The sequence below is a fragment of the Cladosporium halotolerans genome, assembly GCF_011745625.1.
Source record: "Cladosporium halotolerans strain TM138-S3 chromosome Unknown Sca12, whole genome shotgun sequence".
Lineage (NCBI taxonomy): Eukaryota > Fungi > Ascomycota > Dothideomycetes > Cladosporiales > Cladosporiaceae > Cladosporium > Cladosporium halotolerans.
The window spans coordinates 1,533-502,714 of NW_027191463.1; the positions used below are offsets into that span (position 1 = coordinate 1,533).

General features: G+C 56.4%; 193 protein-coding genes across 193 annotated transcripts; 102 read left to right on the forward strand and 91 right to left on the reverse strand.

The window, feature by feature from the left end:
- Window positions 1-2,507: 2,507 nt before the first annotated feature.
- WHR41_03979 (uncharacterized protein) lies at window positions 2,508-3,698 on the forward strand (the record flags this gene model as incomplete). The annotated part of the gene is made up of 1 exon (XM_069372585.1): window positions 2,508-3,698. The coding sequence occupies one exon, from the start codon at window positions 2,508-2,510 to the stop codon at window positions 3,696-3,698; it is 1,191 nt and encodes a 396-aa protein (XP_069229983.1).
- Window positions 3,699-4,929: 1,231 nt separating this feature from the next.
- On the forward strand, window positions 4,930-6,573 carry WHR41_03980 (uncharacterized protein; the record flags this gene model as incomplete). The annotated part of the gene is made up of 3 exons (XM_069372586.1): window positions 4,930-5,517; window positions 5,573-6,354; window positions 6,415-6,573. The coding sequence occupies exons 1-3, from the start codon at window positions 4,941-4,943 to the stop codon at window positions 6,571-6,573; spliced, it is 1,518 nt and encodes a 505-aa protein (XP_069230098.1). The 5' UTR covers window positions 4,930-4,940.
- A 1,100-nt stretch (window positions 6,574-7,673) lies between these two features.
- On the forward strand, window positions 7,674-9,569 carry WHR41_03981 (uncharacterized protein). The gene is made up of 2 exons (XM_069372587.1): window positions 7,674-8,036; window positions 8,084-9,569. Exons 1-2 carry the CDS (start codon window positions 7,793-7,795, stop codon window positions 9,472-9,474), a joined length of 1,635 nt encoding a protein of 544 aa, XP_069230099.1. The 5' UTR covers window positions 7,674-7,792; the 3' UTR covers window positions 9,475-9,569.
- On the reverse strand, window positions 8,913-11,064 carry WHR41_03982 (uncharacterized protein; the record flags this gene model as incomplete). The annotated part of the gene is made up of 2 exons (XM_069372588.1): window positions 8,913-9,649; window positions 9,702-11,064. 2 exons carry the CDS (start codon window positions 11,062-11,064, stop codon window positions 9,636-9,638), a joined length of 1,377 nt encoding a protein of 458 aa, XP_069230096.1. The 3' UTR covers window positions 8,913-9,635.
- A 1,268-nt stretch (window positions 11,065-12,332) lies between these two features.
- WHR41_03983 (uncharacterized protein) lies at window positions 12,333-12,866 on the reverse strand (the record flags this gene model as incomplete). Its single annotated transcript, XM_069372589.1, has 1 exon — window positions 12,333-12,866. The coding sequence occupies one exon, from the start codon at window positions 12,864-12,866 to the stop codon at window positions 12,333-12,335; it is 534 nt and encodes a 177-aa protein (XP_069230097.1).
- A 357-nt stretch (window positions 12,867-13,223) lies between these two features.
- Window positions 13,224-14,648, reverse strand: hmgA (Homogentisate 1,2-dioxygenase hmgA; the record flags this gene model as incomplete). Its single annotated transcript, XM_069372590.1, has 1 exon — window positions 13,224-14,648. One exon carries the CDS (start codon window positions 14,646-14,648, stop codon window positions 13,224-13,226), a length of 1,425 nt encoding a protein of 474 aa, XP_069230094.1.
- A 625-nt stretch (window positions 14,649-15,273) lies between these two features.
- WHR41_03985 (uncharacterized protein) lies at window positions 15,274-16,581 on the forward strand (the record flags this gene model as incomplete). The annotated part of the gene is made up of 1 exon (XM_069372591.1): window positions 15,274-16,581. One exon carries the CDS (start codon window positions 15,274-15,276, stop codon window positions 16,579-16,581), a length of 1,308 nt encoding a protein of 435 aa, XP_069230095.1.
- Window positions 16,582-16,999: 418 nt separating this feature from the next.
- WHR41_03986 (uncharacterized protein) lies at window positions 17,000-17,989 on the forward strand (the record flags this gene model as incomplete). The annotated part of the gene is made up of 2 exons (XM_069372592.1): window positions 17,000-17,475; window positions 17,533-17,989. 2 exons carry the CDS (start codon window positions 17,000-17,002, stop codon window positions 17,939-17,941), a joined length of 885 nt encoding a protein of 294 aa, XP_069230092.1. The 3' UTR covers window positions 17,942-17,989.
- A 305-nt stretch (window positions 17,990-18,294) lies between these two features.
- WHR41_03987 (uncharacterized protein) lies at window positions 18,295-20,318 on the forward strand. Its single transcript, XM_069372593.1, has 3 exons — window positions 18,295-19,453; window positions 19,510-19,978; window positions 20,032-20,318. Exons 1-3 carry the CDS (start codon window positions 18,556-18,558, stop codon window positions 20,276-20,278), a joined length of 1,614 nt encoding a protein of 537 aa, XP_069230093.1. The 5' UTR covers window positions 18,295-18,555; the 3' UTR covers window positions 20,279-20,318.
- A 167-nt stretch (window positions 20,319-20,485) lies between these two features.
- WHR41_03988 (uncharacterized protein) lies at window positions 20,486-20,869 on the reverse strand (the record flags this gene model as incomplete). The annotated part of the gene is made up of 1 exon (XM_069372594.1): window positions 20,486-20,869. The coding sequence occupies one exon, from the start codon at window positions 20,867-20,869 to the stop codon at window positions 20,486-20,488; it is 384 nt and encodes a 127-aa protein (XP_069230090.1).
- Window positions 20,870-21,622: 753 nt separating this feature from the next.
- On the reverse strand, window positions 21,623-22,246 carry WHR41_03989 (uncharacterized protein; the record flags this gene model as incomplete). Its single annotated transcript, XM_069372595.1, has 1 exon — window positions 21,623-22,246. The coding sequence occupies one exon, from the start codon at window positions 22,244-22,246 to the stop codon at window positions 21,623-21,625; it is 624 nt and encodes a 207-aa protein (XP_069230091.1).
- A 384-nt stretch (window positions 22,247-22,630) lies between these two features.
- On the reverse strand, window positions 22,631-22,918 carry WHR41_03990 (uncharacterized protein; the record flags this gene model as incomplete). Its single annotated transcript, XM_069372596.1, has 1 exon — window positions 22,631-22,918. One exon carries the CDS (start codon window positions 22,916-22,918, stop codon window positions 22,631-22,633), a length of 288 nt encoding a protein of 95 aa, XP_069229966.1.
- Window positions 22,919-22,987: 69 nt separating this feature from the next.
- Window positions 22,988-23,926, reverse strand: WHR41_03991 (uncharacterized protein; the record flags this gene model as incomplete). Its single annotated transcript, XM_069372597.1, has 1 exon — window positions 22,988-23,926. One exon carries the CDS (start codon window positions 23,924-23,926, stop codon window positions 22,988-22,990), a length of 939 nt encoding a protein of 312 aa, XP_069229965.1.
- A 680-nt stretch (window positions 23,927-24,606) lies between these two features.
- On the forward strand, window positions 24,607-25,566 carry WHR41_03992 (uncharacterized protein; the record flags this gene model as incomplete). The annotated part of the gene is made up of 1 exon (XM_069372598.1): window positions 24,607-25,566. One exon carries the CDS (start codon window positions 24,607-24,609, stop codon window positions 25,564-25,566), a length of 960 nt encoding a protein of 319 aa, XP_069229968.1.
- Window positions 25,567-26,725: 1,159 nt separating this feature from the next.
- On the reverse strand, window positions 26,726-28,971 carry WHR41_03993 (uncharacterized protein; the record flags this gene model as incomplete). The annotated part of the gene is made up of 3 exons (XM_069372599.1): window positions 28,702-28,971; window positions 28,490-28,597; window positions 26,726-28,404 (listed from the first exon to the last, which is right to left on the reverse strand). The coding sequence occupies exons 1-3, from the start codon at window positions 28,742-28,744 to the stop codon at window positions 26,726-26,728; spliced, it is 1,830 nt and encodes a 609-aa protein (XP_069229967.1). The 5' UTR covers window positions 28,745-28,971.
- Window positions 28,972-32,189: 3,218 nt separating this feature from the next.
- WHR41_03994 (uncharacterized protein) lies at window positions 32,190-33,281 on the reverse strand (the record flags this gene model as incomplete). Its single annotated transcript, XM_069372600.1, has 1 exon — window positions 32,190-33,281. One exon carries the CDS (start codon window positions 33,279-33,281, stop codon window positions 32,190-32,192), a length of 1,092 nt encoding a protein of 363 aa, XP_069229969.1.
- Window positions 33,282-34,971: 1,690 nt separating this feature from the next.
- On the forward strand, window positions 34,972-35,745 carry WHR41_03995 (uncharacterized protein; the record flags this gene model as incomplete). The annotated part of the gene is made up of 1 exon (XM_069372601.1): window positions 34,972-35,745. The coding sequence occupies one exon, from the start codon at window positions 34,972-34,974 to the stop codon at window positions 35,743-35,745; it is 774 nt and encodes a 257-aa protein (XP_069230107.1).
- Window positions 35,746-36,606: 861 nt separating this feature from the next.
- WHR41_03996 (uncharacterized protein) lies at window positions 36,607-37,826 on the forward strand (the record flags this gene model as incomplete). The annotated part of the gene is made up of 4 exons (XM_069372602.1): window positions 36,607-36,914; window positions 36,971-37,104; window positions 37,192-37,310; window positions 37,375-37,826. The coding sequence occupies exons 1-4, from the start codon at window positions 36,810-36,812 to the stop codon at window positions 37,824-37,826; spliced, it is 810 nt and encodes a 269-aa protein (XP_069229971.1). The 5' UTR covers window positions 36,607-36,809.
- Window positions 37,827-41,361, reverse strand: WHR41_03997 (uncharacterized protein). Its single transcript, XM_069372603.1, has 6 exons — window positions 40,895-41,361; window positions 40,641-40,805; window positions 39,252-40,576; window positions 38,714-39,190; window positions 38,331-38,639; window positions 37,827-38,258 (listed from the first exon to the last, which is right to left on the reverse strand). The coding sequence occupies exons 1-3, from the start codon at window positions 40,920-40,922 to the stop codon at window positions 40,278-40,280; spliced, it is 492 nt and encodes a 163-aa protein (XP_069229970.1). The 5' UTR covers window positions 40,923-41,361; the 3' UTR covers window positions 37,827-38,258; window positions 38,331-38,639; window positions 38,714-39,190; window positions 39,252-40,277.
- Window positions 41,362-42,093: 732 nt separating this feature from the next.
- Window positions 42,094-43,868, forward strand: WHR41_03998 (uncharacterized protein). The gene is made up of 2 exons (XM_069372604.1): window positions 42,094-42,685; window positions 42,743-43,868. Exons 1-2 carry the CDS (start codon window positions 42,673-42,675, stop codon window positions 43,459-43,461), a joined length of 732 nt encoding a protein of 243 aa, XP_069230079.1. The 5' UTR covers window positions 42,094-42,672; the 3' UTR covers window positions 43,462-43,868.
- A 334-nt stretch (window positions 43,869-44,202) lies between these two features.
- WHR41_03999 (uncharacterized protein) lies at window positions 44,203-44,960 on the forward strand (the record flags this gene model as incomplete). Its single annotated transcript, XM_069372605.1, has 2 exons — window positions 44,203-44,260; window positions 44,401-44,960. The coding sequence occupies 2 exons, from the start codon at window positions 44,203-44,205 to the stop codon at window positions 44,958-44,960; spliced, it is 618 nt and encodes a 205-aa protein (XP_069229964.1).
- A 705-nt stretch (window positions 44,961-45,665) lies between these two features.
- WHR41_04000 (uncharacterized protein) lies at window positions 45,666-46,070 on the reverse strand (the record flags this gene model as incomplete). Its single annotated transcript, XM_069372606.1, has 1 exon — window positions 45,666-46,070. One exon carries the CDS (start codon window positions 46,068-46,070, stop codon window positions 45,666-45,668), a length of 405 nt encoding a protein of 134 aa, XP_069230184.1.
- A 958-nt stretch (window positions 46,071-47,028) lies between these two features.
- On the reverse strand, window positions 47,029-49,783 carry WHR41_04001 (uncharacterized protein; the record flags this gene model as incomplete). Its single annotated transcript, XM_069372607.1, has 4 exons — window positions 49,160-49,783; window positions 48,980-49,099; window positions 47,971-48,927; window positions 47,029-47,910 (listed from the first exon to the last, which is right to left on the reverse strand). Exons 1-4 carry the CDS (start codon window positions 49,292-49,294, stop codon window positions 47,029-47,031), a joined length of 2,094 nt encoding a protein of 697 aa, XP_069230185.1. The 5' UTR covers window positions 49,295-49,783.
- A 178-nt stretch (window positions 49,784-49,961) lies between these two features.
- On the forward strand, window positions 49,962-51,848 carry WHR41_04002 (uncharacterized protein; the record flags this gene model as incomplete). The annotated part of the gene is made up of 1 exon (XM_069372608.1): window positions 49,962-51,848. One exon carries the CDS (start codon window positions 49,962-49,964, stop codon window positions 51,846-51,848), a length of 1,887 nt encoding a protein of 628 aa, XP_069230182.1.
- Window positions 51,849-52,958: 1,110 nt separating this feature from the next.
- On the forward strand, window positions 52,959-55,199 carry WHR41_04003 (uncharacterized protein). The gene is made up of 3 exons (XM_069372609.1): window positions 52,959-53,506; window positions 53,671-53,813; window positions 53,865-55,199. Exons 1-3 carry the CDS (start codon window positions 53,201-53,203, stop codon window positions 54,994-54,996), a joined length of 1,581 nt encoding a protein of 526 aa, XP_069230183.1. The 5' UTR covers window positions 52,959-53,200; the 3' UTR covers window positions 54,997-55,199.
- A 945-nt stretch (window positions 55,200-56,144) lies between these two features.
- Window positions 56,145-57,997, reverse strand: WHR41_04004 (uncharacterized protein; the record flags this gene model as incomplete). Its single annotated transcript, XM_069372610.1, has 2 exons — window positions 56,145-56,936; window positions 56,996-57,997. The coding sequence occupies 2 exons, from the start codon at window positions 57,995-57,997 to the stop codon at window positions 56,145-56,147; spliced, it is 1,794 nt and encodes a 597-aa protein (XP_069230188.1).
- Window positions 57,998-59,594: 1,597 nt separating this feature from the next.
- Window positions 59,595-64,873, forward strand: WHR41_04005 (uncharacterized protein). Its single transcript, XM_069372611.1, has 3 exons — window positions 59,595-60,058; window positions 60,153-64,125; window positions 64,179-64,873. The coding sequence occupies exons 1-3, from the start codon at window positions 59,962-59,964 to the stop codon at window positions 64,216-64,218; spliced, it is 4,110 nt and encodes a 1,369-aa protein (XP_069230189.1). The 5' UTR covers window positions 59,595-59,961; the 3' UTR covers window positions 64,219-64,873.
- An 863-nt stretch (window positions 64,874-65,736) lies between these two features.
- WHR41_04006 (uncharacterized protein) lies at window positions 65,737-66,759 on the reverse strand. Its single transcript, XM_069372612.1, has 2 exons — window positions 66,517-66,759; window positions 65,737-66,460 (listed from the first exon to the last, which is right to left on the reverse strand). Exons 1-2 carry the CDS (start codon window positions 66,619-66,621, stop codon window positions 65,813-65,815), a joined length of 753 nt encoding a protein of 250 aa, XP_069230186.1. The 5' UTR covers window positions 66,622-66,759; the 3' UTR covers window positions 65,737-65,812.
- Window positions 66,760-67,238: 479 nt separating this feature from the next.
- On the forward strand, window positions 67,239-74,099 carry WHR41_04007 (uncharacterized protein; the record flags this gene model as incomplete). Its single annotated transcript, XM_069372613.1, has 1 exon — window positions 67,239-74,099. One exon carries the CDS (start codon window positions 67,239-67,241, stop codon window positions 74,097-74,099), a length of 6,861 nt encoding a protein of 2,286 aa, XP_069230187.1.
- Window positions 74,100-75,712: 1,613 nt separating this feature from the next.
- Window positions 75,713-76,120, forward strand: WHR41_04008 (uncharacterized protein; the record flags this gene model as incomplete). Its single annotated transcript, XM_069372614.1, has 1 exon — window positions 75,713-76,120. The coding sequence occupies one exon, from the start codon at window positions 75,713-75,715 to the stop codon at window positions 76,118-76,120; it is 408 nt and encodes a 135-aa protein (XP_069230180.1).
- Window positions 76,121-76,343: 223 nt separating this feature from the next.
- Window positions 76,344-77,988, reverse strand: WHR41_04009 (uncharacterized protein; the record flags this gene model as incomplete). Its single annotated transcript, XM_069372615.1, has 2 exons — window positions 77,593-77,988; window positions 76,344-77,542 (listed from the first exon to the last, which is right to left on the reverse strand). Exons 1-2 carry the CDS (start codon window positions 77,936-77,938, stop codon window positions 76,344-76,346), a joined length of 1,545 nt encoding a protein of 514 aa, XP_069230181.1. The 5' UTR covers window positions 77,939-77,988.
- A 205-nt stretch (window positions 77,989-78,193) lies between these two features.
- On the forward strand, window positions 78,194-81,466 carry WHR41_04010 (uncharacterized protein). The gene is made up of 4 exons (XM_069372616.1): window positions 78,194-78,510; window positions 78,602-78,699; window positions 78,747-79,617; window positions 79,668-81,466. The coding sequence occupies exons 1-4, from the start codon at window positions 78,328-78,330 to the stop codon at window positions 81,297-81,299; spliced, it is 2,784 nt and encodes a 927-aa protein (XP_069230045.1). The 5' UTR covers window positions 78,194-78,327; the 3' UTR covers window positions 81,300-81,466.
- Window positions 81,467-81,804: 338 nt separating this feature from the next.
- On the forward strand, window positions 81,805-84,120 carry WHR41_04011 (uncharacterized protein; the record flags this gene model as incomplete). Its single annotated transcript, XM_069372617.1, has 1 exon — window positions 81,805-84,120. One exon carries the CDS (start codon window positions 81,805-81,807, stop codon window positions 84,118-84,120), a length of 2,316 nt encoding a protein of 771 aa, XP_069230044.1.
- Window positions 84,121-84,141: 21 nt separating this feature from the next.
- WHR41_04012 (uncharacterized protein) lies at window positions 84,142-85,466 on the reverse strand. Its single transcript, XM_069372618.1, has 2 exons — window positions 84,924-85,466; window positions 84,142-84,863 (listed from the first exon to the last, which is right to left on the reverse strand). The coding sequence occupies exons 1-2, from the start codon at window positions 85,336-85,338 to the stop codon at window positions 84,193-84,195; spliced, it is 1,086 nt and encodes a 361-aa protein (XP_069230047.1). The 5' UTR covers window positions 85,339-85,466; the 3' UTR covers window positions 84,142-84,192.
- Window positions 85,467-85,785: 319 nt separating this feature from the next.
- On the reverse strand, window positions 85,786-87,313 carry WHR41_04013 (uncharacterized protein). Its single transcript, XM_069372619.1, has 3 exons — window positions 86,663-87,313; window positions 86,512-86,608; window positions 85,786-86,454 (listed from the first exon to the last, which is right to left on the reverse strand). Exons 1-3 carry the CDS (start codon window positions 86,805-86,807, stop codon window positions 85,881-85,883), a joined length of 816 nt encoding a protein of 271 aa, XP_069230046.1. The 5' UTR covers window positions 86,808-87,313; the 3' UTR covers window positions 85,786-85,880.
- A 760-nt stretch (window positions 87,314-88,073) lies between these two features.
- On the reverse strand, window positions 88,074-89,689 carry WHR41_04014 (uncharacterized protein). The gene is made up of 5 exons (XM_069372620.1): window positions 89,312-89,689; window positions 88,994-89,254; window positions 88,680-88,942; window positions 88,437-88,622; window positions 88,074-88,383 (listed from the first exon to the last, which is right to left on the reverse strand). The coding sequence occupies exons 1-5, from the start codon at window positions 89,506-89,508 to the stop codon at window positions 88,151-88,153; spliced, it is 1,140 nt and encodes a 379-aa protein (XP_069230041.1). The 5' UTR covers window positions 89,509-89,689; the 3' UTR covers window positions 88,074-88,150.
- Window positions 89,690-90,998: 1,309 nt separating this feature from the next.
- On the forward strand, window positions 90,999-92,542 carry WHR41_04015 (uncharacterized protein; the record flags this gene model as incomplete). Its single annotated transcript, XM_069372621.1, has 8 exons — window positions 90,999-91,021; window positions 91,083-91,166; window positions 91,223-91,345; window positions 91,400-91,553; window positions 91,613-91,681; window positions 91,732-91,909; window positions 91,972-92,087; window positions 92,139-92,542. The coding sequence occupies 8 exons, from the start codon at window positions 90,999-91,001 to the stop codon at window positions 92,487-92,489; spliced, it is 1,098 nt and encodes a 365-aa protein (XP_069230040.1). The 3' UTR covers window positions 92,490-92,542.
- A 3,211-nt stretch (window positions 92,543-95,753) lies between these two features.
- On the forward strand, window positions 95,754-97,385 carry WHR41_04016 (uncharacterized protein; the record flags this gene model as incomplete). Its single annotated transcript, XM_069372622.1, has 1 exon — window positions 95,754-97,385. One exon carries the CDS (start codon window positions 95,754-95,756, stop codon window positions 97,383-97,385), a length of 1,632 nt encoding a protein of 543 aa, XP_069230043.1.
- A 194-nt stretch (window positions 97,386-97,579) lies between these two features.
- Window positions 97,580-99,336, reverse strand: WHR41_04017 (uncharacterized protein). Its single transcript, XM_069372623.1, has 2 exons — window positions 98,719-99,336; window positions 97,580-98,668 (listed from the first exon to the last, which is right to left on the reverse strand). The coding sequence occupies exons 1-2, from the start codon at window positions 99,322-99,324 to the stop codon at window positions 97,646-97,648; spliced, it is 1,629 nt and encodes a 542-aa protein (XP_069230042.1). The 5' UTR covers window positions 99,325-99,336; the 3' UTR covers window positions 97,580-97,645.
- Window positions 99,337-100,169: 833 nt separating this feature from the next.
- Window positions 100,170-102,512, forward strand: WHR41_04018 (uncharacterized protein). Its single transcript, XM_069372624.1, has 3 exons — window positions 100,170-100,360; window positions 100,419-101,885; window positions 101,948-102,512. Exons 1-3 carry the CDS (start codon window positions 100,293-100,295, stop codon window positions 102,072-102,074), a joined length of 1,662 nt encoding a protein of 553 aa, XP_069230049.1. The 5' UTR covers window positions 100,170-100,292; the 3' UTR covers window positions 102,075-102,512.
- A 360-nt stretch (window positions 102,513-102,872) lies between these two features.
- WHR41_04019 (uncharacterized protein) lies at window positions 102,873-103,634 on the forward strand (the record flags this gene model as incomplete). Its single annotated transcript, XM_069372625.1, has 1 exon — window positions 102,873-103,634. The coding sequence occupies one exon, from the start codon at window positions 102,873-102,875 to the stop codon at window positions 103,632-103,634; it is 762 nt and encodes a 253-aa protein (XP_069230048.1).
- A 279-nt stretch (window positions 103,635-103,913) lies between these two features.
- lsm8 (U6 snRNA-associated Sm-like protein LSm8) lies at window positions 103,914-105,243 on the forward strand. The gene is made up of 3 exons (XM_069372626.1): window positions 103,914-104,121; window positions 104,186-104,768; window positions 104,831-105,243. The coding sequence occupies exons 1-2, from the start codon at window positions 104,097-104,099 to the stop codon at window positions 104,455-104,457; spliced, it is 297 nt and encodes a 98-aa protein (XP_069230164.1). The 5' UTR covers window positions 103,914-104,096; the 3' UTR covers window positions 104,458-104,768; window positions 104,831-105,243.
- Window positions 104,845-107,200, reverse strand: WHR41_04021 (uncharacterized protein). The gene is made up of 5 exons (XM_069372627.1): window positions 106,650-107,200; window positions 106,531-106,594; window positions 105,698-106,468; window positions 105,387-105,642; window positions 104,845-105,319 (listed from the first exon to the last, which is right to left on the reverse strand). The coding sequence occupies exons 1-5, from the start codon at window positions 106,977-106,979 to the stop codon at window positions 105,040-105,042; spliced, it is 1,701 nt and encodes a 566-aa protein (XP_069230165.1). The 5' UTR covers window positions 106,980-107,200; the 3' UTR covers window positions 104,845-105,039.
- Window positions 107,201-108,829: 1,629 nt separating this feature from the next.
- Window positions 108,830-110,361, reverse strand: WHR41_04022 (uncharacterized protein; the record flags this gene model as incomplete). The annotated part of the gene is made up of 2 exons (XM_069372628.1): window positions 108,830-109,038; window positions 109,098-110,361. The coding sequence occupies 2 exons, from the start codon at window positions 110,359-110,361 to the stop codon at window positions 108,830-108,832; spliced, it is 1,473 nt and encodes a 490-aa protein (XP_069230166.1).
- A 574-nt stretch (window positions 110,362-110,935) lies between these two features.
- Window positions 110,936-112,732, reverse strand: WHR41_04023 (uncharacterized protein; the record flags this gene model as incomplete). The annotated part of the gene is made up of 5 exons (XM_069372629.1): window positions 112,664-112,732; window positions 112,462-112,612; window positions 111,931-112,400; window positions 111,639-111,882; window positions 110,936-111,558 (listed from the first exon to the last, which is right to left on the reverse strand). Exons 1-5 carry the CDS (start codon window positions 112,712-112,714, stop codon window positions 110,936-110,938), a joined length of 1,539 nt encoding a protein of 512 aa, XP_069230167.1. The 5' UTR covers window positions 112,715-112,732.
- Window positions 112,733-113,515: 783 nt separating this feature from the next.
- Window positions 113,516-114,424, forward strand: WHR41_04024 (uncharacterized protein; the record flags this gene model as incomplete). The annotated part of the gene is made up of 3 exons (XM_069372630.1): window positions 113,516-113,861; window positions 113,930-114,229; window positions 114,299-114,424. Exons 1-3 carry the CDS (start codon window positions 113,769-113,771, stop codon window positions 114,422-114,424), a joined length of 519 nt encoding a protein of 172 aa, XP_069229986.1. The 5' UTR covers window positions 113,516-113,768.
- A 600-nt stretch (window positions 114,425-115,024) lies between these two features.
- On the reverse strand, window positions 115,025-117,456 carry WHR41_04025 (uncharacterized protein). The gene is made up of 3 exons (XM_069372631.1): window positions 115,509-117,456; window positions 115,336-115,448; window positions 115,025-115,275 (listed from the first exon to the last, which is right to left on the reverse strand). Exons 1-3 carry the CDS (start codon window positions 117,100-117,102, stop codon window positions 115,222-115,224), a joined length of 1,761 nt encoding a protein of 586 aa, XP_069230012.1. The 5' UTR covers window positions 117,103-117,456; the 3' UTR covers window positions 115,025-115,221.
- A 544-nt stretch (window positions 117,457-118,000) lies between these two features.
- WHR41_04026 (uncharacterized protein) lies at window positions 118,001-120,613 on the reverse strand (the record flags this gene model as incomplete). Its single annotated transcript, XM_069372632.1, has 1 exon — window positions 118,001-120,613. One exon carries the CDS (start codon window positions 120,611-120,613, stop codon window positions 118,001-118,003), a length of 2,613 nt encoding a protein of 870 aa, XP_069230168.1.
- Window positions 120,614-121,007: 394 nt separating this feature from the next.
- Window positions 121,008-121,763, forward strand: WHR41_04027 (uncharacterized protein; the record flags this gene model as incomplete). The annotated part of the gene is made up of 1 exon (XM_069372633.1): window positions 121,008-121,763. One exon carries the CDS (start codon window positions 121,008-121,010, stop codon window positions 121,761-121,763), a length of 756 nt encoding a protein of 251 aa, XP_069230169.1.
- Window positions 121,764-122,276: 513 nt separating this feature from the next.
- On the reverse strand, window positions 122,277-124,556 carry WHR41_04028 (uncharacterized protein; the record flags this gene model as incomplete). Its single annotated transcript, XM_069372634.1, has 2 exons — window positions 122,277-124,321; window positions 124,382-124,556. 2 exons carry the CDS (start codon window positions 124,554-124,556, stop codon window positions 122,277-122,279), a joined length of 2,220 nt encoding a protein of 739 aa, XP_069230170.1.
- An 867-nt stretch (window positions 124,557-125,423) lies between these two features.
- WHR41_04029 (uncharacterized protein) lies at window positions 125,424-125,906 on the reverse strand (the record flags this gene model as incomplete). Its single annotated transcript, XM_069372635.1, has 1 exon — window positions 125,424-125,906. One exon carries the CDS (start codon window positions 125,904-125,906, stop codon window positions 125,424-125,426), a length of 483 nt encoding a protein of 160 aa, XP_069230171.1.
- WHR41_04030 (uncharacterized protein) lies at window positions 125,543-128,711 on the forward strand. The gene is made up of 5 exons (XM_069372636.1): window positions 125,543-125,948; window positions 126,159-126,936; window positions 126,991-127,252; window positions 127,305-127,888; window positions 127,945-128,711. The coding sequence occupies exons 2-5, from the start codon at window positions 126,781-126,783 to the stop codon at window positions 128,362-128,364; spliced, it is 1,422 nt and encodes a 473-aa protein (XP_069230036.1). The 5' UTR covers window positions 125,543-125,948; window positions 126,159-126,780; the 3' UTR covers window positions 128,365-128,711.
- A 608-nt stretch (window positions 128,712-129,319) lies between these two features.
- Window positions 129,320-131,176, forward strand: WHR41_04031 (uncharacterized protein; the record flags this gene model as incomplete). The annotated part of the gene is made up of 1 exon (XM_069372637.1): window positions 129,320-131,176. The coding sequence occupies one exon, from the start codon at window positions 129,320-129,322 to the stop codon at window positions 131,174-131,176; it is 1,857 nt and encodes a 618-aa protein (XP_069230035.1).
- A 2,440-nt stretch (window positions 131,177-133,616) lies between these two features.
- Window positions 133,617-136,379, forward strand: WHR41_04032 (uncharacterized protein; the record flags this gene model as incomplete). The annotated part of the gene is made up of 1 exon (XM_069372638.1): window positions 133,617-136,379. One exon carries the CDS (start codon window positions 133,617-133,619, stop codon window positions 136,377-136,379), a length of 2,763 nt encoding a protein of 920 aa, XP_069230034.1.
- Window positions 136,380-137,408: 1,029 nt separating this feature from the next.
- On the reverse strand, window positions 137,409-139,663 carry WHR41_04033 (uncharacterized protein; the record flags this gene model as incomplete). The annotated part of the gene is made up of 3 exons (XM_069372639.1): window positions 139,251-139,663; window positions 137,856-139,197; window positions 137,409-137,782 (listed from the first exon to the last, which is right to left on the reverse strand). The coding sequence occupies exons 1-3, from the start codon at window positions 139,428-139,430 to the stop codon at window positions 137,409-137,411; spliced, it is 1,896 nt and encodes a 631-aa protein (XP_069230033.1). The 5' UTR covers window positions 139,431-139,663.
- A 365-nt stretch (window positions 139,664-140,028) lies between these two features.
- On the forward strand, window positions 140,029-141,702 carry WHR41_04034 (uncharacterized protein; the record flags this gene model as incomplete). Its single annotated transcript, XM_069372640.1, has 1 exon — window positions 140,029-141,702. The coding sequence occupies one exon, from the start codon at window positions 140,029-140,031 to the stop codon at window positions 141,700-141,702; it is 1,674 nt and encodes a 557-aa protein (XP_069230038.1).
- A 1,016-nt stretch (window positions 141,703-142,718) lies between these two features.
- WHR41_04035 (uncharacterized protein) lies at window positions 142,719-144,458 on the forward strand (the record flags this gene model as incomplete). Its single annotated transcript, XM_069372641.1, has 1 exon — window positions 142,719-144,458. The coding sequence occupies one exon, from the start codon at window positions 142,719-142,721 to the stop codon at window positions 144,456-144,458; it is 1,740 nt and encodes a 579-aa protein (XP_069230037.1).
- On the reverse strand, window positions 144,445-147,456 carry WHR41_04036 (uncharacterized protein; the record flags this gene model as incomplete). Its single annotated transcript, XM_069372642.1, has 3 exons — window positions 144,445-146,194; window positions 146,251-147,338; window positions 147,391-147,456. The coding sequence occupies 3 exons, from the start codon at window positions 147,454-147,456 to the stop codon at window positions 145,378-145,380; spliced, it is 1,971 nt and encodes a 656-aa protein (XP_069230061.1). The 3' UTR covers window positions 144,445-145,377.
- A 520-nt stretch (window positions 147,457-147,976) lies between these two features.
- On the reverse strand, window positions 147,977-150,326 carry WHR41_04037 (uncharacterized protein; the record flags this gene model as incomplete). Its single annotated transcript, XM_069372643.1, has 4 exons — window positions 149,882-150,326; window positions 149,201-149,824; window positions 149,049-149,147; window positions 147,977-148,997 (listed from the first exon to the last, which is right to left on the reverse strand). Exons 1-4 carry the CDS (start codon window positions 150,013-150,015, stop codon window positions 147,977-147,979), a joined length of 1,878 nt encoding a protein of 625 aa, XP_069230060.1. The 5' UTR covers window positions 150,016-150,326.
- An 80-nt stretch (window positions 150,327-150,406) lies between these two features.
- On the forward strand, window positions 150,407-151,222 carry WHR41_04038 (uncharacterized protein; the record flags this gene model as incomplete). The annotated part of the gene is made up of 2 exons (XM_069372644.1): window positions 150,407-151,053; window positions 151,114-151,222. Exons 1-2 carry the CDS (start codon window positions 150,572-150,574, stop codon window positions 151,220-151,222), a joined length of 591 nt encoding a protein of 196 aa, XP_069230039.1. The 5' UTR covers window positions 150,407-150,571.
- A 654-nt stretch (window positions 151,223-151,876) lies between these two features.
- ctpD (Mitochondrial citrate transporter D) lies at window positions 151,877-152,954 on the forward strand (the record flags this gene model as incomplete). The annotated part of the gene is made up of 4 exons (XM_069372645.1): window positions 151,877-151,986; window positions 152,043-152,129; window positions 152,184-152,404; window positions 152,461-152,954. 4 exons carry the CDS (start codon window positions 151,877-151,879, stop codon window positions 152,952-152,954), a joined length of 912 nt encoding a protein of 303 aa, XP_069230062.1.
- A 370-nt stretch (window positions 152,955-153,324) lies between these two features.
- WHR41_04040 (uncharacterized protein) lies at window positions 153,325-155,361 on the forward strand (the record flags this gene model as incomplete). The annotated part of the gene is made up of 1 exon (XM_069372646.1): window positions 153,325-155,361. One exon carries the CDS (start codon window positions 153,325-153,327, stop codon window positions 155,359-155,361), a length of 2,037 nt encoding a protein of 678 aa, XP_069229958.1.
- A 760-nt stretch (window positions 155,362-156,121) lies between these two features.
- WHR41_04041 (uncharacterized protein) lies at window positions 156,122-156,463 on the forward strand (the record flags this gene model as incomplete). Its single annotated transcript, XM_069372647.1, has 2 exons — window positions 156,122-156,131; window positions 156,198-156,463. 2 exons carry the CDS (start codon window positions 156,122-156,124, stop codon window positions 156,461-156,463), a joined length of 276 nt encoding a protein of 91 aa, XP_069229959.1.
- Window positions 156,464-156,879: 416 nt separating this feature from the next.
- Window positions 156,880-158,397, reverse strand: WHR41_04042 (uncharacterized protein; the record flags this gene model as incomplete). The annotated part of the gene is made up of 1 exon (XM_069372648.1): window positions 156,880-158,397. One exon carries the CDS (start codon window positions 158,395-158,397, stop codon window positions 156,880-156,882), a length of 1,518 nt encoding a protein of 505 aa, XP_069229956.1.
- Window positions 158,398-158,747: 350 nt separating this feature from the next.
- WHR41_04043 (uncharacterized protein) lies at window positions 158,748-159,167 on the forward strand (the record flags this gene model as incomplete). Its single annotated transcript, XM_069372649.1, has 1 exon — window positions 158,748-159,167. The coding sequence occupies one exon, from the start codon at window positions 158,748-158,750 to the stop codon at window positions 159,165-159,167; it is 420 nt and encodes a 139-aa protein (XP_069229957.1).
- Window positions 159,168-160,094: 927 nt separating this feature from the next.
- WHR41_04044 (uncharacterized protein) lies at window positions 160,095-161,036 on the forward strand (the record flags this gene model as incomplete). Its single annotated transcript, XM_069372650.1, has 1 exon — window positions 160,095-161,036. One exon carries the CDS (start codon window positions 160,095-160,097, stop codon window positions 161,034-161,036), a length of 942 nt encoding a protein of 313 aa, XP_069229954.1.
- On the reverse strand, window positions 161,021-163,464 carry WHR41_04045 (uncharacterized protein). The gene is made up of 4 exons (XM_069372651.1): window positions 162,411-163,464; window positions 162,339-162,356; window positions 162,080-162,283; window positions 161,021-162,026 (listed from the first exon to the last, which is right to left on the reverse strand). Exons 1-4 carry the CDS (start codon window positions 163,267-163,269, stop codon window positions 161,170-161,172), a joined length of 1,938 nt encoding a protein of 645 aa, XP_069229955.1. The 5' UTR covers window positions 163,270-163,464; the 3' UTR covers window positions 161,021-161,169.
- Window positions 163,465-163,903: 439 nt separating this feature from the next.
- On the reverse strand, window positions 163,904-164,404 carry WHR41_04046 (uncharacterized protein; the record flags this gene model as incomplete). Its single annotated transcript, XM_069372652.1, has 1 exon — window positions 163,904-164,404. The coding sequence occupies one exon, from the start codon at window positions 164,402-164,404 to the stop codon at window positions 163,904-163,906; it is 501 nt and encodes a 166-aa protein (XP_069229984.1).
- A 56-nt stretch (window positions 164,405-164,460) lies between these two features.
- WHR41_04047 (uncharacterized protein) lies at window positions 164,461-165,211 on the reverse strand (the record flags this gene model as incomplete). The annotated part of the gene is made up of 2 exons (XM_069372653.1): window positions 164,461-164,650; window positions 164,709-165,211. 2 exons carry the CDS (start codon window positions 165,209-165,211, stop codon window positions 164,461-164,463), a joined length of 693 nt encoding a protein of 230 aa, XP_069229985.1.
- Window positions 165,212-166,239: 1,028 nt separating this feature from the next.
- WHR41_04048 (uncharacterized protein) lies at window positions 166,240-168,343 on the reverse strand (the record flags this gene model as incomplete). The annotated part of the gene is made up of 4 exons (XM_069372654.1): window positions 166,240-166,416; window positions 166,468-167,862; window positions 167,916-168,181; window positions 168,241-168,343. 4 exons carry the CDS (start codon window positions 168,341-168,343, stop codon window positions 166,240-166,242), a joined length of 1,941 nt encoding a protein of 646 aa, XP_069229960.1.
- A 1,779-nt stretch (window positions 168,344-170,122) lies between these two features.
- On the reverse strand, window positions 170,123-171,973 carry WHR41_04049 (uncharacterized protein; the record flags this gene model as incomplete). The annotated part of the gene is made up of 3 exons (XM_069372655.1): window positions 171,419-171,973; window positions 171,045-171,363; window positions 170,123-170,974 (listed from the first exon to the last, which is right to left on the reverse strand). The coding sequence occupies exons 1-3, from the start codon at window positions 171,796-171,798 to the stop codon at window positions 170,123-170,125; spliced, it is 1,551 nt and encodes a 516-aa protein (XP_069229961.1). The 5' UTR covers window positions 171,799-171,973.
- Window positions 171,974-173,898: 1,925 nt separating this feature from the next.
- On the reverse strand, window positions 173,899-176,820 carry WHR41_04050 (uncharacterized protein; the record flags this gene model as incomplete). The annotated part of the gene is made up of 3 exons (XM_069372656.1): window positions 173,899-174,891; window positions 174,943-176,624; window positions 176,689-176,820. 3 exons carry the CDS (start codon window positions 176,818-176,820, stop codon window positions 174,357-174,359), a joined length of 2,349 nt encoding a protein of 782 aa, XP_069230064.1. The 3' UTR covers window positions 173,899-174,356.
- Window positions 176,821-178,375: 1,555 nt separating this feature from the next.
- On the forward strand, window positions 178,376-181,291 carry WHR41_04051 (uncharacterized protein; the record flags this gene model as incomplete). The annotated part of the gene is made up of 2 exons (XM_069372657.1): window positions 178,376-178,852; window positions 178,907-181,291. The coding sequence occupies exons 1-2, from the start codon at window positions 178,709-178,711 to the stop codon at window positions 181,289-181,291; spliced, it is 2,529 nt and encodes an 842-aa protein (XP_069230063.1). The 5' UTR covers window positions 178,376-178,708.
- A 321-nt stretch (window positions 181,292-181,612) lies between these two features.
- Window positions 181,613-184,486, reverse strand: WHR41_04052 (uncharacterized protein). The gene is made up of 2 exons (XM_069372658.1): window positions 183,771-184,486; window positions 181,613-183,712 (listed from the first exon to the last, which is right to left on the reverse strand). The coding sequence occupies exons 1-2, from the start codon at window positions 184,203-184,205 to the stop codon at window positions 182,045-182,047; spliced, it is 2,103 nt and encodes a 700-aa protein (XP_069229982.1). The 5' UTR covers window positions 184,206-184,486; the 3' UTR covers window positions 181,613-182,044.
- Window positions 184,487-184,773: 287 nt separating this feature from the next.
- WHR41_04053 (uncharacterized protein) lies at window positions 184,774-187,357 on the forward strand (the record flags this gene model as incomplete). Its single annotated transcript, XM_069372659.1, has 2 exons — window positions 184,774-185,955; window positions 186,008-187,357. 2 exons carry the CDS (start codon window positions 184,774-184,776, stop codon window positions 187,355-187,357), a joined length of 2,532 nt encoding a protein of 843 aa, XP_069230065.1.
- A 943-nt stretch (window positions 187,358-188,300) lies between these two features.
- Window positions 188,301-189,551, forward strand: WHR41_04054 (uncharacterized protein; the record flags this gene model as incomplete). Its single annotated transcript, XM_069372660.1, has 1 exon — window positions 188,301-189,551. The coding sequence occupies one exon, from the start codon at window positions 188,301-188,303 to the stop codon at window positions 189,549-189,551; it is 1,251 nt and encodes a 416-aa protein (XP_069230067.1).
- Window positions 189,552-190,842: 1,291 nt separating this feature from the next.
- On the forward strand, window positions 190,843-193,515 carry WHR41_04055 (uncharacterized protein; the record flags this gene model as incomplete). The annotated part of the gene is made up of 1 exon (XM_069372661.1): window positions 190,843-193,515. The coding sequence occupies one exon, from the start codon at window positions 190,843-190,845 to the stop codon at window positions 193,513-193,515; it is 2,673 nt and encodes an 890-aa protein (XP_069230066.1).
- Window positions 193,516-193,939: 424 nt separating this feature from the next.
- Window positions 193,940-195,223, reverse strand: WHR41_04056 (uncharacterized protein; the record flags this gene model as incomplete). The annotated part of the gene is made up of 2 exons (XM_069372662.1): window positions 195,111-195,223; window positions 193,940-195,049 (listed from the first exon to the last, which is right to left on the reverse strand). Exons 1-2 carry the CDS (start codon window positions 195,111-195,113, stop codon window positions 193,940-193,942), a joined length of 1,113 nt encoding a protein of 370 aa, XP_069230069.1. The 5' UTR covers window positions 195,114-195,223.
- Window positions 195,224-195,417: 194 nt separating this feature from the next.
- Window positions 195,418-196,505, forward strand: WHR41_04057 (uncharacterized protein). The gene is made up of 3 exons (XM_069372663.1): window positions 195,418-195,484; window positions 195,540-195,563; window positions 195,631-196,505. The coding sequence occupies exons 1-3, from the start codon at window positions 195,470-195,472 to the stop codon at window positions 196,162-196,164; spliced, it is 573 nt and encodes a 190-aa protein (XP_069230068.1). The 5' UTR covers window positions 195,418-195,469; the 3' UTR covers window positions 196,165-196,505.
- A 155-nt stretch (window positions 196,506-196,660) lies between these two features.
- Window positions 196,661-197,386, forward strand: WHR41_04058 (uncharacterized protein; the record flags this gene model as incomplete). Its single annotated transcript, XM_069372664.1, has 1 exon — window positions 196,661-197,386. The coding sequence occupies one exon, from the start codon at window positions 196,661-196,663 to the stop codon at window positions 197,384-197,386; it is 726 nt and encodes a 241-aa protein (XP_069230071.1).
- A 944-nt stretch (window positions 197,387-198,330) lies between these two features.
- WHR41_04059 (uncharacterized protein) lies at window positions 198,331-200,021 on the forward strand (the record flags this gene model as incomplete). Its single annotated transcript, XM_069372665.1, has 4 exons — window positions 198,331-198,459; window positions 198,511-199,031; window positions 199,084-199,243; window positions 199,297-200,021. 4 exons carry the CDS (start codon window positions 198,331-198,333, stop codon window positions 199,930-199,932), a joined length of 1,446 nt encoding a protein of 481 aa, XP_069230070.1. The 3' UTR covers window positions 199,933-200,021.
- WHR41_04060 (uncharacterized protein) lies at window positions 199,909-201,166 on the reverse strand. Its single transcript, XM_069372666.1, has 3 exons — window positions 200,363-201,166; window positions 200,221-200,309; window positions 199,909-200,166 (listed from the first exon to the last, which is right to left on the reverse strand). The coding sequence occupies exons 1-3, from the start codon at window positions 200,991-200,993 to the stop codon at window positions 200,083-200,085; spliced, it is 804 nt and encodes a 267-aa protein (XP_069229950.1). The 5' UTR covers window positions 200,994-201,166; the 3' UTR covers window positions 199,909-200,082.
- A 116-nt stretch (window positions 201,167-201,282) lies between these two features.
- Window positions 201,283-202,801, forward strand: WHR41_04061 (uncharacterized protein). Its single transcript, XM_069372667.1, has 4 exons — window positions 201,283-201,464; window positions 201,529-201,651; window positions 201,704-201,779; window positions 201,828-202,801. The coding sequence occupies exons 1-4, from the start codon at window positions 201,435-201,437 to the stop codon at window positions 202,712-202,714; spliced, it is 1,116 nt and encodes a 371-aa protein (XP_069229951.1). The 5' UTR covers window positions 201,283-201,434; the 3' UTR covers window positions 202,715-202,801.
- A 735-nt stretch (window positions 202,802-203,536) lies between these two features.
- WHR41_04062 (uncharacterized protein) lies at window positions 203,537-205,295 on the forward strand (the record flags this gene model as incomplete). Its single annotated transcript, XM_069372668.1, has 5 exons — window positions 203,537-203,716; window positions 203,772-204,105; window positions 204,157-204,831; window positions 204,885-204,939; window positions 204,995-205,295. 5 exons carry the CDS (start codon window positions 203,537-203,539, stop codon window positions 205,293-205,295), a joined length of 1,545 nt encoding a protein of 514 aa, XP_069229952.1.
- A 235-nt stretch (window positions 205,296-205,530) lies between these two features.
- On the reverse strand, window positions 205,531-207,864 carry WHR41_04063 (uncharacterized protein; the record flags this gene model as incomplete). Its single annotated transcript, XM_069372669.1, has 1 exon — window positions 205,531-207,864. One exon carries the CDS (start codon window positions 207,862-207,864, stop codon window positions 205,531-205,533), a length of 2,334 nt encoding a protein of 777 aa, XP_069229953.1.
- A 1,954-nt stretch (window positions 207,865-209,818) lies between these two features.
- Window positions 209,819-210,250, forward strand: WHR41_04064 (uncharacterized protein; the record flags this gene model as incomplete). The annotated part of the gene is made up of 1 exon (XM_069372670.1): window positions 209,819-210,250. One exon carries the CDS (start codon window positions 209,819-209,821, stop codon window positions 210,248-210,250), a length of 432 nt encoding a protein of 143 aa, XP_069229946.1.
- Window positions 210,251-212,607: 2,357 nt separating this feature from the next.
- On the forward strand, window positions 212,608-214,389 carry WHR41_04065 (uncharacterized protein). The gene is made up of 2 exons (XM_069372671.1): window positions 212,608-213,304; window positions 213,366-214,389. Exons 1-2 carry the CDS (start codon window positions 212,924-212,926, stop codon window positions 214,119-214,121), a joined length of 1,137 nt encoding a protein of 378 aa, XP_069229947.1. The 5' UTR covers window positions 212,608-212,923; the 3' UTR covers window positions 214,122-214,389.
- A 4,938-nt stretch (window positions 214,390-219,327) lies between these two features.
- Window positions 219,328-221,061, forward strand: WHR41_04066 (uncharacterized protein). The gene is made up of 3 exons (XM_069372672.1): window positions 219,328-219,829; window positions 219,884-220,452; window positions 220,601-221,061. The coding sequence occupies exons 1-3, from the start codon at window positions 219,619-219,621 to the stop codon at window positions 220,715-220,717; spliced, it is 897 nt and encodes a 298-aa protein (XP_069229948.1). The 5' UTR covers window positions 219,328-219,618; the 3' UTR covers window positions 220,718-221,061.
- Window positions 221,062-223,028: 1,967 nt separating this feature from the next.
- WHR41_04067 (uncharacterized protein) lies at window positions 223,029-224,938 on the forward strand. The gene is made up of 6 exons (XM_069372673.1): window positions 223,029-223,332; window positions 223,572-223,632; window positions 223,765-223,927; window positions 224,012-224,261; window positions 224,325-224,499; window positions 224,596-224,938. The coding sequence occupies exons 1-6, from the start codon at window positions 223,250-223,252 to the stop codon at window positions 224,698-224,700; spliced, it is 837 nt and encodes a 278-aa protein (XP_069229949.1). The 5' UTR covers window positions 223,029-223,249; the 3' UTR covers window positions 224,701-224,938.
- A 48-nt stretch (window positions 224,939-224,986) lies between these two features.
- On the forward strand, window positions 224,987-226,381 carry WHR41_04068 (uncharacterized protein; the record flags this gene model as incomplete). The annotated part of the gene is made up of 2 exons (XM_069372674.1): window positions 224,987-225,762; window positions 225,827-226,381. The coding sequence occupies exons 1-2, from the start codon at window positions 225,331-225,333 to the stop codon at window positions 226,379-226,381; spliced, it is 987 nt and encodes a 328-aa protein (XP_069229944.1). The 5' UTR covers window positions 224,987-225,330.
- On the reverse strand, window positions 226,358-227,310 carry WHR41_04069 (uncharacterized protein). Its single transcript, XM_069372675.1, has 3 exons — window positions 227,159-227,310; window positions 226,676-227,097; window positions 226,358-226,611 (listed from the first exon to the last, which is right to left on the reverse strand). Exons 1-3 carry the CDS (start codon window positions 227,229-227,231, stop codon window positions 226,465-226,467), a joined length of 642 nt encoding a protein of 213 aa, XP_069229945.1. The 5' UTR covers window positions 227,232-227,310; the 3' UTR covers window positions 226,358-226,464.
- An 80-nt stretch (window positions 227,311-227,390) lies between these two features.
- Window positions 227,391-228,207, forward strand: WHR41_04070 (uncharacterized protein). Its single transcript, XM_069372676.1, has 2 exons — window positions 227,391-227,506; window positions 227,565-228,207. The coding sequence occupies exons 1-2, from the start codon at window positions 227,451-227,453 to the stop codon at window positions 227,929-227,931; spliced, it is 423 nt and encodes a 140-aa protein (XP_069230059.1). The 5' UTR covers window positions 227,391-227,450; the 3' UTR covers window positions 227,932-228,207.
- WHR41_04071 (uncharacterized protein) lies at window positions 227,957-229,898 on the reverse strand. Its single transcript, XM_069372677.1, has 2 exons — window positions 229,710-229,898; window positions 227,957-229,656 (listed from the first exon to the last, which is right to left on the reverse strand). Exons 1-2 carry the CDS (start codon window positions 229,764-229,766, stop codon window positions 228,979-228,981), a joined length of 735 nt encoding a protein of 244 aa, XP_069230058.1. The 5' UTR covers window positions 229,767-229,898; the 3' UTR covers window positions 227,957-228,978.
- A 133-nt stretch (window positions 229,899-230,031) lies between these two features.
- Window positions 230,032-230,896, forward strand: WHR41_04072 (uncharacterized protein). Its single transcript, XM_069372678.1, has 3 exons — window positions 230,032-230,115; window positions 230,178-230,516; window positions 230,585-230,896. The coding sequence occupies exons 1-3, from the start codon at window positions 230,109-230,111 to the stop codon at window positions 230,653-230,655; spliced, it is 417 nt and encodes a 138-aa protein (XP_069230057.1). The 5' UTR covers window positions 230,032-230,108; the 3' UTR covers window positions 230,656-230,896.
- A 113-nt stretch (window positions 230,897-231,009) lies between these two features.
- Window positions 231,010-233,312, reverse strand: WHR41_04073 (uncharacterized protein). The gene is made up of 2 exons (XM_069372679.1): window positions 232,560-233,312; window positions 231,010-232,506 (listed from the first exon to the last, which is right to left on the reverse strand). The coding sequence occupies exons 1-2, from the start codon at window positions 233,107-233,109 to the stop codon at window positions 231,188-231,190; spliced, it is 1,869 nt and encodes a 622-aa protein (XP_069230056.1). The 5' UTR covers window positions 233,110-233,312; the 3' UTR covers window positions 231,010-231,187.
- A 1,168-nt stretch (window positions 233,313-234,480) lies between these two features.
- WHR41_04074 (uncharacterized protein) lies at window positions 234,481-236,286 on the reverse strand (the record flags this gene model as incomplete). The annotated part of the gene is made up of 1 exon (XM_069372680.1): window positions 234,481-236,286. The coding sequence occupies one exon, from the start codon at window positions 236,284-236,286 to the stop codon at window positions 234,481-234,483; it is 1,806 nt and encodes a 601-aa protein (XP_069230055.1).
- A 391-nt stretch (window positions 236,287-236,677) lies between these two features.
- Window positions 236,678-239,029, reverse strand: WHR41_04075 (uncharacterized protein; the record flags this gene model as incomplete). The annotated part of the gene is made up of 1 exon (XM_069372681.1): window positions 236,678-239,029. The coding sequence occupies one exon, from the start codon at window positions 239,027-239,029 to the stop codon at window positions 236,678-236,680; it is 2,352 nt and encodes a 783-aa protein (XP_069230054.1).
- Window positions 239,030-239,306: 277 nt separating this feature from the next.
- WHR41_04076 (uncharacterized protein) lies at window positions 239,307-240,611 on the forward strand. The gene is made up of 4 exons (XM_069372682.1): window positions 239,307-239,438; window positions 239,520-239,559; window positions 239,790-240,169; window positions 240,225-240,611. Exons 1-4 carry the CDS (start codon window positions 239,399-239,401, stop codon window positions 240,452-240,454), a joined length of 690 nt encoding a protein of 229 aa, XP_069230053.1. The 5' UTR covers window positions 239,307-239,398; the 3' UTR covers window positions 240,455-240,611.
- A 325-nt stretch (window positions 240,612-240,936) lies between these two features.
- WHR41_04077 (uncharacterized protein) lies at window positions 240,937-243,201 on the forward strand (the record flags this gene model as incomplete). Its single annotated transcript, XM_069372683.1, has 1 exon — window positions 240,937-243,201. The coding sequence occupies one exon, from the start codon at window positions 240,937-240,939 to the stop codon at window positions 243,199-243,201; it is 2,265 nt and encodes a 754-aa protein (XP_069230052.1).
- Window positions 243,202-245,301: 2,100 nt separating this feature from the next.
- On the reverse strand, window positions 245,302-246,173 carry WHR41_04078 (uncharacterized protein). Its single transcript, XM_069372684.1, has 3 exons — window positions 246,027-246,173; window positions 245,874-245,969; window positions 245,302-245,818 (listed from the first exon to the last, which is right to left on the reverse strand). The coding sequence occupies exons 1-3, from the start codon at window positions 246,109-246,111 to the stop codon at window positions 245,640-245,642; spliced, it is 360 nt and encodes a 119-aa protein (XP_069230051.1). The 5' UTR covers window positions 246,112-246,173; the 3' UTR covers window positions 245,302-245,639.
- A 213-nt stretch (window positions 246,174-246,386) lies between these two features.
- WHR41_04079 (uncharacterized protein) lies at window positions 246,387-247,903 on the reverse strand. The gene is made up of 2 exons (XM_069372685.1): window positions 246,782-247,903; window positions 246,387-246,711 (listed from the first exon to the last, which is right to left on the reverse strand). The coding sequence occupies exons 1-2, from the start codon at window positions 247,815-247,817 to the stop codon at window positions 246,593-246,595; spliced, it is 1,155 nt and encodes a 384-aa protein (XP_069230050.1). The 5' UTR covers window positions 247,818-247,903; the 3' UTR covers window positions 246,387-246,592.
- Window positions 247,904-248,126: 223 nt separating this feature from the next.
- WHR41_04080 (uncharacterized protein) lies at window positions 248,127-249,725 on the reverse strand. Its single transcript, XM_069372686.1, has 2 exons — window positions 249,034-249,725; window positions 248,127-248,810 (listed from the first exon to the last, which is right to left on the reverse strand). The coding sequence occupies exons 1-2, from the start codon at window positions 249,645-249,647 to the stop codon at window positions 248,237-248,239; spliced, it is 1,188 nt and encodes a 395-aa protein (XP_069230130.1). The 5' UTR covers window positions 249,648-249,725; the 3' UTR covers window positions 248,127-248,236.
- A 545-nt stretch (window positions 249,726-250,270) lies between these two features.
- Window positions 250,271-250,979, forward strand: WHR41_04081 (60S ribosomal protein eL6; the record flags this gene model as incomplete). The annotated part of the gene is made up of 2 exons (XM_069372687.1): window positions 250,271-250,384; window positions 250,488-250,979. 2 exons carry the CDS (start codon window positions 250,271-250,273, stop codon window positions 250,977-250,979), a joined length of 606 nt encoding a protein of 201 aa, XP_069230131.1.
- A 1,562-nt stretch (window positions 250,980-252,541) lies between these two features.
- On the forward strand, window positions 252,542-254,704 carry WHR41_04082 (uncharacterized protein). The gene is made up of 2 exons (XM_069372688.1): window positions 252,542-253,213; window positions 253,266-254,704. The coding sequence occupies exons 1-2, from the start codon at window positions 252,703-252,705 to the stop codon at window positions 254,465-254,467; spliced, it is 1,713 nt and encodes a 570-aa protein (XP_069230128.1). The 5' UTR covers window positions 252,542-252,702; the 3' UTR covers window positions 254,468-254,704.
- Window positions 254,705-255,038: 334 nt separating this feature from the next.
- Window positions 255,039-258,061, forward strand: WHR41_04083 (uncharacterized protein; the record flags this gene model as incomplete). Its single annotated transcript, XM_069372689.1, has 3 exons — window positions 255,039-255,423; window positions 255,476-257,883; window positions 257,933-258,061. 3 exons carry the CDS (start codon window positions 255,039-255,041, stop codon window positions 258,059-258,061), a joined length of 2,922 nt encoding a protein of 973 aa, XP_069230129.1.
- Window positions 258,062-258,882: 821 nt separating this feature from the next.
- WHR41_04084 (uncharacterized protein) lies at window positions 258,883-260,899 on the forward strand (the record flags this gene model as incomplete). Its single annotated transcript, XM_069372690.1, has 7 exons — window positions 258,883-259,506; window positions 259,558-259,614; window positions 259,666-259,762; window positions 259,927-260,121; window positions 260,179-260,203; window positions 260,251-260,599; window positions 260,653-260,899. Exons 1-7 carry the CDS (start codon window positions 258,887-258,889, stop codon window positions 260,897-260,899), a joined length of 1,590 nt encoding a protein of 529 aa, XP_069230134.1. The 5' UTR covers window positions 258,883-258,886.
- Window positions 260,900-261,066: 167 nt separating this feature from the next.
- Window positions 261,067-261,792, reverse strand: WHR41_04085 (uncharacterized protein; the record flags this gene model as incomplete). The annotated part of the gene is made up of 1 exon (XM_069372691.1): window positions 261,067-261,792. The coding sequence occupies one exon, from the start codon at window positions 261,790-261,792 to the stop codon at window positions 261,067-261,069; it is 726 nt and encodes a 241-aa protein (XP_069230135.1).
- Window positions 261,793-262,786: 994 nt separating this feature from the next.
- Window positions 262,787-264,671, reverse strand: WHR41_04086 (uncharacterized protein; the record flags this gene model as incomplete). Its single annotated transcript, XM_069372692.1, has 4 exons — window positions 264,274-264,671; window positions 263,913-264,212; window positions 263,179-263,851; window positions 262,787-263,126 (listed from the first exon to the last, which is right to left on the reverse strand). The coding sequence occupies exons 2-4, from the start codon at window positions 264,028-264,030 to the stop codon at window positions 262,787-262,789; spliced, it is 1,131 nt and encodes a 376-aa protein (XP_069230132.1). The 5' UTR covers window positions 264,031-264,212; window positions 264,274-264,671.
- Window positions 264,672-265,063: 392 nt separating this feature from the next.
- Window positions 265,064-267,380, forward strand: WHR41_04087 (uncharacterized protein; the record flags this gene model as incomplete). The annotated part of the gene is made up of 1 exon (XM_069372693.1): window positions 265,064-267,380. The coding sequence occupies one exon, from the start codon at window positions 265,064-265,066 to the stop codon at window positions 267,197-267,199; it is 2,136 nt and encodes a 711-aa protein (XP_069230133.1). The 3' UTR covers window positions 267,200-267,380.
- A 471-nt stretch (window positions 267,381-267,851) lies between these two features.
- On the reverse strand, window positions 267,852-268,530 carry WHR41_04088 (uncharacterized protein). Its single transcript, XM_069372694.1, has 2 exons — window positions 268,341-268,530; window positions 267,852-268,284 (listed from the first exon to the last, which is right to left on the reverse strand). Exons 1-2 carry the CDS (start codon window positions 268,510-268,512, stop codon window positions 267,965-267,967), a joined length of 492 nt encoding a protein of 163 aa, XP_069230136.1. The 5' UTR covers window positions 268,513-268,530; the 3' UTR covers window positions 267,852-267,964.
- A 105-nt stretch (window positions 268,531-268,635) lies between these two features.
- On the reverse strand, window positions 268,636-272,054 carry WHR41_04089 (uncharacterized protein). The gene is made up of 2 exons (XM_069372695.1): window positions 270,488-272,054; window positions 268,636-270,436 (listed from the first exon to the last, which is right to left on the reverse strand). Exons 1-2 carry the CDS (start codon window positions 271,695-271,697, stop codon window positions 268,749-268,751), a joined length of 2,898 nt encoding a protein of 965 aa, XP_069230137.1. The 5' UTR covers window positions 271,698-272,054; the 3' UTR covers window positions 268,636-268,748.
- Window positions 272,055-272,228: 174 nt separating this feature from the next.
- On the forward strand, window positions 272,229-273,236 carry WHR41_04090 (uncharacterized protein). Its single transcript, XM_069372696.1, has 2 exons — window positions 272,229-272,540; window positions 272,609-273,236. Exons 1-2 carry the CDS (start codon window positions 272,300-272,302, stop codon window positions 273,157-273,159), a joined length of 792 nt encoding a protein of 263 aa, XP_069230007.1. The 5' UTR covers window positions 272,229-272,299; the 3' UTR covers window positions 273,160-273,236.
- Window positions 273,237-273,270: 34 nt separating this feature from the next.
- Window positions 273,271-275,433, reverse strand: WHR41_04091 (uncharacterized protein; the record flags this gene model as incomplete). The annotated part of the gene is made up of 1 exon (XM_069372697.1): window positions 273,271-275,433. The coding sequence occupies one exon, from the start codon at window positions 275,431-275,433 to the stop codon at window positions 273,271-273,273; it is 2,163 nt and encodes a 720-aa protein (XP_069230006.1).
- Window positions 275,434-275,739: 306 nt separating this feature from the next.
- WHR41_04092 (uncharacterized protein) lies at window positions 275,740-276,984 on the forward strand (the record flags this gene model as incomplete). The annotated part of the gene is made up of 1 exon (XM_069372698.1): window positions 275,740-276,984. One exon carries the CDS (start codon window positions 275,740-275,742, stop codon window positions 276,982-276,984), a length of 1,245 nt encoding a protein of 414 aa, XP_069230009.1.
- Window positions 276,985-279,216: 2,232 nt separating this feature from the next.
- On the reverse strand, window positions 279,217-280,590 carry WHR41_04093 (uncharacterized protein; the record flags this gene model as incomplete). Its single annotated transcript, XM_069372699.1, has 1 exon — window positions 279,217-280,590. The coding sequence occupies one exon, from the start codon at window positions 280,588-280,590 to the stop codon at window positions 279,217-279,219; it is 1,374 nt and encodes a 457-aa protein (XP_069230008.1).
- A 7,188-nt stretch (window positions 280,591-287,778) lies between these two features.
- WHR41_04094 (uncharacterized protein) lies at window positions 287,779-292,133 on the reverse strand (the record flags this gene model as incomplete). Its single annotated transcript, XM_069372700.1, has 8 exons — window positions 291,856-292,133; window positions 289,607-291,778; window positions 289,387-289,557; window positions 289,057-289,325; window positions 288,585-288,999; window positions 288,477-288,531; window positions 288,078-288,427; window positions 287,779-288,021 (listed from the first exon to the last, which is right to left on the reverse strand). Exons 2-8 carry the CDS (start codon window positions 289,751-289,753, stop codon window positions 287,779-287,781), a joined length of 1,650 nt encoding a protein of 549 aa, XP_069230003.1. The 5' UTR covers window positions 289,754-291,778; window positions 291,856-292,133.
- Window positions 292,134-292,289: 156 nt separating this feature from the next.
- WHR41_04095 (uncharacterized protein) lies at window positions 292,290-293,971 on the forward strand (the record flags this gene model as incomplete). The annotated part of the gene is made up of 3 exons (XM_069372701.1): window positions 292,290-292,703; window positions 292,761-292,771; window positions 292,824-293,971. Exons 1-3 carry the CDS (start codon window positions 292,540-292,542, stop codon window positions 293,969-293,971), a joined length of 1,323 nt encoding a protein of 440 aa, XP_069230002.1. The 5' UTR covers window positions 292,290-292,539.
- A 533-nt stretch (window positions 293,972-294,504) lies between these two features.
- Window positions 294,505-295,557, reverse strand: WHR41_04096 (uncharacterized protein; the record flags this gene model as incomplete). Its single annotated transcript, XM_069372702.1, has 1 exon — window positions 294,505-295,557. One exon carries the CDS (start codon window positions 295,555-295,557, stop codon window positions 294,505-294,507), a length of 1,053 nt encoding a protein of 350 aa, XP_069230005.1.
- Window positions 295,558-295,733: 176 nt separating this feature from the next.
- Window positions 295,734-299,294, reverse strand: WHR41_04097 (uncharacterized protein). Its single transcript, XM_069372703.1, has 3 exons — window positions 298,693-299,294; window positions 296,211-298,642; window positions 295,734-296,148 (listed from the first exon to the last, which is right to left on the reverse strand). Exons 1-3 carry the CDS (start codon window positions 298,995-298,997, stop codon window positions 296,000-296,002), a joined length of 2,886 nt encoding a protein of 961 aa, XP_069230004.1. The 5' UTR covers window positions 298,998-299,294; the 3' UTR covers window positions 295,734-295,999.
- Window positions 299,295-299,413: 119 nt separating this feature from the next.
- WHR41_04098 (uncharacterized protein) lies at window positions 299,414-300,427 on the forward strand. Its single transcript, XM_069372704.1, has 7 exons — window positions 299,414-299,482; window positions 299,587-299,624; window positions 299,675-299,770; window positions 299,827-299,890; window positions 299,950-300,037; window positions 300,094-300,219; window positions 300,272-300,427. The coding sequence occupies exons 1-7, from the start codon at window positions 299,445-299,447 to the stop codon at window positions 300,284-300,286; spliced, it is 465 nt and encodes a 154-aa protein (XP_069230001.1). The 5' UTR covers window positions 299,414-299,444; the 3' UTR covers window positions 300,287-300,427.
- Window positions 300,428-300,635: 208 nt separating this feature from the next.
- Window positions 300,636-302,142, forward strand: WHR41_04099 (uncharacterized protein). Its single transcript, XM_069372705.1, has 3 exons — window positions 300,636-301,248; window positions 301,300-301,450; window positions 301,509-302,142. Exons 1-3 carry the CDS (start codon window positions 300,820-300,822, stop codon window positions 301,931-301,933), a joined length of 1,005 nt encoding a protein of 334 aa, XP_069230000.1. The 5' UTR covers window positions 300,636-300,819; the 3' UTR covers window positions 301,934-302,142.
- A 994-nt stretch (window positions 302,143-303,136) lies between these two features.
- Window positions 303,137-305,443, forward strand: WHR41_04100 (uncharacterized protein; the record flags this gene model as incomplete). Its single annotated transcript, XM_069372706.1, has 3 exons — window positions 303,137-303,815; window positions 303,870-304,462; window positions 304,524-305,443. The coding sequence occupies 3 exons, from the start codon at window positions 303,137-303,139 to the stop codon at window positions 305,013-305,015; spliced, it is 1,764 nt and encodes a 587-aa protein (XP_069230111.1). The 3' UTR covers window positions 305,016-305,443.
- A 226-nt stretch (window positions 305,444-305,669) lies between these two features.
- WHR41_04101 (uncharacterized protein) lies at window positions 305,670-306,683 on the forward strand (the record flags this gene model as incomplete). The annotated part of the gene is made up of 2 exons (XM_069372707.1): window positions 305,670-305,766; window positions 305,821-306,683. The coding sequence occupies 2 exons, from the start codon at window positions 305,670-305,672 to the stop codon at window positions 306,681-306,683; spliced, it is 960 nt and encodes a 319-aa protein (XP_069230110.1).
- Window positions 306,684-311,878: 5,195 nt separating this feature from the next.
- Window positions 311,879-314,490, forward strand: WHR41_04102 (uncharacterized protein; the record flags this gene model as incomplete). The annotated part of the gene is made up of 2 exons (XM_069372708.1): window positions 311,879-312,190; window positions 312,247-314,490. The coding sequence occupies 2 exons, from the start codon at window positions 311,879-311,881 to the stop codon at window positions 314,488-314,490; spliced, it is 2,556 nt and encodes an 851-aa protein (XP_069230109.1).
- Window positions 314,491-315,405: 915 nt separating this feature from the next.
- Window positions 315,406-316,343, reverse strand: trm8 (tRNA (guanine-N(7)-)-methyltransferase; the record flags this gene model as incomplete). Its single annotated transcript, XM_069372709.1, has 2 exons — window positions 315,406-316,147; window positions 316,222-316,343. 2 exons carry the CDS (start codon window positions 316,341-316,343, stop codon window positions 315,406-315,408), a joined length of 864 nt encoding a protein of 287 aa, XP_069230108.1.
- Window positions 316,344-317,068: 725 nt separating this feature from the next.
- On the forward strand, window positions 317,069-321,274 carry WHR41_04104 (uncharacterized protein; the record flags this gene model as incomplete). Its single annotated transcript, XM_069372710.1, has 1 exon — window positions 317,069-321,274. The coding sequence occupies one exon, from the start codon at window positions 317,069-317,071 to the stop codon at window positions 321,272-321,274; it is 4,206 nt and encodes a 1,401-aa protein (XP_069230115.1).
- A 1,245-nt stretch (window positions 321,275-322,519) lies between these two features.
- Window positions 322,520-324,130, forward strand: WHR41_04105 (uncharacterized protein; the record flags this gene model as incomplete). Its single annotated transcript, XM_069372711.1, has 1 exon — window positions 322,520-324,130. One exon carries the CDS (start codon window positions 322,520-322,522, stop codon window positions 324,128-324,130), a length of 1,611 nt encoding a protein of 536 aa, XP_069230114.1.
- Window positions 324,131-326,611: 2,481 nt separating this feature from the next.
- Window positions 326,612-328,512, reverse strand: WHR41_04106 (uncharacterized protein). The gene is made up of 2 exons (XM_069372712.1): window positions 327,861-328,512; window positions 326,612-327,810 (listed from the first exon to the last, which is right to left on the reverse strand). Exons 1-2 carry the CDS (start codon window positions 328,174-328,176, stop codon window positions 326,843-326,845), a joined length of 1,284 nt encoding a protein of 427 aa, XP_069230113.1. The 5' UTR covers window positions 328,177-328,512; the 3' UTR covers window positions 326,612-326,842.
- A 175-nt stretch (window positions 328,513-328,687) lies between these two features.
- Window positions 328,688-332,717, reverse strand: WHR41_04107 (uncharacterized protein). Its single transcript, XM_069372713.1, has 4 exons — window positions 332,352-332,717; window positions 331,983-332,279; window positions 329,279-331,931; window positions 328,688-329,224 (listed from the first exon to the last, which is right to left on the reverse strand). The coding sequence occupies exons 1-4, from the start codon at window positions 332,442-332,444 to the stop codon at window positions 328,860-328,862; spliced, it is 3,408 nt and encodes a 1,135-aa protein (XP_069230112.1). The 5' UTR covers window positions 332,445-332,717; the 3' UTR covers window positions 328,688-328,859.
- Window positions 332,718-333,014: 297 nt separating this feature from the next.
- WHR41_04108 (uncharacterized protein) lies at window positions 333,015-334,842 on the forward strand. The gene is made up of 3 exons (XM_069372714.1): window positions 333,015-333,816; window positions 333,894-334,211; window positions 334,275-334,842. The coding sequence occupies exons 1-3, from the start codon at window positions 333,259-333,261 to the stop codon at window positions 334,377-334,379; spliced, it is 981 nt and encodes a 326-aa protein (XP_069230117.1). The 5' UTR covers window positions 333,015-333,258; the 3' UTR covers window positions 334,380-334,842.
- On the reverse strand, window positions 334,769-337,130 carry WHR41_04109 (uncharacterized protein). The gene is made up of 3 exons (XM_069372715.1): window positions 336,471-337,130; window positions 335,206-336,216; window positions 334,769-335,139 (listed from the first exon to the last, which is right to left on the reverse strand). Exons 1-3 carry the CDS (start codon window positions 336,681-336,683, stop codon window positions 335,062-335,064), a joined length of 1,302 nt encoding a protein of 433 aa, XP_069230116.1. The 5' UTR covers window positions 336,684-337,130; the 3' UTR covers window positions 334,769-335,061.
- Window positions 337,131-337,232: 102 nt separating this feature from the next.
- On the forward strand, window positions 337,233-338,974 carry WHR41_04110 (uncharacterized protein). Its single transcript, XM_069372716.1, has 5 exons — window positions 337,233-337,603; window positions 337,797-337,913; window positions 337,975-338,350; window positions 338,407-338,573; window positions 338,633-338,974. Exons 1-5 carry the CDS (start codon window positions 337,535-337,537, stop codon window positions 338,711-338,713), a joined length of 810 nt encoding a protein of 269 aa, XP_069230072.1. The 5' UTR covers window positions 337,233-337,534; the 3' UTR covers window positions 338,714-338,974.
- A 171-nt stretch (window positions 338,975-339,145) lies between these two features.
- Window positions 339,146-340,930, forward strand: pgkA (Phosphoglycerate kinase). Its single transcript, XM_069372717.1, has 3 exons — window positions 339,146-339,177; window positions 339,232-339,307; window positions 339,373-340,930. The coding sequence occupies exons 2-3, from the start codon at window positions 339,242-339,244 to the stop codon at window positions 340,567-340,569; spliced, it is 1,263 nt and encodes a 420-aa protein (XP_069230073.1). The 5' UTR covers window positions 339,146-339,177; window positions 339,232-339,241; the 3' UTR covers window positions 340,570-340,930.
- Window positions 340,681-343,375, reverse strand: WHR41_04112 (uncharacterized protein; the record flags this gene model as incomplete). The annotated part of the gene is made up of 2 exons (XM_069372718.1): window positions 340,681-341,062; window positions 341,130-343,375. The coding sequence occupies 2 exons, from the start codon at window positions 343,373-343,375 to the stop codon at window positions 340,945-340,947; spliced, it is 2,364 nt and encodes a 787-aa protein (XP_069229987.1). The 3' UTR covers window positions 340,681-340,944.
- Window positions 343,376-343,709: 334 nt separating this feature from the next.
- On the forward strand, window positions 343,710-346,346 carry WHR41_04113 (uncharacterized protein; the record flags this gene model as incomplete). Its single annotated transcript, XM_069372719.1, has 4 exons — window positions 343,710-344,426; window positions 344,477-345,481; window positions 345,537-345,627; window positions 345,990-346,346. The coding sequence occupies 3 exons, from the start codon at window positions 343,710-343,712 to the stop codon at window positions 345,603-345,605; spliced, it is 1,791 nt and encodes a 596-aa protein (XP_069230074.1). The 3' UTR covers window positions 345,606-345,627; window positions 345,990-346,346.
- Window positions 346,347-346,419: 73 nt separating this feature from the next.
- Window positions 346,420-349,780, forward strand: WHR41_04114 (uncharacterized protein; the record flags this gene model as incomplete). The annotated part of the gene is made up of 2 exons (XM_069372720.1): window positions 346,420-349,656; window positions 349,709-349,780. The coding sequence occupies 2 exons, from the start codon at window positions 346,420-346,422 to the stop codon at window positions 349,778-349,780; spliced, it is 3,309 nt and encodes a 1,102-aa protein (XP_069230075.1).
- A 158-nt stretch (window positions 349,781-349,938) lies between these two features.
- Window positions 349,939-350,172, reverse strand: WHR41_04115 (uncharacterized protein; the record flags this gene model as incomplete). Its single annotated transcript, XM_069372721.1, has 1 exon — window positions 349,939-350,172. One exon carries the CDS (start codon window positions 350,170-350,172, stop codon window positions 349,939-349,941), a length of 234 nt encoding a protein of 77 aa, XP_069230076.1.
- A 2,751-nt stretch (window positions 350,173-352,923) lies between these two features.
- Window positions 352,924-355,230, forward strand: WHR41_04116 (uncharacterized protein; the record flags this gene model as incomplete). The annotated part of the gene is made up of 2 exons (XM_069372722.1): window positions 352,924-353,633; window positions 353,689-355,230. Exons 1-2 carry the CDS (start codon window positions 353,181-353,183, stop codon window positions 355,228-355,230), a joined length of 1,995 nt encoding a protein of 664 aa, XP_069230077.1. The 5' UTR covers window positions 352,924-353,180.
- A 938-nt stretch (window positions 355,231-356,168) lies between these two features.
- Window positions 356,169-357,946, reverse strand: WHR41_04117 (uncharacterized protein; the record flags this gene model as incomplete). The annotated part of the gene is made up of 2 exons (XM_069372723.1): window positions 357,754-357,946; window positions 356,169-357,701 (listed from the first exon to the last, which is right to left on the reverse strand). Exons 1-2 carry the CDS (start codon window positions 357,754-357,756, stop codon window positions 356,169-356,171), a joined length of 1,536 nt encoding a protein of 511 aa, XP_069230078.1. The 5' UTR covers window positions 357,757-357,946.
- Window positions 357,947-358,102: 156 nt separating this feature from the next.
- Window positions 358,103-360,823, reverse strand: WHR41_04118 (uncharacterized protein). The gene is made up of 2 exons (XM_069372724.1): window positions 358,465-360,823; window positions 358,103-358,398 (listed from the first exon to the last, which is right to left on the reverse strand). The coding sequence occupies exons 1-2, from the start codon at window positions 360,554-360,556 to the stop codon at window positions 358,226-358,228; spliced, it is 2,265 nt and encodes a 754-aa protein (XP_069229988.1). The 5' UTR covers window positions 360,557-360,823; the 3' UTR covers window positions 358,103-358,225.
- A 171-nt stretch (window positions 360,824-360,994) lies between these two features.
- On the forward strand, window positions 360,995-362,591 carry WHR41_04119 (uncharacterized protein; the record flags this gene model as incomplete). The annotated part of the gene is made up of 1 exon (XM_069372725.1): window positions 360,995-362,591. The coding sequence occupies exon 1, from the start codon at window positions 361,002-361,004 to the stop codon at window positions 362,589-362,591; it is 1,590 nt and encodes a 529-aa protein (XP_069229989.1). The 5' UTR covers window positions 360,995-361,001.
- A 307-nt stretch (window positions 362,592-362,898) lies between these two features.
- WHR41_04120 (uncharacterized protein) lies at window positions 362,899-363,783 on the forward strand (the record flags this gene model as incomplete). Its single annotated transcript, XM_069372726.1, has 1 exon — window positions 362,899-363,783. One exon carries the CDS (start codon window positions 362,899-362,901, stop codon window positions 363,781-363,783), a length of 885 nt encoding a protein of 294 aa, XP_069230104.1.
- Window positions 363,784-364,286: 503 nt separating this feature from the next.
- On the reverse strand, window positions 364,287-366,851 carry WHR41_04121 (uncharacterized protein; the record flags this gene model as incomplete). Its single annotated transcript, XM_069372727.1, has 3 exons — window positions 365,584-366,851; window positions 365,023-365,530; window positions 364,287-364,965 (listed from the first exon to the last, which is right to left on the reverse strand). Exons 1-3 carry the CDS (start codon window positions 366,578-366,580, stop codon window positions 364,287-364,289), a joined length of 2,184 nt encoding a protein of 727 aa, XP_069230103.1. The 5' UTR covers window positions 366,581-366,851.
- Window positions 366,852-367,140: 289 nt separating this feature from the next.
- WHR41_04122 (uncharacterized protein) lies at window positions 367,141-368,244 on the forward strand (the record flags this gene model as incomplete). Its single annotated transcript, XM_069372728.1, has 1 exon — window positions 367,141-368,244. The coding sequence occupies one exon, from the start codon at window positions 367,141-367,143 to the stop codon at window positions 368,242-368,244; it is 1,104 nt and encodes a 367-aa protein (XP_069230106.1).
- Window positions 368,245-369,296: 1,052 nt separating this feature from the next.
- Window positions 369,297-370,440, forward strand: WHR41_04123 (uncharacterized protein). Its single transcript, XM_069372729.1, has 2 exons — window positions 369,297-369,572; window positions 369,630-370,440. The coding sequence occupies exons 1-2, from the start codon at window positions 369,514-369,516 to the stop codon at window positions 370,192-370,194; spliced, it is 624 nt and encodes a 207-aa protein (XP_069230105.1). The 5' UTR covers window positions 369,297-369,513; the 3' UTR covers window positions 370,195-370,440.
- Window positions 370,441-372,850: 2,410 nt separating this feature from the next.
- Window positions 372,851-376,090, forward strand: WHR41_04124 (uncharacterized protein; the record flags this gene model as incomplete). The annotated part of the gene is made up of 2 exons (XM_069372730.1): window positions 372,851-373,344; window positions 373,405-376,090. The coding sequence occupies exons 1-2, from the start codon at window positions 372,905-372,907 to the stop codon at window positions 376,088-376,090; spliced, it is 3,126 nt and encodes a 1,041-aa protein (XP_069230118.1). The 5' UTR covers window positions 372,851-372,904.
- Window positions 376,091-377,118: 1,028 nt separating this feature from the next.
- WHR41_04125 (uncharacterized protein) lies at window positions 377,119-380,826 on the reverse strand (the record flags this gene model as incomplete). Its single annotated transcript, XM_069372731.1, has 3 exons — window positions 380,136-380,826; window positions 379,522-380,080; window positions 377,119-379,453 (listed from the first exon to the last, which is right to left on the reverse strand). The coding sequence occupies exons 1-3, from the start codon at window positions 380,596-380,598 to the stop codon at window positions 377,119-377,121; spliced, it is 3,357 nt and encodes a 1,118-aa protein (XP_069230100.1). The 5' UTR covers window positions 380,599-380,826.
- Window positions 380,827-381,096: 270 nt separating this feature from the next.
- WHR41_04126 (uncharacterized protein) lies at window positions 381,097-382,428 on the forward strand (the record flags this gene model as incomplete). Its single annotated transcript, XM_069372732.1, has 1 exon — window positions 381,097-382,428. One exon carries the CDS (start codon window positions 381,097-381,099, stop codon window positions 382,426-382,428), a length of 1,332 nt encoding a protein of 443 aa, XP_069230102.1.
- Window positions 382,429-382,956: 528 nt separating this feature from the next.
- WHR41_04127 (uncharacterized protein) lies at window positions 382,957-384,353 on the forward strand (the record flags this gene model as incomplete). The annotated part of the gene is made up of 2 exons (XM_069372733.1): window positions 382,957-383,065; window positions 383,123-384,353. The coding sequence occupies exons 1-2, from the start codon at window positions 383,007-383,009 to the stop codon at window positions 384,351-384,353; spliced, it is 1,290 nt and encodes a 429-aa protein (XP_069230101.1). The 5' UTR covers window positions 382,957-383,006.
- Window positions 384,354-385,078: 725 nt separating this feature from the next.
- Window positions 385,079-386,321, reverse strand: WHR41_04128 (uncharacterized protein; the record flags this gene model as incomplete). The annotated part of the gene is made up of 2 exons (XM_069372734.1): window positions 385,079-385,524; window positions 385,578-386,321. 2 exons carry the CDS (start codon window positions 386,319-386,321, stop codon window positions 385,156-385,158), a joined length of 1,113 nt encoding a protein of 370 aa, XP_069230120.1. The 3' UTR covers window positions 385,079-385,155.
- A 1,234-nt stretch (window positions 386,322-387,555) lies between these two features.
- WHR41_04129 (uncharacterized protein) lies at window positions 387,556-388,911 on the forward strand (the record flags this gene model as incomplete). The annotated part of the gene is made up of 1 exon (XM_069372735.1): window positions 387,556-388,911. The coding sequence occupies one exon, from the start codon at window positions 387,556-387,558 to the stop codon at window positions 388,909-388,911; it is 1,356 nt and encodes a 451-aa protein (XP_069230119.1).
- A 149-nt stretch (window positions 388,912-389,060) lies between these two features.
- Window positions 389,061-390,934, reverse strand: WHR41_04130 (uncharacterized protein). The gene is made up of 3 exons (XM_069372736.1): window positions 390,576-390,934; window positions 389,951-390,508; window positions 389,061-389,740 (listed from the first exon to the last, which is right to left on the reverse strand). The coding sequence occupies exons 1-3, from the start codon at window positions 390,648-390,650 to the stop codon at window positions 389,189-389,191; spliced, it is 1,185 nt and encodes a 394-aa protein (XP_069229994.1). The 5' UTR covers window positions 390,651-390,934; the 3' UTR covers window positions 389,061-389,188.
- Window positions 390,935-391,249: 315 nt separating this feature from the next.
- WHR41_04131 (uncharacterized protein) lies at window positions 391,250-394,393 on the reverse strand (the record flags this gene model as incomplete). The annotated part of the gene is made up of 1 exon (XM_069372737.1): window positions 391,250-394,393. One exon carries the CDS (start codon window positions 394,391-394,393, stop codon window positions 391,250-391,252), a length of 3,144 nt encoding a protein of 1,047 aa, XP_069229995.1.
- A 316-nt stretch (window positions 394,394-394,709) lies between these two features.
- WHR41_04132 (uncharacterized protein) lies at window positions 394,710-395,594 on the forward strand (the record flags this gene model as incomplete). Its single annotated transcript, XM_069372738.1, has 1 exon — window positions 394,710-395,594. The coding sequence occupies one exon, from the start codon at window positions 394,710-394,712 to the stop codon at window positions 395,592-395,594; it is 885 nt and encodes a 294-aa protein (XP_069229992.1).
- A 135-nt stretch (window positions 395,595-395,729) lies between these two features.
- Window positions 395,730-397,856, reverse strand: WHR41_04133 (uncharacterized protein; the record flags this gene model as incomplete). The annotated part of the gene is made up of 1 exon (XM_069372739.1): window positions 395,730-397,856. The coding sequence occupies one exon, from the start codon at window positions 397,854-397,856 to the stop codon at window positions 395,730-395,732; it is 2,127 nt and encodes a 708-aa protein (XP_069229993.1).
- A 1,323-nt stretch (window positions 397,857-399,179) lies between these two features.
- On the reverse strand, window positions 399,180-402,380 carry WHR41_04134 (uncharacterized protein; the record flags this gene model as incomplete). The annotated part of the gene is made up of 1 exon (XM_069372740.1): window positions 399,180-402,380. The coding sequence occupies one exon, from the start codon at window positions 402,378-402,380 to the stop codon at window positions 399,180-399,182; it is 3,201 nt and encodes a 1,066-aa protein (XP_069229998.1).
- Window positions 402,381-402,853: 473 nt separating this feature from the next.
- On the reverse strand, window positions 402,854-405,100 carry WHR41_04135 (uncharacterized protein; the record flags this gene model as incomplete). The annotated part of the gene is made up of 1 exon (XM_069372741.1): window positions 402,854-405,100. The coding sequence occupies one exon, from the start codon at window positions 405,098-405,100 to the stop codon at window positions 402,854-402,856; it is 2,247 nt and encodes a 748-aa protein (XP_069229999.1).
- A 2,612-nt stretch (window positions 405,101-407,712) lies between these two features.
- On the forward strand, window positions 407,713-412,613 carry WHR41_04136 (uncharacterized protein). The gene is made up of 2 exons (XM_069372742.1): window positions 407,713-408,131; window positions 408,230-412,613. Exons 1-2 carry the CDS (start codon window positions 408,114-408,116, stop codon window positions 411,491-411,493), a joined length of 3,282 nt encoding a protein of 1,093 aa, XP_069229996.1. The 5' UTR covers window positions 407,713-408,113; the 3' UTR covers window positions 411,494-412,613.
- Window positions 412,614-412,772: 159 nt separating this feature from the next.
- ckb-2 (Casein kinase II subunit beta-2) lies at window positions 412,773-414,261 on the forward strand. The gene is made up of 3 exons (XM_069372743.1): window positions 412,773-413,027; window positions 413,386-413,631; window positions 413,685-414,261. The coding sequence occupies exons 1-3, from the start codon at window positions 412,902-412,904 to the stop codon at window positions 414,168-414,170; spliced, it is 858 nt and encodes a 285-aa protein (XP_069229997.1). The 5' UTR covers window positions 412,773-412,901; the 3' UTR covers window positions 414,171-414,261.
- A 657-nt stretch (window positions 414,262-414,918) lies between these two features.
- WHR41_04138 (uncharacterized protein) lies at window positions 414,919-417,539 on the reverse strand. Its single transcript, XM_069372744.1, has 4 exons — window positions 417,236-417,539; window positions 417,095-417,164; window positions 415,606-417,007; window positions 414,919-415,551 (listed from the first exon to the last, which is right to left on the reverse strand). Exons 2-4 carry the CDS (start codon window positions 417,101-417,103, stop codon window positions 415,457-415,459), a joined length of 1,506 nt encoding a protein of 501 aa, XP_069229990.1. The 5' UTR covers window positions 417,104-417,164; window positions 417,236-417,539; the 3' UTR covers window positions 414,919-415,456.
- Window positions 417,540-417,860: 321 nt separating this feature from the next.
- On the forward strand, window positions 417,861-419,570 carry WHR41_04139 (mitochondrial 54S ribosomal protein uL2m). The gene is made up of 2 exons (XM_069372745.1): window positions 417,861-419,142; window positions 419,204-419,570. Exons 1-2 carry the CDS (start codon window positions 418,132-418,134, stop codon window positions 419,300-419,302), a joined length of 1,110 nt encoding a protein of 369 aa, XP_069229991.1. The 5' UTR covers window positions 417,861-418,131; the 3' UTR covers window positions 419,303-419,570.
- A 438-nt stretch (window positions 419,571-420,008) lies between these two features.
- WHR41_04140 (uncharacterized protein) lies at window positions 420,009-422,708 on the forward strand (the record flags this gene model as incomplete). Its single annotated transcript, XM_069372746.1, has 1 exon — window positions 420,009-422,708. One exon carries the CDS (start codon window positions 420,009-420,011, stop codon window positions 422,706-422,708), a length of 2,700 nt encoding a protein of 899 aa, XP_069230148.1.
- A 7-nt stretch (window positions 422,709-422,715) lies between these two features.
- WHR41_04141 (uncharacterized protein) lies at window positions 422,716-424,884 on the reverse strand. The gene is made up of 4 exons (XM_069372747.1): window positions 424,673-424,884; window positions 423,408-424,512; window positions 423,202-423,356; window positions 422,716-423,140 (listed from the first exon to the last, which is right to left on the reverse strand). Exons 1-4 carry the CDS (start codon window positions 424,784-424,786, stop codon window positions 423,114-423,116), a joined length of 1,401 nt encoding a protein of 466 aa, XP_069230127.1. The 5' UTR covers window positions 424,787-424,884; the 3' UTR covers window positions 422,716-423,113.
- Window positions 424,885-425,163: 279 nt separating this feature from the next.
- Window positions 425,164-430,728, reverse strand: WHR41_04142 (uncharacterized protein; the record flags this gene model as incomplete). The annotated part of the gene is made up of 4 exons (XM_069372748.1): window positions 425,164-428,697; window positions 428,750-428,935; window positions 428,987-430,561; window positions 430,684-430,728. The coding sequence occupies 4 exons, from the start codon at window positions 430,726-430,728 to the stop codon at window positions 425,164-425,166; spliced, it is 5,340 nt and encodes a 1,779-aa protein (XP_069230147.1).
- A 631-nt stretch (window positions 430,729-431,359) lies between these two features.
- On the forward strand, window positions 431,360-433,728 carry WHR41_04143 (uncharacterized protein). Its single transcript, XM_069372749.1, has 2 exons — window positions 431,360-431,829; window positions 431,883-433,728. The coding sequence occupies exons 1-2, from the start codon at window positions 431,577-431,579 to the stop codon at window positions 433,643-433,645; spliced, it is 2,016 nt and encodes a 671-aa protein (XP_069230126.1). The 5' UTR covers window positions 431,360-431,576; the 3' UTR covers window positions 433,646-433,728.
- A 398-nt stretch (window positions 433,729-434,126) lies between these two features.
- On the forward strand, window positions 434,127-435,587 carry WHR41_04144 (uncharacterized protein; the record flags this gene model as incomplete). Its single annotated transcript, XM_069372750.1, has 2 exons — window positions 434,127-434,350; window positions 434,411-435,587. The coding sequence occupies 2 exons, from the start codon at window positions 434,127-434,129 to the stop codon at window positions 435,585-435,587; spliced, it is 1,401 nt and encodes a 466-aa protein (XP_069230125.1).
- Window positions 435,588-436,159: 572 nt separating this feature from the next.
- WHR41_04145 (uncharacterized protein) lies at window positions 436,160-437,086 on the forward strand (the record flags this gene model as incomplete). The annotated part of the gene is made up of 1 exon (XM_069372751.1): window positions 436,160-437,086. The coding sequence occupies one exon, from the start codon at window positions 436,160-436,162 to the stop codon at window positions 437,084-437,086; it is 927 nt and encodes a 308-aa protein (XP_069230124.1).
- Window positions 437,087-437,196: 110 nt separating this feature from the next.
- On the reverse strand, window positions 437,197-439,209 carry WHR41_04146 (uncharacterized protein; the record flags this gene model as incomplete). The annotated part of the gene is made up of 1 exon (XM_069372752.1): window positions 437,197-439,209. The coding sequence occupies one exon, from the start codon at window positions 439,207-439,209 to the stop codon at window positions 437,197-437,199; it is 2,013 nt and encodes a 670-aa protein (XP_069230138.1).
- A 188-nt stretch (window positions 439,210-439,397) lies between these two features.
- Window positions 439,398-440,391, reverse strand: WHR41_04147 (uncharacterized protein). Its single transcript, XM_069372753.1, has 3 exons — window positions 440,149-440,391; window positions 439,967-440,098; window positions 439,398-439,902 (listed from the first exon to the last, which is right to left on the reverse strand). Exons 1-3 carry the CDS (start codon window positions 440,170-440,172, stop codon window positions 439,711-439,713), a joined length of 348 nt encoding a protein of 115 aa, XP_069230123.1. The 5' UTR covers window positions 440,173-440,391; the 3' UTR covers window positions 439,398-439,710.
- Window positions 440,392-440,418: 27 nt separating this feature from the next.
- On the reverse strand, window positions 440,419-442,187 carry WHR41_04148 (uncharacterized protein). The gene is made up of 2 exons (XM_069372754.1): window positions 441,552-442,187; window positions 440,419-441,494 (listed from the first exon to the last, which is right to left on the reverse strand). Exons 1-2 carry the CDS (start codon window positions 442,088-442,090, stop codon window positions 440,762-440,764), a joined length of 1,272 nt encoding a protein of 423 aa, XP_069230122.1. The 5' UTR covers window positions 442,091-442,187; the 3' UTR covers window positions 440,419-440,761.
- Window positions 442,188-442,679: 492 nt separating this feature from the next.
- On the forward strand, window positions 442,680-445,367 carry WHR41_04149 (uncharacterized protein; the record flags this gene model as incomplete). The annotated part of the gene is made up of 1 exon (XM_069372755.1): window positions 442,680-445,367. One exon carries the CDS (start codon window positions 442,680-442,682, stop codon window positions 445,365-445,367), a length of 2,688 nt encoding a protein of 895 aa, XP_069230121.1.
- A 981-nt stretch (window positions 445,368-446,348) lies between these two features.
- On the forward strand, window positions 446,349-447,704 carry WHR41_04150 (uncharacterized protein). Its single transcript, XM_069372756.1, has 4 exons — window positions 446,349-446,758; window positions 446,841-446,892; window positions 447,019-447,202; window positions 447,276-447,704. Exons 1-4 carry the CDS (start codon window positions 446,617-446,619, stop codon window positions 447,432-447,434), a joined length of 537 nt encoding a protein of 178 aa, XP_069230176.1. The 5' UTR covers window positions 446,349-446,616; the 3' UTR covers window positions 447,435-447,704.
- A 316-nt stretch (window positions 447,705-448,020) lies between these two features.
- On the forward strand, window positions 448,021-451,711 carry WHR41_04151 (uncharacterized protein). The gene is made up of 11 exons (XM_069372757.1): window positions 448,021-448,316; window positions 448,373-448,459; window positions 448,519-448,545; window positions 448,603-448,980; window positions 449,075-449,862; window positions 449,917-450,132; window positions 450,190-450,865; window positions 450,930-450,946; window positions 451,025-451,067; window positions 451,127-451,306; window positions 451,429-451,711. Exons 1-11 carry the CDS (start codon window positions 448,296-448,298, stop codon window positions 451,507-451,509), a joined length of 2,514 nt encoding a protein of 837 aa, XP_069230177.1. The 5' UTR covers window positions 448,021-448,295; the 3' UTR covers window positions 451,510-451,711.
- On the reverse strand, window positions 451,605-453,983 carry WHR41_04152 (uncharacterized protein). Its single transcript, XM_069372758.1, has 3 exons — window positions 453,267-453,983; window positions 452,285-453,210; window positions 451,605-452,220 (listed from the first exon to the last, which is right to left on the reverse strand). Exons 1-3 carry the CDS (start codon window positions 453,715-453,717, stop codon window positions 451,735-451,737), a joined length of 1,863 nt encoding a protein of 620 aa, XP_069230178.1. The 5' UTR covers window positions 453,718-453,983; the 3' UTR covers window positions 451,605-451,734.
- Window positions 453,984-454,758: 775 nt separating this feature from the next.
- On the reverse strand, window positions 454,759-455,247 carry WHR41_04153 (uncharacterized protein; the record flags this gene model as incomplete). Its single annotated transcript, XM_069372759.1, has 1 exon — window positions 454,759-455,247. One exon carries the CDS (start codon window positions 455,245-455,247, stop codon window positions 454,759-454,761), a length of 489 nt encoding a protein of 162 aa, XP_069230179.1.
- Window positions 455,248-457,071: 1,824 nt separating this feature from the next.
- On the forward strand, window positions 457,072-458,210 carry WHR41_04154 (uncharacterized protein; the record flags this gene model as incomplete). The annotated part of the gene is made up of 2 exons (XM_069372760.1): window positions 457,072-458,128; window positions 458,191-458,210. 2 exons carry the CDS (start codon window positions 457,072-457,074, stop codon window positions 458,208-458,210), a joined length of 1,077 nt encoding a protein of 358 aa, XP_069230172.1.
- A 1,881-nt stretch (window positions 458,211-460,091) lies between these two features.
- Window positions 460,092-462,917, forward strand: WHR41_04155 (uncharacterized protein; the record flags this gene model as incomplete). Its single annotated transcript, XM_069372761.1, has 2 exons — window positions 460,092-460,357; window positions 460,416-462,917. Exons 1-2 carry the CDS (start codon window positions 460,232-460,234, stop codon window positions 462,915-462,917), a joined length of 2,628 nt encoding a protein of 875 aa, XP_069230173.1. The 5' UTR covers window positions 460,092-460,231.
- Window positions 462,918-463,310: 393 nt separating this feature from the next.
- WHR41_04156 (uncharacterized protein) lies at window positions 463,311-466,140 on the reverse strand. Its single transcript, XM_069372762.1, has 2 exons — window positions 465,439-466,140; window positions 463,311-465,385 (listed from the first exon to the last, which is right to left on the reverse strand). The coding sequence occupies exons 1-2, from the start codon at window positions 465,896-465,898 to the stop codon at window positions 463,752-463,754; spliced, it is 2,094 nt and encodes a 697-aa protein (XP_069230174.1). The 5' UTR covers window positions 465,899-466,140; the 3' UTR covers window positions 463,311-463,751.
- A 247-nt stretch (window positions 466,141-466,387) lies between these two features.
- On the forward strand, window positions 466,388-469,747 carry med16 (Mediator of RNA polymerase II transcription subunit 16). The gene is made up of 3 exons (XM_069372763.1): window positions 466,388-466,935; window positions 466,989-467,346; window positions 467,401-469,747. Exons 1-3 carry the CDS (start codon window positions 466,724-466,726, stop codon window positions 469,585-469,587), a joined length of 2,757 nt encoding a protein of 918 aa, XP_069230175.1. The 5' UTR covers window positions 466,388-466,723; the 3' UTR covers window positions 469,588-469,747.
- Window positions 469,639-470,442, reverse strand: WHR41_04158 (uncharacterized protein). The gene is made up of 2 exons (XM_069372764.1): window positions 470,001-470,442; window positions 469,639-469,944 (listed from the first exon to the last, which is right to left on the reverse strand). Exons 1-2 carry the CDS (start codon window positions 470,073-470,075, stop codon window positions 469,741-469,743), a joined length of 279 nt encoding a protein of 92 aa, XP_069230010.1. The 5' UTR covers window positions 470,076-470,442; the 3' UTR covers window positions 469,639-469,740.
- A 194-nt stretch (window positions 470,443-470,636) lies between these two features.
- On the reverse strand, window positions 470,637-472,095 carry WHR41_04159 (uncharacterized protein; the record flags this gene model as incomplete). The annotated part of the gene is made up of 2 exons (XM_069372765.1): window positions 470,637-471,712; window positions 471,804-472,095. 2 exons carry the CDS (start codon window positions 472,093-472,095, stop codon window positions 470,637-470,639), a joined length of 1,368 nt encoding a protein of 455 aa, XP_069230011.1.
- Window positions 472,096-473,256: 1,161 nt separating this feature from the next.
- On the forward strand, window positions 473,257-474,130 carry WHR41_04160 (uncharacterized protein). The gene is made up of 2 exons (XM_069372766.1): window positions 473,257-473,526; window positions 473,583-474,130. The coding sequence occupies exons 1-2, from the start codon at window positions 473,460-473,462 to the stop codon at window positions 473,951-473,953; spliced, it is 438 nt and encodes a 145-aa protein (XP_069230140.1). The 5' UTR covers window positions 473,257-473,459; the 3' UTR covers window positions 473,954-474,130.
- A 1,235-nt stretch (window positions 474,131-475,365) lies between these two features.
- WHR41_04161 (uncharacterized protein) lies at window positions 475,366-476,098 on the reverse strand. Its single transcript, XM_069372767.1, has 3 exons — window positions 476,081-476,098; window positions 475,899-476,029; window positions 475,366-475,845 (listed from the first exon to the last, which is right to left on the reverse strand). Exons 2-3 carry the CDS (start codon window positions 476,001-476,003, stop codon window positions 475,429-475,431), a joined length of 522 nt encoding a protein of 173 aa, XP_069230139.1. The 5' UTR covers window positions 476,004-476,029; window positions 476,081-476,098; the 3' UTR covers window positions 475,366-475,428.
- An 809-nt stretch (window positions 476,099-476,907) lies between these two features.
- Window positions 476,908-478,348, forward strand: WHR41_04162 (uncharacterized protein; the record flags this gene model as incomplete). Its single annotated transcript, XM_069372768.1, has 3 exons — window positions 476,908-477,779; window positions 477,838-477,885; window positions 477,943-478,348. The coding sequence occupies 3 exons, from the start codon at window positions 476,908-476,910 to the stop codon at window positions 478,271-478,273; spliced, it is 1,251 nt and encodes a 416-aa protein (XP_069229962.1). The 3' UTR covers window positions 478,274-478,348.
- A 702-nt stretch (window positions 478,349-479,050) lies between these two features.
- On the forward strand, window positions 479,051-480,031 carry WHR41_04163 (uncharacterized protein; the record flags this gene model as incomplete). The annotated part of the gene is made up of 4 exons (XM_069372769.1): window positions 479,051-479,159; window positions 479,212-479,404; window positions 479,468-479,787; window positions 479,847-480,031. 4 exons carry the CDS (start codon window positions 479,051-479,053, stop codon window positions 480,029-480,031), a joined length of 807 nt encoding a protein of 268 aa, XP_069230141.1.
- A 319-nt stretch (window positions 480,032-480,350) lies between these two features.
- Window positions 480,351-483,023, forward strand: WHR41_04164 (uncharacterized protein). Its single transcript, XM_069372770.1, has 6 exons — window positions 480,351-481,138; window positions 481,195-481,225; window positions 481,276-481,411; window positions 481,526-481,899; window positions 481,954-482,221; window positions 482,280-483,023. The coding sequence occupies exons 1-6, from the start codon at window positions 481,066-481,068 to the stop codon at window positions 482,298-482,300; spliced, it is 903 nt and encodes a 300-aa protein (XP_069230143.1). The 5' UTR covers window positions 480,351-481,065; the 3' UTR covers window positions 482,301-483,023.
- Window positions 483,024-483,302: 279 nt separating this feature from the next.
- On the reverse strand, window positions 483,303-484,431 carry WHR41_04165 (uncharacterized protein; the record flags this gene model as incomplete). The annotated part of the gene is made up of 2 exons (XM_069372771.1): window positions 483,880-484,431; window positions 483,303-483,817 (listed from the first exon to the last, which is right to left on the reverse strand). Exons 1-2 carry the CDS (start codon window positions 483,944-483,946, stop codon window positions 483,303-483,305), a joined length of 582 nt encoding a protein of 193 aa, XP_069230142.1. The 5' UTR covers window positions 483,947-484,431.
- Window positions 484,294-487,498, forward strand: WHR41_04166 (uncharacterized protein). Its single transcript, XM_069372772.1, has 2 exons — window positions 484,294-484,535; window positions 484,628-487,498. The coding sequence occupies exons 1-2, from the start codon at window positions 484,339-484,341 to the stop codon at window positions 487,410-487,412; spliced, it is 2,982 nt and encodes a 993-aa protein (XP_069230145.1). The 5' UTR covers window positions 484,294-484,338; the 3' UTR covers window positions 487,413-487,498.
- WHR41_04167 (uncharacterized protein) lies at window positions 487,499-489,220 on the reverse strand (the record flags this gene model as incomplete). Its single annotated transcript, XM_069372773.1, has 3 exons — window positions 487,499-487,731; window positions 487,795-488,543; window positions 488,802-489,220. The coding sequence occupies 3 exons, from the start codon at window positions 489,218-489,220 to the stop codon at window positions 487,499-487,501; spliced, it is 1,401 nt and encodes a 466-aa protein (XP_069230144.1).
- A 511-nt stretch (window positions 489,221-489,731) lies between these two features.
- On the reverse strand, window positions 489,732-490,393 carry WHR41_04168 (uncharacterized protein; the record flags this gene model as incomplete). The annotated part of the gene is made up of 2 exons (XM_069372774.1): window positions 489,732-489,970; window positions 490,024-490,393. 2 exons carry the CDS (start codon window positions 490,391-490,393, stop codon window positions 489,732-489,734), a joined length of 609 nt encoding a protein of 202 aa, XP_069229963.1.
- Window positions 490,394-494,402: 4,009 nt separating this feature from the next.
- SAH1 (Adenosylhomocysteinase) lies at window positions 494,403-496,600 on the reverse strand. The gene is made up of 2 exons (XM_069372775.1): window positions 496,340-496,600; window positions 494,403-496,269 (listed from the first exon to the last, which is right to left on the reverse strand). The coding sequence occupies exons 1-2, from the start codon at window positions 496,512-496,514 to the stop codon at window positions 495,008-495,010; spliced, it is 1,437 nt and encodes a 478-aa protein (XP_069230146.1). The 5' UTR covers window positions 496,515-496,600; the 3' UTR covers window positions 494,403-495,007.
- A 277-nt stretch (window positions 496,601-496,877) lies between these two features.
- WHR41_04170 (uncharacterized protein) lies at window positions 496,878-498,248 on the reverse strand. Its single transcript, XM_069372776.1, has 3 exons — window positions 497,843-498,248; window positions 497,666-497,748; window positions 496,878-497,586 (listed from the first exon to the last, which is right to left on the reverse strand). Exons 1-3 carry the CDS (start codon window positions 497,948-497,950, stop codon window positions 497,532-497,534), a joined length of 246 nt encoding a protein of 81 aa, XP_069230029.1. The 5' UTR covers window positions 497,951-498,248; the 3' UTR covers window positions 496,878-497,531.
- A 121-nt stretch (window positions 498,249-498,369) lies between these two features.
- WHR41_04171 (uncharacterized protein) lies at window positions 498,370-500,031 on the reverse strand (the record flags this gene model as incomplete). Its single annotated transcript, XM_069372777.1, has 3 exons — window positions 499,874-500,031; window positions 499,719-499,817; window positions 498,370-499,660 (listed from the first exon to the last, which is right to left on the reverse strand). Exons 1-3 carry the CDS (start codon window positions 500,014-500,016, stop codon window positions 498,370-498,372), a joined length of 1,533 nt encoding a protein of 510 aa, XP_069230030.1. The 5' UTR covers window positions 500,017-500,031.
- Window positions 500,032-501,182: the final 1,151 nt, after the last annotated feature.

Below are 501,182 nucleotides of genomic sequence, written 5' to 3' on the forward strand. Positions count from 1 at the left end.
AAACTCCTCCTATCTCTCACTTTATCCTCTACCCTCCATTAATCTTTCTTTTATCCTACCCTTTGTTTCTTACTCTGTCCCCTGAATTGACCATTTCATTTCCCATTTCATCTTCCATTTCACTTTCCATTCTACTTTCTATTTCACTTTCCCACTTTCTATTTCATTCAACATTTCACTCTCCACTCTCTATCTCTCTTTCTTTTTCTATACTTCACTCACAAGAGGTTAGGTTTTCTTAACATTCCATTCTCTTTTTTTTTTTTTTTTTTTTTTTTTTTTTTCAACCTTGTTGAGACGGCATGGTGACGGTTTTCCCTTTCATGTTCCTGTTCCTGTTCCTGCGTTTGCAGACGTGTTGGAGAAAATTGGCATGGAACGGCATTATCTCTCTCATCGCAGCAAAGTTTGCGCGCCTATTTCGACGGATCCATTGTGCCTCGCCATTATTCAGTCTCTGCTGAGTTATCTTTTGCGGTTTGATTTGAGAAAAATTGGAGCGTTCGAGGCGAGATGCTTTTCTTGTTGTTTAGCAGTAGGCTCTTCTTGGGGATCATCATGGCAAATGCAGACACTTTTGACAGCTATTCAGTTTCTATTGTGCTCGACAATCAATGATGTTCCCTCAAATGGAGGTGAGTTGTAGAGGTGCTTTTTGTGTGCGTGTCAGTGGGACAGTAGATGAGTCCAGGACGTCTAATAATTTGCTCGCTGCGATGTGGACTCCATCCCTTGGGCGGCACTCTTATCGTACAGAACCGAAGCCCAGGCCCTGAGCCCATCTTGAATTTAATGACATACGCCAGAATAACGGCATTGTCATGTATGTGCTTGAATATTCATATTGTTGCGATCTATCTTCAAGTATTGTCAGGTCGTGATGTTGGTAGGGTTAGGGTTAGGGTAAGAGATATGCCTGGAGGAATCCCACGATCTAACGGTCCACTGCGATGCTCCCAACCTCATGAACCTGCTGTCTACAGCACTTTTCAGACCCTCACCTATCAGGTATGTAATAGCACCGAACCACGGGCAAAAGCCCAAGCCATCCTCGAGCGCAAGCGCCCATGTTCCAGGCCGCCAGGCTCGCCAGGCACACAACTTCACCGCAGGCACTCCCGCACGCTAGCAGGCTTGGCGGCGAAAAGCAAGCATAAAAGTCTCCTCTCCCTCGCCCTCCTCTTCTCAAAGCTATCAGTAGGTGACTAATAGTCATTTAGTCAAGGCTTCGCTACGGCGACTTGCTGAGGGTTATGAGCGCGGTCACGGCCGTCACTGAATTCCCCTCCGTTCCCGGCCTTGTAGAAGGAGGAAATCACTGCGTCCGTCTTTCCTACCAATTGCGTTCTTGCGTCTTGTACTGTGGAACGGGGTTGTGGGATGGCCGCTACATACCTTCTTCGAATTTGAGGAGGATTAATGAGCCTTGAGGCTTTCGTCTCGAGTGCTGTCGTTTTCAAACTCGCATCCTTCCCTGGTTTCGTGAGCCAAATGCGCGGCAGCTCGTGAGAGCGCCTTGGTCGTGTCATGCGACATTTCCAAGGGAAGCCTCACAGGTAGGGGTGGTCCATCAAGTGCGATCACCGGGCTGTCACTTTCTCTGGATGCTTCTTTCTCGATTCCATGCATCCCGAAGGAATGCCGGAACGCACAGCTACCGAAGCCGCTGTCACAGAATTTTGTAGTCGCGTCTGGTGGCTGAGCCTGAGCCTGTGCTTGCCTGTCGTCGGAGACGACAACCTTGACACATGCTAGATTTTAATTCTCCGTGACACTCCTGCTTCGTCATGACTCGCATTCGCGCTGGTGGTCGACAGCCTTGACGGACGTGTATCCATCCGCGAGCACAAAACAACGCTGGCTGAATCGGTGGGCGCTCAGTGTCATCAGACGCCAAATTATGGTGAATTTTCAATCACGGCTCAGCGTTGGCCCGACGAGCGCGAACTGCAGTGTGACTTGTCGCGGCAGCTTACCAAAGCTCGCGGTAAGGCTGGGGGTTAATTTCCTTCAGAATCCGGAAGGGGACGAGCACAGACGAAATCCCACCTTCAACCCCTGTCGCGCATCATCTGGAGCCCTCATCGATGTGGTAACGTCCGCATTGCGATTTATCTCCTGCATACCATTACTGTTGTATGCATGCATCATGTATCACTCTATATAAACTCATGCCTGCTCGCAATTCCCAACCAAACGTGTCCTCACATCCCGCCAGTACATGACCGCTTCCATCTCCCACCTCATCACGTCCAACATCTCTGCCCTGTCGCAACGCTCTCGGCTCCCCAACGCATCCAACGTCTCATCGTTCTAGCGCTTTGTGCCACTCAGCGACGCTATAGGCATTAGCTCTATCACTGTCTCCTGACCCAGTCTCAGTCGTAGTAAAAGGCATACCGCTGCTCCAGAAGTTCGCCTCACGCAGAGTGTTGGCAAGTCTACACCCAAACAGGCTCGCTTCCTTGCCCAGATCTACTCCCCTGGCCTGCTTGCCACCTGCCAACATGTCCGAGACTCGCAACATTGTCATTGTTGGAGCGAACTTCGCAGGTCTGAGTGCTGCACACTACATCGCCAAGCACACTCTGCCAAAGCTTGCTGGCTCCAAGGACGCCAAATATGTCTTGCACATCGTCAGCGAGTCGACACACTTCTGGTGGCACATTGGCGCCCCTAGGGCCATCGTGTCCGTGAAGGAGGCGCCTCACGAGAAGTACTTCCTGCCGGTCATGGATGGCTTCAAGCAATACCCGCAACTCAAGGACTCGATTACCTTCCATCACGGTTCTGCCACTGGCATTGATACGGAATCTCGCACCATCACATACAAGCCTTCTGGTAGCGAGGCTTCCGAATCTCTGCCTTACTATGCCCTCGTCATCGCCACCGGCATCCGATCCCCCACGGCTGCCACCACCCTCCACGGCGACCACACCATCTCCATGAAGGCCCTTGAGGAGATGAACTCGCGCCTCGCCTCCGCGACTGAGATTGTCGTCGGCGGCGGTGGCCCCATCGCCGTCGAAACCGCCGGCGAAATCGGCTCGCACCTCAAAGGCAAAGCCCGTATCACCCTCGTCGCTGGCGGCGACAAGCTCCTCCCCGTCCTCCGACCCGCCCTCGCCCAAAAAGCCCAAAGCCAGCTTGAGAAGCTCGGCGTCACCGTCCTCTACAAGACCAAAGTGACCGGCACGACCGAGACCGCCGACGGCAAAACCGAAGTCCACCTCAGCAACGGCAAGTCCATGACCGCGGACGCCTACGTGCCCGCCGTCGGCGTCACGCCCAACACCTCCTTCGTCCCGGACGCGCTCAAGAAGGCCTCCGGCCACGTCGACGCCAACCCGCTGACGCTGCGCGTCGACGCCGCGGGCCCCCGCGTCTACGCGCTCGGCGACGTCGCCGGCGCCGACAAGGGCGGCGTGCTGAACCTCTACAACGCCGTGCCGGTCTTCGGCGCAAACTTCTCCCACGACGTGCTGAAGGATGCGGGCGTGACTTCTGTGCCGGCCGAGAGGCAGTACAAGCGCAACGACGCGGAGACGCAGGTGGTTCCTGTTGGTCCGAAGGGAGGTGTGGGCGCTTTCAATGGCTGGAAGACGCCTGGATTCATGGTCAGCATGATCAAGGGCAAGGACTACATGGCGGGGCAGATCCCGACTATTTACGAGGGGAAGAAGTTTGCGAAGGCTTGAGGTGGTGCTGCATTGGGGGAGTATGTAGGATGGGGAAGGTGTGAGTGGTAATTTTGACTTCGGCCGAGAGAGAGACAGGGGAGGGTTGGATGTAATTGGCGGTGGCTTCTTCGATACCCATAGGTCTTAGCTTGATTTTTTGTCGGGTGCGCGGCATGCTACACTAGATAATGTAACGTTGGTCAAAGGCAATTGATGACTGGCACTTGTTAGTCCCGCAGTACGAGACTTTGGCCAGTAACCTTGATCTAGGGGTTGGGCACCCCTACTCCTACCGATACATGCTAGGTTGGATGATCGAGCTCGTGAAAGGTACCTTAGCAGACTCCGGAGGTTGTACTAGCAAAGTGCGGATCGCGAGCACCTCGCAGAGCGGGGAGCGAAAACTACCTCGTGATCAGGCAACCATTGCAACTTGCTACTGTAAGAGCATCTTCCTGGTTCCCAACCAAATGCAGCAGCAGCTTCTTCCTCTGCAGCACCGCGTACTTCACGGCGTTTGTCGGTCCCGACCGCTGTTAAACACTGACCGGACATGTCTTATTCACAGTTGGCAGTGAGCCGCGGATGACAGGACTGCCGGCGTAGTCTGCATGTATATAGTTCGCAGCACATGAAACACCACTAGTTTACGAGATGTACGACGCGCGAGTGTGCGTGGCGCCCACATGCGTCCACAACGTTCGATGCTCGCTCCACAATTCGGACACCCTTGATCCGGATATGGATGCACAAAATAATGTGGCGGCCGGCTCTTGTGCGAGGGATTACATCGCCGCTGACTGGGCACTTGGACGTCATCTTACTACCGTCTTTGCATGCTTTATCATTTTCTACCCACGGTCTGCGACTCATACTGCATTACAGCATGTCCGTGGCTCTAGCAGGAACGTCTGCCTTGGAACACCCGACACTTTCATGCCACTAGTGCTTGTCATACCCCGGATATGAAGCGACCGAACAAAAAGTTATGAACACAGCGTGCTAACCGTCATCGACGTAACGGTCCCTTTGTGTCTGCAGGGTGTCTGCCGTCTCCCCAATCGTCTGCCACTCGAGCTAGGGAATTCTCGCAAGCTTTCGCGGTGCTCCATGCGGTGCCACCTAATGACCTGACGAACCCGTTTTTGCCGGTGTGGAGATGGTACGGTGTCAGTTTGATGTGTATATATACTAAATACCCTTCCATATCTCTCAGATCGATTCTCACATTTCATCTGGCTTCATTGCCACCGGACCATCATGACTACAATGACCGACTCGGCGGCCAGTACTTGGCCGCCCAAAGACACATTTTCCATCATCGTTCTCTTTGCTGCTCTCTCTGTCGTCTACTACGTTGGATCGAAGATTTACGATGTATACTTTGGTCCCCTATCGGAGTTCCCAGGCCCGAAGTTGAGCGCCTTCTCGGTTCTGCCCTCACTCAGCTCCTTGTTCACCGGCGACGATGCGGTCTACGTCCCAGAGCTTCACGCCAAATATGGCCCTGTTGTACGCACCAGCCCGGATCATCTCTCCTTCGCCAACGGCGCAGCTGGCTTCAAAGAGATCTATGGATTCGGAAAGAAGGGCCTGTACAAGGACCCGCAATTCTACGGTGTCCCGCTCAACAAGGTCCATAGCATCATCACCGCGGACGATGCCAACCACAGCCGCCAGAGGAAGATCCTCTCCCACGCGTTCTCCGACCGTGCTCTGAAGGACCAGGAGCCTTTGCTTAAGCGATGGGTCGAGCTGATGAGAGACAAGCTGCTTGAGTCTGCTGAAGCTGGAAAGCCGGCTGACATGCTTAAGTTCTACAACTGCACGACTTTTGGTATGCTTGAGTTTGAAATCCAATCGAGTCCTCGAGCTTTCGCTGACATCTGCAGATATCATGGGCGATCTAACTTTCGCGGAATCACTACAAATGCTCGAAGGCTCTGACTACTCGCCCTGGGTCAAGGTCATTTTCGCTGGGGTCAAGACCGGCACCCGCCTTCGCGCCTTCAAGATCTATAGCAAGATCACCAACTACCTCGTCGAAAATCTCCTCTTCAAGAGCGAGGTTGTCCGCAAAAAGCAATGGGAGCACTGGAACTACTCCAAGGAGCGCGTCGACCGCCGTCTTGCCCGCACCCCCGACCGTCCCGATCTCTGGACCAAGATTCTGGAGCGCGGCTCCGGCCCTGACGGCCTCTCAGTCCCTGAGCACCACTCAATCGCCTCCCTGTTCATGATCGCCGGCACCGAAACCACCGCCACAGCCCTCAGCGGCACCACCTACCAGCTCCTCACAAATCCGGACACGCTCGCGCTCCTGCAGAAGGAAATCCGCACCGCCTTCTCCTCCTTCGACGACATGGGCCTGGAATCCCTCGCCAAGCAGAAGTACCTCATGGCCGTCCTGCAGGAGGGTCTGCGCATGTACCCGCCCGTGCCCTCTGAGCTCCCCCGTGTCGTGCCCGCCGGCGGCGCCGTCATCTGCGGCCAGTGGGTCCCCGGCGGCACCAAGGTTGGCGTGCACCACCTCGCGACGTACCGCAACGAGGAGCTCTTCCGCAAACCCTACGAGTTCCACCCTGAGCGCTGGCTCGGCGACCCGGAGTTCAAGGACGACAAGCTCGACGCGATGGAGGCGTTTAGCGTTGGGCCGAGGAATTGTCTTGGAAAGGTACGTTATGAGATCTAGACGTCAATCATGTGTACTGGAGCTGACTTTGTTTTCGCGTAGAACCTTGCATGGCATGAGATGCGCCTTTTAATGGCGACTGTCGTGCTGCACTTCGACATGAAGCTCTGCGAGGAGAGCAAGGGCTGGAACGACCAGAAGGTCTTTACGCTTTGGGAGAAGAAGCCGCTGATGGCTACCTTGACGCCGGCCAAGGCATAAGGGCCAATCTCGAGAGCTTTAGGCAGCTTCAACGAAGGCTACCATGGCATGCAGAATGATTCTATCGTCTAAAAAGCGCAACGATAGCCTCTTTACTCAATGATACAACGTTTACTTAGCGATGCTTCATCTTTTCGCGCTCAAGAATTCTGCTAAGAGCAGGTCTGCTGACAGTCTTCAAACCCGCGTGAGAGGCATGTTTGCCAAAGAATTGCGGGTCAACATGATTGTTAACCTCGGGGCAACTGATTGTCCGACACTGCTGATCTGCATGCACGAGGCTACTGCGTCCTGCCTCGGACTGGAGTCGAACGCGAAGTCACGGCACAACTAGAACCACGCACGGCGTGTTTTTAAGGAATGGTAATTTGGGAGGAAGACACGAATGGTGATGGGCCAACATATGTTGGATTGTTCCTGGCGGGGAATAATAACGATATTACTGTATCTTGAGCGACGAGGACATGACGTTGATCGGCCATGCCAAGGAGAGAACACCGATCTCCGCCGATGGGCCATCTCACGTGCCTCCGAACCTCCAGGCTCGCGTGGTCCGCCGTGATCTTCGTCTTCACCCCGCGATCGCTGCCACTATCGCGGAGCATTGCGACATCAGGTTTGGTTGCTCAAAAGGCGTTGAACCACCTCCGAGTCTGGCGCGGTCGCTCCTCCGATAGATCCCACGACTGCACGCCCGCCCTGACGCAAAGGCCGGTGCCGGAAGTGCCTACAGGAACGCCGGCGCATTGCCACAGCATACCAAGACATATCCAAGCTCTGAATCAAGGTATGCCGAAGACGGGCGGGGTTCGGATCCGCGCGCATGCCTTACCACCTCCCTAAGAAAGGCTGGTGGAGAAGGACTGCGAACGCATGCTGTTCCTGCTTATATGTTCCCCTCTTATCGTGGTGCAGCCAAGGCCACGGTGCCGGTGCGCTCGACAGATCATTTTCCAGGACTGGTAGACTTGGTCGGAGAGCCGCATGGTAGGTCGGTGGGTTCCGGATAACTCTCTCTTGGCTTTGGACTTGGTGCATTGCACGCATTAGCCGTAGGCCACAGTAGGTTGACGTGAAGAATACTTAATTACCGTCGCCTCGCTGGTGGTTCCTCGAAGATAGAACTCGACTTTTGACCTTTTTTCACGGAAGAGCTTTGTGCTTGGTCATCAGGAACGTGACCTTGCCATTCACTTGAGGCACTTGCGAGATCACGAACATGGCGTCGTCAATCAACAAGATGAAAGCAGCACTGCTGTGCATAGGAAGCAGCGTGCTAGCTCAGTCACCTGGTGCAACATATGGCGACAATTACACACCCGTCAACAAGGACAGTGAAGCTATTTCACGCAATTATCCCGACATTGATATCGATCTTCTATCGCCGTTCTTTCTGAGCCCAGATACTGTACCTCCTGGCTTCGCCAATGGCACTGCGCCTCCAACACCAGACTATGTCATGGGTCAGTGTCTCCTGGCATCTATATCGAGTTACACTAACAGAGTATAGACAACTTCCTCCAGTCTCTCGCGCCTCGTAACGACTGGTATAATTACTACGTGGCGGATTTTCAAACTGAACAGGGTCGACCGATACCTTACGTCTTCCTGACTAAGCCTTCAGAGGGTATCTCTGGAAACGCCACTCAGCCAGCTAAGCTCCGCGTGTACATTCAGGGCGAGATTCATGGAAACGAGCCTGCAGCTGACCAGGGAGTCATGGCCCTGCTCGGTAAGATGGATGCCAACAGCACGTGGACTGCCAACCTTCTCGAAAGAATGGATATTCTCATCTTGCCGCAATACAACCGCGACGGCGCTAGTTATTTCCAGCGCGAACTCGTCAGCAACATTGATCCGAACCGCGACCACCCAAAGCTACTCAAGCAACAAACCAGCGACATCAAGCAAGCCTTCAACGAATGGGATCCGCACGTGGTGATCGATATGCACGAGTTCACAGCACCTACCATCTACGGTGGAAGGTATCGTCATGGCGCAGATGCAATGATCGCAGGCACCAAGAACCTTAATACGCGCCAGGAGATTCGGAACTTGACTGATGGCAAGTTCAGGCTGGGGATTGGCGCTGCGCTTGAAGAGCGCGGCATGAACTGGGAGCCCTATGTGACCGGCGAATCAAGCGACGTGGAAGCTCCCATCGTGATGGAGGAAGCGATCACAAGCCCTACCAGCGGTCGCAACGCCATGGGTCTAAACCAGGCTGTGGTCATCCTTGCAGAACTGCGTGGTATCCGACTCGCTGACCAGCACTTTCAACGTCGTACCGCTGCCGCTCTTACTATGCTGGAATCCTTCTTGAACATTGCAAGGCAAGACGTCGATGAGGTTCTCGAGACCATCGAGACAGCTATTGAGAGTTTCATTACCAGCGACGACGACATCGTCCTCTCCGACTACCAGCCGAGCGAGAACAGGACCTTCACCTTCGTCGACATCCGTAATGGCAGCCTAGTGCAGGTTCCCATTGAGTTTCAAAGCTCCACGCCAGCTCTCGCCAACCAAACTAGAGCTCGACCCGAAGCCTACCTCATCCCCCGCAACTGGATCGATGTCGCTGAGAAACTCAAGATCATGGGCGTCGAATTGGAAGAGCTCAAATACCAACACCGCGCTCCCGTCCAAGCCTACAACATCACCTCTTCGCAGCTGGAGACTGAGTTCTACGAAGGAGTCGTCCGGAACCATGTCACAACCGAGCCGTTCGTCAAAGAGGATTTGGTTTTGCCTGCCGGTAGCTGGAGGGTCAGTACGCGCCAGAAGAAAGCAGCGCAGGCTTTCATTGCGCTGGAGCCGGAGATTGCGGAGTCTTTCGTGTCTTTCAGCATCATTCCGGTCAGCGCTGGGGACGAATACCCCATTTTCAGAGAGTTGGCCTAAGTGAAACGAGGCTCCACTGGCCGTATGAATGACGGACGCTGAAGTATTCAGATAGATACATTACGTGAAACATGTACACGAAACTTCCACATTAATGTAACCTTGGTGATACGACGATGTATTCACGGAATTAGATCGCGGCTCGTAATCATCCAAAAGCCTTAGGTCGCATAAGCTGGTAGCAATGGTCAGTCGTGAGCTCTAAAGAATTGTCAGATGCAGCTCACCTCGAATAGCGGGCTCCGTGAACACTTTGTCCGGATCCGCCAGAATCGCCAGCGCCGCAACAAGGATCGCATTCTCCGTCAGCAGAAAATCGCTCAGCGCAAGGTCTGGCGTGAGGTAGTCGTTGCAGACCGAGGTCAAGTTCAATCTGCTCGACTGCCCTGCGCCCTCGTTCGCCAGAGCATCCTTGAGCAAAGCGAAGCCGAGCGGGTTGTACAGCGTGCCTTCGTGCGTGTAGAACGTGCCCGCCGGCCTGCCTGCGCAAACGACTTGGACCTCGTTGTTCGACGCTCCGACGCTACGGGCGTCAAGCAGTCTGCCGGAGGCGATATCGCCGGACTGTGGTTGGACAATCTCGTCGAAGAAGCCGGAGTAGATGAGCGTGCTGGGCACGTAGGCGGAGTCTCCGCCGTTGTTGCGCAGGGTTTTGATGAAGTTTGAGTTGTACTCCTGCTGCAGGACGGAGGGAGAGAGGGGCTCGCCTGGTGCGGTGATCAAGTTGGCAAGAACTGTGCCGTGGTAGTCAGGAGAGAAACCAATGTGGTCAGTGACGCGGTCCCTGGTGGAAGGCCAGTACTTGTAGGCCCATTGCGCATTGATGTTCCCCTGTGACCAGGCGGCGACAGCAATCTCGCGTTGATTGCTGATGCCGTAGATATAGTTAATGGCGTAGGCGACGTACTCAGCATTCAGCTGAGCATCGTCAAGGAGGTATCCAGGAATGTTAAGCCAAACTGGGTCGGCGATGTCAGAGCCTTGCAGGAGTGGGATGTAATTACCAGAGAAAGTGATGAAGCCAGTATTGCCGGTACCGGGAACCAAGATGATCGGTTGTGGAGCGCCCTCACGGCCGTATTGGAAGGTGTCCGGAATGTAGATTGCAGCCCTGAGTGCGTCCTCGCTGAGGGAGTAGGGTGCGTCATCAGGCCCAGCGGATGGGTACGCAGCTGGGCTTGGATCGATAGGGTTGTTGTTGTTCTCACTGTTCTGTCCGTCAAGAAGTCCGTCGACGAATGCGAGTGCATCCTGCACATTCTCGGTAGTAAGTCCCTGCTCTACCAGCTGGGCAACTGCCGCAAAAAGATTGACCGGAGTAGGCGAAGCTTGGAAGACATTCGAGATGGCTGCACTAGCTTCTTCAACACTCGATGGTTTGGTATTAGAGGTGACCGGCTTCAGAACGTCAAGCAGTGACTTTGAAGGATTGTCGGTGTCAGCATTGCCATTTGATATGTCGTCAATCGAGCCCAGGACGTCCCCAAGTAGCTGTCGGCGCTCGATCAATGCTTCGTCCCGAGTGGGAGTGGGCGTAGCAATGCTTGTGGAAACTAGTAAGCCAGCTATAGTATAAAGGAGAAGCTGCATGTTGGTCATACACTTAGGACTGGACCAAAGAAGACAACTAGCGAATGATTAAAATTGGCTGAGTTGCTGAGCATATCATACACAACACAAGGAGTGACGAGGAGTTATACGTGGACCTTCTTGCGGATCACCTAGTGTCCCTTCGGTCAAAGCAACTGGTCATGACATTCACCTGCAGACCGGACCTCGGTGTCACAGTCCGTGACGACGCGTGGGATTCCAGGTATTTGGCAACATTCCAGTATGAAGCTTTATTACTCTATGGTCTTCGAGCCAATCACGGCAAGATCTATCGTTGGGATGATCCCCGCTTGGGATTACGGAACGGAGTATTTGAGATTTAGGTTGGGCGATCTGCAATCTCCAGAACGAATTCTGCCTGATCAGGCAATTCGGAGACGGGTTGTCGGGCTTCGGAGTGCAGTCCACGCTGTTAGGTTGTGGACAGATTCTTTGTGAAGCTTGGATTCCATTGCGATGGAGCTAAAACCGTGGAGGGTGAGACTATGAACAGGGTCAATCACGAAATTTTCAAGCATGCTCTGTGAAGATGTGATATCCTTGCTTTGGTGATGTGCTCTGAAGCAACGCCCCCCACTACAGTCTATAGTACAAACCTTGTTAGGCCGAGGCAGCATCTTCCTGATGACGAATAGTAGACGAGCGTGCTAAAAAAGCGAAATCCCCAGATTTGGGCGCTCCCGAGGAGACAAAACAGCCAAAAAGATGCTCCCACCGCCAAAAACCAAAAAGAAATGCTGATTCCCTGATCAGAGATTCAGCTCCACGCGGGACTCGAACCCGCAGCCTCGAGATTAGAAGTCTCGCGCGCTACCATTGCGCTAGCAGAGCAATGGACGAATTATCGTCTATTTGAATATATACTCTGCCAGTTTTGGAAGACTCGGGGCCGTTCCTGCCATGTTGTGGGACGCCATCCAATGCCCTTTCCCACCTAAGGAGTCTGCCCTGCGTTCTCCACTGCTCCCAAGAAGGCTTGACGGACGCCTGCAAGTCGTGGGCTTGGTCTATCGCTTCATCGACCATGATGCGTGTCTTCAATCGTGATCCCTTTTCAGTGAAGGGCTTCCCGTGGCCTTTCGTTCCTACCATATTCACTGCGCGGCGGCCGGAACGCTTCCGTCTCAATGTGCTTCTCCTGATTCATTTCAGGCGCATCCTCCCTAGTGTGCCTCACAAATGCACGCCGCTTCCGTCTCCATGCAGTTCTCATGATTCATTCCAGGCAGCATCCTCCGTAAACCGCCTCACAAATGCACACCTTCCTCTCCATCGTCTAGCTCCATCTGCGCCTCCACTTGCCTCCTCAGCTCCTCATCTGTCAACCGCCCGCTCTGCCTTGCCCTTCCATCATTGCTTGTAGCCCCAGCATCAGTCTCGTCGGCAACACCGTTCACCCGTGCCGTATCTGCAGCACCTGCCTCCGTCCTCCCAACAACAATCTGCTCGCCCGCCTCGCCCTCAAGACCAAACTCCCTCAACCTCCTCACATCTTGCGGTCCACCATCTGCCGGCCAAACCAGGCCCCTCTTCTCGACCTCTGTGCGGATCAGCCCCACGCGCTCGTGCATGCGAGTGATCACACCTAGGTTCTCGAACATCGCATCTTTGCAGTCTTGGTCGCCGTCGTCGGCGAACGGTACCATCTGCTCGTTGGACGACCGCAGCTGCTCGATGCTGTTGGTCAGCTCAGCGGCTTTGGCGAAGAGCGCATCGAGCGGCAGCGTTTCGAGTGCTTCGGCGAAGCGGAGGGGATCGATGGGGCGAGATTCGGAAGACATTCTTGTGGTGAGAGGGGGGTGAGCTTCTGAGCAGTATTCTCTTGGGGATCCTGTTGTTTTGAATATGTAGTTTGGACAAGTAGCTGTTCACTTGCTGCGGGGTGCTTTTTGGTCGCGGAGGGAAGCTTGTGACGAAATGTTAGACACGTCGGAGGATCAAACGCCGACGTTGCACAAAGCCTCGCTCGACTCAACAGACTCTTTGCTCTGAGCATCATTTTTGGACGCTGCAACATATCTGAAGTGTCATGGAGATGTGCACTTGATCTTACAGGCTTTCAGTATATCCGAACTCGAGGACAATGCTTCAAACTACGTGGAATTATTCCGTAATCCCAGCTTCTCCCGCTGACTGGCCTAGGTCCAGTGCGGTACCTGGCCCTTGTCTCCAATCTTCCCTTCAATACCTTGAGAAACATCGTTCGAGCTCTTCTCTGGCCTCTTGAACCGCGGCTTCAAAGGCTCCCAGCTCTCGGCATTGTAATCCGACTGCACCTTGGCACACTTCTTCAGACCCCACTCCGTCACACCGACCATCAGACACGACTCAAACATGAACGCCATGCTTCCCTCGCCGACCTTCATTGGCTTTAAGTCCGCCGTCGACGCCTTCTCATGTGTCGCCGCGTCTGGACCATGCGCGGACATGACATTGTGAAGCGAGGCGCCGGCAGGCTGGAAGCCACCCCCGGTCTTCGCATCGTACTGCCCGCCGATCAAGCCCATGAACTCGCTCATGGTGTTGCGATGATACCATGGCGGGCGGAATGTGTCTTCTTGCACCAACCAGCGAGGCGGGAAGATGACAAAGTCCGCGATTGCAGTGCCCGGGTGGTCCGACTGCGCTGTCAGCACGGTGAAGATGCTGGGGTCTGGATGATCGTAGCTGATGCTACCCATTGTGTTGAAACGGCCAAGGTCGTACTTGTATGGGTAGTAGTTGCCGTGCCAGGCGACAACGTCGAAAGGGGTGTGGTTCTGTTTGGCCGCAAACAGGTGGCCGGCGAATTTGGAGAGAATCGTGTAGGTGGTTTTGCCATCGTTGTCCTCATCGAAAGACGCAACGGGCGCCTGGAAGTCTCTCTCGTTCGCCAACGCGTTGCTACCCATCGGGCCGAGGTCTGGCAGTGTGAAATGATTTTGGTACAGCTCGCAGATGTACCCGCGGACAGGGCCTTCTGGAAGTGTCACTCGGTATCGAACACCACGAGGGATCACGCAGACCTCATTGGGCCGTACCAACAGTTTCCCAAGTTCAGTCTGAATGTCGAGCACGCCGTGTTGTGGCACAATCAGGAAATCGCCATCCGCGCTGTAGAACGCATCTTGGGCGTCCATATCTTTGCCAGCTGCATAGATGAAAATGCCCAGACCGGATTTCATCGTTGGGTCTCCCGCACCAGCGACGAGATGCAGCGAATGCACCCAATCTACTGACTTGTCGAGGTCGAAAGGATCCCATCTGAGCTGATTTGGTATCTGATGGATTTTCTCATGAGGCTTGTTCTCAGGATTTGTATTGTAAGTGGAGCTCTCTCGCGGCTCGAATGGCGAATGTGCACTTGCTGGCAGGATGCGGTAGAGCCAGGTCTGCTGATTCTCGTGCCTGGGTGCTGTAAAAGCAGTGCCCGAAAGCTTCTCGTTGTAGAGCCCCAAAGGTGCTTTCTGGGGATTATTAGCACCAATTGGCAGTGCGCCATCTACAGCTTCTGTCTCATGATAACTGTTGAAACCGTTCTGGTAATTGTATTTCTCAGGAACCTTGAAGTCCGTGACAGGCATCTTTGTAGTCGCCTTGGCTAGAAGATTACAAATTGGAGCAGAAGAGGAGCTTGCTGTGAGTATCGATCATCCACTGAAGTTGGAAGAGTGCTGAATTTATCTATCTCGTAGCTACTCTCTTCGTGCTACCGGCGGACGATCAGCTCACCTCCACACTCGTTCCAGCAATAGCCCTCGGCCAGAGGCACCTCGTGTGCCGAAGGTTGCGCAGATCTTCCGCATGGAAAGCCTTCCGCGGATGATGTAACGGCACAGGCACCTCAAGTGAAGGATAAACTGGTCTGGTCACGATGGTTGCCCCACCGCGGGGGAGGACCGCGACTAGGAGACATCAATGCGAGTGTCGCGTGCTGACCCCGCATTCAGCTCCAGCTCCATCAATGTTGTGAGCTCCATTCTCGCGCAACGCCCACTCTCTCACTTATTAATTGAGATACGCATGTAGTGACAACACAAGTGTAAGCTGACAGCCTGGTCTCGGAAGATCACCAGTGCTGTCTGATCGCCAAACATCACCCTCTAAGCTCCACCAGGATCACCTTACCTAAAGCCTTCTCCTTCCACGAAGCTGCCACAGCAGCACCAGCTCACCACCAAGGTATCATCCCAGTGAGAACTCGTTACAATGGCACCTCTCCAGTCCTGGGTCGATGTTGATCCGAAATCCCACTTCTCCATCTACAACATCCCCTTCGGCATCATCTCCACCGCCGAGGACAAGAAGCCACGCCCAGCGATTGCCATTGGCGACTATGCCATTGACTTGAAGGCCTTCACCGCCGGCAATGGCTTCTCAGCTTTGTCAACCATCCAGCCGTATCAGAGCGTTTTCTCCGAGCCGACTCTGAACGCGTTTGCGGCTCTAACGCGTGAATACCACACCATTGTGAGGGAGTACTTGCAGAGCGTCTTGCTCAATGGCGGTCCGTTCCCCGAGGTCCTCCAGCGAAACTTCGACCTGCGCAAGAAGGCTATCATTCCGTTGGAGAAATGTGAGAACCACATGCCCATGAAGATTGGGGATTACACCGACTTCTATGCTGGCTTGAACCACGCTCACAACGTGGGCACTCTGTTCCGTGGAGAAGAGAATGCCCTGCAGCCGAACTATACGCACATGCCGGTTGGCTACCATGGGAGAGCTTCCAGTGTCGTTGTGAGTGGTACGCCTATTCAACGCCCAAATGGCCAGATCCTGGAGAACCATAATGCGGAGGTCAAGCAACCGATCCTCTCACCCAGCCGCAAGCTTGACTTTGAGCTCGAGCTTGGGTGTTTCGTCTGCGCCAACTCTGACATGGGAGATGTCATCAGGATCGAGGATGCCCCGGACTACCTCTTTGGTGTGGTCCTCATGAACGACTGGTCCGCTCGTGACATCCAGGCGTGGGAGTATCAACCTCTTGGTCCCGTCCATAGCAAGAACTTTGGTACATCGATCAGTCCGTGGGTGGTCTTGATGGACGCACTCGAGCCGTTTGCTGCCAATGGTATTCCGACCGACACGAAGCCTCTCCCTTATCTCGACGAGAAGAAGAGACAGAGCCACTTCGATATCGATCTGTCGGTGTCCATCACTACCCATGACGGGAAGACCACGACCGTTTCTCAGACCACGGCCAAGAACCTCCTGTTCTCGTTCCCGCAGATGCTCGCGCATCATACTATCGGCGGATGCCCGTTCAATGTCGGAGACCTATTGGGCAGCGGCACCATCTCGGGAAGAGCTGACAACGAGAAGGGATGTCTGCTTGAGATGAATGGCAACGGTCAAAAGGAGGTCCAACTTGCGGGCGGCGAGAAACGGATCTATCTCGAGGACTACGATGAGGTCGCAATATCGGGCGTCTGTGGCAGTGAGCCTGGTGCGCTGGTGGGGTTTGGAGAGTGTTCTGGCACTCTTGAGCCTGCCGCTGAGCTCAAGTTCTCTTGAAGAAAGGACAAAGGTCTTGATGAGGTGTGATGGTATGCGGCAATGTTCTCGTAGGTTTGTGTTTGCATCAGTATTGACTTTCCGTTCTCGAAAATTTCCTCATCGTGTCACATGTTTTGCTCGAAGAGTCGGGAGTGTTGACGCCGCGCACTCCAATGTCGCGCCGCGCTTGCTTATTTTGCAGCTTCACTTCGCCAGCTTACACATACAAGCACAACGAAGTTGTGACCACTGACCACTGCCCTGACCACACAACAATTACCACTTGCTCATGATTATTGGCCATTCCATTTGATCAATGATCGTTGAAAAATTGATCAATAACAACAAATTAAAGGACTTGAAGCTGAAACGAACAGGCACCCCATAGGCGCCGCTACCCATACCGGCGAAACCACCAACCACCTTTCGCCAGAGAATGCAGCGCTTCAGTAGCTTCATCGCCAGGCGTCGCGAGCCCGTCTCGCTCCACCCTCTCAGCACCGAGTTCTACTACCACGAAGAGAGCTCTTCCGGCGACAGCATCAGCCTCCCGGACATATCGGCGGACAATGCCTTCGTGACGGAGTCCGTCACGACCTTCGCCAGCGCCAGGCCACGCAAAGTCAAGCCGCCGCGCAGGCCCTTGCCAACAGTCCCCGAGGCTGTTCCCGAATCTGTCCCAGACTGCGCTGTAGACCCGCAGCTCGTCTTCGAAAAATCCAAGGACGGATCCCTGGCTGGCCTTTCCTTGAACGGGATACCAACCGAGCGTATCGACATCCGCCTCAGCAACGGCGAGCGCGTCTCCTGGCGCAACCGCAACAATCTGCGTGACTTGCCCGCCGACGTGCGCAAGGAGATCTGGCGCGAAGCCTTCATCAGCGATAAGAAGCTCTTCATCTGCGCCTGCACGTACGTTTCAACCTTTCCTCACTTCGATATTGCAGGGACTGCTGACACAACCAATAGCTGGTGCCGCAATCAAGGTGCCAACGCCTGCCAACCGCCACTCACGCGAACGTGCAGAGCCTTCCGCGCCGAGGCGCTTCCTATTTTCTACGGAGAGACCAAGTTCAAGTTTCCGGTTGGGCATACGCCAAAGATCAGCGTGCCTGGATGGCTGAAGGCGATCAGGATGCACAATAGTGCGCTGATCCGCCACCTGGAGCTGGCGTTCTTCAATGCCGAGCACGTGATAAAGATTTTGAAAGCCGGGGACAAGTTTAAGGTTGTTAGTGAAGTCAGTAGAGAGGTCAACTTGGATGATGACGGGGTCGAGCGTCTTGTTTTCACAGCGACGCGCGACGAGAGTGAGGATGAATCGGATGCCAGCACAGTTGGCACGTCGATCTTGTCCTTCGCGTCAGTTTTTAGGTGATTCAATAGGCTCTCTGGGTGAAAATGCAGTCTCATTGTCTACAGAGAATGGTACTAGCACATGATATACTTTACTGTCGGAGAGTAGCCCGCAAGGAATATATTTCACCAATACCTCATGGACCAAATTTTTCGGACGACGATGGTAGCTCCCTAGGCGGAAGCGGTTCAATGGCCGCACAGGACGCTCTTGTTCCGTTGCAGCTGCAAGCGAGAGCACAAGGCACCAAAGCGCGGAATTCGATGGACCAGCTGCAGTCAATCAAATTGCCAAAGGGCAGATGAAGCTGGAAATGCCGTCCCCAGTGCGCATTCCTTCCCGCTTCCGCACTCCAAACGGTTTCCCCGCACCTCCACCACCCTCCACTTCTCCTCTTCCAACCTTCCACCGCGGATGACCCGCCGCTACATTGACTCGCGGCTCATTGGGCCCCGCGGCAACTTACCGCGCGGGCAGTGAGGCACAACACACCCATGCCAGCTCCTCGGCTAGCAGAGGTCCTACGCATAGCTCCCGTGAGCCTCTCATCGTCAAGGTATATGTAGGTATCTCACTTCCTATTTCGAGCTGCCTGACCTGCCATCATCTGGCGAGGGAGGGTCTTCAGCACAGCCATGGCCCAATCAACAAATGAGCCGCAAGGCCTCGTCCAACTCCTGCTGCAACCTCATATCCTCCCTTTCTTCCTTGTCGCTCTCATCTACGCTGCCGTCAAGATCCTTGACCGAACGGACGTGCCCAAGATCAAAGGCCTGCCCGAGATTCCTGCCCCACCCATCATTGGAAGCCTGTACGAACTTGGTGACAATCATGCGAAGAAGGCCGCAGAATGGAGCAAGAAGTACGGACCTGTCTTCCAAGCTCGCCTGGGAAACCGTCGGATCATCTTTGCGAATACATTCGACAGCGTGAAGAGCCTGTGGATCACAAATCAATCTGCTCTCATCAGCCGGCCAACATTGCACACCTTCCACACAGTCGTAAGCTCCAGCGAGGGATTCACCATTGGAACATCGCCCTGGGATGAGAGCTGTAAGGCCAGACGCAAAGCCGCGGCTACCGCTCTAAACCGCCCAGCAGTGCAGAGCTATATGCCCATCATCGACTATGAATGCACGAAGAGTATCAAAGAGATGCTCGTCAACAGCGAATTCGGAAAGAAGGACATTGACCCCAACGCGTACTTCCAGCGCTTCGCCCTTTCAACCTCGTTGACCTTGAACTACGGTGAACGCATTGATGGAAACATCAACGACGCAATGCTTCAGGAAATCACGCATGTCGAACGCGAAATCAGCAACTTCCGATCTACCGCTAACAACTGGGCCGACTATATTCCCTTGCTTCGACTGAAGCCAGGTGGCAACACGAAGGCGCTGGAATACAAGAAGCGAAGAGCGACCTATATGTACAAGCTCATCGACATGCTTAAGCAGAGGATTGCGGACGGGACCGATACGCCCTGCATTACTGGACATGTGCTCAAGGATCCCGAGGTGAAGCTCAATGATGGTGAGTTGATGGTAGTCGTTCCTGCTCATCAATCCACACAGCTAATTCCTTGACAGCCGAGGTCATGTCCATTGGTCTCAGCATGGTCTCCGCAGGCCTCGACACCGTCCCAGGCAACCTGATCATGTGCATTGCCTACCTTGCGTCACCACGGGGTCAGGACATTCAAGAACAAGCACTAGCCGAAATCAATAAGGTCTACCCCAACAATGACGCCTGGGAACGCTGCCTGTCAGAAGAGAAAGTGCCCTACATCACCGCCCTGGTCAAGGAGACTCTCCGCTTCTGGTCCGTCATCCCCATTTGCCTGCCACGCGAGAACATCCGCGACATCAAGTGGGGTGACGCCGTAATTCCCAAGGGAACTAGCTTCTACATGAACGCGTACGGCGCGCACTACGATGACACCCACTTCAAAGCGCCCTGGGAGTTCAACCCGGACAGGTACATGGCCGACACCAGCGTTGACGACGCTTCTGCTACACGAGGGACGCCGCACTACGCATACGGTGCGGGCAGCCGGATGTGAGTCCCTCTCCCTGACGCTATTTACGAACCCATAGTTGACCATGAAACAGGTGCATCGGCGCCCACCTCGCCAACCGCGAGCTGTACACCGCGTTCCTGCGCTTGATCGTCTCCTTCGAGATCTTGCCGCCCAAGGAGGCGAAGGACCGGCCGATCCTGAATTGCTTTGGCTGCAACCAGTTGCCGAATGGCTTGACCATGGATCCCAAGCCTTTCAAGGTCGGGTTGAAGGTGAGAGACCGGGCGATGGTCGACAAGTGGATTTTTGAGAGCGAGGAGCGGACGAAAGATAACTGATCATGTTTCCATTTCTCAAATTGTTACGAAATGGATCATCATATGCATGGAGGCGAGAAGTCAATTTGCAGGGAGCATTCCAGACGAGTTAAATAACGGCAGGACCGTGGAGACTGTTTTTCAGACAGCTGTACTCTCGAGCCATCCATTTCCAGTCTCAATTTCGCCTCAACGCGGTGAATGATTAAACGTTATCATTGCTATCCTTCAAGGAACCCTCCGAACCCTCCCGGTCACCACATCATATAACCACCCACTAGTGCTCACGCCCTCCAGCAAGCTGTCATTGCCCCCCAGAAAACAGACATCATCCCTAATAGCACTCTCCAGCTCCGGAAACGGCTGGAAATCAAACCCTTCTCTCAGCTTCCCACCGTTCGCCGTGATCGCCGCTCTCGCGTCCTCATTCGAGAACGTCAGCATCCTGCACCCAGTGTGCTTGACCAGCACGATCTCACGCCTGCCCATCAGGTACTGCGAGATGATTATCGAGCGCAGGGCGTCGCGAGCGTTGCCTCCGGCGTTGCGGATCACGTGCGCGTCGCCGAGAGCGATTCCGAAGGCGGCGGCGGGGTCGATGCGTGCGTCCATGCAGGTTATTGTTTGGCGTGAGAGTCAGGTGAGATGACTGAGGATCACTGTAGGTTGGAAGGCTGCCCACCAACGAGATATTTCTTTGCGGGTGGTAAGGCGAGATGGCCGGAAGTGAAGGTCAGGCGTATTGGTCGTTGCTTTTGGCGAAGGTTTCTTGAATTTGGGTTGACATTGTGGCGAGTCTAAGATTCGAGTACCTGGGCAGTCCTTGGTCGACTGCAATACCAGAGCTGTGCAGCAGGATTGCCAGCGGTTATTTGTAGGTAGCTCTCTGCAAATACGCTCTGGTATGCGCAGCTTGCAACACGCGGGGTGGAGCACGCCATGGATGCTACTTGAGAATCGACCACTCCAATACTGTGGCGCGACTGTCTGGCTTGCATCTTGTGCTTATCGCAGTCAGACCACAAGTATCACCAAGTGATCATGTGCTTGGTGATTACCCCTAGTCTGGCCCCGGTGCACTCCACACCTTTCGAAGATGTCCGTGTCGCAGCAGCTACGAGAACGCATCTATAGACTCATCGGCAGTGAAGCTTGCCACGGTCCCTTTTGATGGTCCAGAGTGGTCTTCCAGTAGAACAGCGCAGGTGAGACCCATATTCCGCAAGCTCATGTTCGCCCGCATACACGGGGCTCGAACCGTCTGGCAGAGCAGGAGCACCAATTCCTCACAAACTCGTATAGAAGTCCAGCGAGGAGCCGCTATCTTCAACAATATCGTCAAACCATCTTTTCCCTTGCACTCCCTCAAAAGAACTTAACACCAGCCCCCTCCTCCTGTCCGAAAATCTGCGCCCTCCCCTTCTTAACCAGAACCCCCAAAACCCTCCTAAGCATCTCCTCCTCCATCCCCACCCACTCCTTCCCCCCGACCGCCTCGCCCTCCCGCAGCTCATAAACCGTCAGCACCGAGCCCTTCTGCCCCGTCTCGTCGACCCAGCCGTAAATCAAATCCGCCCACTCCGCCAAGCTGCGCCAGTAAATCCACACGGCCGCGGGGCGCTCCGCGCGCGAGGCGGCGGGGATCCATTCCGCGCGGCCTTGCTGGACCATGTGGTCGAGGACGGCGCGGGTGTCGGGTTCGGAGAGGGCGCGGTGCAGAGTGGGGTTGGAGAGGAGGTTTGCGGGTGGGGCGGAGAGGGAGAGGCGGAAGAGGCGAGCGTGCGCGGCGTAGGAGAGGATGAGGTTTGTCCAGAGGGCGAGTTGGCGGGCGCGGGTCGTGAGGTTTGGTTGCAGGGTGTAGAAGGGTGGAAAGCTGGTATAGGAGGGGAGGGTGAAGGTGGCGGAGGAGAGGTTGGTGGTTGTAGGAGGAGGTGCGTAGGGTGTGGTTGTGAGGCCCGGCGTGGCGGGTGAAGATGTGGCGGTTGCCATGGTGGTGTGGTGTGTCGTGGTCAGGTTGTGGTTGTGGAGAGTACCGCGATGGCGCGTTTTGGTGGGATGGCGATGATCGCATTGATTGAGGCTCAATCAAAGTTGCGGAGACGTGGGGTTGGCGGGTCAGGCATTCAGGTTCAGAGAAACAACTTCGCTAGCCCACCTGTAGCATTGCAGGCTGCGACCTACAGATCTGGCAGGCATTCTGAAAAGGCAAAATCCTAACAAGATGTATAAACTAGCCTCGGTGGGCGATATCAAGAGTACGACGAGCACATGGGAGACATGAGACCATAGACGGAAAATAAAACAAAATACATTAAAAGCAAAACCCCTAGAGAAAACATCACATCAGAACCAAACAAATGCACCCAAAAGCAATCAAAGCGTCACATTGCTCCCAGTACGCCTGCGGCCTGCGGCTTGCTCGTCGCCTTGGCCTTTTGCTTGCTGCCGCTCGAGATCCTTGCTCTTGCAGCCCGCTAAAAGTTCGTCCCAGTCGCCCTTGGGCTTCGGCGGGGCGGATGCCACGGACATGGAGCTGTCGCAGGCAGCGCCAAGGCGCATGAGCGGGTTGCCACGGTTGCGCTGGAGCTGTGGTGTTCCTGCACGGGTGCCTCCCTGCGAGAGCAGGTCATTGCTGCTGTTGTTGCGGGAGAGGCCGTTCATGGGGGTGGCAGTTCTGTCCTCTGTGTGTTCCTCAAACTCCGTGCGCCCTCGTGTCTCATTAGCGTCTTCCTAGCTGGCTTGGACTTCTTTTGCCTGTCGCTGCGCGAGCTCGGAATTCTCGGGTGCCTGTCGGTAGAGGACGATCTCGCTCTGCTTGAAGTAGCGGCGGGCGTCTTCGTCGATCAGAACCAGAGAGAGGTAGTAGCGTGTGCTATACTTCTTGTTCACGTCGCGGAAGGTAGGCGTCAGGTCAAAGCCACCGAGGAAGAGACGGATGGGTATCGTTTCGCCGCGCGAGGGCGAGCCGTCCATGATCTCGAAGCGGACAAGCGTCTCTGATTCGTTATACTGATTGGGAGGGACTCCAGTAGTTTCGCGGCGAATGATTGAAAGCTCCATGTGCTTGATCTTTAACCGCACCAGAAGGAAGTAAATGCGGCCAACAATGACATCCTTGAGATGGTACTTGCTCTTGGAGTATTCGAACTCGATGTGCAAGCAGTCCTCGATACCGACGTCCATCTTGATCACACTGTTGCTCTCGGGCGGTTGTCGGTAACTGTATACCCAGAGGTCCTTTTCCCGCACCACGTCTGCCATGCGCCGGCTGACCGTCACTCGCAGGAAGTAGCGCAGTTTTACGTTAATGCCATTGTAGCTCTCGTACATCTTCTCGACATTCTTGAAGGCGAACGGCAGGGTGACTGGGTGTTGCAGCTCACCCGGCGCAGCCAGTTCGGTCTGAAGGCCCATGAACTCATGATGTGTGTTGCGGTCGAAGAACATCTCAATCGTGCCGATGAATTGGATCTTGATACCGGTGTGCTCCAACCGCTTTCCATCCTTGGGCCGAATGGTGACGGCACCCTTGACCGTCTCTCCATCGAGGTACAGCGGCGCCTTCTCGCGTCTGTTCTTGTCGAGCTTGACGTCTACGGACGGTCGGTCATCGGTGTCGGCGAGGACGATGTCGATGTCCAGCGGGGTTGAGAAAGAAAACAGCGACATGTTGGCATTCGGGCGCGTCGCCTGCCCGCTCTTGAGTGTGTCGTAGCAGCTAAAGGGTCGGCGGGTGTTGTAGAGGCAGGCTGATGGTGTTTCCAATGCGATTGTATGCCGCCTGAACGGCTGGCTGGCTGGCTGCCAGCTTGCACGCGGAAGCTGGGACCAACCCCCCTCCTCGGCCCGTGAAGACCGCCCTCCGCCTTCGCAAGCTGGACGTCGCCCGGCAGTCTTCGCCGATGGAGGCCGACAAATGATTGCAACAGTGCTGGCCGCGATTGTCGTTGCACACGATCTTGTCTGCGAGTATTCAGACTACGACGATGGGCTCAATGCCCGTCAGAACTCTCATCGATATTGCCACCTGCCACGGCTGACTGCACCATAAATGCATGCCGGGGTTGCCCTAGTTGCCCTCATGCGCCAGGTCAAATAAAAGCTAAGCTCAGACGTTTCTCAATGGTGTGATAATTTGGGCTCGACGAAATATGACTGTGTCGCGTGCACACCTAGGAATAAAATCACTCGTTGAATATACGATCAATATCCTGTGGTAAATATTGCTTGGAAAATCACTGTATCTTCGAATCAAGGGCAATTGGCCAGAATAGAAAAAACTTGAAAATCATTCGGAGACGGACAAAATCAATATATCAACGACGATCACCTCACACCAAAACGCCACCATGCTCTCCCCCACCGACCTCACCGCCCTCCTAGCAAACAACAGAAGCCTCATCATCGACGGCGCCCTCGCAACCGAGCTCGAAACCCGCGGCCACGACCTCTCGCACGTCCTCTGGTCCGGCAAGACCCTCCTCGAAGACCCCGACAGCATCCGCCAAGTGCACCTGGACTACTTCCTCGCCGGCGCCGACGTCGCCATCACCGCCTCCTACCAAGCCAGCATCCGCGGCCTCTCCGAGCACCTCTCGCTCTCCGAAGCCCAGGGCCGCGACCTCGTCGCCCGCTCCGCCACCCTCGCGCAAGAAGCCCGCGACCAAGCCTACGCCGCCGGCGTGCCGGCCTCCCGCAGCCTCCTCGTCGCCGGCAGCGTAGGGCCGTACGGCGCCTACCTCGCCGACGGCTCCGAGTACCGCGGCGACTACGTCTGCACGGCGCAGGAATTCCAGGCCTTCCACCGCCCGCGCATCGCGGCCCTGCTGGCCGCGGGCGTCGACCTGCTCGCGCTCGAGACGATCCCCAGCTTCCCCGAGCTCAAAGCCCTCCTCACTCTGCTCCAGACCGAGTTCCCGAGCGCAACCGCCTGGCTGGGAATCACGCTCGCGACGCCCACGACGCTCAGCGACGGGACGGCGCTGTCCGAAGTTCTCGGTTTCGTCTCGCAGTATCCTCAGCAGATCCTGTCGTTCGGCCTGAACTGCGTGCCGCCGCAGAAGGCTCTGGAGTCGCTGCAGCACCTGCGGACGCTCACTGAGCTGCCGCTGCTCTGCTACCCGAACAGCGGCGAGACATACGTGGCGGGCGAGCACGCGTGGACCGGCGAACGGTCGACGGGGCAGGCGATGCGGGAATCGGCGGGGAGGTTCCGGGAGGCGGGCGCGAAGTTGATCGGTGGGTGCTGCAGGACGACGCCGGAGGATATTGGGAATATGGCTGTGGCGTTGAATGGGGAGCTGAAGTGAAATGGGGTACAGTGGCATGCGAGAGATTGCGAGGGTGAGGATGGAGGAGTTGAAGCGTATAGGACGAGGGTTGGGGAGTGGGCGTTGTGTGCTGGAGGGTTGTGAATTTGCATTATGCGTTGGATGAGTCAATGACAGAACAGAGAACGAGGAATGTACTAGTGCATGCCCCTAAGAAATCATAAGAACCAAGATATCGATTTTTCATTATAAGATCTGCTCGTTGATGACTAAGAGTATTGACGAACCAGATGGCGCTATAGGAGAGAAGAGATGTTTCCGAGCGAAAAATCCCAAACGCACAGAGTACCGGGCAAATGATAAGAGGGTGAAGCTGCCGCCGACTTCTCCTCGCAAGAATGCCAAACTAGCAATCACCCTTTGGCACCGACATGGAACCAGGTTTGATGAAGAATTCAAGGTGCAATAGAGCTCAGAGCCGGTCATTGTGTCGGGTGTGATTCGATCGTATGCTTGGTGACGAGACGCGCAAAGGGGACAAGGGGGAATCAAGCACAAATGAGCATCGCAATCTGGAAACTCCAAGCAGGACATCAGAAGAAATGAAAGAAGAAGGAAAAGAAGCAAGAACGCAACAATCTGGGGGTATATCCGACTCTGAGTAAAGACAACAAAGTCACAAAAGAGATGGTCGCAACGCGAGCACAGACAAAAGAATCCAGAAAGGTATCCGCCGCCATTTCCGCCCTCAATCCGAAAACAAATCCATCCTTTCCCATCGCTCACGCTAGATCGCTCTAGCTCTGCTGTTTCCCTCTCTCGATGTCTGCGCTCGGATGAAGGTCTTGTGGAAAGCTAGAATGGTGATTCGGGTGCGGAACATGCGACATAGCCATCCAGCCAGGAGAATGAGAAGGGGAACCTGTGCTTGGTGATATAAAGTTTTGTTTTTTTCGGATTTTCTGCTCTTGAGATGATGTTGCCGGAATGCTTGATGTCAAAGGTGAGGCGAGAGTGCCTCGGTCGAATATGGGCAAGAGAAGTGTAATCCATGCCGGTGTATGGTGGCGAATTAAAGACGAGCGCCGACGCGGAATCAAGGGTATCATCAGAGTCCGAACATGTTGCAAGGGGTATAGAACGTGGAGCTTCGCGTCTTTCTTCGTGCATAGTAATGAGCTCATGATGCGAGGTCGGCTTACTGGAAGCCCTGGCCGTATTGTGGCATCGTGCCTGGAGCTTGCGACCAACTCTGCATACCGGATTGCGGAGCCGTGGTTGCTTGCATACCATACTGCTGAGGTGACGGGCTAGGCTGATACATGCTGCGGTTCATTTGGCCATAAGAAGGATTTGCCATAGCGTTCATCTGACCATAGCCCATGTTGCCTTGACCGGGCATCTGAGGCGGTAGCATTTGATTTGCCTGCTGCTGCTGTTGTCCGTACTGCGACATGGGATGCGATTGCGACAACGGTGAAGGCTGAGGCAAGGATGGCTGCCACATCTGGTTTGAAGGGTAACCGCCACCATATGAGGGGGTCTGGCGATGCTGTTGACCAGGACCCATGTTCATCGACGGCGAGCCTTGGTGCATCGGTCCTGACGGCATGGAACGCTGCATGGCCGAGACCGGCGAAGGCATCGGGTTCTGCGGGTTGGGAAAGCCAGAATAAGACTGAGGCATCATTTGAGAGCCAGGCTGCGACATGGCGTCATGCTGTGGCAGACGGGGCTGTCCACTACCTGCGGCCGCCTGAGGCGACTGCAAGTGCTGCGGCGCGACAGTGTTGATGTCGGCCTCAGCTTGAGTCGCTTGAGGCGACGGCTGTTCATGTGGACGCTTCCAGTAGTTATCCAAGTACTGCGAACGGTGCTGGCGCTGAGCACCTAGCTGCTTGTTGTACTCAGCTGCATGAGAGGCTTGAGTCAAAATCTCGTTCGCACTGCTGGATTGAGTGCGGTCTTGGTAGGGCGGACCTGCAATTTCCTGTCTCGGTCGGATGACGTTTCCGTAACTGCCCGGGCGCAAATCTTCGCTGGGCAAGTGAATCATTGGTAAGGGCGCAAGAGTTGCAGGGTGCAAGCCTGGTGGGTGCCCGTCAAGACCGTTCGTGTTGTAAATGATCTCGCCCTGAGGCAAAGACGTCAAGGTGTTGCTGCTCGCTTCTGCAGCTGCAGCCTCCCTGGCTTTCGCTGCGCCGGGCCGCTTCTCTCCAGCGGCGTCCTCTTCGGTGAAACCCTGCTTACGAGCTTTCGCCTCCCAGTAATCGTCCCTTACGCGTCGCCCGTTTTCGATCAGCCTTGCACCAAATTGGCGGAACATAGACCGGGCGGTGACAATAGCAATTTGTCGCGACCTGTAGGAATAGGGAAGAATTTCCTGCGCGATGAGATTGTCCTTCTCAGTTTGGTTGGCGATGATCTTGAAGAGCGATCTGTTCTTGTTGAAGAGCAGGTAAGAATCCCTGTAGCCAAGAACGCGGGCGCATTCGGTAGCTAGCATGAAAAGTTTCTCGCCCCTGTTAGGAACTTGAAATGTTCGACATCTGTACTTTCGGCCGTCCAGAGGGTAGCCATCCTTGGAAACTTTGGTTTCGCCATCTGGATCGGTTTCTCTTGGGATATACTCGTCGCCTTCGGAATTGAGTTGATCCGTCGTGTGGTCGCGTACAGTCGGCAACGCCTTGACAACGGGAGCTTTCGAAGCAGAGCCAGGAGTCGACCTGTGCGGCGACGTCTGGCTGGGTGATGATTTTGGCAGAGATTCAGGTTTGATCTGCGGCGTTTGCATCGGTTGCGCAAGTGAGAGCGACATGGTTCGTGACGGGGTGGCGTCGGCCGTAGCTCTTGTTCTTTTGTTGGATTTGTTGTCGTCTGAACGTGATGTTAGTACGTGTAGGTGTGTTATGTCGCGATGCGACTGCGCTTTGTCGCTGTATGACCGCGCGATAAGACGTACCGCCTTGTCCTTCGATACCGACAGCACCGGCGTACTCGTCTGGCGATCTGGTTCGTTTCGTGCCGCGCGGGCTAGGTTGCGATAGCAGGTTGGGAGCGATCGTGGAGGCTAAACAGAAGAGCGGGTCAGCGAGAGAAGCAGTCGACGGCGACGCGACCGCAGGACAGCACGGCGGGCAGCGTCGCATTGCGCGGGCGGGCAGCAGGACGTACCGGAAGCGTTCAGTGCTGCTGGATTGATTGTACCAGACTCCATTGCACGTGTAGATGGTTGCAGGCAAGGCTACCAGCATCCCATCCCGTCGCGCCTTTACCGGGTTGCTCGACGTCGCACAGTCGACTTCGGTATCCGTCCTTGTGCGCTGAATCACGCGCCAGTGGCGCTGGACTCGACCCGCCGCCGTGGCCGCGAGGGCGAGAGGCGCTGGCGGTGCGCGCGCAGACGGGCGCAGGACGAGGCCTGGGAGCGTGGGCGGGCGTGCGAGCTGGGCAGCCGGCGGGCAGGCAAGGCGGCACGCGCGCGGCGGTGTCGGGACGTGAGCACGGCGTGGGCCAGGCGAGGCGGCGGTCGCGGGCGCGGTGGGCGCTGTCGCAGTCGCTGCTGTCGCGGGCGCTGCGATCGTGCGTGGTGCAGGGAGCGGGCGCGGAAGAGGCCGGGATGGGTCGCGATGCGCAAGCAAGGTGGTGTGCGGTCGGCGAAGTCGAGGTGATGGACTGGAAAGCGCGCGCGGGCGGGAGCTCCCACAATGACGAAGGCTGTTGCGCCGCGGTGCTTTGCTCAAGGCTCAGGCGCTCCGGCGGCCTGCCCCCGCTGCCTGCGAGCGATCGCCGTCTGACCCTGCGCGCCACCAGCAGACGCAGCCTTGCAGCCTCGGAGCCCCGTCCTCACACGCTGCGCGAGCGCTGCGTGCAGTGCGTGCGCGTCGGCTCTGGACGCGGCCGTGCGTGCGTGCCTGAGGGCCTGGCGACGGCGACGGCGCCGGTGCGAGCGGTGAAAAGGGCTGCGCGACGCTTGGCCACCACGAGTTACACACGCTGGTCTGGCGGACGTAAGGGAGCCCGCGGCCTGCTGTCTCGCCCGGCGCGCTGCAAGGAGGCCGTCTCAGGGCGTGCGTAGATGCGGAGCAGTCGTCCTCTGATCCTCGAGCCCGTCCTCCAGGGCGCAGGTGTGCGCGGTGCCGGCGAGACGGGTATCTGGGTTGGCGCTTCCCTGGCCTCGCGCGTGCGCAGCCAGGATCAGGATGGGTATAAGCTCTCGGCCGACTGCGGTCTGCCTGTCGCGGGAGGCAGAAAATGGGCTCACTCCGTTGCGGCGCGCCCTTCCCGTCTGGAGTCGACCACTGTTTGCAAAAGGCTTGCTGGGTAGATCCGGGTGTGGGCACTAGACGGCAGCGAATGGGCGGGGTGCACGTACGCAGCGATGAGGGTGCAGGATCGGAGGGTGCTGGTCCCTCTCTCCAAACGCCTCTCGCCGTCCTATATACGCGCGCGCGAGAGGCAAGGCTATCTGGCATTATCCGACGCGACTGACCCTGCCCGTCCTGGCACCGAAGGACCACTCACAGTTCGAAGGTCGAGCTCACAGGCGTCTTAAGCATGTCTCACATATGCATGACTCCCCATAAAGCTTGCTATATTACTGTAAGACGTGACGACGATCCAGCGCGTAGACATGTAGACGTCCGCGCGCGCGCCTTCTTCCCAGTCGCAGATCCGCCGGCTTGACGTCTTGCCATCGACGTAGGGTCATCTGGCCGCGAAACCCTCTCTGCGCCTAAGACGCCATCGCCGTCGACGCTATCTTCCACGCCCTCCCGAAAAGCCCTCTCAATCTCCCCATCCTCTCGCTGCTAGGCTCGGAAGAATTCTAGTGGCGCAGTTATCGAAAGACTCTGCATGCGCCCGCCGGGCTGTCATTGGCCTCGACTCCATCGCCTTTATCCCTCGCTTGGAAAACGCATCACCGCGACGCAAACATTCCGCAAACAGCGGGCAGTCCAGCGCGAGCTGCGATCGGTAAAGTACCTCACTACCTTGACCTACGCCTCGCAATCGCAAAAACCCTGCTTCCAAGGTTCCTAATCGCCGGGGCGCGCGGCAGGCCGTCGTCGCGGTGGCCTCTGTCGGCTACGGAGCAGCCACGCCCACGCCCGCCGCGGCCTCATGCAGGCAGCCGCGCGCGCAAAAGCTCACAAGCTCAGCGCAGAGGCGACCGGGGCTCCACGCGGTCGCGAAAGGTCATACGGCCTGCCTGCCATCGCCCAGGCAGTCACAGTAACGTCGCCGCCCGCGCCGCGAGTCAGTCGCGCTGCTACCTTCGTGTCCGCTCGTCATCGACTCTTGCGACTGCGCGCCGTCTGGTTGGTCGTGGGCGCGCTGCAGGGCCAAATATAATATCGTCCCCTCACGCCTGCTACTCAAGCTTGTCTCGCAGCCTACGCCCGAACTAGCGATTCCGCTAGCGATCCTCGCCCGGCCGCGACCAACTCGCGACCGATGATGCGCGCTGCGTCGCTCCGCCTCGTCTCGTCTCGTCTCGCCTCAGCTCGTCCTTCGTTCGGTCGGCTTGCCGGCCGCCGCCTGCTTCTGCTGCGCATCCGAGAGCCCAGCCAAGCCTCTTCCGCTCCGTCGCAGCGACCCAAGATGTCCACCTACCGTTTTAGCAGCTGCCTCTCGCCCCGGCACCTGCCTTATCGCCCGCCCGCCCGCCCGCCGATCAGCGATCGCAGCCGACACTACGACTCCAGCCGGGCGATGACTCCGGGCCTGTCCAGGGCCCAGTCTCAAATAGCACGTAACCTACTTCCAAAAGTACGAAGCCCGCGTCTCCATCAACGCCCGACCCGGACACGCGCGCGCGCGAACCCAGCCCGCCAAGCGCTCGCCGCCTCAGCACGCGATCACACGACGTCTCGCGCCCTTGCCCTGCTCCCCGAACCTCAGTCGCGAGAGCCGCGTGCAGCGCGCGGCGCGGGCGAATCAGGGCACCGGCAAGCGCTCGATCTCGTCCCCGAGTGGGCGACGGCGAGGCGGGCGCGCGCTGCAAAGCGTAATCGTGGCGTTCTTGCGGTCTGCGATGCGGATTTGTGGGCGGCGGGGCAAGCGAGGTTTGTTTTTCCTGCGTTGCCGGCTGGATGCGCTGATGACTGAGCTGTGGGCGCCGGTAGTTATTGCTCGTGCCGTGCTGGAGATGTGAGGTAAGTTAGGTGGGCAGGTAGCGTTCTGTCCATCTCTGAGAGCACCTTGTGGGCAGTAGTGCGTGGCTTCGAGGTTTCTGTCTGCCCGTGGCTGGTGCTCTGGATCTGATACGCTCAGTTCCGTCGCGCTCGCCTCGTGATAGGGCATGTCTGGTACTCTTATGCAGATTAGAGTTCTGCTGAACCAGAAAGTAGGTGAAGTCACTAGACTTCTTCTTCAGCAGGGACTGGGATTGTAGATGTGACAGTGGCTGCTTAGGCGCATGGTGCTGACGGTGATTCTCGGTTCAATGGGGGCTGTGAGGCGAGGCGAGGTAAACAGAGCACGATCATGCAAATCTCATTCGCTGCAATTTTCCGTCAGGTTATCATTATGTACATGTGGGACGTGATGCGAAAGACATCAAAGCATGCGAAAGACGAACCCGAACTCCGAAGGACGCGATATCCCAGCGCCACATCAGCGGACTTGCCGGTTGCCGTCGCGAGCCTGCATGGGGGAACTCACGCTACCATGTTTTCACCCAAGAGCACCTCACTAACAAACCTCATCTCCCAGCCACGCCCCGCCGCATCGCCGTCCCTCTGGGCGCGAAGTTCGTCAACGTCCAAAGCTAAAGTGGTAAGCCATTTTGCCGCCTTAGCCGTGTTCTCATCTTGCTGGTCGCGTACTGCTACGCCGTTGAGACGCACCGGCAGACTTGGCTCATGCAGCAGAGCGAGTTTGCCATCAGCGGTACGCGTGGTTTTGGGCGGAAGCGCGCGCATGCGAAGCAGTGTCGTGAGCAAGCGAGCGAAATGTGGACCTTGTGGCCATAACGTCGAAGGAGCAGGCGCCGATGAAGGGTATCCAGGCGGCCGTGACTGGGGATGTATGTTTGGGTCGGCCGCTGCAGCGCCTTCGGGGAACGAAGGATCCAGCGCCTGGTAGAATGCTGTTATGCGCTCGACACAGTTCAACAGAATTATGGCGGAGATAAACGTGGCGAATGCTGAGACCTGCTGCCGTTGGAGAAGGCGGCGCTCCAGCTCGTTCATCACCGCCTTGCTCAGGCGGTGACAAGTTGTTTCCGTGGCCGCCAGCAGCTGGGCGCGGATAGTCCTGTAGCCCGACGACCCTTGGCCCAGAGAGAACGACGACTGCTGAGCGTCATCTAACCAAGTAACGACTTGTGAATCTTGACTTGCCAAAGTTTGAGCGTTATATCGTAGCTCCAAGGTTTCAGGCTGCGTCGATACAAGGAAGCTTGTCTCAACCCAAAGCTCAATCACGTTCTTGAGAAGCACACTTGGCGAGATGTGATTCGTGCGCGTCTCTGTCTTGTGGCTCGAAGAATTTTCTTGCAGTTTCTCATCCTCCAATAACGAAATTGCCTCGCGTAGTGTTGCTTGTACGAACGCGCTGCCTTCGGTTTTGATGCACTCGTCGATGATTTCAGGATTTGCACAGTAGTTCGAGATCTTTTGTGATACCATTCCATCGTCCAGCGTAATTGCTTGAGTTTCATCGCTCGTTTGAGGCGCCGTAGTCGGGTGAACTGCTTGTTCAAATCCTTGTCCATTTGACCCAAAGGGCCTCTTGGTGCTTAGCGTCATGGCAATCGCGGAATCTGGAACTAACTTGACTTCCAACCTGCCAGGCAAAGCTGCATATCCCATGGGGTGTACGACATCAGACACTTCCGCCACCGCCTGCGATTGGAAGTATGACGTTGCATACAACGTAAATTCTTCGGCGAGCTTAGTTCTGAAGCATGTGCCTTTCCAAAGCCGCGCAGAGTCAACTTTCTTGCAGCTATCACATGGTGTGCCCTCAGAGCAAGGTTTCTTTAGCATGCGACATCGCATGCAAGCGCCACGTTTCCGGATACTCTGAACTTCCTTCCGCCTAATGTCTGTGAAGCGGGCTCGGGCATTGGTCTTGTCGGTCCGCTGAAGAAGACCGAAGCCTGGATTTGGTTCATTCGACGGTGGGTCTTGTTGAGTGACAAATTCCTGCGGCGCTTCTGCCCAACTCGAAAGATCTGCGTGAGATTGCGTCGTTGATTCTTCGTGGGATGGCGGCCCTTGATTTCCCGCAGCGATAACAGGTTGGCCAGCCAGTTGCGGATCGATCGATGGGTCATTTTCATGATACGGTGCTTGCTCCAATTGTTGGCTAGCAGCCGTCGCCGTCTGCACAAGCGGCATAGGGATAGCAGCAGTAGTGAAGGCTGCATTTTCAGCACCGACCTGCGCTTGCGCATGAGGCTCATAGGTCGAGTACATGGGCATGTTATTCGATTCATTCATTCCTGGAGTATTAGCAACACCTGGATTTTGGCGTTGCAAAGCCGCCAATAGCGCCTGCTCAACAAGGGATCTGTCAGACTGCCCAAACGCGGCAGCATCTTGATGTTCCCCTACGTAGTCATCTCTCCGCACGGAATAATCCAAGTGCCGGCGAGAGACCTCAGCAAGTGTATCAAGTGCTGATTGTTGCCGTTGCATCAGCGTATGAGGTGGCAAGTTCGCCGGTGGTGCGGGTTGCATGCTTCCTTGCATGTGATGCGGTATTGGCTGTCTTCGGTCGATGGGATCATCCGAGAACGTCTGTTGCGCCAATCCAGGATGAACATTCGATGTCATCTGCGGTTGTGAATATGCCGAAGCCCGCGCGCTGGTCTGATTTCCTATTGCCTGCTTCTTCGCTTTCGCTGGTGCACTAGAGGTATTTTGCATCTGCATGAAAGCATGATTGCGATCTTGTTGGGTCATGCCTGGGCAGCGCTTCCAAAGATGACCCAACATACCATCGATGCGGCCTTTGGCAAACTTGTTACTCTCTAGATCAGCATATACCTACCTGTTTCAAATAGATTTGGTATGGCCTACATGTTCGCCGCATTTCTTACAGGTGTGCTGGTAGCGGTTGCTTGAATCTTCCAGCTTCTGCCCGCGGTGGAAGAACTCTCCCACCACAACGTTCGGGCGACGGCCCATGATGGCGCCGCCTCCCTCCGTCGACGGGTGCTCCTGTCGTCGTAGGTGAGAATGTCTTAATGCGCTTCGCGCAATGTGATAGGTGCGCGTCCGTTCTGCCGGCAGTAAGTGAAAAGCGGTGTCGTTGGAATCAGCCTGAGCGGGCGCCCTGGGCCAAAAGCCGAGCTACGGAGGACGGAACGTTTCAACTTCTCAGAACGTCATGCTGTAGCCGATGGCACTTAAGGCATCAGCAACGCGTATCTCCCAATTGTCGCAAGATAACTTGGTTAACTAGGGTGCCAGACTCCGACTCCTCACCAAAATGTCTTTCTCCTCCACGCCCGTATACATAAACTCCCCAGCAACACAACCAACCTCAGCATTCTACACATCAACACCCCCTCCGCCCCCACCCAAACCCTCAGGCTCATCAACACCCACACGTGGGCCTCCCTTGCCTCCACCGCCGCCCGGACAACAACAATACGAAGTCTCCGAGCTCGACGGCAACTCGAGCTACGCAGCCCAAACCCGAGGCCCACCACAACCCTCAATCCCACCCATCGACCCCAACTGGCTCCCCCAAAGCCTGAAAGAGAAGAACACCGCAGACCTGCACGACCTGCTCCAGAACCCCGACCTCCAAGCCGCCCTCCTCAACGACCCGAGCACCACCCACCCCGCCGTCCCCGCCTCCCAACAGCCCCTCCAGCCCCTCATCGAAACCAACATCGCCCTCGCCGACTCCCTCCTCCAGCTCGAAGCGCGCCTGTCCCGCCAGCGCGAGCAGACGCAATCCCGGCTATTGGCGCTGCGCGCGCTGGAGCAGCAACATCGGTCAAAGCTCGCGGAGACGGAGGACGCGCTGCAGTCGTTCAGCCCCATGGCGCTGTACCAGCGGCTGAGCGCGAGCGTGCAGGAGCAGGAGCAATTGGTGCGTGGGCTGGAGGAGAGTTGGCTTGACGAGGGCGGGGTGGCGTCGGATCGGGAGATTGGGGAGTTTGTGAGGAGGGTTAAGGAGGATAGGAAGACGGGGTTCTTGAGGGCGGAGAGGAAGAGGAGGTGGGATGAGGGGAGGGTGGGAGGTTGGAGGTGAGCAGAGGGGTTCAGTTGAGATGATGGTTTGAGGGAGCCATGTGGACTTGCCATTGTTGGCCAGATGGGAATCTGCGTCGAAAGAAAAACTACTATCTGCAAAATGCCTAATTTGCCAATGAATCGCAATGCTGGCACTATACGAAGAGCGAGCAAACACTCGACGCGAGCTCCAACGGTACCGGGATGGATTGAAGACATTTCCGGACTCTGATCCAGTCAAAGGCATAGGCCTTGGGAGCGTTGGAGCGGGTGCAAGTTGCGGCTCCCTTCAAGCGACCTAGGGTCTAGGAAGCCCAGCACTGTACATCCGCATCTTGAAAGATGGTAGTCACAGGAATAAGTGGTGGGTAGGACTGTTGCGGGCCGAGCAGTCGGCTGGTGTGAATGGGTTCTCTAGGTCAAGTCGGAGGTATCTCCAACGGACGCTTGTTGAGGTCAAACGGATCAATGCGTCTGGTCCATTGAGAGCTCAAGGGCCATAGGCGGAAGTTGTGACAACAGTTGAAGCTTTTCAGCCTCAAGGTAGAAACTATTGAAGCTGTCTAATCTCATGCAGGCGTGCTCTCGTAAAAGTGTGTCTCATATTGACGATCTAGTGGCAGTGACGTTCCGAGGATAGAGGGAATGAGAAGGTACTAGCATGTACAATAGACGCTGGAAGACTATGGTCCCGAATCGTTTGGTTGCAATACTGATTTCACGACATGTTCGTAGTTCTGTAAAAACTCGGATCACAGTGGTCCGCTCGTCCGAACATAGGTAGCATGAGAAACAGTGAATGATAGAGCGAAAGATGTAGAAGGTCGGGGTTGCAAGAGCAAGGGTTCAGCGCCAGCGCGGGAAATCTGCAACCACTCTCTCCCCAAAGCCCACTCTCCAACGTCGGGCGACGCGCGCAGCGCGCTGCTCCCCATTTTGTCGCGTTAAATCCAGCATCACGTGTTCGCCGCCCTCTCTGCCCATTGAATCCGTTTGCCACGCCATCTTTGCCGTCGCTTGTGAGGACGCCTGCGACGACAAAAGCACACTTGCTCTGAGAGAAAGCTCACATCATACGCCACCATGCCGCCCCGGAAGAGCACCGCCTCCAACCCTCCGGACGACGGCGCCGAGCCCACGCCCGCGCCTGCGAAAGCGCACAAGGAGAAAGATGGTCTTGGGGTTGAGGTGTGTTTGCGGTCCTTTGTGATTTGCGATGATTCTAAGACTGACCGCCGCGACAGGACCTCACGCTGCCGAAATCGATGATCGCCCGCCTGGCGAAAGGCGTCTTGCCGGCCAACACGCAGATCCAGAAGGATGCGCTGCTGGCGATGCACAAGAGCGCCACGGTGTTCGTGAGCTATATTGCTTCGAAGTACGTTTGATTCTAGCATCCTTGCGGACTAAGGTTGAGATGTCCCGCCGCTCTCGATCTCGAGACTAACTTCTTCTTCGCCGACAGCTCAAATGACCTCGCCCGCATGGGAGGCAAGAAAACCATCTCCCCCCAGGACGTCATGTCCGCGCTCAAAGACGCCGAGCTCGAGGGCTTCCTCCCCCGGCTCGAGGCGGAACTGAAGAGTAAAACGCCTCCCTGACCCTTCCCCCCTACAAAAGGGACCGAGCTAACAAATGCTTCTAACAGAATACAACGACACACAATGCGACAAGCGCAACAGCTACCGCCACCGCGTGAAGGCGGAGAAAGCGGCCGCTGCTGGCGGCGCGGCGGGCGAGGCGCTCGATGCGACTGATGCCTCGCTGCTCGCAGCACAGCTGAATGGTGTTGCGGACGGGCAGGAGGGCGCTGAGGGCGAGGGTGGTGAGCGGCCGGCGAAGAAGTTCAAGGGCGAGGGTGGGACGGTTGTCATTACGCCGGGCGAGCCGGTGGATGATGCTGATGTTGAGGAGATGGAGGAGGAGGATGGGGATGAGGGTGAGGATGGCGAAGACGAGGAGGAGGGCGATGATGATGAAGGGGAGGAGGACGACGAGGATGGTGCTGATGAGGCGATGGAAGGTGTGGAGGGTGGCGAGATGGATGGGCGAGGGGGAATGAGGGATGAGGCGCTAGATGATGGGAATGAGAGTGACTAGTTGAGAGGGACTTCTTGGGCGTTTATTCTTACTTGTTTTCTGCATAGCGATGGTATTTATGGGCCTTGGCATGGTCCCGCAACTCGTTCGTCTCGATTTCCAACGGATTCAGTACCTCCGTGAAGGCCAGCTCTCTCCGGCCCACAAGCATCATTATCCCTGAGAGTGTCGGGAGAGGGAGACCACGAAGCAAACAAAGCGATTCGGCAAGTCTGTAACGATTGTACTTGCCATCTGGATTTATCTAACGCGCTCGATTTCCGTCCCGACTGTCTCGGAACAGGCTCATCATTGCAGCGACCCGACTCACCGACATATTTCCCTTGAGGGGATCTTGAGCGTAGTGCGAAGAAATGCGATTGCCAAGTCACACACCGCGCAGTAGGTGAAAGGCGACCTGAGGAGGGCCTCACCACAATCGTACATTCGCGTCTAATGTGTCTTGTTAGCATAGCCCTGCAGACAATCTGTGTGCGACTGTACTCATTGGATCGAAGTACTTACATAACACCAGCCCGTGATGTCTGTCCCCGTGCGTGACCTCTTCTAGTCAGGCGATTGATCTTACCTCGTCCGCCAGTATACACGGGACGCAGCGCCATAGCTTTATCATTTCCCGTAGACCGCTACTCATCCAAGCTGGCTCAGAATCGGGTCGTCGCCGCGGCCGTCAGGGGAGTTCCCGAGCTGTTCAAGGATCCGCTTAAGCATGCGATCTTCTTGAGCTGTATTCAAGTACCTGACTTTGTTGCAGAGCTTGCACCAGCGGGAAGCTTCCTCCGATATCACCTTTCCACAACCGCAAAGCATCCTCTAGTATCATTAGTGGGTCTTGTGTGCTCGATTGGAGAAGTTAAGAGTGCATTGCTATCAATGGCGAGACTCACCTTCTCAAACCCGGCCTTTCGTGACAAAGTGACCCTGTATTGATGCCGCGAGGCTTTAAGGTCTGCCTTCTTCGCCAGTACGCAGGGGATGCAGCGCCAGACCTCGACAAGGCAAGTATAGATGCTGCATTGACACTGAAGTTTTAAGGGTACCCTCTCCCTATTATAATGATTCTCCAAGTACTGCCTGCGACGTCGTGAGGTTCCCGCCTTCCATGGGCGCCGCCGCGTGATGTGAAGCGGATGGCAGTCGTCGCAAAGATAGAGGCGACTGTAGGTGTGAGCCACCTTAAGTGCTGTCTTAAGCTCCAGCGACCTGCTACTGTGGTATTCCTCTGTCTTCATGCCCTCAAGCCAGTATGGTTCCTCGGAATTTCGTTGCTCAATGTCATCCCAATCGTCGTCCTGGGAGTAGCTCGCGCCAGGTCGCCACTCTAAACAGTTCCAGTAACCATAATGAGTGTGGAATCGGCATTGCTGCGAAGGTCAGTCAGTCAGACCGCATTCCATCCATAGCAGCGCGGAAAACTAAACGCACGTCGCAAACCATAGCTCCACAATCCGCGCAAGGCTTCGCATCCTTGCCATGGCACGCTACATCAGCTTTCGCAGGATCACCTCGCCAATGCTCGAACAGGCCCGCACGCATAGCGATGCCGATGCCGTCGCACGACGTTTGCGCCATGAGCGTCTTCAGGGTAGCGCGATCAGCACCGATGTACAGCCAATGCTCCTTCGAGACCTCGGCGAGATGCACGAGGTCGGCGCTGTCGAGGTACCCGCAGAGTGAGAAGAGGAGGTCATAATTGGAGAGGAATTTAGTGAGAGGCGACACGACGGCAGAATCCGTAGCGGTCTCAGCCTGGTGCTGAGCTTGGCTTCGGGTCTGCGGCATGTTGGATTGTGCAGTGGTTCCAGGATGGGCTGAAGACTGCTGGTCGGCTTGCTGAGGCGTCTCGGCGGAGAGGGGTTGAAGTTTCTCGATGTGCGCGATGGTTGTTGCGTGGCGCGTGGTGGTTCGCTTGGAGAACAAAAAAGCGGTGGTTGTGAGGAGCAGTCAGTGACGCGAGGAAGGCGCGACGGTGCCTGGAAGTCACCGGAGCGCTGTGGCACGTCGTGAGCCCGCGCTCTGCAGCGAATGAATGTGTGATTGAAGAGGGAAATCTCTGAGGGGATGCGGGTGAGACGATGCAGATTTAGGTCGCGATTGAATGCAATATTCACTCTTGCATTCTAGCCCATTGTACGGCTTTGGTGAGCTGAGTTTACCTACGTGGGCGTGTCGAGGAGGGGAGCGAGGCCGCTCGCTATTGCTGATCCTGTAATGCGCGCTGAGCTGCGATGCAGCCACCCCTCCTTTCCCGGGCTGCCTCTGATTGTGTGCGCCCTGGCCGCAGGCTGAAGAGCCGCGAGGCAGATGGCATGAAGCACCGTCACTCCATCATTTCCGGGCGCAATTTCTCCTCCGTAAGCAACATTAAGAGCAGTTAATCTCCTTCGTGTCAGGAGGAAGATCGCCAATGTTCGCCTACAGAGTTGCCATTTTTCCAACGCCATCATCCCTTCAAGCTGCCGCAGCAGTAGCGCCCTGCTGCGCCTGACCCTGCTGCTGCTGCACGAGCATCTTCTGCCTGAGCACCTCCTCGATCATCCTTAGGTTGTTCGCCTTGCCATTGACCACATTCTCCAGGTCCTTGATGTTCTTGCCCAGCTCCTCAATCTTCGCCGCGTAGAAAGTCAACGCATCGTCCGTCGTCTTCTCCACGTAGAAGCCCGTGCCGATGTCAACGAGCACGTGGCTTGTGCTGGCGAGCTTGCCGGGCACGTAGAGGGAGGAGGTCAGAGGGACGAGGAGGGTTTTGTCTGGTGGTGGAGGGTTAGTGAGGTTCTCGTGCCAAGAGGTGACCTTGGGCCGGGCGGTGCGTACCCTGCACGCTGGAAGCGACGCCCTCTTTAACACTTGTGACACAGTCCTTGAACTTCTGCTGCGCAACGCGCAGGTTTTGGTAGGAGTTGGTCAAGTGCTGGACTTCTTCGTCGAATTGCTTCTTGACCTGCGAGAGCTGCTGGACGCTGAGCGCGTCCAGGTTGACTGGGAAGGAAAACAGGTATCAGCACGTGACGTGGGACATTATACTACTGCTAGATGCTACAGGAAGCAGCGACGTGTGCTGGGCTTACTCTGGTTCCCCTTGCCGGCCTCAGCCATGGTTTGCGAATTGTCGATTGTCCGATGTCACAAACGTGTGAAGTCGGCCGATCGGCCGCTTCGTTCGCTGGGCTTGGAGGGGCAGCTCGGTGCGAGAGGCTACAGCGCACATCACCGCTGCGCACGGACGGGCGAGCAATAATTTTTTGTGCGATCAGCGTGCCTACACTCGTCGCCGTACAGGGCGATGGAAGTCGGGTTTGCAGGCCCTGATTCTGCACATGACCGTCTAGGTTCCGACCGCTCGAGAGTTCGTCCTCGTGTGGGAGCAGATCAGCATCGTGCCCAGAGGGCAGGCTCCTGACTGTCAGGTATTATTCAGCCGCGCCTGCTATCGCCGGCATCGCAGGCGGTGCCAGCCATGCGCCAGACGAGCGCCAGACGAGCCCCTCCAAGGCACCGAAGTCGACAGCGAAAGTAGCCTGATCGAGGACGCCGCGGGCAGCCGGCGGCCAATGAGCGGGCGCAGCGGAGGCAGCAGGTGATTGAGTTCGTGCCGATGCGGGCGGCGGGCTTCCTTGGTGTCAAGCGCAGGGCGCAGGGCGAAGGCGTGACACGGCCGAGCGAGGTGGGCGCAGGCCTCAACCTTGCATGCGGTGTCCCACTGGGGAGCGCGCGGCGGGGCTGAGGACGAACGCCGTGTTGAGCCGCGCAGGTTGAGGGCCACCTGTGGGAGCGACGCCGGCCGTTTTCCGCGGCAGGCAGATAAGGCAACCTGAGGCAAGGCGCCGAGTGAGGTGAGACCAGACGGCGCGGTGAGGCCGATGCGGGCGTTGCGTGAGGCGGGCAGGCGCGGTTGCAGCGCGGTGCTTACACATCCATAGAGCAGGGCAAATGGGAGGAATCCCGGCAGCCTCACAGCAGCCAGCACAGCACACCCAGCACAGCACACCCAGCACAGCACAGCGCTGCGCCGGCTTCACGTTTCACGTCGCGCAGGCGATCGATGCGCGCATCCAATAAATCACAATGCACCCCACCGCCGCGCGCGCCCTTCTCCGCCCTCACCGGTAGCCAACGGCGATTACCTGCGATTACCTGCGCAAAGCCCTGCCGCTAGCCCGCCTGAGGCCTTAGCGCGCTGCTGCCTGTGACTCACACGCGCACACGCCCAAAATCCGCCCGCCGCCTGCCCGTCCACCCGCCCTACAAAGCCGCCCAGGCCCGCACCTCAGGCTACCGCTCTTACTCCCCCTCATACCCCAAACGCACTCACAAACCACACCCATACGAAGCAGACACCATGGCTGCTTCCATCTAGACTCCGTCGCCCACCATACCCGGCTTACCCAACAACCGTACCAACTCCACTCTTCAAGAGATCCCTCGGGACCTCTCACACAACGCTTCCTGTCGTAACGACTTCCAAGCCTTCGTGATCTCCAACCCGCCGTCCACCACGGCTTTCTACGAGCAATCATGGCTTCCACCACCATCGGTTCCATCCGGCCTCACGCCCAAACCAGTGTTCAATCAAGACTTCGAACTGCTGCCGCCCCCTCCGGCCCAGCCAGCTCCCGCCCAAGCGCCCTCGCACGCTTCAACGCTGCATCTTTCGTCTAAACCAGCCAATAGACCCGCCCTTGCCTACGCGCACTCGGCTCCCAACTCTACTCAGGCCTTTAGCGACCAGCGATCCCTTTCCCAGCGGAACTCCTCTCGACCACCAGTGCCTCTATTCCACTCCAACTCGACCGGAAACATCCCGGCTTCCAAGCACCAGCATACCATAAACCACAGTGATAACACCATGGTTGGCTCAGGTACTTCAGCTCTTGCGTCTGCCAACGTGTCTAGTCCGGCACTAACCTCGCGTCCAGCGAACGTCGCCTACCACGACACCATGGCCGACCTCGGCGCGTTCGAGAACGGCGCAAGCTTCGGTGACTTCAACATGTTCACCGACTTCGCCGCTCTCAGCGGTAGCAACAACGCTGCTACCGTTTCGCCGAAGGATCTCTTCAACGGGGCCGACTCGGTGCCGCCGTCTACTTCGTTCACGAACCTGACGACCCCCGGGTCGACTTACCTTGAGACCCCGGAGAGCTACAATGCATCTCCGCTTTTCAACGACACGCTTGACAACACGTTTGGCTTCAGCAATGACAACAGCACTGCGAACTTCTTCCCGGAGCTCGACTCTCTTGTCCCTGCCCCGACCATGGAGCGTACCACCTCCAACTCCAGCAACAACCCCATCATTGTTCACCCTGGCGGACCGGCTCACAACCGCAAGCGCAGCTCGACTGCCGCTTCCACTGCCACCTTCGCCCGCCCGTCCTCTGTTGCTGGTGTCAACGCGAAGAAGCGCGACAAGCCTCTTCCGCCCATCATGGTCGATGAGCACGACACCGTTGCTCTCAAGCGTGCACGCAACACTGCTGCTGCACGTAAGTCGCGAGCTAAGAAGGTTGAGGAGCGCGATCAGCTTGAGTCTCGCATCGCCGAGCTCGAGAACGCCCTCGCCGCCTCTCAGCGCGACGTCGAGTACTGGAAGGCCCAGGCTCAGGGCTCAGCTATCGATGACCAGAGCATCTAGAGGATGTTCCAGTTCTCGCAGCTGCCTTGACCCGGCCGACAAGGTCTATCATTCCTCTTGACAACACACTTTTGCGACGATGGTGGTGGAGATGAAATCTCTCCATCCGCTTTTCCACTCATGCTTATTGATGATGGCAGTGTGTGAGCTTTTGCTCCCGTCTCCTATTGCGAGTGTCTGCTCGACTTTGAGCTCTTTCTATTTGCTTTCTCACTGTTTGTTCGCGCGGCCGTTTCTGACGTCTCCCGCGTAATGCGCGGTGATTGACTCGTGGCCTGCACTTCATGTTTGTAATGGGTTTCATGGTTTCTGTTCGGTATTGGTTCGATCCTAGCTCAAATAGCTGCAAAAGTCACTGTCTCTATCTTGCAATGTTGCAATCAACCAAACAATATTCGTCTATCGCATCCCATTTTCATGTCACCACTGCCTACTACCCTCTACTCCTGCTGCCTCAGCCTAGGCATCTCCGTCACCAGCCAGTCACCTTCACTCCGCTGCCCCGCTGGCAGCCCCACTGGCTCTGTTGGAGTGACGTTCGCCCCACACCAGCAGTTCGCCAACTTTACTCTTCACTTTACTTCCATTCCGGCCTGCATATCCTCTGTCCAACCGCCTCAAACCTCCGCTGTGTAGTCCAGTGCATTCCTCGCTTTGCTCAGTTGACCGTGTGTGTATCATTTGCACCGCCCACAAGCGACAAACTCGCCGATCCCAACGCGAAACCACCCACAAGCGCCAATGGCTCCGTTCGACATGGCATCGCAGCTGGTGGATTTCAGCCAACCCAGCTTTTGGGGTACGTAGCAGCACATATTCCCATGCCTTTAACTTGCCCAGACCCACCCCTCCTCCTCCCAGCAGAAAGAAGGCCCTTCGCAAAACCAAACCAAACCAAGAAACCCATCTCTAACACCACCCCTCTTCCCACCCCAACAGGCGCCGCAGCCTTCATAATCTTCAACCCGACCTTCTGGAACACCGCCGCGCGCACCGAGTACTCGTCCAAAACCCTCACGCGCCTCGCCGGCTCCCCGCGCCGCGGCTGCTACGCGCTGGCCATCACCATCTTCACGCTCGGCCTCGCGCGCGACTTCGTCTACGAGCGCGCGCTGCGCGCCCAGCCCTCGCACCCGCTGCTCCTGAGCCCGCTGTCGCAGGGCCTCGCCGTCGGCCTGCTGCTCAGCGGCAACGTGCTCGTCCTCAGCAGCATGTGGGCGCTGGGCGTCACGGGCACGTACCTGGGCGACTACTTTGGCATCCTGATGGACGAGATGGTCACGGGGTTTCCGTTCAATGTCTCCGGCAGCCCGATGTACCACGGGAGCACGCTGAGCTTCTTGGGCACCGCGCTGTGGTTCGGCAAGCCGGCGGGCGTGCTGCTGACGGCGCTGGTGTTCGCGGTGTATAGTGTTGCGTTGAGGTTTGAGGATCCGTTTACGGCGGAGATTTATGCGAAGAGGGAGAGGGAGCAGAAGGCGGGGAAGAAGGGGTTATAGGTGTTGGTTTTGGGGTGGGAGGGAGGTCATTCAACATGAGAGAGTGCCGGTCTCTGGTTTGGAGACTGTGAGGGCGACGTGGGGGATATTGGGAGGAGGGAGGACGTTGATGGTGGTGAGGTCGTTGGGGGCAAGGCCGTGAACTTGGAGGGCTGTCAAGACCGAATAGAGAAAAGATAGCTTAGAGGGAGGGCTCGTATGCCACGAAAAGTATAAGTGCATTATTTCCTGTCATATCAGACAAATTCTTCGAGATAGTCTCGGCGCTCTCAGCGGGTTGATATCCGTCTGATGTGTTCCTCGGAAGAGTTTTAACTGCTTCCCAGACACAGGTCAGGCCGTAAAGCCTGCGCCTGAAAGATCTGAGAACCTCACCCGGCCTCATTCGACGAAGTCCCTTTTCCCAATTGATTTAAGTACCGTGGGAACTTCCGGCGAGGCATGTCCCACCTCGGCTCTCGTGGCTACGGTCCGTAACCTCCAGCCGGCGCTTCCAATCACGTGGCCCTTCGCCGGTGCGGCACTTCTGTCATCGCTCATCGCGGCAACATTTCGTCCAGCACAGGATACCAAAGAGCCTCTCAGCCACTCTCTCAGCGCCGGGAATCCCACCGCATCGCCCGATGGCCTCCCGCATCCTCCCCACCGCGGCAGCTCATCCCACAGAGCGCAAGAACCTCCCCTTAATCCAAACAACCACTCCTCTCAAACCTCCAACCTCCCCCTCCCAAACTCCACCCCCAACCCCCTCTTCGCCCTCTCAAACCCCTCCCACATCCTCTCCGACCCCACCGCCCTCGGCCCGGGCTTCAGATACCTCATCTGCCTGATCGCCCACTCGCGCTCGCCCCACGTCCGCACCAGGTTCTTCAGCACGCGCCGCTCGAGGCCGTCGCGCGCCGCGGCGCTCTGCAGGAAGAGGAGCGCGCGGGTCGCTTGCGCGGCGTCGTAGGGTGAGGCTGAGGGATTGGGAGGGCGGAAGGCGGCGCGCAGGCGGGCGCGGAGGACGAGGTGTGCGTGCGGGGCGGATTTGGTCGCGGGGCGGAGGGCGCGGTGCAGGTGGCGGTAGGCGTGGAGGAGGGGGAGGGGTGGGGTGCTGGTGGGTGGCATTGTTGTGCGGGTGGGTTTGTTTGGCTGGTTCGAATGGGACGGAACTAGGCTGTGCGCGATGCGCGCTTTGCGCGCCGGGGGGTCGACGGGAGATTTGGAGGAGCGAGAGGTTAGGTTGGTCGCACGGGGGCTGTGAGAAGCCTCTGTTGAGATTTGGTCAAGAAGAAGAAGGTGGCGCTGTTCGCTGATTCTGGGACTGCCTTGAGGGTGTGTCTGGAGGCTCTAATCTGCGAGCGACTCCGAAGTGTGACGTCTGTCGCGTGGATTTCTCCCCAACTTTGGAGCTTCACAGCGGCAGACAGGCTGAAAACAAAAAAGGAATTGCTTACGCGGCCAACAATGACCGAGGCCCATAGTTGACGGCGTTCTAGAATGAGAGAGAACGACAAATTGAACGACTTCATGTGATTGCCTCGGAATACCGTTTGTGATGCTACAGAAGTATTCCCAACTGACTATCCTTGGATTCCAGACCTTTGCCGGACAGGATCGCCTGATGCCTACCACTAATCCTCAATCGTGACTTCCCCCATCGGTTACCATTTCATTCGCCCTTGCAAGTTCCTCCCCGCTGCCATAACAGTACTCCACGTCCTTCTTCCTTCAAAGCAAAATAGCAGACCATTGGGTATCTTCCTTGGATTGCTCTCCTGTGAGAACATTCATGCACGAGCAAATCACCTCCTGGGACCGATGCATCCAGAAGGTACAAGCTCAGACTGACTGCCTTTCAGTCTCCATAATTTCGTTCATCGTTCATCGGGGCCTCCGCGCGCTCGTTGCCGTTCAATGAGCCAGCGCGGAAGTGTGCCATGCGACGCCATGCCATGTAATGCCATGCAATCCGCTCAGACATGCAAAAGAAGAAAATGCAAATGCAACCAAAAGCCGCTCGAATCCTGCGTCACTACAAGCAAAATGCAAGTTGTTCGTCGTATCAAAAATCGTGCTGTCCGTTTCATCTTTGGGGGTACTGCTCGCCCGGCGGGACGGCGTAGCGCGGATAGGCTGGCGCGCCGTTCACAGGGATGTACTCGACACTCCGAGCCGGGTACGCCAGCTCGCGCGGCATCTGCTGCACAGGCGCGGGGGCGCCGTGGACTGGAAGCGGCGGAGCTGGACGGAACTGCGCAGCTGGCGCTGAAAGGGGAGGGGCGTAGTAGTCTTGTTCAGCGACGCGGCGCACATACCTGACTTCGGGTTGTTGCTGTTGGTCTGGATAGTAGGCGGGGTAGTGCACCGGCTGACAACGGCCAGGCTGGGCGGGTGAAGCGGCTTGAGGGCGGTGGGATCTGGCTTCGTCAAGGAGAGGTTGCCTTGGGTCGTATTCGGGAGCTTCTGTCTGGCGGTACCTGGGACTGTGATCCTCTCCATGCCAGGACTGACGGAATCTCTCGACCGGGATGGGATAGGCATGCGGGTCTGCGGGCTGTACTTCACGATATGCAACGTCTCCGCTGGAGACGACGCGAATCGCCTGAGGTTGGGCCATAGGCTGACCAGTGTGAGCCCTGCGGGGCGAGGTAAGGTCGATCATATCGGCGTCCTTGTATTCCCGTGGCACTACTCCCGTCCCCTGATCTCTAAAGCGCCTCCCACCATTAAAGGCCGGTGGTTCTTGCGGAGAGTCTTGCGTGAGATCAACGAAATGTTGGGGTTGCACGCCCAAACGTGCCCTCTCTGGAGTAGCCGGACGAGAGTGATACTCCGTCGGCGCTCTAGAACGATGTGCGGGCGGTAGTTGCACGGTGTCATCGCGCTCGATGGACTGAATTGGGCGATCCTGGGCGACGTATGAGCCTGTCGAATAAGTATAGTGCTGAGGCGGCCTGGCTGGTACCTGTGATTTACGCATGTGGTCAGCATTTCGAATAGATTGTCGAGAACGGTCACATCTTACTCTTTGCAGAGCCCGCCCATCGGTCCATTCTTGGTACGGAGGTCGCCCACGGTACAGTGGCTGCAAGTTAGGAGCGGGTAAACGACGGTCGTGCGTGGCAACCGCAGCTGGAATATGCATCAGACTTCTTGCATCACTGATTTTCTGCCTCGCAATATCACCTCGCTCGGCTAAAGTAAGCCTGTGCGGTCTGTGATAGCGTTGGAAGTAACGGTGATCACGCTCAGCGCCTTCTTCGGCTCTGAGGTCATCTCCTGCCGCTGGGCGGTGACTGATCTCGATACTGGTGTCGCTAACATCGTCGGAATCGCTCGGGTCACCGCCCCTGCGTGCAGTTGGTGCCACGGCCTCGTCGTCGTCATCATCATCATCGTCGTCGTCGATGACGATGGTCTCGCGAACGATTTCTTCCAGGCCTTCGTCATCAACGCTATTCTCTCCACGCCACTCCATCAGCTTCTTAAGACAGATTGGCTCAACCTCTTTTCGAGTGTTCTTCCAATCGCCGAAGGCGTTGAGCAGAGAGTCATAGTCGGTGTAGACGTGCCTGATTCGCGCTATCGTGGCAAGCTGCACACGTCTAGCGAGAGGAACACCTTGAGCACTGCCGATTCGATCGGTACCCTTCTCCCAGGCACGGGTTACGATCTCGTCAAGATCCTTCTCGGGAATTTTCGGGAACAGCTCTTTGATCGCTCCACGGACTTGCTCAGGGGTTTCCTTGTTATCTTCGGCCAGATTATACTTCACGCCGTGTTTGGCAAGGATCTGAGCAGTTTTGCTATTCTGCTCCTCCTTCTCAAAGTCGGCAGCTTTAATGAACCCACGATGGAAAGGGACATACTGCAGTGCGGCGCAGGCTTCACGCATGACTTCAGAGCGGAAGTGATATCCAATGCGGTGGATGTGATGCGATATTTTTGCCGGGTTCAAAGCGTTGTGATTCACTGGCTGGGCCTGTGATCTGTGGTCAGTAGCATCGGGATGTACTATAAAGGAGGCAACAAACATGAACAATGTGCACGGGCAGACTACGCTTCCGTGATACTTCTTTGCACAGCTCGGCGAGATCAGGCGTGCCGACTTCCAAAAAGATGAAGCCCTTGGGTGCTTGCGTGCTGTAGGTCGTCTAGGGGAGCTGTTAGTGATGCGAACCATTTGAGACGACGACGGAGTCAAATATACTGACATTAACGTCGAGCTTTCTCTTTTTCCCGATCATCTTTTGTTGTTCAGTCTTGTAGGGTTTTTCACGCCGCTTGAGCGTAGTACGAGCGTTGGACAACACGCTTGATGCGCGCGAGGCGCCTGTTGAGGTCACCATGGCGGCTGATATCACTTGTGTGGGTTAGCAGAGAAGAAAAGGAGATTTGAACACGATCTGGATTGTCGTGCTCCCCTATATGCCTAACAGGCTGGCACTAAGAAGGCCTTTGGTGGTGGGACACGGACAACCTTGGAAGTCCTAGCCACAACAAGAAGCGTCGCGGTTGTAGTCCACGCAACAGGCGTGCGTATGCGTGCTAGTTGTTTCTCCTTAAGTACGTGAAGGCGCGTTAGAATAAGGCAACGCAGTGCGATGCAATATCAAAGCGTGTTTGTTTGTGTTGACGACAAAACGGAGGCGGCTGCCTCGAGTCCTTCCACTTTGCAGGTGCGGTGAATGGTTACCTCGATCCCAGAGTCCAGCGGGACATGCACAGTGTGACAGTATCCTACGCCCAAGTCACGACGGAGTACCTGATGAGCAAATCATGTTCGCTCGTGGGTACCTGGTGTTGACTGTGGGTTATGTGTGAGATGGTAAGAATCTCGAGGTGTTGCGAGGAAGGACGCGGGATTATATGCGTGACGCTTCCCGAAGTGGCGGTCGCGGCCTAAGCCGAGATTATTCCGGGCAGGCCGCGGCTTTGGAAAAAGTCGAGGCAAAGTCCAGGTGCTTGAAGCGTGAGCAGCAGTGACCATTTAGTCTACGCGCACCGCTCAGCACTATGGCGAAAAAGAGAAAGGCCTCCAGCCGCGGCAATGAGGAGCCCAAGGGCCCGAATATGGATGTTGGCGACTCGCGAAAGCGCATCCGGACGTACGAAGATGTCGCGGACTCCGACGATGAATTCCATCTGAACAAGGACAAAGTTCTCCTGGACGAGCAGCCCGATATCAAGCGAAGACGAAAACAGCAGGAGGATGAAGATTTTCTCAACCAGTCTGACGAGGAGGTGCTTGGGCAGTCCGATTCAGAGGATGAGGACGACTATGAAAGCGCGGAAGAGCATCAAGATGCTGGCTCCCAGTCTGGCGGCGAAGGAGAAGAGGACGAGGACGAGGAGGGCTGGGGGACTACAAAAGACGCTCTTTATGGTGCCGACGCTATCGAGACTGAGGAGCAAGCTCTGGAAGAGGAGGCTGAGGCGTTGCGCTTGCAAAAGAAGCAGCTACAGGCTATGTCTGCCGCCGACTACGGCTTTGATGAATCCGAGTGGCAAGACGACACCGAGGCAGATAAGGCTAAAGATGCGGCAACGGTGACTGAGGTATTGCCTCAGCTTGAAATCGCAAAGGACATGCCGCCGGCCGAGCGCCTCAAGCTGCTCAAGACGAGATACCCGGAATTCGAACCTCTCAGCAAAGAACTTCTAGAACTGAGAGAGGTGCACAACCAATTACTGGACGCCGCCAAGGAGGCCACAGCGACAGCATTGCCTTACGTGCCGAATGCAGTTACCAAACTGAGAGCAGCGTCCGCTTACATCGGCACTCTCACGATGTACTTTGCACTCCTCACCTCGACCGCTTCCAAGGATCAAGATAATGCGACCGCCCTCGCGCCCAGCCAGCTGCGCGACCATCCTGTCATGGAAAGCCTCATGCAGTGCAGAGACCTCTGGCAACGTGCAAGCGTCCTCCCCGAGGATCCCACAGCCGCCGAGATCGAAGAAGCTCTTGCGAGCGGAGAAGACGACATCGACGAGTCAGCCGACGAGGAAGCCGAAGCCGCCCCTCGACTCAACCGAAAGCAGCGCAAAGCCCTCAGCCGCGCACAGAAGAACGGCAGCGCAACCAGCGCAGCAGCCGAGAAGCGCAAGGCCGAGCGTCTCCAGCGTGCAGAGGCTGGCTTCGCAGACCTCGATGCCCTCGTCGGCGCTGCCGGCTCCAAGCGCTCCAAGCCCAAGACCCTGCCGCGCGCACAGGATGACGACTCCGACCTGGGCGAGGAGGCGCCGCTCACGGCACAGGAGGCCGCGGAGAAGGCCAAGAAGAAGAAGAGCTTGCGTTTCTACACCAGCCAAATCGCACAGAAGGCCAACAAGCGCGGCGCCGCGGGCCGCGACGCTGGCGGCGATGAAGACGTCCCTCACCGCGAGCGACTGCGCGACCGACAGGCTCGCCTCAACGCCGAAGCGGAGAAGCGCGGACGCAGGCCCGGCGGCGACGGCGAAGGCGCGGATCTGGGCGGCAACAGCGACGACGAGGACGCGGCGCAGGCGCGGCAGATCCGCGATGCGGCGGACGAGGACGCCGACGGCTACTACGACATGGTGGCGTCGAAGACGGCGCGCAAGAAGAGCGACAAGGCGGCGTTCGCAGAGGCGCAGAAGCAGGCTGCGCTGCAGGGCGGCGAAGTGGTGCAGCAGGAGACGGTGGGCGAGGATGGCAAGCGCAAGATCAGCTATGCGATCGAGAAGAACAAGGGCCTGACGCCGTTCCGCAAGAAGGACGCGCGCAACCCGCGTGTCAAGAAGCGCAAGAAGTACGACGAGAAGAAGAAGAAGCTGGCGTCGATCAAGCCGGTGTACAAGGGCGGCGAGGGCAGAGGTGGATACGGTGGCGAGTTGACCGGTATCAAGAAGGGCTTGGTCAAGAGCACGAAGTTGTGAGCCAGGTTTCGTTTAGCTGCACATCACTTGCGAGCCAGCCACGTGGTTTCCACGCAGATGTATCTTTAGATCTACTAGGCGAGAGATCAGCGGACTTGAGGGTCTGCTCCATCACGTATCCACACCTATTCCTTGCGTGCATCAAATTCGGGCGAGAGGTGTCACTTTTGCGTTGAGTGGATTGTAGCAAAGATTGGTTTATTATTGTGTTGTCCGCACTCCTTGCCTGCAGCCAGAGCAGACGGATGGCACTCCGGCGATGTCATTTCCCTCCTCAGGAGTTGGCTGAAGAAAGCATAAAAAGAAGCATATCTTGATCACCTGACGCAACGCAATTATCCACGACGATCTTCGCTGCAAGAGATGCCGCAAAAGAGACAAAAAACTTGCGGCCGGGCGTCCTGCAGACAGTCGATCACGACATCAGTGGCTTCGGTGTCGTCAACCCAACCCTGGCTCCCACACCCGCTCCCCACCCAAGCGTGCGGGACAGGCGCATGCGGATGCTTAGCGGGACGGTGGATTGGCAGAGGCTGCGCCGCCAAGTCGCCACCCACTTGGCCCACGAAATGGCAGCGGTCAGCGAAGGCTTGACTGCGAGTCTTGGTCGCCGCAAGCTCACGCCCAGCCTCGCCTTGGGACGGAGAGCACTTGCACCTCTCTGCAGAGTATACCTAAGCCCTATGCATACCTACGACGGGCGATGCGGCGCCACGGAGCCTCCGCAAGCTGTCAACGCACGACTCCACCGGCGCTCCACGTGAAATAGAATGCGCTTTAGTCAGGCCTGCGAGCCAGACTGCGAGCCAGACACGCCAGACTGTTCGCGCAGGCCTCGCGGAGACGATCACCTGCCGCGTAGGCTCCGGCTATAAGTGCTAGCACCGAAGGCTCGCGCCTCAACGGGCAAGCCAGCCAGAGATGCGAGATGCGCCTCCGCCAATCGCGCCCGCGCTGCGCTCGCCCACCACCGCAGCCCATTGGCCTCTCGCGTGCCGTGCGGTCTTCAGTACGTCAGTTGCACGCAGCTTCGGTGTCGCCTCCCGCTGTCCACTTATCACCTACGCCGGGGTAATAGCAGCGTTAGCCTCGAGGTAAGCCCTTCGGCCACGCCTAGCTCCATCCTCAGCCAGTCTGCCGATCCGCTTTATATTATCATCCTCTCGTCGCATTTGCCCCCCGCCCGCTCTTCTCTGCCACCCACTCCTGTCCGTTTTTGTTGGACGCTTCACCCCTCGACCCAGACACGGGACACCTGCACTCCATCTGCAGTCAATGCTACCTGGGATCACCGGCGACCAGTTCGACCTTTACTTCACCGGAGTCCTCATCCGCTCCATCCGTTCGATAAAATGGCGTTAGGCTTCTTGAGCAAGAAGGCGAGCGACAGCTCGAGCCCTGCACCTTCTACAGAGAAAGCCAACCCCGAGTTCGGCAAGGGTTATTACGGAGACTATGCCGCCAACCAGTCTACTGCCGAGAATGGCGGCAAGAAACCGCGCAGAAAGATGAATCGAATCGACAAGCCGGTCACCAAGTCGATCTCTGGCGACCTGGCTACTGCGGACGACTCGACCGATGCCAGTGATGCCATTGGGAAGCAGATGGAAATGGAGGCCGGCAATGCTATCAAGTACAGGACTTGTTCATGGCAAAAGGTATGATATCCCAGCCCGTCCTTAATTCTGCGCCATTCGGCGAGGACGATCTTGCTAGACCTTGCGGTGTTGCATTCTGCGAGCCTACTGCTCTCGTTGCAACCGAATAGACGCATCCGGGACGATTTCTGAACTCATTTTGATCAAATCTAACATTTCGCCAGACTGCGGCCCTCTTGTTCTCCGAGTACATTTGCTTGGCCATCATGTCGTTCCCGTACTCGTACTCTGTCCTCGGCTTAGTACCAGGCATCATCCTCACGATCGTTGTCGCTTCCCTGGTCTATTACACTTCTATGACAACTTGGTGAGTTTGCATCTAAATTGAGTGTTGATTCATCTATTGACTCCATCGCAGGGAGTTCTGCATGAGACATCCCGAAGTCAAGGACGTCTGTGACATCGGTCAAATGCTTTTCTGGGGCCAAAGATGGGCGTGGTATTTCACCGCGGTTATGTTCCTGTTGAACAACACCTTTATCATGGGCTTCCACTGCCTGACAGGTGCCAAATACCTGAACACCATGTCAAGCCACGGCCTTTGCACCATTGGATTCAGCGCTATCGTCGGCGTCGTGTCCTGGTTCTGCTCGCTTCCGCGTACCTTCAGCGCGCTTGCACACATCGCAACCTTCTCGGCCCTCTTCACCTTCGTCTCCGTCATGCTGGCCACCATCTTCGCTGGCATCGAAGACCACCCCGGTGCCGGCTACCCTTCCATGGGTGAGCCGACCTGGCTCGTTGTCGCGACCGAAGGCACCACCTTCGTGGCCGGCATGAACGCTTTCATGAACATCAGCTACACCTTCATTGGCCAAATCACCCTCCCCTCCTTCATCGCTGAGATGAAAGAGCCCAACGACTTCCCCAAGGCCCTGCGCGTCGTCACCATTGCCGAAGTTATCGTCTTCACCCTCGTCGGCTCCATCATCTACGTCTACACCGGCACCCAGTACAACACCGCCCCCGCCTTCGGCTCCCTCGGCAACGAGACCTACCTCAAGGTCAGCTTCAGCTTCATGATCCCGACCATCATCTTCCTCGGCGTGCTCTACGCCTCCGTCTCCGCCCGCTTCCTCTTCTTCCGCTTCTTCTCTGGCACCCACCACCTGAGCAACCACACCCTCGTCGGCTGGATCAGCTGGGCCGCCATCCTCGCCGTCCTCTGGACCTTCGCTTTCATCATCGCCGAGGTCATCCCCTTCTTCTCCGACCTCCTGTCTCTCATGAGCTCGCTCTTCGACTCCTTCTTCGGCTTCATCTTCTGGGGCCTCGCGTACCTGCGCATGCGCCGCGCGGACTACGGCGCGAAGTTCTGGCAGGCCAGAGGGTTCAGGAGCTGGTTCGGCGCGATCTTCAATGTCTTTCTGATGGTGGTGGGGCTTTTGTTCCTGGGACCTGGAACTTATGCTTCCGTCGCGAGTATCATTATGGGCTACCAGAGCGATACTTTCGGAGGCGCGTTCTCGTGTGCCGATAACGGCTTGTGAAAGACTTGAGTAATTCCTGAGAATCTGGCGGATGATGTAGAAAAGCTGGATTAAGACTTGTTTTGGATATGCATGGCGTGGCTTTTCTGATTAGATGCTTGTCGGTCGACAGGAGCGATACGTTTCGTGGAATAGCCGGGCGTCTTTATTTGGAACATCTATAGGCTTGTCATGAATACGAAGAGACGACCTCAATCAAGAAATCTCAAAATTCACACGTTCGTGCCTATCATCTCCTTAGAATAACCGTTTCTGCTTGCGTTCGTTGGTGTGTAAGCACACTGCAGCCTGTCAAATCATCCAAGCCTCCTCAAGTTGAAAGATGAAGCGCAACGATCCGGCGAACACCGGGACAACTGCACATTTTGTCAGGCACTTCTCGCCATAATCCTCTCTCATTCGCACAATGTATTTGCTTTTACACACAATGCACACAACTGCAGGCCCCAAAACGCAAAAACCAGAGCGTGCAGACCGACCACTGCGAGGAGCACTTCTGAAGCACCGTACCCCAACCCTAACCCTTCAATCAACCGTCCCCGACTTTCCCAACCCTCCGTCCTCGTCGTCAATGCATTCTTGCAGATCAGAGCGTTCCCGCAAGTTGGGTTTAAAACCCCCACGACACGTCTCGACTTCGAGCTGAGGTTCTCTTCTCACGAACCCCCCCGCTCGTGGCGCGGAAAAAACGTGAACGGATTCAAGGGATGCCATGTGATGAATTCAGATCATGGCGATTGATGTTTCGTAACTTGATATTGTTGACAGCGCTACAGCTACACTGGGCTCTGCGGCCCGACCTCTCTAGCTAAACCCACGCACCGGCTCTCTCACCTCCGCCCTCCCGCCGCAGCAGCAAAAGCGCCCGGCCCATCGTGCACGCCAGGAAAGGTCGGCACGCCTTGCGGGCTGTCGTGGCCGAAACCCGAGAAGATTCTAGGGCCTGAGGCGAAGCGCGACTGGCTCAGCGTCGAGAGTGGAAAGCTGGGACTAAGCGGCGCGCCGGCGTCGGCGTCATTGGAGAACACGGAACTGGTCGGCGCGGAGACGACGTGTGGACTATTGTTCGCGTCCGCGGCCGGAAACCTGAGAGGCTCCCCCGCTAGCATCTCATCCTCCTCGCCGAGTTCCCCCTCCTCCAAGCCATTCTAGAGCGTGAGGTTGAGGTCTTTCTGCCAAGTCAGCGGCAGCGACTGCACGGCGAGGACGGTGGAGTCCGGGCCGGAACCGGAGGGGCCCACGGGGCCGCCGGCGGAGGGGAAGGAGACGCAGGCGGCGCGCAGGGCGGCGAGCGCCGCGGCGCCGTAGAAGGCGATGAAGCGGGGCACGGAGTGCTTGAGCATGTTGCTGAGCACAATGTAGTGCGTGGGGGATTGCTCCGCGTTGGGCGTGCTGACGATGCGCGCCAGAGAGGTCCAGAAGAGGTGGATGGGGGCCGGGGAGGAGTTCTTGGACTTGGTGAAGTCGCGGAGCGTGAGAGCTGCGAAGCCGGCTGCGAAGCCTGTCATACGGTCGTAGTGCTCTTGCGGGGACACTTCGGCGCCGTCGTCGACGTGCCATCCCAGGCGCGCGCGGCCGGCGGGGCTTTTGGGCGAGCCGTAGATGCCGAAAAGGACGGGGCAGACTTTGTGGTATTTGGCCCAGAGGACGTCGATCAGCGAGTGGCCGTTGAAGAGGAATTCGGGGGCGGCGAAAATGGTGACGGCGAGGATGCCGAGAGGGTCGGCGGCGAGGGTGTCGCGGGCGACTTCTTGTGCGAGCTGGGACACGAGGGCCTTTGCGAAGTGGTTCAGAAGGAAGAGAAGTGCTGCAGGGTACTGGGTGTTGGCGGAGCCTTGCTGAAGCTTGTCGGAGGGTACGCTGACGATGTAGGGCGTTACGTCTACCATGACCTGCTGCATTTGTGCTGCCTGGGTCAGGATCTGTTTGATTTTCATGGTCTAGGAAGATAGTGGTCAGTGGATTTGCATTTTTATCAATATTGTGGGGGGAAACTCACGCTTTGGCGATTGGCGGCTTTGTCGACCTTGTTCATCTGACCCATGACCTTCTTGAGCTCTCGTCTCATATCGCCTAGCTGATTCTTCAGGCCCAACTGCTTCGCTTGCTCAAGAGTATCATTCCGCATAACCTTGAGTTGCTTGTGCATGTCCAGATACCGCTTGTGCTCGGCTTCACGCTCTTGCATCGGGGTCAGGACGCCTTTTGGCACCAACACGCCATTACTTGTTGTAGCGGACACGGTCACAGTCGAGGCCTTAGCGGCTGCTTGAGCTTGGGAGGCCTGTATGCCATTCGTCTGAGGTTGAGGCGCTGATTGTTGTGGTTGCGCTGCTTGTGCAGCAGGTGGTGCAGCTCGTTTTGCAGCTTCGGCTGCTCGTTCCTTTGCATCTGCCTCTTCCTTAGCTTTCTTTTCCCTTTGCTCCCTCGCCTGCTTTTCAGCATCTTCCCTGGCCCTGTCCGCTTCCCTCTTTGCTTTGTCCTCCGCCTCCTGCTTCTTCTGAGCTTCGATCCTCCGCTCTGCCTCCTCCAGTTCTCTCGCCTTCGCCGCTGCTTGCTGCAATGCCTCCTCCCTCTGCCTCACAGCCTCAATCTCCCGTTGCCTCGCCGCAGCCTCAGCCTCTGCAACCTCGCGCCTGCTACTTTCCAATGCGCGCTGCTCCTTCTCCACTTGTATCTGCTTCAGCCGCTGCATCTGGAGCTCGAGCTGCTCTCGCGCGCGCTCCGCGCTGCGACGAATCTCCTCATGCTCCTGCTTCGACTTTTCTATAGCCTGCCGGTGCAGTCGCTCTTGCTCGTCGCTCTGCTCGTCGAGCCTCTTCCGGAACGCTTTGTCCTCGTCGATGTACACTTTGCTAAAGTCCTCGATCAGGCGGGTCGGGCTGTCGGAGCTGTTGCGGAAGGGCGAGTGGAAGCCGTTCGCGTGCGCGCGGCGGAAGCCATTTGGTGTATGTCGCGAAGGACTCGAGCGGGAGTTTGTTCGTCGGAGTGGTGAGCTCATTGTTGTGGTTGAATAGCTGATGCCAATAGCGAGGGTTGGCGTGCAAGCAATAACACAGGAGTGAGCGCAGCGGTTTTATTGGTTTGGTGGAGCAAGCGTAGAAGCTGAGATCATTGAGGGAGCGAAAGTGCCGCGACAGTGCAGCTCATGCTGAAGCGTGGATTTTCAAGTGAAGAGCTCACCAAAAGTCCTGCGTCCTCTCGAAGCGCTGCGGTAACAAGCGCGGCGTGTCGTGAAAGGCGCGTTTGCGGTTGCGGGAAGACCCCGGCGGCGGCTGCGGCCCGCTCGGATCGTAAGCCCTCAGGCCGCCACGCCCGTCGGGGGAGCTGAAGGCAGCCCTAAGCAAGAAGAGCCGAAGAGACGAAATCTTGGAAGACGTCGACAAGGCTGGCGTTTCGATTGCCGTGCTTTGGTATTTCATGCGATCATATGGCTTGAGCGACACGGTAGAATTTCATGCGTAAATGTCTGTCAAAAGCGCATCTTCCATTTCGCTTACTCTCCCCCTCAGCAATACATCCTGTCTGGTGAATGCATGCAACCCCGTGGTTGTTTCTCCACATTTTCGAGAGTCAAACCATAGCATACAGGACAGCAGCCAAAGAACCGCTGGCCTGTTCGCACCTCGCTTCAGGGGATCGGCTGAAGCAAATGAGCGCATCATTTTGAGTGCGGCTATGGATAGCTCTCAGCTTGGGGCATGCAACGCTCACGGCGCAACGACTATGCTGTCATGGCACCAGCGGTGTTCGGCAAGCGTGGCCTGTTTCAAGATGAACCAGCGGCTGCGGCAGATAAAGGAGGCGACGGCAGGACAAGGCGCGACGTTGCAGCTGAAGAATGCGGCGGACCGGGCTAATAAGCTGACGACGTGCTTGCAAGCCATGCAGATGCAGCCATCCGAGCAGTGCCCGTGGGGGTACGTACGGTACAATAATGATTTACCTAGCCGTGGACTGCAGCGCGCCGTGCAGGGAGCGCGCGGGCACATGCTGGGAGCTGGCCTCGGCCGGCGTGACCATGCAGTGTATCGCCGTGGCCTCCGGCGGCCAGGCTGGACCGGAAGCATGTGTGCAGACTGCCAGCTGTCACATCCATATACAGGCCGTCCTCGCTCAGACGGTCGTGAGTCGCATACATAGGGCAGCTGGCGATCGGCCTGCCGTCCCCGACTCGACGCGTACCCAGCTCTTGTCTCGCTGCTGGCGGGCGGCATCGGGCGACGTCATGGCCATCGCGATCCGGCGCGCGCACGAGCTTTGGCTGTCTGACCTCCCACGCAGCCTGAAGCGAGCGCCTATAGCGTGCGGCTCCTACCGCGCTCTCTCCACACACTCGCATCACCGTCGTGACCATCGCTCGGCCGTCCACCGCAGCCCGCTGCTGCTCCCTTCCTGCACCTCGCAAACCCATCCCCCATCCCCCCATCCCTCCTTCTCCGCTCCCACGCCCTTCACTTCCTCCGCCGCGCCTGCCGCCGTCGCCTCCGTCCCCGCCCGCGTCCGTTCGCACCGCTCTCTCCGTCGCTCTTGCTTGTTGGCGTCGCTGTTGAGGCCCCGCCTCGTCCAGGGAGCTCCCTTCCACCCCCAGCGTCGCCCCGACTGCCTTGGCCAGCTCGCCGGCCAGCAACACTCCCTCCGCCTCACGCACCACAACCAACCGCAGACTCCTCGCACGCTCACGCCCACTCACCAAGCATACTTGGATCGCACCCTCACGCTCGCACTCTTGTTCCAGCAGCCTCAGGCCAAGTTCCCGTCGGTTCCCGCAGTCAGGCCAGAAAAGCAATTCCCACGCCGCTCCATACCGCACACGTCACCCCACTCTCACGAGCCCGGCCTTGACGCCCCTTGTGCTCGACGTCGGATCCACAGACTTCAAGTCTCCACAAAAGCACTCTACATACTACGTCCGCGCAAATCGCTTGACAGCCCCGCGGCGTAACATCTTCGCAGATATATACAATGGACCAGCCCAACCAGACCGGTCCCCAGGGCCCAGCTGGGCGTCGGCTGCACATTGCCCACCGTCGCAGCCCGTCTGAGATGACACCCCTGATGAGTACGTTGTCCTGTATCAGCTTCGCTCGAGGTCGCACCCGTCGATCGTCCACATGAGATATCACAAGGCACTTGAATGCTGACTTCCCTCCTAGTGGAGCAACTTGCTCTCGCCCAGCAGATTGAAATGCTGCAGCAGCAACAGCAGCAGATCGCCGCTACCCACCAGCAGTATGTCAACATGGGCATGATCCCGCAGCAGCAACAGCTCCCTACTCAGTACGAGCAGCTGCAAGGCCAGATGCAGAACCTCCAGGTCAACTCAAATCCCAATGCCTTCCAGTTTCAGCAGGGCCAAATGGGTCAAATGGGCCAGCAGCAGCTCGGTGTCCCAATGGCTGGTGGCATGGGCGCTCCTGGCGGTCACCGCCGCAACCAATCGGCCATGCCCAACATGGGTATGGGCCCTCCTCCAGCACCTTCCAGCGGAGCGTCTGGATTCGGTGGAGCGACAGACTTCAGCTTCCCCGCCGGCCAGAACCGAGGCGAGAACACCGCCCCTCGTGGCGGCAGAGGAGGTGGATCTGCAGGCAGCGGACACGCTCGGAGACACTCACTTGCGCTTCCCGAAGCGAAGAAGGCTGCCGAGGCGGCTGAGGCGAAGAGGAAGACTAGTGGTTTCCAATTCCCTATCCCGAACGCCAGCGGCGCTTCTCCCAACCGCTCCGAGAGCCCTGCCAACCCGGCCGATGCGCAGCAGACGCCCCCAAGCGCCTCTAGAGGCGGCATGGGCGGCCGTGGCCATGGCCGCAGCCAGAGCATGGCTGTCGGTGGCAGAGGTATGGGCAGCATGTCCAACACCGGCCGCGGTGGCCCCTCCGGCTTTCAGTTCCCTCCTCCGCAGGCTACCAACGACGCTGGGGCCAACTCCCAGAACGACATCCTGCGTCGTGGAAGTGGCCACGGCAGGCAAAGCTCTCGCAATTTCGACTCCAACTGGCGCCAGCCTCAGCCTCAGGCCCCTACCAACGAGCAGCAGGGTCAAAACATGGGCAACTTCAACATGAACCAGCACACGACCGCCCAGCCGTTCCAGCCCGGCCATCGCCAGCGTGGCTCCATGCAGGCGCAGTCCGTCAGCTCTCTGGGCAACTTCCAGTACCAGCCGCAGCCTCCGCTCATGCAGTTACCTCAGGGCCAGGTCCTCCTTCAGCAGCCTAATGTGTTTGCCGGTCAGCAGCTCAACGCTCTTCAGATGGCTCAGATCCAGGCCTACCAGCAGGCCGGCATCCAGCCGAACTTGGCTACGATCACTGGCAGCCAGCACAACGCCCCGCAGATGGGCCCTGGCATGGGCCAGCAGCAACAGCAGCGCAAGACACTCTTCACTCCTTACCTGCCGCAGGCAACGCTGCCCGCGCTCCTCGCCAACGGTCAGCTCGTCGCGGGTACTCTCCGTGTCAACAAGAAGAACCGCAGCGACGCCTACGTCACGACGGCTGACCTCGATGCGGACATCTTCATTTGCGGTAGCAAGGACCGCAACCGTGCTCTTGAGGGCGATCTCGTTGCTATTGAGCTTCTTGATGTCGATGAGGTCTGGGGCCAGAAGCGCGAGAAGGAAGAGAAGAAAAAGCGCAAGGATGTCTCTGATAGGAGCGGAAGCATCCACGCTGTCAACGACGCTACCACCCAGCCCGAAAGCTCTTCCGCCGCTCAGGAGGGCGGCATTCGCCGCCGCGGCAGTCTGAAGCAGCGCCCGACCCAGAAGAAGAACGACGACGTCGAGGTCGAGGGTCAGAGCCTGCTCCTCATGGAGGAGGATGAGATCAACGATGATCAGAAGCCGCTCTACGCTGGTCATGTCGTTGCTGTCATCGAGCGTGTAGCTGGCCAGATGTTCTCCGGCTCACTCGGTCTGCTTCGCCCCAGCAGCCAGGCCACCAAGGAGAAGCAAGAGGCCGAGCGCCAGGCTCGCGAAGGTGGCAACGCCCGTCAGCAGGAGCGTCAGCAAGAGAGGCCCAAGATTGTCTGGTTCAAGCCAACCGACAAGCGTGTGCCTTTGATCGCCATTCCGACCGAGCAGGCCCCCAAGGACTTCGTGGAGAAGCACCAGGAATACAGCAACAAGATCTTCGTCGCTTGCATCAAGCGCTGGCCCATCACTTCCCTCCATCCTTTCGGTACCTTGGTTGAGCAGCTTGGCGAGGCCGGTGAACTTAAGGTGGAGACCGATGCCTTGCTTCGCGACAACAACTTCGGCCCCGACGAGTTCTCCGATGCCGTCGTCAAGAACGTTGGCCACGATGAGTGGTCCGTTGCCAATGACGGTGAGGAGGCTCTTGCCAACCGTCGCGACTTCCGCGATGAGAACACCTTCACCATTGACCCCAACGGCAGCAAGGAGCTTGACGACGCTCTCCACCTGAAGGATCTTGGTGATGGCATCTACGAAATTGGTGTCCACGTTGCAGACGTGGCTCATTTCGTCAAGGCCAACTCTCTTGTCGACCGTGAGGCCAAGAAGCGTGGCACCGGAGTCTACTTGATGAATAGAACCGTCAACATGCTTCCGGCCAAGCTTTCTGCCGAGATTTGCTGCCTCCAGCCCGGCGAAGAGCGCTACACCGTCTCCGTCGTGTTCAAGGTCAATGCTTCTACTGGCCAAGTTTTCGAGGATGACACTTGGGTCGGCAAGAGTGTGATCAAGAGCACTGGCAAGCTTTCGTACGATGAGGTCGACGCCGTTATCGGCGGCAACGGCACCCACTCCCTTGACCAGAGCCGTGTGCAGGATATCAAGATTCTTAACGATGTCACTCAGCGCTTCCGTCAGGCTCGCTTTGGAGGCGAGGAGTCTTCGATCCCGCCGCTCCGCCTGCTGTACCAGCTTGACGACGAGAACGTTCCTGTAGAGCAGAACATCTTCGACTCCAGCCCATCCCACGAGATGATCGAGGAGCTCAGCCACAAGACCAATGCCTTTGTCGCGGAGAAGATCCATGCTGCCATGCCTGAAAAGGCCCTCCTGCGCCGCCAGGCAGCTCCCAACCAGCGTCGTCTGAACCTGTTTGCAGAGCGCATGAACAACATCGGCTACGAAGTCGACATCTCCAGCAGCGCTGCTTTGCAGAACAGCCTCTTCCGCATTGAGGATGCCGATGTCAGAAAGGGCATGGAAACGCTCGTCGTCAAGGCCATGTCCCGTGCGAAGTACTTCATCCCGAGCAAGATCCCTGACAACACTCTTTCGCACTACGCCTTCAACGTGCCTCTGTACACGCACTTCACCAACCCCTCTCGTCGCTATGCAGACATTGTCGTCCACCGCCAGCTTGAGGCTGCCCTCTCTGACGGCGCCATTGAGTTTGCTGAGGACGCGGAGAACCTTTCGAAGACCGCCGAAAGCTGCAACACCAAGAAGGACTCGGCCTTTGCTGCTCAGGAGCAGAGTGTCCACATCGAATCTTGCCGCATGATGAACCGTACGATCCAGGAGTCCAACACTGACCTCATCAGCGTTGGCATTGTCGTTTGCGTGTACGAAAGCGCCTTCGATGTCCTCATCCCAGAATACGGCTTCGAGAAGCGCGTGCACTGCGATCAGCTGCCGCTCAAGAAGGCGGAATTCAACAAGGATACTCGTCTCCTAGAGCTCTACTGGGAGAAGGGTGTTCCTTCCGGCGCCTTCGTGCCGGAGGATGAACGTCCCAAGGCTGGTTCTGGTCGCGGCATGGGATCTGCCACTGCTGCGAAGTCGGCCGCCTCTGCCAAGGAAAGCCAGGAGGCTGAGCGCCGTGCTATGAACGCCGGCACCATCGATACCAACGACGTTGACGCCCTGTTCGACGATGACGATGACAACGCGTCCGATGCTACCGCTGAGCACTCCGGCGTCGCTCTGAATGGCGACCGTGCAACCCAGTCCGGCCCACCGAGCCCGACTCGCAACGGCCTTGTGCCGCAGCGTAGCCAGAGCGACAGCCGCATCAAGAACGCGTCCTCCAACAAGGACAAGTACCTTGACCTGTTCACCCTGCGCCAAGAGGGCAACAACTACATCCAGGATGTCCGTGAGATGACCCGTGTGCCGGTGCTGCTGAAGACCGACCTCACCAAGAGCCCACCGTAAGTTTCACGCTTTCCACTCTCCAAAATCTATCTGCTGACCTGCCTGACAGTTGCCTGACTATCCGCTCGCTCAACCCGTACGCGCTTTGAGTGAAGCAACCGGCTTCCCTGATTCGTTCGACCGTGGAGCACATCCCTCCTGACTACCTTTGCCATACCACATCTGCACATGTGCCGAAATACTCAGCACAAAGTTCTAGGATACCGCTACAAACCACAGCAGGGCTCCGGCGCAGCGTAAAACCACGCCACCCCTCGACTATACCGCGCTCACCGCGCCACTGACCGAATACATTCATTAATACTGGGCATCTGGCTACGGACTTTGCTCTCGTGGAAACGAGAACAACATCAACGCTTCTGAGCCATGATAAAGCGACACCCCTGGCGGCTTCTCGAGGCATGGCCAGTGTACGTTTTAGAGATTGAAGGGGCAGATCTTCCGAGACGATGGGGACTTGAAGACAGGATGAGGTAGGCTAGCGAGGAGATTTTAGAGAGATCAGGAGGTAGGATGAGATCGATTTCGCAGAATTGTTATCCGGGGTCTGTCTATTTAGTAATGCTGTGTTATTGAAATGGTTTTTCTTCTTCATTTCGTGCTTGTTCTTGCTACCCAAATTGATGCTCTGGTTCTTTGAAGCGAGTTGCAAAAGCGTTTTTGAGTGCGTTGCTCGATATCTTCGCTAGATTACGATTACGATATGTATCTTATGATCGGAATAAACGCTACCGTGGTGATGAATCGACAGGTCAATGCAATACATACTTCCATCGATAGCCCTAAGCGCCTGCTGTTTCTGTTCCCCGCCTGACTTTCGGCTCCTTCGTTCATCGATCCGCCCTCCTGCGTTCGTAGAACGACGACGCAAGCTCGTTGCTGCTTGCCGGCCTTGGAGAACCGAACAAGAAAGTATAAGAACACGGCAGACCACACGGCCCAGGGCAACGCTCCTGCATCGGCAACAGCTCAACGCAATCCCATCCCTCAAACCACCGAACCTCCGCCCACCATTCACACCTAGCAACAAAACCCTCCCCAACACCATGACCGACCACCATGCCCACCCCCGCCCTCCTGCACTTCACCTCCCGCCTCCTCAACCGCATGGCACCTGCCCGACGGCCTCAACTGCTCCTCGCACGTCCCGGACCTCGCGCCGCGGTACCAGCACGCCAGCGACGGCCGCTTCCTCGCTTTGTACACGCTCAACGACGTTGGCTTCTGCGAGGGCGAAGCTTTGGGGAAGCTGACGAGGTATTCGAGGTTTAGTGATGTGCTGGGCGAGGATGTTGTGGGGGTTGGGGTGGGTGGGGAGTTGGGAGGCTGCTGGTGGGGAGGGGCTTGCGGGGGCGGTGGTTTGTGTTTGGGTTGATCGGGATTGGGAGTGGTGTGCGAAGAGGCATAAGGCGCTGGTTGGGGAGGGGAAGGGGTTTTGTTAGAGGATGACGGCGTGGAGGAGGGTTGGTGGTGAGCAGCCGGAGCTGCTGGTTGTTGAGGAGTGGGACTGTGGCCAGGGGAGATTGACGGGGAGGGGTTGGGGGAGGGGGTGCTTTAAAAGCGATATTTGGGGGTTGATTCAGGCGCAGGGGACTTAGGAGAGCAAGTTGTAGTGTTCAGGGGAGGGAGGGACGGCTTGTGCGGACAGAAGAGATGCCGTTGCGCATGATTTTGCTTAGCTTGCTAGTTGCTGGCACGCAGGGCGCCTTGTAGATGCAGAATGCCACTGATGACGCCGTCGACGATCTTGATTCTGTTTCCTTCTTCCTCTCCCAAGTGCTCGATGCAGGCTTCACGGACCGTCTTGTCCATGCCAGCCATACCGGCGCAGCCTAGGCAGATGGCTCGAGCTTTCTTGTCGAGGAGACGCTTGGTTGCGTTTTTCATGCGCTTGTCGACCTCTTCCTTTGGTGTGGTGTGCAGCTCGACGGCGTTCAAGCCTGTGGTTTCGGTGCCAGCGTACCTCGACGATGAGGCAGAGCCGAGGAGGTTAGTGACAGCATCCCCTAGAATCTCCTCCCACTGCTTGCCAGTGCTGACAATACCGAACTTGTCATGCACATTCAGAGATTGCAGACAACTGGCGACTGACGCCTCGAAGATGCCCGTGACGGCTTTGCCGTGCATATTGCGTTCTGCGATCAAGCTTCGGAGTGCCGGCACGAGAGGGTGCTGTGAGTAGCAGCAGACCAGAAAACCTTGGCAATCGTTCAGATACGATGACGTTGAAAGTTCGGTCAAGCATTCGCGAGCGGATATTGCGGCGTCGTCTTCGTTGTTGATGGAGGGCACCCCTGCGGGTGCGGTGTAGTAAATGACTTCCAGCTCATCCTATGCGTTCCTCGTCAGGGCGAATGATATGTATACCAGATCGGGCACAACGTTACGTCTGTGTAGCCGAGTGAGTCAATGAGCGGCTTCAGGCCATTCGTCATGGCTCGAGTTGTGTTTGGGTTGATCACGAGGATCGAGCGTTTTGCGGGAGATGCCATGACTCCTAGAGATGGTATAGCTGTCACGTTCTTCACTGAACGGACGATTGGTACAATCGCTCTGGATTTCGTGCTTTGCTGCCTTTATTATTGGTATTTGGCGGGGCTTGGTTGGCACGTGGACTCCGGTGATGCGGGAGAAGATGCAAGCAGACGCGCAACGCTCCGTGCGGCAGACAGCTCATACGAACTGGCAGGTCCCTTGACGAATCAGCCCTACAAGGCTGGCGTTCAGCCCCCACTTTCTCAGGGATTACCGTTGCTTCCGGCCCGAGCGACGATCCTAAACGTCGCGACTGAGCCGCAGCAAGCGTCCACCTTACGCGTTGCCTGCGCCTCCTTCGCAGCCCATTGGAAAGGCAGCTCAATCCTTCAGACACCTCTGGCCGGCCTTGTTATCTCTATCGCCAGGGAAGTGCGGTACAACCATCTCCCGCCACTCCATTAACCCGTCCGCCTACCTTCTACTTTCACCGACCGCGCCCAGATAAGCTCCACAGCAGTCTGGGGCGATACAGCAGACACCCCAGCCAGCACCACCGCGCATCCTCATGCCGTCTTCCGACCCTTGAGCGACGGCGACCAGGAGTTCAACCACTCCTCGGAGCGCTGACTCCATGGCCAACGGAGCCGAGGACTCACCGTCGCATCGTCGCAACCGGACCGCCCAAGGAATCCCCCTCCAAACACTGAACGCGGATGGCTTCCAGGATGCGAGCGATGCGGCGGACCATGGCCGACACCGGCGCACACTCAGCGATAGAGGAAGAGCATTGTTCAGAAGCAGTAGGCAGACATCGCCGGAACAACAGAGACGCTATGCGCCGATAGGGGAGGATTCTCCTAGCCCACCACAACAATCGGAGCGCATGCCGCTCTCGCCGCACTTATACGTATCTTCACCGTCGGGGGAGCAGTCAAGGATACCAGACGAGGACGACGAGGCGCCAATGTCTCCGGTGGCTGATAGAGGAGCCTTCCAATCCGCCATAGGCTTCGCAGGCCTGAGTTTCGCCGATACATCCCAATCACAGAACGATGCGGGAGACTATATGGAGCATGCGCCTCCGAGAGCAGTAGGGCCACCTCGTGCTACACGTGACAGCCTCCCTCGACTGAGCACGTCCAGAAGTAGTACTGACGACATGGTCTCTGTCACGCTGGACGATGGCCCTGCATTCTTCTCCCCCGGCGCAGCAGATGAAGATGATACACAACCTTTGACTGATACCGTACGGCTTCGGCCATCAACGTTAGCGGCTCCGGTAACACCTCAGGGTTCTGCTCAAGGACGAAACCGGAGTCAGAGTACCACTCTCAGCGTACGATTTCCTTCTGGACAACGGAGTCGACGCAGTACCAGCGGCCCTCGGCTAGGGGATGATTTGCATAATTTGGAAGCGGGCGACGGATCTCCAAACTCCAGGCTTGGGACATCACCTTCCAGCCGGAAGCGATCTTTGTCGCCCGCGTCGTTGGAGTCCCCGTTTACACGTACTGGAAACATGCTACGGAATATGTCGCAGCGAGTCGTCAACTTGAGTCACGAACCGGAACTCGTGGAACAAGCGATTAGACGGAAATCATCAGTCAAGGCCATTGACAAAGACCGCGATCTCCCACCTATCCCGGTGATACATCCTGACGGAGACATGGCGAACGATGCGGACGGCCCGAGTAAATCGCCTGCGAGTGAAAAGGCGCCATCTCCGGTTATGTCAGAAGCCGCTCCAATGGAAAGTCACATGCACCACCATACTCCCGAACTCCCGCGAAGAGCAGATCCGAATCCTCTGAGAGGTAAATCGCTTTCCGTCTTCAGCAAGCACAGCAAGGTTCGACGAGCCCTACTCAGTGCGCTTGTGCACCCTTTCGTGGAGCCCTTCATTCTACTGCTGATTGTTGTCCAAACAATCGTTCTGGCAATCGATTCGGCGGGCAGCATCAGAGATCCAGACATTGACCAATCGCCAGGATGGGGACACAAGTGGAGCGACTACACCTTGTTTGCCATTTTCCTTGTGTACACCATCGAGACGATCGCGAAGATCATCGTGTCTGGTTTCATATTCAACCCGAGCGAGTACAGTACTATTGACCGCAGCATCGGCTTGGGAAAAGCCCTCAACAAAAAAGCCAATGAGCTCTTGACACCACACGCACGGCCTTCAATCCGTCACTCGAAGAGGCCTGTCGCGCCTCACGACATAGAACCGCCGTCCCTCCTGCGTGCCATGACAATGCATACGTTTGACGAAGTACCGGGTGGCTCCCGGCAAGCGCAGAAGAAGCGATTAGCTCACAGAGCATATCTGCGCCACTCCTTCAACCGCCTCGACTTCGTCGCTGTTGTTTCCTTCTGGATATCATTCTTGCTCAACGCTCTGGATGTTGAATGGGGCCATCGACTATACGTCTTCAAGATGATGGCGTGCCTCCGAATCTTACGACTCTTGAACATTACGAGCGGAACGTCTGTCATCTTGCGAAGTTTGAAGCGTGCTGCACCCTCACTGCTCAATATCGGCATTTTAATAGGATTCTTTTGGCTGCTTTTTGGCATCATTGGCGTGCAGAGCTTCAAATCCAGTCTAAGACGAACATGCGTGTGGGACGGCAACAATGCAGATCCACCTCAGGCGAACTACACACTGGATGAGCAATATTGTGGTGGATGGTGGGCCCAAGATGGCACGAAGATGCCTTGGGTCTATGCAGATGGACAGCCAGGCGCAACCAAGCACAAGGGCTATCTGTGCCCCGTCGGATCATATTGTGTTGAGGGCGAGAATCCTTACAACAACACAGTCAGCTTCGACAACGTTGGCAACTCTTTGGAAGAAGTATTTGTCATAATGACTTCCAACACTTTCACCGACATAATGTATTACCTGGCCGATACGGACTATCTGATAGCAGCGCTTTATTATGCTTTCGGCATCGTGATTCTGTATCTCTGGCTTTTGAACCTGCTTGTTGCTGTCATATCGTCAGCTTTCCAGGTGATCAGAGAAGAGAGCAGGAGCAGTGCTTTCGGAGCTAGAGAAGAAGATCTTGCCGACGAAGGAACTAAGAGTGAATCGAAACAACAACGTCGTACCAGTGGGCTGAAGCGAGCTTACGAGAAGTCCAAATGGTTCTGGATTGCCATTATTGTCTACGGCTTGGTTGCACAAAGCATGCGGCACGACACAATGGGCGAATACACATCAGACTTCATCAATGTCTCTGAGCTCATCGTGACATTGATACTTGTGGGCGAAATCGCGTTCCGCCTAGCCAGCGATTGGCGAGACTTTCCTTTCCATCGACGGAATTGGGTCGATCTTGGGCTCGCAATCATCACCTTGGTCATCCAAATACCACCCATTCACAACTCTGGCACGCCATACGCTTGGCTCACGTTCTTCCAGATCGTCAGAATCTATCGAGTCGTGCTGGCGGTACCAATTACGCGCGATTTGATCATGTTGGTCCTGCGACACGTGTCTGGTGTGCTCAACCTCATCTTGTTCGTGTTCCTCCTTACTTTCCTTGCGGCAATCTTCGCCACTCAGCTGTTCCGCGGTATAATCACCGACGACGAGGCGAGAGTCACATTTGGCACGGTCTTCAACTCATTCCTTGGGATGTACCAGATTCTGTCAACAGAGGACTGGACCAGCATCTTGTATGCAGTTACAGAATCCAGTAGCCATTGGGGTACTGCATGGATCGGAGCCTTGTTCTTCATTTTGTGGTTCATCCTGGCCAACTTCATCACGCTGAACATGTTCATTGCTGTCATCCAGGAGAACTTCGACGTCAGCGAAGACCAGAAACGTCTACAGCAAGTCAGGATGTTCTTGCAACAGAAGGAGCAAGGTAGCTCTGCTAGCAGCACAATGAGCTTGTTCAGCATCTTCAAGTTTGGACAAGCACGACGTCAGGATCCCCTCGATTTTGGCAGTGCGGCCACGGAAATGCTGATGAAAGACGCTGTTGTACGCGATTTCCTTGACGAGGTTGAGCCAGATGAGAACGATCCACAACCCGCGCCGATGAAACGGTTCTCCACGATGAATATTGGCACGACTAAGCCGGGCTTCTGGACGGCCATCTGGGACAAGACCGGAGGCCGCCTTTCCCGCGGCCCGCCAAATCCTTTTTATGCGAGGCTGCATCTCTCTAAGCCTTATGAAGAATTGGATCCCCGAAGTCTCGCCAAAGAAGTCGTTGCTGCTACTGAGGTGCGGAAGCAGACCCAGAGAGATTACCTCAAGCTGCATCCAAACTACAACAAGTCGCTCTTCATCTTCAAGCCGTACAACCCAATTCGCAAGCTCTGCCAGCGAATGGTCGGACCTGGACGTGGTCACGAGCGTATCGAGGGTGTTGCCCCAAATCCGACGGTGTGGTACGTGTTCTCGGCGTTTGTCTACTGTGCTATCGTCGGCATGGTATTGCTCGCCTGTGTCACAACGCCACTGTACCAGAAAGAATACTTTGAGCAGCCTGGGCGCGAGTTCAGTGTCAAGAACTGGTTCGTGTTCACCGATATCGGCTTTGCTGCGCTTTTCACTGTCGAGGCCATCATCAAGGTCATTGCGGATGGCGCTTTCTTCACGCCTAATGCCTACTTCCGCAGCTCATGGGGTTTCATTGACGGCATTGTGCTCTGCACTTTGTGGGCAAGTGTCATCACCTATCTCTCCGATCCCGGCAATGGATCGCGTGCTGTGGGTGCTTTCAAAGCTCTGAGAGCCTTGCGGCTCCTCAACGTCAGTGATAGTGCTAGGAACACCTTTCACTCTCTCATTGTCCTTGGAATCTGGAAGCTCACGTCTGCAGCGCTTGTTTCGTTGAGCTTGCTGATTCCGTTCGCCATCTATGGCTTGAATCTATTTGCCGGGCAAATGCAAAGCTGCAACGATGGTGGTGCAGGCATCACCAATCTGACTGATTGCGTCGGAGAATACACTAGCCAGCCTTACAACTGGGACGTACTTGTACCGCGAGCGGTCGGCAACGACTTCTACGACTTCGATAGCTTTGGCGGAGCGCTCTTCATTCTCTTCCAGATCGTGTCTCAAGAGGGCTGGGTGGATGTCATGTGGAGCGGCCAATCTGCCACGGGCGTTTTCACGCAACCGCAAGATTTCTCGACGCAAGGAAATGCGGTCTACTTCGTGATCTTCAACTTGCTTGGAGCGGTGTTCATTCTGACACTGTTTGTGTCCGTCTTCATGCGCAACTTCTCGGAACAGACGGGTGTTGCTTTCCTGACTGCAGAGCAGAGGTCATGGTTGGAGTTGCGGAAATTGCTGCGCCAGGTCTCGCCGTCCAAGCGGCCATCGGCGAAGGAGAAACGCGACACCTGGCAAGAATGGTGCTATCGTCGTGCTGTTACCAAGAACGGTCGGTGGCAGAAAGGCATTACTGCTTTGCTCGTGGTGCATTTGATCCTCCTGATGCTCGAATTCTACCCGGAGCCACAGGGCTGGAGTATGGCGAGAGACTACCTCTTTCTCCTCTTCACGCTGCTCTATATCGCCAACATCGTCATCCGAATCATCGGCTTGTCTTGGCTGCGCTTCAGAAGAAGCGCGTGGGATGTTTACTCTCTCTTTGCGGTGTCAGGCACCTTCATCACGACACTTATGCTTCTTTCCGACTTCAAAGATCGAACATTCATCCAGTTTCAGAAGCTGTTCTTGGTCTCGGTGGCGCTAATGATCATCCCGAGAAACAATCAACTCGACCAGCTCTTCAAGACCGGTGCTGCCAGTCTTGGATCAATCGTCAATCTGCTGGCGACTTGGTTCGTTTTCTTTCTCGTGTTTGCCATCGCGCTCACACAGACGTTCGGTCTCACGCGACTCGGAGACGAGACAAGCGCGAACGCCAATTTTCGCACGGTGCCAAAAGCCCTCATCCTGCTCTTTAGGACAAGTGTTGGAGAAGGCTGGAACGCCCTGATGGAAGACTTCGCCGCGATCGAGGCGCCCTTCTGCACCGTCGGCACCCGCTACTACGACGGAGACTGCGGCAGCGAAAAGTGGGCTCGCGCTCTGTTCATCTCCTGGAACATTCTGAGCATGTACATTTTCGTCAACTTGTTCATCTCGCTGATCTACGAGAACTTCTCGTACGTGTACCAGAGGAGTAGCGGGCTATCCATCATCAGCAGAGAGGAAATTCGTCGCTTCAAGCAAGCTTGGGCAGAGTTTGACCCTGTTGGCACCGGCTACATTTCCAAGGAAGCGTTCCCTCGTTTCCTTGGTGAACTTTCTGGCGTTTTCGAGATGAGGGTATACGATGGCGATTTCACGGTCGGCGCGTTCCTGGAAGAATGCCAAGTTGACAGTCCACTCCGTCGGACGAACTCCCTGCCGCTGGATGGTGCTATGAGTTACGAGCCCAGACAACTCGATCTCGCAAAACTGAACGCGAAGCTCAATGAGATACCTGTGGATGAGATCCAGAGGCGGCGAGTTAGGATGAACACCTTTTATGAGGAGGTGCTTGTCTCTGCGGATCCGGATCGTGGAATCGCCTTTGGTACGCTGCTAATGATTTTGGCCCATTACAAGGTGATCAACGACAACAGAAGCTTGAAGCTCGAGGAGTTCTTGCGCCGGCGTGTTCGTCTCCAGCGTGTGGAGGAGGCTGTCAATCGAAACATCGTCGTCGGTTTCTTTGACACCCTTTACTGGTCCCGTCGCTTCCGTCGCGCGGTGGAGCGCAAGAAGTCAGCGCGCATGAACACCGTGCCATCGTTTGGTGTCCCGGAGATCTTTGTTCAAGACGAAGCGGGCGACGATGTCACGCAGGCGAAGAAGTTCCACGTGCCTTCTGTCAGCATCACACAGGTCGACCCCAGCAACGACAACGAAGAAGGCCTCGGCGTGGGCCGCGCCCCGAGCGTTTCTGCATCGGACAATACCGGCAGGCCCTCGTCGTCGTGGTCTCGCGGCGACGCACGCACTCATCGTAGTAACTCCATCCAGACTACTCCCACGGGCTCGCCCACTCGCGGATCTCTCCAGAGCTCTCCGCAATTGTCACCAGCGCACCCTGCCCCGTCTCCTTCGCAGGCTAGCATCCAACCCGACTGGCACTTCGCCGCTGCTCTCGAAAACGCCAACACGCCTCCGGCTAGCCCGTCCTTGACTGGCGACACCGGCATCGGCGGCAGAAGTAGAGCAAACAGTTCAATTAGCCAATCTGGCATGATGATGGATACCTTCGGCACAAGCGCGTGGGGCGAGAGTATGCGGCGCAGCGTCACGACGCGCAGGCAAACCATCGACAACAACAACCGGCGCCGCTCGTCTGCTAGGCAGCAGAGCTCGAGTCGCGCTTCGAGCGCACATCGCCGGCCGAGCGCTGGTCCGAGGCAGTATAGCTCTAGCAGCAGGCCGCCGAGCCCACAGAACCGACCAAGCATGCCCAGGCAATACAGCTCGAATAGCAGGCCGCCGAGTCCGCAGCAATGATCGAGCTTCTCAGGTGGCCAGTGGAGGTCTAGGAACGCAGTGTTGAGGTGGCGTTTGGCAGATGCGCGTCTGGATTGGGTGATTTCTGTTCTTGCATGTTGAGCGTGAGCGTTGAGACACATGGCGTTTTGAATCATGGACGTTTTGAATGCTGGACGAAACATGGCGGCCTTTGACATGCGGCGAACGACGTACATGGCCTTTTCATTTGTTCTTCTCTTTTCTCGTTCTGCATAGCGCTGGCGTTTCGGTGTATATACGAAAGTACCCAACCTAATACACCTCATGGAGCACGATAATTCCCTGCAGCTTACTCCGCGCCACCTGTGAGACGGCCACGACTATGAGTATATGCACCTCTTGTGCTTGTGCTCCAGTGGTCGTGTGAGATTACCGATAAAGCTGTACTCATGTACAGTGCACGCATTTGGCTCATAATCAAACACAAATGATTGAAGAAGCACGTGTTTTTGGGCCTTATAGCAGGGTTGTTCAACAATCCATTTCCACGCAACTACCGCCGACGCTATTCATTTCCACCCATCTACCGCCAGCAAATCAATGCCAGGCTATAACCCGCGGGCATTATCGTCACAATCTGAGGCAAAGAGCAGGAGCCGGAATTCAAATGGGAAGATCGTCGCCGGCTCGCTTGCAGCAAGACGGACGAAGTCAACAATCAACTCGAGACCGCTCCCAGCACCTCTCCCGTCACCTGACGCAATTCCTCCGTCGCAGAGAGCTGGCATGTAAATTCAACGCCGCCACCCTGCCACGTACCATGGAGTCAATCGTCATGAATGCAAGACCCCTTTCCCCGTGATCTCCTTCGCTAGCGGCGTGGGTCGAGACCTAGCGCCAGCGCGCTGAAACATGGCGTTGGACTGCACGACCGAACCGCCAGCCGAAACGGGAAAGGAGCTGTTTGGAGGCATTTGTAGCAGGCCGTTTCGCGACTCCACCGCCTGCGTTTGCAGGATTGCCGGCAATCTTAGATGTACGCATCCCTGCTCAGGGTCTGATAGGGCACGGTGGAGGTGAGTGTACTGGGCTGATGGTAGATAATACCGGCGGTCCTTGTGGGATGTGAGCAATGTCGCGGCTGTATTCATCTCACTGTCTGCTCCTTGGCCAACGCGCACTCCACGGCGTTAACTCCGCCCATTGATCTTGTCTCGGTTCAGCTCTGTCCTGGAGAACACAAGTGACACCTTTGTCTCGGTCTGCTCTACTGCTCTCACCGCTTCTGTCCAATTTCTGCGTCAAGACCGGCGGGGGAGCAACGCTGCTGCTCGGCGACGGCTGGTATCGCCTTCGCGTGGGATCGACATCTGCCTGTATTGGGAGGCTGGACCTTGACGACATTTCTTGAAGAAGAGTGGCTGTTGCTCTACCATTGCCCTGGGATTGCGTTGCTGCTCCAACAACTACTTTAGCGGAGAACGTGGCACCGAGCCTACTTCATATCAAGTACTGCATTACTGCCGAACAATTCACTGGCTTTCTCACACAAAATCACTACCTTATACAGCAGTGGGGCAGCAATACCTATACACTGCTATCAAGCTACCGCGGCTCACATCGCCCACACAACACACGACACGTCCGCCACCATGCCCACCACCACCACCCGCCGTCTCTCGCCATCCAGATCCCTCCAAAAGCTCCGCACAGCTTTCTCACACTCGCCAACCCGCAGGACAGAGGATTCGCGCTCCCACTCGCCTCTCAGTCCGACCACCTCCGCCTCATCGTCATCACCATCCACATCGCCCGCGCCCACCCAGCAAGGCGCTTTCCCGGGCTTCGCGGGCTTCACATTCGGGAACAGCTCGCCGGTGCTTTCGCCCTCGGACTTCGATTCGAGGCGTGTTATCAGGAGGAAGAAGTCGTGCGTTGAGATTGAGCAAGAAATGGAGAGGACGCTATTTGACGATGCGCTTGTAGGGCTCGTGGAGCCTAGGCCGAGTGTTGGGCCGGCGCTGGGTGGGATTGAGGAGGTTCTTTGTGGGGAGGTTTAGGCGTTCGATGAGATTCGCTAGGGTTGGACATTCATTCGGTTTGATGTTTCTTTTTGCGATGGCAGTTCCGGGGGGAAGGATTGAGCTTACGATACACAAGGGCCCCCGGTTTTGGGAAGGGTTGGGAAATGATATCCGCCGTCTGCACTGTTCAGCGGCTTTCTTTTTAGTTCGGCATGTAGATATCTTTGAAAAATGTACAGGGCAGGCGTGCGAGCTTGCTTCATCTCACTTCATCTTCCACGCTGGTTTCATGGGGCTCTTCCAATGGTATGCTCTCCCAGCCTTGAGAGTGCGGCCTTGTGCGGTCCTTTCTGTCAAGACAGCGAGACATGTGTAGCAGGTGCCCTCTGCGAGCGCGCACAAAGTATGCGTACAGTAGTGCTGACAAGGCCACCGCCGCGGCAGACATGGCGGCAGGGTACTTGAATTGTTCGGGGCGGGGAAACATGACCGTCGACAAGAAGGCGAGCATCTCGAACGTGTTTTGGAAGGAGGCTTCGAGGCTTGAGAAGGATCCGCGTACCTCAGGTTCGACTTCGTCTTGAATGATGAGCTGAGCGCTGAGGTCGAATCCCCACAGACCCGTCCGACTGAGGATTACCGCCAGTACGAGAGCCAACGTCATACCGTCGGCCTGAGAGTCAGACGCAGGAAGCCACAGAAGGGCACAAGAAAGCACGATGAAGACGAGCTCCGCGTTTAGGAACCAGATCCCGGAGCGGACTGCGCCAATGCGATTGTTCAGCCAGGGGCCCAGCCATGTGGCAGACATTTCGAAGATGGCGGCCACGCCACGGAACAGAGCGATGGTGGCACTGCTCAACCCTTGAGCGAGGAGGTAAGTTATGAATTGCCCAGAAAACGACAGCGCTGTCAGATAGAGCAGCGCAAGCGCGAAAGACGGAAGGAACGATGGATGGCGAAAATACGACAGCAGGATGGTGGCTGTATCCAGGAAGCGCTCGCTCAAGTTTTTAGGAGAAGGGCTAGGTGCTTCATCGGATGTGACTTTTGCTACCCGCAGTGCCGGGATTGATCGGTAAACACGGGCGATAGCAAGATACTCAACCATCACGGAGACACTGCTCATAGTCCCCGTTACCAGTATAGCCAACTGCGTGGAGTTCGAGTCCACGAATGATATCGCCAAGGGACCAACCAGCTTGCAGAATAGATCAATGCGGCGCATCTGCGCGTTCATGGTGGCGAGCCCTGATTCATCTGAGCCAGCAACTACGACAACCCAGTCTCGTTCCACTGAGATGGTGTTGAGCACTGCGCTCAGCTTCTCGATACATGCCAAACTCGAAAGGATCAAAAGAGTAATCGTCTTCCCGGATGTTGACTGAATCAAATGCGTGTAGATCGACATGAGTAAGAAGCCAACACAGGATACGACAACTGGCAGTCGTTGACCAACTGCAGGGTGTTAGTGAGGACCGGTAGACTTTGTTGGTTGCGGAGCATACGAATGGATTGCCGAACAACTCTAAGCCGATCTGCTCGATCTATGTAAGAGCCCAGCCATGGTGAGAAGAGTGCCGCCGAAGCTGCCCGTGCCAACGCGTAGACAGACGCTGGTAGAAGTGTTTGTGGGAATATGTGGGCGAGGAAGAGGAATGCGCCGAATTCAAACACGCGAGAGTTCCACGTTGAAAGTGCGTGCGAAACGTACAATCGCCTGGAAAGCCGTCGGATTTCGACATCTGTTTGCTGCGGTGAGGCAGTGGCGTCGGCATGTTGCAGCTGTTGACTTCGCATGCTGTTTGTTTCAGCAATCAGATATTCTTCGTCATGTTTGAGTGATTCTGGCATGATAAAAGAGACGAAACCACATCTGAAGTGACGGCTTACAGCCCCCGAGAGACTCTGGTTGATCAAAGCAAAAGCGGATAAAAGGTGGTCTGAGGATCTCATCAAGGTACATGTCTCCAGCGGCTTGGGGCGCTAAGGTTAAGGTAAGCATCCGTCGGCACGGCCCGCCGACTCGCGCGGGAGGGCCAGGCGCGTCGACCTTGGGACTTTCATCAGAGCGTCGCGAACGTCTCTCACGCAAGCAACTTGCAAACGCACCATTTCACTTTCTTTTCTTTGGCTCCTCCACGCCTACTCCTTGCATTCGACACTTGATACCCGATCGCGCGTCTCTGAATTGCGCCGCGCTCCGTTACACTTCACCTCCACGAACAAGTCACCTCGTCACCATGCCGCGCTACAAGCGCTCGGCAGAGGTGGCCCAGCTTGATGCGCCGGATGAGCCACAGATGGCACCTGAGGCCGCCGAAACACTGAAAGAGCTGCGGAATATGTGGGAGTTCGCGAGTCTGATGCAGTACATTTTCCTCTTCGGCAATGCCGTCAAGATCGACGAGGACTTCGACATTGAAGTATGCCCCTCCGCCCTGACTCTCGCTACCCCGCCGGCCTTGCGATCGGAATATGAATTCAAGAGATCCCTTGCTAATCTTGCAACAACAGGACCTCGAACATGAGTGCCTGCTCCCCCATCCGTCAGAAAAGCTCGCGCAAATTGGGCTTTCCATGCTTAAGACAGTCTCATCTCATAGAGGCCTCACGTGAGTGCACCGCTGACATATGCGTGAATCTCTCTGACATCTTGAAGTCCCGAAATCTTCGCCGAGTATACACGCCGACAGTATCTGGCAAAAGCTCCCTCGCGTAATCCTTTCGGTGAGGACGAGGAACCGACCAAATTCGACGACCTTGATGTCTTCACCAGAATACGTGTTTTGCAGCAATTGAGTACATGGACATTCTTCAATGAAGCGCGGATACGCGATCGCATGCCAGAAGACGAAGACCATCTGAGCTGGCGCATCGATCCAATCGGGTGGGATAAGGACGATCGATCATACTATGTTCTCGACGACAATCGATTATACCGTCGCTCAGACGCAGCACCGCCTCCGCCGCTACCGGCACCAAAGCCTAAACCGAAGCCAAAGGCGAAGAAGCCTCCTAAGCCGAAGAGCAGAGGCACGAGGTCCTCGAAGCGTTTCAAGGCAGAGTCTGAGCCGGAAGATGAAGACGAGGAAATGGCCGACGCCGAAGCAGGCGCACAAGACGACGTGGTTGTTGCACATGCCGGAGACGCGACCAACGCAGAAGGGGACTTCGGCTTCACGAATAATACTTGGGAGTGCATTGCCATCACTCTGGCGGACTATCAGGAGTTCTTGTCAACCATCTTCCGCTCACGCGATCCGAACGAGAAGCAACTGCGACAGAGTATCGAGAGCGACGTGCTTCCGATTCTGGAGAAACGCGCTGAAGCGGTACGCCAAAAGCAGCTGAAGAAGCAGCGAGAGCTAGAGAACCTCCAGAAGATGTCAGGCGCAAAGCGATCGAGCCGTCTCGCCGTCAAAGCCGATAAAGAGCGTGAAGAGCGCGAGGCTCGCGAAGCGGAAGAGAAGAAACAACGCGAACTTCGCATGGCGCATGAAGAACAAGATAGGCAGCGCAGGATCGAAGAGGTGAGACACTCCATGTTCCATGACAAGCAGCAAATCTAACATGAATCCAGGGCCACGAATCCCGCAGAATGACCCGCGAACAGCGCCTGAAAGAGCGTGAGACCAAGCGTATTCTCCAAGAGGAAGAGCTTGCCAGGCTCGAGCGGGAAGGCGAGCGGGAGGCTTCACAGGACATGAACGATGCCGACAACATCAAACGCCAGTCTGGGCGCCAACTGAAGTCGCAGAAGGAACAACTACAGAAAGATCTCCAAGAGCTACAAGATGAGGAAGGTGATTGGTACTTCGACTGCGCCGTATGCGGGCTGCATGGCGAGAACTTTGACGACGGCACCCATTCCATGGCCTGCGATCGTTGCAATGTATGGCAGCACAGCAAGTGTCACGGCGTTACGCCTGCACAAGCGGGCAGCGACGATTTCGCTTTCGTGTGCCATGCCTGCAAGAAGAAGGAAGAAGATGCTAAGAAACCTAAGATTCCATCACTGAAGCTGGGCAAGAGGTCAAGTGGCAGCCCTGAGGCTCAAAGAGGCGATGACAGGCCGCCATCCTCGAGTGCACCCCGAGACAGCGGCCTGCCACCTCATGTTCAGCGCCAGCTTGACGGCGATCAAGCTCCTTCGCGATACCCTCCGCCCCAGCAAGCATATTACCCCAACTTGTCTCATGGTGCAACAATGCCGCCGGGAATGCCGCAGCCCCCACATCAGGCGTACTATCCCGTACCTACACACTCGGCACAGCCTAGACCACCGCAGCAACAGTGGCAAGGCAGCCCTCTACCTCCACCTCGAAGGCCATCCCAATCTGGTCATGGCGGCTCGCCGTCGCCTGTTCCTGAAGGCGGTGCACCAGCTCATCATCCTCATCAATATCAGCATCAGTACGCCCATCAAAATGCCGTCCAGGCAAGTGGTGGACATCCTGGTTATCACCCACCTGCAACTGAGTACGGCCGTAGCCCGCAGTCCAGCAGACAGGCATATCCGATGAGCTCTCCACCGCCGCAACAATATCCCAACCTGTACACCCAACAACCCAGCTTGCAAAGATATTCACCTCCACAACCAGCGCGCCAGCCCGAACAACCTCCTCACAGGCCCAGCTCCGCACACTTAATGAACGGCTTTCAGTCACCAGCGAAGCGCGCTCCACCCTCCTCTCCTGGCCCGCTTCCCACACAGCCAACACCTCAGCCGCGCCAATCACCTCTCTTGCACAGCCCATTGACGTCCTTCCCGCCTCCTTCGAATGGATACGCCTACAATGCTGGACACTCACCCACCAAATCCTCACCTCCCGCTCAGCCTCGGCCCCTCCCACGACCCTCGTCACAGTCAATGGCGCAATCTCCCTTACAAGCTACTCCATCGAACGGACACGGCTACCCTTCACCATTGCACCATTTCCAAACACCCACCAATAACGGTACCGCTCAGCCTGCTCCTGCTTCCGCGACAGCGAACGGGGTTGCTGCGGATGGCATGTCCGGGCCCTGGCCCGAAAGTACTAAAGCCATCCCGCAAAAGCATGACCAGAACCCAACCCAGCAGCCGTTGCCTCCTTCCATGGTTTCAAGCACGCCAGGTAACGGGGCCAGTATACTTCCTCCGAACCTTGCCCCTAGCCCTGTTCAAGTTGCGCAGGGAGAGAAGGGTAGTGTGCCGGTCAAGAAGGAATGATGGCTATTCGACTTCGGACATATCAAGCAATGGATTGAACGTTGTAGTACGCTCGGCAATTTTGGTTAGATACCCTTGTAGCAACAGACAGCACAGACTATTGGAGACAGCATTGAACCTCCTGAAAGTGCCTGTACGAATTGACATCCAACACTTGAAATGTCAAATCTCGCCTCGACCGAGCAAATGAGTGAGATAGCATAGCCCTGTGTCTGTTTTGCGAGGCCAGTATCCAGACATTTGTTTCTTGATTTGGACAACCGATCAAATGCTTACTGATGTTTCTCGTGACGTAATTCGTAATGAGACACATTCTTGTTATTACATTAGGCAGTACCTAGATAGAAAACCAATCACAGTGCATGCGTCCATTCCCCAAAGTCACGTGATTGCGCGTGCAACAAGCGCGTCGTCTCGCGCGCTTCGAGATCTCGAAGTCCGACGATCGCAACTCTCGCAAGATCGTTCCCAGAAAGCCACAAACTCGTACCTCACACCGTGCAAGATGCCACCCAAGCGGAAACGTACCAACATCGAGAAAGCACGTCACTACCTGTCCGGAGGTAGCGTGCTTAGAGAAGACTCAGACGATGAGCTCGGCCTTGAGGATCACCCCTGGGACTTTATTTACTCCAGCGACGACAAAGCTCTCGCCGGCACCCCAGCAGTAGAAAATGGCTCGAAGAACATCATCGGCGCCCGAATGGGTGACTTTGAATGCTACATTGGCGACACAGTCCTGCTGAAGGCCCCGGCGGGAAATGAGGCTTGGGTCGCAATTATCTATGATCTTTCTGAAGGCGAGCTCGAGGATGACGACGGAGAGATGGTCTTGCAAAAGAAGGCGACCATGATGTGGTTTTCCTCGGAGAAAGAAATTAGAGGCAAGAGCAAGCGTACGGATTATCTGCCCAATGAGCTGTACATCACCGCGAATTTTGACGAGAATCCTTTGACAACAATCAATGGAAAAGCGAAGGTGATGTCCGAAAAGGAATTCGTGGCTCAATATCCAAGCGGAAAGGTTTCGAAGAATTCCAAGGACTATGGCAAGGTCTTCGTCTGTCGGAGGGGCGCGAACATCAAGACAGCGACGTACACCGAGGAGTTCATATGGGAAGACGTGTTCAAGAGCAGAAAGGAGGATTTGGATACTATCAGCGACCTGGTGGAGAGACAGACTGTCAAGACTCGTCGGCGCAAGCCTACAAAGAAGAGAGAGGAGAACGAGTATGGGTTGGAGGACATTGACGAAGAAGGTGGGGATGATCCTGCGACACCTCGAAAGCGTCGGAAGGTGACCTCTGCCACACCCACTCCATCTAAGGCGAAGCAAAGAACACCCAGGAAGTTCACGACTCCAACACACAAACGAATTGTCACCAAGAAGCCTCTAGAATTCACGCCGCTCGGTACGAGAATGCTCTCACCCTCACAGCTGAATGCATCGCCGTATCAGCTTGCCCGCTCCACGCTTCATGTCTCGGCTGTGCCCCATGCACTACCTTGTCGCGAGGAGGAATTTGATACAGTGCAATCACACTTGGAGGTTGCTATTACAGCCGGCACTGGTGCGTGTATTTACATCTCAGGCACGCCTGGTACCGGAAAGACAGCAACAGTCAGAGAAGTGGTGGCATCCCTGCAAACAGCCGTAGCGGATGAGCAGTTGGATGACTTCTATTTCGTGGAAATCAATGGCATGAAAGTCACAGACCCCCATCAGTCATACAGCTTACTATGGGAGGCGCTGAAAGGTGATCGTGTCAGTTCAGCACACGCTTTGGAGCTTCTGGAACGAGAGTTCACGACGCCATCACCGCGCCGTGTGCCTTGCGTGGTACTGATGGACGAGCTTGATCAGCTTGTGACTCGCAATCAGGGCGTCATGTACAATTTCTTCAATTGGCCACAGCTTCGGCATAGTCGACTAATCGTACTAGCCGTCGCAAACACTATGGACTTGCCAGAGCGAACACTCAGCAACAAGATCAGCTCTCGATTGGGTCTTACTCGTATCACCTTCCCGGGCTATACCCACACTCAACTCATGGCCATCATCCAATCGCGACTTGAAGGTGTCGGTCAGGTCATTGTCGAGCCCGACGCGGTGCAATTTGCAAGTCGAAAAGTCGCAGCAGTCTCTGGTGACGCGCGACGTGCCCTCGACATATGTCGACGCGCAGTGGAAATCGCAGAGCAGGAGAGCGTGGAGGCCGAGAAGGAAAAGGAAAATGCGGCACCTGATACTCCAAGTAAGACGCCAGCGAGACAGAAGCCTCTGCCTCTTGGTCCGGCGCAGAAGAAAGGCATTGTCAACATCGCAACTATCAGACGTGCCATCACCGAAGCAACTTCAACTCCGATGGCTGCATACCTCCGCTCGTTGCCTCTAGCGAGCAAACTTTTCCTGGGTGCCTTGCTCGCCCGCTTGAGGCGGACAGGTATCACAGAATCTACTCTTGCCGACATCTCCAACGAAGCACGACGAATGGGCGCAATGTCTCAGTCGAAGCCTCTCGAGCAATACCTCCTGACCCCAGACGCCACGCCTCCACAGCGAGCAGAAGAGGATGCACCAGGAGCCGTACAAACACCGTCCAAGCGTGGACGCCCGGCTCTCAAGAAGGAAATTGAGAAGGCGGCAAGGGTAATGGGTCTTGGTGGTGCTGCAGTCGAGCTGGCCGAAGCCGGCATAATAGGCGTCGAAAGCAGGCATGGAGATCGTGTTGGCAGAGTCAGGCTCGGAGTTGGTGAAGAAGAGGTCAGGAACGCTCTTAGAGAGGATGAAGAGAGCAGGGGACTGGGCTTCAACGCGTGACCGATAAAAGCGAACAATGAGTGCAATGATACCCTGGCAAAAGGCCGAATGACATTTCATCTACGCTAATGCTTACGAATGGCCAATGATCGCCTTCGGAGCGTACGGTTCTTCGAGATATTTCTCTTCTTCCTCGGTCAATGTCTTCCCACGAGCCTCCAGCGCCTCGTCCATCCGCTCGACGCTCGAAAATCCAATAATCGGCGAGCTGGTTCTCTTGTTGATCCATGCCAGTGCCACATGGCTCATCTTCCACCCCTTCTTATCCGCTAGCTCCTGCACCCTCTTCACAATCTCCTGGTCAGCCTGGCTCAACTCTCCGCTATTCTTCTTCTCTCCCTCGCTCCTCAGCGTGCTGCCAAACACCTCCAGCGGTCTCGCCAAATGTCCTCGACTCAGTGGCGCCCAAGGAATCAGTCCCACGCCCGTCGCGACGCAGAAGGCGTTCATCTCCCGCTCCTCCTCGCGATACAGCAAGTTGTAGTGGTTCTGCATGCTGACGAACTTGGTCCATCCATTCTTCTCAGCGCAGTGCTGCATCAGCGAGAATTGCCACGCCCACATGCTGCTCGCGCCGATGTAGTGCACTTTGCCTGCGCGAACGAGGTCGTGCAGAGCCTGCATCGTCTCTTCGATCGGCGTGTGCGGGTCAAAGCGGTGGATCTGTAGCAAGTCGAGGTACTCGAGCTGCAGGCGGGCGAGGGAGGCATTGACGGCTTCGAAGATGGCGGTGCGGGAGAGGCCTGGGAGTCATTTGGGTCAACAGGGACTTCTTCATGCGTGATATATGGTCTGTGACTTACCACCGCGGTTCACGTAGTCTTTCGACTCGGCAATTTTCTGCCCGTACATGATGCCACGGACGCTGGGATCCTCGCCAACATAGCCGTAGCACTTGCTCAAGATGACAATCTTATTGCGCGGGATCTGGTACTTCTTGATCGCCTTGCCGATGATCTCCTCGCTCACGCCGTTGCTGTACACGTTCGCTGTGTCCCATGTGTTCAGGCCGCGATCGTAGGCTGCCTTCAGAAGAGGCAGTGCTTTATCCTCTTCGATTACCCATGGTTGCCACGACGCGTCGCCGAAGGACATGGCGCCGAAGATGGGCACCGAGACCCGTAGGCCGCTCTTGCCTAGGCGTTTGTAGCTCGCTTTCGTCTCTGCGATAGAGCGAAGGACGGGGTCTTGCGCCGTGGAGCCATTAGGGGCAGACATCTTGATCGGCTACTTTGGGCTAATATTTGTGGAGAGAAACGCAGATAGTGATACCGATTTAGAGGAGGTCACACCTACGCCTGTCTGTGGGGATCAAATGGCCTTTTATATTACGAGGACTACACATTACGGCGGCACGGCATGCCGTGATGTTGTTTTGCTTGACGATCCGATTGCGTATGAGGGGCCATGATGAGGGGTTAAGCCCTTTAACGCCGGGGAATGGCTTGCCTATTCGGATTTTAGGCTATAGCCATGTTTCCACCACTTGCACGCAAGCCAGTCTATCAGTATCTTGCTTTCAAATCTTTCAAATCTTTCGTGATAGCCGTTTCAGGACACTGCTCGTCGAGTGGTTGCCATCACCGAGCTGGACGATAAGCACCACCACTCGCAAACAGGGGTAAGAAATTCCCATTTGGTGGGAAAGAAAAAGCTTTCATGTCGTTTGTAGAACAGCAAATGATTTTCGTGAGATTCTTAATCTAGCATAATAGAGATTACAGCGTCTTGAGGGCGTGAACTGATGACATGACCAGCCATCACTCCTCGCTCTTGACCCAAGCATCAAGCCACCTTACCGCCTGGAAGTAGGCGCCCTCCTGCGCAAAGGCCTTCTGCTTGACAGTGAGGTTGGTCCGGACGGCAAAGCCATGCTCAGCGTTGGAGTAGAGAGTCGTCTGGTAAGTCTTGTTGCCCTCGAAGAAGATTTCTTCGATGTTCGTGCGGTTCTCAGGCGTGCTGCTCTCGTCGAGATCGCCGAAGGCAATGCTAATGGGCGCTGCGATGGCCTCCCACTCCGCTGCTTGGGTGTTGGAAGGATGGGCGGCGAACCCGGCTTTGATGGCCTTTCCCGCTGCAAGGTACCTCGCGACGTAGCGTCCGCCGAAGCAGTAGCCGACCGAGCCGATCCTTGAGGTGTTGTACGTGGTCTGGATGGCGTTGATCGTCGTGTCCAGAATGGACTCAATCTCGGCCATGGGGTGGCGCTTTTGCCAGTCTGGAAGGCTGTAGTTCGAGGCAGGGTCTGAGAGGGCGTCTGCTGGAACAGGGTCGCCGCGAAAGAGGTCAGGCATCACGACCAAATAGCCGGCTTTGGCGATGCTATCTGCCAGACTGAAACGTATGGTATGAGTGTGAGTCTGTACGAGCGTGGGATTGTAAGTTACTAACAGCTTGTTGTTGATCAATGCATTGCCAAAGATGTCTGTCATGTACAGTACGGCTGCCTTTGCGTGGTGACCTGGTGGGTATGAAACGTAGCCAGTCTCTGAAAGGCAGTGTTAATAACAGCACCATTGTCTGCACAATCCAGAGAGCGTACCATTGCCAAGGGAAACATCCTGTCCGGCCGCAGTGCCGTTGTTGAAGACAGCACCAGCGTGCTCAGCCTTCAGGCTGAGTCCATTGACAGCCCTGCAGCTGCTTGCAAGAAGCGTCACTGCCGTCCACGTGAATTGAAGTCTCATGTCGCGATAGATTGACTTGTGTATAGGGAGAAATCGTCAATGGAATGAATAGAGGTGTCGCTGGGATCCAAGAAGTCTGGAGGTAGCGGCGATCTCTGGGTATACATGCTCGTCCGGACTTTATCTCTGGGCACCTCCGGGATCTGCAGTCGATGTTTCATGCCAAGTAGACAGATGCAGGACTAGACTGTGCGGAACCGTAGGTGGCGCCCATCCTTGCACGTGGGTTGCGGTTCTTCCTGCTTCACCTTTACTTCCTCACCATCCAGGTCTGCAGTCAGACACTTTAGACCTGGCCCGACACCGCCGCCCTTCGTCTTGGCTGCATGTCGATCGGGAAGAGTTCAGCCATGTGGCGCGCGGCAGAGGAAGAGAACTTCTAGAATCGATAAGGCACAGATGCCGCATTGCGATGGAGGTGCTTCCCAGACCAGTCGCATATACGAAGGCAGGCAGTGGCGTGTCAGCACAAGGCGCCAGACCTCGGAGCATTGCTGCTGTTGATTTGGGACGTTGATCGCCCTAATCAAGCTGATACAATACCTCAAGATTTCGTGACGTACAAGACGACGGCATCGGCAGATGGTGCCTTGCTCCATTCCGTGCCCTGATCAGCAGAGATCGGCGCGGAGAAAAGTACCGCGCCTCTCGCGATTTTACAAATGATGGAAGTGCCACTTGAGATCGACTTGATTTGGTCAAGGTCGGGTGCAGCACCAATTTATCTTTTGTTATAATATTACCTAGCTGTCTTTTTTCGCTTCATGGGTTGAGAGCAAATAGGGTGGTGGTGGAAGGGCGTGATATAACATGATTGTGAATTTAATTGCAGCGATTGACATCATCGAACGTCCAGTTCAACCCACGAGCTGAGTGGCGCAGCGGAAGCGTAAGTTATTACTCCCGCAGTATAGTGTCATCTCTACACATTCTAACATCTCTCAGGCGCCGGGCTCATAACCCGGAGGGCAATGGATCGAAACCATTCTCAGCTACTTTTTTTTTTTCTTTTGCCCTTCCAGTCTTAACCAGGAAAGGGCAGGACGTCTTGAAATTGTTCCCCATTTTTGCCTGCAAATTCGACAGAAAGGAACCATCCCGATTCAACCGTGACTGTCGAATGCACCTTACAACCGTGCCAGGCTCTGCACACGTTTGTTCCACTAACTCGACTATCTCCTGAGGCTTGACCAAGCTCCTCTGCACGTACACATGGACGACACGGAAACATGATTTTGAGAATCCCAACATCAAGTTTCCAATCCGACGTTGGCTACAGTATTTCTCGAGGGACTAACGGTTAAAATGAGAGTGAGAGTAGAAAGTGCAATTGAACTCGCATTCTACTCATACGTGTAGCAGAACAGCTCGCCCTCAGTGTTCAAAGCCTCGCGCAAGGTTATCGGCGGCGCGATGGCTCCGAGATCGATCTGGAAGTCGAGAGTCACATTCTCGCCGCCAAAGTCGAGGTAGTGCACTGGACCGCCAATGTCGGTAAGCCTATTTTCGAGATCCTTTTGCTGCCACTTCCAGAAAACGTAATCAATCATTGTGTGGTGCATGTAGAAGAGAGGTTCTGGGAGAAGTTAGCAAGCTTTCTACAACAACTGGACCAATCGATATACTCACCACCGGGGCTGTTGGCAGCGTCTCCAGCCTGGCCGAGCATGCCGCCGACGCCAAAGTGGCCACCTGCGTGGATCGCCGGGATAGCGAAAGATGGTCCACCCTCAAGCTGGCGAGCGAACTTGGTGTAGTTAGGCTGGTCGAGGACCAATTGCACCTGCTTGGGATCCGCATCCTCGTGCAGGACAGCTTGATCTTTAGTCAGCACAATCCTCTTGGAATCACGCATTGTTGCGAGACACGTACCTGGAAGGAAGTCACGGCGAAGGCAGGATGAGCCATTCTTCTCACCAATGTTCACATGGAAGTTGGGCACCGTAAACGGACCATCTTGGACGCATCCACCTCCCGAGCGGCCCCAAGCCCTGAACGGACCCTCCACCTCTTCTGGCAGCTCGACGTACTTGCCATTGCCACCGAAACCCACAGTCGGAGAGAAGACATCAGTGTCATAGATGGCAACGGACAGGTTGTTGTTGGGCTGTGCATCGAGAGACCAGTTCCAGTATCTATGAGCTGTCAGCATCTGTATCAACAGAACCAGACCGGAGCTGACTTACGGCTGGCTGCCCTTGTATCCACAAACGTCCCGGAGAGTCCTCTCGTACTCGTGCATCATGTAACGATGCCATGACGCAAAGTGGCCAACGAAATGAATGTTTGGAGTTTGAAGGTTGTGCACCGCGTGGAAGTCATCGTAACGATTGATCGGGTTAAGATCACTGTTGTTGGCAAACTGCTCTTTCGTGATGGCCGGTTGGTGTTGGAGACAGAGAACTGCGTCGATGTAGTCCTTCTTCTCAACATCGGTCAAGGCTCGCCTGGGTGTCAAGTGTCAGTGTTTCTCCTCGCCTGACAATACCTTGGATGCTACGCACCATTCCTTCCTGACGCGAGGGTTCTCGCAGGCTCCAGTACCTTTTGGGGGAGGGTACGGAGTTGGTGCCTCGGACTCACAAGGCTCGCTTTCTTCCTGCGGAGACCTAGACAGCAGCGAGTTGGACGCTCCAGCAGGAGCCGCAATGATGTTGCAGGCCGAAGTCAGGACGACCGCTGCAGTAACGAATGAGTGCATAGCGAATGTTGTGGCTTGCCAGATTGCTGTTGGTGGAGATGGACTTCTCTGATCGTCGAAGGGACTTCGAACGATATTTATAAAAACAATGCTATGGCATCTCTAAAGTGGCCCATGGACGGGGCAATTGCCACGGACATTCTACATCGGCAGTGCTCCGACGGCAGAAGGACTACTCTAGAGGACATGGGTGTATGCCGCCTGCTACTCTACCAGGATTTTCAAATAGCATCGCAATAGATTGGCTCTAGCAAGGAAGAGGCCGGATCTTGGACAAGGGAGGATGAAGCGAAGGATGATTTAAAGTAGGTTTGTTTATTTTGTGCCGTCCTTCAGGCCTCGGCCGATTGGCCGAGCGGGCTGCGCCCCCGCCTCGCAACGCTTCCGAGCTGCAGGTCAGCGGCGTTCAGGGACCGTCTCTTCAACCTCGACGTGACCAGGGATCTATACCCACTTAGATGGAAGAATTGCATCCGTTGACAAGCACGCAGGCCATCTGGCCCAGTATTTGCGGCGTAGACGAACTCTTGCCAAGCATTAGGATCGTTGTTTCGGCGCGAGTCGAGGGGGTCACAGAAACTTGCCATTCTTGTGTTGGTTCCTACTCGGAGCGAAACCACCGCTTGTCCATGAATTTGTAGGGCAGAGGCTCTCAGGGCAGAAAGCCAGGCTTGAGAGTCAAACGTCGAAGGTAGCAGTCTGCTGTGCTTTCTATGACCGGAGAATAAATCGGCTCTCTGAACGGGTGGAAGATCACTTTCTGAGACTCTTCCTGAGTCGGGCCTCGTGGATCGCTTCGGCCTCTTCCGATCATGCTTCCCATGGATTCGAGAATAATACATCCACAAGAAGATGCCTGAACCGAATTATTACTTTCGGCAACGCTAGCTTTGGACAGGGACAATTCAGCCGGATCAGGCTTGCCTCTCTGCCATTGGGGAAAGCACGGCATCGACATGGATCTGTTACCAATGAGATCCTTCATTACTCTGCCTGGTTTGCCACAAGTTGACCTTGATACCCAAGTGCAAGGATGAGAGCGTCTAGGTCTCCGGTACACTAGACCCTTGTTGCTTACTTGCTGTGGTTACATTCACTACAGTATATGCAAGTACAAGTTGCGAAGCTTTGAAATCTGGGTAGGTGGGATTTATGGCACTTCAAAATTGTTTGCCATCCGAAATCCTTTCCTACCCGTAGTGCCTGATGATGCTGGATGAATTGTGTATATCTCTCACTTACTAGGCCGATTCCTGCGATCAAGCATGCTGCATATTGCGGCGTTGAGACACGGGGCACTTCCCTGTTAGACCCTCAGTCGCTGATTACAGAAAGACTTGGCTGCTGTCTTCGGGATCCTCAGTCGCGCAGGTTCGGCATCGACCAATGTCCAGCGTTACCACGATGATTCGTATGCTCCAGGTGGCTCCTGACTACCTCCAATATCTTTGTGCATCTCTTTCTGACCGCTTCATCGCGCAACTTTCTACATGGAGACCTATCCAAATATCTCGTACGCTACGATACCAGGTCCGCCATTCGTCAACAGGGTGCTGACAACAAGCCAATAATAGAACAGGCAATGGATCCAAACAGCCTATATTTCTTGCGGTCACTGGCGCTTTGCTCCTTACTTCATCGTGTATAGTGTCTGCGAGGTTCGGAGCCCCATTCACTTGGTGTTCCCACCCAGAGCGATTAACCATTGTCGCAGATACTACTGTCGGACAGTCTATGCGAAACAGCTCGGACTCGATGACTACTTCATCGCCATCGCGCTGATTGTGGTCATTGCTCTTGGAATATTTAATGGATTTCAGATCAGTTGGGGAGCAGGGTTTGCACGCCTTCAGATGTACAAAGGAACGCTGACTTTCTGACTTGATGGCAGGAGAAGACGAGACCCAGGGGATTACCCGATGACTGCGTATATTCACACCCTGATTTATTGGTATGCTTATCAGATCTTCTACCCTTTGTCTCTGGCGATCACGAAATGCTCGTTCCTGGCGCTCTACCGGCGGGTATTTCCTCCTCCTAACATGGTATGCAGTTGCAAGCTTTTACGTGCATGTCTCCTTGGTCTAGCTGAATTCGCTGCCAGAATCGGGTGTTCTTTTGGGCTACAGCCGCACTCATCGTGGTCTACACTATGATTATCATGTTCGTGAATGTATACGAAATCCATCCCCGACAATGCAAGGCTGCTGCTGACGTGGCCAGGCTTTTGAGTGCGCCAATCCTTCAGATGCATGGGCTCCCACGTTCCCTTCGCCCAACTGTAATGATCTGAAAGGGTCGTATTACTCCATGGCGGGCATCAACATCTTCACAGACTTGCTGGTGTTGATCTTACCAATAAAGCCAGCAATGCAACTAAACGCCAGCCGTCGGAAGAGATGTCAGGCTACCTCACTCTGTCGTAAGATACCAAGTATACTGAATAATACTGACAGCTATCAGATGCTGTCATTGGTATTTTCATGATCGGAGGCTTCGCTGTGATAGCCTCTGTGATCCGAATCCATGCTCTCTGGGCGTACTTCAATTCCGAGAATCCGGGTTATGATGCCATTGGCGTAAGTCTGACCGCTCAGTCTTGTGGACCAATACATACTGACCGTGATCAGGTACTGCTTTGGGGCCAAATCGAGATCAACGTGGGAATCATCTGCGCCTCGATCGCGTCTTTGCGCCCACTCTTCAAATCCGCATTCTCCGGCTCGCAGTCCCGTTCCAAGTCCAGCGGTCTTCAATACCATGCCGGTCAGCATTATGCTCTGGGCTCTCGGCAATACGGCGAGGGGATTGATCTGGCGACGGGAGATTCCAAGACGCGTGTGAACACGAAGATCGAGGCGGAGCTGCGGGACATGGATAACGATAGCCAGGAGCTGATATTGGACAAAGAAGAAGGGATAATGCGGACAATTGAAACGCAGATCACATCGGAGCAAGTACAAGCGAGGGGCTCTCACTGAAGAATGTCGAGGCGGTAGGTGTTCAGGCTGTTCGATACTCTCAGCGCTTCCCCAGAGGTTCATTGGGTTGAGGCTCTTCGGGGAAAAAAGGCTCTACAGGTCTGTCGCGGAGGATAGTACGCCAAGACAATTCAAAAGAACAGAGAATATAAGGATCGATATTGGGTTGTCTGAAGCCCATCATAGAGGTTGCCGGCTTGGATGCAGGTAAATTGTACCATCGGTCTCATCCACACGGTAACAAGCATGCACAAGCTCGCTACGGTCGACGCAAGGCGCTTTTCAGCAGTCCGTTAGGGTGATATGCGCCACCCACTCAACTTCTATTTTGAACGGCTGCACAAAATACCATCGTTTGGAAAGCCACGTCTGCATCACGGAAGCCTCACCCGATATTGTCTGACTAGCGCAGAAATACAGTATAGATGCATAGTGCTCCTGTAGATCGAACTCTGTCAAACTCTCTATTGATTAAAAATGGAGACAAACCTGGTTGTCCGATCGTTGTCCCGGTGTACTTGGGCGCTTCCTGTGCAACATAGCCCCCTGCATGTAAGACAAGAGAGGCGCTTCCGGCACCATGGCTTTGTCGCACCAAGAGTAAGAATTGCCATGTACGATCGCCGTCTCTTCCACTCTGCCGGGAGAATGCACGCGGTCTTCGTGCGAAGATCATGACGATCCCGCGGTTCTCATCAAGCTTCCAAGACATATACAGATTGCGAACTTCCCGATTCCATGACCCGTCATACGATCTTACACGAGTATGCAGGTGCTGTTCACTATTGAGATCTTCTTCCACCCGTTCGTCATCTCCCTTCACCGCTCTTACATCTGGGAATGGCTTGGGTAGTACACCTTCGCTTAACGACGTTTCGACGTTTCAATGGTCAACGCGAGTCCTTGCATCGCCATGCACTGAACGCTCACTTCCATGCACCTTCTGTTTACCGCCTCCAGTACTGACGCGGTATAGTCGCCAACTTCTTGCGCTTAAGCCCGATAGAACACGCCATAGGTGCATGCATTTCTCGCTTCGCGCGTTGCGCATCCTATGTCGGCAATCTTCAGGCGATACCCATATGCAGGGCGCGTTCGGGTGCCCGCACGTTCTCTGCGCGTGTTATCGCATTGCGGTCATTGTTAAGCGACCCATGATGCGACACCGGCGAAGGAACCCTCGCTGTCGAATCTTCGAGCTCATTCGCACCTTCCTCAAGCGGGCTTTGAACATGCACCAGATGTGACGAGATCACGCAAAGAGTTGATTGATGACCATGGGAAAAACATTCTTTACCCAGTGGGAGCTATGGCAGAAGCTTGTGTTCGTGAGTACTCGCCCGCTCCAATTCCAAAACAGGTGTGCTAACGCGAGTAGATACTCGGTTGCGGCATCGCTCTCACAATATGCCTAGGCGGCACAAAGCTAGCATACACCCATTGGCAGCTGCGAAGATTCTCGGTCGTCGCTGAGAAGGAGAGGAAAGAGCAAGCTCTACACCGAGAAATGAGCCAGAGACGACGTGGACCCGGGGTGCCCCGCGCAGACGAGGTACCTTTCGGCATCCGGGCACTCGAGCGAGGCGTCGAGGTCGAAGGTGTCTGGGTGTCTCGAGGGAACACCCCGGAGCCTTCGATCCGCCATGAAAGCTCGGCTTCGTCTATTTGGGACTTCATACGGAAAAAGGCATCGCAGCAAGATGTTGAAAGGCAAGACCCAGAGGTGACCCCTGAGCGAGGTCGCTCGAACCCGAATCTTGCAGTCAGCATGCCGAGGCCCATAAGCCTTGTGTCTCAAAGAGCGTCACGCACAGAGGATCCCGAAAACCAACTAACTCGAGACTCGTCGCCAAGAGTTCGCTTGGACAAACCCTCGAGAAGCCAACACCCTCCACCTTCTTTCGCTAAATACAGCGGCAATCCATCTCTGCATCGATTCTCGCCGAGTGTGCAGACTTTCGAAGGCATCGAAGCTGTGTACCGGGCGTCCACCTACCTCAACTCGGAGTCTCGACGTGGAGGAAGTAGTAGCAGCGAGTCATACACCCAATCCAGCAATGGTAGTAGCAGTAACGACTCGAACCCAATATCTTCTGCTGCACCAAAACTGCTTACCCACAAATCGAAAGCTCGACCACGCCACCATTCCGCAGATTTCGAGCTGCTCAACAGTCATCGCAGATGTCAGGCTGCCGAGATTGGCCAGTTCACCCCTCGCAAAAGGAAGCCAACATGGAGCGCAGAAGTAGTGGGCTACATGAGTGACGGTGTCCCGTCTTCGGGATCCGAAGATGCCGGATACTCTGAGCCTCGGCCGGCGCAGGCGGCAGCGGTGTCAGCGCCATCATCCCTCAAAAACGACCCTTCGCCACCAAGGATTGCGGCACTCCCTGCAGCAGTACGGCGCTCAAGCTTACCGAATGTGACATCCTTTGCGCAGTTCTTGCAGACTGCTCCGGCACTGCCACAGTCTGCTAGCCCACAGTCGCTGGAAGAAGAGTTGCAGAGGCATCGAAAAAGAGACGTCAAGGCCCCTATAACAATGACGGCAACACCCCCCATACAAGAAACCGCATCAAGTGTGAAGCCAGAAGACGTAGTAGCTGGAGCAGTCCAACCTTCTTTCGAAAAGACACGGCGTCCCTCGCAAGTGATCCGAGGTCACGGAACGGGGTTCGAGATCTTGAAGCCAGGCTCTTTAGATCCGTTGCTGCCTGAACCGTCACCCTCGCCGTCTCCTGAGCGGAAGCACCGAGTTCCTCCAGTCAGTCTGCATAACTATGCTCGGTCGAGGTCGAGATCCAGCAGCTTGGGAAGCACGGGCAGGAAGTTGCAAAAGAAGCGTCGGCTAAGCATTGCTTCTGAGACTAGCCTTGAAGGCAACCGGGAAAGGCGGCGTAGTGCAATAGAATGATAGAATGCTAAATTGGCCTTTGACGATACATTCCCAACGATCCGATGTCACACGGATACGTACCACAAATGTACGAGACTCGCATATTTGCCCTTCTAAATTAGGCAATCGTATCATGCCGCGGCTTCCCACGCGCAGATCGATGCCGAACCATCCACCTCAGCCGCGGCAAGACCCGTGCGCTGCGGACGACCGCCGCAAGGGAGGGCTAGACTCGTTTGGAGAGAGGTACGCAAGTGACCTGCAGGGCCTGTCGGGCGCCCTCCGAACACCTCGAGCCCTCCCCTCTTCTTCCCCAGAGTACATCACCCCATCACTAAAACTTCATTGCGCTTCATTCGCTCAGCGCAATGTCGTTCTCCATCCCCGCGGAGCCGAATCCCTTCGACGACCCTGCCGGCGCCGAACAAGCCGCGAACCTCCAGGCCGTCCTCACCGTCGACCGGAATGCCACTCTCACGCTAGGAACTGACGCCCTGATCGTGCTGGACGAGGGCCTCGTGCACCGCCGGGAGCCACGGAATTGCTGCGGCCTTCTCCCCCAACTCAGCAAGACCACGCGGGCAATCCCTTTCTACAATGTTCTCTGGGCGACGCTGGAGGATTTCGAAGTCACGGTGCAGTTTGCGCAGCCGACGGGGAAGAAGGGGTGCACGGTCGGACATGTACACTATACATTGACGGACAAGAGCATGTACGCGCACGCGAAGTCGTGGGTGGAGGCGCTGCTGGATCGCGCGTACCCGTCGGGCGTGAAGCGGCGTAAGAAGATGAAGGTGCTGGTCAATCCGTTCGGAGGGCAGGGGTACGCGCAGAAGATGTGGTCGCGGGAGGTTGAGCCTATTTTCGCGGCGGCAAAATGTGACATTGATGTGGAAAAGACGGCGTACCGGGGCCATGCGGTTGAGATTGCTGAGAAGATTGATGTGGACGCTTACGACGCAATTGCGTGCGCGAGTGGAGATGGACTGCCGCATGAGGTTTTCAACGGGCTGGCAAAGCAGAAAGATGCTAAGAGGGCTTTGAAGAAGGTGGCTGTCGTGCAAATCCCGTGCGGGTCGGGCAATGCGATGAGTTTGAACTTGAACGGAACGGATTCGCCTTCGCTGGCCGCGGTGGCAATCGTAAAGGGCATCCGATCTTCTCTGGATCTGGTCGCCATCACTCAGGGAAGCCAGAGATATTACAGCTTCCTGTCCCAGGCTGTCGGCATCATTGCCGAATGCGATCTGGGCACCGATAGTCTACGATGGATGGGACCTCTGCGATTCACTTGGGGCTTCCTTGTCCGCCTAATGGGTCAGACGGTATACCCTGCCGAACTGAGTTTCGCCCTGGAGACAGACGACAAGCATGCAATCCAGGAAAACCATCGCCGCTTCCTGAGCGAACATACGGCCTCGACAGCCAAGAAGCTCTCCCAAGGCTCATTGTCTGCCTCGGAGGTGTCCGTAGCGGCCGGCACTTCGAACGATGGCGAAGGCCTCCCTGCGCTTCGCTACGGCAGTGTCAAGGACGCTCTTCCCTCCAACTTCCAGACACACGACATGCCGACCCTAGGAAACTTTTACACGGGAAACATGGCTTACATGTCTCCCGACACGCCTTTCTTCCCGGTCGCCCTTCCTGCTGATGGAAAGATGGATCTGATCACGATCGACGGCCTCGTCCCACGACTCACAGCTTTACGGATGCTTACGAACGTCGAACATGGCACTCTGATGAACTTCCCTGAAGTGAACTACCGCAAGGTCAGCGGCTACCGCATCACACCTCGTCTGACAGAGAAGCCAAGCAAAGGCTTGAAGTCGAAGATAGGACGCTGGTTGGGTGGTGCGGGCAAAGAGAAGGAGGGCTACATCGCCATTGATGGCGAGCGAGTGCCGTATGAGCCCTTCCAGGCGGAGGTTATGGAAGGTTTGGGAACTGTGCTGAGCAAGAGAGGGGGCGTGTATGAGTTCGACGGACCACCTGCGGCTTGATCTAGTATGCAGTCAAAGCCAAGGAGTGAGATGGGTGGACGGTCTCTTGCTTGCTTTTGCGGCGTTCTTGGAAAACTTTTCGCGGAATGATACCCCCAAAATTATCTTACCTAACTACATGTGCCGGCCTAGAGGAGAGAATGGCGGACATTGCATTTGCGTTATTAGGCATGTATGCTGGGATAATTTAAGACTTTGCTTTGATGTGCAAGTTGTTGTGATCGATTTGTTCAGAGCGAACTCCATGACATCTTACTAGCCTACAGCATCAACACGTCAACATTCTTCGCCACCGCCTCCAGCTTCGGCCACGTCTCGGCAACAGCTTCTCTGATCTTCTCGACCGGCATCGGCACGCTCGCCATGACCTGCTGATAAGCCTCCGCGACGACTTTGCCAAAAGGCGACTCCCACCCATAGCTCTTGTCAATATTGTCGTGAAGCTCCAGCATAAAGCCCAGGAACACAATCTGCAGATCGAGGCCTCCCTTCCTTGTTTCCTCATAGATCTCCCGCGTGGACGGGTTCCCGCACAAAGCCTTCGTGACATTCGCCATCATCCAGCAATCAATGACCCGGTCCGAGTAGAACGGCTGCGGGAACAGCGCCGGCGAGCACTCGAAGTGCTTCTTCGCGCCGATGCGCCACGCGCGGTACACCTCGCCTGCCGAGAGGTAGCGCACGAGTAGCTGGCGGAGCAAGTGCGGCACCGGCTGGCGCGTGTACGACCACATGCCGGAGTTGAGGCAGAGCTTGAGCGCGTCCTTGATCTCGTCCTCGCTCGCGGCGTCGTTGCCCTTCTGATAGTCGAAAGTCGTGCCGGAGACGGCGAAAGCTTCGGCTTGGATGGCGGAGACACGGCGTTGGGCTTCAGCGGGGGTCGCGGGGACGAAGAACTTGTGCAGCTGCTTTTCGTGCCGTTTGACGAGGTTGTCGGCCAACGTAATGAACTCGGGTTTGAGTTGATCGGCGGGCTTGAGGAGTTTGTCTTCCGCGTGCGTGGCGCCTTTGCGGCATTTGGGGCAGCGGCAGCTGAAGAGGTATTGGTCGTTGAGCTCAGCTTGGCGGACGCTGAAGGGGTTGCTGGTGTCGACGTATTTGATGAAGAGCTCGTCGCCTTTCTTGATCGGTTTGAGGGCGCGGAGCAGGAGCTGAGGTTGATTGAAGAAGACAATGAGGTTGGGATCGCAGCTGTGGTTTGCACTACAGACGATGTTGTCAAAGCCTATGCCAAGAGAGATATCGTCTAATGCACTTGTGAGAGCAATAGTGTTGCAGATAATCTGTAGTAGTTAGAGCGAGAATGCAAGTCTGTTGCATGAATCCAACTTACGTTGAAGAAAAAGGCCTTGGTCACTGACTGGGAATCAATCTTTCCAAGATCAGGCTCACCGCAGTATTTCCATGCGCCAAATGCAAGCATGTTGAAGTCCTCCCATTTCTTTTCCTGATGCAGCTGGATCCATTCCAGCGCTTTGCTATCTACGGCAGGCTTGAATTGCAATATATCAAGCAGTGCCTCATCCTTGCCCTCAGGGTCTGCCTTCAGCCTTCCGAGCAGCTTGATAGCAGCGCGTACGCCATGGGGGAGATCAGGTCGACCTGGAACGGAGATGATTTTGCATTCATGCTTGTGTTCCCGCTTCCAAGCTTTGCTCTGGCAGGTTTTAGAGCAGTACCTCACTTTTCGGCAGCCGGTGCAGGCTTTTGTGTCGACGTGAACTTCCGGAAGACCGAGTCTAGCTGCCTGCTCGCGTTCAAATTCAGACGATCCCTTGTGGAAGCACCAAGCACAGGAATCTTGCAATCTTGCTTCGTCTAATTCTGCAACCGCGGGTCGTGCGATGGTGTGAACAACATCGCCCGGCTTGAAGTTTTTGACTGAAAACAGTCCTCGACCTGCCTCTTCAATGTCCGATTTCCGAATTTCGACGTTCATTTCCTTTGTATTCAAATTAGTCCTGGCGTTGTCAATTTAGGTGAAGTTGAAGGAGATGAATTGCTTGGCGCGGCAGGGTCTGAAGACTGCGCATCTCTCCGAGCTGCTGTGCACTCGAGCCAACGAACGAAGATTACCTACTTGTTCTGCACTCCAAGCAGAAATGGAACATCACATTGATCGATATTTCCGCGGTGCTTTAGACTACTCAGTTTCTGGCTTTTATATGCGACAGATTTGTACAATGCTGTGGCACCCCGACTCAAACGCGTCTGCCACACCTGCGCTTTCTCCAGGGCTGAAGGGCCGACTGTCAGTCTAGCAGCTGATAGGATTCCTTCAGTACTCAAGGAAGATCTGTGCACGCAGTTTGAAACATCAACAGCGCGATATGACTCGTGGCAAGGGGAGAGCCATGAGCAGCCCGCTCGACCACACAAAGTACATATCTAAATACCGCAATGCCCGTCAGCCTAATCATACGATTAATAGACGAACGCTATTGCTTTTGTCCCTTTTCGCTTCTCCATAGAAAGTATGAAATACTACCTTACTAGAGGGAGCACTTGTGTGAGTCGGGTCACATCTTCAAGAATGCAGGATTGAAAGTCTCGATACGTTTTGCCTTTGTGATCGCGTTTCGACTGTGCGAACTCTCTGAGATGAAGTCGTCGCCGTGGTCGACCAACAAAGCATATACAAACCGTGACGGCTCGCGAAGTGCACGGACCTCTTTTGGGTTGAAGCTCGTGTACGAGCGAGCGAACCAGATTTCGGATCCTTCCCGGAACCCTCGGTTCGCTGGGTTTCTTCAGCAGGCACCCATTTGGTCTAATGATCGAAAGCACCATGTCCGGCGTACATCTTTCATCTACACCTCGGACCTCTTACACTGTCATGCGCGAGGCTCGCTTACAACGACTGGATGTAGCCTCGGCCTATGGTTAGTCACCAGCTCCTCAGCGGTCATGGGTGACCGACGAGTGGTCCAGCGCAGGTATGCGCCGAAAGTCAGGAGCGGATGCGTTACTTGCAAGTCAGTATCAATTGTCTTTGAAGTGAGGGGCTGGTTGCCCTAGCTAACGGCTATACAGGATACGCCGCGTTAAATGCGACGAAGCGAAGCCTTTCTGTGGACGATGCACTAGCACTGGTCGCAAGTGCGATGGATATGTACCCAACCCAGATCCGCACGGGAAGCTTCTTGTACGACTACAGGAAGCTCCGTCTAAATCACTGGCTTATGGACCCTCATACGACGCTCTAGAGAAAAGGACCTTCGAGTTCTTCCGCATCAGAACTGCACCATGCCTGTCGGGGCGTTTCCACGATCCGGTGTGGCAACGGCTTGTGTTGCAAGCATCTCACACCGAGCCTGTAGTCCGACATGCAGTCAACGCCCTCGGGGCATTACACGAAGAACGCTGCTTACGAGCAGAGGCTTCTGTCACTGGCGTTGAAGTCGGCCTCGTGCAAACATTCTTCCCCAATCGCCAGTACGCCAGAGCATTGAGCGGGCTTCAACAGCTTCTTGGCTCCAAATCAGCATCGACCAACACCATTCTTCTTTGTGCACTCCTTTGTGTTCATTTTGAGGCTATGCAAGAAAGATTTCTACCTGCCTTGACGCACGCAGAGAATGCGATGCGATTGCTGGACCCAGCCCAAGCTCCAACCACGGAAATAGTCGATCCCGCCTTGGTCCGCGCATTCATCCGCATCGACCTACAAGGCTCGTTTTACATCGGTGTACGAATGCCGAGCTTAGCATTCATAACTTCGACCTCCGACAATGAGCTCCCTGAATCTTTCACGGATCTCTACCAAGCGCGGGATTTCGTCACAACCTGGGCGTGCCGACTGTTCAGCTTTTTGCGCATGACGGCAGACAAGCATAAATTCGTCACGCCAGGCTTCTTGCCACTGGAGGCCATCGCTGAGGCGCAAAAGCTGGAACAGACCTTCATCGACCTCGACCGTCTCCTCTGGTCTTTCATGCAGAAGTCGAATCTCAAACTCAACTTCCGCGAACACCACGTCCTCGCCATGCTTCGTGCTCTTACTATCGAAAATCGCATCGTCACGGCCGGCTGCCTCTACACCGAAGCCTCCATTTACGACCGCTTCTTGCCGGAGTTCGAGCAGTTGCTTTCCATCTGTCGATTCGTGCTCGAAGCTGAAGACCCGGCCGACCGCTTACTCTCAGTCAGCCTGGACGAAGGCCTGTTGCGTGCGTTGTTTTTCATCGTCACGCACTGTCGCGACTCGCGGACCCGGCACAGTGCCCTGGCGCTCTTAAAGCAGTTGCCGGCCAGACAGGGTGCCTGGCACGTCGATGCGATGACGAAGTCTGCAGACTGTGCTGTCAGGATGGAAGAGGCCGGATGTGGGAAGGAGAGCCCTCGGTGCGAGGACATCCCCGAGTGGCGGCGGGTCCACAGTGAGGGGTTTGACGCGTGGGTGCTGGCGGCGCCGAGGCGGAACAAGGTCGTTGCGAAATTCAGGCTTAGGCCGAATGGCATGGATGGAGAATGGGCTGACGTCGAGGAGGAAATCGAATGGTGAGTATCCCCTTCGAATTTTCTTATTTCAACGGTCTACTGACACTGACTCCCTTAACCAGTCGAGAGAGCACTGCAGTGCCACTCACCTCGGACGACCGAAGACGGTATCTACAACTCTCTTCTGATATTACAACCATTCCGTACCGCATGGTGCCAGAGTCGGAGCGGGTGAACAAGTGGCCATGAAAGCTGACTTGGTTTCCCGCACAGCGTCCAGATGGCGAAGTCGAAACACTCCATGTGTCGCCATGAAGAAAAATTGCTGCCTTATGGCCTGGCTTGTCGCGATTGCACTGAGCTCTTGGGCTTGAAACCTCGACGGCCTGTAGAGTCCGGATGAATGACCACTGGGTGAATGAGCGGAGCCGCTGATAGCATCACCTTGCGGAGACAGGGACTGTGAGAACATGAACACGATGACTAGCTGACTACATCGACTTTTGCGATGGGTTGAGCTTGGGTCGAGCAATGAGGCACGCCTGTGGAGTCTGGCGTACAGATGGAGACAACAGCAACATCTTTCAATGCTTTATCGAGTTTTGGGGAACGAATTTAGAAGATACCAATCGCGCATATACCTTTTCAGAATCGATCAAGTCAATGGCAATCGTTACTGGTACACAAGCTATAGATACTTGAACTGTGGCTGGCCAGCGTGGCGCATGCATGGTGGATGTCGTGCAGCCTTGGCGGTGCATCGCCGCGCCCTGCCTTCTCCAGTTTGGGTCCACTCTTCGACATCCAGCGAAACCCACTCCCCGTGTTCTGGTGCTTTCCAATGCCAAGGGCACTCCCAGATAACGTGCATCGATGGTCATCCCTGTAGAAGGGCGCGAACACTCATACGCGCTCAGCACACCTCGACATGGTATAAGTTAAAGCTTGAGATCTCCTCTAGTCTTCACCAAATTCACCAAACACATACCCATCAATTCAAACCATCGAAAACTCAAGCCTTCATCTATCAAACATTGAAAAAACAAAATGACTTCCCAAATCAACTGGCCCTCCATCAAAGCCCTCAGCTTCGACATCTACGGCACGCTCACCGACTGGGAATCCGGCATCTACAACGCCGCGCGCGCCTCCGCCCTCGGCCCCCACCTGCCCGACCGCGCCGCCACGCTCTCCGGCATCGACGCCCACGACGTCGCCGTCCAGGCCGAAAACCCAACCATGCTGCAATCCGACGTGATCGCCGAAGGCTTCCGGCGCTTCGCGCGCGACCTCGGCGTCGTGGACGCCGGCAAGCTGAGCCAGGAGGACGTCGACGCGGCGGCGAGGGAGTACGGCGCGAAGATCGGCGAGTATCCTGCTTTTGAGGATACGGTCGAGGCGATCCGGGGTCTGGGGAAGAGGTTCAAGCTCGTGCCGCTGTCGAATGTGGACCGGGCGTCGTTTGGGCGGACTCTGCAGGGGCCGCTGGAGGGGTGTCGGTTTGATGCCGTTTATACGGCGCAGGATGTTGGGAGCTATAAGCCTGATTTGAGGAATTTCCGGTACCTGCTTGAGCATGTTAAGGGTGATTTTGGGGTGGAGAAGGGCGAGTTGGTGCATGTGGCGCAGAGTCTGTTTCACGATCATAGGCCTGCGAAGCAGATGGAGATTCAGAGTGTTTGGGTTGATAGGAAGGGGTTGATTGGGGAGAAGAAGCACGGGAGGTCGGAGGAGGAAGGCTATGAGTTGAGGGTCGAGACGCTGGGCGAGTTGGCTGCTATTGTTGAAGAGGCGTTTGCGAAGGCGTAAATGGTCTCATTCGGCGATCAGATGCTCCGTTCTTAGCGAGAAGATTTTCAGATCGATTGACGAAGGAATTGAACGATGAATATGTGGTTTCCATGCACCCTTACTGAGATTTCTACTATCGAATGGATTCACGAGAAACATTTGGGGGTCAATTGAAAGTGAATATCGTACAGAGAGGAGCCACAGCGAATGCTCGCCCGCAGCACGGACGCCAGCCAGCTTGACGTCGCTCCAAGCGCGCAACCGCAATTCTCAAGCTGTAGCAGCAGCTCGAGCACCACAGCACGATACCCCACCATAGAAACAAACCTCACCAAACACCCACGCGCCGTCTTCCACACCAGACCCGTCAACTTCCAAACTCGACCCTCGCTACCGCCCCCAAACTCCCGCCCAAAAACCCAGCCAGGCGCATCCGCGCCGCGGCTCCCAAACCCACCACCAAACGCGCAACCAGCAACAATGTCCCTCAACGCCTACGTAAACAGTACACCTCCCCTCCATCCCTTCCCCTTCCGAAAGCCCAAACCCCCAACTAACCCCCGTCCCAGAAAAAGTCCTCATCCTCACCGTCGACGGCCGCACGCTGACCGGCACGCTCGTCTCCTGCGACCAAGTGACGAACCTCGTGCTCTCGGACACGATCGAGCGCATCATCCGCGAGCCCGGCGACGACGAGCCGAGCGCCGAGCAGCCGCACGGGCTCTACTTGGTGCGAGGCGACAATGTCGTCGTCTGCGGGCTGGTGGACGAGGAGCTGGACAAGAGCATCGACTGGGCGAAGGTGCGGGGGGAGGTGATTGGGAGCACGAAGCATGTTTGAGAGAGATGTGCAATGGGGTTTGGTATTGTGGTTTGCTGGCTGGATGTATGCGTGGGCTAGGGACGGCGATGGAGGGACAGGCTCAATACTGTGATGCTGCTGGGCGAGAGGGCAGGGGAAAGAGAGAAGAAAAGGCGAGACGCCCGGACAGGTGCCGGTGCGCCAGGCCCGCCAGCATCAATGAGAAGAGCACTGCGGATATGACCGCGAACGCAAGGACACATGTGCGAGAGCATGGAAGAGCCGCCGATCCTCAAGCACATCTGGCCGAACGAAAGACACGACGCAACTGGAGCAGGCAAGAGACACGCGTATGTCAAATATGCTCGCAAAAAAACATCACCAGGGCTAACCGGGGACCGTCCACGCGTAGCTAGCTTAGAGAAATGTATACCCAGCAAAAGAAGATCGTACGGCCGCGACACTGCGGGCTGTACTCGTTCAATCGTTCATTTCTAGCAAAGAAAAAAAGTGGCCTTCAGCACGATGACAAGCAAGTTGCTTTCTGTCGCGTAAAGCGGCTTTCGCAAACCACCACCACGCCATGCTTTCCGAGCCATTACGAAGCCCCATTTCTGGCGATCAAAAACTCTGCCTTCCCACCATCCTCCTCGGCAACAGCGCAATGCCCAGCACAGCGCCCAACGTAACACCCCCAGCCAAATACAGCACCCTCTGCGCACCCCTCGGATCCGAAGCAATGCCTCCCGCCGGCAAGAGCGTCTGCGCCGTGAGCGGCGCGATGATGCCGAACAAGCGGCCCCAGAAAGACGCGAGACCCGAGCCCGTGCCGCGGACGGGCGCGGGGAAGACCTCGGGCGTCCAGCCGTAAAGGACGGCGTTGAACATGGATTGGAAGAAACTGTTGGAGAAGGGGCGGTTAGGGATGGGTGGGGTTGGTTTGGGGGGAGGGGCAGGGGGACGCTTACTATTCCATCATGTTGAGGCCGATGTTGGCGGGTTGGGTGTTGACGGCGGAGAAGACGAAGATGGAGACGGCCATGAGGGCGGCGGAGATGAGCATGGTCATTTGCCGGCCGAGGACGGGGACCCTGTACATCATTGACCCGAGGACGACGGCGACGATGCCGGGGGTGTAGATTGAGAGGTAGTTTTTGTACGTCGATTCGATTGAGAGGCCGAGGGCGCCGTTTTTGGCGGCGAAGATTGCTGGGAGGTATGTGCCTGTAGTGGCTGTTAGCGCATGAATGGTATGTGCGGAAACAATGCAAACACTCACCAGCCAGAGTGAAGCCCCAGAAATCACAGATGTAGATCAACCAGACGAGCAACGTCAGGCGAGTAATCTGCCAACCCTTGAAAAGCATTCCGTAGCGCACGAACTCAATCTTGACTTTGGCCATGAACGGAAGGTCGCGCTGCTTATTGCCAGAGCCGATCAGATGAGTAGCGCTCTTAGTCGAATCATCCTCGGCGGTCAAAGCCTCGAAGTCTTGCAGCGTGATGCCACACTCGCGCTTGTTGACTTTGGCAACGTGCTGGAGGACTTCAATCGCTTTCTGGTCCTGGCCGCGGTATACAAGGAATTTGGGGGACTCCTTGAAGTTGAATATAACGAAACGCAGGAAGAAGATAAAGAGGGTGATCGCGCCAAGAGTAAACATCAGGTAGCGCCAGCCCATGTTGTCCGATCTGCTGCAGCATGGCTCGCCTGGCGGGGTGATATTGCAGGATTGGAGTGCAAAGCTTCCGTCGGGATTGGTGACAGTGAAGTCCGGGTCGCACGAGTATCTCGGAATGAAGCCATAGGCGATGGCACAGCAGATGGTGACACCGATCGGTTGGAAGATGGAGAGAAGCGCGAGCATAAATCGCTTGTTCTGTGGGATGAACTCCAGGCAGATCGTCGTGTCAATTGGGATGTTTCCGCCGATACCGAACCCATTGAAGGCAGTCACAACCAGGAACGCGGTATACGTGCTACAGCCGCCTAGTCCGAGGCCAAAGGCTGCGCTGATGAAGCACGTGAGATTGAACGCCCACTGACGACCTGTTGACTGTCAGTTCACATATTGCGAAATGCGCGCCTGGGCATGACTTCAGAGTACCGACCGATGATATCGACCAGAAATCCCCACACGAATGCGCCTGCGGTGAGACCGGAGGAAAAGGCGACCTTTGAAACTCGTTAGATGTTTGGTTTCCAAGTGTGAGAGGGATCGGTGACTAACCGAGATGTTGCCACTTTGATCGCCAGGGAAGCCAAGCTCCTGTTGCAGCGGGCTCAAGATGAGGCCAAACGCCTGGGCCCAGATCAAGTCGATGAAATACCCGAGACCACAAAGGCCCCAGATGTACCACTGGTATCTGCCGAAGCCATTGCGGTCGATCTCATTGTTGATCAAGACGCACTTTTTTTCGAAGAGCGACAAGCCTTCTAGCTCTTCGGGCGCAGCGCCACCGGTGCTGCCACTGGCGGCGGCGTGTTCGTAGTCCGGCGGAATCGGCGAGTGCTCGTCGCGAGCCTCATCAGCCTCTTTTCTGAAGGGTGAAAAGCCCATTGTGGTCGCACGGCGTGTCGGGTTGTCAGACGGGTGGGTGCAGGTGTCACGCGGGGCTCGTGTAGGAAGGAACTCCGGGCGAGGTCCTGCGCGGCGACGCGCGAGGCAAAAAGGAAAGAAGTCTTGTGCGAAGGAGAGGTTAAGGATGACCTAGCGCATAGTGCGTGTGAGTAGTGGCATGGCTCGGCTGGCCACGTGCCGCAGGGTCTTGACGATTGCCCATCTTCACCAGCTATTTCGCCCTGCCCGCCGCCGCGATAATGCAGGCCTGCCATAATCAAGACGTCAACGTCCATCCACCGGGATGATAGCGCCAGATAGGCTCGCCGCTAGCCGCTTTCGGCCTGGCAGCTCAAACATCCTGGCCAAGTCGCGGGAGGAGTTGAAGAAATGTTTTCACCTTCTCCACGAAGGGCCCTACTTCTGATCAACACAGCGATTCACTTGCAAGGATCAAACATTATTCCGTAAACAAATCAATGCCGTATCTTTGGCTGACATGTGCTTCATTCGGATCTCAGCTCCGCTTATAGTAACGAAGTCTATCTCTCCGCTCGGCGCACGGTCACAAGATGGCGTGGAGCCAATCGCTCGCCCCGATGCAGATCTTGGACATCGACCCCACTCTCGCGCGCTCAAACTATCCATCACTTTGCCACCATCATCCGCCATGATTGTTTTACCGCACGAGTCATGCATCAATGATACTGATGGCTGGGCAACTGGGTGTCGACTCTGACTTCTCACACTAATCATTTGCCGCACCCAATGCCTTGTACGCCAAGGTATGTGATGGCGCGTAGACAGATGGCAAAGCATCGCGCAGGGCTGAGGCTCCTCAAGCTCATAGGCAAGAGGCGCGAAAGCCTCAGGCGAATTGACTTTTCTAGGATTTTTAGATGAACATGGGCGAGAGCAGGGAAGCAGGCGAAGACACCAAGGCGCAAGGATGTCGGCCTCTCTTGGCTGTCCTTGGATGCGGAGATGCCTGCAATAGACGCCATCTCTGGAAATACTCATAATAACGACAACGTCCTTTATTCCTAAATTCCGCCACCTATCAGAACCAATACAAAACCGTCCAGCATGCTTCTCTCCTCATCCCGCCCAAAAACCACATCCCACACCAACAATCCCCCCTCCACCTTACCCGGCCCCTCCCAAACCGACAACATCCTCCTCATCTGGTCCAACCTCCAGACCCCCCTCGCCCGCTTCCTCCTCTGGTTCAATCTGCCTCTCTTCTGGACAACAGTCGTCCTCCTCGTCTCCGAAGTCCCCTTCCCCTGGCTTTTCGACGTCCTTCCGTGGTCAGAGTTCACTGACCTCATCGTCATAATCGTTTTCCTCGACGTCTGGATGCTGTTGACCCTCACGGTGGGGCTCACGGGCGCGTTAGGGTACGAAGCGTATTGGAATCCGTACCTTCGTGCGCCGTCACTTAAGGGACTAGTGGGTTGGGAGGAGGAGGCGGAGATGGCGAGGGTGGGGAGGGTGGGTGGGAGGAAGTTGTTTGGCGCGGTGTGGTTGATTGATGGAGGGTTTCGGATCTGAGGGACGCGGGTGTTGGGCGCTTTCATGGCACATCCTAAGAGCGATGGCTTTGGGTCGTAGGCAGGGGACGCTCGGGAGGTTTGGGCGGCTCGTGGGGCTCGATTCCGTGGGTTGGTGGGTGGGTGGGTGGGTTTCCTCGCGCGATCGGATTCGTCTAGGATCGGAAGGATGACTTTCGTTGACGAGCTCCTTCGATCAGCTGGTCTTCTGATGTTGAGCGGACACCCCGGCGTGTGTGTTGTGTCTTAGGGCTATGGCTGAAATGAAGGCATAGGTGGTGCGAACGTGCCTTTCGCTCAGCTGCTGAACACCTCACTTGCTCCTCCGTTTGACGAGTTCGCTCTACGTAACCGGCACTTCAATTCGTATGGCTTCTGCAATGGCCCTGCCGACTTGGGAATGCGTTCGTGTCTGGCGGCGGCTGACTCCGGCGCCAGCTCGATCTTGTCGTATCGCTGGACGAAGCGGGCTAGGATATAGCCCAGCTCCGTCATGGCGTAGGACTCTGTGAGAACAAGTCAGCGACTGCAGCGCAAGGCAGAAGGTGAGGTCTCGTGAACTCACGTCCGATGCAGTTGCGGCGCCCGGCGGAGAAGGGCGAATACATAACGCCTTCCTTCGGAAATCTCGACTGGTCTTCCCATCGCTCGGGCTTGAATTCCAAGGCGTCGTCTCCCCAGAGACCTTTGCGCTGATGCATCGCGTGGACGTGAATCAGGACAATCTGGCCTTTGCGGAGAGCGACGGGTTGGGATCCATCCGGACCGCCGCCGACAGGCAATACCGTATCTCTCGTGGCCTGCCTTGAATTGATCGGCACTGGCGAGTAGAGCCGCAGAGCCTCTTGCGAGACGTAGTTCAAGTAGTGACAACTTTTCAGACGGGCTGGGTCTCTGACCGACGGGTCGCCAGGAGGGAACGCTCCGAGAACAATGGACCGGAGCTTGTCGAAGACATGCGGGTGCTGGCCTAGCAGCAAGAGAGTCCAGTGGAGCGTTGTGCCCTGCGCATCTCTGCCGGCGTTAAACACAGAAAGCGCCTGGTCCTTGAGCTCCGTGGGATCGCGCGTTTGCTCGACAAGCGCGGACAGGAGATCGTATTTCGCGCCTTCTCTCGCATGATCACCGCCGAGCGCCTTCTGAATGTACTTATCCGGCATGCTTCGGAAGATGTCGCGGCTCGCCCTGAACGCCTTGGTGTCCAGGATCCACCCGGGCACCTGGAAGCGCAGGCGGAGATTGATGTATTCCGAGACGCGGTCATACGCGTCGGCGAACTCTGCGCCTCCGATGCGCTCCGCGTGGCTCGGCTGCTGAGGCCCGCGCTCCGAGATGTTCTTCTCGAGGAAGGCCTTTTGCGAGCCAATGCTCTCGCCGAACAGGAAGTCGGAAGCGATGTCTGTGACAAGGCGGTAGATGAAAGGCGAGATCTCGCCGCTGGTCGTCCATCCATCGGCCTCGACGCCTTTCTGCTCAATGGCTGTCCAGAAGTTCTCAAGCTCGAGCTCGACCGAATCGAGATTGTTGAGCAACGTCTTGGTGAACTGTGGCCTGAGCATGGATCGAGAGTGTTCCCATTCTGCTCCGTTGGTCGTGAAAATGCTCACTCCGGTGACTGGCCTGAATGCTTTCCTCCTGGTCTCTGACACTTGGTAGTCTCGGAAATTGGTGATATATATGGCCTTGCAATTCTGCGGGTCCGCTGTCTCGATGAGTTTACTGCCGCCGGGCAAAGTACGTTCGAGGGTCGGATGATCCTGGACGGGTGGGAGGATGAGGTCTTCTAATATGTCCTCGTTCCGCTTTCGAGCAATGAGAATTCTGTACATTCGGTGCAGGCCCCAGGGAACAGGCCCATCATCATTGTAGGCTGGTGAACAGCCGTGAGATTTCTCGAACAGGCGGAAACGACGCTCTCGCTCTGCAGACGCACATACGCGGTAAAGGAGGTAGCAAAAGAGCGTAGGGAATAAGGCGTTCAAAAACAAGGACATTGGGGAATCTCACCTCATGCGAAGGTGTTGCACGTCTGGGAAAGGTACGGTAACTGAACTTTTTTATATTTGTACCCTTATCCTTGCGATGACGTGGATGGAAACTGTAGCTCTATTCGCTGATCAAAAAGTAGATCGCGCACAAAGAAAAGCAGTCGATGGGCCCTCCGCCTGACTAGGGCTGGTGGGTCCCGATGGTGGAGTGGTTCAACGCGTCGATCATTTCAATACTGTAGAATGAGCTCGGACCGAGTGCCCATCATTAGGAAGTTCACTGACATCATGCGTTGCTTCAGTCTTTACGGTCCTCGCGGATGCACGTATCTGTGTTTGGCCATATTTATTCCAGACTGGTAATCTCCTGCAAGTGGACGACGATGCAGTATCTGTGTCTATTCGATACATGTTGCTACACTACTTTCCTGACCTGTACCGATGGGCCAGACACGCTGGCGCCAGCGTAGGATACATAGGTACGATCTGCGCATCGGCCACTCTTCGCGGAAGCGCAGCAACCTTCTGGACCCGGTGCCAAACGCATGTCGTATGTGTATAGTGTCCTTGCAACCGTAAGGTTGAGTTCCATCTCTGCCAGGCCCCTTCCCACACAGATTCGAGGACCTTCACTGAATGGCTTGAAGGCCTCCTTGGCTTTCTTGTAGCTCTCCGTCTCAGTGTCGAGCCATCGCTCCGGCTTAAAGGTGTTAGGCTCGGGGAAGCATTCCCCGTTGCGGTGCAATGCGTACAATGTACTTGCAACGTCGATGCCGCCGGGCATGAACGTGCCGCCAATGAACGCGCCTTCAGCAGGTATCCTGCGCGGAAGCGGCAAAGCTACAGGCGGGACCATACGCAAAGTTTCATCGATGCAAGCTCTCAGATAAGAACATCCCTTCAAGGTGTCGCCCATGCGGATGTCGTCGAGTGAGCTGAAAGTCGAGCGGATTTCTGCAGTTGCTTTTTCCAACACTTGGGGATTGTGCAGCATGTAAAAGAAGATTGAGCTCATCGTTGGTCCGGTTGTTGTAGTACCTGGCAATCACTTGTAAGCTTCCTGTGTTGGAAATTGTGTCTGAGTCGGGATCAAACGAGCAGCCCTGCATGCAACTTACCAACTCCAAGCATAACAAAAGCTTCCAACCACATGTCCTTACCCCTGAACTCGCGATCTTTCTTCCCACGATGAGATGTCATCATAGAGTCGAACAAGTCTCGAGAAACTTCATTGATACCTTGCCTCCTGCGCTCAAACGTTCTATCGGTTGCCCACTTCCCAAGGGTCAGGATGCCCTTACGTGCCACGGCAAGCATGATTCGATCGAGCTTCAATTTATAGATCCAAGGTTGCATTGCGCACTGCTATCGTCAGCATTCATTTCGCGCTCAGAAGCTGGGCATACTTACAGCTACAGCGCGCTGTCCGGCGAAGTCCATCACAGAAGGTATCCAATGGTGAGTCTCCGATTTGAGCAGAGCAGGGTCATCGCCGAAAGTGAGGCCCATCGCGATATCGGTTGCAAGGTGAGTGCATTTCTCACCTAGGTCATGACTGGCGGACCACAATGCATCCGGCCTCTCGCCTGCATCCGGGTTCGCGAGCGGCTGCACCAGATTTGAAAGGAAAGTTGAGATGACGCCAACCACCCGCTCCTCAGACCGCTGCATCATCGAGCCATTCCAGGTCGCAAGATGAGGTTGTCTTTTGGTATTGACAGTCTCTTTCTCAATTGCCGATATGGTGTTGGGGTCATGGCTGGCACTAACGGCGGCGTATCGTTCGCTTTTGAGCAGCTTGCTAGGGCCTGCGTACAGGTCATGATAACTCGAAGGTTGGTTGAAGACGACAAATTCCGGACCAATCCTCACGACGGGACCTGCGTTTCGGTGTTAACTTCAGGTTGCTATGCAGAAGGTGCTCGTGGCGATGGTACGGACCATATGCATTGTGCCACTTATTGATTTGATAATGCAAATTGCCCTTGAGCGCAAAGTAGGAAATGTACCAGTCGGTTATGGCGGCTAGCGGAGGTCCAGGAATTGCAGACAATGGATGGAGGCGTCGTGATGCGTAAGTCTTCCAAAATGCCTATAGGTGGTAAGTGAACCGCATCGTCAACGAGACCTAGACTACACATACGTAAGCGACGGTAACGACAGTGGTTGCCAAAATAAGCGTAAGCCACTGCATACCGTTGGAATCGAAGGAGATGTGGGAACAACGACTCTGTGGGGTACGAATGCGGCGCAGACGGCAATTTGGAAACGATCCTCCGTTCAAGACCAGCCCAATACCATGAATGTGCGGATGGATCTCGATCTTATGTAGCGAGCGAAATCACTGGGACGAAAATCGCAGGTATGGTGATGTCGGCAAACGCCGTGCGAGGGCTCAACGGGTCTAGTGCTAATGTCGGCAGATCGAGATAAGCAGATTCAGTATATATCACAGAGCTAGAGGTCCGATGATACCGCCACGGACACGCCAGTCTAACGCTATCCTGGTAATCGCATACTTGATAGACTTTGGAAAGCCGGCATCATGTTACAAAGACCGTATCATCTGTCTCATCTCACTCAACAACACTGTTTGGACGTGCACTCTGTACTGCGTTGATACTGAAAGCATGGGACCGACCACTACGTCTTCGCCGATCCGGAGGTCAACGGCGGGGCCATGCTCGTGCTGGGAGGTGCAGCGAACGAATGATGTGGTGAAGGGAAGTCCAATTCTTACGAATGACTTATGGACCTACTGCTCTTAGCCGATGCGCCGGGCCGTCTTTTAGCGGCAATTACGACATCTATATCTCACCCAAGTCTCCAAGGTAGACATTTCGATTGGACAATCAACAAGAACTGCCAGGATTGTGCTTAACGTCTGCCCTTAGAAGCTGAGTCGCGGTCAGCGTCACGGGAGACAAAGCGATCAGTGGCCCGCCGACGTGGGTCCCTATCGGAGCTCCATCGCTGATCAACGGCACATGTCAGCGGGCGGCAGAGACTAAGTGTGCGGCAACCCTATTCGTACAAGAGTGTTTCGACTGGGAATCACGGCTTGCATCATGTCGATTCAATTCGTAAAAGTGCCGCAATGCTTCTACGATCGCCTTTGCCCCTTTCTTACTTGGCAAGGCTCAGCCACGTTCACTGCGCCCTCCATGACCCGAGCCAAATGTGATCAATTCGTTCAGCGGTCAAAGGTGTTTGAAGCGGTGTCCATTTCATGATACTTCGTTCAAGAGATGTCTGACCTCGAAACGAAGCAGGCTAAGCGCGATGCTGCGTTGCTCAAGAGGATGCGGAGTCATCTCCAATCAAAAGACCTGATAAGTCGTGTGGGTTCATCTGGTTTTCCGTGTCAATACACAATGAGAAAATACTGACTTAGAACGCGGCCGCACAGCACGATCCCAACCAATATCTGCAACGATGGTTTGCAGAAACCACGCTCGTGTCCGCCTCCAGCGGGCAGAACAGCGACGGCAGCCTCGACTGGCGATTTCCGGTGCAAAAAGAGTATCTGAACTTTGTTCATCAACTCGCGGGAGGTGCACAGGCTGCACTGCATGATGTCTGTACCGGATGGACTCTGTTCACCGTCGCGAAGCCTGGCTACTGGGAATCCTTTGGCTCTTCAAGGACGCTGAACATGTCATATTTGAAGATAGCAAAAGAAGGCGAAATCCTTCGTCTGAGAACAAAGGTCACACTCCCCGGGACTGAGCCGACATTACGTCGGTAGTCGTTTGCTCCCGCTGACAGAATATTATAGATCGTTAGCATTGGCTCACGTGTGGCTATGATCAGAGGCGAGCTCTCTCGGGAGAGCGATGGCCAACTAATCAGTACAAGTGAGCATCACATGCATAACAATGATGTGTCCAGGCCGAAGTTGTAAACCTCCGAATGGGGTTGCCTTTCGATGAACAAGGTGAAGGTCAGATGGGAGGCGGCCGAGGCCAAAAGTCTGCGAAATCGCCAGCAGGATCGTGCCGGGAGATGGGAGAGATCGATCAGTTGGAAATTAGTTTGTCCCAACAATTTGGGACACCGCATAGCCGTGTAAACGAACCGCATCAACCGCCCGCGTGGAGAAGTCAATCGTCCAGATGATGCATCTGTTAACAAGGAAGCAAAAGCTGGGATGTTTTGGGGTTCTGTTGCGCATGTGTACTGTAGTGCATCGATCTGGGCATATGAAGTTGGTCTAATCATGTCCGTCTTGCCAGGGAGTGACTAGATCCCGCGATTCGGAGTAGCGGTTCGCAAACGTAAAGCTTGCTGTGACTGCTTTTCGCCTCAGCAGTGATCGCCAATACACCTGCCAGCGAGTAGTGTCATATCTTACGTAGGCGCCGCGCAGCTACAATCACTGGGTCGCAAAGTGTCGTTCGTATTCTTGCTTGGCTTTCATGACATTTCAGCTGGGATAAAACGTTCAATGGTGAGTGGATACATCACACCGATAACCAGGAAACCTGAGGTTAGCGTTCAGGACTTATGGAAGAGGAATACCGCTTCTCATTAAACTCTACATTACACGAGTAAATACAATATCTTGGAAATCTAGTGGCCACCTAAGGTGCCCCAACACCATGCGGAGTCTAGGCCCGATTCAGAACTTCGTCAAATCATTACCAGAACGCCGAATACTCGCCTACGAAGAGGGATATGGAAACAGGTCCTCCATCGCCCCTAGAGATCTTTCCGTGCATGCTTGGAGTAGTTGCGACGGAGCATTGGGCCATACTGTAGAAGCAGAAGGGTCAGCACTCGGCACACAACAGAAGGCAGGAAACAAAAGCGTACCTTGATAAGCACGAAAGGAATAGGGATGAAAGCAATGCTGATGAACGCGAGCGTGCTGCTGGCCCAGCCGACGCCGAGGTCATTGTACATAGCTGTCGCGAAGAGGGGGAAGCCTAGGAAGGTAACCGTCAGCGATGTCTTCCAAAGTCAAGCCAATCGAACAAGTAACTCACCAGCGCCAAACGCGGACCTCATGAAATCGTTACCCGCAAGCACAGACGCCGCGTACTCCGGGTACGCATCGGGAAGGTAGTTGAGGATGCTGTTGAACAGCAAGAACGTGCCGATCGCGAACCACGAGCTGCCGATGATCGGCATGATCCAGTGGACCGACGCGCGCGAGCTCCAGCCGAACCAGAAGAGGCAGATGGGGATGCAGAAGGCGCCGAACATGCAGGGGTAGAGGCGCTTTTCCGGCTGCAGCTCGCCATTCTCGTCGAACTGGGGCTCTAGGAATTTGTGCAGGTAGATGAAGTAGGGCGGGATAATGATGAGGGCGCCGACGAGGATGCCGAGGTAGGCAGTGCCTTCGAGGCCGAGGCTGAACCCGTAGATCTGGATGAAGACGATGACGAAGGACTCGAACCAGATATACAGCAGGCCGTAGATGAGGGCGATATAGAGGTTGAGGAAGAATACCATCGGCTCCGTGAAGTTGAGCGTGAAGGGGCGCACGAGCGACATCATGACGACGTCTTTACCGGTCATGTTCTGCGCCATCAACTCGGGTTCGCAGATGAGCTTGTTGTTCCCAGTGAGTTCGCGCAGACGCATGGTGCGGCGGAGGAGAATGTTGTTGGCAGATGTCTCGGGGAAAAAGAAGAAGAGCAGGACCAGGCAGAAGGCGCTGAGCCACATCAACTCCCAGATGGGCCAAGTCCATGGCGCTGTGAACCCGCCTCCCAGAGGAGCGGCCTCCACGGCGAATCCACCAATCAGGGGACCAAGAGTCGGACCGCAAATCGCAGAGATGCCCCAGATTGACATAGCATACGCGCGTTTGGCTGGGCGGTAAATGTCCGCGAGAGATGCACCGCCGGTAGCCAGGACAGGCGAGCCAAAGAAGCCTGTGAGGAAGCGGAACGCGAGGAGCATGCCAAAGTTGCTCGCCAGTGCTGTAGGCGCCTGGAGCGCAACAAAGATGGCCAGAGTGACCAGATACACCGGGTTACGCCCGATGTGCGGGATCTCACTCATTGGCGAAAAGATCATGGGTCCGATACCGTAGCCTGCAACGAAAAGGCAGAGGCCGAGAGTCGCCGCGACACGACCAACACCAAAGATGCTCATGACACTCTCTGTTCCGGCGGAGTAGATAGATGAACCGATGTACACGGACGTGGTCAAAAGGCAGATTTCGAACGTGACGAAGACCTTCTTGCCCGTTGTCCAGTTCTGCGGGTTTTCCGGGTCGTTAGGACCATACCATGTCACAAGGTTGATGTCTCTGCCCTTCTCAGAGTCGACCTTCACGCCACTGGCCTCGTTATATCCGTCGCCGACCTGCGTCCTGGAAGACGCCTCTGAGTCTTCTCTGCCGGTCTTTGCCTGCTCGTCTCTCGTCCGCATGCCGCCCAAGCCCTGGACTTCCTCGCCATCCTCGGGCGGTTGAGTGGTACCGTGGTGGGCGAGATTGGCTGATTTCTTCTCGTCGATAAACTGTTTCCAGAGTTCCGGGTCCTCCTCTTCCGCATATTTGAAGTATCGCTTGCCGGACACGAGGCGCACAATCTGCCCGAAGGCAGTGTCGCGCATGAGTCCCTTCATGCTGAATGCGACAGGCTGTGTAGTATGGGCAATGAACAAGCACGTGTGAGGTAGTCGCAAGCAGTCAAAGAACCGCGACCGAACAAGGAGACGGGGGGTACTTATTACAGAAAGGATATGAAATGATGCACCGAACGCGACGCGAAAGGACTCCCAAAGCGACTACATTCGGTCCATCAGACGGCCCTCCGCGGCGTCTCGCGAAGTATTCGTTCAGACAGCGTCATGGATTCAGTGGCCAATGCGGCCATGTGTGGGAGCAGAAGGTCAGGGCGGAAGCCCGAACGCCCGAAGCATCCGGGCGATCAGTGAAGGGCACGGTGGTCGTCGCAGAGATGGGCGGGATGCGATTTGCTGATGGCCGATTTACGAAGGAGCCCAGATCTGAGATCGTCATCGACGTGCCAACGTTTGCTTGTCGGTGCTTCGCGGGTGGGGCCTGTGACGCGCTTCTTTCGACGTCCAAGTAGATCGTAAGGCTGGGCTCGGATGGGGTAGCATCCACTTCCGATGTTTACAGAGTGTGGTGGACAGCGGATTTGACAGTATATTGTCCGTTTTAATAAGCCATCTCCATAGTGTTTGGCGCAACTCGATTAACTCAAATGGTGTTCATCGAACAGCTTCTGGTCAAAGTTCATGAACAATCTGGACGTTGTAGACACTGGAATCAGGAAAACCATTAATCGGCTACAACGACGACAAGCAGCAGTATCAATATCCCAATATACTGGACGAAAGATGACAGAGTTCGGTCACATGAATTTATGGCTTTCCAAGTCGATTGATGATTCACTATCATGGCAAGGGGGACAGAGCACTTTGAAGGATGACCCGCGTAGGGTTAGGGTTGGGGTTAGATTATCATTCCATACAAGAGTACATAGCGATCACCTTTTCATGCGAGTTCTTCGTAATCGTCATCATTCCAAGCGTCGTAAATGGACTTCTCTTCAGCGCTGGCTTCCTGTCCAGAGAAGAGACCTTGTCTCTCAGACAATCCTTTCACAGGCGTCCCTTCAACCAGCGCCTTCATCGGCGCCTTGTCCTTCAGGTTCCCCATCACGGGCGTCTCCCCCACTCCAAAGCTGACCTTTCGCACCTTCAGTGGCGTCGAAGCTACCGGCGCTTTCGACTTACGTCGTGCCGAAGGCGATTCGCACAGGCTGACTGGCGCTGCGCGGAAAGCCGTTGGGCTGACATCAGCGAACCTGCTGCCACGAGAGGGAGTCTCCGCGATGCCAGCGGCACGTTGTTCTATGCCTGTCATCTGATGCGAGGTCTGAGGTATTGCCGGCGTGCCGTCTATGCGCGCCAGAGGGGGAGCAACGCCGTAGCGACTAGACGATGAAGGGACCATTGACGGCTGAGCGCTATGGGTGCTTGCTGGGACGAACTGAGCTGTCGGGCCTGATTTGACACGTTTCGGGGTAGCCGCTACATGCACGCCCTGCGTTCTGGAGGAGCGAGAGGACTTCGCCAGCGTTTGTGCGAATCGCTCATCGGCCCTCGCAGCAACTTCCTTGGTCGCCATCGGGCGGTTGGGTTTCCGGGCGTTGTTAATGGCCTCCCGGACCTGTGCTTCCGTCTCCCTCTTCTTTCGAAGCTTCTCCGCTGCCGCAGCAGAATTGGCGTTCAGATCTACCTGTCGATGTGTGGATGAGAGTGACTTTAGAAGGTCTTCGCGAGGCCTGCGAGCTGCTTGTGGCGGTGCTGCAGGTATAGCGGAGAGAAGAGGCTGTGAGTCCTCGCGCTTGATAAGCGCAGAGTCCGTGGCTGAGCGATGCAGGCCGGGCATTTGTTTCGTAGTGTGATTCAGAGTCTCCGTAGTGACTCGAGAAAGCGGCTTTCGGGGCTGCTTCTCTGGCCGCGAGCGTAAGGCTGGCTCGCCGGGTTTGCTTCGTGAAGAAGTTGATTTGCGCTTCTCCGGCGACGGTGGACTTGGCCCTCCCAGTTTCTTGTTCACAAGCGCCGCTTCTTTTGGCAAGCGTGACATGAAGAAAGGTACGATGATCTCGACACAGAAGTCCCGCAGATCGTTGCTCTGTCCTTTGCCTTCTGCTGTATTGCCGTCGTTGACGCGACTGCTGGCAGGCGTGTGTGCTTCCAAAGATTGCCAGATGCACAATCGGTCGAGCAGAGTTTCCAGAAGCGAGTGCAAGTCTTGAGGTTTCTTGCTCTTACGCTTTGGCATCTCGGTCGCTGTCTGTGTCTCCGTCTCCTGGGTCTCGATGTTTTGAGACTCTATAGCAAGATCAGAAACCTTATTAGGTTGCTGATCTGTATTGGTGAGAGTTGTCTCTAGAAATATCGTCTCAAGGATCATGATAACCTGCAGATAAGTTTCCCGCGCCCTCAAGCCGGGAATACGTCGACGCAGAGCAGTATCGATGTTTTCGGGAGACGTCGTGCTGCCAGAGGGTTCTTCTCCGCGCCACCACTTTTCGAGGTATTCCGGTTCATTCGTGAACAGACCAGCCTTGTCACGCTTGGGCTTGAACTTCCTCTTTCGACGACTCTTGCTTCCCTTGTCATCCTGAATAGGCGCGATCACGGGTAGGTCTTTGACGACGGCTGGAACCTGATCGCGATACTTCTTGTCCATCACAGTGGCCGTAAGAATAGAATTCCGCAGGAACTCAACCAGCTGCGAAGCCTGCGGAGAGTCTTCGGTCCCACTGGTAAACGCAGATCTGGCGCGTGAAAGTGGTCCTTTCGCGAAGTATGCGAGAGAGGTCCTGGAGAGGTACAAAGCGTCGAGATACTGTTTCGCAAGTTCTTCCAAAGGATCCAGGACAGTATTCTCTCCGGATTTGGCATCCGCGTTCGAATTATGAGGCAAAGGTTCCGCATTGCCCTCTGCCGAGTCACCGATCTCTTGCAAGTCATCCTTGACAGGCCTTGTGCCAGGGACAGGCGGAGGGGCTTGGGACTGCACCGACAATCGCAGAATCCCAGATACCCGCGATGGGCTTTGCGAATCCGCTGACGGAAGCGATACTGCAGCACGCGACCACCACGGTGACGTACCGGTTTGCTCGTCCAGCTTTCGCTTCACAAACCGCTCAGGCTTTGCACTGTTGACCTTGGACAGCCGAAACATTGTATCCTTCGTAACCCATTTCCCTAGGCGACAAAGTGCATACACGCGCTTTGCCGCACGCTCGACCGCATACAGGCGACCCTCCTCCCTCTGCTCAGCCACAAGAACGTGTCCATCATCTCCATCTTCATGACTCGACTCGAGTATCGGAATCCGCGCGGTGAAGAGTCGGCTACCCGAGCCCTCTGAGTCCAGGAAAGCTAGCGGCAATTGCTGACGCCGCAGCAAACATAGTGGTGTGAAAGAGGCTGTCTTCGCAAAAGGATCATCTCCGGTAGGTCGTACGGCGAAAGGTCTTGCGTCGATCTCGCTAGGCAACCCGGTCTCCGCTTCTTCGTCTCGTTTCCGCTTCTTTGCGCTCAGTCGATTTGCGGATTCAAGGATAGGCGAGGCACTAAGTAATGACATGCTCGCACTATAATAGTCGCCGCAGTCGTAGCAATAGCATGGCTAAATATGCATTGGAAGCGGTGTGGTATGAGAGGAGTGATATGAGGCCGAGTTGGGCGCGTGGACGTGTTTGAGGTGCATCGACGATGTACGCGCTTTGGCTTCAGCTTCACGCGTTCGTGAGCTGCGAGCAAGCGCCCCCGCCTGCGGGAGGAGGCGATGAATGACCTCACCTTGACCAACAACACCCTCATACGTACAGAAACCCTCTCATGAAGATGCAAGCACCGAAACCTCACCGGGATTGGCGGTTGGCAGGCTAATGTCTATCCACCTCCACACAGTAAGCCATTGTCTTCCACTTAGCGCCTCTTTAGCCATTTCATGACATCTCATACGTCCCCGATCTGCCATGCCACCTCAAACATCACCCGTGCCGGCGTTCTTCCGTCTACCAATTGAACTACGCCAGCATATATACGATTACCTACTCCAACTCGATACTCCCGGGCAGGGCAGCCATCCACTTCCCGGCGTCGGCATCACTTCCGTCACCCACGCACCTCCATGTCTGAGCCTCCTGCTTCTACATCCGACAGTGACCGCAGAACTGCTCGACCGATTCTACTCACAAGCTACTCTGAAGACCGTTATCAGCCATGCCTTCAACTTCTTTCGAACCGATCCGGAGCTTCGCCAGCTGGAAGCCTCGTATGCCCTCAGAAGAATGCAGAATATTGAAGTGGTGTTCTTCCAGGACATCCTCCTTCTCAAGGATTACCCTAGTTTCGGCCTAGAGGCTTTCTGCTCCGAGATCCAGAGACGAGCCGATCGAGCCTGTGATGTGCTACTGAAAGCTTCCGAGCTGAGACATGTCACAATCTCGTGGATTGACACCACTCGAATCCCCGGCTGGGCTGAGAAGGCACGCATACTCGAGCCGCTGCGCAAGCTACACGGCAAGGTCGACATTACACTTGGCGAAGTCAAGGTCAGTGGCGATCAAGACATGGAAACCAAGGACCTGCACGCATTCAAGACGGCCATTGAATCAGCGCTCGGATTTCCAATCGCAATGTCTCAGGGCTACGAAACAGAACCAAATGCTCAACCAAGCGACTTACGAATGCTCGCTTTCGACGCCAGGCAACAGCGATTGACGAACTAGACAGCCATAGCCTAACATCTAGAGAGCGACAAAAGCGATCGATTCCATCTCCACAAAAGCACACCAACAGAACCCCACCCTCAATCTCAACTCCCCGCCGAACCCCTCCTCAAACCCTCCCACCCCTCCCTTTCCCTCCACGCCTCCCTCGCAACCTCCATCCTCCTCTCATCCACAATCCTCAAACACCACCCACAGACCGGCTGAAACCCCTCCCACCCAACCTCCCTCACCACAACCCCACAGTCAACAGCCATCGCTGTTAGGGAAGAATCACTCCTGCCGTCGTTGGACGAAGCAAAGTACAACGCACTGTCCGAGGAGACGAGAACCTCACTCACAAAAGACACAGCAAGCTACGTAACGCAGTCAAGCTGAAATGATGAGATGACATGCAATTCGTATCCCCTCCCCCTCCAACTCTAGGTATCTATCCTAGCCATGCATAGGGTATATTCATATATCGCTCTTTCCTTCCAGGCCTTCTTTTCTTTTCCCTTTCCACGATCTACCTTAATTCCCAAACTGCTCCCCGATCTCCTCCGGCGCCAGCGTCTCGACGAAAGCCCTGCGGATGAAAGTCCGCCACGTCTCGTTCTCCTTGCACTTCTTGTGCTTCTTGCCGCCGCGGTGCTTCTTCTTCTTCTTGTGCTTTTTCTTGTTGTTGCCCTTCTTTTTCTGCGCGGCGAGCTCGTCGTCGTCGTCATCCTCATCCTCAGCATCGACATCAGACTCCCCGAACACCTCGTTCTTCGCCTTCGGCTCGCAAGCCGCAATCTCCCTCGCCAACCCCACCATGCTCGGGATCGTCAGGTCCGGCAGGTCGTAGACCCCGTCGCCCCTCGTGTCGTAGTGCAGCTCGAACTTGAATTTCTTCGGGTCCGGCGTGTGCTCCCTGTCGTGCGGCTTCTTGCCCTTGTGCTTGCCTTCGTTCCACTTGGAATCGTCGACGCTGTCGTCCTCGCCGCTCGCCGCGCTCGACGAGGGGCCGAAGTCGTTGTTGATGTGCGTCAGGTTGGCGAGGTACTGCCTGTAGCCGAGGAGGGTGAGGGTCTGCGGGGAGTAGGCGGGGCCGGGGGGAGAGGATTTGGAGGGCGGGGAGGGGACGGTGAATTTTTGCCCTTTGCGCTTTTTGCGGAGGAGGGTGGGCGAGGAGGAGTCGTCGTCGGACTGATCGTCGAGCTCGAATGACGGGCCGTCAACAGCGGCGTCCAATTCGGAGTCCAGCTCTTTGTAGCGCTGCGCGATCGCCAGGGCGTCGAAGGGCTTGTGGGTGCTCAGGCCGGAGACGTTGTACTCGTAGACTCTGACGACGGGCAGGAGGTTGGGCACGACGCTGGCGCTGGCGAAGGAGACGGAGTAGCGCTCTGCGAACTCGCCGCCGATTTCCTTGAGGTATTTCTTTTCTTTCTCTTTGCGCTTCTGCTTTTTGCTCTTGCCGCCTTTCTTGTCTTTGCCGCCCTTTTTGAAGGTCTGCTCGAGCAGGTCGTCGACTTCCCACTCGGGCCTTTGGTCGTCGCTGCTCGACATCAGCTGCTCGAAAGCAGCCTTCCGCTTGAGCGACTTGGGAGGCTTAGGGATCTCCGAGAACTGCCTCCTTAGATCCGTAAAGTAACTCGGCGAAACCTCCACGTGCATCTCGTCGTCCGGAATCTCCCTGAACGTACCCTCCTCCAGCTCAGCGATCTTCATGCGTCCATTCTGCGTGTCGTCCTCGATCGCGTGGAAATCCTGCAACATAAAGTGATCGTAGTTCATGTGCCCCCACATGCTGGAGATGACGACGTCGCGGTACTGCTGCATCCACAGCGTGTACTTCTGCCAGCAGGTCTCGTCCCACTGCGTCTTCGCATCCGTGCGCGCGGGCGGCACGTGTCCGATCATGATGGCCTTCATGCCGCGGTCGCGCAGGAACTGCAATTGGATGCGCAGCCACTCCATATGGCGGTAGCCGGGCTCTGACTTCGCAGCGCAGCCGTCGACGGCAGCGTTCGACTGGAAGAAGTACATGGTGTTGAGGCTGAAGACGGCGAGGTGGTTCGGAATGACTTCGACCGAGAACCAGCCGCCTTGCTCGAAGGAGTGCTTTTGTACTTCCGGGATGAACTGCCGCCAGACATCGAGGAAGGCGCGCGTCCAGCGGTTCGGGCCCTTGGTCATGATGTTGTGCGGCAGGATGTCGTTGTTGCCGATGTTCGGGACGATGGGCACGATGTAGTCGTTGTACGGGTCCGGGTCCTCCTCGTCGCCGTTGTGCTTGCCGAACACCTCTGCCAGCTTGCTCACCATGAACTCGTTCAGACCGACCACTTGCTCCGCCGTGCGGGGCAGCTTCTCGTCGTTGTCGTGTCGCGCCGAGTCGCCCGTCCATATCACGAAGTCCACCTCGTCCTTCAGCTCTTGCCCGATCCATTCCATTGTCTTATTGATCAGCGCGATCGGGCTGTCGCAATCGCTGACCTCGGCGCCGTAGACGCCGGCGGGGCCTTGTCCATGATGGCAGGCATTGTCTTCACTCGTCGATGAATATACTTTGTAGAACCGATCGGGGTGAAAATCTGCTTCGGATCAGAGACTGCGCTTGGAAAGGCATTTCTTGTCCGCGCGAGGGAATGTACCTGTGATGTGCAGAAAACGGCCGTGGAGCGGGCGCTGCTTCGACGACTGCCCCGCACCGCGACCCAATGGAATGATATTTACGTCCTCCTCGCGCAGAGGCGCTTGCTCCGTCGGGCGGGCGTATGACCATTGCGCCAGGCCACAGGCACCCAGCAGGCCGGTCAGCAGACGCATTTTGCTCGCGACCATCAGGGTGTTTTTCTCTGCGACAGGCGCTCAGGCGGCGGGCATGCCGTGGGCGGTCCTAGGGAGGGAAATGCAAGCAAGGAAGAGATGAATAACCGAACGCTGGAAATGACGCTGGAAGCGAAAATGCGGCGTGAGCTGTGTGGTTTGTACTGCGGTGCCTGCAGCGTTCCTGAGATCGGCGGGCGTGGGAAATGTGCCGTGCCTGGCGTCTGAGGCGCAAACACACGTCACCGCGCCGCACTGCGCTCCGGCCGGCTGGGAATTGCGAGAACCCCGGGGCTGATCGTACAGTAGAGCGGCGAAAAGGGCGTGGGCGTGGGCGTGGTGGGAATTCGGGAGTGGGCGATGTGAGCGTTCACCAGAGGGTCCGCACACGGCGTATATATTGTTCGCAGGCTACACACAAGGCGAGGGCACGCGACATTCTCCTCTTTGTCCATGGCCCGATCGACCGACCGACCCCATGGCATTTGTGCATTTGTGAGGCTTTAGCAGACGCCGCGGCCGGGCCAATCAAGCCTGCAGCACGCGCACGTTGCTCGTTGCACAGCAGACGCGCGCAGTGCGAGCGACGCCTCCCCCTCGCCTGACCCGCTCAGCTGCTCATCACTGCTCACCTTGATGGCTTCACCTGCCTGACCGCCCACTACCGCACGCCTACCCAACATTCGCAGCGTTGAGGGCGTGTGTTGGCGAAAGCACGGGAGGCCGTGTCGGCTCGACGGGGAGATCTTGGCCCTTTGCCGAGGGCGTCGATTGGCGGCTGTAGCCGTGGTGTATAGGATATGTACTTCTGCATCGCTACTGTATACCTAGCATACAGACTACCCGCCCGGCTCGCGCACTCCAAGCTCAGTCGACCTTGACGCGTCCCCAGATCCCGCAGACCACGGCCAGCCGCGCGACCACGAACGGCCATGTGGTGAGCGTCACCACCCACTCCTCCGAGCTCCAGCCGCCCACCTGCGCCCACACGCTCCAGCCGCCGATCGCCTGCGCGCACGAGTGGCAGTACGCCGCGTCCGACAGCAGCATGCCCGCGCACAGGAGCCTCCACACGCGCGCGTCGTCCACCAGCCGGAGCACGACGGCCTCCGTGAAGGCGAAGTGCAGCCAGCCGCCCAGCAGTTCCGTGTAGATGAAGTCCGAGCCGGTTTGGATCGAGGTCACGGCCTGTCTGGTCATGTTGGATGTGTAGTGTCCTGGGTTCAGGAGCAGCAGGGCTGCGCCGCCGAGCGCGAAGAGCGGTTCGACATTGAGGAGGAGGAATCGCCAGATGAAGGGGATCGTCGCGGAAGCCGTTTGGCTGCCTCGCGTGGGGGCCACGTTGGGCATGATGGACGAAACAGTAGTAGGTGAATAATGTCTCTTCGGCAGGTATGCGCTCCGTCCTTGGTGTTGATTTCACGCCGTACTCGGTGCGCTCGATGATAACGATCACTCCGATGCTGTAATGGCACGGAAGCCGGAACAAGAACAGCTAAGAGTCCGCAAGACACCTCCGCAACGCGTGAAGCTTGACTCGCGTCCGCCGTTCAAAGTTCTACTGATCAGCCACCGCCGCTAACCGCTCCCCACTTACATCAGGCACGTCAAAGAAATTTGTCGCGACGGAAACCAGATGGAAGCACCTTATCTGAGCAGCCAGCGTGGCCGAAGCGTGCTAATTACGCGGCGGGCAAGTTCGCAGTCCTCATGACAACATCGCCGCCGACTAGCACGCCCAAACCCCGTGGGCACGCTGGCGAACACCGTGGACACCCGACGGGAGGAATGGCCATACCGCAGAAGGGCCTATCGCTCGATTGGCTCGCGCAGGGCAACGTTATGTAAAAAGTGTGGGCGGCCCCGAAGTCCTCACGACACCGACGTTCCACCATGCCCATTCCGCGCGGGCGCGGACGCAAAGAATTTCGCAACCGCTCTGGCGCTGCCATGTCATGCCCGTCAAAGCCGCCCTCAACCGAGCGAAGCAGGGCCCTCCTTAAGGTAGGTACCGCACGCCTTCACCTCGCCGTGAGCATCATCGCCCCCAGACCGGTTCGCCAAAGCAAACCCCAACCCCATATCTGCGCGATCCGTGACCTGGAGACAGTTCTCTGCTGGCTTCGGGGCGACCGCGGCGGCTTTCCTTTTTCTCTTTCTCCAACTGTGTGGGAGTTGACCTTCCAACTACTGTCTTTACTGCCTTCCTGTTCAACGAGAAATCATGGAGATGAACCCGAAGGTCAACGATGCCGCGGAGCATGGCGACTTGGAGCAGACCATGACGGGCGCTCCGTCGCAGCCGGGGGATGTGCAGAATGTTCAGATGAGCGATGATGTGTTCGGAGAAGTTGGCGAGGACGGGCCCAACTATCGAAATGTTCGTATTCTTGCAGGCATCGAAGGAATGCGTTGTTGCTAACGTTCGCGACAGGTCGGTTGGATCGCAGCAGCTGTGCTCATGCTGAAGTCGCAAATCGGCATTGGCGTTCTATCGATCCCGACTGCTTTCGACGTGCTGGGCATGATCCCGGGTATCATCTGCCTGCTGTTCATCGCCAGTGTTGCGACTTGGTCTGGATTCATCGTTGGTCCATTTAAGCTTCGACACCCTTCGGTGTACGGACTTGACGATGCCGGCATGATGATTGCCGGTCCGATCGCTCGTGAGATGATGGCTGGAGGATTCACTCTGTGTAAGTGCTTCGATCGATGCAGCTCGTTCAACGAACGCTGACAATATCCCAGACTGGATCTTCCTCTCCGGCTCTGGCATGCTCGGCGTTTCGATCGGTCTCAACGCCCTCTCTACCCACGGAGCATGCACTGCGATCTTCGTCGCCGTGGCCGCGGCCATCGGATTCATCTTCGCCAGTGTCCGGACGCTGGGCCGCCTTAGCTGGCTTGCCTGGGTCGGAACTGCCTGCGTTCTGGTGTCAGTGTTCGTTCTGACCGTTGCCGCTGGAGTTCAGGAGCGCCCTGCAGCGGCGCCACAGACTGGTCCTTGGGAGTCCAACTGGAAGATTGCTGCCAACCCTACATTCGAGGAGGCGATGGCGGCGGTCTCGTCTCTTGTCCTTGCGTACGCCGGCGTGCCGGCTTTCTTTGCGGTCGCCTCTGAGATGGCTGACCCGAAGCTGTACACGCGCTCTGTCCTGTCGTGTCAGCTGGTAGCGACTGTGACCTACTCGATTATTGGCATTGTGGTTTATTATTACTGCGGCTCCTTCGTCGCTTCGCCTGCGCTTGGGTCTGCGGGTGTGCTTATGAAGAAGGTGTGCTACGGCTTGGTGCTGCCGGGTCTGATCGTTTCGACCCTTCTGTACATCCACGTAAGTTGAGAGACAACCAGAAAACTCGTCGAACAGCCCCGCTGACATGGACACAGTTGACCGCCAAGTACTTCATGGTCCGCATCCTGCGCGGCTCAAAGCACCTCGCCGCCAACACCTGGCAGCACTGGACGACCTGGCTCTGCTGCACGGGCGGCATCACGATCATCGCCTACTGCATCGCGAGCGGCATCCCCGTCTTCGAGAGCCTCGTCTCGCTCGTCGGCGCCCTCTTCGGCACCTTCATGACCTTCCAGCCAATGGGCGCCATGTGGTTCTACGACAACTGGAACAAGGTCGAGCGCGACTGGAAGTGGAAGTTGCGCGTCTGCTGGGCGGCGTTCGTCATCGTCATCGGCACCTTCCTCATGATCGGAGGCACGTACGGCTCCGTCGTGGGCATTATCGACTCGTACAGCGCGGAGGGCGGGGGTTCGGGAGCCTGGTCTTGCGCGGACAACTCGAACTCCGTGTGAGGAGCTGAGATTGAGAACATGTGAAGCAGCGCTTTTATTTTATGGCCTTGACGATACCCTTACTGTATGTAGTGTTCTGCGGGACAGAATCGAACGAAAGCGAATGGAGTGAGCTCAGCTTTTGCAGAGCCGCATCGCTTGGCGTGCTCGCCAGCTACACATGTATATATGCGACTTCCGAACGAACGAACGATTAAAACACACTCCCATCAGTCTCGGCACGCTTCATCCATTGGCCGCCCACACCTGACTTGTGCACGCGGCTGCAGACAGCCGAGGGCGCCGTGCCCCAGAGGCGCAGCAGCGCGAATGCTTCTCTGGTCGCTTCCAGCACTCCAAACACATGATCGGCCGTAATTTAAACACCAGGGGCACGTCGTGCGAGGCTAACCTTCTGCACGCCAGCCGCAGCGCCGCATGGCCAGACGGGCCACTAACACGCTGCCCTGGCGAGCCTCTCCCGTGTCTGGGCGGATATGCCGGCACCTTTCGCACTTTGACTCGGCCAGGCGCTCCGCGGCAGCGCCTAGTGGCCAGGGCTCGCCCGCTTTATACGAGTCGAATCTGCTGCCCGCCACGGCCTCTTTGCGCCTAGCGACACCGTAAACCCAATGCAATAGTGCGACCCTCGCGCGGCCGCCCGCGCATTGGCCGCCGCCGACGACAGACTGGCCCTCTCGGATCTGAAGAGCACCCACGCCATGTCGTAGGGCCACGCTTGCAGCGCCGGCCAGGGCCCGCCCGGGTCGTCGCCCAAAATACAACTCGCCGCCGTCCTGGTGCTGGCCCTTGGGGGATCTGCCTCGCTGCCGTCGTCTCCGTCTGCCTCGAATCGACGGTGCAACATAAGTCGCTTTTCTCCCACCCACGTCGCTCTCTCGAGTCCCGCACCTGCTTTCGTTGTTCACCACATTCATTGTCCTTATTTCTATTTTCTTAATACAAATCAGGCATCATGCGTGCCCAAGAGTCTCTCGTTCTTTCCCTTCTCTCCACCGCCGCCGTCGCCGCCCCGTCCTGCAAGGCCAAGCACAGCGGCGCCGCTCGCGACACCTCCGACAAGCACGTCGCCGAGCTGCGCGACCAGGTCTCCTCGCTCCGCGAGCAGCTTCAGAGCGTCTACCAGCAGCCCAGCCAGGCCTGCCAGGCTCACTCCAAGGCCACCAACTATGGCAGCGTTCCCACCGCCGGCTTCACGGCCGCTTTCACCGCCGCGATGAGCACCGGCGCCGCCAGTGCCACCATGCCCGCCGCCTACGAGTCCTACTTCTCCTCCGTGGGCCCCGTCTCTCGCCTGAAGCCCACTTCCGTTCGCTCTTACGGCTCATCCACCGGTGCCCCGGCCCCGACTGGTGTTGGCAAGGACGATGGTAGCGACAGCGGCAGCGAGGCTGGCAAGCCCCCCGGCTACGCCTCATCTGGTGCCTCCATGGGTGCCTCTGCTGGCGCGTCTGGTGCTGCCTCTGATGCTGCTACCTCTGGAGCATCTGGCGCCGCCTCTTCTGAGGCTCCTTTCCCCACCTTCTCCACCTACTCCAACGGCACCTCTGTCAACCACCAGGCCACTGGCACTGGCGCCGTCGGCAGCTCCTCCTCCGTGGTTCTTTCCACCGGCGCGAGCAGCTCTGTCGCCACCACCTCTTCCTCTGCCGCCTCCAGCTCCAGCACTGGCGTCTCTCCCACTTACGTTCCCAAGCTCTCGGACTACACCGACGCCGAGATCGCCAACGGTGACGCCTGGAAGGAGGTTGCCAAGATCGCCGACGACCGCATGAAGGCTCGCGACGACCTCACCGGCAGCTGCACCTACGAGACCGCCGAGGTTCGCACTGAGTTCAGGGCCATGTCCAACGACCAGCGCAAGGCCTTCACCGACGCCGTCTCTTGCCTCCAGAACATGCCTCCCCAGGTCATGACTGCCGACCAGAGCTCCAAGTACGCCGGTGTGAAGAGCAGGTACGACGAGTACGTCGCCACTCACATCGAGAACACGCTCAACATCCACGCCACCGCCGACTTCCTCGCCTGGCACAGGCACTTCATCTTCGAGTTCGAGCAGGACCTGAAGAACAGCTGCGGCTACACCGGCACCCTCCCCTACTGGGACTGGGCCGCCGACGCCCAGGCCGTCGACCAGAGCGAGCTCTTCAACGGTGACGAGTACTCCATGGGCTCCAACGGCGAGTACATCGCCGGCCGCGAGGACACCTACCTCGGCCTCCAGGACATCAACTTCCCGCCCGGCACCGGCGGCGGCTGCGTGTACAGCGGCCCCTTCAGCAACACGAGCTACACCACCAACCTCGGCCCCATCGACTCGCCCTACAACAACAACGTCGAGGGCCACTTCGACTTCAACCCGCGCTGCCTCGTCCGCGACCTGAACTCCTGGTTCTCGCAGCGCTACAACACCTACACGAACGTCGCCGACCTCGTCCTCGGCGAGGACAGCGTGCAGTACTTCCAGGCGCTGATGCAGGGCTACCTCGGCGACAACAAGCTCGGCGTGCACGGCGGCGGCCACTGGCTCGGCGGCGGCCCCTCGCAGCTCGAGGACTTCCACTCCTCCCCCAACGACCCCGTCTTCTACATCCACCACGCCATGATCGACCGCATCTGGACCGCCTGGCAGTACATGGACCGCGAGGCCCGCCAGGACGCCATCTACGGCACTTCCACCCTCAACAACTCCCCGCCCTCCGCCGACATGACTCTCCAGGACTCCCTGCCTTTCGGCCTCGTCACGGAGAGCCCCGTGCTCGGCGACCTCATGGACACCCTCAAGGGCCCGTACTGCTACCGCTACGAGTAAGCGTGCGGCGCGCACAAGGGGAAGGGGGCTAGCGGGGCGTGTCTTCAGAGAGCTCTGAGAGAGAGACACGTGGGCCTGACACAACGGCTTTACCGGGCCGGAAATTCTTTCCTATAACGCTTCTTCTTGCCATGCATGTCTCATTTTCGTCATCATGTCTCTAGCCGTTTTTGTGTGTTTCCTTGATTTCCCTTGACTCTTTCTATTCTTACCTCGTAACTTCCATGAACCGAAGTCGAGCACATGTCTTATCTATCTATCCACCGGTAGACTAGCATTGTCCAAACGAAAAAATTGTCTCAGACACCAATCTTCGAATTTCTCTCGCTTTCGTAGTATTCAGGAACTCACCCGAAACGTCTCTATCATCTCGCATACGGCCCGCTTCGAGCACAACAACTGACTAATGCCGCCACCTGCCCTACGCACCGGCGCGGATGCCACGCCCTCTCCAAGACCTCGCCACGCGACTGAGACTTCACTAAGGTACTGACTGACTGACATCGTCACGCCGTGCACCGCAATGCCGGCACTGCCACGCCGCGCACAGACTCCGTCACCCGCGATGCAGAACAGAAGTAGCATCCCAGTCTTACAGCACAGTACCTCAATAACCGTAGGGCGGGAGCGGAAGGCCATGGAACCCGACTTGGAAGGCTGTGGGAGGAGTGGAGCAGGCGGGCATCATGGCGGGGAGTTTAATTTCTCGCGGCGGGCTATTCTCGTCTTGTCGACTCGTATACGTAGCTGGGGGCAGTAGACAGACGGGTCGCTGACAGAACTCTGTGTGTGTGTGCTGCTTCTGGCTTAGGTACAGTACTTGGCTACCTAGCCAGTTCCTTCGGCTGCCGCTGTGGAGAGGAGCTCGGAGGACTACTGACCGGTTGGGCGGAAACGCTATTGGGAACACGACGCGACGCGTGCGGTGCGGTGCGGTGCCGGGTTAGCCAAGCAAGCGAGGCAGGGCAGGGCAAGCGGGTTTCGTCGACTCGTGTTCGCTTTGCGCTGCAGGCGAGGGCTGCGTGGGAATTATTGGATGGCGCGGTGCGTTAGGAAAGGTGTCATGACACGCTATCGTTATTACTGAGAGAGGGCTTAAGTCGCTGCTCGCCTCGTCTCAGAACACGAACGTGGACGGGACGTGTCAGGCGTGCGTGCATGCATATGTGCCCTTCAGGTAAGGCAATTTCCCACCGTCAGGCCAGCCAGCCAGACAGACAGAATGAGGTCACGACAAGGTTGGCGCCAGCCCACGACGACCAAGACTTCTGACCGCGTGCGCCGCCGCGGCTATGCAGGTACGAAGCCAAAGCAAATTGTTGGCCGCCCTTCCCGCCTTTTGCCCCTGAGCAGAAGTGACATTTGTGGCGTTGGCTTGCTGTTTTGGGCGTGATGGATGTGGGACGGCGACGAATCAGGGCTGCGCGCGGCTCAACCGAAGTCTGTTCCTGCGTGCGCGTGTGCGCCACGTATATTATTATGTTTTTTGTTGGCTGAGGCGAGTGAAGGGGATGGATGCATTCTACCTGCTGTGTGCGTGCATGGACTGCCACGGCCGCGGACGAGTGACTAGAACACTACCGCCATGCCATGCCATGCCATGACCAGCTCGCCTTCAGGCCAGAAGGCCGTTTCCCATCTGGTCGGAACGCAGAAACGGGCGCCGTCTCGCGCGCTGCACGGCGATCCCCGTTCGGTCTGCGGCCGTTCTGCTACTGCACTGCTACTGGCCAGTTCTTCAATTCAACGGCCAGTCTCGGCCGCGGGCTGCTGCGATCGATGCGCCGGGCCAGAAAGTCTGCCGGCCGGGGCGTGGAGCGGATGGGTGCGCTGGCGGCTCGTTCATGGCGGCCTCAAGCAATCATAGCGCTGCTCGCCTCGGACTGCGCACCGCTAGACGGCGCCGGCGCGCGTATCCTGCGATCCGCGGACGGCGGCTGTCTTTGTCCTAGCGTTGCTCTCTGTCACGCTCTGCAGGCACACCCGCTCCCGCAGCAGCATCCTGGACAGCCTTCCGCCGCCGCTCAACGCCATGCCCCTTCTGCGCGCACCGGCGCCACCAAATTTAGCCGCATGGCGTGCGAAGGCCCGCAATCATCGCGGCCGCCGCCTGCTAGACCGTCTTAGCACCGCCCGGCGCTGGTGATACGAGGCGATCAGACGCCAGATGCCGCCCACGCGGAGCCTGCGGCAGGCCTCGCGCCCCATGTCCACGCCCAGCCCAAGCACTCGTCCATCCCGCCGCCCGCCAGGCCACACATCTATTACCCAGCGCTCGCCTCTGCCTTTCCACCCTCTCTCTCCTCCTCACGTCTTTCGTTCAGCACCGCCAGCTCTTTCTTGTCAATCCGGGAGAGAAAGCCGCGTGCTCGTTCGCACACCTTTCCACCCTTTTTCCTCTCTTATTTATTAATTTATTTGTCGGGAGAAAGACGCAACCATGCGCGCCGACGTGCCACTCTTTGCTTCCCTTCTGGCGGCCTCGGCCGCCGCCCAGAACGTCACGGGCTCTTACAACTCCTCCTCTTCCGTCGACAACTCCTACTCCAAGAACAACAACGCCAAGATCGTCGCTGAGCTCGAGGCCGAGGTCGCCGCTCTCCACAAGCAGATCGACTCCGCCAAGCAGCAGACCTGCGACGCTCCCGCCAGCCCCGTCGCTGGTGGCTCTGGCTCCGGCTCTGGCTCTGGCAACGGCGCTTCTTCGCCCGCTGGATACTCTGCCCCCGTCAACCCGGCTGGCTCCCAGGCCACTGCCGCGTCTGGCGAGGACAACACCCACAGCGGTGCTGACTCCAAGGCGCCCGCTGCTGGCTCCCCGGCTGGCTACACTGGCTCCAACCAGGGCTCTTCCAACAACGGTGGCTCGCCTGCCGCTCCCGCCTCGGGCTCTGACAAGCCTGCCGGCTACTCCAGCGACGACTCCTCTGCTCCCTCTTCTGGCTCTGACAAGCCCGCTGAGTACTCCGGCGAGGGCTCCAACTCCGGCTCCAGCTCCGGCTCTTCCGACTCCGGCGACGTCAAGAACTACGGCGAGTACTACGCTCCCAACGCGCCCACCTCTGGTGCCAAGTCCACCTCCACTGTCACTGTTATTGTGACTGCTGGCCAGACTGAGACTGCCCACCTGACCAAGACTGCCACCGTCACTGACGCTGCGGAGTCCGCGTCTGAGACTGGCGACGTTGAGATCGTCACCGCAACTGAAACATACTGCGGCAAGGGCCCGATCCCCTCGGCCCCTGTCTCTAGCGCCGGCTCGGGTAGCAACGGCAACGTTGGCAAGGCTTCTTCTGCTCTTTCCAGCGTTCTCTCTTCTGCCATCCCCAGCTACGGTTCTTCTGAGGGTGTCATCAGCTCCACCCGCGGTTACTTCACCAACGGCACCCACGTTCCTTACCCTACCGGCGCCTCTTCTGGCCTGCAGACCACCACCCGTGGTGCCTCCGACACTCTTTTCACCTCCAGCAGCGTCGCTGTCAACCCCGCCGGCAACTCTACCACTTCCGCTTTCCAGACCGGCGTCGTCCCGACTGGCACTGGCGTCTCTTCTTCTGCGTCTGCTACTGCCACCGCTGCCGTCGAGATGTCTGACTGCGCTACCTTCTGCGAGTCCCTCGACTCCTTCAACGGCTGGGATGTTACCCCTCTCACCTGCACCCAGCACACCGCTGGCACCCAGGTCAGCTCTCCGTCCGGCCAGTCTAGCGTCGGCTGCGCTGCTTCCTTCACTCCTCAGGTCGACCTTTGCCAGGTCACCATGAACATCAAGACCAGCGGCACTGCCGAGACCTACGTCGAGGTCTGGCTCCCCAACGCCAACGAGACTTCCTGGAACGGTCGCTCGATGAACACGGACAACGGTGGCCTCAACGGCTGCATCCACTACGTCGACATGCAGTACGTCACCGGTATGGGCTTCGCCGCCATTGGTGACAACGCTGGCCACAACGGCAGCTCTTTCGACGGCACCTGGACCCTGAACAACAACGAGGCCATCATCGACTGGTCTTACCGCTCCCGTCACGCCGCCGTCGAGGTCGGCAAGGAGACCATCGACCAGTTCTACAACAAGGCTGCGGACTACTCTTACTACGTCGGCTGCTCTGCCGGTGGCGCCCAGGGTATCCAGTCCGCCGAGAAGTTCCCCAACGACTTTGACGGTATCATCTCCGGTGCTGCTGCCAACGACTTCAACCACCTCCAGGGCTGGTCTGCCACTTTCCGCAAGATCACTGGCTCCACTTCCAACGACACCTTCCTCACCTCCGATGATTGGGTCTTCGTCCAGAGCTACATCCTCGACCAGTGCGACGAGGCTCTTGACGGCGTTGCTGACGGTATCATTGAGGACCCCACCCGCTGCGAGTTCGACGCCTCTGTGATCCCCGTCTGCTCTGGTGATGCCACCGACAACTGCCTTACTGCCACTCAGATCCAGACTGTCGAGGACGTTTTCAAGCCCCTCTACGACACCGAGGGCAACCTGATCTACCCCGCTCTCCTTTACGGTGCCCAGGTCGACGCTTTCAAGCTTGGTCTGCTCAACGGTGGCATCCAGGGTATTGCCCAGGACTGGTTCCGCGGTGCCGTCTTCAACGACTCCAGCTTCGACATCACCACCATCACTGATGAGGATATCGCCCTCGGTGTCTCCCAGGACGACCTCCACGGCAACCCCTCCGCCTTCTCCGCCGAGCTCGGTGAGTTCAACGCCGCCGGAAAGAAGCTCATGGTCTACCACGGTATGGCCGACCCCATGACCTCCGGCGGCAACTCCCAGCGCTACTACCTCAAGGTCGCCCAGAAGCTCGGCCTCTCCAACACCGAGATCGACGAGTTCATGCGCTTCTTCCGTATCTCCGGTATGGCCCACTGCGGTGTCGGCGGTATCTCCGGCGCCGGTGCCTGGATGTTCGGCCAGAACGGCGCCGCCTCCGCCGCCTCTAACAACATCGTCTCCAACCTCGTCGACTGGGTCGAGAACGGCAACGCCCCGGACACCCTCCGCGGCACCAAGTTCTGGTACGACACCCCCTCCATGGGCGTCATGTTCGAGCGCGACCACTGCCGCTTCCCCTACCGCACCACCTACAAGAGCGGTGACTCCACCCTCCCGGAGTCCTGGGGCTGCGAGATGATCGAGAACTGGCAGGACTGCGCCGACAAGTACTGCAACGCCGACGGCCAGACTTTCACTTAAGCGTATGTGCTTGAGTTGAGAGCGCTTGTCACGAAATGATACGCACACTGTCTGTTTCGCGTTTTGCACGACAAAAGGAAAAGAAAATCCACAGCGGCAGTTCCAGCACTGCTTCGCGGGGGGAGGAAGAGAACGAAAACCCCAACCACGACCACAGTCGGTCAGGACTATTTTCCTTTTCTTTTTGGCCTCTCTCTCGTAGCACTGCTTTGCCTGCTACTCTTTTTTTCCTTTTGGACAACTTGTCGACAACATTTTCTTTTCTCTGATCTAAACTTTCCTTTTTTTCCTTGTCTCTCTTTCTCTTCTTCTCTAGTGTACAATTTACTATAGATCGCCCTAGAATCTTTAGCAAGATACGCTACATACTTTGAACTACACAGATGCTGTATACGATATGGTGGAACGAATCTACTTTCATGACCTCTGTATGCAGTGAATCAATCGTGCAACTTCGGCGTTGTCTCTCCGCTGACATCCAGTGGGTGAGGTAGGCTTGCTTGCTGCTGACCGCGCGAAACCCTCGGACATGAGGTCGCGACTTTGGCTTCTTTCCAATACATACCCACGGACTCTACTTGTGTCGCTGGACTTGGACGCACTCGACTCCGCTACTCGACGTCCCGATTTGACCGCTCCGGAGGCTCGGTCAGGGACGTTCCACGGCTCTGCCTGCTGCCAGCGACACAGACTTGGACGTTTTCTCTCTGGCCTTGGGAGAGAGGGTCAGGAATCCGTCGACTTCCGCGCGTTGGATCCGATACACGATTGACACGATCGACGGCTGTCGAGGCGGGTTCTGTTCTGGCCTCTCCGTCGCAGGCGTCGGCTTGCTGAAGGAGAGTCCGGTAGCCCGCGCGCACGCTTGCCTTTCTGACTACATTACTGTACTGTAAACTGACCGGCACGGATTCAAGCATTGTGCTGTGCTGCGCTCAGACGATTCGCATCCAAACGTCTCCCATGCAGTTCGTTCTACCCACGCATCTATCTACCCACCAGCAAACGCGACCCTCAATTCATCACCCTTCAACCCCCAATCCCATCCCAAACCCTCCCCCACGCGACCTCCGTCCCCCCCTCCCCCTCCTCCCCCTCGCTGTCCTCAGCGTAAAACCGCACCCCCACATTCCCCTCGCAGCCCTCGTACAACCGCGCGCTCAGCGCCGTCCGCCCGTTGACGAACACTTCTAGCACCGAGTTGTCGCGCCACGCGCGGATGTGCAGGGGCTCGGTGGAGAGGGCGCCGGTGCGCGGGTGGCGGGTTGTGAAGAGGGTGTGCGGGGCGAGGGTCGGGGCGGTGTTGATTTGTGATGGGGTGGAGATGGAGGATGGAGGGGTGAGGGTTAGGAGTTCGGAGGCGGGCGCGAAGGAGAGGGTTGTTGTTTTGGGGTGTGTGGGGTCTGCTGCGTGTGTCAGTCAGTCTTTGCTCGGAATGGATGGATGGATGGATGTTGGGAATGGGGACAAACGTACCGCTCGAAGAATGCACGATCTGCACCCCGACCTCCCTGCACGTCTTCGCGAGCTGGAACCCGACGTCGAGCTCCCACGCCGTAGTCCGCACGTCGAACGCCAGCCCGCCTCCGTCTCGCCCCGGCAGCGCAGTGCCCGACGTTTTCGCGCTGGTCGCCGCCCTCGCGCTCCGCCGCAGCTTCTCGACGGCTTCGCGTACGGGCTCGCTCGCGAGCGTCCGCACCGTGTGCGCTCCTTGCCCGTCAGGCTGCGCTTCGACCGAAGTGATGCCCTTCAGATCCGAGCTCCAAGCGCCCACCACGTTCCTTATCGTCTGAAGGTGGATTTCTCGCGGCAGCGACAACATCCCGCTCCACCCCTGCTCGCGCCGCAGCTCGTCGCAAAGGTCCTCCTCCGTGATCCAGCCCCAGACGACGTGCTTGCGCAGCCTGGGGCAGAAGAAGGAGTTGGCGGCGTAGAAGGCGCCGTGGTCGAGGTGGGAGCCGAAGGCGAAGGGCATTGTTACTGGACTTGAGGAATTGGAAGGGGAGGAAGGGGTCAGGGGGCCGGACATCCAGAGTTGGTTGCGGGCGGGGCGGGTTGGGGTCGTGGAGGTGGAGGAGGGGGAGAGGGCGGAGGGCAGGCAGCCTTCGGTGCCCATTATGAGGAACTCGCGGGAGAAGGAGGGGTCAGAGGGGTCGGAGAGGGTCGCGAAGTTGGTTACTTCCCAGTTGACGCCTAGGTCGCCGGACCACTTTGAGGGGCGGAAGTTGAGGCCGAAGTTCACGAGGGGCCCGACGTAGGTCCATTTGGTGGGGTCAGCGGCTTCGATGCTGTACAGGAAGGTGGTGGGCGTGACGTCGCGGATACCGCCGGAGATGATGCCGAAGAGGGTTGTTTCGGCGTCGAGGTTCAGGGCGGCGGCCATCGAGGGCCAGGCACTGACGAAGGGGTCGCGGAAGCCGGTGACTTCGAGGTTGGGGGGTTCGCTGGGCAGGATGGGGTTGGACGCGTACTTTTGCCAGGTGAGGCCGTTGTCGTGGGATTTGGCCATGCTGAGGGATTCGCTGCCTTTGACGTGCGGCAGGGTGTGGTGGATGGGGAGGGCGCCGATGGAGGTGTAGACGTAGGTCAGGGAGCCGTCGCGGGTGGGCACGTTGCAGCCGGTGAAGACGCCTTTGCCGTCGTAGGGTGTGTCTGGCACCAGGGTGGGTTTGTGCTTGATGTCCCATGAGACGAGGTCGGGTGAAGTTGCGGTTCGCCACGAGATCTCGCCCCAGTCTGCGTTGGTGAGGTCGAGGCTTGATTGGTATGAGACGTGATAGAGGCCTGTCGCTGGGTTGTAGTGGGGAGCACATGGATCCTGGAAAGGGTGAGTCTGTGTCTTTGGGAGGTAACTGTGATGTGAATACTAACGTTCATCCATCCTGAAGGAGCTTGGAGGTGGTATGATGGTCTCCATCGTTGGAAGGCTGACTTTGATGCTCCTGATGGTTTTGTCTCGAATTCTTGAGAAGACGAGAGGCTTGTGATGTTGGTGGACCCTGATGAGTTGCTCGGACTGCGAGACATCTCTCTCGAGCTTGTGTCGCTCATTGTGCCGGGTGTTTGAAGGTAGAATCAACCAATTTGTGCTGTACCGTCAAGACTTGCAAGCTGAAATGGAAGCAGATGAGAGAACAAGAGAATCGACGGGATGTTTTCGATAACTGACCGAAGGAAAGGTGCAGATAGCGTTTCATATTCTTCAAGCTGCCACGACATGCCGCGATCTGACCGAGCCTAGTCTTGACCAACATTTTCCACGCGTCCCCGCGTCCGGAGTAACACCTTCGGCGCTATTATTCTCTTGGTACGAGATAGCAGTTGGAATCCGGGGATACGATCTAGCCTCCGGTAATAGAGTTCATCCGGACATTCAGTCCGGCGAAACCTGCCGTTTTCGCAACATCCTCTCCGTTCCCCAGCACGCCTCCGCACAATCCCCATGCATCTGCTCCGGTCCCCAGACACTCTCTCCAGGTTATCCCGCAAAGACTATCTGGGAGACAATGCGGTATATCTTCAGCGATCTGCCGCCATGTGGTCTGAACTCCACAGCAGCATCAAGTCGATCAATCTCCACTCATCACTCATTCACTTCCAACCCTCACCTCAGAACGGCCTTTGCCCTTGAGGCTTCGCGCTCACCACAATGACTTCCAACAACACCAAGCAGTCTGTCGACGCTGAAATGTCTTCAGTCGACAAGAAAGACATCGTTCACCTTGAGACCACTTCAATGGACTCCCAAACGAAGGAGGAAGTCCGTCAGGTCACCAACTTGACCGCGAAGGAACAGTATGCCAAACTTGGCGCAGCAATCAAGGCCGACAAGCGCTTCGTCTGGTGGACCTTCTATGTCATGCTCCTTGTCTTCAGCTGGGGCTACGATGCTGGTCTATCAGGTGTTGCCATCGCCTTCCCTGAATTCAGAGAATACTACGGCAACTACTATGCCGACGGCAGCCAATGGGTCATTCCAGCTCTTTGGCAGTCTCTCTGGAACGCAGCTTCGACCATTGGCCAAGTCTTCGGTGGCTACGCCGCTGGCCAGTTCGCCGATGTTACTGGCCGCAAGCCCCTGCTTTACCATGCTGTCGTCCTGTCCTTGGCTTCATCTTTCGCCCTGGTCTTCGCCCCCAACCTTCCAGTCCTCTTCGTCTCTAAGCTCTTGCTCGGATTGTCTGTCGGCCTTTCCACTGCCACGCCTCCTCTCTACGTCACCGAGAATGCCCCCGCAAACCTCCGCAGCACCGCATCGTCGTTGACCAACATCATCATCGTCTTCGGCTTCTTTGCCTCGTCCATGACTGGCTTCGGTGCTTCCAAGATCGCCGGCGAATGGTCCTTCCGACTTGCTTTCTGCATGACCTTCGCTATGCCAACCATCTTCCTCGTCGGCCTGCCGTTCTTTCCGGAAAGCCCCGTCTGGTACATGAAAAAAGGTCGCGAAGCCGATGCACGCAAGGCTATTATTAAGCTCTTCGGTGTCGATACTGATGTTGATGAGCGCATTGACATTATTAAGACCGAGCTCAAGCAGGCTGAGGCTGAGGAGAACGGCAAGAGCCAAACCAGCTGGAGCGCCATTTTCTCGAAAGAAAACCGCACCCGCACCTTCGTCTCCGTCCTTGGCCTCCAATCTCAGAACTTCTCTGGCGGTTACTTTGCTAACACGTATCAAACTTATTACTTTGAGCTTATTGGGCAAAAGGATCCTTTTGCGTTGACCGCGGTATCGTCGACATTGCAGTTGTTGGCCAACTTCGTCGCGGTATTGCTTGCCGACGTTGTGCCGAGACGCAAGGGAGTCATCGGAGGCGGCACGATCCTCATGTTCTGGTCCGTCATCATTGCCGGAACCTCAATGGCTGGTACGGATAACATCGCCGCCAACACCGCCCTGCTGGCCTTCATGATCACCTGGTCCATGCTCTACACCGGAACCGTCGGCTGCTACGGCTGGGCCGTGGCCCAGGAGACCGCCTCGCAGGCCACCAGGCCCAAGACGATCTCCTTCACGCTCATCTGCCAGCAGCTCACCGCGCTGATGCTGTCCTCCGTCTTCCCCTACTTCATCAACCCCGATCAGCTCAACTGGGGCGGAAAGATCATGTTCCTGTTCGTCGGCGCGGAGCTTTTCATCATGACCGCTCTGTGGTTCTTCCAGCCCGAGACCAAGAACAGGAGCTATGCGGACATTGAGATCTTGTACGCTGCTGGCATTCCCCCTCGCCAGTTCAAGAACTTTGCCGTTGTTGATGGCCAGGTGATTGAGAGGGAGCAGAAGGACGGTTTCCTTAGCCGCTTCTCTAGGAAGGCGTAGGGGATTGAAGGGAACGATCGAACTCCCGGAACACGTGCGATTCTACTTTTACTCGTTCCAGCATAGCGATGGTTATTGAGATTTGGTCTTTGATGTGTACATATCGAATGCTAAAATACTTCATTCACACTTCACTTCGCATCTCACTTCCCTTCATCTATGTTCACTTTACGCATCTCGTTTCGACGACATGGTCCGTCTCATGGTCTGATGACAACTTTCACAGAAACAATGGCGAATCTTGGTACTTGACTGCGCTTACATACATTTGTGTTCCAAATACGTATATGTTCCTCTTCTTTGCACTCCTCTGATGGATGGCCACTTTGCTAAAATAGATTGCATTACAATTAATCAGAGACGATACTCAGTTTGATCGTTGACTGGGATCCTTCTCACAATAAACATTGGACGACGTGAGAACATGTAGTTCATTGCCGTATCTGTTCTCTTCTTATCTCTGAAGATACATCTTGTCAACACTATGTTGCAAAGGGAAGACTACTCCGTTCACAATGTGCTTTTGCCCAAAGCGTTTCTTCGCAAGACGTCTCGTCAAGATTGACAAGAAGCATCCTCAAACATTTCCGAAGAGACCATCGACCGCACGTGACGCTCTTGATCATCAACGACGAGATCGCCATCGATGATCCACGCTACCGGCTTGGCCTCGTGGTCAGCGGTGGCGGTTGGGGTCCGGGGAGATGTGTGTGGGGCTGTTGCGGGGCTCCGGGCATGTGCTCTGGAGAAACTGACCATATTGGGAATACTCCGTCCGGGCTAGTCAAATGGGGAAATACCTTTTGGCAACCATTGATCGAGAGCAACACCGAGAGAAACACCGTTTGCGACAGTTGTGGGCACATGCAAGTGTGTATGAGCTGAGGTGGGGATTCGAAGCACCATAAGTCGCTCGCAAAGCCGTGAGGAACCACTTTGCACCCCTCATCTCTCTCGTTCTTACTCGTCCAACCTTTCCTACTCACCACCCGCATTCCATGTCTCCACACGCAATCATGACAAACGTACCAGAGAAAGCATGGTGGAAGGAGGCGGTAGTCTATCAGATCTACCCAGCCAGCTTCAAAGACAGCAACGGCGATGGTCTGGGAGACGTTCCTGGGATCATCAGCAAAATTCCCTACATCAAATCACTCGGCGTCAACACGATCTGGCTTTCGCCGATCTTTGCGTCTCCCCAAAATGACATGGGCTACGACATCTCAGATTACCGCTCAATACACGCTCCGTACGGCACCGTCGAAGACGTCCAAGTCCTCATTGACCAGCTGCACAGCAACGACATGCGGCTGCTTATGGACTTGGTCGTCAATCACACGAGCGACGAGCACGACTGGTTCAAGGAGTCGCGAAGCTCAAAAGACAACCCCAAGCGAGACTGGTATTTCTGGCGGGATCCGAAGTATGACTCTGAAGGCAACAGGAAGGAGCCGAACAACTGGAGATCCATCTTCGGCGGCAGCGCGTGGCACTTCGACGAGCAGACTGGCCAGTACTACCTCGCCTTGTTCCTTCCGTCCCAGCCCGACCTGAATTGGTCGAACGAAGACATGCGCAAGGCTTCTTACGACGACATCCGATTCTGGCTCGACCGCGGCGTCGACGGGTTCCGTATCGACAGCATGAACCTCATGAGCAAGCACCCGGATCTACCCGACGGCAAGGTCGTCGACGACGAGCCATATCAGTCCGGCGCTGAGTTCTTCGCTTCCGGCCCGAAGATGCACGACTACATCCGCGAGATGCGCGCTATCTTCGACGAGTACGACGCCATGACCGTCGGCGAGCTCGGGTTCACGAAAGACGAGCAGTCCGTCAGCGAGTACGTCGCGAACGACCGACACGAGCTGAACATGGTATTTACCGGCGACATCGTCGATATGGACTTCGACCCTGATTCGAAGTACGGGCGCGACGACTTCCACCCGCGCAAGATCAGGCATATCACGAACATGTGGCAGAGAGTCATGCCGAAGGTGAATGGCTGGAACAGCGTCTATCTCGACAACCACGACAGTGGTCGCTCGCTTAGCCGTTACGGCTCCGATGCGCCTGAGCACCGCTCCACAGCGGCCAAGATGCTTGCCACATACCTTCTTACGCTGAGCGGAACGCCGTTCATGCTCGCTGGCCAGGAGATCGGCATGGCCAACCTGGGCAAAGACTACGGAACTGAAGCGTACATCGACGTCGAGGGAAGGAACCACTACGACGCCGTCCTGAAGACCAGAGGCGGCGACCACTTCAAGATGGGCGACGTGATGCGCGAGATCCAGCTGAAGTCGCGCGACCACGGCAGACTCCCCATGCAGTGGGACGACTCCGCCAACGCAGGCTTCTCGCCCGAGGGCACAACGCCCTGGATGACCGTCAACAAGGACTACATCGACTGGAACGTCGCGAGCCAAGTTGATGATCCCGACAGCGTGCTGGGGTACTGGCGGAAGATGCTGGCGTTGCGCAAGGAGTACACCGACTTGTTCACGTACGGCTCGTACAAGCCGCTGAGCGAGCTGGACACGGGTGAGATGGTGCTTGGGTATGAGAGGGAGAGCTTCGAGACTGGAAAGAGGGCGGTCGTGCTGCTGAACTTCTCGGACAAGGAGCAGAAGGTGCATGTCGAGTCGCCTTCGCGGGAAGAATACGAGGTGCTGGTGTCGAACCAGGAGAATGGCATCAAAGCTGGATATGTGACGTTGGAGCCGTATGGGGCTGTGACGCTTGTGAGCAAGTGACTGTGAGGTGACTTATAAACATATAACGAATCTTCTTATCTGTGCAAAATGCTTTTTGAAACGAGTGAGTTGCGCCAATAAGTGTGTTCATCTCCTACAAAATCTGTACTGAGATGTTTGAAGCGTTCCCCAAGCTCGTACCACTTCTCCGAGTCGTCCAGGCGCCTAGTCCGGAACTCAGTCGTTGTTCTAGAATCCCTGCGACAATCTCGTCCTCGCGGGGCTCTTTCAATGATCTCGACTAAGGCGCTTTCTCATCAACACCACCAACGTTCACGGCCGCCTCGCCGACCTTCACTTCCTTGTTAGCGCTCATCTTCTCTGTTTCTCGCCATTGCGCGACGTTACATATGGAACACTCAGGTATCAGAGCGGATGTTCCGGTCCCTGTACGCAATCGCCTTTACGACAATCCGCTCAAGGAAATCCCAGGGAACGATGAGTTCGACGACCACAACATGGGGCTCGTGCAGACCTGACTCATGCCTTCTTCCGTGCCGCTCGCATCGACCTCCACATCCACCGTACCCTCCGTTGCCGGTGAGAATGCTTTCCTGCGGTGCTTTGCGCAGGTGTTCGAGGTAATGCCATCAGATATAGAGGTTTGAACCGAACGCGTTCAATGGCGATGGCTGGACTTCTCGGCCTCGGTCCAGGCCGTTCGTCGCGGTGGCTCGCCGCTGCTGCGTGGGTTGTGTGTAGTTTTTAGTACTGAAGGGTCTCTCGGATGCGGAAGTCTTCCAGTGATCCCTTGAAAGCATCAAAATCGCAAATCCCCGCAAGTGACCTTCGGGAACTCCCATCATACATAGGCGTTGCAAGAAGTGTCGTACCAGGAAGAGAGGTTCTCCAGATTCACTAAGCCCCGCGGAACCCGCTCATCTCCAGAGCTGAAAATACGTTGAACAGACCCAGAAGATCAGACAGCGGCTGCCCCAACGAGAGAAGCATATTTCGCCCCCAGAGCAATCGCAAACTTAGCCACATACTCGTGGTCTCCACCTCGAAAGCTCCGTATCATCTGATCAAACCGCTGCAAAAGCGCCCTTACGGTAAGACCAGCGCGCGCAGCTTCCGGCTTATCAGAAAACGGATCGCTGTTCAGGCTCGTATCCATATCCAGCTGCGCGGACGAGTTCATAGCCGTGACGAGGCCGCTGGCGATATCGTAGACCTTCTCGATCAGGCCGACGCCGTGCACTTCCATAGATGGCAGGCTCAAGCCATTGCAAACGGCCAACAGCGCGTGCGCGATATGATACGCGAAGTCGAAGCGCAGCTCGGCGTGGTCGGACGAGTCGCGCAGCAAGCCGTGCGACATGCACAGGCTCCACAGGCGGTTGAGCAGCCAGAACTGCGTGACGGAGATGTCCGCCTGCTGGCTTTCGAGCAGCTGATCCAGGGGCAGGAGGGAAGCGGAGGGCTCGAAGGAAATGCCGCCGATGAGGCAGCCTTCGCGGGCGCGGCGCTGCGCGCGGAACATCTGGAGGGCTCGCCGCCGGTCGAAGGTCTCGCAGCAGCCGTCGCTGTATTTGCAGTAGCCCGTCCAGCATTCGACGACGCTTTCGTCGATGGCGTCGAAGGTTTCCATGAGGTAGAGGAGGCCTGTCATGCCGATGGTGTCGGTCTGGTCTTGGCTCATTGTGCTGGACGACCCGAAGGCACGCATGAAACAGGCGTTCACAGCTGGGCTGCCGCGGAAGCCGATCGAGTGGTGCTTCTGGAGCGCGTAAGCTCTGCGGATGGTGTCAGTTCAAAAGCCCAAGGGCACATGGATATGCTCTTTAATTACCTCTCAGTCACTGACAGCACCAGGTAAGTTCTCAGCCATTGCTCCCTTGTCTCTGAGTCCAGGCTGTCATAAGCCTGCGGCAGATGCATAGACAGAGAGTTGGCAAGGTCAACAGCCTCTCTCAAACGGTGATGTGCCGCTTTATGCAAGCCGTTGCCGAAGAGGCAGGCGAAGATGAAGAAGCTCGATAATATCATATGAACAGATGGATTCTCGCCGAAATCGATGGTCATCCTCATCTTGATTGACTCCTCAAGAAGCATCCGAGCCTGAACAGACCGCGATGGCGTGGAGGCCACCTCGTGGATCTGCACGGGCTGAGTCATGGCGAAAGCACACATTGCTAGCAACATCGCACCGAACTGAGGATCCTGTTGATGCTTCCGCAAGAGCATTTCCTGGTAGATCATCGTGCGGCTCAGGACCGGCACGGTGGGATGCAGGCGCTTGAAGTAGACGTCGATCCAAGGCAGGAGTGCCTCCTGACTGATGCTGTTCGGCCAAAACTCCACCGACTCCAGCATTGCTTGCTCGGGCATGGCAGCGAACAAGTTCATGGAGTCGTCTGGCGGCGAATCGATCGGTAGACTAGGTAATAGGAAATCAGGCGCATCCAGATCGTAGGAGGCAGAAGTACCGGGCTGCGTAGGGCCATTTTGCGTATTCGCAAACCCAAGGTCTTCACGGACCTGATTTGGCGCATTAGAGGCTTGTGTTGCATCTCCGGTGGCAGAAGGCCAATATGTCAAAGTAGGAGAAGACTGCGCATCAGCCATAGCGAAGCCGTCAGAAGAGACCGTGCTAATACGGTGCAGCGCTGCTCCGTCCTGAGTGCTGGTCGGACTGATCTCGGCGGTCGCACCGTTCGTGCGCGGTGAAACCATCGACTCCCGAACATCCAGCACATGCATGCTCCCTTGAGAGCCCAAGTTCGACTGCTGCCGCAGGATCTTGGCGATGCGGCCGGGGGCGGGACCACGCTTCTTGCGGGCATCGTTGTATGTGCATTTCAGACCTCGGCCGGTGCACGTCTTGCACGGATTGGCCATGTCACAGCGGACCTTCTTTTGTTTGCAGAGGTCACATGCCTACAAGAGAATCAGTAAGTGCACGCGATGACTGGCACGATCGCAGACTTGCCCTGTCTGCCGCCGTCTTCTGTCGGCCTTGCGGCACGCCCGCGGCAGCATCGAGTGTCATGAACATTTTGCCGCGAAAGACTCAGGTGTAGAGTCCGCAGAAGATGTCGCCCGCGCGCACGCAGGTATTGCGCATATGCGGCTACCGAGGTTCGAATTCTCTCAGTCTATGCATAGCCCGTCGCTGACAATGAATTACCGAAGCATTAGACACGTAGCTGTAAGCAAAGAATACCGACGCGAACTTCTCAGAGAGTGAGGCAATACTACACTTGCATCAAGAACAGCAAGCACCGCCAAGGTTGATGTCCGCACGCCGGATGTGGCGTATCCGCATGCACGAGGTGGTTGACTTTGGGGCCGCACGCGGCACAAGCGTGTGGAGATTCTCCACAGACAGCCTCCACCCCTGCACGGAGGCCGCCGAGAGTCTCGCCGCAGCTGGCATAATCGTCAATGATTCAATTCACACATGTACTGTGCACTGTGCATATCTACAATCGACTTTGACGTTGTTGAGTGACCGTCACACGGGGAACATGCTTGAAACTCAGCCATGGAGCTACCAAAGGACGAGGAAACTTCACCTAAGCCCAGGAGAAATGCTCCATGTGAAGGTACATGTCCTTCGAGCCGTCTTTCATAATACTGAGCTGTTGCTTCGCGACCGCATTGGACAGGTCGCTCTGCATGCTCAGCGGACCGCAAGCAAATACTCCAATCGAGCGACCACCCGCTTGCGCTTCTGTCTCGATGATCGCAGGCACGTTGGGGCGGCCGGCCGACTTGTGTATTCTGACATGGTGGCTTGTTGAAGTTTCGGGTTTCTGTGCGTCCGAGTCATCCGAGTCGGACTCTGGGTGTCTGGAGATGGTATCTTTCATGGAATTTTTGGGCTCGGCTGAAGGCCTGTCCGGGTCTGAAACGAATCTGTCGGTGCCGGTAAAATAGACCTCCAAGTCCAGAAGTGCCGATGACTGCACGGTAGGATACCTCGCGAGCAGCTCGCCCACCGCTTGCATGAACCAGTGCTGGGTTGCTGTATCACGGGTAGCCAGGATCACTCTGGCAGTTGGGCGACTTGACTTCTCAATCTCGCTCTGAGCTGAAGGACTGCCGAGCCGGCGCAAAAAGCTCTCGATCATTGGGAGAAGCCATCCCGCTCCTGAGCCACCAGCAATGAACAGGAGACGCTCCGCTCTCGCGAGTTTCGCCATGTCTACTCCGCCGTATGGACCGTCAAGGACCACCCTCGTCGGTAGACCGCAACCTGCGCCCGCGGATTTCGCAAGTTTGGAGGTAAATCCACCTTGAGGCCGGATGTAGAAGACGAGTTCCGAGGTTCTCACGTCACACAGGTGGGCTCTTTCGGGCAACGAGCATGCAGTGAATGGATGAGCTGTCCACGAATGCACACCGACACCGAGCAGGCGGATGAAGTAGTGCTGTCCGGCTTTCCACGTTGTCTTTGTGGGCATCGCGATCCGGATGAAGCCATTCGATGTGAGCGTGACATCGGCTCTTGGGATTCCGTTGCTGAAGTACGTGCGAAGCTGACTGTGGAGCCAGGATAGGGAGTATAGAATCGCTGTAGCGATGAAGTAGTCCCTATTGTACCTGCGTCAGAGGTTGGCCGGGACTGAGCGCAAAAGTACTTACCACGATGAGAGCCGAAAGTCGCAGTGGAAGAAGAAGAACAGGATAAACACAAGGGCGGCCAGGAAGTGCGAAAACTTGAACCACTCATAGCACATGTTCCTTGGAACAGGTCAGTACACTTTACCAGATCGTTGTGGAGAGCGAGCGCTTACCTAAGGGGGCTCATTGACGCGAAGGTCAGGTATGTCTGAGCAAGTAGTGTGACGACACCGGTCCAATACACTACCGAAGTGTTCCAGGATTTTACCATGTCACCCTTCCAGACGTGGAAGACAATGAACGGAAACGTGTGCACCAGCGCGAGAGCGTACATGGCGTACGAGATCCACCGATGGAAAACCTGCAATTTCTCATGCGGAACTCCAGTCAAGGCAGTGATGAAGTTGCTTTTCGGCGAAGTCGCAAACACGAAAGGCATACAAGCAAGCGACATCCAGCCGGTCCTTGTCGCAATCGGAGGCGAGTTGCCGTACGAGAGCTCGCGTGTGTTGGGCCAGTAGTACGGACGGGGGCCTAGGGTCATGGCGAAGAAGAACACGGCCCCGATGGCGCCGAGAATGAGAACTCCCAGCGATGCGGAATTCCAGTTCAGAGCATGTATGCGGAAGGATCGATTGCCAAGGTACCGGTTCAAAGCAACAACGCGGGCTGATTTGGCGGACCAGACAGACTTTCTCGAGTAGATCATGGACAGCACATAGATGATGGAGAACAAGATGATGCCGACGAGGAAGAAAGCGATCGTCGGGAGGGCGAATCTGTGATCTGCTTCGTACCTGACAATCTGTCAGTGGGAGGGGGAATCGGAAGAATTGATTGAGGGGTTTCATTACCAGAAACGCCAGTAGCCTTGCTGCCAGAGACATTGCTCGTCAGTGTCCAGGGAACACTTGTATTTGCGAGATGAGTGAAGCATGACCGGTTGGGCGAGCCACGGCGTACCGCCGCCCATGTGCATGTCCTTCATGCTGATCGATGCCTACACTGCGGAGTGTGGTCGCTTGGTGGAAAGGGACAAGAAACGGTCAGCAGCTTTGCTCACAGATGTCTGAACACAAGACAGTCAACAAGTGGGTCAAGATCGTAACGGCCGTGGAGACATCGCATCCGGGATGTTATATTGTAGCGGTCAATAAGAGCAAGTAAAGTACTAATCACAGTGTAAGCAAGGAGTCGCTACCAAGCAGTCGGTGCTAGCTGGTCCAGCGAGGCCGCACCTCCGGCAAGGATGTGCCGTAGGCCGTCATGACTGCGATGCGTGAGCAGGATTCTGCGTGCGCAGCTTCCATCGCGCGTCGACCGTGCGAAACAATTGAGCAAGTCTGAGCAAGTTTAGGTAGGTCCGGTGGGTCCTCTCGGACGTCACGTGCCAACGCTTTCTGGACACAGACCTTGATGGGCCTGTACAAACATGCGTGTGCTGCTTCGGCCGATTTGACCAGTAAGGTATATCTCGAAACTCACATCCTGTCCGGCAACCAATTTGGAGTCCATCCCCTTGAACAGTCGAGAACTTCGCAACTATGGATATGTCTGGAATGTCAATGAGCTCAAGCACCATGAACATGGGCGCGACGGCGACCTCTTCTGGAACGTCAATGGCAACCTCTTCGGGCATGAGTTCTCACATGGACATGGGTGGTTCCATGGGCGGTGGTATGACCATGTCGATGGCGGATATGGCCATGGTCTTTTTCACCTCGACCGTGACGCCCTTATATTCCAACGCCTGGACTCCCAACAACGCTGGCCAGTATGCGGGCACTTGCATATTCTTGATCATCCTGCCAGTTATATTCCGCGCTATACTTGCAGTGAGATTCAACCTGCCTGCTATCTTGGCGCGAACTACCGCCTGGCACGAAACGGACATTCTTCGACACTCATCCGACGAGAGCGGCGACTGGAAAGAAGCCAGTCAGCAGGTGCATAGACCGTGGAGCATCAACGAGGCTCTTTTACGCGCCACTCTGGACACGCTTCTTGCCGGTGTCAGTTATCTCATGTAAGTTCCGAATCATCTCTGCCGTCACGCGTCAATGTCAGCTTACTTACCACTTTCCAGGATGCTTGCCGTTATGACCATGAACGTAGGATACTTCATGTCGGTACTTGGCGGGACCTTCCTGGGAAGTTTCATACTCAGCGGATGGACTCCTGCGGCAACACACTGACGAGAAGTGCCTCTAATATTCGTGGGAAGCCCGCGAGATGGACAGGAAATTGGAACAACGATAATGCAATTCGTAATTCATGACCTTTCAGCGAACAATGTGTTTCTTCTTGCTGTTTGGAAATATCCTCCAGACAAATAACACGCACTTGAGTCGCCGGCGTTGGTGCTGGATCTCCGAGGCTGGAGGCGGTGCTACCTTATCATGCATAGATAGTGGGATAGGCAGCGGCGGTGAGAGAGTTGCATGATCTCAGTTTCCCACGGGGAAGTATGTCCGTCACACAATAATGATATTCAATAACCGTGCATGCCATTGAGGAAGACACATTGCGAGAGGCGCTGGCGAATCATCACGCTCGCGATTCTGGCGCGTTGCTTTTGCTTTCCCCAGAAAAACACGCGGTGGCCGGCGCCGATAGCGGGCCAGCATGAAGCTCGAACTTAGCCGACAAGCCACTGACCCATCCGCGCTGCGACCACCTGTGTGCCACAGTTGCATTGTTGAGTGACTCGAGACCCATTGCGACACGAACATTCGTTACCAGCACCCCTCTCCACTCCTCCCGACCGCGCCATTGCTTGCGCGCCTTTTCCATACCGCGACAGCGACCAAGGCCGAACACCTCAACCACACTTCGCTCACGTTCGCACAATGGCCGACCCTAAGCCTCTTCCCTTCGTCTACCAGTTCGCGGCTGGCGCCGTGGCCGGTGTGTCTGAGATTCTGGTCATGTACCCTCTGGACGTGGTCAAGACTAGAGTGTAAGAATCGCTTCACGCGCGCGACACCAGATCCGCAACATTGACACCGCGTACAGCCAGATTCAGGGCAAAGTGCCCATTCCGGGCCAGGATCACTACACCGGCATGCTGGACTGCATTAAGAAGATCGTGAAGAACGAGGGGTAAGGATACATGAGCTTGGGTAGACACTGGGCATCTGGTTGACCTGGACGTAGTGCTTCCCGTCTTTACCGTGGTATCTCGGCCCCGATCATGATGGAGGCTCCCAAGCGTGCGACCAAGTTCGCTGCGAACGACGAGTGGGGCAAGGTCTACAGAAACCTGTTCGGTGTCGCCAAGATGAACCAGTCGCTTTCGATCCTTACCGGTGCGAGTGCTGGTGCGACTGAGGCTATCGTCGTCGTTCCGTTCGAGCTGGTCAAGATTAGGCTGCAGGGTAAGCATTTTGGGACACATCGAAGCATTGCAATCGCATGCTGACGCTCGCCGCAGACAAGGCTCAGGCCGCGCAGTACTCCGGTCCTCTGGATGTCGTCCGTAAGATCGTCCGTGCCGAGGGTCCTCTCGCCCTCTACCAGGGTCTCGAGTCCACCATGTGGCGCCACATCTTCTGGAACTCCGGCTACTTCGGCTGCATCTTCCAGATCCGCGCCATGCTGCCTGCGAACCCTACCGGCGACAAGTCTGTCCAGATCCGCAACGATCTCATCTCCGGCGCCGTCGGCGGCACTGTCGGCACCATCCTCAACACCCCCATGGACGTCGTCAAGAGCAGGATCCAGAACACCGCCCGCGTCCCGGGCCAGGTCCCCAAGTACAACTGGGCGTTCCCCGCGCTGGGCACCGTCCTGAAGGAGGAGGGTTTCGGCGCGCTCTACAAGGGTTTCATCCCCAAGGTGCTCAGGCTGGGTCCCGGCGGTGGTATCCTGCTCGTCGTCTTCACCGGCGTGATGGACTTCTTCCGCAACATGAGGGGAGACTTGTAAGCGTCTTGGTGGATATCTGTTTGGTTTTTAATACGATATGCGGTCTTGTGCATTGTGGCATGGAAAAGCATGGAGTTTATAGACGATCGGACGTTTACGCGACGGACTTCAACATGTATGAAACGAGCACAGAACGCATGCGGTTCTTTCAGCAGCTATTTCTTGTGATCTCCTTATCTTCTAAACCATCAACCAATTTCACGGGTGTACATTGTTCTATCGTAGAAAGAACGACATGGCTCACTTCCGCCTGGGTCTTGGCGAAACGCGACCTCAGAATTCGGAGCTCGCGTTGCTGATAGATGGTCGTCCACGTGCGTTGGACGCGCACACTTGGTCAATGGCAACGAACATATAGCAAGGATGATAAATGGATGCCCAAGCCAGCTCAAAAGGAGCCAGCGGCCTAATTGCTGTGCTTCTCATCACTCGCTCTCGCCCCGGCCCTAAATTGGTCTTTCACTACCCGCCCATACCTCAAATCTTCGACCGTCAGGCGACTCGCGATCAGGGCAACTCACCTAAGGACGACTCGTCTGATTCGGATACTGATGACGATGACTCTGATCACGATGGAACGGCTCGCGATCGTGGCGCGAGCGATACTACCGTCCGCCACCTGGGGGCGACCTCCGTAGACCCCGCCAATCCATTGGAGAAGGTGCTGGGCTACAATGTTGAAAGCTTGGAGCGGCTACTATCACCTGGTCGCTGGTGCGAGAAGAAGAAGTTTGAAATATGTCTCGACGGAGTGACATTTGTTGGGCTACCAACCTACGCGAAAGAGGACGGCACATGGGCGACTCGGGACGAACCTGAGTCGCGACGAACAGGGCCGTTAGGAGATCCTGCGTCGCATCCAACTCTCCGGAAAGATGACAGCTTGGAAGATCTCGAGCCTGAAAGTCAGCAGCACAGCCCGGTCAAGGATCTCTCGTCAGGCGTCGCTGGCATCACGATAACAGCTCCCCAGCCGGCGACGGCAAACCTGACCGCAGATTACACCCATATGCCTGATAGTTTCGACTCACATGGGATAGCAAGTCTGGGCACCTCTATGAACAGCGCCTCAACCGCTTCCGGAGCCGTGGCGGAGCAAATGACTATGTTCCACGTCGTCTTCGCCCTCGCCGGCAACGCCAGCGAGGGCGTCCTTCAGACAGCAGACGTGTACGAGCACATCGCAAAAAAGCTGAGCAAGGCACTCAGATACTGCCAGAAACGAGGCAATTACGTCTCCATCGAGAGCAGGAAGCTGCTCGCTATGAAACAAAGGGCTCGTGCAGAGAAGCCCAGCACCGCATCTCTATGGACGCAGCTCACCTCCCACAGCGAGCTCGCGTGGGCTTTGCAAGAACTCTATACCAAGATTGCCGCGAATGCCATCGCCGGCGTTCGCTTGGATGGCATGGAGATAGCGCTCCAGATCCCTCCGAAGGAGACCCGTCTGGACCACCACGTCTCTCCCCTGTCAGCAATCCTGCTTCTAGACGACCGCGAAACTCTCATCCGCGCCCTCGACGACCACCGCGATGCGTCCCTACTCTCGTACTTCATCCGCGAAAACACCCCAACGAAGTCTCTAGGCAAACAAGCCAACAAGCTCGGCGTACCCGAGAAAACCCTCCTCTTCCTCGCCCAGCACCTGGTCAAATGGCGCAAAGCGCGCCCCATAGCACCTCTGCATCCGCGCAACGTCTACATCGTCCACCCACGCGCACCGCTAGGCAGCTTGCGCAAACTGAGCGTGGAATACGCAAGACGCTTCCCGTCCCTCCCGACTATGGAGACCATGCTCGCCATGCTCGGCGGGCGCCCGATTCGCTACGGAGCTCTGATTCAGAGCAAAGACCACCGCGTGCCGTACATGGAGATCCTGGCGTGGATGGTCAGCCATGAGCTGGTGGTGCATTTGAGGACGGTGGGGTGGCTGAGGATGGTTGATGGAGCTGAGGAAGACGATGCGAACGGCGCGGAGCACTCGGATCTGAAACCCATGGCTGTCACGCGGCTATTGGGTGTCCGCACGAGTAGTGCTTCGGACGATGGGAGCAGTGTGGCGTCGGATCAGACGGCTTTCGCGACGGGGGCGCCTCAAACTGCGGCAACGAGCGCTACGAACGGCAACGAGAAGGCTGTTCACGAGGCTGACGAGGAAGACCAGGATGGTCTGGGTATCATCGTCGACCCGTTGAACCCGTCACCGTCGGAGAGGGCGGCAATCAGGCGCGTGGAAGCCTCGTTGGAGGACCCCGAGCTGCGCGAGCGTTTCCAATTGCTGCTGAAATACTTCGACGGCGAGCATGCTTTCGAAGAGATCGCGGGTAGAGAAGGTTTGAAGCGGGCTAAGGTGGAAGATTGGATTGCTGAGCTTGAGAGAGGAGGTTGGTTGCTGAGCGTGCGGTAACGGCTTCCTCGAGCAACGCCTCACGGAATGTCATTCACCCTACGAGTCTGTCTACTTATGGCGCTCTCCCCTCGGGTTTCTATTCGCTGGCTTGCCCCAGATCTTGGTTGCATTGATCTTGAGACTTTGAGGTCGCAGGAGATTGATAATCCTCTCCCCAAAACCCTCTCCATCCGCACCTCCCCATGACAAACACCACCATCAGCTTATCAACCACACCACAATCACACCTCACGCGCGCGTGCGGCAAACGCCGAAATCGCAACCCGCCCCCATGATCTCCAACTCTGTCACCCCAGAATCGCCGGACCCTGCGACTCCAAGAAACTCAAACCGCCCCGGATTCCCCGCTTTGGCATAGCGACACCTCTGCGACGAAGACGACTCGCCGACCCGTACGTCACGCGTGAGTGAGGCCGGCGAATTTTTCGCCTTGCCAACGCTGCGTGGTGGATCAGTGATCGTTCAACGCCGATGATAAAGCGAGACCCCTGGGGCGGCTTGGGTTGCGCGTGCGCCTGCCCGGGTGGTGGTGGTGGTGGAGGTGGAGGGTTTATAGGAACGTGACGGTCACCCTACGGTGGGGTGAGCGGCTGTATTATCTTGATCGATAGATAGGTTGACGGCTCGGCGCTCTCTTCACTCTTATACACTCCTCTCGCTCTCTCCCTGACTCTTGCGACGACGATACTCTGATCGCAATCAACACCAACCAGTCACTACCCGCCTCTCAAACCAAACTCCACCCCCAAAAACAAAAATGTCCAAATGTACGGCCCCCCTTCTCCCATGCCCCAAACCTCCCCCCCCCCCCACCCACTAACCCTACCCTCCAGCCCTCTCCCTCTCCGCCCTCCTGTCCTCGCGCCCCAAACCCAGCGGCCCGCCCCCGCCCTACGAAACGCACTCGCACCCGCCCATGAGCTCGACGCGCGAGCCCAAACCCGTCGGCGGCCAGATGACGGAGGGCGTGGGAGTCTCGAGGAAGAAGCCTAAAGAGAGCAAGATGGAGAAGTTCAGGCGGTATGTGAGGGAGGACGCGGCGAAGCAGGCGCAGGGGGATATTTGGGGCGGGACGAGGGGGATGGGGGGTCATGGGTAAGTGGGGAGACGGGGGTAGGAGAAGTGAGCGGGGTTTACTGCTGGTTTGCAGATAGATAGGTGGCGTTTTGTACTTGAGATATCCATGGGCTGATAGACGGTACCTACTTTTTATTTTTTTTGGATTGGAGAAAGAACGTTACGTGTATTGCGGATTGTCTTTCGGGACGATGTTTCGTCAGGCGTGAGATATCGTGAAGATCGATGTTTTTACCGGAGACCGAAGGCGCTCATTGTGCAACTTGCCTGTGGTTTGTCCTGTGAAGTAGTGATCAAAAGATGAACTACCAGTCCGGAATCGCACAGGAATATTGGTGAAGAAAGGCAACGCCTTGAAATGCGTGATCCTTACTACATTACAGAAGACCTTGGGTATCATTATTGGTTTTACAGATCCGCCACTCACTACGCGACACCTCAAAACTTCCGCCTTCCCAGCGTCGGCCTCCAGTCAAGCGGGTGTCTCTCTTCCGTTGCGTTCTCATCCTGCTTCCAGACCTTGATCGTCTTGTCTGCCTCGCCAGTGATCAATCTCATGCCCGTCAGATCGAACGTCGAAGTCATGATACCCGCCTCGGCGTCCAGTGAGCCAGGCTGAGCGATCGAGTCCTCGTACTGGAATCTGTGACCGGTCTTCCAGTCCCAGAAAGCTACGCTGCCGTTGTCGCCACCAGAGAAGAGCACGTTGTCTTCGTTGACGGAGAGCGAGTTGATGACGCTGTTGTGGCCTTCGAAATTTTGCATGAAATCACCGCGGGGGCAGAGCCATTGCTTGATTTGGCCTGGAGAGGCGGATGCGAATGTATACTCTGTGGGGTGGATTGTGAGGTCGCGCACGCCTTTTTTGTGGTGCGTTAAAACGCCCATTGTCTTCCCGGCTGCAAGGTCGTACATCCTGATCGTGCTGTCGAGAGAGCTGGAAATGATTTGCGGGTCCGTGGACTGAGTTTGGATGTTCGACACTGTGCCTTTGTGACCGCTCAGAACGTGGATGTTGCTGCGAGTGCGCATGTCCCAGACACGAACAACACCATCGCGACCGCCGGTGCACAGAACGTCTAGAGTCGGGTGCATGGCCAGTGTGTAGACACCGCTCAGGTGACCGTGATAGTGTCTGATGACCTTGTTTGTCTCGAGATCCCAGCATTTCACCATCTTATCTTCACCGCACGAGAATAAGTATGGATGGCGAGGTGAGACTGCCAGTCCACGTACAGTGCTGATATGGCCGGTAAGAGTGACCTTCAGTGTTCCTGATGCCATATCCCAGATCTTGATCGTCCGGTCTCCCGCACCCGAGGCGAACCACTGATTACCTGGCTCCATAGCAAGCGCACGCACCCATCCCAAATGTCCAGAAATCACACGGAAGAGCTTCCAAGGCGCGTGCCATTGAGGTTTCTGAGGTCGAACTGTATCTCTCCGGACGAGACTAGTAGCCGGTGTGTCGCGCTGAGGCGTCGGTCCGTTCGCGTTCGGCGGCGCCTTTGCGCCCGCGGTACCGTTGATACGTGTGAGAGCTGTGGAAGGAGCGCCGTTCGCTTGAGGTTGATTTGCATTCACACCTTCAATCATCTTCACCATCTTCGGGTCAGACGCCTGCTCCTCCGTCTTGGGCTTCTTCCTCCGCGCAGCAAGGCCAGCTTGTGCATTTGCCTGCTTCTGCGCCAGCGCAGCAGGCAGCTCCTTCACATCCGCATACTCGTTCCGTATCCGCGCCGCGACGCTCGCTTGCTGTGCTCTGTCCGCAGGTGATGGCTCGACCGGGGCTACCGAGGGTTGGGGTGGTTTATCAAGTGCTGAGGGCTGGCCGAAATCTGCTGCGAAGACCTCGCGCGTGCGCTTTGCAGAGCGCTGGACTGCGAGTCTCGCATTCTGTACAATGTCCTGTGGGATGTCCTGCTCGACCGCTGCGCCGTTTGCAACGTCGGCCATACTTGCGTGTTCGCTCGATCTGTGGTCGTGAGATCGGTCGAGTGAGTGTGAGATACAGCGAGAGGAAACCAGTATTTGCGCAATTTGTCGCGCGCGAGTGGGTGAATGATGGACAGTTCGAAAGATGTGTCGCAGCCGCGACTCGTGCCTGAGCCTGCGCAGCTTTGTGCAGCAGCCAGTGCAAGGTCATCAAGCTCGCATAAGCTCGGACCTTGACGTCGATCTTCCCGCTTTGGGAGAGTCGCCGGGGGTTCGCCGCAAATATGCACGTCGACGAGTGCTGGACGGGATACTTCGCGTTCTCTGCTCTCGTCGTCTTGCACCCGCAGTCCCTAACCCCTCGACCGAAGATGCCGCCCGCCCTCCACCCTCGTTCTCGCCAGACGGGCGTCCTCTTCACTTCGACCCTCGCAATCTGCTTCCTTGTCGTGGGCGCTCCGCACATCCTCCCATGCCCCGTCAACCCGAAGCAATTCGCCGACACCATTGAGGGGCCAGATGGGCAGCCTATGAGGAGGCGCAGGAGGAGACGGCAGGCTACTGAAGACTCCGACTCTGAGGGTGGTATCACAGAGGAATTGCTGGACCAAGCATATGTGTCCGAGCACAAGAAGAGGCGGGAATGCCCGGTCCCTAAGCCTGGTGGCATTGTTGGCCAGGTCATGGGTTTTACGGAGCATGAGCGCGAAGTGCCTCATCAGGTCATTGTGAAGGAGCTCCAAAGCAGGAGGGCCGGATCCAAACAGTCGGAGGGCAATGACACTCCTTGATCTTTCCAAGCTACCGACATGAAGCAACTACACCAATGGGCTCAAAACACCAGAAGCCAGAATTGCATCGAAGCACAAACTTTCTGGATTGCTGGAGCTCCAAGCTCCCAACGTCCACGAGGAGCTCATATTACGCCAAGGGCGAGTCCCAGTCAAGCTTTGCACCAATCTTGGACGAAGCCGCGGCGGGTATACACACCTTACCACGCGCAGCACGATGGGATTGATGAGTTTTGCTCTCAATATTTGCAACACATAGCATCGATGCTGAGCGATTGAGTCTATACCAAGACAAAGCCAGTGAGAACAAGGGCACAGCGTCGCGCATTGAAGGCTCGCGCCAGGCCCTGATTCGGTCAGGTTGAACGTTGAAAGGAGGACTACGGAGAGATTCACTATGTTCAGGACGAGAAGATAACTCGTTCGATGGTACAGTGCCCACGCATGCTACCATCACAAATAGAAAGATAAACCAGACAATCGCAGCATTATCAGACTTCACTCCTTTCACATGTCAAACCATGCGGGAGCTCCCGTGCTCCTTCCCATGCTGTTGCATAGCAACACCTGCGAGATCACTAATGGCAAACATCCTCCAGCACTCAAGGACAACATAGTATACACAACCCAACCATGGGCCGACTCACCACATCAATCGCCGCCGCTGGCGTGGACGCCGGCAACCTCCCCGAGAAGCTCCCCAACATCTCCTTCTTCGACGCCCTCCTTCCAGCATCTCTCTCCAGATCAAAGAAGAGCCAGGTAAGTCCAGCCATATCCCCTCACAGCACACAGCGCACATGCTCCGTCCGCTCCTGCCTCATCCGCCAAACCCTCCTTCCACGCGCACCTGCTCGCTTTGTCTCTTCCCTCCACTCCCCACCACCAAACCTCACACCCAAACCTCACATCCACCAACCGCCCACCATGCCTTTCTTCATCCAGCCATTCTTCCGCAAACCCTTCAAGCTCATCGCCCTCGACGCTGACACCAACCAGCCGCTCGACCCCCACGTCCGCCGCCGCACTCGCGTGACTTACTACGAGCTGCAAAACGGCAGCAACGGGAGCAAGAAACTGGTCGCGCACAAAGGCAGCTCGGAGGCCGGCGCTGCGAAGCAGGAGGCTGAGGTCAAGCCCGAGGAGGGCAAGCCTGGCGAAAACAAGACGGGTGGCGACAATGCTGAGGAGAAGAAGGCCGATGCACCGGCGGCGGAGAAGAAACCCGTCGCCGATGCCAATGCGGCTTGGACGCCGGAGGAGGATGCGAAGCTGAAGGCTTTGAAGGGGGAGGGGAAGACTTGGAGGCAGATTGGGGAGGAGATGGGGAGGGGGAAGGCGGCGTTGCAGGCGAGGTGGAAGGAGATTGGAGGCGCGGGTGGAAATGCTGGCGGGAATGATCAGGGGAAGAAGAACGACGGTGGCGCGAAGGGTGGGAGTGAGCAGGGGAAGAAAGACGAGGGTGGGATGGATGGAGAGGGGAAGAAGCCGGAGGGCAAGCAGGAGGGTCAGGGAAAGCAGGGGAAGAAGGGAAAGGGTGGCAAGGGTGAGGGCGGCAAGGGTGAGGGCGGCAATCAGGGAGTCGAGGCGAAGAAAGAGCAAAGTGTGGCGAAGGATGAGTCGCTCAAAGCTGCGGATGCGAACCAGGAGACTCGCTTTACGATGGGCGACTGGCTGGTTCTGCAGGAAGATGATCTGTTCTCTTTCGGCGAGTTGCAGTGTCTCAGCGAGCTGATCGCGAAAGACTGCGATCAGAGCTGGCAGCGCATCTCGGCCAACTTCTTCAACCTTACCGGGAGGAGAATCCACCCTAACGATGTGAGGGAGAAGTTTGAAAGCATGGCTCTGATGGCTGAGGGAAGAAAGTGAGAGTACCGTGGTTTGTAATCAGACAGCCGTTTGAATTCGACTGTATCGGCTAAAGCTATATGATCACTTCCTGGGCAGCGATGCCTGTCGCCTTGAACTTCGTATCCATGAACGTCATAAAACTGAGACCTCCTTACAAGATCGCGTACAAGCAAATGAGGAATCCCACAGCCACGGCGTTCGCGATCATAGGGGTCTGCGACGCCTCACCTTCGTAGATGGGAGGAGTGCAAGCGGTGTTGGGCGGGCAATCCTCAGGCTCAGGTACCTGAGGGCCGATGACGGTGCCATTTCCTCCGGTGGTGCTGTTACCTCCAGTCGTACCGTTGCCATTGGTCGTGCCATTGCCGCCGTAGATTGGGGGAGTGCAAGCAGTGTCAGGTGGGCAGTCCTCGGGTTCAGGAGTTTGAGGACCGCTGGCTGTACCGTTGCCAGGAGAGCCCGCGGAGCCGTCGACGATGGCGATACGTCCGTCGAGCTCGATGTTGATGGGCGTCTGGGACTGGATGTACTGCGTGAGGATCTCGTCCTGGGTGTCCAGCGTGATCACATTGTCGAAGGTCTCGGCGAAGAAGTTGTCGCCACCACCGGCGATGAAATCGAGGGTAACGACGTTGTACTCTGTCTCAAGATCGAGAGGTGAATCTCCGATGGTGACGCTAACGAGCTTGCTGCCGTTGTTGTTCTCAGGATTGTACTCGACCTTGATACCACGGCTGACCTGGAAGAAGCTGGTGACTTCTTCGCCGTTGAACTCATTGACGCCTGTCAGGATGCCCTCGAGCACACTCCACAGGTCCTCACCAGAGATCTGGATCTCGACCAAGGAGTTACCGAACGGGAAGGAGTTCAAGACATCACCGCGGGTGATATCGCCCTCCTCAATGGTCGCACGAATGCCTCCTGCGTTGATGAGCGCGAAATCTGCACTGTCGCTGTTGTTGAGGCGGTACTCAAGCATGGCGTCGGCCATGAAATCGCCGAGGGTGCCTATTTAGATCAGCATCCACGTCCATAGACCATCGGCAGCACTATAAACTTACATTCTTGCTCCTGGCAGGTTTCCTGGTCGAGAACGACCTCAGTAGAGCCAATAACCTCTGCTGCGTACTCTTCGAAGGGAATGCGCCACTCGTCAATCTGAGCTTGCAGGGTGGCGTTCTGCTCGGTCTCGTTGGTGAGATGGATGGGGCCACCGTGGTACTCCAAGATCTTGCCCTCAGCATCGTAGGTTACGTCAATGTATCCTAGAATTGAATGGTCAGTGCCTGAATCAGTTACTGCGTCGAGGTCTCGACCAACCTAGGTACTCTCCCCACCCTAAAACATGAGTTAGCAATTTTCTTTAGATATTTCAGCAAGACGGTAACCCACGGTATGCAGTGACAACGAAGACTTCCTCGTCGTCCATGTTCCTGACGATAGTCGGGTAAGGACCCTCTTCATCCTCACCAGTACCAAGAGGCGTGTGAGAATGGCCACCCATGATCAAGTACAAGCCCGTGGTGCTCTGAGCCAGCTCCTGGTCCTCTTCGTACCCAATGTGAGTGAGAGCAGCAATGCGAGTGATGTTTGTCGTCTCTCTGATCTCATCAATGGCATTCTGGACGGCCTCGACGACATCAGAGAAGGTGGTTCCCTCCCCAGGGCTGGAGATGCCGGGTGTCGTCGGGGTCGTGACGCCGATGACAGCCAGCTCGAATTCTTCGTAGATGTGGTATGGCTGGATCGTGCGGTTGAGAGCCGGGTTGTCGGACTTGACGTTGGCGGAGATGATGGGGAAGGTGAGGTTCTCGAGGAACTCGCCGAGCATGTCGTCGCCGCCGTCGAATTCGTGGTTGCCGAGTGTCATGCCGTCGAAGCCCAGCTGGTTGAGGGTCTCTGCGATCTTCTCGCCGCCATAGTAGGAGTAGAAGAGAGTTCCTTGAAACTCGTCGCCGGCGTTAAGGAAGAGCGAGGAGTTGAGGGTGGGCCTGATCTCGTTGATCACGGTCGAAACTCGCGCGTAGCCGCCATAACAGCCACGCGACGGATCCTCGCAGTCGGTACCGGAGCTCCGGAATTCGTCCAAATGGGCGTGGACATCGTTGATGTGGAAAAAGCTCTGGTTCCAGTTGCCGTCCGCGTCGATGTAACGCTTGTTCAATTGCCGCTCGCTGTACAGAACGTCTTCAGCAAGCGCAGCGGATGCGATTGCTGACACTGCTAGGAAATTCTTCCAGCTGGCACCCATCTTGACAATTGATACACCTGAGACCCTTGCTTGAGTAGCGAAGTCGCACAACGCTCTTGCAGGGCGGTCTTTCTATTTCACATCACGGCCAGCCTTCTGATCGCCCAGAGGGCTTGATACCAGAACCGGGCACGACGCCCTCGGCAGCAGCGGTACCTTCCTTTCGCAGCAGCATCTCCCGGGCTAAGCAAATCCGCGTGTTCTTGGCCTGAGGCCAGCAGCGAGTCCTGGATCGGCGACGTGCTGCATGGAGGCGGCTGGAGGTCTGGGCATCAATGAAGCGGCTTGGCGCATGTGCCGCTAGTCTTCACGCCTCTTCCTCCACGATAAGCACGTGTCTGCTCGTTTGGACCGTTGATCATCCGGAGTGCTGGGCGGCTCTTGGTTGAAGAAGGCTGCGTTTCTGATCTTTGCTAACCCAAGGGACTTTGAGAGCCTAGAGGAATCCATCATGGTTTTCCAAGACTGTGGCTTCACGATCTCTATGGACAACGGTGGCTGCGTGCTGCTACTTTGTGAGCCAGCGTTGATTCACGGCTTAATGCCACTGAAGAGTACTAGTTGAGATACTGTAAAGTATGCCCTAAGAACGACCGGTAGCAATATCACTTATCAATCCTGCATCACTCTGGGCTCATCGGCGACGTCCATATTCCGTACCATTCCCCCCTCCACCAGCACTACACTGCCCCAGCGTCGGCATCTTCGGCTCGATATCAACAGTCGTGACCTGCACACTATTATCCGCGCCGCCCAACCGGCCACCTCCGATGATCATGATAGTCGCCGGGTCGTCCGGCATAACCATCAACGCCCGCGTATAGCTCGCGCCCGCCGGCGTCTCCAGCACCGTCCAGGCGCCGGCACCAAGATTGTGATTTAGGAACAGCTCCCTGTTATTGCCGTCGGAAACCACGATCGTGCCCAGAGGCCCGCCAGCCGGCGTCCAGACATTGTACGGCGAACCGACTGTAATCGTTCCGTCAGTTGCGACGAGAGCATGGTCGGGTTTGGAGCCGAACGTGCGCGGGTCGCGCGAGATGCGATAGTAGACTGCGAAGTCTGCCTCTTCGGCGCCGTAGAATTCGAAGGTCATGATCCAGTTGCCGAAGGGCAGCTCGCTGACGGTGGGCATGCCGGGGCGCCAGGTGGCGTTTGCGTAGACGATGTCGTCGACGATCGGGCCCCAGGTTAGAGGTCTGTTGTGGTCTGGTGCACCATTTTCTGCCCGAGGGTGTTGTTGGGGTCGCGCTGGTCGGAGTAGTAGAGGATGAGTTCGCCGTTGTAGGTGAGCATGAAGGGCTCCCAGACTGGTTCGTACTGGTTCTCTGGGAGGGCGACGCCGCCTCGGGCCACAGAGGAGACAAATTCCCAGGTGTAGCTAGAAGAAGCTGGTTATTGACGAATCATTCTGAAGTCGAGGCTAAGCGAAGACTTACCCTTTGTCAGTAGAAGCATAGACATCAATCTTAGTTTCCCTCAGATCAGCCGGAATACTGTTGGCTGCCACGAGGAGTGTTCCAGCAGGATAGCTCCCAATATCCTCGGTCATCTCATAGAGATCAGGCTGATAGCGAAGCCCCCAGCCATTTTGGGCATCATACACTCGCGATCTCTCCGACCACGTCTCGCCCAAATCGGTCGACTCCCAAATAGGAATGTACGGATTCAGAGGGCAATTGTCCGGGCAAGGCGCCGTGTTATTCTCCGTTGGCAGGTAGTTCTCCCATGTGGCTAGGAGTGTGCTACTGCCGTCACAGTCAAGTTTTCTGACACGGGCATATAGAGTGCGAGGGACTGTGTAGTTCTCCGGTGGGTCGAAGACGGTGACGTTCGTCAGCAGCTGTCTGGTAGAGCCGCCTGCCTGGGCTGTCACCAATGGCAGGATGAGGCTGCATAGAGTGCCAACTTTGACAAGAGAGTGTAGCATCTGCGCAATCATGAGTCCAAGGATGAGCGAGCTCAAGGCGCCTTCGCGGTCTCGAAGACCAATGGCTGGTCTTTGTACCATCGCCCCTTCCCCTCACCTCGAACGCCTACGCCTGTACCCATGACGCGATGGAAGAATCAATCGCGGTAGCCGGTTCGAGATGCACCGAGAGTCTTGGTATGTCAACAAGGGCCCATGCATGAGGGGAACGTGTATGCGCAAGTGCAATGGCCTGCCAAGGACCTTATGCCTCATCCCCTCAAGAGTGAAACCAGGGTCGGATACTGTATTGGGGCATGGACAATTCTAATCCTGTACACCTTAAGAATCCTAATATGACTAATTTTCCGACCCGGTAGCGGCTGGCTTGAGCGGTTCTGCAATTGGTAGTTCTGTTTGCTCTCTACATTGCTTGAGTTGGCTGTATTTGTTCGCAGGTGCGTGTCGAGAACTTTCATCTGAAGCCTGAGGATTGTTAATGTATTATATTATTTGTGTTTTTGCCACTCATTCAAGAACAAGCCAATTACAAAGCGCTCTTGGTCTAGTGGCTATGATTGCCGCCTTCCAAACCCCTGTTTGATAGCGGCAGAGCGGGGTTCAATTCCCCGAGGGCGCATCTTTTGTTTTCTCGCACGGAAACTCGACTTTTTGAGAGCTTTGCGCAAAGCAGATGCCTGCCATCTTCGCAAGAGAGACTCTGAGGCTGGTGGTAGTTGAGTCTGCCAATAAGAGAGGCAATTACTTTGCAATTGAGCCTTTGACGCTGATACATGCCTTAATCGACGACGAGCAAACTCCTAGTCGAGATGTGTTCCTGGAGCCGATCTTGCAGGCTCTTAGGGGCGCCGGAGAAAGGCTTCTCTCCCAGTCATCAGACCTCGCCACCAGGGATGAGAAACTACAACGAGATGGTACGAAAATCGAAGAATGTCGCCTCGACAGAAATAGTTCTAAGAAGTAGAATAGAATACAACTTTTGATCTATGAGAAATGATGTTTACGAAATTGACTACGAAATGCGCCATCAGACAGGCTCACTAGAGCCCATCGTCGATCTGGTCGACAACATTACGGTTCGACCACGCGTCCCAGTCGTCGCAGGTCTGCTGCATGATATCCGGGATCTTCATCTCGTTCTCCAGCGCGTCGGGGTTCTCCAGGACGGTCCAGACGAAGCCGGCGCTCAGGTGCCATGCGATGTGGCAGTGGAGAGGCTGCGGAAGAGTCAGTAATGGTCTAGGTGTGAAAGAGGTTGCAAAACTTACCCAAACACCAGGGTTGTCCTGCGTCCACTGGAGGACGATGAACGAACCCGGCGCCACGTTCTGCACGTCGCGACGCTGCGGGTTCTCCGGGTTGGTGATGGTGCCGTCCCAGCAGGAGCCGTAGTTGTCCATCGTCTCGCCGGCCATGCCGGGCCAAGAGCCGATGTCGCGCTTGTTGAAGCCGTTGATGTTGCTGGTGAGGTTGCTGGTCTGGTTGCCGCCGAAGATGGTGTCGTTGTTGGTGCAGGGGCCCTGGGCCAGGACCTGGATGTTGTGCCCGTGCATGTGCATGGGGTGGTACTGGTTACCGGGGTTCTCGATGATGAAGCGCAGGGTCTTGTTGGTGCCGTAGTTGTGCACGTTCTCGATCTCGGGGTAGTCGTTGTCGCCCTGGTTGGCGCGGAGGAGGATCGGGTCGTTGTAGTTGACGCGGAAGGTGCGGTTGGCCTGGTACCAGACGAGGTGAGTGCCGTTCGATCGCAGCTCGATAGGCAGTATCTCGGTCACGCTAGGGTCCTCGGCCTTCATGGGGTAGTAGGGCTTTGTCAAGCTGAGGTCGTCGTTGCTACAGTCGTTGTTGTAGGCGTTGGGTCCGGCAGACGAGACTGGAAGCTCAGATCGATCCGCGTCCTCGTAGTAGATTGCGGCTAAGACTTCCTCGTTGCCATTGCTCAAAGCGCAGTCGGCTGGCCTGTACGCGCGCATGTAGACGGCATCAGTCGAGTCGCCAGTAGCTTTAACGACGACATCGCTGCGCTGTCCAACACCGAGAGTGATGACATCCGTCTCGTACGGCTCGATCTCGACGAAGTCATTAGCAATGACACTGAACTTGTGGTTGTCGATGGTGATCTTCTGGACAGCGACAGACGACGGGTTGATCAAGCGAAGGCGATGAGTCTGGCCAGAGGTGAAGTTGAATGTCGACATCAACGGGTCTTCCTCACAGGGGAGGTCAGTGTCGTCGCAGGAGTAGGTTCCCTTGCCGTTGATCGTGTTCGAGTCAGCCCTGGGGACGATGGCGTTGGGGATAGGCTGGAAAAGTCCGTCAATCTGGTCTTTGTAGTTCTGGTGGTACCAGTCCATGACCATCACAGGGCCAAGGTCGACATCATAATCCATGTTCTTGGGTCCGTATACAACAATGGGGCCAACCATTCCACTACCATATTGAGCCGAGTAGTGGGAGTGGTACCAAGTCGAGCCATACAGCGACGCGCGGAAGCGGTAGGTGAACTCGCCCTCTGGCGCAATGGGGCATTGTCCGTATCCAGGAACGCCGTCCATGTACTGTGTGTTCTTCTGAAGGAAACCATGCCAATGAATCGATGTGCCCTCTTCGAGATCCGTGAGGTTGTTCCTGAGCTTCACTTCAATCCAATCTCCCCAGTTCGCCTACTCTTGATCAGCATCGTTGCCACCGAAATGTGCCAATTACTTTGCCGTACCTCGATAGTAGGACCAGGGAACTGGCCGTTGACAAGCACACAGTCGATGGTAACGCCATCAGGAGCACATGGTGCCGACGAAACAGTCCAATCGTAATGTCTCGTCACTCCAGTGTTGGGGATTGCATCCATGTCATAGTAGTTTGTGTTCTTCGAGGTTCTGTCGCTCCAAGGAAAGCCATTGGGCAGCGGGTTATCCTTCAAGAATGACGGAAGGAGTTTCGCGCTATTTGTGCCCAATGGCGATAGATTAAGTTTCGAGAGGCCTATGTTCACTGTTAGTCTGCAAAAGAAAACAGATTCTTGTGCGAGCAAGGGACTATACCATCGTTCAGTCCAGACGTAACATCCTTGAGGGTGTTGTCGAGCCCAGACAGCAGTCCTCGCTCTGCGAGTGCCGCAGTTGCAAGCTTTGTGAACGCGGGCATCTCAGTGCTGGAACGACTGAGAAGGAGCAAGAATGCACCGCGAATACAGTTTGTGGTAATGAACGGTTTCTTCAAGAAGCTGCGTGGCAAAGAAAACAAGGCAGGATCGTCGCTAAATACATACTCTCGGGCAATTGATTGATCGTTGAAGCTAGCGCAGGTAAAGATGGATCTCCGTGTGCTAATCAAGCGCATCGACCAACACGGCTGTGACGATAGATAGGGCCTCCACGATCCATATTCGGAGTTTCAGACTTGAGCCCTAAGCTTCTGTCAGTAGTAACTGTATGTCGGCAGTCCAATGGACGAGGGTCTGTGATCCAGTCGCCCGTGAGAGCTTTCGTAAGACGCATGAGCAATGAGTAGATTGATATCTTTCAAGACCAGTATGATCTGGAATACCAATCTTGTTTCTCACACCGTTTCCCGCCCATCCAAAACGGCCAACGGAATGCGCCTGCCGAAGGTGACGACTACATCGAACCAGCGGATCTTTGCCTGGTCTATCGGGACCGAACCCCGATCGACTAGATGGACGCACGGCAGGATCTACGGTGATGCAGTAGTGTCCCGTCGTGTCCGTGCTGTCGGTGGTAGTGTGTGACAAGCCCCATATTATCTGTGGGCCAAGGCAGTTTGGAAACCGCGACCACGTTGATCAACACAAACAGTCTTAACGGCTGACAGTCTTCCATGTGTTGAGTAATACACAATGACGAACCTAGAGTGGTAGCTGCATTTTTCCGTCAGACACCTTACATCAATGGTCTGCGCTCGCACAGGCATGACTGCGATTTCCCACTCACTATCGTGATAAATACGATCTCGGGCTTGACCCCGACTCATCAGCCGCTTGATGTAGACGATCGTCATAGACGCGCGGGAAGCAGACATGCGCTGCGAACTTTGGGATTAGCCCGTTTCGCGAGATTACTGTTCTCGGAACAAAGATGCCATGCGCCCACCCGGAGTGTTTCGAAGACGCCCACGGAAAGCTTTATTTGTCGTAGCTAAGGCTTATCTCATCGCGATCTGGCGCGGCCGACGGCACATGCAAGCCGGCCGTGATTTCCATGTGAGCTGGGCACCTTTGCCATGTAGATGAGCCCTGCGTCGGAATGATGGTCGGCCAAAGGCTGATGACGCTAGCGGTTTGGCGACGCAGCAAGACTGTTTTCGATGGTATCAGGTGAATTTGTCACCGGGCACTGCTCGCGAGTCTGAGCGCAACGCTTCAGCTTCCACTTCAACTTCGAAGTCCAGCTTGCTGCTCTTCACCTAATGGTAAGAACATTGAGGAAACCAGTCAGGCAGACTTCACCTTATCCTGCTATATAGCAGGCCGTTTTCAAGACGTCAATCGACCTCCTTTATGACTACCCTAACCCTAACCCTATTGAATGCCCTAGAATTTTACTCGAAGAGTTCGTCGCTAGGTCAATCGCGCCGTTCGCATGACTGTTCGTAGTCTACAGGTTTTGTAAACTATGGACTGATTGAAAAAGCCTGGAATTCAAAGTATCTTCGTGTGTGGCTATTCTGTTGCATCTGATCGTTGAACAGTTGGCGACGTGTTGGAGTCAGGAACTTTACATTGCTTCTCACGGATTATTACTTTCACTCCAAGTCAGGAATTGTTTTGGATTGCAGCAGTGACTGCTTCATTTGGATTGAGCTGACTTGCTGGTGCCCATGCAGCATCGTATCCTGTTTAGCGCGATATTTGACGATCCACCATCTAACTCCATTCTCCCCGCCTCCTCATTACCTCTCGCTCACCTACGTGACATACGGCTGATAGACCGTCCCCTCCAGAAGCGCCTTTTCATAAAGCCTCCTATTCAGCCGCTTCATATGAAACTTCAGCGTCAACGCCGCCGTCACCGCAACAGCCGCACACACCATCATCAAGATAAACGCCAGCTGGTACCGCGGCTCGTCCCTGTCGCGAAAGAAGTACGGCGCGATCACGTTGCCCACCTGGCCCAGCACGTTGCACAGCGCGACGGAGACGGCGCGGTTCTCCGGCGTGCGGCCCATCGTGCTCGACACCCAGGTGCTGATGAGCGGGTTGGCGGTGTACATGCCGCCGACGTAGACGAAGGCGGCGCCGTAGCGGGCGCCGCCGTCCAGCGTCGCGAGGCAGACGACGTAGCCCGCGCAGCCGACGGCGATCGGGCCCGCGAAGTGGTACCCGCGCTCGCCGGTGCGGTCGGAGTGCCAGGCGTTGAGCAGCGAGCCGAGCGCGGCGAAGATGTACGGCGGGCAGGTGAGCAGCAGGCTGACGACGTCGCTGTAGCCGAAGCCGCGCACGATGGACGGGAAGAAGTTGCTGAAGCCGTAGGCGGCGGAGATGCCGATGTTGAGCGTGACCAGCAGCACCATCTTCCAGTCGAAGAGGGCCATCTTGAGGCCTGCCCAGACGCCGGTTGTGGCGGCGGAGGTCGAGACGCGGTCTGCGACGATGCGGGCGGAGGCGATGCGCCGCATGTCGGAGGTCATCGTCCACATTGCGCTACCGGATTGGGAGTGTGGGTAGTCTGGGAGGAGGAAGAGGGAGATGAGGGCCAGTCCCGTGCCGCAGACGGCGAGGACGATGAATAGCCATTTCCAGCCGGCGATGCCGTAACTCTGAGCCATGCCGTTAGTATTGGGAAGCTGTGTCGCGGGGCTCTTGGACTCTCCAAGGCAAGATACTCACCTGATCAAGTGTGCCGAAGACTGCGGCGGCGATCAGCCCTGCCGTGCAGTAAGCCAGCGTCTGACCAGTGAAGAGAATAGCAACGCGCATCGCCATTTCTTTGCGTGTGTACCAGCAACTCATCAGGTAGACTGCACCTGGCAAAAGAGGGGCTTCAACGACACCCAAAAAGAATCGCACAAGGACGAGGCCCGTGAAGTTTGTCGTCCCGCACATGGACACTGACACGCCCGACCAGACGATCGCCATGAGGCAAAGGTAAAGACTAGGTCGGAGATATCCAATGATCATGTTGGAGGGGATTTGACCGAGAACGTAGCTGTGATGCGAACTCCGTTAGCATCACCGACGATGACAGACGTCAATCAACATACCCCAGGGACAAGATCATAACCGCAGTCTGGAAGTGATCGTCCTCCAGACCCAAGTCTTCTTCGAAGGTGTTGAGCCGAGCTTGCGCAATAGATGCGCGATCCAGATAATTGAAAAGGTACAAAGACCACAGGCAGGGCATGAGTGTCATGTCAAGGCGTCTGACGATCTTCTTCTCCAAAGCACGCCATTCGGGAATCCCCAGGGCGTCAATCTGATCTTCAGGCGACGGGACGAAGTCGGCTTGCTTTTCGAAGACTTCCGCATCGGCGACGGCGTCTGTATTGTCTTTCAGGTTCTGCGCGGGAGTCTCTGCGGACATTCTTGCAGGTGGGTTGTTGTCTTCGACATCTTGCGGGGTGACCTTATCGCTGCCGACCATATTGTTGAGCAATGCAGTGGCTGCGTGTGGCGGATTGAACTGAAAAGTCGAGGGCGACCTGTTCCTTCGTTGCCAGGTGACATACCGAAGAAGACGACTTTATATTGCACTTGGTAATTCCAGAGGACGTTCCCATTTGCGTGTGGCATGTTGATAACTTTCCGTGGGCCAGTAGTTCCACGGAAACCCAGTCAGGCACGCTCACAGGCAGTGACCAATAGTCTGAGGCTGGTCGCTCTAGTTCGCATGCGACTTCACTCACTTGGCCAACTCAGAGACCTCAAGCCCGCGGCTAGAAGACTCGGACAAAGAGAATAGCCTATGCAACCATGCCGCTTCCCCTCAAGACCCGCCCTCCAAGGCCAAGCGTCTCCGCATTGTTGATCCCACAACCGTGCTCTCCAGGCGGGGCCCCAGAACCAAATGTCCAATTCGCATGGGGGTGGGACCTCGAAATGCTTCCAAATCTTGGACTTACGTGTCCCAAGATCTTGGAGATTCACATCGCGTCGGATCCCGAGCAGATCATTGCCGTGTACTGCCGATCGAACAAAGCCTTCGGACGAATGTAGTACGAAGCCCAGCGCACCAGTGTCTGCGTGCGGGTGGTGCTCTTCCGGCTCAGAATGGCCCGCGGTCGGCGCAAGAACGATCCAGTCTTGCAGCGTCAGGACTCTTCCTAACCGCACAATATCATGTTCGAATCAGTGATCTGCGAGCTGGATCGGAAGGTGGTGGCTTCATGAAGGAGCTCGTCCCGATCAGCTCGGCAAGTGAGGTTCCTGACAGCCCGGGAGACAGCCTCGCAGGGCGGGGAGGCTGAAGCCACCGAATCCCACGGGGTTAGGGTTGTGTCGGTTGGCGGCAGGCGGCACATGTGCCAAGTGCGGACGACACCTCGTGTATTATTCTGGCTAGGATGCTACATGAGGTACCCGCTTTGCAGGCATTAGCGGTGCGCGACGAACCGCTTCGCGTTAAGATCCTCGAGTGCCCTTTGTATTGGGGATGCGTTGTGAGAGAGGATAGGGCTTGAGTCGTGCCTGTACATTGATTGCCAAAGGTGCACAAAGGATAGGCTGGAAAGGAGAAACCAACAGACTCTATAAGCAAACAAGGTAGAGAGACGGGGGTCGCAAGCGGCCAGGCTTGGCTTCCACCGCGTGCAGTTTGCCCCTCTCGGCATGACATTGTGCGTCGGCTTCGGCAAAAGCCTCCGCCTTCGCGCGCAATCCTCCATGTTTTGGGAGGCGGGCATTGGGAGAGCGCGAGACAAACCGCAAGCTGCTTCTTCGGCCGACGCGAACCAACCGTGCGTCATCTCTCGCTTGCTGGGTGCGCACGAAGGACAATAGTATTTGTAAAGGATCGCGCCAATTCTCTTAACCGAAGGAACTCAAAAAAGATTGGACCATCAATTCTACCACAAGCATAATACGCTGTCCTATCCGCTCTCTCTTCCTCTTTCTCTCTCTCGCTATCTGCAAACTCCCCAGAACCAATAAACCCCATCAAGAATGTCCCTCCCAACCCTCTCCTCCCGCCCCCCTCCGCTCCCCATCCAACCTCAGATAAACCTCCCCCTCCTCCCCGCCTCCGCCCCAACCTCCTCCCTCATCCCCGGCCCATCAGCCCAGCACCAACCCCCACTCCCTCCACTCCCCCCACCACCATCTCCTCCGCCAGCGGCACGATGAATCCCCGGCTGCCGCATCGCAAACCCACAAACCCTACAAACGAACCCCCGCCCAGGGCGAAACGAGTAGCCCGAAAGAGCCTGCTGGCCCGCGGAGCCCGGGAAAAACGCCCAGCCCGGGCTGTGCGGCGCCTGCGGGAAGCCCGGGGGCGGGAGGAAAGGTTCGTGGAGGGGCGTTGAGATGGACATTTGCGTGGTTGGGGGTTGGTAAGGGGGCGGGTGGGCGTGCGGGTGGGCTTGGAGGTTTGCGCAGTGGAAAGGGTCGGAGGCGGGGTTCATTGTGGCTGGTTGGTGTTGGAAGTCGGCGAGGGAGAGGGGCAGCCAGGCGGCGGGGTCGATGGAGGCGTGGTTGAAGTCGAAGGTGGAGGGGTTTTGGTCGGGGGCGGGCATGGTGTTGTATAGGGGGCCGGGGAGAGGGAGGGGTTGTGAGGCGGCTGGGTTGGGGTGTTGGTGGAGCGGAATATCAGGTTGCATGTTGAAGAGAGGATTTGGTTGGGGCGGCCGTTGGTTTGTTTCTAAGTCTCTTGCTCTGCCTTTGCCTTTGCCGATGTAGGGGGCGTATTGATTGGAATCAATGAGTTGCAGTGGCTGCCCAAGTGAGGCGTGGCGAGACGGCTGTGGTGGTAGCATGACTGGCTCAGTCGGGCCAGGGAGATGGAAGGTATCCCACATCATCGCGTCAGCAGCGTCCTGCATAGAAGGCCGTCGCTGGTCTTGAGCAGCGACGTTGGAGGTAGGATCAGCGGCAGCCTGTTGCGAGGCAGGTTCAAAACCCGGGGCATTGGCAAGCATCTGCATGGCCGTGGGCGGTACCTGCAACAGAAGCGTTTCGTTTAGCGCAAGCTCCTCACAACATCAAGCTTCAAGGGGCGGAGGTAGGCGGTACGGCATTCTCTTCGTCCAGTGTGTCGGGGACCGAAGGCCCGTTGTATCCACCCCATGCACCGAATTGCGAGTGCGGGTTGATGTTGAAGCCTGAGTGTTGCATGGCCATAGAAGGATCATTGAAATTGAACTGCTGAGGGGCGGTCTGCTGTAGAGCAGGAGGCTGCACGGCGTAGCTCTGCGGCATAGTCGAGCCTCGTCGATAGTATTGCTGCTGGCTCGGTGGTGAGCTGTAGTGCTGAGATGGACCTGCTTCTCCGTAGTTGGGTCCTGCCGGCGCTGGCGCAAACGCTTGGCCGGGTTGAGTAACTTGATAGAGTGGCTGTCCTTGAGCACTGTTGTGCGGCGAGCCGAAAGCGTTGCTGCTGTTGTTGCTACCAATCGAGCCCGTTGAGTTGGAATGATGCCACATGCTTGGCCGTCTTGTTCCGGCAATGACTTCCAACTCTCGAAGGCGTCCATTCAGATCGTCAAGTATTTCAGAAGTCTCGTTCTGATAACGCTGGCTCCAGCTAGAGAGCAGTCAGTCAATGTGACCTTGCGATTTGAGGGCATTTACTTACCTCATGTAACCCCATCGGACACCAAATTGGGTCAGACATTCTGAGATGTTCTTGATGCAATGGATGCTTCTCATCGTATTGAAGTGCTGAGGGGTATCACCTGGTGGGAGGTTGACCAGCGGGAGCGGAGGTGGTGGTCTCGTCAACGCCTTGACTTCTGGTCGCTGGGCTACTACGCCGTTCAGTAATCCTTGCATGTTCTGCTGCAACACATCAAGGAACTGGCGGCCTGTCATGTACACTCTCATGGCATCGTAAAAAGTGGTCGGTGCAGTGCAATTTTTGTCGGTGATTCTTTGTAGCATTACTCTTGCGAAGCGGATGCAGTATTCGAAGATCAAGGTCTGAGCATAAGGGTTGATGATCGGTACTCGAGGTGACGGCGATAGAACATAGACATAGGAGTAGAGGAGATCTAGCTCGAAGAACAAGAGCATATTCGGCGGCGTGGATTGTGACACGTTCTCGAACCAAGTCTTCATCTGGTCGCATGCGTCCCAGATGTATGGGTATGGCTCATCCCATGCGGTTCTGCCAGACTGGAAAAGATCAGAGTACCACTTGGATTGCAGCCGGCGTAAAGCGAGGAGATCCATTGCATGTTGGTTAGACTGCAACCAGCCCCTAGCTTGAAGTTCTCTGGGATCCGGCGACTGGGGCTGGGAACACGGCGTTCGGGCGAAAGGTACTTTGACTTTGGCACTGTTGTCCGAGAAAGAGAACGCGCGCGTCTGCACAAGAGAGGTCGACCGATCGAAGCAGTAGACACACCAGAAAACTCTGCGTCGCAATTCCAGCTTGTGCTTTGACATTGCTGTGCCCTTGGGAGGGTCTTGATGAAGGCCCAGGTCAATCATAGCCCGAGAAGCTGCACCGATCAAGCTCCAGGAGTCAAAGTGATGCGGATCCAGCATGGCGTATTCCACAAGTAGCACCAGAGCTTGTACACTAGATATAGCACCGGGATGAAGAACCGCCTCGGAGTGTTCCAGGGCAGCACACACGTGCCCTATGCCCTCAAGGTAATGCTGGTCACCACTTCGCTCGGAGAGTGTGGCACTCGAAATGGCCAGTACCATTCGCAGCATCCAGTGGTCGATAGGCTCGGCTTGGTCAGGGCCTCCACGATAGACATTGTTAACTGATGCGTAGAAGCTCGCCTTGTCGAAGACTGGGACCAGCTGGAAGAAGTTATTGAAATAGTACTCCACAAGTTGTGAAGCCACGTGCCACGGCGGAAGCTCCTTAGTCGTTCCTTGTGGTAGAGGGTCTTTGGTGCATGCGGAAAGGATAAGACGTGCGTAGGACATAGCAGTGGTGAATCCGTAAAAGTCTCGGGCGGTGGCGTTAACGGAGAGAAATCCAAAGCCGGACACAAGCTCGTCAATTGCGGAAGCTTCCTCACGACGTTGAGCTTTGCTGGTATTCGGAGTGGGATTGTCTGCGAGAGGTCGTGGTGGTTCATGCGAAGGCCTTCTCGATGGAACAACAGTAGCCGCATCCTCATCCGACATAGAGACGACGGACGGCTTTCTGCGTCGCACATCTTCCAGCTTGGCCTGAAGTTTGTCGATGCGAGTCTCCAGCGTCGAAACATAGCTACGCTCCTTACCCCTAGCAAATTGATCGTTGGTACTCGTGCATTCGTCCGCCCTGCCGTTTCTCTCGCAGGATGTGCAAGCCTGGGTTGCGAGATTAGTGATCGGTCCTGACAGCGCGGCGAAGACACATCTTTCGAGGGCTTACCGGTAGCTTGCCGTCACACTTGATCTTCGCAGTTCTGCATCGTGAACAGGCTGCGACCGGCCGCGAGACCTTCAGCACCGGTGTCTCGAGCGGCATCAGGTCTGTAACATCGAAGTCGTCTACGGACAACATGGTGAGCGGCAGTCACGTGAGTAAGCTGACAGAGCAGCAAGGTGGACGCGGTGGGAGAGACGACGACAACGGTAAGAAGGACGGTGGGATGCCGGAGACATATCGTCTCAGCGCTCAGCTCTCAGCTCCCCAGGTCCACGAGCCAGCGACCTGCAGAGCGACGGGGCAAGCGAGCGGCAACGGCGACAGCAAGGCGTCTGCCTTAGACGACGGTGCGGGAGGGTGCTGGGGTGGCATGGTAGTGGCACGCACCTGTGGTCTTGCTTGCCGGACAGTGGTCAGCTCAGCCTCAGCCCTGTGGGAGGGCGGGCGAGATATTGGGCCGAAGGAATGGCTGAGGATGGGGGCCTGCGCGGCTAGCGTGCAGCAGGCCAATGTCACGTAGCGGCGAGGGCGAAGTGTGTCGCGGAATGAAGTGCCTTGGGCGAGCACGGCGGAGAGGCGGGTGTGAGGGCAGCGGTGGAGGAGACGGGGTGGGATGTGGCACGCGAGGCGGCGCAGGTGCTACGAGGTGGGTTGGGTGGTGAGGGCGATGCTGCTGCTGTTGTGGGCCGCGGCAATGGGTGTGGCAAGGCCGACAAGGGTTGTGCGGTGCGCATGCGACAGGCAGGTAGAGCAGCCTGAGGTAGGCACGGCAGACTCAGGCAGTGAGGCAGGAGCTTTGGTGGAGGAGCAACGTCCCTCGTCCCTCGTCTCTCGTCCCGCCCAGGCGCCCTGCACCATGCCCTGCACCAACGTTGCGCCGCCGCCCAAGCAGAGCCTGCCGGCTCGAGCGGGCAGCTCCTGAGGCTGCCGTGCTTGACAGGCGTCTACTACATTATCTCGCACCTGCACTACCGCCCGTCTCCCCACCGGCGTGGCTTACAGCATCTTCAGCACAGCAGCGCGTGGGCTGGCTGACCGGCCGGCGGACTGATGTGCCGCCGAACTCTACGCTGCGTGAGGGCAAACGGGCGCGCACCGAGGCTTGCCGGCCAGGGCATGTGAGGCCCGCGAGGCCCGCGAGGCACGCTACCCGGCTCATCTGGCTGCGAGCCTAAGGTACCTCACCTCAACTGACTATCGCCAAAGTAGGCCTTGCGGCGAGTGATCGTTCGCCTTCCCGCTCCCGGGCCTTGACCCGGTGGGGCGTTCGGCGAGCATTGGGTGAAATTAATCCGCCCGCCTGCCAGCCTCGCCAGCCCATCACACGGCGATGCGGGCCCTGCGCCTGTCGAGCGCTCATTATTACCACTCTTGCGACTGCCAATGCCCTCGATCATCTCCGCCGCCGGGCAGACTCCACGCCTGCTGTCCGCGCCCGTGGTTGAAGCTCCGCCCCGGTGTGCCCCCGGCGGTCTAGCCCCGCCCGGCCCATCGGCGCGTCGGCGGCCGCTGCTGCTTGTGCGCCGCTCCCACGCGCGCTCGCATGCCACCACGCCCGCCGCCACGGCCTTGCCCACTGCCCTCTGCCACCACACGCCAGCGCTGCTCTGCGCTGCTGCTGCCGCTCGCGGCCTCGCGCACCTCACCCGCGCCCTCCTCGCACACCGGTAAGGCCTCGCTACTTGCCTGCTCTATCTCTCACGTGTTTCATTCTCTCCCGGCCCCACCTTCAATCCCATCCACCCACAGCAATCGCATTTTCCCATACTGCCCATGCGCTTCTCACCTCCCACCATCCATCCCATCCCATCCCATACCTCCCCACCCCACGTTTCGCATGTCTGGCCCTGACCGCGCACACCATAGCCGGGCCTGTGGCACCTGAGTCTCCTTCAGCCGCATTGTAGGCGCTCCTCGCTTGCGCACCGCCGCGCCTTCGCCCACCACAGCTGAGAGCGGCCCTGGTCGGGGCCCTTGTCAGGCCGCTGTGGGCTGTATGCCGCCGATGCCCTAGTCGCCCACCATGGCAGCACTCCAGGCCTCGCCGAACCAACCCACACAAACCATGACCGCCCGGACGAGCCTGAGGAGAGAGGGGTCCAGCGACGCCGCTGGGCCCAGCACCAGTGTCGCACATACCCTCACCGCGTGCACCAGATGTAGACAGGTATATTGCTATTGTCATGTCCGCAAGACGAGAATGTAGGCTTACGCTTTCTAGCGTAAAACGAGATGCGATCCTACATTGCCCAAGTGCGGCCCCTGCGACCGCTCGAACTCTGCCTGCGAGTACTGGGACGCCAGCAAGGGTCGGGTTATGAACCGAAACTATGTCATCTACCTCCAACACAAGGTCCGCGAGTTGGAGGAGGAGCTGGAGCGAGAGGAGAGCGGAGAGTGCGCCGACGACCCGGAAGCCATGATGCGCGCCGCGACAGTACAAATGCACGACGCCCGGGAGTCAAAGTATCTGGGACCGTCCAGCGGGATCGCGACTACGAGGCTGGTGATGCAGTTGGCGAAGCAGTTTACCGACGCCAAGAGCATCAAGGAGATCGTACCGGATGCGCGCGCAAAGCAGATCAACGAATTGTACAACCAAGAACAGGCGAAACCCACGTCCAAGGTCTACCCAATTACCAGTAATGTCGCGGCGCCCGACTTGCCCAACAGAAGTCTTACGGATGTCCTCCTCAGGCTTTACATACTCAAAGTCCAACCTATGTACCCAGCATTGCACGAGCCTACCCTTGAAGCGGACATCGAGGCCGTGTACAACGAAGGCATCGACGCCTCGCCTTACCAGAATTTTGTCACGCGCATGGTCATTTCAATCAGCCTGCAGAAGATGGATACACAATACGCCGGACTGGCAGACAGTTTCTACCTCGCAGCCTTACAATACTTGGAGCCCTGTGTGCGACCCATGGATCTTAGAACGCTTCAATGTTTCGCGCTAATGGCCGAATACTCATTACTCACACCAACAAGGACAGCAATCTACTACGTGGTGGGAATCGCTGTTCGTCTGGCCCAAGCTTTGGGATTGCATGAGGAGAAGACAATCATACGTGGACCTCACGACGGTCGCGCAGACCCTTTGGAAATCGACATGCGGAGACGATTGTTCTGGTGCATCATTGTCATGGAGTTTGGCCTATCGCACGCTCTCGGTCGCCCTTCGATTCTTGCCACAGATCAGGAACATTTCGATGTTGGATGGTTCGAGACTTGTGAAGATAAGTTCATCACCAGGAATGGAATCGATCCAGCTGCGAGACCGACATTGAAGAAGTGGATTACGATACACTTCTTCAAGATGCGTCTGCTGCAGCTCGAGATCAGACGGAAATTGTACAGGGTTAAGCAACCGGATCCGAAGGATGACAGCGACCCTTGGTTTCAACAGATGAACGCGAAACTGTCTGCTTGGAGAGATTCTTCTCCTGATCAAGATGAAGGTTCTGGGCTAGACAAGCGATGGTTCATTGTGCGATACAACACCATGCTGGCTTTCCTCTATCGCCCTTCGCCGCAAGTTCCACGGCCAACGCTACAAGCCGCACTCAAATGCTTTGAAGCCTGCGAGTTCAACATCTACATCCAGAGAGACCAGATCGCTAAGAAGAATGTGGACCTCACCTGGATCTTCACGCAGGCCATCTTCATGGCCATGAACACGATGCTGTGGTCGTTGAGCTACGTCGAAGTACGGCGGAAGTACTCTCGTCAAACAGTCGAAGGCCACATGAACGTCGCGATGGACGCCATCCAGCTCGCTTCTGAACGGTGGCCCGGCGTGGCTTCCGCCGTGCAGCTGTACCAAAACCTCATCGGCGCGATCCTGAAGATCTACGAGAAGGATGGCGACATTCCCATATCCGCCGCAACTCCATCCGACGCCGCCTCGCCCGCCGTGCAATCACACGACGCAAGCCACAGCTCCGGCTCGAACGTCGCCAGCCCCGCGACCGTGGCTAGCAGTTCCGTCGCCACGCCTCCCGAGCGACAAGCGGCCCCTCCGTTCGGCTACATCAACCAGCAATCCCGACGCAGCATCGAGCAGCCCCCGCCAGTGCCCTACCAAAGCAGCGCAACGCCTCCCATGAACAACCACACGCCCCCAATCCCGCAGCAATCCCAGCCCGGCGCAGACCAGTTCTTCGCCAACACCACCACCACCACCAACAACGCCGCCGCCTTCAACCCCCCCGCCCCCACCAACGGCCTCCCCGCCTACGACCTCCCCGCCCAATGGAACCACCTCCCCCCCTTCGTCCCCGACTACGCCTGGCCGCAAAACCCGCCCCAGGACCCCTACGACCAATACCAGCAGCAAAACCACCTCTACCCTCCCCTCCCCCACCAGCAGCAACAGAACCTCTACCCCACCTACCCCTACCCCGACGCTCAACCAAACGCAGACCAATACATGCAGCAGTTCTGGGACCTGGACGGCAACGCGTGGAACAACGGCCTCACGGAGGGCCAGCAGCAGGAGCTGATGCAGGCGCTCGAGACGGACGGCATGCAGGATATCAGGGGGATGATTTCGGAGGGGGAGGAGACGTTGAGGCGGATGGTTGGGGGGAAGACGGGTGGGTAGGGATGGGAGAGGGAAGGGGGGGATTTGTTTTCTTTTTTTTTTCCCCCAGCGTTGGCGTTTTTTGGGCTCGCCAGGGTCCGGGGTTTCTTGGATTCCTGGAAGGTTTTTTCAATTCTTTCCGGACAGTTGATTCTGTTCCGATGGGAATCGGATGGGTGAAAAGGCGTGTGGAATGGGATTGGGTTGGGTTGGGTTGCATGATTACCCCCGGAGCGAGGATTTAGGCTACCTACTAGGCTAAGGTATTACTCCGCCCTTTGCGAATGGTGGGTTGGATAATGGATGGTGGGGTTTGGATGAGGAGCAAAGTTAGAGTTAGTAGGTTGTTGGATCGGAGCAGTGAGAGCGAATTCGATATCAGAGTTTTGATTGCTTCTCTTCTGCCTTCCCGCTCCTCATCTCATTCGATGTTCGGGGTAGTGGTCGGATGGCTGGGCGAGGGGATCTCGAATGTACGCTTTTTTGCTCTACCGCGTGAGGTGGAGAAGTACACCGAACAGTTGTGGAGCCCGGAGGCATGGTAATCACGAGTGGTGCGCACATATCATCGAGACAGGACGACGCTCACGTCTTCGTCGATCTTCCCGCTACAGCTTCTCCAAAACTCCCCAGTGTGAAACAAGGACAGGAACGCTTCTGCCGAATTTCCACACGATCTTCCAATATCTACAACCCGCCCACAAAGGGAGGGGAGACGTCTAACAAACACCCACCCATCTTTTCTTTCCACCCTTCCATCGTCTATCTACCCACCTACGCCCTCTCCCTAGCAATCTCCACAACCCTCTCCGCCGCCTCCTCAAACCCATCAAACGCCTCCAGCCCCAGCCCGCTCTCCGCAATAATCCTCTGCCCCACCTCCTCATTCGTGCCCCTGATCCGCACAACAACCGGCACGCCGCGCATATCCACCTCCTTGAACGCCAGCAGCACGCCCTCGGCGATCATCCCGCCATCCGTCAAACCCCCAAAGATGTTCACGAAAATCACCTTCACGCGCTCGTCGCGCAGGATGAGCTCGAAGGACTTCTTGACCGTCGCGGACGTCGCCTTGCCGCCCGTGTCGAGGAAGTTGGCCGCGCGCCCGCCGTGCAGGCGCAGCGCGTCGACGGTGTTCATCGCGAGCCCGGCGCCGTTGACGAGGGTGCCGATGTTGGCGGCCGGGGACGAGGGGTCGAGGCGGATGAGGACGATGCCGTCGCGCTCGGCTTCGACTTCGGAGGGGTCTTCGGTCGCGGGTCGCCGGAGCGCGACGAGGTCTTGTTGGCGGTTGGCGGACTTGGGCGCGCTGTCGTCGAATTGGAGGTGCAGGGTCGGGGCGTGCAGGAGGAGGTTGCCCGCCGGGGTGATGGAGAAGGAGGCGCCGAGGGTGATCGCTTCTTTGTCGGTGTACATTTTTGAGAGGGCGAGGAGGAGCGCGGTGGTTTGGGCGTGGGCTGCTGGGGGCGCGGCGTCGAGTTGGGCGTGGGAGATTGCGGCGCTGAGGGTGGATTGGGAGGGGCCGGTTGTGTAGGGGTAGGGGAAGCGGTGGAGGCGGTGGAGGAATTGGGTTGGGTCGGTCGTGGGGGCTGTGGCGAGGGCGGGTTCGCGCGCGGTGCGGTCGACGGTTACGGAGAGGTAGAAGCCGGTTTTGGGCGCGGGGTCTTGCGTGATGGAGAGGCCTTCGATGGGGGAGAGGTAGGGCGCGAGGACGTCGGGGCCTTGGTCGGGTTTGAGGACGAGGGTGCGTTTTTGCTGGGCTGCTTCGCGGGCTCGTCGTTGGGTTTCTGCCAGTGGGCGGCGCGAGGATGTGTGGTATCCGCGTTTCTGGTTGGCGGCGTCTTGGATGATTTTGCTAGGGTCTCTGCCGGATTGGCTGAGCAGCGATTTCATGACCGGGCCGAACTTCTCGGGGTGGTCGACCATTGTCACACCAACGTCTTCCAGAATCTTGAGCTTGTCCGTGGCGCCCTTCTCGCCTCTGGACGTCCAGGCACCGGCGTGACCCATGATCCGTCCTGACGGTGCGTGGATGCCACCCAAGATCGCAGCGATGGGTTTCGGGTTCTTTACACGCTTCTTGTAGTCTTTGATCCACTCCGCAGCATCGATTTCTGCACGGCCACCAAGCTCCCCGATGAGGATTATGCCTTCTGTCTCTGGGTCCGCTTCGAACACCTTGAGTGAATCTACCAGGTTGGTTCCGGCAACGATGTCTCCGCCCATGCCGATGCACAAGCTCTGACCGAGCCCTGCTCGTGTGACAGATGCGACAGCCTCGTATGAGAGAGTGCCTGATTTTGCAGCAATACCGACATGTCCAGGAGCGAATGTAGGCAGTGGTTGGAATCCGATTCGGCAGTTGCCTATAGGTGCAATGATTCCAGGTGCGTTTGCGCCTACCAGACGAGATTTTGACTGAGTCTTGAGAATGCTCGATACCTGGACGAATCGCGGTCAATGTTTGCTACTTGTTGGTCTCAAAAGGTTCAAAACTCACTCTCAGAATGTCATGTAAAGGAATGTGCTCCGCAACAGCAACGATCAACGGAATCTCCGCCTCAATAGCATCCTCAATGGCTTTGCCACAGTGAGGAGCAGCGACAAACACAGCAGTAGCATCGGGCTTGAGTTGCTCCTTGGCCTTTTTCAAGTCTGGCAAAAGTGGAAGACCCAGATGCTCGCCCTCTTTACCAGGCGTAACTCCGCCTACGATGTTGGTGCCATACTCTAAACTGTCTTTGGCGTTGCCGGTGGCGACGCGTCCAGTGAATCCCTGATATATGACACGGGTGTGCTTGCCGATGCGCAGGTTCTGTACGGTGTCCTCATACGATTGCAGGGCTCTGAACGAAGAGAAAGGTCGTGATGTTGTGCGAGTTGCGGTGATTCTCGTGGCGGCAGAGAATGCCTGACTGCGCCGTACCGTGGCCATGATGACTGGGTAATACAGGGGAAACAAGGAGACAGGAGGAGAAGGCGGTTCGACAATTCTATCGTCTAAGGATATTCTTGTGGTATTTGAATAAAGCTCGTGGACGTCGAGGAAGTATGTTTAGGTCCGGGAATAAGTTATGACGATCACCTCCGCCGACTTCGGGTCCTCGGGCTATTCCAGCCTGTGAGATGCTGGCCATTGGCCTCCATTAGCAATTCTGACCATGCAATTCCCGTAAAGACTAGTTATAATATCATTGAGGCGAAGGGAGAACATGTGCAGACGGCTTCGACGCACGGTGGACGCGATCATGCTGTGCTACTATAGCTCCCACGCGACACAACAATGACATCGGCCGGCGTGGAGTGAGGGCAGCCCCGGCAGGGATCTCCATCTGCCGCGGCTACCACCAAGCGGCGGCACGCGGCGCCTCCCTCTAGCGCACGGCCCCGCTCACTGGCTGGCTGGGACGCGCGAAAGCCCTCGCTGGCGATTCCGTCCTGTCTGTGCCATCGCGGAATGCGTGCGCCAACCAGACGTGAGCCCGCCAGACTCCCTCGCGACCATGGACAACCACAGCATCGTCCAGATCGCCTCGCTCGCCAATAGCCAGGAGCACCAGCAGCACCACCAACAACACCCGCAGCACCAGCAGTCGCATCCGCAGTATGCCGACAGTCCGGGCGACGCCCACGGCACCAAGAGGAAGGCCGAGGATGGCTCGCAAGGCCCTGGAGGGAAGTCACGGCGCTCGCGATACATCTCGCTAGCCTGCAATGAATGCAAGCGTCGCAAGATCAAGTGCAATGGCCAGACGCCGTGCCAGCGCTGTGGGAACCTGAACCTCGAGTGCGTCTATGCGCCGAACTGCTGCACTGGCTTCAAGGACTCGCAGGAGTACAAGGATATGGCGAATCACGTCGCGTCACTTCAAGAGCAGGTCAACATGCTGTATGACAATCTGAACAATCTGCGTGGGAGCCTGGGCCAGCCAACACCTCCCGTCACCCAGCAGGTCCAACAACAGCCGCAACCTGCCCCACCGCCTCCCCAGTCGAACACGCCCATCGACCCGTCACTGCAGAACCATGCATTCGGCCTACCGCAAGCCGCGCCAGGTGCGCCAGTCCCGATGTCACCATCTCATGCCCGGCAACGCAGCTTCTCGCAGCAGCCTACATATCGCGGACCGACCAGCTCGGAATTTAGCTTTGGCGTCGCGAAGAATAGCCTTCAAACTATGGGTATCACGCCTCAGAGTATGGACGGGAATGGCGAGGTGGAAGCAGAGCCAACCCATAGGGCACCGCAAGAGACAACGACGCCGGCGGAGCGCAACAACCAATTGATCCAAGACACGCATGAGGAGAAAGATCCGATATACAGCGTCTCGAAAGATGAAGCGCTTCGGCTTTGCCGAGTGTATGCAGAGGAGGTTCATCTCATGTATCCAATTCTCAACTTAGAGAAGGTCATCGCGCACACGGAGCGGCTGTATCAGTTCATCGAGGCGATCAGGCGCTCTGGCTTCATGCAGCAAGGCTTCCCTGGCGCAGACGCTATTTACGACGACGAGACGATCGTGCTGAAATTGATCATAGCAGTCACGTTGACGATGGAGGGATCAGGCGTCAGCGAGTTGGCTCGGAAGATTTTCGAAAGTCCTGGCGTGCAGGCGGCTGCTAAGAGTGCACTCAATGGGGATCCTCCTGTTTCTTTGAAGTCCGTGCGAATTCTAGCAATGATGGTAGGCTCCACTGATTTCGCTTATTTCTCGGGACTGTCACTGACTTCAACAGGCAATGTATGAATTCCACCGCGACAATGAAGTCGCCTCGTGGCGCAACATTGGCAACGCAGCAAGACGATGTGTCGAGCTAGGTCTACACCGACATGAGACCTATGATGCGATGTCCGAGCCAAACGATCGAGTCGAGGCCAAGATGATGTTCTGGACTGTCTACATCCTCGACCGAAGATTCAGCTTTGGGACGGGCATGCCGTTTGCGTTGCAGGATACCGATGTCGATCCGTCAGTACCGAAACCCGACGACCGATCGAGCTACCTATCAGCGATGGCGCGATTCTGCGAGATCAGCAGCAGAGTCTGGCGTACTGTGTCTAAGACTCCAACAGCTGCAAACGACGGCAGTGGAAGCGTGAACGTTCCTGAGATGGCTTACCTCGATTACCAAGTCATCGACTGGCATCGCAGCATCCCGTCGTCCCTCAAATTTGAGCATCCTTCTCAGCCACCTTCGAGCGAGCCAGCTCCCTCTCGCGGTGGTTACCGTCTGCGCGTCATCTTATACCTGCGCGCAAACCAGATGCGCATACACATCTACCGACCTGTGCTACACTCAGCGACTAGCATCATGCAGAATCGCGAACAAGCGCAGACGACAGTGGACGTGGCGAAGGATACTATCCGCGTGCTCACCCACGTCAGCCAGACATCAGATGTTTATCACACGCAACAGGCGTTGTTCAACCCGTTCTTGACGGGAGCTCTGGCAGTCCTGTTTCTTGCCGTCAGCCACACGCCAGCAACTTTTGCCGACAACGTCCGCGAGGAATTCTACATGGCCCTCGATCTCGTGCGCGTCCTCAGCAAAGGCAGCCCAATCAGTCAGAGGCTATGGAACGCCATCCGCCACCTCAAGGAATACGCGCCAAAGCTTGGCTTGATCGCAAACAAAGCGGACAGCCAGCCGCCGCAAAACCACCACCAAAATCACCAGCCAAATACGCTGTCAACGCCTCAGTCTCTGCCACCGTCTTTACCACAATCTCAGTCAAACTCAAAGTCCGACTCCGATCCCAGCCGGAGCGCAGCCGTCGCCATGGCCGGCCTCGCAGGCCACAACGTGAACGAAATCGAGCTGTACAACGGCGGCGAACAAAACCAGCAGAGTTCTTGGCCCGTGCCTCTCGGAAATAGTAGTAGTCCTGAAGGCATGGCGAACGACTTGACGAGCTTGTTTGAGGCCGCTGGAGGGCTGCAGGCAATGGGTCAGGGGCAGGGGTACGGCCAGCATGGGATGAACGGGAACCAAATGGCTGGTCAGGATCGCGCGCAGCATGCTGAGGACGAGAACGGTGATGCGGCGCAGGTGCAGTTGACGGGGATTATGGATGATCTGTTCTAAGGAATTGTCATTGCGATAGAGTGATACCAGATGCGCCTAGATTGTTGTTTCACAGATCAGTATCGGCTAACGTAATCAACGCACGACATTGGATCAGTCACGATCATGTTGTTTTGCACATATCCTTTCCTGCATTGGATTCATGATGATTGTCGAAACGTGACGTTCAAAATGACACTGGAAACGCTCAGCTGCCTTCGATTTCCCCGTGGTGAAGTCCAATCACGTTCAAGCGCACCCTGCTCCACAGCGCAACTGGGGCTCTCAGGCTCAGGCATCTCATCCCACTTTCGGCTCTGCGCGCGAAAGCCCATTCAACCTCCCCCATAACCACCGCCAAGAGCACAACAACAACTCTGGCACCCGGCCAGTCCCTCGCAGTCGAACGCACCACCTCGGATCCGCTGGAACTCTTCCGGCTACCTCGCGAAAAGGCGGACAAGCCCTCAGTGTCGGCGAACGGCGGTGATTTTGCGCCTTTTGGTGGGGCTTGGGTGTGATTGCAGCGCACTGCAGTGAAGAGCTTTGGCGAACCGGAGCACGTGATTCTGGCGCAGACGGTCGAGAAGTCGCGCGTGAGCATTGCCTTGCCTTGGACGGCCGGAAACGGTGTTTTCCAGCTGCGGACCGAGTCACTGCGGACCCATACACAGCCTTGAGGCCCAATCCGCATTTACAGCTACACCGCTCAGCTACCCTCACTCGGAACAGAAAGAGCAGACCACGACAAAGACCTAGCACTGGAGAGCAGGCTACCACAACATACCACGCGGACGACCTGTCACCGAAACTGGCTCCCAAGCGCGAGTACGACCTAGCCGAGCTCTCGGAAACCGCCAGCTCGACGTCCGCCTCCTACGAAGCGGCAGCCGAGCAACGCCTGTCGAACGCGCTAGAGAAAGCCCTCACGATCAGCGAGATCGAGCTGGACGAGAACCTGACGATGAGCTCCTCCTCGCAGGCGCCCGAGTCGTGGATATCGGCCTTCTGCTCGCTCGTCGGGCACGAATACTTCGCCGAGGTCAGCGAGGACTTCATCGAGGATGACTTCAACTTGACCGGCCTGCAGAGCCAGGTCCCTATGTACAAGGAGGCGCTGGAGATGATTCTGGACGTGGAGCCTGAAGATGCCAGCGACGAGGAGGAAGAGGAAGAGGACGAAGACGAGGATGAGGACGAGATGCTCGACCCCGAAGGGAAGAGCTACCGGCAGGCGGACGCGGCGGAGCGGCGGCACCTGCGGATGGCGAGCGACCTGAGCGTGATCGAGAGCTCGGCGGAGATGCTGTACGGGCTGATACACCAGCGCTTCATCACGAGCCGGCAGGGCATCCAGCAGATGGCGGAGAAGTACGAGCTGGGCCACTTCGGGCACTGCCCGCGCGTGCACTGCTACGGCGCGCGCGTCCTGCCCGTCGGCTGCTCCGACATCCCCGGCCAGGAGACTGTCAAGCTGTTCTGCCCCAGCTGCCTCGATGTCTACACGCCGCCCAACTCGCGCTTCCAGACCGTCGACGGCGCCTTCTTCGGCACCACCTTCGGCTGCCTCTTCTTCATGACCTTCCCCGAGCTCGACGTCGGCGGCGACAAGCCCGCCCCTCCCCCTCCAGCTCCCCTCGTCGACCCTCTCGCCACTGGCCCCTCCTCCACCACAGCAGCAGGCACAAAAACCGCCCGCTCCTCCCTCTCCTCCTCCCTCACATCCCCGCAACCCGCCACGGCACCCCACAACACCAGCGCGAGCGCGACCGCCAACGCCAACCCGGTACCCCTCCCTCCCCAACCCGACAACATCAACGGCGTGTCCCCGCACAACCTCGCCCCCGGCCTCGGGCACGGCAACATCTACGAGCCCCGGATCTACGGCTTCCGCGTCAGCGAGGTCGCCAAGACCGGCCCGCGCATGAAGTGGCTGCGCTCGAAGCCCGGCGACGCGAACGAGCTGGACGAGAGCGCGATCTGGGCGGCGGCGCAGGCGGCGAAGGCTGGGGCCGCGGACGCGGACGCGGAGATGCCGGATCAGGGCGCGGGCGAGGTGGAAGATGAGGAAATGGAGGGGGTGGGCGAGGTGGTTGCCAAGGGCGGGAAGGGGCGGAGGAGGGAGAATGGCGGTGGTGGGGATGGGGGGTTGAATGGTAATGGCAATGGGGTTGGGGTTGGGACGGCGGTGAGGGCGGGGAGTGGGGGTGGTTGATGATTGGGGTTGATGGGTGAGGTGCGAAATGATTGAATGTTAGGGGCAACGCGTGATGGGAGGGCGATGAGGCTCTTCTGGGTATTGTTAGGGTACCTTGCGAGGGGCGGTATGATTAGTTTATATGCTAGCGAACGTTTTTCCTTTTTCTTTTTTTTTTGAATATGCTTCGAATTTCCTTTTCTGGCATTTTCGTCTCGTTGTGGTGAATATTAGAGTTCGATCTGTGTAGCTCTCACTGTGTCGCAGTGTAGGGTCGTACCGGATAGGTAGCTAGTCGTTACAACATAAGGTATCCTGCAAATGTGATCAGATGCCAATGCCTGCTGAGCACGGGCAGGGATTAGGACAAGCAATAGCTGAAACAGACTAGAGTCCCTAGCTCGATCATCCCTCTTGAGTAATGTCCCTTTGATCATGGCAAGGAACTAGATTGCTGAAGATTGCTCTCATTCCTGGAACACGCCTTGCTCGCTGGAAGAGGTCGTGCCCACGAGTGCGAGTCTATCTTATTTTACTGTGATATATCTGGATTCTCTCAACAGCAGTGACATCCATCCTACGTACAACGTCTGACCGGGTGCCTTTTACGCCGAGTCAAGCTTGCCGACTGGACATAAGAATCATCAGTCGGAAATGATTGGATCATCAATCTATGATTCGAGCCAGCATCCCGGCTCTCACGAATCAGACGGGCATCTGCAGACCCAGTAGTGCGGGAACGGCGGGCGAACGAGTTTCTCTTTGGTGTTCCTGCGGGTCCCACACGGCTGAGGCTAGCGGGGTGCTTTGCTTGGAAGGACGCCTGGGGGCCGTTTCTCAAAACATGAGACCTGAGTCGCGCGCGCAGGAGGAGCTCTACGCGGTATGCGATATGAGCTGGAGGAGTGAGGCGTGCATGGAGCCTTGCGCATCTGTCATTCCCAGGCGCCCATGCATTTCATTAGCGGCGACCTGACAGGTCGAGGGCCGGGTTGCACGCTGGCCCTACCGCCGCGCGCTTCTGGTGGCTTTCGACAGCAGCGCCGGCGCTATGCCTGTTCCTGAAGATCAGCAGTGTGGACGGCTCTCGCTCCACGCAAGCCTTGCCTGGCCCACGACCGTCTGAGCATGTCTCCCTCCTTCGCTCTCGAGGTCGAACCGACTATCGCGGACGCTCTCACAGGCTCGTCCTGCTGCTACGGAGTTGGGCTGCCTGGAAGCGAGCTGGTCAATTTTGACTGACCGGCCCATTGGGACTTGGAAGGACTCCGGGCTGTCTCTTGCTCTCGCTGGACCTAGGATGCCCGCCATGTACGATCCCACTCAGCCCTCGGCCGCGACGGGCAATGTCGTCTCTTGCTACGGACCTCTGCAGCAGCGGCCACAGACGCCGCAGACGCCTCAGGCGCTCGACAAGCCGCTGCCGTCGCTCCCCTCTCCGACCCTGACAAACCCCGATATGGTTCTGCCCCACGCCGGGTCCGTACATGCGCCAGACTCGCCGGAGAGTCTAGGCGGACCACCCAGCATAAGCTATCTGCGAGACATCACCAACCAAGATGCCGGAGAGCGCGCGAGCATGGATCGAGAATGGCAGCTTCAGCAGCCTGCCAAGAAAGAGAAGCGTAGTCTCATGGGTCGGAAGATGATGCTTTTGAGGAACCGCCCGGGCAGCGCGAAAAAAGATGACGCTCAGTCGAGACATGATAGTCCGGCTCGACAGGAGTTTTACGACGACAATCCACCCATCGCATCGTCGCCCACGATCCACGACGGCGACCGTCTGGCTCCGCAAATCAGCAACGATAAGCGCTCAAGCATCGGTGCTAGCTCGTTCAACAGTGAAGAATACGAAGCGGCGCTTCCGGCGTTCCTCTCGAGATACCAAAGCAGGGAGGAGACCGAGGATGAGCTCACCGACACTGAAAAGCCACCGGCGGTGCGCATGGGATACAGTTGCAGCATCGCCGGCGGCGCAGACGCCCAGCGAAAGGCGCAAGAAGAGGAGGAGCACAACTCCGCCATGCTCAGCCAACGGGCAGAGCAAATCCTGGCGAACGCGAAAAAGCGGCTGAACCTCATGGAAGGCAACCTGCGCGGCGCGAGGGACTTGGTCGCGCCGCTGACCGCTGCGAATCTGAAGCGGGCGACTTCTCTGGGCTCCTCGCATACGTCGCCGGCTTACGGGACGAAAAGGTTCTTGATGGACGGATACACGAACACGCGGCCCGGGCGGGTTCTACACATGCAGGCTAGCACGCCTTCCCTCGGAGCCGACTACCACCAGGGCCATGCCCGCACCCACAGCGACAATGCGTTGCCGGAGAGGCCTCATACCGCTCTGGCGAGGGGAGATGCTTTTGGCAGGAAAGGACGCATACCTGTACGGCCGAGTAATTCTACGTGGACGGATTTGAGAGGTTCGCGCAGTTTCGACTCGCTGAAGAGCAGCGATGTCCAGCCTCCACGCGAATCTCCCGCTGCCATGGGGACTCCTGACCCAGATCTGGAGCCTTTGCCTGAAGAGAGCGCTTCTCAGGTCGCCCCGTCTGTACGAGACAACCGGGAGAGCGTATATACCGAGTCAGCGTACGGGTACGGTCTGGGCATTACTCGATCGCCTTCGACAACAGACAATTTAAGGGAGCAGATGTCCAGCTTGAAAGGCAGGATCTCATCACTCAGAGATAGGGCGAAAGAGGACAGTATCCGACGGCAGAGCTACAACAGCTTGAAAGACGCGTCGCCGCTCAACAATGCTGATTTTCAGGCGCCCGACATGTGGTATTCTGACTCTTCTAGCCCTGCCGGGCAGAGTCCATTCGATGCACAGAATCAGTATCAGAGGAGTCCGTCAAAGCCTGAAGGAGGTGATAGGACGTGGGGCGCACTTCCTTTGAAAACTGGCAGTAGAAATGCTTTCGCGGAGATGGCGGCAGTGCAGCGATCCGATTCTCCTTCTTTACGCCAGAGACGTATTCAGTACGGAGAGGCGAATGCAGGACACAGCAATCCGCCGGGACAAGGCCATGGTCGCACTGGAAGCCGAGACATGCCCGGGTCATTCGATACCAGTGACAACGAAGTTCTCTCGGACGCTGGAGGAGGAGCGCAAACATCTACCAGCGACGCTCCCACGCTTTCCACACCAGAGAACCCCTCGGAATACTTCCCCGACAACGACGACGAAAGCGTCTACGAAGACGCTGAGCCCGACCTCCCAACCTCCGTCGTCCCCCACGAAGAGCGCGAAGACGCCTTCGACTACGAGCACTTTTTCCTTCACAGTGCCATGGCTCGCTACCAACAAAGCAGCAGCCCCGACCACTCCGACACCGACTCCGTCTCCTCCACTTCCACCGCCAAAGGCCCGACCACCACAACCCGCGACCTCGACCCCGCCCACTACGACGGCGCCGACCCGCCCGACACGCCCGAAGCCCTGCGCGAAATCGAGCGCAAGCTCGCCCACAGCCGCTCACAATCCGTCGACAGCGTCAGCACGCTCGCGTCCTTCGCGACCGCCACCGAGCAGCAGGGCCGCGCCTCCCCGACCCCGAGCGCCCTCGCCCTCGCCCAAGTCTCCAAATCCCACAGCCGCCGCTCCAGCCGCGCCCTCTCGCGCCCCTCGTCCACCGACCCGCAACGCTCCCGCCGACCCCCCTCAGATCCCAGCCGCATCAGCAGCAGTCTGCGCCGCTCGCAGGGCATCCCCACGCCGCTGCTCAGCCCGCTGCTGTCTTCGACGCCCGTCGCGGACCCTACGACGGTCGCTGTCAATGCGCTGCTGAATCCGCAGGGAAGGTGTCTGGGGCTGAAGGATAAGGCGCTAGTGTTTGGGGTTGTGGAGAGTTTGCGGAGGGTGTGCGAGAAATTGCAGGAGGGCGAGGATGAGGAAGGGGTGGAAGTGGGGGAGGCGAGGGCGAGGCTGGAGGGGGTGAGGAGGGCGTTGGAGGGGGTGGGAGGTGGCGAGGAGCGGTGATGGTGTTTTTGGTTTTTTTTTCCCCTGAGGGTTTCGGGCCCGTTTTGAACGTTTGATTCGTTTTCGGATTGTATCTTTTTTTTCGTGGATGCTCTGAGGAGCTGTATCTTACGATGCCTGTGATGGCTGGATGTACTTTCTTGTTCGGATTGGGAGGGACTTGGGCATATCCTTTTCTTTTCTTGTTACTATAGTAGATACTTTTACCTTTCTGTGAGATATGGGGAAACGATTGATGCACACACTCAATTTAATGGACGGCCGTGTCAAGACCCATTTTCACGACCGTTTCCGATTCACTGCATAATTTCAATAGTGAAGAGTGATGTGCAGTGGCAGTCTCGGTGTTCTCATTACTGTTATTTTTCGTGGTATCATCGATGTAGACAGTTCAAAAAACTCATTCAGCAAATAACCAGGAAATCTATTGCCCGCGGCCAGCGCCGCCGCCCATGCCGCCCATGAAGTTGCGCGCCATCTCGGCAATCGCAGGGTCGTTCATCATGCTGGACAGGTCGGGCATTCCACCGCCGCCGCCCTGCTGGCCACCAGCACCACCAGCACCACCACCGCCGAAGCGGCCCGCCATCTCGCGCAGGCGCGGGTTGTTCATCAGGTTGTTCATCATGTCCGGGTTCGACATCATGTTCTGCGCCATCTGCCTCATCATCGGGTTCTGCATCAGCGCGCCCAGGTCCGGCATGCCGCCCTGCCCGCCGCCGCCGCCCAGCATGCCGGCCAGCGACGATAGGTCGGGCATGCCGCCTGCGCCGCCAGCACTCTCGGGACCAGAGCGCGACGCGGTGTCGAGCTCCGGCGACACGCCCTCCTCCTCGCACCGGCGCTTCGCCGTCTCGTAGCCCTTCTTCATCGCGTCGCTGCCACCGTTGCCCTCGGCCTCGATGCCCTTGGCGTACGCCTCCATGCTGCCCTTCGCGTCGCCGAGCGCGAAGCGCGACAGCCCCAGCCGCGACCACGCCTTGGTGTACTTGGGGTCGGCGACGGTGGCCAGCTCGGCGTCGTTCTTGGCCAGCTCGTGCTGGCTGTGCGCGCTGTAGGCCGCCGCGCGGTTCGACAGGTAGATCGGGTTGAGCGGCGAGACTTCCAGCGCTTTGGTGTAGAAGTCGATCGCCGTCGGGTAGTCCTTCTTCTGCATCGCCGCATTGCCCTGGCCCTTGAGCTTCTCGCTCTCCTCGGTGGGTCCGCCCTTGGCCGCCTCGCTGTCGGGCTGCGAGCTGGGCGGCGCGGAGGGAGTGCTGGGCCGGCCTTCCTGTGCGGAGCTGGCGCCCTGCGTGGACGCGGTGGATTTGCCCTTGAGCTTCTCGTACACGCCGTAGATGGAGAGGAGGTTCTGGCCGGCGAGGGCGTCTTTCATCGCGGCCTGGTCGGTCGGGTCGACGTGGAAGCACTCCGCGATGCAGTTGCTCGCGATCTCAATGCTGTCGGCATCTTCGGCTTGAAGGGTGCCGTCCTTGAGGGAGGAGTTCAGGAAGTCGATCACGGCGAGCGCCAGGCGCTTGCGGGAGTCGGTGGCCTGGGGGCCGTTGTCAGTAAACGTTGCGTTGGAGGGACGATCGGGTTGCAAATGTGTTTACCATATTGTTGTTTTGATGTGTCTGGCCGCTTTGTGTGAGATGTGACAGTGCAGGCGATCCAAGCAGTTGTCGCGAAAGAAGGGATATGGAGTTGACGTGAGTCTGTATACCGTGGCCAAGCGAGACCAGAAGGTTCTGGAGTCGTCACAGTTCATCAGTTCCAAGTTCCCTGCCGTTTGGCTCCCACGCGGCGGATGGGCTGAAACAAGCAGGTATGCCGAGACATGGAGGGGTAGTGATGAGCGGGCGCTGCGAGGCAGAGGCATGGCATGGTGGGGCTCGATTTGTCGCCCAACGTCGCGGTATACGCTCGCCCTTCCTGAGCAATACACCTCCTCAAAACACAAAAGTCCGCAGCAATGTTCAAGAAGGAAGTCAGTATGTGCCGGCGGTCTAGCAGTAAAGAAAACAACTGACAGCAGTGCCCAGTTTACCGCCGGCCAGAAGAGCAAGGTATGCCACGAAACGATTAATCGACCGCACGTGAACGAGCAACATCTGACCTCCTACCCTCTTGCAGGTCAAGTCCTCTGCTCAGCGCGCCGTGCGTGCCAAAGTCATCGAGACCTATCCCGGCCTTGAGCCCTACATCGACGATGTCCTCCCCAAAAAGGAACAACTAGACCTGGTGAAGGTCCCCGATCGCGTTTCTCTCTACTGCAACGGCAGCACGCCGCTGTTCTGGCAGCACATGGACGACGCCATCATCCCGCATCTGACGGTCGTGCACAAGTACCCCTGGGCTTTCAAGAGGATACGCATCGACAGAGGAGCCATCCGCTTCGTCATGAGTGGCGCCACGCTCATGGTGCCTGGTCTTACGAGCCCTGGCGGAAGACTGCCTGGCGACGAGGATGCTGGTGTGTATGACAATGGAGGTCAGGATATCGATGCTGGAGAGGTTGTTGTGGTGGAGGCTGAAGGCAAGGAACACGCTTGCCTGATCGGTGTGCTCAAGATGGGTACCAAAGAGATGAAGGAGAAGAAGAAGGGCGTCGGCATCGAGAACGGGCACTACGTTGGAGATGGGCTGTGGAAGCTTGACCTGAGCTAAATTGGGTGGGTGTACAGACGACAAAGCTTGGATTTGCATTGTTTGGGCGAGCGTGAGGAGCAAGGTGTTGCGTTTTGGAGCATGGCATACCCAAAAACTGCGTAGAGATCGCTATGGGAAAAGTTGCATAGAACGAGACCATGAATAAAAACACAGAAAAGACATCGGTTTGGAAAGGTTCGGAGAGCTCTGTCGGGTTTCACCCTAGGTGAAGATTTGGTTTCAGACGTTAATTTTGTGTCGAGCGCTCTGGGACATTCATCAACCTTGCAAGATTTTGACATTGTTTCTCACCTTCAGTATCCCATAGCTCAGCGAAAGCAAAGAGCCTTTCAGATCAGTTCTCGTCCCTCACGATTTGAAGCGGAGTCGTGAATTGCCCGCCACAAACTTGAAGGCAAGTTTGCCGTGGCCCCCACCAAACATTTGTTTCCTGATCAAGAGCATCCTTGCAGTCAGACACATTCCTATCCTGCCACAAACGATCGATACAGCCATGTCGCAAATAATCACGATCGACCGCCTGCTGAACCTGGTGCCGGACTCTCCGGACACCGTCATCAACCAACTCCGCGAACACCCCGAACTTGCATCGCAGCAAGACTCACACGGCTACAGTCTTTTACACGCTGCGACCTCCTACGGGCACATTCAGCTCGCGCAATCTCTGATCAAAGACTTCAACGTCGACACCAACATTGCCGACGAAGATGGCGAAACGGCTTTGTTCAACGCCGAGACGATCGAGATGGCCAAAGAGCTGCTGGTACTGGGTGTGAGCATCGATGCGAAGAACAGCGAGGGGCAGACTGCGGCAGAGAAGCTCGATGATGAGGATGAGCAGCCCATGGTCGCTGCTTTCCTGCGCCAGGCTGCTGGAGGCTCCTCGGTGGAAGAGGCCGCCAATGTGGTTGCGCAGACTGGCGGCGCTGCAAACTCTGCCATGGCGCAGGCTGGCACCAACGGCGTGGATGACCCTGCCAGCGTTCATGCGCCGCCGCCTCTTCCTGGAAATGTGAAGGTCAATGTGGGCACGATGGACGCTGGCGAGGCGGGAGAAGAGCCTGATCCTGAGATAAGACGAAGGATCGAGGAGCTGGCGGCGAGGCCCGATTTTCAGACGGAGGAGGGCCAGGCTGAGTTGCGCAAGCTGGTCACTGAGATTATCTCTGGGTTTTCACAGGACGGTCAAGGGCCTGCGACTCGCAGAAGGGTTGAGTGAAACACACCATGGAGGACGGGTTCGCGAAAGGACATCTTCGCATAAGATGACGGACGAAAGTGTGTCGCATGGCTCTCAGCATCACCACTGAGCCTAGAGCATGATCGAAGCACTGCCGTGTCCGATCGGACAGTCCGCGCATGGACCTTCATCTTTCATGTGCGCTCGCTGCTCGCCGACGAGGCGTATGCATGCTCCCGAAACTTGGCACACGGTCTTCGCGATAAGCATGGTTGCTAGGACTGCGACATGTATAGATGCCACTGGCATTCCTTCGTCTTTCGGCTATCGCACCTCGATTTCGGGAAATCAGCGGCAGCCTAGTGGTTCCGTCCCACTTGCACCTGGCGCTGAAGCAGCCAAAATAAGCTTGAGTAGCTCGAAAGCAACATATTACCCGGTACTTCACTGGTGCAGCCATGTGGCTCTTATGAGCGCCGATCACCGATCTATCATTCTCTGCGTGCAGACGTGGCCGTCACATGGAAGCTCATGGTTCGACAACAACGAGGTGCACTCTGAGTGGACGCCTCTGACATATTGAGTTCTTCTCGAAAGCTGGCGCCACCGAACAAGCCATGGCGCTGATCCTTCGCCTCCTTCGGCCCCACGGCATATTGAACCCCGAAGAAATTGTGGGGATCGCGCGAATGTTAGTCCTATGGCGATTGTCTGGAGGTGTGGAGAGGGCGTGCGGGGAAATCGACGACAATGCAACATCGCAGCAGGCCTGAGCAGGGATGGTACGGGGCCAAGACACGGTAGGAGGTCATTCGTTACCATGCTACACGCTAAGTGATACCCGTGCGTGCGCGGTCGAAGCATGTCAGAGAGGCGTAACTGCCGGAGAAGTTCCATAGAAGCACTTAAGTAGTATTGCAATAGCTCCTCGCACCTCTCCCGTCGTTCCCTCAGCCCCCTGTCCCATTTCCACTACCGCAACGATGGCGCCGAGCTGGCTGAAGAAGCATTCGTTGAAGAGCCGCGATGACCAGCGGACTAAGGCTGCTGAGCTCACGCTGCGTCAATCAATCTATCCCATTGTTCTAGTGACTATTCTGTTCTTCCTCTGGGTATGAGAAGCTAAAGATACCGACGTATCAACCCTTGCTAACCGTCAATAGGGCTTCTCATATGGTCTTCTCGACACTCTGAACAAACATTTTCAGAACGTCTTGGACATCACCCGTGCACGCTCTTCTGGTCTGCAGGCAGCCTACTTCGGCGCGTATCCTTTGGCTTCGCTCGGCCACGCCAACTGGATTCTGCGCCATTACGGCTACAAAGCAACGTTCATCTGGGGATTGTGCCTGTACGGCATCGGCTCGCTTGTCGCATGGCCATGTATCCTCTACCGCTCGTTCGGAGGCTTCTGTGCGGCCATTTTCATCATCGGTAATGGCCTTGGTAGCCTCGAAACCGCTGCGAACCCATACATCACCGTCTGCGGTCCGCCAAAGTACTCTGAGATTCGTATCAACTTTTCTCAGGCTTTCAACGGTATTGGCACGGTTGTCGCGCCTGTGATCGGGTCTTTCGTCATCTTCAACCATGTTGGCAACGACCAGCGCGCGTTGGAGAACGTGCAATGGATCTATCTCGCTATTGCCTGCTTTGTGTTCTTGCTCGCTGTCGTGTTTTACTTGTAAGCTCGAGGTGCCATCTGGTTCAACTGCATCATACTGATCAATTCGCAGCTCTCCAATTCCTGAAATCACCGACGCAGACATGGCATTCCAAGCCGAGGAAACTCACGCAAATGCTGCTGTCAAGCCCTTTCGGAAGCAATATCGCTTATTCCATGCTGCTTTCGCTCAGTTCTGCTACACTGGTGCGCAGGTCGGAATCGCTGGCTTTGTGAGCCCTCCAACACTCGCGGACCATGACCGATGTACTAACAATTTTCACAGTTCATCAACTACGTCAAAGACGCCGACTCCAGCTACTCAGACGCCACGGCCGCCCAACTCCTCGCCGGCGCCCAGGGCGGATTCGCGCTCGGTCGCTTCGTCGGCACGTTCCTCATGAAATTCATCCGGCCCCGATGGGTCTTCCTGATCTACCTCGGCCTGTGCATCGTCTTCATCGCACCTTCGATCGGCGTGCCCGGCAACGCCGGCATTGCCATGCTCTTCGTCACGCTCTTCTTCGAAAGCATTTGCTTCCCCACCATCGTCGCCCTGGGCATGCGCGGTCTGGGCAAGTACTCCAAGCGCGGATCTGGTTTCATTGTCGGCGCCGTGTGCGGTGGTGCGGTTGTGCCTCCTATCTTGGGTGCAGCGTCTGACTCTAGAGACGACACCAAATTTGGCATGATAGTGCCGCTGTGCTTCTTCGTGGCCGCGTACTCGTACGCGATCTGCGTCAATTTCGTGCCGGCTTACAGAAACCCGGCCGATGCTTTCACTCAGACGAAGGTCGGAATCGAGAATGTTGGCGCGAGCGAAGAGGGAAGTCCGAATGGTGAGGGTGGCGTGCTCGGTGAGAAGGGGCTGGGTGACGGTGAGACTAGGCACGCCGAGGTCAAGGACGATGGGAAGATGTGAGAATCAGATTCAATCGAGGTTTATCGATCAACTTATCCGATCTTATTTGACTACGCAATTTCATGTCCATGATACCTAGAACAGCAATATCGCCTTGAAATCCCCTGGTGGCCCAATCGGCGAAGCTGCGTCTGCGACCAATGATAACGGCTAGGGAAGTGTGTATCCACCATCTATTACCATGTTGGCGCCCGTCATATATGAAGACGCATCCGAGGCCAGGTACACGTACGCCTTCAGACATGATTTAGCGTTCGATCCAATGCATTTGGGAAGATAATCACCTACTCCTTTCAACTCCGCAGGGTCGCATAGCCTGCCGCCCGGGATCATCTGAAACCATTTTTCCCTCCATTCCGGTGGGTGCACGCTGAGCACTGTCATGACGTCAGAGGTGAAGGTATATGCCACATTATTCGTATAAACTTACTGTCTGTGGCGATGAAGCCAGGTGAGATGCAGTTCACCCTCGCGAATTCGGTCCACTCTACTGCCAGACATTTTGCCAGATGCACTACCGCTGCCTTACTAGCATTGTAGGCACTCTGCTTCTGTGGGATGTTTACGAGGATGGCGGACACCGAAGCGGTGAAGATCATGCTCCCAGCACCCGGTCCCTGTTTCTTAAAGATGTTGCCAGCAGCTTGCGCCGTGAACATTGCGCCGTCGAGGTTGACGCGCATCATCTCTTGCCAATCATCCTCTGCATAAGATAGACTGTCATGGTGCGCAGCGATGCCCGCGTTAGCAACGCAGATGTCGAGCTTGCCGAAGTCTTTGGCCACCTGATCGATAGTGGCAGTGATGGTTGCTTTGTTGCGCACGTCCGACTTATACGCGACTACTCTCTGCCCGGTGGCTCTGGCGATCGACTCGGCTGTTTGCTCTGCGTCTTTGCTTGACGTGTAAATGAGGGCCACCGACGCGCCGGCTTCCGCCAAAGCTCTGCAGACTTCGAGGCCGATGCCACGCGCGCCGCCTGTTACGGCAGCGACTTTGCCTTGGAGCGAGAAGTGAGAGAGAACATGCTTTGAGGGTTCTGGGGGAGTTGCGAGCGGCATTGTGAAGGCAGTTCAATCGCGAAAGATAGATGGATGAGTGGGTAGCAATTGGGATGACAGAAAGCGAAAAGGCCAGAGGCAAACCTCAGGTCGATGACCTATAATCGACGATGGGTGTGGATCGAATTCTTGACCCTATGACTTGTTCCACGGATTGCATGGTTTTGTGGATGTCAAGGCGCACGTCTGAGGTGGGTAGAGGTGCTCTGTCGTCCGTTGCCGAGGTCGCTTGTTCCAGCGCGATCATCCACCAAAGCCCGACCCATGATCTCCACATTGAGGAGTAAAAAGAGGTGTGGACCATCCGAAGGCACGACAACATCGGGAATAGCTTCAGCATAGCTAATCGATTCCGCATAGTATACTGTATCGTTCAAACAGAAGTAAACAGACTCCTCTTCATTCCCTGTCACTCCATGCTCCGACAGGAATCTCGTCAATATGGCAGCTCAGACCAATGGCGTTGACATTGTAAGTCACGTTTCCGAAGCTAAAACTGTGTCTCATCTGCACATGACTGACATGTGTTACGCAGAATCCATCATTTGTATTGAGAGCGGTCAAAGATGTTGCCTTTGAAGACAGACCTGTCCCTAGACTTCGAGGACCCAAAGACGTGAGAGTGCATATTGCCCAGACAGGTATCTGCGGAAGTGATGTAAGTTCATCTTGGTTGACGCTTTTACTTTAGAAGATTGACGAATCTCTAGGTCCACTACTGGCAAAGAGGGCGCATTGGTGACTTTGTCCTGCAAAGTCCGATCGTCCTTGGTCATGAGAGCTCTGGTATGACTGATCTGACGATTGTCACTGAGCATAACTGACCTATTGCAGGTACCGTCGTCGAAGTTGGGAGCGAAGTAAAGAACGTCAAGGTTGGGCATAGAGTTGCTATCGAACCGGGCGTCCCTTGTCGCCATTGCGGATACTGCAGGAACGGCGAATACAACCTCTGCCCAGACACCATATTCGCAGCAACACCTCCTTGGGATGGAACGTTGGCCAAATACTACATCGTTGCCAGCGACTTCGTCTATCCGATCCCAGACCACATGAACATGGAAGAAGGCGCGCTCGTCGAGCCGGTCTCTGTTGCCGTCCAGATCGCAAAAGTGGCGGATCTGAAAGCAAACCAAACGGTGCTGGTTTTCGGTTGCGGCCCTATCGGCGTGCTCTGCCAAGCAGTTGCTAAAGCCTACGGGGCGAAAAAAGTAATCGGGGTCGATGTAGTCCAGTCACGGCTCGACTTTGCCAGATCCTTTGGTGCAGACGGCGTCTTCATGTCTCCCAAAGCTGACCCCGGAGCGGATCCAGTGGAGCATTCAGAGAAGGTCGCGGCTTTGATTAAAGAGCAGTTCGACCTCGGAGAAGGACCGGAGGTCGTCTTGGAATGTACAGGCGCTGAGCCGTGCATCCAAGCCGGCATCTTTGCGACGAAGAAGGGAGGCACCTACGTCCAAGCCGGCATGGGCAAGGAAAATGTCGTGTTCCCGATCACCACTGCTTGTATCCGAGCTCTTAACATAAAGGGCAGCATCAGATACACTACTGGGGTCTACCCTGCGGCGGTCGACTTGGTTGCCTCTGGAAAAGTGGACGTGAAGCGGTTGATTACGAATCGGTACAAGTTCGAAGAGGCAGAACAGGCGTTTGAGTTAGTGAAGGCTGGTAAGGAGGGCGTGTTCAAGGTCGTGATTGAGGGCGTTCAGGGATCAATTTGATCGCTTCAACGACAGATTGTTATAGACACTTCATGTGAATTTACAAGTATCTTGAGTTGCTTGCGGCAAAACAATTTTCTCTCCTCGATTTCCATACTACTGAGGAATTACCTTTACACTGAGAGGCTCATGAGCCGTGTGCTGTATGACTCTATGAATGTCTTCAGACACGCAAAGTAAGAACACAAGCTTCCGTGTAAGTGAAGGAAGGCGCGACCTTTGGTGTCATCATTCCGGCACCTCATTCACGTGCCCAGCATCGGCAGAAGAGTGAATTGCGATCTGGGCGCATCTCAAGACGATTCGGCCTATTTTTGTCCACGCTATCGGGCATAGCAGATCGCTGCTTCGCGGGACAGAGGCAGACATCCACCCTCACGCGCACATTTGTCCAAGAGGTTGAAACACCGGCATACTCACTCCGCTGATGGCTGACAGACGGCCGAAGACGGTCGCGTGCGTACCGCGCAGCTAGTTCACCGAGTCATGCCCTGCGGATTTCCCACATGGGGTCGAGTCGTTACATTCAAGGTCGTAGTGGCGGGCCGGTGAGGGGGATCAGCGTATGAGGGCCACTGTGCACCTGTGGGGTCTGTTTGCATGTGGATTCGCCTCCGCAAAACCAAGATCTGGAGAGTTCGCGGAGAAGACCCACCCTTTGTGGCTGCTCACTCCTCGTCCGCCAGTGAGAACGATCGGGCGATGCAGGAGGGGCATGAGCGTGCCGAATGTATCTTGAGTAGTATATAAGCATCCACTAACATTGAAGGCCTATCGGCAACCTATACGATAGCAGGACCATTCAATTACCACTTCTGTGCAATGAAGAACGAAGATATTGTCGGAGCTACTCTCGCCGAGGTGCTTCCTGTTACAGACAAGTGGTGGTTTCAGCAGTCACATCTCCTAAGGCTCAATCTTCTCCTTCTGGTGCCTCTCCTGTCTTCCTCGGTAGCTGGGTATGATGGATCGCTTATGAACGGCCTGCAGTCTCTTCCACAAGTCAGAAGCTATGAACCCCACGAAGTTTACTACACGAATACTAACAACATAGCAGTGGCAGTCGTATTTCGGTAACCCACAAGGCTCAATGCTCGGGCTTGTCAATGCGGCACAGTCCATCGGTTCCGTCCTTGTGCTTCCGATAGTAGGATGGCTTTCCGACAGGTTTGGACGCAAAATTGTCCTTCTAGGCGGCATACTGGGCGTGATCATAGCAACGATCATTCAAGCAACTTCGACCACGTACGCACAATTCGTCGTTTCGAGGCTCGTCGTAGGTGCCGCCGGCATGTTGGTCGTCCAGCCAGCTCCCATGCTCATCGCAGAGCTTGCATATCCTGTCCATAGAGGAAGATACACGTCGGCATTTTGGACGATGTACTATCTTGGTAATTAGATTCCATATGCCACTAGAGACACCTTGACTGACGTCCAAGCAGGCGCTATCCTTGCAAGTTGGACCACCTTCGGAACGCAGCCAATGCAGTCGAACTGGAGCTGGCGAGTACCCACGATCTTGCAGGCAGGGTTCCCTGCGGTGCAGCTCATCGGATATTATTGGATTCCTGAGTCTCCGAGATGGCTCATCGCAAATGATCGGACCCAAGAAGCCCTCGACATTCTCGCACGATACCATGCAGCGGGAGACTGCTCCAGCCCTCTTGTGCTCCGCGAGATGGGAGAGATCCACGATACCATAAAGAAAGAGCAAGAGGCGCAAGGAACAGGCTGGGGCGCATTGGTCGCTACCCCAGGCAACCGAAAGAGGCTCTTCATCGTCGTTTGTCTCGGGACATTCGCCCAGTGGAACGGCATTGGAGTCGTGAGCTACTACCTGACGCTGGTACTCAACTCCGTGGGAGTTACGGACCCGTTCATGCAGACTTTGATCAATGGCCTGCTTCAAATCTTCAATTTTGGGGCAGCCCTGGGTGCGGCTTTCCTCGTTGATCGCCTCGGTCGGCGCACCCTGTTCACATGGAGCGGTATTGGCATGCTCGTGTCTTATATCGTGTGGACAGCGTGCTCTGCTGTCAACGCCCAGACTGGAAGTAGCTCCGCTGGAATTGTCGTGATCGTTTGCTTGTTCACGTTCTTCTTCCACTACGACATAGGTAAGTCGCAGCAGCGTCATCAAATAGTACACGGCTCGCTGACATCGCACCAGCGTACACGCCGCTTCTGATGAGCTATAGCACAGAGGTGCTACCCTACAACATCAGGTCAGTAAAGCTCGTCTGATCGAGAGACATCCGGCCATCCGCTAACTTCATGCAGATCAAAGGGACTTACCTGTGAGCTGCTTGCGATCTATTCTTCCCTGGTTATTGCAGCCTTCTGCAACCCCATTGGCATGGAGAACATCGGCTACAATTACTACATCGTGTTCTGTTGCCTTCTGGCTGTCTTCCTTGCGGTGACATACTTCTTCTTCCCGGAGACCAAGGGGCGCAGTCTCGAAGAGATTGCAGAAATCTTTGATGGCCCGAATGCTCTGCCGAATGCTGAGGAGACCGAGCGGAAGATGAGCAAAACTGTTTTTGAGGAGTATACTGAAGAGCGCATTGAGCGAGCCTAGTTGTTTGTGAGTGAGAATCGAGTTTGCGCGAGATTCTGGGCTCTTTGGGAAGATACAGCTCGAGGAACTAAAATGTTGCTGCTACCATCTCCCTTTGAAGCACTGAAACACGACTTTTTCTCTTCCGTGAACTGGCGGAGTTAACCCTACGACGCTCAGCAAGCTGTCCACCGAAAATAAAGTGATAGGGGCTGGATTCAGGGTAGCAAGGGACTTATGGCAGAGACCTGGGCAATCAGGGATATTGCAGAGTGTCGTAGGTCTGGTCCAGCAATGTTGGTGAATCCTCAGGAATATCCGCGATGAAATCATTCCAGGTATCGTTCTCTATGAGCATGTCGACCTCGGTTGTATTTGCGCCAGGCCACATCATCGAATATAAATTCTCGATCTGGGTGTTCGGTGACTCTTCCACGGGTTCAAGGCCAAAGTTAGGAGACGATGTCGGTACTCCTGAGCTGGCGGGCAGATAATTGGAGCAGAGACGAAGAACAACCTCGTAGCATTCTCGGCTCGATGGGTTGATCGAGAACATGCTTTGCATAATTTTGAGTGCTGTGTTCAACTGCTCGCGCCAATCTGGGGAGAGTTCGGACATGGGTTCGTTCCGCAAACACACAGACGGGATCATGGACGCCTGGAACAAAAAGTACAGCGCGTACCAGGATGCCATACAATTGCGGCGGCCTGTGGTCCAGAAAGCATTGATCGACATGATGCTACTCTTTGCTTCGGCCAAACATCGAGCTACCGCTGTCTCGGCTGCGGCATCCGAGATTGAACTGTCTATCTGACTCATACGAGCTTTGAGGACTTTCCGGATTACGAAGGGTCGAAACATAATGACTCGAAGGTTTCGATATCGCCACTCCATAATGCTCCGAGAGAGTAAAAATCTGCTATCGATTGGAGATGCTTCCAAGGACCAGATGGCGTGCCAGGAGCTTATGCGCTCGTCGTCCAATGTCAGTAGTTCCTGAGCTGAGGGGAATGGCAGCGATATGACCTTTGCGTATATCTCGTTAGTCATTAGATGAAAGCGAGCCTGAGCTGCTATTGCAGAATGTGTCGTCAGCCCTGATCTCGGTGGCGGGAGAGTGGTTGAAAGATTGGTGAGATCTCGATCATCGACATTCAGAGGCAGAGCGACTTCGATGCCATTCGCAGGCCACGCAAGAGGCCGGCCAAAGGTGATGGCCGCACCCACGTAAAATGAGAATAACGACCACCAAACTCGTCTCCTGATCTCCATCTGCAAAGGAGCTATTCGCCAGTTGTGAAACTCCTTGTGTAAGCCTAGGCCCATCGCCATGTGGAGAGCGAGCCCCAGATAGTTGTAGCCACTGTTGGGTTTGCCACGCTTCTGGATGTAGTTGGACATCAAAGCGAGCGCTTGTACGAGAGTAATGTTGCCAGTCTCAAGACTGTCAATCGACATATTCGCCTTCGCTGCTTCGAACAGGTCTAAGTCTCGCGTGACTGGCTCCGTAGATGTTGTGAAGAGACCAATAGCTGCTATAATGTAGGCAAGGGCATTCCAGCTTCTTCCACTGGGTCGCGGGATTACCTGCGCATACTGAGCTCGAAAAGTCGGTTCACATACAATTGGGTATGAGACGTGGTACATCGAGAAATATGCGTTGATGGCGGCATCCAAGTCGAGCTCATGTATCCTACGCTCAGAATAGACTGGAGTTGGAACCCAGCCCATATCATTTGGATTTGAAGTCAACGAACTTCGGTTAGCGGCTGATCGATGGGGCGGTCTCTTCCGCCTGTGCTCTGCATCAGGCATGAGGAGTCGCAGCATGGCCGCCCCTGAAGCAACTCCAAGATATCCTGCTCTCTTGTCGTCGACAGAAAGCGAAGCCATGCTGTCGGTAACACCAGGGGAGTCCGCGTCTTCTGCATCATTTCGGTAGGCTTTATTGTCGAGTTCATCACCAACTGACTGTTGTTCGTCCCACGAAAAGTCTTCGAGTCCAGACGGCGGCTGCTCTAATTCTTGTGCTCTCATCTGATCCGCTAAGACTCCAGAATCGGGCATTCCCTTTGCGGCAATGTTGGACGACCCTAGAGGCCATGCCGTCTTTGGCGAAGCTATGCCGAGAGTCGGTAGCGTATCAGCGGCGTGTTCCCCTGACATGGTGGTCCCGACAAAGGGCGAGGCAAAGTCGGTAGCAAACATCTCTCCGCTCGGCATTTGGGGCACTGTTCCCGAGGAGTCTTGGAGGTTGGATGTTGTGATTCCGTTAGGTTCTGCGAATGACTGGCTGGCTTGCAACCTGTTCTCCGCGAGTGTCGCTCTCCGCTCGGCGTCCTTCAGTCGGCTCTCGGTCTGACGCAACCGTGCCTCTACTTCAGTCAGGTACCGCCGTGTCAAGGGCGTTTTACTGTGCCTCTCATACAGGCAGTGGCGTTTGTTTCTTGCGCAGGGACCGCACTCTGGGAGCTGCCGGTCGCAACGACCCTTCCTCCGTTTGCACTCGTTACATGCTTGATCTCCCGATCCGAGAGAGGCCAGTGACGGGTTATTGGCCTGTAGAGATCTCGGTCTAGCGTTGGCCATCTCTGGAAACGAGTCCTCTTATGGCATGTGGCAAGATGATGGAGTCATGTCTTCGTTGAAGTGACTTTTTCCGATATTGTGCTCTGCACACCCTGACTTCGATGAAGAGTCGAGCTTCTTAAACAAGACGCATTCCGTCCATGTCGTCTCTCGAATGCGTCGGAACTTCGATACTGCCCAGTTCAGAGGTCCAAGATGGCACAGGCAACTGGCCCACTGGTGGAGACGGCCGACGTTCTCGCCAGAAGGAGGGGCGCCAGCGCACACGTGACCACTTGTACGCATTGTCATGTTCAGGTATACGACGTGCCCTCGGTGCCCGAGTCGTAGTCCACTTCACCGGGGAAACTTACTCCTTCATGAAACCCGTAAATGCGCTGCTACCGTCTGTGCCAGACTATCACGAGTAAGTTCTGCCGTGCCAGTGAGAGTCACCGGGAAACGTTACTTTCACTCCTTCAGTTTGAATTGTCGATGTGCTGCTATTATCGCCCTGCGGTTCATATCCCATCAATCCATTCAGTGGTATCGGTCCATCTCCTACTACTGTCGGCATCAGGCTGCCATGAGCGGTGCTTGGAAATGGGTGACCTAATACCTCTACCCGAAAACCCTTATTCTTCCAGTCTTTCGTAGGGACCGGCAATGTGCTATCGTCATTTATTCCAGTCTATTGAAGCCGTTCTTGCCAGTGAGGTGCAAATGCAGTGCGCAAGATCGCGTGCGGATTTGTCGTGGATCATGTACTCATTGCTCCAAACACTGATCAATATTACATTACGCATTCCACGTGCCCGTAATGTAGAGTTTTTCCCATCAACACGATCAGTCACCCCATCCCAAAGATGTCTCGAAACATACTGAAGCCGCAAGCGGACGCGTTATCATGATGCGTGGGCATGACTTTCGTCCTCAAAGCCTCAAACTTCATCCGCATGCTTGGAGAGAGCTCGTTCGGTTTGATTATTCAGTCGTCGCTATCTAGACTTCGATGATGTCACCATAGGATCTGGTCTAACTCTGTCAGAATTGACACCGAAGCCAGCCATCGACAATCACGGGTCGATACATCACACTCTGTGTGACTCTGTTGTGATACTGCCGCCAAAAGAGCAGCCCCGCATGATTGAAGCTTGCGTTACACCAATGCCATCAGCTCCGTCCCTCAGCAAACAGCCGGGCATCTGGAGAGGCTAATCTTCGCATCGAGTCCATCATTGGAGCCATCGACAAACACGCGTTGATACACCGCGCGATATTTCCGACAGATCTCATGCTGATACGCTACCCGAAAAGCGGCTTTTCGGGCTCAAAGCTCGCGTCGCACCCTTTCCATCAAACATGTCAGTTAGCAAGCAAACGCTCCATTGACCAAACACCATTCTGCGTGAGTAGAGCTGGCAACACCTGCGTGAGCTCCCAGCGAGAGAACAACATCGCGTCGAGATGGATGAGCTCGTGGCCGCGACCGTCGAAGCATCAAGCGACCCCTCGGCCCCTCTACATGCGCCCAGAAGGAGCGTCGATACCATTCTGTCGGTCGTGCGGGCGTGTGATAAGTATGTCGCGATTCGCTCAGGCCAAGATTATGTTGCAAAGACTGATGATTTTGCCAGGTGCACGCAGATCTGGTTCCAAGGACGATGCGCCTGCAGCGTACTGCTCGAGGAAATGCAGAAGTCGTAAGCCGGGAGCCTTTGATCGACGGATCGAAGAAGCTTTCGTAGCGTTGTTGTCGGGAGACGAGTTGACTGCGCAACAAAAAGATGGAGTGGAAGAAGAGGGGCGACGACGACGAACACAAGCCAGCGGAAGTCAGTCAAAGTCAAGACCTGGAAGCTCACGAGTCCTTGTCTCGTGTGCGGAAGTGGAAGCTCTAATTTTCGGCAACCCTCAAAGTTTGACCGACGAGAGTGATCAGCAGCAAGATCGAACAAGTTTGACTGATCCTGACATGAATGAACGGAGCCTCGTGGACACGCAGAGCCAGCACACATCAACAATACTCGCTGAGCAGGACGAGGTTTTTACAAGTGCTGTTGGAGGGGACGCGAATGGCCCACTGGAGAGGTCAAGACGAACGATCGAGCAACCGGCCCAAGATGTGTCACACCTCGATGAGCGTAAGAATGGCGGAAGGAAGACAGCGAGGATGCAAACACAAGTAGTAAATCAGCAAGCGGGGCTCCAGAAAGCTCACAGAAGAGAATTGGTGAGATGCGCGGCACGCAGAGGCGTCGCGTTTGGCTTCCTGGTCAAGGGTCCAGCCGAAGGCGAATTGAGATCATGGAAACGAAAATGTGAGGCAATTGTGCAAGGCAAAGTGGTCGAGCCCAGCTTTGCAAAAGGCGACTGGAGTGTTCGATGGAGGGAACGTGAAGACTGATCGTGGAAGCATCTTTGGTGAGAACTTAATTGTCTTACAAAGAGATTGACTGAGTGAACCAAGTCCTGGACGCTCAAATCATCAAACACACTGATAGATGCACGAAGAGTGCTGTCGGGAGTGCGACGCGATACGTTTGTGTCAAAGCTGACGTGCCAGCGCAACGCGCGAAGCCGCCGGGCCAAGCCGAAGCTTGCATCCTTACTGGTCTGCTCTATATAAGTTTAAATTTCGTCTGCGCTGAAGTTGTGCGAGCGAACGAACGTTTTATGAGCAAAGCGGCGATCATGAGCATGAAAGTTGCTAGGACTGTTAGATGCTCAATGAGTCTACATTACCATGAGATCTTCTCATCTACTACAAGGATGCCAGCAAGCTGATCTTTACATGAATTTGCAAGAGATGCTGCCGCTCACAACAGCATATACACATGTAACACGCTTCCACAATTCGAATAAAGGTTTTCTGAAGCTCGTCCATCTGTTTTCGCTTTGAATGCATTTCTTTGTCTTCCATGTGATCAGCAAAGTTCAAATCTGATGGAGTGTCTGCATCAAAATTGCTTTTGCATTGCTATACTGCGTACAATCGTCCATTCCAGATCTACAAGGCAATCGAAGTCTATAATAATGATGAATTCCGGCTTCGACAAGCTCTTGACAGGTCACAACACATTTATCTTGACATCTTTCCACGTCTTCCACTGGCCGCAATGAGTCTACGTGCTAGTCTTGCCTCTAAGTCATTTTTGTCTCGTTAAAGCGACTGGCTGAAAGCTGCATACACACAAATTCGCGATTGCGTCTACTGTTCTTGCAACCTACCTCGCCCTTTACTCGGCGACTTCAATTACTGTGACCATGTTCGCGCTTCAACTGTTCTATTTTTGCTCGCAGCGACCATCAAACCGTGATCAGCCCGCTCTTCCGTTTCACGTATATCCCTGTTGATCCTCGTCGTCTTCTTAACCATCCTCAAGATTTACAATGGGATGCGCGCATAATGCAGTAGATTCGAGATATGCGACCCGCAGAATTGGTTCGTCTGCTCGCCACGTGTAGCTTTTGATCACTCGCAGGTCCAACAACAGTCGTAACAAGTCACAGTATGTGTTCTCTTTGAAAGTCAGTAGCAGGGTCCAAAAACGATCCCAAGTTCTTTGACATTTCTCAGTATTTGTGTCTTATCTTTGGAAAAGCACGACATTCTCTTATCTTGACGTAGTCGCTAGCCTGTCAGATCTGTGACTTACACACTCTTTGCGACATCCGGATCCTTGCTCATTCATGTACCCAATCGATTCCGCGGAAGGAGGCGTCCATTTTTCAACGCGCCTTCCATTGACACAGTCATTTCACTTAATCTCCCGCCCGGATGAATTCCCTTTGGCGTGGCGATAGACATTTTTTCGAATCTAGATCTTGCAATCCTAGACATGTTGTTCCAGCCGAAACCGTGAACACAGAGATGCCGATCTCTGCATGACTGAAAGATCAAGCGTGACCAGCTTGAAATGTGATGGTAGCGTCGTGCTTCCCTGGATATTTCGAGACGCTGGGATCAAAGCTTTGTATAGGCTTCTCTTGCATTGAAATGGCTCTTGTCATCTTCTATGGATCAACGCGCATGGTCATTAGCCTGAGAGGCACAGAGAGATGCAATTATAGCTGCTGGGAGGAAGCTCCTAGGCAGAAGTCGACGTGCTACCAAGGCATGTAGTCTTTGCGACCTGATTCAGGTTCGAGTACGAGGATCGACGTTCAATAGGATCTGTCCACAGACAATTGTGTTGCTGTCATCTCCTATGGGCTATGGAGATTGTTCTGGGTCGAAGAGAGCCCCGGAAGTATGGCGGCACAGACTTTCAATAACAAGAGATGGCAGAAAGATATGAAAGCGGAAACGTCACAAGATGGGAGAAGAGCGATGGCGGAAAGCGCCGATAGAGAGAGGCCGGAAGTAGCTCAGGCTTGTCCGACTGCTTCGGCGACAGTAAACGACAATGCCATTTGTTGAACCACACGTAAAGCTGCTGCATTTTAAACCGAACAGCGTGTGTCGGGCTGCCCTCGAAATTGCCCTGTCCGGAATTACCGGCCGTGTAGCTATCAGCGTTCAAGGGAACGCATTTGTTCGTCGTCTGCATGGAAACGGAATCAACGGAATGTAGGTTGCCTTCAGCGATCGCGTGACTCTCCGTTCGCGGCGGCATGGGCTCCGACCTCGCGATATCACGCGAGATTAAGGTTGCGGCACGAGGCAGCGGCGAAGAATCATGACGTACGATCGCTCGCGTTCCAAGCGAAACGACAACAGGTTGCGGTGCATTCGTTACGCGATCTGGCACGTCAATTGCCAGACGCTTCTCCGCAGATTCCACGCAGATCCACCCGGTATGCACGACGACGATTTTCGAGCGCTACGAGACGTCGGCCCAGCCGTGCACGCGAGTGGCTCCTGGCCGGCGCGGGACTATGGAAGGCTAGAGGGCGGAGGTGGAGCCTGCTAGGAAAATTCGTTTCCACTTCTTTCCCGGACCCTGACGTACATCCCGGGGAGGCGACAAGGGCCTGCGCGGTGGGATGGAGGGAGGGAATCTTTCATCATTGTTGTCTGGCCCTCTGATATCAGGTCCTCCCCTCTCTCATTCTTCCTCCCAGCAATCACGACGTTATGACATACCCGGACCTGTGGAACGACTTTTCTTTTGTGCGCTCGCGGAAGAGGAGACGGAGCGCATACGGCGATGTGCCGCAGTTCAATGATTTGACGTCGCAATATCCTATTCTTCTTTCCCTGGCGGAAAATCTTTCGATTCTTGACCTTGTCAACCTCGGACTGGCTTCGAAGACAACGTGGACCCACCTGTCGGCATCCAAGAGACCGTTGCGATTAAGAGGAGGCGTTGCGAAGACCGCTCTCAAATGCGAGGGCTTGCACATCCAGCCGCGACCGCAGAGTCCACACCAGGGCACTCCATATGTGCTCCCATGCGCGAGTTCGCAAATGGTGCCAGTGAGACGATGCGAAGGCTGCGGTGTGGCGGTGTGTGAGGTAAGCCGATTGAAACCAAACAACATCAAGAAGATCTTTCAACTAACCTTCCGTCCACCAGGTTTGCCGCTTCAACCCAACCCGCGGAGCAATGCTCACCTACACTCACAAACGCCGCTGGTTCTTCCCCTCGCGATCCTCCTCCCGCCCCGACACTGTGACTTCCAACATCGAAACAATGCTCGACAGCATGGTGCGCCGCGGCCGCATAGCCCGGCGCAACAGCAACGCCGCCGTCCTCACGACTGAGCAGCTCTTCACCCACCTCAACCAGCTCTCCGACAACTCCTGCACCTGCACCGTCGAATCGCGCTGGCTCGACCCCTGGCTCTGCGTCCCCTGCCTCAACCACGACATCTTCCGCGCGCCCACGCACGAGGCGTACTACGCCCAGCGCCGGCGCTCGTCGCTCGCAATGGCCTGCCAGCAGGGCAACGACATCGGGCCCATGTCCAGCTTACTGGGGTCTGACGCCGCTGCCGCAAGAGATCTCTCGCGACGACTCAGGTCGATGGAGCAATGTAGTCTGTGCCACAAGCGCCTGTCGCGCCGCGATCCGGCGGCACGCAGTGGCCGATGCCTGCCGCCTTTGGAGGAGTCGCGGCGGCGGGATCAGTTGCATTCGGCGGCCAAGAGGCTGCAGTGTCAGCGCAATCCGTCGGTCGTCGTTTTACGGACGCCGGCGAAGTCGGGAAGGAGAGGGAGTTGGCCGAAGAGGAGGGATTTGAAGAGCTGTGGTCAGGAGGCGGTTCCTCAGAAAAGCATGGGTGACATGGCGAGGCGGAGGGCGTCGGAGTTTGCGGTTTTTGACGATTGATTGATTGATTGATGATTTTTGGGGTGAGAGCATGTGCATTTCTCTTCTTGAATGATTCTTTAAATCCTGCGCATACACATACACGCACATATACACATACCCTGGGATATCGGATTGCTAGAGCGACGGGAGCGCCATACAAACCCTCACATCGTCGATACATCGAATTTCCTTCCTCAATGTCAAGCAAACACGACAATTCGGATTCAACGAAACCTCGTTCTACCGACCGAAGACCCACCTGCATCTCCAGATAAAATAGACTGCACGCCTAAGTCTGAGCCCCATCGCCTCGCTGCTCATGGCTTGCGTCGAAACAGGACAACAGGTAAGGCGACCAGTCCTGCGATCCTTCGTGGGGCTCAGCGCTGGCAGGTCGTTCAGGTGTCCGTATCCATCGCCCCACAGGGTGAGGCTGTGAGGAGCTGAGCCCAGGGATCCTTGCCCTTGCCCTTGGCCTTCCTTCCTTCCAGTTTACGGCCGATAATCTCAAATTGGATCTCTGAGACTCATCCTCGCACAGCCCCGTGGGGTTAGGGCATTGCGGTGAGCGGATCGATTGAAACAGCGGGCTTGTCCTGGTTGATGGTGCTGCGCCCACCGAGACGGCGTGGCCGGCGATTCCTACGACAGGGTTAGCACGGAGATAGTAGCAGCGTAGACCGTTCTCATCGCCATCGTAGCCAGCCAGCTGAGCCCGCTCCGCGTGGGTGTCTCAATCCGAAGCCATCAAACCCACGAACAGCAGGAGCCACAGAGCAACCGCTCAGCTCCCTCTCGCTCAAACGTCCCTCCGGCCTCCACCTCCAAGAGAAGAGAGTGATGACGGGCTCAAAGCTTATCCGCAAACAAGCTCCCACTTCTGCGCCGGTGACAGTAAGGCTTGACTGCTGGGCCAAAGCGGCAGATCCGGCTGCGGTGGGCGCGTGGGTTTGTGCGACTGTAAGCCGGGGGGTGTTCCAAGACGATGTAGTCGCAAGTCACTTCGTCGCCTGGTACTTACGGACTCGCATGCAGGGCAAAGCAGAGGGAGTATGCCTATCGCTCTGTCGCGACTTCTTCTAGAGTCAGAAGCAAGTAAGCACCGACAGACTCGCAACCGCGCGTGGCTTGCTCGCTCGCTCGCTGGGCCATCCACTCGTTCGGCCGGACACGCAGAAAAGAGTGCCGTGCGCGTGTAACAGGCCGGGAGCCGTCCGTGCCGGTCGGTTGTTCTAGATAGGGCGGCGTGCTGACATATGACAGGTACTAGTTGGCGCCGCGCCCTATGTGGCACCGGATATAGCGATAGGGACTTTCTGTCAAGTAGCACGCGCAGTGTCAGCCGGTCGGTAGATGCCGGAGTGAAGACGCATGGAAGAATGTGTGGCGGGCTACATGTAACGTCCTGTACTGTTCCTAGCGTCGAACAGAGGCTCGGGAGGAGAGGCGGTCTGGGTAGGGCTGCAGGTTGGGCTGGATTTGTCAGACTGTGGCCACGTGGGAATGATGACATGCATGGACTGTTGGTGGTGTTTGTTGTTGCGAGCGAGTTGTTTCAGACGGGTGCTGACCGGGTAGGGCGGCGTGGGCGGGAATGTGGGAGGGTGTGGGCAATGGGGTCGAGGGCGAGAGACTGCTGGGATGTGTTGGTCGGATTTGGAATTGCGACAGCGATGAGGTTGACGTTTTGTGCAGAGCACCCGTGACGGCATGTGACGGATAGTTGTTGGCCAGGGTTGTTCATTGCAGGTGTCCAGAGATGGCGGTGAGAATGTGAGAATGCTTACTAAGTCGCATATCAAGCCACCAGCTGCCAAGCATACCATTCGTTCAATCGGGAAAGCAGTATTTGGATGCGGAATGACGTGGCTGGACGTAAATTGAGCCAACAGCGATATTACCACGTAGTGATGTCAAAGATAATTCAGCCCTTCAGAAATTAGATTGCGCGATCAAAGCATAGAGCGGCAGTGTGCATTGTTGAAGCCATGATCACTTCGCTGTCTGCGTGAAGACGTTGGCTGCATATTGACGCTGAGCCCCCGCGTCGCAAGCGGAATAGGAAGGCACGCAAAGCCGGAAGTGAACGGAAATCCGCTGCCAAACTTCCCAGCTCATTTCTCGGTCGATTCTGGCCGAGAAAAATCGAGAAAAATCACGGCTTGATTAACGCAGCGTTGTTATTGCGCTGAGACCCTCCTCTTCTCATCAATCAGTACCCTTGCCGGGGTAGCTCAATCGGTAGAGCGTGTGGCTCTTATGTGACCACCATCTACCGTGACATGGTAGTTGGTATCATGATACAGAGATCAACCTCAAGGTCGTGGGTTCGAGCCCCACCTTCGGCTATTCCTATCATCAGAAGATCTGACCTTTCTTTTTTGTCTTTCTGAGACGTGTTGGTGACTTTTTGGTCTCTGGGATCGCCACTGGACAGGTAGGCATGGCTCCAGAACGACTTGGCCTTTCCTCATCATCACTAAACCCTTGTCGTCCCGTCTCCACAAACCCCCCTCAACACCTGATAGGAGCGCTCGTAGATCCCGCTGGCGGCTGGCGCGGCTGGCTACTTTTTCAGCTGAGGAAGCCTGGTGGGGCTCTGGGCGCTGCCCGCGTTCGCTGTAACACGTCGTGTTATGCATGTCCAGGCTGTTCTGGCCAGGCGAGCGAGGCAGAGGTGCGTTGTCGGGGCCGCGAGTGTTGCCTGTTCTGGAGGCATGTCGCGGAGATAATACCGGCCGGCGGCGAGGCTGTGTTGCTTGCGGCTGCGGAATGTGGAGGACCTCATCGTTGATTGATTTCACGTATGCACGTCGTTTATCAGGCGCGGGTATTTGAGTTTCGTTCGTATATGTATGGATGTATTTATGATGATGGGGAGAGCGGTCAAGAAGCGATGCTGCACGCAGCCGTATTGCGCCAACAGACGGGGCCCGCACGCACGCGGCAATTCCAGTCGTGACATGTTACGTGTGAGGTAAGGTGACGGTGGCAGGGGCTAAAGGGAGAGGACGGCGATGCCGATCCTTGAGCGTGGTTCTGGACGAACACTGTTCTTTACGGCCGATAGGCGCTGTCAGGCCACCGACTGATGCTTCATTGTGAGAGAGCTTCGGCGAGGGAGCACGTGGCTTTGAGGCTGGTGAGCAAGTATTCGTCTCAGGTGTCTACGTAGTCGTTCCTTCAGAGCCGCGGGGTGATAGATACTCCGGTAGTCCGTCCATGGAATGAATACCTTGCGATCCTTCGAAGTGTAATGTCAGTCGCCGTTTGACTGTTTGCCGATTATGGTGCTTCTTTGTCATCAGAAAATCCGTCAACTCGGTTTTGACTCTAGTCCGATCGCGAGGATGATGTGTCAAGCGAGGCCAAGAATGACTAATGTGGTTGTTTGTGATATCTGTAGATTGCTGGACAAGACCTGCTTGGTGCGCTACACTGCGGCTGAAGAGTGATGGGGTGGAGCCATCCGGGGGAGGGCTCCGCGAGACGCTACACCAAGGCACAGCCAGCCAGGCGCGGAATTTGCCTGGCGAACGCGAGCGACTGCGGTCCATCCCACCAGACCTGGCATACCGGGCGGCCAGCAGCCAGCTGCACGAATCCTCGGGAAAGTCAAATGGCCCGCTCGCGCGGTGTCGCGATTTGGCACATTCCGCAACAGGCGCAAGCGGGGCGACGATTCCTTCGCTCGCTGGCGGGCTCGCTCTCGCTGCCAATGGGCCAAGGTGCGCATTCGCTCGCCCTGTCGTGGCACGTCGCGGGCGGGGAGCGGCCACGGCCATGGCCACGGACGAGTCTCTCGCTGCTCCGCCGACACAGGCACACGGCCCCCCATCCCCATCCCTACGCACCCACGTGTCGGCGGCGACGAGATGAGCACCTTGTCCAGCATACGGTGCTGACTGACCCCGTCCTCACGGCTTGCGTAAGGCTGGAATGGCTGCCTAGCCCATGTGCGAGCGTTGTGCTACGACACGGCCAGTGAGACGCTTATCCTTCCTCTGCGCCCGCTCAGGCGATCGACCGCTAGGCCGAATGCGCGCGCCCTGCTAAACTTAGACCGATGACCAAGACGGTGCACATGCAGCGACACACAGTCGCCGCGACACGCCCTGCTGCTCCTCTACTCGGGTGGCCGTAGGGCTGATAGGCTGGCACGCGGTGCCTCGCGCAGGCCTGGCATGTGCGCGTGGCCGGCGTGGGACAGTCGGTGAGGGCGCGGTGGTGTGCAGCTATCGGCAGGCCATCTGATAGGACTGGCGAGGCTCTGCTGCCTGCGAAGACGCAGTTATGCGCCCGCCGCGGCTTTCCCCGCTGCCTATACCGAGCGGTGCACAATTCATGAGACGACGCGACGGCGGCGGGCCGCGTGCCTGTCGACAGAACTCACAGCACTGCCAGCGGGTCACGCAAGTGGTCGTGGCGCGCCCTACCATCACCACTTCAGTCCTGGACGTTGGAGGTGGCTGCCCGAAATACCAACAAGGTTGCGACCAGTCGTACTCGTACCGTCGGAAGCCATCCGAAAGCCGACGCCGTATCTGGCCCAGTCCAGTACTCGCTAGCACATGAGCGCTTTCGCCATGCGAACAATGAGTGATCAAGCGTCTGCGGCGGGCGTCGAGCGTGTGCCGGATTATTCACCACTATCGCCGCGGACGACCGCGTCACCGCGGCGGCAAGCGGCGATAGAGCACTGTGAGGCAGGCTGGGCAGCCTACCTTACACCCTCCGTCCGGACGTGCTATCGCCCCGCCTGCGTCCGGACGGCCGCGGGAATGCCGATGCCTGGCGACACGGTGGACGGTGGACGGTGGACGGTGGCTCTGCACAGCTCGCTGGTTTGCTTCCGCAAGTGACGGCGGCACGCTCTGCGCTCTGCCGGCGGCCGTGTCAGCGATCCACGCATCGCGCTCGAGCAGCACCAGAATACCAACACATGAAACCGAAACCAACCGCCGGCACGTTATTCTGGGCAGGCTTTGCGACGCGTTCAGCCTTGCGAGTGAGGCGGGGTAGGGATGTACCGCGCCCAGCTCGCCTGAGCCCACCGCCAGACGCAGCCCGCCCATGGCGTGAGGGCTGCAGGATGCGCCTGCGCACGCCTGCTAACCAAGGGTCCAAGGCGTCCACAATCGGGCTGGCTGGCGGGCTGGCGGGCGGCCGTGACGGCCGGGCGAGGTGCTGCGCAGCAGCGACTCTTGTCCACGCCGGCGCGCGGACAGGCCGTATACGGCGTTGCAGGGGTGGCTGGCATGCGGAGGGCGTTCGCTGCGACACATGGCTCCCGGCCCACTGTGCAGGGATGCCGTTCCGCCCGGGCCCTACTCTTCAGGTCGCTGTGGATGTGACCTGAGCAATTGGCTGACTTGATATAGAGCTGGCGAGGCCCCGAGGCCACTACTTCTTCCGTGTCGTATCCCTCGCCAGCCTTGTCTCTGACACTCCAGCACAAGACACCGTCTCATACTACCGGTCTTGTAATATCAACATAACGTTCAACACGGTCAACATGTACGATCGACCGGCGATGTCTCGCCATGCGACCTACTCGTACCCACCACAGTACTCTACTCAGCCCGACCTTTCGAAACAGTATCCCACAGTCCACAGCACTAGCAGCGCTTTCAGTGCAAGTGCCAATCCCAACGAGGACTGGACGAAGATCTCTGATCTTGCCGAGCGTAGGCGGATACAGAATCGGATCGCTCAACGCAACTACCGTGAGTACTGGACAGCCATGCCATAGCGTGCTCACTCCCCTAACACCATCGCAGGCAAGAAGCTGAAGAAGCGTCTGGAAGACCTGGAACGCCGCGCCGGATCCAGCTCAGCGTCTCCTGAACAACGCCCTGTCGAGCTCGCACGAACAGATTCCGTTGCATCCATTCGCGCGCCTCCAGTCAACTCGTCAAGGCCTCGATCAACGAGCAGTCACATGCGTCGCGATCAAACTCCCGAAGTGCTAGCACAACAATACGTCCTCCCATCCTCAGAAGACCGAGGCATGTTCTCTCAACAGTACACGCGCCAGCTCTCAACATCCCCGCCTCCCTTCTCCTACGCCTCTCTCGCAACCAGCGAAAGCGGCGCAACATACGCAACCTACTCCCAGTCGAACGCATACTGCAACATGCAGCCGACGATGGACATCCCCCTCTACCACTCCTACATGCAGCCGCTGCACCAAGCCTACGCCAACGGCATCGCGACCCCGCCCATCAAGCAAGAGTTCTACGCCGATGAGGAAATCAACCCCTTCTCCATGAGCTACGCCTCCATCGCTGGCGTCGACGTCAGCACCACCGCCGGCCCGTCCTACCACGACGTCGCGGCCGCTGCCTATGTGAGTAACACCACCGCCGCCGCCGCCGCCGCCCGCCCGCCCGTCTCGTACGCGAGGAGCTATAGCTACCCGCACTGAAACCGGGCGCGAGGCGAACGACTTCGGCGATTTCCGCAAAAGGGACAACAGGGCTGATCTCGCTCGCCAGACGCCCTCGCTGTCGGACTCGCTCGAGCACCGCTCGCCGCCGGACCACACGGCCTACCCGCGCACGCCGGCCTCCATGCCGCGGACCCCGCCGCTGCACTTCTACGAGCGGGCTTGACGGAGCGGGCAGCGCGGAACTTCTTTACTTTCACGAACGCTACGCGAGGTAATTGAAATTTGACGAGCGACGATTGTAATGGAACGACACACTTTTCCAACGCTTATTGACCACCTTTCTTTTCCTTTTTCCTTTTTGTCTGGATCGGATCTGTTCTGTCTTTTCCAATCTGTTACCAGCGTCCCCAACCAGGACGCGAACCACTAGACCGGGGGTTCACTTTTGCGTTTTACGGGGAAAGCAACGGCGCAACGGCGCCACATCACGACTACGTACCAACGGCTTCACTTTTTGCAGGGCGGAGGGCAGGGGTGCGCGAGACGGGAGGGGGAAGGGAAGGGAAGGGAGAGGGGAACCCAGGACGCTCGCTACACTCTTCGGGGCCGCGTAGCCACGGCTTGCGGCTGGCTGGAGAAGGGGAGTCTCCATACCATTGTTTGATCATGACGCAGGCAGGCTGGATGGATGGTTGGATGGATGGATGGGTCTCGGCGGAGGCGGAGGAGGGGCGCGGGAATCATCGGTTTGGTCTCGGTGGTGGCAAGCAAGCAAGCAAGCCCGGCCGCTCGCCGCAAGCCATTCCATGCATGCCTGCTTGGGTGCTTGCGATACCTCAGAAAAGCAAAGTAGCCGTTTCATCACAGGGACAGTCCCCCATGGCACGAACCTTAATTGATTGAATCGAGTGCGCATCGTTTTCCTCCCCCGCCACTGCCCACTGCTCAGCCCCCCCAGTCTGGGTGGCCCGCTTTCGCGAGCGCTCTGGCTGCGTGAGGTCTGTGGATCGACGCAGCAGGCAGGCAGGCTGCGCTGTCCCGTTCGGTTCGAACCCTAATCGCTCAGCTGGCGCGCCCTTCAACCGCCCATCAGGGTTGCGCTCGCGGCGCCAGGCTGGGATGGGATGGATGGGGTTTCTTCCTCATCAGCTGCCAGACACGCCCCGCCGCCGTGGTGGCTCTTCGCTTTGGACTGGATGTTGATTGGGATTGGGCGGGCGCGACGGCGTGGTTTGAGTTGCGCCGCCACATCCTACCCTCCATACCACGGAACGCGGCCGGCCGGGGAGCGCTCCACTTCCGCGGTGGGTGGTTGCGTTGGACTGGATCTCCAGGTCCAGCTAGGTCTCGCGGCCCCGCCATCAGGGCTGCGCTGGATCTGGTCTGGAGTCGTCGCAAGACTTTCTTTCTTCGTAGGTATAGTGGTCGTCATCATCATCGACGACGCGAGAGACGCGACGCACGCGCAGCGCAGCGCAGTGCGTCCGAAGGCGATCCTGCAAGGCTGAATCTGCAGGCGTCCGGCCAGGCAGGCGGTCGCGCGACGCATTTCGCTGCACTGCGCTGCGTTGCGCTGCGCTCGTTCGCTCCCACAAGAGCGGCGGCGGGCGGCCGCGAAACCGCTTCGGGATCGCTACGGTACTTGGCTACAAGTTGCCCTTCGAGGGTCGAAGTACTGTACCACTCACTGCCTGCTCCTGCGGGTTCCCGCCGAGAGAGACACCAGGCCAGGACAGGGCAAAGCAGGGCCCCAGGGTCAGGGCAAGCTGCCCTAAACACCTTTCTCACCTTAGCTTAGGCCGTCCTCTGGGGCCTGGCTGGAGTACCAGACTCTCCCTCCAGTCCCTCTTTGCCTCTCGCGCGATCTCGAGATCTCGTTGGTGCCCCAGGCACCCCTCCTCCTCTCCCCAACCAGCCGCCAGCAAAACACGCGCCGCCCATTCGCTTCGACGCGAACGGCTTCGTGCGCTCCCGCGCCATGGCGTTTAGGCGAAGGGCGTGCCCGCCGGCCTGCTCGTCGGCGCGCTCGGAGAGCATTCGGGTTGGCCGTTCGCCGGGCGGGGGGCTTGCTGGCTTGCTGGCTGGCTGGCTGCGTTCACATGCTGCGGTTTTTCGTGCTTTGCGCTCGTGCGCGTGCGGGACTTGCCTTTCGGCTCGATGCTGGCTAAATTGGCGATGGCAGGGGATGCCTGGGCGTGCAGGGCGAAGTGCCGCTCGTCTGCTGCGATTGATTGACTGATTGATCAATTGATTCATAAAGACGCATGCCTGTTCCCGTGCCCCGCAGACGCAGCAGCAGCGCTTGATGATGTGTCAGCAAGCGGCAGCAGCAGCAGCAGCAGCAGCGAGGCCAGAGCACGGCGGCCGGCCGGCCGGTCTGCCTGCGACGGGAGGGTCGCTGCAACGGCGGTGGTGGCTCGGGAGGCGAAGCCGGATCTGCAAGCGCTCGCTTCGCGTCGCGCCCGCTGCGGGGAGGCGGGCGACATTACTCACGCCTCGTCTGCGCGTCACCCCACCACCACCACCGCAGCGCGCGAGAGGAGACAGACAGAGCTGTGCAAGTCACCCAGCCAAGACGTGCCTCCAGACAGCACCGCGCCCGTTGAGAGCCAGCGCCACCCGCCGTTTCCACGACACCGCAGACAACACTCGACCCGAACCGGCCACTCAGCGCGCGCCGGACATCCCGCCGCTCGCTCCCCGACCGTCTCGCGCCAGCAGTTCTGGGCCCCGGCCCCGCGACAACATCCACATCATGGCGTCGCCGCCGCCGAGCCGAGACGAGCAGAGGACGGCCTCGAAGGAGAAGGCCGAGCATGTGCTGTTCGGCGGCCAGAGGTATGTTGCGTTGCATCCATTCCCTTGTCCTGCCCTGCCCTGGCCGGTCCCGCTCCGCCTGTGTATGTCGCTCGATGACGGTGCAGCGAAACGGCGTCTCGCCTACGCCCTTCCCACGTGGCGGGCGTTTTGCCGGGCTCGTTTCGCTCGCGTCTGCTGCTGCTGCTGCTGCTGCTCTCTCGGCCTGCGGTGCGGAGCGCTGCTGTCTGTGTTCGCATTACTAATCGCTTCGACGGCAGGGAGTGGCGAGAAGATGAGTGGACGGCTAGTGACGACCGGGTGAGAGGGGGAAAGTCGCAGGTATGTCGTGTGCCCCTGTCCTGTTCTGGTCTGAGACGCCATGCGCGTCGTTGCCGTCGTCCTCGGCATATTCCCGGAGGAGGAGATGGCGAGAGGGGCAATCGCTGATGCATCGATCGATTCTCCGCACAGAGCTACCTCGCGCGCGACGGCAAGAACGCGCGCTTCTACGGCACGCTCGACATCAAGACGTTGGGCGGCGCGGGCTTCGCGTCCCAGCGGACCGTCGCCGAGCACGAGACCTGGGACCTGTCCGACTACGCCGGGATCCAGCTGGACGTCGCGAAGGGCGACAGTAAGTTTTTACCTCTCCCCTGCCACAGCATACCGTGTTTGCGCGCCTGCCGTTGAGCGCGAGGCTGAAACTCTCTTTGCGCAGAGAAGCGGTACACTCTGATTCTGAAGGACACACTCCTGACTCGCAACCCCGACAATGGCCGCGAACAAGCGACGATTTCGTGGGAATGCGACTTCGAGCTGCCGCCGCAGACCGTGCCGGGCGAGACCAGGGATCACTCGGTCTTCATCCCGTGGAGCAGTCTCAACCCGACGTACCGTGGGAAGCTGAAGAAGGACGCGAAGCCGATTGATCTGAAATCGGTCAAGAGGTTCAGCATCATGATGAGGAGGTAGGAAACGGTCTCCTGACTTTCCTGATCCGAGTAACGTTGACTAACTTGATACCTATCCAGCTTCTTCGGCACTCAGGAGGGCGACTTTAGCCTGACGGTCAAATCGATCAAGGCCGTTTCGCGCGCGCCGTCTTCGGCGGGCGTGCAGACTGTCGACGCGGATCTGAGCAAGCTCGAGAAGGGATCATTCGATCCAGGGCGGTCAGGAGAGGATTCTGATGCGACACCACCGCCTGTAAGTGCTCTGATTTCATGTGATTTTTCTCTAGCCCGGGACAGTCGCTGGGTACGGAAGGCGACGGAGCAAAAGCTAATGATCGCGTTGCAACAGACGCGCCTGTGGTACTATTTGCGATACGCGTTGGTGGCGACTCAGTTCGCATTGATCATCTCGTATTTCGTGGTCCGACCGACGTTGCATTGGATCAGGAACTGAGAGGTGGTGTTACTAGGGTTAGGGTTGGGGTAACTTTTGTGAAGATACCGACCATCCTCGAGGCACAATTATTGTATTATTGTTCACAACCACCATTGAAGGTCGTTGGTCAGCTTTGAAGACAACTTTTTCATTTAACAAAGGCTACCGAGTGGTCACAGAACAAGATTGCCCGCGAACCAAACTGCGCAAAGTGTGGGCATGAACACGTGTGACGAGGCCCACTTCCTCCTCATTTTACCCCGGGAAGATGTGATATTCCCCACAACCACCATCACCACCATCATACCCATATTGCAATGCTGGAGTAAAGTGCCGTCGATCTCCAGTTTAGTGTGTGTTTGAAGTGTGACGGAACCCAGTGCGGTGATTCCACCAATCAACTGGCGTCTGGAGGTGAACTTCACATCATCGTGGAGCAGAGCTAGTATGGCTAACACGGCTCTAAACAACATACCCCTCTCTGGATACTTGCTTCACGGAATAATTTCACTAGATTTTGTTTTTGAATCGAGATGAGCGGGCAATTGATCCATGGCCGTGTCGTCGAGAAAAATACAAAATGATTCAAACATCGACGCCCTCTGCCCCGGGGTCTGATCTATTCCACCAACGCTCATCACAAAAACGATGAAGTTAATCACCCTCTTCCTAAGCCTAGTCTCCCTAACCCTCGCCGCCCGCCGCCTCAAACCCCCAACCGGCGCCCTCGTCGTCGGCAGCGGCAAGCAATTCGCCACCATCTCCAGCGCCGTCGCCGCCCTCTCGAACACCACCACGGCCGAGCAAACCATCTTCATCCACCCGGGCACCTACGCCGAGCAGGTCTTCATCCCCAAGCTCGCCGGCCCGCTGACCGTCTACGGCTCCACGAAAGACGACAAGAACCACGCCGCCAACACGGTCACCATCGTCGCTGCCGAGAGCCAGAAGACGCAGCCCAACAACGACCTCACCGCCACGCTGCGCGTCTGGACGACCGACTTCAAGCTCTACAACGTCAACGTCAAGAACGCCTTCGGCGTCGGCTCCCAGGCCGTCGCCGTGAGCGCCAACGCCGGCGTACGTCCTCCCTTCCCCCCTTCAAACCCAACTGACCAACTGACCTTCCCCCCCCACGCAACAGCAACAAGGCTACTACTCCTGCGCCCTGACCGGCTACCAAGACACGCTCCTCGCGCAGCAGGGCACCCAGCTCTACGCGCGCTCCTACATCGAGGGCGCGACGGACTTCATCTTCGGCCAGCGCGCCCGCGCCTGGTTCGAGTCCTGCGACATCGGCGTCGTCGCCAACAACCAGTCCGGCTGGGTGACGGCCTCGGGCCGCTCGTCGGACGATGCAGGGTGGTATGTGATCAACGAGTCGCGCGTAGAGGCGGCGCCGGGCAATGTCGTCGAGGATGGAAGGTACTACTTGGGGAGGCCTTGGAGGAGTTTTGCGCGAGTCGTGGTGCAGAATACGCGCTTGTCGAAGGTGATTAGTCCGGCGGGGTGGAGTGTTTGGAATGTCGGGGATGAGAGGCTGGAGAATATCACTTTCGCGGAGTACGGGAATAAGGGGCCGGGGGCGAAGGGGGAGAGGGCGAGTTTTGCGGAGGAGTTGGAGGCGCCGGTGGCGATTGAGACGGTGCTGGGGGAGGGGTGGAAGGGGGAGAAGTATGTGGATCTGAAGTTTTTGTAGTGGGGAATAGATGAAGGGCGGAGTATGAAGAGCTGAGTTGAGCGTTTGACGTAGCGTGTGGCACGTACTATGTCTCGCTCACGCTACATGAAGTCGTCCAGGAAGTCCTCGTCTCGGTTCTGGTTGCTCGACTCCATCATCTGGTCTTCCGTGTGGATGTCGTCGTACATGTGGTCTTTCTGCCACTTGAGTCTCTGGCGCTCTTCGGCAAGCTGCGCATCTTGCTTCTTCTGTTTAGACTGGTGATCAGCATCATAATCTGTCCAACACGGGCATTGAGACTGGTAGACCTACCTTCTCCTGCTGCGCAATCCTCTCAACTTTCCTCAGCTCCCTCTCCCTGTCCTCCTTCTCCTGCCTCAGATCAGGGTGCTTCTCCACCTTAGTCTTGTTCAGGCGGTTGACGATCGCATTCTCGCGCTGGCTGACATAGACCCTCTTCACGAGCTTGTTGTCCTTGAAGCCCACCTGCCCAGTCGCCATAGAGCCATCCTTCTTCAAATTCGACCACGGCGTGTAGATAACAGTAATGTTATCCTTCTTGTTGCCCTCGATCGAGTTGGCCTTCGTCAGCTGCGCGCAGTCCGTGAGCAGCGCCTCGGGGATGCTGGTCCAGGTCTCGCCGTCGCGCATGCGCAGATAGATGTGCGCGGAGCTGAGGTTGTCGACGTGGAACCACACGTCTTCAGGCCAGCCGTGCGCGATCAGGTCCTCATCTCTCTCAAGAAGTTAGCACAACGATTGCGGTGGGTTGTGGGCGCAGGCGGGGCTTCGCACTCTCTACTTTGTCCTTGCCGACGTAGATGTACGCCGAGGGCTTGACGACGTTGCTGGTGAAGTAGTAGACCATTGTGACGGGTATTTCGCGCCTTTTTGCTGGTGCAAGTGGCCGGTCTGTGGTTTTGGCGGGTGGCAGAATGATGGTGTTGTTGGTGGCATGTGAAATCGACTGTCCGCGGAACGCATCCCGCTCGGGTGCTGCTCCAGCTTCACGCCAACGAACATCTACGTGTGTGAACCACCTTTATCACCGGAAGCCAGCACCCACAGCATTCAGTCAACTATCAACATGGCTTTCGCCGCGAGCCTCCTCAATATCGTGGGCATTGTGTTCCTGGCGCATGCGTAAGCCTTCCCTCACCCCTCCCACTCCCAGTTCCCCTCCATCTAACCCTCCTCGCAGCGTCTACAGCGCCTACGAACACTCCCTCCTCGCCTCCGCCTCGCAATCGCCCTCTCTCCGCCTTCCCAACGAATCAGACCCCAAACTGAGCCTGCCAATCGACATCGCGCTCGAAACCCTCTTCTCGGTCCTCCTGCTCTGCGTCGGCGTCGTGCTCTCAAGCCCCGATCTCAAACCGATCCAATGGAGCAAGTGGGCCGGCAACCTGGAGCGTAGCAAGGAAGCGAGGATAGTGGACGAGGCGGGCGTCGCTGCTGGAAACCCGTATGCGCAGCTGGAGGAGAGGCCTGGGTTTTGGGACCCGAGGGGCGCGAAGAAGGCTTTTGGGCTCTGGGTTACGGAGGGGTCGAAGAGTGGGAGCTCGTGATGGGGTGGTTTTGCGGGATTAGTTGGGCATAGAGTGGAATTGTTCAATCTAATTTTTTGGTCGTGGTGACCAACTACATTTACGACGGCATTCACGTTCTCTTAGAAATGTGTTGCGCAGTCATCTGATCGCAGCTGAGGGCACGCGTGGACTTGACCCATTATTGTAAATCCTATCCTGATGCCCTGGGACTCTGTTTTTCCCGGCCTCTGTCTTTATCTCCGTCAAGCGCCATGAAGCCTAAAGCTAGATCATCGGTCTTGTCTAGACCTCTACTCTTCAAGGTAGTCATCTTTCGTAACCCCTCCGTCTGGATGGCCATACTTTGTCGACACCCACGCTTGCCCACATGCCAAGCGATGGGGTTACAGACATTTGCCCTCTCATCTTCGTCGGCAACATGGATTTTAGTCTGCTCCCTTAGTCCACGAGCGGGAGGGCATTAGACGGTACTCGCGTCGCTCGGTTCAAGTGCAAGCGAACGCAATCAATTCAGTCTAGACCCGGCTGGAAGCCGATAGCAATCGCTGCTAGCAGAAGTCTTTCGTACTTGAATCTAGTTTGAGTTCAACTGTTTCGGCAGGTTCGTTGGGCAGCAACGTTAGGAAGCAGTGGCAGAGAGCCCCAGATTGGTCCACTACTACCAACGCGGTCGTCGCCGCATGTAACCATCGGTCTGAGGCTCACAAAGAGTACGGATCCTTGTCGCGAAGGGGCCTATGGAGAATGGCAGCTTAGCATAAACGAGATTTGGGCCGCCGCCATGACATTCCGAACGACTGCAGGAAACCCCTGCTCGTCGAAAGCTTTGCGTTTGTGTCGAAAGCCACGTCGGGCTTAGACACGACTCTGCAGTAGCCGACGCAAGCCGACAGTCGAGCGCTGTCGAGGAGACAGGTATGGTTTCCAGCCGGCATTGTTGGTGCTTTAACTCGCTCGGAAAAGGCGGCTTGGCTTTTATTTCTCGAAGCGAGGCTGAAGGCGTTCGTCTGAATGTGGAGGCCACCACTCATATGGCGGGGCTTTGTGGATAAACCTTGGAGTGACTCAAGCGCCAAAAGGTCCACCACGTCCAGCAAAGCCAAAGCCACCACGGCCGGTGCTATCAGGCCCACGAGGCTGTCGGGTAGGCTCGCCTTCCTTCGGTGTTGATGCCATTGCTCGTTGCGGGCCCAATCTCCTGCCCATGTCTTCTGGGTCGAACACCTGAGTCCCACCGACCATTTGCCTTGCCGGAGACTGGCCAGCAGAAGTTGGACGGCTGTTCATGTTGCTGTGCTGCTTTCCTCGCGGCTTGCGGTTGTCACGCCCTTGCGAGCTTTCCCTGGAATTCTGTGCTGGCGACGACGGGTTCGACGAACCCATGATTCGCTCCCTTGCCTCGGCGTACTTCCTCACCTTCTCTTCGCGCTCTATCGCCGCTTTCCTCTTACGCTCTTCAAAGTCGGCATCCCTCTTTTTGCGCGCTTCTTCCTCGCTGTCGTCTCCATCGTCTGCCGCTCCATCACCGTTCCTCTTCGCTATGATGGGCTTACGGCTGAGTACAGTCATGGGTTGCTTAGGCTCTTGCTTGAGAGGCACGGCGCCCTGAGCTTCGAGCCATAGGTTGCGCCCTGTATTCTCGGCTGAAGCCCATATGTCCTTCTGTAGCTGCTGATGCTGGGCCCGCTTTTCCGCTTTGGATAGTTTTGCTGTCGGTATCTCGGGCTCCTGAGGTGGCGGTCGCTGCAGTGAAGTCAGAGACCAGTGTTTACTTGAACGATATTGATTCAACTCACGTCTGCAAGGGTCTCCCAATCGTCGTCCCATGCACTTGGAACCCCGCCTTTGCTCATATCGCAGACTGGTGTACTGGAACGCGAGAACACAGGAAGACAAGAAGCAATTCTATGCGCGGCTGCGGGCTGATCAATTGACAAGCAAGACGGTCGACATATAGTTATACCGAACCTTGGTTGTGTCGAGCTAGACACCGCTTTATATTCGGCGAGAGTTCCCTCGAAATAAGGCCCCGATTACCCCACGCGCGCGGGAGTGCCTCCGGCAAGGCCCGAGAGTCTAAACCCACATGCCGTCACCGGCCAACCGCGTCAAGCAGAGCAGCGATGCCTCGCTTCGTGTCGAAGTGAAGGTCTATAGCAGCGCTCGTGAGCCGCACCGAATCACAAGCGCCAACGATGTCAGGTATTCTTCACTTGAGAGGTTCCTATCTGCTCGACGCGCTCACTCATCTACAGCTCCCGCAGACCAAGACAGCCACATGACTTCCTCCCCACCAGCGCTCCTCAGCCCCGCCGAATCGCACAATCCATCCACCATGCCCACCGCCGCTTCTGGCGCCCAGATCGCGAATTCTAACGGCAAGCGTCCCCACGGTGCTCTCACGAACGGCGCGGAGGAAGACGAAGTGGAAAGCATGCCGAACGCTCCTCGCCCGAGCCTTCCTGCGAAGACGCACGACGCGAGCGGGTACAGCTGGACGAAGGCGGAGGATGAACCTGGCTATGCGTGGACCAACAAGAAGGCCGTCGATGAGATGAACAGGGCTTGGGATGGCATGGTGCACAAGGATGCCATGGTCAAGGGTGAGTTGCTCGTTCGCTTCGTGCGTCGCGCCACGAGGGACAGCCTACTGACAGTGAGCTTTCTGCAGCGCGTTACGGAGACCCTCTCGAAGTTGCCGAAAACGAGCCTGCTCTGCTTGAGAGCATGAAGACTGGCTAAAGGGCCCAATGAACATACTCTCGGGTTTTGCTGCGTTCAAGCGATCCATTGGCATTAGGGTAGGCGCATTATACGGGGTGAGGGGGCTTCTGGGGGAGGCAATTGCGAGACCATAGTATCGCGGAACCACAGTCGACAAAAGCGCTAGAGGATAGCTAAACAATACATCACGACTCATCTTTGAATGGGAGTCTTGGTACGGTGCACGAGCCAAGGCTTCGCTCGGCCGTCTCACTGTGCCATTGTGCCCTTCCCTACGACCAGCAGCGGAATCCCTCCATGTAGGGGATTTTGACACAAGTTTCCCAAAGCAGGATCCAGTAATTACATGACGGTATGCTGACCGTGCGGCGATTTGAAGTACATCCTTGGACTGATGTTGGATGAGCTATTGAAGAAATATCATTATGCCAGTATCACAGGTCCTTGACCCTCACTCCGCTGTCAATGTATGGCCGGTCCAAGCAAATGCCACGCTATGTTGCCAATGCAATTGCAAAAAGAAACGTAAACCCTCCTCCTGAAAAGCACATCATGCATGCCCAGTCCTCAAAGTCGGCTCAACCCCTCTCTGCGCCTCTAGCTGCTCCTTTTCACGCGCGTCCTCTTGCTCATCTTTACTCCCAACCACCTCTCTTGATCGCAACCCACTCGCGTTCGAGGCAAAGCTCGTGCCGCTCGCATCACCCTGCTCGCCGTCTCCATCCTGCGCCTCCCGCTTCTGCCGCGCGAGCTTAACCTCCGGCAGCTCAGGCTGCCCGCCCATACTGGCGAGCACAACGTCGGCATCCGCAGTCGGCGCATCGAGGACGAGCAGCTCGTGCTCCGTGAAGATCCTCGGCAGGATAGCCCAGCGCAGCGGAATGAGCGAGACGATGATGACCGGGAAGCCAAGGGCGCCGATGGTCTGCGAGATAGCAACGCTGAATCCGACGCCGAGAATCTGGAACATGATGTACAGCGCGATGCGCGACTTGCGCAGCGAGCGGCGCGGCTCCTGCGGCGAGACGAAGCGCGTTTCCTTGCAGATGTAGATCGCGTTGTCGATGATGCCGTTGCCTTCGATGCTGCCCCAGCCGACGACGAAGAAAACGCCGCAGAAGAGGGCGCGCGGCATCGTGTGCAGGACGACGAGCAATGGGCCCGTCATGGTGCCGATGAGGCCGAGGGCCATAAGAAAGTGCGACACGCGCTGCTCGGCGACGTTGTCGGCAACGATGATCTTTTTGTTGTGCCCGAGTTGGGGCGCGTCGGGTTTGTCGTCGGTTTCTTTGCTGGTTACGAGGCGGTCTTTGTACTCTGTTAGGGAGTCGGTGTGTACAGGAGCTTGCGGAACAAGGCCGTTTGGTAAAGGGATGCCAATGATGCCACCAATGAAACATGTGCAGCCGAGGAGGAAGAAGTCCCAGTGGAATCCAGCCGGCTTGGTCAAGGGGAATTGTTTCGCTTGCGCGCCCAGGGAACTGACGTTGTGATCGTAGTAGAATAGCAGCGTGAGGAGGATACCCATTGGGAGGGCGACGAAAACCCATTTGACGTCCAGATTCCAGAAATCGACCAGCCAGCTCCGATCGACGGTTGGATAGAATGCGCGCGTGTGAGGCACTCGCAAGAGGTCGGTGTCCTTGATGCGACCAGGAATGTGCGAGAAGCCAGTCCAGAAGATTGTAGCGATAGGGTATGCATAATCAGACAGAAGCTTGCGAATGTAAGGTCTGAACATGATGGTGCTACCCATCAACTCGAGGCCGTAGACTGTGGCCCAGTAGCACAGCGCTATCACCACGCTGAGGTAACCACCAGACAAACTTCCGTTGTTGAATTGATCCACCAACTCCTCGACTCCCTTAACTATACATCATATCAGTGATGTTTCTTTGAAGCATTAGTTAGCCATTACTTACTCATGTAAATGATTCCGACATACAGGCCGAACGAATTGCTCGAGAAGTCGGTGATGTACCGCATGTAATCGCACCAGTTGAAAACAGCGGACATCCAATGAAAGATAGCCGCCCAGATCGATACCCACGCGATGAGCTGTGGATAGATGTCGCCAACGCCTTGGTCTACCGCAATATCGTACACCGTATAGTTGAAGAGGGAGATAAGTCCGGTGATACCGACGACTGTGAGTGGCTGAACCGAAAGCAAGCTGAAAACAACCGCCGCAAGCGCGGAGGCGAACAGGCCTTCATTGATGCCGAAATAGCCATCGGTGTTACGCTCCATGTCAAGCTGGAAGGCCAATGCCGGGAGTAGGTTGACAAAGAAGATTCTCACGGTGCCGGCGAACGTCCGATAGTTGAATCCGTCCTTGATGTCGCTCCAATAGTACGGTAATCGTCGTCGAACGTCCCAGTACATGCCGCGGAACGGACGAGCCATGCGATAGGACTTCCATCCTGTCAGACCCTCCCATGTGTACGGATCGTTGCGAAAATCGACCGACATGGCCGATGCAAGCACAGGCGCAGCAACCCCGCGAAGATTTCCCCCAATATTCCAGGTGGCGAAAAACGACTGAGCTGTTGTATCAAGAAGGCGATGGCTGCAAGGCGCGAAAGGCGGCCGATCAATGAAGATGGCGACTCGCTCCAAGCTGGCGGTAATAGATATGGGGAGCAAGTCGAGATATGCAGAACAGACACCAGCGAAGGGCGGTCCACAATTGGTAATATACTGGCCGGCAACGGGCGAGCGCCAAATTGCATCACCCGCAAAGCTTCAAGCACCGCGTCCCCAGTGGAGATCGATGCAGACGTTCCACCGCACCAATCAACACATTTTTGCTCACGCCAGCAGATCTGGCGACGCCACCATCTCGGCCCTACGGGAAGCCAGCATCCCAGAAGTCTGCATAAATGATCTTGTCGATGCCAGCACGAGTATCGACAACATGTTGCGCTGCCACTCGCGGTCTTGAATGTATCGGATTCGGATAAAGAATTTGTAAATCGCTGAGCCTAACTCCGCATTGACTGCGGAGGAAATGGATGAGAGACGTTCTGCCCGGGCAGCCCACGGCGTCCTCGGCTACCGACAGCGCTAGCAGGCACTGCTTCACTTCCCTGCAGCTCCCCACGTGCGTGTTTTTGTCTTTGCTCTGTATAGCTAAGCGATACTTATTTCAACAGGCAATACTCATCGCGAAGGTCTGATCCTCGTACAGACAGAACCGCATTCCCCCTGCTCACAACGATAATTCTCCAACTGCATCACATACCCATATCTCGACACTCCGCGGTGAGGGGACGCATGGGTAAGGCATCTGGATGCCGAAGTCCCGCAGCCCAAGCGATTTCAGACCTATCCTTTGGCCTAGCTTGGTTGTATGCAAGCTTAATTGAGAAGGTGGACTGAGCGTGATACGATCCACCCTCACCGGCAAGATGCTCGTCCGCGATTGGCAAATAGCGCGCGCTCTGTATGAAACCTTCAACACGACCAGGCTATATTGCTGAGACCATCGATGATAGCGAAAACCTCTTCTTATTGTCGTGGTGGGGCAGAAGCCCCAGATGTCTGCCCAAGGGCTTCGTGAGCGCATGCTCGAGCCACGCCTTGTCGATTGGACCAGGTTGCACGTGTCTATGGATGCCGTGTCAATAATGGCTGGTTGGCTCATTCTTTTCAAGCAATTCGTGCTCTTGGTATTATTTGATATACAGATTGAATAGTATGTACAGACTGATTAGAAGCGGAGTGGTTGATATACGAGTGGGCTCCATGTCCCCTGTCCAGTCCTGTTCATCTCTTCAAGAGTCGCCCCCAACAGTGCGCCTCCAGTAAAGGCGGCCTTGAAATTCAGCCCCTGGTGACCGTCTAGCTCTGTAGCGACTCCACAGCAGGCGTGTGCTTCATCGCAATATCGCTTTCCGCCGGCTGCTGCGCCTTGAGACGATAAGCCGCAAGAACACCAGTCAACAGCCCACCGACGTGCCCAGCGTGGTCTACGTTAGTCTTCTTGTGAAACCTGACCATGCCATACAGTTCACCGAGACTGTAAAGACCAACCAACATCCACGTGACGTACGGCACGTCCACGCCCCAGATGGTGACGGAGCCGTTTGGTCGCAGGGCGCAGGAGGCGGCGACGACGCCGAGCACGCCGCCGGAGGAGCCGAAGGAATAGGTCATCCAGCGCTGAAGGAGGACGCTGTGCGTGAGACTGACCCATCCTCCGAAAATGCTTCCTCCTAGGAAGATGGCAAGGAAGGTCCCGCGGCCAACGTCCTCGTGCAAAGACAGGCCAAAGAGCCACAGTGCTGTGAGGTTGGCAGCCAAGTGGGAGACGGTGTCGTGTCGCCATGCAGCACCGACCAGGGATACCGCGAAGGGATACGCTGGTACGATGCAGAAGTACTTGCTGCTCAAGCGCCAGAAGATGGGAAGGCGGGACATGATAAAGGTCGTGAGAATGACGCCGGTAATTGCGCCGATAGTGGTGACCGCAGGAGCAGTTTCGGGGAATATGCGCGCGCTCTTGGGCGGAGGCGTGTACTGGTCACTCAAAACGAGAAGCGCGGCCAGACCGATCACAGCGAACAAGGTGGCGGGTCCAAGGCGCTGTAGCAAGCTCAGCTGGGGGACAGCGTTGTCCTTGATGATGGTGGCTTGATCCTCGTAGTACTTGACCCATTCCTTGCGCTCGACCGGCTTGAGCCATCCTTTCGTTTGAGCTCCAGTGATTTCGACGTCTCCGAGAGATTCGTACTTTGTCAAAGCAACACTTGGCTGCACGCCGCCCGAGAGCTCCAGAGGTCCTCTAGCAGAATTGATCTCAGCATTCTGCTCCTGGCGTTCCCGAGCCTCTTTCTCGGCCTGCTCCTTCTCCCACTTCGCCTCGTTGTGCCTCTGCATCATTTGGAGCGTGCTCTCGCCCGACCTCTGTCGCCCGTAATCAGTGCCCTGGTCCGACTCCTCCTCTTCTTCGGTAGGGTCCGGCTTGTACAGCTTAAGAGAAACCGCGCGCTCCCTCAGTTCCTCCCGCAGACGCTCCGTCTCCTCAGCCGCCCACCGCTCACCCGCCACCTGCTCGTCGAAGCTAGAGTCCAGCGATCGCAAATACTCCAAGCCCTGCAAAGCCTGCCACCTCGGAATTTGCCTCGCCTTGGGAAAGTCCAGACCGACGTCAATAAGGGCGCCAGAGACCCTCCGCCATTGCATCACGCTGAGAATATAATTGCCCGTGTCCGCGTCTACGCCCTCGCCGCCAAAGATGGCATTGATCTCGGCCTGGGGGAGCTCGCCGTTTGGCAAGGGCATGCCACCTTCTGGATCGTAATCGCGCCATGTGATGCCTTCATCTTCTCCGACCACATTTTCTACCACGCCCTCGGTGTGCGAGCCCACGGTCGTCGCGGGCTGAAGCTTCGAATCGTCATCGGCCTGACTCTTCTTCTTTCTCTTGCTCGCTTTGCTAGAGTATCGTGCATGTTGGTAAGCCAGCGTATGATCGAACACACTCCGACTCCTTTGTACAGTTGGCGCCGGCTTCTGGGCGCGTGCCAAGTTATGACTGCTGTGGTACCGCTGGAAGCCTCTGAAGAGGTGGAGGATTGGCTGTCGCTGCGCTGAGGGAGCCGCGCAGCGCGCTCGTGAGGCTACCGCAAGCCACGCATTGCTCATTATGCCAATGGGGCGTTGGGAGCCCTTTTGCTTAGGCACAAAAGAAATGTATTGATGGGACAGAGGCTTGCGACGAATGCCGCAGTGCAGCTCGCTGCGGGCGGAGATCGAGACGCTTCGGAGGTGTGCCGAGCTGCCCGCGACTTCGTCACCATTATTGATTGCTGGACGGGACGATCGACCATCGATACGAGAATCAGTCAGATTTTGTAGGCAGTCCTCGTACGAAGCATTTTAAAATGAGGAGCACTGTCGAATTTACTGGAAATTTTCAATCACTGATTTTGAGCAGTCGAAGTAGTCACTATATTACAAGTACAATGCTAGTAGAGTACATATATATACAAAGTCATCAATCATTACTTATTCAAATAACCCTGCAACCGCCTCTTCAGACCGCAAGGACCTCCAGGTGATCGCCGTCAGCGTTGACCACAACCTTCGCCGTGTCGCCGCTCTTAATCGTGCCACGGATAATCTTGTCCGCCAGCATGTTTCCAACTTCTTTTGAAATCAACCGGTTCAGGGGACGCGCACCGTATCTGGGCTGATATCCCTTGTCGCACAGCCATGCCTTGACATCGTTGGACACCGACAGCGTGATCCGGCGGTCATCAAGTCTACCCTGCAGTTCCTTCAGCCTGATGTCGACGATATCTCTGAGCGCCTCACGAGAAAGTCGCTTGAAGACGATGAACTCGTCGATGCGGTTGAGGAACTCGGGCGGGTAGGACGCTTGCACGACATCCATGACAGATTCCTTGACTTCGGGGCTGATCTCGCTGCCTGTGCTTTCGTCCATCACGAGAGCCTCGGCGCCCAGGTTGGAGGTCAGGACGATCATGGTGTTGCGGAAATCGACCTTGTGGCCCTGCGCGTCGGTTAAGAATCCCTCGTCCAGCACCTGCAGGAGCAGCGTGGAGATGTCTTTGTGCGCCTTCTCGAACTCGTCGAAAAGCAGGACGGCATACGGCTTGCGTCGCACCGCTTCGGTCAGCTGGCCTGCGTCTTCGTAGCCCACGTAGCCAGCGGGTGACCCGATGAGGCGTGAGACTGTGTGCTTCTCCTGAAACTCTGACATGTCGAAGCGCAGGACGGCAGACTCGGTGGAGAAGAGGAAGCCAGCCATCTTCTTGCAGAGTTCTGTCTTACCAACACCGGTGGGACCGAGGAACATGAACGAAGCCAACGGGCGGTTCTCGCCGCTCAGACCAGCGCGCTGCATGCGGACGGCGTTGGCGACTGCTGTGAGAGCTTCGTCTTGACCACGTACTGACTTTCGCAGCGTGTCTTCCATGTGGACGAGCTTCTCGACCTCGCCAGACATGAGCTTGTTAACCGGAATGCCTGTGGTGCGAGCAACGACGCCGGCGATGTCATCAGCGGTGACAGAGTCGTGGAGCAGGCTTTCTCTGCGATCTGACGAAGTGCCACCCTCGTCGCCCTGCAGAAGCTTTTTCTCGTACTCTGGGATAGTGGCATACCGAAGCTCACTTGCTCTGGCGAAGTTGCCCTCCCGCTGTGCTCGGTCCAATTCCATTCTCGCTTGCTCAAGGTTCTCCTTGGCCTTCTTGATGTCTTCAATCTCTGCCCTCTCACTTTCCCACTTCGCAGTGAGCTCGCCAACTTTGTCCTGCTTCAGCGTTAAATCCCTTTCGAGCTTCTCTTTCCTTTCATTGCTTGCTACGTCTTCCTCTTTGCGCAAAGATTCGAGTTCAATCTGAATGGTCATAATCTGGCGATCCAACTCTTGGATAGCGTCCGGCTTGCTTTCCTGTTGTAGCCGCAGAGCGCTTGCGGCTTCGTCGACCAGATCGATAGCCTTGTCGGGCAGAAAGCGATCGGTAATGTATCGGTTGCTGTATGCGGCCGCGGCGACGAGAGCACCGTCCGTGATCCTAACACCATGGTGAACTTCGTAGCGGTCTTTGATTCCACGCAAGATCGAAACCGTATCCTGTACTGTGGGTTCACCGACTTGAATCGGTTGAAATCTCCGAGCGAGCGCAACATCCTTTTCGATCTGGCGGTACTCGTTCAGCGTTGTCGCTCCGCAGCACTGAAGCTCTCCGCGGGACAAAGCAGGTTTCAGCAGATTGCTCGCGTCGATACTGCCTTCCGCTTTGCCCAAGCCCAAGAGAGTGTGCAGCTCGTCGATGAACAGAATCACTCCACCTTGCGCATCTTCCACCTCTTTCAACACCTTCTTCAGTCTCTCCTCGAAGTCACCTCTGAACTTTGCTCCGGCAATCAAACTTCCCAAATCAAGACTTATCACCCTCTTATTCTTAATGCTTTCCGGTACATCGCCGCGAATGATCCTTTGCGCCAGTCCTTCCAGAATAGCTGTCTTGCCAGTGCCCGCTGAGCCGATGAGCACAGGATTGTTCTTCGTCCGCCTTGACAAGATCTGGATGGTTCGTTGAATCTCGGAGTCGCGGCCGATGACTGGATCGAGTTTGCCATCCTTTGCCCTTGCGTTGAGATCGACACCATACTGCTCGAGCGCCGACTTCTCGGGCTCGCCACCAAGGTTCATGCGATGGTTGCCGCCGGGAGGCTGAGGGTTACCTCGCCCTGTCGCATACGGACGACATTGACTAATGGATGGGAGTGATCTTGTTAAAGCGAATCGAGTTGATGGCACCAGTTGCTTCGGAGTCAATCGAGTTGCACGTCGAGGGAGGGAGTGTCGGACGTTGGCAACGCGTCTTGCAGCATTTCGCCCTGCATGTGGTAGCATCTTGATGTGTAGTAATATGTGAGACTGAACAGCAGCACAAGCTCACGCCGCGGGTGGTCGCTTGTTGCTATTGCCAATAGATATACGCAAAGACAAGAACGATACTGATGGTACTAAAGAAACACCGAGCAGCTTCTCGAAGCTCCCGATCGGCGCTGCGATAAGATCCATCTTATCTCCAACAGCTCTCCGAGCATTCAGGCTGGGGCCCAAGCGGCCCGGGCGCTGCTAGTGGCTTTCAACCGCAACGTGCGCAGAAATTCTACTGTAGAGCCCCTCACTCTTCTTCCATCTTCTCTACAGCACAATCGTCTTCTCATCACCACTTCCCACCTATACCACACAGATACCCGGGACAAAAACTTCACAATGGGTTTCACCGACTTCGTTTCCGAGACTGGTCTCCACGGTTAGTCCATGCGCGAGGCAGGCGTCTCCAGCGCCGCGCCAGTCACACCGCTGCCGGGCAAGTAGCTGACGGATGGTATAGTCCTCAACAGCTGGGTCTCCACCCGCAGCTACATCGTTGGGTAAGTCTGCGACATCGATTTTCCCATTGCGACTGCGACCCTCCCTTGCCCTGCGAATTCCCTGATGAGCAACTTTGGTCCGTGTTTCTGAGGCGGCTTAAGACCCCGCTGAATGAAGACAAACCCATACGCGTTCTGCGCACCTCTGATCTTTCGATTATTTCTGCATCTATTTTCGCTCGAGATGAAGCTACGTTCAGTCGGCGAGCACTCACTGACAGGAACCCTAGCAATGCCCCGTCCCAGGCCGACGTCAAGGCCTTCCAGCAGATGAAGGAGGCCCCCGCCGTTGAGAAGTACCCTCACGCCTACCGCTGGTACAAGCACATCGCCTCTTTCGAGTCTGAGTTCGGCAAGCTCCCCGGTGACGCCTCCAAGGACGTCACTGCCTACGGCCCTGGTGCCGAGGAGCTCACCATCAACCCGGCCAAGGCCCCCGAGAAGAAGGAGGAGGACGACGATGAGGTCGACCTCTTCGGCAGCGACGATGAGGTGGACGAGGAGGCCGAGAAGATCAAGGCCGCCCGCGTCGAGGAGTACAAGCAGAAGAAGGCTGGCAAGGCCAAGCCTGCCGCCAAGTCCATCGTCACCCTTGAGGTCAAGCCCTGGGGTATGTATCGATTCTCACTTTCGCTCAGTAGGACGCATGCTAACCAATTCTGCAGACGACGAGACTGACATGAAGGCTCTCGAGGAGTCCGTCCGCAGCATCGAGAAGGACGGTCTCGTCTGGGGTGCCTCCAAGCTTGTTGCCGTCGGTTTCGGCATCAAGAAGCTCCAGATCAACCTGGTCGTTGAGGACGACAAGGTCTCTCTGGACGAGCTCCAGGAGGAGGTTGATGGCTTCGAGGACTACGTCCAGTCCAACGACATTGCCGCCATGCAGAAGCTTTAAGCGTGCTTGTCCATAGCCGGGGCTGGCGCGTGTTTGAGTTTGATGTGACGATATACATTTCAAAAGCTGCATGGTCATTGGTTTCATGGTGAAACGCTTGATGAACTAGATACCTGATACCAATGTGACGCACAAAGTTGTGCATGACGAGAACACATCATTGTCCATTTTCCGATTTTACATTCATACCATCTTTCGTGTATGTACGACATGCACCAAGTGGATCCCATACTTCCTATGTAGTCCAAGTTTTCAGATCACCGTATGCGCGCTGCACCAATTCTTCAAACTGCGATTTTCACGAGTCCAAATTTGTATTCCCTGTAGGGGTGGCTCCTACAGAGACTTTGCCCTGAAGTTCGGTCTCCGAGGCTGAAGAGCTGGTGCCGGGCCTCTTCCGCGCCCGCAACTTTTTCTCAAGTCTGCAAGCTCAACTTTTTTGGGCAACATCCACTCTCGCCCTTTACGAACGATACCTCACGATGGGTCCGGCCAAAAAGAAGCAAAGACTATCAAACGGCACCGCGGCCGAGGTCGCCGAGAGTGCATTGGAAAATGCGCCCTCCACCGCCGCAGACGGCCAATCTGCAGCAAAGCCTGAGGACGACCAGCACAAGCGCTCGCTTTTCGTCCGCTCTCTGCCTGCCTCCGCCACCACCGAGTCCCTGACCGAGCTCTTCTCCGACTCCTATCCCGTTAAGCACGCCGTCGCCGTCAAAGACCCTGCCACCAAGCAGTGCCGCGGCTACGGCTTCGTCACCTTCGCAGACGCTGAGGATGCCGCGCGCGCGAGAGCCGAGTTCAACGGCCACGTTCTTGACGGCAAGAAGCTGCGCGTGGAGATCGCAGAGCGCAGACACCGTGAGGGCGAGGAGGGTTCCGAGCACAAGGCGAAGCGCGAGGCGGAGAAGGAAGAGGCTAAGCAGCCGCCGAAGCTGATCGTGCGCAACTTGCCTTGGACAATCAAGCAGCCGAAGCAGCTGGAGAAGCTCTTCCTGAGCTACGGAAAAGTCAAGCAGGCGTACATTCCGAGGAAGAGCGGTGGTCTTTTGGCGGGCTTCGGTTTTGTGCTCATGAGGGGCAGGGCAAATGCTGAGAAGGCGATTGCTGGCGTCAACGGCAAGGAGGTCGACGGCAGGACGATTGCGGTCGACTGGGCTGTGAAGAAGGAGGATTATGAGAAGGGTGTTGCTGAAGAAGAAGACGAGGAAGTCGCTGGTGCAGAGGACGAGGCTGAGGACGAGGAGAGCGACGGCGGTGTCGATGTTGACGAAGAAGATGAGGAATCTGTTGGAGATGACAAGGATCCTGAAGATGAAGACGACGAAGAAATGGACGAAGATGACGACGATGAGGATGAGGACGAGGAGATGGATGAGGAAATGGATGAGGAGGAGCAGGAGCAACAGAAGATGCACCGCGAAGAAGACAAGTCTGCGACATTGTTCGTTCGCAACCTACCTTTCAACTGCACAGACGAGGATCTGGAAGATCACTTCAGCCAATTTGGCAGCACTCGCTACGCCAGAGTGGTCATGGATCATGCGACCGGACGATCGAGAGGTACTGGTTTCGTCTGTTTCTACAACCCGGAAGATGCACGAGCTTGCCTTCGTGAAGTTCCCCTACGTACAGGCGCCAATGCCCAGCAGGCCGTAAATAAGCTTGCCATGGGTCCGTCCGTCCTACAGAACACTGAGACCGATCCTACCGGCAGATACACCCTCGACGGTCGCGTTCTTCAAATCACTCAGGCAGTCGACAAATCGCAGGCCAACAAATTTACCGAAGAAGGCAATGCGCACCGAGACCGCAGGGACAAAGACAAGCGCAGGCTTTACTTGCTCTCTGAGGGCACGATTCCCTCAAATTCAAAGCTGTGGCAGAGTCTGCCTCCGTCAGAGCAGACTATGCGTGAAGCAAGCTTGAAGCAGCGTAAGACTCTGATCGAGGGCAACCCCTCGCTGTCCCTGAGCTTGACACGTCTGTCTGTGCGCAACGTTCCTCGCAGCGTGGACTCGAAGCAACTCAAGGCTTTGGCTCGTGAAGCTGTCGTTGGTTTCGCAACTGAACTCAAGCAGGGCAAACGCCAGCGCCTGTCACACGAAGAGCTCGAGCGTGGAGGTGAAGAAATGGTCAAAGCAGATCTCGCCCGTAAAGATGCGGGCAAGGGTATCGTCAAGCAAGCCAAGGTCGTCTTCGAGAGCGAAGGCGGCAGCAAAGTTTCCGAGAAGGGTGGCGCAGGCCGCAGTCGAGGCTACGGTTTCATCGAATACTACACCCACCGTAGCGCGCTGATGGGTCTGCGTTGGCTCAACGGGCACTCGATTGATTACACAGTCTTACAGCAGAGGGGAACCCCCCACGGCAACAAGGCTGCCCAACAGGAGGCACTGCAGGATAAGAAGAAGCGGCTGATTGTGGAGTTCGCCATTGAGAATGCGCAGGTGGTGCACAGGCGCCAGGATCGCGAGGAGAAGGCCCGTGAGCGCAGTAAGTCTGTGCAACAGCGTCGGGAGGCAGGCGAGATTGTGCCCAGCGAGCGTGATCGCAAGGGTAAGAAGCTCGCGAAGGATAGGAAGAGGAAGAGGGACAAGGATGAGATCATGGGTAAGAGTAAGAAGACCAAGGCGAGCGTTAAGGAAGAGGAAGCGAAGATGACTCTGGATGAAAAGACGGCGAAGAGAAACCAGATCATCGGCCGCAAGCGCCAGATGCGTCGTGCCAGACAAGGTGGCAAGAAGTAATCTAGTTTCCCAATGTATCATAGGTCCTATCATCGTTGGATCATGCATGATCCTTCTCATGTGCCCACCCGTAGAACTACCGGACGCACTCTCCGTCGGATCCGGCGCGGTTGATCAGTCGAAGTCCATCAGCCCCGGGAACCTGGTCACAGTCACGCGCCAACGCCCCCACGGAAATTTAGAGAATCCTTGTTGCTCTTCGCCCTCAGGAGATATCTCTGTCTGAGGCCAGCAGCATTCAAGTGAATTTCATAGCCCAACAATGTTGGATCATCAGTGAGGCTATCAGGAATGCGATCGGAGGCCACTACTGCCCCTCCATCGGTGCGTTGATGTTGATGTGCTGCCCAACGAACCAGAAGATTCGCAATCTCATCGGACACAACATGGTGCAGGACGACTCCTCAAGGGTGACCCCACGTCATGCGGGCCGCCTGCCACAACCTCCTCGTCGACCTGAGCTGTCCACTGTTTCCGGCCCACGTGTGAGCTGTCAGTAGAGAGCACTGTGCTGGCTTGTGCCCGCTATGAGATTTGTTGAACGGTCCTCGACCCTGCGACCAAGTCGCGGGCCATGCACCCTCTAGCCATAATGATAATGACGATGGTATGGTAAGAGTCCGTACGCAGGCGCCTCTTGAAGAAGTCGTGTCCACTCAAATCTAGTGTAGTCTAGCAAGAAAGATTTCGTCTAGATCTTGACCATGAAGACGACACTAGCACCTGGACACGACTTGGATACTGCATCAAGACCGGGATATGCCTGCGAGAACGGTTGACGGGCCAGAAGGGCCGTAGCTCCCTCCCGTTGGTTGTATGACGGCTAGGTGCATCCACCGATTCACCATGCCTGCAGGTTGCCTATCCGGTACGCTCTACGAGCCTGCACGAGCGCAAATCTTCCTAAGCACATGAAATTCTCCGAGCCGGAGACACTAAGTCGTGCACTCACTGTACGACGGACGATGATTGATCCGTTGATAACGATGAATCCCATTCCGAGTGATGTTGGATACCCGCGCGGCACAAATATCGTCTGTGTCGGATGTCCTCGATGATATCACCCATCTTCACGCATTGTGAGCTTTGGTAAACCCTGTCACGCCTGTCTCGGATCCCGTTGCTCTCGGCATCTGCCTGCTGCTTGTGTAATACATCTTTTGAGGGTGTTGAGAGCTACTCAATGCGAGCTACCTGTAGCGGGAGCACAGCTCTGCACGGGGCAGCAGACGGTTGCTCTCAACCAGGTTCTGATGCTCGCGGTGGTCAGAGGTATGCAGCTCTTCGCCAGAGTGGCAGCGGGTGGAAGACAGCCGCGGCGGTGCGGCATTAGGTGGAAGGTGCTGTTAGGAAATGGTTGGCTGAATGTTTCATCAGACTCGTGTCATCACCAAACGGTGGGCATGGGGTATGCTGGCAGGTTGCGTGAAGATGGAAGAAGCCGAAGGCTGTTGGCAATGTCGAGCTATCACGTAGAAGCCAACCGGTTAGTCGGGACCGCCCATATATGGAGACAATGCAGCTGCCTTCTCTTCCTACGACCCTCACCGACTTCTCATCACCTTCACAAACCCGGTTTTTGCATAGTAGCCTTTCCCGAGTCAGGTGGATCTACCGTCTTTTATTGGTGGATCTTGTTTGACTTCTCTCGCTGCAACTAAGGAGAACACACGCACCCGCACGCAAGCACCCTACTTCCTTGTAGGTTTTACGATCCACCGATATTGCAGTGCGACACTCGGGTAGACCGCTGATTCCGACCCTAGCACCGCGCGAATCACGAGAATAGCAGGAGCCCCCAAAAAATTCGCCGATTAGCCACAAGTAACAGCCATGTGCCAGGTACGCGAATCTCAGACGCAGGCACAATATGTATTGTTCGGGTAGCCGCTGACTCACCGCAAGTTCGAGGTCATTCACTTCCAATGCAGGCACTCGGGCAGACGCCTGATCAAACATTGCCACTTTGCCCGGAACGATCCAAACCATCAGTGCTGCGGCGCCTGGTCGGTCAAGCGAGAATGGATCAGTGCCAATCAAGTCTGTCAAGCTTGTGGCCAGCAAGGCGCTGCTCGGAGGACTGAGCAGCATGGTCGCATTCGGACTTGAATTCGTGGCACCACTGGATTCGGCGCCGAGATGGCGCATATCGGAGATCTTATGTTGTATCTGGGAGGGAGTTTTGGAGCATCGGCGTTGGACGGACATACCCATTGCGTGATTTCTTGCATTCGGAGGGCTACCACCATTTGGGATTTCCTTCTGATGATAAGTTATGACCGTTGCTCAGAAAAATTGCTCAGGCCAGTTTGGGGCGGCGAATGTTGGCGTTTGATGATTCTGCTTTGGAGAGAACAAGAGAAATTCACATTTCCCGAGGTCATAAGACGTTTCAAATTTTGACATAACCCCGTGCTTTCAACCGCTTCAAGCTGTCTTCAGAAGTTTGTCGCACCCTCAACTTTGCCTTTGATGTTGTAGCGCTTGCTGAAGAATGTGAACCAGTCACTGAGCACTTTCTTGTGCTCGTCGGAGAGGTCAGACCAATCGGGACGGCACTCTTCAGGCTTCAGCGAAGACTGACCCAAGGCGCGGGAAGCATCCTTGCCGGCGAAAACTAGACAGACATCGTGAGTCCGCGAACCAGTGAGACTTGCATGACGACAGCTCACCCCTGTAAGATCCGTCCGGTCCGTACGCTTTGTTGCCGCTGACATCGAAAACAGTACCCTTGATAGCGACGTATGTGGGGTAATCAGGGTTAGTACCTGATTCGAAATGGATCAATCATTGGTCTTTGCGAGATTTAGAGATGTCCAACACACCGTCACATTTCGACAGGTAGTCAACGCTGATGATATCGTCCCTGGGAGGGTCAAGCTCGACTTTGGTCTTAGGCTCGAAAGACATTTCGATGTACGTTCTACGTTAGCTAAAGGGAGGTCGTGTGAATCGATGAAAGCTGACTCTCTCGTTTGTGGTCTTCTGGAAAGATCTCAGGATTTGATGTGAAGTAATCAGCAACGTGGAAGCCGAAAGAACGCTATTCCCGATTGGGAAGGCGTGGGGTGTGGTTCTCATCTATCAAGGTAATTGATTGCATTGCATTTACATGGAGGCATCCGATTTGTTCTAGTTGCTTGCATATACAAGTCACAAAATACGCGAAATTATTCTTGGAATCATTGTGAGTGCGAAATGGTGACCCTATCGCCATCTCATTTTCTCATGCACCTCTATTGCGAATGTGTACATACGTCAATTCCGAACTTCAAGCCAAGAGACCAACTGTGCGATTGCCGGCTTCCTCGTATATATGTTCAATCTCGAACGCCGAAACAGACTGGTTTGTAAACTTGTAGGTTCTATCAAAGATTTTGTGATTGCCACATCATTTTGAGTTTGGCTGCACTGGCTTGTCCGCCATGAGCTGAATCAACGAATGTACAACTTCTGCAGCTGCAAGCTGAGTTACTTCGCCTGGATTGTCGTAGATGGGCGCCACTTCAACTGTATCGGTATGTGTCAGTAAAAAGTGGGGCGAGGCTAGACGCAGTACTGGGATCTCCTTTCAACTCACCAACATCGCCGCCGATAACTTCCATGCCGGTGAGACCGTCAAGTATGGTCAGAAGCTCCCTAGTAGTCCATCCTCCAACTTCGGCTGTGCCGGTCGCTGGTGCGAAAGCGGGGTCCAGTACATCGATGTCGACGCTGATATAGACCTTGGTTCCTTGGAGTCTCTCCTTCAGCTTGTCGATCAAACCCTGCGTACCCAAGCGGTCAAGATCCCTGGCTCGGACAATCTCAAATCCACACGCTTTGTCGTTCTTGAGGTCGTATTTTCTGTTAGCTGTAGGAGCACGGATACCAGCGTGGATTGATGAGTTCAACAAAAGGCCTTCCTCGTGCGCGATGTGTAGGAAAGTGCCGTGGTTCACCCCAGCGTAGTGAGAGACTCCTCCTCCGAGCACATCAGGATCCCACGTGTCAATATGACTATCCAGATGTAGAACACTCACGGCTCTCCAATGGTCATATGTGGACCGGAGAGCGCTGAGAGTGGTAGTGTGATCGCCACCAAGCGTCACGATTCGCGGGACGGAATACTCGGTGTTGTTTGCCTTGCGTGCAGACACAACACGATGAGCCTTGTCAAGCTGCCTCAGAGCGACAGTGTTGTCGAGTACCGTCAATGGCACGTCACCACAGTCAACGACCTTGAAGCCTTGGGTAAACGCATTCTTGCCAGTGTAGACGTTGAAGGCGAAGTCGGGCGAGATTCTGCGCGAGCCTTGCCGAATCCCAGTCGGTCCAAATCTTGCACCGGGGCGGGCAGTAACACCGGTGTCGAATGGGGCACCCAGCACAGCGATGTCGTATTTCTCTATTTCTTCGCCAGAGCGTGTGCTATTTGCCAGGCAGTGGACATATGGCACGTTGGCGTAAGTTGCCAGGCCATTGTACAGGGGTTCTGAAATGTCACCAGTCTCGTACGCTAACGAGCCGATGTTGTTTCCGACGGGATGCTGGAGGCCTGATGTTGGAGGGAAGATGATCTCACGAGCGGAGACCAGAGCTGCGAACGCAAGAGCCGCTCCGAGGTATTGTGCCATTGCGGCAACTAGCACACAAAACCAAGTTTGTGGGAAGCGAAGACCGGCTTTTAATGAAAAGATGAATGCCTTATGTACTCATACGTATCATGCTTGAAAGAGGCCTATCTCTGATCGAGGTAGATCGGCTATGGGTCTTGATGTAGCCGGTTCCACCTTCCAAAGCGAGAGGGCGGAGTCCGCGGGGAGCGATAGACGGACCCCAGGAGGTTTGTCAGATCATGTTCACGATAAAGCGGCGTGGTCGGCAGTTAGACGTAGTGCCATGACATGCAGCAGATTTTGAAAATGCATATGAAACATTCAAATAAAAAATGTGAAGGCTTATTGGATGATACATATTCTACACGCTTGCCTCTGCTCCACGTATGCCATAATGCGTGGAGTTCTGTCGATGGGGGACACTGGCCGTTGCCAAATTATTTCTTCTGCGCTTCCTCTTCTTCGACGGTGGTTTTCACGCCCGCAATGAAAGCTTCAACAGCTTCGCCTCCACCAAGAGGCATGACGCTACCTCTCATCGAGCCACCGTTCTCCACCTTGAGGCCAAGCGCATCGCCAATCATGGGCAAGCCGCCATCTCGCAATGCCACGGTCAAGCTGCCGAGACTCTGCTGCAGTTGCGGTGAATGGAAGACGCGCTTGATGATGCCCCGCTTCTGATCAGTGCTCAATGCTTCCAGAGCACCCTGCGCTGCAACGGAGGATGCGCCAGACGGGTCGGCAGGTGTGTCAATGGTGGATGTGGATGATGATTCTTGCGAGAGAAGGAAAAGCTCGGATGGCAGGAAGCTGCATAGGTTATCGATCTGCCCGGGTGTTGCAGAGGCGATGAAGGACACGGTCGTTGCGGGAGTCAGAAGATCGGGAAGCGTTGTCGACGGCCTGTCAGCCTGCTGTTGCTGCCCACCGGGCTGTTGATTGTTGCCTTGAAGAGACCGCAAGAAGTTTTGCACAACCGCCGAAGGATCTTGTGACGAGGAATCGGTAGCACTACCTGGGTAGTGAATTGTTAGCGCTAATCTATAGTTTACGATACAGATGCTGCGACCGTCCCGTTCTGAGAACTTCAACGCGGACCTGGTAGTCCAGCGCGGCTCGACTGCGACTGAGCCACAGGCGCCATCTTCATGGAATTTCATATGTCCTCCCATAGAACCAGCAATTTCCACTAGGCTCTCATCCTGACAACAAATGAACCAAGACGTCGACTTACGCTCTTCCGCCATCGGCACCGCCTTCCCTGCTGGCCTCGCCTTCGTCCCTTGGATCCGCTCCCGTCGCATCTGCTCCAGCGCCGCCGGTGCTACCGGTCCTGTCGCGCTGTTCCGGATGCTGATCGTCAACATCCATAAGATCGCCATCGCCATCGTCATCCCCACCGCCGTTCCTCAGCTCTTGCACCGCCTGCTCGACGTCCACGTCCTCATCGCCTTGCAGAATGTCGTTGACGATCTGACCAACACGCTGGTCGCGTTGGCTGAACCAGCTTAAATTGCCGTCCTTGTGTTGTGTCTTGCTTTGCATCCAGAAGAAATGCTTTTGGCTACTGGAAGCGAACTTCAGGACGTAGATGCGGCCGTTCGTGGGCGAGTGTAGGTCATCAGCGCCCTCTTCCTTGAGCCAGGGCTGGAAGGTACCATCACCGGGGACCATGAAGAGATCGGTCTCGGGTTCAGTTGGAGGAGCTGATCTGGGGCGCCAGCAAAAGTGTGGGATGTCATCTTCGACGTAGAGGTAGAGGTAGCCAGGTGTTGCTACCGGAGTAACCTTTTTGCCGTGGAACTCGCATTTGCCAGCTTTGAATGTGATCAGTGCGCTCGACGCCATGTTGCAAGGGCTGCGATGATCCGTAATTCAGCGCAGCGACGATGTAGATGGTTGCGAATAAGGCCGTCTATGGTGATGGCGTTTGGACAGCTCCCGCTAGGCGGAGCGCGAAGCTGATGCAACGAGCATCAGTGACGATGAACTTTTGGCGCCTGAGGCATCAAAGCATCAAGATGAGATGCATAAAAAAGAGGGCTTGATCGACAAGCAGCATAGTCTCAATCTCAGCGACTGCCTGGTAGACACACGATTAGTCAACAAACTTTCTAAGCATTTCGTATGTTATGCCGTTAGTCAGTCCGTAACTTCATTACATTCATCCCGCCTGCAAGAAAGGACGACTGGCGGTCCAAAGTCCAATCGGATAAGATAAGATTTGTCTCCCAGCTGGGCTCAATGCGCCGACTTTGACGCGGGCCAATCCCGCATTTCGGCTTGGCAGATTCGTCGCCGCACTCCTCGAATTTGGGCTCCCGGCTTCAACACCTGAACGCCCAGCGCCAGAGACTAACCATTACAGCACCCATTTGAAAAACGTCAGTACTCCCGCGCGACCAGGACACACCACACGAACATACGGCGAATACTAATATCCGCACAGTTGGTCGCCCAGCTCCGCCAAAATGTCGACCGAGGCCCAGACCAAGAAGTTCCAGAAGGGCGAGAGGGTTATTCCCTCTGCCACCGACAAGGCCCTCAAGTACTACCCGGCAGAGGACGTGCAGGTCAACAAGAAGGTACGGAATTTCTGGCGCACGCGGATTTGTGGGAGGAAAGGAGCCGATGGCGCATGGACATGGAAATTGGAGATGCGCGCAAATGCTGAACGTATAACTACAGGCCCGCAAGACCCAGCACCCGTACAAGCCCCGCGCTTCCCTCCAGCCCGGTGCTGTCCTCATCCTCCTCGCTGGTCGTTTCCGCGGCAAGCGTGTCGTCCTCCTCAAGACCCTTGACAACGGTGTCCTCCTCGTCACTGGTCCCTTCAAGGTCAACGGCGTTCCCCTCCGCCGCGTCAACGCCCGCTACGTGATCGCTACCCGCACCACCGTTCCTCTCAGCGGCCTCGACAACAAGACCCTCGAGAAGGTCTCCGACGAGAAGTACTTCGCCCGCGACAAGAAGGCCGACAAGAAGGGTTCCGAGGAGGCTTTCTTCCAGCAGGGTGAGAAGCCCCAGAAGAAGGAGCTCGCCGCTGGCCGCGCCGAGGACCAGAAGGCCGTCGACAAGGCCATCCTCGAGGCCATCAAGAAGGAGCACTACCTCCAGAGCTACCTCGCCTCCAACTTCAGCCTGAGGAAGGGTGACAGGCCCCACGAGATGGTCTTTTAGGTTATGAGCATGGAAGCGGAGTTGTGTCAAGAGCGGCACTGGCTGTAAGGGCGTTATCATTGCGTATTAGAAACTCGATGCAAGCCAAGTCGGTAGCTTGAGGAGTGCTGCAATCCAAACGTTCAAAAGCCAGTTTTTCTACACCAAACAAATGTCACGGCGCAATGGTGAGCTGGGTCTTATCGAAAAAGCATCATGACAAGCAATGCATTGGGCTTCATTCATCACTAATCGTGCACTTCGAACATACCGGTCACTGGCTCTTGACGTCTCACAGATTTTTGCCCTAATGCGACGTTTCGACATCACCGATCACGTCTACAGCTCACCTTCCGCGGGTCCGTGGACTGCCGCGTCTCTCGTCTTGTGGTACTCGTAGTAGCATATGACAACTGAGCGTGATCCGAAGGTGTTGAAAGTCATTCTTACTGCGCGGCAGCTTCGTCAGAGTCAACATTATTCGCCCAAGTCCATTTGAAAAGGATTCGGTGATGACGCGGAATTGTTTACGGAACACCAACCTTGAAGGTGAGACCGCTTCGCCAGACACGTACGATCCTAGGGAGATATTTGGAGTGAGGTCAAACGCTGCCTGGCCCCGAGTGTCTGGATATGTGAAAGTCATTGGACTTTACCAACATTCGTCACAATCGATCCCTACTGCCTACTTCTCTGTTGCCAATATGGTCACAACTGGTTACGGTGTTAAGACTCGAGGTGTTGAACGCGCTGTGCAACTGTCGTCTAGGTCCTAGTGGTGCTCGTACTTGCGAGGCGAAGAGCAATAATGCAGCTGCCAACGGGTCGCAAATACCCTTCTTGCACGACAGCTGTTCTGACGAACGGCATTCCGCCTCAATGTCCCAATCAACGTGGCATGACAATGACACACCAGGCAGTATCGATAACTTCTTGCAGCAGTATGCATGTGCATGGTCCCCGGGCCAGGTGATCTATTCAAAGCTCTGATCACGTTCATCAGGGCGTTAGCATTACTGGATGCGGAGCAAACGAATGTACTCTACACTAAACCACCGTTCCTGCCGACCCGCTCCTCGCTGCAAAGTATAGATCATGTGTCCGGGAGGCCGTCTCGTCATTTCATCGCAAGGCAGATTATCAATCGTGAAACTTAGTTTGCCTCTCACTCGGTGCCTGTCATGTGCCGCGTCGGTCTTAGAACAAACGTCGAGCCCGAGCCCGCCGAGACCCCGACCAAACTCGAAACCCCGAACTGATCGTCCAAGCTTTGCAGAAAATCGTGTGTTAAGTCCGGTGGAGCCTCCCGAGGACTGCGGAACGGGAGCGAGCAAGGGTACCTGGTGCTAAGCTATCATTGTCCATCATGCGTGTTGATTTGGTGACGAGCCAGGCGCCTGATCGTTCGTGAAGCGCAAAGCGATCTAGCCTCAATCATTGCGAAGTCCACAGCGTGCCGTTCACCTTGCAGTCGATGGTGGCGGCTGCGATGACGCGCTCATACTCGAAATTGAAGGAACGGAAGCTTGTTCCGCGAGCCCTTTATAAAGTTTACAGACGCTAGGGCGCAGTGGCCGCCTCCATCATCATGTGTGCCGTATAACCGAAAATCGGGTGTGTCGAACGCGTGGAGTCCAGACGAGAGATGGCCACCAAAACTTATGCTTCTGGCTCTCGCACCAGGCTCCTTTCTTCCTCTCTGTGCGACCTGAAGGCGGTATATTAGTGATACTGTCTGTCTGTCATGGAACGCTTAGAAAGGATTCTTTCACGGCCCGTGGCAAAGCCATACCGCACCCGAGGACTTGGCTCCGGCGAACAAATTCACTTGAACAAAGATGGACACCTGGACTTCGCACCAAACGACATCGAAAATCCCAAAAACTGGTCAACAACACGAAAATGGTACATCACGATAGTCAGTGTCATGCTGGTCGTGAACGCTACATTCGCCTCTTCGAGTCCTTCAGGCTGTCTCCCTAGCATTGCCGAGGAACTACATGTGTCGGCAAATCCGGTCGCTGGACTTGTGATCACGCTTTTCTTGCTTGGATATGTCTTCGGACCTCTGCTCTGGGCACCTCTTTCTGAGTTCTTCGGGCGTCGCTGGGTTTTCTACTTCACGTTCTTGGGCTACTTTGCCTTCAACTTTCTGTGCGCCTTCGCCCCGAACTTCGGCGCTCTGCTTGTTGGGCGCTTTTTGACGGGTACATTTGCGTCCTGTACTCTTTCTAATGCGCCAGGTGTTTTGGCAGGTTAGTATGAATTTCCGATTGAAATTGGAGTGTCTTTGCTAACTTGGAATAGACATTTGGGGCCCCGTTGAGCGCGGTAATGCTATGGCTCTGTTTTCGTGTATGACCTTCATTGGTCCGGCTCTCGGTCCCGTCATTTCTGGATTTTTGCAGCTTACAGAAAACTGGCGATGGTCCTTCTATGTTCTTCTCTGGTTGGCCGCTGGAACCATTCCTCTCATGCTTACCATTCCGGAGACATTGCCATCCCAGGTCCTGCTTAATAAGGCTAAACGCATTCGACGCGCCAATGTGCCTGGTTACGAGAATGTTATCGCTCCCGTTGAAGCTACGGATCGCACCTTGATGGGAATCTTTAGAGTCGCCCTTACAAGGCCCTGGGCTATCTTGTTTGACCCGATCTCACTGGCTTGTGCTGTTTACTTGAGCGTTGTCTACATGCTTCTCTACATGCTCTTCTCTATCTATCCCTTTGTCTTCCAGCAGATGCGAGGCTGGAACTCCGGCGTTGGACAATTGCCTCTCATTGGAACCGTTGTTGGCGCCTGCTTCGGAGGCTCCTACGTTTTCTACGTTTCCGCACAAGACAAGAAAAAGATCCTTGCGGGAGAAACTCGCCGTCCTGAGGACCGACTTCATGTCGCAATGGTCGGAGGAATCATGTTCCCATTGTCGATGTTTGGCTTCGCCTGGAGCGGTAACTATAACGAGGTGCACTGGATTGTACCGACCATCTTCGGCGTTATTCTTTCAGCATCCATCCTCTTGGTGTTCGTCGCATACCTCAACTATCTCACCGACTCCTACCTCATGTTCGCCGCCTCCGCTCTCGCAGCAAACACCATCTGCCGTAGTGCATGTGGCAGTGCCGCGCCGCTCTTCACGGATTTCATGTTTTCCGCGATGGGCGTGGGTGGCGCCGGATCTCTGATCGCAGGTGTAGCATGTCTGCTGGCTCCCATTCCATTCATCTTCTACAAGTACGGCGAGCCTATCCGAAAGCAATCGAAGTTCGCCCCAACGGAGCAGAAGCCAGCTGAGGCCCAGAGGGAAGAGCGTTCTAACAGCCAGGCTGGCAGTATCTCTGACGAATCTGAGGAGCTGGCTCTGGATGAAGAACAAGGCATTGCCTCCCCTGGCGAGCTTGAGAAACAGGTCGAGGAGGAACGCGCTGCGGAGGGCCGCAACTCGCAGCAACAGACTAACGGAGATAGGTTTTTGGACGCTTCCGGCGTCGAAAAGGCTGAACTTTGAGGTTTCAGCGCGATGATTCGCGAATAATCTGGATGATCTATGCACATCATTTTGAAGATGCGGCTGTAATGGAAGGATATCAAATTTCATGGGGTTTGCTTGTCTAGCGTTTCAGCGGGATTGATCATATCCATATAGGCGTCATGAGATGGACTGCTTTGTATAACCAAACGGCTCCGTGGAACAGCCCAATTTCTTTGGAGTACCTCTTCGTGAATCTTGACACTCTCACTAAAATCCCAGGAACGTGGCCTGCTCCAAACGCAATTTCAGGAAGCGTGTCGATGCATTTCTCCCAGCACAAGATGTGAGCACACACGAAACATTGGCTCTGACTCATTGGAATTGCTTCTAGGTATCGTTCAATTTCAAGGCTGCTGCGAAAGATGTCTACCCTGCTTCGGTATGCTGCTATGCGCCTTGAACGAGGTGGAGTCAAGATTTGCCGAGTTTGGGCGCCCTGGTTCGCTCTTGCCGATTTGACCTCTCAAGACCTCTCCGAAACCATTTCCACGATCTCCATCATTTTTGGACGCCTTTGTTTCTCCTCGCTCGGACTCCATCACCAGCCATGTCGCCATTCAAGGTCTCCCAGAAGCGGCGCAGAAGCAGTACAAATGAGTCTTCGAGCACTGGCTGCACAAACTCATTCAAACGGTCATGCGGAACCTCGCTTATGGGACAGCAAGCTCGAGCTTTCTTACAAGGTAGCGACGCGAGCACGGCACAGTCTGCATCAGTTCGCCCAACCACTGGCGAGACAGCCGTCCGCACCGAAGATGGGTCTATGGCGCCTCAAAATGATTTCCTGGACCTCGACACCTTGAGTGAAGTAATCATGGCCGTAAACCTCACTGATCGCGGTGCGATCGGGTGCGCGTATTACGTCGCGCGGACAGAAACCTTGCACTTCATGGAGGATATGCAAATGGGTGATCCGGACATGGTCGATGCTTGTTCGTCTTCTATCTCACAATGCTTTCTCGTTTCTTCGCTTACTTCTCGCAGTGAAGCTCTTCATTGATCCCACCGTCGTACTCGTTTCAACAAAGTGCAGCGAAGACCTGATCAAGAAGCTGGATCCTGAGAGAACAAGTGGACTCGCTTCCGAGAGAAACGGAGACACCACACGTCTCCCTTACCTTCTTGAGTCCCGACCAAATGCAGAATTTGGATACGATGCCTCCCGCAAGCGATTGATTGATCTTCAAATCGGTCAACGAGGAGGGCCTCGAGTAACATTTGTTACTCCTGGAGAGATCCTACCTCAGACTGATTCACGCGCCGTAGACGATATCGGACCGCCCGATCGTCAGGGACAACTCATCCGTCTGTCAGGCTGGATCAATCTGGAGAGTCGCTTCACTGTAGGCTGTGCTGGGGCTGTCCTCTCGTATATCCAACGGCGAAGGCCAATTGCGTACCTGCCTGGTGATGGAGAAGCGTCTTGCATGTTGCGTGTGGGCACCATTGAGATGTTTAGCCTTTCAGAGTCTATGTTCATCAATATGGACACCCTTCTGTCGCTTCAGATCATGTCCACTGAATCACACCCTAACGCCCAGCAGCATGGGCCGTCAAGCAAGAGCGCATCCGGAGGCTCGAAGGAAGGCCTATCCGTATTCGGGCTTTTCCAGACTTTCGCAAAAACTGGACAAGGTCGCTCTCTACTCAAGCAGTGTTTTCTCCGCCCAAGCCAGAACCTCACAGTCATTAATGAGCGCCTGGACACTGTAAGTGTCTTACTTCAGCCTGAGAACAGTGATTGCCTGCAACGTTTGTCCGAAAGCCTCGGGAAGATGAAGAATGCGCGGCTTTATACGGTGAATCTCCGCAAAGGTATCAGCAGTGGCCTGAATCGCAATCAAAGAATGCCTACAACAGTCTGGCCGAACCTATGCCAGTTTGCTTTTCATGCTCTCAAAATCATGGATACCCTCTCCGAACTGGCAGGCGCTCATCGCCTTGCTGTCGTGGCTAAAATCGCCCAGGTATTCAACAAGAAGCTACTCGCGGAAGTGGGAGCGCTGATCAACGACGTTGTTGACTTCGCGGCATCCCAGGAGCAAAGACGGACGATCGTCAAGCCAGGAGTTGATGGAGAGTTGGACGAGGCAAAAGATGCGTACGATGGCATCGAAGACCTTCTTTCTCTGGCCGCCGAGCATGTCGCAAATGAAGTTCCCGCAAACCTCGATTCGAAGGTTAATGTCATTTTCTTCCCGCAAATCGGCTTTCTTATATCGATACGGCTAAGTGAGCATACAGGAACTGGGGTTTTCGAAGGCACTGATCAAGATTCATGGGAGAAAATGTTCTCTACTGAAGCGAATGCATACTACAAGAACAACTTGATGAATCAGCTGGACCAACAATTTGGCGATCTCTATGCGCGCATTTGCGACAAAGAGATAGAAATAGTCCAGCGCCTAGGCGAGCGAGTACTCGATTACGAGGAGTTGTTGAACACTGTCTCCGACGTTGCTGGCGAGCTCGATTGCCATGTCGCTTTGACAAAGGGTGCTATAGTCTACAACCTTACACGTCCTAGGATCTCCGAAGAAACCATAGTGAAGATCAAGGGCGGCAGGCATTTGCTTCAAGAGCTTACAGTGCCTTCATTCATTCCGAATGACACATTCATCGTTGGTGGTAACCCCATCGATGCAAAAGCGCCTAGACTCAGCTCGCCGACCCGTTCCCAACTTTCCAGAGAAGACACCACTACAAGCCAACCCGAAGGGCCTAGCATGGTTCTGATCACAGGTCCGAACTACTCGGGAAAGAGCATCTATCTCAAGCAGGTTGCTATGATAACGTATTTGGCACACATCGGATGCTTTGTTCCCGCCGAAGCGGCAAAGATCGGTCTTACAGACAAAATCCTGACACGCATCGCAACAAGAGAAAGCGTCTCTCGCTTCCAAAGCGCATTCACGATTGACTTGCAACAAGCATCAATTGCGCTTAATCTGGCCACGTGCCGGAGCCTTGTCATCATCGATGAGTTCGGCAAGGGCACCGAAACCCACGACGGCGCGGGACTTGCAGCGGGCATTTTTGAGCATCTCCTGCAGCGTGATAACGGATGCCCGAAGGTGTTGGGAGCCACGCATTTTCACGAGCTATTCGAGAATGGATTCCTCCCTCCACGTCCATCACTGGGGTTTGCACACATGCAAGTAAACGTCGACCCAGAAGCCGCGGAGGCTATTGATCAGGTCACGTACCTATACAAATACTGCCAAGGACGAAGCACATCTAGCTTTGGAACACACTGCGCAGCCATGAATGGCATCGACCCAGCTGTGATCGAACGTGCAGAAAATTTGATCTTGCTTGCTGCAACAGGGGAGGACTTGGTGGAAACCTGCGCAGACATCCCATCTTTCGAACTCGCTGACTTGGAAGATGCTGTAAGTTCATGCCCTGATTCTATGATTGCACCGCATTGACATTTCGCAGGAGAGGATCGGCCGTGATTTTCTGGCCACTGACGTAAAGAGGCAGAGTCCTCGTGCGATGCTAGAGGAAATGATCATGCTGGCAAACTCGCCCACTGTGCCCTCCGGACTTGTTCCGCAGCTTTCATGACATCAACCACCGCTATCGCTTCTTAAATCCATTGTTTGGCTGGCCGGTTGATAGTATGTGAATAAAACAGCGTTATTGCTCGCTGGAAGGTCTTCAATTGCTCTCTCATGGATTTTACACACTATGTGATACCTCAAGTGATGGGTAATGAGTAGTCAAGCATGTCAGTCAAGCATTTGACGAGTCTTTGGTCTGAAGCTTGATTACCTCGACTTGGTAGCTGACGTCTCTGCTATCGGATGGCATTTATTCGAGGAGGGCACCCAAAAATTACAATGCAATTGGGCGTTCGTATTCGGAAACACAAATCCGAACGCTGCAACATGCGCAAACGGTTATTGGCCAGAACACGTGTACGCCACCGCCTGACATTTGATTAACTTCGATACCGAAGCTGACATGCATGGGATACCAGCTGACTGTCCTCGGTGGCTTGCTTTACATAAGCGGTCATTCCACGAGCTCTGGCCTCTGCCCCTCCCTTCACTGGGATGTCTCACACGTGCAATCCTTTCAATGACTGTCGCGGCTTTGCGGTTTTATACTACTCAAATGCCAATTGCCGACTAGACTTAGACAGTCTTGCACCGCCCATTGATCATTATGGATGAAACGGACCGACAAATGATGGATGCAGAGAGGAACGCTAGCCCAGAGAGGTTCCATTCACCAGGCTCTTCGCCGGCACGACAAACTTTCAGTGCAGATCTACCCACGGTGGAAGGAGAAGCAATATCGCGCTCAGCAACGGCAGATACATCCAGCTCTAGCTGTTCCAGTGTCTCTCGGGTTTCTGTAGTAAGAGAAGAGATTGGCATGTCGAGGATGCCCACTCAACGAGACGATGCCAATCTAGAAAGACACCGCACGGCGCTTAGTCGCGTACAGACAGGCCGAAGCCAACAGAATATCACGGTCGGTGCGGGCTTGAGAAGTCGAACAGTCACGAGGGAGAGCAAGAAGCCACTGCCAAATTTTGGAGGAGGCAGAGAATACCCGCCGATGCTTCCAGCGCGAGACGAGTATGTCGTAGAGTTTGACGGTCCTAATGATACCCTGCACGCGCAGAACTGGCCTTTGCGGAAGAAGCTGCCCGTCGCGATCACCTTGGGATTCGTGACCCTGACTGCCGCCTTTGGATCTTCCATTTTCTCCGCCGCGATTGGATCTGTCGCCCGACAATATGGTGTGTCGGGCCAGGTCGGTATCCTTGGGGTCTCCCTCTATGTCCTTGGATTCGCGACAGGTCCTATCATCTGGGCACCAGCGTCTGAGCTGTATGGTCGAAGATACCCGCTAATTGTCTCATCCTTTGGGTTTTCCATCTTTAACATTGCCGTAGCTGCTGGCAAAGACCTGCAAACCATCTTCATATCGCGTTTCTTCGGCGGATTCTTCGGCGCTTGTCCACTCACCGTGGTTGGCGCTGTCTTTGCTGACATGTTGTGAGCATGCATCCGATCATTTTGATATACCAGGTCACTGATGCAGGCTAGTAACAACCAACAGCGAGGTATCGCGATCTCCCTGTTCTCGATGATGGTCTTCAGCGGGTCAGAAACACCGAAAGGAACGTCCCTTCAACTGCTCTAATGCGATCACAGGCCTTTGTTAGCCCCTTTCATTGGGGGATTCATCGATATGTCTTATCTTGGCTGGCGCTGGACTGAATACATCACTGCCATCATGGGCTTCCTCGGCGTACGTGTACATCTTGTGATTATGCTTTGTACAACGCCGCTGATGATTTGTGGCTTGCTCTTGAGATCCTCTTTCTAGAGGAGACCTACCCTCCAGTGATCTTGGTTAACAAAGCAGCCGAATTAAGACGTCGGACGCAGAATTGGGGGATTCATGCCAAACAGGAAGAGATCGAGGTCGACCTCCGCGAACTGCTGGAGAAGAACGTCTCGCGTCCGCTTCGTCTCCTCTTCACGGAGCCTATTATCCTAGCCATCAGCATCTACATGGCTTTCGTTTATGGCCTGCTGTACCTCTTCCTTACGTTCTACCCTATCGTCTTCCAGGGGATACACGGCTTCAATGCAGGCGTGGGAGGGGTATGTGCCGAACATCGTGCAGTACTGAGACGACAACTGCTGACTGTGTATTCTCAGCTTCCTTTCTTCGGCATGATTCTTGGTAGGTGATGAAGTCTCTCGCCAAGGGAAGGTACGCTGACATCTCAGGTGAAATCATTGCTGGTGTCTTCATGATCGCCACCTCCCCATCGTACAACCGGAAACTTGCCGCAAACAACAACATGCCAGTACCGGAATGGAGACTCCCACCCGTAATTTTAGGAGGTATCAGCTTCAGTATCGGTCTGTTCTGGTTTGCTTGGACAGGTAACAGAAGTAGCATTCACTGGATTGCACCTACCCTCTCCGGCCTCGCTACAGGATTCGGCATCCTTTCGATCTTCCTCAACTGCCTAAATTACCTGATCGACGCCTATCTGATGTTTGCAGCTTCTGCTATTGCCGCGAATACCTTTCTCCGCAGCCTTGCTGGCGCCGGGTTTCCATTGTTCGCACGGTAGGCTTGTGGCACCGCTACTCGATGTAACCTCCATATTGATGCTGGAACAGCCAGATGATTGAAGGCATGGGTGTGGGGCCTGCCGGAAGTCTTCTTGGTGCGGTATCCGTTGCCCTTGTGCCCATGCCCATTCTCTTCTATTATTATGGCGCTAGGTTGAGGGAGAGGAGTGCTTTCGCGCCGACGTCAGTAAAGTCCTCGGCGTATTTTCATACTTGCCAGCTCGCTGAAATCACGCAGATTTTCTTCAGCAAACCAAGACAGCCACGATGCGGCAAGCAGCCAGGAAGACCTTGAGAATGGAAAGGCAGATGAGGCTGTTGTTGAGCCTAAGATCAGTGCTAGACAGTGATGCTGGGCTGGGAAAAAGGATACGACAAATGCATTGCCTCTGCGTGATCAGATTGAAGCTCTGATTATTACTGATCAGACACAGCATGCTTAGTACTCGTCGAACCATTCACTCAGCTTCTTCGGTCCCCAAAGATGGTCGCGACCGCTTTCCAATACTGCTCTTTGTGTGTCATAGCATGCGCGCAATGAGCACTAGACTCAAACAGCAGCTCTTGCACCTTCGAATAGCCTTTACGGCGTGCGTCCGCTACATGGCTCGCCACGTCATCTTCTAGCACAAGTTGGTCCGCCTTGGAATAGACGTAGAGCCTTGGTACATTCAGAGCAATCATAGCAGGGTCGTTGGTCTGTTTCCTGATGCGTGATACTGCATTCTCGACCTGGAAGAGGAAGAAGTAGATGTTGAACATGCAGATCATCAGGTGAACCAATGGTACCCCTACGATCCTCGAGAGGGGATGCTTCGGAAGTGACAGGCTCATGGCGTGGACCGATCGATGGTATGTAGCCTCTCCTGGGCAGCTGTCGAGGACGATGGCGTTGAACACTTGTACACGATGTTCGCTCGGAAGGCTGGCGATTAGCTGTGTGGCACACTGAAGGCCGCCGTTGGAGAACGAATGTAGCGCAACACTGTGTTCTACTCGGTCACTGCTGGAGGAAGAGATGTGCGAAAGTAGAACATCGCGTGCAGGTCGTATCGCCTCGTGCTGTGTCCGGTTGGTACGGAGGACAAAGTCGGCAACGGAGGATTCCAGGACAAGTAAGCTGGCAGTCGGATATAGCTGGCGGTATTGCTGTGTGTACTTTGCGATGTGTTTTCGGTGCGCCGACATCCAAGTGCACAGGACGACCAGAGATGGGCCAGTCTCATGCCTCCTGTTTGGCGGCTGGCCAAAATATGAGATGGAGTCACTGAGCGCCACAAAGTCGCTCAGTGGTTGGCGTAACGACATGATCTATATCTGCCGCGACAATGTTGGCCCGTCGGGGATAGATGAGAAAATCCGTGGCTACTCTTGGAGCTTAAGCAGAGGTCAGAGTCGATGCATTGGTTATTGCTGACCATAGTGAAAATTGTTTGGTCTTCAGCCGCGGTCCGAGGTCATCAGCGCTCCGCCAACTGGGTTGCCTCATCACAACAATCACGACGTGTCTAGGCCCTTAAAGTGTTTTTGGTATACGCGTTCGCAAGTCTCGGTCAGTGAATGATTGATCACCCTCTGCGAACATCTCTTACGAGCTTGGCGGATGCAGATTTCACATCATACCAAAGATGTTACCACGTTCAGAACCCAAGCGAATCCAGCGCGTACACACCACGCACGAAATCAAGGCAACGCCGCAAGCCGCATGGAGCGAGAAATCGATCGAGATACTTTATCTTGCATAATACGTCAAAATCATGGCGACTTCTCAAAAGACAAAAACATACAACAGGCGGGATTCCCAGATGGTCACCCACTCTAGTACTAGTCGCCCGGTTCAGTGCTTATGTATGGCAGAGCGGACGGGATGCCCAGTTTTCACTGACCTGTGGTCGTATGTGGTTTCTGACGTAAAAAATTCGAATATATACCTACAAATTTAAAACAGGGTTGCCACGCTAATAAACTTGACGCTACATGGGTAGCGGTGTAGGTATATGAGCCAGTGCATCTTCGCAGCTTTGAGGACGCTCTAGCCACGTCAGTCATATCATCTTCCTTTGACTGCATGCGATTAATATTAAATCTATGTACGTGATCCTCGGTAGGGGTATCTGCCTTGCGTATATCATTCTGCAATAATAAGTTCATTACTGATGCAACCGACGTTACACAGCTAATGTTATCTGATCGACTTGAGGCCAAAGAACTCGAACTCGCTTCGCTCACTTGGCGTTCTAGTACTCCTATTAGGCACGATAGCTTCTTGGCTGGAAGTGTCAACATCGTAGCTTGAAGTCTTCAAAATGCCCGTGCCGTATTGATCATCGGTGGAGCGCCCAGGCTGCGAGACGAAGTTGTCTGTGGCTTTTTGGCTCGAGTACCCAGAAAGCTCCAGCGCCCTACCGTGGGCATACCCCCTAGTAGAATATGACATGTTGCCCCGGGATGTATCGAGGAGATTCGGAATATACTTCTTCGTGAATGCTTTCAGCGCTGGACCGCTTGAGGCGATAATGGCGCTATGTGCAGCGGGTCAGACATTGGATACTAGCTTTGGACGGTGGTACTTACATATTGACCTCTGCGCCTGAAATGGTGTAAGCAACGCTATACGAGCGGTCTATGTTTTCCGGCTGGAAACGGTAATAATACAAGGCAATCCGCACTGCTCCGATAACGGCCACCACCCAACCCAAGGACATGACGGCCCACACAGCGATCTTTTTTGACCTTTTCAATTTCAGCTTCCAGACCATGGCCGCCGGAATTATCATGATAAGTATGTCTGTTAGCACGGAAAGGCCGGCGGTGATGAGGAAGAAGTTGACTTGTTGGATGCATGTCCCGGCTTTCTCGGCCACGTTACCCTCTGCATCGTACTCATCGGCCCCGTAGTGGTTCCAATAGTACGCTACTGGCGTGCATTGGCACAAATCTGCCAAGAAAGTTGCGATAGCCAGGCCTAAGTTGAGAATGAAGAACGAAGTGAGCGACCACCGGATGACTTTCCGCTTGTCTTCAAGACGCCACAGGAAGAAGATGATAGAAGCCTTGACCAGAGCCAGGATGGGGTTGTACAAGAGCTGGTTCGCCAAGTCGTACTTTGATGCTTGCATTCTGTCTTCGACAGACAGATCGGGTATGTCGTAGTAGTGGTAACCTTGCCAACTCTTGAGGCTATAGAGGTACACCATGACCGCCTGACCGATTGCAAACGACCATGCAACAACGATGGTGTAGTCATCTGCGAGCGTTATTGTCAGGCAAACCATCTCTGTTCTCTTCTGCTGCCACGGACAAGTTACCGAGGAAAAATTGCCTCATCGAGATGCGCGTGTAGACTCTCAGCGCAACGGTGACGGTCGCGAGCGACGGCCATAGGATGATCAGCCCCAAGGCAGTGGGCTGAAGTGTTTCGACCATATCGAAGGCGCCGAGCACCAGGAATCTGAGATAGACGGCCGCATTGAGAGCAGAAACGGGGAGAAGGACTGTACAAGGACCTCAGTGTCTCCAAGATACCGTACCGATGAAGGATTGCAAGAGCCGGGCCCAAGTTGTCCGGAAACGACATGGTCCGAAGGATGAAACGCTAATGATCTCGCCTATGAAATGGTCAGCGACAACAGGCTTGGTCGTCAATTATTGCGTAGCACGATAACGCACGGAGTTGTCTAGGCAGCTTGATCAGGCAGTTGAATTGACGCGAAGGTTGACGGTCCATAAACCAATCTCGAGCAGCGAATAAGAACGCCCATTCTCCCCAACGACTCGCCTACCCCAGCGAACGCCGTCTCTCAAGGCCTTGGCCAACTCACAAAGACCCTTTCTCGCAAGTCACATAGGTGTCATGCGGGTCAAACTTGACTTGGACATACGGCGCAACACCAGCTTCATAACGGCATCTGAGCGTTGGAATTGCGGAAGGTTATCTCGTTTCGCGCAATACATTGCGCGATCATTGAAATCGGGCCTATGCAATCGAAATCGCAACCGATGCTGTCTGGTAGAAACGATGGTGTGCTCCTCCATGCGACCTTGTGTGGGCTTAAAGATAGCGTGTTCCTTCGTGTGAGGGGCGGCAAGCTGCCAGCGGCGGCATGCGCGGCTCTTTTGCTCCATCCGGAATCTCATCAGCGGGACTCGGGATTTGCAGCATCCTCCTCATGAGACTTGCGACTTCGACTCCACTCGAGACGAGCGGATTCGGAGCTCCATAACGGAGGTCTCCATGCCAGTCATACATTGTGTTGCTCTTTGTGATTGCATCTCCCGACCCTAGGCCTGAGCAAGGTCGGTACCTCCACGTCGGCAAGTTATGTTGCCACGCGAGCCGGGAGCAATATTGATTGCCCGGGATGTGTGCAGGTTTGGTTGAAGGTCCATCGCCGCCGCATTCTTTTGTTTACCTAGGTGATTACTGCCTTTTCTACTTTCCCTGCACATCGCTTCCATCATGCTATTCCCAAGACTTATTTTGGCGTCCTCTTTCATATTGGCAGCAGCGGCGCAACATGGCACCTCATCACCAGTAAGCAGTTCAGCTGCTGCTTCCACTGGGTCCCCAAGCGCGACTTTGATCTCAGAGGCTGGGCACATCCCCCTTTTTCACTTCGAAGAAGAGCAATGGTCGCAATTGTCGCTGAAAAAGCTTCCCGCGCCACAGAGACTGCTCTTCTCATTTGACAAAGTTAGGGCCACTGACCGTGTGAGGAATATTGATCGTCCGGCAAATGACACAGGGCATAGAGTGAAACCATCTTCCACAGCGCTTCTTGAAGATGGAGGTTCAGCGCTGAGAGGACCATCTCCACCCCATCTGCCCAATGGACTACACGACAACGAAGTCCAGGAACGATGCAAAGTCTACCCTGGCGATCCAGCGTGGCCCAAGCCTGGCGAGTGGGAGCAGCTCAACGATACTCTCGGGGGTGCCTTGATCAAGGGCGTGCCAGCAGCAAGTGTCTGCTACTTCAACGGCACTCGCCGGCACGACGAAACGGCATGTTCCAAGTTGACCGCCAACTGGACGGATTCGTACACCCACCTAAACGATCCTATCGAGATGTTCTCGCCTGTATACCAGGGCCTGACCTGCCAGCCTACGAGTTGGTATGACTCAGGCGAGTGCACACAGGGAGGATACCCGACTTACACTGTCAACGTCTCTACGACTGCGCAGCTGCAGGTTGCGGTCAATTTTGCGCGCAATACTGGCGTACGCTTTGTCATCAAGAACACTGGACATGACTTTTCTGGCAAGTCGGGCGGCGCTGGCTCGCTTAGTGTCTGGGTGCACCATCTCAAGGACATTGCCTACATTCCTTCATACGGCAATGCTACTACGGACTACGATGGTCCGGCGTTTAAAGCGGGAGCTGGCGTGCAAGTCTACGAGATCTATGCTGCTGCCCGCGACCACGGACTGCTCGTGATTGGCGGTGAGGGCCAGACAGTCGGCGCGATGGGCGGATACGTGCAAGGTGGCGGCCACTCTCCTTTAAGCTCTCTCTATGGCATGGCTGCCGACCAGGTCTTGAACTATGAAATCGTTACCGCAGACGGGCGCTTCGTCACAGCCAACGCGAAGGAGAATTCAGATCTTTTCTGGGCGCTACGTGGCGGTGGCGGTTCCACCTATGGCGTTGTCACGTCCGCGGTCATTAAAGCCTACCCGGACATGAGATTCACTTCGACCTCGTTCTCGTACAGCACGAAGGATGTCTCGCTTGACTCTTTCTGGGCCGGCTTCCGCGCCTACCTCAACTACTTCCCCACCAACGTCGCCGCTGGTACCTATAGCTACTTCTTCGTCCTTCCAAGCGGGGACGAATTCACCTTCCTTATGCAGCCCTTCTTTGCGCCGAACATGTCCAAGAACGAAACCGAGGAATTGTTACGGCCTTGGATGAACGACCTAACCAAACTGGGCATCGACATCAAGCCCAAGTACAAGGAGTACAGCACATTTTGGGACGCATGGAACGCCTCTTTTCCCCTCGAAGCCATCGAGAAAACGCACGTTGCAAGCGCCTCGCGTCTTTGGCCGCGCACAAACTGGTCCAACGAGACCATTCTCAACTCCACCTACGAGGCAATCAAGGCCAGCGCTGACGCAGGTCTGACCACGATTGCTTTCAACCAAGCGCCCACGTGGGCCGCGGGCGGGAAGCAGGATACGGCCGTCAACCCTGCCTGGCGGGAGACGCTTTGTCATATGATCTCCTCTGTTAATTGGCCCATGTACGCTTCGACAGAGGAGCAAATGGAGATCAGGCAGGAGTTCACGTTCAAGCACATGCAGCGCTGGCGCGACTTTTCGCGTGGCGCCGGCAGCTACTTGAGCGAGAGCGATCGCTTAGAGCCTAACTTCCAGTGGGCGTTTTATGGCAGCCACTACCCAAGGCTACTGGAGCTAAAGCAGAAATTCGACCCAAAGAACGTCTTTTGGGCTTCTACGGCGGTTGGTAGCGAGTTCTTCCAGGTCGAGAGTGTGGATGGGCTGCCAAACGAGAATGGCCCGCTTTGTAGGAAAGATAAGCCTGATATGTACGCAGCGGAGGGACCGGACTGGGTACCTAGTGAGTGGTAATCCTGTGAGTTTAAAGAACAAAGAGAAGGCGAGAAAGAGATAAAAGCTGGAAGTGTAATGTCTCTGCCTTCGCGCGAGATAGAGGTTTGGTTGGATTTACGTACGAACCGTATCATGGAGTCGGTGTAACCAGACACTCAATACGCGTAGTGCCAAACAGGTCGAATGTGTTGCCACCGCACCGTACGTTTTTCGCCATGTCATCTATGTCTCCGTCATTAAGCTCTGTATTGTCATTGGCCTGCATACTCAATCTTTGCATGTTCGGAATCCGCTTGTTGTGTGTTCGTTCTGTTCTGTTGGTCATCTCAATGATATGACCGAAGGAGTGCTATTAGCGGCAAACGTGAAACCAGGGCGAACAGCCTTTTCGACTGCGGTCATTTCGCTCTTTATGAATGCTGTTGTTCCTATGAGTGTTCTCGAACAACCATACAATGTCTATCAGGCCGACAGGGTATACGCAGGGTACCGCGCAGGGAAACGCGACGAACTCCGTTATGCCGATGCGGACAAAGCGGCAAGGTCCTTCGCACTGGTGGGGATCCATGTGCACCACCGGGATGGTTTGGTCTAAATATGTCTAAGGAGCCATCGAATGACAACGATGACCGCACGGCGATAGCACTCTTTGTGACGAACGAGATCTCGCTCGAAGTAAATGGAAAATCAGACAGGATCTAATATATTCGATACCGTCAATTTCGACTCTCCGGGCCATTGTCATCCAACATGTGTATACGCGACTCCAAACTCAGTCTACGATCATCTTCTCTCAGGCACGCCCTTGGGATTGAAGAACGTTCCCTCGACCTCAACAATATCATCATCATTCAAACGATCGACCTCCACGATCGTACGAGGCGGGTATCTATCTGGGTCGTTGCCCCAGAGCTCGATCTGCACTTGGTTACACATCGGCCTGTACCTGTACATATCGGTTGTGTAGACAACGATTCGCACAGCATCGGTAAGCTCTGCGCCCGCCATCTCAGCGAGATCCTGCATGTTTCGGAAAGCTTGGCGGACGCGTGGCAGGCCAGTTGGCGTGAGAGTGCTGTTTTCCTGGTATATGCCCCGCATGCCTAGATCAATTAACACCTATGTAGCCCCGCGTGTCTTCCAAGGATCCGAGACGTACCTGCAATGTAGAGGCAATCCCCTGCCTGAGACATCAGGCTCCATGGTCCGGTCGTGTTGAAGAAGGAGGAGAGATTGTAGATCTCGACGCCAGCATTGGACGTGAAATTTGGTTCGAGCTTCGCAAAAGCCTGTGCGGCGAAAGTTGAGAGGGCGATAGACTGGAAGTGCATGGTGGGGTGTAGTGTACTCAGCTGTTTCATGCAAGTGAGAAGAAGGCTCAGCGATCTAAGCGATCGCCCTGATGCTTCTGGGGCAACAGTACTCCCCACTTCTAGCTCGGTCGTGCATCAACGCAAATTTTAACGACGACACTAACGCCGTCTTCTTGTGTAACCTATGGAGGGTGGGACTGTAGACAACATTGGCATCCGTATCTCCGATTTTTTTGACACATACGCAAGAGCATCTAGAACCCCTGCTTTCTCTTCTTCTTCGCCGGCGGCCTACCACCAAACCTCCCCGCCGTCGCCTGGCTGGCAGCTCCTGGCGCACGAATCTGACTACTCCCAATCCCTCCACTGAAAGCATTCCCAGCAGGTCCTGCAGCAGGCTGATTCTCCACTTTGGCGCCCGCGAACTGCGGCTGACTCGCGCTGACGACAAGCTCCGGCATCTGGCTGCTGGCCAAATGCTGCTGCTGGCTTGCAGCAGCCTCCTTGCGTTGCCTCCGGATGTGGCGCTCCGCCTTACGATGCATACGTGCGCGCTGCTTCTCCGTGAGCTGCGATTCGGCTTCTTCCTCTTCCGTGCGCTGGGTTATCCGGCGGGAAGCGGCGATCCAGTCGTATTCCGCCGGGTCTGCGCCCACGGTCCAATGGTCCAGAACTTTGTTGAGGGATCGAGCAAGAGCGGACGGAGCGGGTTTGGTGAAACTGACGTACTTTGACAGGCGTGAGACTTCGGCTGAGGTAAAGGCAGACATACGGCTGGAAGCTGTGGTGACGGACGGGGTGCCGGTTGGTGAAGGCGTAGGGAGTGCGGACTGAGAAGCGATGGCGTCGCTGAAGTGGCTCGCGTGTGAGGCCTCCGCACCGCGCACTGGAAGGTCCCAGCTCTGGCTCTGCGACTCTGGTGCCGTCTCGGGCTGCGTGTCTTTAGGCCCTTCGGGCGCGTCTGGCCGTAGTACATGACCTGCGAGATTGACTTCTGCAGCGAGTCTTCGCGCCAGCTGCTCTTTGGCTAGTCGGATGCGTCCACGCACAGCATCAGGAAGCGGCGAGATCCAGTGTGAGATGATTCTCTCATATGTTAGATTCAAATCTTCGCCAAATGACTGAAGAGGAGCCCACGACGGTGAAGAATTCTCCGAAATGGGTCGAAGCAACAGTTTCATGCCAGCTTCAAAGCCATCAACATCACCAAGTGGTCGCTCTGGCGGTTCATCTTGCATTGCCATAAGCTGCTGCATCTGGGTTGCAGCACGACCCATATCATCCACTGTAAGCTCTTCGTTGGAGACTTCGAAAGCGGTTGTCATAGGTTTGACATTAGGCTCCATGGGTCTTTCGAGAAGGTCCCTTATCTGGTCGGAAACATCCTCCACAGATCTCGTGTGTGTTGCTTGCCGCTGTGCACTGTGAGCTACCCGCTCAAGATTGGATGTCCATTCACGGCGGACAAGTCGTCTACCCTGCCCTCTCCTTTGCTTGACGTAATTGGCGACGGGCTCGCGTGCGTCGTTTTCAGGGTCTGAGAGCATGGAAAATTCATCCGTCACAAAGCTCTCTTTGATCCTGGTAGAAGTCCCCGCGGGCTTGTCTCGCCATGCGGGGGCCATGATCTGCGATGTTTGACGTCGGTAAGGACGGTCAAGATAGATCAGATTGGAGATAGTGAGGTCCTTCTTGAGTGCCATCAATGAAACGAAGCGACAATCATCTGCTCGCAAGCGTCCCATGAGCGAGTTGCCGGAGTGGCCGGAGCGGTTTTCGGCTGTTGCGATAGGGTGGATGTGAAGTCCGAGGACACCGTTGATTCCAAACTGACATTCCAATTGCACAGGGTCGTGCAAGACTGTCGTCTTCCCGCTGTTAATCGTGAACCTATAAGCAATGGCTGTCGTATTTAGGGCGGACCGAAGGATAACCGTCATATCTACACAGTTATCAGTACACATTTTCTACCAACGGTGGCACAAGCGCATACCTTGTTCGTCACGATGTAACGTCAGCCGCAGAGTGATGTCTTGCGGGTTTTGGAAATGCCTAATGCGCATTTCGAGATGCGCCCGGACCTCGCTGCGTTCTTCTTCGAACGTAAAAAGGTGCAAATACGTGCTTGTGAGTATCATAACGCGTGCAGGGTCGGAGGGCACACTTGCTACATCCAATACCCAGGCTGAGACATCAGAGACGCCAAGATCGAGATCCTGTAGTTTTGAAGGACCCGTAGTCAAGTCATAGAGAGCCACGTTGCGCCTGGTCGCAATCGCGACGATGCTGGGATTGCATACCCACAGTAGACGCGCCCAGCCGTCATTGAGCACACCTGCTTTGAGATCATCTCCACTGGCCGCAAAGGAGTGGACACAAGTAGCTTCAGATGACTCCCTGCTTCGAAACTCCCAAACACTCCAGTGCTCAAACCGATCGATGACCGCGAATTGTCGAGGGAACCAAGGATTGAAAGCCACATCAGCATGTGGCGCAGAATTATGTTGCTGGCAGGCAGGCAGGTGAAATAGAAGCTTAAGCTTCAGCCAACCAGGGCCGAAAGCTCGCAGTATCGGTTTGAAGATCACAGTTCGGCTGCCGGTTCGCACCGCAAGCAGGTTCTCACCAATTTCTAGAGGCTGCGCAAAGCAGACCTGCAAGACGGGTGAGCCACCGCCTCTCCAGACGACTTCTTCTCCAGCGATTACAGGCACTTCCAGCCACATTGCTCTGCTGTCGCTCCAACCCTGCCTCTCCATTTGCACCTGGAGGACCTTCACGTCGCTGCCTGTTGCGCCTGAAGCAAAGGCTATGATCTGCCTCGATCTGCGCACCTGCTCATCAAATACCCGGCCAAAAGAGACTAGAGGTCCCTTGACAGGATCGTGTCTGTCGATGGCGGTTTCGACAGCTTCGGAAGCCTGGAGAAGGGGCTTAAGAAGCGACGTCGCTGGCTGAATCTCGGGACGATTCCGAGTAGCTTCTTTGATTTCCCTTTCATATCGTTGACTCGGCAACTCAGCCGATGAGCGCTCTGCAATAGCCCTTTCGGATGGTTTGATCGCGATATCTTGCGTTTCGAGTGGTTCAAGGATTCGAGGTAGGCCCGGCTTTTTTTCAAAACACCAGGACTGGTCTTCAGAGTTGTAAGTAGCTTGCCCAAAATGGCCGTAGGGCAGGCCGTTCCAATCTTGGTCAGCCATTCGGCTTTATAATCTTGGATGGTCGTAAGATGTCAAGTCCGAACGCCAACATGATAAAGCTGCTCATCCACAGTGAAGGAAATTTGAGAGTCTGCACTGTAGAGCTGACCGATCAGTCACTGATGGAAGTTGTGTGCCTGGTTAGAGATGCGAAGTGTGAGATGAGGACGTCTTCAAGCAACTTTTGGAGAGGCTGGAAGTCGAAGTCTTCAAAGGCTAGGATCGAGCGGTCCGCTCCGCTGCGGCGCTAGTGCTCTTGAGTGCTGAGAGAATGGCCACCTGCGGCTCTTGATATTGCGTTTCAAGAGGCTTATTTACAAGGCAATCACGTGGCCAACGTAAAGCCCCAAGATTGATGGATGTGCCATGTTTCCCTTCAATGATCGTGTTTCCGCTATGTTGAGGTGTGAAGAAGATGACGAAGATACAAGCGCTCGCGCTAATGCAGGCTGCCGAAGCTGTTGCCGGGCGGCAGTCGGATGTTTGTTGACGCCGCGCCGACTGCACGTCGAACTTTACGCGCACTACACCACACTCACTCGATCGCGAGTATTGCTTGATCACACACGCAAGAATTCCCACATTCTCACACGTTCGCAATCATGGCCGCCATACCAGCAACTCCCAGCCGCTTCGGCAACTCTTTCTCCGCCTCGCACGCTCCCTATGACACCGATGCCCCCTCAATGGCGGACAGCCTGCCGTCTGTCGATTTCGGCTTCAACGACCTACGCGAGCGCATGGCAGCCTTCACCGCGCGATTTGACGACTTCATTGAGCGCGGCCGCAAGCGTGTTCTCGAAGAGCGAAATGCCTTCCGCATGAATGTCGCCGAGCTTGAGGGTACGTCGCATTTTCACCCAGCAACAGCGACAACAAAAACATGTCCATACTAACGCATGTCCGTCTAGAAACCCAGCGCACGCGCCGCCTCGCAATCAACGACATGCAATCTAAGTCATCCTCTCACGCCGAAACTCTGGAGAAAGAAGCGCAGGAAACAACCGAGATGCACGCCGCGATCGCCGCGCTCTCGCTGCAGAAAGACGAGCACATTTCGCGGCGCCAGCAGCTGCAATCGGAAATCTCCACGACTCAAGCAGCGATCAGACAGCGACGCGAGGCGCAGGCTGCGCACCAGCGTGCTCTCGATTCGCAAGCCCGACACAACGTACCCGAGCTGCGATTCTGGGAGCAATGTCTTGGTCTGAGAATTGAGGGTGCGGAAGATGGAGGAGAGAGGCTGCGGTTTTGCTTCAGCTGTGTGGATGAGAAGGACGATGATGTTGAGGCGTGGTTTGAGATCGACACGGGTGCAAGGGACTTTGAGGTCGTGACGACGCAGCCGCGATTGGAGGTCGAGGACGTCGAGGCAGTGGTCGAGAGGTCGAACGAGACGAGAGAGCTGACGGCCTTGCTCAAAGGCATGAGGGGCTTGCTCGTGGAGGCTCTAAAGGGCTAATTGCTCGCTTTTCATCTTTCTTATACTACATCACTGTGACGAGATACCCAAGGACAATGGAGACTATTTATCGCCAATCTTCCAGTCGTTCATTCGCAAGATATACAATCATCATTGCGCTTCCATTAGCACTTTCGTCCAATCGTGAGCGTCCCACCGCTTCCTGAAATGCTCCAATCGCCTGTCGTGTCTCTCCCACCTGCCTTGCTTTTTGATGGTCTCGGGGCCCTTGTCCAGCATGCCACCAATAATCTCTCGCGCAAACAAGTCACCCTTCGGCCACCTCCTTTCGTCTTCAACGACGTGGCCCATTCCGCCATCGAGCGAGAACCAGACGTGGAAGTAAGGCATCTCTTTCGCGAGCGCTTTGCGGAAAGCTTGCTTGCCATACCCGGGCCTCTGCGTAAGCGCCTGCGTGTCGATGACAGGCTTGTGCTGCGACCACTGTTCATCGGATGAAAGAATTGCTTCCTTGAAATACGCCGGTGCTGTCTCGGCCAGATGGTGCGGAAGAGGAACGGCCATGAGCGCTGCGTGACCTTTCCGCGCGTGCATGAAAGCGGCATTCTCGTAGAAGATGACGCTCTTGTCTTGAGCGGCGTAGAACCGTGTGAGCGATTTCATGAAGTTGCGCATCTCCTCCCACTCGTCATCATCGCACTCCAGCAGGTTGAGGCGATGCTGGATAGGAACAATTACGGCGCCGTACTTGGCTAATTCTGGCTCAGTCTGTAGTGTGAGATAGGTGCGTGTGGCGAGGCTTATGACCGGTGCAGTCGGAGGTCGATTGGCTTCTTCGTGGTAGCAGAGAGGGCAGCTTTCCAGTACTTTCTGCATCTTCTGGAAGTCGCCAATGGCGGTGTTGCGCAGGTTGCCCTCAGATTTGACAATCTTCTTGCTAAGATTCATGGCATTATCATCCATGTAGTCGAGATCGTTATTGAACTTGGAGTCTTTCGCTATGCGTTCTGCGAAGTTGCGACCTTCTCCGCCAAAGGCGCCACGCGTACGCTTCTCGTTGCGAACCATGTCATCGATACTCATGTCCTCATTCTCGACCACAAGACCCCGCTCACGGCCACGCTTGCCGCTGACGGCTGTGACTTCGCCGCTGCGGTCTCCGGCTAACTGACGATTCTCCACGTTGTTGAGCACGACCACATCCGTCTGCGCAGCATTGGCCGCACCGGCGGCGGCCGCAAGATTGTACTCTTCCTCGAGTTTCGCGGCATTGGGCGCCTTCATCAACTTAGCTTTCATAAGCTGTGCTTTGAGCTTGTTGAGCGAAGACGTGTCAAGAGGCACAGTTCTGGCTGGAGCTTCCTTCTCCGACATCTGCTCGCCTTGAGGTGGAGGTTCTGTGGGCTCGGTCTCTGCGTTGGACTCCCTCCTCAGACCAGCCTTCATCTTGCGTTCTTGATAGAATTCGCCGCTCGGTTTTTCCAGCCCAACATAGTCCTTCCCATACATCTTGCGCCTATCCAGCTCGCGTTCTTCTTCTCTCGCATCGTCGAAGTCCCGAAGATCGCCGTAGGTCTCCATCGCAACGTCCTCCACTGATTTCTTGTTCTCCTCCGCCTTTCGGTAAACCGCCTTCAGCTTCGTCATGCGCCACGAGCTACCGTTATCGCCGAAAGTATAGCTGACCTCGTGCTGGGCCGGCTTGTCCTGAACCGCGCTTTCCCCGCCGCCCTCGTCCCCGTCGGAATCGAAGTCCCTCTGCAGATCGGCCAAATGTTGATTGACCTGGGTTTCGTGAACTTTGAAGTCATGTGTATCCTTCGCGCCTACGAATTGGCCTTTGGGCTCTTCCTGCTTCCTCCGCTGGACGTAATCGATGTCAAGCTGAGATGGCTCTTGCATCCAAGCATCGCGCTGTACTTTGCTTTCCTTCAGATCTGGACCTCGCGAGTCCAGGGTCTGCTCTTCCGGCGGCGCAGTCTCAGCCTCTTTCTCTACCCACTCGTCGTCATCGTTGTCCGAATCGAACACTTTCACTTCCTCATCTCGTTTCTTGTCGCGCTTCGGTGATCCACTGCGGTGTCTCTTCCTGTGCCGTCTTTCGTCATCATCGTCTCGATCGCGGTGTCGCTTATGTCTGTGTCTTCGCTCCTCGTCACGCGAATCGTCTCTGTGACGATGCGAGCGGTGGTGATGATGTCGTCGTTCGCGGTCCTTGTCTCTGCTCCGGCTGCGGTCGCGTCTGCTGCGGTGATGCGAGTCGCGTGATTTACTACTCTGCGCGAGCTCGCGCTCGAAATCTTCCAGCCCCATGGTGGTATGTGTGAACAAACTGGTCGCGTGGATGGCTCCCGCGAATGCGACTGGAAGTGGAGGCTCCAACGCCGCGTTTGCGGAGAAGGAAGCTTGAGCTTCGACGTTGGATTTTCTCGACAAAAGTGACCTCATCTTTAACATCACGGCAACCGAACTACAACTCTCCCTGCGCGCACGCACTGAGTCGCCGATCTTCCTCAATATCGCAAACCACAACAGGATCTGACTAAAAGCTTCTTGGACCTTCCGACCCGGCCTTTGAACCCCACCAACATCCAGCCGACCCCTCCATCTTCATCTATCATGGCCTCGTCCAGCACAGCAGCCGGCGCAGGCGCCCAGCAAAAGCAACCGCCAGTCTCGATCGTCTGCGTAGGCATGGCCGGATCTGGCAAAACGACCTTCATGCAGCGCATCAACTCCCACCTCCACACACAGCACACGCAAGCACCCGACACGACCGCGCCGCCGTACGTGATGAACCTGGACCCCGCGGTACGCAGCGTGCCCTTCGACTCGAACATCGACATCCGCGACTCGGTCAACTACAAAGAAGTCATGAAGCAGTACAACCTAGGCCCGAACGGCGGCATCCTGACCAGCCTGAACCTCTTCAGCACGAAAATCGACCAGGTCATGAGCATCCTGGAGAACCGCTGCCTGCCGAAGGCTCCCGCCGAAGGCGACGACACACCCGCGAAGCCGACGACCGACCACATCATCGTCGACACGCCGGGGCAGATCGAGGTCTTCGTGTGGTCGGCGTCGGGCTCCATCCTGCTGTCGTCGCTCGCCTCGTCCTTCCCGACCGTCATCGCGTACGTGATCGACACGCCGCGCACGACGGAGAACACCTCCACGTTCATGAGCAACATGCTCTACGCCATCTCGATTCTGTACAAGACGAAGCTGCCGATGATCTTGGTCTTCAACAAAACGGACGTGAAAGAGCCGACGGAGGCGATCGAGTGGATGCGTGACTTCGAGTCCTTCCAAGCGGCCGTCAGGCAGGAGGAGGAAGAGGAGCGCGAGGGCAGCGGGTACATGGGCAGCTTGCTGAACAGCATGAGCCTGGTGCTGGAGGAGTTCTACAACCACCTGAGCGTCGTCGGTGTGTCGGCGATGACGGGCGACGGCGTGGAGGACTTTTTCCGCGCGGTGGAGGAGAAGCGTGTCGAATTCAACAAGGAGTACAAGCCGGAGCTTGATCGCAAGAAGGAGGAGGCGGAGGCTGCGAAAGCTGGCGGCACGGAGAAGGAGATGAATCGTTTGATGCAGGATATGGAGGTTTCGTCGCGCGCGAAGGGCACGGGCAAGTACAAGCGGGCGCCGAAGGAGGAGCCGGAGACTGTGAGCGAGGCGGAGGAAATGGATGGCGAGTCTGAGGATGAGGCGAGGTGGGTCGAGAGGGATGACGACGTGCCTGAGGAGGAGATGGAGGAGGATGCAGACGGTAGCCTGCAGGCACGGTATGCTCAGGCTCTGAAGGACGAGTCTGGTGGTGCTGCAGGCAGTGCTGCTGGGTACATTCGGAGAACACAGGGGTGAATGGGAAGGGCGACGAGTGAAGCTTGACGAATACTGCATATTGCACACTTAGCGAAGGCGTTGGTTTGGTTACCCTAGGTACCTTGAGAATCTCGAAGGCTCAAGTTGATAGACTTTCGAAACATGGAAATTCAAACAATTATCGTACGCAACGAGTAACGAGGTCATTCATTCACCAACCTCAGACTATATCCACCAAATCAAATCAACATCCGAATCGAACAACGAGAGCAGAATTGAAACTGGTGAACCAGCACTTGCAGTCTCGCACTCTCGCAGTCCCATTCCCTCACTCCCTCACTCACTCACTCACGCACGCACGCACATCAACAACCCTACCCAAAAGCGCAACACCACCCCGATCGATCCAAGCCCACATGTCAATCCACTTCCACGTGCGCAGCCTCATCTACCACCAACCCAACAGAAAAATCTCCGAGCCGTTCCTACCTACACATCCACGCACTCCCGCCAGGGAACAAGGATGCTCCCCAAAGAAATCCAACCCTGCATCCAACCCACCCTGCGTCAAGTCCAAGCCCAGATCATCGATCCAATCCCACAAACAGGGAAACCCGCACCCGACCGCTCGGCGCCGCCAGCCAGCTCAGAGTCATGGCGCAAACCTCGCGCGCCACTACCAATCTCATCTCAGCCCTGCAGCCGCGCTGCAATGAGCCAGAACGCCGGCACCGAGTCCCTCGCACGGGGACTCGCACGGGGACCGCAGCAGGTAGGGAGAGGAAGAAAATGTCCGAGAGCAGCGACCACTTCGCAGCACACAGACACAGGCGGTACGTCAGACCGCACCTCCAAGTACAGCACCTAGCAAGGCGCAGTGGCCCAGCCCAGCGAGCACCGACTCCTCGGTCACGCACGCCGCAAGAGCTGGGTCGGTCGGTCGACCAGGCCAGGCAGCCAGCCAGCACGATCTGCGCGGGCGAACCGTTGCGTTTCGTTTCGCCGAGCGAAGCGCGAGGCCTCCCTCGCCCTCGAGCACAGAAACAACGATACAATAAGAGAGAGCGACTAATAATAAGGGACCGTAAAGTCCGGTGCGCGCAGCCTGTGCCGTGGACGCCTGAACTCGCCTGACCCGATACTGCAATACACGCGAGGAGACCAGGAATAATAAGGTAGGGAGGGCGCACGTTTGGCTTGACAGATGCGGCTCCGCGCAGCGCGAGCCGTGTTTCGCGAGTCTACTATGTACCTGCCACCTGCCAGTGTGGCGGCGGGAGGGCGGGAGATGTTTTTCGCTTAGGATGAGACAGACAGGCGGGCGGGCGGTGCACGTTCTGTTCCATATGGAGCGGTGGCTGTAAGGCTGAAGGGGAAGGGGAGTCGGACGTGGGAAAGGACGGGACGATGGAGGAATTTGTGCGCTGCGCTACCGCTAGGGACGATTTGGGCGTTTGACGATGGAGATTCAATCGAAGAGCAGAACATCGTTCATTCGGAGAAAGAGCACGGTAGATAAAATACATCGGGTAGTACAGTCTGCGGAAAGTCTCGAATTCGGGATCGCGATCGCGGCGCAAAAAAAAAAGCTCGATTTTTTCTGCTAGGTCGAAAAAAAAAAAAGTCATGAACACTAATACTACTAGTAATCGAGGTACCTCAGGCGCGCTTTCCGACTGCTTAGCAGTGTAAGCGGCTTCGATGTATTTTTTCTGCAATTTCTTCTCCCTGGGATTCCCTTCCCAAGCGCGTGTCGCTCGAGGCTCGTGCTCGTCCCGTCCGTTTGGGTTCTCAAACCCTGATCCGCCCATCGTGACCAGGAGCCTGTTGTTTCCATGTGTCGGGTATCAAGCCAACCCAAGATAGAAGAGAAAAAGAAAAGAGAACAGTGCCTCTCGAAGCCTCCATAGACAGAGACCGATCAGTCCAGAACGCCGACGCTGAAGATTTCCGTTTCGTGAAAAAGGAGGAAAGGTGGAATGTTGCCGGTTGCCTTTTTGGTGAAGAGGTTGTCATGACTCTATGCCTGTGACCTCTGTGCACAGGCTTTGAATGAATCCCAACCCGGCCCGAAGCATACGGCGCCCTCCCGCCGGCATGCTGTAGATAAACTAGAACACAAGACTGGGTATATGTGCAAACCAAGTAAAAGTACAGTAGGAGAGGGTTGCTGGTGGTGATGGCAGGAAGTGTCGTGTTCCTTTAACAGCAACATGGTTGCTTGTCAATGATGGGTGGCGAGGAGCTACCAACGTTGAGGACATCGTCCTCCTAAGGCGTACGGCCTCCGCTGGAAGGGCTCTTCTTCTCTTCTGATAGCCTGCGGTGTTCGCTGGCGGCGAGGGCGAGGCTGTTCAGTCCATTCGAGAGACCAGGCGAAGGGTAGGAGAAGTTGAGGTTGTCGGGGTCACCCATCATCTGAGCGGGAGGGGCAAAGAAGTCGACGGGGTTGCCACCGAAGGTACCTCCCCTCTGAAGGGAAGGGCGGCCTGCGTGCTCATTCATGGCAGGCATTGGGAGGGAGTGGATGGGACCAGGATCGGCGGTGTTAAGGAAGTAAGGGCCGCCGACGGGAGGGATGAGGATAGCAGGGTCTGTGGTCTGCTGAGGCTGGGAGTGGGGAGCGTTGCGAGGTTGAGGTTGCATCTGAGCCTGAGGCATGGGCATCTGAGGTTGAGGCTGCTGCTGCTCAGAAAGCTGCTGCTCGACGGCAGCCTCGAGGGCAGGGTCGGCCTTGATGGCCTTCTTGGGCGCAGGCTTGGTAGTCTTCTTGACCTTGGAGTCGTCGCTGCTACCGCTGGTGCGAGAAGCGCCACGGCCGTTTTGGTGGGTGCGGCGGTGCTGCTCCATGTTGTCTTTACGCGTGAAGGCCTTGTTGCACTCGGGGCAGAAGGCGTCCTTCTTGCCGGTGTGCTTCTTCGCGTGACGTGCAGCATGGCCAGAGGTGGTGAAGTAGTCGCCGCAGTTGAACTGCTTGGCGAGAGGGCAAGGGTACTGGTTCTTCTTGGGCGCGGCGGGACGCGCGCCGTTGGACGCGGCAGACACGGTCGAGACGCGCGACGGCTCCGACGAGGGAGAGTTGGACGCGCGATACAGCTGCTGCGGAACAGATTGCATGGGCTGCTGGACGGGCGGCGCGACCTGGGCAGGCATGGGCGCCGACATCGCGTACGCGGACGGCATGGCGAGGTTCGACGCGTCGGGCGGCGGGTACATCGACATAGCAGGGTCGTCCATCTTGGGGTAACGCGGCTGGACGAGGAAGTACTGCTGCGCGCCTTGCTGCGAGTGCGCGGCGTGGTGGGCCTGGGCGGGGTGGTGCTTGTGGTGGTGCTGGTGCTGGTGCTGGGCGTGGTGGTGCTCGTGGAAGCTGTGCTGGGCGGGCGTCAGAGGCGACGGGGTGCCGAAGACGCGCGAGTCGCTGGAGTCGCTGCGCACGAGCGGCGGCGTCTGCGGCGAGAGGCTGGGGGTGGAAGTGCAGCTGGAGGCGCGAGAATGTGCGCGCGGGTGGTGGTGCGGGTGGTGGTGAGAACGGTGCGCGGCGAGAGGCGGGAGTTGATGGTGCGCCTTGGTGGCCAGCGGAGCTACGTCACTACTGTCGTTGAGTAGTGATACCTTGCTGCCGGTCGAGTTTCTACCGTCCATTATGGGTTGGCCAGCTCGACGAATGACGCTTCGTCAGCGCAGACGTGGTCGGGAGGCGACGGCGAGGTCGTCGGGGCGCGGTGGGTGTTGCAGTGGGCGGCCGCGATGCGAGGAGGGCGGCGGCGGCAGGCAGGCAGGCAGGCAGGCAGTCAGGCGCTGGGCTGGGGGTGCCAAGCGTGGTGCGAGGGCTGGCGGGCGGCGGTGGTGCGGGCGTGCTGGTGGCTGAGCGCGTGAGGCGAGGGAAGAGCTACAGGCACGGCGGGCAGGGCGGTATAAGAGAAGGATGGAGCGCGCGCAGGGCGAGGCTGCTGGGCGGGTGCGAGGACGAGGGCGGGATGGTATTTGCTGCTCCCAGCGCTACCCGACACGCAGAGCGTCCAGCAGACCCTGTTTCGCGCGGGACAGGGCACGGCGCCAGCCCCGACCACCAGGAGTTGCAAGCGCGCCCGTTTCTTCCATGGGAGCACTGCGGCACGGGTGGGCAGATGGGAAAGTGGGTGCGTTAGAGTTGGAATTGGCATGCGCTGCATCCCTGCGTGCGCCACCAGCGCTGCTAGCCAGGGCCTCACCTGGCGGCCGCGCTACGGGCCTGGCGGAGGATCCTGGATCAACGACATCCTGGTGCCGCTCGCACGCGCGTTGTGGCGACGCTAGGCCGCTCGGCCTGGAGCAGCAAACGTCCATCGCCGATCTGCTGCTGCTGCTGCCGGTGGGTCTGCACGGCGTCATCGCGAGAGGCAGCGCGTGGGAGGCGACCGGGCCTGCACCCTCGCCGCCGTCTGCACGTCTCGTCTCTGCGCGCAGCACGCCGTGCACGCTGTCAGCAACACTGCGAGGGGCGCCGTCCGGGGCGCAGAGGCACGACGTGGCGCGCAGCCACGGCCGGCGGGGCTGCGAGCCTGCGACACAGTAATCATGAATGTTATTGCGCGCTGCCGCCGTGCAACCGACAGTGCGGCAGGGGCCATGCGAGTTGCGGCGCATCGATCGATCGATGCAGTGCATTGGAGGGCGGGCAGCGCTGGAGCGACAGGCGGGCGGTGTCGCTGTGGCGCCGCCCATCGCGGAATCGCACATCTGGCAGTCGACATCTCACATCGGCACGCGGGCTGCCCTCCGTCCCTGGTTCGGGGCAGATCTTAACATCCGCGACTCTGTATACATATATCCTCCATGTATCAGGCGTGTTCGTCGGTACAGCGCCAGACGGACACAGCTGGACGTTGCACGCCGACCACGGCTGGCCGACCAGCACTCCGCGCGCTCTCCAGAAACCTTCGCGGCGCTCGCCCGCGCGACGTCACGAAGACATCACGCCCGGTCGCAGATTAGTGCGGCGGTGGTGAGAGTTTCCCGTTGCGAAGCATGGCAAATCGAGCGCTCGAGGCCCGGACGCATTGACGCGGGGCAGAAGTCCGGCGATGCCGCCCTCCCAAGACCGGCTTATCCGGATCACGCTGGTGTGGCTAGCAGCGAGCGAGGCAGCCCAGCTGCCCAGCAGCGCCGCCATCTGCGACACGCCGACAGCTGGCCGACTGCACAGTAGGCACATACGCCGACACGCTGCAGCAGGCCGTGGCCGAGGTGCAGGCTGCGGTGCCCCTCGCGATAGTGGCTTGACGCAGGCTCCAAGGCCAGCGGGAGCCCGGAAGGTGCCTTAGCGAGGCGGGGCCTGTGGCTGTCCCTCGTCTAACAACCTACCTACTGTATGTACCCACGAGTCGCCGTGCAGCAATCACGCTGGTCCCACGCGCCTCGTCTGCGTATCGGTCGTTTATCTCGCTGGGAGCCTGGCGCGCCTGGCAATGCTACGGCCACCCGCGGGAGGGCGCTGTTTGCCGACGATCTCGAGGCTCTGTCCGGTCGCGCTCGCGACGCTCCCTCCAAGCCTCCTCGACCTCACGCGTAGCCGCGCTGCCACAGCCCTGTGCCGCGGCCGTTTGCGCCGCCACGCTCCTGTACCGAACTTCTTGCAGCAGGAGGCCCGGTGCGCGCGGATCTGTGTACGGGCCGGCGCAGGCAGCGTGTGCGTGCTGTCTTCGATCTGTCGCCCTTCTCACGATGAGACCGGCAGATGAAGGGCGCACCGCAGCGCGCCGGCAGCCTCAGCAGCCAAACGTGCGCCAGGGCTCAGCAGCTGAATCGAGGATCTGGAACTCCCCGCGGGCACGCGCCGCTCAGGGCCTGCCAGGCCAAGTCCCTGCAGCAGGGTCACGACAACCGTTTGCCGGTGTCTGCCTCGCGACCCCCGGCATCCCTGCCAGCCTCGTGGGGGCGCGCGCCGGCGCAGGCTAGCGCGGCACGCCCAAGGTGGCCGCCCCGGCGCCGTTGTTCCAGTCCGTCGGTCAAGGTCGTTTCGAGACACATGTGCTGGCCGCGATGACGTCCAGCATCGAGAAATGCATCGCGATCGAAGAATCCGCGGACGGCAGAGCTGGCGGCAGCAGGGCGTGACGCGGCCGACATGGCCTGTTCCTCTGCCCGTCGTCGATGGCATCGCAGCACCCTCCGCCTGAAGCTAAGTGATCTGGGTTTTCAGTAGGCTTTTCGTGCCCGCAGTGTCAGCCAGCCCGTGTGCACCTGCCGTGCTGCTGTCGGCGTGTGGCTGACTCTGGCTGCCATCACACTCGCCGCACGCGGGACCCTCGCCATCCCTTTCCCCGCAGCACGCAGGGACAGCAGCGCCCGACTCGCAGGGCCCAGGGGTCCATGCCGGCCCTGCTGGGCGAGCCCTCTGCGCGCCCGGAAGCACTTCCGGCTGCCTCTGCCCCCTGCCCGGCGTCGTCAGTGGCTGCGAGCTTTCTATCTTCAGTTGCACGTTGCTGCCACCGACCCGCCCGCCTCAGCACGGGCCGGAGGCCATACAGTACGGAGGTGTACGTCAAACCTGCGTCAGGGTTTCAATACTCGCCAGGCCTAAGGTCCGGCGCGGCTCTCAGACACACACGGCAGGGCTCGGATATAATACCCTCGCCTTCTCCCGCAGAGCCGCGATCGGTCGATCTGTGTCCATCACACCTCCACCACCTACCGCTTCTGCAAAGCCTTTTGCGCACCCACCAGCCTCTCAGCCCAATTGTGCGTCCGCCCCCGCCAAGCCGCGCCCAATTTGCCCCTTCTGTGCCGCGGACTCTCGCGGATACCCAGCGTGAGCAGGGAACCGAAGCAGGGCGATGTTCGGCTGCCACTCTCTCACACATCCAGAACAACTGATCGGCGCTCTCCTAACAAACACCACGACTTGCCAATCTCACCGCACATTCGCACCCCCGGTCGCATTCTAGACTCTTTCGACGTGCTCCGAAGGCGCGTCGTCGCAACCAGTCCACAATTCCACCCTACGTCACGCGCACTGTTGCGCGCAAACTCGGGATTGCCGCATCGAGCAGTTGCCCTGCGTCAAACTGGCCATCGCCGATGACAGCAGATCTGCACGCGTGGGCAGCAAAGCAGGCACGCTGAACGTCCCCGGTCCATGGGCCATGTGGTCTTAGAAGCGCGATCGAAGTCAATCCCTTCCGTGCCGGCAAATGGGAAGATTGCATCGAGGGTCTCGCGTAATGCAGTCGCCCACCATCGCGATCGCATCTCGGCCGCCGCTCGCTTTCCCATGCTGTGGTCGGCCGACTGCTGGGCAACTTCCCCGTCAGATCATGGAAATCCTGTCGCCATCTCCAAATTTCCCTGCCGCTGTCGATCAGGCGTACACGGCTCTTGCCTTGACCCGGGTGGTTGAACGTGTTAGGCGTCTTGTCATTGTCGCGGGAAATGAATTGCCCAAAGACGGCTTGTGTTTGAGCGGAGCCACGTGTGAGAAATGCCTCAACACCTGCGCCCGTCATCGTACAATCATGACATGATACCGTCAGCCACCGGAGTAGATAGCCTTCCTCCACCAGCTGAGCCTACCGCACTAAACGGATGGCTGACGGCTGTGGTGTGTAAGAGGGGTCACGGAGACAGCACCGGGGACCACAACAATGGTGTCAGGGACGGGAGCTGCTGCAGGGCCTGCGTCCCTTGTCCTGCGGCAACGCGTTTGTATTGTAGAGCGTGCCGCTTTTGATGCCGCTTCCGTCAGTACCCTTGCGCTGCCCTCGTGCTGAAGTGTGGCTGGTGTCTGCTGCTAGCAAACTCGCACGCGACATTGCTATTATTACTATTGCTTTTCGCAGGCTGTTTGCGCTCGAATCAGAATCTCGACTACCTACGCGAGCAGCGCCGCCGTCTCTCGCATTCCCTGCGGTACACACCGAGCTCAGACTTTGTTCATCGGCGAAGACGCCGACCTCTCGTCAATCACGTCTTGTCAGACGCAACTTTACGCTCGATAGCATTTGGCGAACATCCACCCGCGCGCCGCTCAATAACAGTTACGCAGGGTATCCTTTGGTTCGCGATGTCACTCAAGGTATGGAGGGTTCTCTAGCGCAAAGTCATTTGATCACGGGGTCTCCAAGGTTCCCGGTTCGTCTTCACCCTGCTCGAACTCAGCTGATCGAGTGAATTTGCAAAGACTTCCCGAGTCGTGAAAGTTGGAAATCAGATTCTTACGACTCCGCAATCAATGGTCATGACGACGCCGTGCGAACTGGCGTCCGGTTGTCTTCGCGAAAACGGGTCTGTGGTTCTCCTGCCACGGCGCCGTCGAGCCGCAGGCTCCGCACGTCAGCAGGCATCGGATTTGGCTCCTGCTGCTGTGAAGCTTCGGCTGCGCCGTCACGGCCCTCAAAATGCGCACCCTCTGCCGCACCTGCATACCCGTGTAGGAGGATGGATATTGCGTTTCACCACCTTCCTGCCGTCCAGACCAAAGAGGAATCTTCGGGGTCTGCCCCGTCGTGTGCCGCATCTTCCGCCCAATGAATGCCACGGCATGACCTATAGTCGAACCTCACCCAAAGTCCGCAGCCCGCGGCGCGTCCTTCTCCCCTGCGCCCTTGACGACCAGACTTCGCTTTGGCTTCACTTCCCCACCTCGCCAGCCCCTCCGCAACACCACCTGTAGCTACCCAATGGCTCGCCACCCCGCGCGCTATTAGCTGCCGTACCGTCACAATCACGCTTGCATCCGCCCTCGACCCCGTCAGTAATACACACTACTTACATACAAAACCCCCTCTCTCCGAACGACAGGCATCCAGCTCCCGGATCCGGCAGCGACGAACCTTGAAACCCGCAATCCCAAACCCCGTCAGCGCCTCGACCACGACCGGCCTCAAGCTCCGCGCCGCCCCCATCGCTCCGCCCGCCCAATCACCCACCGTCTTTTCCGCGACCGCCCAGCCCATCGTCCAGCAAGCACAAAGTCCTGTCGTCACGCCCGCCGCCGCCGCGCCCGAGCCCACAACGCCCACACGTAACCTTCACGCGACGCTTACACACATCACCGCAAACCCCAGTAAGTTCACCACATCCCAGTCCCAGGGCCCCCGGACCTGGATCCGACAACCATCATACCACACGCACACGGCCAGGGCAAGCGAGTCCCTCCCAAAACAGCAAGTACCCAGTCCCTTTGCCCGAAGACAGACTTCAGGCCAGGGCTCGCGACCCTCGCGCTTTCCCACCAGCGGCCGGACTCGAACACCGCGCGCGGCCGTTTGTGACACTCAGCCGCACACCGGTCGCGTCCACTTGCACCACCGCGCGCCCCAAAAGTACCTCTGTACCTTTCAGTCGTTCGCTCTCAGGGCCGCGGCGGCGCGGGGACCGTTATTGCGCTGCAGGGCGCTGACTCGTCGAACGCTTTCCGCGCTGGCTTTGAGTGTTTAGTCAGTTAGCAAGCAGGCGAGGATCGCGGCGTTAGCTCAGCCGCAGGCGTTGATGGGGTGGCGGGTGGGTGGGTGGAGCTGCTGCGAGCGTGAGGACGGTACAAACGTCAGGATGCGCGCGCGGGATTGGGTAATGGTGATTATTGCGATTTTCCGAACGTGCGTGGAAGTCGAGTGCTGGTGTTGGGGGTGTTGATCCGGATGCGGACGCTCGTTTTCTCGTATTTCCGTGCGAGATGGCGGCTTCGGCGCTGCGACGTGGACGTACGCGTCGTGGTCGGTTGGTCGTTGTTGGGTAGCTTCTCATCGGCGCGTGGGCCGTTGGGTGGCGGCGATGTGATGCTTTGCTTGGGCGTGCGGTAGGTTGCAGGAAGTTGGTTAGCATTCCTGGCCCTCGGCGGCGTCTGATGCCCGAGAGGTCAGAGCGGGACTCTCTGGTTTTGGCTGAGGGATCGTTCATTGTTGTGTTTTTTGATCGAGACGAGGCGATGTGATGTGATACCCCATCGGGCTCCCGTGAGGAGACGAGTTGGCGGGATTGACACAATGTCTGATCGAGTGTGACGAATGGGTTAGGCTTTGTGATTGACTGTGATCGAATACCGTCTCTGCAGCCGTTGGCAGCGTGAAGAGGGCAGGGGTTCGGCAGCTGGTGTTTGTCTTCAGGTTGGAATCTGCGAGACAAAACTGCCATGTTCCAGAGTTGTGAGGGAGGCTTGTTGAAGAGGTGGGAGGTGGTGTTGTCGGTGTATGCTGCGGTGCCAGTGTTCTGCAACGACGTTCCCGACGTTTGCAAGACTTGTTCAGCAGCACGACGCGTTCGATGAGGCGTGTTGGTTTGACCCAAGAGTATACTTGCAATCGGAATCTCTTCAGGATATTGTGAATTGATTTACGTTCTTCTGATCTTACAGTCTCGTTGGAAGTCGTTGGTGGAGCTGTCATGGTCGACGCGGTCATCTGCCTTTACCCTAACCCTAACCCTACCAACCCACGCTTGGTCTTGGGATGCATTTGCGACTTCTCCTGTGACTGAGTTCCCTCGTATGATCGATGTAGTATATCGCTTTATCGTTTCATTTGTGCTTTTTGGGCAATGCGCCATTGTAGGCACAACCCTGCATTGTCTATCCGACTCCAATGTTAGAGTACTGCAAGCGCAGAATCTCGCGTATCAACCCTATCTTAAGTCCTCCTATTCCCAAGTCCACACCAATGCATGAATGAAAATGAAGTTTCAAACGGACATTAAAAACCTATCAAAGTCACCGCGTCAACCAAAACCTTAGAGCACTAGGCCAATGACATCGAAGACAACATCACAGGGCACAAGATCGATTCTGTGGTCGTCTCTACCATCATAGACACGACCAAAAACACACACCATGTACACGCTCCAACCATCGGTCATCAGTCACTGCACATCCCCCCTCAAGCTCAAAAACTCCCTGTACTTCGGCGCACACCTCTTGCGCCACTGCTTGCCCCAGATGCACATCGGCACCGCGGCCGCCATACTCAGCAGCACCATGAGGCCGTAGAAAGTGAACACGGGCCCGAAGCTGGTTGCGTCAATGAAGTACTGCAGTGACTGGTTGATGGCGAAGTTGATGCAGGACGAGCAGATGGCGAGGATGACGACGATTTCGCCGGAGATCTGCGCACGCTGTCAGTTCTGAAGCGCCAAAGTAGAATTCGATGCGATGGACTTACACCAGGAAACGAATCCATCGCATACGCCGTGGCAATACTGCACGCGCTGACCTGGTGGGCGATCATGCAGCCGAGGCCGAAGGCGACCGCGACCCAGTGCAGGCCCTCCTCGGCGCCCCAGCCGTAGAGCAGGTAGCCGGCGCCGGCGTAGACGAAGCTGATGCAGAGCGTCCATAGGCGCATCTCGGGCTCTTTGACGCCGCCGTTGCGGCGCGCGAGGAAGACGACGACGGTGTCCGCAAAGACGCCCGTGAGGTAGCCGAAGACGCTGCCGATGAGGGCGGAGAGGAACATGAGGCCTGTCGCAGTTGTGGAGAAGTTGTAGGGAGCGGCGGTCATGATTTCGGAGACTGGGGGGCGTTAGTGTGGGATCCGTGGTTGGGGACTGCGTGGGAGTACTTGTGTTGAAGGTGACAATGCCTGCCGTGCAGCCGAATGCGAAGATGATGCCGGCCTAAGATGACTATCAGCTTTTGCTGTCTCACAGAATGTCGCAAGGGAACTTACCAGCACCACGTTTGGAAACGCGAACAGGAAGGAAGGTCTTCTGAAGTACTCCCAGTAGGTCGTCTTATCCTCTGGCTGGTAGTTCCACAGCTTCAGTCTCTGCAGCATTGTCCGACGTTCATAGCCCGGAAGCACCTCTCCAGCTCGCTCAGAAACGGCACTGCTGCTCTGACTGGGCTCGAGACCCTTCTTTCCGTCATCTTCAACGGTGTCCTGGCTGTGGTCATCCATCACTGCACCATGCTCGGTCCTTGGGAGCTCATCACGCTGGTCGAATAGGAAGCGTGGGAACATAGTCTCTTCGAACCCCGCGAGGATCAGAAGGAAGGTACCGGCCTCGATGATGGCTGCAATCCAGCCTGACCAACGCCAACCGCGAGTATCAGCGATAGCACCTCCAGTAATGAGGCCAAGACTACAAGACGATCAGCAAGAAGCCCCGTTCACCTTTCGAGCCGCAAGCATATCTTACATGGAACCGAGCTGTTGCCCAAAGAGATAGAAAGACAGACTGGTGCTGCGCTGATGGACGAAGAACATGTCGAAAATCGAAAGCTGGATGACCGCCTGGTACGCACTCGTTCCGACTCCGTTCAGAGCACACGAGAGATACCATTGCGCAGCGCCGTTGAACTCAGCCTGCCAAACCATCGATCCTAGGACGAACAGAGTCGTGATGAGGAGGACCGGTCGTCGACCACCCTTCATTGCAAGAGGGATCCAGAAGATGTTGGCAAAGCCCTATCGTTGAGTTAGGTGACATTGGTCGATGCTACGGACGTTGCGAAGTAGGAAGACTGACCAAAAGCAAGTAGTTCAGTGCACCACCTCCAGCCAACGCAGTCAGAGGGACATTTGCTTGTTCGCTGATTACAGTACGTGCAGCGCCGAGGTTGTTCTCTCCGTATGAGAACCCGCAGGCGTATAGAGCCAACAGAGTCAGTTGCCAATATTTCTTGGGCATTGACCAACGCTGTGTTCTCGTCAACACTCATTCTTCTAAAGCTTGATCTAAGACTGACCAAGGGATCCCGCCCACAAGCAGTTGGCTGTGGCAACAGCACGATATCCGAACTGCCAGACCCAGCATGTGAGACATCAAGGCTGCGATTGGTATCGACGAGGTATTCAGTGCCAGGGACGCTGTGGCGAATATTGGGATCCGTCATGATGGAACGCAAGCGAGAGCATAAAGATGATCACGACGGAAGTCAGGTTGCGGACCTGGCAGGGTCACGGACGGAGCCTTCGACCTTTGTATTCGACGCCCATCGTTGCTCTTCTACTATCAGATCATATCACCAGATGTTACACTTCGTATCAGGATGGCTAATCGTCCGATATCAACAGCCTATAGGCGGGAGAACCATTTGGAGGAGAGGCGGACTGCTATCTAGACTGACTTGACGTCGCCCCGCGCGTGCGGGGGATGAAAGGTCCACGCGCACTTCGTGCGGAGAGGACCCATATCGTTTGCCAATCCCTAGAGAGGTGTACTGTGGACAGAGTGTGGTATCGATTGCGGTATGGCTGAGACTGTAGAACAACTAGAGATGCAGGTCCATGCGAAGGATTCAGCCAAGGGCCGTGTAGCCGCACTAATCCTGAGATACGTAAACCAGAACCCTGCCTTGCAGGCCTTCGGCTCGCAAAGAATTTCCGAAGATGGCCATAGCCTCGGAGAAGGCACTGTTGCCTTATCGTGTCATTCGTATAATCGTAAAGGCCTAAGCAAGGCTGATGTTGGTGCTCAGTGGAGCCACGAAGCGATCCCAGTCGTCTTCCAGCCTATGTCCCGGTGACCATTGCGCCTGCGGTGAGCTGTCACCGGTCATAGCCATATCTCGTGCGTCCCATATCTTACATATCACTTCCCTTGTTCGCGTTACATTTGCAATACTGGCTGTTCCCATGTGATCAAGCAGCCGCAAGACAAGCGCCCGGCCATACACTGGGATGGCACTGGCTTCATTGCTCCACAGCTCGTCATCCAGAGGATCAAGTTCGACAGCAGCTACGAAAAGTGGCCAGACCAAGCCTGCGGCGATCTCTTCGTCTAAAAATTGAGCGATCTGGTGTAATAGATTCCTGACGCCCTCTTTGATGATTGGTGTGCTTGGACCTGCCCCGTAAAGTGCGCAATACAGGTATATGATTGAAGCCAATCGCTTGATCTCGGCCGAACGAGTGAGTAGCTCATCGTCTGAGCCCACGGGCAGCCTTTGCTGTAGGCTCGACAAGTTAGACTCGAGCGCCGCAGCTTGCACCGCAAAGTCATTGGAAGCCGTCGAGTTGTAAGCCTTGTTTTTCGAGCGGCTTAGTTCGGTGACTGAACAAACCACCGACACCAATGACGGACTGCAACCCAGCCAGACATCGATCGTATCGTCAGAGCTATTCCAGTAATCGCTGCCGAATATTGGTGTTACACCACAAGCGGTTCGACCAATGACGTCTTGGAATGCAAAGAACCTCTCCGCAAACTGCGTCAATTCGTTCACGGAATCTGATTGGGAGGGCTTTCGACCGCTGATGGTACGTCGGGCGCGTATCAAGTCTCTCGCACCCTTGAGATGGACAACCCATCGCACGTCGCAGCGGTTCAAAATCTCATAGAGACACATGAGCATCATGACTATTGGTAGTTCATGGTCATTCCAGATCTCCGATGGCTTTGACACAGCCAATCGTTGCCTTAGATCACGTAACACTGCATTCTCGAGCCGTACAGCAGTGGTCGCCCATGACTTGTCTGTCCTAGAAAGATGCCGGGCGGAGAGGGCAAGCAAGGCATCCGAGACGATGGTAGATGCCGAGGTACAGAATGGTAGGATTAGGGAATAGAAGGGCGAGGTGCGTTGCCGACTGGAAACCGTAAGCGGACATAGCCGTTCGCAGTAATACGAGACGAGCTGTCCGTGACGTGAATCTCTGTGGAAGGGCAGGCTGGATAGAGGATATCGAATCAGCAGGTCCGGCGAGCGTATCATATGTCTCGATGGAAGTGGAGATAATGCTTGTGCTGTAGTATCGCTAGCAGCTCGCAAGACGACCGCCGTCTCGTTCCTATCGAAGGGCTCCGAGCTTTCGTTTATGAAGTGACATGACTCGACCGCAGGCAGAGGAACCCACTCGGTGTCGACGTTCTCCAAGTGAGCCCTCTCCGACTTGGGCTTCTCATGCTTGCTCCATACCTGCAGTCATAGTAAGCATGGGGTCAAGCATATGACAAGATAGTCTCGGGCCGGGAACTGGCCCCCAAGAAACTTACGCCTTCCCTGCCAAAAGCTAATCCACTATCAGCATACTCGGACTCCCATTTCAGGATGAGCCCGCCGCGAGAACAGGCGAGGTTCCGTGCTCTACAGTAGCCGCAGGACGGCGTGCCCTCGTCGCACCTGATCTTCCGCTTTCTGCAGTTCACACAGCCGTTGCGCGAGCGACGATTGTGGGGCTTCGGGTCAGCGGCCTTGCGTCGCGGCATGCTGGATACGGCGCCAAAAATCCCATGTCTCCGCAGGTTATATGGGCGACGTAGCAGAAAAATGCGGTGTGGTGAGACGACGATAGAGAGGCGAGTCTGTTGGGCTGGGGAAAATGAAGTTGGAGAAGGTCCAGCCGCTCGCTTGAGGACCCACAGCTCGCCGTGTCTTTAGCCGCTTGCCAATGAGAGGACGCGTATGTATGTGAAGCAATCATGGCGCAAGAGGAACTTCGGTATGTAAACTCTTGCCGTGGGCTTTGACACATACTCATGCTTGTTGCGTGGTATCACACGCACAAGGCGAGATCGGGTTGCTCCGAAGGAAAGTCCATCCTCTCATGTCCCGATCCTTACGACGCAACACACTCATTGAAACCGCATATATTGGGAGTTGCAATCATCATTCGGGTGCTCCTAGATCGAAGAGCAGTGTCATATCAACACGCGACATAGTCTTTTAACAATTGCACAATGTCTTCTACAAACCCGTCCACTTCCAGCATTCTCATCATTGGCTGCGGCACATGGGGTGCTTCTACTGCGCTTTGGCTTGCACGAAGCGGCTACAAAAACGTCACCGTGCTGGACCCATATCCTGTACCATCAGCGATCTCAGCTGGTAACGATGTCAACAAGTAAGGCAAGCGCCCAATCGATTCACCGGCATTGAAGAAGGCTAACGCCCATTCCAGAATTGCAGAAGGTCCGCCCTCGTCCCATCCAGAATGTCGGCTGACACACTAACAAGGCACGAGGTCGCGCCCGCAAACCGTTCGAAGAATTCAACGGTCCAGAGGCAGAGCGTCTTTGGACATACAATGAGATTCGCGCCGACGCCACTGAGACCTGGCTGAGCGATCCACTGTTCAAGGACTACTATCATGAGACAGGGTACATCCTGGCAGCGAGCGACCCAAAGAACGTGGAGATCCTACTGCGCGAAGAACAGCCTACTCCAGAGAACGGATTCCGCGAAGTCAACACAGCTGCGGAGTTCCGTAAGCTGATGCCAGAAGGTGTATTGACTGGCGATTTTCCTAACTGGAAAGGCTGGTCCAAGGCCGAGGGCGCTGGTTGGTGTCACGCTCGTAAGGCACTCGTAGCAGCCGCGACAGAAGCGGAGAGGCAAGGCGTGAAGATTGCCAAAAGCAAGGTCACCTCGCTGCTCGTCGAAGAAGGTGATGTTAAGGGCGCCAACACAGAGGACGGCAAAGAATGGCGTGCCGACCGTACCATCCTCTGCGCTGGTGCCAATGCTCCACAGATAATCGACATGAAGGATCAGCTGCGTCCGACTGCATGGACACTGGCTCACATTGCCATGACTGAGGAGGAGTGCAAACTGTACAAGAATCTGCCGGTGCTCTTCAACATGGAGCGCGGCTTCTTCATGGAGCCTGACGAGGAGCGACACGAGCTGAAGATCTGCGACGAGCACCCAGGCTACACAAACTTCAGCACGATCAACGGCGCAAAATCATCCGTCCCTTTCAGCAGGCACCAAATCCCCTTGGAGTCCGAGCAAGGCGTGCGTCAATTCCTGCGAGAGACCATGCCTCAGCTCGCCGATCGGCCTTTCAGCTTTGCGCGCATTTGCTGGTGTGCAGACACCGTCAACCGCGACTTCCTGATCTCGGCGCATCCGGACTACCCCTCGCTGACGCTGGGTCTGGGAGCCAGCGGACACGGTTTCATGCATATTCCGGTGGTCGGGAAATACATTGTACAATGCCTGGAAGGCAAGCTGGACCCGAAAATGCAGCGCTCATGGCGGTGGCGGCCGGAGACGGCTGTGAACAGAGACTGGGAGGCGTTGCAAGGGAGAGGAGGCGGCCCTAACAAACTTCGTGACTTTGGCGCTATAGCCGACGACCAATGGACGAAGTTACCGGCGAGATTGTAAGGGAGGGAGTTTGACAAGCATGAGATTCGAAGGCCCGAGATACGAATTTTGATACGTTGATACAGCCTGTCTTATGTGAGAAATCCTTGACGAAGACCTTCTCTCTTCAGTAGCTGTAATAAGCTCTCGAGAGGCTTTCCAGTGTCACAAGCTCGACGTGGCATGCAAACTTCCAATATGGCCGAGAGCTGGCAGTGTCCACGTGTAGAGCTTGGCGGCCTTTGGTGATACCTAAGCCAGACCAAAAGATTGTTTTGGGCGGGCCCTTCATAATAGGAACATGCGTCCAAGGCGTGGTCAGGTCATTCTTACTCCTAGTCGGCGGAGTTTCATAACTTTCAATGGCTCTTTTGCAGACCTTGTATGGCTCATTGTTGAGCTGAGCTCGTTAGGCAGCACAATATGGCCGTGCCACGCTTTGGCGAAGACCAAATATCACCCAAATATTCTAAGAAGCGCTTCATTGCGAAGTACGGCCACTTTGATGGGCGTGGGAAAAGAGGAGACCCGTCAAGCCTCGAAGCGCTCCGGTCTCAGACATTGGTGCCAGCACCAACGATTCTCAGTCCACCTGGGTCACCAGCATAAGCCAGCCAATACCTCAGAGGATGCCACGCCAGCCAAGTGACGGCATTGGTCGTCTCAATGGTGTGCACGTGCTCTCCAGTATCGACGTGGGAGACTTCAATGCCAGAACTACTATCCCTGGCATCGCTCCCGCTGCTCGCTGCAATATATGCGCCGTCGAAGCTGAAGCTCAGATCCCTCACAGAGCCCATGTGCGGCGTGATAGTGCGCGCACAGTGCCAGTAAGTCGTGTCCCAAAGCGTGACCATGCTGTCGCTCCCGCCGACCGCAACGTAAGAACCAGCCGGCGAGTGCTGTACCGCGTACGTCGCACTGGTGTGCGCACTCAGCGTGTAGAGCAGTTCCAAACTCGGCCAGTCAAGCACTTTCACCGGCCCCTCACCAGTCGTAGCAAACAGCTCGCGCCCCGAATTCGAGAAAGCCATCGCATTGAACTGTCCCCGGTCCTTGACTGGCGAGCTATCCCTCGCCTCCGCAACCCACCCAACGCCCTCGCCCGTCTCCATCTTCCTCACATCGACCGCCATGACCGCATCGTCCTTCCTCCCGACCAGACAACTGTTCCCACTCGGATGCCAGCTCAAGAACAGCCCCGTATCCCCCGTCTTGCACTCAGCGAGCTTGCTACCCTTCCCAGCGCCCACGCTCCCTCCACCAGCAACCCTCACATCCCACAGTCTACACATGCCTTCGCCGCCGGTGCTAGCCAGCACAGCTTCCTGCGTCGGGCAGAAAGCAACCTTCTCAACCATCGCGGTGCCGCCGGCACGCAGCTCCGTCGTGCTCTTAACATTCGGGCGCTCGGGGTTCCAGACACGGATGTAGGAGGAGATCGAGGTCGCGATCGCGTTGCCCGTGGGCGACCATGACAGCGAGCGGATATTGGGCGCGAGGCCGGAGGGGCGGCCGGTTTCGGCGAGGACGGCGGTTTTGATGCCTTTGAAGGTGGTGGGGAAGATGTCCTTTTTCAGCGGCCGCGAGGTCTTTGGCGGCGCCATGGTTGTGGCGGGTGCGGTTGTGTTTGGGTCGGGAAGGACGCTGGCGCGATTGGGCGCATTGGAGGTTGGCAGCGGGGAGTTGGAAGTCGTCGGCCGCGAACGTCGCGCCTGGACACGTGAAGGTGATTGAGCAAACTCATGCCTGTAGACGCAGAGGTACTGGCACTTGGGTTGTAACGAATCAGACATACTTTCAAACAAGATTGTGTAATCAATATCTTTGAACAAGACACGCATCATTCGCATCGCGTTAAGCTTCTACTCTGCCAACCCAACGACACAGTCCGCCCGCTCTATATCATGCTTTTGACGCCTCATAAACTCCCATCACCAGCTCCGGTTCCACGAAAGGAGCACAGGCGCTCAGTGTTACGTCGACAGGTGATTTGAACACTCTCTGTTGTTGATCTTAGCTCTAAAGCACCGCCAAATCTCCAATCCCTTATGCCATCTCGCCAATCTTGCTCAGGCCCTTAAGCGAGCCCAGGCTGAGGGCAAGGCCCTGAGATCTGCTGCGGATTCTCATGAAGCCGGTCACCGGCCCGTTCTCGCCTTCTTTCTCGACACTCAAGTTTGCCAGAGCATCCTCGCCTGTAAAATTGTCAGCATATGTCGCGCCGTACTCCAAAGGATCCGAGCGCAGGTAAACTTACCGAAGACAGACCGCGCATACAGGTTCGCGCTCAGGAACTGGCAGTCACCGCTTAAGCTGGCATCGGGCGTGAGGCACTCCATGTTGGTCACCTTCATCAGTCTATCGAGGAAGTCGCGGAGACCCTTGCCAGGTTGCAACTTGGTGTTGATGTTGACCTTGTTCTCCCATTCAAACTCGGTCCACATGGTGCGGAATTGCGTCTCAGTGCAGTGGGCAGGCTGGATGTAGTCCATGATGTCGACGTGTACGTCGTTCAGGATGACGACTTGAGTGTCCGTGCTGTGCGCGCCGTCGTAGATGATGTTGCCGAAGATGACACCAGTATCCGTGGAAGACACCTTGATCGTCGCCTGAACGTTCATGAAGTCCAAACCAGGCAGGTTCTGAGTGGTCGGACGCTCGACAACCTTGAGATCACCGAGAGTTGCGAACTCCACGGAAAGGTTCTGGAGCGTTTCGCGAGTCTGGTTGACAAGAAGCACGTCGAGAATGATGTCGAACTGGTGCACTTGCACATATGCCTCGGCGTATACTGGATCCGAGAAACCAGTGAGCTGCACGACACGGCTGAGCTTGGACGTGATGTGCTCCGTCGCAGAGTCGCCGCCAGTGGCTTTCTCAAGGTCCAGCTCAATCTCCTCAGCTCCGTCCATCTGGTTCTTCTTGCTGAGCTGTCTGAAAGAAACAACGTCGTCAACCTGGATAGCAGTCTTCGCCTTGGAAGCTGCGTCCTTCTCGGCGCGCTTTTTCTCCTCGACCTGGACCATGTCGCTAAACGCCTGGCGGGTGTCCTTCAAGAACGCCGTCTCGAGATCCTTCTGCTTGGCGAACTCTGCGAGAGATCGTACACAGGACATGATGCGGTCGATGGAGTCCTCGTCGATGGGAGCTTTTACGAACTGTGACTGGCCAGCGCGAACGATCGAGATCATGATGAGCATAGCTTCAGCACGAAGGGCGTTCGTTCTCCTGGGGTCGGTGGTGATCTCTGAGTGGCGCATGACAAGTTTGGTGAGGGTGGATGACAGCACAGTCGCCAGGTAGTAGTCACCGTCCAGGATGAGCTGCCTCAAGGGAGGCTTCTGTGCGGCCTTTACAGCGTCCAGTTTTGCGTTAGCAGAGGCCTGGCTGGTGAGAGCACTCTCAGTGGCATATGTGCCATCTGCAAGCACCTTCCTAGAACCAGTGGGCTGCGCAGGCTTGGTGTGACCGTTGACCTGATCGTTGAGCGGCGCCTCTCCCTCAGGCTGCTCCTCCAAAAGATGAGCTTCCGAGGCAACGATAGGAATCTCACCGAGGCTGGCTCTGATCCTCTTCCACGCCTCCTTGATATCATTCTCCTCCAAAGAGTACTCGCCGACGATCCAGAGACTTCCCCTGTAAACCTTGCCAGCCCTCACTTCTCCAAGTGTCGCAACCAATCGCTCGACGATGGAGCTGCGCATCTTCGGGAATTTCTCCACAACCTCCTTGACAAAAGTAATGACGTCCACAGCAGAAGCATTGTTGAAGTCGGCAATGAAATCCATGAGCAGACCGACGACGCTTTGCGCGACCTCGGAAAACTTGATGGCGCATTGGTGTATCGAGTGGATGAGCAGGGAACGGTACTCGTTGTTCTTCTCGTATTGCTCGTCCACTGTCTTGGAGAGTTCCTTCTTCAACAACATGACAACTTCTTCCACGTTCTTGCTGGAAACCATATCCAGAGCGAGCTCGAGCGACTTTCTTCGCACATCCAGATCCGGGCTAGACAAGACACGCAGGATTTCCATAGTCAGATCGTCGAGAATGCCATAGTTGGCTTTGCGCAGCTGATTGACCTTCTCCAGAACAATGAGCTTGACGTTGTTATCCGACTCCTTAATCGCCAGCTCAATGAACTTGGCGGCTGCCGCCTTGACGGCGACCGGGTTGTTTGTGAGAGCGGTGAGAGACGACGCAGCCTCGTAGACGACTGTCGAATCTTTCGCCTCCAACAGGTCGAAGATGAGACGCAGATACCGCGCCTTGTTCTGCTGGTTCTGGACGGCATCCTTGCGAATGAACTCCAGCTCAACCAATTGCAGAAGCTCGTTTGCGTTGGGGATACCCTCGAAGACCGAGCTCAAGTACTCCAGTGCCTTTTCGTGGCTAATCGCCATCAAAGCCGCAAAGGCATTGCGCTTGCAGGTGTTGTCGCTCTCAGATTCCAGGAAGGCTTGGATGAGTTCGGGTGCGTCCGGCATGAGGGCCTCGGAGTGCTGGTAGATCGAGGCGATAGCGAAGACCGCGTTCTTGCGCACGTAGGAGTGACGGTGCTCAAGACATGCTCTTGCGGGCGCGAGAAGGGGTTCGATGAGTTCTGCCTCGCGCAGCTTGCACAGGAAGCGAAGGGTGTTGCCGCGAATGTACTCGTTGGCGTGTTGGAGGTCCATGCGGATGCCGTTGCTGCGACAAGTCAGTATCCAGTTGAATATTCCACTCCCATTACTCCATACCAAACCAGAATCATCTCTTGCTTCAGCTTTCCGTTGGAGTCGAGCTTCGGGCAGACTTCATAGTACATGTACAACAGCTTCTTCAATGGCTTGCTCTTTGAGGGCATGACGAAGCGGATGATGTGCATGAGAAGCTGTGGCATTGGGTCGCCATTCAGCATGACAGTCAAGATCTGCCTCATTGTCCCCAACTTGGTCTCATCTGTGCCCTTCTCCAGCTGTGTCTTGAAGTCCTGCAGGGACGGTTGGTCGGCTGCATTGTCCTGATGCACCAGACTATACGAGTTCTCGAGAAAGGTCGCCATGTTGGGCAGTGTGTAGATGACGGATCACTGTGGGCGGTGTTGGGCGAGTCCTCCTCGCGGATTGCGCAGTGTTGTAGCCAGCCCTCTCCGTGTAAGTTGCGCGGTGACGGAGTCCCTGGCTGATGGTGGAGCTTGCGTGGCCTGATTGAGCGACAGCGTCGATTGAGATGTTGAGCGTCGGCGGAATGGCAACTCCTTGGGCGGGGAAAGGGAGAGAATGCGTTGCGACCAGCGGTTTCGAGAATGATGGCTTCCAAGTGGCTCCTTGTTGATGCGGTCCCCCCTCGAAGCTAAGCACGGCCAAACGTTTAGCTGTTCAACTCACCCTTGGGTTGCCGGAAATTCCTCAGGCAAAGCTCTTGGCGGGGCGACTTCCAACACCCGACAGCCCATACCACGCCGATTGCGTGCACATCATTGAAACACAGTTCAAAAAACAACCACACCATGGCAACTTCAGGGGATCCTTTCTATCTGCGCTATTAGTGAGTTCTACCAAGCAGAAAAAGCATTCGACTACGTCTTCATGCAGTCCACATTTTTTGCGTCAATGATATACCTCTGAGTCGCAAACTGACACCGAACCTAGTTCTGGTCACTCTGGTCGATTCGGCCACGAGTTTCTTGGTACGTACATTGAACTCGCATAGTTTCTTTTCCTTCTGACACAAATTCAGAGTTCGATTTCCGCGCCGTTGGTGATGGTCGCTCTGCACAGGCTCGCTACGCGAACAATTCAAACTACCGCAACGATTCATTGATCCGTAAAGAGAGTAAGTTCATTTCCACTTATACTACTGAAGGTACGTTTGACTAATACTTTTGACAGTGTGCGTGAGCTCGCTCTTGATCCAAGAGATCAAGAAGATCATCAAAGAGAGCGAAATCATGAAGTAAGCTTCTACTCTACGAGAGCATTTCCGTCATCGGATGACTGACCCATTCCGCACAGGGAAGATGACACAAAATGGCCGCAAAAGAACAAGGACGGAAGACAGGAGCTCGAGATCAGACTTGGCAATGAGCATATCTCGTTCGAGGTTCGTCATACGTTTACGAGTAGTACCATCTCTCTATGCTAACAAATTCTTTGCAGACCGCCAAGATTGGCTCTCTAGTCGATGTGAACGAGTCAGAAGACCCAGAGGGCCTGAGAGTGTTCTACTACCTGGTGCAGGACCTCAAGGCTCTTGTCTTCTCGCTAATTTCTCTTCACTTCAAGGTAACACAACCAGAATTCTCTGACTTGACCCGGTGTCACTGACAATCCACAGATCAAGCCGATCTAGATGCATTGCACGGTGTTGCTTTTGCCAGGCTCGATTAACGGAGCGAGGAGTTTCGGCGTGTGGATAACCAGGCTTTGAATACCAATTATGAGAAAGAACGAATGCATTTGATTAGCAGATCACAACAGATGGTTCATATCAGTCGACGTGAATGGCGCCACCATCTCGCTCTGAAAATAGACATGCCTCATGCACTACGAATGCAGACCCGGCTCGGCCGTCTGGCCCGAGCAGCTGATAGATCATGGCTGTGCTTCGCCTTCGCGCGCGCGCGGCTCGTCCACCCCCACACTTCCCCAAGCTGTGGATCGGCCCTTTGCCTTCAACCGAGCATCTACCCTATCCTCCGTCATCAGTCACGAGCGACAACAGACACCACTGCGATCTAGACCCTCTCTTTCCCCTCATCCGCTATCAACAACACGACAACATATCTATTGAAAGCATCGCCTTCCTTCCATCGAAGCACAAACTTATGCGCTCGCCGTAGGGCGCATCCTTGTGACCCGCCGATTAGATCCACAACCTCCACCATGCCGACGCCCGACGAAACCGCTTTCCCACCTTCACCACCCACCGATATCCCAGCGCGCTCCCTGTTTGCAAGCTGTCCACCCGAAGAAGAGAGAGAAGCGCATGCTTCGCGCGCGCAGAGCCATGGCGAGAATGAGGATACGACGGCTGGGGCTGAGAGAGCGCAGCTAGAAGGTCACGCGATCGCACAAGAGCCCACACCTGAACCAGAGACATATACGACGCCGACGGAAGGCTCATCACAACCGCAATCGCAAGGCAAAGAGCGGGCGGTCACGGACCCGGTGGCAAGGCCCAATCCTCCAAGTCCAGTTGCGTCACCTGACACGACGGCGGAGACCGACATGCACGCGCAATCGTCGTCCAGCACAAATCCGCCCGTCACGTTTCCACCGCAGTACCTGGACTTTGCGCCGAACAAAGACAGGGTAAGTCATATCAGCATGATGTCCAGCGCATCACTAACACACTTGCGCCAGCTTTTACCATCCACCACATCATCCTTCCTTCGACCGGGCAGCAAGTTCAAGGGAACTCAGCAGTCCGATCGCCAAATATACGACGTACAAGTGGAGATTAAAGATGTCGACATGGCCGAGTCGTCACTATGCGGATACCTGCGCATTCAAGGTTTGTTGGGCTGTCCTGCTATAATCACGGCTAGCGATGCTAACCTCATACTCACCAGGCCTCACTGACGACCATCCGACCCTGACCACGTTCTTCGAGGGCGAAATCATCGGCCCCAAATACCTATTCAAAACCACGCACCCCTCCTGGGGCTCCAGCGAGAAAGTCGACCTCCAACATTGGGCGCGCTTCCCCGCCTGGCGGCCCCTGGCCAAGTCCGCAAAATCGCCTTCCTTCACGCTCAAGAACTACCAGCAGCGCGAGCACATCTTCATGCGCTGGAAAGAGTACTTCCTCGTGCCCGACCACCGCGTCAAGACGATCACGGGCGCGAGCTTCGAGGGCTTCTACTACATCTGCTTCAACCAGTGTGACGGGAGCGTAAGTGGGATCTACTTCCACGCGAAGAGCGAGAAATATCAGCAGTTGGATCTGAAGCACGTGGACGATCGCGGATGTATGGGGGCCATGGAGTTCCGATGATCTGTCAGTGGTGCGTATTGTTGGGTAGCAAGGCTGTTTGTGAGGAGTACGTAGATTGGAGGAAGAACGCGTGCTGAGGTTTCGAGGTGCATGAGCAAGAGGGGGGAGCATTCGGATGGGTTTAATCTTTCTATCATTATACCTTATCTTGTGCACAAATGGGTAATGCCGCGTCTGCGATAGTTTGTATTCTTGACATCGAAACCAAACTTCGTTCAATTCCCAACCGTGTGATTGCTCACGAATCCTTCCTCTTCACGGACCCGTGACCGACCCTCGATCGAATGGCGCAATCGGTGTTGCGCACGGACAGCGCGAAGGCGTCAAAGGGTCGCCATTTTTCTGTGCCGTCGAGCCTGTCGAGTCACGCATGCCCGTTGGTAGGAGATCGGCTTGCGCTTGCGACGGCTTAATCCGAGAGCTGTTGCTGCCATTGATCATGACGTTTTAGCAAGGTTTATACTGCGTCCGTTCTCCTCACGATATCGCGTGCGGTCCACGTGGGCATATCTAGGAATTGTGTCGTTTCAGTGTTATTAGTCGCGTTGTGGACAACATCCGGGAACATCTGACAGTGGCTCGCGCAGGCTCATGCGCTGTCGCGAGGTCGCTGTCGGCGCTCTGCATCTCTGTGCTGGCGGCTCCACTCCCAGCCCACTGCATCATCTAGCAGCAGCGCATGAACACCGCATCCTCGTGAGACACGGATTGCTTGTACTGCCCGATCCCCTCAATGCCCGACGCATCCATTTGAGCTACAAGGACAGTCTTTAACTCGCGCCTCTCGTTCTCTGCAATGCAGCGCAAGTAGCCACGTCAATGCGATAGAAAGCACAGTCAGGCGTCCATGTCTCATCAGGCCCGTGCAAACCGCGCGCGCACGTCTCTTCAGATCCTGCGGGCGCGGCGCATCGCACTCGTGGCGCACCAGGCGATGCCCGAAGATCGCATTGACAGATCCCAGCCGGCGATCTGTCGCACCACTTGCGCGCGTCAGAGACTCCGGACACAGCTCCCAGAGCTCAGAAAGAGGCGCCGATCTGGCGCATCATCGTCTCGAATGAAGTGTACGGCGCACTCTTCTCCTCCCTGTCCTCTGCCATAGACTTACAGGTAATTGCTTTGGTCGAGTGACTTGTCCATCTCCTTATACACTACACCATACATTGTACTTGCGCGACCTCACACTGCCCATCCTAGCCGATGGAAGCAAGAGCAGCCGCTCCGGCCTTCAGGCCTGCCCCGAGAGATGTCTCGCGACCGACCTCTGTAGAACCGCCGCTCGTGTTCGACGACATACCAGAAGAAGACCCTAACGATCAATACACCGAACCCACGACCGGCTTTGGATCTGGGCTAGAAGAGCAAGGATCCTACGATCTCAAGCCTCCGCCGCCCAATGTCGCGCACAACAACATCGAGACATTGGCCCTGCGCTTCTTCTCCGTCGAACACCTGAACACGATCCTAGAAGACCCGGCTCTCTCCGCGCGCTTCTCCAAGTTCCTGCACCAGTATCGCGCGGCACAAGCACCGAAGCTCACGCAGTATTTCGAAGCGAAGAAGGCGCAGACGGCTGTCGCATACGCCAATGCGGTTGCTGAGCAAATCTCGAGTCGGGACGGAAAAGCCCCATATGCCGCTGCGACGCTGGATGAACGGTTCGAAGCGCAGATGCGTGAGACCGTGGAGGCGCTCGTGGAGGACGCGCTGCCTGCATATGTCACCCACAGGCTGACGCTGATCGCAACGGAGTCGTTGGTGAAGGAGATCACTGGAAACAATGCGCCGATCATGCGCGAGCTCATTCCGAGTTTGGCGGAGGTTTACTGTATTACGGACCCGTCGATGCCGGACAATCCCATCGTTTACGCTTCGCAAGGTATGTTGGGAGGTCTTTGCTATGCTAGAAACGTGCACTAACAACATCCCGCAGAATTCTACAATACATCACAATACGGAAAAGACTACGTTCTCGGACGCAACTGCAGATTCCTTCAGGGCCCTAAGACTTCGAATGCAAGCGTGCGCAGGATGATCGAAGCTCTCACAACTGGACAGGAGATCACCGAGACGATTCTCAACTACCGCCGCGATGGCTCACCGTTCATGAACCTCCTCCTCATCGCTCCTCTATATGACAACAAGGGCGACGTCAGATACTTCCTCGGTTGCCAGATCGACGTTTCGTCTTTAATCGACGAAGGTCGCGGTCTGGAATCTTTTGCGACCCTGCTTTCGAAACAGCGCTCAGAGAGCCGTTACGGCGATTCTCTGAAGAAGGACCCGAAGCACATGCTTTCAGAATTCGGAGCGGCGCTGAACGAGGAAGAGGGCAACATTATCAAGAACCGGACGAGGAGCTTCAGCGAAGAGGGCGTTCGCCCCTCCTCTGCTATGAGCGGAGGTGGCGGTTCAGTACGCACGCCAAGGCGGCGACTGGGAATGGACGATGCGGCATCGGATCGCCATCTCTGGCCTGATACCGCTCTTGGGCCTTCTGGCCGTCTGCCGGGCGTTTACCAGAACGTAAGCGTCCATCGATCAATCTTCAGACCATGTAGACATTTCGCTGATCAGTCTCCTACAGTATTTCCTCGTCCGTCCATACCCGTCCCTTCGCATAACATTCACATCGCCCGCGCTCCGCATCCCAGGCCTTCTACAAACGAAGTTCCTCGACCGCATCGGCGGTCCCGAGAGCGTGCGCGAAGGCCTACTCGAGTCCTTCGCACACGGCACTGGCGTCACGGCTAAGATCACCTGGCTATCGTCTAACAACGGCGGCCTCGAGGGCAAGCCGCGCTGGATCCACTGCACGCCTCTGCTGGGCAGCGACGAGAAGGTTGGTGTGTGGATGGTCGTCATGGTCGACAACGAGGAGATTACGGGTGGGCTCAGGAGGAGTGTGGATGTGACTGCCACGGCGAGCGTTGGTGCAGCCAGCCCGCGATTTACTGGCAACAAATTATATGCGGAGTATCTCAGGCGTGAGGGCAGGCCTGGGACCGCAGGGACTGATGGGACGAGCGAATCGGCTAAAGAGAAAAGGGACGTGGATGATCGGTTCCGGGATTTCTGAATCTAGGCGGACCGGTGAAGTCAAACATTTTGGCATGTGAGCTGGGTTGCGATCAAGCGAAGGCGTCTCGGAAACGGCTACTGTATTCCTGCGGGACCCTCGCCAACTGGTATAGTAATGTCTACACAACACAGCAAAAGAACATTCGGGGATTTCCGCGAATCAACAAGTTCAAATGATCCTTGGCCTCAATAAGCGACGGAAAGTCTCACATCCGAGGTCCACGCATCAGCTGCCGGATCACTAACAGCTGACTGATCAGCTCGAAAAACCTCAGCTGCCTGCACCAAATATGATAAACTCTCAGCAAAAGGAACTCCTGATACGGGGAACGATGCCACCATTCCAATCAGAGCCAATGGTCCAGCATGCTTTTCTGCGCTGTCAGCACTACGCGCGCCAGGGCTGAGCTTGCTTACACTACGAGGCGTGCCAATGGTAACAGCTCGCGCAAGTCGCTAGTTGCATACGCCGCACGCCTACTGTCAACCGAGAGATAGTGTAGATGTTACCTGACGTGACCTCACCGGTCTACATCAGGCATTCTTCATATCTCCTTCTCCCGGATCATTCGCTGCTGTTTTCTTTTCCCGGTCAGCTCTCAACGAGAGAAACATAACCATAGTCTGCACTCACCACATCAACTATCCAGAAATGCCTCTCACCACCGACAAACAAATCCTCGCAACAAGCGAGGCCCTAGTCACAGACCTTCGCGCCGCCTTCCACACGCCAGAGACCGACCGCCCAGGTACCCATCCTCTTCCAGCGGCGCTCAAGACACCTCACTAACACCCCCCTCCAGCTCACGCCCGCGGCCACCTCCTCCGCGGCACCTTCACCCCCACCCCCCTAGCCGCAACCCTCTCCACCGCCCCCCACTTCAACAACCCCACCACCCCCCTCCTCGCCCGCTTCTCCTCCTCCACCGGCCTCCCCCAAATCCCGGACACCGACCCCAGCGCCAACCCCCGCGGCCTCGCCATCCGCTTCCTCCTCTCCGCCGACGGCCACTCGCACACCGACATCATCACGCACTCCTCGCCCCTCTTCCCCGCCCGCACGGGCGAAGCCTTCCTCTCGCTCGTCCACGCGCTCGCCTCCGGCGACCCCGCCACCATCGCCGCCTTCATGGCCGCCAACCCCGCCGCCGCCGCCTTCCGCGCCCGCCCCAACCCCAGCCCCGCCAGCTTCGCCTCGCAGCCCTACTTCGGCATCCACGCCTTCTTCCTGCGCGCCCCCGACGGCGCCCGCACGCCCGTGCGCTACCGCCTCGCGCCCGCGGAACCCACCCACGTGCTGTCCGACGCCGAGCTCGCGGGCAAGAGCCCCAGCTATCTCTTCGACGAGCTGCGGACGCACGGGCGGATGTCCTTCGCGCTGCAGGCGCAGGTCGGGGCGCCTGAGGACCCGACGGACGATTCGACGCAGCAGTGGCCTGAGGAGCGGGAGGTGGTGGAGCTGGGGAGAGTGGAGTTCGACGAGGTGTTGGGGGAGGAGGAGGATGGGGAGGTGGCGAAGAGGGTGATTTTCGACCCGGTGCCGAGGGTTGAGGGCGTGGAGGCCAGTGCGGATCCGCTGATTGAGGTGAGGGCGGCGGTGTATTTGATCAGTGGGAGGATTAGGAGGGAGGCGGAGGGGGGAGGATGTCCGGTGATGAAGAATTGATTATTGATTTTGATGGCTTGTGCGCGGTTGTGCTGTTGGGTAGTATTGGTGGTTGATCGAAATGAAAGTGCTCTCTAGTGGGGCTCTTTGATTAAATGTTGCTTATTAGTGAGATCAGAGGCGATGGTAGTACCTCGTGTTTGTGCGTAAAATCGGAGATGTCTCGATAATGGGTATCTCTATCAGTCTGTATCGTAAAGTGAAGTAGGATGCCCGGGGATATCAAATGAAAGACAAGCTCGCGATACGCGGGTTGAATTCGAAAAAGTCAAAGTATCACCTGCATTAAGACATCAAGGCGTATTATGTAAACTACATCTATCACGACTGTCTAGCTATGCTATTTCGCAATTTAGCTACACCAACCTTAGTCCGACTACCCGGCTTGATGAGCAAGACCTACTTCACGTCTCAGATATTGCATGATGTCTGTACTCAAGGTCTGAAAGACGTTCGTGCCAGCCGTATGCGTTGAGCTTCGTGCCTCTCCAGTACTGGTAGACCGGGGAGTCTGCCGGCCAAAGACCGAGTTGGTTTTCCACTCCTGGTTGATATCCATCGCCTGCATGAAAACCTCATGGGGCCTCAAAGCATTAGAGAGGCGGCAAACGGTCGCTCTGGACAGTTGCTAACTATCTAGTCGGAACTACATACTAAGTGGCTCCTCGACAAGAGTCATGGTTTGATCAGGCCTAACAGTCCGCATCGCGGATTTGAACGCCGCCTGGCTTAAAGTAGGAGATGTCTTAAAGAGTCTCTTCCCCTCTGCAGGAAAGAATCGAATTAGAATGGTTCGTTGATGACGCAAAAGAGCGCGAGATTAAGCAGATTGCAGGTAAGTCCATCGGAGAATGTTGCGATTATAGACTTCTGGCTGGGCCATTTCGCCCGAATCTGCGTGAGTGCGTCTACGAGCAACGATGTGGCGTAGAGAGAACAGTTGAGGAGAAGACGGTCGGTAATGCCAGATGTGAGAATATCCGTGATTATTGGCCTAGCAGTAGCAGCAGTGGCAGGTGTTTCATGGGACTGTTGTCTGGACAGCAGGTCGACTGGTCTTGGAAAGATAAGTTTATAGCCCTGACCAATCTGAGTTAGACAGCGTAAAAAGCGGACTGCCTCTGTCTGTGACTCTTGCGAGCGTCCACGCTCTTTATGCAGCTGCAGCTGGGGAGGGGGAGGCAGCGTCCCATTGTCTAGTGGCCGGCCCAGTAGTGTCTGGACTGGATGAATCTGTGCTGACAGCAGGCCGACTGGCTTCGGAAGGATATACTGACAGTCTTGCCGAACCATGGCCAGACCATATAAGGAGCGATTTGTGCGTGGGTCTGGGAGCTCGTGATGTAGTCAAGCTCTTTTTGGATTCTTCCAAGGCAAGGTATGTAATTTGAGCGATCGATGCACAAAGACCTTCCGTCTGCCTGCAGTCGGCGCTAGACCGTCTACTCTACTCGTCACGTCGTCAACCTCTAAGAAAAATCTACGCTCCCGGTGCTCGAAATCTCCGCCTAACCTCTGTATCACGGATGGGATGGGACAGTGAACGCAAGAGTTCCCTCCCACCGGCACGCGCTGATCTTCGAACGTAACACAAGCATACCTTTCGCCTACCTCGATCTCCATCTCGGTAGGATCGACAATCCCACATGTCTGACATTGCGAAGCGGGTGCCGTTTCGCGGCTGTTGTCACATATTCCGGGTGAAGTAAGTGCTGCGGGTGATTTGGAAGGCGCGCGACGATCTACAGTACACGACATCGCCGTGGCGTGCCGTCAGGGGCGGTTGTGAAACGTGAGGCTGGTTTTTTTTTTTTGGCGGTGGCGAGCGGTAAGTCAAGGCAGGGCAGATCAGGGCAGGGCGGAGGGATATTTCTCCTGGTGCCTGGCGGGCGTACCGGGATGAATTGATTGATGGGTGAGGGGAGGTGAGGTGAGGCAGCGCACAGCACAGGCGAGACGCGACGACTGCCACTCTCTTCCGCGATTCGAGAATTGCTCTCGTTGCGCGGCTGCGTGGAAAGTGCGATGTTTTGATCGTCCAAAGCGCATCGGAATAAACGCAACGCAACGCGACACGACGACGCGCGAAGGAAGCGCGCTGTGAAGCGTGGCATCCTATCCTGCCCGGCTAGGGGGAAGAGAGAGAGAGAGAGAGAGAGTTCGACCCTGCGCCCGCCACGCGCGGCGGATCCCTCCTCACGTTTCACTTTGTTTGTGTTCGTTCAACGTGGGCTAAGGAAAGGAAGACGCCTCGTATAGCATCGCATCTCCACAACCCCTCTCCTTGCCTGCGCGCGCGCGCGGCGCGTCCTCGCTCAAACGCTCGGTGTGTTGCGACCGAGCGGAGCGAGTGGACTCAGTGGAGTGGCATCGCGTCGAGTTGCTGTCCCGCCTTACCTGCCGCTCGCGCAGGGAACGAGCGCGAGGAAGAGGGACCGGGTCAACTATCTACCTGCCAGTGGGGTGTATGTAGGGCGCGTGCGCTCGCTCGGGATTCCTGCTACCTAGTAGTGACGATGCTTCGGCATAGGGCCGAACAGCACCGCGAGTCCGGAGGCCTGCGTCCTCGTGGGGCACGGGGGCTTGGCGCGAGCGAGGTGGTGCGAAGCGCACTAGGTAGACGAACACATGGCAGACGCTGCGCGATGGGGTCGCTCGCTGTATGTATGTACGTACTACCGCTCTAGACGTAGATGCCATTCGCACGCGTGCTGGGCTAAAGCCGCGACTCGCACGCGGCACAGAAGCCGGGGATGCCGAGGATCTGGTCGAGCGGGCGGTAGGCGAGAGTGATGTGCGAGGAGGGCTGGCGATGTCTGCACTCTGTCTGCCCTTCCCCGGGGCGGGCGCGCGCGCTCTCCGCTCCACTTCACCCGCACAGACGTTGCGGCGGCACCGTCAAGCTCTCGTGGCGCGGCGGCGGCCGAAGAACGACGACGACGACGACGACGACGACGGCGACGACGACAGGATGATGTGAAGCGTGAAGCGTCACGGATTGAGTTTCTGAGAGCGAACGGCGCGCCGCTGATGGCCGCACGGCTCACCTCACCTCACCAGCGCGCGCAAGGGCTTCACGATTCACCCGCCGGCTGCGCTCCGAAGCCTCTCCACAGCAAGACCTCCGGGTGGAGATTGTGGTTGGGCGGCTTTCAAGGGGAACCGCTTCAGCGCGCGCTCAGCTCACGGAGAGCGCGAGAAAGAATCGCGCGCGGAACTTGCCTTGGACCGTTGTGCTCGCTCGCTCGCTCGCTCGCGCCAGCGCTTGCAGTGCAGCTTGGGCACGAGTGCGCGCGCGCGCTGTCGCGCTATCCGTGCTCGCATCCCGCGCGCGTTCTAGAGGCGGCGGCTGTCGTCGCTGCGCTGCGCGCGGTCAGCAGAGCAGTCAGTAGGCAGTAGTGTGGTAGTCAGCAACAGCGCAGCGCCGCGCCGCGCAGCAGAGAGCGCGCGCACAATTCCCCGACTCCGACTCTGCCGCCCGGCGCGCTTCCCCTCGCAGGTGCAGGCTCGCTTGCGCTGCTGCTGACATCCGGCCGTCTCAGCGTGGTCGTCTGTCGTCTGGCGAAACGGTGGGCGCGCGCGGCAGGGTAGGCACGGCCACCGCGGCTTCGCTGGGAGGCTCGGACGAGGACGGGCGACGACGGGCGGGGCGCGAACCAAGCATTCCCACGGTCGCTGATCTGCCGCCAGCCCGACGAGAGACGAGAGAGGGGGAGAGCGCATGGGATAGGGGCCGGCGGGCGGGAAGCTCTCAGGTGTGCAGAAGCCGCGCCACGGGCGGCAGCCCTGTCCGCTGGCGGCACAGCTGTGCGAGGCGGCACGGCGCAGAGGTTGTGAGGAACGGGTATAGCGCGCGGGCGCGCTGGCAGGTGGCAGCGTCTCTGGCGGCCGAGGCCGACCTCAGTCCTGACTCTGCTGCGCGCGGCGCCGTGAGGAGTCGCCGTGGGCTGGCCAAGGCGGCGAGAGGCCCTGCGCCGCCGGAGACGCTGCCACTCGCCAGTGCGCCCGGAACTGCTCGTGCCTGCGCCCGCCGTGCCTGAGCCAGCGAGTGCCCAGCGAGCGGCGCAGTACCGCGCGCACCACCGGCCGCCGCCGACGCCGCGATCGGGGGAGGGCGCAGGCGGCGCTGGAGGGCTTGGAGTCTGCCGTGGGCGCAGAGGAGCACGAGGAGGGGTGGCGTGGCGGCAAGACACGACGAGGGGAGGCAGGCGGGCACGGTGTCTAGCTACCTAGCAGGCAGTGCGCAAGGCTGGCTGGCTGGCGGCACGAGCGGGAGGTGCAGCTGCAGGCGATGCTGGGGGGTGCCGGCGGCGGAGAGATGCGCGCGCTGATGCTGGACGCAGATGGTGGACTGCGATGGATGGAGTGATGCGCGGCGGAGAAGCGATCGCCGGGCGCACAGGAGCAGCTACCTTGGAGCTATTTTGGGGCCGCCAGGGTCGCGCGGGACATGGGGGCAGCGGGCCAATCAGCGGTGCGCGGCAGCCGGGGTGCGCGGGCGACGGCCTGAGGCGCACCGGCGTAGCTGCTGTCACGGCCGGGTGCAGGCCGGCACGCAGCAGGCAGGCACGCCGGTGGATGCGCGCGGGCGTCAGCGGTGGGCAGGCGCGACTGGCCAGAGAGGCCCAAGGGCCGCCAGCCTGTGCGGTGCCTGTGCCTTCCTTCCCCAAGATCCGCCCACTGCGCGCGCCGCATGGGCTGAGGGAGGCCCGGCACCGCCGCCTCGTGCGCGCCGTTGCCCTTCCCCGTCCTCACTACACGCCCGCCGTGTCTCGCCCTGTGCCCGTCGGCCGCCCGCCGTCCGTTCGTCTGTCTGCTGTCTGTCTGTGTCTGCTCGCCTCGTCGTCGGCCTCGTCCTGCGCACCTCACTCGCTACCTCGCCCACCCGTCGCTCCTCCGCCTTCGACTGCGCACCCTGCCCTCGCTCTCAATGCGCCTGTAACCCGACACCCCCCAAGTCGCTCGCTACCGCAGCCTCTCCAAACGTCGCGACATCGCCTCACCTCCTCGCCGTCTCCCGCCGGACGTCACTGCCCTCGACCGTTGCGGCCGCCTCAACGTTCCTTCCGCTCTGCACACCTCCATCGCACGACCATACGACCGCCTCACCCACACTGCGCGCTGCCTTCCGCCCTACAAATCCCCCTCGCGAGGGCGGGCCCGTCATTCTGCAGACCCAGCACCCGCCCGTCAACATGGACTACGCCAGCACTTTCGCGCAAGCGCCTCTCTATGCGCCCAACTTTGGGAACGTCTCTGCCGAGCAGCTGCAGCAGCACTACCAGCAGCACTACACTCTCCCGCAAGCAACCTTACCCGAACAGCCCCGGAATCCCTATGCGGCCACCGCCGTCGCTCAACATCAGATCGCCTGCGACATAAAGCCGCGCCTGACCAAAGAGCAACATGACATCCTCGAAGCGCACTACATGGAACAGACCAAGCCGAACACCAGCACCAAGAAGGGGTTTGCCGAGTCGCTGAACGTCTCGCTCGATAAAGTGAATGTAAGCTTACATGAGGTCATGCCGGATCGCTTCGGCGAGCTAACTTTTGATCGTAGAACTGGTTCCAGAACCGCAGGGCGAAGTCCAAGCAGGACGCGAAGAAAGCGCAAAGCGCGATGCAGGCCTTGAGCGAATCTCACCAAAACCCTCAGCAGATGAGCTCTAGCGGCTCCGAATCGGAGCCCTCCCCGGCTTTCGCTTCGTCCGAGTACTTTAACATGATGCAGCAGAGCGGCGCCGACAACAGTTCGAACGAGAGCTTCGGCAAAACCTCGCAAGGCCAGTACCATGAGGCTGCCTCCCTGCCCCAGGATATTCCTCTGCCCGCGAGCGAGCCCAACGACCAATTCCAGGAGTTCGATTTCAATCAAGCCCAAAGCGACCTGTTTGACAGCCCGCAGGATTTGAACCGTAGGACGCTTACCCAGGAACAATTCAATGCCATGTCGCAGCAAAGCGTCATGCAAGGATCTGGAGGATTCACCCTGGACATGGATGTTGAAGCATTGAACAAAATGTACCCGGACTACAGCCAGCCGGATATGAAATCTCAGGAGGCCTATGACTTCCCCGCCTTCTCAGGGCTGCCGGATTCTCATCAAGGAGCGTCTTTGCCACAGGCCGTTGCCAACCACTCTGTGCCTGGATTCCCCTCATCGAATGCCATGCAGGCTCAGTCAGTCGTCTCGTCAGCAAGCTCGGATTGGGGCGGCAGCCGGAGCTCGTCTATATCGACTTTTAGCCGCGAGAGCCAGATCGCGCCATCTGCCGCCACAACCCAACCGCAAGCAGCGACCGCAAGCTCTCAATGGCGTCCAGGACAGTCTGTTCCCGTCGACTTCAACCAACTTTCAGAGGAGTTCCGTCAGATCGCGCAGTCCCGCCAACCCCAGCAACAGTACATGCAAGAGCAGCCTCTGGCTTGGCCTGTCGATGAAGCCTATCGCGAAAGGAGGGAGTCACAAACGGCTAGCATCACCCAGTCGATGAGCAACGTTGGCCTGAAAACACCACAGCCTCCACAGCACGCGGCTTTCAAATCTCCGGCACCGGCTACGAGTTTGGCGACCAGACGCCAGCGATCGAAACCGACTCCACTGGGTCTTGCATCTCTTCGCAGCCAGTCTTACAGCGCCGCTTCGCAGCCGGGATCCCCGGGAAACATGTCACAGACCCACCATCAACAACAGAACAGTAGCAACCTGGGTCCCGCTCAACCCCTCCGTCGCATCAAATCCTCCAACATGATCAATGGTGTTGCGCAAGGGCGTATTCAAAAGGCGGTCCCTGGCTCAGCGCAACGATCGCCTCTCAACTGGACTTTTGCTGATGTGATGAACTCGCCCAAAGGCATGCGGAGCATGTCAACATCGAATGGCTCCAGCTTGGCCCCACCGACGCCTATGTCTCCGAGGGAACAAGCTAGACAGACGCAGCAATGGCAAAGCTCCTCCGGGCAAGTCAGCCGCCAGGCCAGCATCAGTGAGACAGATTTAGAGCAGGCCGCACAGCACGTTCCAGCTACAGGACCGGCGGACAACATCTCCTCGCCGCCTCACACTCCAATGTACCCGCCGCAGCCACCGTTTGCGCAGCAGCGAGTCGGGAAGAACAATGTAACGGAGAATACTCCGCCGCAGTCGGCACCAGCCACGCAGCTGTGCTTTTCCAACAACTCCTTCATGCCACCTCCACCGCCCAACCCAGTCTCTCAGCACCAAGTGACGACCATGCCTCCACCGCAAGCCCCTCAACAGGCCATGCAGCATATGTTCTCTGCTCATGCACCTCAAATGATGCCACCTGAGCCACAATTTGCGATGGGCGACATGGGGATGGCACAGCCTCACTTCGCGTTCGCCAATCCTGATCCTATGGCCAATGCCCACATGCAATTTTCGATGGGAGGTGTACCTATGGTCGATGCCAATGGCAACTTCCAGATGGCCATGCCGCAGCCGCACTACCAACTCGTCTCCCACCCACCTCCTATGCCGTCCGCCTCAGCGCCGCCTCTCAACCACACGCCGCCGATGCACTTCCCCTTCCCAGCCACGGCTTCACCTCCGCCCGGTCTTCATATGCCGAACCATGGATCTCACGCAATCCCGCAACCTGAGCTTTTCGTCCACGAGTACCAGCCTCCCGCCGACGTCAAGCGTGCTGCGACCCCGCGCAAAGTGCCTGCCGAGTCTGGACCTAAGAGTTACACTTTTGCCAACCAGACACCGGAGCACTTCGAGAAAGGCAAGAAGGGAGCGGCGGCGGCGAGCACCAGCCCGTCGAGCAATTCGTCGTGATTTAGCATACGTAACGAGACGTGAACGAAGAGGCATCACGCTTGGATGGCGAACCATTCTTGGAAACTTCGCACAACTGCCACTTCGACGGACATGGCTCGACACATCATCTTTCTTCTCCACTGAAACTCCAGCACAACCCGACAAAACTCACCACAAACCTTCCCACACCCGCTAATTTCTTCATCTGTTAAAGCGCAAACAGCGAGCACATGAGCGACCTCCCGCCTACCGAGTTTTTCATTTTCTTGTCTTTACAGCCAGAGAGAATACCAGGACCCCAGCACTTTGCGAGCCATCGATTCACTTCGTTTCTTTTCTTCTTGGGATCTTTCGGACCATCTGCCCGGCTTTGGGAACGATGCCACGATTTGGATTTTCACACCTGCCGGCGCTGAGTCAGGCCCGGAAATTTTGCTGGTTTTGGATTCACCATTCTTTTTTTTCTGCTTTGGGCTTCCCTTGAGATACACCCACACTCATCTTCCCTTTTTCTGTTCTTTTTTTTCTTTTCTTTTTCTGTCTGGCCTTCCTTTTTTACTCATTAATGCAGGAATCTTTGCTAGCTAGCGGCGGAAAGGGGGCCAACGGAACGCGAAAGGGCGACGACGCGAGGACGATAATGATACCACATCTCATTTTTTCTTTCTTTTTGATTTTATTGTTTGGTCAATCTTGCGACTCTCTTTTTTGTCTCTTTTGATGTAAAAGTAGCAGCAGCAGCAGCGGTAGTCGGATCCGGCTTAATCTCGAAGCCTCAAAACTTCGACTGGTCGGGAGCGACCAGCTAGGCGCGGAAAGCTGGAGAGAGAGGTACAGATACCCAAGATGTCCCGGAGACGGGAAGTAGCAATCCAAATTAACAAATCGATTTCCCCCCACAAACCTAACCATTCCCCCAAAATCCCCCCCCCATCAAACCCCCTCCCCCTCATCCAACCTCCTAAACACCGCCACGAACTTCCGCCCCCCGTTCCGCCCCACCTTCTTCCCCTCCTCCGTCTCCCCCCTCATCACCCCCACGCACGCGTCCGCCTCCACCTCCTCTTCCCCGACCCGCTCGAAACTGGGATGCGCCGCGAACCGCTCCGCCATCCACGCGTGCAGGTCTTCCACGTCCGTGATCGTGTACGCTTTGCCGCCCGGCGCCAGCACGTACGCGTATTCGGAGCAGAGAGTGGACGAGACGATGCGCGCTTTGTGCTTGCGGGACTTGAAGTGCGGGTCCGGGAAGCAGAGGAAGAGCTTGGACAGTTGGTGTTTGTGGAAGAGGTTGGGGAGGAATTTCATCGTGTTGGCGCGCAGGCAGGCGATGTTGGCGTAGGACGTCCCTGGGGAGTTTGGGGGCGGGGAGAGCGCGGCTTGCGCGCGCAAAGCCCGGATCTTCTCTTGCACGTATTCGGTTACGGAGACGCGGATTTCGAGCCCGAGGATGAGAGTTTCTGGTAGCAGGGGCGAGAGCGCGAAGAGGAGGCCGCCGAAGCCGCAGCCTATGTCTGCTACGGTTGGGAGGGCGGTCATGGCGGGGGGTTTGGGGGTGGTGGTGGTGAGGGCTTTTGAGGGCTCGGGGTCTTGGGTTGTGGGCTGGGGTTGGGGTGGGGTGGCGACGTAGGCTGGGTAGTGTTGCGACCAGTCCATTGCGGCGGGGGATTCGGGGCTGGTGGGGGATGTTAGCATGGGACCGTTCTGTTTAGGAGGGTTTGTTTGTTTGTTTGAATTGAATAGGCTCACTATTTCAGATCATGGTCCGAGAAGGGGTTCGCGTGCGCTCGTTGGCGGTAGTATTTTTTCTGCGGGAGCTCTGCTTCGGGTTTCTCGTCGCGCCTGGCGCGCTTTCTGGGTGGGCCGGCCATGGTGTTGTGATTGATTGCGTTTTGGTTTTCAGAATGTGTGGGGTTTGAGTATCACTCTCGTTGTTGAGCAACAATCGTGATATTTGAAGCGTTCACTTCAACCTGTGGTCAAACTTCATGGCCCGAATAGGTAAGAGCTGTTGATGGCCTAAGGCATCACAAAATGCATCCACAGCTGTGGCGCGTACGAAGCCCGCTCCGAGGCTCTACGAGGATAAACAGCGGCTCATTCGCTGATCACCCGCGGTCAGCATTTCCTACACGCGCACCTTTAGACTTGCGCGGCCATCCTGGTATGCTTGCTTGGCCTATTTTCATTAGAAATTACAATGATGAAGGGATCCATGCGACCGGCATTCCTGTATGCACAGTAGCGTGAGGGTGTGGCGGAGAGCATGTGCGCGCGCGCGCGCAGACGCGGCCAAACTTGTTTTTGCTCACGCCAGGCGAGATGAAAGGAACCATAGGGCACGCGGCGGCTCACCGACACCACCCGGCATCCTTGCAACGTCACCTCATCGCAATCATTCGTACACAACACGCACACTGTGGGGTGTCTTCGTGCTTCACGTTCTTCAACTGATAATCAGGCCGCCCACCCCGATCCAACAGCCTTTCACACCAACGGGCACTAGCCACGGCCAACTGCCCGGATCTCGCGGACTGCCGAGCACTGCAGTGGCGCACGCTTGACTGGGTCGTGCGGATCGAGGGCAGCCGTTGCGATGGACTTCGCTAGCAGAAGCGCGAGCAAGAGCCCGCCTTCCTCACTCAAGGCCTCTGGCTTCATCGTGCCATCCTCGGCGCCTCTCGAGACCATCATGGACGGCGAACCTCCTGGTCGCCCCGAAATGCAGAGTTTCGGCGACTCGTCCGGCACCGCCACGTCTGGCGAATCCATCGATTATGGCTCTGGCCAGGAAGGCGATTTCTACCCGGACAATGTCGCCGCCAGGCATTTCTCGCCGAATGCGCCCAGCGGGGTCGAAGGCATGTCGCCGTTGACGACCGCCTCCTCTTACGGCTGGACTCCAAACACTTCTGCCACCTCTTCCCGCATGAGCGGACGGCCGCCGGTGGGCACGCCGTACATCCAGCAGGAAGTCCCACCTGGCGCCATGCACAGTGCACAACAGAGACCTCCCAGACCGAGCGCTTCACGGCAGCCGTCGAACGCATACAATCCCGCGCGTCGCCCTGCGCAATACGTCAACACCGCCACCGCGTCCAGGCAGCGCACGAACTCGAGAACCAACCAACGGAACCCGAACGCGGAATACCGGGCGCAAGAGAAGGCATACGTGCAGAGGATACGGCAAGAGGACGCACCGACCAACGATTTCTTCGGCGAGCCGCGGACCCCTAGTTTGGATTACAGCGATGAGACGAGCACCGATGACGAGTCGCCCACAACAAGCAATTACGTCGAGAACGATCCGTACGATCAGGATACTTTGCTGTACTACGGAAATGAGGAGCAAGAGCCGTCGTTGGAGGAGCTGAAGATACCTGCAAACCGAGAAAGGCTGGAATGGCACGCTATGTTGGCCAATGTCCTCACTGGTGACGTAGTGAAGCAGGAGAAGAAGCGTTTGATCGGTGGGCCTGACACTCAAGAGGACAACGCGATGAAGACGGAGATATGGATCGGTGTAAGGGCACGCACTTGCGGACGCAGCGTGGCCACGCAGCGACGATTGATTGAGGAGGGCCGCTCCAAGGTGAAGCAGACGATTGAAGCGATCATTGCATTTGAAATTAAGGGTGAGGCAGAGGTCGGTAAATCGCCGCTCGAGCAGGTCCAGCAGGTCGTCAACCGCATCGAAAAGGTCGAGAGGCTCTACCCAACACGGCAGGCTTTCGAGGCTGCGCAACCCCGAGCTGCTTCTGATGCCTACCGGGCTACGTGTAATGCTGTGCTCTCCTGGCACAACACCACGAAGCTCATCAACACCGAGCTTGGTATCTTGCAGCAATGGGTTGGCAACGTAGAGCTTGACTTCACCAAGCCTAGGAGCGCCGCTCCTGGCGAGCAGAACGGACACCTTTTCGACGACAGCTCGTTCATCGACCGCATTCTGAAGGAGGACGGTCTGAAGTCTTTGCAAGGTGACAACAGCTTGTTGAATGGCGTCAATACCGTCATCAACAAGGCCAAGGTCACCCTTATTGAGAATGCCGAAGCATTCGCCAACCAACATCTGCCGCCCTACATCGAGGAACTCCTGACGCTCATCAACTTCCCTTCGAGGCTTATTCAGGAGATCATTCGTATGCGGCTGTCGTATGCGAAGAAGATGAAGGATCCCGCGCAGCAAGGCGTCATGATGGCTGAGCAGACGATCTTGCAATTCAGAATCCTGCTCACGCTTGCAGTCAAGATCAAGGAGGCGTACCTCGTCGTCGCACAGCCTCAGCCTGGATGGGACTTGCCGCCTTGTATCGATGAAGCGTTTGATGGTGTCGTTATTGACGCTCTATTATTCTACTTCAAGATGCTCAACTGGAAACTCATGGCGAACAAGAACACATTCAAGGAGGCGGAAATTCTGGAACAAGAGTGGGATTTCTGCTATCAACTGGGCCGTCACTTGGAGGGCGGAGATGTCGAGGTCGCAGAGCAGTTTTCTTCCCTCACATCGAGATCGCTCAACCGTCTGACGACGCATTTCGAGAAGGAACTGGTGCGAAGGCCAGACGAGATGGGCGGCGCTGAGATGGACAAGCGGTACAAGTCCATCCTCGACTCGGTCCGTGTCCGACAAAGAAAGATCTTCCGTTTCTCCAGGATTCTCAGCCAGCGTTTCGAGAATGCCACCGAGTACAACATCAACATGGCGCAAGAGCACTTCGACGACCTGATGGAGGCGCTCACTCTGACGGGCCACTTCTTGGTCGAGACCCAGCCACCCTCATCCGAGAGCAAGGACGAGGGCGAAGACTTCTCTTACTGGATCATCGCCTCGCCTACTCTTCAGAACCGACCGAAAGACATCGAAAGCATGCTCGGCACCTGCTACCACGCTGACGATGCGCCGGAAGATCCGAGCAACCCATACGTCCTCATTCTCGAGCCCGAGTACCCTCTCCAATGGGAGGGAGCCAGGATCCGCAGCGACGTGAGACGGACTGACCTAGGTATGAAGACCGGCCGCTTGCGCCTCGTCGCAGACGGCAGTCTTCAACGACTTGCCAACGCCAACGCCACTTTCGCGGCCGTCACGGGCATCGAGCTCAACGTCCTCGTCGAGCAGCGCGCCAACTTGCTCCGTGTCGATACGGAGCTTACCAGGATCCGTAAGACGGCGTACAAACTGAGTAACACGATCATGGACAGCGTGAAGATCGTTCGCAAGCAGACCGCGGGGCTCGAATGTCAGGAACTCATCCAGACGTGCTTCGCTTTCGCGACTGAGTTCGGTCAGCGTTCGGCCATCTACATGGACCAGCAGCGTCGCGCCATGCACCAGTTGAAATTGACGAAACTCGCCTTGGACTGGGTTAGCTTCATCGGCGACGATTGTGTTGCGAGCGACCGCAAGACGTTCAGGTGGGCTGTCGTTGCGTTGGAGTTTGCGATGATGATGACTAGAGGTCAGAACATCTTATCCATCAGCGACGACGAGTATGCTATCTTGAGGGCTAAGGTGGCCGGATGCATGAGCTTGTTGATCAGCCACTTTGATATCATGGGCGCGAGGAGCACGGTGGCCGCCCAGGCTGAGAAGCAGAAATTGGAGACTATGGTCGGCAAGATGAAGCTCGATTACCACAAGCTCAAGGACGACGAGGAGAGCAGTAAAGTTGTGCGCGCGCAGCGACTTGACGAGCTCGAGAAAATTGATCAAGCTCGCAAGGACCGTGAGGCTGAGAGACAGCAGATGGGACGTGTGCTCGAGGATTCTAACGATGCCGATCGTGCCCTGACACACTTGTCTGCTTCTGCTGGCAACGTTCACCTCCGCTGGCAGCAGGGTCAATTCGTCGGCGGTGGTACCTTCGGCTCCGTCTACGCCGCCATCAACCTCGACTCCGGTCAGCTGATGGCTGTGAAGGAAATCCGCCTCCAGGATCCCAAGCTCATCCCCACCATCGTCTCGCAGATCAGAGACGAAATGGGCGTGCTCCAAGTCCTCGACCACCCCAACATTGTGCAATACTACGGCATAGAACCCCACCGCGACAAGGTCTACATCTTCATGGAATACTGCTCCGGCGGCTCGCTCGCAGGCCTGCTCGAGCACGGGCGCATCGAAGATGAAACTGTCATCCAAGTCTACGCCCTGCAACTACTCGAGGGCCTCGGCTACCTGCACGAAGCCAAGGTCGTCCACCGCGACATCAAGCCCGAGAACGTCCTCCTCGACCACAACGGCGTCATCAAGTACGTCGACTTCGGCGCCGCCAAGGTCATCGCCAACCAGGGCAAGACGATCGTCATGGACGGGCCCTCCGGCCGCCCCAAGCAGCAATCTATGACCGGCACCCCCATGTACATGTCGCCCGAGGTCATCAAGGGCGGCAAGCACCACCACGCCCGCCTCGGCGCCGTCGACATCTGGTCTCTCGGCTGCGTCGTCATGGAGATGGCTACCGGCGCTCGCCCCTGGGCTTCTCTCGACAACGAGTGGGCGATCATGTACAACATCGCGCAGGGCAACACGCCGCAGATGCCGACCCAGGACCAGCTGTCGGAGCTGGGTCTCGATTTCCTCAAGCGTTGCTTCGAGCGCGACCCTGCCCGCCGCGCTTCCGCTGCTGAGCTGCTCCAGCACGAGTGGATCCTCAATATCCGCAGCCAGATGGATCTCGAGCCGGAGACGCCGCAGACGCCGGCTAGTGAAGGCAGTGGTGGTGGCTACACGCCTGCTAGCGCGACAAGCTCGCATGGGAGGAGCAGCTTGTCGCACGAAACGTCGAGTGAGGATTAAGTGTTGGAAGTGAGCGGGGGCTATGTTGCGTTTTGGGAGCGAGCGATGGCGTTTCGTGGTGTTGGCATGGATATATACACATACCGCCTTGGTTTCTTTTGATTTGGCCATTTTTTGCGCATTGTTAGCGATCGGTTCTGTATGGGGTCATAAGATAGCACAGCGGACGATGTATGAAACATAGCCATTGATTTGTTACACCCGCCTTGAATCATTGACGACTCCAACTAGTTTCTGGCCTTTCGCTGGCTTTCAGCGTAGCGCATGCGCCTGAGATGGTAATCTGTTGAAAGAGACTAATGCATCGTCGCTGAAATACTTTCACCCGTTTCAACATCTTCACATTTAGCCGTGGCGCTTGTCAAACGCTACCCCGTGGAGCCTCCAGGGTCCCAACCCTCAATCCGGCCCGGCGCAGGGGCCAGCGCGTCTCGGAGCAACGTTATTCCCTTCCGGAGTAACTTCACTCTCTCCGATGGCATCTCTGTACTCTTTGGACTACATATCTCACCAATTGTACTTGGCCTAAAAAGGTACAGATGCGACAAGCTATATCGCATTTGCTGTTATCAGAATGGCGATCTTTAAGCGCCCCTCACTTGTATAATTGCGCAACCTCGGAATCATGGATCCCATCGGCACCGAGGCTCAGCTCACATCGGAGCTCGTCGCGCTTGGTTCTCCCATCCCCCGCCTCCGCGTACTCCGCGCTGGCGCTGTCCATGGCGATACAATCCACCGTAGTGCTTGCCAGCGCTTCGCTCGTCGCAATCTCAACGGATTGAGTAGCGGTCAAGGTAAGCTCGGCTGGCTCACGATAACTCGCCAGCGCAACCGGCTCCAGGCGGCAGCGAACTGGAAAGCTAGATAAGTCGCGTGCTCGCCCTCTCCTTTTCCTTCTCTCTTCTCTCTTTCATCTCGTCCGGATAACAGCTAAAGCTCACCACTTGTCTACTTTGAAACTCTACTCGATTCTTCATAGGGTTCGCTGAGACCCTGCCGCCACAACGTTCTCCAACCTTCTTAACTCGTAAGTGTCTCTTTCTCCTTTCACGACTTAGTCGAGTGTTGTCTCGATGTATAATTTATCGACTCGACTGTGGTCTCGGCGAGCAACAAGGCTGACTCAAATTGCCAGGCTTCACCACCCTTACGCCGGTCGTCGCTGCTCTTCAGCAGGCTCACCACCGGACTCTCTTGACACCAAGTAACCCTTTTATCACAAAAAGGCTTACACGCTCAATCATGGCCCCTCACGCTGAAGGTGCAACTGGCTTCGAAAGCAGCGTTGGCACGACTGTGCACAACACCACTGACTCCAAGCCGGAGCTCTTCACCGTTCAATCCCCCAACGTCCAGTACACGGACTCCGACATCACCAGCAAGTACACTTACCGTACCACCGAGGTCAATGTGACCGACGGCAAGTATGTCGCCTCTCCTAAGGAGACCCTCTACGACTTCAAGACGGAGCGCAAGGTCGGCAAGGTCGGCCTCATGCTTGTCGGTCTTGGTGGCAACAACGGTACTACTGTCACCGCTGGTATCCTTGCCAACCGTCAGGGCTTGAGCTGGGACACCCGCGAGGGTCCTCGCGCCGCCAACTACTATGGCTCTGTCGTCATGTCGTCCACTGTCAAGCTGGGCACTGATGCAAAGACCGGCCGCGAGGTCAACGTGCCTCTTCACGACATGCTCCCTATGGTCCACCCGAACGACCTCGCCATCGGCGGCTGGGACATCAGCGGTATGGACCTCGCCTCCGCCATGGACCGTGCCAAGGTCCTCGAGCCGACCCTGAAGGGCCTCGTCAAGAAGCAGATGGCTACCATCAAGCCCTTGCCCAGCATCTACTACCCAGACTTCATTGCTGCCAACCAGGAAGACCGTGCAGACAACGTCGTCCCTGGCTCCAAGGCCAGCTTGGAGCACGTCGAGCACCTCCGCAAAGACATCCGGGACTTCAAGTCTGCCAACGGCCTCGACAAGGTCATCGTTCTCTGGACTGCCAACACGGAGCGTTACGCGGACATCATTCCCGGCGTCAATGACACCGCTGAGAACCTGATGCACTCCATCGAGATCGGTCACGAGGAGGTCTCTCCCAGCACCGTCTTCGCCGTCGCCTGCATCAAGGAGAACGCGCCTTTCATCAACGGCTCTCCCCAGAACACCTTCGTCCCTGGCTGCATCGAGCTTGCCGAGCAGCACAAGGCCTTCATTGGCGGCGACGACTTCAAATCTGGTCAGACCAAGATGAAGTCCGCCCTCGTTGATTTCATGATCAACGCCGGCATCAAGCTGACCTCGATCGCCTCCTACAACCACCTCGGCAACAACGACGGCAAGAACCTGTCCTCGCAGAAGCAGTTCCGCAGCAAGGAGATCTCGAAGTCCAACGTCGTCGACGACATGGTCGCCGCCAACACAACCCTCTACAAGGAAGGCGAGCACCCAGACCACACCGTCGTCATCAAGTACATGCCGGCTGTGGGCGACAACAAGCGCGCGCTCGACGAGTACTACGCCGAGATCTTCCTCGGCGGCCACCAGACCATCTCGCTCTTCAACGTCTGCGAGGACTCCCTGCTCGCCGCCCCGCTGATCATCGACCTCGTCGTCGTCGCCGAGATGATGACCAGGATCTCCTGGCGCGCGCACGGCGCGGGTGAGTGGAAGGGTTTCCACTCCGTGCTGAGCGTGCTGAGCTACATGCTCAAGGCGCCGCTGACCCCGCCGGGCACGCCCGTTGTTAATGCGCTTGCGAAGCAGAGGAGTGCTCTGGTTAATGTGCTGAGGGCTTGTGTTGGGTTGGAGCCGGAGAACGACATGACGCTTGAGCACAAGCTGTTCTAGATGAGATAATTGAAGATGACTTTTAAGTATACAGGTGTGGCACAAAGCGCAGATGACTTTTCTTTTTACAAAATATCTTTTTCTCTTGCATCACATTAGCACAGCAAAAAACAGGTGACCCTATACCTCACGGAAAGTCCTTCCATGTCGTGCCTCAGGTATCCTCACGAACGTTACAGCCATCCTTCAACATCAACATCTATCTGCTTCTGCCTGGACCCACAATCGAATCCCATCACGAGATAATGCGCAGTCTCGCACAATCGAAAACAACGTCCGCGTACCGGCCTCAGCTTCGCGCAGCTGCATCGTGGCGGGGCTTGCATGCTCAAGAACCACGGATCGCGGCAATGCGCGTGATGACCTGCCTTGACGACCTCAGGCGCTCTGGGTTTTAGGGTCCACTCGCCGGTCTTGCGCCTTGCGGCAAAGCTCAGCCTTGCTGTCGGTACTTGCGGGATACATCTATCTCTGGACTTCTCTTCAGGCTGGCCGGCTCGCTCTCCTCCCTTTATCAGACCACGCTGTCGTCCCCTTCGGTCGAAGCGTCACTGCGATCTTGTGAGATGGTGTGAAGAGCGCATGGCGCAAGAGTTACATGACAATGCGACTTTGGCCAATCTCGGTCCTCAATGACGCAAACTCCGCCATTCCAGCACGGGTGTCACGCGCTGTACTTACATCTTTCCCATACGAGGCTCAGCCTTCGAGGTTTGCCTTGCGTCGTAGGCAACCAACTTTGCCATTGCACGTGAAGAACATGCTCCTTCCGCACACGGGCCGAGCGGGTTTCCGTCGTGGCCCAGGCGTTCTACGGCCTTGCCTGAGGGTCGATCGACACACACTTCTTCTCATGTATCACGTCCGCAGGCAGAAGGAATGGAAGCAGGCGGGTACGCGAAACACTATGCAGCTTGAAGGAAAGACCACAAGCGTCGTCAAGCTCATGAAGGCTCTCGGACGATCGGATGAAGCTGTATCTTTGCTCGAAGGCAACTTTCATGCAGGTAGGAGAACGCCAAACATGTGTTTGGCGTCATGCGCTTGAAGCCTTCAGATGCTTTGGTCTGGAGCCCAGCTGTCACAAGTCAGCCTTGCGCCATCATCATGTTGGAAATCGGCTCAGCCTGGCCGAGACGGTACCTTGAGGATACTTCGGTCTGTACCATCCGTTTTGTGACGAGTTGTGTTCGCCTATGCCTTTTCGTCTAAGGTCAAGAGTACTCAAGATGACTTTCTTTCGATAGCTTCTCTAGAATAGGCCTGGACAGAACAATGGCCTTCGCGCAGCGTCATGCATCGTTTGTGGTCTCTTGACTGAATGACTCGGCCACACTCACTTCATAGGTAGGATCCTGCAAGGAAAGAATTGACTTTCAGCATCTCGACTCCGGCCTTCCCGGCTGGAGTATCAACACAGCCCGTTCCGATACCTTGGGAAGGCCCATATGAACCGTCACGCCACCGCGTCAGTGTCCAGTACGTATCGATACTGAAGAGTAGTTTGAGGGTAGCCTGAAATGTGGCTGGTTCTGTCACAAGCTGCATGAGGTACCAGCGGATATGAAAAGGGCGCGCAAAGCCTCCACCATCTGCTCTTAAAGGGGATCAAGACAGCCTTCTCAGTAACAGAATGGGTCTTCTTTTCCATCTCTCCGGCTCAGGCGATAACGATAATAATTCCAAAAGAACAGAAGATAAACAGCTCTCCAGCCCCGAAAGCACCATGAGCCGAATGAACGCCAACGATCAACACGTAGAGCAGCACGATTCGCACGGCACGTTCAAGAACCTCGACGGCTTCATCGAGAAGGCCGACGCGCGCGACAAACCCAAGTATGAGCAGTACAAGCGCGTCCACCTCGAAAACCCCTCGCGGCTCGATATCATCCACATCATACACCACGGCGCCAACCAGGCTCCAATCAACACAAGCATCCACCAAAAAGTGCTCCTCGTCATCCAGAAATCGGACTACGGCCTGACGTGCGTCCCTTTCTGCCGCCACGACGGCGACCGCCAGGCCGAGATCGGGGAGCGGCACTGGGACGTCGTGCAGGACAACACTCCAGCAGACGAGCCGAGATCAAAGACCATGCATTCGAGGACAGTGAGTCGTTGGTCGTTTCACTGAGAGGTGGTCGGAAGCTAGACGACGGGGTTACCGTCGACATGAGGGGATTCAGGGACGTCGAGTATGATGATCGGGTGCGCGTCCAGGTCATCGGCCATGTCCCTGATACAGATTGGGCAGGCACGGCCGACAGGCTGATGGTTCTCACGACCTCCTGGATGATCAAGCTGAAGAACGGGGGGAAGTGGCCCACGCCGCCTACTACAGTGGTTGACGATGTCTCGACGACGAATACGGAACCGACTCCGCCACTGCCGCCGAAGATCGTCAGGGTGGCGAAGCCGCCCAATGCATGGGTGAGGCCGTCGCAGAAGAAGCGACACTAGGTGCGGATGAAGTACTGAGGCTATTGTCAAGAAATTTTTTCTTCGAAGCCTTCCACGAAGGATCATGATCCTGTTAATACCCCTTTCGCGTTTTGCCCTTCTTCTCAGGATGTCAATTGGAAGCTCGTACTATCATATAGACTTTGCGTTGATCGTTCATAGAGGCCAGGCCAATTGATGCAATCACCAGATATGTCTGCTGTCATCACACACACTGCTCGTCTAACAGCAATCTCTCTTCCCATACTACTTCTACAACTTCGACAGCATAACCTGCATCCCCGCCCAAATCTCCTCGCAATTCGGCAGGATCTGCTCAGGCGGCAGAATAAAGCCATAATTGCCCGTATCCCTCAGCTCAAAAGCCATCGACCACTCCGCGCCCGAAATATCATAGGCGTAATCCGAACTACCGCCATTCGTAGCGTAGATCGTCTGGCACGTCGGCCCGTACACGTACTCTGTCCCGTAGACGCTCTCGATCGCCTCGGCCGTCGCAGCCATGAGGTCGACGTGCTCCTCGTTTGTTTCGGCAATGGCCTCGCAGCTGTAGCCGTACGGGCTGAGGATCAGCTGCGAATAGCTGTGCCAGTCGATGAAGAGCTTCAGGCCGTGCTTGGCCGCCAGCTTGTCGGCGAAGTGCTGCATGCCGGACATTTCTGGCTCGGAGCCGGGCGAGGGGCCGCGGTAGGTGAGCGAGCAGGAGTTGTTCGACGAGCCGGGCCCGACCCACTCGTGCGGCCAGTTGCGGTTGAGGTCGACGCCCCAGCAGGTGTGGGAGGTGTTGGCGCCGGGGGCGGGCGGGGTGCGGTTCTTGCGCCAGAGGCGGTCCTGCGTCTGCGTGTAGACGAAGCCGTCGGGGTTGACGACGGGCATGAGGTAGAAGTCGTAGGCGTCGAGGAAGGCCCTGATGGCGGGGTCTTTCTTCTTGTAGCCGTCGATCAGCTGGTAGGCGAGGTACTCGACGGTCATGGTCGTGATCCACTCGCGGGCGTGGACGGTCCCGTGCCAGAGGATGGCGGTGTTCTTGCCCCTGCCGCGCTTGCCCCAGAGGTGGATGCCCTTTTGGCCACGGCCTTCGTAGGAGTGGCCGGCGGTGAAGACTTCGGAGTTTTTGGGGAAGGCGCTGGAGAGATCGTCGAGGTACTCGAGGTGCTCGTCGTAGAAGTGGTAGCCGTCGTACCATGAGATGTCAGGGAGGTCTTTCGGCTTCTTCTTGCCTGGATCGATTGTCAGCCATGCCATCGTCACAAAGAATGTCCGTACTCACCCTTCTTGTAACTACTCGGCCTCCCCTCATCGGCAATATCCTTCCCCAGATCACTATGCAACTCCTTGACCTCAACACCCATACTCTTCAACTTCTTCGCCTGGTCCGCCGGAAGCGAGAAGTCAATATGCTTCGAAGCATCATGACTCCACTCTTCATAGTCAAACCCAGACAGCATCTCCTTCACCCTCTCCAGCTCGCCGCCAGTCTCCATGCGAAGCACCTTATAGCCCTCATACCTAGCAGCCCGGGGCTCGAGATGCGGCGCCGCAGCGGCCAGAGAGACGAGCAGGGCGCTCAATACAGCGTTCTTCATATCGTGCGATTGTTAAAGACGTACAAGACCAGACGCAATCGCCTGCTCGAAATCACCGAATCTTCCGCCCCGTCAGTAAGCATCCTTATATACATACCTCCATCCCCACATCATCCCACTCGCGCTCCATCTCCCCAAAGCAGCAGGTGTCATGCTCCCTCTTGGCTCCAAGCAGCTGACGTCTTCGCAGCGCAGGAAAGCGCTTCAGAGCGTAGAGATGATAACGACCCCTCGCGGGGACACAGGCTCCTTCCTGATCCGCGATAGCAGGCGGCATTGGCGCTGCGTGGTCCAAGACTTTTAGAGAGCGTCGTGAAAGTCGCGATCGGCGGGGCTGGGGGTTGGCGTTCGCCAAGGGTAGGGTGCGGGGACGGGTGAGCAATATAGCGGCAGGTACCTGGCGCATGCGCGAATAGAGTAGGTAGCTTGATAGCGCGCGCAGATGACGTTGATTAGCTTGTCTTGCTGATACGTGCAGGATGTCATGGCTGGCTGTTAGAGTACGTCGGGCTTTTTGCGAGAGGACAGTGGGATGTTGGATGTGTTTGACATAATTCCTGATGCTACACCGTCTTGGTTGGAGCTGCTGAGTTCACTTCCGATCGCTGTCGAACAATGGCTCGAATACAAAAGCTCCAACCAATCAATTAAGCCCGCAATTGCCCCCGAATCGATGTGCCCCATCAAACAACACTATACCTTCCACCAGCCTGCGGCTTACTCGACTCGCCCTCGAGCGCAGCAATCGTGCCCTCCTTCAGCAATCTGACCAGCTCCGCCATCGAGTCCTCAACGATAATCTTCGTGGGGCCCTCGACCAAAATGTACAGCTTGGGCAGCTCGCCCTCGCCGGGCACCTTGGGCGGCGCGTAGTAGTTGCCCTTGGTGGTGATGGAGACCTGGGCGGTGTCGAGGATCTTGGAGGTGTTGGTGCGGTTGGTGACGGCCCAGCGGGCGCGCTGGGGGAAATCGTTGATCTCGAGGGTGGCGTGGAAGGCACCGGCGTCGGGGCCGTGGTTGTCGACGTGCTGGCCGGGGCGGGCGGCGCCTGGGAGGGGTGTTATCTCAATGTATCTAGATAGGAACTTTGGTTTCGACTTACTCTTGTTTCCGCCGACGCGGTTCGTGATGTTCATGGCGGCTTGACGGGCAGCCTCCATGGGGTCGAGAGCCTTGGGGCGTCCGCCAGCTTTCTGGCCATCGTTAGCGGCCGGCGGCGGCGTCTCGGCCTTCTGTACGTTCATGGCGTTCTTCAGAATGGCAGCAAGTTGAGCAGGGAGCAAAGACTCGGTTGACTCTTTAGGCTTGCCCGAGGCATCCTCTCCGCCCTCCTTCTTCGCCTCGCCCGCGTCTTCCTCCTCGGGCTGGTCTTCGGTGCGGTACTGTTTGCGGATACGAGCTTCGTCAGCCTGGCGAGCGGCGTCCAAGCGCTCGATACCTTTGCCGCCGAAGCCGCCACCGTACTTCTTCGCTTCACCGCTTTCGACTTTCTTGTTGAACTTCTCCGCCATAGTCTTCAGATCCTCGGGCACTTCCTGGTTGCTGTCGGTTAAAGACTTAGCCAAGAAAGCGGCAAAGCGCTCCTGATCCGGCATAACGAAGGTAACTGCTGTGCCTGTATTTCCCGCACGACCTGTGCGACCACAGCGGTGAACATAATCCTCGTTGTGGTTCGGGCAATCAAAGTTGACAACCAGACGAAGCTGCTTAACGTCAAGGCCTCTCGCAGCAACAGAGGTAGCAATCATGATAGGAAAGATACCCTGCTTGAAGTTCTGAATAGCCTCGTCGCGGTCGATTTGCTCGCGCCCTCCGTGGATAGAAACAGAAGCGTAGCCTTTTTTGCTGAGCTCCTTGAACAAAATGTCGGCAGTCTCCTGTCTTTCCACGAACACCAAACAACGTACGTCGTCATCTTGCACGAACATCTCGCCTAGCAATTGCAGGAGACGGTTAAAGCGGGTGTTAGCCTCTCTAACCTCCACGACTTGCGTGATCTCTGAAGCCACCACGCTCTTACCACCGACGAGGATCTCAACGGGGTTTCGAAGAGCCTTGCGCGCCATAGCCTCCATCTTGGGCGGGAAGGTGGCTGAGAAAAGGATTGTCTGTCGATCGGGTCGGATGTTCATGAGAATCTTGGTGATCTGTGGCTCGAAACCCATATCAAACATGCGGTCGGCCTCATCCATCACAACGTAAGACACACGACGGAGATTGGTCACGCGACCACTGTTGGCAGAAAGAAGATCGATCATTCGGCCGGGGGTAGCCACGACAATCTCAGCACCGCGCTTCAGTTCCGCAATTTGATCCTTGATCGGGGCGCCGCCGTATGCGCAGACAGCGCGGAGGTTGAGCCCCCTCAAGAACGGTTTACAATCGCGGTGGATTTGTACTGCAAGCTCGCGAGTAGGGGCCATTATCAAACCAATCGGGCCATCGAGGGTCGCGAGAGGGGGCTGGTCCTTGATGTGACGGAACATTGGAAGAACAAAAGCCATGGTCTTTCCGGATCCAGTTTTGGCCACTCCGATAGTGTCCCGGCCGGACATGATTGCAGGTAGAGCCTGTGCCTGGATAGAACTTGGAATACTGAAGTTCAGCTGGTTGATGATCTGCATAATATGCGCACCAAAACCGCCTTGTGCAAACTTCTGAATCGGCCTGGGTGGGTTCTTGCCTTTAACTGTGATGTTGTCGAGGTCGGCTCGCAACTCTTCGATGTCCTCATCGGTCATCTCCGATATCTCGATGGGCTCGTTGTAGAAGTTCTTGCGGAAGGGCTGGTAGTTCATCTTTGCATGATCTACCTGAATGAAGTCTTTCTTTTTAGTCTTCTTCATCATGGCAGCAATATCATCAGAAGCAGAACCAATGGCATCAAGGTCGCCCTCATCGTCACCATTAAAGACGACAGCCGCCTTTTTGCCAAACTGCACGTCGTCGAGGGGATCTGAGTCTTTGGCCGAGTCCTCGAGTGAATTCATGAAAGCGTCGAGGGGGTCAATCTCATCGTCTTCGTCGACGTCCATGGCTGAACCTGCATCCTTGGCTGTGTCAACGGATTTGGCAGCCGGATCATCGTGGTTTGCACTCCTCTCGAGCTGTAGGGCGCGTCTCTGCACAGCTTCACGATTCGCCTTGTCAGCATCGTCATTACTACGCAGATCATTGCCGTCATCATCCTCATCTTCGGTGTTGTCGGGAATCGCATCCATCGAGACATCGACGGACGGGAGGGAGGGGAGTTTTCCTAGCTTTGGTTTTGCTGACGTTTCCCCTTCGTCCAATGCTGACGCGGCTTTAGAGGCCTGGATTTCTGTTTTCCCGGCGACTGCTTTGTTCAATCCGAAACCAGTCACTTTGGCAGTGATTCTACCAGGCTCTGGCGTAGCACCCGAGGAGCCAACCGATCCGTTACTGGCTAAGTGCTCCGGTGCTGGGGTTGGGATGGCCACATCGCCACCGAGTGGAACATTCTTCGCATCTTCCTGCTTAGCCTTTGCCGCTCTCAGTCGTTTCTGAATTTCCTTCGGGTCTGGCTTGCTGGCAGGTTGAAGGTCGTTCGACGAAGCGTTGTTAGCGGTGGTGGTTGGAGGAGTAGATGCGGAAGGAGACTCTTGAGCCTTATCAGCGAGGAGTTTGGCTTTCCACGCTTCCATTTTGGCACGCCTCTCTTCCTGCTTCCTCTTCTCTTCGGCCTGCTTGTCAGCAGCAGCATTGTCCGTGTTTGCCGTAGGAGGACGAGGGGTCTGAACGGTCAGCAAGTTGCCCATTGTGCAAGAGAAACCCTTTTGACGTACCTCGTCGCCTCTTTCACTTGTTCTCACGGTTGTCCGCCTGTCTCTGCCAGAGTCACGCGCACGATCATCACGCTTAGGTGAGTTGCTCCGCCTCGGTCGCTTCCTGTCCCGGTTATCGTAGGCATCGCGAGAGTCGCGGTAACGGTCTCTCTCATCGCGCCTGTCTCTCACCGGGCTTCTGTCGCGAGACCTCTTGCGATCTCTGGATCGGTCGCGGCGTCCATATCGTCTGTCGTCGCGGCGGTCGTCGTAGCGATCGTAAGATCTGTCGCGGCGGCGATACGAGTCGCGATCGCGCTGTTGTTTGGTTAGGTGGGGTGATCTCTTTTCGGCTGCTGGTCCTCGCGATGGACGCGAGCAATCACGCACCTCTCTGCTGCGAGACCGACGCCTGGTGCCGCGGTCATCGCGGCGATCACGCACATAGCGGTCTTCGCTTCTGCGGGATGGTGAGTACGCCATTGTTGCCGCCGCAAGTGATGGTGTCGCTGTACCAGACCGGCTGCCCGTACTCGTGTCCGCCCTGCCGTATCCTCGTTTGATGTTTGCAACTTGATGCCTCCACGCACAGCTCTTTGGCCACTGTCCAAACCCTGCACGTCCCGTTGACGAACTCCGGCACCTTTCTGTACTAACCTTGCCCCTGTGATCCTCCAGCCCTGGTTGGATGCCGTATGATTCCGCGCGACGCAGGCCGCAAATTTGCCAGAAAGGTTGTCGTCAAGGAAGGTGGGAGTTGAAGATTTGGCGCTCGAGCCTTGCAACCTTGCCCGAGGCAGCGATCCGCGTTGGTTGGCGCTAACCCTAACCCCACAGCCAAGTTGGGCCTAGCGCATCCATCAGCCATCGCGCGCTGCCACGCTTGCATTCAAGGCTGATTGTCCAGAGCGCAGGCACGTGAGGCGCTGCGTGGAATGGGGAATGCGCCTGTTCACCCTGGATGCCTGAGATGAAAAGGCACATCCGCAGCTTCTGCATGGAGGCGTCGCTCTCACACACAATTGACACTCCCGAGCGTTTCAACACCACGCGAACATGGCCGGCTCGCGTATCAGCAGGGTTCCCGTGGTTCCTTACGTAGTGCTCAGGGGCCCAAGCTCAGCTTCCCAAGCAAGCTCGAACTCTGCTCCAGCCATCGCGTCCTGCCCAAACACGACCATCAGCACGGCGGAAACACCACCTTCGCACCCGCTTCCACCACCACCACCACCCGCCAAACCACCGCACGTCGCCGTCGCATAGACCCAACGCATACACACACCCAATCTCGCCCACAATGCTCGGCCGCCAGATCGCGGTGGCCCTGCGCCGACCGCTCCAGGCGCGTCTCCGCACCCAAACGCCGACCAGCCTTTGCATCCGCACGTTCACCCAAGCGCCACAAGTCCTCGCCGGTCGCCCCAAGAAGGCCGTCGGCGAGCCCAGCAAGCCCGTCAAGCGTGCCCCAAAAACCACCGCCACCAAGAACACCAAGGCCAGCGACGCGGCTGCGAAGAAGAAGCTCGCGGAGAAGAAGAAGCTGGCGGCGAAGAAGGCCGCAGATGCCAAGAAGAAGAAGGCCAAGCGGGAGCTGACGCCCGAGGAAGTCGAGAAGCGGAAGGCCCGTCTGCAGAAGGCGGAGGTGAAGGAGTTGAAGAAGGCGGTGCTGCCGATTCCGGCCGAGTCAGTGTACAAGACTACCAACGCCTACGCCGAGTTCATTCGCGAGCATGCGGACAGGTTCAAGAGCGGGATGGCCAACAAGATGACGCCTGCGGAGCAGCAGGCTACCCTCAGCGAGATCTCAAGAGGCATCGCTTCGGAATGGAAGGCCCTGTCCTCCTCGCAGCACGCTGTGAGTCCCGCTGTGCCGACATCGACGGCCCCGTGACGAAAAACGACGCGCTTACTGACTTCCTTTCTTTCCCACAGCACTACAACCAACTCGCCAACGCGACCAAAGAGAAATCCGCCGCCGCCTACAAGCGCTGGGTGGAGTCCCACACCGTCGAAGAGATCAGCATCGCCAACACCGCCCGCCGCGCCCTCAACCGCCTGCACGCCGCGGGCAAGATCCGTTTCAAATACCCCCTGATCTCAGACGAGCGCAGCGTGAAGAGGCCCATGACCGCCTGGAACCAGTACTTCACGAGCCGCATGGGCAGCAGCGACTTCTCAAACGTGGCCAACAATGAACGCGCGGGTCACGTTTCTCAGGAGTGGAAGGCTCTGGACGAGAGCGAGAAGAAGGTACGACGCTCTTTCCCCTGCGGATTTGTTCTGACTGCGGCCCGGACGCTGACCTCTGTGCAGAAATTCTACGACCTCGCCAGCAAAGACACGGAGCGCTACGTGTCCGAGTACACCGCCGTCTACGGCCGCGCGCCGAAGCACGTCTCTCCCCAGCCTGCCGCGTAAAGCGGCTCGATCGCAACCAGATGGCACTCCTCGGCCTGCGGAGTTCTGACCCAGGCCCGACCCCGACTGTACTAATCCTTGCATGACCGCACTTTTTCGCCACGGCGCAGGAGGGGGGACGCAGCCGGAAGTCCCGGCGACTCTCGGATGCCGACGTCTCAGTCTCATCGGCAAGAGGAACTGTGCACTTCCTCATGTACGCGATGTCAGGTCTATCGCCTTGTCGCCTTAGGGACGGGTGGGGGGCTCGCGGCGGCTTTCCTTTTTCCTCACGCTGAATCGATTGCTTGCTTGCTTTACTGTGCTCGTTCGCTGGACAATACCCCCAGTGGCGGCTGTCTTTTGATTCTTTGCGTAGACGGGGATCGCGAGTCTTGAAACGCGAGACGTGTTTGTGTTACAGTGAAGGGTATCTTTTAGTATGCAGAACTATGTGATTAAGAACCTTCATCTTCCATCGCAATTTGTCTGTGAGGCAATCGGAAGTGTTACGCGTCTACACATCGTGCACGCCTCTGGGCATATGGCGGCGTGGATTCGCGCTCGGACGTCGTGCCCGCCGATCTTCCACAGCGAACGACGTCTCCGGCGATAGGATCCCACACGGTCCTCCGATTCAGGGCGGTGCCGATCGGCTCGCCGATGCGATGCGGCGACGCATCTCTTAAAAGAACTCTTCCACTCACGCCGCAGCCGCCTGGCTCGCCTTCAGCGCCCCGACGACCGAGAAGCATATGAGCGGCGAGACCGCGTACGAAACCTGCAACCGCATTATTAGCTGCCTCGTCCCCCTAAACCAGGGTTCACATCCAGATACTGCACATACCGTCAAGAACTTCGCAATCCCCAACTTCACCTCCTCGCCCGCGCCGCTCACGTCCGCCATGGCCGTGATGCTCAGCGCCGGCGGGCCGACGGGCATCAGCATCATCGCAAACCACAGCATGGGGTCCTCGTCCAGCCAGCCCGTGCGCGTCGCGCACGCGTACACCAGCGGGATGGAGAGCGCGGGCCAGAGCACGAAGCGCACGAGCGTGACGGCGGCCCAGGGGCCCCAGGGCATGGCGCCGGAGGCCTCGCCCTTTTTCCACTTGAGGAGGGACGAGGAGAGCTTGATGCCGACGACGATGACCTGCAGGGCGGCGAAGAGGTCGCCGACGTTTTTGAGGGCGGCGGTGAGCCAGGCGTTGAGGTAGCCGCCGTGTTGCTGGTCGGCGAAGAAGAGGGTGTGGAGGGAGGGGACGAGGCCGATGAGGGCGCCGAGGCAGGTGCCGATGAAGGGGGGGTTGAGGAAGGGGGCGAGGGAGGAGAGCAGGCGGCGGAGGGGGGTGGGGAGGGAGGAGTAGAGGGTTTGAAGGCGCGCGATGAGGGCGTATTGGCTGTGGGTTGCGGTGCGGGCGGTGCGGTGGGGGAGGAGGGAGGTTTGCTCGTTGGCGGCGGCGGCGGAGTCGCGTTGGGATTCGAGGGCGGCGGAGTCGGAGGGGGAGTTGAGGGGGTCTTGCGGGGTTTGTTGGTCGTCGGAGGCTTCGGTGTCTTCGGGCGTGTCGAGGAATTTGGGGCCGAGGGCGAAGGTGAAGGAGTTGGAGATCATGGCGTTGACGAGGAAGTAGGATTTGGCGCGGTCGACGACGTCCGGGGAGGAGTCGAGGCTGGAGAGGATGCCGGAGGCGTCGAGGGATTGGACCAGCAGTAGTGGGAGGCTGGTGGTGTTGTTAAAGGCGAATGCTGGGGTGACCCATTGAGGGAGGTGGAATAGTTTTGTTGCTCCAACGCCAATGCCTAGGGAGGCGAGTTGGTAAAAGATGGACCAGAAGATAATGGGAACATAGCGAATGCCCTGACGATGCCGTTAGCGTTCTGGTTGGGCGGCGCCGAAAACATGTGCATTTGGTGATAATCTCGCGGTGTAGCCATGTTGCTTGATAGCCAATGGCTCATCAGTCCAGTATCTTGAGAAGACAACGGTGCACGACAAAGCTGTTGTAGCCATGGTCAAGTGTAACTAATTGTGGATACAGACCGCATGGCCATGTCCACCTCGAAATCTAAAGCTCGCCCGGGATATCAATGCAGGCCAGCAGGGATGCTTACGGTATCAGCGTGGAGTTGGCTTCCGACGTTGACGATCAGGAGTGCCGGCAAAAATAACCGCACGGCGACTTTCGAGATCTCTTTGGACGAATCGGCGCCGATCAGCTGGAATTGCGAGGCCAGGACACCGGCGAAGATGGTCAAGAGAACAGCGACAGAGGCTTGCAGAGCGCCCAGGAAGGGAATGAGCAGCTCTTGGGTGGCTTGCCCCATTGTGTACTGAGAGAATGAGAGACGAGGGTGTCTAAAGAGGGGACTGGATCATGGTACGATAGCTGGAAAGGCAGGGCTGGAGCGAGAAGAGTACGAGTTTGCTTTGTTTTTCGCGACCAAGGCGAGATGGGACCTTGCTGTACTAGCGAGGGAGGCGAGATAGCGTGCGAGATTGCCGGATTGAGACGTCATTTTGCCGCCGTCGTGTCGCGTCGACCAGGTTTGGGAGGGGCTTCGGCAAGGAGATGGAGTGTTGGCGCTTCTTCTATGGATGCTGTCTGATGGCCAGCGGTAATCCCAGAGAATGGCAGTCGTGAAGATAGAGCGCGTATATCGGGAATGTGCCAAACACAGCGCAATCAGGCGTGTCTCCGGCGTTACAGGCTGCGTCTCACACACGCAAGCTGCTCACGAGTCGCGAGGGGGCTGACGGGGCTGAGATCCACAGCGGAAGCCGGCAGTGGCTTGTGGAGGGCGGTGGGCGCTGCGTGCGCCCGGGGCCCTGCAGCCTGCCAGAGCACTCGACTCTCTCAAGTTCGCACCGCCCGCACGCAGCGACGCTTCTGTTGCTGTTGTTCTCTCGTCGCAGGCGACACTCCGTCTCTTGACCCTACAACCAGCGCCGCCGTCCTGCCCGCCGCGCCCGTCCACCGCCCCCGATCCACCCGTCCGCAGCAAAACGCTCTCCCTCGACTGTCTCTAGCCCTCCGCCTCTGCCGCCGCCGTCCCCCGGTGCACGAGCTTAAAGTCACCTTTCCATTGCATCACCATCTCGAAATCGGCGTTGCGCCTGCCTCTGTCTGAACCCCCTACCGCGCCATCAGCCCGTCGCCCTTTATCTTCTCGCAATCATGGTGGTCAACGAGACCCGGAAGCGCCTGTTGCGCCAACTCAACTCTCGCTGGATCAAGGGTCGCATTGTAAGAGTCGCCATCACACCACGCCTCGTGCGCTCTGCGTTCACCACCGGCGCTTGCTCGTCCACCCTTGCCGCATGAGCGCTGGCTACACAAAACCGCTTGCTCTCGTCGGGAAAGTTTGGGCTTCGCGAGACCGCCGTGGTGCGCAGCGCCTGGCTTCGAGGAATGCACCGCTGACACTTCATCTCGCCAGCCCTTGCTGCACACCATCGTCTTCCTGATACAGCTTGCCATGGTATCGCTTCTTGTGCGCAAGTTCAACGCCTACTATGCCGCCCGACCACTCCTCACGACGATGATCACCAACGCCGTATGTCTCTTCCCTGTCTGCCCATACACTGAAGAAACACGCTTGCTGACGACTGCCCCAGGTTCTTGGTGGCATCGCCGACACAGTCGCACAGACACTCACCGCAGTCCGCATGAGACAGGCTCGTCGCGACTCTATCGCTCCTCACAACCAAGACGCCCACAAGGATGACTTCTTCAACGTCGAGATTCATGAGCTGGAAGGCAAGGTGCCGTGGCCCGAACCAGACTACCTGTCCCCCAACGCACAGAGGAAGCTGCCTCCGCCGTTTGACTTTGAGAGAATGGTCAGATTCATGGCATACCCCTGCATCATGGCGCCGGCGCAGCTCAGATGGTTCGCCTTCCTGAGCAGCACCTTCCCGCTCGGTGGCGGCAAGAGCACAGTCAACGCTATGAAGCGTGTAGCTTTTGATCAGCTCCTGTTTGCCCCAGTTGGTACGTATCCGATTTGGAGAGGCAGACCAATGCCCCAGAGACTAACAGTTTCCCAGGTCTTGGTTGTTTCTTCGCATTCATGACAGTCGCAGAGGGCGGTGGAAGGCGTGCAGTCGTCCGCAAGTTCCAGGACGTTTACGTGCCTGCGCTCAAGGCGAACTTCCTCATTTGGCCCGCGGTTCAGATGCTCAACTTCCGTGTTATCCCGATCCAATTCCAGATTGTAAGTTTCCGACCGCGATCCACCTCCACAGCCGAGGCCACCGCTAACAACCCCGGAAGCCCTTTGTGTCCACCGTCGGTATCGCTTGGACCGCCTACCTCTCCCTCACCAACTCGGCCGAGGAAGCCGCAAGCCCTTAGGAAGACTTGTCTTCCGACTGTCTCACATACTACGAACCCTGACTACAACACATCTTTTTGCATATACTGCGGCGCTTTTGCGCAGATTCGGGGCTGCGGATGCTCCCTATCAGGAGTTGTTACCTTATACATCGTACGGCGTTGGTGGAGTTTGATGTCATTGCATTGAGATATAGGGCAGGACCGGCCTGCGGTTTGCTTAGGGTGTACTTATCCACTAGACGTGATACCCTGTGATCGTATGAATTGCTTAGTCCTGAATTTATTACCTCGCTTCCCTAACAATCCTCGTCGCGCTTCCTGCCATTACGGTCCTACCCCGTATTTGGCCGATGATCGGGCTGATGACTAGAGTCGGTCCGTGACGACGTTTGGTGGGCTGCGGGGCAGCTCCGATATCTGTTGAGACTCCCTCAAGTTTTCCCAGCTTGTTGACCACAGACTCATTGTCACACACAGCAAAGGTACGTTCGCACTCCCCATTCCGTTCACACACGGCTTTGCTAACCGCCCAGCAGCACAGCAAAGATGTCTCTCGCCAGCAAGCTCTCCATCACCGACGTCGACCTTAAGGACAAGAGGGTCCTCATCCGCGTATGCCCCTCCATCAACACCCCTCATCGACCATTCGCACCGCAAAGCTGACAGCATACTCCCAGGTCGACTTCAACGTGCCCCTCGACAAGGAGACCAACTCCAAGATCACCAACAACCAGCGCATCGTCGGCGCCCTCCCCACCATCAAGTACGCCATCGAGAATGGCGCCAAGGCCGTCGTCCTGATGTCCCACCTGGGCCGCCCCGACGGCAAACCCAACCCCAAATACTCCCTCAAGCCCGTCGCGGCTGAGCTCGAGAAGCTCCTGAACGGCAAGAAGGTCACCTTCACCGACGACTGCGTCGGCGAGGCCGCGGAGAAGACCGTCAACGGCACCACCGACGGCGGCGTCGTGCTCCTCGAGAACCTGCGCTTCCACGCCGAGGAGGAGGGCAGCAGCAAGGACGCCGACGGCAACAAGGTCAAGGCCGACAAGGGCGCCATAGAGCAGTTCCGCAAGGGCCTGACCGCGCTCGGCGACGTGTACATCAACGACGCCTTCGGCACCGCGCACCGCGCGCACAGCTCCATGGTCGGCGTCGACCTGCCGCAGAAGGCCTCCGGCTTCCTCATGAAGAAGGAGCTCGACTACTTCGCGCAGGCGCTCGAGCAGCCCAAGCGCCCCTTCCTCGCCATCCTCGGCGGCGCCAAGGTCAGCGACAAGATCCAGCTCATCGACAACCTGCTCGACAAGGTCAACCTGCTCATCGTCTGCGGCGGCATGGCCTTCACCTTCAAGAAGACGCTCGAGAACGTCTCCATCGGCGACTCGCTCTTCGACGTCGAGGGCAGCAAGAAGGTCGCCGGCCTCGTCGAGAAGGCCAAGAAGAACAACGTCGAGATCGTCCTGCCCTGCGACTACATCACCGCGGACAAGTTCTCGCCTGACGCGCAGACCAGCACCGCGACCGACGCCGCCGGCATCCCGGACGGCTGGATGGGCCTCGACTGCGGCGAGGAGTCGATCAAGCTCTACCGCGCGGCCATCAACAAGGCGCAGACGATCCTGTGGAACGGCCCGCCGGGCGTCTTCGAGATGGACAAGTTTGCCAACGGCACGAAAGCCACCATGGACGCGGCGCTCGAGGCCTCGGCCGCCGGCAAGATCGTCATCATCGGCGGCGGCGACACCGCCACCGTCGCGGCCAAGTACGGCGTCGAGGACAAGCTCAGCCACGTCTCGACCGGCGGTGGTGCGTCCCTGGAGCTGCTCGAGGGCAAGGAGCTGCCGGGTGTCACTGCTCTGTCGAGTAAGTAGATTGTTCCTGTCCCTTTCTGAAAGGAGGGTGGGAGCGAGTTTAGATATTCCCGACGACAAAAATACGAAAAATGTGTTTATGACCTGACAATTTGTGTTCTTTCTCAAGGCCGGGCGGCGAAGACCTCTTTGCTCTAATTTTCTATCGGAATTGAGTTGCTCTAGATCATCCGTGGACTAAAGAAAGCGTGGAAGAAAATACCACCATTCATAATTCACGCACACATCCCGTGCACATATAGACAGCGACAATGCTAAACGAAAAGAGAGAGTACTGGGAGAACATGCGGCATCAGAGAAAGACGACCTCATTAGCCCTTTTCTCCACCAACATCGGATCTATGAACAGTACCCCTCCGCATCTATCTCCCCCTCTCACGTACTCGTCAACGCAAGACAAGCGTCCACCGCCCTTCCCACATGCCCCTCCTGTGCCCTCACAACGTCAAAAATCACCTCCCGGTCCAGGTTCGGGAACATCCCCTGTAGCGTCCTATGAAATCACCACTCGTCAGCAAAAGCGACCCCACTCCAAAAACAAGGCAAAGGACAAAACTCACTCAACAACCAACCTCTCCTCCCTAGCCCTCGCCCGCCTCCCCTCCTCAGCCTCCAAACTCGCCTTCTTGACCGCCTCCCTCTCCCCGGGATACGGCCGCGGCGGCACGGGCGGCGGCGCCTGCTGTTGCTGCTGCTCACTACCGCTTCCATTCCCTCCGTCGTCCGAGAATATCCGCCCAATGCTCGACAGCGGCTTCTGGATGCTCCGCAGCAAGCCCCCCACGGCGTCGAACTCCTCGTCGTGCATGCCGGAGCCGTGGATCGTGTCTGACGAGGCACCGGTGCGCGGGTTCGCACTGCGGCTGCGCTGGGAGCTTTTGCGCGGCGACGAGCGCTCGCCGTCCATGCTGTTGCGGGGCGTGACTTCGGGCCTCGCGGGCGTGGACTTCTCGCTCAAGTGGTGCAGGCCTGGGAGGGGGCCTGTTGCGGCGGGCTGCGGCGGCGGGCGCTCGGCGATGGCGCGCACGGCGGTCTCGACGTTGCGCTCGAAGTCCTCGTCCGAGACCGTCAGGCTCGTGCGGTCGAGGGATTCGATGAACGTCACCACGCCGGTCAGCGAGGACATGTAGTAGCCGGCTTCGCCGCCGAGCTTGTCCTGGTTGCGGAAGCGCCAGATGTACTGGACGTTGCTGACGAGGTGCTCGGGCGCGGCGCGCAGGACCGTGTAGATGAGGAGTGGGACGAAGGCGTCGGCAGATTGGTCTGCTTTGCTGCTGCTGGACTTGAGGTAACCGAAGAGGACCTTGCAGGTGTTGAGGACGCAGATGACTTTGTCGCGGGGGGCGCGGTAGGTGTTGATTTTGAGGAGTTCTTTTTGGGCCATGGCGAGGAATTTTTGGGACTTCTCGCCCGTCACGGGCTGGATGTCGAGGTGCTCTTCCTTTATCCAGCCGTAGATGCGCATTTTCTGCGCGATGACCGCGTCGCGCTCGACGTCCTCCTCGTGCTGGCCGCGCCGGCCGGGGCCGTGGGGGCTGGCGGCGTCGGCGGCGAGGCGGCCGGTGCGGCCTTTGCGGGGGGTGTTGGGCGCGCTGGGGGCGGGGATGGCGGGCGAGAAGGTCTGGGTGTATAGGCGGTTCATGACGAGCTTCTCCATGCCCTCGCGGGCGTTGTCGAACTCGTCGTCGTTGAGGTTCGCCCAGACCTCGCACTGCGCCATTTTCTTCGTGATGAACTCGAGGAAGTCGCCGATGATCTTGACTTGCTCGTGCACGGCCCATTGTTTCTTGACGAACTCTTGGAGGAAGGACCGGAGGTAACGGGCGACGGGGTCTGCGGTTCGGTGTCGGAGTTGCTCGAGGAAGCGGTGGAAGTCGAAGGCCGCGGGAGGTTCGGGGTCGGGTGAGGGAGGAGGTGGCTGGAAGAGCGATGTGCGGTGAGATGTGACGGAAGCGCCATCGTCGGTTGATCCACCACGCTCGGGGCGAGGAGAAGCCATGGGGGCGCTTTCTGGCGTGAAAGGAGATCCGAAGAATTTTTCCGTGTCCCGTCGTTCGATTTTAGGTATGGGCGGCTCCTGGCGATCATCTTGATTCTCCAGGCTCGATGTACGTGGAGGTAGGTGGAATATGGGTTGTTGCTTCTCTAGCCTGGGAGACATGATCTCCTGCTCGCCCAGCGCAGCCTCTTCCTGGAATTGGTGCATGATCGTCTGGATCTCTTCGCCCGTTTGCTCTGTCGTCCCGGTGGGGGCTTCGGGCACCTCTTGGTTGAATCCCTCCTCCGGAGCGGACTTCTCGTTGAATTCAGGCTCCTCTGTAGCCTTCCCTTTGTCCTTGCTCTCCCTATGTATGTCGTCCTTCTGTGGTACAGGCGGGGGTGGTGGGCTTGCAGGTAGCTCACCCTCATTTTCGGGTACCAGAGTAGTCTCTTGCTGTTCGCTCGTATCCGCTGCCTCTGTTTGTACACTCATTTCCGCGGCTCGTCGCGCCAGGTGTTCGCTGGCCCTCCTTTCGACCTCCGCACGCTCATCCGGCGTTTCTGTGCCCATGTCGATGCCCATGCCTACGGGAGCGGGGGTCGCGGGCTGATCATCTTTATGGTCCGCCGCAGAAGGTTCACTTGTAGGAGCATCTACTGCTGCCTGGCCGTCATGAGCGACATCTTTCTCTTGCTCTTCCTTGACGTCGGCTTTACCCGGTGCAATTTGCGCCGTGGAAGCCTCTTCCACGGGCACACTCGCCCCCGCTAGCTGTCCATGCTCCCTTTCATCTGTTTGCTCCGCTTGCTGGCCTGGGCTGGACATAGACGGTGAAATGGCGAGGGTGTATGTTGGGTCCGGTGGCTGTGGCGAGCATGCCGCTTCCTGTCAATCGCCTCGGGGTAGTTGGTCTGCGCGGCGTTCGGCTCGATCGATTAACAACTCGGCCGGGCCTTCAAGTGCTTGGGGGCTAACAATCAAACCGCAATAACAACCCCAGCGCACTTCCATCAAGCGGGATGACGATCGTGGCACGTGCCACGCAGCGCCTTCGGTGAAGGGTCTCGCCGAGTGAGACTCGCCGACGGGCCTTGCTTTGTAGGTACTTCCGTTGCGCCAACTCCTGCGGCGCGCCATCTGTCGAGCTCACACATGCAACATGTGCGGCATTTTCTGCTCGCTCAGCAGAAACGCACATTTGCCTCCTGACCAGCGGGTGTTAGACCTGCTGCAACGCCGAGGGCCGGACAGCACGGCTTGCGTGCAGCACACTTTTTGCGGTGGTCAGAAGGCCTCTTCAGATGCATGTGAAAACGCCACGGATGCGTATCTGACCTTCACCTCGACGGTCTTATCTCTTCGCGGCTCAAGGACGGTCACTCAACCACTTCGGAACGAGGATGGATCGAGCGTACTCTGCTGGAACGGCGAGGCATGGTCAATCGGTGGCCAATCAACTCTAGGAAACGATACCGAGGCGGTCTTCGATCTTCTGTCACGAGCAGTGGCATCATCGCAAGATGCAAAGCAGAACACTAGCGAAGCAACCCTCCACATAGCCAAGCACATGGCTTCAATAGCTGGACCGTATGCTTTCGTTTTCTACGACGCCCATGCTGGGAGGCTGTACTTGGGCCGAGATCTTCTCGGGCGACGGTCATTACTGTGGAGAACCACAGACGACGGCAACCTCCTGGTGAGCAGCGTCACTTCCGGGTCTGACTACGGCGCTTGGACTGAAATCGAGGCCGATGGCGTTTACTGCGTTGATTTGGCCGCCGAGCCTTCTCAGTCACCCGATGCGCTCGGTAGTTTCGCAGTCACAAAAGTACCATACCAGGTCTCTAACGACGACCAGTCAAGTGGCACACTTTCTGTAGGTGATCAACGAACATCCGTGAGCGGCAAATGCTCATGGTGAGGTAGGTCATTCCATTTCTATCTCTGAACGGAGAAGCATCATCAAGCTATACTCAGCTGAAGCAAAACTCTCCTTCTGTTCTGCGTCTAGAGGAGCTTTTAGCCGACTCGGTTGCGTTACGCGTATTGAATATACCAGATCCTCCCTCGATGACAGAAGTATCACACGGAGACAGCAGCTCGACACCCACACGACTGGCAGTTTTGTTCTCTGGCGGTCTCGATTGCACCGTTCTAGCTCGCTTGGCTCATTCGCTCCTTCCTATCTCGGAACCTATCGACCTACTCAACGTCGCCTTCCAAAACCCTCGCATCCACAAGGCCACCGACGACGATGAGCAGTCATATCTGGCCGCCTTCGAATCATGCCCAGACCGCATCACAGGCCGAGCGTCTTTCGCCGAGCTATGTGAAGTCTGCCCGGACCGGCAGTGGCGCTTCGTCGCGATCAATGTGCCCTACACGGAAACAGTTGCGCACCGAGACACAATCATCACGCTGATGCATCCTCACAATACCGAAATGGACCTTAGTATTGCGTGTGCGCTGTACTTCGCAGCACGCGGCACGGGTCTCATGACCACCAACGAGGCAAGCGCTTCTGCGCCCCTTCCTCAATCTTACACAACGCAAGCTCGCGTCCTGTTATCAGGTCTTGGCGCCGACGAACTTTTCGCCGGCTACACACGCCACGCTACGGCATACAATCGACTCGGCTTCCAAGGCCTTCTCGACGAGCTGAATCTGGACATCGGCAGACTCGGCAAACGCAACCTCGGGCGCGACGACCGAGCCATCACGAATTGGGGTAAGGAGGCGCGCTTCCCGTTCCTCGACGAGAGCCTCGTCGCATGGGCTCTCGCGGCGCCTGTATCTGACAAGTGCGATTTCGGCGCATCCGAGAACACCGACGGCGATCTGAGCGCACAGCTCGAGTCCTGCAAGAAAGTCCTGAGATGCCTCGCCTGGCGGCTGGGCATGCACAAGGTGGCAGCGGAGAAGAAGCGCGCGGTACGTTCACATGACGGAACGCAACACCATGACAATATTGCTAACAGTATCCTAGATCCAATTCGGCGCCCGCACGGCAAAAATGACAACCGGCAAGACAAAAGGCACAACACCCCTATCCTAGCTCACGCCTCATGAACACACCGGTATGTCACTTCCACATCTCCTTCTCTCCAACTCCCCGCACACGGTGATGAGTCGGAGCATTGCAACCGCGGTGCTTCGTTACACAGATACTTTCGAGCTGCTTTCCTCGACGGATAGACGGGCAAATTCCGCGAGGTCAAGTTCCGCGCGGATCAGACCTGCTCTCGGGCTGTGGTTTCTGCGGGCCCTGCTTTCGGGTAGGGCTTGTTTGCAAGCCTGGTCTGGGAGTGAGGGTTTGGGCGCGCGGCGCAGCTGTGAGACTCTAAAGGCAAGTCTGAGACTTGTGCGGTGGATCAGTTTGGGAAGGGCAATGTGTTTTTCATGGTTGTAAGAGTGAATTTACTGAATCGAAGCATTGCAGGAATTGATACATTCCCAACGATCACACGCCTACGAAGTTCAGCTGGAGGTGTCGAGCGCCCTGCCGTCAGATCTCGCGGTCCATAGCACATTGCTACAGTCGCTGCGGGCTGGTCTGGCCTCTTCTCACGAATTCTGGCCTTTGACAGCCGTCGCGTTCATGATGACCGGACATTCGATCGAAGTCGGCTGGATACTCTCGTCGATTCCAGGCAGCGCCGTTATCTAGAAGCGATTCCTATCGAAAGGAAGGCAAGGAGCTAAATAGCATGCGAATACCCCGAGTACAATTCCCCCTATCTCCTCCAGAACATCTTCAGCTTGCTTTGTAGTATCACCAACCTTACCTCATCCTTGCCATTCACATTCCCACTCTTCGGCAACGGCCAACCACAGGTCGTCAGCAGCCAAGCTTTCACATTTTTTTCACGATGGTGGCCGGATTCGGTGACATCGTGAAGACTGGTTTCGATATCGTAGGTGACGCAGCTGGAGCAGTTTTCGGCAGCAGTGATGAACACGAGCCGTCGCAGGCACCCGTCGAAGCAGCACCGCCCCCCACTCAAGCCCCCGCTGCAGCAGCTCCGGTGGCTCCGCCGCCTCCGACGGTTGTTTACATCACCCCTCCTGCGGTCCAGGCCCCTCCACCTACGGTCATCGTCCCGCCTTCGACCGTCATCGCGGCTCCCGCCGTTACGGTCACCCCTTCAAGCAGTGATAAAGCGGAGGAGGACACTGAGAAGTCTGAGAAGTCTGGAGATGCTCCAGCGGAGTCTGAACCGGAGAGCGACGAGTCGGCTTCGGAGGAAAGTGAAGGTTCCGCGGAGCCAGAGGATGCGCTTCCAGAGAGCGAGCTAGAAAGCGATGTATCGGAGGATCCTGAAGAATCCCTGGAGTCTGAGGTTGCTTCTGAGGACTTCGAGTCGGGCGGCGACGAGTCGGTTCTGGAGGATGCTGAGGAATCCGCGGAGTCGATGGACGAGGCCCTGGAGAAAAGGATGGTGAGCGATTCTCTGGAAGACACTGAAGAGCTGATTAGCGATGAGTCGGTCGCAGAGGATACTGGAGGCCCCACAGAAACTACGGATGTTCTTTTGGAGGACGAGCTGGCAAGCGATTCTCTGGGGGATACCGAAGATTCTGATGAATCGATTGACGCCACTACGGAGACCGAGCCATTAAGTGGTTCGGTGGAGGATACCGAAGATTCCAGCACGTCAACGGATGATCTTCCAAGCACTGAGTCGGCAAGCGACGCACCGGACTTGGATGCTTCCTCGCCCATGATTGCGGATGAGTATGCGGCATTGTCACCAAATGATCGCATGGAGGCTACATCCATGGAGAGCACCACGGGCTTAGACAGCCCTTCGATTGGTGAGAACCCTGACGAGAGCCCACTAGGTCACAAAGCTATCTCAGGTGAAGAATCAGCAATGGATGATACTGGGACAGATCAGACCTTCGACAAAGATATTTACGATGATGACGAACCTCTGAGACGTCGCTTTGCTGCAATCATGCCGAGACTGGTGTCGTCCACGCTCATGGCTCTCAGCGGTGTTACAAGCTTTGCCACTCCAGAACATGCAGCCTTGATTGGCAGTACACCGGCGACGGCGACGACATCTTCACTCCTAAGCATACGGCCGACTTCCGTTGGTTTGGGAACTTACAATGGAAGTCCTTTGGTATTGAGCGCAAGATCCCAGCCTACAGCAGTCCCTGACGCAGTGCAAGCAATGGCCGCGCCGGTGACATATACGACATGTGTTCCTGGACAAGCCTGCTATGGCATCAACGGGACTTTGACGACTTCGCTTTCTCTACCCATGACCACTACACCTCGTTCGCCCAACGAGACTAACGCGACCATCACCATGAATGATGCCCTCCATCCCACATCCGCATTGTCTCCTAGGCAAGCCTCCGATCCCATGTCCAATCCAGCCACCGCCGGAGCCTCAACCATGCTCAATCCAAATGCAACTTCGAGACTACACCACAGGAGGTTTCAAGAACCTCCCGCGTCTATCCTAGAGACTCTGAGCCCTCCAGGTCTGCTAGCACCTCTGATCACGCACAACGGGGTACCGACGACGCTGGCGACAAGTCCAATCCAGACCAACATGGGCGGCTCAGCAGCCCACTTTGGTCCGACTCCTGTGGTCCAGTCTGCGTCTGGACTGCCGCGAACGGAGCCTATGGGCGAGCCGCTCATGCAGACAGCAGTACCCCCAGGTATTCTAGCAGGAGCAAGCTCAAGTGCTCTCCCATCGATGGGTCCTGTGGGCCAGCTAAGTGCCTTGCCCTCGGGTAATCCGGCAGGTACAAGCCAAAGTACTCTCCCATCGATGGGGCCTACAGGCAACCTAGATCCTTTACCCTCAGATAGTCTAGCGGGTTCTAGCCCAAGCATCCTCCCATCGACGGGTCTTGTGGGCCAACTGGATGCCTCAAAGGGCGGACCTGGTTCACAGTCGACACCTTCAGGATCTTCCGAGGGCAACAAGCAAAATGACTTTCCCGTCAAGATAGATGTGGTCCTTGGCCCGAACGACAAAGAGCTGGACTACATTAAGATTGGCGTGCCTCTGCGGGCTGGAAGCGACGAACCTTCAAATCCTCGCGGTAAAGCTTCACCACAAGCTCCTAAGGATGGGTCGAATGACCAAAGTCAAAACAACAACGCTCAAAGACCCAGCGATCAAGGCTCCTCTGGTCAAGTTGCCAGCGGTCAAAGTCCCAGCGGTCAAGCCTCCTCTGGTCAAATTCCCAGTGGTGAAGTCTCCAGCGGTCAAGCTTCCACTGGTCAAATCTCTAGTGGTCAGGTCTCTAGTGGTCAAGTCTCCAGCGGTCAAGTCTCCAGCGACGAAAGCTCCAACAGTCTAGTCCCCAGCGGTCCCAACAAGAACAGTGCACAAAGCGCCCAGAAGATCACCAGCCGCATCTCTCGCCGTACTCCCAATCCCCCACGCAGCGGCTCCTCCAACCCCCAAGGCAGCGAATCCCCAAACCGCCTGCGCAGCGCCATCGGCAGCTTCCGCAGCAGATTCCGGCCGCAACGGAACCAGGGACCCCCTTCGAACCCGCCCGCCGCCCGCCAGCCCGGCAATCCGCCACCCTACAACGCCAGCTCAGCGGAGAGGCTTCGCGCCCAGGGCACCCCTCCGGTGTACTCTGGTCCGCCCTCATATCACACTCAAGATCAGAATGCCGCTAGCCGTGCGGCCAGCTCGCACCAGTCGTCCTTACGAGGGCAGCCGGCTTCTGGCAGCGGGGCCCGCACGCCGGCGGGCCATGAGCATTTGGGGATGCATCGGGTTCAGGGCGATGCGAGCTCGACGATGGAGGATTTCGAGCCGGCTGGGATTCTGGATCCGAATGGGCGTCAGGGTCAAGGGCATGGAGCTGCTGGTTCTGGGGGAGGAGCGGTGGGTTCGAGTTCTGGGGCCCAGGGAGGGGCGTCTGCTGGCCAAGGGCCACAGGGAAGTAGTCCTGGGCCTGGGCGAGGGCCGTCGAGCCAGCCTGGTGGGAATCATCGGTTGAGCAAGCGGGGTGTTGGTTTGGATCGATATCACGACGATGGAGATGAAACCTTGTTCGCCGATGGTGATTCTGGCGACACAAGGCTCGTTAAAAGGGCCAGGACGTCTCGAGCGCCTTTCGTTCGCCTTGTACGTCACGGCCGTCGCTAACTGAGCTCACATGAATCCGCAGGACGGTGATGATGGTTACAGCGACCAGGGAGCTAGTGGTGCCGATGGAGCTCACGAGTGGTTGAAGCGATAAGCAAGTTCCCTTTGGTTTCAGAAGCGGTGCTCTTTGGATTTACGAGCGGAGTCGTGCAAATATCTACCTCAAGTAATCCAATCATTAACCACTACAATAAGTACACACCCAACCCGCCCCTCTCTCCCTTCCCGCAACCACCCGTACCAGACCAATATTCACGCCCCACCCTCCCTCTTCGCATACTCCCCCTCAATCCTCTCCTCATACAGCTTCTCAGCTGCCTCCTCAGCACTCCCGTGCTTCACCTCCGACTGGCCAGGCTTAGCCTCTTGGTTCGAACGCTCGCCCGAGAGCACGTTGTCCTGGGCGTATAAGTCCTTGCCACCGGTTTCCGAGCTCGAGGGCGTCTCGGTGGTCGGGTTGGTGGACATGTGGGGAGCGGTGGACATGGTGGGATCAGAGTACTTTTCAATGTAGTCTTTGGCCTTCGCTTGGTGAGATAGAGTATTGTGGCGCGGTTCGTTTTGGCAGAGTACTACTCTTCGGTCGCCTGAGAGCTCGACCTGCGGTACCTAGTCACGTGCCGCCCTCCCATCTCCCCACCCCACCTCAGCATCGCGGTCTTAGTCCCGCCGGAACGCAACAAGCATGCGGCTCACGCGCAGCAGACCTATTCTAAGCTCTGACGTGCGAAGCCTGTTCTGCCGCGGCGGACGTTGCATTGGATGCTCGAGAGCGGGCGCTAGCGGGTGTCCTCGATTTCGGCGCGAACACCGCCTGTGTACCGGTGAAGGTTTCAGCTGTCGTGGCCGGTGCTCCGTCGCCGAGCTGGCTCGGTTGGAGACGGCTGGGCTGAGGGTGAGAGGTTTTTGGGGGGGATTATGTGAGGCGGGCTGGTGGGCGGGTTTTGCTGCGGGATCAGGAGGGCTTCGGTATTGATGATTCTTTAGCGATATTTGCAGGGCAGGGACGGTTATCGCAACCAATTCTAGAAGTTTATGACAAGGAATATATTTAATGCAATTGTATTACACCGTCATCAAGGCGTTGTAGCAAAGTGGTTAATGCGATTGACTAGAAATCAATTCCCTTCGGGGGCGTAGGTTCGAGTCCTGCCAACGTCGACGTTTCTTTTGCACTTTTTGCATGCCTCTCATTCGTGAAGCTTCTCCGAACATAGAACAAGTATCCTCAGCCCACGATATAAACATGGGTGATGGGTGAATGCAAGAGTGCATAGTTGGAGCGGAAGCCACTCGCAGGGAGCTGCATCCACGCCTATCTCAACCTCACTCTACCAAAGAGATCTTCGACGCCCTGTCAAGCAACAAACACTTGCATGAACACCTCGCAAGGATCCCGGAAAATTCCTTGTCTTTTTGCGACCATCAGATCTCCCACGCATCCAAAGAAAGCACATGTCACGTCGGAGTTGACGATCGGCGCTGATCGACGGTCGGGGCAATTACCGGGCTGCCAGCTGCCCTCGCGCGCCTCGCGTCCCAAATCTTGACCGAAGCAGACCCGTTCGCGCGCGCACGGCACATGCCGCACAATCGTGATGTGAACACCGCGCGCTTGAGTGCTTTGGAGAGGCGATCGTCGAGTCCTCCTCCGACGACGACGAGGCACGCGAAGAGGTCAGGCCTTATCTTGGTGTTGAGCCGAAACCCTATCTGGTGATACGCTCTGAGCTCAGCTAGAAATGCTTGCATGGTTTGTGGCTCGGAGTCTACAGATCATCCAGCATGTGGTGAGAAAAGGGTATTCGCGGCTGTGGCGCCTTGCAACCAGACAAGCTCACGTAGGATCTGGCATGCCCGACCAACATGTTCACCGGCTGCCGCCCTAAGCCTACGGGATCAGATCAAGGATCTGCGAGCTGGGTCTGTGGCGAGCCGCAGAGCCGCATCATAACACACGGGTTGTAGGGAAGAGTATCGGAGTAGCGTCTTGTGGCTTGCATATCCGCGGCCGAGTCTAATCATCTACGGGATTTGAGATCTGAGACGTGGATCTCCTACTTCGAATGGACAACGCAGCACCAAAGTAGGAGAAAGGCACGGCAGACGCGGCTCAAGACCCAGCAGTAGTGACAGCATCACGGTTGCATCGCGTGAGGCATTTGATGAGGTCTCCGCACAGTGGAAACGGCCACACGGCTTTCGAGCAAAACTAGAGACGAGACCCTTTCGGGACTTGATCACGAAGTCCAACGGCTCCCCTCCCCTCTCATACACGCCGTTGGGGTCTCAGGCGAATCTGCAAAGTCTAAGACCCAGCGCGTTGACACAAGCTCCGGTAGACAGCGTGAGATTGTCTTCCCTGCCGTGTATACAGATCGCGTGGGGACGTGGTCGCGAGTCCAGGGATGCATCTATCTCTAGTGACACGAGCACTATGCGTTTGTTGTATAAGCCACCTATCTATCACGCACTTACACCTCGCTACGAGCCCTGTGGCGGTCCCCCAGACAACAGGGATCGCCGACGCACCGCGATAATGAAAGCCCACCTCCTTAAAACCGGCTTGACGACACGGCGGACGGACTGCAAAGCGGCTGACTCGACCCACTTCACAGCTGGCATGACGAGACCGGGGCGATTGAACGGTTGACCTTAGTCCGGGCGCTAAAGACACCATTAAATCGGATCACAAATTTAGATGTCGGAGATCCTGCGACTGGTCTGTCAGGCAAGTCGCCCGCTTTCCAACAGCGCGCGCCGCGCTCAAGCGCCCCTTGGCCTACATCGCCGTGGCTCTCGGAGGCGGCTGTTGTGGCTGAACGACAGGCATTGTTCGCTTGGCACGATAAGCAGGCCGTGGAGAGATGTTACCGGTCGTCTAGCAAGCGCGCGAACAGGTACAGTACATACTTTTTCGCACGGGACGCCGAACAGGATCGCTAGCACACCTCCTCCATCCCGCGAACCTGGAGGCGGCGGGCGTGATACGTATGCGGCTGACGCGACGGGCGCCCAACGGAGCATATTTCGACCTGCGCTCTGCCCTACGCCGAACGCGTAGTCAAGCATTGAAGGCGCTGCGGCTCCTTCGGTGGTGGCGGCGATCCGACGCATGCGAAATTTCAGGCACACCCGCTGCAAGGCTGGCCCGAAGCGATACCTAATCGCTGGTGCCGGCTGCCGGTTACGTCGCTTCAATAGGATATGATATTGTTCAGTATTAGTTGGCATCGATGTTATGACACGACACGCAACAGACTCCGAGTGCTCGCCACGTCCAAATGTCTTCAACCCCCTCCGCATCAAAGACACGAGGCGGCAGCAGTGGGCCGCCCAACGGCTTCCCTCATCAGTAGGGCATTTCTGCCCGTGGGCACCGCGCTTCTGCGTGTGCAGAGTCAGTGCTCCATGATCCACTCTATCTAGGTCAATTAGCGCCATGCCATGTGTCTCACGGATACCCCTGCCGCCTGCCCAATGCCCACCCGTCCATGGGCCGTCCACCGGCTCATTCCTGGTCGCATCTCTGTTGCCCATCCGGTCATTGCTGGACGCGACTTATTCTTGGCCACGGCCACCGCCCTACACGTCCCTCGTTTGCATTTGTTACCTTCAGTCGCTCCTTCAGACTTGCCTGCACTCTTGACTCACTCGTTACGGTCAAGATGCGTTTCGCTTCTGCTTCTCTGGCGCTCGCCAGCGCCACCATTGCTGCCGCCCAGCAGTACGCCGGCGATGTCATCCCCGGCACTCTCCCCCAGGTCGACAACGCAGAGGTCGCCTTCTGGAAGATCCGCGACCCGACTGATCAGAACGCCAACCTGACCCTGATCAACTACGCCTCCCTCAACACCCAGGGCCAGCGCCCCGACCAGTCCAAGATCCAGCGTGCTGTGCTTTCCATCCACGGTCTCCTCCGTGACCCGTGGAACTACGAGAATGACGTGCGTTCATGCCAGTGGACTTGACGGAAGAGCTTGCTTGCTGACGATCGTCTAGATGCTCAACGCCCTGAACGTGGCCACTGGCTACAACTCGAGGGTGAACCGTGACACCGTCTCCGTTATGGCTCCCTACTTCGCGAGTGGCTCTGACAAGACCTTCGCCTACCCTTGGGACGAGAGCGCGAAGGCCGGCCGCGGCTCCAACACCAGCGCGATTGTCTGGAGGGGCTCGCAGTGGTCTGCTGGTGGTAACAACCAGTACCCCCACAGCCACAAGGGTGACATCTCCGCCTTCTACATTATGGATGAGATCATCAGGCACTTCGACGACAAATCCGTCTACCCCAACATGAAGACCATCGTGCTGGTCGGCCACTCCCTTGGTGGCCAGATGATGCAGCGCTACGCTGCCGTTGGTGACAAGCTCGACACCAGCGCCCGTCTCGTCTACTGGATCGGCAACCCCAGCAGCTACACTTGGCTCAACTCCTACCGCCCGATGTACATCCCCGACTGCCCTGACTACGATGTCTACCGTGACGGCTACGCGGACTACGAGGACTACCCCATGACCTACGGCGCGGACCTTGTCGCCAAGGGAACTGATGCCATCCTTGAGAACTACGACTCTAGGCAGATTGCCTACGCCCGTGCTCTCCAGGACATGGGTGATCACAGCTCCACCTGCGGCGCCAACACCACCGGCGCCAACCGCAACGAGCGTTTCTTCAACTACATTGACTGGTTCCGTCCGAACTGCCCCGACCCCGCTGGTGAGAACTGCGACACCGTCGACCTGATCGACACCTCCCACAACAACGGCTACATGTTCAACTCTGCCGCCGGCCAGTCCCGTATCTTCCACGACAACTTCGACGGCAACAAGGACATCGCCTACGACTACGGCTACCCCCGCGCCCAGGACGGCGACGACCCTCACCCTGACCCCACCGCCTCCGCCAACGCCGGCCCCTACCTCAACTCCATCCCCCAGGAGTGGGTCTACGGCGGCAACATGACCTTCAAGGGCTGCTGGAGCGACGACCAGAGCGCCACCCTCGAGCACCAGCAGTTCTCCGACAACACCGTCAGCGTCGACGGCTGCACTGAGTCCTGCGCTGGCGACAACTGGGCCATCGCCGGTATCAAGGAGGGCAACCAGTGCTGGTGCGGCAACGCGCTCGAGGGCTTCACCTCCCGCGTTGTCGACATGTCCTGCCACCTCCCCTGCGCGGGCAACACCGGCCAGACTTGCGGCGGCCCCGGCCGCCTGTCTCTCTACAGCGCCGAGGACGAGTCGAAGCTGACGAAGCGCGACTCCGCCGCGGCCCCCATGCGCTTCGCCCGCCTCAACGAGCGCCTCGACGCCATGAACAAGAACAACTGGCGCCCGCGCACCGACAGCCTGACTAAGGACTCGCCCAAGCCCGATCAGGGCGTCTCGCAGGAGGACGCCGTCAACGACGTCATCCCCTCTGGCGAGCAGTCTGAGGAGGAGCAGAACATCGACCAGGGCACTTCCGGCGAGCAGCTGCTCGGCGAGAACAACGGCAACAGCACTGCGCCGCCGTCGTGGGCCAACGTCCCTGCTCAGTAAGCGTGATGTCGCGCTCGGCAGTGATCATCGACGAGGGTTTCGAATGCGCATTTCTCGTAATCTGCGACTGAGTGATGTCCCGGACGTCACGCAGGCCTTTTTCCTTGTCTCTTCTATAATTTTCTCTTCTTGACCTCCGAATACGATACACTTTTTTTGTCCTGACCTAGCCCGGTTTTTTCACGTTTCCCTTTTCCCCTAGGCTCGGGTGTACGAACACACTGCATGAGATTACTGTATACAGCGTATAGACTACTAGACAGATACCCTTTAATACGGCGATTCTGACCGAATACGAATGAGTCTACATTTGCTCACGTTACTATCCCATTTGAAACTTAGCAAAATGCACCAGCACACTGCACCGGCTAGGGCTCGATTTCACTTCTCTTTTTCCCTGCCATTGCATTTCTTTTGGTAATTGCGTAAGGTTTGGGGCTCTGAGCAGCCACCAGCCCTTGATTTACCCCAACCCTAACCCTAAGTCTCAACCTCTCGATGTTTATTGAGCGTTCAGGACGTGATTTGGGGGCAAGGACGTAATCAGAGTACTTTCCCTTTTGTAATAACAATCGTGAGTTGCGAGTGCATTGTTTATTCGTTGTTTAAGTCGACATTGAGAAAAATGCAGGCCCAACGTTGGAGTGGTGGAGGGTTGGTAGACACGTTGTTTGGAGAACACGATGATACCGGCAACATGGCATTTCAATCCTTTTATCGAATCAAGACTGGTCTAAGTTTTCACTTGGATCGGAATTTACTTGTTGATGTCAATTCACACGGCACATCAATAACAAGAAACGGCTTGATATCATCCAAGTACGTCGTCAATATCCACCGTAGACCGTGAGGAACTCAACACCCCCATCCAACGCCATCGCTAAGACCCACAAGCAAAAAACTCCCGAAGCCCTCTCAAACCAACAGTCTCCCCAATCTCACCACCTCCCCGCCTTCATAGCAAACCCCTCCTCCCCCCCAAACTCCCCCCGATTCCACCGCCTTATATCCCCCCCGCACAGCTCCCAAAGCCTCCGATCCCTCAGCCTCCTCCTCTCCGCTTCCGTCGGTGGACTCGCCGACTTCCTCACCCTGCTAGACCCGGCCGCTGCGGCTGTCAAACCCGCCGGCCGGCCGAACAGGTTCCGCACCTCGGCGCCCTTCTTCGCGGGCGTCTGGAACAAGCCGCCTGTGCGCGCTTTGCGGGGCGAAGGGGAGGGTTCGGCCATTGTTGTGTCGTCTCCTAGGCCTGCGTTGGTGTAGGGAGAGTCGGAGGCGAGGGGTTGCGAGAGGGCGTTCGGGGGCGTGAAGGTGCGGGCGCCCGGGGCGAAGAGGGCTGCTGTGCGGCTGCCTTCGGGGTTGGTGATGAAGGGGTTTGGTGCCTGGGGGCGTTGGCGTTGCTTCGCAGGGGATTTGGAGGGCGATTTGCGTGGGCTGGGAGGGTATTCGGGTTCCATGTCGGAGGGGTCGGTGTCAGAAGGTGAGGGGTCGGAGAGGGTTAGCTCGCCGAGGGGGACGGGTGGGGCGCCGTGAGGGCGGCGGGGGGTGAGAGAGGGTTTGCTGGTGCTGGGCGGTTGGCGGGGTTTCGCTGGCGAGAGGGCTGCGTCGTTTTCTTGGTCGGCGGAGGTTGTGCTTTCGTTGTCGTCTTCGTCGGAGGAGGATGGGTCGATTTGGGGGGTGCCGATGGGAGGGTCCTCGCGGATGGAGATGCCGAATGGGTCGCCACTGCTGCTTCCTTGTGTGACGAAGGGTCGGCTGCTGGGTCCTGGTGGGTGCTGTTGTCTGCGCAGATTCACGGCGCCGGGAGAGCTCTCGGACCGCCTACTCGCAGCTGCACTGCGCAATCGCGCGACCCCTCTTCGTCGCCTTACAGGCGCCGGTGGCCTGCCAATAGAATCCTCCACCTGCGTCTCGTCAATTTGTCCCTCCTCTTGTGACCGTCGCTCGACCTCGACCTCCTGACCCCTCGTCTGCGCCTCCCTAACCCCATCCGCCAGCGCCTTCGGTATGCCCGCATTGATACTCGTCATCAACCTCGCCCTCCTCTCAAACACCTCATAGCTTTCCTGAATCAACGCGCCCGCCTCCGCATTCAGCGCGCTGTCTGGGTTCGGCTGGATGAGCAAACACGAGACCGTGACCAGCACATCGCGCAGCGTCAGCTTCGCATCCCAGTCGCGCTTGAGCGTCTCGACGCACACGCCTCCCGTCTGCGGGTCTACGTTCGGGTGGAAGATGGGCGTGCGGAAGTTCGCGGTCGGCGGGCTCTGAGGGTATTCCGGCGGGATAGTGAGGTGGAGTTTCCAGACGCCTGCGGAGAAGGGGGTGTAGAGGGGTCCAGCGAGGAGGATATCGAGCTCGGTGAGGTCGTCGGAGTCGTTGGCGTTGGGAGGGAAGAGGTAGTTTGGTGGGAGAGGGGAATTGTGGAGGGCGCCGTGGTCGGCTGCTAGGCGGCGGAGGCTTTTGGAGTTCTATGGGCTGTCAGTCTTGTCGCTGGTCGGCTGGGCACATAGGCTGGTTTACCATATTCGAATGCGTTGTATGTTATGCAATCTTCCGAACGCTGTTACCGTAGGATGTTGGAGACCAATTATAACCGCGCAGGAATCGCGCTACTCCAATGTGTTTCTGCCGTGTGCTGAATCAAGTCATCAAGTCATTTCAAAAATAGTGTACTATGAAAGGTCATCGCAGTCGGCATAGGTATCCTTGCCCACGCATGCGCTTGCTGTGTTGTTTGGCTTGCCCGCCGTGCCCGCTTCGGTCGCGTCGCAGTCGCGCTCCGCGTCGTGCGCTGTCACGTGCTCCATAAATGGGCTCTCACCCGACCTCACTGGACAATTTGCTTCACCGTCCGGCGCAAAGCCTACCGCTCGTGAATCGTTCTGTATTTGATCTAGAGAATACACGCTATAATTTTACTTTTTGTCATCCCAACGCTGATGCTTGCGCCTATCTACATGGCATAGACTACACATTGCACGCCAATCCTGAATTACTGCTTCGACAAGAACTCGGCCTGCAACACCTCTCTCGCCTTATCAGGAACGTCTTCCGGCATAGGCGTGAGGGCGCTGCGCAGGCGGGCGCTCTGGTCCTTGATCGCGGGGTGGTCGGCATCGATCGCTTGAAGAGCGTGCAGGCACTTGAGGGCCGGGAGGTACTTGTCTACAGTAGGATATACGTTAGCAATTGTGCCCTTCAAGATGTCAACTGGAAAAGGTCGTGACTTACTCCGCCTGATGTAGACCTCAAACCCAGCCGTCTGGCTCGCAGCGTTCTTGTCTGACAGCTCCAGCAGCGGGGTGAGGTACTTCATCGCCTCGTCGAGCGGCTTCTCGCCAACCTGCTTCAGAAGGTCCTTGCCTTGAGGATCCTGGTCCTCCTTCTTCTTCTCGCCCTCGTCCTCCTTTGCGGGTGCGGTGGCCTTCTTTGCGGCCGCGGCCTTCTTCTCTGCCTCCTCCTTCTCCGCCTGCTTCCGTGCTTTGGCAGCCGCCTTCTTGTCCGCGGCAGCGTCACCGCTGCCGTTGACCTGGCCACCGGTCGCGAGCTCGGGCTTGTCGTGAAGCATGGTCAGAATCTTGACAGCTGACTGTGCTGCGCGGCTGTAGAAGGGGTGCTGACGAAGGGTGTCTTCCCATCGGATCATGTCGACGTATGCGCGAATCATACCCTTGCGGAAGCTGAAGGAGTGGAAGTCGAATTGGTCCTCGGTCCAGGTATCGAAGATGTTATAGACTTGCTGGAACCTCTTGAATGCGAGTGCCAGCTTGTTCTGGCGCAAGTAGCTCTCACCGTCCTCGATCAGGTACCATACGCACTGCATGTCGAGCAGATCTCCGAGAGGTCCGCCAACAGCCTCCTTCCTGGTGAACATGCCCATGGTCGCAATCGCAGTCTCGTTCTCGTCGTTGCGTAGCTGGTACTTGGCGCATTTTGTGTTGATGTAGCGATCCTTGGGGTCCATCTCACGGGCTTCGTTCATGGCCTTCGAGGCTCCGGGGATGTCGCCCTTGTGCTTGATTATCCGAGCACGGGTCATGTGGAAAGTGTAGTCGTTCTTCAGAGGGTTGAGTGCGATCGCCTTTTCGACAAATTGTGATGCCTTTTCAAGGTCGCGTGACAGGTGGTAGTCGTAATGCTGAGCGAGGAAATAGTTGACACTCAAGTTCCAGTTCAAAGCAATATCCTCGGATGAAGGCGCCTTGCCCTCAGATCCATTGACGCTGCCATTTGGCTCGGCACTGCCGTTGGCCTCCGGCGTCTCCTTTGTGTAGCTCTCGACCAGGTCGATAATCGTTTGCTTCTTCGAAGGGTTGGCGTACAGCTGCTTGACGTTCGCAAATGTGCTGGGAACACCCTTCCTGAACATTCTTCGCAAGTATTTGTCGGCATGCTCTCTGAAGACATCGCCCTCCAAAAAGTCCAAGGGTATCCGTCGTGCGGCGTCTCTGCGCTCGCTCTTGTTTGCCTCCTCCTGGTACAGCTGCACGAGCTTCTCCTGGTCTTCCTTCTTTGACTTGTGCAGACCCAGCGATTTCTCCAAGCCGGTGAAATAATCCCTCCTCTCCGCGTTCCTGTTCAACAGTGCCCTGTAAGCCTTCTCAGCCTCCTCCTTCTTGTCCAGCTTCAGCAAGTAATCCGCGCGCATCTCCATGACCGCCGTCCGGTCAACAGCCTTCTTGAAGATAGCATCAACCTCATCCAACGCACGCTGAACATCTCCGCTCTCCGCGATAATCGAAATCTTGTACAGCACAGCCTCGTGGTGCTCCAGATCGCCCTTGTGGGGCGGCTGCTTGAGGGTCTCCTCAAACTTCTTCAGCACATCCTCCGCTCCAGCAAGATCACCGCTCAGGTGAAGAGCCACCGCCAATGCCGTCCAGTTCGACCTAATGCCCGGCTTCGACTGTACAGCCTGCCGTCTGCTCTGGACCAAGCCAGCATAGTCGCGCATCTGCATCTGCAGGAGCGCCAGGTCGCGCGCGATCTGCGGGCTTTCGGGTTCCAGGCGCAGCGCAAAGCGGTATGCTTTGATGGCCCCCTCGTAGTTGCGCACGCCGCGGTACAGCAGGCCGTAGACGTGCCAGCAGACGTGTGACTTCATGGCGTTGCGCAGCGCGAGCTTACACAGCTCGAATGCCTCGGCCTCTTTGCCCTGGCAGCTGAGGACGAGTGCCTTCATCGCCTGGGTGTCGCCATGGTTGGGGTGCTTGCGCAGGATCTGGTCGGCGCACTTGATGCCCTTTTTGTATTGCTTCGATTCGTAGTTTTGGACCAAATGGCGGAAGAGCGTCTGCTCTTTTGACGGGAGCGGCTGCGCCATTGTGGTGTGGTATGATGCAGGGCGAGGGAGGGTGGTGGTGGTGCGTAGCGCTGACTGTACGTGAAGATGCCAGGCCAACAGCTGTTGGAGGTGGGAAGTGCGGACTTCGTGTGGTGGGCTGGTGTGTCGTCACCTAGCGGAAGTGACGGTCGAGTGCCTTCGACACACGAGCGGGATGAAGCACTAGAAGGGGGACAATGTATATATTGTAGAAGCACAGAAATTGCGTGCAAGCGCAGGGAATTATCACAGAATAGGGAGATATTTCCACATGAAAAGTAGGTGGTCGACAGTTGCTCTTCACGGTACCTTATACGGACGGGCCACGCCGCCTCAGAAAAGCCTCCCCAGACCCTGAGGCTGCATCGCCAACAACCATTGGTGGCGATCAGGTGTCACGATTGTTTCTGCCTACGAGTACCTAATATACCATTCTTCTGTTTTCATGTACTCACCCATACAAAGAACGACTGGATTACTCCACATTCGACGATATCTTTCGCGAGCGGGGAAGTTCAACAGGCACATCTGCAGCCTTCATTATTACGCTTCTGCCGGTTCTGCACGCAGCCAGCCCGTGATTCGACAATTTTGCCCAGATCAGCATCAGATCGGGTTTGCATCCCGCTATTATTCAAGCAACACGCCACAAATGCCTTCTATGATCCCCTTAGGAAGGCATGCAGAGTTGTCACAGGCTCGCTATGCACTCAAACTCTCGACTGGAAAACGACTGGTCCTTTTCCGGTTACCAACACTCCCATCTTCTAGCACATCTTCCACAGAAAACAGTATTGGCGGCTGGACCTACTATGCCATGGAACAGGAATGCCCGCATGCCGGCGGCCCAATGAGCGATGCTCAAGTCGATATTGAAGACTCCTCATACGTCGCTTCATGTCCATGGCATGCGTACGACTTCGATCTCGACACCGGCAGCTCAAGCTACGGCGTCAAAGCCTGCGTCTTCCCTGTCAGAGTCTCGGGTGACTTCCTCGAGCTCGAATTTGACCGCGAGGAAGGCGTCGGATTGTCAAGCATCGAGCCGATCAGCGAGAAGATCAAGTACAAGCATGGCGCAAAGCCGACTGCAAATGTCCCAGACGCCAACGGTGTTGCGGAACCAACATCAAAAGCGTACTCACTTGGCGAAGATGCTACCGTCTGCGACTGGTGTGTTCACATTCTCAACACCTCCGATCCAGAGCTGAAGATCGAATTGACGACGCAACTATTTTCATTGTTCGCGACCCGTGAACAGACCGACAACCCAATGGCCATCGGTGCAGGCACCGTACAACCTCCTGACGAACCTCCTCGTCAGGACCTCGAATCAGTCAAACCTTGGCAAATTCCAAATCCGGGACGTGGTGGAACAGTCAAGTCAAGAATCAACATGCTACATGCTCTGGCCAACATTGAACAATGGGCGATCGATCTAGCCATTGACATTTGCGTCCGCTTTTCGACATTCCAAACCATCCCCTCCGAAGGCAATGAAGCAACCGCTCTCCCTCGTACTTTCTACTACGATTGGCTCAAGGTCGCAAACGACGAAGCGAAGCACTTCTCCCTCCTGAGATCCCGACTGGAGGAGCTCGGCAGTTACTTTGGCGCGCTTTCTGTCCACCATGGCCTATGGGAATCTGCAGAGATGACGAAAGACGACCTTAGAGCGCGTATCAGCGTGATTGCTCTTGTACACGAAGCGCGCGGGCTAGACGTGAACCCCATGAAGATCGACAAGTTCCGCAAAGCCAAAGATCAGGAAAGCGTAGATACGCTGACCATCATTCACAACGACGAGATTACACACGTAACGACGGGACATCGATGGCTGAGCTGGATCTGTCAGCACGAAGGTACAGATCCTGTGCAGGTCTTCCGGTCAAATGTTACGAGGCACTTCCGCGGTGCTGTGAAGGGCCCTTTCAACGCAGAGGCGAGGCAAGAAGCTGGTATGGACGGGAGGTATTATGAGAACCTTGTGGGTGAACTGCCATCACGAGGAGGTCATATCATTGCTGGCGGGTAGGATAACGAAGAGAAAATGGATGTGATGGCAAATAGCTATGAGTGAGCGGAAAGAGTACTATAAGTGAATTGAACGAAAGCGCGGTCAAACTTTAAGTCACGTGAAGACGTCACCGGCACGGTCGTTCCTTCCTTGACAGACAAGAAACGCGCACCTTCCCTGTCAACAATCTGTCAACTAAAACTGCTCGAAGAAATTATGACCGCTCCTTCAACAATTGCCTACTCCACCACCTGACACTCATATCCATCAACGAGCTTGAATCTCTGCCAACTCAAACAACTCAACAAGCGAAACTCCTCTTACCATGGCGGTACCCGACTCTCACCACATGGGAGATTGCACTCACCCGGCACCTCACCCAGCGATGGATGCCTCGAACGGCAGCGTCGCATCAGATGCGAAGAACACCTCCGGTCAAGCTCCCACTTCACAGCCGGACTCCCCTTTGTTCCGCAGATTCCCAGCTGAGCTGCGCAACCGCATCTACCACTTCGTTCTCGTCTCAGACGACGACGTCGAAATCACCACAGTTCACCGCCCAAACGAAGCCGGAGAGTACCGCAAGCATCTCACCGTCGTGCCTCCGCTGCTCCAGACCTGCAAGCAAATCCGCCACGAAGCGGCCGACTTCTTTTTCGTCGACAACACCTTCGCGCTCACCCAAGAGGCGATGAAATTCAATGCGATCAAAACTCTGGACCGCATCCTGACACCCTGGACCCGCAAGATCGAGAGATTCTCCGTGTGCTTTTCCTTCACCTTCCCGTTCAACGGCAGCTACCCGCGCTATACAGGCGGGCACTTCGTTATCGAGAGCAAGGCAGGCGGAATCCGCATCGTCGCGGTCTATGTCGAACCTTCCGAGATAGGGAGGGCGCAAAAGCCCTGCTTGTGCAACGCCCTACTGTTGGCGAGCAAGCACCCCTATGTCAATGTCTGGAATTGGGTTCGGTTCTACGTCGCTAAGCACGCAAAGGACTTTGCCTCACTGCCGCCGTACGTACCGAACTGCTGGACCTGCGGAGGCCGTAATGTGGCGCTTATCTTGGGTGCATCCTTGAAATCGCCATCACCGCTGCACCAAATGGTAGATCGTCAGCCGGCTCTCCCCCGTAATGACGACGAGGTCGAGTACTTGCGCGACCTGCTTGAAGAGAAACTGCTCTCGGAGGGAGGAGGATCCCCATAATGGACGGCTGTCAATCCGGAATGAACCGCACAACGACACTCCAGATCACCAACAACGGCAAAGAACAGCGCATTCAACTGGCTGGTCTTGGCCGGAACACCACAACGTGAGTACTTTTTTTTTCCCCCGTTCAAGGAGATTCCGATGCAGAAGTGGCCTTGGTTGTTCTTTTTCTCTTGTATGGTTCAAAGCCCCAGCAACAAGGACAGGGTATAGCGTACCGAAGACCACCGAAACTCACAAAAACAACTAGCACAACCCCTCTTCACTTCACCAATGTCCCCTTTTCACTCACCGGAACCCCCTCTCCACATCACCGACACCCACTCCACAACGGCACAGCATAGTCAAGTCGCACCAGGAAACAGCGACCATCACAAACCAGCACCCACGACCCCTCTCCACTCCACTCCACAACAGAATTAGCATAGCATACCATAGCAAACCAAAACCAACATCAACCCCCATCCCACTCCTCCATTTCCAAAACAATCCCACCTTCCCTAACTCCCCCCATGATCCAAAAACGGCACATACTGCTCATCGTCCAACCAAAACGGAATATCGAACCCCGCAAACAACTCCACATTGTTCAGATCAAACAGACTGTCCGACGGCCACGCCGCGCCGCTAGCCCCGACTCCGGCCGCCGGTTGCTGCGTCCCTCCCGCTTGTCCGAAGAACGACCCCGGCGGGAAATCTGGATTATAACCCCCGTGGGCCGCCGCGGGGAACGCCTGGTTGGCGGCGAAGGATGTGTCGTCTGCGGGCGCGGGGAAGGCGCTCGGAGTGGCAGTGGGGATGTAGGCTTCGGTTGCCGCGGTGGAGGCGGAGTAGGGGTTCTGGGGCTGAGGCGGCGGCGGCGGCGGCGGGGCGCCGAAGGGCGTGGAGCGCGAGGCGTCGTAGGCGCCGTGGACTTCGGCGGCGCCGGCGAGGGTGGAGAGGGCGTCGGCTGGAGAGGGGGAGGGGTTGGTGTGGCCGTTTGTTGGGAAGCGGGCGGAGGGGCCTGGGGGATTTGTTCTGTGGTCGGGTTCGTCGGGGGAGAGAGCGGGTTTGCTGGCGCTGCGGGAGGGTTTGTTGAGGTGGCGGCTGAGGTCGCGGATGGAGGCTGCGCAGGCGTTGGGCCAGACGCCGCCGCGCGCGGTGATGTGTTTGAGGACGTCGACGGATTGGTCGGCGAGTCTGGGGGTTGGTTAGCGGGGTAGTTTTGATGGGTGGGTGGGATGGTGTGGGATGTACCTGCTGGCGTTCTGCTTGGGTAGCTCGCCTTCCATGGCCGCGTAGGTGGCGATGAACGCGCTTTGCCACGCCGCCCAGGTGAAGGACGGCCATAGCAGTGGGGTGAAAGTTGCCTGCTTGTCGCTCTGAATGACTTGCGTCAGATACTTGTGCAGTATGCCGATGATGGCTCTCGAAGCGCCAATGCAGCTCTGCAGTGCAGCTTTGTAGTCCTGGGTATCTTTACCCATGGCAAGCAGCGGTCTGTTCAGGATGATAGTGCATTCGTGCTGAAGCACTGACAGAGTCGTGCCGTGATATTTGTTCAGTATCGGTTTCGAGTCATGCGTAGTGTCCAGTATGGTTTCGAGGTCATTTCGCCATTTGTTCATTCTCGCTATGATAGCGGTAGATGCATCCGGGTCAGCCTGTCGATGATTGATAGATTTGTGGCACAATTCGACAATGAGGCCTTTGATCTCGGCATGGCGCACGAGGAATTGCAGCAAGATTAAGCGGTCGTCCGGAGCTAATCAGTCAGTCAGTACCACAATCGCCATGGGAAGAAGTATGAATACCTACCGATTACTATCCCAGTTTTCGACGTATGCCTCTCAAAATCCAGATAACACACATCAATATCGTCGTCACGCACCCCCAGTGGAAGCCCAAGCGACTGGCAGATATGTCGATCGAGGCAGTACACCGTCCAGAATATGCGCTTCCGCAGCTGGATGTCTTCCAGAGTAAAGCTCGCGTACCGGACCGGACATCTATGCAGCCCGATTTGGAACGTCATCCGCACGATCAAGCCGCCCAGCCTCGAAGCTGCATTGTGCCGGAGCATGGAGACGAGGAAGACCTGCACGCTGAGCACGGCTTGGATGCCCTTGATCGACGTTGGTGTGGAAAGAGTCCGCTCAACGCTGTCGATCGCTGACGTGAAAGACTTGTAGACCAGTACGTGAGGGACGGGTTTCAGCCCTGATCCTTGAGCTGCTTGACGGCGATCGGCAAGGGAGATGGAGAGAACGGCGCGCACCATGGCCAGATCAAGAGAGTGGATGACATCTGGCACGCGCCCAAGTGGGATCATAGAGATCTTCTTGAAGAGCGCTAGGATACTGGGCGCGTGCAGGAAGGGATACGCCGGATGCCAGTTGTCGAAGTAGCTTTGGGACCATTGGATGAGGTTGTGGAAGACGACTTGCGAAGTGTCGCTTTCTGTATAGGACACTTCGTGCGGCTGCCAGAGAGGTTTCGTGCTGGGGCTGCTGCTTACATCCTGCAGTTGGTCTTCCTCTCCGGGCACCAGGTTGCGATCAGGTGATTGCTCTGGCGAAGCAGCCCGTGATTTTTCCGCTTCCACCGCGCTGTACACCGACCGGATGAAGTGGATGCCACTGGAACTGCCCACGAAACTCGCTGCGTCGCTCTGAGGCCGCCATCTCATCAGCCCGATTTCCCGATGCCGTCCTTGAGCAGTCGACGGCAGGCTGAGCCGAACCCGCTTCTGCGGTGGCTCGCCGTCGCTGGGGTAATTCGTCTCGCCCGTCTGCGCTTCTGAGCTGGATGCCATGGTTGCAGCCGCGCGATATTCTGCAGCAAAAATTGGCGGAGTGGGGAGGCAAAGATGGCTTCTCCGATACACCAAGAGGTCTCGGATGCGACAGACGCGCTAAGATCCGCACCAGAAGCGCATGGGCAGGTGAGCACCACAACCTCCTCCCGAAAGCGCCCGGTGTTCTCTGTCGTTGTGCACGCTGATTTCGGCCATACACGGTTGCAAGGCCGCTGTCGCTTTGGAAAACTTCGCTCGCCAGAGAGTATCACGGGCTCACAGCGCGTCTCTAGAGTTGAGGTCGAGGTAGCTTCCGAAAACGGGAAGAGTGCAAGGAGGAAAGGTGAGTCCGGGCTTGCGGACTCTCATTTGCCCGGGCTCGTCGTCACTACTCCAAGCATTTGAAGGTGGAATATATATCGCCAGAAGCACGCTCATCAGACATAGATAATATCACCCAGTCCTGCGTACAGTCTGCAAGGCTCATCACTCGACCAGGACAAAATATTGGGCACACATATTCACACATCACATCACCCCGCCACATCCAACATCACACATCACAAAAACCACCCACCATGTCCCCCCACTCCCTCCAGCACCCCAAACCCTACAGCATCGCCTGTATCCCAGCCGACGGCATCGGGCCCGAAGTCATCGCGGCCGGCGTGCAGGTCCTCAAAACCCTCTCCGCCGCCAGCGGCTCCTTCCAACTCTCCTTCACAGACTACGACTGGAGCTCCGAGACCTACAAGAAAACCGGCCAGTACATCCCCGCCGGCGGGCTCGACAGCCTCAAGGCGCACGACGCGATCCTGTTCGGCGCCGTCGGCGCCCCGGACGTCCCCGACCACCTGTCGCTCTGGGGCCTGCGCCTCGCCATCTGCCAGCCCTTCCAGCAGTACGCTAATGTCCGGCCGACGCGGATTCTGAGGGGCACGGAGTCGCCGCTGCGGAAAGCGGCGCCGGGCGATCTGGACTGGGTGATTGTGCGCGAGAACTCGGAGGGCGAGTACGCGGGGCAGGGCGGGCGGTCGCACAGGGGCAGGGCGTGGGAGACGGCGACGGAGGTGTCGATTTTCACGCGCGCGGCGGTCGAGAGGGTCATGCGGTTTGCGTTTGAGACGGCGCGGGGGAGGCCGAGGAAGACGCTGACGTATGTCACGAAGAGCAATGCGCAGCGGAACGGGATGGTGATGTGGGATGAGATTGCGCTGGAAGTGGCGAGGGAGTTCCCCGATGTGAAGGTCGATAAGATGCTGGTTGATGCCATGACGTGCCGCATGGTGCTGCAGCCGCAGAGCCTGGACACGATCGTCGCGACGAACCTGCACGCGGATATTCTGTCGGATCTGGCGGCGGCGCTGGCGGGCAGCATTGGAATTGCGCCGACGTCGAATCTGGATCCGACGAGGGAGCACCCGAGCATGTTCGAGCCGATTCATGGGTCGGCGTTCGACATTACGGGCAAGGGGGTTGCGAATCCCGTGGGGACTTTCTGGACGGCGGCGGAGATGCTGAGGTGGCTTGGGGAGGAGGAGGCGGCGGACAAGCTTATGGAGTGCATTGAGAAGGTGTGTGAAAAAAAGATTGTAACTCGTGATCTGGGTGGTGAGGCTACGACGAAACAGGTGACGAGCGCGGTTTGTGAGGAGATCAAGCAGGCGTATGCCGGGAAGTAGATGTGAGCGAAGGATAGCGAGTTTGTTTACTATGCATAGTTGAGCAGGTACGATCTGTATGAACGTCACGATACTGAATGAAAAGTTCAATCCGGGTTCATCGCCGTTGTCAGCGATCCAGCTCTCGAAGTAAGGCCGGGGTTTGCTGGTCAGGCTGGCTCTCAGGCCACAAGGTCTCTGCCTGCTTGGGGATGAGACATATTGCACCCGAACGCCGGGGTTTGTGCGCTATTAATAATGTCCGCGCCTGTGCGCGGTGGCTGGAGTTGGAGATAGTACCCCATGGATTACCACATCGAGGATCTTCCTGTCCAGTGCTTCAGGAGCGCTCTAGCAGCTATATGATCAGAGCGATATAGCCGCGATGTGCGCGGAAAGGGCGTGCTCGCTGCGAGCGTGTCTCGACCGCCATGCGAGAGTCAGCAGGGCGACGTGAAGATCGAGCGATGATCCGGACACCGAGCGTGGCGTCCCAAGCGATGGCCGCCTATGCCTGTTCCTGGCAAGCCGCGGCGGGTTGGCGAAAGTGCGCGTGAGACACGCGGTCGACGCACGACACGAGCGATGGATGCGGCTGCTCGAGCACTGCTGTGGCCACAGACGAGCGTGCAGAGCGTGCAGAGCAGGCAGCCCCATCACGACACCGGTGCTGAATCGCTGATGGCGCGATGGAATAACGCGATAGCCGCAGGCGACGGGGCGGTCCTTGGTCGTGTCAGCGCAGGCCGAGGGCGCAGCGGCGGGCCCAGCAGGCGAAGGATGCAGGGCACGGGTAGCCCGGCCGACGGCCACGGTGGACGCCCACACGCCCTCGCCGCAAGGGCCGCGCACGCAAGAGCCAGGCCGGCGCGGTGATGGTGTGGGTGATTGGCTGTGTGCGCGAGCCTGATTCTCACACCCTCACACACCCCCTGTTCTCGCCTGGTCTGACATCCGGCCGCTAGACCCCATGGAGCTCGTCCCCTGCTCTTTGGCTGCATTTCCGGGGCCGCTGCACGCCGCGAAGGGCGATGCTTTCGCTCGCCACCACGCCCAAGCCTCAACAAGGCAGGAGGACGCGTTGCTTGCAGCTTGCGGCTCTGGACGTTGCTATTAATTGCCCGCCTATATGAGGCCTTTGTTGTTCGCGTGGTAGGCCTGCTGTATCTCTCTTCTCCCTCCCACTTTCTCCACCCTACACGCTCACGCTTCCTCACTGTCGTTGCCGATAAACATCTTGCGAGAAGACACTCACATCATCTCTACCCGACAAACCACAACACAGTCACCATGAAGTACCAGCTCGTCGCCCTCCCTGCCCTCGCGGCCACCGTCGCCGCTCAGGACCTGTAAGCCAACCTCCATCGATCCACATCAACAAACCGCAAACTGACCTCACTCCCCAGCAACTCCATCCTCAACGTCCTCCAGACTGCCCTCCCCAGCTCCCTCGTCGCCGAGGCCATCACCAACTCCGCCGCCGTCGCGAGCGACATCTCCTCCCAGTTCGCCGCTGGCGAGACCCCCGCGTGGTTCACTGCCCTGCCCACCGACGTCCAGGGCTACCTCGTCCCGACCGACGCCGCCGGCCTGTCCTCTCTGACCTCCGCCGCGTCCGCCCTGACCTCCTCCCTGGGCAACATCACCACCGGCCCCGGCCCTGTCACCACCGCGCCCCCTCTCGTCGGCACCGGCACTCTGCTCGGCCCCAACGTCACTGCCGCTGGCAACATGACGGGCATGCGCAACTCTACCATGGTCTCTAGCGCCACTCTCACCACCAGCACTTCGTCCGAGGACGCCAGCTCCACCGGCGGCTCCTCTGGCTCTGGTTCTGGTTCCGGCTCCGGCTCTGACTCTGAGAGCTCTTCCACTGCCACTGGCGACTCGGGCGCCGCTGCTCTGCCCACCGGCTTCCTCAGCATGGGTCTTGCTGGTGCCGTTGGTGTCATGGGCGTTCTCGCTCTTTAAATTGATCGCATCTGATCTGATATGATCTAAAAGTCGCTTGGGATATCTACCTCTACGGAGAGGACATCTGATCGACGGAAAACCCTATTCTTCTCGTATATGGCGTTGGACATCCTAGGAGGGAACACGATGCCATTGTCATCTTTGCTGTACAGTCGTCGCTACCTAGCCCGGGTCGATCAGATCCGTGGCGTTGTCGGCTAGTGAAAAAGAACCACTCTATTAATTAATGTGTTTTACGATCCACTCCTCTTCCCGTCTTTCTTTCTTTCTTTCTCTTCGCCATCAGTGTGCATTTTTCTCGACAGCTTCCACATCGTGACACCGTCGCCGCGCTGAGCTGCCTTCCCATCGTCTCGTGCCCTGTTTTGTCGTTCCGACTAAACATCTCTCGACGGTTTGCACTGTCGCAAGGCGTCCAGCAACGCTCCCTTCCGTTTCCCGTCCACAACGTCCGCCACCCCCCCGTTCGTCCAACCCGGCCGTGTCTTCCGATCCAGTACCGTTACCGCACGGCGTGCCACAGGGCTTGCAGCCACCAACGTCGCCTCACCTCACCTCACTTCTTGAACTCGGCACGGCACGTCAGAGAATGGAAATCGGGATCCGTAGCTGGAATTTCTCGCCGGGCAATGGACGGATCTCACGAGTGAAGTCTGCGCTGTCATCGCGAAGTGGTGCTTCGGTGCGATTACCGAAGGCACGCACCCGTCGGAGCTCGTGGGTTGGCGGGTTCGCACAGCACGAGGCGCGTGCTACCACGCGAGCTATGCGCGCGACGCGCGAGTGGCAGCAGTGGCGATGTGTCTGTCCTACGGGAGTACTGTACTTCGTGGGACAGTCGCGTACGCGGAATACCTTGAGGCTTCGGACGTCGTATTACAACTAAGGTACAGCACGCGCGTGTAGCGGCAAGCTTCGAACGTGTTTACGACCACTCCCTGAACACACATCTATCGGATAGATGATCACGCGCTGTCGGATCGCAATCTCACTCCCAGAGCTATAGCTATAACTACAGCTACCTACCTTACCTTACGACGCGACCCCGATATCACAGCTCGAGCATTAGGAGTGAATCGGTGTGATGGTTTGTGACCAGCACGCAGACCCAACGGGCGAGCAGCAGAACTCTATATACATACCCACAACGACAGACTCAAGGCGCAGGCATTTCGCGCCCGGCAAACTCATTCCGGAGGCGCGTCTATTTTCGACTCTTTTCGCAATCAATAAATCTGAGCGCTTCATCGAGGCTCGCTTGCCGTCAAGTCGCAGGGCCAGACCACCACATTGCGACATCCCTAGCCGGCGCCTTGATCCAGCAGGCGCCTGAGCTGCGATTGGCGGGCGGGCTCCGGCGGCACAGAGAGGGAGGGAATAGGAGCGCTGCGCGCCGCCGCCTGCCGCCGCCTCACCCTCCCGGACAACCACCAGCGCCCTCGCGCAGCCGGCGGGCAGTCCTAAGTGCGGCTTCCTGTCAGGGCATTGCCGGCGACGGCGTATGGGTACGGATGCTTGGATGGTGGCCTTCTTCTCCTATGCAGCAGCACCACGCCACGTGGTGGGAGCAGCAGAACGCGAGACATTATTACTGCGTGGCTGCATATGGTGGTGTTCGCTATAGTCGTATAGCGGCCGGCCGGCCGGCCGAATGCAGGTACCGTTGGGCGGTTCCGAGACAGCCAGGACAGGAACAGGAAAGGGAAGAGGAACCGGACCCTTTCGCTCGAGTCTCGAACCGGACGATCAGAGCCCTGCACACTTGCACTACCCGACCCTTCAGATCTGCCTTGCCTTGCCTTGCCCTGCCCTGCCTTATCGTCGGCGTGGGGGCGCTTTCGTCGAAAGCAGGCAAGCCGGGCACGTTTAGACCGGCTGCTAACAGGCGCTGCTCGATGCGTGAAATGAAGATGCGCCGCTTCGTCCAATCCTCGCCGCAACTGCGGACGGACAAGGCGAAAGCCCCTTTGACGGCCGCTATGCCGGTAGCGCCAGATGTGGCCCCGGCTGGCTGCAGGAGTAGAGAGGCTAGGGTGGTGCTTGGCGCCCCTTGAAGCTGCCCGCCTCCTTGAGTACCGGCGATTGGAGGTATTGGAGGTAGCATTATTATTGTCCATGTAAGATGGATGCATGCTACGCGCGCGCCAGCAGTGAGAGGTGCGCTGCCTGGGCGGGTGTGTGTGTAGCAATACTTCCTCTCTGCAGCACGCGATAGGCCGTCCAGCACTGTTAGTACATGCCAGCGCTTGTTTGTTTGGCGAGATTATTGGGTTGATTGGCGTGCGGGACTGCAGGTGTGCAGGGAGCGGCGCCGGCACGAGTCGCGCATCCTCCAGCGCCAGCGCGAGGGAGGGTCTCACTCTCCAACACGCTCTGAGCGCTGCGCACGCACGCACGCGCACTCTACCACCACGCTGCCTCCAAACTCCCTCCACCCGCGCCCCGAGCTCGCCCTCCCAAAAACCCGCGCCCGAGCGCAACGGCCGCCCTCTGAAGCTCGCCCTCGTCCAACCGTCGCTGCCAATCCGCAGCCAATCTTGCCCCTTCCGGCCAGCGCCTCTCCCTTTTGCTGACGACGCCATGGCCTGGGCGGGCTCTCTGCTCTGATCGAACCTCTCGCTTGTCTTGCTTGTTCCTCGCGCCGGCGCCGTACCATCGCTGTGTGAGGATCTACCTGCCACCATTGGCACCTCCCCCCCTTCCAGATATGGCTCGCTCGTCCACCTCGTCCCTCGCGGACGACTACTACCACTACGCCGCCTCGGACGCGCCCTCCGACGACTCCTACCACCGCCAGCAGGACAGCTTCCCGCTGCCTCCGCGCTCGCAGCCGCACTCGCTTCCATCCCAGCCCCAGCCCGCCGGGTTGAAGAAACATACCTCCCTGGCGCAGATCGCCGTGCCCTCCTTCTCGGCCTTTCGCTCGCAGACCTCTGGCATCCCCGTCACGGCCACCAGACACAGCACCTCGCTGCAGCCTTCACCGCGTCCCACCTCGTTCTCCGCCGCCGAGCAGGCCTCACCTCGCATCGCCGAGCCCGCCTCGCGGCCGCTCTCTCTGGACAGCCCGTTGCCGCGACACCCGAGTGGACTCGCATACATCTTGACCCCTCCATTGACCACCGAGACAGTGGGGAAGCGCGAGAGGTAAGTCGAAGGACATGGAACACCTTGCCGCTGTCACACCTGCTGACAATCCCCGCGCAGACTCTCCTACGCCCAACCTCCACGAGTGCACGATCGTTCCCATTCGATAGATTCGCGTCTGGCCCGCACAGAGTCCGTGTCTTCTAGACGCACCTCGCGCCGCTCCAGCATTCCCGCACGCGAGCAGGATGCTCATGAGCAGCCGACTTCCCACGCACAGAAACCATCACACGCCAGTATCGATACCCTTTCACTATACTCCTCCGCCGATCGCGAGGACCTCGAAGACACATCCATGATCGGCGCACAACCCTCTCCAGCCTTGAACTTGCAGCTGGAAGGGGTCCAACGAACACTCTCCGACGACAGCCTCCTGTCGGACAAGCAGCCCAAGTCCCCCAGTAGGCTGGGCGCTCTCTTCGGGTGGAAATCGTCGCCGCCCAAGTCAGGCACGGAATCGTCCACCACCACATTCTCAGACCGCTCCTTGTCGCCTGCCCCTTCACCTAAGTATCAGAAGCCGCTGCCAATGGAGCCCGACGGCGTCGCGCGTCTGGCGCCTGCAGGCTTGGACATCGGCAAGGCCAATGGCGCAACATATTTCGACCACCCTACCACACCTATCTACCTCAGCACATCTGAAGGCAATGCGCACGTGCAAGACCTCGAGCGGGAGCTCTCGCAGGTCAGCGAGGAGCTGGCCGGCTCCATTCGACGAGAGATGGAGCTTGAGGATGAGCTGGAGAGGCTGAGGTTGGAGCTGCCCACATTGCCGTCTTCCGAGGCGGGCCGCAGAAGTAGCGATTACTTCTCGGATTCGGGGGCCAGCTCGACGAAATTTCCCATCTCGGATCCTGATGCGAAGATCGAGCAGGTGGAGAGACTGAGGAGGAAGGCGGAGCAAGACAAGGCTCAAGTCATGGCGGACAACGCGCAACGATTACAGACGGAAATGACCAAGAGACGGGAGCTGGAGCAGCTTGTTCAGAGCCTCGAGGAGCAGATGCAGGACAAGTCCCGCAACGAGGACGAGCGCTTGATGCTGAGTGAGAAGGTCATCGAGCTCGAGACCTCGCTCGACGAGACTAAGAGGCGCTTGGTCGACGAGAAAAAGGCGAAGGACAACTTCGAGGACCTCTACAGCGCCACGCGGGAGGAACTCGAGCAGCGACGAAACGAGCGCGACAACCTCAGAGACGAGATCTTGCCGCGCATGAAGGAGCGCCTGGAGGGTCTGGAACAGCAGGCCGCGGACCACCAGGCGCTGCTGTACGAGAACACGCGCATGTCGCAGGAGCTGAACGCCTTGAAGCACGAGCAGGGCCTGTTTTACGAAACGCAGCGCATGAGCCAGGCCGGCAACCCGCACATGTTCGACATGATCGCCGAGGAGAAGGACATCGTTTCTCCCATCATCGGCGGGCCTCCCAGGGCCGGTCTCTCGAGATCGGGCTCTCTCGCCCGCAGCTCCAGCAGGACGCGCGGTTCCATCAACCGCTCTGACTCGGTCAAGGGCCGTGAGGGCGGTAGGCAGCGCTCCGGCTCGAGTGGCCCGCTCAGCGCGGAAGCCCAGAAGGAGATCGAAGACCAGCGCGATGCGCTGCACAAGGCTCTCAAGCTGCTGATCAGCAGATATGATAAGCAGACCAAGGACCACCAGCGAGCGATCAAGAAGCTCAACAAGGAGAAGAAGGCTGCGGACTTGAGAGCCGGCGGCGATAACCCTAAGCGGTCGCAATACACTCGCGAGGTTTCTTTCCTGAAGGAAGAAGTCACCGCTCTCCGCAAGCGGACTGAGGATGCTCTCGAGCAAAAGTGGGAGTATGAGAAGGGTCTCTCCGGCATCAAGATGGACCTCGACCGCGCCGAGCAGGAGACCAGGGGTCTCCGCCACCTGCTGCAAGAGCAAGACATCGTGGTCACGAACCCCGAGGCTCCTTCCGATCCCGGCCAGGACCAGCTCTCCTTCAGCACGTCGACCGCAAAGTCGGAGCGCGACTACGCCCGCCGCATGGCCGAGGCCTTCCGCCAGCGCGCCCTCAACCTGCAAGAAACCCTCAGCTCCGACTCCTCCGACGAGAACCAGCCCCCCGCCGTCGCGCAGCTCTTCGACTCCGCCAACAGAATGGACGAGCTCGCTGAGCAGCTCGACGCCCAGGTCCGGTCCAACAGCGACCTGCGCTCGCGCCTCACGGAGGCCGTCGAGAAGGGCGAGAGCGAGCAGCGCGAGTCCACCCGCCTCGTCGAGGAAATGCAGCAGCGCCTCGCCAAGCTCGAGGACGCCGTCCTCGCCGCCGCCGCCCACAGCGAGACGACTCTCAGCTCCCACGAGGGCGAAGTCCGCCGCCTCGAGGAGGCCTCCTCCCCCCGCCTCCAGCGCCTCGAAACCCCCGTCCCCGAACCCAGCAAACTCTCCCCCAACCCTGCTTCCGCCTCCGTCACCCCCGCCTCCTCCCCCGCTCTCAAGCAAGGCCAAATCCCCGCCCTCCCCGCCAAACGCCCGCCCCCCGCCGCCGCTTCGCTGGCGGACGCCTCGCGCACGCAGATCCTCGAGCGCGCCGTGCGCGAGATGGAGTTCACGCTGCGCGAGGCGGAGGCCGAGATGCAGCGCGTGCTGCAGCGCGTCAACCGCGGCCAGGCCGAGGTGGCCGACCTGACGGGCCGCCGCGACCGCGCGGTTGGCGAGCTGAGGCGCTTGAAGGGCGCGGTGGGCGAAGAGGAAAGGAGGGCGGGGGCGGTCGCTTAATTGAGCTTTTGAGGGGAGTGGGATGATCTCGTATATTTTGTTGGGTGTTTTCTGCATTGACTGACGGCTTGGATGCGTCTTTCGTTTGAACTTTTTTTTTTTTTTCTCTCTTTCTCTTTTCTCGTACCTCGGAGAGCTCGAGAGCTTTACTTCCTTCCTGCATACCTCAGCATCACCGGCGCAAACAAGCAAGCAAGCAACAGCAGCAGCGAAGAGGGCCACCACGATTCCCTGCGTAAGCAGCGGCGGCTCTCGTCATTCTATCTTTCTCGATCTTACAACCTTTCTCTATTACACCTGCATCACCGGCCTTGGCATTAAAAAAAAGGGAGGCCTAAGGTTCTTGGAAAGACCAGCCAAGGCAAGGCCAGCCAGCCAGCTAGTTATCATTATTACTACCTCCTCTCGTCACTACCGCGCGAGTACAAGTTACATCGCGAAAAAAGCCGGCTTTGGGATAAAACGGATACCCGGCGGCGTCTTTGACGTTTCTTTCCATTTTCTTCTTCTTCTACTATTCTTCAGAAAACCTCAGCCTGCAGACCCGGCGAGGGAGATTTTGGATGTTTCAGACATACCACTGCGTTACCTAGACTAGACTAGATGCTTATGGTAGATGCTCTATGGCATTTTCTCGTTTCTACCAGACCATTTTTTCTTCCACTGGGGTTGAGGTTTTCGTATTGTTTTGTTGGTTGGTTGGTTGGTCGAATGGTGCAGAGGAGGACCAGTGGTGGCGGGACGTAGTTATGTCGTACTCGACTACACTGGAAAGGAACGGACAAGAAGAAAGGGAAGAGGGACGAATAGATAGGCAGGGAGGGATCCATTCTGTGCTAGGGCTAGAAAGACCAGACGAGATAAAAGTACAATAGTAAAAAGTCTCCGAAGCCTAAGGTAGTTCAACAACCGCCCTCTCTCCCTGCTGAAGACGACTTGACAACATCATCCGCTCGGCCGCTGCCGTACTCTTTCTCCTACCAAATCACGCCACAAGGATTTTCCGACTCCGTCTCCCACGCTGGACCTCAGATAGCTTTCCGCCCACTCCCCGTCCCGCCCCTCCTCCGACTCCCGACCACAACGCCCATCCCCGCCGCAGCCGCCATCTGGCCCTCCAGCGCCGCCGCCTCGCTCGTGGGCGCGGGAGCCCGCAGGACTTTGACCGCGTTGCCGAACGCGAAGGCCGCGGACAGAGAGTCGAGAGGGGCCGTGGGGCCGGGGTGCGTGATGTAGAGGGATTGGTGCTGTTGGTCGTCGTCTTCGAGGGAGGAGGACGCGAGGGGCAGGGTCTGGAGGGCGTGGGAGGGGAGGGCGAGGGTGTAGGCTTCCCAGGTGTCTTCTTGGCTGGGCGGAGGGTGGGAAGAGCGACGGTTGTGGCGGTTGCGGAGTTGTGTGGTGGCGGTTGCTGGCGTCGGGGCCGGCGGAGGAGGTGTGGGGCGTTTGCGGATGCCGAGGAGGGCGTGGGAGGGGAGGGCGCGCCAGGTTCCTGGGCTGGGGAGGGTGGTTGTGTGTGTTTGCGCGGTTTCGAGGGAAGTGCAGAGGGTTTTGGGGTGCGTGAGGCAGAGGCTGTTGGGAGGGGAGTCTGCTGCTTCGGTTGGGGTGGGAGTGCGAGTTTCGAGGACGAGGTGGTGGGGTTTGGTGGATTCGGTTGCTAGTGTGATATCGTGGAGGGCTGGGGAGACGCAGGCGTCGCATTTGGTGCGTCGCCCGAGTATTATGCTCTGCGGAGAGATGGTGTTGGTGGCGGGTAGAGTTGTTAGGATGGACGTGGTTTGCGCGTCAACGAAGTAGACCCAAGGAGACCCGCTTGTGATGATGAGAAGGTCTTGGCCGCTTTCTGCGAGCTTTTGAATGCTGACGGCGCCCGAAATATGTTCCAAAGGAGGCATGCATTGTGGATTTCGAGGTGTGGAAGGTGTCCACTTGCCGTCGTCAAAAGTGAACGTTTCCAGGCGCGCGTTTTCCCACACGACGAAGAGCTGTTTGGATTGGTTTTCGAGCTTGATTACGGAGGCTCCTAAGCACAGCCGTTCCGACAGTGCTGCAGTCGTTGGTGTGGTCGTGTCGCTCAGACACATGTTGATGCTGCGGCCTCCAGAGGTCAAAATAAGAAAAAAATGTTCGGGACCGCTGGATGCCGGTAGATGCTCGAAAGCGAAGACAACGGGTGGATGGTCGTCAGGATACCGTATCGATGTATTCAGGAATCCTCGGAGTGTGCGTGAGAACACCATAACTTGATCGTTCGCGCAATGAAACGCCAGTATTTCGCCAGATTTGTCCATGGCCATGTTTCGAATGGGCCAGGTGAGCCTCGTATTGACCTCAGATGATAAATCGTCGACAAAATAGATGGCTTGCGTTCGATCATAAAGGGAGACTGCAATGGAGCGATCAAGGCCAATGGTCATGAAATGCCCTCTTGGTGAGCTTGCTATTTTGACGACGTCCAGTCTGTGTGGAAGTGCAATGTGCTGTACACCTAGACCGTCTTCAGACCGTTCGTCTGCCTGCTCGGAAGCCTCCGATGCCTCGTTCCAGAGCAGGAAGTTCATCAGGACAGCGACAAAAGCCACAACGAATACCACCACGACTGCGAAAGGGTAGAAATGATGGAGTGCAAACCCTCGCAAAGCGCTCGTCACAGCATCCATCCCTTGGGGTACTCCAGTGCGATCGGCCCCAGAAAGAACCACAATGAGAGGCGAGAAAATTCGGATGACCAGGTTATGTGCGCCTGGCTTGACCAAGCGCATGACCTCTCGCGCGGTGTCGAAGTCTTGCATGCGTATCCATTCGCCTGGTGTGAGAGTTGCATTCATCGGAGGTGATGCGAAAGACTCGTATTCTGTAAGATCATCGCTGCCGCGGCCAACGACGAGACCGAGTAAATGGCGAAGTTTCATGACGGTCTCCTTCCTTTCGAAAAAGTGGTAGTTGAGAGAGAGAATGAATGTCGTAGTGACCGCTGATCCAGCCATTCGTGTACTGAACGGCACGCGTCCATGCATGAGTGCATCGAACCATGTCCCGTGTGCAGGCGTGGTACGCTTCTTCTGAGTGGCGTGATTGGATCGTGCGATTGAGTCCTGCAACTCCAGACGGCGGATGTCGACATTGAGTACAGCGACGAAGAAGGTGAGAAGGAAGAAAGTATCGAAGAGCGTCGCGATGATAGCGTAGGCACAGAATGCCGCAACGCCGGGTGATACGATAGTGGACAGAAGCCAGAGAATGATGAGGTTTTGGGCCGCTGTAGCGATGGACAAAGGACCGACATCGCCAAGAGCGTTCGCAATCCTCAAGTCCGTTGCCATCGTAGGCGGATAAGCCAGAATCGCGTTGATCAGCCGAAACATGCTACAATCGGCAAAATAAGCAAGTCAGAACAATTACATCTGTGGTGGCCATACAGGGAAGAGACTCACTTTTCGATTCCGATGATCAGAACAATGAACGGATAGGCATTTTGCGGGATTGTTGCCAAATTGATCTTCAGCATGCCGCATATCGTGAAGCTAGCCACAATGGATGTTGTGATCTGGGTGATAGCTGTAACGACCAGACCAAAGCGACTGTGAAATGCTTTGAGTCGGCGAAGACTCAGGAGCACATACAGCGCCATACACCCGTAGGCGAAAGCGAGAGCAATATTCTCGCGTAAGCTCAAAGGCGTAACGGTGAACTCGTAGACCCGACTACGGCTGATCTCGCCATGAGGAGGATAGAGCGTGCAGTTGGGGCAAGCGCTGCCCTCAAGCGAATGCATCTTGTCTTGCCACTGGCTACCAACGCCATCCTCAACCTTGTTCAACAAAGTCAACACGAGGGCGTCAGCCGCGACTAGTTTCCGATGGTGAAAAGTCTTTCCAGCTAAAACAGATGCTGGACGCAGTGCGACATTGAGTGAGGATGAACTTCGAGATTGCTCGTTGACGGTTTGAACTACGTCTGCATCGCCATCAATGGCTTCTTCTGAATTGTTCCCTAGGGTCCATGTCAGATATCAGTGGAAAGCTGCAGACACGTAAGGGATGCCTACAGTACATCAAGGGAGAGTGATAGCCCCAAGATAGCTCGCTTGACTTCAGCTGCTCTCCGAGTTCAGGAAAGGTGGAGGCCAGCTTCTCTTCGCCCACGAGGCTCTGCTGGATCACCAAAGCGCTTTTCAGCACATCCTTCTCTAAAGCTCTCATGTAGGAGCCGTGAACCCAGACCTGGCGCATTTCGACGTCTGCCCGAGCACCCTCGGTGGCATCGACAGATTTGGCGGTCGTCCACACATGATGTGGAATGCTCGTAAAACCAGCAGTTGGGTTCTCGGAGAGGAAGACTGTAGGATAAGAGAGTGCAACACCGATTGCTACAGACACCAGCATCGCCAGCAGCCAATGCTGCGCCGTCACTATGCCATGTCGGTAGAAGGCTTTTCTGATGAAATGATCCTTGGACAGGCGCGGGGGCGCAGTTGTGCCGCGTAGAGGATAGAGCAAGTACCAGATCATGTTGAAGTCCCAGGCGACTTTTTGCCCTTATCGCAACGGCAGGCTTCAAACGGCGCCCTGAATTATGCCGTACTGTCTTAAGTCCATTGCACAGGTTACGCGATTGGTGTCCTCGGAGATAGTCCAGGTTCACTCTCAGACTGCGAATTGTTTATGCTCGAGGAGCATCGGTCTGCCCAAGATGCTTGGCGATGTCAGCAGGGTATGTATTCGTGCGTTCCTCCACCTGCTTTTCATGCCGGGCCGGGCGGATATCAGACGTCGGTTCATTGTTGGAGGCCAATGCGCAAAGTTCAACTTGGCGCGGCCGGCTCGTCGTTCCGGGCCACGCGCCGCCCCCGCGCAGGACCCTGACAGAGCTAGCCTCGGTGGCAAGGCAAGGCGTGGCGCAGCATCCCATGTCATCACAGCTCAGGCATCCGCACACCTTCCCTTCCCTCTCCACCACGCACAACGGTCACCTCTCAACTCCAGTGCTGAGCACGACAAACACCCATCATGCCACCCATACCTGGCATGGTACACTGGCACAGCCTCCTCGCGAGGCATGCCAAGAGCCTCCGGGCTGCCATCCAGAGGGCCTCCAAAGCCCTCGATGCGCAGCTCGCTGGCCGCCCTCAAGCGCAACTCGAGCCGCTGCTCGCTCGGAACACACCCAAACAACCGTTACACAAGCTCGCTCGCATTCGCCAAAGCCAGTCGCGCTGGTACAGCACCGCCCGTGGCTCGCTCGAGGCCACCGTCCGCCACTTCTCCACTGGTGCTCGCTCCGGACCCAAGTTTGACCGGGCTTCTTTCCCCAAGTCGACAATCAGCACCTACATCAGCCAGTCTTCTGGCCGTACGCCGTTCGCCTCGACCCTTCGCCCCAATCTGACCGGAGGTACATTGGGAAGAACAGCAGGCGGATACAACTTGGGATCAGGCCGCATCGGAGGGGCCCGGCACTTTTCGCATGGCCCCGCTCCGCAAGCACAGGTCGTGCAGAATGTTTCGCAGGCTATTCGTGCCTTCTTCATCTCTGGCCACAAGGCACAGTTCGACGGAGTGTCGCCGACGACTGGTGAAAAGCGTTACAAGGCTGTGTCGTCGCTGCAGGATGAGAGCGGGAGGAAGATGCGTTCAATCCCTCAATCCACACCCGGCTCTTGGGTCGACTTCCCTATCAACCCGACCGTCACTGCTCTGACTCAGCTGAACGGTCTCGCTGGCTTCAGCTCGAACGCCAGCGAGTCTGTTGATCACCTCAACACCGACGGCCTTCTCAACGTGCTGTCTGTGGATTTCTCTCGCGCCCTTAAAGATCTTGCCGCCGTGTTGAACGACTTGAAGAGACTTTCTGCGTTAGGTGACCTGCCCATCACCTACGAAGGTACAAGTCTGCGCGTCCATTTCCCAGGTTGCGATGCAGACACAGTGGAGAGAATGTGCGAAGAGTTGAACATCACCAGAGGCACAGTCACCCAAGACGAAGCGTTCGACGCATTTGCAGGGACCGAGATCGCATTGCTGTTCCCTTTCGCACCAAGCGAGGGTACCTCAGAGTGCGAAAGTCTATTCGACTACGCACCCGCCCCCAGAAAGGAGAGTCCATTCATGCACCTTGAAGACATGCTCACGCCATCCGAAAGCGCACGCGAATACTCGACGCACTCCGGCTCCGGCCTCGAAGACGTACTCGCCGAAAACCCATGGCTTTCGGACCCTTCAGGTTTCGAGTCGGTGCACTCGTGCAGTGAATCGCATTCCGACAAAGGCAACCCGCTGGAGTACCAAGGCATCGAAGGGATCTATAGGTTCCTCGAGCAGTGTGATGCTACAAGGCGTTAGTCTTGCGGCAGTAATACGGAAAGGCGTTTTTTGTAATTGCACGAAGGAATGAGGCTACTATCATCGGCCCAGAATGTATACCCCACTCATGGTTTGGATCTGGCGCATTGAGTTTCTTTTGTTATCCACATCATAGCTAAACACGAAGAACTATCAACTTCTACTAGAGGTGTCTCATCATTATTATTATCGTCCCTCTTTTCACGTGCGACCATGGGCTCCAAAAGCCCTGCCAAACGTTTCACAAGTCTCTTCATCTCTATTCTGAATTTTGCCGTTGCTATATGTTCATTTTCGAGCCCTGTTGCTGTGTTGTTGTGTATGTCCACTTCCCGTAGGGTAGGTGTGGGCTAGAGATCACGTGACCTTACCGCGCTTCGCCTTCAGCGGCTGTTGCACGTCGCTCGAGATCTAGGCAACAGCAGGGACGACTAGGCTAGATGTTCCCCTATGGGATTTTGGATCCATTGAGATTCTCTTAGGCTCTTTCACGTCGGGGATCTTGCGACGTGCGAGTGGTACAGAAGACAATCTCAAATCCGCCGATTAGAGCTTGATCGGGTTCGCTCACCTCGAACATGTCGACCACTTTCCTGAAACACTACCTTGAGATTCCTTCCGTGGAGCGTGAGGACGCGTGAGCTAATCATTTGTCTGATTCCATTTATCACCAGTTACTGATAATGTTTGATAGACTCAAAGCTCTAGTCCTCACCTTGGACTCTGCCGACATCAGTGTCCTTCGAGCAGCAATATCAGCAAAGTACGACCCTTTTGCAAAGTTGCCTGTCGAGCTCATCATCCGAGTTTTTGGTTTTCTTGATCCGTACGATGTCTGGTCAAAGCGCCTCGTCAGCCGCCGGTGGGCAGCGGTACTTTCGTCTGAGGATGTGATGAGATCGGCTGTGGCGCATCTGAAAGACCATGATCCTGCTGACTCTGGATTACCCGAGAACTGGAGCACGTCGAACCCACCTACTGATGAATTAAGACATACACAATCTTTGCGGCTCGGCAGACCCTTCAGCAGCCTTTACTTCGAGGACGAGATCGCGAATGACGAGTACTACAGCCATGAACTTCCCCAATTCCAGCTCAAGGGCAGATTCTTCGCGTACCTGAAAGGCAAACACAGAGAGAGCTACCGAGTGGTCGTGCGAGATCTAATCAGCGGCCAGACTGAAACACTGGTTGGCGAGGCACGGGAGAAGATAACGGCTCTAGCATTGACCTCAGAGATCATAGCATTCGCGACATACACCGGTGTCATTTACGTTTCTGATCTCAACGACTTACCAAACACCCGCAAAGCCATGCGGCTTCCATCAGCTCGGGTGCGATGCTTGGCTGGTGACAAATCGGTATTCGCTTGCATTCTTTACGGAAACGATGAGCACACCATTGTCATCCACGATGCTGCACTGAAAAGAACAAGGTCCGTCGCATTCGCGAGCAGTAATTTACCGCAAGGGGACAAGTTGGCCGTTCCAGATTGCCTAATTGTTGACTCAGCCCACGAATCAATCCATGTCTTGTTCTTGGTGAACAGCCGTGTCGATCGTGTCTCATCCCATTGCTGCGCAAGGCTGGGTACGCAACGACTGGGATTCGAGGGTTCCGTCGTAAAGCAGCAAGTGGGAAAAGAGGATCAGATCTGGGAATCTCCTTGGCTCCACAAAAATTGGAATCGAAAAACCGAACTCTTCAATCGTCCATTCCTCGGTAAAGTTCGTCCTGCTGGCAGAAAAGGTGTTTTCCAGGTCTGCGGAGGTCCGGCATACTATTTATATGACACATCCACTATGGCCTTCACACAAGTCGAATTCAGTGAGCTTTGCGAAAAACCAAACTTGGAGACTCGACTTGGACGTCCATCTATATGGAAGGGCCATGTTCAGTGTCGTCTGCAGTATACCCAAAGCTGACGCTGATGCTGCCGCAACCTCGCAAGATATCACGTGTCTCGGCCCCAGTCGTCAACGACCATGTCTGCGGCAGCTACGCTGTATGGCCCCCCTCGGCCCTGGCGATCGATCGTGAGGGCTTTTCGGGCCATCTCACCGAGGGAGGCGTCAACTATGTGGGAGTGAACGATTCATTTGCCGTGATCTGCTTACCGTTCGTTGACCTCGTTCAGGTACTTTGTTTCGACGAGCGGATCCAGATGCACGGCTCTCAATCGACGGACTTGTGGACAGATCTCACCGAGCCTGGAGAGCCTGGAGAACTTTGCTCGATAGAGAATGGCGGAGAATTGGCTCATCATGTTTTCAGGGGCTTTGATGGAGATCATTGTCAAAAGAAGTCTCCTAGCAGCAACTTTTCTCCGAGATGGGAGAAGACAAGGTGGAAGATGCCATACTTTCAGCGAAGCCAGGATTAGCGGTGGGGATTGCAGTCTCACGATCTCAGAGCTCGACGCTGGTGCCGATCGAAGGGTGCACGAATTTAGGAGAGCCTGTGATGTATGACCAACAAAAGGCATCCTGGTCGAGCAGCTCAATGTCTATCGTCATGCTTCCATTACGAATGCTCAAAGGAGAAATGGAGAAATACCGACCTGCTCTTTCGAATACTTTATGGCATCTCCGTTGCGTCTCACGACAACCACGGAGGTCAAATACCTCGAGGGGCTACAAGCCACCAAAAGTTTGTCAGAAAGAGCGAAATTGAACCAGCGCAGCCTAGCTAGGAGAAATATTGCCTTCTGCTTGAACTCATACAGACTCAATGCGCACCCACAATGCTCGTCGCAGCATAACCCCAGTACGCATCGGCGGACCATCGCCTCAAGGTCTTGCCCTTCCAAAGAAAGAGGAGAAACGTTGCCATGCACGCAATGGACACGAACCCTGCTGTGATGAAGCAATTCTGGAGACCCATACCCGTGTACCATGGAGTAATCGCAAAGCTGAGACCAAATCCGATGGTGTTTCTGATGACCATAACGGAAGCCATAGACTCGCCACCAATCTGGGGAAAGCAGTCTACCGCATAGGCGATGGCGATAGAGCCTCCGACCGTGAGGCCAAACACAAGCATTCCGAGGCCGAACGCTAGGCCAATCCAATGGATACCGTGATATGCTCCGACACCCTAGAAAACGCATCAGCGTGGCATTAAACTGTATTCACATCAATTTTACTCACCCAGGTTATCAAGCCAGCACCCGAGAACACACCAGCGACTGCCAGAGGCCAAAGGCGCTGTTCCGGCTCGCGGATACCGCGGTTGCGTCTTGCGAGGTAGATTGCCAACTTATCCGCAATCGCTCCGGACCAGATGCACCCAAATACCGCTCCAACCATTGGCCCTACGTAGATGCATCCGACGAAGGCTGCAGGCCAGTTGTAAGGCGGTGCACTCAAGACTGGGCTGGCCGTTCCATTCAGCACCTGGTACCAAGACAAGTTGATCCCGTAGATGAAGCCAGCCCAGGCGATGCATGGGAATCGCAAGATGATGATCAGCGGTCGTATCATCATGCCGAACATTTGTCGTGGTGAGGGACGTCCGCTGAGTAAGACGAATGGCTTCAACTTCTCGGCGTAGGGGCGAGGGGGTGACCTTGACGAATGGAGTTCGCCCGTTGAATGTGACAGTTTGACATCAATATCTGTGGCATCAATTCCTTTGGTGTCAATCTCATCTGGCGTCTTGCTCTTGACTCCGTCGGTCTCGTCGGAGTCTCTCGAAGCTGGCTCGACACCTTCGATCACATGTCGAAAGTACATGGTTTCCTCAGCGCCAAAGAACAGGATAACGAACGAGACCGCGGCGATCATGGCGCCAAGATGCATCGTCCACCGCCAGCCGTAAGCATCGTTGAACCAACCAGCAATGAGTGGCGCAATGAAGTTCGATTCGAAGAGCACCAGCACGTAGGCACTCATCCAGGTACCTCTTTCGTGCGCAAACATGAGATCTGCGATGGAGATTTCTGGCAAAGATTCGATTGGTGCACCTGCAATTCCGATGATAATGCGGTGTGCATACCATTCGCCTGGCGTAGATGAATAAGCTGTCCAAGTCAAGATCGGAACCATCAGCACTGTCGAGATCAAATAGACTCCGCGCCGCCCATAAGCAAGCGCAATTGGTTGCAAGAGCAGGCATCCCCAACCCAGCTGCATCACAGTCAGAGTGCCATGCTTCGTAAATCATGAGGGAGCTGAGTTCTCTATCGATAGAGCTGAAAACATACTGCCGACAAGTCAGCGTCTCTTACAATGGACTTGGAAGAATTTAGTAGTCGGCGGACAAGGATACTCACCAAACAAGAACATAACGCCATTGCCATTGACTGCATACTGTTAGTGACTGCCAGAAGGGCCATGTGGGACGTTCCTTACCTAGATCGGCTGTCGTAATGCCTGTATCTTCGGAAATATCTGCGAGTACAGAATAGTGTAACGTCGTTGGGATACCGACGCCCAAAGTGTAAACAAAAACCATTGCAAGTGACCACAGCTTTCGTTTCCTGGACCAATTCAACGGATCCTCAGGGTCCCGAGAGGGCTGTGGCACAAGGACGATGTCAGACTGCTTGCTTGCGTGTACACCATCGAAATGTCCTCCATCGAAATCCACCATGAAGACAGTTCCTGGAACATCATGGCTTCCATCAAGGAGTCGAGCGTTGCCAGCCATGCTAAGAAATTGATTCTCGATGTATGAGGAGCCGAAATTGGTGAGGCACTGTCACTCCAGTGATTGCAGCAGAGGCAAGTCTCCGTCTTAGTATCAAGATCACAGGTTTTCCCTCCGTAACACCTACTTTTAGACCGGAAAGAAACGTACCGAGAAATGCCCTGTCGTAAGCACCTTATCAATGATCACTGTTGATAAAGCTCAATTTTGCTCGCATTCACCAGTTGATCCCGTTCAAGTTGCAGGAGCGGGGTGATAACGCGAGACCCACACCATCCTTGTCGACATGGCCACGAGATAGGCCAACAAGAACCCCGCCTGATGTTGATGGCTCGGCAATTCATTCATTGACCACTCTGACAGGGTGGGGATTGGAAGTGGAAAGGTGGTAGACTGCTTTCTGCGTACCAGCCAACCTACCGTGCAACATTAGTATTATCAGAACAACTCTCGAGCCAGCCATTTCGTCCTTACAATATGTTCAAAAATGTACGTCATTTCGCACGCAGGAGTACTGCGTTGCAAACCTCGACGATTCGATCGTACTCAATCACTGGCGCAAGAGCACATCAAGCGTTCAAAGTCAACAGCGACCGGCTATGGAAGGACATCCACAAGACAGCACAATGGTCTGCTCCAAACGCGACGACAGAAGCCGGCGGCCTGTCAAGACTCAGCGGAACGATCGAAGACAAAATGGCCCGAGACTGGTTCGCAGACCAAGTCAAATCCCTGGGAGCAAAGAGCTACACAGTCAACGCGACCGGATCGCAGTTCGCAACATTTTCCGGCCGCGGTGACTCCATACCTCCAATCGCCATGGGATCTCATCTAGACTCTGTGACGACTGGAGGTCGGTTTGATGGCCCTTTAGGCGTGATAGGCGCTTTAGAGGTCGTCCGAAGCTTTCGAGAGCAGGGAATTGAGCATTTCGCTCCAATTTCAATAATCAACTGGACCAACGAAGAGGGTGCTCGCTTCTTCCCACCGCTTGGCTCTTCGTGTGTCTTTGCTGGTCAGAGCACAGTGAACGCTGCTCATGAGAGCAAAGCGAACAATGGCAGTGGCGAGACGCTTGGCGATGCCCTGATGTCGATCGGCTATGTTGGCAATGGACCCAATACGTTCGAAGAATTCCCTCTTTCGGCTCACTTCGAGATCCACGTCGAGCAAGCGCGTGCGCTGGAAAAGGCTGGCAAGCCTGTCGGATGGGTCGAAGGCTGGCAGGGCATCTCCGTTTTCGAAGCGACTTTCCGCGGTGAGGATGGCCATGCCAATACGTACCCCATGCACGGGAGGAGAGATGCTCTGGTCGGTGCGAGTAGGCTGATCGTTGAGCTTGATAATTTGGCTCATGTTGCCGATGGATACACTACAGCGACGAACATCCAATCCGGGCCAGTCGGATCGTGCAATATCCAGTCAAGCACGAAGCTCGTGTTCTGCTTGATGCACAAAGAGCTCCTGAGCCTGAACAATATGGGCCAGCAAGCCCATGAAAAGGCAAGGAGCATAGCGAGCATGCACGGTTTAGAGCTGGAATGGTCTCGAGCAATGCACCTCGAGCCTGGCCATTTCTGGGAGGAAGCAGTCGATTGTGTTCGAAGGGCTTGCGGCGGCGATAGAGGAATGGGTGCTCGAACAGACACCGCGCACGACAGCACAATGACACAGCTCGTGTGCCCGACGGCGATGGTCTTCGCTCGTTCGAAAGATGGAGTGTCGCATGCTGCGCATGAATGGACGAATCGAGAAGACTGTGCTGAATCCGCAAGTGTTCTTGGGCGAGCAGTGCTTAATTTCGATCAGACGCTCAAGAAAAAACATAGCTAGGCATTGTTGTGACCATGTTTTATTAGTGGGGATAAATAACCTGCTTCATCGTTAGCGAGGACAGGTACGATGGCACGGTCAATCCATTCCTTCTCCAAAAGCAATGATGAGATCGAAAGCAAGACAGTCTGCAGGTTGTATCGAAGACATTCCTTCAAAGAAATTTTGATTGTCATTCTTTCCGGATCAAGAAAGAGGAGGTATCTAATCCCAGCCGCTTTCCACAGCTCCCACTTTTCGTATCACATCAAGCATATTGTTGCATTGAACAACCAATCTAACCCTTGGCAGCACCGGCCTTGAAGAGGACGATATCGCCGTCCTCAACAACGTAGTCCTTGCCCTTGGTCATGATCTTGCCTTGTGCCTTGACGGTCGCCTCGTCACCCAACTCCTTGAGAGTGGCGTAGTTGTACACGATACACTGAATGAATGTCTTTTCGAAGTCACCGTGAATAACACCAGCAGCCGAGGGAGCCTTAGTGCCATTGCGGATAGTCCACTGGCGGACTTCGTCAGAGCCAGTGGTGAAGAAAGAGCCGAGGTTTAGAGCCTTGCGCATGGTAGTGATGATCTTGGGGAGGGCGGACTTGGTGCCAAGGTTCTTGCACTCCTCAGCAGCGGCCTCGTCGGACTCGAAGCGGGTGAGACGCTCCTCGAGAGCGACGGACATGGGGAGGATGGTGTCACCAGTGGCGTGCTCCTTGACCCACTCGGCGATCTTGGGAAGGTGCTTGTTCTTCTGCCTGATGTAATCGCGCTCGCTGAGGTTGACCAGGTAGACAACGGGCTTGGCGGTAAGGAGGAAGAGAGGGTTGATGACCTCGACCTATACAATTGCAAGTCAGTCTACTGCGACGGAGAATGAACAGAATGCAAACTTCGGGTGATTGTGTCGATATCAGAGACAAAATTCTCTCATGACGCCTCTAAGCGTTATTTGGTGAGGCGCCGGTTCGAAGAGCTGGGATTATAGAGGTGAAACCTCTTATTCATCCTTTGAGGTGTAGCGAGGAAAAGAAAGATGTGTCAAACGTACCTCCTTGGGCGACCAGTGGTTCTTGCGCACATCCTTGCCAGACTTGAGGTGCTCAATGACCTTCTCGACGGTGGCCTCCTCTTCCTTGAGCTTCTTCATCTCAAGCGACTGACCACCACGCCTAGTCTGCTTCTTGTAGTTCTCAAGGGACTTCTCTGCGAACTCAAGATCCTTGATGCGCAGCTCCTCGTTGATGATCTCCAAGTCACGGATGGGGTCGACATCACCCTCGACGTGGATAATCTCGGCATCGTCGAAGCAACGGACGACCTGGAAGATGGCGTCGACGGCGCGAATGTGCGACAAGAAAGAGTTACCGAGACCGGCACCGGTGGAGGCACCGCGGGTCAGACCGGCAATGTCGTAAACCGTAAGGTGGGCCGGTACCTGAGACTTGGGCTTGTACTGCTGACACAGCCAGTCGAAGCGCTCGTCGGGAACCAGGACACGCGACTCTTCGGGGTTGATGGTTGCGTAAGGGAAGTTGGCAGGGTTACCAAGCGAGCACTTGGTAATGGCCTGGAAGAGCGTCGATTTACCTACGTTGGCGAGACCGACCTGTGGGTTGTTAGTTAGCCATTCGTGCCCGGGAAGCTGTGCTCAGCACGTACATGTTCGTACATACGATTCCCGCGTTCAGGTTGTTGCCGGGGCGGCCGAGCAGGACCGGCTCCTCCTTGACGACCTTCTTGGGAGGCATTTTGTTCTTGTTCTTCTTGTCTTTGTTGCTAGCGTAACGTGTCTGCTGGACTGATGGGACAGTCGGCGCTCGGCTTCTCCACTCGGACCGGATGAAGGTTGAGCGGGTAGCGAGGACAAGTGCAGGGCCTGCTGCAGTGGGCGCAAGAGTAGAGAGAGAAGAGAAGAGAGTGCGGGAAGTGCGAGTGAGAGACAGTTTGCTCTTTGCGACGACCGTGACCTGCCGTCGGTGGTGAGACTCTTGAAGATAATGAGGGAGAAGAGGGAATGAGGTTCGGGAGGGGGAAGTTGGGCTGCTTCTTCAGAATTTCTCGCCGCATCGGTGCACTGACCCGAAGTTTGGGCTTGGCGACGAACTATACCAGCATGACATAATGTCAAGGGGGAGAGAGAAATACTGTAGCGATCGTAATTCACTGGAGCGAGATTTACTTGACAGAGCACACGTTATCAGTATCGTATTCAACTCCGATCATACACATTTTATGAACAGCAGTGTGACCGCCCTGCTATGCGGGCAAGCTTGTCCGTGAAGGACACTAAACACCCAACGCCGCGCTTCAACACATAAAAGTACAAAGGGGACGAAGGCCCTCAGGCCTAGCCGTCGGTGATCATGGCCGTGTCACCAGTTTCGTCTGCACCCTCCAGCACACCAAGTAGCTTCGCATAGGGCACAGTGACCCTCTGCAAATCCCTGTGCTTGCCCAGCACGACAACGACCTCCTTGAGCAAATCCTCCCTCTTCCAGCCCACAACCTCGTTACCTTCACCCCATTCGAGACCCGACCCTTCGTCTTGATCTTCATCGTCCTCATCAGAGAACAATCCGCCCATCAGACCTCGCAACAACTCCTCAACCTTCGGCTTCAGATTCTCTGCACCGATGCGCTTAGCATACATGATGAGGTATACTCTGAACTCATCTTTAGCACCCAAAGTATACGCAGCTGCAACTCGACTTTCAAGATGGGCAATTGAGACAGCAGACTCGAAACCTTCGTAGCCTTCGGCAGACAGAAGCTGTTTGACGAGGCGCTGCAGGAAATATGCGCGGCCCTTGACCAGAGCTTGAGAAGTAGTATTCCTCTCGAGGAGAGGAATGATGCCTGAGGAGATGTTTTCGGGATTGATGTCCTCCAGATATGATGTCTCTTTGGATTTGGATGTCTTGACAGGGCGTGAGATGGGAACGCTCGTGTCGGTTGTGTTCCAGTACTGGCTGCCGACTGCCCACCAGCTCTCGCTCATGCGCTGCCAGATGAACATGGCAGGGTTGTACGCAAAGCCATCACCGTTGCTCATCGCTGCAATGACTCTACCTTGGCTGTTGAGACGAGCGAACATGAGGGACGGCGCTACGGTCAGGTGGCCTTGTTGAGTCTGACTGGCCATATCCAGGACAGGCGCCAGGCTGATGGGAGGATGCGGTGCGCTCATTGTCTTGATATTCCAGATGTAACACTGACCGACTGCTGTGATCGCCAGAAGCCACCAGCCTCTGCAGTCAAGGATGACGGGCTGCGCTTCGAGTACACACGCATTCATCAAGCGTCGGCCGGCAGGCGTCCAGACGTGCAGACTGCCATCCTCGCATGCCACGCACCAGAAGTTGCGGTTGCCAGTCACTAGCAAAGCTGCTCTGGGCAAGAAATCCTGCCACAATGTTTGATTTCGCTTGGAGACGGTGATGCGCGTCGGCTCTCGGTCTTGTACACGACCAGTGCGAGCTGGGCCAGATGCGTTGCGAGCCTCGAAAGCCACGGAAGCTTCGCTCTCGGTCGAGTCTGTTCCATTTGCCTGGCCAGACTCAGAACTTGCTTTGGACGGGTCGAGTGGCCGAACGATAACACTGCGGACTAATGGCACAGCCAGTCTTATCTGGCTCACAGTCAAGCTCGGGTTGATGACGGCAGGACGAAGAACATCCGGGATCTCAGCTGTCTTGTTCGAGGCAGTGGAACCCGCAGGAACAAGTCCATCGGCGGTGTTGTTAACCACGGGTGTTGCGCCGGTCTGCTGCACAGCCTGTATCCTCTTTTCGGCCCGCTTCTCATCGTCGCCTTCAACTTCAGCAAACTTGCGCTTATTACCAAGGAGTAGGCTTGCTAGACCACCTTTAGGCAAACCATCGTAGGGCTTGCTAAGATCAAGCACCTTCACAGGCTCGTCTGAAGCCGCACCTTGTCTCACGGCTGCTTGAAGTTGAGGACGCGGCAGATTTGCCTCACCCTGGTTTGAAGAGACAAGCAAAGGCGCAATACGTTTCTTACCATCCTTAGTGATCGTCACGCGCTGCTTAAGCTTGTCGATTTTCTCGGCTTGCGGATCTTTCGGAGGCGCAGGAGCTGGAGGTGTAGGCTCTGCAGGCGCTGCAACCTTCTCCGTAGCAGTAGAATTTCCGTTGACTTGTGTGTCGCCGTTGGTTAGAGCAGGAGTTTGAGAATGCTCATCTCCCATCAGCTCTCCCATGCGCCCCTGTACACCCTTCAACTCGCCAGCTTTGCTTCCTTCTTCCAGACGAAGTGCATCCGCGTTCTCGACGATGCCTACTCGACGACCTGCGCCGTATTTGGCAAGCGCCCTGTCGTTGTCGGCTTGTGGCGCGGGATAGCCCAGCTCGCCCTTCTCGAATACAATTGCGGCCACAGAGCCATCCAGTGAAGTGAGGTACAATGTCTCACCGTCAGGGCTCCAAGAGAGGTCGCTGATGGGCTTCCCACAGAGCTCTGCTGTAGTGACAAAGGGTCGAGCGAAACTAGTATTCCACACGCTCAACGTCCTGTCCTGTCCTGCGCATGCGACCACAGTGACACTGTGCTGATATTGCGTATTGGGATCCGGGTTCGCGGGAGGCGGGTCGCGAGAAAAGAGTCGAGGGGAGAAAGCGCAAACTTCCACGGGTCCTTCATGGCCGATCAGATTGATCTCGCTGTCCCACTGCCCTCTGTTGACAATTGCCACGGAGCTCACCGGGCCATTGACTGCATTCGCAGCCGCAATGTGCGCGCCGTCAGGGGACCAAGAGCATCGGCGAAAGTAGGTCGTGAGGGGTGATGTTTCAAACGGCGCTGTGACAGAGTGCTCCAGAGTGAAGTTTGAGGTCTGGTCATATGCCGTCGCATTAGGAAGTGGCGGAGTGAAGCGGTAGATCTTGATAGTCCTGTCGTCCGAGGCCGTAGCGAAATACTTGTTCGAGGGATCAAAAGTGATGCCTTTGACATGCGACTGGTGCTGAGACAGCGTTTTGAGCTTCTCAAACGTGCTACCCGACCAGACCACGACCTTGCTATCCAAGCCCACCGACACCAGGATAGAGCTGTCGCAGCTCCACCCTAAATCCTGCACATCGTTGTCGTGTCCAATTAACCTCCTGAATATCCTCCAATTCTCTACAGGCGGCGTCTCTTTACTGCCGAATGTGGTATGCGAAGGCGGGGTGGGATCAAGATTATACACGCAAACGATCTTGTCGTCGGCCCCTGAGGCCAAGTATTTTCCGTTCGGGCTGAACCTCACACTGTGGATGGTGCCAGAATGGTATGAGAGCGCGGCGAGCTGCTTCGGCTTGGTGTACGCAGGATTGGAGGCGTTCAGGATCGCTTCGGTAGACCAGAGACGAACATAGCCATCTCCAGCAGCAGTTACGAGTCGGGATCCGTCGGGAGATACGTGACAGCTATAGACCTCGTGGTCCTTCTTCTCGCCGCCGTGGCAGAGCCAGACCGGCTTGGTGAAGCGCATGCTGAGCGCGCAAACATTCAAAGGCCAGGATCAAGTAAACTAGGCGCTGGTCGAGTACATGCGCGCTAAGGATGCCGCATGTATGTCGTGGTTCGGTCGTGTATTGTAATGCGACAGGCGACAAGTGCTGGCGGTCGAAGCCGAAGGAAGGGTCGCAAAGCGAACGCGGGTGCTGAAGCTCATGAACGCGTGCTCCTGGTCGCGCTCGCTTGGCGGGGCAATGCGTTCACTTCATTAAATTGCGGCTTTCGCCTTCACCTCCGAATAACGTGAATTCTGCGACAGTCGGCGCGACAGCGTTCGAGGTACGGCCAGGATGTCTGAATATTGGAAGTCCACGCCCTCGTACTGGTGCAAGTTCTGCGAGATCTACGTTCGCGACACGCCCGTCGAGCGCAAAAACCATGAGTCCACTGGCAAGCACCAAAACAACATTCAGCGCTCGCTGCGGGATCTGCACAAAAAGAAGGAGCGCGAAGAAAGAGATCAGCAGCGTGCGAAAGATGAGGTCGCCCGACTCAATGGCTTGGTAGGTGGCAAAGATGCGTCCAAATCAGGCTCCAAGCCCAGCATATCAGGTCTACAGAATCTTGGAGAAACGTCTGCCCCGGAACCCTCAAAAGCGAGCCTAGCAGCGCAGAGAAAAGCGCATGCAGAGCAATTGGTTGCGATGGGAGTGACCCTGCCGGAGGAGCTTAAACGTGAAATCACTGGCGTTGGAGACTGGCAAACAGTCTCATCCACTGTAGTGGAATCAAGCCAACCCCGTACCCTCGCGGAAATCAAAAAAGAGGAAGAGAAGGGGGCGAGTGCCCCTGGAGCTTTGAGCAAAGGTGTACACAAAAGGAAAGCAGAAGACGAGGAGGATGCTAGGGACGAGGAGGCGGCGCCGAAGAAGAAAGTTTGGGGAAGCAGTTTCAAGAGCTATCCTGGTGCACAGGAAGAAGACAACGACGAGGATCTGGATGCTCTGCTTAGTGGCGTAGGCAAGAAGGTGTCGGGCCCGAATACAGCATCAACGACCGAAAACTCGAAAGATGAAGCATCAGTGAAGGCGGAGCCAGATTTGACAATCAAATCAGAAGTTTCAGCATCAGCTACAAATACAGATGAAGGAGATGCCAAGCTAGAGGAGAGCGCAGAGAGTGCTATAACCGCACCTCCACCGGTCATGTTCAAGAAACGCAAGTCAAAGAAATGAGGTGATGAGGTGGTGCGAATATTTTTGATTTCAGACGCCGGAATACGACTTGATCGCAGCGCTCGATTGAAAGGCGTTCTATCTTGCGATACTACTCGTACATCATGGTCGAGATTGCGAAATGCATGCAGTATCTCACTGCTCTCCTGCGGCAAGGAAGTCCCAAGCGAAATCGTCAAAGCCATTTTGTCTTGCAAAAGTTCCTTTCGGATCAAAACAAGCCTTTCGCCGGCGCTGAACGCTACTGCCTTTGACCAGCTTTTCTTGAACCGCAAGCATGTTCCTCAGAGTCGACAACACTGCAGATCCGTTCTCAAAGCCAAGAAGGATCGAGCAACGTACTGCGACGGCAGTCAGCCACCTGCGAGCCTCCTCCTCTTCGCGCTCGTTCGCCAGGTGTGCGGCATCGTCATCCACCTCTTTGATCTTCGCTCTTCTTGCAGCGGCTGCAGCAACCAGCACAATCCAGAACAAAACGCCAGAGAGGCCGACATGAGCCCAGCATGTGTCAAGGTCTGTGTATCTCAACACGCGCGCGATCTGGACGAACGCAGCTGGTCTGCTCTTACCAGATGGGTGTGTGCTTCTGACTTGCGTATCACAGCACGACTGTGAAAACGGAGTTCTCTGTTTCAGTATACTCGCATATACCTTTGCAGCCAGGTGAATTGCCTCCACCATCCGGTCCTCCCGAGTTTGGTGGCTCGTCTTGCGTTTCAGTTCAATGTTGAGTATCTGCTCTGCAAAGTGCTCTGTCATTCCTGAGCTCGACACCGTGCTTGCTCGGAAAGCGCAAGTCAAGTCCCATACTTTGATGAGGAGCTTGAGGGTTTCCGAGTCCAAGGTTTGAAGGCTGTTGGGATGGACGTAGCCCTCTCCATGGTATATTGGCGACTCTAGAAACGCTGTGCCCTTTGTCGTTTTGAAATTTGCTTGGCTTCGACTGTAGAGCAGATACATCTCTCCCGCGGGCTTTTCCTGCAACACAGCATTGGCGAGCATCGTGACGGTCAGCGTCCTCGCCAGATGACCCTGCACGCCAAGCTCGTCCAATCCACCGCGCATAGCAACCATCCGGTCTAGTCCCTGCTGGTGGGCCTCCAGGGCGGTCAAATGGCACCCAATCATTTCACTGTTGAGTACATTCATGACTGCTATGATCGTTCCATCACTAGTCGCCTGCTTCGGGTCATCCAGGCTTGCATTGATCATCGCGTAGACCTCGTTCTTTACAGCCAGTTGTTCAGATATTGCGCCTAGTCTCCTGGTTTTCATCCCATCGGATCCAAACACAAGTCGCCGCATTGCCTCGTCGTGCGCCGTAGAGATGCATATGGTGCTCAAGAACGAATGCTTCGCTTGGAGCAGTGTCGGCAGCCAGGCCTGAGCCATTATTTTTGAGCGCAGTCTCCTAGCGCAGTCGTACTTCAGTTTCTCCAAGTCGACAGATGGGATTGCAATCTGAAGCCACGAATGGTACGGGGCGACTTTGAATCCCACGAGCTCGAAGGGACTTGGAGAGCTTGGTGCATTTGTTTTGTCCGCAAATGCCTTGCTGTAGTGCTCGTTTTCCTCGGGGACTGCGTGAGAGCCAGGAACAAATGCCAGATCAGCGAACGGCTCAGACGGAGCTTGTGATGTCGTCCTCGAAAAGCTGGCCCACTGCGTGTCACATTCAGGGTCGCCATGGAAGGAGCCCGCCGTGCCATCACACATGCTCTGCGGCGTCAAGTGACCCATGTCGAAAATTTGACTCGGTACGGCGGGATTCTGTGACTTTGGCGGCACTGGTTTAGAATCAGACTTGACACGCCTTCGCTTTCCTCCCTGGACAGATTTGGCAGCCCTGGCGTCTCGCTCAACGGGATTCTTGCGTCCTTCCTTGCGGAGGTAGTCGTGCATCACGTGCTTCCGGATTTTTTGCATCTCGGATCTGTCCACGAGCTTGTTGGGATTCATCGTGACACAGAAGCGGAAAGGTTCCTGATCAGGTTCTGAGGCAAGTGATGCCCGAATGTCTCGTGTATCGTTACCTTTCGGAGCCGTCCATGGACCATTGACACCTGAGATCTGTTTGTACTGATCTTGCTCCGAAACCGGCCTTTGGAAGGGCTGTTGGTGTGGTAGTATGGGGCCGATCGCCATCCCTTGGTTATGCAGAATTGAATCGCGGCGTTTGCGGTCTGTCTCTGTCGGCCGCGCGAGATTGTACCCAGAGACCTGTGGATATGGCTGGAAGTAGCTCTGGAGACGGCCAGACATGTTCGCATCAAGAAACGGGGGCGCCATCGCCGGGCTTGCAACGTCCATAAACGTCCAAGACTTGGCCGGCAAAGGCTCCTGGATCTCTCGGCGACAGATGTTGCGGTCGTAAGACGTGACTGCTCCACTTTCCCGCAGCCGTGACGAGCTTCAGACCGTAGTTCGAAGTCGAAGCTGAAGGTGGCGTCGATTTGGCGCCGACTACGAGGTCTTGGAGGATCTCGCCCCTCGTAAATAACTTCGCTTTGCAAAGGCACGCTTGGAAAACCGCTCGCTACGATTGAGATGAGTCAGGAAGGCAATCAAGTGGACGAGAGCGTTTGTAATAGACCGTCGTGAACAAAGAGTCGACATCAAGGACGTTCTGCAAGGGTGGCTAAAGTGGTTTAAGTCCAATCCGGAATCTCAGGCCATCGCCTATTGCGCCACCAGGCCGCAAGACAGCTGACCGACAGCAGCATACCGCGAACACTGCAGCTCAACTTCATCTTCCCTAGCAAGTCCGATAAAGTAGCGGTAGAGGCACTCAGCTGCGGTGAAAGAGGCAGCAGACTGCGCCCCAGCAAAGGCACCTCGTCCACGCCTTCTGTAGACACGCGCCCAATGCTCAGCCCTGCCGGCCTCGAGGCTGCATGAGCACAGCTTCTATGAAGCCCGGAGGTATTTACGCTGCGCCTGGCGGCCCGGGGCCACACCGATCTTTGCGGTACACAGGGCTGGTGCTGTACGCGAGAGCTGAGGTTGGCGGGGCGGTGGGTGGGAAGCAGCACTAAGGCCTCTAGACAGGGGTCTGCAGCTGGAGGCTGAGCACTCGTGCGCATTGGTTATCTCGATTGCATGCATGACGGAGTTTTAGAGTTCGCTGGATCAACGAACGAGCGAGAGATAGGATTTGGAAGCTGATTAATAATGATGTGTAGAGCGCTGCCCTATTTTGTGAGTATATGTTATGCTCGCGTCTCATAATTGGAGAACGCGAAGCAACGCGAAACAACCCGAGAGGTGTGGTCGTTCCACGCATGATGCACAGATGCATTTCGCTAAGAGTTCTAGACCGGTGAGTGTTTCGGAGCCGACGGGGTTTGCAGGCACTTCCAGCGATGATCCCGGGTACAAGCTCAGGTACCTTGTTGTGCAAGCAATATGACAAGGCCTCATATGCTTCCTGCCCCTGACGTTCATATGCACCACCGTCGAGGCGATGCTGCTTTTTATTGCCGCTTCGATTCCTTTACCGGCACCGTGATCTGCGTGCGCGTACGAAGACCCCAGTGGCAAGGGAGCCCTGGCGCTTTCCGATATATCGGATTGAGACGAACGTCTTCACCGGTATGCAAGCGAAAAGTAGTCGCCCGGCATCGTACTCCCCTTCGGCCTCCCGTTGCCCACTGGCGAAAGGTCACCGTTCGCGTTTCCATTCCCGTTCCCGTTCCCATTCACTATCCCACCACCCAACAAATCAGCCTCCGCCAACGCAGCCCTCAGCGTATCGCCCGACGCATCAATTCCAACCAAAAACCTCGCGAGCTCTCTGCACAAATCCCACTCCTGCGCCTGCGCAGCCAAGCGGAGCAGCCGCGCGAACTCGTGAACCTGGAAAGACTCGGACTCGAACGCGTGGAGGACGAGCAAATAGCCCGCGGCGGTCTTGAGTTTACCCTGCGCGAGGGACTGCTCGAAGAAGGTGATGACGGGCGGCAGGTTGTTGAAAAGCGTTTGCCAGCTGCGGAGCTCGGTCTTGCGCGTGCAGTTGACCACGACGTCGAGGTAGGAGGTGAAGGAGGAGAGGAAAGAGACGGTTGCCGGGAGGAGGGCGGTTTCGGGCGGGGAGGGTGGGTTGTCGACTTCTTCGTCGAGGACGTCGTGGAGGAGGACTTCTAGTGCGTGGGCGAAGTAGGGTAGGCCTTGGTATGAGCTGGCGAGATGGAGGGCGGCGGGCGAGTTGTATTCCGCGAGGTGGTGGCGGAGAATTTGGTTGATGAAAAGCTGTATGCGTGGTTGGTGCCGGAAGAACGAGAAGTTCACGTCGCGTCGTTGAATCAGTTCTGAGTCCAGACCGTGAATAATGCCTTTGCCGACCATGGCAGACAAAGGATAGAAATCCAACGGTATGCTAATCGAAGGCGGCAGATCTCGCCCTAGCTCTGCTGGAGCACAAGCGATTACGTCTTGTACATCAGACCAGACCTGCATGCCTTTGCCATCGAAGTACCAAAGAGAGTCTCGAAGACTGTGTCCCAGAGGCTGGTCCAAAGAGAGGCCATTTGGTGTGGCCGTTCCAGGGCTGGTCCGTGTTAAAGCAGCGACGGTAGCCGGATGATCGCGCATGAGCTGGAAATACTCTACGTTTTGAGCGATCACACGCATGTCATATTTCAGCTCTCCATGATCATTTGTGGAAGGTTGCAGCAGAACCAGCTTCCCATCAACAAGAAATAAGACTGATGCTGTTGCAACATCCTGAGAGGGGTCTCCATGCTCAAGTTGCTCTTCAGGCAACAACCAGCTGATGGCTCTAACTCGGGGAGGTGCTCTGATGATGCCATGAAACCCAATCTGCCCAACTTGCACAAGGCGGAAAGACGAGCCGGTAGATGCAATGATGTAATGTAGGAGTATGTTGTCGTATGTGTAGACCAACAACGAATCCGAGCCGGACACTGTCGCAGAAATTGCTGGTGCTGATAGCTCTTCGGTGTGGAGGATCTGCGAGTATCCGAGGGGTTTGTCGCGCGAATATAATCGCACCTGATACTTTCCATTGGCTTCAACGCAAGCGACCAGAATGTGCTGATACCAGCACATGCCGCCTCGAACCACGAACTCAGACTCATTGGCCGGGTCGTCAAATGTCTTCCATCTTCCACTGGCAATACTGTAGTGGGCGAGGCCTCGCCTGCCTGCCACTGCAACGTACTTGCCATCTGCTGACACGACTGCGCTCTTGATCGGCCACTGATTGACCAGATATACTGAAGGGATCTGTACACTCTGCCAAAGATTCGTATCAGACGGCAGTGCTGTCAGATCCGTCACCTCGTGCCCGCAATACACAATGATGCTCGAGCTAGAGACGAGCAATCCCCTAGCGACGTTTGCTGGCGAATAGCAAGTCGATACCGCACCTCTGGCCATCTCGAGTGTCCAGACGCTCGTGCCTAATGAGTCTAGGAGAGCGAGCTCACTCCCACCCCCAATCCAGAAGGAGTCTCTGACGCCATGAAGCCAGCCTTCGCTCGTTGCACCAGAGTACTGTCGGTCTGTCCCGAAGGAGCTTGCACCAGGTTTTCCGTAGATGCTCCAGGTTGCCCAGCCTTTTTCATATCCAGCGAAGAGGCAATATCCATCTGGGCTGTAACTTAGAGTGGTAAGCATGCCAGAGGTACCAGAAGAGATAGGTAGCGAAAGCTTGTGAGACAGAGGAATATTGCCGACATAGTCCTTGACAGCATAAACATCCACACCCCCATCCTTACGCCCAACCGCAATCAACGAAAACCTCGCGTTGATCGCCGCCTTGACAGCGAAATCCTTCTCCGAAGCAGGCTCCCTGAAACAGAACCCACGGAACGTCGTCGTGGCATTCGCATCCCCGTTCTGCTGCGCCGCGCCCGTTCTTCGCTGCACCGCATACGCCTTCCCATCGCTCGTCAACCACGTCGCCAGATTCATCGGCCGGTCAAACACCATCTCGACCACATTGCTCTTCTCATCCATCCACTCCATCTTGCTCAGCACCTCCGTGCTCGTCTGCGGCCGATTCCCCTCCGCCACCCAGCGAATGCACTGCACAGCCGCAGGCTTCGCCGTCGCAACCATCAACTCGTCATCCAGCGCAAGCGCAGTATTGATCCCCGCATCAATGCGAATCACCATCCGAAATCGCAGATTAACCTCCTTGATGCCATCCCCCTCGCCAACAGGGACGTGCACGGCAGCCGAGTCCCGCCTCCTAAACGCATTGTACCCATCTTCGCTCCCGTGTCGGCCGTGCTTGCTCGCGCTCGCCAGCTGCGTCGTGTACACGCGCGCGTTCGGGTCCGTCGACAGCGAGTACGTGATCAGGTAGCCCTGCGCGGTCTGCACGACGATAATGAGCCCGTCGGGCCGCAGTAGCAGCGCCGTGCTGGGGCCGTAGGCTTTCATCGATTGCGGCGAGCGCACGACGCTCGCGAGCGCGACGGCGGGCTTGGTCTGCCAGATTGTGAGGCGGGAGCGCGTGAGGGTCGCGAAGACGGAGCCGCCGCGCGTGACTTTCGCGGCGAGGATGGCCTCGTCATTTCCGGACGACGCAACCTCCCGTCCAGTTTCAGAGGCTGCCTCTAAGCTCGATTTATCATCTTCGGAAACTGTTCTTGAGTCCGCGCTCAAGCTGTCCGATACCACCTCAGAAGTGGCCTTGCTGCTGTCCGCCTCCTCTCCTGTTCTCGATCCCTCGCTCCCATCGTGTGATTGCGTCGGCAGTTCGGCGCTCTTGTGTTTTTCGAGTGCGTATGCTTTCGGCGGGCCGATGGGCCAATACATGGCCGGATGTCTATAGCGCGGGCCTCCGGGAGTCCAGTAATGTCATTGTCGCAGATGCTGAGGGCGCGGGCAAGAGCGTGAGGCTCGTGCGAGTTGCCAGCAGATTCAAAAGGTGTGTGGAGCGATAGCGGGTGGTGGATTTTTGTATACGGTATTGTTCAACCGCAAGGGTGAGGGAGAGCTGTGACGTCTTGAGGTGTGGTTGCTGCGTGAGGGTCCAGGGCTGGCGCGGCGCAGCGCGCGCGTGGCTCTCGGCTTGGGACGATTGCTGGTCGATGAGATGAAGATGTTCGGGGATGATTGGGAATACACGAAGAATGACATGAACTAATTGATGTAATAGGCGTAGTCTCGTCATTAAAACTACGTAATCACCTCACTGTGATTTGGGAGGCTCGATGTCTGATCAAGGCACGGCATACAATTCGTTTCATCGATCCATCTATCTACAACCTCTATCCCACTGCACGCCTTTAGTGAGCAGCAGCAACACCAGCCTCATTAGCCTGCGCCGTAATCCTCTTCTTGTAATCCTTGACGGTGCCTCCAAAATGCTCCACAGTCCCATTATCGCAAACCCACAAGCTCGTACACACCGCCTGCAGCATCGTAACATCGTGACTGACCATCAGAATACCGCCCTGGAACTGCTGCAGCGCGACCGCCAGCGCATCCATAGCCTCGATATCGAGATGGTTAGACGGCTCATCAAGCACCAAAATATGAGGGTTCTGCAAGCTCAGGCAGGCGAATGCGACACGCGATTTCTGGCCTCCGGACAGCAGGCCCAACTTCTGCAGGCCCGTCATGCCCGTGATGCCGAAGGCGCCGAGGTGCCGGCGGTACTCCTCGTCGGACTTGCCCGGGTAGTTGGCGGCCATGAAGCCGACGGCGGAGTTGTTCATGTCGAGGGCATCGACGTGGTGCTGGGCGAAGAAGCCGATGCGCAGGCGCGGGTTCTGCGAGATGAGGCCGCCGGTGGGCGTCAGCTGGCCGATGAGGAGCTTGAGGGCTGTGGTTTTGCCCGCGCCGTTGGGGCCGACGATGCCGATTCGCGAGTCGAGCTGCACGGAGAGGTCGACGTTGCGGAGCAGGGGCTTGTCTTTCGTGTAGCCGAATGAGACGTTGTCCATTTGAATGATGGGAGGGGAGAGTTTTTCCACTTCTGGGAACTTGAAGTGTACTGAGTATGCGGCCTCCGGAGGTTCGAGGACCGGCATCTTCTCCAGCTTCTTGATGCGCGATTGCGCTTCTGATGACTTGGCGGCGTTGTATCTGTACTTGTCGATGAAAGCCTGCAAGTGGGCGCGGACGGCCATCGAGTTGTCGTACTCGCGCTTGGCGGTCTTCCGTCTCTCCTCCTTCGTTGCGTAGAAGGACTCGAAGTTGGCACCCTTGTAGTAGTCCAAACGCTCGGAGTGCTGGTGAATGATGTCGGTAGCGACCTCGTTGAGGAAGGCTCTGTCGTGAGAAACAACGAGGACTGTGCTGGGGTATGTTTGCAGATAATTGGAAAGGAAAGTGATGGAGGGGACGTCCAACATGTTCGAAGGCTCGTCGAGAAGTAGAAGATCAGGCTCGCAGAAAAGAGCACGAGCAAGGGCCAGTCGCATACGCCAACCACCAGAGAAAGTCTTCGTGGCGAACTTCTGCCTCTCGTGAGAGAAACCAAGACCAGCCAGAATACCAGCAGCGCGAGACTCGGCCTTGTCGGACTCCATCTCGGCGAGCTTGGCCTGGATGTCGCTGAGCGTGGTATCAAGACCATCTCTCTGCTTGTCCAGCTTCTCAGCATCGCCTGATGTGTCTGCCATCTGCGAGCGTTGAGCTTCAAGCTCATTAAGCTCCTCAGTGATCTTGGTCTGCTCCTTGAGCAGGTGTTTCCGCCAAACATCAGCATCAAGCACGGCCTGAATGGCAGGAGTGTCATCTCCCATGATTTCTTGCTCGACGTGAAGGATGGAAATGTGAGTAGGAATCGCCACTTCACGCTTACTGAGTGCTCTAAGCAACGTAGACTTGCCGATACCGTTCTGACCGACCAGACCGTAGCGGCGTCCGTACGCCAGGGTGAGGTTGGTGTCTGTCGTAATACGTTTGCCGGCGATGGAGATGTCGATGTTGTCGACCTTGATGTCTTTGCTCTTGCTCTGAGCATCGGCGCCCATCTGCAGGGGGTTGACAGCCATGAAGAACTCCTCGTACGACTGCTGCTCATCAGGCACATCGAGCAATCTCGAGGCCTCATACTCGACGGTCTTGAAAGTCTTCTTGTCTTGCTTGGCACGAAGCTTGCGCTCGGCTTTCTCGAGCTTCTTCTTGTCTACACGAGACTCGACCTTACGGGTGTTCGCAGACTCCAAGTCGACAGTAGTGCCGGACAGGCCCATGGTCGCGGAGGCGCTCTTCTGCGAGTTGATGTGGATGGTCTGCTCCAGCCTCTTGGCCGAGGGCGCCTGCTGGCGGCGCTCGCCGTCAATGCCGTTCTGGTCATTGAGGCGAGAGACGAACTTCTCAACCAGGTTCTGGACAGTCACCTCGTTCTCGCCAGAGAGATCGCCCGAGGCTGATATGAGCAGCTGAGTGATGGCCGCGGCCGCGTCCGCCAGGGGATCGCTCTCCGCGCTAAACTGGCGGGCGGCATGGTTGAGGTAACCCGCCGCGTACTCTGCCACCACAGGGTCGCAGTGCTTGATGGTCGCTTCGATCTCAGACTGCATGATGGGCAACTCGCGGTGTCCTGGCCCGAGGGTCCGAGAGTGCTCGGGAAGCTTTGTATCCTAATGTGGCGTTTCGGTGATTTTTCGAGGGCGGTAGCCGTCAGCGCCGGACCGTCCTTACAGTATGCGGAGGCTGCCTGCGGTCCTGCGGAGTGTTCCAGAAGGATCGGTGTGGTCCCTTGCTCGGTTGGCACAATGCGCGACGTTGTGTATTGATTTCGAGACCGTGGTGCAGTGCCACAGCCCTCGACGCCGCGTGCCGGGCTTCTCGAAAACTTGAGCGGTCGTCGGGAGCATCCGCGCCATCGACTGGAGGGGAATTTACAGTGACATGCCCAATGAGAATCCCGTCCCAAGAAGTCACTGTCACATTGTCATATTCTCCGAGCGAAGTATATTTTCTTTTGACTTTGTAATATACTCTTCAGGTACGTTTTGCTCAATTCTAGAATAATCGCGACCTAACCTTGCTTTCAACGACACCTTGTTCTCGCGTATTTTGAAAACGCGCACATGTCAAAGCTGCGTCAGACCCCGCCACCTTCGAGTCTGAGAATGTCTCACTTCTGCAGCCAAGAGGGCGTTCGGCGGCGGTGTCAGTTGAGCGTTGAGGGCAACGGATGGAACGGTTGTTCATTGGAAGAGTGGGGCATGATGTCTTCAATCCAATACTTCGTTTATCATCCTCGTGTGGACGTGGCTTTGTGCGAGCGGCTTCACGTGATAGCGGGCCGTCTGACGGAGACCCAAGAACGAGCGACTGCGCCATGCCCTTCTGGGCTCCCTCGCAGCGGCGTTTCCCACGTTTGTGGAAGCATCGGAAACGCATGGTGGGGAAGGCCCGCGGACTTCACTCCAGTTTGTTGACGCTGCAGGCAGATCGTCGCAGGCGTGTCGGGCGAGCATGCCGGCACCGGCGAGGCGGCCGTTCTCAATGGCAAGCTAGCAGGCTGAGTGCATGGCCGGTGAGCGATCTAGCAACGGCGGAGCACCGTTTGCCCGTCCATGACCGCTGGAGGATCGCTCGTCGCGTCGACGCCTCACGGCTGACAAGAGTGCGACTTCCCAAGATAGTAAGCGGCGCTATGCCCAACAAGTGAGCTCCAGCGGATCGTCCGAAGGTCGCATCTCCACCCCTCATGGCGCACGCAGCGCCGCCCGAATCCAAACCATGATCCCGGAGCGGGCCTGGCTGGGGTGCGACGACATGCGATTGTCTTGCGCGGCGGGCGTGGGACCCGCGCGCTCGCCCGTGACACGCAAACATCCCTTGCGGCCGGCCATGCCCATCTCGGCTCTTCGCTGGCGGGCAGGCAGGCAAATATAACCCACCGCCTGATTGTGTGCAACGCGGCGGGCGCCATGAGGACATGGCCCGGCAGGTCTGAAACGGCTATGCGTGATCGCGGATCACGCTGCAGCGCGATCTCCCACGCTCAGCCCCGTAACCGGTTTTCGAGGACCCGGGCGTGGGCCGTTGCCGCATGCGGGCCAAGGCGCGAATGGGTGGGCGGGAGGGCGGTTCGTCATGGCTGATCGACCACGCGAGGGAGCCACTATGATTTGCATTGGTCGAATTACGGGCGGCGGGCGGCGGTTGGTCTGCGCGCGCGCAGCAGCAGGCGTCGCTTCAGAGCCGCATGGGGATCGCCTATAGGTGGCCGCGTTAACGCAAATCGCGGGCAGGGTTGCGTGCAGGGGACCTGCGGCAGGGTGACAGGTCGCAGCAACCCGCGGCTGAGGCGACCTGGTGGTGCATTGGTGACGGCGGGACTCGGACGCGCCTCTGGCCGGGATGGCCATGTCAACAGACGGCGCGCTGCAAGGCCGCCTGCAGCCATGAGTGGCCGGGCGGGTGTTTGGGCTACAGCACTGCGCGGAGCAGCTGCAATAGGGCGAAAGGCAAATGGCGGGCGCCGGCACGGGCAGTGGAGGGCGCTCACGAGGAGCACTCGCAAGCGGGCACGGCAGACGAGGGGATCCATGGATGGAGCATGACGGGCGCCGCGCAAAAGGGAAGCGTGCAGAGGCGAGGGCAGCAGGGAGCGGGCGTCGTGCGTGTGCTTGTGCAGCGCGCAGCCGTGACACGGCAGGGCTGGCGGCGTACAGAGGCAGAGGGGCATCCTGGTGGTGGTGATTAGGCAGCTACAGTAGGGATGTGTGTGTGCTGGGTATGCTGGGTATGCTGGTGCTTGCGCTGCGCAGCGCCCGCCGGCAGCAGGTGAGGTCGCTGAGGCGCGGGCGGTTGTTGACACGGCGAGCGACATGGCGGGCCTGCGACGCACTGCTATGGGGGATGGCGGCGGCGAGGCCCATGCGGGCAGGCCGCCGCATTCTTGTGCTTGACGCTCCCAATTGCGCCTGTGCCTGGTCCTCCGGCGTGGGCGAGCGCCCGCGCGGACCCAGACGACCCAGACGTGCCAGGCTCGCAACTGTGGGCGGGCGCCGCCCTAGCCAAACCTTCTAAGATACCCTCGTCAAACCTACAGCAACGCCTTTCGGAGCGTCCAGCGCTGGCACTGCTCCTCCTGCTCGCCTGTTCGCCGTACCTCATGCTGCCCGGAGCAGCGCCTCGCCTCCCTCCGCCGCCTTGCCTTGCCGCGTCCTGCGCGCTGCCAGATTGCCGCCCGCTAGGCCCTCACTACCTAACCTAACACTCCCTGCACTCCATCCTCCAGCTCGCCCTAGCCCCAGCTGTCCGCTCGCACGTCCTGCTGTTGCGTGCCTTGCTCCAGCTGCCCCAGTGCTCGCCCGACTGCTTGCTGCTCTCGGCTGCCCACCGCGCACTCGGTCCCATCCCGTGGCGCTTGTGTTCCCCAGCGACTCCTCCCCCCGAAGGACCACTCTATGTGTTCTTGGTAGCCGCGGGACCTGCAGGCCCAGAGACAACGCGCGCCTTGGTCGGGTCAGGCCCACAATGCGCAGGGCAAACGGGCTCGCTGTCGCTTGACGAGCTCTCACACCCAACGGACCTGCTGTCTGCCTGTGAATCGGCGTAAGGACGAGCCGGAGAATGCGCACAGTCTCAACAGTGAGTCCTACCTACCCTCCTCCCCTGCCAATGCCTGCTGCTCGCGCCCTCCCCTGCTTCTACACGCGCTGTACCAGTCCTCGTACTGACCCGGCCAGCTCTGTGCATCTGGCGCCGGCATTGGTGTCTCTGTCCTTGGTCTTTCCCTCGCCGCCGACGATAACGAACACTCGCCCTCGGACAGCAGCCAGCACGCCTCACGAACACACATCCCCGCCCGCGAAATGAGTGCCACGGCTACGGCAACCTACGCCGTGCCCATTGCGGACCACTTCGCCTTCTCCTTCTCCCCACCCGATCGATTCGCTGCCCGCCCGTCAGCACACCTCGGCCGCTCCCGCTCCGACAATGTGTCGAACCTTGTGAAGAGTAGCATGAACAAGTCGAGAGGGGCCACGGTCATGGCCGACGATGTGCTGGTCCGGCCGGAGGGCAGCGAGAGCTCGCGGGCCAGCACACCGAATACCCAGCCTCAAACGTGGCTCCGACGCTTGTCGAGCAGTGTATCAAAGTCTCGCGATTCAAGCAGCACAACCACATCGCGTCCAGCTTCCGCTGTCGTTTCACATTCCAATGGCTCCTGGACTTTCTCACACTCCGGATCAACAACGCCCATGTTGCCGGGCAGCCAATCCGTCTCCCAGCCCAGGAACAGGCTCGTCAAAAGGTCGTCCTCGGTACGCAGCGTCAACACCTCATCATACCAAAGCGCCGGGACGCGTTTGCCGATGCCTACTTTCAGGAGGCCTGCGACAAGTCACCAGAGATCTGCGACTCTTCAGGAACCTCTTTCTCCGGCCTTGGTTTCTCCTGCCATTCCCGGGAGTGAGTTCTCTACAGATACACGTGACCCGTCATGGCGACATTATTTCACGCCGAAGATTGCACGAGCCGCAGATTTCCCTTCACGCAGGCCTTCAGTAAGTGGGATCCCGAATCCGATCAAGCGCATTTACCCTGATCGCAAATACAAGCCTACACTCGTGTCTGCCCAACAACCCATTAGACAGGGCGATGTAGAAGCGGATGACGAGCTAAGTACAGACGACGATAGCAAGGCAAGTGCAACTGCGACAAGCGCGACGTCTTCACCAATACTTTCCAACAACGCCCAAGCCGAGGGGGCTTTTTCCTCGAGGCGGTCCTTCTCCTTCAGCAACCTCTTGTCCAACGGACCTTCTCCGCTGTCACGAGGCTCATCCAGGAGCAGAAGCCAGACAACAAATGACAAGTTGTCTCGCAGCACGAGTCTAAGAATCGGTTCGGCTCCGCGAAGTTCAATGGGCACTAGTGTCAGTTCGTCTCGCAAAACGACCGAGCGTCTATCCAAGCGCCGCAATGTCTCTAACGCTGAGCCGTTATCTCATTCCAACTCCGACACCACGCAAGGCAGCGACGCGAATCCTCCACGCGAGATTCAGTTGCACCTGGGTGACGACGTCCTCGACACGTCAGGACAATTCCGCGACGCAGCTTCTACTAACAATTCATCCCATGGTTCGCAGCAAGGTCTCACAGAGCAGCGTCGCATGCCCTCGACAAGGCATGCGTCAGGCGCAAGCCGCCCTTCGAGGCACTCCGCTGGTACATCTGAGATCGTTTCGACCCTGGGCTCTGACGCCGAGACCCAATCTGTAGGAGACACGAGCACGGACTACCAGAGCGACGCCTTTGACTCATTCCCTACGAGAACGACGACCACGACAAGGAGCAGCTCTGGCAAGAGAGGCCCGCCGATAGAGACGATCTTCGACGAAAGCCCTCCGACATTCTCCTCGGGACGAAGTACTAAGCTTCGTGACTTCCTGAACACTGGAGGATTCCCTGAAAGTGATTCCAGCGACGGCTACAGATACAGCACGATAGAAGAAGAGGAGAGTATCGCGACACCAAAGCGATCGTTGGGGAACAAGAACCAGACGCCTTCTCCGTCCGCACGGTTCGGCGGTCACAATGTCTTCAGCTCGTCGCCTCCCGTCATGCGAGAGATGCCGCATCCAGATGATATCGACTGGGACGCGCCAGAGGAACCTGCGTCATCGCCTCCAAACATAGGTCACGATGTCTCAGAGTCACCACGCGGACAGCACTACCTTGTAGAACGTAGCCTGTCTCTACGGCTGGCACCCCCTGCTAGATCGCAACAATCTCTGTCCACAGTCTCGACACCCCGACGAAACGGCGCTGATCGAGCCACGATCTTCGATTGGGCCGAGGTACAACCCAGCCCGAATCACAGCAACTCGCCACCCCGTCCGAAGACCGTACACGGGAAGAAGGACCCGGAGAACAGGGGAAGCAGGCACAGCGGCCGCCGCATGCCCAGTGGTATGCACGCTCGCAGTCATAGCGTCCCTGTCGTGCCAGACCTGGACGGCAAGCGATCTTCGGCTGTTGCGAACAAATTCGGAACGTGGGGAGTTGGCAGTAAGGGCGTCACCGAGGACTGGAACGAGGATTTCGATTTCGAGGAACCCTTGCCTGAGCTGCCTTCTCCGTTCGTCGACGACAAGAGGGTCGACAGCGGGCACGCCATGCTCATTCCCAAGGCCATTCAGGAGCAGCAACAGAACGTCGTCGCTAATATTGGACTGTTGCGTGAATGGGGCCTCCTTATCGAAGAATTGAAGGATCTGCGCATCCGTGCTGCCGCTCTCGGCATGCTCGCTGGACCACACGCGGAAGCCTGGAGCGAGGTGGATGCAATGATCGATCTAGCCGACCAAGAATCCCACGAAAGCACCCTAGAACCGCGCCGCTCTCCGCCCTCCTCGCCAGGCTTCGACGACAGCGCCTTCGACGAGCCCACCCGCGAAGCCGTCCAAAGCGCCCGCGCTCGAGCCCGCTCAATCCGCACCCCCCAACCCATCCTGACCCTTGGCGAAGACCACGCGGACGTCACCGACGAGCCCCGTACCCCCGTCCGTCCCTCGACCGGCCGCCCCAGGAAAGACTCCGAGGCTGTCGCCCGCTCTGTCATCGAAGCTTTGCAGCGCAAACGCACCGTCTCCGACCCGACCTCCGCGCAGACCGAAAAGCCGGCCAAGAAGGTCCCCTTCGACACCGCCACGCTCCGCCACATCGTGCCCTACGTCAACGGCGTCAAGCGCAAGATCAAAGAGGCTCTGCGTGAGGCTGAGGGCTTGTATACTAGCCCTCGCCGCCCGGTCGCGTCTGAGGACGAAGACGACGACGACGACGATGATTTTGACTTTGGCCACGACGAGCCCTCGTTCCGCAGCATTTTCACGGACCCGCGCTCGGAGCAGAATACGCCAGAGAGAAGCCAGTATGCCAGGCGCCAGATTGCCATTACGGATAATGACGAGGCGGACGCCGGAGGTTTCAGCCCTTTTGGATGAATGAGGAGAGAAACTTAGAGAGTGATAGGCTCTAACGAATCGGCACGGCATTGCACGATATCACAACTATCTGCGCGGCCGCCAAAAGCGCCGCGCACGATTAGAAAACACGAATCTTACACGCTTCTCAAGACGTTACGATCACCCACATCGCCATGGCGCCATCACAGCCACGAAGCTATTCTGAGGAAGAAAAAGCAAGCCAGACTAAAACAAAACGCCAGCAGATGAGGTCGGAAACAAGAGATTTCGCCGATCGCGACAGAGAAGGAAAGTTCCGGATTCACTTCCCTCCGTCTGTACGAGTAGGCGTTCTCCGGCACACCAAAAGGGGCCTCCCAACAGCCTTCCACTTTCAAACGGACGCCAGCACACACAACGGGTTCTCTGTTCTTTTCTCCTTCTCCTTGGGCACAAAATTGACACCACTACGTTTCAAAAAGTTGGGAACACAAAAGGGGATTGTTGGCTTGCTGTTTCTTCCGGCACAGGACACGCGCCGGCCCTGTTTTGTTCTTTTTTCTTGTCCCTTTCTTTCTTTCTTTTTCCCTTGCAGTTTGTTCAGATATACGAAGACCGAGACCGAGATCGAGACGAAGAAGTCCCAGAACCGAGAATGGAAAGTGTGGAGGGAGGGAGAGGGAGGGATGGTTTAATGTCTCAGCCACTGCTTCCCAGAGTTCACATCGAAGGAACAGGAGAGTGAAGCGGAGCGCCCTTCCCTCCATCCCTCCCTCTCATTCTCTGAAGCGAGAGAACAGGAGTTCACGTACGGTAATGAAAGGTTGGACTCGGCTTTGGGGAAGGGGTATTCATCATCAAAGAGCAACGCATTACGGATGGGTGTGATTGGGGCAGGGAAGGGAAGGGAAGGGATCATTTCACAGGGATAGGCACAGGCACAGTACGGTTCAGACGAGCGAACGAGCGAAAACACTGGGTACCTTACCTTTTATTAGGCTGCATTGTGGCATCGGAGTATGAGTATGAAGTATGGAGTATGCATGCATTGATTGGGATGAGATGAGAATTGAATGTTGAGTGTCTGAGAGGTCCTTGGTGGGATTTCATTATATTTCGAAGCTTTTCCAGTTCTTTTTGAACGGTTCCTACTGCAGAACGCTCGTCCGTCCATCAGTGAATACGCGTAGGTGGAGGTACTTGAACACATACCTAGGTTGTGAAAGCTTCCAGCCCAGCCCAGCCAGCCAGCCCAAAACGCCAAGCCCCGCCCCGAAAACGCGGGCTCCAGCCAGCCAACCAGCCAGCTGCGCTTCCCGATTCGCGGCTCGTGACTGCACCTCTTTGCCCTCAGCCCTGTACAAAAACCAGAACAAACCACCTCCCAGAGGAAAACACAGCTGGACCGAATTGGGAATCTGGACCTGGAGCTTGGCTAGCACGGTTTATGCGCGAGCCCAACGGCCACACAGCACCCAGTATCGAATCTCTGGAAGCGTTTACGCGGACCTGGACCATGGAGGATTTCGCGTCCGACACGGATAGTGACTATACGAGTTATTGGAGGGATTGGGTGAGTTTTGGGTATTTTCTTTTGGGGTTGCTGGAGGTTGTGAGCGGTTTTTGGGGGTTAGAGGGGTGGCGGGTGAGGGTTTTTCTGGATCGTCTGATGGGCGGGATAGTGGGGTGAGAGGGGAGGGTGGTGGATGAGGGAGATGATTTCAGACGTTCGAGGTCCGTTTTGAACGGAGGGGTTCGTTTTTGGAGGCTCGCGCTGGGAGGATTCTTCTCATGAAGACGGAACGGAGAGTCGCCATCTTCAAAGCACTGAGCTTTCTGGCTTCATTCCTGGTTTAGAGATTGGAGCTTCTTGAACTGCCGCTGAACCACTTTTTCGCTGATCTTAGCACGCTGACTGTCATTTTTTCTAGTTCATTGCGGCACGTGGCAACGAGTACTTCTGCGAAATCGACGAAGACTACCTCACGGACCGATTCAACCTGACTGGCCTGAACACAGAAGTACAATATTACCAATATGCCCTCGACCTCGTCACAGACGTTTTCGACATGGAGGTCGACGACGACATGCGGGAACAAATCGAGAAGAGCGCACGCCATCTGTACGGACTCGTGCACGCACGATACGTAGTAACGACTAGGGGTCTGGCAAAGATGGTAAATCCTCTTCTCCACCCATCAGATCTCCCTCAGAAGCTAACTAAATTTAGATGGAAAAATTCAAACAAGGCGTCTTCGGCAAATGCCCGCGCGTGATCTGCGAGTCGCAGCACCTGCTCCCCATGGGCCAGCACGACATCCCCAACGTCTCCAACGTCAAGCTCTACTGCGCGCGCTGCGAGGACATCTACAACCCGAAGTCCTCGCGGCACAACTCCATCGACGGCGCCTACTTCGGCACCTCCTTCCACAACATCCTCTTCCAGGTGTACCCCGCGCTCGCGCCCGTCAAGACGCAGCGCCGCTACGAGCCGCGCATCTATGGCTTCCGCGTGCACGCCAGCGCCGCGCTGATGCGCTGGCAGGAGGAGCGCCGCGAGGAAATGAAGGAGCGGCTGAAGGCGAGGGGCCTGGAGACGGGGTTCGAGGATGAGGATGAGGGCGAAGAGGAGCTGGAGAGCGAGGAGCTCGAGGAGGGGAACGGGCAGGATGGGATTGATGATATGTTTGAGGGGAGGATGCAGGCTGTGCAGTGAGGCGGGTGAGGACTGCGGCTGGCCGAGCTTGTTTCTTACGATTACCAATGGTTACTGCTCATGAATTCTTACTACTTTTCTGATATCGTGATGATTTTGACTCTAGCTCATTGAGCATCAACTGAAGGCGTTAAAAGAACGCATTTGCCTTGCATATGTGATGACGGACCCTCCACCACAACACACGACCACCCACCTCTCTCCCATCAAGCGCTTCTGTCCAAGCAAATCGCGGCACCACCTACAAAGTATCCATGAAACCAGGAGACAGACCCTCGACCGCAAACCCGAGAACAGAACCAAACCGAAACATCAATTCCCAAGACGATTCCACCCCTCACCAGACATCTCACCCGTCAGACCCCACCCGGCAATCGCGATCTCACCTGGGCTATTCCCCGGAACCCGAAACAAGTCTCCACCAGCGGTGACGAAAGCAAGACCTCTGGACGCCTTACAGGCGACCGAACCTGTCGAGCTCTACGACACAAGAGATCCCCTGAACACAAGCGTGGGAGAGCATTCAAAGCATGCGGTGGGCAAACATCACATCACTGCATGAGGAACCACGAGAAACGAAAGTGGAAAAATCCCAGAAGGATTAATTAATGCCATGCAAATTTTCCATTTCCGCCTTCCTGTCCTTGCCCTCATCGAGAAGACGAAGCTAAGCTATTCCCATCCCGTGCCGGTCCCGCTCTGAGCGGGTGGAGCAGCATCCAACAGCACGAGAACCAAAGCCAGGCTCGATGAGGGCAAAGGGGGCATGTGTTTAAAATGCAGCTAATAGAAACAACCAAAAAACGCCGTCGCAGAAATCCGTGGATTCTCGCCATGAAAACGCCCCAGAAAAGCCAAACCAGAACCAAGAAGCCCATCCCGAGCCGTGCGCCGGATGGTGAAAATCAGGAATAGTAAAGGGGGTGGTTATTGTACGCATGCGCTCAGCGAGAAACCATTGATGTTGTGTGTTTCGGGGAATTGTTGGTTGAAGGGTGAAGCTCTATTCCAATCGTGTTGTTTTGCTTTGATTCTTTTTCTGCTGTTCATTTCATAGGAAGAGCAAGCTTTCACTTTGGGGTGCCTGCTCTGCTTCCTTGATGCTCCCGTCAAAGAGCTTGTTTGGAATTTGTAGTGCCGAGGCTGACCGCACGAGTAGGGTCTGTCAGCGGCATGCCGAAGCCCAGCGAGCGGCGGACATTCGTGTCAGGCTCGCCGGTGGGACCGATTTGCTCGCGGTGTTCTGAAACTCCCAGATGTTTAGCCACGGCCCATCAGTGGTATGATTATGAGCGAGGAGTCTTGCCGCCCGGAGTTTCTGAAACGTTCTCGAGGTACTTGGACGCGTTCTTCTTGGCCCATTGGCGAAGAATGATGGAGGCTGGATGATGTTAGCAATGTAGTTTAGATGGTTGGGAGAATCCATTTATCTTACCCTTCAAGAACTTCTTGCTGGCATACTTGCGGAAGAAGGCCTCGTGGACGACGGGGCCGTGAAGGTAGTCGACCATGAGCTTGAAGACCGGCTGGATGTCCTGCTCAGTGTAGCCAGCATAGTGGGCGAGAGTGGCATCCCACTCGCCACGCTCCAGCACAGCACGGGCAAGGTACATGGCAGCGGCGGCGACGTGACTGGGCGGGTATTGCAGGAAGCGGTGGTCGAGGCAGCCAATCTCGAGAAGGTATTTGCCGAGAGTACGGGTCTGGATGTCGTAGTTGTCGGCCTTGGAGATGCGACGAAGGAAGTTCATGGGGTTGGGGTACGACAGGTCGTAGTCCAGAGCACCAAGGACGAAACGCTCAGCCTGGAGGATCTCGGCCTCAGTGAAGCCATCGTCGGCGACGTGCTTGAAGTTCTGGACGTGGACGTGGGGCGAGAGGACTTCCTCATACTTCGAAGCAATGAACATGGCAGTGACACCGACAAGCTGAAGGCGGTCGAGCTGGACAACCTTGCACGACAGGAAGCGATCGATGATGTTCACTGCCAGGAAAAGGGTCTCAGGCAGCAGCCTAAAGCGCGTGTGAACCTCCAGCAGCCAGTCGACGAGGATGCCACGCATCTTCCATTCGAGTTCATCTTGGCTGTCCATGTAGTCCGGGTTGGGCAGGGTGGCGATCTCAAGCTTCTTCATATAGTCGAAGATTTCGTGCACGTACTCAGCAACCATGAGCGGGTCATCAAGATCCTCGGAGTCGAGGTCCTTAGCTTCTTTAGAGAGTTCCTCCAAGGTCTTGTGGTCGAACTCATCCTCGAGGGCATCAAGAGCGAGTTCATCCGAAGCCAGCAGAGTCTTGGAACGGGCCTTCTCAGCGACGAGGCCATCCTTGGTCGGGGGTACATTCTCGGAGGCCTCCTCCTCAATGTTGGGAATGGGGGCAGGCTTTGTAGCAGACGTGTTGCGCTTCTTCGGGACAGGGTTGCCGACCCCAGCTCCGCTGGCAGGCCTCTTCTTGAGATCCGAGGAAGCATTGTTGGTCTTTGATCCGAGAGCAGTACGCGTCGAGGTGGTGTTGGTACGCGACGCGGGCTTCTGCACACCAGTAGGCTTGGCGACCTTTGATGCCAACGTGTTTTTACCCAGCCCACCCTTCTTCGCATCTGCGGCCTCTGAAGGTTCGTTCTTCGCGACATTGCTGACGTCTCCCAGGGCAGCGCGCTTCCGGGCAGCCGGCGCGCCATTAGCAGGTGCAGTAGTCGTACGCTTGGTAGTCAATGCCTTCTTGGGCGGGTCACCAACTGAGGTCTCCAGGGCGGCAGCTTTGGCACGCGTTACGCGTGTGGTTCCGACGTTCTCGGCGTTTTCATCAGTGACAGCCCGTCGGGCAACTCTCGCCTATGAACATGTCAGTACACGCCGACGACAGTGAGCTCACGCGACGAGAATGTGCAACGTGACACTTTAGGGCACTTGAAAACATACGGGAGGCATTGTGTGTGTGGATGGCTCGCGTTAGATGCGATGCCGGTGGTATATGGGGGTGTGTTTTTGTCTGGTGAAAGCTCGGATCAGCTGTGTTTTGACGGGCGATAACACGCCATTGGCGGGCCCTTCGCGACTCACTGAAGCTGGCGGAGTGATGGACAGCGGTCTAGATGCTGAAGCGAGCCCGGCTCGAGGTGATTTGGAGGGTTTTGGCGTGGTGAAGAGGCGATATCAACATCAGCAAACACGTGCTGCGGCTGCTCGCGAGGGATGCCGGAGGGAAGATGCGGCGCGTAAGAATCGCAGGCCGTGCGAACGAGGAGGCGACGGAGTATTAGAGGTCGTGACGGGACCTGTGGTGGGCGTGGGTGGAGGGCGGGGCGGTCCTGTGGATGTTGTGGTTTGTATGGGAGCTGGCTGGCGTTTTGACAAGAGGTAGCAGGCTTGGCAAGCGCGCTCGCGTCTCGCCAGCCGGGGTGACGTTGTTGCTCAGCAAAACACCGGACGGGAGGCGGCCGGCAACCGTGCGACGCGGGCTGGCGCGTCGAGCCGCAGCCGCGCAGGGAGGCTCTCGCGCAATAATGCCAGAGGCTGGGAAACGGCCGCGAGCGCGCCCTCGCCGCTGAGACGTGCATGCGAGATTGCGCGCGAGCGGGTGCTGTGTTTGACGGGTCTACATGTACCTGAGGCTGCAACAACCCCAACAGCTGCTGCACCTGCTGTGCGCCGACGCGACGGCGTCAGACAGCGTCTCCTACTGCCCGCGCCCGTCGCACCACCGCGGCCGCCTGCGTGCCTGACGGAAAATAGAGTTCGCTTCTCGTTGCAGGGGCAACTCGCGTGCTCCCGTGACTGCAGCCTGAGGCATCAAGGCCCAGCTGCCCGATGCGGTAGGTCGGCCGCGGACATTTTGAAGACCTCCCCGTAGAGATACCACGCATTAGCGGGACGGTGTCGGGAGAGTCCCTACGTATCCGCATCCGCCCTCCGTCTCCAACTCGCGAGGTCGCCAGATCCTCGCACACTCCGCGACCATGCTGCAACCCCGGATACGACCCGTCTGCAACTCCTACCGCAGCCTCTTCTCCTCCGTGACCCGCAGACATGTCTCCCGCCAGGAACAGCCTCTCAAGGCCAGCACCGCGACGAAGGACGCCACCGTCACATCCACGACCTCCACTGCTCCCACGCGCAGGACTGGAGCCCTCCAGCTTCAAACTTACACCCCCAGGACTCCCGGTGTGCGCCATTTGAAGCGCCCGATCAACGACCATCTCTGGAAAGGCAAGCCGTATGCCAAGCTCACATTCGCAAAGGTCGGCCATGGCAAGGGTGGCCGCAACAACACTGGCCGTGTTGTCATGAGGCACAGGGGTGGTGGCGCCAGGCGAAGAATCAGGACGGTCGACTTCAAGCGCAACGAGCCGGGCAAACACATGGTTGAGCGCATCGAGTACGACCCCAATCGCTCGGCTCATTTGGCGTTGGTGGAGAATCTGAAGACGAAGAGGAAGAGCTACATCATTGCTGCCGAGGGCATGCGCGCTGGCGACACAATCGAGTCTTTCCGTGCTGGTATTCCTCAGTCGCTGCTGGCGAGCATGGGTGGTGTCGTGGATCCTGGTATGCTGGCCGCCAAGACCGCTTTCCGTGGCAACTGCTTGCCGATGAAGATGGTTCCCATGGGTACTCAGGTATACTGCGTTGGCAGCACGACAAACAAGGGGGCGGTCTTCTGCCGTAGCGCAGGCACGCACGCCACCGTCATCGCGAAGAACGACGTCGGAGGCAAGGTCAGAGACGTGACCGTAAGATTGCAGAGTGGTGAAGTGCGCAGGGTCAGCGCCGAGGCTTGCGCCACAGTCGGTGTGGCCAGCAACCCTCACTGGCAGTTCAGACAGCTCGGTAAAGCTGGTCGCAGCAGGCATCTCAACATCCGACCGACCGTTCGTGGTGTGGCCATGAACGCTGCAGACCACGCACACGGTGGTGGTAGAGGTAAGAGCAAGGGTAACGTGCACCCTGTCTCCATCTGGGGAACACCGGTATGTCTTGACGCTTCTTCCCGCACTGCCATGGGCGATATGCTAATCATCTGGAATGCAGGCCAAGGGCGGTTACAAGACACGCTCGAAGCGCAACCCGAACAAGCACGTTGTTCAGGAGAGACCTCGCAACCAGGGCAAGCGCAGGAGCACCAACTAAGCACGAACCATGCTGGCCTCTTTCTTACTCTCTGTACATCACGCATTCACCAAACGATGTGTATTACCAAGATATACCTAAATGTACAAATATACTCTCAATTTCACGATCGACCTTTCGGCGATTGAATCAAGGCAGGGTCTCAAGGGCGGATTCCTGTCATGTCTTCCATGGCGCTCACGGCATTGAATGGCGTGATGAAATCACAGTCATCAAACATGTCTGACGACCTTCAGGAGCAATTCTCAACTGCTATGCATGAACCCGTCCCGATGCAGTGCCAATGTTCTCGTTTATTATCGTGCCTTGAAGCTTGTTTCGCAATCGGCCGGTTAAACGTGAAACGGTCCCGCAGTCAAGCTCAGCTGACGCGAGTTCGAGAACGCTGCAGATCACTGCTGATGAAAGACGAAATTGATTTCACCCCAAATCTCGCCAATCGACGTGAAAGGGCACACATGTGCCACACCCTTGCCTTGATTACGAACATCGTGCACTAGATCGCTGGTTGAGCGCCAAAGCCAAATCCTCCCGTAAGCTAGATTGAGTGCCTCCATCTCGCGCCAAACCGTATCCGGCACCGCATCGTTCGAGCAGGAGGATTGCGCGTAGAACTGCCTGGCCGTGGCAGGCACAGTACTCTTCGTAGGAGGATGACAGGTCTCAGAATTACTTGACAATTATCCCCACTGCTTTCCCAACTGCCATGGCCCAATCGCCGGACGACTCGCCAGAAGATGACTACTTCAACGATCTCTCGCGCCAGCCCGCTAGGCTGACGAACGACGCCGGACTGCAGGCAGCCGCGCAAGAAGACAACACTCAGGTGCCGAAGACCAAGCGCATCGCTTGTGTCCTGTGCAGGAAGAGGAAGCTCAAGTGCGACGGCGTCAAGCCTTCTTGCGGGACCTGCTCTCGATTGCAGCACGACTGCTCGTATGATGAGGTTAGGCGCAAGAGTGGGCCAAAGAGAGGATATGTCAAGGCGTTGGAGGCGCGTCTTGCCCAGGTCGAGACGCTTTTGAAGGGTCAGGATGAGCCGGCCACGGAGATTGTCGCACCAAGTAGACTGGACCAAGGCGCCAGCGCGGTCAACGGGACACAGCAGCGCAATGGCTCGAACGTAGGCCCTGTCGGGGACATTACCGTCAATGCTGGTAATACTGGCAATATGCGACACATGAATGCAGTGTTTGGCCAGCAAGATGATGCCTCTGCTTCGCAACTCCCGAGTGGAATATTTAGCACGATGAGTGACCTAAACATGAACCCTCCGGACGAGGAACAGTTCCAATGGGAGATGATCGGCCTGGGTCTGGACGAACCGCTTCCGCCTCAAGAGGCCATAGACGAACTTACCGAAGCTTACTTTGACAAGATCCACCCTTCTGAGCCCATGATGCACAAACCTAGATACTACGCCGCAATGCACCTAGCACCTCACGCAAGACCTCCAATATGTCTTCGCTACGCCATGTGGGCTAATGCGGCATCGGTGACCGACAAGTACGAAGGCCTGCAAGACCACTTCTACCAGAGAGCTCGAAAGTACATCCAGCAAGATGAGATGCGAGGCCATGGCGAGGGCATGATCACGATCGCTCATGCGCAGACGTGGATTCTTCTGGCGACGTACGAATTCAAGATGATGTACTTCCCGCGTGCTTGGATGTCTGCTGGACGTGCCTGCAGGATGACCCTCATGATGGGCTTACACCGACTCGACGGGGTTGGACTAGACGTGAAGCAGTGCATACCGCCGCCCAAAGACTGGACAGAGCGTGAAGAACGACGGCGCACTTTCTGGATGAGTTTCTGTGTGGATCGATATTCAAGTATCGGCACTGGCTGGCCCATGGTGGTTGAAGAGAGAGATATTCTTACCAACCTGCCCACTGACGATGCGTCGTTTGTGACGAGCCGACCCCAGCCAACCATATCGTTAAACGCTGCGATAGAAGCTTCCGGAGCCCAGAAACTGTCCAGCTTCGGAGCTGTGGTCCTAATGGCTTGCTTGTTCGGGCGCAACTTGACCCATCTCCACCGCCCTGGACCCGACGACAATGATGACGACCTGAACGGCAACTTTTGGAAGAGACATAATGATATGGACAATGTGCTACTTCATACCGCGCTCGCGATGCCTGATACCCTTCGCCTTCCAAACGGCCTGAACGACCCGAACGTTGTCTTTATGAATATGAACCTTCACACTTCAACAATTTGCTTGCACCAAGCTGCAATTTTCAAGGCAGACAAGAACCGTATGCCAGCAAGAGTCTCTGCCGAGAGCAAAGTTCGATGTATCACCGCCGCGGCTGAAATTGCAAGCATCATGCGCACCATTAGCCACCTTGACCTTGCTTCGATGAATCCATTCATATCTTTCTGCCTGTATGTGGCTGCTAGAGTGTTTGTACAGTATCTCAAATCACGGCCCAAAGACAATCAGGTCCGGACTTCGCTGCAATTCCTCCTTACGGCAATGCATGCAATCAAAAGGAAGAATCCTCTCACCGAGTCCTTCCTTGTGCAGTTGGACGTCGACCTCGAAAGTGCTGGCCTCGAAAATACGCGTGCCCTTCGACAGCAGATGCCAAAGCAGTCCGCGGCTGCAAATAGGTCACCAGGATGTCCCTCGGCTCACATCGGCATGGGAGACGTGAACCAAGTCCAGAGGCCGCCTGCGTATGGCGACCAGGGCCTGGCGGTTTACAATCAGCCAGATTCGCAGAATGTCCCATCTATTCCAGTGCTCTCTGCCACTGCGGGTCCAAGTACTTATGTACGAGACCCTTCGGACTCTTCATTCTCAAGCTTTACGGTCAACAACCGTAATCAATTCAACGTCGCAAGCCGCGAGCAACGCACTCCAGGCTCTGTAAACTCCCTCAGCGACTCGAACCAGTACCGCAGTCCTCCCAACTACAACCCCGACATGGACACGAGTCCGGACGGCAGTGGTGGCGGCGGGCAGCATACCCCAAGCTCTTTACAAAACAACAACAACTCCTCACACACTTCCAACCCAGCATGCTCGCCACCGAACCAGCAAGTTCCTGAACAGCAACAACCTTCACAGCCCCAACCTGCATTTCCAAACAACACCGCCTTCTTCGACCCTTCCAACGCAGGTTTCAGCACCGACTTCGACATGTCATCCTTCTCCACCAACACCTTCGATCCACAACGACAACAGCAGCAACAGCAGCAAGAATTTCTCCAAACCCAGGCTTGGGATTCAGGTGGCACAGGCCTCACGCCCGGCGCATCCGGCATCGACATAATGAACTTGAGCGAGGCGGACTGGAACGAGATGATGGAGGGCATGGGCGAGTGGAACGAGCAGATGCTTGTGGGGAGTGGGTTGGAGCCGAAGACGGCTGCGGGAGGGAGTGTGTTGTGAGAGACGATTGTCTGCTAGATCTCACGTTGGCTGGAGTTATTGAATTTATATACCAAGTTGCAGGTTTCTGGTTGTGCAACTTTTTGGGGAGCTGAAGGTCGGCGTTTTGTGCCAGAGAGGCGTGGATTTGCCATGATGTACTCTATCTCCACTACAAGCGCTTGCGCACTTATGCTTCTGTAAGACTTCATCGCTCTGTTGGACTCGACATGTGTGGCCGCATTTCCTCGCATTCCTAGCATTGATGCGCCTTTGATGAGTACAGCCGGTTGTGATGCGGCGACAACGTAATCGATCGATTGGTCGTATCCATCGGAGAGTGGGTACAAATCTCCATAATCTGGCGTGTCCCCTTCGACTAATTGCAGCGCCCACGAGTCGGTTGCTGAAAAAGTAAGTAGCCCCTCAAGGGTTCTTGAAGCCTTCGAAGTACTGCAGGACAAAATTGTGATTAGCCACCATATACGAAATGACAAGTTGAGGTTTGCCATACCTTCTTTCTGAAATCGTTCAAGTCATTAGCTCTTGTGGTTTCGCCCGTTTGGTTGGAAGCTTGCAGCTCAAGCCGCTGCATTCCGTACGCTGTGAGCGCTTCTTGTGATATTTCTGAGTCCTGCAGGCGTCTGTATGTGATGAGGCGACGTGACCCTATGCTCGGTTACTCTGTAAGCCCTCGAATAGCAAGGCTTCGATACTCACATTTGTTGAAGTGCTGTTTGCTCTCTGCGACCAAGGCCAACGCCGGGTGCTGTGGAATGGCGTACTCTTCCGCCTCAGGCTCCTCTTTCGCCGGCTCCTCGAGCCCTTCTGGTGTTGCCTCTGGATCTTCTTTGGCACCAGCCACGGGCATCCACATGCACAGACGGCCGCCATCTACAAGCCTGATCGCGCTGAAATCCAGAATATCGTCCAGCATCCGCACGAAGCTGTAAGGCTTCTTGGGAGGGACGTAGTCACTCTGCAGATGAGCCGGTACTCCATTTGATAGGATGACTTCCTGCTGCAGTTTCTCTTTGACGTGACCGAGGACCTTCAGGCCTTCGCGGACCCCGTAAGGAGGATCGCAGACAATGGCGTCTAGGAATCGACCGCTGCATATCGGCGAGTTCGTGAGATCGGCCGTCACGCCGCCAAGGTAGAGATCTGACGTCCCGTACTGCTTGAAGTTACTGGCGACATTACGTCCCTTCTTGCCGCGGATACTGCGGCCATCCAGGTCGCTGCCAAAAACAGCAGCACCGAAGTGCGCACATGAGACGGGGAATGAGCCAGTTCCCATGAACGGGTCGTAGGCTATTGTGCCGGGTGCCGAGAGGGCCATATTAGCTGTGACCAGAGACAATTCCGCGTCCATGGAAGTAGTGGCGATGTAGTGCCGCTTCTTCACATTGTACTTGTTCATCGCCTTCCTTCCACCCTCAGCCACTTCCCTTCCGAAGAAGACATTGTGAGGCTTGGGCGCGTCGAGCTTGTAGTCTTCGAAGACGATGAACTGGTTTTCAGGTCTCGACATGACGATGCGGCCCGTGAACTTCATGTAGCTGAACGATTCGATCAGTCGCCATTTCTCGTCATTCGGATGCGTCCCGTGGTATGAGTCGAATTCGAAGCGGAAGGTAGAGGCCTGGTAGTCTGGCCAGATGTGTTCGGTACGATTCCTGATGTCGGCGTGCAGGGAGTCGAAGTCTGTGCCTCTGCCCCAGAGCTCGTACATTTTCGAGACGAGAATCGAGCGGGAGACGAGGTCTCGTGCGGCTTTTGTTGGGTTTTCAGTGTCTTCAAAGTCTATTATCGCGAATGGTGTCTACAAAAAACAATGTCAGATCTCAGATGTCCTACTCGAATCATTTCTAGTGTAACGATGCAGTGAGGCGGGGGACGAGAAAAGCGAGAGCGTTGACCGACCTTTGCCTTCAAGCCAGCCCTCCGCCTGCTACCTGACTATGGACAGAGATTGAACCTACATCATCTGAATACGACACCCAACGAAACTTGATCTTGAGAAGCTCTGCTAGTGCTTCGACCTCAGGTTTTCGGAAGGTCTCGTGCTGTTGCACGAAGCGAATGAGGTATTCCATCTTCGTTTGACTTCAGCGTCGGTGCACTTGTTCAGAGCTAATTTTTATTCTCGTGCAGTCAAGCACTCTTGTGATGCCTCAGATAAGCATATGGAGCTTGAACTAGGTAGCCGCGCATTTGAGGTTGATGGTGTGGATAGAGAGTCATTAGAAAACGTTCAGCAAGGTTCGCTAGCGCCAAATGCGCGCCAAGAGATGGGTCGTCCAGCCTGTAGTTCTATCGACCATCTACTTCCACTTTCCTAATAGTTTAGGTACAGCAATGTGAAAGAGGATTTAGAAAACAAGAAAGATTAATCATCCCTCTGTTGTATATCATTGTCATGGAAGCACCGTTCACTTACGACTATCACTAATGCAATACCCAAAAGCGCCCGCTAAACGTCAAGATCAAGATCCTCTCCCGTCAGGTCCTCAAAAATATCCACAGCGATCTGCTGTCTCATCTTCGCCTGTTTGGCTTTCATAGCTGGCCTTCCGGAGCTGCCACTGATAATCTTCGCCGGCTTTTTGATCCCTCCATCCCCACTCCTCGACGCTGTCCTGTTTCCCGCGGACGTGGATTCTTGAAGTAGCCTCGCAGGAACACTTGCGTTTCCGTGCTTCTTCTTGCTAGGACTCTGCGAAGATGCGCGGAACGCTTTGCTCGGCGAAGCCTTCCTTGCGCTCGCACTTTCCGCAACGACGACAGCCTGCTGCGACGCGAAAGAGAAAGCGTGCATTTCGTCCGCACCCTTCGGCAGATCCAGGCTCCACCGTTTCCTGTCAACGAGGGCCATGAATTTGTTGAGCAGATCGTTGTTCCTCAGTGTCCGCCTGCTGCCGAACACCACCAACTTGGACCTCGCGCGTGTAATCGCAACGTTGACTCGCCGCCAGTCTTTCAGCAGATCGCCGACTGTGCCAGTCTCGTTGGAGCGGACCATCGACAGGATGATGCATTCTTTGTCGCGTCCCTGGAAGCGGTCCGCGGAGTCGATCTCGACGTCACCGCTTATTCCGGCGGTTTTGAACAGCTGTCTGAGGAGAGCGAGTTGCGAGCGGTACAGTGTGATCACGCCAATCTCACGGCCTGGCACACCTAGCGCGAGTAAAGAGCTGACAGTCTGGGCGGTCAGGGCGGCTTCAGTGGCATTGGTGATGCTTTTGCCAGTGTTGAGCGTTTCGAGAGCAGCAGGACCGAGAGGGTCAATGTTCGCGAAGACTACTTTGTTGCGCGGGTTCGTGAGGTGGTTAAGCCAGCAATCTGAACTTTGAGCCTGGCAAGCCTGCTGCTGTTGTTGCAGTGTGTCAAGCCCAAAAGGATCAGCCAGCTGCAATGTGCGGTCACCAACTGATTGGTTGCCGCACTTGAGCTTGCCGTCATAGATCAGCTCGTTCGACAAGCTCATGATGTCTTCGCACATCCTGTATTGGCATCCGAGCGTGGCGACGGCTTCGGGGAAATGCTCGCTCAGTTGTCTGAAAAGACTGACATCCAGACCGCCTTCCAGGGCATCGCGATTTTGGACCAGCGGAGGCAGTTGATAATGGTCGCCGACAAGCACGAACTTCCGAGCGTGGAGCAATGGGCCAAGTGAGGTAGGCAGGGTGATCTGTGAGGCTTCGTCCACAATGCATACATCGAAAGCCCGGCGCTGAAAGAGCGCATGATTTGTTCCCATGCAAGTGGTGGCCACTATACGGCAGCCCATGTAGGTTCGATCGATCTCGTCGATCGAATGTCTTGGTGTCGCGGCCAGCTGACAGAAGGTCTGTACCTCTGGGTTGATCTTCGCCGGTACGCCGAGGCGGAGGATGCTACCCTCTGGCGCGACATCCCGGATCTTCAGCAAAATGTTGTCGACGGCAGTATGGGTGAAAGACGTCAGAAGAATAGTCTTCTGCTCAGCCAAGAGGGCACGGATGACATGTGCGATCGTAGTTGTCTTTCCCGTGCCCGGCATTCCCAGAATAAGGGCATAGTCCTGAGCAGCAAGCACTTTGCTCACAGCAGCTTGCTGGTCTTCGTTCATCTGACCAAGTTGAGAGGGCTGAAGTGATGGAAGGTTCGTGAGCTTGGCGAATTGCGGAGGCGCATCGAAGATGATCTGGTTTCGAAGTTTGACGTGGATAGGGTGAGTGGACATCAACGTCACCAGCTTGTTGCGGATCAGCGCAAGACCGTTCGAGAACTCATCCTTGTCGACCCTGTAGAGAGGCGGAGAAGAGTCGAGAGACCTGACATGTGTCTTTTTGGTATCCATGACACCTTTGAACGTCTGTAGCTTATCGCCATCAAAGTCGCCCAGCCGCTGCCGGGCGTCCCCAAGCTTTCGATCAACTGCAACGGTGATGTGATGCTTCGATGTGGCGATCACATAGCCATTTGCAAGCGCCCATTGACCTTGCTCAGAAGAGACGACGACAGGTTCACCAACAGTGAGTTGGCTACCTTCGGCGAAAGACGAACCAGGAATATTCTGTGCCCGACTAAACGCGTACGTGAAGCGGTTGATCTTGCCGCCGCTGCCTTCGATACCGTCAACAAGGCTCGACGCAACAGCTGCGGCGGTGGAAGACAAGTCTTGCGCAATAACAAGCTTGCCAAAACATCGGCCAGACTCTTCGCGCTCCGAGGATGCCATCGTCCAGAGCTCCTTGCGGAAGCGGCTAGTCTCGCTCTCTTCGAAAGTGAGTAGCTTGTCCCATTTGCTGAACCAAGTCCGGAGCGCCTGCGCCTGCGATTTGTATGTCGATGTAGAGTCAAGCAGATGACCTACAGCCTCCTGCCAAACGAGCGCGTGGTTCTTCTTGCCGTCATCGACCATGCCGGCCGTGTCCGCCGAACCATCTTCCACAAGCGCATGGTAGGTGAAACACGATTGCTGCGCATAGCATCTACCGCACTTGAAAGCGCTGCGAAGTAAAGGCGGCAGACCAGATTGCTCGAACTCCTGCGAGTCAGACTCCTCTTCGGGCTCCGTATCTTTGTGCGGGTACTTGGCTTTGTGGATGTAGCTCGCCAGTCTGTTACGCTGCTGGACCATCTGTCGAATTTCATTGATAGGTGGCGCGATTCTCGTCATGGAAGAACTCTCAAGGTAGTACAAGACGCCCGCTTTGACAGTAACGTCGTACCGATCAGACAGCAGAAGCGTGTACAACGCCGTCTGGGCGCGATGAGCCGGTGACTGAGTCGTTCGTCCCGTCTTGACCTCAAAAGGAGTCACGAGTTGCTTCGTAGGTCGCCGCGGATCGTCACGTAAAGATGCTTGAATGGTTGCGTCAATGTTGCCCTTGAGACCATATTGAGGAGACCAGACGTGTTCTTCGATGGCAATGAGCTTGCTGATGGACATCCAGACCTTCTCGCCTTGTCTGTCGTCAACGAGCGATGAATTAGAAGGCTCCGACGCGACAAAGATCTTTGCCCAAGCGGCGAGCTCGCCCATTTTTGCTGTGATCTCCTCGTTCGCCAGGACAGTGTCTTGCATGCCAAGCTCCCAAAGGCCTTCAACATGCGCTTCTACCGTCCTCTTCACCAGGTCCGCAAGGAAGCCGTCGTCCCATTGATTGGCACTAAGAGCTTGTTGGAAGATTTCGTGCAAGATCTTGCCGTATATCATGGCTTTGCTCGTCTCACCAGTGGCTTTGATCCGGTCTTGGAGAACGGCCTTGCGTGTACAGTCGAAGGAATCGGCTACGGTCGTCGCAGACAGCATGTGATCGGGGTGTACCACAAGGAATGCGCTTGCATCACTGTCGTTGATCTCGAGCTGCTGTGAACCAAAAAAGTCACCGTCTTTCACCTGTCCAGGGAGGTAGGAAACATGTATAATATGACCCTTGTGTAAAGCGGTTGTTGCCCATGAGCCCCTGAGAGTTATCGCGACATGCAAACCTGTCCTATCCTCTTTGGCTACCAGCACCTGGTCCATAGTCAGTACCTTATCAGTGGCAGATTTCAATCTTTCCGCATACCTTCTCAGGACAGCGGCGGCCTCTCTCGTTGGTATGCTCTCCTTCTGTCGACTGTTGAACGGAGAAACGTCTGTAGTGCTGGCCGGATAATTTTTGCTTCACGATCGCCTCTGTTGGCTTCGAAATTGCAGCCGGCGAACGCCGTTGCACACCGTGGGACTTAGACGAGACGCGATCTGACGGAGACTATACATTCATAAGCTATATACTTCATTGTTTGGAAGACGGTCGACTTGCCATGTGCGCTTGGGTTGCCTGCAGCTCCGCCTCCATAAAACTATTCTCATCCAAGTCGTCGCATGCAAATTCATCATCTTCAGATCCGTCGTTGATTGAGTGGCCTTGGTAATGTGGCTGACTGCTGGTAATATCCTGTTGCGGTGGCGGATTCGGGTGCTGTGGAATCTCATGGAGTGATCTGTTTTGAAGAGGCTGCGACATCAGCTCGTCGAGATCCTCGGTGGTGAAATCCATGTCATCGCCAAATTCATCCAGATCTTCCGTCAGCGCATGCAATTCCCTTGCTGCCGGGGCTGCTGGCTGTGGTGGCAGCGGCGCTTGGACCGGTTTCGGCACATTTTCACTCGGTGTACGCCGTATTGATGGCCTTCGAAAAGCCGGAAGAGGCGTTTTGCTCTGAAGGTGTAACGGCGCAGGAAGAACAGTGTCGTTTGCGTTCGATGCTCGAGAGTCACGAACGTGCTCATCTTCATTGCGCGCACCGCCGATGCCGAATACATCTTGTGGTTTTCTTGCAAGATTCGGGCAAGCGCTCGGGAGTCCTATGCGCGGCACAGGATTCAAATCGCAGGCTGGCTGCTGCGGTCTGGCGAACTCGCTGCCCGTATCCGGCAATGGGCTCGAGCTCGAAGGCTCGTCTCCAGAGATTACCGGCACAGAAAGTGCAAGCTTTTGTGTAGCCAGAGATTCTTGAATTTTTTCAACCATGGCTGCGACTTTACTTCTTCCGCCGGATTCCGTTTGCCCATTCTGCCATACTTCAACCTTAGCACTCCCATTATGTCGCCGCCTCTTACTTTTGCTGCTTGGCCAATCATTGCCGGTGCTTGCCCACCGTCGAAGGCCAGATCCCTTCACTGGTGTTTCAAGCGGCCGAGGAGATCCTTGAAATGCCATGGTGTTCATGTCGGGTAGCCTCAGAGCATCGTCGTTACCTTTGCCTATTCCATATCGTTGCCAAAGATCTGCTGCTGGATCCGCTTCAGGGGTGCGCTTCTCCATGCTCCCGGGGTACAACGTAGTCTCGGCTCGCTGGGATGATGTGTTTGGACATGAGGGCGAGGAGGATCTCGCTCGTTTCCGCTTGCGATTTGGTGTAAGCTGAGTCGAGGAACTGTTCGGTATCCAGCCAACATGCTCCTCCGGTGACTCTTCTCTGGGTTCCGACTTCTTCGTTTCATCCACATTGCCGATCAAATCCTCCAAGGAGAGTCGCGCACCCGGAGTGGAAGGGAATGTGTTTGCATGTGGCAATTGTGGGGTTTTGTTCGCCTCGGCCATGCTAGAGGACGACACTGGCTTCGCTGCTTGCGGTGGTGCAGAGCTCGCAGTAGCATCGTGCAGCCGGGCCCTTTGCTCGACAGATCGGGGCTGGCCTGTTACTGTGCCATTCTCTTTTCCTTCGGTTTCTTTTCGCGTTGTGTTGGACTCCCCAGCAACGAATTGGAACGCCTTGAGCTTCGACTTTGCCTGAGAAGTTGCAGGAACGGGCGGGCGAGGCGGCGCAGTGACGTTGGTGGTGTCGCTCAATGTTGTCCTGTTTTGATTTCTGTGCCAATTTCCAGGTCGCGGCTGTATCTCAGTCAGCATCTGCAACGCGATCTTGGAGCGGTGACAAGAGGGTTTCGTCGATTGACCGGATCAACAATCCGGCTCGAGCGCCGCAATGCCAACATAAGGTGCTGTTGGTTTACCTTTCTCTGATCTTGCTCAAAGAAACCCTTGGTTCGTGAAGACATCGGGTCAGGACGCACACGTCCTTATCATCTGTATGTGCAGCCACGCGTTGCGATATGAATGGCGGGCGGAATGCCAATCTTCTGTCTGGCGCTGGGCGGGATGGCTTTCGACTCGAAGAAGCGAGCGGCGGCTGGAAGACGCGACGCGTCGTTGATCTCGCCTCACGTTGATAAGATAAGAACAAGCCTCAGGCACCACCCGTCGAGCATCCCCTACGAGCGACATGCCTTTTCGGCGCTCCTTGCTAACGTAACCTTATTGCTGCATATTTCGCTTTGTGATTATGGCATTGGCGAGCAGCTCGTCCTGTCAACACTCGATGACATTGCTTCGACATTGGAGAATTCAAGAGATCAAGCCACGACCGACAAAGATGCTCCTTAGATGAGCCGTTCCGAACACTGGAACTGTGCCCTTGTCACTAGTCTTGGGGTAGACGAAGCGCTATACAGTGCGAACATCGTCACTATTGGCTCCTCGTGTTCTCGTTCCATCAAGGGAATAGCACGTATGCGCCCAAGGGAAATGGAGCGGCTTGGCATGAAGAAGCCCTCGTCCTTCCCCTCATTTGTTCATGATCCGTCTGAGCCGGCTTCATTCCCGTGAACGGGTAAATGCCGATCAAATGCTCCTCCACTTCGTGAGTTTACTCAAACCTTGCCAAACATCGATATTGCCATACAAGCCGCTTAGGCATGTCCCAATCATCTAGCGTTGATGCAGAGCAACCCAGGCAAGGCGCCGTTCCTCGGCAGCTTCATGTTTGTGCCCGGGAGCAGCATATATAGAACCGGAAACCATCGATGTATTCTCTGAGATAACTTGATCGCTCCATCTCCTGTCCGTCATGCACCCACCAAGGACAATCTTGACTGTTGGAGCGTGCCTCGCTTTGGCGGAAGCTTCGCCACTGCTGAGACGGGCATTGGATCCACAAGCACTTGCCAGCGAGTACTTTGGTAACGACTCGCCATGGTATCAAGATCGCATTCCATACTTTGAATGTTCGGACTCCGAGATCCAGGATGTTTACTACTATCGTTGGAAGATCTTCCGCGCTCACCAGAGAGATCTCGGACAGCGTGGCTACATCTCTACCGGTAGGTTACTCTAAGCTGCAAGATGCATGAACACTCCGCTCATGACCAAATAGAATTCCTCGACGATGTTGGCTGGCAGCTGGAGCCGTGGGCCTCCCTTAATGACGCCACGGGATTCCACATTGGCGAAGGACGGTGGCTGCGTGATCGCCGTTTCAGTGACGACTACATCAACCACATGTTCAATGGCGGAAATGATAGGCACTTCACAGACTACATGGCTGACAGCACCTGGACTCGTTATCTCGTCGACGGAGATGAGTCGACCATGACCAGACACTTGGATGCTATGATAACACTGTACGACGAGTGGAACGACAAGCTCGACAAAAGCGGCCTCTATTGGATTGAGCCGCTTGCAGACGCCACTGAGTATACCATCTCGAGTATCGATGCTTCAGGTGGCCAAGACGGCTTCGGCGGTGGAGAAGCATTCCGCCCGTCAATCAACTCTTACATGTGGGCAAACTTCCGTGCCATTGCCAACATTGCCAATTTGACGGGCAGATCAGATGTTTCGTCGTCCTACGTCGACCGAGCAGCAGAGCTCAAACAGCTGTTCCAGGACAACATTTGGAACGATACTCTGGGTCACTTCATCGACCGCCACTACACCAGCAACGAGTTCGTTCAGTACTGGGAACCCATCCGAGGTCGTGAGCTCGTCGGCCTAGTACCATGGATGTTTAGCATGCCCGACGATGACCCCAAATACAGCTCCGCATGGTCGCATTTGCTAGATTCCGACAAGTTGAGTGGATCGAGCGGCATGCGAACCGTGGAGCCGTCGTACGAGTACTACATGCGCCAATATCGCTATGATGCAGCGACTGGGCTCCGCGAGTGCCAATGGAATGGGCCTGTGTGGCCTTACCAGACGACTCAGGCACTTCTGGGTCTGGCCAATCTGCTTGACACCTACAACCAGACATTCATCTCGAAGACGGATTACTTGAACGAGCTGCGTCGGTACACCAAGCTGCACTACAACAACGGCAAGCTTGATCTTGAGGAGGATTATGAGCCTGACAAGCCCGGTCCCATTGTTGGTCTGCCGCGCTCGCATCACTATTTCCATTCCGGCTACAATGATCTGATCATCTCCGGTCTCGTTGGAATCCGACCTCAAGCCGATGACACCCTCGTTGTCAACCCCATGCTTCCCGCCGACTCTGACATCTCATACTTCCGTCTGCAAGACGTAGCCTACCATGGTCACACACTTGCTGTTCAGTGGGATGCCGACGGTAGCCACTACGGTCAAGGAGCCGGGCTCAAGGTCTACGTTGACGGTGACGAAGCGGCTTCCGCCGCAGGGCTCGAGCGCGTCACCGCGAGCGTCTCACGAGCTTCTGCTACAACCATTGATCGGTCTCGCATCGCGAAGTCCGTTCAGCTGGTGAGAGGGCAATACCCTATCGGAAGCGCGTCGACCGGTAACGAGACTGAAAACGTTCACGATGCGATCGACGGACGTGTCTGGTTCTTCCCTGAATTGCCCAATGGCTGGAATTCCAACGCCACGGAGGAAGACTCGCAGCAGTGGTATGCCATTGACTTCGGCGCTGACACATCGCTCACCAGTGCAGAGTTGGCTTTCTTTGCCGACGATGGTGACTTTGCTCTGCCTAAGGATTATACTGTTCTCAGCTGGGACAACGGCGAGTGGAAGAAGATTGTGGGCGAAGGTGATCAACCTGTGGCTAATGGCATTACAAATGTCAAGTGGGCCGACTTGAGCACTTCCAAGTTGATGCTGCAATTCACCCAATTGGCTGGCAAGAGGACGAGACTGGCAGAGTTCAAAGCGTTCTGAACGTAGTCACTACTAGCTTCACTTCTACAGTGAGGGTTATGCACCAAATTGTCCATCGTCAAACTATGGCGCTCTACATATCCAATTCGGCCAAGCTTCAGACGACTAGGCCTAGTCTGTTGAAGCGACTTCTCGGGCTAAAGCTTTCCGATGCTTTAAAACATAAACGAAACTCCACATTCCCGCTCTCGGCTCCACAACCATCGTGTTTCGCGCCTAAGTGAAGGTGCGCTTAGCGTCATATCATGCAGAATACATAAATGTACAGCAGCGTAAGTTTCACCGGCCTCGCTTGCTGTCGTATCGAGCGCAGATGCATGCTTCTCAGACGACATGGTGCCGGGATGTGGAGGGTGCTCTTCAAAAGTGTTGCGTTTATGCATTGCATAGATCCATACCTGGGATATAAATTATCCGCCTTGTCAAGTCCGGACATGAAAGTAATTGTTGCAATATCACAACTGGGACCCTCGCTGCAGTCATGGGCCTTCTCTCTTTCTCATCTCTGGCTTTGACGGCCTTGGCTATCAGCACGCCTCTTGCAAGTGCAGCCAATGCTATTTTCTATCCCAAGATCAATTTGACGGACACCGAGAACAATTTGATCCAAGCTCACGGTGGCGCTATCCTTCGTAGTGCTAGTTCTGATGACAACAACTGGTACTGGTTTGGAGAAGACAAGACTGGGTTGACCAACAGTGGCAGGTCAGTAAACATCTCGGAACACTGAATGGAACTCGTTTTGATACTAATCGTGGTTCCCAGCTTCATCGGTGTCAACTGCTACCGCAGCAGCAACTTCGTCTCCTGGGAACGTGTTGGACACGTTCTGTCTCCTCAAGATGGAACCAACATCTCCGACAGCAAGATCGTCGAAAGACCGAAGGTGATCTACAATGACAAGAACTCCGAGTACGTCATGTGGTTTCACGGCGACAACTCCAGCTATGGAGCAGCGCAAGTCGGCGTCGCCACCAGCCAGACCGTCGACGGACAATACTCGTGGAAGGGCAACTTCAAGCCGTTCGGCAACGACAGCAGAGACATGACCGTCTGGAAAGATCCGGATGATGGCTCCGCATACCTGATCTACGCCACAAATGGTAACGCAGACTTCTCCATCGCGAGCCTGGACAGCGATTACTACTACCCCAATGAGAGCTTGTACACATTCGAGGAGAAATTCTGGGAAGCGCCAGGCGTCTTCAAGATCGACGGCGTCTTCTATCTGATCTTCTCGCGTCAAGACGGCTGGACCCCGACGGACAACTTCTACATGACTTCCACCTCAATGGCAGGTCCCTGGTCCGAGGCCACGCTCCTCGCTCCCGAAGGCTCTTATGCGTACTTGACCCAGAACGCTTACGATATCGTGATCGAGGGATCAAAGCAGGTGGTCTACCTCTACTACGGCGATCACTGGAGCGGCAACCAACTCGGCTCCTCGACCTATGCTTTCCACCCCACAACCCATGACGGCGAGACTCTATCGCTGTACAAGACTGGTGCCTGGACTCTTGATCTTGCGACTGGCGAATGGTCTGACCTCCCGTTCGACAGCATCACCGCGGCTGACTCGACGACCCCCGACACCAATCTCGTCCCATGCGAGGACGGCTGCGCCGGCGGACAAGCGGCGAACATGACGTCTGAGACCTCGTTCTCTTTCACTTACTCTGGCGGCGCTGGCGCCAAGGTCCTCGGCATCGAGTATGTGTACAATGGGCCGAAGAACAGGTTCCTGCACATTGGCGTCACTCTCAACGGCGCTCAAGCAGAAGGCAATGCGCTCATGGAGACGACTCGGGGCACTACTTACGCTCAGGAAGCCCCGTTTCCTGTTGAATTGGCCGACGGAGATGAGGTGACGCTTAAGCTGCTGGATGCGGATGGCAACGCGTTCTTGATTGATGGAGTTAAGGTCTACGAGGATCTGCGCTGACGTGACTGAGGACGATTTGAAACGATTGAATCTATAATAGCCCCATGGCAGTCCCTCTCAGAAGATTTTTCAAGCTCCTTCAAAGCCTCTCTTTACTACGTGCGGTGTGTTCATCCGTAATTTCTCTTGGGAAGTAGAAGATGGTACTTGTAGGGTTCGTAGGGTTAGGGTTGGGGTTACGATCACTAGGCTGCATCGTGACATATTGCGACTGTCACCCGAACTGGCTCCTGGTTTTGGAAAACCTCGAGGGCTATTAGTAATGCTCAAGGTTGTATCAGGTGCCTGTCATCGTTGGCAAAGCGAGCTCGCCGTCGTGCGAAAAGTGAGTCACTTTGAGTTTCGAAGCCGCTTCGCTTAGCGAACGGAACCGCAATACGAAATAGCATGTTCAATGCCAAAGGTATAAATGGTGGTCGGTCCACCCGAGTGTCAGACTGTATATATTATCAAACACCAATCTTCCGAATCGCAAGCCTCAATCTTATCGCGTCGTATTCGACTACTCGACAAGACTTGAACTAATGGTCGGTGACACATCTGCAACAACAACAACAACAACCACGGCCACGATGGAAGCCGAATCGGGCCGCAACGGCATCCTTGCCGCCTCGCATCCGCAACAGACCCACACCCACCACAACGGCGACGCCGCCGTCCCATCTTCAACGCCCTCAGTTAATATCGAACATGAATATGACGATACAAAATGCCTCTTTTGCAACGCAGAAAGCTCAGACTTGGATCAGAACATGGTCCACATGTCGAAAAGCCATGGTCTGCAGATAGAGTCCGCGAAACTCCTAGTAGACACCGCAACGCTGCTCGCATATTTCCATTTCGTCATTTTCGTATATCACGAATGTCTCTATTGCGGAACGCAGCGGAACACCCACCAGGCTGTGCAGCAGCACATGATAGCCAAGGGTCACTGCAAGTACGACATCACAGATGAGAACTCAGAGCTCAGAGACTTTTACGATTTGTCTTCAACTCTTGCGAAGGATGAGATTCGACAACAACTAGCAATGCGTACTCCTGACGACCAAGGTTCACAAACACGGACCAAGTACAGGAAGAAGCTGCCCGTGAAGCGTCCAAGGACGCGCGGGTCAAGCATCACAGGTCCATCATTAGCATCGACAAGTCCAGCTTCGCAATCAGATACTGATACTGGTGGATCAAGCTCAGATGACAGCACTGGTGTTCCTCGAAGACACGATCAGCTAAGTACGAGAGCTCTGAAGCAAGAGAACATGCTCAACAACCAAGTGGCTCACCTTCGAGCGAACGATCGTCGAAGTCTGATGCACATGCCGGTTTCGCAGCAACGGGCTTTGCTGTTGACTCATCACAAGCAGATGGAGAAGGAGAGGCGGACAGAGCAGACAGAACGGAGCAATTTGGAGAGTGCCGGCAATTATTTTGGGCGATTAGGGACGATCAGATTGATCCGGAAGCCTCCTCATACAGGAAGGGTGCAGACGCTGAAGCGTTGAAGCCCTGCAACAGGCTGATCGTAGTGTCTTATAATCTTCATTATCAAGAGTTAGTTGCCATCATCGTATATGGTTTGCACATAGAGGCTTCGCCTGCACATCGCCAGATCTCACTTCCTGAGTTTGCATTCCTTCGTAACCTTGACAGCCGGGTCAGACTCAGACACAGCAGTCAGAAGCACCTTTCCGCGCTTCTCAGCATCCTTTTCAGCTCCCACAGCAACCTTGACAGCCACCGTCTCGCCAATCTCAGCAGAAGCCAAAGCATTCGGCATCACAGCCCTCCAGCCCTCGCCCTCAACCTCAGCACTCAGCCTGTAAATGTCAGAGCGCATGTAGTCGGGGAAGTTCTTCTGACCCTTGGCGTTGTTCTTGAGGTCGAATGTGCAGGTTCCAACAAAGGCGTCTCCTGTGCCAGACTGCTCCAGCTTGCCCTTGTCCAGTTTGACGGAACGCTCGGCTTCCGTTGTTGCGTCCAGGGAGCGGACGCCGACGGTGTAGTGAAGCACGCCTTGCTCATCGCGAATGGGCTTGATCACGTAGAAGTGCAGGCCGTTCGCCTCGTCGACGTACTCGTACTCGCTGCCCGACCGCGTGCCAGCGTGGAAGAGCGCATCGGAAAGCTGGCGATAGTCTCCGATCGTGATATACTGCGCCGAGCCATCGGGGCGGTAGAAGTCGAGCAATTTGATGTCATCGGGGTTCGCGTCAATAGTCCACTGGAAAGGTGCCGGGCGGTCCGCGTCTTTGGTCTTGCTGATCATGACGCCGTGGTCGGACTGGAAGGAGTCCGCGCCCATCCGGTCGATGACCTCCAGGTCGTAGTTGTTGTATCCGCCGCCGTCACAGAGGGGCTCGACAGTCTGGTTGCACGGGGGCGAGAGGTCGTCGCCGATCGCTACGTGGACTCCCATCAGGCCGTTGCCGTTCGGGTGGATGATTCTGGCGGTGATATCGGCTACGAGCACGCCGTACTGGGAAAGCTCTTTTCGAGATGTCATCAGGATGCTCGCGTTGCTTACGAGATCAATGCGCATCTTGTCGCCCATGGTATGGGGAGAGCCCAGAGAGCCACCCTGCAGAGACGGGATCTGCCATCGAGTGTGAGGTCCACCAGGTCCGTTGAAGCTGCCACGGGACATCATCGACCAGGGACCAGTGTAGGCGCGGACAGGCTGTTCGGCGTACGGGTTGTTATAGTTGTCGCCAATACCGAGGAGGTGGGTCAATTCGTGGGCATACGTTCCCATGCCGGAGCTCTCGCCTTGGGTAGAAGATCCGCCTCCTGCATTCGGCCAAATGGTTGATGCGGCAGCCCAAGACGTCCAGTTTACGTAGCGAGTCTGAGCCGCATTTGCAAGGCTGGTGTTACCGGGAGGGCCGAAGTCGTCAGGGACATCCGTTGGTCCCTGGAAGATCATCTGACCGAATTCTTGCCACGTCGAAGACTCGTCCTGGCCAGCGGAGAGAATGAAGACCAATTCGTAGGCGTCTGCTGTCTCGTTTCCAACATCAGCTCGCCATGCACCAAGGGCATCGGTGCGCAGATCCACAGAGCAGGGACCTGGCTCAGGACAAGCGCCCTCGTTAAAGCCGCCTTCCTCGTCGTCAACGCCGTATTGGTAGGAGTTGCTCGGCATGCGGTAAGCACCGAATGCAGTCAGGTCGACGCCGAAGCGTCCGCCAGAGTCCTCCATCCAATACTCATGCAAAGTGTGGTTACAATTCAGCTCCTGCGGCTTATTGAGCAAGTCGCGATAGAAGGTAGGGACATCTTCGCGGCTCAGGCTGTTCGCAGCTGCTTGTGGGTTGGTGAACACGGTTGAGTTCTCAGCCATCGTGATCACGAAATCGTGATCAGGATAGTCCACGGCCACCAGAGCGATGTTAAAGTTGCGCTCGGAGCCTTTGCGTGCGGGATCAGACCAGGGATGACCAGGAGGCGCAACGTAGTCGTCCCATGTCATGTCGTCCGGATTCTCCCAGTTCTGAGGGTCAAGGACTGCGAATGGGTCTGACTTTTCCTGTCCATAGCCGGCCGGCTTGTCAACTGGAATGGCATTGACAAGTACGGCACCAGCAGACAATACTGCCAGCACCTTTGGTGCTGTGCTCAAGACCATGATGTTGTCTGTGATCGTGCTACGTGAACGCAGTAGCAGACTTGCGTTCTCTTCACATACCGCTTCGGCGCCATGAAGCTATATAGCCAATGAGTAATGTATCTCGGCTAATGGTCCGAGGTGTCATTTATGATCGAATGCGACATGCCTCATTCAGAATAGAGAGGTCTTGGAAAGTCTTGGCCGTAAATGTGACCTGCTTGATTTAGAAGCTTATCGTGTCTATCACGAGTCAGGGTTTCCGTGGTCTTGCAGATATCGTATTGCTTGAGATGTACAGAGGTGGATAGTAAAATATCTGGGCGGGCGGCTCATGTTATACAATCTGCGCCGATCCTCAGCGATGAGAACATAGATGAGTAAGGAAGAGGAGCAAACAGAAGCATGCGGAGCCGGTTGCACAACCTCCAAGTGTTTGGCCGTCTGCGGGGAAACTGCCAGATCACAAGCAGCTCTGTGAAGTGCAACGTAACCCCAACCCTAACCCTGCCAACACCATCGTCACGATCGATCCTCGTTGAACTCTGCGAACCACCTCTTCCCATCGATCAAGTACCCTTTCTCATCAAACTTGACACCTTCCTTGCTCAGCAGTGCGAGCTTGGAAGTCTGATTCTGCCCGCTCGGTGCCTTCTCCCAATCACCCATGAAGCCACCCACGAAACCGTCGGCGGCAATGCAGCGGTGACACGGCTATCCGGTATTGATCAGCTCGGAGTGCTTGGACTCATTCATGTTTCTTGGATAGAGAGCTCACCACCTCTGGTGCAAACGGATTTCGCCTCAAAGCACCACCAACAGCGCGCGGAGACGATTTGAGAGCAGCTGCCATCGCGGCGTACGACGAGACGCGACCCTCGGGGATCTGCAGCAACAGCGCGTAGACTCTCTGCACCTCCATGAGTATTGCGAGTATATTGGAATTCTGAACCTGCTCACCTCTTGAAATTCCGTGACTGCCATCTCACGAGTTGTTTTGTTGATCGGCGGATGAGCTGAGAGCAAGCGTGGAGGAAGGAGGCGTGAAGCGCAGCTTTTGACGAACTTGCAATATCTGATCCTATCAATACGTGATTGTCTTCGCTATACAGTGAATCATGACTCGAATGAGATTGCAAAGCAATGTAAGCAGATGAGCACGCGTTGGTGTCGATATCACTAGGCAGCCGTCTCGATCTCTATACGATTGCCCTTGAATTATCCAATGAGAGGGGCGGACAGCAGATTTAGGATTACAACCTTATGCATCCCACAGTAGCTAGTCGGTGCCCTCGATATACCGCTATTCCCTCGAAGAAACACAGGCTATGACTCTTCTTTTCCTCTCACGTTTGCCAGTTGGTAGCACATACATGACTGTCGTTGCCGTGGAGAAATGAAACGCTCACGCTCGAAACGTGAATTAGAATATTCGATTTAGCATCTTGCTCCCATCTGCAATGTATGAATAAATGCTTTTGTACAATCGCACCAGCTTGACCTTCAAAAATTCGAGCCTCCAGTGGCGCATCTCTGAATATGTCCAAGGCATTCCTTCAACCGGCAAACGAATCTAGATCTTCACACTCCAAGGGTGCGCCTCGTCACCATACTGGATACCCTCGATCCAGTCCTTGAAGCGCTTCGTGATCTGGCCGGCCTCAACATCCTCCGTCAGACCGCAGCTGACGAGCTCGTTGTTGTACTGGATGCTCCTAACCGGGCTGACAACAGCCGCGGTACCCGAACCAAACACCTCAAGCATGCGGCCCTCCCTCGCCGCCTCAGCGAGCTCGCGCATGTGGAACCTGCGCTCGCTGACCTTCCAGCCCTCCGGCACCAGCCTCTCCCTCGCGAGCTGCAAGATAGAGTCCCGAACAACGCCCTCGAGAATAGTGCCGTCCAGCGGCGCGGTCATGAGCTCCTTCTGGCCCTCCTTGTTAACAATCGCCGCGAACAGGTTCATCGTGCCGACCTCCGTCACAAAGTCCTCGACCTTGCCCGTCTCCGCGTCCACGTCCTCGAACAGCCACAGGTTCTGCTGGAAGCCGCGCGACGCCGCCTGCATCTGGGGTACGATGCACGGCGCGTAGTTGGCGCCCAGCTTGCTGTTGCCGACACCGCCGGGCCACGCGCGCACGGCGTACTTGGTCGCTTCGAGCGAGATGGCTTTGAAGCCAGTCGGGTAGTAGGGGCCGACGGGCGAGGCGATCACGTACAGGAGCGCGGAGCCGGGGGGGCCCACGCCGAGCGTGCGCTGCGTGCCGATCATGTTGGGGCGGAGGTAGAGGGAGTAGCCGCGTTCTCTGTGGGCCGTCGGGTTAGTCCTGGGACTCGGGATGTATATGCGAATGTTCACTTACGAGGGAATGAAGCGCTCCTCCAGCTGGCAGAATTTCTTGATCAGCTCGATCACCTTGTCGCCTTCGAACGTGGGCAGCGCGATGCGGGCAACGCTCCTGTTCAATCTCGCCATGTTCATGTCCGGCCGGAACAGCCTAACGTTTCCCTGCTTGTCCTTGTACGCCTTCATGCCCTCGAACGCCTCGAAAGCGTAGTGGAAGACGCACGTCGCGGGGTCCAGGCTGAGGTTCTGGTACGGTGTGATCCTGGGGTCCATCCAGCCATTGGACGCGGTCCATTCGAGGCTCAGCATGTGATCGGTGAAGGTGCGGCCGAAAACCAAATCCTTGTTGTCAAGTCTCTCCTTCGGGGTGGTTGTCTTCTGGACCTGCAGCTTTGACAGGTCAATGGCCTGCAGCTTCGGGTCTTTGGAGTCGGGCGCGGCGATCGCATAGCTTCTTCGCTGCGAGAGGAGACATCTTTTCGTAGACCAGGCGCGTGCCGAGGGAGCGGCCAGGACGCTGCGACGGGGCAGCAGCTGGCGGAGAGGAGAGGCCATTGTGTGAGAGGGAATCTGCAGTGAGCAGCAGATGCTGGAGGAGGATGGCAGGTGTATGCGAGGTCCGGCAATGGACGGAATGACTGTGTGTATCAATCGTAGTCACCGGTTAAGGCGTGTTGTAGGGCGGGCTTGACTTTCGTCAGCGCAGTCGGCGTTGCGAAGGCCGGCTTCGGCGCTTCTATCCCGCGGCTGCTGACCGAAGGACTTGGGCCATTTTGATTGATTGGTTGATTGAGAATTGATGGACTGAATCAATGGACCCTGAAGACGTCGCCCAACATCCCGTGTTACACCAGCGGATAGGTTACAGCTGCTTACGTCTGCAATTGGCGCATTTAGCACGTCCTGGATGCTGTCTTCATAAGCGCAGCACGTTTTCTGAAATTCAGAAGAGCCACAACTGGCGTACAACCGAGACGCTGCGACCGGAACACTTCGCCAGGCACAGCAAACACCCTGCGCTTCCAGGCACCCAGATCACATCACTTCTGACGACGACAGCAACACCCCAATGCTCACTCCCACCTAAACGCTTGCACAAGCGTCACACACCACCCACCACCCTCTCGAGGGCTTTCTACTAACGATGTTCTCCAACGCCCTCAAATCCTTCACCTCCAACATCTCCGCCAACTACACCATCGCCCCGCACCCCTCCTCCACCTCCGGCCCATGGAAGATCTTCGACGCGAAGCGCAAATCAACCGGCAAAGCGGCCTCCGTCTTCGTCTTCGACCGTAAAGCCCTCGACGCCCAATCCAGCGGCCTCGGCGGGCGAAGCAGCGGCGGGGTCTCCGTCAAACGTGCACATGAAGAGGTGGTCGAGCGGCTGAAGCGCGAGGCCAGCAGCCTCGCGCGGCTGCGGCACCCGAGCATTCTGGAGCTCGCGGAGCCTGTGGAGGAGACGAGCAAGGGCGGGCTGATGTTTGCTACGGAGGCTGTGACGGCGAGCTTGGCGAGTTTGTTGGCGGAGAAGGACGAGCAGGAGAGGGCGGGCGGGGTTGGGGGGAGGGGGAGCCGGTTTGTGGTGGAAGAGCAGGATGGGACGAGGCATAGGCGGGAGCTGGAGATTGACGAGCTGGAGATTCAGAAGGGCTTGTTGCAGCTGGGGAAGGGGCTGGAGTTCTTGCACGAGAGCGCTGGGCTGGTGCATGCGAATTTGACGCCGGATGCGGTTTTGGTTAATGCGAAGGGGGATTGGAAGATTGCCGGGCTGGGGTTTTGTGGGCCGCATGAGGCGAGCACGGCGGCGACAAGTTTGGCGCCGATACAGTTGTTTGAGGTGCTGAATCATGATCCTCGATTGCCGGGGCGGGTGCAGTTGAACCTGGATTATACTTCGCCGGACTTTGTGCTGGACAACTCTCTTGTGGCTTCAGCGGATATGTTCAGTCTGGGTCTGCTGATTCTCGCGCTGTACAACTCGCCACATACTTCGCCTCTCAGTACTGGAGGTTCGCTATCGAGCTACAAACGGATTTTCTCGAGCTCTTCCAGCGTACCTACGCAGAGCAACAACTTTCTGGTTCCGTCATCGCATCCGCTGCCAGCGAAACTGAAGTCAGAACTCTTACCTAAGCTCATCACACGCCGTCCCGCAAATCGACTTTCTGCTCGCGAGTTCCAAGAGGCGAGCTACTTCGACAATATTCTGGTCTCTACAATTCGCTTCCTCGACAGCTTGCCTGCCAAGACTCCGAATGAGAAAGCACAGTTCATGCGTGGCCTTCCACGTATCATGCCACAGTTCCCCAAGTCAGTGCTCGAGAAGAAAGTACTGCCCGCTCTACTAGAGGAGATGAAAGACAGAGACATCCTTGCTCCTATCATGAGCAACATCTTCGCGATGGTCAACGCCATGCCGAACGGCAAACGAGCTTTCACAGAGAAAGTGGTCCCCAGGCTGCGAGAGATCTTCCTGGTGAAGCCGGCCGCCGGCGCGGAGAAGGACACAAGCCGCGAGGGCGGACTCATGATTCTGCTGGAGAACATGCAAACAGCGGCGCAGAACTGCGCTGGAAAGGAGTTCCGCGACAACATCCTGCCTATCATCCTCTTGGCATTGGAGAGCTCGACACACGGCCTGGTCGACGCAGCCCTGCAGGCTCTACCACACCTCCTCCCAGTCCTCGACTTCAGCACCATCAAGAACGAGCTCTTCCCCGTAATTGCCAACGGCTTCGCAAAAACAAGCAGCCTCGCCATCAAGATTCGCGGCTTAGAAGCCTTCTACGTCCTCTGCGGCGGCGGCCCCGACGGCAGCGACGACGACCTCAACGGCATCGGCATCCAAGACAAAAAACCCAACAGCGCCAGCAGCAGCATCATCCTCGACAAATTCACCGTGCAGGAGCGCGTCGTGCCCCTCCTCAAAGGCATCAAGACCAAAGAGCCCGGCGTGATGATGGCCGCGCTGCGCGTCTTCAAGCAGGTCGGCGAAGTCGCCGACACAGACTACCTCGCCATGGAAGTCCTGCCGCTGCTCTGGACTTTCAGCCTCGGCCCGCTGCTGAACTTGCAGCAGTTCCAGGCTTTCATGGGATTGATCAAGACTCTTTCGGGCAGGATCGAGCGCGAGCAGACGCGGAAGCTGCAGGAGCTGGGCTCGTCTGGTACAAACAACGGTGCTAGCACACGGAGCCGCAACACCGCCGCACCCTCGAATGCCAACGGCCTGGCCAACGGAAACGACGAGCTGGACTTCGAAAGCCTCGTCTCCGGCCGCAAGCCCGCCGCCAACGGCAACAGCAACGACCTCATGAACGACTGGGCCGCCCCGGCTCCCACCCCAGCGCGGAGCACCAATTCCAACCCGTCCACTTTCTCCTGGCAGACCGCCCCTGCGCCCCAGCAGCAGCAGCCCGGCACCCTCCGCCCCGCCATCCAGCCCCAAACCTCCCGCGCCATCACTCCAGACCAATCCCTCTCCTCTTTCGCCAGCCTGACGCCCGCGAGCCCGTGGTCGCAGCCGCTGCAGCCTTCTGCGCCGGTGCCCTTCAGGCCGGCGCAGAATAGCGCGAGTGCCGCGGGCTCTTCGGGTGGGGGAATCGATTGGTCCGCTGCGATGAGCGGGAGTGGTGCTGCTGCTTCTTCTTCGTCGGCGGCGGCGTGGGGCGGGCAGAGGCCTGCGGCGGGAGGGAGCGCGGGTTCTTTCAGTATCAAGCCGCCGCCGATGAGTCCGCAGGCGACGGGCACTGGGACGGGGCAGTTTGGGATGCAGGCTTCGGGGCAGGGACAGAAGAGTGGGTTGGATAAGTATGAGAGTTTGATCTGATGTGATCTGATTGTGAGCGTTCTAGCAGATTGTATGGCGCATGTGATACCCTTTTGATATAGATGTTGCTATTCTATGAAGTGGAGTGGAGGTTGGAGATTGAGAGGTACTCATAGCTTGTCATCACTTTTGTCACGTTCTTCGGCATCAAGTTGCAAGCATCGATACTACCGTAACAAAGCCACTGAGAACACCATCTCGACCCGATCACAATACTGCCTGCCTCTATGTCGATGACTCGAGCCTTGTCTCACACCAATGCTCGCTCCAACCGCAAACGAGGGTTGATTGACTTTCGCAGCCGGCCATCGGAGCCCGCCTGGCGCTGGCCCAGATGGCGTCAGGCGAGCTTCGCAATGAGGCAATTCCGCCATTGCCCACCTACCTACCTCACTCCAGCTCGCACGCCGTTCCTGACGATCGCGCAATCCCCCCCATCAGCCGCATCCCACGCCCATCGCCATCCCACCGCGGCTCTGCTTGCATTACGCGTTCCTCGAAGCTCTGCATACCCACACCAGCGCCTGCCCTCTGCGTACCTGAGCTGCGAGCTGTTTCATCACCTGGAGCTGGCGTGCGCTTAGCCGCTTCGGGCTAAGCGCATCCCCCGCTCCCCCGCAAAAGCTTAAAGGCCGGCGTGGTCGTGTGAGCACTGCAGGCCTATTGGGTTGGCGGGCGCGCGTGAGAGCTGCGGTACGGTACCTGCTAGGAGGAAGCGTACCTTGATTGCCTTGGGCGTGCGGCTGCTGTCTGCCGGATGGGGGCGGATGGCGTTGTGGGAGGTGATATGTAGATGGTGTGAGGTGATGGCGATAAGGGATCGAGTGATGGAGACGTGATCAAATCAAGAGATGTTTCGTCACGTGCCCCCGGTCTGTACGGGCTCGTCTTCACGCATACGTGAGGCAAGGGCAGGGCAGGCAGGCAGGCACGACGCGGCTGGAGCAGGCATCGATCAGCGCCGCTTGCCGCCGCTCGCCGCGCCGCACCTCATCAACCCCCAGGTCACGAGGGCGCTCGCGGAGCACCCCGCTCCAGAGCATGCGAAGCTATGGCCTGATGCGCGACGATTGACCTCGACCTCGACCTGCTCCTGCCACCTTCTTCCTTCTCTCACACTGACTGATCGCATCTCTGCTTGGGATCTCGCTCAATCATCCAGCTCAACTCACCTGCTCCTTCACGTTCGACCACCTCTCCAACCAACCAACCAACCAACCAACCTACCAACTACCCACCCCTTCCAACCATGTCTGCAGACATTGCCACCCAGCCCCTCAGCAAGGTCGATTCGGCCGTTGATGACGCCCCGGCATCGCCGACGGAGAGCAAGATCAAGCATCGTAGAACGAGCAGCACCGTCAGCGGAGTCTTCAACATCAATGACCTCGGTGAGTGAGCGTTGCGCATTGCGCTCGCTGCGCACGCGACGCGCATCACGTGCTTCAGAGCACCAAGCTGACGTCCGACCAGAAAAGCAAAACGTCGACCTTGCCATTGCGCCCGAGACACAAAAGCTGAACTGGTGAGTGAGCTGTTCCCCCATGTATCACCCTCGCTGCTATGGCTGAGCGTGAGCCCGTCACTTCGCGGTGGCGTCGAGCTCAAGCAGCCTCACCTGCCGCAGTTCCCGGCTGACCCCGCCTCCCAGGAAACTCAACTCCTCGCCCTCAACAGTCGAGGACAAGGACATGCTCAAGAAGATGCTCACGGACCCGCCCATCAAGAAGATCGACCTGGTCTTCCCGCTCGGCCTCGAAGTCACCGCCCGCAACCTGCGCGGCGTCACCATCAAGGACGCGTTAGACGCCATCTACAAGCAGTTCAAGAAGAAGGTATGTCTTCCTACTGCTTCAACAGCACATTCTTGTGGAGAAGTCTCAGTTGCTGACATGTATCTCTCCACAGGCCGACGACGAGCTCGACGCCCCCTACCTCCGCGGCTTCGAGTGGGACCGCGAGGAGTGCTACACCCGCTTCATCGTGCACCAGAAGAAGACCGGCGACCAGCCCGTGGGCGAGGGCAAGAAGAAGGGCAAGAAGGCCAAGGGCGAGGAGGGCGCCTAGAAAGGTCGCCTTGTAATGAACGCACGTCTGGCGACCGTTCGCTCCTTCTTGAGGTCGAAACCAGACGGCGTGATGAGCGAGAATGGCCTGAGCGAGCTCGGCTGTTTGATTTTTGACGACTTGGGAAAAACATCATGGATGGCCAGTGGGATAGGGCCCAGGGGTGTAGCTTCCTTCCGATGATGGAGCAATGCATTCTGCCGGTGTACTGCTAGCTAGACCATAGCGATGTGTTAGGTCCTTTGATGAAGACGATCCTTTTATGACTGACTTTTGTGATGCTTTTTGCTCGTATGAGTGTTCGCATGGCTAATGAAATATAAGGAGCATTTCTACTTTCGTTTCTTTACCTCTTCCAGCGAGACGACTGAAGTGCCACATCGCAGAGCGTGCGAGCACGGGCAGTGGAGCGCTGGGTGGATTCGGTGGGTGGGAGGACCCGCTCGGGTTACCGAAAAGGGCTTAGCACCTCCATCCGTCCCCCATAGCACGTTAACGTCTCATCATGAGGTTAGAAGACCTGCTTCACTTCCGGACATTTATTATTTCGTTACGCGTTAGGTATATAGCTACCTCAATGGTCATCACTTTCAGACTTCTCCCCCTCGTCAAACAGCATGCTCTTCCCTGTGTCTCAGTCACCGGGATCGCGTCCGATGTGCGCCGGCGAAATGAGCTCCATTCGGCGAAATCGGCCAATGACGACATTCAGGTCTTGCTGCACGTTGATATAAGCTTTACAGTGATTGACATAAGAGGATCGCGGGGCAAGTGTAAGATGAGGAGAAGGGATTCTTTGCTCAATGTTGAAGCATTGATTCCCGTTCTCGCATCCGGACGATCTGAAATCGATCGAAAGAAATGCATCTCATTCCTCGCGAGGTAATGCCGTAAAGTGAGGACTTCCACTGAAGAGCACGCTGACCACAAATCAATAGCTAGATGCGCTCCTCATCTCACACGTCGGCTTCGTAGCACAACGAAGACTGGCGAGAGGTATTCGGCTTAATCATGGCGAAGCGACGGTATCGCCATCTACTACTCTGATTTTCGCGTTCAATAGATCTCTGACCTGCTGGCAAAGGCTCTCCTCTCCTCCGTCCTCCTGGAGGTTCGTCCCTCCGTTCCCAAGACCACAGGCTCGTCGCCTAGATAACACCAATCTCAGCTCGTCCGTGATGGAACGCACTCCGTAACATCCCTAATGTCCTTTGGCAAACAAATCCTCGGCCGCCGCCACGTCGACCCAAGCGTCTTGTCGACTCTCCCCCAACTCCAAGTCGAAGGCACGTTCCCCACCGGCACGCACTTGATCACCGTCGACCAGCCGATCAGCAGCGACGAAGGGGACCTGCGGAAAGCGCTTTACGGGACCCATCTCCCTGTGCCGGAGGATGACTTGTTCCCGCCGCTCGAAGAGGAAGAGTACGCGGACGAAAAGTGCCCTGGCGCCGTCGTCGCCGCCAAGGCCGAGCGCATCGAGCTCAACAAGGGCAGGAAGCGCGTCCGCGTAAAGGTCACTAACAAAGGCGACCGTGCGATCCAGGTAATGAAAGCCAGAGCGCCCCTTCCCTTCCAGTTCCATTGCCAGGGGGGCAAAATGCGCTTGAAATAACCCGAGCTCACTTCTCCCGCCACAGGTCGGCTCGCACTACCACTTCATCGAATCCAACCCGGCGCTCTCCTTCGACCGCCTCAAGGCCTACGGCTTCCACCTCGACATCGCCGCCGGCACGTCCGTGCGCTTCGAGCCCGGCGAGGCCAAGACCGTCCAGCTCGTCGCCATCGGCGGCCTGCGCACCATCAAGGGCGGCAGCAGCATCGCGCCGGGCGTCGTCGACCTGTCCATGGCCAACACCATCCTGCGCCGCATGAAGGAGGCCGGCTTCCTGCACGTGCCGGAGCCGGAGCCGGCGGTAGCAGAGGTCACGGAGGCCTTCACGATGAGCCGCGAGGAGTACGCGAGCATGTACGGCCCGACGGTGGGCGACCGCGTGCGGCTGGCGAGCACGGGGCTGTGGGTGAGCGTCGAGAGGGACTTCACGGTGCACGGCGACGAGTGCACGTTTGGCGGCGGCAAGACGCTGCGCGACGGCATCGGGCAGGCCAGCGGGCGGTCGGACGACGAGTGTCTTGATCTGGTCATCACGAACGCACTGGTGATCGACTGGAGCGGGATCTTCAAGGCTGATATTGGCGTCAAGGGCGGGTTTATCGTCGGCATCGGCAAGGCGGGCAATCCGGATGTGATGGACTATGTGGATCAGAAGCTCATTGTCGGGTCGACTACCGATGTCATTGCTGGGGAGGGCAAGATAGTCACGGCCGGGGCGATCGACACGCATTGCCATTTTATTTGCCCGCAGCAGGCGGAGGAAGCGATCGCTTCTGGCGTGACGACGATGTTCTCTGGCGGGACGGGCCCAAGGTATTTGTCGGGATCGATGCGAGGAGTCTGAACAATTTGAGCTGACTACAGCAGTACCGCCACCATCGCCGCCAACTGCACGCCGGGCAAACACAACATCCGCAACATGATGCAGGCCTGCGACCACTTGCCCGTCAACTGCGGCATCATCGGCAAGGGCAGCGACACCGGCGTCCCCGGCCTGCACGACCAGGTCAAAGCAGGCGTGGCCGGGCTGAAAGTGCACGAAGACTGGGGCTGCACGCCTTCGTCGATCAACAACGCCCTAGAGTAACAAGACATCTTATCCACGACCACCGCAGGGAGCAGAAGCTGACAGACCCGCAGAGTATGCGAAGAATACGACATCCAATGTGAGCTACACAGCGACTCGCTGAACGAAGCCGGCTTCGTCGAGCAGACCGCCGCGGCCTTCAAAGGCCGCACCATCCACGCCTACCACATCGAAGGCGCCGGCGGCGGGCACGCGCCGGACCTGATCAAGCTCGTCCAGGAACCCCACGTCCTGCCCAGCAGCACCAACCCGACTTGCCCATACACGACCGACACCGTCGAGGAGCACCTCGACATGGCCATGTCCTGCCACCACCTGTCGAAGAACATCCCGGAGGACATCGCGTTCGCGGAGTCGCGGATCCGCGCCGAGACTATCGGCGCCGAGGACGTGCTGCACGACTTGGGCGCCATCAGCATGATGTCGTCGGACTCGCAGGCCATGGGCCGCTGCGGCGAGGTCGTCTCGCGCACCTGGAACATGGCCCACGCTAACAAGGAGCGCCGCGGCTGCTTGTCCGAGGACGAGGGCTCCGGCACAGATAACCACAGGGTCAAGCGCTATATCAGCAAGTACACGATCAACCCGGCCATCACGCAGGGCGTCAGCCACATCGTCGGCTGCGTCGAGGTGGGCCGGCTCGCGGACCTCGTCGTCTGGGAGCCGGCGTTCTTCGGCGCCAAACCGTCGCTTGTGCTGAAGAGCGGCTTCGTAGCGTCTGCGCAGATGGTGAGTGAGCACTTCCAACCTTCCCTCAACCCAACCCAACCAAACTAACCAACAACCCCACCAGGGCACCCCAAACGGCTCGTACGCCCATCCTCCCCTCCCCCCCCCTCCCCCTCCCCCTCAAAAAACCCACACACTAACCCCCCCTCCCAAAACCAGCATATCAACCGTCCAACCCATCCTCTCGCGCCCCATGTTCTCCGTGCGTGTCCCCTCTCCCAAAACCCGCCCCCGCAACTAACCCAAACCACCGCGCAACAGCCCCTCACCCCCAGCGCAAGCCTCCTCTTCGTCTCCCACGCCAGCCTGGCCAACGGCGCCGTCGAGTCTTACGGGCTGCGCGCGCGCGTCGAGCCCGTCAAGAACTGTCGCAGGGTCGGCAAGCACGATATGAAGTTCAATGGCGCGACGCCCGAAGTGCGGGTCGATGTTGAGACGTTTGTGAGTTTTCCGTCCGTTCTGCTTTTGTTTCTTTTTGGTTGCTTGTCTGATGGGGGTTTGGTCCATTGGGTTTTGGGTGTGGTGTTTAGCTGGACTAGGCTGACGGTTGGGTGCTCTCGCAGGAAGTGACGGCCGACGGGGAGAAGTGTGTCGCGGAGCCGGCGGCTGTGCTGCCGTTGGCGCAGAAGTGGTCTGTCGCTTGATGGGATGGGGTCGTACTGCAAAGGAAGAGGAAAAGACGAATCGAACGGACGAGAGGAACGACAGAAGGGGAGACATCGAGGCGAGGCGAGCAAGATTGGGAATCGTAAACGGACGTCTTCCATTAATCACGTCGTCGTCGTCGTCAAAGTAATCGACGGCTTTTGGTAGTAAAAAGCATCTAAAACATAATCGTCAAAACCCCTTCCCTCAACCCACCCCCCACCTCAAATCCTCTCCTCGTCCTTCAGCGCCGCCCCGCGACCCTTGTACTTCGTCGACTGGATCATGTTCAGCTCGTCCTCGCGCTTGTCGAGGTCGCGCCACGTGAACCAGAATCCCACACCGCCCGCGGCAGCCAGGATGGCCACAAGGCCGTAGTTCCAAATGAGCAACGGATCCGCGGACAGCGGCACGAGCGCCTGGCCCAGCGCGGCGCTGAACGCCGTCTGCAGCAGGTTGACGCCCATGACGAGGCCGCGCATGTTCTCGGGCGCCTTGGAGAAGGCGTACTCGAGGCCCGTGATGGAGGCGAAGATCTCGCTGAAGGCGATCAGGCAGTAGGGCACGGCCTGCACCCAGACGTTGATGGGCGCTTTGCACTCGGCGTCGGAGCTGACTTGGGAGGCGGGGCAGGGCGACAGCTTGTAGATGTAGTATTGCATTACGCAGGAGGAGATCATGGCCGCGGAGGCGATGCCGAAGCCCCATGTCTGTTGGGTTGATGTTAGTCATTGGTCGTGGCGTGGTGAAAACACGTGGTTTGGGGCAACTTACGATACGCTTGATGGGGGTGAAGTGGATGTGGGCCTTACGCAGGGCGGGGTAGACGAAGGTGTCGACGATAGGAATGAAGATGACGAGGGTGATGGGGTTGAGGTTGTTGATCAGGTCGTTGGGCACGCCGTTCAGCTGCATGACGGCCGACATGGAAGTGAGGTTGTCGGTCATCTGGTTGTACGCGAGCCAGTACAGGGGCAGCCAGAAGAAGACCTTGCAGGCGTTGAAACCACGCGCGACCTGGTCGACCCAGACGTCGTCGATGCCGTTCATCCAGGCGGGCGCGGCGGAGCCGAGCGCGCTGGGCTTGACCTTGTGCCAGAAGTCGTCGCGCTTCATGTTGCGGTAGGTCTGGGCGGGGTTGGCGGACCAGCAGCCCTTGCTTGCGAGCTTGAGCAGGGCGAAGGCCTTGGAGGTGACGGAGCCGGTGGGCGGGTTGAGGCGGTAGAACTTCTTGCAGCCAATAAGGATGACGGGGCAGAAGAAGAAGAGGAAGGTCGGGAGGGCGAAGGAGAGCCAGAAGCCGATGTACTTCTCGATGTAGACCATGCCGATGCCACCAGCGAGAGAGCCCAGGTTGATCATCATGTAGAAGTAGAGGAAGACGCGGGAGACGGTGACGGCCGGGTCCTGGATGACGCGCTCGCCGTTCTTGGCCGTGATGACCTTGGGCCGGGTCTGCTTGATCTGCTCGGCGAGCAGGGGAGAGACGTTGGATTTGAAACCACCGACACCAATGCCGAAGATGACGAGACCGACGGCGAAGCAGCCCATGGCACCCTCGGGGTTGTCCATGACGCTCGGGATCGAGGAGACAATGAGCATGACGTGACCGACGATGGCGAACAGGATAGAGTACTGGATGGTGGTGTAGCGTCCGAGGTAGGTGTCGGCAATGTAACCACCAAGCAGGGGCATCAAGTCTGTCACAATGGTGGTTAGCTTTGAAAAAACGAAGATCACATGCAAATTCACTTACAAGCCCAGAACTGGTTGAAACGAACGAGACCGGTAGAGGCCTGCTGGCCCTGGTCGAGACCACCGGCCTGCTCGCAAGCGGCTGCGCTGGTGGCATCGATGCAAGCCTGCGACATGTTCATGGCACCGGTCCGGGAGCCGTAGGGGCGCGGCTGCTGGATGAAGTTGACGAAAATGGCGGTGGTGCCGTAGTAGGAGAAACGCTCGCAGAACTCGACGGCGGTGATGGTCATCGCCTGCCAGCTGATGGGACCGCTGATGCGGCGAAGGGTCTGCAGCTCCTCTTCGGTCGGCTCGATGCCGTCGACGCCATCGTCCTCCTCGACGATGATGCTGCTGTTCTCGCGGGTGTCGGTGGTGGTGAGGACGACCTTCTTCTCGTTCGATGCGCTCGCAACGCTGGGGCGACGCGCCTCCGCGTAGGCGGCGAGGTCAGCGTCCATGGCCTGCATGTTGGCGGTGATGTGCTGCGAGAGCGGCCAAGTGAGGGGCAGGAGGAGATTGGACAGGCGGTGGAGGGTGAACAGGACCTGAGCAGCAGGACTCGACCGGGTGGGTGCTCAGTGATACCTACATATACCTACTGGATATGCGCTGCGAGCCTCGGCGCCGGCGTGGGTGGAAAAGGCTATCTACATGGAGGGCGGCGAGGGGCTAGCGGGGTGGTGGTGGCGCCGGGCGGCGATAGGAGCACGCGAGCAGGACCTCTCGCTCAATCACCAGCGCGCCAGGTATCGACAGTGATCCTGCGCCGCGGCTCGTATTACCATTGCGCGCGCGGGTCGACCAGTGAGATAGCGGCGAATGCAACAGTAGCATGGCATATCTGCACACGCGACGGGGCTAAAAGGTGGTGCCAAGCGGCGGCGCAGTCTTGAAGCGGCTTGGGTTGCAGCACGCAACACCAAGAAGTGCTTGACCCACGGGGGCGTTTGGCGGAGTGAAGCGTTGCGGCGGCGCGCTGGGCGGGAGGCGCGCCTTGGCGCCAACGCTGCCAGAGCCAAACGGGCAGGAGAAAGGGAGGCAGGGTCCCTGAGGAGGCTGCTGCCCGCTATCCGACCTCTTGGCTCGCGTTCTGAGCCCGCGGCGCCTCTGCTGCTTTGGGCGTGAGCCGATATCACAAGTACCAGCGAGACCAACGAGATAGCCTGTCGCCCGTCTCGCCCACCGATAGCCGCCCGGCGCAAGATGCAATTGGCAGCTGGCAAGAAATGTGGAGGTCAAGCCCGAGAGCACGTGGGTGTGGAGGGCCAGAACTTGGTGCTCGCACGGTTGGAGAGGCGCGCAGAAGGCGCCTGGAAGGCCTGCTCTGCCCAGTCGCTCGGGTCGCGGCAAGGGAGACGGGCACGAGGTGTTGGAAGGATTTCGTTGGTATCAGCGGAAATACTGCATAGTTGTTCCATCCTATAGACCACGCGCATTTGCGCCCGCGACAGCCATCTCGACCTGCCCGCGTCGCTCCTCGAGAGTCTTGGTCTTGCTCAAAAAATCTGCTAGTCTAATTCCATTTCCACGCCTTCGCCGTGGAAGCTTCCTTGCAGAGCTTGGTCCCCCTTGACACCCGCTAGCTCCTCGTCCGTGATCTGGGCTGCCGGCTTCTGCCATGCGGCTCTCCAGCTGCCCTGCACGCCCACCACGTACTTCTTGCCATCCGTGGGAATCCACGGAGAGGCCAGCTTGAGCTCGCGCATTGCAGAGGACTTGGCTGCAATTTCTTGCAATGCGTCTCGTGGCGGCGGTAGTTGGCGACTCATCTTCATTCCCGGCGAGGGAATGTCGGCGCCAGTCTCGGCGTCTTTGAGGGTCACAACGCCCGTGTTGACAGCCGATGGGTCAAATGGCGTGTCCCATGTGAGGAAGGTGATGGTGTGCTCAGGGTCGCTATTGCGAATAGTGCACGCCACCGAGGAGTTCGCCGAACCGGCCGAGAGTTCGACGGTGAGCGGGTGCGTGGACCCGGCACTTGCAGGTGCTGCGGGCATGTTGCTGACTGGTAGGTGTGGCGAAGGGCGGTGGACGTGGGTTGATGATACTGCAGTGAGGCAGAGGAGTCCGGCGAGAAGTGCACGTCTTGCCATCTGAAGTCCTCGGCTGGTGACACTTTCGGTCTGGCTAAGCGTGCTGTGCTATGTAGTTGTTCGCAAAGGTACGATTGTCCACTTTAATGCGTAGCATCCATGGGCTCCTCTACCTTTTCAATACTTTTTGAATTAAGACGAGCAGATGGCCAAGTGGCACTCTGTGGCAGGAATGTGTCGACGGCGTACAGGTGTCACCAGCGAGATCATCACGATGACATCGGTCACAGATCTCAGCAGTGGCCGGGCGGCGCTGAGCATTCGCAATGTCGTACAGTGGCAGGACAGCTCCAACGTGAACGCGCAATGAGACTCATTACCTAGCGATCGTGGGGCTGTAAGCACTAAGCAGCCGTTCTACAGGTGGGTGCAGCAGGGCCAGCGCGTGAATGCGAGGCGGGAGGATCGGCTTCGGTCCTCCCGGCGACCGGCCATCTTTCTCTTGACTTCAGTTCTTCCAAGCGAGGAGCATAGGCGCATTCTGTTCCTTGATGGTATGACTGATGCACACAGACTGCTAAGATATTTGCGACGATGGATAGTGGCTTGCGACTCGGTAAATAGGCGAACGCTGCCACTGGTAGAGGAGTGCGTGCTCCGGTTCTGGCCGATTCTTTGGATGGAGCGCTCGGTCGCCAGCAGCGGCATGGTCGGCACCCGCCTTCGACTTACACGATCGAAGTGAGACCATGTCTCAAGACACAATCATCCAGGCCCGTCGCTTTCGTCTACGAGGTTGTCGGCAGCTGAAGCCGGTCGCCTCAATCATTTTCAAGATGTGCTCTACGAAGTAATCATTCTGCAACATGCCGCCAGATGAGGCTCTTTGCACCGCCAATATGCCATATTGTATCAAGCCGCTGGGATGGCAGTTACCGATTTCGTTGGTGATTTGCAGCGCGCTGATGCCTTTGTGTTCTGGAACAAGCGCAAGAAGCACCCCGCCAACGCTCAAAACGGCGCGGCTTTTCCTCCCACTTCCACCATGCGTGCCGCCCTCACTACGCAATACGAAGATGTATGCCTCCGACATAGAAAGATCTTGAATGACCAGCGGCGAGCATTGATGTTCGCAAGTGCCGAGCTCATTCCACTCACTGCCGATTGTATTGCAGAGACGGCTGGTCGCGCACTGCGTGAAACCAAAGAGCTTACGACGACTTCCCGGCCATTTTCCAGCAATCGAACACGCTGCAATCATGCCGATTCATGCGGCTGTACAATCATCCGCAACCCGCCGCTGTGCGAAATCAAGAAGATCCTATGGTATCTGCCCGTATGCTGAGCGAAGGGGTCTCTCTTCTCGCGACGACCCGGGCCATGTCTCACATGGGATGTTGATCCCGCCATCCAGTTTCACTTCACCAGCACTCTACCGTACTAGCAACTACGCCATTCTACTTCCTGCCCCCGGAAGCGTGTCAGTGTAGCTGAACGATCACAGTACGAACGTCTCGATTCCACGATGAAGGAGGCTGTCATGAGAAACATTGCTGGGTATGAAGAGAAACTCGAGACAATCCACATCATCGCCGGCTCCATCCCCCAGCCTTTGCGAGAGTAATAGATAAGTCACCTTCGCTTCCGTAGGTTCACTAAATCATCTCAGCAGAAACACCCATCCTCCCCCATCTCCTCCTTACTTACCCAGGAAGCGTTCGGATTGCCTGTTTCCCATCAGCTCGGCCGTCAAGTCAACCCTTCAGACTCATCCTTCCGTCTTGCACCATGAAGTCATTTGTCGCCTACGCCGCTCTCTTCGCCGCCTCGGTCAACGCTGCAGCAATCCCCTTCTGGAAAGAAGGCAAGGACTTCAATCCCATCTTCGTCACACTCACTCGCCTCAATGACACCAAAGTGCGCGCCGCCGTGACCAACCGCGATGACACCGAATACAACCTGTTCATCCGCGGCACCTTCCTCGACGAAGTTCCCATCAACAAGTTCCACGTCCGCAACAAGAACTCCAACGCCCGCTTCGCCGGCATCTTTCAACGCCTCTCCTACGACAACCCCGCCCCTGAGTCCTTCCGCGCAATCCACCCCCACGAGACCCTCGCCATCGAAGTTGAACTCGCTGAGCTCTATGACCTCGACACCGACGGACAGTACGACGTGTCAACCGCCGGGCGAATCTACTACGCCGAGGCCAACTCCACCGAACTGACCGGCAAAGCCATGTCCTTCAACAGCAACCGCCTCTCCTTCAGCGTCTCCGCCTTCAAGGCCGGCGGCCACTCCAACGCCGTTGACAAAATCGCCAAGCGCACCAATATCCAGAACGACTGCTCCGGCGAAAACCTCCAAGCAATCCACACCGCCCTCGACAACTGCGCCGCCCTCGCCACCTCCGCCGCCTGCAACGCTACCTCCGGACCCGCCGCCAAAATGGAGGAGTACTTCATGGCCAGCGACGAGAGCACCCGCTCCACCGTCGCCGACCGCCTCAACGCCGTCGCCGACGACTGCCGCCAGACCGCCTCCGGCCCCACCCGCACCTACTGCTCCGACGTCTACAACGGCTGCAGCTCCAACGTGCTCGCCTACACCCTGCCCGCGTACAACTACATCGCCTACTGCCCGCTGTTCTTCAACAACCTGCCCGCGCTCACGAACCGCTGCCACAACCAGGACCAGGCGACGACGGTGCTGCACGAGGAGACGCACGCGCCGGACGTCTACGCGCCGGGCACGCTCGACAACGCTTACGGCTACGACGCCGCGATGTCTCTGTCGAGGGACGCGGCGGTGAATAACGCTGACACTTATGCGCTGTTCGCTAATGGTGAGTGCACACAAAGCCACCCTTCAAAGTTTCGAGAACGCCTGCTAACGCTTCTTTCACAGCTCTCTACGCCGGCTGCTAGTAAGCCCGACGCATCTCTTCGAAGAGGGGTGGAGGAGTGTACGATCTCAGGGACACGGATCTGCGCACCTTGTTGCTTATTGATTTACGATACGAGACATGTAACGCATGCATTCTGGGGGGAGTTTGCGGGGCTTGGTTTGCATTTACTGGGGGAAGGCAGGTTTGCTTCCATTGGGTCACTTAGTATACGAAAGGGGGGAAGGGGAGAGAGGGAATTGGGTGTTTCTGGAGTGCTTTCATCGCGCGTGCTTTAGGATACCAAATGGCATTTTTCTATTCACACTTACATCGCGAGCACTGACTGGACTTGACTTGAACGGAGGTGGATATGCCATTTCAAACGACGTTTTTGTGTTCACACTGACGGTTCTCACGCTCATTACATTTACCTGGCTTGACTTCACGAACGATGTGGCGAGCAAGCGATGACACGTCCAAAAACCGCACCGCATCGTCCTGCCAGAAGCCCGGCACTCAGAAGCACATATCACAGTTCCGCTGCGGAATCCGTGGCTTTTGCACCGACACCACGCTCGAGCGAAGGATGCGATGCAGCTTCGCGAGGCCGCCGCTATGCATGCTGCCACGGCTTCTGCACGGCTTCTAGACGCCTGCACGCCAGCCTTGCGGCGAAGCCTGGTTGTCGGGGTGGCGGATCTGAGACAAATGCGAGACAGATGCTGGGCTGTGGCTGTAAGGCTGGGGAATAAGCTTTTTGGCTGTGTAAGGGAGTGGCGGTGGTGATGGCGGAGGTGGAGCTTAGGTAGGCTGGGCCGGTTATGCAGATGGGATTGTTTGGGACGATGATGGTGGTGGCGGTGGTGCTGAAGGTGTTTGCTGAGGGGTGTGGATTGGGGGCTATGCTGGGAAACACTGCATGTGAGTGGCAATGAAAGGACGGAAAGGCCGAGGCACAGTCGCATGGAAAAAACAATGCGAGTGTAGGACCATGTACCGGGACATGTTGAACATCGCGTGACCGATTGGCCTTCCTGATGCGGTGTGGACGCGGCGATGTTGAGAAGGCCATTCTGCCACCGTGGTTAATCTATCGATATATTAAAGCGGGATCCATCAAGGTGCCTTCATCGCCGCGTCTATCGCTGATCGCGTGTTTACGGACGATGATTCGAAGAGTGTCGATGAAGACATTGGCTATTGGGCACACGTATCGGCCTTCCCGACGAGTGCTGATTCCTGGTCTCCTGAGATGAGCCTGCTAGGTACCTGACGCATGACAATTGAGGGCAGCCTTCAGGAGCGGCACCAAGTGCCTCAGCCCTGGCAGTAGGCTCGAGTAGCTGGAAAGTAGAGTACATAGGGCCGTGGACCTTATGATCCTGCGCGAGTTTAAGACAAAGCCAGTACTCGGTGATTGGTGTTCCTGGAAATGATGGCCTTCGAGGCCGCCCACTAGAGACCCGCAGCAGCAGTAGTGTATTCTGCAATGCCCGGACTCCTCCTATCACAGCAAGTCATCCGCCTGCAAGCGATAGCGAACTACAGGCGAGGACTCTGTTATCGGCGAGCTCACGTCTTGGCAGCGTCTTCCACCTGCCTTGTCTGGGCGGGCCGGAGCGCGAACAGCCACTCAGCACCGTTGATCCTCCCGCGCCCGCCGCTCCACCCCGGTCGATCCTTCACGGCCTTCTTCTTTCGTCCTGGCACTACTGCACACCACCGCGACGACTATCGACGCTCCATACTGCGCGCAATGCTGCGGTCCAAAGTAGCGTGTCCGCCGTGCTCTCGCCAGCATGATTGTATTGCGATCGCCGCCAATGGGTGGGGGACTGCGCGGCTCCCGGCGTGTCTTGGAGGCGAGCGGCCAGGTTGGCGCGAGGAAAGACACCCAGCACGAGCGCTGAAGACGTGCTGGGAGTCCCGCGCGCCTCCGAGCTAAAAGGTATATATATGGCCGGTGGTTGACGTCGTGTTTGTAGAAGGTCTGTACAGGCTCGTAGCGTCTCTTCTGTCGAGCTTCCATCGTTTCGTTCGTTCGTTGTTGTTGTCGCCATCATGGGTGGCGCTCTTAAATTCTTGTCGCTTGCTGCGGCGGTGCTCTCGCCGGCGGTGCAATCTGCTGTTGTCGAGGAGGCCCCCAGAGTTCCTGGTGCATATATTGTTGAGCTTGCTGAAGACCATGTATGTTCTTGTGATGCCCTGTTCTGTCATGACAGCCTCAGTACTGACAAAATGTTAGGCACCGGCCATTCTTTACAACAAGCTGGACGAGTCAGGTCAAAAATATGAGCACCGTATGGACTTGTCATACAACCTGTTCAAGGGTGTCTCATTCAGGTTGGAAGACCTGAAGGCGGAGGAGGAGACCGCGAAGCAAATCGCTGCCATGCCTGAGATCAAGCAGATGTGGCCTGTCCGCGAGTATCCCATTCCCGACGATAAAGTCGTCTGGACTGGCAACAGCCAAACGCCAACGCCAGAAACCTCGTCTCTCTACACTCGTCAATCATCTGACAACGACACCTTTTCGCCGCACGTCATGACCCAAGTTGACCAGCTTCGTGCGCGAGGCGTGAGAGGTGCCGGCATTAGAGTCGCTGTCGTTGACACCGGCATCGATTACGACCACCCTGCGCTTGGTGGCTGCTTTGGAGAAGGCTGCCTTGTCAGCTTTGGAACTGATCTTGTTGGCGACGACTACACTGGTGGTGCCACTCCTCCTGTGCCCGACAACGATCCCGATGACTGCGGTGGCCACGGTTCACACGTTGCTGGTATTGTTGCTGCTCAGACAAACCCTTATGGCTTCACTGGCGCCGCCCCTGATGTTACTCTTGGTGCCTACCGTGTTTTCGGCTGCTCCGGAAGCGCTGGCAACGATGTTCTCATTGCTGCTTTCAATCAGGCCTACGAAGACGGTGCAGATATCATCACCGCATCGATTGGTGGCGCATCTGGTTGGACCGAAGACCCCTGGGCTGTTGCTGTTTCTCGCATCGTCGAGGCTGGCACGCCTTGCACAGTGTCTGCTGGTAACTCTGGTGACCAAGGTCAATTCTATGCGAGCACCGCTGCCAACGGCAAAGGCGTCGCTTCCATCGCCTCCGTCGACAACACTCAAGCTCCTGCTATCCTGCTCAACGCCAGCTACAACGTCGGCAACCGTTCCACTGGGACTTTCGGCTGGACCGACGGAACCCCATCTGACTGGGGCAACATCTCGCTGCCTCTCTGGAGTGTCAACTACAACACCAGCGACCCAGCCAACGCTTGCTCGGCTCTGCCTGATGACACCCCAGACCTTTCTGGCTACATCGTTCTGGTCAGGCGCGGCTCTTGCACTTTTGTCCAGAAGGTCCAGAATGTCGTCGCCAAGGGTGCAAAGTACGTCATGTTCTACAATAACGCTGCCGGATCCACCTCAGTCACTGCCGAAGTCGATGGCCTCGTTGCTGTCGGTATGACAACTGCAGACACTGGCGCCCAGTGGATCAGCCTTCTCTCCAACGGCACTGATGTCGTCTTGAACATCGTCGACCCGGATTCTGCCTCTCAGTACCCGAGCACCACCGATAACACTGCCACTGGCGGCTTCCTCAGCACTTTCACCTCATGGGGCCCCACTTACGAACTCGACTTCTACCCTCAATTCTCTGCGCCGGGTGGCATGATTCTTTCCACCTACCCGCTGGAGCTTGGTGGATATGCTGTACTCTCCGGCACCTCCATGGCCTGCCCTCTGGCAGCTGCTGTCTACGCTCTTGTCGCAGAAGTCAGAGGCACATTCGAGCCTGCTATGCTTGAGAGCGTCATCGCCGCTACTGCCAACCCCAACCTCTTCCACAACGGCGTTGCTGCTTCCGAGTTCCTCGCTCCCACCACCCAACAAGGTGCCGGCCTGATCCAAGCCTACGACGCAGCCTACACCAACGCTCTCCTCAGCGTCAGCAGCATCAGCTTCAACGATACCGACAACTTCGTCTCGACCGCCGAATTCACCATCCGCAACCTCGGCGGCGAACCCATCACCTTCGACCTCTCCCACGTCCCCGCCGGCACCGCCTACACCCTCGCCCCCAACAGCATCTACCCGCAAGAATTCCCCAACGAGTTCACCAGCCAGGCCGCCTCCCTCTCCTTCTCCTCCGACTCCGTCACCGTCCCCGCCAACTCCGAGTCCACCGTCCAAGTCTCCCCCTCCCCGCCCACGGACCTCGCCACAGCCCGCCTCCCAGTCTACAACGGCTACATCGCCCTCAACGGCTCCGACGGCTCCTCCCTCTCCCTCCCCTACCTCGGCGTCGCCGGCTCCATGCGCGCCGCCACCGTCCTCGACACCCGCAGCTCCTACCTCACCTCCTCAACCGACCCGGACTTCAACCCTGTCCCCGCCAACACCACCTTCACCCTCCCGGGCCGCAACTCCACCGCCAGCAGGAACACCAACTACCCCTCCGTGGCCATCAGCCTGGCGCTCGGCTCGCCGCTCGTGAGCGTCGAGGCGCGCCCGGTCGGTGCCGGCGGCAACGCTACGCTGGGCGACATCTACGGTTTCCCCGCGCCGTACAACCCGCGCGGCGCGACGGTCTCGAGCTGGAATGGCTTGCTCGCGAACGGCACGCTGGCGCCTGCTGGGTCTTACCGGTTGGTCACGAGGGCGCTGCATATCTACGGAGACGAGAGCGACGCGAGCGACTACGATGTTGCCACGTCGGTGCCGTTTTCGATCAGATACGCTTAGAGTGAGAGAGGGAGACAGAGGGGCGATTTGCATCTGCATTGGGATAGGCGTTTCTGATTTTTGGCGGATTGGGTTCGATTCTTGGGAAGGGTGGCTTTTATTTTCCATTCTTACCGGATGGCCGGGGATTTTTGGCGTGGCGATTGCATGATTACGACGGTACGCTTACGACGACTGGAGAAAGGTAGAGAGAAGACGTCAATGTTTGAAGAGTGCATAGTTTGTAGATATCTTGGAGAAAGAAGGAGAAAGAGCGCTTACGAGCGTGTATCTTGATCACTTTGCTACGCTGCTTTTTTTTTCCCTTCACCTGAGGACACACATACGATCTGGCCATAACTCCTGCGGAGCTCGGTTTGCGGACAACGGGAAAGAGCAGTGGCACCACACAATCACAGATAAGGCTCACTGAGGTCTACGCTGAGGTCAGTTTGTCATTAAACCACAACATCTAGTCCTCCTTGGGATTGTGAAATATTCATTGCATTAACCGCCCCTCAGGACGGATACTTGCACTGCAGTAAAGAATAATACGAAACACCAGCAAAAAGCCTCCCAAGGTCCCGAATAACGCCGTCCATCGTTGGAGAATCTCGATTGCGCTGTCCATTTCATGCGCCGCACGGTTCAAAAACGCCCCTAATGGCTCCATGAAAGCCAGAATCAACACGTGAATCCCTCACTCACTGTCCAGCGCAGAACGCTCACTCGTGCGCTTTGATACGGTAGAAATGCATGTGCCTTCCTAAAGGCCGACCAGCGGAATGTAGAAATGCCTTCGCGTCGCCCGGTGTCCGATACGCGCGACAGGGCAGAACATCAACCCGGGATCGTCTAGTTCATCACGCTCGCCAGACTCATCGTCCTCGTCGCGCTCTCCTCCGCTTCAACACCCTTCGCACCTTGCGCCTTCGAAACGCTATTCCTCGGGTTCGTCGGCGACAAGTTATTCCTCGCATCCGACGGCGAGAGCGGATGCAACGTGTCGTATGAGATGCTCGAGACCTGGCTGAGCTTCGAGGGCAGAGGGTAAGGAGGGGGCGCGAGTTTGGTTTCCGCTGCGAGGGTCTTGGATTCCATGTCTGCGACGCCGCCTTTGCTGCTCGTGAAGCTGGCTTTGAGGGAGGCTGATGCGGGCTTGAGGGGTTTCTGCTGCTGCTGTTGTTGCTTGGTGGCTTTGGGTTTGGCGGGGCGGCCGACTTTGCCGGTTGTTGGCTTCTTGGGAGCAGTGGATTTGGGCTTCCTTCCGGGGCCTTTCTGGGCTTGGGATTTGCCCTTGCCTTTGCTTTGGAGGGTGTCGAAGGCGGAGATTTTGGGAGTTGCGCTTCGCTGTGATTTGGAGGGTGTGAGGAGGCCGCTTTCGGCGACGGTGATGTTTTCTCCGTCGCTGCCGTTTTCGATGCTGGGCATGACTGACGCACGGCGGCTCGTGGTTGGGCTGAAGTCTGGGCTGTGCACTGGGCCTCTCTGGTGGCGTGGAGTTGTGGGGCTGACGGTGGGCGGTCTGAAGCTGTTGTTGATGTGGCCTTCGGGCAGTGGGATCTCGTCGAGGTGTGCTGGCACGTCCTTCTGCGACAGTACGACAGATGCGGTGTTCTTCTTCGCGCGCTGGATGACTTCCTCGTCACTAATGTTGTCGAGTTCCGCGGCGTTTGTAGGGTCGTCCCATCTACGCATGGCTGCGTGATTTGCCACAGCATCGGCCGGACCGCGCACAATCAGGTCCCAGCAATCAGAAAATTGAGGGCCACTAGGTGGCGGATCGTTGTTGATCCACATAGCCATGCCATCTTTGCGGTTGCGGACCACGTTGCACATCTCACGAGCGATTCGCTGTACACCGGGAACCTTGAGAGTCGTCCCAACAACAATGACAGCATCCGGTCTCCGTCTGATATCCTCGCTAGCCACCTTGCCAATGGCTTCATCATCTGGGTTGTGCTCGTTGTAAAGTACCATTCGGGGTCGCAATCGGCCGACGCCGTGACTGCGCTTCCCTTGGTGGTTCGTTCGAATATCATTCACTGTCTCACAGTTTCCGCAGATTGGCGCGATCGGTCCGTCGAATAGATCCGCGTCGAAATCGGAGAGCTCACTGCACTTGGAGCACACCATTTTGTCCAGACCGCCGTGCAATTGCACGGTCTTTGGCCATTTCCCATTCTCATCCTTTTCCAGCGGAATGCGCGTTTTCAGAGGCTCCAAAGATGTGTCAATTCCGTCCACGTTCTGTGAATACAAGCGGAGCAAACGGCCTTCTTGCGCTAGCGTCGCGAGCATGTGGTGAAAAGTCGTAGGCTTGGCGCCCTTAGTCATGCGTGACATCGAGCTGACCATGGTGTGGAAAGAGGAGGTAGAAGTCGCGTCTCTGTAGACTGATGCATCGAAAAGATCCTTGCCTGAGCCCTTGAGCTTGTGCTCGGCTTTGAGGCTGTTGAATAGACCGGTGGAAGATCGAAAATCGGGGACTGGCAAAATGTTAGCATGCGCGATGGCTAGGGGTTGCCTGGACTAAACGTACTGCCAGCGGACACGGAGATTCCGGCGCCTGCGATGACGACAATCTTCTGGCGCTTGTGCAGGGCGTGTAGCATGTCGTCGAATTGCGATTGCTCGGCGGCTTGGACGCGCTCATGGCGAAGATCCAGCGACCGCGTCGTGCGGTCCTTTGGCCCGACGCGCCGTCGCTTAGCGGGTGGAGGGCCATCTTTGTCGGAAAGCATTGACGAGTCTACACCATCCGGTGCCGGCGAGCCGCTCTGTGAGTTTTCCTGAGAGGGTGGAGGTGTAGGCAGGTTGGGGTCAGCGCGCGGGGCGCTGCCGGGTTTGGTGTACATTGTGCGGACTGCGGTGGACAGGTGAAGTCCGGGGGGTGGTGACGGGGTGCGCCTGCCGAGCGAGCTCAGCGGCGAGGACTCGCGCGAGGTCGACAGCGAAGACAGCTCGCTGGACAGCAGCGAGCTGTCGCCGTCGAGGTCCATGGTGACGGCGGAGCGGAGCGGCGTGGGGTGGCGGCGGGAATGCGCAGGCGCGGTGCAGCAGGAGGCAGTCGCGGGCGCAATCGGGAGGAGGGCGGTCTACTGCGACGATGGCATCCTCTCACGGGGTCGGGGAGCGCTCAGATTTTGCAGTCCCGGGCGCAATCTTGGGAGGTCGAGAGCCGCGCGGAGACGGGCGCGTCGCAGTCGTCTGGCGGCGGTGGTGGTTGTCGCGGTAGTGAACGGAGAGCAGAATCGCGCAAGACGCAGCAAAGAGCGGAGAGACGAATGATGCTGCGGGTGCCGTGTGGAGACGGGCGGGCCGCTGTTGACGCGGGCTGCACCTTTGTTGTTGCTGCGTCTGAACGATCTGATCTGATGCACCTCGGCCATCCCGCGCGCCCGCTCTCCCGCTCTCCCGCTCTCCCGCCCTCCCGCGGGCTGCGCTGAGGCTTGGCTGGGCGACGCTCGCATGGGATGCGCGCGCGCCGCTTGACAGCCCGCCCACGCCGCCCAACTCGTCGCCAACCGCCGCCGCGGCACACAGAACGTGCTTGCATTATTATTCTTGCTATTACATTTGCCGAATCGTCCAAACACTCGCCCTCTAAATATCATATATACCCGTGTGCCACAGCCACAACACGCGATCCGCCAGCCTCACACGTGCTTGACTGTGCGCCGACGTGGGCCCCCCTGTCTCAGATCGGCGGTGCTTCTTCGATGCTCGCATGTCCACGGCCTGATGTAGCAAGACCGCGCTAACAGCTTGCCTGCGTCCTTTGCACACTTCGCCCTCTGAATATAGAATCATCCACTGCGCCCGCGATGGACAACCCTGGAGCCGACGCCACCATGGACGACGCTGGCGATCCAGACATCCAGGGCCAGGGCATGATGGACTCAATGGACGACCTCTTCGGTGACGCAGCAGACAGTCTCGGCGTCAACGTCAATATCCCTCTTCAAGCACCATCACTCCCTCCACCGCCAGGTCTCATACAACGCATCGCGGAACTGCAGACCTCCGGCGCATGCACGTGAGTGATGTTCCAATCGCCCTTTCGTAGCACCCAATAACCGGTCAAGGTAGGAAGCTCGCCTGGTCAAATACCGGCAGTATTGCGCGCATTTCCCCCGACGGCCTCAAGGTCACTTTCTGCGTATTTGTCGAGGACCCCAAGACTGGCGCCTGGGTTCCTAGTACAGAATCACCGTATCCGGTGCAGGCGCCGGAGGGCTCGCGCTTTGTCCACGTTCAGTTCAGTCCTCTCGGCCATGACCTTGCCGTCGTCGATGATGTAGGCTTGGTTCATCTTTTCATAGCGCCCACCGGATTAGGCAGGATGCACGTGAGCCAGACTGAATTCGCTTTGGAGCGCACGGGACGGAGTGATATTGACGGTGTAGCCGGCCTTCACTGGCTATCTATTCATCCCGTGGAATTCAAGGTTTGTTGCGCTGGTTCGTCATCCTGCTCACTCTCAGACTGATCATATGTCTAGGTACCTCACGTGGGGCCAGCTAATAAGGTCAATGGAGCCTGGATAGTTCCGCTGAAAGGCCGGGACCCGAATGCTCCAAGAATCCACAACGCCATCGATGGCAAAGGCGCTCTCGTCTACGTATCGCGCAACGGATGTCTCACCATGCTCTACCAGCAAGAGAGTGGGCGCTGGTATTCGGTTCAGAAAGAACTGGACCGCGTCGGCCTTTCAGATGAAATGATATCACACGCTTCATTCTGCGACTACGGCAACCGACTACTGCTCGTTGCACACGATGAGGCGAGACGTATCCGTGTCCTGACCATATATATTGACTGGAACGTTTCGCACCAGACTCGACCGAACGGACAACCATCGCTTAGAGTCAATCCATCACTGGACGTCAGCCATCTCACCAGCTTGGAGCACGTATCTGCTCAGCATTCCGACGTGGCCCGCCTCACAACTTTGACGGCTCTGCCGCAGGTCCCCGATTTTGCGGCAGATCAGAATCCCCCTTCGCCGCCAACGATTGTCGCGACATTCACACTGGCTGCACTGCATACCGACGCTACGCAACAAATGCCCGACTCTTTCACAGCCATCTCGAGATGGCAACTTGAGGAGACCACTTCGATCATGCATGAGAGCTTCGGGAACCTGAGGAAGAACTCCAATGCAACTCTTACCATTCCGCCTAGGAAGTTTCTACAACGACAGCCGGACCAAGTAACCATGAAACTCATCCTCGCCCTGAAATCGATGTCTCTGGGTACTCTTCTGGCTTTCATTGCAAGCGATGGGGGCATTGAATTTCGAGAGCGTGGTGCTTTCAATATTATTGAGCCCTTCATGGATACCACCTTCGTCACAAGTCTACCACAAGTCGGCTTCGACCACTTGGCTGGCTTGCACAACATAGACATTGCGACATCGCATGACGGTGCCGCCATGGCGTTCGTACAACCAGATGGTAAAATGGATGCCAAAGTAATGTTTTTCAGGCATGGTTGGCAAAACACTGAGAACAACGGTATCGTCGACGGCAAAGGTCTGGTCGAAGCCGCGGTAGTTGCCGTCGCCCGACAACACATGGTCTTGACCTCCAACAGTGCAGCTACGGCAGAGACACTATCCCTCCTTCCCACCGAGCTCAGTCCCGACCTGTATCGGCTATTCTTCCAGCAAATGGCGCGACTGATTCCCAGGACGTTCGATACCATGTCTCTCGATGACAACAAGAGGCAAATGACCGTTCTCAAAGACCATCACCTACCACGCGCGCTCTCCGCACAACTCGTTTTGGGCACGAGACCGCCATCGCGGACTCCCAACCTTCCGGCGCAAGTTGCCTGGGCTGCGTTGAATCTGAAACATGTCACCGTATCTCTCATGACCACGATTGGCCGTTCAGAATCGATACCAGGTCTAGGCACGGAGGTGTTCCATGGTCTCCGCGGCCTGGTGAAGTGGTCTGTCGACATGTTCGTCTTTATCCTAGAGGCCTTGCTCACAGTCAGCCGGAAGACCAGCACCGGAGTTCCCGCCGCGCAAGCAGTCCAAGAGTACTTGAAAGAAACAACCAGTCCAGCCTTCCACCTCCTTCTCTGCAGCTTCACGCGCACCTTCCTCCGCTACTCAGCCATCTACCTCCCGCGCTACTTCAAAATGCTCGGCAGCAAAGTGCCCGCCTCGCGCTCGCTCTCCGAGAAGCAAAACCTCCTCGACATCGCCCGCCTCGGCGAGACCATGCCCTTCAAATTCGACGGCCTGCACGGCCTCATCGTCGAGACCGAAAAGGCCATCCTCGCCTCCTACGCCGCCGCTAACACCACCGACCGCTCCCGCGCCGAGCTCGAACTCACCATGATCACGGAGTGCAACGTCCCGGACCAGCTCCACGAAGCTCTTGCGAACATCGTCTCCACTACCCTGCCCAAGCTCGTCCCGGACCTGGATATCGGCAAGATCTACTTCTGGGACACGGCCTGGCTGCGCTTGCGCGCCCGCTGGCTCGAGACGTCCAAGTTCGACGCTCTCACGAAGCTGCCGCTCAGAGAGGGCGTCAAGCTGCGAAGATGTCGCCGCTGCAACAGCGCGATGGAGGAAGTCGCCATCTCGTCCGAGGTCAACCGCGATCTGCCGCCGTGGCTGCAGGCTGCGCAGCGGCAGTGCGTGTGCACGTGTGCGTGGTATTTGCCGTGAAAGGCAGCGTAACGCTGGACGGATCTCACGAATCCTAAGCACGCTTCAACATCTGGTCGTAACCTCGTCAAATTCCACTTCTACGTAATCAAGCCGGCAGGGCTACAGCTACTTTATCCATACACATCTCAAGCCATCTCATTACCCATCTCTTCACTCAGTCTTGCTCTCCTTCCCCTCCCTCTCCATCCCCTCGCACCCCGCCATCTTGCCGGCGACTTCCTCCGCTTTGCCGTACCCGTCCCTGTTCGCGTCGCGGTTCTGGCTCGCGGCTTTCATCGCGTCGATTCCGGATTGCTTGTCGGTCGCCGCGGAGTCGTTCCAGGCTGGGGAGCCGGTGGCGGCGCCGATGGCGGACTGGACATATGTTAGAAGAGGGGATGACTTGGGGAGGGAATGGGATGGGGACGTACCTCGGCGGCGCCCTTGACGTATTGGGCGTGGCCGGAGACGAGGGAGGGGTTTTGGGATTGGTCGTTGGAGGACATTTTTGGAGGGGTTGTTGATTTGTTAGGGTAGAGGGGTGTTGATCAATCTGCTCGTGTTCGTTGAGATGGTTTGAGTTTTGCTGTGTAGAGTCGACTAATTAAAAAGGAGAGTCTCCTACGGTTTTGTCTAGAGTGGTTGATGTAAACACATCATGCGTGTCGCGATCATCCATGTCGGGTCGGTGATGTCATGCTGATTCTGGCGATGGCGATGGGGCGATATGATCATCGGTCGGAGTCGGAGGCGAGCGAGCAGGAATTTAGGGTTAGGGTTGAGGTACATGCGTTCCTACCAAATGCTGGCTCATTGTCGTAGTCTTGGAGGTCTTGTGGCAATGAAAGAGGGTGATTGTTTGAGTATTTAGGACCATGTGTGTAAGAAATAGGCACCGCTTTTGTCGGAAATGGGCTTTGATTCTTGGCGTGAAAGGCTAATCTACCAAGGAAAAACCCAACGACAAGACGAATTGTAACAAGCGACATTTCGCATAGCAATGTGGACTCTTAGGTGAAGCAGCACTTTAGCATGATCTCTGAAAGTGATACAGGCCTCTTTCTAGCTCAGCCCGTGCCAATCAATTTTGGGACAGGACCTGGACCGACGGCAACAATGTCCGCCGGTTTGTTGTTGTACGCCGGTTTCGCGAAGGAGATCGTATTCTGGTCGAGGTTGTGGTGGACATATGCCGACTGGAAGAAAGGGAGGCCTAAGCCGAATCTCAGGTCTGCACTGCGCGTAGCGTTCTGCGCATACAACTTGATCCTGCAGAGTGCTTTGCCATCCTGCATCACCACCCTGCTGTTATTTCTGCCCGCCTTGTACTTGTGCAGCTCGTAAAGCGGATACAGAAGCTCACCAAACGGCACGGTGATTGATGCGGTCCTCCCGGTGAGACCGGACGAGTCTGCGAGCGTGAATATGACCGAGAAGTTGGCGTTCGCGTTGCTGCAAAACGCGAGCGGGCCTCTTCCCAGCTTCGCGGAAGTCTTCCGGAGGACAGGCATGGTTTCCAGAAGCGCTTGCACGATGTGCTCCGCATAGTAGGGAAACTTGATGCCAGACACACCAGTGTCTATGATTGCGGGGCTGGGAAGTTCGGGGCACTCGTGGTAGCGAGTTTCTCCATCGACATTCGAGGCTATCCGGGTCAAGCGAACTTCTTGTTGGATGCGCTGACCCTTCCAAGGACCAGATTGGATAGGCATCGTCGAAAGCGTGATGAGCTGGCCTGAGAACTTCGACCTGTCAATACCACCGAACAGGATGTGACCCGTCTGAGACTCATTGTCGTCGACTGAAAGGCTGTAGGATCGAGAGCCGATGTAGCCGGCGGAGAGAAGGGCGTCGTTGAGCGTTGGAACAATTACGCCTCTTTTACATTCCGCATCCTTTTTGCAAACACCTGATTGCACTTCATGTCTGCCTAACCCAAGAACGCCGTACTGTGGGCCGGGCTGTCCAAAAGACATGTCAACCCGAGGACACAGGCCGAAATTGAAGTCTGTCAAGGCGCTTTTACCAAGGGCAACAGTATCATTGGCGTAAAGACCATGAGCGCTACTGCCGTCGTTGTACTTGATGCTGAACGGTTGTCTCAAGCCCATCCATGAGAAAGTCTGTGACAGGCTCCTGTCGACTGAGAGTTGTCAATAAAGCTTTCTCCGCAATGGGCAGCGAGCCGCCTTCGCAGGCGACATCCTATGCCAATTGCATAGTGGTAATCTTACAGCTTCCTCCTGCGCACATGTTACCGCGGCAATTGTCCGAAACGGCATCAGGGAGCCACACATCGCTGCTGCCCGTGTCTACCAGAAGCTCGAGTCGCTGAGGTGGCGTACCGACATGGAGGCTGACGAAGTAGGCGCCCCAAGTAACCCACTCGTTCCTAGGTAACATCTCATGCTGCAGGGTCAATGTCGACTCGTGTGGCATACGCTTCCGATGGGTCGGGATCCGGACAGTGTTCAGGGCATTGGCTGTCGAGTACATGCAGATGCCCAGTAACATGAGGGAAAGCATGATGGAAACGATGAGTTTGGAGCGGAGAGCAAAGATAAATGATGGCAGTTATGACTGGTCCTGGGCTTAATGGTTTCTCGGCAACGCAGCAGGTGAAAATGATAGGTGAGAGACATCGGTTGCAGAAACCACGTGAAGGAGACATTTTCTCATTCCCGCTCAATAGAGGAAGGCGTAGGTAGGTTCCGCAGATGGTTGCGCAAAGTTCCAGGCGTGACCGATCCAACTCAGAAGGAGCAGACGAAGGCAGGAGATCGCACCGAAGAAGGTGTGACTTATGTTTTGAAGAGGCAGATGACACCTTGAACTAACAATACCTAAATGTATCTCGGGTTACCTCAGGAACAAAACCCTTTCAACATGGTGAAAGTCAGAACACTTCGAGCATGACAGGCCTCTGCGCCTCTGCGCAAGGACTGTAGTGACATCCAAAGAGCGAAATGCCATTGCTGCAACTCGCGTTGCTTCTTGATGGAAATTGCCGAACAAAAGAATGTATTGAGGAGTTTAAGGTCTTAGTTTCGATTGACGATACCTCCTGTCATCACCAGCAAAGAAGCGAATGCAGGATTGACAGAAGTTGGTGGTGACATGACGGAAGTCGCTGTCAGAGGAGGCGGGAACATCTCCGGTGACCTGCAGTCGAACCCCTCACTTCCAGCATCATCGGTCAGTCTCATGTTCAGCGCTATTGCATCCATGCAATCCTCGAGGAGAGTATCGCGAGGTCATCGCGCAATGTCACATTGAAGTTAGCACGGTAGCTGGCTAGAGCAATAGCGTGTCGTGTCCACGTCAAGCACGTGCACGTTGCTTGCACAAGTTGTCCCTGGCTCACTGCAGCTCCCTCAAACTGAAGGAAAAGGGCAACGTCGTTAACCATGAACGACGACAGTCCACATCCAGCATGTGAATGATGTCGTTGAGGGGCCCATGGACAAACATCGAACACCATCGGGCTGCGAGACTTTTCCACCCATGCCACCATGCCGAGGACAGACAGGCACGGGCGCGCATAGAGGGGCCATGACACATTTTCGAACAGCATAGAAAGACAGAGTTGAGGTCCAGAACCTGAGCACACAGATTCTTCTCACATCGGATCGGAATCTTCTCATCGTCTGCGCGGGACTGCTGTCTGCGAAGAGACGCCGCAAAGAAAGTGGAGTGTTGAATCTGACGTGCCGTTTACATCATCACCAAACTACATTTTGTCCCAGACATACATTTACCAGGCACGCGACATTGCTCTTGCAGTTTTCGCTTTGCTACCTACACTACAATCTCTTACGACCTTCTAACGAATCTTCACTCTCACGAAAACTTTCATCTCACCAATACTTAACCACAAAACAAACATCAACATGCCTCGCTCCATGGCCCCCCCTCCCTCTGGTGAATTCACCATCCGTCTCAACAAGCCTTTTGAGGGTAAGCCTCCCAAATATTCCATTGTTTAATGTTCCAATGACTGACATTATACCCAGGCAAGCCCACACAGACCATTGAGGTCATTGGCGAGCCCAACCGTCCCGCCTCCATCCGCCAGTCGCAGTATGAGGGCAGCACCAAGTCCTCTGAGAAGGCTGGTGATGTCCCCAAGGACGACGTTGTCGAGCTCATGACCCTAGTCAACCAGCTTAGAGGCTTCCCCTCTCACATGACCAAGGACGTCTACGGACTCAATGTCTACTTCGAGCTCAACACCTTCGAGATCCAGTGGGCCAACAAGGACGAGGACCCCACCGCCAACGAGGTCTCCGAGATCGCTCCCGAGCAGAAGCAGACATTCAAGGACGTCGTCGAGTCCTTTGAGGCTCTCGCCCGCACCTTCGCCAAGCACGACTCTGCTATCTAAGTTGTACGCAATGGATCATGATCTGGGTGCTTGGATGTAATTACGGAAGCATGCTTTGAACAAGAAGTCAAGGCATGGATATGATGCCACGAGACTTTTATATACCCGTCGGATAAGAGCTGCGAGGCCACTCAACGGAATGAAATCAAAAGGCCGAAAAAGTGCCATTAACCATGATCTTTTCCCTTCCGCGCTGCGATTACGGTTCCGTGAATCGTGCTTTTGGTTACCAGAATGCTTTTCTCCGAGCTTCTTTACCGAACTCGCCATGATCCCGCCACATTTGCAGATCTTAGGTGAGCTCCCAAAGTCTCGACATGTTTTCTAGCGAGGAGTCTGCTGAAAACCCTTGGAAGAAACACAAGCATGGATGAGCAAGTCAAGTTCTTCATCACCAGTCGACAACCCATAAGGCCGGCTCCCATCGCACTCGGAACTCTCTCCCAAAGCAAGTGTAAAGCACGTATGGAGCATTGAGGTCCACCACATGACCGTGAAACCTGGACAAGTGCAAACCGCCCGTTCGCTCGCACTTCTTCCTTCCAAAAAGCGGTCGAATGGTGTATACCGGAAGTGCCGCTCCTTGCAAGTGGTAGAGTTCTCGCTTGGGACAACCTACGGAAGGGCTAGTCATGAGAACAAACGCCATGTCGAATGTCCAGAGAACGAGTAGCAGAATAACGGTGATTGCCATTGCTAAATCTCCTCCAGGGACCATTGCCGCCATGATTATGCCGACGACCAGTAATAGGGACACCACAAACAAGCCTAGGCTAACATAAGCATTGAAGGGCTCACTATAATGTGTTTGGGCTCTGATTTGCGGTTGTTGGATGGTCATGATTGGGCCCGGTCCTGGTCGTAACGTCGCGATCGATGCGTGGTCTTTGGTTGATGGGTCTTCCGTGGTATATAGACAAGATGCAAAATCGGTTTGGACGATTTAGGAGGTCTCCACGGTCGAGAGGTGTATGCAATACAGATTTTGGTAACAAGATTACATCTTAGATCTTCAGACGAGGAAGCAGAATTTATAGAAGGTCATTTAAACAAATGCAGCATTGTCAGGGATGGATTTGCCGAAGGATCGGTTTGGCAGAGCCACTTTCGTTTCGCATCTGCGACTTCAATAGCGGTGTAGCAATTGGGATGTCAGTGATCGTTCAAGTAGCTTGGGTAAGTACCAGTCAGACGACTAGTCTTTCGCCTGGCCCTGCGCTGCTCATCATTCCAGTCCACATGCACGTGATATGGCATCGCATATACCCCAAGTTTTGACATGCTGCGGTGCGAACAGAATACCAGATTCTAGCTTCTGGAATCACGTGTTGCTCCGTTTCGCGAGGTAATTGAGCTACAGTTCAGAGATTACACAGAACCGAGATTACAGGCTACAAGCTTGCAGTGCTCGCTTCTTCAAAACCCCAAATGATATGGCTTTGATGAATAATGTACATCACTACTTCGGATGCAGTCTACGGGGATTCAGGAGGGTGCGGTATACCGTTGTTCTCACGCCAAGATTCGTCCCAATCCCCGCGACTGAAGTTGACGACGAAACTTCCCACCATGCCAGCAGAGTAGGTTATGGTTTGCGGTTCTGCATCCTCGACCCACTTGCAGATGAGGATCTTGCCACGCTCCTCGTACAGGTCTTTCTTCACAGCGGCGCAGAATGTCTTGTTGATGGGCTTTGGAGGCTTGGGGATACTGCGCATCCAATCTACCGCATCCTGGACGGTCTTCGGAGATCGCCAGCTGGCATCAACACTTGGAGGAGTTCCCTTCAAGCCGTCACCGTCATAATCAGGTATGTTGTCGTACGTGTCTGCCAGTAACAGCCTCGGAGCGTAGCTGTGCTCCTCATTGTCATGGAGAAGCTTGTTGATGGCCTGGCATATCCCAGTTAGCACCGACCTACCCGGCAAATATTCAGGTGTCTTACCTCGATAGGCATGTCGTCAAGTACGATAAGCGCGATCATCTCGTAATCGCCATCGTCGACCATGTTCTCCAGGTCCTCTTTGATATAGTCTTGGTTTTGAGACATAGCGAATGGAGAATTTCTATCGCCGGCTTATCAGTGGTTATTTTGTTTTGGTAATACTACTATGCGATGCCACTTACTCGTCAACAGAAGTCGTGCGAAGGCAAGCTATTGTAGTCTGTAGTACAGCGATTTCCGATCCGGCACCGTTGAGATAGCTGCGAATTGGCCGTAGTGGTTAGGCGGAGATCAAAATAGCTTCCAATTAGGCGAGCCTGGCCAAGATGGCGGGTAATATGCAACGCACGCGAACTGCGGACGATGTGTAAGGGGTTGCACGAAATGGATAGTGCTCCATCGGTTGGAGAGCAATCCCATGTTTTCACCAATATTTCACACTATATATATTGAAGTAAATTACACCTAACACATACGACCACAGGTCAGTGAAAACTGGGCATCCCGTCCGCTCTGCCATACATAAGCACTGAACCGGGCGACTAGTACTAGAGTGGGTGACCATCTGGGAATCCCGCCTGTTGTATGTTTTTGCCCTCCAACGTCTTTTTGCTCTTCATCGTCTCATCGACAGAGATGTCTTTTTGCTGCCGAACGTGCAATCCATTCAAACTATTAATTTTGGGATTCTTCCGTTTGACAGGTTGTCAAACTTTGAGGACCGGCGTTCTCCGTACGTGGTTTGGAATTTTAAACTTGTCACCATCACAACTTACTCCACTCATCTGTACCTCCATTCCCATCGCTTTCAGAATGCACGTGGCTCGTATCGTACGTCACTGACAACAGAATGTTTTGCCTAAATGAAAGGGCTGACGGGGTTTCGACATTCGCCGCTACCCAATGGAGCTCGGAGAAGGTAAGTATAAATTGTTGTCTTTATCGTGGGTACATCATCTTCGTTTGAGCGACACTCTTTCGCAAGATTTCCTAAGAGTCTCAAAAGATCATGGTGCCCATCTTGTTTGCTTTCGTGATTTTGCCTGTCTGTGCAATTGCTGCCAGACAGCCCTTCGATGTCCGCAAGATTATCCAAGCCTTCCGCGAGCCGCATGACGACCTCACTGTACTTTGCGCTCACCGCGGTCTGAAGTGGAATGGCACTGCTGAGAACTCTCGCGACGCATACTTTCGTGCTTCCGAGGCAGGCTTGGAGTGTATTGAGACCGACATCCACCTATCTGCTGACGGCCAACTGCCAATGATCCACGACTCCGGGCTTGGGCGTACCACAGACATTGGCGAGCAAACTGGGCAAGCGGCGTACAATCCTTTCACTGGCCAAGATTACAACCCTAAAGTGATCGACTTGAATTTCACGGGTCCCGGCGGCGTCGAGCATTTGCATCTCCGCGACGAGCAAGGCCGAGTGCGAGATGAATATGTTCCCAGTCTCCCGCAGATGATCGAGAGTATCCACGACTCTGGCATGAATGTGGTTCTCGAGCTAGACTTTAAAGATCAAGATGCCGTGGAGCCAGCTTACTGGGCGCTGAAGCACCTTACCAACAGGGCAGGCGTGCCTGCCAATGAGTGGTGCATCTACAAGCTTCAAAGCGTGTGGTACCAGACGCCGGAAGAGTTTGAGGCGCTCCCCTGGGTCCAAGATGCTTTCAACAATGGCATTCAGCTTGCGTTCGTTCCAGTGTATGACCCTGCATACGAGGACGACTTCGATCAGCTCGAGTCACTCCGAAAATTTGCTGAGACGAACTATACCATCAGCGCGGAGATTGAGCTGCGTTCTGTGGGTGGGCCTATTCAGAATCTTCTCGACGAGACAAAGAATGGAAACATTTCCATTCGCACAGCAGGCACCTTGTATGTCATACTGGAGCGTCCACACTGATTACGAGTGTTAGCTTACATGGATTTCTAGCTTTGCGCCCGGCGACTTCACCTACCCGAATACGGACAATGTGACCTTGTAAGCTGGATCCAGCCGTCTCTCAAAATGTACCAGATCACTTACGTAACTTCGCAGCTTCGACACAGCGAACTACTCTCTTCCCCGAGACCTGCGCGTGAATAATTCCAACTTCGTGTTCCAGGACAACAAAGCGCCTGTCTTGCTGGACAGTCTGGTGGGCAACGCATCGACAGACGGCCACGACTACAGATCCGATTTTGGCTGGATTCTGGAGCAGAAATACAATTGGATCATCACAGATACTGCTGACGAGTGGCATGTGAGGCTGCGGAGCGAAGGAAAGAGGAACGTAAGTTGGATGATTGCTGATGGTCAAGACGTTGTTGATGGTGCGGCTTTGGGCTGGTATCGTCGCAGGCATGCACGAGATTTGAAGGGCCGCTAGGCGACTGATGGCGCCAGGACAAAGACGACTAAATAACAAGATGTTGATACTCAATCATGTGTGATTCAGGAAAGACTCGTTGGCAGTCATCCATTGTGTCGCGCTCCTTGACCCGAGCTACTCAAACACTCAGAACTGGTTCGCTGCGATCATCAAGGTCGCGGTCTGCCTGTGTAGTTGTGGCGATACTGACGTCGTTGTCATGATGGGAACTCCTGCCCTCCCGGGGGTTCTCTGGAGCTTTGAAATTTGTGACAAGAGTCCAACGCTCGATGGTGAATGCATGTGATAGTTGCTTATTCAGAAATGGCACATGTAGGTATTTTGAACCATTGAGCGGCTTCCATCGCCAAACCCAAGCCCGAATGCAAGCCCGAAGTCCTCGCGCTTTTCCCGAAGGCCGGAACCTACTCCATCCTTTATACCCACCTGCAATATGCAACGCGACGTTCTCGCAAAATTTGCGAAACGCCGTCTGCAATTGCCAAGTCTAAATATGCGTCCTTGCGACGGTAATCGGCATAGTATCATTGGTCGAAGGGTCAAGACGGCAGAAAGATGATGTATAGCGACAACGTCGCGTTTGACAATGAATCGTTCTACTAGATTCAACTCTATACGCTTGCAATGGCGCAGCTATAGGATGCACAATTCTCTCTTGACACTTTCTCACACTCACCGTTAATTGCCAATGTGTACGTCCTTTACCCTACTGCACCGAATTGTCAGACATCGATTCATCAGCCAACAAGCCGATCAGTTACATCTCACTCCAAGATGACCAACACAACGAATCTTCTCTTGGTCGCTAGCGTTTGCCTGGGTCTCGCATTTGCCAGCAGCCAGGCCCAGCCCGGAGAATGGCACCCTGCTCTCGACAGCGATGGTGCGTCTGATTGATTTCACGGAGAGCCGCAAAGCAAACTGACTTTGCGAAGCACGAGGTCCATGTCCTATGATGAACACGTTGGCAAACCACGGCTTCCTCCACCGCGATGGCCTGAATTTGACTCAAGATCATGTTATCAAGGCTTTAGGAGATGGCCTCAACTTCGACACATCCTTGGCCAAGACCATGTTTGAGATGGCTCTTCCTGCCAATCCAGATCCCAATGCCACTTGGTTCACACTGTGAGTACGGAATAGAGCGTTGATCTTGTGTGTCGGATTAATGCTGACAAAGCTACTTTGAAGCGACCAGCTCAATCGGCACAACATCCTCGAACACGATGCAAGCCTCAGCCGCCTCGATGCATATTACGGCTCCAATCACCTCTTTAATCCCTCAGTCTTCGCATCATCCAAAGCCTTTTGGACATCGTCTGTCCTCTCTGCACAGATGCTCGCAAATTCCAAGCTTGCCCGGCAGATCGACTCTCGGGCTTATAACCCAACGTACACCTTCACCAGCACGATGGAACAGTTCAGTCTTGGCGAGCTTGCTGCGCCCATCATTGCATTCGGGAACTCAACAGAGGGCACAGCGGACAGGGCTCTGGTCGAATATTTCTTCGGTTCGTGTGGAACGCCACTGGTGGTTTACCCCTGGACGCATCGCTGACAGTGAGTCCAGAAAACGAACGCCTTCCGATCGAGCTAGGATGGGCCAAGAAAGAAGAGAAGGTCACTCTTCAGGACATCCTGCGTGCCGTCCAGCATATTCGCGAGGCGACCAACCTCATCACGGGCAACAGTACCAGGCATACCGGCTCGAGCCATGCGACAAGGGACCTGCATTTTGGTCGTGGAGATTTGTGAAATGCTCAAACTTTGCAACCAATGCAAGAATGCAACATCGCCAGCGTGCTGCAGATCGTGCCGTCACTTGAACAAGATGCGGTGCATTAGTTTCGTGGTTGAGGCAGGCTTTGAGTCAGCGCTGGGAGGATTTTGACATTTGATCTCATTGGATGATGCTTTGTAGAGAGTGCCTCTATACAAGTCTGAATAAAGCTGCCGTATCAAGGATATGCACAAGTTTAATGATGTGGCGTCGATGTCGCTGCCGCCAGGTCTTCAGCTTGAGCACGGGGCCTTCGTTAAGCGCTGGCTCGGCCCTCGTCCCGTGTCGCAACGGGCTGGGCTGGCTGGGGTGACCTTGCGCCTGGATCGAGCACCTCGACGTCGCTGCTGCTGCCAACCCCATGTCCCGAACATCACGCGTTGTGAACACCGACTGCACCCGCATGCGGCAATAGCGTCCACCGACCGTGCCACACATCACAGGCGATCGCACTGTGTAGCTACGCGCTCAAGCAGCTGAGCTCCTCAAGCACCACCGTCCCACTACCGGCAAGGTGGATTCAGACACCTCCTCCGTCCACACCACTCCTTCACTTCGCAGCCACACACCAGCTCCTCCGCCAAAGATCGACGTAGACGCGCATTTCAATCTCGAGAACGTTCTAAACAAAGCGCGCCAGGACGAAACGTCCTCCGCGACCGAGTCGCCGCCGCCCTTCTCCGCCCACAACTTCCCCTCGAGGTACTTTCCGGCGCCTTCTTCTGAGGACCCATACCGCGCTCTAGTCACCCAAGCTGAGCCTTCACACTCGTTCACCGCTCTTGCTGGTCCACCTTCAGGCCCTGCGCCGCCGTTCGAAGAATCCGAAGTCGACGCTCCTACCACACCCGCTGCCCTCGAAGCCGCCGCGAGCTCTGTTGTTGCGGATACAAAAGCTGCGCTTCCCAGAGATACAAAAGAGGGACAGGCAAGCAAGGACCTAGACGACGGAGAGCCACCACCGCCTTACACCGAGGGTTCGAGTCCGCTAGACGGGTTTACGTACGTCATGGCTGCGGCAGGGAGCATCATCACCCAGGTGCAGCAGGGCGGACCTGCGCCGATCAACACTGCGCTTGGAGGTATGTTGGAAGCAATGCGAAGATGGGGGGTGCAGGGAGGCTAACGGGAAACACAGGTGCCGACGAGAACATCACGCTTGATCTACGGTTTGTTAACCACTCTTCATCACAGACTGGCCCTGGCTGACAACGTGTAGCGGCGACCGATTCACACTTTCTCGTGATGAGCTCCTTACTCTTCCTGAGTTTGTTCTCCTCTCGCTTTTCCCCAATGGACTCCTGCCGGACGGTCACATGAACAGTTACCACGATGGAGATGTATATCCAGTCGACGTAAGCCAGCCCGCCATCACCCAAGCAAAACGCTCATCTGTTTCAATTCGCGAAATTGAAACCATCATGTGCAACAACGACGTATTCTTATCTGACATTGTTTATCTTTCACAGTATGACCCCGCATCGCTCCACTATATGCTCAACTTCTTTCGACATGTCGCCCAGACTATTCCTCAGTCATCTGAGGATGAGTCTCAAGACGAGGCCAACCAGGACCCTTCCGGACCTAACACTATGCCTATCGAACCCATGCAAGGCAATGCGCGTGACATGCTGCAGGACCGAGCCGGAATCATTGTGCTGCGAGAAGATCTGGACTTTTACTGCATTCCGCCACGCAAAGACATCGAGCAGAACGAGATGATCGAGGTGAAGCGAGCTGCTGGCAAGGCTCTCCTGAAGCACGACGGTATATTTTCAGGACTTCGGAAGAGCGAGGAACCTGGTACCACTGAGCAGCACCTTATCGAGATGTTGACCGCTGGGTAAGCCTGATTTTGTCGACGTCTTCTGTGATCTTGACTGACCTCACTGCGTAGTGGCTTTGACCGTGCAGATACTTGGGGCCATCGCGCCGCCGAACCCAACAAGGCCGTCATCTGCTCGATTGCATTGGCGCGCTTGCGTACTGACATTCGTGGCGACTCGGCAGCTAACAGCAACGCCGTTGGCATGGCTCAAAAGCTGCTTTTGTTCTGGCGGAAACCGGCCCGGCGATGCTGGTGGGAAGGCGTTGAGCTTGAAGACGTCGAGGGTGTGCCAGGCAAGCTGAAGGTCTGGATTCGTCGCGTGTGGACGCTCGAGATGGTAAGAGTCTCAGTCACTCGAATTGATCGCAAAGGCGCACTACTAACAATTGTGGCAGAGTGTCATCGGTCTCCGCTAATGACGGAAACTTCACTGGACATAATCCTTTAATTTGGCTCTCCGAAAGGAGCCAATAACCCCTTGTGGATTCGCCGGACAGCTAGAAGTAGCTCCACCTGCCACGAGTCAAACGGCAATACTCTCAAAGTCTTGACGGCTGGCTACCAAGAACATCAAGAACAATCTCGCCCAGTCAAACGCGATATTCTGATGTCCCCGAATCTCTCGAAAGGAAAGCGGCCACCCACTTTCATCCCGACATATACCCTTGTTACTTGCACGTTTCTTCTACATCTTTGATTCTTTGCAGATGGCTGCGTTGCCATCCTGCACGTCTTACGAATGAGCACATCGGCTGCGCTTCTTTGGAGCGGCGGAGTCGTGGCCATCGCGAAAATTTTCTTACTGGCATTGGAGGCTCGCAGCGCTCTCGCTCAAAAACTTGCCCAGTCGTTTCTTTTGGGGACTTGGTTTACTCCAGCTGCTTTTGTTTTCTTTGTTCCTTTTCTTCTACGAGCAGCACAGGCATGGCAAGACGTAGTCTTGTATCTACTAGGAAGGGGCTTCTGTACACATATTCCTCATCTCGCAAGCTATTCGGTCTTCTGTCTCAAGGATCCTGTGTCGTTATCAATCTTCAGGAAGCAAACGTACGGTTGTTCTCTGGCCAGTTATTTTCTTATTAAGATCTCGTGGGAGTGAAACATAATCGATGTGTTAATCAAATGAGGCCTGAGATTTACTGAGGTGAGTCTGATAAGCTGCTGGCGCCTAGTGTCTCATATCAGTATGCTCCCTTTCACATTCGAGAAATTCAAACGTGGAGTAACAGCGACAAACCACTGATCAAATTGGTCGCATCACCTTACGATTGTAGAGACCAAAGCGAGATGATTCAAGCTTGAATCCAAGCCACTGGTTCGAAAGCGAGTAACAAAGATGTAGATCCCTTGCGCTCTATCACCAAATCGCTATATACGCTCACGAAACCAAGCAGAATAGCTCTTGAACTGCGAGCGCATCACTCTTCCGCCTTCCTTCTCCTCCAATCATCCAGCGCCTTCTCAAATCCTTGCGGCTCCATTTCACACCTCTCGCCCATCAACCCCCACGTCCTGCTACGCACAATGCTCTCCACCATCCTCTCATTCCGTATCAGCGCCGCCAGCGCCTCCGTCCTCGCCTCCCGCGGAAAGTACCTCGCGCTGTACGGATCCAGCCGCTCGTTCACCTCCCTCTCGCGCGCCCGCGCATCCTCCACCTGCCGCAGCACATGATCCGGATCGTCAGGGTCCGGCGACGTCGCGACGCCCGCGCAGTAGTTTATTACGTCGCTGCGCGCTTGCCACGAGGGGAAAAGCACGCGGTCTTTGAACTCAGCGCACGCGGCGCCGGCGATGGGCCGTCGGCCGATGGGGCGCGATTGTTGCGATTGCGTCGAGAGGGGGTCGAAGGGTTGTGCGCCGGGCGTCAGCAGAGCGTTGAGGTTCTGGTTGATCGTGTCGTCTACGGCCGTGCGGCTTATCCGCAGGAAGTCTGGGGCGCTTGGGTATGAGCTGTGAGCTTTGGGATGGTGCTGCGTGGGGCTTGAAGCCTACCTCGTAGGGCTGTTTGGTTAAAGCAGAACTGTGGTGTGAGGGGTGGTTGGTCCGGTGTTCGGGACATGATGAGACGGGGAGGCGTGGGTGGTGGTGGTGGTGAAGGCGGAGATGGAGGAAGGTCTTGAGGGGGATTGCGTTTCCAGAATAAACCCGCCAGAGTGACTTGCGTTCTTGTCGTGCAGTATTGGTTGTTATTCGGTGCAAGCAGTGTTGTTGGTCTAGAGAAGATTATTGTGCCTAAAGGCGACAGCTATGTCCAGCCGTTCCGAGGCGCTCGCTGGAGCTCGCCTCACAAGTCCCCGACGTCATCTACGCGTGCTTGCCGCCTTCACGCTTCGGACGCGACGCGAGCTAAATTGGATTGGCCCGTCTGCCTATCGATGCCTGCGCCGTGAGGGCTTCTTGCACAAACAACGAGACCACTCTTCGCCATTCGCTCTTTTCTGTTCTTGTGTTATGATCGCAGGCTCTCGCCGTCATATTCTCGCACGCGTCAGCTCTCTCACGCCGAAACACCACGCTGGTGAAACACCCTTCCGCCAACCTTCTCCCAAAGCTCCTGGCGACGCGAAACCGATCCACCAACTTCGAGCACGCTGGCAGCATACCAAGGCCAGAACCGGAAGGATGGCGCCGAAGCAGGCTACATTGGGGTATGTCAAAACACAGCAGACTCTCGGGTATGAACGCCTGCCTAGATCTGCTGCCTTGGAATAAACGATCAATCAGACTAATACCCTGGCAGAAAGTTCTTCGGCAACCCGGGCGGACAGGCGCCTGTCGCGCAGCAATCTAGGCTGAAGTTCACCAAGAATGCGCCCAAGAAAGATGAAGCCGAAGCGGTCTCGGGCGCAAGCAAGTCAGAGGATGCTGACGTGAAGAACGGCGAGGTCAAAGATGAGGATGTTAAGATGGAGGATGAGCAGCCTGTAAAGAAAGAGGAAGATGTATCTGAACCAGAGGACAGCGTGGAAGCTTCTGTTTCGCCCTCGAAAAAGCGGACAGCGACGGGTAAGGAGGACGAAGAGGACGCGTCTGCGAGCGATGTCGAAGAGCCACCATCAAAGAAGCAGCGACAGAAGCCGGCCGCAAATGGCAAGGCAAAGAAGGGCGTCGCTGTGAAGAAAACGACAGCTAAGACGGCCATCAAGAGCGAGCCTGTAGAAGAAGAAGTGGAGGAGAGTGACGAAGAACCTCGCCCGGCGAAGAAATCCAGAATTGTTCCCAAAGCCGAAGACACAAAATCGTCAGCAAAGAAGGCCAAGAATAGCGAATCGTCTGGTGAAAGAAGTCCTGGAAAGAAGACCCCTCGATGCAGATCACCCAAACGATCAAATGGCAATGCAGCTGCCGCAACAGAAGCTTCAGACCCTGCCGAGGATGACGCCGAGAATGCGAACGATAGCGCTTCGGTATCAGAAGCTGAATCGGAAGATGCAGAAGAAGAGAAGCCTGAAATTGCGGCAAAGGCTCGGGCGAAAGTGCAGAGTACTCTCAAATCTACCAGTAAAGATGCGTATCCCGACTGGAAGGCTGGCGAACCAGTTCCATACGCTGCACTATGCACCACTTTCTCCAAGATCGAGCTTACTACAAAACGTCTGGAGATCATGGCACATTGCTCGGCATTCATGCGACAAGTCGCTCGCTTGACACCGGAGGATCTGCAGCCAACAGTCCTGCTCATGATTGGAAAGCTCGCGGCCGACTATGCTGGTATCGAGCTCGGTATCGGCGAGTCTTTGATCATGAAGGCAATTGGCGAGACTACTGGACGCAACCTTAAGATCATCAAGGAAGACCAACAGAAGATTGGTGATCTTGGGCTTGTCGCGGCGAAGAGTAGACAAAATCAGCCAACTATGTTCAAACCTAAACCGCTCACGGTCCGCGGTGTCCATGAAGGCTTGATGAAGATCGCCACTGTGGAAGGCCAGGGATCACAAGGAAGGAAAGTCGACGGGATCAAGAAGCTGCTTTCTGCCGCCGACACCAACCTCGCGAAGGGCCAAACTGTCGACATTACAAAAGATAAGGGTGGGCCTAGCGAAGCGAAATACATCATTCGCGCTCTCGAAGGCAAAATGCGTCTTGGTCTTGCCGACAAGACTGTCCAGGTGTCGCTGGCCCATGCCATGGTCTTCCACGCCGTATCTCAGGAAAGCAACAAGGTGCCTTCCGAAGCTGAGCTCAAGAAGGGCGAAGAGGTTTTCAAGGCTGTCTACAATGAGCTGCCAGCCTACGAAGTGATTGTTCCAGCACTTCTTAAGGGTGGCATCTGGAAGTTAAGGGAGGCTTGCAGGCTGCAGCCCGGTGTTCCCCTCAAGCCTATGCTGGCGAAGCCCACAAAGTCTATCGGCGAAGTTCTGGACCGCTTCGAAGGCAAGGACTTCACCTGCGAATACAAATACGATGGCGAAAGGGCACAGATCCACTTCGTTGCACATGACGCCGACCAAGACTTCGTCGCCACAGCTGCCCCTGAAGCTGGCAAGACGGAACGCGGAGTCTCAAACATCTTCTCACGCAACAGCGAAGACTTGAGCAAGAAGTACCCTGACATTCTTGGCAAGCTGCCAACATGGGTCAAGAAGGGCACCAAGAGTTTCGTGCTTGATTGCGAGACAGTGGCCTGGGATGTGGAGAAGAAGACCGTTCTGCCGTTCCAGCAGCTCATGACCCGCAAGAGGAAGGACGTCAAGGCCGAAGACATCAAAGTCAAGGTCTGCGTCTTTGCTTTCGACCTGCTCTACCTGAACGGCGAAGCCGTCGTGAACAAGCCTTTCCGCGAACGTCGAGACCTTATGTATTCGGCCTTCGAAGAAGTGGAAGGCGAGTTCACATTCGCCAAATTCGGAAACACACGCGAGATCGAAGAGATCCAGACCCTCCTCGAAGACTCCGTCAAAGCTTCCTGCGAGGGCCTCATGGTGAAGATGCTCGACGGCGTGGAATCCCACTACGAGCCCTCTCGCCGTTCACAGAACTGGCTAAAGGTCAAGAAAGACTACCTTGCCGGCGCGGGCGACTCCCTCGACCTGGTCGTCCTCGGCGCCTACTATGGCAAGGGCAAGCGCACGTCCGTATACGGCGCTTTTCACCTCGCCTGCTACAACCCCAACTCCGAGATGTACGAGACTGTCTGCAACATCGGCACCGGCTTTTCTGAAGCTCTGCTCGCCGAGCTGCACGAGACTCTTTCTCCGCTTGTCATCGACCGCCCGAAGCCTTTCTACGACCACTCGAGCGGCAAGAATGACCAGCCTGACGTCTGGTTCGAACCGAGATTCGTCTGGGAGGTCAAGACGGCTGACCTGACACTCAGCCCGCGGTACCGCGCTGCTGCAAGTGAGGTCGGCGACGGAACTCACAAGGGCGTCAGTCTGCGCTTCCCGCGCTTCATCCAGGTCAGAGAGGACAAGAAGCCAGACGACGCGACGAGCAGCAGACAGGTGGCGGAGATGTACAGGAAACAGGAGTCTGTGGGCAAGAACAAGGGTCCCGCCGTGGACGATGATTTCGAGTATTAAGAGCGTTGCACGAATTAAATCAATGCCGACATTTCTATATACGACTTCAAGAACTTGTCCAGTCAGATCTGGCCCCTCCCCAATAATCAGTACTTGTACCTGAACTCTTTGTTCTCGCGGTCCGTCAGGTCCGCAAATTCCACGTCCCGCGTGTGCGCCAGGTTCGCGCGGTCGCGCGTCTTGTTCTGCCACCGGTAGTACAGCAACAGCACTACGGTCGTCAGAATCGCCACGCTGTCGACCACGACAATCGTCACTTTCGCCGGCACGTACAGCGGCTTGTCTTTATCACGGAACGTCAGTGGGCCGAGGATGTTTCCTATCGTTCGGTCAGTCGTCAGTAAAACGAAGGCACATCTAAGAGAGCGAACAGGAGACTCACCCAGACAAAAGCTCATCAGCAGCACCGCATTCATCGTCACTTTCTTCGTGTGTCCGCCCGTATTCGCCGCCGCGAACGAGTATGCGCACGGCAAGAAAGACCCCACGACGTGCGTCAGGTAGTTGCCAGCCATCTTGCCCGCGCGGTTGTCTTCGGGCAAGAAAGCCAGCAGACTGCCGCCCAGGATGCCGCCCATCGCGGACCAGAGGATGATGTTGGCAGCGCGGGCGTTGAATTTCGCGGCGCTCCATGTCGCGAGCAGTACGCTCGTCACGGCGATGACGCCGCCGGGGATCTGCAATAGAGTCGTCTGGTAGTTCGTGAAGCCGAAGCCTTTGATGAGGATCGATTGGAAGCTGCCAACGGCGCCGTTGGGAATTGAGGCTGCGATCGTGATGATGGAGAGCAGCCAGGTCTGCGGGTCGGAGAGGCAGGCCAGGACCTGGTAGGGCTTGAAGTGCTTGTTTTCGACGCCTGTCTGGTTTTCACGAAGTCGTTCGACTGCCAGGACGCGCTCAGCGTGGGTCAGGCGGCGGGCTGTCATGGGGTTGTCAGGGAGGAAGAGTAGCACGCTGCTGCCGACGAGCATGGTCATGCAGCCGATGACCAGGAACATGATCTGCCAGGCACTGAAGGTCGTGCCGGTGTAATGCTGGAAGCCAAAGGACATGAGCGAGCCGAAGATTGTCGCGGTGCCAACGCCGATGTACCAGAAGCCGACTCTTTTGGGTTGCTCGTCACGTTTGTACCTGTGGGGTGTTAGTGGATCGAGAGCTCGTCGTTCGACGGGCTTCCCTGAGCCAGCCATGGCTGGATCAATGCAGGTCTTCAGACGTACTGCCGAAGGTTGGTAGCCTCTGTTTTTAGATTTTCTGACTTCATAAAGACCGCAACATACCCACATAGAGGTGATCAGAATCAGACTTGGACTAATGCAACTCTCAAACATTCCCAACAAGAACCTCGTTGCAACCAACGACCCATAACTGCTGCACGCAGACGTGCACGCAACGACCGCACCCCAGCAACACACCATGACACCCAAATACTTGGCTGTCGGGAAGCGCTGCATGAGGTATGCGTGCGGCATCTCGAATGCCAGGAAAGCAACATAGAAGATCAGCGACAGCGTGCCGTACTGCTCTGTATCTAGGTGCGCATCGTCCAGGATGCCCATGACGGAGGCATAGTTGAGCAGGGACTTGTCGAGATATTGCATGCAGTAGCATGCGAACATGATGGGTACGATCATGAAATCGATCTTGCGCACTAGCGTCTTCTCGTCGACAAGCTCAGCTTCGCCATCTCCTGCCTCTCGGCGCAGGAACTCCAGCGCTTTGTCGCCATCGTTGAAAGCTGGCTTCTCCAAGGTGTCTTCTTCGGCGGTGGACTGAGAGCGATAGACCAGGTCGTCATTGGGTGCCATGATCATTAACAAGAAGTAGAGAAACAGATGACAAATGTTCGGCATCGAACGTACGCCATCACCTTTCATATAAATATCTATCTACTTTCTCAACTCCGACCCCGCACGCGATAACAAAGCAACCCAGTGCATGCCACCGCACTGCCGTCTTCGCAAGCAAGGGAGAAAAGAGGTTCCGCAGCAATCGGTATATCACATGGTAGCCGAAAGAGGAAGGTAGAGACAGATCAGCTGCTTGGCGAGCTTGATCGAGCGACAAGTTCGGCATCACCTTGGCCGATAGGTCGTTTGGCCGAAGGAACGTTGCCCGGCGGCCGTGGTAGGCATGCACCTTCGTAGGGGAGCTGCTGGGTAGTGGATGGTGAGGTAGGCGGATAATGCGGAGTAGAGATAAGGTTGTCGCCAAGCGGAGCCGCAATGCTTGTGGGGTCTTCAACCCTGGTGCCTTTGATGATAACACTACCTAAGCCTAGGCCGCGAAGCTGTTCGGGCATTGCTGAAGTGTCTCAGCCTACGCTGCCGGCAACCCTTCTCTTCTCGTGCACGCTTGTAAGTCTCTCTCGATCCGCTTTTCCGGAGACGGAACGCCAACCACAAGGTATATCACCAGAATGGCAACGCTAGAAACACACATTACCATGCTCGGTACAACGAGAACGGCAGCCACAGTCTGGGCTGTCTCGTCAACGTCATGTGTGAGCAGCATAACGCAAATGAACATGAGGGTGAACGAAATGGCCGAGAAGATATCTGCTCGCGGTTAACATGGTCCTGAATATGCAGGGGTGAGTGCGCAAACTCACAAATTCCGCGCTTCTCCCAGAACGTCTTCTTCTGCGACTTTGAGATTTCCAGGTTGATGTCGCGGTACAGAGCCCAACCGTCTTCCCGTCCGAAGATTCCAAGGTACATATGAGGCGTGTAGGTCCGCAACTCGCGACCGGTGCCGATTGTCCAGCAGGCCACGACGCGACGCACATGGTCATCAGGCAGGTGATGCTTGTTTCTGAGCAGTGAGGTCAAGTAGTCCCGGACCTCATCTGGTGTGGCGTTCGGTGGCGGTAGAGCGTCGGCTTGTGGTTCGGAGACCTGGAATTCCTCGTACAATGGGAGGCCTTCCTCGGCCGCTGAATGCGAGCCCATAGGGCTTTCTCTTCCTTTGGCTGCGCTCATTCTTCAGAATGTTCTGCATGAGGAGGTAGTAAGAAGAAGAACGGAAGCGTGTGAGATGCATCATACCAAGGCAGCTGCCTGCTCAGCCTCATCAGTCCTTGGCTTGCGGGGAGGCTCCGCGGAAACCCCAAGGCCGTCCTCCTCACCAGCGCCTCCGGTGGAGGACGAACCTGAGTCAAACGAACAACCAAAGGGTATCTAGGGAAGAACTAAAGGGCCTCAGAATGTCGCAAAGGGGAAATGCCAAATCCATATAACGTGCTTGTTCGCCTCCTGTGCTAGTCAACGTTTCACTGCCGCCTCTCTTTTCGAGGATTGCCCCCACCGTTGATGGCACTTCAAACGCACGAGGAAATTGCCTTAGTGAGCTCCGGCAGACGCAGGTTTTCTAGCATGCTTCTACGCTTGGGGGATACACATGTGCTGGTGGCTCAGCTATTGGATGCGGAGCTTCGAGTGGCTGCATGCAAATGCAGCATCGAGGCTCAGCGTGTCAGCTGAACACCCGCATCGCAGTATATTATTTGAGACCATGGCGGGCTTTCCATCCTCGCTCCTCAGCCTGCCTCAATTTGAGTGCTTGCCTTTCAGACAACTTTAGCACGGATGCCACCACGAGACAGAGATCCAGATGATTCTGAGGAGTCGCCAAATTCCTCAGCTGGCCATCGCTACAAACGCGTGAAAATCGATGGCAGCGCTCAGGCTCATCTCGGTGACAATCACTACTATGGATCGAGCGGGAACGATACAGACTTGGACCCCGTCGCGAAACAGAATGTCATTCTTGAACATCTGTACCACACAGAGATGGAGCGCAGATCGATCACCATACACAATTTGGACCAGTCCGCCTGCGAGTGGGCCTTCGATCCCTCAAAGATTCCCCTTGGACAATGGCTCGAGCAGGAGGATGGTATCTTTTGGATAACTGGCAAAGCGGGCTCAGGAAAATCTACATTCATGAAGTTCCTGGCGCAACACCCTACTACGCAGGACCTTTTGAGTACCTGGGCCGGCACAAATCGCTTGGTCGTGGCTGAGCACTACTTTTGGTACAGCACTCCCAATGACTTGCAGAGAAACTTCGAAGGCATGTTGCGAGGGTTGTTGTACTCAGTGCTCTGCGTGATACCTGACGCTATTCCGATCCTGTTGCCTGAGTGGTGGGCCCAAAAAGGGTCACGCCTGCGCTCGGCGTTTACGGAGGCGGAGCTTTTGGACGCTCTTCGAAAACTTGGTGCGCTGAAAGGTGTACGTTTCGCCTTCTTCCTGGACGGACTAGACGAATGCAGCCCTTCCAGAGACCATGGGGCTCTGGTTCGAGACCTTGAAAAGCTTGCTCGCAACTGCAATGTGAAATTCTGTGTATCGAGTCGGCCATGGCAGACTTTTGAAACACATTTCGGGACCCTTCGCAACCGCTTAGCTCTTCACGAGTATACATTTCCGGACATGGTGTCCTACATTTCTTCTAAGCTCATCGAAGCGGAGCTAGACACTGGCTTGCAGACTCCGTTCAGTGAACATCAAAGCGACGCAGACAACCTGATCATGCATATCGCGGGAAGAGCAGAAGGTGTCTTCCTCTGGACTGTTTTCATTGTCAGGTCTCTATGTCAGGAAATCACAGCCGGGCGAGGAGTCAAGGATCTGCGTCAGTATGTCAATGAGACTCCCCTCGATCTCAAGACATTCTTTTCCACCATGATCCTTGAGCGAATAGACCACCGCAATCAGTCGGCCGTTGCCCGATTCCTGAAATGCACAACGCTGCTGGCGAAGGCCAGCCTGTCCGAATACGGATCGCAGAAAAACCGCCAACTCCACATGTCTTTTTTGAATTTCAGCATCTTGTTAAGCAGCAATGAAGCCGAGGAGGAAGACTTCGCATCAGAAGCGAAACTTCGGTCTTTATCCCTTCACGACTTGGAGTCGTCTTTGCACCAGACCCGGCGGTATATTGGAGTCATGAGCAGGGACCTCCTGCATATCCTTGCACAGGGTGCAGAGTACCCGGCCTCTGTCAAAGCCTGTAACAAAGATGAACAAAGGGATCTCAGCTATGTCTGGGAAAATCTGGCTTATAGTCAGGTCAACTTTTTCCATCGTACAGTGCTCGACTATTTATTGGGTGCGGACGTACAGTCGCTTCTAGACCAGCACGTCCCAGGTCACTTCCAGCGACCAGACTTCGTCGCTCGTTTCACTCTTGCCCGGATGAAGCTCTTCCCAAGGCTTCGGCATTGCGACGTCCTTCGGAGACGTGTCGCTCGTTCGAAAAAGTTCTCCACTGGCGATGATATGATTCGCGCTACTGCGCACTGGGCTCCTGAAGATCGTGAACGCCTGAAACAATATCTGCACAAAGCAAATCCGGAACCATTTTGGGAGCATGTCTTCACTCGTGTGCAATACTTTGACAAAGCGATCCGGGAGATGAGCCCCCATACAGCTGCCTGGCATCGCGCGCCTGACATGCCTCACGATGTTGACTGCTACAAAGCCAGGTTACCCCATCTCATGCCGAGTCTGATTGCTGAATACGAGGCCGTAGGATTAATCTGGGCTGAACACGCCCACATGAGCCCGTGGAATGTATTGCATTTTTGCAACCTGCTCATCTCGTTTGGGTTTACACAATTTGTACGGCAACAGTTGGTATTGAGTGAAGATCATTTTGGAGGGGTTGTGATGCGCGAAGCGATTTGTACTCTTTACTGTCATCCGACGGCGCCATCGAACACTTCCATCATTGCAATGTTGCTGGAGCATAAAAGGATTCGAGACACATGGATTTCGAATTACGATGATTCTTTGGCGCAGGATGGCTGGTGGCATCTTATGCTGTACTATTGGGTAATACTGGTACAGACCGGCAGATTGAGGACACCCAGAGGCGACTTAATCTATAGCGAGGAGATGTCGACCGCACTTGAGAAGCACATTTTCGCGATCGCGAGCACACTCTGTCAGCACGGTCACGATGTGTTCCAATACTCGACACAGTATTGGACAAAATCATTGACGGACGTTAGCGGGTTGACTGATAGCCTTGAACGGCCGTCGAACCAAACTGAGAAGCGAAAGCAGTACGACGAGGTCTCGTCCACGGACAATTTGGATGGTCAGAAAAGCCTGGGTCGATACCTAGAGGAAATATCGTTCGCGGCCCTCCTAAATAATGCCGAGAGGAAGCGGATCTTGGAGGATTTGCTAAGGAGCCCCCACGTCGATTAATAACAGGAATCAACACTTTCCGCCAGCACCTGCTCGCGATACTCACGCCCTCACTGTGTCTTGCGTGTGCATGATTGTCATCCCCTCATTATCTCGATGATTCTCAACACTCTCGGAACGGAGTGCCCTTGCTCTTTTAATTCCCCTTCAACTTGAACTTCAGTAGATGTCAATCCTATCTCCAACCTGGCAATCGTCGACTCCCTCTCGATGCGCTAATACGCCCGAATGACGCTCAACTCCAGCCTAACGGGATTCATCAGCTGTCACAACACGGAATGGTATGGGGCCAGACCTATCCATGTCTTTCCAAGCACACATACCGCCAATTGCCATAGACCGAAATCGATGCCACACCAGACTATTTTACGCACCTGATTCGCATATAACAGCTCAGAAGTCTTGCCTCGGCGCTCGATTGGACTCCGTTTTGTTTTCTTCCGTGTGGAAATTTGTCCGAGTCACAGTCCAGAATCTTACGCTCGTTGTCCCGCGATAGGCATACAGTCATTAATGTCAACCTTAGCAATGTGTGTGGTTAGGCAAATCAAGAGTAAGGCTCGTGGTGTCCCCGTTGTTGTCCGAGAGTTTGCAGGATTCATATGCCTGCTACATCTTCGGGGGTGCTTGATTTACTAGGCTCTCCGAGCAGATTTCCGGCCAACGTGGTCTAGAAGAGAAAGGAGCGCGTTACTGTTCTCGTTTCTCTTTGGGGAGCCAAGATATTGGGTAGAAATCACTGCTTCACAAGCGATGTTTGGACAAAGGCTGCCATAATGATGTGCCAACTTGCATGATATGTCACTCACTGGTCTGCGTTGACTCGCTCTTTTATCAACATTGAGGAGGGGATTTTCGAAATGATATCGAAACAGCAATGTTCGCTGACGCATATGCGCCACATTCAGTTCGATACAATCGAATCTATCTTAAATTCCGGCCCCTCCCATCCGTCCATGGGTTGAAGCCAGGACCAGGATCGAGGAGGACAGCCGTGGTATCTCCCTCTCCTCCTTCCATCTTTCCTCCCGTCTAATCCAAAAAGAAATAACAAAACACGGAAAAGGAAACAAGTGTACCTTGTTGTTGAAACTCCGCCGACGCCATGCGATGCTTTTTTCCGCCGCCGCGCGCGTGTGCACGCTCTTCCCGCCAGGAGCGCGCGCGCGGGGCTCAATGCCGTTGAAGACAGGATAATATTCCCCACATGGTATCGTTGCAAAAGGAGTCGTTTGCGAAATACAGAGATCATGTTGAATCGTTTTCCGCCCGTCCCACGTGGAAACGGGGGAATGTCATGCGTAGCTTAGAAAAACAGGAATGCAGCGCGAAACAAAGGCGACGCCCGACAGGATGTTGTCGTGGGCGACGCGCTTAGTAGCGGTACATGTCGGCCTTGAAGGGACCCTCGACGGGAAGAGACAGGTACTCGGCCTGGGCCGGGGTCATCTTGGTGAGCTTGGCGTTGACGTGGTCGAGGTGGAGGAGGGCGACCTGCTCGTCGAGGATCTTGGGCAGAACGTAGACGCCGACGTCCATGCGCTTGACGTCGCTCTTGGGCTGGGACTCGTCGACCTTCTTGACGAGGCCGGTGGCGGCGTCCTCCTCGCCCTCGACGGCGCGGGCGAACTCGATGTACTTCTTGGCGAACTCCTTGTCGCCGGCCTTGTACAGCATGATCTGGGCAAGGACCTGGTTGGTGAAGGAGCAGGACATGACGAAGGAGCTGTGGCCGGTGGCACAGCCGAGGTTGACAAGACGGCCCTCGGCGAGGAGGATGATGTGACGGCCAGACTTCATGGTGAAGCGGTCGACCTGGGGCTTAATGGAGACCTTGTCGACGGCGTTGGACTTGAGCCAGGCAACGTCGATCTCGATGTCGAAGTGACCAATGTTGCAGACAATGGCGTCCTCGCGCATAGCCTCGAAGTGCTTGCCGACGAGGATGTCACGGCAGCCAGTGGTGGTGACGAAGATCTGGCCCTGGGAGGCGGCGTCGTCCATGGTGATGACCTGGTAGCCGGCCATGGCGGCCTGGAGGGCGTTGATGGGGTCGATCTCAGTAACGATGACACGGGCACCCATGGACTTGAGGGCGTCGGCGCAGCCCTTGCCGACATCACCGAAACCGGCGACAACGGCGATCTTGCCAGCAATCATGACATCGGTGGCACGCTTGATGCCGTCGACGAGGGACTCACGGCAGCCGTAAAGGTTGTCGAACTTGCTCTTGGTGACGGAGTCGTTGACGTTGATGGCCGGGACGAGGAGGCCGTGCTCCTTGCCGACGTTCTTGAGCATGCGGTAGAGGTGGTGCACACCGGTGGTGGTCTCCTCAGAGAGACCGTAGCAGCCCTTGAGCATCTCGGGGTACTTCTTGTGGACGAGACCAGTGAGGTCACCACCGTCGTCGAGGATCAGGTTGAGGGACTTGCCGGAGGGGAAGGACTTGAGCTGCTGCTCGAGGCACCAGTTGTACTCCTCCTCGGTCTCACCCTTCCAGGCGAAGACGGGGATGCCTGCGGCGGCGATGGCGGCGGCGGCGTGGTCCTGGGTGGAGAAGATGTTGCAGGAGGTCCAGGTGATCTCGGCACCGAGCGCCTTGAGGGTCTCGATGAGGACGGCGGTCTGGATGGCTGTGCGGGGAGAAACGTCAGCAAACGTGCGTTTCCAGGTGGAACTGCTCATCGAGCACGACAAACTCACTCATGTGAAGGCAGCCAGCAATGCGAGCGCCGGCAAGAGGCTGCTCAGCACCGAACTTCTCGCGGGTGGCCATGAGACCGGGCATCTCCTGCTCGGCGAGCTCAATCTCGCGGCGGCCGAAGGCCGCGAGGTTGATGTCGGCGACCTTGTACTGCTTGGCGGGCTCAGATGCCATTTTGAATGTGTATTGGGGGGTGTTGAGGGTGGAGGGGTATAGAGTGGTGGATGGAGGGAGTGTGGAAAGGTGGTCAGGACGTGGGAGGACAATGTCAAATAGAGCGGCGGGCGGGGCAGGGTCCTAGGGATTTTTTCGCGGCGCAGGCACTGGCTTGAGCCGATGCGCCTGCTGTGGGCTGGCGGGATGAGTTGATTGGCTGAGCGCGCGTTCTCACGGTCTGCGCTCCAGACGAGGCTCAGCACAGCAACTGCCGGCGAATCGTCCCACTTTCGTGCCCCGCCATCTACTTCCACTCTCAACCCTTCTTGAAGATGTTTCCACTGGGCCGATAACCCCCTGGGTCGTCATGTCGGCGCAGTAATGGATTGCAGCACTCGAAAGAGGTATTACAGATCCATTGCTGTCTAATTGATGCTCAATCAGCCCGTTGCGGCGCTGTAAAGAAAAATCATCTCAGCGTCTCAACCCCGCCTTTCGTCACCGTGCATCCCACATCCCGCCGATGGTCGAACATACCACGTCAACTTATCACGGCCGAAAGACACACTCACGACATGATATGCTGCAGGCTATAGCCTCTGAAACCATCCCTGACCACTCTGCCATCATGTAACAGACTCAATGACTATGCACTTCTTTCAGAGGTCGAGAATGCTCAAATCTATCAAGCCGTCATCACATGTAGCTGCACGTGGGGCTCGGACGAAAGCGGGTCCAGCCCTTCGACCAGAAGATCAAGGTGGCCGGACCCAGCCCCACTGGCTGTTGGTACTCTGATGGTCTTCCTGGCTGGGTAGTAGTATCAATCCTCTACGACCTTGGTTCTAAGGCGTTGTCGCAAGGGAATTCTGGCAACGGAAAATGGTGGAAGTAGACCGCGAAGATAAACGGCGGTCACCGAGAAACTGCAAAGGCGTAGACTCGTTACGTCGTACCGATTATGACTGCTATGTCGTGCCTGTTCCTTTCATGCCAGCTATCATTTTGGTATCGCATGCACTGAACATGACAAGCTTAACCATGCGTGACCTTCGTGACAGTGCCATCCTCGCTCGTGTGAATGTTGAGCCTGTTCGCACACTGTCAGCCCACATCCCACATCCTCATACCAAACCAAGTCCACCGTCCGAGAAAGGAAGTGAACATACCTATCAGGCTTGTGGTCCATAGTCGACATATCGCCCTCCTTGATCACGCGGTGCTCCTTGGGGAGGTCGGTTTTGGCGAAGGTCTGGGTGAGAGCGAGTGTTAGCCAGGATTACAAGCGAGGACAGCACCTGGAGTAGGTAGGCCTTGAGGAAAATGAGGAAAGGAGAAGAACATACAGTCTCGTTCGACGAGTCGCCGAGCTTCTTGCCCATCAGCTGGTTCATCCAGCCGGAGGTCTTGTCGTCGCCGCTGTTGGACGTGAGGCCGGGGACGACAAGGGGCATTTTTGCTGATTCGTTGGTTTTTTGGAGGGTTGAGAGTTGTTTGCAATGATGAGCTGCGTTTCGAGTTTTTTCGTGTAATTGTTTAGTCGAAAGAAAGGAAGTAAGATTGGAATGTTTATCTTGTAGTTGCTGCAGGGTGGCACGAGGGGCGGATGGAGGGCAGTTGCGTCATAGGGTCGCCCGCTGGGCTGGGAAAGCTGATGCCTGGTTGCTGCGGCTGGAGGAGGGCCAGACCTTAGCTTATGACGGGCCGTTTGATAGGAGGATCGGGTTAAGGTGTGATAATGAGAACGCACTTGGATGGAGGTTGAGATTAAAAAAGTGAATACAGGTAAGGAAAGTGACAAGGTAACCTAAGGCCTCCCCTGCTCCTCCTTAACAGCCGAAGGTAACCTCACGTGCCCTTCCTTCTTGGATTGTCACGACGCAATGCCCACTCCGCCCTCATACCTCGCCCTTCCATCGCCACCAGACTCGCGACTGAGAGCGCGCATGGGATAGCTACCTCCCTTCTCCGCCGGGATCATCGTCGCCTGGCTGTGGCTCCGCTGGCTCTGCACCTCCACAACATCATCGTCGTACTCCTCCCCGACCGTCTGCGGCTTGACCTCACGAATAACCTCCACATAGTCGTAAGCGAACTCGCCCAGCTCCACATCATCAATCCCCAGCTCCTGCTCCTGCGCGCTGGCACGCAGCCTCATGGCCGGCCAGAAGCCACCGATGATGTTCAGCACGTACAGGATCAGCATGCTCAGCACGAAGCTCCAGCCCATGCCAGCCGCCGAGTCAGCCAGCTGGTAGCCCAACTGCTTCCAGTTCTGGTTGAGCCAGCCGCCCTCGATCTCCGTGACGCCGTCGAGGTGCGCGATGTAGTCTGCCGCGAAGAACGCCGTCAGCACGTTGCCGATCAGCCCACCGATGCCGTGCACGGCGAAGATGTCCAGCGCGTCGTCGGCGGAGATCCAATACTTCAGCTGCGTCGCGAAGTTGCAGCCGATGCCCGCTATGATGCCGAAGGGCACGGCCGACCACGCCGGCACGTAGCCGGAGGCGGGCGTGATGGCGACCAGGCCCGCGACGACGCCGGAGCAGAAGCCGACGGTCGAGAACTTGCCTTCGAGACGGTAGTCGACGAGGCACCAGGTGATGCCGCCGACGCCGGCGGCGATGTTGGTCACGACGGCGGCCATGATGGCGCGGAGGTTGGCGCTGAGGGCGGAGCCGGCGTTGAAGCCGAACCAGCCTACCCAGAGGAAGACGGTGCCGATGACGATGTGCGTGACGTTGTGAGGTCTGAAGTTGAGGGCTTGCGTGCCGTGGCCAGCACGTTTGCCGAGCGCGTAGGAATACGCGAGCGCAGCGGTTCCGGAAGCAATGTGGACGGGGGTGCCGCCAGCGAAGTCGAGGCCGCCCATGTTGAAGGCCCAGCCGCTGCTGTTCCATGTCCAGCATGCGATTGGATCGTAGACGACTGTCGTCCAGATGAACATGAACACCACGCAAGGCAGCATGCGGCCGCGTTCAGCGACGGCGCCAACGGCGAGGGCCACGGTGATGCAGGCGAACATGCCCTGGTATATCGCGAAAAGCAAATCGGGAATCTTGGAGCTTCCCACGCTAGGTGCTGCTAGGACGTTCCTGAAGCCGATGTTTTCGAGATTGCCGATGAAGAACCCAGCGCTGTGCGAGAAGGCGAGACTGTAGCCCCTGTACGCTCTTATGTTAGCATGCTGAGAATGCTACTGTTACAATCCTGTCGGCTTACCAGAAGAACCATTGGAAGCTGACGACGCCGACAGACATGATGGAAAGCCAAATGAGTGAAAGTGCCGACTTGCGGCGAGCAAGGCCCGAGTAGAAGAACCTGGTGGAAAAACACTGTCAGCAATGGAATTGTTTTACCGACACAGTTTCACTCACCCGACACCAGGAATCATGAGCAACACCAAAGCAGTCGACGTGAGCATCCATGCGATGTCGCCCGACTGGTAGTAGACGTTCAAGTCATCACGGAGCGAATCGCCACCAGTAGGCGCCGTGCCGTTGTATTCGACCGTCGCCATTGCCGTTCAAGAATTGGTCGCGAGACCAATGTAATTGAAAGGAGCGTGGCGGACAACGAGATCCACATCCAAGGTCCCTCTGGAGCCGGCGGTATGCGGTTGTGTCCCTGTGAAGAAGTGGCGCCGGCAGTGTCGCAGCGTGAAGAAGTCGTGGCGCGAGGAGGCTTCAATCTGGTGTAACCAAGGTGTTAAATCTGCACCTAGCCGTATCGAAGGACTCGCTCGCGGTTCGGTGGTCAAGCCTCTTTCATCAATGGGTGGACAGCCTTGCAGAGAGGGCTGGTTTTGATCGGTACCAGGGGATCAGACGGAGGAACGCCACAGGGCGACTTAGAGTTATTGAGCTTCCTCTATCGCCTCTAGTCGGATCATGAATGCGCGGGCTGCGAGATGCGAGACTGTCACAGATAAGGGTTCGCGGCCTGGAGAGATTGTGTCGCCGGAGATACGACGACGTGCGAGACGGGAGCAGGAGACATAATTGCTTTATGATCCAGCACTACTAGGATGCGGACGCCGCGCCCTCCTATGCTGTAGCTAAGTGCTGGAATCACAACCTACCTCTTCCACTCGCCTTCGTTCCTGGCAGCCATCACCTCCAGGGACCAGGGGTGCCGTATTAAGTGGCCTGCACTCAGGTACGCGAATCCAGGATCTCCCCAGAATGAGATGCTTCCCCGGAGCTGGAACGAACTATCGACAGGGCGTGAAATGTCGCATCGCGGCGTGCTTTTGCCATGAGGGTGCAGTCGTGAGTTCTGAGTGGACGCGAAGTTTACTGATAAGAGACCTACAGCCAAGTGGGCGGGCCGCTGCAGTTGGCGTTCTCGGGTGACAGGTCGCTAAGCCCAGCTGGGGGATAACATTGGCCGGAGGCGTTCGTGGCGGAAGAAGGTGCCGCGTGCCGCGGGTGCCTGGGATAGATTCCACTGATAAGGGTGCATGAGCTCGAGCATTGTTGATTTAATTTATACGAGTCAAGTCGGCGTACAATTTCTTCAGATATTTGTCGCGAAGTGAGACTTTTTCGCTCGGCACGCGCGGCATTCAAGCCTGTGAGTATTTCAGAAATCGAATCCTTGCACTGCAGCAAGTGCTGATAGGCAAGGTGTGCTGCTTCGGTCGCGTCTGTGCGACGTCTGCTCGTGATTTCGTTGTATCGTGCA

Excerpts from the sequence above, each read along its gene's own strand:
- WHR41_04130 (XM_069372736.1), bottom strand. The coding sequence starts at position 390,650 with ATGCCTCCCAAGAAGGTCGTCAAGGAGGAGCCGGTCCTGCTCGGCCGC. Across the intron at positions 390,509-390,575 it reads ACAACCTGAACGCGGGAATC|GTCGGTCTCGCCAACGTAGG; the intron begins GTATGTACGAAC and ends AACAACCCACAG. Across the intron at positions 389,741-389,950 it reads ACCACTGGTCGCCCAAGGAG|GTCGAGGTCATCAACCCTCT; the intron begins GTACGTTTGACA and ends GCAATTGTATAG.
- WHR41_04025 (XM_069372631.1), bottom strand. The coding sequence starts at position 117,102 with ATGAAGGGACTCATGCGCGACACTGCCTTCGGGCAGATTGTGCGCCTC. Across the intron at positions 115,449-115,508 it reads GAGGTCCGCGTTTGGCGCTG|GCTTCCCCCTCTTCGCGACA; the intron begins GTGAGTTACTTG and ends TTACCTTCCTAG. Across the intron at positions 115,276-115,335 it reads TTCCTTTCGTGCTTATCAAG|TATGGCCCAATGCTCCGTCG; the intron begins GTACGCTTTTGT and ends CTGCTTCTACAG.
- WHR41_04099 (XM_069372705.1), top strand. The coding sequence starts at position 300,820 with ATGCCGACGCCCGACGAAACCGCTTTCCCACCTTCACCACCCACCGAT. Across the intron at positions 301,249-301,299 it reads TTGCGCCGAACAAAGACAGG|CTTTTACCATCCACCACATC; the intron begins GTAAGTCATATC and ends CACTTGCGCCAG. Across the intron at positions 301,451-301,508 it reads CGGATACCTGCGCATTCAAG|GCCTCACTGACGACCATCCG; the intron begins GTTTGTTGGGCT and ends CATACTCACCAG.
- pgkA (XM_069372717.1), top strand. The coding sequence starts at position 339,242 with ATGTCTCTCGCCAGCAAGCTCTCCATCACCGACGTCGACCTTAAGGAC. Across the intron at positions 339,308-339,372 it reads ACAAGAGGGTCCTCATCCGC|GTCGACTTCAACGTGCCCCT; the intron begins GTATGCCCCTCC and ends GCATACTCCCAG.
- WHR41_04090 (XM_069372696.1), top strand. The coding sequence starts at position 272,300 with ATGGCCGCCATACCAGCAACTCCCAGCCGCTTCGGCAACTCTTTCTCC. Across the intron at positions 272,541-272,608 it reads GAATGTCGCCGAGCTTGAGG|AAACCCAGCGCACGCGCCGC; the intron begins GTACGTCGCATT and ends ATGTCCGTCTAG.
- WHR41_04018 (XM_069372624.1), top strand. The coding sequence starts at position 100,293 with ATGGGTGACCGACGAGTGGTCCAGCGCAGGTATGCGCCGAAAGTCAGG. Across the intron at positions 100,361-100,418 it reads AGCGGATGCGTTACTTGCAA|GATACGCCGCGTTAAATGCG; the intron begins GTCAGTATCAAT and ends ACGGCTATACAG. Across the intron at positions 101,886-101,947 it reads GTCGAGGAGGAAATCGAATG|TCGAGAGAGCACTGCAGTGC; the intron begins GTGAGTATCCCC and ends TCCCTTAACCAG.
- WHR41_04098 (XM_069372704.1), top strand. The coding sequence starts at position 299,445 with ATGGCAACTTCAGGGGATCCTTTCTATCTGCGCTATTA. Across the intron at positions 299,891-299,949 it reads AAAGAGAGCGAAATCATGAA|GGAAGATGACACAAAATGGC; the intron begins GTAAGCTTCTAC and ends CATTCCGCACAG. Across the intron at positions 300,038-300,093 it reads ATGAGCATATCTCGTTCGAG|ACCGCCAAGATTGGCTCTCT; the intron begins GTTCGTCATACG and ends AATTCTTTGCAG.
- WHR41_04070 (XM_069372676.1), top strand. The coding sequence starts at position 227,451 with ATGGCTTTCGCCGCGAGCCTCCTCAATATCGTGGGCATTGTGTTCCTG. Across the intron at positions 227,507-227,564 it reads ATTGTGTTCCTGGCGCATGC|CGTCTACAGCGCCTACGAAC; the intron begins GTAAGCCTTCCC and ends CCCTCCTCGCAG.
- WHR41_04109 (XM_069372715.1), bottom strand. The coding sequence starts at position 336,683 with ATGGGGCAAGCCACCCAAGAGCTGCTCATTCCCTTCCTGGGCGCTCTG. Across the intron at positions 336,217-336,470 it reads GCCAACTCCACGCTGATACC|GGCATTCGCTATGTTCCCAT; the intron begins GTAAGCATCCCT and ends CGGCATCGTCAG. Across the intron at positions 335,140-335,205 it reads GGATTGCGAAGTTCTTGACG|GTTTCGTACGCGGTCTCGCC; the intron begins GTATGTGCAGTA and ends ATGCGGTTGCAG.
- WHR41_04005 (XM_069372611.1), top strand. The coding sequence starts at position 59,962 with ATGGACCAGCCCAACCAGACCGGTCCCCAGGGCCCAGCTGGGCGTCGG. Across the intron at positions 60,059-60,152 it reads TGAGATGACACCCCTGATGA|TGGAGCAACTTGCTCTCGCC; the intron begins GTACGTTGTCCT and ends CTTCCCTCCTAG. Across the intron at positions 64,126-64,178 it reads GACCTCACCAAGAGCCCACC|TTGCCTGACTATCCGCTCGC; the intron begins GTAAGTTTCACG and ends CCTGCCTGACAG.
- WHR41_04143 (XM_069372749.1), top strand. The coding sequence starts at position 431,577 with ATGCACCCACCAAGGACAATCTTGACTGTTGGAGCGTGCCTCGCTTTG. Across the intron at positions 431,830-431,882 it reads GCGTGGCTACATCTCTACCG|AATTCCTCGACGATGTTGGC; the intron begins GTAGGTTACTCT and ends ATGACCAAATAG.
- WHR41_04072 (XM_069372678.1), top strand. Across the intron at positions 230,517-230,584 it reads CAAGGATGCCATGGTCAAGG|CGCGTTACGGAGACCCTCTC; the intron begins GTGAGTTGCTCG and ends AGCTTTCTGCAG.
- ckb-2 (XM_069372743.1), top strand. The coding sequence starts at position 412,902 with ATGCGCGAGCCCAACGGCCACACAGCACCCAGTATCGAATCTCTGGAA. Across the intron at positions 413,028-413,385 it reads CGAGTTATTGGAGGGATTGG|TTCATTGCGGCACGTGGCAA; the intron begins GTGAGTTTTGGG and ends CATTTTTTCTAG. Across the intron at positions 413,632-413,684 it reads CTAGGGGTCTGGCAAAGATG|ATGGAAAAATTCAAACAAGG; the intron begins GTAAATCCTCTT and ends AACTAAATTTAG.
- WHR41_04088 (XM_069372694.1), bottom strand. The coding sequence starts at position 268,512 with ATGCACTTCCAGTCTATCGCCCTCTCAACTTTCGCCGCACAGGCTTTT. Across the intron at positions 268,285-268,340 it reads GGATTGCCTCTACATTGCAG|GCATGCGGGGCATATACCAG; the intron begins GTACGTCTCGGA and ends TAATTGATCTAG.
- WHR41_04069 (XM_069372675.1), bottom strand. The coding sequence starts at position 227,231 with ATGGTCTACTACTTCACCAGCAACGTCGTCAAGCCCTCGGCGTACATC. Across the intron at positions 227,098-227,158 it reads CGGCAAGGACAAAGTAGAGA|ATGAGGACCTGATCGCGCAC; the intron begins GTGCGAAGCCCC and ends TTCTTGAGAGAG. Across the intron at positions 226,612-226,675 it reads GGATTGCGCAGCAGGAGAAG|AAGAAGCAAGATGCGCAGCT; the intron begins GTAGGTCTACCA and ends CAGTCTAAACAG.
- WHR41_04021 (XM_069372627.1), bottom strand. The coding sequence starts at position 106,979 with ATGGGCTTTTCACCCTTCAGAAAAGAGGCTGATGAGGCTCGCGACGAG. Across the intron at positions 106,595-106,649 it reads ATCAAAGTGGCAACATCTCG|GTCGCCTTTTCCTCCGGTCT; the intron begins GTTAGTCACCGA and ends CGAGTTTCAAAG. Across the intron at positions 105,643-105,697 it reads CTGGGGCTTCACTCTGGCTG|GCACATACCTCCCAGCAATC; the intron begins GTGAGTGTTTGC and ends CAGCCACTACAG.
- WHR41_04110 (XM_069372716.1), top strand. The coding sequence starts at position 337,535 with ATGGTGGTCAACGAGACCCGGAAGCGCCTGTTGCGCCAACTCAACTCT. Across the intron at positions 338,351-338,406 it reads GCTCCTGTTTGCCCCAGTTG|GTCTTGGTTGTTTCTTCGCA; the intron begins GTACGTATCCGA and ends ACAGTTTCCCAG. Across the intron at positions 338,574-338,632 it reads TCCCGATCCAATTCCAGATT|CCCTTTGTGTCCACCGTCGG; the intron begins GTAAGTTTCCGA and ends CAACCCCGGAAG.
- WHR41_04013 (XM_069372619.1), bottom strand. The coding sequence starts at position 86,807 with ATGAGACTTCAATTCACGTGGACGGCAGTGACGCTTCTTGCAAGCAGC. Across the intron at positions 86,609-86,662 it reads GGATGTTTCCCTTGGCAATG|AGACTGGCTACGTTTCATAC; the intron begins GTACGCTCTCTG and ends ACTGCCTTTCAG. Across the intron at positions 86,455-86,511 it reads GCATTGATCAACAACAAGCT|TCTGGCAGATAGCATCGCCA; the intron begins GTTAGTAACTTA and ends CATACGTTTCAG.
- WHR41_04082 (XM_069372688.1), top strand. The coding sequence starts at position 252,703 with ATGGAACGCTTAGAAAGGATTCTTTCACGGCCCGTGGCAAAGCCATAC. Across the intron at positions 253,214-253,265 it reads TGCGCCAGGTGTTTTGGCAG|ACATTTGGGGCCCCGTTGAG; the intron begins GTTAGTATGAAT and ends AACTTGGAATAG.
- WHR41_04067 (XM_069372673.1), top strand. The coding sequence starts at position 223,250 with ATGGCGTCGCCGCCGCCGAGCCGAGACGAGCAGAGGACGGCCTCGAAG. Across the intron at positions 223,633-223,764 it reads TGAGAGGGGGAAAGTCGCAG|AGCTACCTCGCGCGCGACGG; the intron begins GTATGTCGTGTG and ends TTCTCCGCACAG. Across the intron at positions 224,500-224,595 it reads CTGATGCGACACCACCGCCT|ACGCGCCTGTGGTACTATTT; the intron begins GTAAGTGCTCTG and ends GCGTTGCAACAG.
- WHR41_04071 (XM_069372677.1), bottom strand. The coding sequence starts at position 229,766 with ATGAGCAAAGGCGGGGTTCCAAGTGCATGGGACGACGATTGGGAGACC. Across the intron at positions 229,657-229,709 it reads ATTGGGAGACCCTTGCAGAC|CGACCGCCACCTCAGGAGCC; the intron begins GTGAGTTGAATC and ends ACTTCACTGCAG.
- WHR41_04148 (XM_069372754.1), bottom strand. The coding sequence starts at position 442,090 with ATGGCCTCTCCTCTCCGCCAGCTGCTGCCCCGTCGCAGCGTCCTGGCC. Across the intron at positions 441,495-441,551 it reads GAGGAGCGCTTCATTCCCTC|AGAACGCGGCTACTCCCTCT; the intron begins GTAAGTGAACAT and ends GACGGCCCACAG.
- lsm8 (XM_069372626.1), top strand. The coding sequence starts at position 104,097 with ATGTCCCTCAACGCCTACGTAAACA. Across the intron at positions 104,122-104,185 it reads CCTCAACGCCTACGTAAACA|AAAAAGTCCTCATCCTCACC; the intron begins GTACACCTCCCC and ends CCCCCGTCCCAG.
- WHR41_04076 (XM_069372682.1), top strand. The coding sequence starts at position 239,399 with ATGGGTTTCACCGACTTCGTTTCCGAGACTGGTCTCCACG. Across the intron at positions 239,439-239,519 it reads TTCCGAGACTGGTCTCCACG|TCCTCAACAGCTGGGTCTCC; the intron begins GTTAGTCCATGC and ends CGGATGGTATAG. Across the intron at positions 240,170-240,224 it reads CCTTGAGGTCAAGCCCTGGG|ACGACGAGACTGACATGAAG; the intron begins GTATGTATCGAT and ends CCAATTCTGCAG.
- WHR41_04106 (XM_069372712.1), bottom strand. The coding sequence starts at position 328,176 with ATGAAGAACGCTGTATTGAGCGCCCTGCTCGTCTCTCTGGCCGCTGCG. Across the intron at positions 327,811-327,860 it reads GCCGAGTAGTTACAAGAAGG|GCAAGAAGAAGCCGAAAGAC; the intron begins GTGAGTACGGAC and ends CAATCGATCCAG.
- WHR41_04089 (XM_069372695.1), bottom strand. The coding sequence starts at position 271,697 with ATGGCTGACCAAGATTGGAACGGCCTGCCCTACGGCCATTTTGGGCAA. Across the intron at positions 270,437-270,487 it reads GTTACATCGTGACGAACAAG|ATATGACGGTTATCCTTCGG; the intron begins GTATGCGCTTGT and ends ATAACTGTGTAG.
- WHR41_04066 (XM_069372672.1), top strand. The coding sequence starts at position 219,619 with ATGTACGATCGACCGGCGATGTCTCGCCATGCGACCTACTCGTACCCA. Across the intron at positions 219,830-219,883 it reads GATCGCTCAACGCAACTACC|GCAAGAAGCTGAAGAAGCGT; the intron begins GTGAGTACTGGA and ends ACACCATCGCAG. Across the intron at positions 220,453-220,600 it reads ACGTCGCGGCCGCTGCCTAT|ACGCCCTCGCTGTCGGACTC; the intron begins GTGAGTAACACC and ends CTCGCTCGCCAG.
- WHR41_04138 (XM_069372744.1), bottom strand. Across the intron at positions 415,552-415,605 it reads CAGCAAGAAGTTCTTGAAGG|CCTCCATCATTCTTCGCCAA; the intron begins GTAAGATAAATG and ends AACATCATCCAG.
- WHR41_04107 (XM_069372713.1), bottom strand. The coding sequence starts at position 332,444 with ATGGCGTACTCACCATCCCGCAGAAGCGAAGACCGCTATGTGCGTGAT. Across the intron at positions 332,280-332,351 it reads GTCGGTCTCGCAGCAGAGAG|CGCGATCGCGACTCGTATCG; the intron begins GTGCGTGATTGC and ends ACCAAACAACAG. Across the intron at positions 331,932-331,982 it reads CAAGTGAAAGAGGCGACGAG|ACCCCTCGTCCTCCTACGGC; the intron begins GTACGTCAAAAG and ends CTGACCGTTCAG.
- WHR41_04017 (XM_069372623.1), bottom strand. The coding sequence starts at position 99,324 with ATGAACGTCGAAATTCGGAAATCGGACATTGAAGAGGCAGGTCGAGGA. Across the intron at positions 98,669-98,718 it reads CCAAGGCCTTTTTCTTCAAC|ATTATCTGCAACACTATTGC; the intron begins GTAAGTTGGATT and ends TAACTACTACAG.
- WHR41_04014 (XM_069372620.1), bottom strand. The coding sequence starts at position 89,508 with ATGCACTCATTCGTTACTGCAGCGGTCGTCCTGACTTCGGCCTGCAAC. Across the intron at positions 89,255-89,311 it reads CCTCGCGTCAGGAAGGAATG|GCGAGCCTTGACCGATGTTG; the intron begins GTGCGTAGCATC and ends CTTGACACCCAG. Across the intron at positions 88,384-88,436 it reads CGCTGCCAACAGCCCCGGTG|AACCTCTCTTCTACATGCAC; the intron begins GTGAGTATATCG and ends AACTTCTCCCAG.
- WHR41_04147 (XM_069372753.1), bottom strand. The coding sequence starts at position 440,172 with ATGGCAGTCACGGAATTTCAAGAG. Across the intron at positions 440,099-440,148 it reads CAGTCACGGAATTTCAAGAG|AGAGTCTACGCGCTGTTGCT; the intron begins GTGAGCAGGTTC and ends ATGGAGGTGCAG. Across the intron at positions 439,903-439,966 it reads ATCCGTTTGCACCAGAGGTG|CCGTGTCACCGCTGCATTGC; the intron begins GTGAGCTCTCTA and ends AATACCGGATAG.
- WHR41_04030 (XM_069372636.1), top strand. The coding sequence starts at position 126,781 with ATGGAGATGAACCCGAAGGTCAACGATGCCGCGGAGCATGGCGACTTG. Across the intron at positions 126,937-126,990 it reads ACGGGCCCAACTATCGAAAT|GTCGGTTGGATCGCAGCAGC; the intron begins GTTCGTATTCTT and ends CGTTCGCGACAG. Across the intron at positions 127,253-127,304 it reads GGCTGGAGGATTCACTCTGT|ACTGGATCTTCCTCTCCGGC; the intron begins GTAAGTGCTTCG and ends ACAATATCCCAG.
- WHR41_03981 (XM_069372587.1), top strand. The coding sequence starts at position 7,793 with ATGGCGTCGTCAATCAACAAGATGAAAGCAGCACTGCTGTGCATAGGA. Across the intron at positions 8,037-8,083 it reads AACACCAGACTATGTCATGG|ACAACTTCCTCCAGTCTCTC; the intron begins GTCAGTGTCTCC and ends AACAGAGTATAG.
- WHR41_04079 (XM_069372685.1), bottom strand. The coding sequence starts at position 247,817 with ATGGCACAATACCTCGGAGCGGCTCTTGCGTTCGCAGCTCTGGTCTCC. Across the intron at positions 246,712-246,781 it reads AGTTATCGGCGGCGATGTTG|TTGAAGTGGCGCCCATCTAC; the intron begins GTGAGTTGAAAG and ends ATACCGATACAG.
- WHR41_04006 (XM_069372612.1), bottom strand. The coding sequence starts at position 66,621 with ATGGCATCTCCCGCAAAACGCTCGATCCTCGTGATCAACCCAAACACA. Across the intron at positions 66,461-66,516 it reads ACTCACTCGGCTACACAGAC|GATGAGCTGGAAGTCATTTA; the intron begins GTAACGTTGTGC and ends AGGAACGCATAG.
- WHR41_04078 (XM_069372684.1), bottom strand. The coding sequence starts at position 246,111 with ATGTCTTTCGAGCCTAAGACCAAAGTCGAGCTTGACCCTCCCAGGGAC. Across the intron at positions 245,970-246,026 it reads CTACCTGTCGAAATGTGACG|GTACTAACCCTGATTACCCC; the intron begins GTGTGTTGGACA and ends ATTTCGAATCAG. Across the intron at positions 245,819-245,873 it reads ACCGGACGGATCTTACAGGG|TTTTCGCCGGCAAGGATGCT; the intron begins GTGAGCTGTCGT and ends ATGTCTGTCTAG.
- WHR41_04010 (XM_069372616.1), top strand. The coding sequence starts at position 78,328 with ATGCCGCGCTACAAGCGCTCGGCAGAGGTGGCCCAGCTTGATGCGCCG. Across the intron at positions 78,700-78,746 it reads TCATCTCATAGAGGCCTCAC|TCCCGAAATCTTCGCCGAGT; the intron begins GTGAGTGCACCG and ends GACATCTTGAAG. Across the intron at positions 79,618-79,667 it reads GGCAGCGCAGGATCGAAGAG|GGCCACGAATCCCGCAGAAT; the intron begins GTGAGACACTCC and ends ACATGAATCCAG.
- WHR41_04123 (XM_069372729.1), top strand. The coding sequence starts at position 369,514 with ATGAAGTACCAGCTCGTCGCCCTCCCTGCCCTCGCGGCCACCGTCGCC. Across the intron at positions 369,573-369,629 it reads ACCGTCGCCGCTCAGGACCT|CAACTCCATCCTCAACGTCC; the intron begins GTAAGCCAACCT and ends CTCACTCCCCAG.
- WHR41_04061 (XM_069372667.1), top strand. The coding sequence starts at position 201,435 with ATGGCAGCTCAGACCAATGGCGTTGACATT. Across the intron at positions 201,465-201,528 it reads AGACCAATGGCGTTGACATT|AATCCATCATTTGTATTGAG; the intron begins GTAAGTCACGTT and ends TGTGTTACGCAG. Across the intron at positions 201,780-201,827 it reads CCTTGGTCATGAGAGCTCTG|GTACCGTCGTCGAAGTTGGG; the intron begins GTATGACTGATC and ends GACCTATTGCAG.
- WHR41_04080 (XM_069372686.1), bottom strand. The coding sequence starts at position 249,647 with ATGGCGTCGAGCGCACTGATCACATTCAAAGCTGGCAAATGCGAGTTC. Across the intron at positions 248,811-249,033 it reads GGTGCCGATGGCGGAAGAGC|TGCTACCGATTCCTCGTCAC; the intron begins GTAAGTCGACGT and ends CTACCCAGGTAG.
- WHR41_04156 (XM_069372762.1), bottom strand. The coding sequence starts at position 465,898 with ATGGACCTCGACGGCGACAGCTCGCTGCTGTCCAGCGAGCTGTCTTCG. Across the intron at positions 465,386-465,438 it reads AATCTCCGTGTCCGCTGGCA|TCCCCGATTTTCGATCTTCC; the intron begins GTACGTTTAGTC and ends ACATTTTGCCAG.
- WHR41_04045 (XM_069372651.1), bottom strand. The coding sequence starts at position 163,269 with ATGGGTGCCAGCTGGAAGAATTTCCTAGCAGTGTCAGCAATCGCATCC. Across the intron at positions 162,027-162,079 it reads AACCTGCCAGGAGCAAGAAT|GCACCCTCGGCGATTTCATG; the intron begins GTAAGTTTATAG and ends TGATCTAAATAG.
- WHR41_04150 (XM_069372756.1), top strand. The coding sequence starts at position 446,617 with ATGTCTGCAGACATTGCCACCCAGCCCCTCAGCAAGGTCGATTCGGCC. Across the intron at positions 446,759-446,840 it reads CTTCAACATCAATGACCTCG|AAAAGCAAAACGTCGACCTT; the intron begins GTGAGTGAGCGT and ends ACGTCCGACCAG. Across the intron at positions 447,203-447,275 it reads ACAAGCAGTTCAAGAAGAAG|GCCGACGACGAGCTCGACGC; the intron begins GTATGTCTTCCT and ends ATCTCTCCACAG.
- WHR41_04108 (XM_069372714.1), top strand. The coding sequence starts at position 333,259 with ATGCTCGGCCGCCAGATCGCGGTGGCCCTGCGCCGACCGCTCCAGGCG. Across the intron at positions 333,817-333,893 it reads TGTCCTCCTCGCAGCACGCT|CACTACAACCAACTCGCCAA; the intron begins GTGAGTCCCGCT and ends TCTTTCCCACAG. Across the intron at positions 334,212-334,274 it reads TGGACGAGAGCGAGAAGAAG|AAATTCTACGACCTCGCCAG; the intron begins GTACGACGCTCT and ends ACCTCTGTGCAG.
- WHR41_03997 (XM_069372603.1), bottom strand. The coding sequence starts at position 40,922 with ATGGCTGAGGCCGGCAAGGGGAACCAGA. Across the intron at positions 40,806-40,894 it reads GGCCGGCAAGGGGAACCAGA|TCAACCTGGACGCGCTCAGC; the intron begins GTAAGCCCAGCA and ends TTTCCTTCCCAG. Across the intron at positions 40,577-40,640 it reads CGTCGCTTCCAGCGTGCAGG|ACAAAACCCTCCTCGTCCCT; the intron begins GTACGCACCGCC and ends CTCCACCACCAG.
- WHR41_04118 (XM_069372724.1), bottom strand. The coding sequence starts at position 360,556 with ATGGCGCAGCCGCTCCCGTCAAAAGAGCAGACGCTCTTCCGCCATTTG. Across the intron at positions 358,399-358,464 it reads TGAGGTCTACATCAGGCGGA|ACAAGTACCTCCCGGCCCTC; the intron begins GTAAGTCACGAC and ends ATCCTACTGTAG.
- WHR41_04170 (XM_069372776.1), bottom strand. The coding sequence starts at position 497,950 with ATGCCCCTTGTCGTCCCCGGCCTCACGTCCAACAGCGGCGACGACAAG. Across the intron at positions 497,749-497,842 it reads GCGACTCGTCGAACGAGACT|ACCTTCGCCAAAACCGACCT; the intron begins GTATGTTCTTCT and ends GCTCTCACCCAG. Across the intron at positions 497,587-497,665 it reads ATGGACCACAAGCCTGATAG|GCTCAACATTCACACGAGCG; the intron begins GTATGTTCACTT and ends GTGTGCGAACAG.
- WHR41_04164 (XM_069372770.1), top strand. The coding sequence starts at position 481,066 with ATGGCTGCGGCAGGGAGCATCATCACCCAGGTGCAGCAGGGCGGACCT. Across the intron at positions 481,226-481,275 it reads AACATCACGCTTGATCTACG|CGGCGACCGATTCACACTTT; the intron begins GTTTGTTAACCA and ends GACAACGTGTAG. Across the intron at positions 482,222-482,279 it reads GCGTGTGGACGCTCGAGATG|AGTGTCATCGGTCTCCGCTA; the intron begins GTAAGAGTCTCA and ends CAATTGTGGCAG.
- med16 (XM_069372763.1), top strand. The coding sequence starts at position 466,724 with ATGGACAACCCTGGAGCCGACGCCACCATGGACGACGCTGGCGATCCA. Across the intron at positions 466,936-466,988 it reads CAGACCTCCGGCGCATGCAC|GAAGCTCGCCTGGTCAAATA; the intron begins GTGAGTGATGTT and ends CGGTCAAGGTAG. Across the intron at positions 467,347-467,400 it reads TTCATCCCGTGGAATTCAAG|GTACCTCACGTGGGGCCAGC; the intron begins GTTTGTTGCGCT and ends TCATATGTCTAG.
- WHR41_04161 (XM_069372767.1), bottom strand. The coding sequence starts at position 476,003 with ATGTCTCAAAACCAAGACTATATCAAAGAGGACCTGGAGAACATGGTC. Across the intron at positions 475,846-475,898 it reads TTGACGACATGCCTATCGAG|GCCATCAACAAGCTTCTCCA; the intron begins GTAAGACACCTG and ends GGGATATGCCAG.
- WHR41_04012 (XM_069372618.1), bottom strand. The coding sequence starts at position 85,338 with ATGTCTGCCCCTAATGGCTCCACGGCGCAAGACCCCGTCCTTCGCTCT. Across the intron at positions 84,864-84,923 it reads AGACTACGTGAACCGCGGTG|GCCTCTCCCGCACCGCCATC; the intron begins GTAAGTCACAGA and ends AATGACTCCCAG.
- WHR41_04060 (XM_069372666.1), bottom strand. The coding sequence starts at position 200,993 with ATGCCGCTCGCAACTCCCCCAGAACCCTCAAAGCATGTTCTCTCTCAC. Across the intron at positions 200,310-200,362 it reads TGGCTTCATCGCCACAGACA|TGCTCAGCGTGCACCCACCG; the intron begins GTAAGTTTATAC and ends ACGTCATGACAG. Across the intron at positions 200,167-200,220 it reads ACCCTGCGGAGTTGAAAGGA|GCGTACGTGTACCTGGCCTC; the intron begins GTAGGTGATTAT and ends TCATGTCTGAAG.
- SAH1 (XM_069372775.1), bottom strand. The coding sequence starts at position 496,514 with ATGGCATCTGAGCCCGCCAAGCAGTACAAGGTCGCCGACATCAACCTC. Across the intron at positions 496,270-496,339 it reads TGCTGGCTGCCTTCACATGA|CCATCCAGACCGCCGTCCTC; the intron begins GTGAGTTTGTCG and ends CTCCCCGCACAG.
- WHR41_04057 (XM_069372663.1), top strand. Across the intron at positions 195,564-195,630 it reads CCGCCGGCCAGAAGAGCAAG|GTCAAGTCCTCTGCTCAGCG; the intron begins GTATGCCACGAA and ends ACCCTCTTGCAG.
- WHR41_04073 (XM_069372679.1), bottom strand. The coding sequence starts at position 233,109 with ATGTCGGTCGATTTTCGCAACGATCCGTACACATGGGAGGGTCTGACA. Across the intron at positions 232,507-232,559 it reads TGTCGGAATCATTTACATGA|TTAAGGGAGTCGAGGAGTTG; the intron begins GTAAGTAATGGC and ends TATGATGTATAG.
- WHR41_04139 (XM_069372745.1), top strand. The coding sequence starts at position 418,132 with ATGCTGCAACCCCGGATACGACCCGTCTGCAACTCCTACCGCAGCCTC. Across the intron at positions 419,143-419,203 it reads TCTCCATCTGGGGAACACCG|GCCAAGGGCGGTTACAAGAC; the intron begins GTATGTCTTGAC and ends TCTGGAATGCAG.
- WHR41_04152 (XM_069372758.1), bottom strand. The coding sequence starts at position 453,717 with ATGCAGGCCATGGACGCTGACCTCGCCGCCTACGCGGAGGCGCGTCGC. Across the intron at positions 453,211-453,266 it reads TTTCAACCAGTTCTGGGCTT|ACTTGATGCCCCTGCTTGGT; the intron begins GTAAGTGAATTT and ends CCATTGTGACAG. Across the intron at positions 452,221-452,284 it reads TCACCCCCATCAAGCGTATC|ACATGGGGCTTCGGCATCGC; the intron begins GTAAGTTGCCCC and ends TCAACCCAACAG.
- WHR41_04151 (XM_069372757.1), top strand. The coding sequence starts at position 448,296 with ATGCATCTCATTCCTCGCGAG. Across the intron at positions 450,133-450,189 it reads TCGATCAACAACGCCCTAGA|AGTATGCGAAGAATACGACA; the intron begins GTAACAAGACAT and ends ACAGACCCGCAG. Across the intron at positions 451,068-451,126 it reads TCTCGCGCCCCATGTTCTCC|CCCCTCACCCCCAGCGCAAG; the intron begins GTGCGTGTCCCC and ends ACCGCGCAACAG.
- WHR41_03987 (XM_069372593.1), top strand. The coding sequence starts at position 18,556 with ATGGCCCAATCAACAAATGAGCCGCAAGGCCTCGTCCAACTCCTGCTG. Across the intron at positions 19,454-19,509 it reads CGAGGTGAAGCTCAATGATG|CCGAGGTCATGTCCATTGGT; the intron begins GTGAGTTGATGG and ends ATTCCTTGACAG. Across the intron at positions 19,979-20,031 it reads TACGGTGCGGGCAGCCGGAT|GTGCATCGGCGCCCACCTCG; the intron begins GTGAGTCCCTCT and ends ACCATGAAACAG.
- WHR41_04160 (XM_069372766.1), top strand. The coding sequence starts at position 473,460 with ATGCCTCGCTCCATGGCCCCCCCTCCCTCTGGTGAATTCACCATCCGT. Across the intron at positions 473,527-473,582 it reads TCTCAACAAGCCTTTTGAGG|GCAAGCCCACACAGACCATT; the intron begins GTAAGCCTCCCA and ends CATTATACCCAG.
- WHR41_04097 (XM_069372703.1), bottom strand. The coding sequence starts at position 298,997 with ATGGCGACCTTTCTCGAGAACTCGTATAGTCTGGTGCATCAGGACAAT. Across the intron at positions 298,643-298,692 it reads CAAGAGATGATTCTGGTTTG|CAACGGCATCCGCATGGACC; the intron begins GTATGGAGTAAT and ends GACTTGTCGCAG. Across the intron at positions 296,149-296,210 it reads GTATGCGCGGTCTGTCTTCG|GCGAGGATGCTCTGGCAAAC; the intron begins GTAAGTTTACCT and ends ACAATTTTACAG.
- WHR41_04003 (XM_069372609.1), top strand. The coding sequence starts at position 53,201 with ATGGCGTTAGGCTTCTTGAGCAAGAAGGCGAGCGACAGCTCGAGCCCT. Across the intron at positions 53,507-53,670 it reads GGACTTGTTCATGGCAAAAG|ACTGCGGCCCTCTTGTTCTC; the intron begins GTATGATATCCC and ends ACATTTCGCCAG. Across the intron at positions 53,814-53,864 it reads TACACTTCTATGACAACTTG|GGAGTTCTGCATGAGACATC; the intron begins GTGAGTTTGCAT and ends ACTCCATCGCAG.
- WHR41_04052 (XM_069372658.1), bottom strand. The coding sequence starts at position 184,205 with ATGGCCACGGTACGGCGCAGTCAGGCATTCTCTGCCGCCACGAGAATC. Across the intron at positions 183,713-183,770 it reads CTTTACATGACATTCTGAGA|GTATCGAGCATTCTCAAGAC; the intron begins GTGAGTTTTGAA and ends CGATTCGTCCAG.
- WHR41_04158 (XM_069372764.1), bottom strand. The coding sequence starts at position 470,075 with ATGTCCTCCAACGACCAATCCCAAAACCCCTCCCTCGTCTCCGGCCAC. Across the intron at positions 469,945-470,000 it reads ACGTCAAGGGCGCCGCCGAG|TCCGCCATCGGCGCCGCCAC; the intron begins GTACGTCCCCAT and ends ACATATGTCCAG.
- WHR41_04166 (XM_069372772.1), top strand. The coding sequence starts at position 484,339 with ATGATCGCAGGCTCTCGCCGTCATATTCTCGCACGCGTCAGCTCTCTC. Across the intron at positions 484,536-484,627 it reads CCGAAGCAGGCTACATTGGG|AAAGTTCTTCGGCAACCCGG; the intron begins GTATGTCAAAAC and ends ATACCCTGGCAG.
- WHR41_04065 (XM_069372671.1), top strand. The coding sequence starts at position 212,924 with ATGACATACCCGGACCTGTGGAACGACTTTTCTTTTGTGCGCTCGCGG. Across the intron at positions 213,305-213,365 it reads GCGGTGTGGCGGTGTGTGAG|GTTTGCCGCTTCAACCCAAC; the intron begins GTAAGCCGATTG and ends TCCGTCCACCAG.
- WHR41_04141 (XM_069372747.1), bottom strand. The coding sequence starts at position 424,786 with ATGGAATACCTCATTCGCTTCGTGCAACAGCACGAGACCTTCCGAAAA. Across the intron at positions 424,513-424,672 it reads GGGTGTCGTATTCAGATGAT|ACACCATTCGCGATAATAGA; the intron begins GTAGGTTCAATC and ends TGTTTTTTGTAG. Across the intron at positions 423,357-423,407 it reads CAAACAGCACTTCAACAAAT|GGTCACGTCGCCTCATCACA; the intron begins GTGAGTATCGAA and ends AACCGAGCATAG.